We start from the raw sequence: 434365 nt of genomic DNA, 5'->3' as shown, positions 1-434365 counted from the left end.
CCCCCACCCCCCAACTCTCTTTAGGACTGTATTTTTATTTTATTTTATTGACAACAAAGGCTGTCAGGAGATGAGAAATAACAAAAAAACAGTCAAGAGTGAGTGTGGGGGGTGGGGGGCAGGGGGGCCTCCACCGCAGCTGCCGGGCGCCTGGGACAGATCAGAGCCCGGCCCTCGTCCCTGGGGTGGGGGCTGTGGCACTCTGCAGGGAAACTGAGGTTACCATCCGGGACTTGGCAGCAGCAAGAGGAAACCGGCCTGGGAGGGTGCCCCTCCCCCAAACACACCCACCGGCCCTGGTGGGGGCGGGGCGGGGGCGGGGCTGCAGGAACTCCGGACCTTGATTGGCACTCTGGGCTGCGGTGAGTCAGCACTCCCTGAAGCATCAAAGAATCGAGCGTCCTTCCTGCCCCCCCTGCGTGCACGCGAGTGTGTGCGTGTAACGGAACTGGGGAAACAAAAATTCTCACCATCGCTTTTAGAGTGAGAATTCTCACCATCGCTTTTAGAGCGAGGAAGAGGAAGGCGGATGTGTCTCAGGGAGCTCTCAATGACTGACATCCACGTCGAGGTTTCTCTAGGAAAAAAGAGATGACTCAAAATAAAAATTATTTCCCCCTGCTCCCTACTTCCTGTGAGACTAGGGAGATGGAGAAGCCGCTGGCTGGCAGGGGTGGGCTTATTCCAATTCTCAGGAATCTCCCCGTTCCCAGCAGCCGAGTAAGAATGCTAGAGAAAAAAAACAACAAAAAACCTGCTTGTAATTCATTCCAGAAGGATCCACACGGCGTGAAATGAGTGCATGTATCACGCATTTCAATTTCAACGTGGCCGCGGGGCTGGCTGTCAGCACCCAGTACACTTGTTTGAGTTGGAGGCGGGCGGGCACAGCGACCGCAGGCCCCCCCCCCCAGGCCTGCCCGGCCCCCCAGCGGCGGAAGAAGCAGCCTGTTTACCGGCCATGGGGCTTTATGACCGGGGTGCTTCCGGCCTGAGTGGGATAAACGGGTCCAACCCTAGACTTGGTGAGTTCTCCTCCACCTGTTCTCTGCCCCCCGCCCCCACCCCCACCCCGCCCCCACCCCAGGCACACAACGCATCCTTAGTGTCCCTTTAATTACTGAGCTGAACCGCCCGCGCCCTCTCAACTAGAACCTTCGTGTGTGCCGGAGTGTGTGTGTGCGTGTGCGCGCCCACACGCACTCACATTTATCTCTTTGATTCATTTAATTGAGGGCAGGGCACTGGATAGGATCTCAGAAGATGCCTCCCTTGTTCTAGAATGATTTATTACAGCCCTTGAAAACACCTGTTCATCAATTTAGCCTTTTGTGTAAAAAAAAAAAAAAAAAGAAAAAAAAAGCAGACTAAATATCCAGTTTCTTTAAAGTATGAACTAGGACATCCTATGTAATAGATTAAGTTTTAGAAAAAAAAACAAACCCATATAATTATAAAAAGAGAAACTCTGTTTAAGATTAATCATGAGAAAGCTTCCTGAAATCTGGGGAATGTTTCTCTAGGTGTGTGTGCATTACATGCACACACATGTGCACACACACACACACACACACACACACAGGTACAAAATTCAAACAATAGGGGCAGATCAAAAAAAGTCACTTCCTTCTGACACCACAAACGTTTCCCTTAGGGAGAAAGTCCACCCCCAGGGTCCTATAATCGACAAGATGAGCCCCCTGCAAGGGAGACAACACTGTCGTGGGGCGGGCTGGCTCTCTCTGGTTCTGTTTGCGTTACTGGGGACACGCAGGCTGACTTCTCGGTAAGGTGAGAGCCGGGTAGTCTGCCTGGAAGAGGCCTCCTCCTTTTTCTGGGCAGGCTTCAGAAAGCCGTCCTTCAGTCACCACTGCAGGTAAGCTGCCCCCCACGGACCTTCTGGGGGCCATCTCCCTCCTGGAGGGGATGGAAGTGCTTCCCCATCTCCCACCCCGCACCCCCAATCCTGCCTGGGGGCTTAGGGACGGTGCTCCCTCCCCGAGAGGGTCTGGGCAGCAGCCAGGGAAGCCGGGACCTTGGCCTGAGCCACTGCCACTGCCACATGCCTAATTAATGACCCTGCTGGTCGCAGCTGGGAGAACTGAGCTGGGGGTGATTAATTAAATTAGCTGGCAGAGGAAATTACAGTAGAAAAGCCAAAGTTTGATTGCCCCATAATTAACCGCACTGCAAATAATATCTGCATCCATAACTCCCAGCGACGAGCTCAGAAGCCAATTGGATCTGGCACTGATTGAAGCCGTAAATATCCCGCGGTGAGAAATGATAGGTTTGTTCTAGAGGGAAAACTTACAGAAATGGACATCGGGCAATGTGATCGGGGGAGAGGGCGTGCGTGGGGAGGGGGGAGGGGCGGGAGCCGCAGGAAGGAAAGCCTTGTCTTTCAAGCTGCCCTTTTCCGACATTAAAACACCCCCCCCCCCTTTTTCTTCTCCATATTTCGTTTGGTTCACTGACCAGGTGTGAAGCATCTACACCACCTAAACTGTCTGCCTCTAAATTTCCAGTTTGACTTCCCAGGCCTGGAGAGAGAGAGAGAGAGAGAGAGAGAGAGAGAGTATGTGTGTGTGTGTGTGTGTGTGTGTGTGTGTGTGTGTCTCAGGGTTCCCTCTCCCCTCCTCGGCACGGGGATTAGAACTCCATCCTAAAATGATTTCCTAGGCTGAGGCGAGGGGACCGCTCTCATCCCCCCTGCGAGGGGGAAGAGTCTACGAGGACCACCAAATGCGTGAGCTAGTATTATGGCGGCTCCTTCTGGATAACGGCTTTTTTTTTTTTTTTTTTCCCTCCTTGGTGACCATTTCATGTTCAAAAACATGGTTTCATTAGTGACAGGATTCTACTGAAAAGAATGAAAAAAGTATTTTATACAGTAACTGCCCTGCAAAAACAAACAAACAAAAAACAGAAAAGGACACAGAAACTGCAGAACTTGAAGCCGACGGGAAGCCCAGCGTCCTCCGGACCATCCACCTGTTTCGCTCGGACGTTATTTCAAGGAGGAAGTTGGGTCTCTCCATTGAGGAGCCTTCGCTAATGACCTGGTGGCTTTGGATCAAGAGGCGTGAGGTGTCTGGCTGGCAACAGGTCAGCCCTTTACCCTGGTCTTGACACACAGAGCAGCTCTCGGTCAAGTGGAGAGAGCACTTAGGGATAAAAACGGGACATCAAGAGAGACAGCTTTTCAATGCAGTCTAGTTCGGAAGTGGACCCTCCCCCACCCTGGCATTTCTCAGTTGAGTTTTGCAACAAGCTAGTGGCAAGGTAGGGCAAGCATTATTATTCTCTCTCTCGTTTTTTTGTTGTTTTTTTTAAATAAGAAGGTTGAGCCCCTGGCCAGGTGGGTCAGTGGAGAGAGTGTTGTCCTGGCACGCCGAGGTTGTGGGTTCGGCCCCGGTCAGGGCACCTATGAGAAGCAACCAACGAGTGTACAACTAAATGGAACTAAGTTCAACAACAAGTTGATGCTTTTGTCTCTCTCGCCCTCTCCCTCTCTCTGTCTCTCAAATTAATGGAAAAAATTTTAATGAGAAGTTGAGGCTGTGTATGTCAGTGGTGGGGGTGGACAGCTGAGGTTCTGCTGGGGTGGAATTCTCTGGGCCACGGGAGCCATGGCAGGTGTGATGGTCAATCTCATCTGTCCACCCGACCGGGCTGTGATGCCCAATAGTTTAACCAAAGAGGTATCTAGGTCTTACTGTGAATGGTTCCCCTCACCTACAGTTAGCCGCTGCTAAGTAATGATCGCCCTTGACAACGTGGGTGGGCCTCATCCAATCAGGTGACGAGCACAAAACCTGAGGGTTTCCGGAGGAGGAGGGATTCTGCCTCAAGACCGGAGCATCAACCCCTGCCCGCGTCTCCGGTCCGTGGATTTCGGATTTGCCGGCCTTCACAATCGTGAGCCAATTCCTTAAATCTCTTTGTGCACACGCACGCACACACACAGTGGGCTCTGCTCTCCTGGAGAACGCTGCCTGACCGAGCATGTTCGTGAGAGGCGTGTCCCCACCAAAGCGGTGCTGCGGGACCCTGAGCCCGGCGGCGTGGGGTCCAGGAGGAAGAGAAAGGAACGACGTGGCTGACTCAATTCCTCCAAAGTCCACACCCTCTGACCCCTGTGAGGGTCCTGCTAGGAACCCGCCCTTCGCAAACAGTCACGCGCGGCCGAGCGACGCCCACACCGACGTGCCGGGGACGGCGCTCCCTCAGCCCGTCTCAGCAAACGCTCCCTATGTCCAAAGGCTGGTGACTCAACGGTGCCTCGATCACGACGCGGACGACTGGGACACAGTTACACATGGTGCTTCCAGAGACACCCGTGACGGCCGGGGGAGGGGTTCCCGATGGCACGCCAGCCTGGGAAAATAAAAGAGGCTTTCAAGTTGTTTAAAGCACGATTTCTTTTCAAAAAAAGGAGTCGCGCAGGGAGGTGGCGTGTGCCGCACGCACACTGACCGGGGCTGGGATCCCAGAGGCGAGTGAGCGCCTGTCAGTCTGCATTATCAGTGGGTGGGGCCCAGTCACTGCCCGGCCTGGCCCTGACCTGAGGCAGGTGTTTCTTCCGGAAGGGTCCCGTTGTCAAGGGAGCTGGGGGAGACCCTGCCCTTGGCTGGGGTGTTCACAGCACAGTCTCCACCCTCATGGGGCCGGGGAGGCTGTGCCCGCCAGAGAGAAGTCACTTTCATCTCATGTCCGTGAGTTCTCCGGGAATGTCGGTCATCCCTGGCCGGAATGGAAATCACCGCAGTGCATCTGGGAAGTCACAGAGTTGACCCGGCACCCTGGTTGCTAGGCTGACAGCCCACACTTAAGACAGCCCAGAAAATAGATGTTCTTGAGACTTAACAAAAATAAACCCCCCCCCCCCCATAATATTCTCCTGTTTGTGAAAACAACCGCAGATCTTCCTGAGAGGTATGTCTGAAGGAGGGACCTTACTGGCGAGGAGGGGTCTGCAAGGTGACGAGGGGAGTGGCCCCCTCGGTCCCCGAGGCCTGTGCGCGGAAGTCCCCACCCTGCCACGTCACTGACTTCCTGTCCCGCGGCTGTGCCTGCGTTTTTCTCATCAGGCGTCCACACGATTGGTTTTCTTCTCCAAGGAAATGTCAGATTCTGAGCCATTTACCCCGACACACACAAGCTTCCAAACCCACAACCAACGGTGTGGGACTCCGTGACGTGCCGGGCAGCTCCCACGGCTGTCCTCGTCAGAGGCCCGACTCGGAACCTGTCAGAGACGCAGGGACATCTCCCAGGCCTGGGACCGGTGCGAGGAGGGGACAGGCCCCTTGCAGCGGCCGAGGAGACGCGTTCCTGCCAGGGGGTCCATGGAGGGAGACCTCAGCCCATCTCCAGTACGGAGGAGGCCCCCGCAGGCTCCTTATTTACCGGCGAGACTTTGAAAATCCAGAGAAAAGAGAGATCGGGGCTTGGTGTCCTTGACCTCACCCCCGGCGGGAATGCCGTTCACGGCCACATCTGCAGCACGGGACACTCGGCGGCTTCCAACATCAGGGGGCAGCTCCCTTTTTTTCCTTGTGTTCCAAAATAAACTGGGAGCCCCTTCTGAGTGTGGGTTGGACAGCCCTAGTCTTTCTGTTTGCCTAACAGCTTGACCGAGGTGTGATTTACATATCGTAAACCTCACCTGCCTTCAGTGGACAGCTCAGCGCTTTTTAGTCAGGCCACAGAGCTTGCAAGCCCCACCATGGCGCAGTTTTACATCGCCCCGCACTGACCCCTCGTGTTTTCTGTCCACGGCACGCGATCTGGGGTTCCCCGCCGAAACCACCCCCAACCCTTCTGTGCCTTAGATCTGTCTCTTCCCGGTGTCTCCCCGAGCGGAAATCACGCCCAACGTGGGTCTTTCGTGCCTGGCTCCTCTCGTTGAGGACGCAAGTGTTGACCTTCATTCCACAGGACTGTCAGGTCAAGGAAAACGGGAACTGCTAACGAGAAAGCCCCCTCGGAGGGAGCGCACATGCAGAAGTAACTTCTGGTCACCGTTCCACGAACGCGATGAGAATTTTCATAACGTTTGCACGGCCTCGATCTGGGTTCAGAAGGACCTGCCCGATTTAAGGTGTATCAGATTTTACGTAGGCCACTAGTCAGTGAGAGCAAACAGACTCCTGAGTTTTAAAATGAGCTTGAAGTGGCTGAGTTTAAATGTTTGGAAATTAAGAACAGCCCGTGTACGCCATGCCAGATTAAAACAGGCCATTCCCTTCCCGGAGAGCGTAAGGCGAGGTAGCGCCTGTGTGTCCTGACACCGTTGCCCGATGGTGAGGTCGCCGTGTCCGGGAGAGACCGTGAGGGGATTAAAGGGAAGTCTTCATTTGACCATCAGTCTCACACCAGAGATGTCGGAACCTTTTATAGCTGATTATAAATGGGAGAAGACGTTCACGGAGCAGGGGCTCCTTGGTGGTCTCCCGCTCAACCTCCCCCTTTGCAGAGGACGCTATGTCAGGAGAAGTTAAGCGACCTGTGCTGACCCATCGCCCAAAAGGGCCCAGACCCTTGGTTTCTCCCCGGGGCCCCGCCCAGCAGCCGGTGTGCAAGGCCTCTCTTGGAAAGGACTTCCGATCCAGGACAAACCTCTAAGAAAACTGTCCCCGGGTCTTTAACAAGAAGGAGGGTTGTCTGCCCTAAAGGACTGTCTGGAAGTCAGATCATGGGATACTTGTTCCCGGGGACGCCCACGACCCCTCCATCATCTCCCCCCACCCCCTCTGACGCCCGCCGGAGTGACTCCGGGAAGCTAGCTGCTCTGATTTTTGCAGAAGTGAGTCAGCAGGTACACACAGCACCTGGCCGGCATGGGGGCTGTTACATGGGGAGTTTGTCTGGGGGAGGTGCTGGGGGCCGTTGGGGTGGGCAGTCTCGGGGAGGCAGACAGAAACGGAGGGCTCTGTGGGCTAGAGTCTGGTTCCAGGGATTGGGGGGGGGGGGCTGCAGGCCCCTGGCACACTCTTCTGTGCAGCCAGGGCCGTGAACCAGAGTTGGAAAAGACCATGGGTGATGGAGGCATAATCCACGCCTGGGACCCCAGGGAAAAGGGTAACAACCTTCCCTTGCAGAGCGAGAAAGATAAGCACCCCGAGACTCAGGGGCTTCCTGGCTCGCAGCTGCTGAGGTGGGGCCCTGGAATCATGCCAGGTGACTTTATAAGGGGGACGTTTCACAGGCGAACGTCACTGCGCGGTCTCCGCCGGCTTAAGAGACCTCTGCGCGGCGTCACACCAGAGGGTCATCACGCAACACCCCCGCTCCACGGCTGCGTACAAGCTGAGAGGGTGGACACCACATCTGTCCTGACCAGCCGTCTGGACCCACGGTGTTGAGAAATGGTAGCCACTGGCCACGCGTGGCTATGGGACACTTGAAACGGGGCCAGCCCTCAAGGACATGTGTCACAGGGGCAATGACAGGCTGGATGCAAAGGCTTGGTACGGAAGACGAGAGCCATCTCTTGCTAACACTGTTTGATGTGGGTCACTATGTTGAAATGACATTTTAGATGGGTGGGGTTAATTCATCATATTTAAATTACTAGGCAGGTTCTTTTTTTGTTTGTTTGTTTAATGTGGTTCCTGGACACTCAGAGCCATCAGCGTGGCTTCCATTCGAGTTCTGGACGGGGCAGGTGCCGATGGCGGTGCCGACGGGCGAGGTGTGAGGGGAAACGCCAGACCGATCTTGGAGAGAAGACACCATCTCCTGAGCGATGGAAGGAGGCTGCCGCTCCCCATGGGAACAAAAAGAGAAGCCTGTCCTCTTACACAAGGGGGAATTCAGGCCTGCGTGGGGCTGGTTTCAAGGCTGTGTGGCTCAAGTCCAAGTTCTCTACCTCCTCCAACCTCCCTGCTCTTAGCACAGGCCACAGCCAATGGGCGGCTGGGCTGTGGGCAGGAGGTCCCCCGGGGTGGCACCAACCCACCATTCTCACAGTGCCTGAACAGCATGGTCACACGTGTGCATAGACACACCCCGGGGTTCTTACGGCTTCAGTCTCCTAGACACCTTATCAGAAAAATGTAACCCAAACTCCCAGCCCTGGCCGGTTGGGTCAGTGGTAGAGCGTTGGCCTAGTGTGTGGATGTCCTGGGTTCAATTCTCGGTCAGGGCACACAGGAGAAGTGACCATCTGCTTCTCCACTCCTCCCCCTATGCGCCTCTCTCTCTCTCTCTCTCTCTCCACTCCCGCAGCATGGCTTGGTTGGTTTGAGTGCATCAGCCCCAGGTGCTGAGGATGGCTCTGTGGAGCCTCCATCTCGGGTGCTAAAAATAGCTTGGTTGCGAGCAGGACCCCAGATGGGCAGAGCAATGGTCCTGCTCACAATCAAGCTATTTGGCAGATGGGGGTTGCCGGGTGGATCCTGGCTGGGTGCATGTGGGAGTCTGTCTCTCTATCTCCTCTCCTCTCACTTGGAAAAGAAGAAAAAAAAATCTAACCAAAACTTCTCAAAGGCAGAAAATGAGAAAGCAGAGATAAACAATAAATGAGAAAAGAAAATCAAAACCCTATTCCCCAGAAATTCTAAATAAACAACTTGGGGTACACTCTAATTTATAAGATGCTGGGTGACCACCTCTCTCTTGTTACATTTTCAGCTACGTCCTTTTTTAAAGGCTTCAACATAAGTCACGGTATGTACCACGTACTATTGTATAACCATATACGTATTTTATATGATGTAAATAAATAGAATATTTATGTATACTAAAATAACTTATTTCATCACCTGTTTTGGCTTCTGGCTTTATTTTAAAATTTTAACTGTTATGAACGATGACGTCATGACTACCTTTGCCACGACTGTCTTTTCACACGCGGATCCTCCCTTTTTTTTAGGACAAATGTTAGGACAGAAGCTGCTGGGTCAGAAAGCGTAATGTTTCAGGGCTGTTCACCCTTACTGCCAAGTTCCTTCCAGGAAGGTTCTCCCGGATCTCACTCTTACCAGCAGCACTGGGGGCGGGGCGGGGCACATCTCCCCGAAACCCCCACCAACACGAAGCAGCAGCATTTTAAGAAACATAACCATCTCTCCCCCCATTAGATGCTGCATATTGACTTGCAGCTAATTATTTGATTTCGGTAAGAGGCACGCCGTTTTACAGGAATACTGCACGCTACTCCTTGCCAGACCGGCCAGCACAATGCCAGACCCCGAACATCCAGCGGCCGGGATTTTGGACACGGTGCAAGATGACCCGGAGTGTGTGTGTGTGCTCACGGTTCTTGGGCTTCCGTGCCCACACGTGGAAATCACTCCACGTGCACATAATGTGTATATTGCAAAGGATGCAGGGCTGCTTCCCCAGAATTGGAGACATAACAGCATTCAGCCCCTTGATCTCGGGATTTAGCACATAGTAACATGTATCACTCTGTACGAAGTCATAGCAAAGTAACTGTGTCGTCTGTGCAGAAACACCCTTCTTTGTCTGTCTCCAGGGGACTGGCAAGGTACTGGGTGTCAGTGCACATACTGATGAAATGGGCTGACCACTTGATTTAGAACATTGTAGCACCTGACTGGGTGCTAACATTTTAATAACTGTTGAACGCGGAGTACCTGAACTCTTGGGAATTTTTCCCCTTTAAAAGCTTGGTGATCTTTTCCTCAAAAACAAAAACAAAAACTAATAGGTGATATTCCTTTAGCATTTAGAACTTTATTTAGAAGATCAGCTATTCAGTACTGTATTTAGAAAATGACCATTTAATGTTCAAAACCATCCTATGGGGCAGACACCATAATTATCCTCACTGTGCAGATGGGGCAATTGAGGCAGAGAGAGAGAGTCCAAACAGCCCAGGACACACAGCAGATCAGTGAAAACTTGAGATCTGACCCTTGTGCAGACTGGCTCTCAGGTAACGTGTCCCCTCTATGGGGTGTGGAGTCTTCCACTGGACAGACACTCCATGGAGTCTTTGGCCGGCCACTTTCAATTCCTGTTCTTCAACCCTGTGTCACGGACCCAACTTCAGTTTGGGGAAAAATTAATTAAAAAATAATGCAACCTCTCTGCCTGACCAGTGCTGGCGCAGTGGATAGAGCATCGACTTGGGACACTGAGGTCCCAGGTTTGAAACCCCGAGGTCACCGGCTTGAGCGTGGGCTCACCAGCTTGAGTGCAGGGTTGCTGTCTTGAGTGAGAGATCATAGACATGACCCCAAGGTCACTGGCTTGAGTAAGGGGTCAATGGCTCAGCTGGAGCCCCCTGGTCAAGGCACGTACGAGAAGCAATCAATGAACAACTAATGTGTTACAACTATGAGTTGATGCTTCTCATCTCTCTCCCCTCCTGTCTTTCTCTTTCTCTTAAAAAAAAAAGGCAATGCAATCTCTCAAATGTTTACTGAGCATCTACTATGGTTCTTCTGGAACTTGATGAAATATGTCATTCTTATTTTCTTTTAATACATTGAGGGAGGGCTAGTTTGGCATGCTGGAACAGAAATGTGTTCATCTTTCTCAGTTCGTCCAGTCCACCCCCTCAGAGGAAATCTCCTGGGGAAGTTACCAGATGCTCTGAGGCCTTTGCACGGGTGGGTTACAGGACGCCATGGCTCAGAGGGCCAGGGCTCACGCCTGCTCACGTCCGCTCACGCCTGCTCACGCGGCTTTGGTTTGTGGCCGCTTCTTTTATGCTCCTCAGGCCCTCCCTGTGACTGGCATTTTGAGCAAAGCAATTCTCCCATTTCCACAGGGCTGTCCGGAGCTTAGGCCCCCCAGCCCCCCAGGACTAAATAAACACCAGCCAACCCCCCCCTCCCCCCGTGGACATTTCCAAACGCTCCCTGGGCTGAACGCCCAGGAGGAGGGAGAAGGCATGGCACCCGCACTGCGGTCACTTGTAGGTCGGATTCCGTGCTCGTGAGCCACGTGGTCCACAATCCGCTTCCCTGGGGAGCCTCTGGGGGACAAGTCCAGGAGCGAACCGAGGCCTCGTCCGAGTCATGGCTGGGACTGCAGGCAAGCATTTGCCCTGGCCGGCTGTTCTCTGCAATTTAAACAGGTTATCTCCTCATTTCCTCGAGACTGTGAGGGTCGGTGAGCGTACGCGGCCGGCCTGGGTGGTTCTTGAGGAGAAGGTCCCAGGCAGGTCATCGTCATCGTCACCGTCTTTGTCCTCCAGGGTGGGGGGGGCAGCGTCTGTGTTCGATCACACATGTTAGAGACGCTCTTGACCTGAGTGGGTCCCTAAGACCATGTGTTGTGTGTGTGTTCCAGGTAACGTTTGTCTGCTGGACCCCAGGTTGGTGAAATTTTGTATCAGTGACACATGATTAAATATCAGTGGCGTTAATGGTGTTGCCACTGCCGTTCCTATTCTCTGGGGCCTGGAGCACTTTCTGGGAGACATCAGGGCTGGCAGCTGAGGGCGGGGCTGGCTCTGTTCCCACTGGTTTTGGACGCTCCGCCCTCGAGCCCGGAGACCCCACCCCGGAGCCACATCTGGACCACCGGGCCAGGGGCGAGCTGCTGAACGATCTCGTCAGGGTCGCTGGTCACAACCGTGTGCACCTGCTGCCTTCATCCACACAAAACCGAACTGCCAGGGTTCTGCAACCCAAACGACCTTTTGTTTGTTCTGCTTGTCATTTGAAGGCCTCACCATCCACCCGATGCCCAAGAGAGAATACGGAATGTCACGGTGGATGCTTGTCTGTGTTCAGCCCCCCAGCGTGGTGGTGTGACGTCCCCAGATCCCTCTGGGCCGGCTGTCTCCTAGGGGGGCCGTGCAGCCAGCAGGACCAGGGTGAACTCCGGCGCCTGACCTCCCAGGTCCGGCCGTCTCCTAGGGGGGCCGTGCAGCCAGCAGGACCCGGGGTGAACTCCGGCGCCTGACCTCCCAGGTCCGGCCGTCTCCTAGGGGGGCCGTGCAGCCAGCAGGACCCGGGGTGAACTCCGGCGCCTGACCTCCCAGGTCCGGCCGTCTCCTAGGGGGGCCGTGCAGCCAGCAGGACCCGGGGTGAACTCCGGCGCCTGACCTCCCAGGTCCGGCCGTCTCCTAGGGGGGCCGTGCAGCCAGCAGGACCCGGGGTGAACTCCGGCGCCTGACCTCCCAGGTCCGGCCGTCTCCTAGGGGGGCCGTGCAGCCAGCAGGACCCGGGGTGAACTCCGGCGCCTGACCTCCCAGGTCCGGCCGTCTCCTAGGGGGACCGTGCAGCCAGCAGGACCCGGGGTGAACTCCGGCGCCTGACCTCCCAGGTCCGGCCGTCTCCTAGGGGGGCCGTGCAGCCAGCAGGACCCGGGGTGAACTCCGGCGCCTGACCTCCCAGGCTGAGTGACTCAGCTAGTTCCCTCTTTTTTTTTTTTTTTTTTTTTTTTTTTAATCAAAGCATATAAATGACATCGGTTCGTCCTGCGGACTCGGCGAGTCCGTGGTGGTGACGTGGTGGCCCTCCGGATCAGGCGGCAATGGCCACTGACTCAGACCCCCTCATCCTGGACAGGAGGCCCGGCCTTCCACCTGGTCTCACCCCATCCCCACCCCCACCCCCACCCCCACCCCCAAGTCAGGGAGTTTGGGCTCCAGTGCAAACATCCTGCTCGGAGCACTCTGCTGACAACCCCCCCACTGGCTCCTGTGCCCACTGAGGGGCACGGGCTGGCCCGGCTGACCTCCGCCTGGCCCCGGACGACAGCCACCCCGGGCGCTTCACACCTGCGTCCGCAATGTCCTCTCTGGGGAATGCCCTCCCCACCTCTTCTCCTTGAAAAGTCCTCATCTTTTTATTTATTGTTTAAATAGTGAGAGTGAGAGAGAGAGAGAGAGACATGAACAGGAAGGGAGAGAGGTGAGAAGCATCAGGTCTTCGTTGTGGCACTTTAGTTGTTCACTCATTGCTTTCTCATTCGTGCCTTGACCGGGGGCACGTATGAGCCAGTGGCCTTGGGCTCAAGCCAGTGACCACGAGGTCACGTCTACGATCCCAGGCTCAGGCTGGTGACCCCGCACTCTAGCTGGTGACCTAGGAGTTTCCAACCTCAGACCTTAGCGTCCCAGGCCGATGCTCTATCTGCTGTAGAGCCACCACCACCGTGGAAATTCAGTTCGTTTTCATTCTCCCCCCGAGAAGCCCTGTCCCCACCCAGCAGTCACTCTCCCTGCACCCACGGCCCCGCCCCAGGCCCCAGTGCCCCGGCCCCCGGGGGTCTGCCTGCCCTGGCTGTCCCCCACACGCGGGATCATCCGGCGCTGGTTCCTCACTGAGCGGAACGCCTGTGAGGCCGGCCCAGGTTGCCGTGTGGCTGGCACTTCCTTTCTGTGTCTGAATAATATTCCACCGTGTGGACCCCCTTCCGTGCAGCCCGTGTCATTTCACGGACGTCGGACTGTTTCTACTTTAGGGCTATGGTGGAGAATGCCTGCTAGGAACAGGTCTGCCTGGTCTTCGTATGGACAGAGGCTTGTTCCTCTCAGGTATATACATGCTCAGCAGAGGACTTGTTGGGTCACACGGTAACTCGATGGTTAACTTGTTCAGGAACCTCTGGAGTGTCCTCCCAAGTCGGGGTGCCATGGAATGTTCTGACACTATAGGAGGGCTCCAATGTCCCACCTGCACACCGACACCTGCCACTGTCTTCCTTCTTGTGGGTCATCCTCGTGGGAGAGCGCGGCCACTCTGTGTGGTCGGATTTGCATTTCCCTAATAAGGGACGATGTCTCCTGTCCTTTCTCAGCTGCTCCGGGGCCACCTGTTGACCTTCGTTAGGGGCAGGTCTATTCAGGTATCTCACACGGTTGTAAGTTGAGCCGTTCATTTACTATGGCTGAACTAGACTTATTCTTTATACATTCTGGACACGAGGCTCTCGATAGATACCTGGGTTTCAAGTTTTCACTCATTCTGTATGTGTCTTTTCATGGTCTGGATATTATCCTTTGGAGCACTGAGATTTTTAACTTTAATGAAGTCAGTTTGTCTGTTTGTTGCTTTTCCTCGTGCTTTCAGTATCATCAAGATTTACCTCTGTTTTCTTTTAAAAGTTCTACAGTTTCGGTTTTCACACTGAGGTCTTTGTTTCATTGGGAATTAATTTCTGTATATGGTGTGAGGTGAGGTATGGGTCTAACTTCATTCTTCTGCATGTGGATATCCGCCCGTTGGAGGAAGGCCGAGAACGTGCTTTTCTGGGTTATGCTGACGCTACAATAAATCACCCCACAGATACAAAGCAAAACTAACATGGACTACATCTTCCACACCAGCCGACCATCCCCAGCATGTAAGGGGCCATGGGCCCCTTGTCTCTCTCGCCGCTAGCACACAGGACCCAAGATAAAAAGCTGGTGGATTTTCCAGACAGAAAAGGTCCCAGGGAACTCCATAAATATGATTTTCTCTTGGCATTAATTCCACATAATTGAGGAGGTGAAAATAGTGGCTAGCCCCTTCTTAGCCATAAAAACGTGCCCCCCCTTTTTCAAAAGTCAAAATGGCAGAAGAGGCTGGCCGCGCAACCAGACCAGAAACTCTCCGGCCTGGTGATCAATATGACCGTGAGGCCGTCTGAAGGACGAGCCGGACGCGTCCACAGCCAGTGCCGGGCCCGGGACGTGTGCCGAGGGCGGCTCAGCGGGGAGGGTGTGGTTATGGAAGCAGCTGGGGCTGGTCCTTGAGCCCACGGTGGCCGCCTCAGATACCCGGCGGTGTCAGCCCCGATGTCCACGGAAGCTCTCAGGGTGAGCTCCCACCGCAGAGAATCTGGCCTCAGGAACCAGGTGGCTGAATAGAGCCCGTTTCCCGGGTGACTGCAAACTAAAATGAACGACGCTTTGTTGCTCTCGTTTAAGTTCCCACGAGCGAACTTCTGGGTTTCTACGCGGGAGACACTGCAGGTATGTCATGAGGCATAATAAAATTTACGCTCATTATACACGTGCCTGTTGAGACGGGTCTAGCGTCGTGTCCAAGAAACACAGAGTTTACTCTGGTGATTACTGTTTCCTAATCCTCGCGTCATTTTCCATCCGAGCAAATGAAAACCTCCTTTGGCCCCGCCCTGTAGCAACGTGGAGATGCATCAGCAAATAGCAGTATGAGCTGGGTTGGGGGGGGGGGAGAGGAGAGGAGGGGAGGGGAGGGCAGGGGAGGCGAGGGGAGGGGAGGGCAGGGGAGGGAAGGGACGCCTGGAAACAGTGGCGTCTCCAGAGTCCACGACTGACCATTGGCTCTGACCTGCAGATTTGGGTCCACGATACCCAGGTATCGTGGTAAAGAACAGGAGCAGCCGGCTCTGGCCAGTTGGCTCAGTGGTAGAGCATCGGCCTGGCGTGCGGGGGACCCGCGTTCGATTCTCGGCCAGGGGACATAGGAGAAGCGCCCATTTGCTTCTCCACCCCTCCTTCTTCTCTGTCTCTCTCTTCCCCTCCTGCAGCCAAGGCTCCATTGGAGCAAAGATGGCCTGGGCGCTGGGGGTGGCTCCTTGGCCTCTGCCCCAGGCGCTAGAGTGGCTCTGGTCGCAGCAGAGCGACGCCCCGGATGGGCAGAGCATCGCCCCCTGGTGGGCGTGCCGGGTGGATCCCGGTCGGGCGCATGCGGGAGTCTGTCTGACTGTCTCTCCCCGTTTCCAGCTTCAGAAAAATACAAAAAAAAAAAAAAAAAGAACAGGAGCAGCCGGAGGACCGGAGTGGGGTGTGGGGTTCAGGACTCAACTCCTGGGGTTCAGGTGATCTGTCTCAGTCCCGTGGAACCCTGGACAAATGACTCAAGAACCCTAAACTCCACGTTCTTCTCACCCGGAAAACGGCAGCATCCCACGCCGTGGGCTGAGCTCCGTGCCAAGGAGAAGCGGGCGGCACCCTCCAAGCCCCGGCCCTGGGTTTCCTCCTCTGTCTCCTGCACTGTGAGGGGGAGGCTCGCAGATGGAGCCTCGGGAGGGAGAGGAGGTTTCCAGTGTACGATGATCAGAACACCAGGGACAGAGCCGACCCTTCGGGGTCACTCTGCCGGTGGAGGAATCCTGACAGAGGCAGTCGCTCGGGGCGGTGTTCACAGGCCGTGTCCAGAAGGACTTCCCGGACACGCACATCAACCTCGAGAGGGTCACCTACCTATACATCGCAACCCTCTGCACGGCCTCACGGCGGGACAGAGCCTCGCACGGGGTCAGGGCACCCAACAGACTCCTCAGGCTCGCTGACAACTAGCATTTTCGTCTACCGGCGATAATAAAGAAATTGTTAAAGAGAAACCCAAAACCAGAAAACCCTTCCTTGATTGTCTCCATGGCTACAACTCAGAGAGAATAAATGATAGGAATTTTCAACCCCTGACAGTCCCCCTCCCCCGGTCACAAAGCTGGCTTCTGCTGGGGAGAGGGTGGGGTGGGCAGCGGCGGCCGTCCCGAGCCAGCTGGCAGCGTGTTTGTCTGGTTCGAAGGCCAGCGTAAGGTGCGGTGGGTTCGTCTCTAAGGAGTGTGATCCTGTTTTCTCGACCTTATGGAGAATCTCCTTAAATTCACCCTTCTTGTGATCAGAGCAGGTCTCCGCGGAGAGCTTTGTCCAGGAGCACCGCCGCTGAGCGGGGCCCCACCAAGGCCCTGGCCGTGGCTGACTCGGCAGCTGGCTGGCTGTAGCCCACAGGTATTATGTTCAAGCCGTGTTAACACACTTGCACCTCTCATTTCTTATCTTCGCCTAACTGGCTTCATATTTACAGCAGGACATTTCTGGTCCAGGCACCGCGCTTAGGTCAACGCAAGCCTACTTCGCGATGTGCTAATGAGGACCATCACCCCGTCCTGAAGGGCCACGCAGTGAGTTATAGCTCCCGGAGTCTGATTCCAAGCCGGCCTGCTTTGGGACATGGCTAAAATATCTTAAGTAAAATCGGAGGCCCCCGAGCAGCTGTGGCCTCTTATAGCGCCCTGGCCGTAAAAACTGTGTTGCTCTAAGTGTCAAGCCGGCATGCAGATGGCGTGCTCGCAACCCCACCTCCCCTCACCCCCCAGCTCCTCAGAATCTGCCAGTGTCCCTGCTCGCTCAGGACACTGTCCCTGCCTGGCCGGGAGGGGAGGCCGGGAGGCTGGACCGCTCAGCGGGCTGGGGCCGGGCATGCCCGCTGACAGGCGCGCCTTGATGACAGAGATTCGCTCTGAGTTGCAATTAGTGGCACTGTCATTTTCGGGGGCTCCTGCCAATTAATTAAAGCCTGTCACACAGGCAAACCGCAGCGCTCACATGATAATTTATATTGGAGGAGACGGGGCTCACGGAGCACAGTGGCCTCCTCCGCAAACAGAACTCTCCCTGGGAGCACAGGGATGAACCCGCGACACTAAGTAAAATGGAACGAGGGACAGTGAGCTTGGTTGTGGTCGTGGTGTGTGTGTGTGTGTGTGTGTGTGTGCACACGCGTGCGCGCGCGGGGGGGGGGGGAGGTGGCGTTCTGCACAGGAGAGGAAAGTTGAGCCGTCCTTGTTACGACTATTCACTCTGATCGCAGGAGTGGGAGGAAGACAGGCTGATTAACACTCCAAACGAGCCCCCAGCTCCCTGAACCCTCGGCGTCCGTCCGGGGATGATAGAATCAGAGGAGTTTATTCATACCATTAAGCCCCAGAGAACTTAATTGAAAGAAGAGCACAGCCCGGACCTTGACAAGCGGGAGGTCACAGTAATTGCTGCCGGACATATTTAACATTAAGATAATCAGGCCATTAATTACCCTTTGGATCATTAAATCAGCCAGTTGCAAAATGAAATTTCTGCCTCTATTACTCACTTGAGAGACCACAGGGGTGGCCTTTAATTTATCAGGGAGCTTGAGGTACAAAGGCTGAGGCTGAGGCTGGGGCTGGGGGGGGGACGGGGGGAGGGCAGGCAGGGAGGGGGCCGCGGTGGCGGCGGCACAGGGCAGGGCATCAATCGGCCATGCTGGGTGATCGTGGCAAATTAACTGGGTAAGATAACCTCCCGTCCGAAGGCAGAAGCCAGGGCTATGTAAATAGATGAGGGCAGACAGGGAGATCAGAGTCTGCACGCCACTTAGCAGGATAATAACGGAAATCATCCTTGATTATCAGTGCTAATTTGGACACTGCCGGTAGCTTGTTATACGTGTTCTGAGTAGCATTTAATTAATTCAATTGCTTGTTAATGAGGGAAGTGGCATGTGTGGAGCAGATGCCACCCAGCTGCAGATGGGTTCTGGTCATCACGGAAAAAAGTCCTTTCCACCCCCCCCACCCCACCCCCACCCCCAGCGTCTCTTATTTCTCCCCCTGCCCACATTTTTTTTTTCCTCCTTCTTCTTCTTTTAAAGAAAGAAAATAGGAAAAGGTGTCAAACATAGAGGAACACTCAAAAGAGACAAAACACTGACCTTGGCCGGCCAAGAACTGTCGAAAAATAATAAGATGAGACAGTCCCGGGTCTGTGGGAACTCGTGTTCCCTGAGGCCCCATTTGGAACAGGGCGTCTCTGTGCCAGAAATTTGAGCCCGAGATTACCATGTTGTGATCTCATGATCAAACCTAGCGAGACAAAGACGTGGCCAAGTGGTACTGCTTTTAATATCTCAGAGTTAGCGGCGGGGATCCAATTATTTTCAGTTTGGATACATTTCCCCTGTCTCCAGTATCTCTGTGTGCATAAATAAGATGAGGCAGCCTTCCGGAATCAAAAAAGGGCGCCGGGCCGGGCTCGGACCGCTGGGCGGACCCGCTCGGTCTGGGAGCACGCGCAGGCCCCTCCCACGCGCATGGACGGACGGACGGAGGGACGCACGCCTGGCCGGCCCCAGGCCTTCCTTCCCAAAGTGACATCTCCTTATAGGTTAAAAGGCAGGAAGGGAGTTTGGGCGCCCGGTGGGGGGCGGGGAGCTGGTAAATGACGAAAAGGAGAGAGGACGCTAAATTAGGAGGGGAAAGGATGCCTACCTAGCGAGTGGAACCGGAGGGAGAGGCTGATGTCCTTGGGGGGGCTCCTTCGTGGAAGTGAGAACACAGGTGGTCTGCCGCTTTGATTTCCCTGACTGCCACGCACACAGGCCAGCTGCGCCGAGGCACCGGTGGGGGCTGGTCCCGGCGGACCCACCACACGGGCCAAACGCGGACCCTGAGACGCAAAGATGCGAGAGGAGGAGGGAATGCGGCCAAGGGGACTGCGGCGGCGGCGTCAGAGGGCTCCGCGCGGGGTCCTGGCAGGGAACGGGGCTCGCCGCAGTCCGGCCTAAACGCTTCTAGGCAAACCACTACCGGCAAGAATAAAGAAGGCTGACCGGGAACGGTGACGCAGACCAGTCCCTGATGCACCGCGCCGTGCCATGCATGGCCACCGGCGAGAGAGGGTGCACCGGAGTGTCGGGATGGCCTTGCCCTGTGCTGGAAACATCAACGTCCCAATTCACTCGTGACACAGGGGGCACTGAGGACGCAAGAGCCCTGGACAGGTGGGCCTGCGCTGACCAGTTCCTGCCCACTCACTGATTCACTCGAGACACAGGCACTTGACTGTTAATATCTCTACCTCTGCGCTTGAAACAGGGTCGCGAAGGAGCTTGGTGACTTCTGGTGGTCACAATGTGTGTGCTAACACAGGACCAGAGCCCAGCGTGGTGGCTCCAGGCCCCTGTCCAGCTATGTACAGTAACATACTCTGGGGTGGGACACACACTCACAGGCTCAGGGTCCGGAAGCCCTAGCCCTACAGACAGCAGACTGCCCCTCTGTCAGCCCCTAAGATCTAGTTAACGCTGCCCAGGATTACTCCCCATTTAAAATCAACCTTTTAAGTGTGTGCTTAAATGGTATCAATAGCAATTAGAGAGGGGAATTCAGAGTCCACCGCAGATGGAGTTAATTGTTAACGGCATCGATCTCCTGAACGTGCTCCTTTCTCCAAATTACACCCCCATTACAGGAGGGGGGGGGCACAGAGGGCACCCTCTCCCCTCCTGCGACAATAAATTTCGTATTGAATGCACGGGGAGAAATGGCAGTTGTTGCAGAATCCATCCAAAAAGATTTTTTTTTTTTACCCTTCCTGGGAGTAATTAGAAGATGCTTTCGTTGACTAATGGTTCCCTGGTTTATAGGAATGGGAAGTCAATACGCCTCACCGCCGTCAGCTCCCATTGATCATGACGCTGTTCCAGTTTGACCGGCAGTTCTCAGGGTGGCCGGGAATCGCTGGAACCAATTATGAGCTGGGCAAAACTGGCCTCATCAGGGAACAGGGCAACAAGCACGGGGCCAGCCGGCCGGTCAGAGAAGCCTGGGGTCCTAACTCGCCCGCAGGTCTGGGGGACTCCACTGTGCACTGGATTTTGGGGGACCGGCTGGTTGTTTGGAGAAGGATCTGTGTTTGATGTCCCCGAAGTCCTGAATCTGCGCGCGCGCGTGTGTGTGTGTGTGGGGGGCAAGCACGTTTCTAATTATATCCCCCTGTCAGAATGAATCTTCCGAACAAGCCGGACGGAGGGGCTCATCACAGGGAAACAGCTGGGTCCCTTTTCCAGAGAACTGGCCTGGACATATTGCACCAGGATTTTCCTGGGCGAGGGGTAAAAATTCACTAAAATATTTCTTTTTAGTATTACCGTAGGGCCACATTAAGAGACCCGTCCAGCTGTCTGCACTCAGCACACCGGTTCTGCGGAGACTGGGGGGTGGGGGGGAGTGGCTCTCCCTGTGGTCTCGGCGAGGCAGGGTCCAGACCAGAGACCACTCTCACGCCACAGACTGCAGCCCATCTGGAAATTCTAGCCCGCACCTGAAGTTCCCTATTTCCACTGGGAGGCGCGGCGGGAGGCAGCCAGGGTGGGAGGGTGTGGGGTGACTGCGGCATTCCCAGGTGGTGCCCCAAGATGTCTGTTGCTTTTCACAGCGTATCCGGTGATGGCGTGGTCCAGCCGGGCCACAGCCTCCCAGCGGGCCTCCCCTTCTGGTCTCAGTCCCTCCCAGTGGCCGTCTCCGCTCCTCTCGGGGAGAGCGAAAAGCACATGAACACAGAAACAGAGCCGCAGCTCACCCTCTGCCCCCGCCCAGGGGTGCTGTTGTACACCCCCCCGCCACCCCCCAAGGCTCCCCAGGCCCCACCCATCCCCACACCTCCTCGTTTACTCGAGGCCTCTGCCTCACGGGGGACCGACGGCCACACTGACTTCCACACTCCCCACCCCCAGGCCTGGAAATCGCCCCACATTTTAAAGACTGGCTCAGGTGCCGTTTCCGCCGTGAACCGTCCGTGCGGCACAGTGGCTGTAAGAGTCCCTCTCTGTCCTGGGAACCCTGCCCGGCCCTGGCACCCTCGGTGGCCCCGAGAACATCTCCCCCACCCCAACCCCTGCCGAGTGAGCACCACCGTTTGTTGCCTCTTTTCAGTGAGAAGCCGCTCGATGCATATTTGCTGAACTTAATTAAAAATGAAACTCCCTGGGAGGATTTTACTAAAGGCACCAAGAAAACGTTCGATGTTTGCACGTGTTCATCTTCAAGATGCACGGATTTCAGAAACCCCCCGAGTTACCTTTAAACACCAGGTGACCACACCTCCCCTCACCCCCATCACCTACGGAGAGGAATTTCATCTCTGCACGCCCCTCCGGGTCGGAGGTGACCACAGGACTGGCCGGGATCGGACGGTACTCCCTCCATGCGTGAGAGGCACGGACTCTGCTGTGTCCCTCTCCACTGTAAAGCCGGGACGTGTGTCACACTGGATGGGAGGGGACACACACAGGCGAGAACCTGCTTCGCCTGCACGGAGCAGAATACAAACCCCTGGGCATGGGCTTTTCTTAGAAGCGAAGACAACATCCATGCAAAACAGTGACCATTAAAAAAAAAAAGTCAACGCACCGCTTTGTCTCCGATCATTCCAAATGCTGCTAATTATGACAGATGGGAAAACACACTTTTCTAATTCACGCGATTAACTCCAGTACCTAGCTTTCAAACAGCAAAGGGCATCAGACTCATTTTTCCCCATGCAGTTTAACTGGTGTTTTCTGCACTCAGACATTATTACGCAGCCCAGTTTCCACTCGTTTATTCCTCTGCAGGCCTAACTACTTTCCAAGCAAAACCAGAGCGACCAAAAAAAAAAAAAAAAAAAAAGATAGGTAAACAAGAATTCAGCTCTTAAGAATGCCCCTAGTGGGTGACCCAGCCGGTTTCGAAGTCAGCGTCCAACAAGTCGACGTGTGTAATTTTTAGAGCTGAGTGCGCCCTTTGCTCCGTGCGTAAGGCGGGCTGCCCACTCCCGGCGTGCTGTCACTCACGCAGCAGCACGCCCCACCTGGGAAACAGACGCCCCTCCCACAGAACACGTGACGCAGGGGCTGGGATTCACCACATACACGTGGCCTTCTTTCCCTCCAGCCAACCGCAGGCGGCACCAGATGGCGACCTGTGCCGGGTTCCTGAGCGGTGGTCATCACTGCGCGGAAGCAGCCGGTTTCTCGCCCCGCCCACGTGGCCCATCCAACCACAGGCTGCCGCTTGGACTCGCCTGTGCCGCTAGGACTCTCATTACCCGCAAATCAGAGATATTTAAGACGCGCTCGTGGTGGGAGGCCCGGGGTCCCCCTCCGTTGCTCTGCACACCTGAGGGGTGAGAATACTGAGCGTGAACCCCACAACCTTGCTCAGGACTGGGGGACGCGGCCCCGCGCCTCTTCCTCAGGGCGACCAACCACGGGGACGCAAGGGTCCATTCCACCTCTAGAACTGGGCTTCCCGGAAGACATGCCCTTGTGTCACCTCTTAGGTACATTAAATACACACGTGTATCTAAAACTGGTTTGTAGTAGCTATAAGTGAAAAGTGAGAAACTGAACGGCCTGAAAAATAAGCACATTTTTTTTTTACACTGGGTTAACAACACTGATGGGCAGGGTCGCCCTACATTTATCCTGTCTCCTTGGTTGGTTAAATATGTTAGAACTATATTTTAGAAAGTGAAATATACTTTGTCAACCATAAACTCTCACCCACTTTGTGTGTGGACATCCAGGGCGTCGATGCGTACCAAAGATCTCAGAGAGACAATATTAAGGAGTCGAAAATTCCTCATCGGAGCTAACAGTGTAGCTTGCACCAACTGGAAACATACTGATTAAAGTGATGGACTCCTAAGGTTAGAAGCTGCACATACATTTCTAAGCAGGGGGAGGAGGGATCCCCAATGTGTAGAAACAAACGTAAAAAATAATGTGGTAGGAGTTACCTCCGTCTGTCGAAGAGCAATAATTTTACATACGCCGCTCGCAAAAATTAGGTGATATTTGATCGCCTTTATCCTCATTTCGAAATATCCCCTAATTTTTGTGAGTGGTCCACTTGATGCACAGACAGCTCGGGGCTGCTGTACGCAGCGTGCCTGCGGGTCACCCGGGCAGTGCTCATCATGGCTGTGGTTGAGGACAGGTGCAGTGGTCCCACAGCTGGCCCGACGCCACGCCCCTTCCCTGGTCCCTACCTGGTGGAGTCCAGCGAGGGCTTCGTCCGCCCCTGGTTGCTCTCTTCCCAGACGCTGTTGGCGAGCTCGTTCCCGATGGACGACATGACCTTGATGAGCTCGATGGGCCAGTCGTCCAGGTCCAGAGACCGGACTCGGGAGAGGTGGGTGCCGAGGTTTCGGTGGATGCCCGAGCACTCGATACACATGAGGGCTCCCAGGTTCAGGCTGGCCCAGTTCGGATCTGCGGGAACAGGCAGGGGGACACAGGCCATCAGACTGGGCTCTCAGCAACCGGACGCTAGTCAGCTACGCTGCACGGCCAGGGTCCCTCTACCTAGGACCACGTGGCTTGAGAACGCACCCTGGGCAGGGCTGCCTCCTGGCTTAGATGTCGAGGAACGGACGATGGTGGTGGCTCCTCTTAAAAAAATGTCTTGTTCTGGCCAAAGCCTTGGAATTCCCCGAACAATATACAATTGCCATTACTGGGAAAAAAAAATCATGTCTAAGCTGGGGTCTGCTGTGGACAGCTGCAGGCAAGGGGCAGCTGGCATTCCCAAAGCTGTAATGTCCCTCTCAACCGCCTCTGTCCCGGTGGTCACAGGACAGGCATGTTTTGCAAATGTCAGAGATGAAATAGAGGCACCCCACTGTGAAAAACTACCCTTTCCAGTGATGTCACTGAAGAGTAACCGTGGAAGCCCCGGCCAGTGCTCCGTCTTCCGCGGCGGCAGGACGGGGGCACGGGCAGAGTCCTCGGTCCCGGGAGAGGGACCCTCCCAGAACCACCGGCCCTGACTCGCAGCGTCAGTGGTAACGCGCTTCTGTGATAACTGCCCCGAGGACATCAGACGAGTTCAGAGGAGAGCCTGGGCCCCCCCGCGCTGTGGATTGCTCCCTGGGAGACCCGCTGACGTCATCAGAGGCCCCAGAACTCAGGCGCTGGCTGGCCTCATGCCCGACGCTATCCGCTGATTTGCAGAGATGGGGCTGTGACCTTGACAGTCAGAGGCTTTGAAATCATCCAGGAACAATCAATGTTTACTCCGGGGGCACATGAAGAGTCAACAACAACAACAAAACCCCCGGGTAGCTGGCATCACACTCTGACTCATTCTACGGATGGCAAAGGACCAGCAATGGGCGGTAAGCTGACTGGTCAGAAATCAGCCAGCCAGTGACGGAACCTCTGCTCCGTACGCAGGAGCGCCATCCGTACCAAGGACGGGTCTCTGAGTGGGAAGAGAAGACAAATGCCCCCAGGAGAGAGAATTTTTAAAGAATGAGTAAGAAAAAATGCTGATAAGTAGTCAAAAGTCAGATCACAGGCCGCACGGGGGGCAGGGTGTGTGTGGCCTAGGGCCTCCTGGGAGTCGAGGGAGGGAGAGGCGTGATCAAGTTTGCCGAACTCATCTCCTTCCTGTCCCCACTGCCACCGTGACAATGCGGGGGAGCCTCAGCCTGCTGTCCGCAGCCTCCCTTCCACGTCCACACAGTCCACTCCCCAGACGTCAGCCAGGGGCCAGCCCGGTGGATCTGCGCCTGTCACTCCCACTGGACACCCACCGGTGGCTGCTACTCACCGTTCAGATCAAGTCCAAAGTCGCTACCAGACCAGCGTGGTCAGAACTGGGCCCCCTGTGCCCCGGGACACTCAGCTCCCTGAGCCCTGTGTGCCTCCCTCACCCCTGCCCGGTCTACCTCTCCTGTCCTGCTGGTGTCACTGGGCCCCCTGTCCCCGGGACACTCAGCTCCCTGAGCCCTGTGTGCCTCCCTCACCCCTGCCCGGTCTACCTCTCCTGTCCTGCTGGTGTCACTGGGCCCCCTGTCCCCCGGGACACTCAGCTCCCTGAGCCCTGTGTGCCTCCCTCACCCCTGCCTGGTCTACCTCTCCTGTCCTGCTGGTGTCACTGGGCCCCCTGTCCCCCGGGACACTCAGCTCCCTGAGCCCTGTGTGCCTCCCTCACCCCTGCCCGGTCTACCTCTCCTGTCCTGCTGGTGTCACTGGGCCCCCTGTCCCCCGAGACACTCAGCTCCCTGAGCCCCTGTGTGCCTCCCTCACCCCTGCCCGGTCTACCTCTCCTGTCCTGCGGGTGTCACTGGGCCCCCTGTCCCCCGAGACACTCAGCTCCCTGAGCCCCGTGCGTGCCTCCCTCACCCCTGCCCGGTCTACCTCTCCTGTCCTGCTGGTGTCACTGGGCCCCCTGTCCCCCGGGACACTCAGCTCCCTGAGCCCCGTGTGTGCCCTCCCTCACCCCTGCCTGGTCTACCTCTCCTGTCCTGCTGGTGTCACTGGGCCCCCTGTCCCCCAGGACACTCAGCTCCCTGAGCCCCTGTGTGCCCTCCCTCACCCCTGCCCGGTCTACCTCTCCTGTCCTGCTGGTGTCACTGGGAATCCCCCGTCCCCCAGGACACTCAGCTCCCTGAGCCCCGTGCGTGCCTCCCTCACCCCTGCCCAGTCTACCTCTCCTGTCCTGATGGTGTCACTGGGCCCCCTGTCCCCCGGGACACTCAGCTCCCTGAGCCCCTGTGTGCCTCCCTCACCCCTGCCCGGTCTACCTCTCCTGTCCTGATGGTGTCACTGGGCCCCCTGTCCCCCAGGACACTCAGCTCCCTGAGCCCCTGTGTGCCCTCCCTCACCCCTGCCCGGTCTACCATGCCTGTCCTGCTGGTGTCACTGGGAATCTCCCTTTCTGGGGACGGTGGCTCTCCCCAAGTGCAGGACGCACCCCGGGAGGTGACTTCACCGCGGCCCACACAGGGCCTGAAGGAGACCTCCAGGCGAACCCCGCCTCCAGCCATGGCGGCCCCCACCTTGGCACCAACACCACCTTTCCTTTCTCCCTGTCTCCCCGGGGCCTGCCTCAGGGAGTGGCCAAGGCTGAGGGCAGGTCTAGGGGGCTGGAGGGGGGAGGGTGGCGGGGCGAGACAGAGGCAGGAGGAAGCTCTGAGGATCCTGAGCGGAGGAAAGCTGGTGTGGTCGGAGCAGACAGGAGAAGAAAGGGAAGGGACAGGCCCGTGGGGACAGCTCTGGCCTTATAACAACATCAATGCCAGTGCCAACCCATACCAGGGCAGATGGCCGACCTGTTGGAAATATTCAGACCTATACCAGGGGACCCAAGTCTTCCATTTCAACAACAGATCCTAAGAGGGGTGAAAACCCCGTAGGGCCATGATGACAGGAGGTGTGGCTAGGTGCCACGTGTCACATGGTACTTCCTGAGATGCTCCAGCAAGTCTAGACCCAGAGGGCACCCAGCCTGTGGCCTTCTCAGCAAGTTCAATGCTGAACGCACCATCCCTCGCCATCACCTCCTCTATGCCCCACACGCTGTCCGTCACCGAGTGTCCCTCACCATCACCTCCTCTGTGCCCCACACGCTGTCCGTCACCGAGTGTCCCTCACCATCACCTCCTCTATGCCCCACACGCTGTCCATCACCGAGTGTCCCTCACCATCACCTCCTCTGTGCCCCACACGCTGTCCGTCACCGAGTGTCCCTCACCATCACCTCCTCTATGCCCCACACACTGTCCATCACCGAGTGTCCCTCACCATCACCTCCTCTGTGCCCCACACACTGTCCATCACCGAGTGTCCCTCACCATCACCTCCTCTGTGCCCCACACGCTGTCCATCACCTCCTCTATGCCCCACACGCTGTCCATCACCTCCTCTATGCCCCACACGCTGCTGTCCATCACCTCCTCTGTGCCCCACACGCTGTCCATCACCTCCTCTGTGCCCCACACGCTGTCCATCACCTCCTCTGTGCCCCACATGCTGTCCGTCACCTCCTCTGTGCCCCACACGCTGTCCATCACCTCCTCTGTGCCCCACACACTGTCCATCACCTCCTCTGTGCCCCACACGCTGTCCATCACCTCCTCTGTGCCCCACACGCTGTCCATCACCTCCTCTATGCCCCACACGCTGTCCATCACCGAGTGTCCCTCACCATCACCTCCTCTATGCCCCACACGCTGTCCATCACCTCCTCTGTGCCCCACACGCTGTCCATCACCTCCTCTATGCCCCACACGCTGTCCATCACCTCCTCTATGCCCCACACGCTGTCCATCACCGAGTGTCCCTCACCATCACCTCCTCTGTGCCCCACACACTGTCCGTCACCGAGTGTCCCTCACCATCACCTCCTCTGTGCCCCACACGCTGTCCGTCACCGAGTGCTCCCTCACCATCACCTCCTCTATGCCCCACACGCTGTCCCTCACCATCACCTCCTCTGTGCCCCACACGCTGTCCGTCACCGAGTGCTGTGGTCAGTGCTTCCACACGGGGTCCCCACCACCACTGCATGCACCTGGGTCCCCATGTCGCTCATCTGAACGGCTGCGACAACCTTATTGGTTCCGAAGCCCACCCCCCACCCAGCCATCTCCGTGAGTTATCTTGCGGACACAGTAACCCTAGACCTCGGACCACTGCCCCCACCCACTCTCCTCCAGAAGCTGCAGCAGCTCTGAGGGGCAGCCTGGGTGCCACGCCTGAATGGCGACAGCCACGTGCAGGACACAGTCCAACGACTGGGCATGGACTTTTGTGAGGACCAGTAACAGTGACGGTGGGACGGGGAGTCTAGTGTTTCCGTGACCTGTGACCTTCACAGACAAGACAGAGGGCCGCGGGATGTGGCCTCCCCCGAGCGCCCAGTGGGCAGGGGTCCTCGAAGGGGCTCTGCTCCCGCAGGAGGTGGGTGTGTGACCTCTTAGCAACATGAAGATCTAGGCGGCAGCAGCTAGTGACACACTGAGGGCCCCAGCACTCAAACCCTGAAGTGTCCTCTCCTGCCTCCGTCTCTGGCTCCAGGGGTCTCATTTCCTGACACAGTGACTCCCAGGCACTGCAGCTGCACAGGGACCTGGGCCGGTTCTTGGGTTCTCGGACCCACTCTGAGGAGAGTGGGCGGTACTTTCTCGAGGCTCAGGGTCAGGGGCAGAGGGTGTGGAAGCCGGGATCCCACCGGTGCCCCACGAGAACCCACCTCCCAGTGATCCTTGGTTCGATGTGCCCCCTCCGTGGACCCCCCCCAGGGTGCAGAAGCGGGGGATGCCTGAGGGACCTGCAGGGCTATCCCAGGACCCCTTGGGAAGCACTGAGTGGGCCTTGGGGGACAGCGTGGGGGAGCTGCAGGCAGGGCCATTATCTAGGACTGTGGTCCCCAACCTTTTTTGGGCCACGGACCGGTTTAATGTCAGAAAATATTTTCACGGGCCAGCCTTTACGGTGGGACGGATAAATGCACAAAATAAAATTATGCGACCGGCGTAAAAACTGTGGTATTTTTAAATATAATTGTCGAACTTACGAGACAAGCGTCAAGAGTGAGTCTTAGACGGATGTAACAGAGGGAATCTGGTCATTTTTAAAAAATAAAACATCGTTCAGACTTAAATATAAATAAAATGGAAATAATGTAAGTTATTTATTCTTTCTCTGCAGACCGGTACCAAAGAGCCCACGGACCGGTACCGGTCCGCGGCCCGGGGGTTGGGGACCACTGCTCTAGGACATCCGTGCTCACTGTCGAGAAACGAGACAGCCCAGTCACCCCGGGCCTCACTGTGCAGACACACCGGGGTCCATCCTCAGGAACGGGTCCTGGAGGATCTCCCTCCCTCGACACAGACAATGACCTGACCTGCCGGGCTCCCGGGACGTCCTGCCCCGAGGACCTTCTCCTGTCACAGAGCGGCACACCACATCTCCATGGCAACGAACATGCTTTTTACTGCGACGTTTAAAGCCTGCGTACTACGTACGGCACCATGAGGAGATGTCACCTCATGGGCAGTTCTTCATTTCTGCACGCTGGGGATGGGACATGTCGCTCTATAAATGGCGCCGTGACGGACATCTCTGAAGCTAGATTTACGCCCCCTGCCCCGGGCCTAGTCCCCAGCGGTGCCCAGCTGGGGTGTGTGTGGGGTGCCACCCCGCGTAGGCTCTTCACACACACTGCCAACCCGTTCATCGCCACTCTGTGCACGGGACATTTCCCAGCACTTCTGCCCAAACTGGGGCATTTTTAACTTAAAAATCACAAAAGCCTTGTCAAGGTGTCATCGACTCGTGTCCTTGATCTCTCCGTCCCTCCGGGTCCCCGTGTTTGGAAAAAATGCCCCCGGCAGCAAGAGGTGGGTGTGCACCCCGCTTCGCCACCTGCTGCTCGTAACCTGAACCTGGGCCCCTCCGTTCCCTCCCCAGGAGTGGATCCTAGGTTGCACCAGCTATCAGAGAGCCGCAGGGACTGAACTGAACACGTCAGAGGTGGGCCCGCTGCCCCCCAGCCCAGCCCAGCCCAGGCCCCCCCACACCCACACCCGTCCCCCACACGCTCACTTACTCTGGGTCTCGCAGTCCACACAGTGGGAGTTCCCGCGGGTGTTCCGTATCGACTGCAAGGCCAAGGCCTCGCTCTGGCTGGTCAGCCGGGACTGCACACGGAGGAAGACACACAAAATGCAAGACATGAGAACCTGGAGGGAAACATGTATCTACTGATAATGTCACAGGGAGAAGCAGGCAGGCCACGGGCCACTTCAAACGACTATCCCTCTTCTGCCACCTTGAGGAGAAAGAGGAACTGATGGAGAGGGAACCGCGGGGTGTGTGTGTGTGTGTGTGTGTGTGTGTGTGTGTGCCCCGTGTTAAGGTCTCTCAGGTCAGACCTGGTCATGATTCCTGGTCCAGGGACCGCATGCCCATACCGCCTCTGAAGGCTGTCTCAGCGGCTCCAACCACGGAGACACTGACTGGCGTGGGGCAGGGAGGGGGCGAGTGTAGATGGGCGTGGTTATTCAACTTACACTTGACTGTTTTCCCTAAGCCAGCTTAGAAAATAGCGGAGGAGGAACAGGTACTGTGAATATCAACAAACTATATGATCCTCACGGTTCAGTTTTCTTCATATTTTATTTGGTCTTGTAGCTTTTTCCTAAGCACATCTATACACATGTCAGTACTTCTTATTTATTTATTTATTTATTTATTTGACAGAGACAGAGTCAGAAAGAGGGACAAATAGGGACAGACAGACAGGGAGATGAGAAGCATCAATTCTTTGTTGCGGCACCTTAGTTGTTCATTGATTGCTTTCTCATATGTGCCTGGACCCGGAGGCTACAGAAGACCAACTGACCCCTTGCTCAAGCCAGCGACCTTGGGCTCAAGCTGGTGGGTGAGCCTTGCTCAAACCAGATGAGCCCGCGCTCAAGCCGGCGACCTGGGGGTCTCGAACCTGGGTCCTCCGTGTCCCAGTCCGACGCTCTATCCACTGCGCCACCGCTGGCCAGGCCATGTCAGTACTTCTTAGAAAGCCAACACAGGATGTGTTGCTTTGAAACCTGCCTTTCTAGCCCAGTAAGACCCTGCCACCCTCCCTGTCACCTGGTCTTCTGCAACATCACCAGCTTCAATGGCTGTATAACATCCCGCTTCTGACGATTTACTGATGATGTTTACTCTGATGGACATGTCGGTTGTTCCCAATTTTCCCTCCACCATACACAGTGCTGAGCCCTGCACAGATCCGTGACTCTTTACTAAGAGGAATTTCTGGGAGCTGCGGTGTTGGGTTCGAAGGACAGGTTCTGTTATCGAGGCTGACCCTGCCTGCACTTCACACAATGGTTAGAGCCTAATATGTATCAAAGGACATTTAGAATGAGCTTGATTTTTGTTTAAGGATTCTTCATAAGTGAACCTGTTGTCCCATGTCAAATTCTTGGATGGGAAAAAATTTATCGCTTACCACCTAATGATGTATTACGATGGATTCATTGCTACTGTCTAAGTAGCACAAGGCATTGTTGGGGTTTTATGCCCATTAGTTAGCTAACCACATAGAGTATGTTTAACCATTTTCCCTGGCACTTGGAGGGTGTGTGTGAGGGGCGTGTCGGGCTGTCCCTGTCCACCTGCGTCATTTCTGTGGCACGTGGGCGTATGTCTGTGTCTACACACCTGCTACGCGCTGAATTACCCACAGGCAGCGAACATACATTACAGCGCATTCTCATGAGTCAGTATTTTCCCCCTCAAGCTGTTCCTTGTGGGCATTACTACCCCATGTACACTCCCACACTTGCTCAGAGACACCCGGGGGGGGGGGACAGGTGGGGCCCCACCTCCCTCAGTGCTCGGGGAGCCTGCCCAGGAGAGCGCCTGCCTCAGAGCCCGTCGTGCGGGAGGAAGGGGCAGTGTGCTCAGGCTGGTGCCTGCATCAGGCCCAGAGGTGATGCCGTGAGTTCCAGGGACAGCGCAGGAGCCTGACAAGGTGCGAAAGGGAGAAGGCTGACGCTCTTCCGGATCCTTCTGAGTCAGGCTGACGAGGTGTGGATTCAGTCTGACCAGAGAGACACCGTGATTTTTATACCCAACGTGGACCTGTGTGTGTCTGTTCGGCAGCACTGGCCTCCCCCCCCCGCTCTGAAACTAGATTCCCCCGGTTGGTGGGTGACATGTGTCATGACTCCCCGCTGACGAGGAGACCGGGGAGCGTCCGCGTTGAATCCGGAATCCGGGAGCCACGTCTGTGGACGTGTGACTCATGAAGGTGCTCAGAAGCGAAGGCAGAGACAGAGCCCACCTTGGGTATAAAACGGCTTTAAAAAAAGAGAAGCAAATCATATTATAATAATCATGTCTGTGGTCTGGTTTATCCTGGTTAAGGAGGGTAATAAAACAAGACACTCCATCTTTCTGAGAGACAGACTCTCTTCCTCATGACAGAGCCAAACATAAATCATAGGCGGAATTTTTTTAAAATTGTTACAAATGAAACTGCAGGTCGCTGGTCAATGTCCTTTTTCTCAGTTTCAAGTTGACTATAGTTTGCAAATGCGCTGCAGGACTGGAACACTGTCCCAGAGAAGAGGTTAGAAACATTCAAGCATTAAAATAATGGATTTGAAAGAATCCCCCCACCTCACGGGAAGAAGAAAACGAGGAAACTGACTAGAAGGAATTATCACTGGGCAGGGAGTTCAGAAAAAGCAAGTTCAGGTTGTTTGTTTTTCCTGGCTACACAGATGCAGAGTAACTACCTCTAATCACCAAATGTAACACACAGAGACTTCAGTGCAGAGTTTAGAATAGGACACTGTTACCTCCCCGGTTCCTGCCGGCTCAGGCTATGCCGTTCACTATGCGGTTCACTCTTGCTCCTCTGTTCCAAGAGTCAGTTTCTCACCTGACCTGGATCTGAATTTCGTGCATTTGTGAGAACAGACCCATGCACTTTTTTTTAGCCTGCTTTTTTCCCCTGAGTGTATTCTGTCTAGAATAAAAACAACTGTGGACACGGGAAGTGACAGGACTCCCACAGATGCCACTTAGGATACTCTGCCACAGGAACACGGTTTAGCGAGGGGATCAACAGGACAGCTGATCTGCATGGACAGTGTTTCTCATCTTTCCCATCAGTTAGCTAGCTCTCTGCTCAGGTGGTGAACCAGCGTCTGGTCAGTCCCATGTGTCCTATGACGCTCTGTCCTCCTGGGCATCGCTTGCTCCCCTGACTCCCTTTAATGGTCAGATGCCCTGATTCTCGTTGTTGGTGGAGCGGGGGGCAACCTGCTGAGGGCCTTACCTTGTTCTTGCTGCTCTCACACGACTGTAAGCTGGCTAGGATCTGGCTCTCGATGGCCTGGACCCACGCATCTCTCTCTTCGTACGTGGTGGCTTCAAAGTGCCACGTCTGGCCAGTGAGGGACACGATGATGAACTCAAAGTTTTCTTCTTGCTCTGAAACACAGAGTGGCGGGGAGGAAGAGCTTAGCTCTCATGCGACTGTGTCCTCTCCCGGCCAGAACTCGCCATCAAAAAGTGCCTTTGGGTTCAATCGCCACCATGTGGGGCTCGGTCTGGCTGTACCAGGTTTTCAGCAGTGCCCGGGGGTGGGGGGTGGGGGCTGAGGAAAAGGAAAGTCGGTGTGTGATGTCAGTGTCTCTGTGCTCGTCACCGATGACGCAGCCGCCTAGGAAAGCACCACCGTCACTTCCTGCCAACCACCCACACCTGCGGGATGGAAATGGAGCGAGCACGGCTGAGCTCAGAGCATGGTGTCGGTTTCTCTGTAAGCATGGGCGTGGAGATCCACAGACAGACCACAGCAGAGACAGGAGCCTGCGGTTTCCTTTCTCTCCCAGCAGAAGACCTGGGAAGGCTTCAGTTCCATTGTCTTCAGACTGGGAGAGAGACCAGGATCCCAGAGATCAGAAGGGACCTCGCAGCCACCATGGGGCGACAGTCTGGACCAGGAAGAGTCGTATTAGCAGCAAATCAGGCTAGACCCCTCGCCATGTCCGGCTCTTTGGACAAGTTCTATAGCCTCCAGGCCCCACCCCTTGCCCCCACGAGGGGAAGCCCACCTGCTTCACAGTGTTTCCTGCTGGCTAAATGACGTGGACTCCCTCAGGCCAACGCGGGGCCACGCGGACACCCCGCCAACACCGGCATCTGTCTGTCCTCTCTTCTCACTACCAACCCCCCCCGCCCCAGTCCCTGCCCCAGAACTGCGAGAGGAGGCGACACACAGAAACAGCATAACCCGTTGTCACGGACACCCCAGGGGGCCTCCGGCCGGACGATGAGGCATCGTGTCTCACCTGACTCGAAGTTTCCAGTCACTGGGCTGTGAACCTGCTGCGCCATCACCCGGTGAGCGGCTGTCATTAATAATGGTGATAATAACCTGCCGCCCTCCCCAGCTGACCGCCGCGGCAGGTGATGATCCTCCCGGGCGCGGGCATGCGGCCCCCACGGCGCACGCCTCCTCTGTGTGAGCTCCCCGCCTCCCACGCTCTCGGCCCTTCCAGCCTATCTCCCCAGCATCCTCACGACCCCTGGCCTGCGGCCCCCGACCTCTGCTGGGCTCCCTGCTGCTCCAGGGCTCTGGAAACCCCCTGCCTCACCAGGAGCCCTCGACTTCCAAGACTTGGATGCTCACTCATCTCATCTCCAAAGCAACTGCACCCGTGCCCAGTGTCCCCACCTCCTTCCCGTCGGGCTCAGGAGAGAAGCAGCACCCACTCCGTGGTGAGAGACTCCCCCCCCGCCCCACATACACACCTGACCTGACCCCACTGACCCCAGGAGGGTGGGAACAGGGCCCAGGAAAGGCGCTGAGGATCCCGGGGCTGGCTGCCGGCTCTTGGAGAATGAGAGCTACGATCAACTAGCAACGTCTGCCCTGGGGTGGGGACGGGTGCTGGCCGCACACCTGCCATCTGTTTACCCTGTTCAAGTCAAGTTTTCTTTCTAGGTTTGGAACCACTTCTGATATGTGAGAACAATGATCAAATCTATATCCCTGATCCCAAAATCTAATCACTCTGGGGTTTTAAAAAAAACAACAACATGCATTCAGACATTCTTCAAATAATTGGTCCTCATAGCAAATGAGCACGCACACACCCTATTGTGCTGCTAGTCCTTGAGGGCTCCTAGTTAGGGACCTGCGACTTCTGTGCTGGTTACAACGCTAGTTTTCTAGTCATACAACTTCAGAGTCACCCCACCACCCTCTCCCTCCTCCCACGGCCACCTGACCCGGGACAGCACTGCACACCCAGGTCCTCCTGTCGGCCCCTTCCTCTCCGACTCCTACCTCAGACTGCCCAGCGACGTGGTGGACCAGACACGTGGCAGGGACCTCCCTACAGGACCCACTTCTTGTTGCACGGTGAGAACTGCATGAGGCGTGATCTCCAAGCCCCCAGTCCACCCTCTGTCCCCACCCAGCTCCGATCCGTGAGCTGAGAGACCAGAACTGTGAGACCGAGATGCTGAACGCCTGCAAAAAACTGAACACTCTCCAAGGAGCGGACACTCTGGGGGCTCAGCACAGGAAGTCACTGTAAGAGTCTCGCATCCAGTGATCCCTGGAGGAGCGAACGGGGGTGGCGGGGCCCCGGGTCTGCTCAGCGCCCTTGGCTCCTGGCAACTTCTCAGAGGGACAGCATTCCATGACAGAGATCACACCAGCGATGGCCACCGCCCAGGACCCAGGACAACAGAGCTCCACCCGGGTACCCCAGGCTCAGAAATGAAAAAGAGCTATGCGTGAAATGTTCAATGAGAGAAAAGTGCACTCTCCCACATTTTCAAGGAGAGGAGATCGTGAACATGGGCTAGGTGGCTCGGGGTAAAAAGGTAACTCTTTTGGAAATACAGATTGTATTTGTTTAAAACACCAAGTCCTCCCCAGCTGGGTCCAGAGAGGAGCTGGCTGAGAACGGCTAGACTGGACAACGGAGCTGGAGAAACAGGACGGCAGGGAGGGTGGACGCCGGACAGGGGCAGGCTGGGGTGTGCGGACAGGTGCCGGACGCAGTCAGACACCTCCTCGCCGGACAGGGGCAGGCTGGGTGTGCGGACAGGTGCCGGACGCAGTCAGACACCTCCTCGCCGGACAGGGACAGGCTGGGTGTGCGGGCAGGTGCCGGACGTAGTCAGACACCTCCTCGCCGGACAGGGACAGGCTGGGTGTGCGGACAGGTGCCGGACGCAGTCAGACACCTCCTCGCCGGCCAGGGGCAGGCTGGGGTGCGGACAGGTGCCGGACGCAGTCAGACACCTCCTCGCCGGCCAGGGGCAGGCTGGGTGTGCGGACAGGTGCCGGACGCAGTCAGACACCTCCTCGCCGGACAGGGACAGGCTGGGGTGCGGACAGGTGCCGGACGCAGTCAGACACCTCCTCGCCGGACAGGGGCAGGCTGGGTGTGCGGACAGGTGCCGGACGCAGTCAGACACCTCCTCGCCGGCCAGGGGCAGGCTGGGGTGTGTGGACAGGTGCTGGACGCAGTCAGACACCTCCTCGCCGGCCAGGGGCAGGCTGGGTGTGCGGACAGGTGCCGGACGCACACAGACACCTCCCTCGCCGGCCAGGGGCAGGCTGGGTGTGCGGACAGGTGCCGGACGCAGTCAGACACCTCCTCGCCGGACCTGGGGCGGGGCGGGGTGTGCGGGCAGGTGCTGGACGCAGTCAGACACCTCCTCGCCGGACCTGGGGCGGGGCGGGGCCGCGGAGCCACGTGGCCCACCTGCAGATCCAGGGAGCATGCACGCCACGCATGGGGGAGGGGCGCGGTGAGGAGCGCGGCTGGACAGGCCGACGAAAGGCGGCTCAGGAAGAAAGCAAGAAGAGGCGGACCCCTGCCCCGCACGTCAGCACTAAGGATGAGGGCTCTTCAGGAGGAGCGGGGTGATGCCCTCCACGTGCTGAGAGAAAGAAGGTCTAGAACTGGAACCCAGAAATTCCCTCTTTCAAGAAGAGAGGGGAATGAAGGTATTTTCATACAAAAAATAAAAAATAAAAAAAAAGAAAAGAGCCGACTCCCCACAGACCCTCCCTGCAGGAGATACGAGAAGGCATACGCCAGAAGATTCTAGAGAGGTTAGAGCTGGGGAGGGTTGGTGAGCAAATACCAAGTGAAACATGTAGCTACATCGAAACAAAAATGACATCAAATACTACTTCTCAGAAGAATGTCTGATTTAAGTCTGACCGGTGGCGGCGCAGTGGCGATAGGGGCGTCAACCTGGGGCGCTGAGGACCCAGGTTTGAAACCCCAAGATCTCTGGCTTGAGTGTGAGGTCACTGGCTTGGGCATGGGATCATCGATATGACCCCATGGTTGCTGGCTTGAAGCCCAAGGTCACTGGCTTCAGCAAGGGGTCACTGGCTTGGCTGGAGTCCCCCCCCCCCCCCCCCGTCAAGGCACATATGAGAAGCAATCAATGAACAACTAAGGTGCTGCAACTATGGGCCGATGCTTCTCATCTCTCTCTTTTCCTCTCTTCCTCTCTCTCTCTCTCTCTCTCTCAAAAAACAAAACAAAACAAACAACAAAAACCTCCCAGAAAAGAATGTCTAATTTGGGGACTTAGTTTACGAGAGAAACGAGAGTGGAGGACATGGGAGGAGACACGTCCCAGGACCTTGCACTGGTCCCCAGGGGGGAGCACAGAACGGACTTCAGAGTTCGGTACATCAAGCACACAGGCTACACAAGAAACAGAATGTGTGCCCTCCAAGCCAGAAGAGGGGAAAGAACTTAAATAAGGAAAATTAACAGGATTAAACTCGTTTATCAGAGTAGGAATAGAAGAGAAACCCCTGACCTTGGACCATGAGCACCCAACCAAACCCCACACCTCACCATTCTTCTTCTTCTTCTTCTTTTTTTTTTTTTTTACAGAGACAGAGTCAGAGAGAGGGATAGACAGGGACAGACAGACAGACAGGAACGGAGAGATGAGAAGCATCAATCGTTAGTTTTTGGTTACGCGTTGCAACACCTTAGTTGTTCATTGATTGCTTTCTTATATGTGCCTTGGCTGTGGGCCTTCAGCAGACCGAGGAACCCCTTGCTCGAGCCAGTGACCTTGGGTCCAAGCTGGTGAGCTTTTGCTCAAACCAGATGAGCCCGTGCTTAAGCTGGCGACCTTGGGGTCTCCAACCTGGGTCCTCTGCATCCCAGTCCAACGCTCCATCCACTGTGCCACCGCCTGGTCAGGCTGAATCATTATTCTTTTTTTTTGTATTTTTGTATTTTTCTGAAGCTGGAAACGGGGAGAGACAGTCAGACTCCCGCATGCGCCCCACCGGGGTCCCCCCGGCATGCCCACCAGGGGCGACGCTCTGCCCACCAGGGGGCGATGCTCTGCCCCTCCGGGTGTCGCTCTGCCGAGACCAGAGCCACTCTAGCGCCTGGGGCAGAGGCCAAGGAGCCATCCCCAGCGCCCGGGCCATCTTTGCTCCAATGGAGCCTTGGCTGCGGGAGAGGAAGAGAGAGACAGAGAGGAAGGAGGGGGGGTGTGGGTGGAGAAGCAAATGGGCGCTTCTCCCATGTGCCCTGGCTGGGAATCGAACCCGGGTCCCCCGCACGCCAGGCCGACGCTCTACCGCTGAGTCAACCGGCCAGGGCTGAATCATTATTCTTAATGATGAAACGTTAGAAGAGATCATTTCACATTAAAGGGTGCTCAAGGCAAAAGTGCTCACCGACGACTCTGCCAGCCAGCACAGCGACACTAAACAGAGAAACGCAGATCCAGGGACTGGAAAGATAGACCCAGACCTGTCTGTCCCTCCTGGGTTAGAGCAGGGGTAGTCAACCTTTTTATACCTACCGCTCACTTCTGTATCTCTGTTAGTAGTAACATTTTCTAACTGCCCACCGGATCCACAGTCATGGTGATTTATAAAGTAGGGAAGTAACTTTACTTTATAAACTTTATAAAGCAGAGTTACAGCTAGTTAAAGCATATAATAATAATTACTTACCAAGTACTTTATGTTGGATTTTCGCTAAGTTTAGCAGAATAAATCTTTATAAAACAACTTACTATAGTTAAATCTATCTTTTTATTTATACTTTGGTTGCTCCACTACTGCCCACCATGAAAGCTGGAACGCCCACTAGTGGGCGGTAGGGACCAGGTTGACCATCACTTGGTTGGACACTTGCTCCCACAGGAAACCCCAAGCAATCTGTGCTTTCTGAGAAGTAACGATGGCAAGGTATCAGACCAGTATGATGAAAGGTTAACTGCATTCCTATTAACAGTAGGATCAAACAGAAATCGAATATTTCTGTTTTAAAATCTCTTTCTCTCCATCTATGAAATAGAGACACAGAGGACTAGGCATAAGCCCAATAATTCCCCAAAGGATCACGGGAAACCTGCCGTCCCCTGTAACGGGGGGTCAAGGGGAAAGCCCACACTGTGTTTGGGGGCGATGGGTTAACCCAGGAGCTCACGAGGGCGCCAGGAGAGGGCTTCATGCCTTGTCCACAAGAGGAAACCCTGGCTGGTTCTCCTGCTTCCAAAGAAACACCAACACGGCTCAACAAGCAAAGGGCAGACGGACACAGGACGTCCTGTGACCCGAGCTGGGTGGACACCACTTATGACTGGAAATGTCAGCGGGGGAAACAGGCCTGAATGACCCTCTAAGTTTCCCATCCAGGTAAGAACCACATAAAACTCGTTTCATCAATATTTCCCCCCTCCAAGTGGCCAGCACGCCTCTTTTTTTTAAAGGAAGTCCTGTGGGGTAACTTTGAACCTGGAAAAGCACACGATAGAAATAGATACGAACGAAAACCCAGGGTACCAGTACTTCTCGGACCAAGGAGGGGGCGCCCTACGTTCTGTAATCACCGTGACAACCTGTGCACGCGTGCTGTAAGGTGTGTGGTGCAGGCACGAAGGCCCCCCCACGTCACAGGACAGGTGCCAACGTCAAGACCCGCGCCCCAGGCCCCTCGGTCCCAGAGGTGGCTCCGTCCGCAGGGAAACACTGATGGAGAGTCCTTTTGGGGGTTGTTGCTCTAACTGCATGTCTCGGCCTATGGGCAGGAGGCACTCCCTCAGCCTGGTCCATCCCTCGTCCAGCAATGGCCCCCCCCGCGTGTAAAGAAGTGAGGTCACCTCTCCCATTCCCCGGGGGGGGGGCCCTCCTGACGGGGCTGCTCGCTGAACTCTGCTGTGACCGTTCGTGCCACCAGGAGAGGGGGACCAGCTCACTGTGGAGTAGGTGGCGGGGGGGGGGGGGAGAAAAGGGAGAGGGGCCCCCCTGCCGTCTCCTGGATTCCAGGCCGGGGTGAAGAAGATGCCTTTACAAGGATCCGGGCAGCTGGGCCGCCTCACTTCCCGAGGAAGGGATGAAAGTCTGTGTGTGGAGTCTGGCTGCCGTCCCTCTGCGAGACCACCACCAAACGGGGCTGTCCTACGCTGAGGGCATCGTGTTTCCCTGGATACCCTCTTTATGTGGCTTATTTTTGGGGGTGGGGGGTTGGGAGGGAGAGGTTAATACATTAATACCTACAGATCGAGTTAGGATCTCAGAACTGAATTATATCTGACCATGACTTTTTCTCTGCCTCCCAAGGGAAGAAAAAAAATAAAAAATAAAAAAGAACCAGCCTTACAGATCAGTGGCATTTTTAATCATGTTACCTATGACTTCCATGAAGGGATACTTTGTTTCTTTACAATGGGAGCCACTGCGTGGAGTAACAGACACAGAGAACCAGTCCTCCTGGGCTCCACTTGGACGTCAGGGGCAATGACGGCTCTGCAGACTTGATCTCATTGTTTTCCTCTCAAAGTGGCCAGCTCTGCCCTTTGTCCCTTTCTTAAAAACATGAACACTGAGGAAAGAGACCCTGTAGGGTGTCCCGTGGGGGCCGGCAGGGTCTCTCCACTTCCCACTGACCTTTTTTTTTGTTGTTATTTTTCTTGACTCCTAATGTCACAAGAGCAAGGTGGTGCTCATTCAAAAGCAGCTGTCCCAAAAATCTCTAATCAGCGTGTCACTAGAGTCATATTTCTAACTGGTCACGTCTGGGGAATGGCAAAGGATGCGAAGCCTGGCTATTGGAAAATATTTCCCCTGCTGTCACCACGGTTCCTGGGACATGGTACAGTGGATGTGGTGGTTATAAGCTGGGGACTTCCCAGCGGCCATCTCCCCAGGTCTCTGGCTCCCTGACCGGTGACTGGTCAGCACGGGGGAAGGGGTGGTCCCACCTATGCCAGGACAGTCAGAGCATGTGGCGCTCTTGCCCGCTCTGCTCTGTTCTCCTTGGGGTCACATGATCTGTGAGTCCTTCCCCGGGAAAGCACACCTCTGTGGCCGTGGCCGCGACCTGTGCGAGGTGAGAAGCCGCTGGCCGGCCCAGTGCAGCAGGGAGGGGCTGGCCAGGCTCCTGGGGGCAGGTGACCCTCCTGCAGCTGGCCGGATGAGCAGTCACTGCACACACCCCACCTCCCGGGTTTGGCCTAAACCCTTTTATGGGCTCCTGATACCTCCAGCCCCAGTCCTGACGAAACCGTGGAGGAAAGACCCCCAGCCTGCTGCCTGGTCGCCTCAGGTCACCCGGCACCCAGACCGTCTCTGCATGTAACCCTGGCTCACGCGTCTGGCTGGCCTCAGGGACGACCACGCTCATCAAGCAAACAGCGGATCTCTGGACCCAGCTCTCCTCCCTTCCTCTGCACAGACAGACATGAACACCTTCAGAGAGGGTTTTCATCGTCTGGCACAGCCTGTCGGGACCCCCGATGGACCGGAGGGGACCCGCGGCATTAGGAGGAGACTCTGAGATGGTGTTTTAGTCATCAGCAACCGGCTTAAAAAACAAAGAGAGAGAGAAACCTGGACTTGGGCAGCCTGAGGCCAATCGGTCAGAAAGACAGACCGGCCGCCTCCCTCCGGTCGCCCTGTGTTACAGGCGTGAGGAACGAGCCCCGGACGGCAAGGACGGACCCTTGTCACCTTTCACTGTCAGCGGTTCCACCTCACGGACGCAAACTGACTCTTCACGGCCATTTCGGCGGCTTCTATTTTTAATTCTTTCCGTTTAAAGAGAATTCCGGCCGTAGAGACTTCGTGAGGACGTCTAGCGCGAAAAGTGCGTCCCCGGTTCTGAGAGACGACGCGGGGACCCAGGGACGGTCCAACCCCCCCCCCCCGTCCTGCCCCCCCCCCCCCCGCCACAGACAGCGGAAACCGAAAGCCTCGCCCCACCCACCGACCCACGGCCTTTTGGAGGCGAAGCCGGGGGCCTTGTTGCCCAGTGAGTGCGACATTCCAGGGCCTTCAGCGCTTAATAAAGTTTTGTGATTGGGCTCGCAGGGATTTAAACAGTTTTCCATGTTTAACGGTTAGCTGTGGCAAGGCCCACTATAATAGTATTTTAGCACCATGAACCTGTCGAAACCAACCTTCCCAATTATTCCCAGTGACATTAATAATACCGGATATTACACTAATTGCGTCCAGTTTCTATGCAGACGAGGCCCCGTGGGGCTAATTTTGCCTCCTCAGGGGCAGGCAACTCAGCCATGAGGCCGACTTCACAAGGAAGCCCTCCTCATTACACAAGTCCGGGCTGTCAAACTTTTTTTTTTTTTTAAAGGTTAATGGGCCAATCAGTCATCAATTATTTTTTTGTGTGGAATCCTAGCAAAGGGTTAAAAGGGCTCAAAGCAGCTGCAACTGTTTCCCATTTGGAAGCCGTCTCCAACGGGAGGCGTCTGACAAGGATGCGTTTTGGGGGAGCGGAGAAGAGGACAGATGCGTCATTCTATCTTCGGTGGGTGGGTGGGGCATCCAGGAAGGGCTCCCACGGCCACGGGCAGCCAGACTGCGGTGGGTGGGTGGGGCGTCCGGGGAAGGGCTCCCACGGCCACGGGCAGCCAGACTGTGGTGCCCGACCGATGCCCGACGGCTCACAAACGTCTGTGAGGCAGGAGAGGCCGAGCAGAGTCATTTTGCTCTTGAATTCAGGGCTCCACGTGTCTGCAGAGGTCAACTGTCCAAGGTCGTCACGGACTGCGTGAGGAGACTGGGTCCAACCCCCAGGCTCGCGACACACCTGGAACCCAGACCCCGACTCTGGCCCACCTCTAGCCACACGGCTAGGTGTCCTTCTTGACGTACTTAAGGACGAACAGAAAATGAAAAAAAAAAATAATAAAGTGTCATCTGAACTGCACGGACACGACCACGTTCGGCATGGAGGATGCAGGCATCCACTGGCCGAGGCGGCTGGCAGGCGCCCGGTACGGCCAAACCCACAGGCTTCCTCCACGCGGTCACTGCGTGGACATGACCTCAGGACAAAGCAGCCGAGGCTCGCAGGGAGAGACAGCCACCCCTCCCGCTCCTGTGACCCGTGTGGTCACATGTTAGGGCGCCTGCTTTGGGACACGCGGCACCGCTCTGACACGTGAACGGCAATGCCGACCGTGGGCGAGGTGGTTCATTCCCGCCTTCACGAGTGAGCAGTCGTCATGGGTCTCCCCCCGTCTCTGCCTGGATCTCCGCGTTGACTTTTCCTTCATGCCCTGTGGGCCCCGGGCTCGCCCCCGTTCAGGGTCCTCTCCTCGGCTCCGCCCCTGCCTCCCCTGCCACCTGACACGTGAACGGCAATGCTGCCCTTGGGTGAGGTGGTTCATTCCCACCTTCACGAGTGAGCAGTCGTCATGGGTCTCCCCCCGTCTCTGCCTGGATCTCCGCGTTGACTTTTCCTTCATGCCCTGTGGGCCCCGGGCTCGCCCCCGTTCAGGGTCCTCTCTCCGGCTCCGCCCCCGCCTCCCCTGCCACCTGCTGGCCAGGGCCCTGCGAGTGGGCCCTCTGACCCTCCTCCTATCAGCGTATCCGTGAGGGACGCGCCGGCTGGACGGGGCTGACGAGGCGTGCCGCTCCCCGCTTTCTGTGGCGGGAAGGTTCTCACGCCTGATCCCCGTGCGCCAGACACAGCCTCGGAACCCTCCTTAACCCACTGCTCCAGGGGAACCCCTGTGAACACAGCGAGGTCGGAACCCGCGAGGGAAGGCGCTTGACCGTCCGGCCCGGGACCTTGTGCGAGGCTTGTCCCCAGCCCCTGGGCTCGGGGCGTGACCGCTCCTTTTTGTCAGCCATACATTTTTGCAAAATACTTCAGTGTTCCTGCTTTCCAAGCATGTATGACACAGGTATGTGGTTTAGATATTTTACACGGTTATGATGGGAACCACACGTGTTCAGATTTCGGCCAGCCAAAACCCACCATAATATAAAGCCAGTTTTTATTTCTATTCAATTTTTCTTCCTTTTTTTTTTTTTTTGTAGGTAAAGATGAATGTGAAGGAAACCCGAAGAATGTGGTTCAAGACTGTACAAAAAATATGCACCGCTCACAGAGAGTCGGGGACATTTTCAGAACGAGTCTGAAGCAATAAAACACCCCCCACTTTTTCTGAGCGGAGTATATATTATGACACCACGTAAAAACAGCCCCTCCTCCCACTTGGGAAGGTATTTTAGAGAACAGAAAGAAAGAATCGTTTTTCTTTTTCCTGGTCATTATAAAGACATGCAGTTTGTGCTTCTCAGGTCAGTTATTTCTGTGAGTGAGAATCTGGTCGTCTTTGTTGAGCCTCGAGCCCAGCAGAGGGCTCGGACGGGGCTTCATTGAGGGTCAGTGTCCCCCGAGTGAGGTCACGAAGTCAGGAATGTCTGAATACTGAAATCTCAAAGCAGGTTTTTCTCTCCCAAGCCCTCTGGGAAGAGCTGGCACAGCCGTCCGAGAGCCAGGTGGGCATGAAACTCCCTCCTGTTCGAGCTGGCTTCCGGGACTGTTGGGAGCCACGGATTTCTCCAATTAAGGAGTGTCTGAAGCAGAGCTCCAAAAAAAATGAAACAAAAAACAAAGAAAAGAAGAATCGGGCTCCACCCTGACACCACTTCAGAACGCGGAGGTGGATGGGCTGGCCCTTCTCCTGGGGCCGTGCCTCCGGCCCAGGCTTTCCGTCTGGGAAGAAACACCCGAGGCGTCCGCGGGTCGGTTCATCCAGGCCCCGAGTGCTGCTCTGCACCTGACTCTCATCCTGACCCCTGGCCGTCCCGCTCCAGAGAGTCAGGTGTGGGCTCGGCCGGGTCCGGCCGGCGGGGCTGCTCGGAGCCCAGCGTGGGCACCCAGAGGCGTGGCTGTGCGGGTACCTGCCGCCCCAGGTGCCGCGCGGAGCTCGGATGATTGAGACCACCCTTTCCAAGTCGGGGCCCGGGGAAACCAGCGATCTGCCTCTCTCCCCCCAAAAGTCAATTCTGGAGTTATCGCTCAGAAAGGGTTCCCCCAAATCTGAATGTCCCAGCAAGAGCTTCTTCTTGGTCCGTGTGCTCACCTTGGCCGTTCCTGCCCCGAACGGATACCTTTGACAGCGCCTCCCTCCACCCCCGCCAAAGGGGTCCCGTGGGTGCTCTGCACAGCGCGACTTCTCGGGAGTCATTTTTATATTACGTCTTTATGACAACTTGACAATGATTGTCACTGTCACTGTCACGGGTGCCCAGCTCCGTGCTAGTAAGGGCTTTTACAGGCTTCCCTCGACATCTTCAATTTATGCTTTGAGGGAGGTTTCCTTGCCCCCCCTTTTAGAGAAAGAACCCCACGCAGGGAAAGGCGAGACCCAGCCACCACTGGAAGTCACAGAGCTCAGGATTGATCCAGGCCTGTCCGAGCCCAGAGCCAAATCTCTACCTCCAGGGATTCTGTTCAGGACGACAGTAACGGAGCGGGGGGACGGCAGATTTAAAAGTCTGGGGGTGGGGAGGAGGTGGGGGGGTTAGAAGCTTGATGTTAAACCCTCCTCTTACACTTCTCCACGTCACGTCACATGTCTCTGTTCCTTGCTATGTATGTAAACGGTACTCAGATCAATGACGGCTGTGTGTGTGTGTGTGTGTGTGTGTGTGTGTGTGTGTGTGTGTGTGTGAGACACGAGGCAAGTACTCACAGCCGCAGGCAGGGGGCGCTGTGCTACACGCCTCTGGATGGTTACACATGACCGGTCCTTACTACTTCCACAGCCCATGATGACACCTCTCCAGTTTACAGATGGGGAAACCGAGGTACAGACCGCGCATGCCGATAACCCAAGGCGAGGGGGGTGGGGGACGTGAGAAACTGGGCCAAGACCACCTGGCCTGAACCCAGGCTCGAAACCACCGTCCAGGCCGCCGCTCACGCGCAGGAGGCTTGGCAAATTTCTGACCAAGAACCACAGTCTGACTGAGGATAAAATGAAGGAGAGTCAAGAGTACCCTGTCTGAGCGTGGAAGGCAGCCCGGGTGGGGGTGGGGGCCTCGGGAAGGCCGTTGGAACCACTGGGGGTGGGGCTGGACCCACACGCGGCAGGCAGCCCTTCGGAAGGATGGCTGGACGGGGCACACCTGCTCGGCCCTGTGGCCGTCTGCTGGCTGTCATGGCCCCGAACGAGCACTGGCCCCTCTCTGCTCAAGCCCTGGTGCGCTCCACGCTGGCTGCTGAGCCCACGTCCAGGCTTGGCAGCGAGGGGGGGGGGGGCTCCTGACTGCCCCTCGCCCTGCCTTGGTCTCTCTTGTAAAATGTGGAGGATGCGACCTCCCTTGGGGGTTCCTGGGGAACAGCTGGCCGGGACGCGGGGAAACCCTGGGTCCGGTCAAGTCCTGCGGTCACGAGGTCTTTCCTGGTCCTGCACACCACGCGGCCTCCCTGTCATCTCCACTCACCCCCAGGGCACCCGGGCCCACTCGGAACGTACGGCCCCTCCCTCTGCAGCAAGACCCTCGTCCGGCATCCCCTGTGCGGACTGCCGGGGACCCAGCAGGGGCATCCCCGTCGGGACAGGACCCCGAGACCTCAGTGGCCTTGTCGCTCAGGTGGGAGCAGGTGGGGATGGCCTGCAATTTGTTTAACTCAAGGCAAACGCGGTGGATGTCTCAGCACCGGGACCGCGAACACCAGGCAGTGGCCGGAGCGGTCACTGAGTCAGGCCCACCTGCCGTTTTAAAGCCCTGCTCGCAGTTGCTCTCGTGAGTGGGGGCCGACGCCGTGGCTGCCCAGTGGAGGAAGGGGGTCGGGGGCACTGACCCAGCACAGGCATGCAGCCGTGCCTGCCCTGTGTTCGCCAGGAGGCTGTGTTTCTCCGTGGCAGGGCCTGTTGGGAGCTGCCATGCCCGGGGACCTGAGTCCATCCACGTGGCCCACTGGGCAGCAGGCAGGCGCCCAGAGCCGACGTTGCCTAGGCCTATCTCTGGGGTGAATCCCAGACCCGCAGAAGTGGACCTCCGCTGGACAGGGCTGGAAGGGCTCCTTGGGCTAACACTGAACCCGGCTACTGGGGTGCAGGTGCCATTTACAGTGTGAAGATGCTGTGGGGTGCAGGTGCCGTTTACAGTGTGAAGATGCTGTGGGGTGCAGGTGCCGTTTACAGTGTGAAGATGCTGTGGGTGGCCCGGTGCCCCGTGAGATGCCCCCTGTTCCCAAGTCCATCTCTCCTCACCTCTCTTGTGTGTCATAACATGCACTGAGGGTGGGTTCTTCTGTAAGGAGTCCATCCATTCACCCGACTCACGGTGATGGTCCTCTGGCCTGCCGGCAGGTGTGCGGGGACAGTGTGTCCCCAGGACCAGCCCGTGGACCCTGCAGTCCCGCAGGCCTTCCTTCTGTACCACGGCCCCCCTCCTGCCCAGGCCTCTCAATTCTTTCTCAGAAAAGCATGGCCCTGGCCGGCTGGCTCAGAGGTAGAGCGTGGACCTATAGCATGTGGAAGTCCTGGGTTCAATGCTGGGTCGGCACACAGGAGAAGCGCCCATCTGTTTCTCCACCCCTCCTTCTCTCACTTCTCTGTCTTTCCTTTCCCCTCCTGCAGCCATGGCTCAAATGGTTCCAGCAAGTTTGCCCCGGGTGCTGGGGATGACTCCATGGTCTCACCTCACGCACCGAAATAGCTTAGCTGTCAGAGCAGCAGCCCCAGATGGGCAGAGCATCACTTTGTAGGGGACTTACCAAGTGCATCCCGGTTGGGGCACATGCAGGAGTCTTTCTGCCTCCCTGCCGGAAGGAAGGAAGGAAGGAAGGAGGAAGGGAGGGAGGGAGGGAAGGAAGGAAGGAAGGAAGGAAGGAAGGAAGGAAGGAGGAAGGGAGGGAGGGAGGGAAGGAAGGAAGGAAGGAAGGAAGGAAGGAGGGAGGGAGGGAGGGAGGGAGGGAAGGAAGGAAGGAAGGAAGGAAGGAAGGAAGGAAGGAAGGAAGGAAGGAGGAAGGGAGGGAGGGAGGGAAGGAAGGAAGGAAGGAAGGAAGGAGGGAGGGAGGGAGGGAAGGAAGGAAGGAAGGAAGGAAGGAAAGCCAACTCTGGAGTTGATTATATTCTGGTGTTCTGTAAGGACTCGGGACTGCTTTTAAAACCCTCCATTCGGGGAGGGTTCCACACAGTGTAACACGCCAGGCCTCAGGTTACAACCAAAGTTAGAATGCCCGGGGTGTGTCTTTTCAGAAAGAATCATTTTATGGACAGACTATGTGATGACAGGCATCAAAGACTGGCCACCAGAAAGGCATTTTGAGAATTTATCTTGTGTAATTACACGAATTGGGCAATGCGCTATTAAAAGCAGAATGACGTGAGACTGTGTGTGTCCAGACATCGGTCTTAAAGGAGACCCAGAGTCAACGAAGAATGAGTGTGTCGCCCACCTGAAGACACGGAAACGGCTCCGACCACCGAGCAGACATGAAAGGGCGTGTGAGGGAGAGCCGGCTCTGGGGTCATTCCTTCCTGCCGCACACCCAGGGCGGCTCTGGGTGGCTGGGCCAGTGTTCCTTCCTGCCGCAAACCCAGGACGGCTCTGGGTGGCTGGGGCAGTGTTCCTTCCTGCCGCACACCCAGGGCGGCTCTGGGGTCATTCCTTCCTGCAGCACACCCAGGGCGGCTCTGGGGTCATTCCTTCCTGCCGCACACCCAGGGCGGCTCTGGGGTCATTCCTTCCTGCCGCACACCCAGGGCGGCTCTGGGGTCATTCCTTCCTGCCGCACACCCAGGGCGGCTCTGGGGTCATTCCTTCCTGCAGCACACCCAGGGCGGCTCTGGGTGGCTGGGGCCAGTGTTCCTTCCTGCCGCACACCCAGGGCGGCTCTGGGTGGCTGGGGCCAGTGTTCCTTCCTGCCGCACACCCAGGGCGGCTCTGGGTGGCTGGGGCCAGTGTTCCTTCCTGCAGCACACCCAGGGCGGCTCTGGGTGGCTGGGGCAGTGTTCCTTCCTGCAGCACACCCAGGGCGGCTCTGGGTGGCTGGGGCAGTGTTCCTTCCTGCAGCACACCCAGGGCGGCTCTGGGTGGCTGGGCCCGTGTTCCTTCCTGCAGCACACCCAGGGCGGCTCTGGGGTCATTCCTTCCTGCCGCACACCCAGGGCGGCTCTGGGGTCATTCCTTCCTGCAGCACACCCAGGGCGGCTCTGGGTGGCTGGGGCAGTGTTCCTTCCTGCAGCACACCCAGGGCGGCTCTGGGTGGCTGGGGCAGTGTTCCTTCCTGCAGCACACCCAGGACGGCTCTGGGTGGCTGGGGCAGTGTTCCTTCCTGCAGCACACCCAGGGCGGCTCTGGGTGGCTGGGGCAGTGTTCCTTCCTGCAGCACACCCAGGACGGCTCTGGGTGGCTGGGGCCGTGTTCCTTCCTGCAGCACACCCAGGGCGGCTCTGGGTGGCTGGGGCAGTGTTCCTTCCTGCAGCACACCCAGGACGGCTCTGGGTGGCTGGGGCAGTGTTCCTTCCTGCAGCACACCCAGGACGGCTCTGGGTGGCTGGGGCAGTGTTCCTTCCTGCAGCACACCCAGGACGGCTCTGGGTGGCTGGGGCAGTGTTCCTTCCTGCAGCACACCCAGGGCGGCTCTGGGTGGCTGGGGCAGTGTTCCTTCCTGCAGCACACCCAGGGCGGCTCTGGGTGCCTGGGGCAGTGTTCCTTCCTGCAGCACACCCAGGGCGGCTCTGGGTGGCTGGGGCCAGTGTTCCTTCCTGCCGCACACCCAGGGCGGCTCTGGGTGGCTGGGGCCAGTGTTCCTTCCTGCAGCACACCCAGGGCGGCTCTGGGTGGCTGGGGCCAGTGTTCCTTCCTGCCGCACACCCAGGGCGGCTCTGGGTGGCTGGGGCCAGTGTTCCTTCCTGCCGCACACCCAGGGCGGCTCTGGGTGGCTGGGGCCAGTGTTCCTTCCTGCAGCACACCCAGGGCGGCTCTGGGGTCATTCCTTCCTGCAGCACACCCAGGGCGGCTCTGGGTGGCTGGGGCAGTGTTCCTTCCTGCAGCACACCCAGGGCGGCTCTGGGTGGCTGGGGCCAGTGTTCCTTCCTGCAGCACACCCAGGGCGGCTCTGGGTGGCTGGGGCAGTGTTCCTTCCTGCAGCACACCCAGGGCGGCTCTGGGTGGCTGGGGCAGTGTTCCTTCCTGCCGCACACCCAGGGCGGCTCTGGGTGGCTGGGCCAGTGTTCCTTCCTGCAGCACACCCAGGGCGGCTCTGGGGTCATTCCTTCCTGCCGCACACCCAGGGCGGCTCTGGGGTCATTCCTTCCTGCCGCACACCCAGGGCGGCTCTGGGTGGCTGGGGCAGTGTTCCTTCCTGCAGCACACCCAGGGCGGCTCTGGGTGGCTGGGGCCAGTGTTCCTTCCTGCAGCACACCCAGGGCGGCTCTGGGTGGCTGGGGCAGTGTTCCTTCCTGCAGCACACCCAGGACGGCTCTGGGTGGCTGGGGCAGTGTTCCTTCCTGCAGCACACCCAGGGCGGTTCTGGGTGGCTGGGGCCAGTGTTCCTTCCTGCCGCACACCCAGGACGGCTCTGGGTGGCTGGGGCCAGTGTTCCTTCCTGCCGCACACCCAGGACGGCTCTGGGTGGCTGGGGCCAGTGTTCCTTCCTGCCGCACACCCAGGACGGCTCTGGGTGGCTGGGGCAGTGTTCCTTCCTGCCGCACACCCAGGGCGGCTCTGGGGTCATTCCTTCCTGCCGCACACCCAGGGCGGCTCTGGGTGGCGGGGCAGTGGACAGAGAGGCCTCACCTCTGCAGCACTGTCCGGTGCTCACAGATCTCAGGGCGCTGGGCGGGACACGGTCCCCCCAGCCAGGGCGCTGGGCAGGAGCCTGATCTGTCAGGGCTGAGACGTTCCCACTTCCGCAAATCATCACACCTGTCGTGCGTTCCAGCCCACCAGGGCCTGGGGGGGGGGCGTCAGCAAGGCTTGTGGGGGAGACGTCTGCTCCTTCCTTCCCCCCCTCACAACTCTGTACACAACCACGTGTGGAACCGAATGGTTGTAACTCGAGGCCGTTAAGTGAACAAACACATGCGTTGGGACAGATGCACACACATGTACAAAAGAAAACACATTTGATTATGGACACAGTGAAATGAGATGCACCTTATGCTGAGCTGGTTGGCTTAGCGGTTCCGAGTTTGCCTGGTGTGTGGAAGTCCCGATTTTGATTCCTGGTCAGGACACACAGGAGAGGCACCCGTCTGCTTCTCTACCCCCCCCTTCTCTCTTCCCCTCCCACAGCCATGGCTCAAATGGTTTGAGCAAAGTTGGCCCTGGGTGGTGAAGATGGCTCCACAGCCTCCACCTCAGGCACTAAAATAGCTCAGCTGAGCAATGGAGCAATGGCCCCAGAGGGGCAGAGCACTGCCTGCCAGTGGGCATGCCAGGTGGATCCCGGTTGGGGCGCGTGCGGGAGTCTGTCTCTGCCTCCTCCTCATCTCACTTAATAAAAAAAAAAAAAAAAAGGAAAAAAAAAAGCGGTGAATAAGTATTTCAATACCCTTTAAAACACAACAAGAACGATACTGAATGGGACTGTTCCTAAAATGCTATTATTTTTCTCTCTCCTTTTATCTTTTTTGAACGAATGCTTTGAAAGAAGACACCACAGGGGCCAAGCTTCATGGGTACCTTAGCAGATAATGATTTCCCCTTGAGGAATATTAAAAAAAAAAATTACGGCTAGAAAATAGGTCTTTAACAAGGCATCATGAAAATGTAGTTTTGTTTTTTCAGTCATTCTTTTTTTCTTTTCTTTTTTTTTTCCCCTGGGCGAGAGCAGGGCTCTCAGCGGCGAGACCAGAGCCAATTGTGAAAGGAAGAAAAATAAAAAATAAAAAAGGGGCAGTGATATAAATCAGAAAAGGTTAATGATCGGGATGTGAAGAGAGGGACGTGTTTACAGAAATACCGTGCGATTTAAAATTTACAAGAGATTTAATGCCACCGCTTGGCAATCGCTAAAATCAACAGCCCAGAAAACAGTGACATTAAGAAAAATATTACAGTTACAATCATCCCCAAATAAGTCAATTAGTGTTAGGGCGCGAGCTTGCGATTACTTGACCCATTTGGCTTGCACTTAAGTGAAAGAAGAAAAAAAAAGTCCCCCATTATTACCAAGAGCGCTGGGTTGTGACCTGTTTTGCATGGTGCGGGAGGCGCGCCCGCCAGCCTCCGCCACCAGGGCTTGGGCGCGGACGGCGGTTTCCCTGCGCCTGGCATCAGAATAATTCTGACCCTTGGCATTTGTAATCATGAAAAAAAGGCAATTTATAATTGTGTTGTTCAAATGAAGGTGGGGGGAAATTCAATCTGTTATTACAGAAAAGCAATGACGGCTGTCTCTACTGGAAAAAAAAAAAAAGGCAATGCAAGTCAATTTGTGAACTTTGGCACTGGACGACCTTTCGAAACACAACAATATACTGAATTTACAAGCAATCGCGGCCCATGCAAATGACCCGGGCCGGCTGCCTCTGGATCGGAGCCGCACGGAAGCATTATGGAGAATTGCGTCCGCAAAAAAACAAATTAAGACTGTTACTTAAATGTCACGGCACACTATTGTATTCGGCTACAGATCATTACACCTGATACTAACACTTTTAAGAAACTGTAATAACTCGGGAAATATTACATTGATGTGCCCGCATGTATAAAGCAAAAAAATAAATAAAGGAAAAAAACAAAGAGGAGGAAATAGGTTTCTGAAGTAATTTAAACATCGCGACTTGAGGACAGAAGGAAAAAGGTCAAAATTTAAGTAAGCTGAAAGGAACGTGAACGGTGAAATAAAACCACCACGACACAGAAAAGGATGGGAAGACCAGGGGAGTGCGTGCAAACACAAGACGGGGGCATGCGTGTCTGGCGGCTGCATCTCCCTGTGCGCACGGGGGCACTGGCGGGCGGTGAGGGGCGGGGGCGGGGGCGGCGTTACCTTCGGTGTTGGTGCTGCTGCTGTATATATTTCGCAGGCTACCAACACGGTTTAGTTTCCATGCTTTGCGTTTGGCTGCATCCCGAGAGCAGAGGGGGGGAGGGAAGAGAGAGAAAACAAAAAGGAGAAGAAATCAAATGAAAAGGGGAGAAAAGAAATGTCAGAGTAGCACGTGACGTCACCTCCACCCATCCGTTCCCGAGGGGGCGGCGGGTGCCGGTGGGTCCCCACACGCGGGCGCCTGTCCCCCCCTCCCCTCCAGAGGTGGCCCGGGGGCGGGGGGGAGACTCGGCAGGGACGGAGGCGGCGTGCCCACCGGAGTCACTGGGTTTGCACAGAAGCAAACAGGCGCCCCGGCCAAGAGAGTCTGCGCATCCCTTCCCTGGCTGGATTTCCCACGTGGCTTCCCCGCTCAGTGCAGAGCTGGCCTCTTCCTTGGGGACTCGTGGCACATCTCGCAGGAGATATAGCAGCCCTCTGATTTGGCAAAATGTGGCACATCAGATCAAGAGGCCCCGGGGACGAGCAGCAGTTCCTGTGTGTGCGTGGACGGAGGCTTGCACACCCAGAGCTGTCACCAGCACCCCCACCCCCGCCACGGTCGGAGCTGGACAGAAACCCACATCAGCAAATCTCTGCTACCACCTGGCTGTTGTTGAAGAACGGAGGCCCCTTCTTACGGGGCTGCTGGAGCTCTGGGGCCCCAAAGAGCACACAACTCCTTCTTGGGCGCTCAGCTCACTGAAGAAAGCATCGGAAAGAGAAACCACGCACCAAGGTACCTGCGGAGAACGAGTTACCCACGGAGGAGCCCACCCACCTTCACACTGTGTGCCGTGGCTGGCTGGGTGACACGGACCCGATGCTCCAGACACTCCTTCAGGGAGACATTCTCACTTCATCACCTCCCTCCCCCACACCTTCACATCCACCCACGAGGCTCCGGGTGTGGGATCAGGCCCTGTCTCTCAACTTCCACCGCCAGGAAGGGAGACTAGTCTCCCCTCCCTGTGAGACTCCTCTGGAATCTGGATAACTGTGGGCTCAGGGCAGGCAGGAAGCGCTCACCTGGGGAGGCAGGTGCCGGCACTTCCACAGGGGTGCCGGGAGCTCGCAGCACAGAAACAAGGCCCGCACCGCACTGGCCAGGGGTCAGCTCTCTCATTCCGGCCACTCCTGCCTAGTGACGGGCTGCCTGCTCTTGCCTGCTGTGGGGTTCGAGCCCAAACACTCGACCTCAAATAGTGCGACGTAGGCTCTGGCGTGTGCCAAGTTCAGTGACCCGGGGTGAGGGCTGGGTCCCCAGGAACATAAGCCCAAGTGCTTGGGGGCATTTGGGTTTCTTTGGAGCGACAATATAAAATACACACGAAATCAGGACTCTGAAGGACGCAGACGGGATTCTGAAACAGGGCAGTACTGTACACTTAGGAGGCAAATTTCACATGGTGACTGGAAAAAGAACAAGCTGCCATTTACCCGTCACTGGACTTGAAGAGAAAAAGCTAAGTTGTAACTTAACTTTCAAGCTACAAAGTAATTCTTTGGGAGCTCAGGGTGGAAGAAACAGGGAAGCTTGAAACACCGAAGAATTACTTTGTAGCTTGAAAGTAAACAATGTAACAGAAAACCTAATCTCTAAACCAGCCCCTCTGCAGTGTATAGGTCTACATTTAATTTTTTACTGGTGGAGACGTGTCTCTCATCTCTACATCCTCAAGGAATGTCTATAAGGTGCCTGTCCCAGGAAAGAGCACACCTGGGGGAGGGGGCTCCGGGCAGCCACCAGTGGACATGTCCTGTCGTAGGGACAGGGACCCGAACTCGTCAGCTTGCAAACGTTTCCCTTTAGAGATGTTCGCTGAATAACTACCAGGTTCCTCAGGTGTAACGGGCGCGTCCATAGAATGGGACGTGCGCTTAGTTATTTCAGTAGCTGGAGCTCGAGCCTCTTAGCCAGTAATTCACACGTTCCAGAACGTAGCCACCTCCACAGAGCGGAGGCTGCGCTCCCCGTGGGAAGCCTACCTCTGCCTACAACATTTGCATATAGATAGGCAGACCCCGGGCAGGGCACCCCTCAGGAAGGAAGGGGAGACGCTGGGGTCTCCTCTCTCTCTCTCTCTTACCTGCTCGAGGCCTGTGCATTTTTCATACTCGGGTGTCCCATTACCATAGGGACAGATAAGCAGGAAGTGAGCTCGCAGTCTGGTTTTCTATTAGCCTATTGATAATCAATTTTAATGGGTAAAATGTCACGCCTTTTTCTTCTCCTCCTTAAACGAATGGACTTCTCCTGGCTGATGCCAAGGTCCTGATCTGTGCATTTGTCTCCTGGGGCACTGAGTCTCAGTCTGCTCGTTCAAGAAGCTTCAACAAGAAACACAGTCATTCTGACCTGTGGCCGCGCAGTGGATAAAGCATCGACCTGGAATACTGAGGTCACCAGTTAGAAACCTCAGGCTTGCCTGATCAAGGCACATATGGGAGTTGATCCTTCCTCCTCCCCGTTCTATCTCTTTCCTCTCTCTCTCTCTCTCTCCTCCCTCTTTCTAATAAAAATGAATAAATTAAAAAAACAAAAAAACAAAAACAGCCTGCCCAGGCGGTGGCGCAGTGGATAGAGCGTTGGACTGGGATGCCGAGGACCCAGGTTTGAGACCCCGAGGTCGCCAGCTTGAGCGCAGGCTCATCTGGTGTGAGCAAAGCTCACCAGCTTGGACCCAAGGTTGCTAGCTTGAACAAGGGGTTGCTTGGTCTGCTGTAGCCCACCTGTCAAGGCACATATGAGAAAGCAATCAATGAACAACTAAGATGTCGCAACAAAAAACTGATGATTGATGCTTCTCATCTCTCTCTGTTCCTGTCTGTCCCTATCTATCACTCTCTCTCTCTGTAAAAACAAACAAACAAAATAAAATCATGTGGTCATTGATAAAAATCTTGGGTGGCATGCCGCGTGGCTACCCAGATCCTCCTCGGAAGGACACAGAGGCTCCGAGCTCAGGTCGGACACAACGCTGCTGTGTGAACGCCAGGCAGACTCAGGACCCGGCCTGGGGCCGCTGGCTGGAGGCCGGCTGGTTCGACCACCACACACCACGGCCAGCAGGCCGGCAGGACCCCCTGGTTCTCGGGGGCCTCGGAAACAGGCAGTGACTCTGGGGGGCTCTGCGCAGACCAGCTCAAAGCACTCTATGTTCTGGGTAATCTGTGTTAATTAAGAATTGTAATTATTTTTTCTAGGAAATAATTTCAGGAATATACTTTCCTCCAGTGAAATAGAGAGGCTAATGTATTTTGATTTTTTTTTTTTTCTTTTTCATTTTTCTGAAGCTGGAAACAGGGAGAGACAGTCAGACAGACTCCCGCATGCGCCCGACCGGGATCCACCTGGCACACCCACCACGGGGCGATGCTCTGCCCACCAGGGGGCGATGCTCTGCCCATCCTGGGCGTCGCTATGTTGCGACCAGAGCCACTCTAGCGCCTGAGGCAGAGGCCACAGAGCCATCCCCAGCGCCCGGGCCATCTTTGCTCCAATGGAGCCTTGGCTGCGGGAAGGGAAGAGAGAGACAGAGAGGAAAGCGTGGCAGAGGGGTGGAGAAGCAAATGGGCGCTTCTCCTGTGTGCCCTGGCCGGGAATCGAACCCGGGTCCTCCGCACGCTAGGCCGACGCTCTACCGCTGAGCCAACCGGCCAGGGCCGTATTTTGATTTTTTTCTTCTCACTCATGTTATCAGACCGAGACTGCAGAGTGTGCGTGCACCCTGTGCTAGTGGTTCCTGCTCGACTAGCATGCTCCTCGGACAAGCAACGGTCTCTCTGTCCATCGGTGCCGGTCACTGTGCCTGATGCGGCGACTTGGACGGCCCGACGGCCCAGCCCTGTCTTGATCTCAAACGTCTGAGAACACAAACACAGGTCACAAGGGACATAAAACCCCGTGACGTGCCGTTTCAGATCTGGTGCTGATGGACGGTCACCCTGCATGGAGACGGTGGCCAGAGGGACCTGCCCGCAATCAGGCCAGCGAATCACACGGGACGTTCTGAACCCTGGCCCGGGCGGGCAGCAGAGTCCGCAGGCCTGGGGAGAAGAAGCCACGAGCAGGACGGCATCCTCCCCACAACGGTGGCGAATCGTGCACGGTGAGCTCAGGTCGGACACAACGCTGCTCCATGAATGTCACAGCCAGAGGCGGCATGAGGGACACGTGGCTGGTGGCCGAGAATTACAAAATACAGAAAGGCCTGGATCTCACCATTTGTTACACTGTTTGGAAGGTACGTTCTGAGGATGAACAGGACCCAAACTTTGAAAAGGCCTGGTTGGGACAGGGCAGAGACTCACCCCCAAACCGTAAGACAGCAGCAACTGGACAGTATTGTTAATTCACCCTTAACATTTTTTATTTATTTATTCTCTTTTTAAGACTTTATTCATTTTAGAAAGGAGAGGGAGGAAGAGAGCTAGTGAGAGAGATAGAAAGAAAGAGAGAGAGAGAAAGAGAGAGAGAGAGAGAAGGGGGAGGAGCAGGAGGCATCCACTCCCATATGTGCCTTGACCAGGCAAGCCCAGGGTTTCGAACCGGCGACCTCCGTGTTTCCAGGTCGAAGCTTTCTCCACTGCGCCACCACAGGTCAGGCAACTCCCACTAAAGTGAACAGAGACCTCTTGTCGGTGCACCCTGCAGGTCCTGTTAGGACACTGATTTATCAGGCAATCTCTGAATTACAGAGAGGTGACCGCGGTCACCCCGGGTAGACGAGAGCGTTAGTGTTGACACGTGTCCTGGCGTAGGCACGTGGGACGCCATGGGACGCAGCCCTTCCCGAGAGTGGTGCTGCTGACGCCTGGCTCCAGTTTCGGTAGACTGGGTCACCAAACTGGCAGGTGGGCCGGCTGTCCCTCACCCAAGCTCATCCGGTCCCCACTGCTGCCCATCCGACCCACGCCTCTAGAGCAGAAAGGCTGGTGGGCACGCTCAGTCCCAGAAGGCTCCTTTAAGGAGCCTGGTAGTTACAAACGATGGCTGTCTGTGCCCGCTTGACCAAACGAGGTGTGGCGTAATCCTCTCCCCTCCTCGTAATGACTAACAGCCACCGCCTCCTCAAAGGGAAAGCGCGCTAAGTAAGAGTGGCTGGAATCGTTTAGAGTTAACGACGCCCAATTATTCCGCACGACCTTGTTTGGTGGAAGCTACGGCTTTTCACACGAGCTCCCGCGACGGTCACAAAGCGACTTACAATTTTATTTTGAAGGAAAATTTCTGTTTTGTTTCTCTAAGCAAAACACAGATATTTTTTCTTCCTGCAGCATGTGAGTGTCTGCGGACTTAACCACAGACAGCCGATCTCCAACACGACACCCTTCGGACCAGCGCTTTGTAAGTGGAATAAAAATATCCGTAAGTCTGCTGGCACGCTCAAACGAGCAGGGCTTTATCCTAAAGTCTCCCCCCGTCATTGTACCAGGAGACCCGCGGCTTATACTGATGCCACCTCCGGTCTCCTTCAGACAGCGCGCTTGGTGGATTAGATAAATATTTCTCAGGGAGCTGAGTAAAAAAACGATGCAACCCTAAGCCTCGTGAGCCCCGCTGATGTTCGAGAGCGCACGAGTCACGTCCCGGCGAGGACAGCGGGCTGGCCAGGGGTGGCTCTGCAGGGTCCCCCGTCCCCGCCTGACAATCAATTCTGAGAACTAACAGGGTCTTCTTACCTCCGAGGAGGCGGGGACGAGGTGAAGAGGCTGTGGCAGTCACTTCTAAGCATGTCCTCGTCTCAGAACAGAACACCCCCCCAGCCCCGTTCATTCCAGAAGGCGCACACCTGTACCTCTCAGTGACGCCGGGTGGTAGCCTGGTCAGAGAGGACTACCCGGCCCACGTCAGACGGGCAGTTGTTTTTTATTTTTATTTTTTGTAAGTTATTATTATTATTATTATTTTATTTATTCATTTTAGAGAGGAGGGGGGGAAAGAAGGAGAGAGGGAGGGAGAGAGAGAGAGGGAGGGAAAGAGAGAGAGGGAGGGAGAGAGAGAGAGAGAGGGAGAGAGAGAGAGAGAGAGAGAGAGAGAAGGGGGAGGAGCAGGAAGCATCAACTCCCATATGTGCCTTGACCAGGCAAGCCAGGGTTTTGAACCGGCGACCTCAGTGGGGTAGTTATTTTTGAAGGTGCCCTTGGTATAAAGGTCGCTTGTGCCAAGAGGAAGGCCCGTGCTCATTGGAGCATGTCAGGCTGATGACACCAGATCACTTTATGTGAGGCCCACCCACCAGGGACTGTCACAGGTGGGAAAGGATTCCACTGTGATTTTTTTTTCTTAATTAAAAAAAATTTTTTTAGAGAGAGAGAGAGGAACAGACAGACAGAGACAGACAGACAGGAAGAAAGAGAGATGAGAAACATCAACTCATAGTTGCAGCACCTTGGTTGTTCATCGATTGCTTTCTCATACTGACTGGGAGGGGGGCCTCCAGCTGAGCCAGGGACCCCTTGCTCAAGCTAGCAACCTTGGGATCAAGCCAGTGACCTCTGGGCTCAAGCCAGTGACCATGGGGTCCTGTCTACGATCCCATGCTCAAGCTGGTGACCTCGGGGTTTCGAACCTGGGTCCTCAGTGTCCCAGAGTGACTCCCTCTCCTCCGCGCCACCACCTGGTCAGGCCTGCTGTGGTTTTCTATCCCTTCCAGCTTAATGCATCCTGTATCGCCGTGATCTTGGTTGGTGGCAGTGTCACTGTGAGGTGAGGGACTGGAGATTTCTTTTGTGCTGGTCATGTGAATGTCCATTTGTTCGAGAAGAAGACGGTGTAAATGTTCTGTTCTCCTATGAAAATTACGTAGGGTTTTTTTTTTAATTTTTTTTTTATTTTATTTATTCATTTTTAGAGAGGAGAAAGAGAGGGAGAGAGAGAGACAGAGAGGGAGAGAGAGGAGAGAGAGACAGAGAGAGAGAAGGGGGGGAGGAGCTGGAAGCATCAACTCCCATATGTGCCTTGACCAGGCAAGCCCAGGGTTTCAAACCAGTGACCTCAGCATTTCCAGGTTGATGCTTTATCCACTGCGCCACCACAGGTCAGGCTGGGTTTTTTTTTATAAGATGCAACCCCGAAGACTCTCACACCACGTGACCCCTCTATTCTAAGCTTGTGATGGGGCTTCCCAGAGGCAGCCACACAGAGAAGGGGTCACGTCGAAACATCCGTGAAATGGGCCTTTGAGAGGAAGAAACGGAACTGGAGGCCCAGCAGATATAGGATGTGTGTCCGGGAAGCAGACACGCTGGTCGTTAACCAGCTGGCAGTGAGATGTGTGTCCTTTCTGTAATTCGATGCTTGAAGGAGGCAGGGAAAAAAAAATCTAACTGAAGAAAACTCTGAAGTAAGTCATCGACCCGTAATTACAAAACTTTGATTCGATTTCTAATACCTCATAATGGCTTTCTTATCCCAGCAAATAGGATTTCCGCCGTGGTGACTTCTCTGAAAAGCTCTTGGATTTGCAAAGCGGCCAGGGCTCCTGCGCAGTGGGCTAACGCGGGCGCCGAACAGAAAACACCATGAACTCCGCAAATCAGCGAAAATAAAAACTAAGTAAAAACTCCGGGGTACGCCATAAAACCAGAAGTTCCAATTAGGCGGAGAGCTGGTTTCCCTCTGGCCTAGAAACACGCTGAGAACAGAGCACGCAGGTTCAAGTGCACCCAGAACTAATTGGGTGTTTCGTCCTGGCACCAACCTTTCCGTCGGGACGAAGACAGACAAGAGGAACTTCGGGGGGACGACACCCTTTATGACAGGTTTGCAATGTGGGCTTCCGGCTCGGTTCGTGCTCAGGTAGAGATTAAAAATACCTCGTAAGCTATGGAAGCTGATCTCTTGTCATCGTGGAGTTTGCTGTTCGTTCTGAGAAGGGCGAGCTTGTTGCTCTGTGTGTGGGGGGGTGGCTTGTTGGGAGGTGACACTGGGCTCCTTGGTCTCTGGGCCTCACTCTCTTCTGGGCGGAGGATGAGGATGGAAACAGAAACTGATTGTGATGTGGACGGCTGCGTTCCTGGCATCACGAGACACACTTTTTTTTTTTTTTTTTAAGGCGCAGTGCCGCAGGGAACCCCGTTCGATGGACACAATCATTGCGTGGCTGCCATTCAAAACAGGACCCAGCGGCAGACTGGATGCCCATTCAAGAGAGAGTCAAGTTCCCGTCGGTCTGTTCAGGGGCATCCTCCCCACGCAGGGCCGGCCACGCTGGGGCTGCAGGCCCACCTTGGGCTTCCTGAGACAGAAACGGGCGCTAATGGGAAACAGTCGTCTCTTCTTCTCCGCTCCCCCCCCCCCCCACTTTCTTCTCTCATTTCCTCTCAATTTTCTCCAATACAATGTATTGCTCTGGTAGGACTTTTTTTTTTTTTTAAACACAAAATCTTTTTCAGCCATTCCAGAACAAAATAGTTTTTTTTTTTTTTTAATAAAACTTCAAATTGTGCTATCGTATTTCAAAGGCGACGGTGGCCACTTAGAGCAACTAATCAAAGGCACAATTATGCCATGGCCGCTGCCTGTGCCCCTCAGAGGGCGGTAATTGAGGGGCTGTGATCACCGGACCACCGGCCACACAGCAGACAGTGCATGTCACCTGCCATCTTTGGAGCCGACTCCCCTCAGTGAAATGAGACACTTTGGGGTTATTCCGTCAATCACTCCCCCTCACACGGGGCCACCTGCATCTGAGGAGACTGCTGGAAACGTCTCCCAGAAAATAAGTTTTTAACCTTTTGCGTTTAAGGAAGGACCCGGCTGGAAAATCCCAACAGTACTCCGAGATGTGCAGCCTGAGAAACCACGGAAGCCGAAGAGAGATCCCCGGCGTGTCCTGGGACGATCAAGTAGAAAGATCAGAGGGGGGGAAACACAGGCGTTCTCCACGTTCGAGTCCTCCTGCTGTTAGGGAAGGGCGTTCCCTTAAACGCTAACAGATTTCTTCCCACAAAGCGGCTCTGGGCTGTGAGCGGCCCAACTTTTCCTGGCCTGCTCCTTGGTTCTTGTCAATGAACGGACGAGGTCGCTGTTATCCTAGGAGGGGCTGGAGGGGTGTGGCGAGAACGGACATAACAAAATAATAACAAACGCCTCTCGTTTAATTTTAAAATAATTCAAATGCACCAACATTAGTCAGCTTCAACAAAGCCAGAACACCTGGGAGACTATTTTAAATACTACTGCGAAAGCCAAGCTGACTTCATATTAGCTCAAGATTCAGAATAAACCGTGACCCATCTAACCAGTCTTTCCAGATTCCTCTTAAAGCTTTTATCCATGTACCTATGTAATCACCACATGTGGACGTACAGCTCGAACGGTGACTGTGTGACTTTCGAATGTTAAGTGTTACGTTGTTAAGTGTTACGTTACCATGGTGTCCAGACTTGCCTCTCTGAAGAGCTGCATGGTGGAGTTAGCATACCATGGTTGTAGCCCTCCCTTACTGCTAAACATTTAGTTATTTCCAACGTTAGGCTATTAAAAACACTATATTCTGCTTAACTTCAAGTAGACATAGATGGTTACACACACACGTTTGCACACACACACACACACACGTCTCGTCTCTGCTATGTCTACTGAGAAGGCCCGGCACCAATGACACCCCAGGAGTAATGAGCACACCGGGCCCCCACCCCTTGGGCTCTAACACCCTGTGGAATAAAAAGAACTAGGGCTCCCTGGGGAAATGGCCGATTCCAGGACCGAGGCAGGAAACGCACGAGCTGAGCCTGGAGTGTCACGTAGTTCCAGACCGTGAGGATGTGCCTCAACCCGGGGACAAACACAAGCCACACGGGGGCGGGGTGGGCTGACAAAGAGGTCCAGGGGCCAACGGAAAGAGCCCCCCACAGCCCCAGCTGGAGCAAAGTGAGCAGGAAAATCAACACGAAGGACAAGACCCGAGAGTCCATCCTGATACAGAAGCAAGTGAGTGGGTAACAAATGGGAAGAGATCCACTTCCATGCAGAAGAATCCCAAATGCATACAGACACCCCACCCTAAAGGAGGGGGCCACAGCCTCCCCCACAGGGACTACCTCCTCCCTTCCCCCTCTCAAAGAGGGCGGTACGGAGGTGGGGGAGGTGACGGAGAGGGGCTAACCTCTTCGAGAGACCTGACAGCACAGCCGCCAGCCAGCTGGTCGAGGTCCACACGGAGGGTCCTCAAAGTCCTGTCGAAAGTACACATACTCTTGAGACGATGGGCTGAAAAAGGCTATTTTTCTGTGGCCTTCCTCCCTCTCCATGCCCCCGCCACCCCAGAGGACTCCTGGGGAGCACCCCAGACACGTTCCAACAGAGGAGCACCCTCCAGCGTGCCCGGCCGGGACTCCTCAGACTGGTCAAGGTCACCCCAAACCAAGTCCGAAGAAATGTCCCAGCCAAGGGAGCCTACGGGGACTCCTCAGACTGGTCAAGGTCACCCCAAACCAAGTCCGAAGAAATGTCCCAGCCAAGGGAGCCTATGGAGACACGACACCTAACTGTCACGTGGCCTCCAGGCTGGGTCCTGGAGCAGAGGGCGGGGTCCAGGCTGGGTCCTGGAGCAGAGGGCGGGGTCCAGGCTGGGTCCTGGAGCAGAGGGCGGGGTCCAGGCTGGGTCCTGGAGCAGAGGGCGGGGTCCAGGCTGGGTCCTGGAGCAGAGGGCGGGGTCCAGGCTGGGTCCTGGAGCAGAGGGCGGGCGTGAGGGAACAGCGAAGGAAATCCAATCCAGGTACAGACTTCAGTGAATACCAATGTATCGAAGTTAGCTCACTGAGTGTAAGAAATAGACCAAACAAAAGACGCAAACCACAAGGGAAACGGCGCCCATGCCCGTGTGTGTCTAAGCTGAGGGGTTTACGGGGGTGATCTGCACTCTCGCCTTTATTTTATTTTATTTTTTATAATCTTAAACTTTTCTAGAAAATAAAATCTATTAAAATACTATTATGAGCATTTTTGGGCAGTCATTTAATTTTTTCCCCTTCCCGTCATTTCAATTGTTTCCTTAGAAAGAAATGCCAGGAGTTGCAATGTCAAAATGAAAAGAATATTTAGTAGCTTGGAAGAATGCAGGAAGGGCTACCCTCTCGTTACACTGTATCATGGATGCTACTAATCATGTAATCAACTTTCACAAATGAAAGACAATTTGAAACCTTCACGTGGCACCCATGGTACGTGTGCCCTGTGCTGCCGAAATCCTGAACAGCTTGGACGCTCGCGCCAACTGGCCCTCGTGCTGCTTAATTTACGATTGTGAAGACACGCTCCTGAGTGTGTTTGCTAACTAATGTTCTCCCGGGGCAATCATTTCCCCACGGTAGTCCTTCAGGATACCGTGCTGTCTGTCTCCTTGTATTTCATTCGGACTTGCTGACCTAGAAATGATGCTTTTCCTTTAGTGCCTCACAGTGTGTATTTGATCAAAATGGACCACATTTGAACAATTCTCCAGCTAACTTCCAGGATTAGCTCTTAATGATTAGTAAATGAGCTTTGATCTATGGAGGGGGGGAGGGAATTGTTTACGCTCACGCTGAATTCCGATCTCAGCTTCTAATCAGCACAATGAAATCATCTCTTCAACGAAAAGTGACAGCGTTTAATAACATTAAAGAGGGGAGCCAGGCGAAGACTGCCCTCATGAGAGTCACTGAGACACACCTGTGGCGGTTTATCGACTCTGCAAAGGTTTTTTGAACTCAGGGACGTCCCCAAACCTCTCAAGTTAGGAGACAAAATTAGCATCTTTTCTTAAACAGAAAGGACCAGTGATACGGTCATATACAAAAAGCAAGTTTGTAATCACAGGCACCTCCAGAAAACATGGTCCGAAATAGATACATTTCATGTGGGCACAAGATAGGAGGTGGCCGTTGGCTAGACTCACCCACATCCATGTCATATATAAAATCCCCAAATAGATGGCAAGAAAAAGAAATATTATACCAACTTAGCCACAGGTGTACTGGGTTCACAGCCCGGTGGTTTCACAAATGGATACGGCACAAATGAATCTGTGTGACCCACACATTACTTGGGGGTTCTTTCTTTCCTAGTTCCTTGGTGGGGGGAGTGATCTTTACAGAGTGTGCAAGGATCAGGGCAGCAGGAAGCCGCCCCTTCACGGAGACCTGGGGTGTGTTGGAGTCCCATGGATGATGACCGAATACGACCAGTGTGGCCAGAGTCCACACCACCGTCCTCCCAAAGTCCCAGGTGCGAGGTGAGACCAAGGACAGGCGACCACGCAGAGGAGAGAGGGGTGGGAAGAGCTGCTGCTCGGGCATCGAGCCGCCCACCCCACCTGGCGGCTGCACAGGTGGCCTTGGGCGGACACGGGGCTCTGAGCCATGGCCCCCTTGTCTGCACACGCGGGTCACCTCCAACCCAGAGCTGGACCAGGTATAAAGCGGACAACACACCCAGAGGGGTACCACCTGGTCCCCAGCACCTGCTGGCGCCCTCCCCTGGCCGCGGGAGGTCATGACCACGTGGGGTGCACAGAGCCCAGGTGGGGGGATCTCCACCAGAACGAAAGACCCGGGGAGGGAAATACTGGTGGAAAGAGCTGTTTGAGTCCTTTTCTTTCTTCTTCTTTTTGTGTGTGTGTGCGTGTGTGTGTGAGACAGAGAGAGGGACAGATAGGGACAGACAGACAGGAAGGGAGAGACATGAGAAGCATCAATTCTTCAGTGCAGCACCTTAGTTGTTCATTGATTATTTCTCATATGTGCCTTGACCGGGGGGATGGGGCTACAGCAGAGTGAGTGACCCCTTGCTTAGGCCAGCAACCATGGGGTCATCTCTATGATCCCACGCTCAAGCCAGCAACCCTTTGCTCAAGCCGGATGAGCCTGCACTCAAGCTGACGACCTCAGGGTTTCGAACCTGGGTCCTCTGCGTCCCAGTCCGACGCTCTATCCACTGCGCCACAGTCCGTTTCTGATGCATTTCTGTGCTAGCTCTGTAGCCTCTCCCACTCCTTTCCCAGGGAAATGCCAGGAGAGCGGGGTGGGGGGCAGAGCAGGTGTCGCGCCCTGAACTTCCCACCCGGCCCCGCCGGCCCCTCCAACACAAGCGTGTACTGGGTTCATTTTTAGAAACCACAGTCGTTTAAAGAAATAAACCTGATTTGAGAACATACTAAATTCAAGGCAAGAAATGCTACAAACAGCATAAAATGGTGTTACGACACAGACTTCTGTAGCTTTCCATGAAGTTCAATAACTTTATGAAATCTAGCCATTCGGGAGGGCTCGTAAGGCCCCATCCGTCCACATGTCCCTCGTTTCCAGTGTTGGAATGTCCCCCCCCCCCCCCGCAGGGCCAGGAGGGGGCGGTGAGCCCCACCCTCCAAGGCCGAGAGCCTGGGCTGGAGAGGAACAGAAGACAGTCTTTCTCCGCAGGAATCTCTGAGGACAGGCCCGAGGGCGGGTCGCGGACACACTCCTTGTGAAGGTCTTCCTTCCCAGTCTCTCTGTCCTAAGACCAGGAGGGGAGGCAGCCTGGGGACACCCACACGAAGAGAGAGGGGAGTGAGGAAGGGGGCAGAGGGGGACCCGACAGAGGTAAGTGCTGAAATGAAGAAGGCGGGCCAGAGCCTTCCACTTGGGTGGAGGACGTCCGCGTTTTCAGAGAGCGAGGAGGGAGGCCTTGTTGGTTACCCCGGAGACGGATGGCGGGGGGGGGGGGGGGGGGGGGGGGGGCGGAGGCCGGGCGGCTCAGAAGTTCTCCAGATGACGGCGCCTTCTGGCATCAACCAGACGCCTTAGCAGGGATGGACACGGGGGAAGCCGCTGACCGCGGGAGAGGCCATGGACGCCCAAGTCACGAGATACAGCAGGAGACAAGATTGATCTGAAGGTCGTACAGAAGTAGTTTTCAAATAATACAATCCCGAGTGGTTTCTAGAATTATTGCTCCCCACGACTGGCCCAGCTGAGCCCTGGTAGAGTAATCACCTAGGGTCCTAAGGATATGCAAATAAACTCAGTGATCTTTTCCCCTCTCTGACTTTCAGCTAGAGGCAGAATCGTATTTTATGATATACTAAACTTGGGTGAAAAAGTAAAAACAAACAAAAGAAAAACTGGCAAAGATCAATCACTCCCAGTGGTTCCAAATCAAAAAAGAAAAAGCAGGCCCCTCTGGATGACTGTGATTTGCAATATTCTACGATGGCTCTTCTTCCCGTTGGTTACAGTATCAGCACACTCTCACTTCTGTCTACACAGACGACGCCTGGACTCAGGCCCCTGGCATCGTCAGAGGCTTGTTCTCCACAGTCCGGGAGGGAAGGCTCTATCCCTTCTCCTCCCTCCGCATCAGCGGGGCTCTATGGCTCCAACCCAGGCTCACGCTGGCATCACAGACCTGGGCACAACCAGGAAAACCAGCAGCTCTCTAATCAAGATGACGAGCGCCAACATTAAAGGGCAGAGGTCTTGGCCCTGGCTGGTTGGCTCAGTGGTAGAGCATCGGCCTGGCGTGTGGATGTCCTGGGTTCAATTCCTTCAATTTCCAGTCAGGGCACACAGGAGAAGCGCCTATCTGCTTCTCCATCCTTCCCCCTCTCCTTCCTCTCTATCCCTTCCCCCTCTCCTTCCTCTCTACCCTTCTTCCCCTCCCACAGCCAAGGTTCCATTGGAGCAAAGTTGGCCTGGGTGCTGAGGACGCTCTATGGCAGGGGTCCCCAAACTTTTTACACAGAGGGCCAGTTCACTGTCCCTCAGACCGTTGGAGGGCCAGACTATAAAAAAAACTATGAACAAATCCCTATGCACACTGCACATATCTTATTTTAAAGTAAAAAAACAAAACAGGAACAAATACAATATTTAAAATAAAGAACAAGTAAATTTAAATCAACAAACTGACCAGTATTTCAAGGGGAACTATGCTCCTCTCACTGACCACCAATGAAAGAGGTGCCCCTTCTGGAAGTGCAGCGGGGGCCGGATAAATGGCCTCAGGGGGCCGCATGCAGCCCGCGGGCCGTAGTTTGGGGACCCCTGTTCTATGGCCTCCGCCTCCGGCACTAGAATGGCTCCAGTTGCAATGGAGCAATGCCCCAGATGGGCAGAACATCACCTCCTAGTAGGCATGCCGGGTGGATCCCGGTCGGGCGCATGTGGGAGTCTGTCTCTCTGCCTGCCCGCTTCTCACTTCAGAAAAGTACACAAAAAACCCCAAAACAAAGCAAAAAAAGGGCACAGGTCTTTTTGAATTAGTGTTTTTCACGTCTTTGGATAAATTTTCTACGTTCATCGCAGCATTCTTTACAATAGCCAAGATGTGGAAAGCAACCCAGTGTCTATCCATAGCCCAGTGGATAAAAAAAAAGCTGTGGTACATATAGATAATGGAATATTACATGGCCATGAAAAAGAACAAAACCTTACTTTTTGTAACAGCAAAAAACCCAGGGAAATAAGTCAGACAGAGAAAAACAAATACTACATGATCTCACTTGGATGTCGCATCTAAGGAAGAGAATAAACCAAAACCCGACTCACACGTACAGAGAGGACGGAGGGTAGCCAGAGGGGCGGGGCGTGGGGGGACTGGCTGTGAAAGGGGGCGGGGCTGAGAAGTCCAGCTGGGACCCACAGAACAGTCACGGGGCTGAGAAAAGTCCAGCTGGGACCCACAGAACAGTCACGGGGCTGAGGAAAGTCCAGCTGGGACCCACAGAACAGTCACGGGGCTGAGAAGTCCAGCTGGGACCCACAGAACAGTCACGGGGCTGAGGAAAGTCCAGCTGGGACCCACAGAACAGTCACGGGGCTGAGAGAAGTCCAGCTGGGACCCACAGAACAGTCACGGGGCTGAGGAAAGTCCAGCTGGGACCCACAGAACAGTCACGGGGCTGAGGAAAGTCCAGCTGGGACCCACAGAACAGTCACGGGGCTGAGAGAAGTCCAGCTGGGACCCACAGAACAGTCACGGGGCTGAGGAAAGTCCAGCTGGGACCCACAGAACAGTCACGGGGCTGAGGAAAGTCCAGCTGGGACCCACAGAACAGTCACGGGGCTGAGAAGTCCAGCTGGGACCCACAGAACAGTCACGGGGCTGAGAAGTCCAGCTGGAACCCACAGAACAGTCACGGGGCTGAGGAAAGTCCAGCTGGGACCCACAGAACAGTCACGGGGCTGAGAAGTCCAACTGGAACCCACAGAACAGTCACGGGGCTGAGGAAAGTCCAGCTGGGACCCACAGAACAGTCATGGGGCTGAGGAAAGTCCAGTTGGGACCCACAGAACAGTCACGGGGCTGAGGAAAGTCCAGCTGGAACCAATAGAACAGTCACGGGGCTGAGGAAAGTCCAGCTGGGACCCACAGAGCAGTCATGGGGCTGAGAAGTCCAGCTGGGACCCACAGAACAGTCACGGGGCTGAGAAGTCCAGCTGGGACCCACAGAACAGTCACGGGGCTGAGGAAAGTCCAGCTGGGACCCACAGAACAGTCACGGGGCTGAGAAGTCCAGCTGGGACCCACAGAACAGTCACGGGGCTGAGGAAAGTCCAGCTGGGACCCACAGAACAGTCACGGGGCTGAGGAAAGTCCAGCTGGGACCCACAGAACAGTCACGGGGCTGAGGAAAGTCCAGCTGGGACCCACAGAGCAGTCATGGGGCTGAGAAGTCCAGCTGGGACCCACAGAACAGTCACGGGGCTGAGAAGTCCAGCTGGGACCCACAGAACAGTCACGGGGCTGAGGAAAGTCCAGCTGGGACCCACAGAACAGTCACGGGGCTGAGAAGTCCAACTGGAACCCACAGAACAGTCACGGGGCTGAGGAAAGTCCAGCTGGGACCCACAGAACAGTCACGGGGCTGAGGAAAGTCCAGCTGGGACCCACAGAACAGTCACGGGGCTGAGGAAAGTCCAGCTGGGACCCACAGAGCAGTCATGGGGCTGAGAAGTCCAGCTGGGACCCACAGTCACGGGGCTGAGAAGTCCAACTGGAACCCACAGAACAGTCACGGGGCTGAGAAGTCCAGCTGGGACCCACAGAACAGTCACGGGGCTGAGAAGTCCAGCTGGGACCCACAGAACAGTCACGGGGCTGAGAAGTCCAGCTGGGACCCACAGTCACGGGGCTGAGGAAAGTCCAGCTGGGACCCACAGACCAGTCACGGGGCTGTGAAAAGTCCAGCACAGAGAATACAGCCCAGCACAGTGGACTAACCATGTATGGGGCCAGGTGTGTCCTGGACTTATCAGAGGGATCAGTCTGCAAATTATGTAAACGTCCAACCATGAGGCTGAACACCTGCAACTATTATAAAATAATACTGAGTTGTCAACTGTAATGCAAGCATTAAAAAAAATAAAAGTGAAAGAGCCAAAAAATATTTTAAATACACAGCCCCATAGGAGGTAAACAAAAAAAGCCCACCTGAACCTCACAACTACAGCAGAAATTAACCGTGTCCATTAAGACACTCCCTCTCATCCGCCGAGCGGCAGCGACCAGCGCGTCTGCCGGGCTGGTGGGCACCGAGGGCGTCTGCCGCTGGGGGGCAGGTGCGGGGCAGCCCCCAGCGGGCAGACAGCGAGCGGCCCCAGCCCTTCACTCGGAGGAGTGAGGGACTGCGGCTGCTACTAATCGCTTATTGAATAATGAAACTGACACAACCGATAAAAGGTTTCAGTCTTGAGAAAGATGATTGATCGTTCTTCGGTTTATTGGCACTGCCATTTGTGTGACAAACGGCTGGGAAGCCCCCGGTTAATCTCCGCACACCTCCGAGCCCGGTGGCAGCTCTGGCTCGTGCAGCCAGATAATCAGGAATAGCTAATAACTCCGCGCACGAGGCCATGCCAGCTCAGCCCCGGCGCTCCATCAAGGCTGATCTCCGAATCAATTTGCACAATGACTTCTTTCCTTTCTTTCTTTTCCCTTTCTCTCTCTTTTTTTTTTGGGTGGGGGCGATGGGCAAGGCACAGAGGAAAGACAGGGAATAAAAGAAAGAGGCCCGACAACCACAAAGACAGATTGAGGCCCAGCTGGAGAGAGCGCGGTCCTCACACAGAGACATGGAATCCCCGGTGGACTGGGAGCATAATGACTTCAGGGGCTCCGGAGAGCCCGGGGAGCTTCTGGATGGCACATCCTGGTCTGCGGCCTCACGGTGGCCCGTCCAGGCTCCGTGTCACCCGACAGAGAGGGGCTGGTGTGCTCGCGAATCTGCCTTTCTCCCTCGACGCGATGTCTGTTTCTTCTTTAAGTACACCCCCCCCCCCACACACACACACACCACCTTTCTCTTTCCCCTACGGTTGGGTTGTAGGTAGTGTGGCATTCACTAAATTTAAGGTTTTATTTATAAACAACCCTCAAGGTCACACAGGTATGTCTATGGTACCAGAGGTTGACTCTTATTCTATCTAGTTTTGGTTAAAATCCCATCAGTTCAACGTGCTCTCTCCCTTGAGGAATTCACGGGACATGGAAACCAACACAAGTTAGCGTTCTGAGCTCTTCGCTAGACGGTGCCCGTGTCACTGGGTTGGGGGAGAAGTCAGGATTAAATAAGATAAGGCACAGAGAGCAATTAATACATAGTGCAGTGGAGAGTCAACCACAAACACTAGCCATGATGACGTTAAAATCTATTTCTCAACTTCCAAAGCAGGAAGGAACAAGCTTCCGTTTCTATTACTGTCATATCAATAGGTAAATTCAAGACGGAGGGATGTTAAGTATAAGCAGTAAAAGACTTCAGTTACATGAGAAGAAATGAGTTTGAGACGGACTTTATGTTACATTGTTGCCACTATTATTATACATACAATGTGACAAGCTCGTGAATGTAACCAACGTTCAGGAACCTGTGTCAGGTGAAAACAGGGCAGGGAAAAAATGTTCCATGCAGTGGATTTCAAGCAAAGATAAGCAGGCACTCTCTAGACTGTGATGTTTGTTGAAATGAGAAAATGGAACGAAGCGATTATTAAAAAGGAGGCAAACATAGGGAACGAGTGTCGTGTAACTTCAGGTGGCATTAGGGGGCCTAGGCATTTGCTCGAGTTCTGGGGCAACTGGAGGCTGGGGTGGACACGCCCAGCGGGGTCCATGGGGACGCAGTTTGTACCGGAGCAGGCCTGGGGGTGAGCCTCCAGGCCATCACGACCTTCCGAAGCTCAACACACACCCAGGCCCTGGTGCCTCTGGGATGGTTCCGGGTTTTCACGGGAGCCACGCCCTGCCTGCTCACGGAGCCTTTCCCAATCCCACGGGAGGGGCTGCAGGACTTTCTGGGAGCCGTTGGAGAAGCAGTAAAACACTGCCTTCTCGAGTCACATGTCCCAGAACCGGCTCCGGAACAGAACACTGGTCCTGAGGATGGAGCCAGGGCTGCGCTGGGCCAAGGCAGAAGGGCACAGCCACGTGCAGCTGGTGACTCAGAGTTTGAAGAAGTGACACAAGGTTTGTTTGGGTGAATCTTGTTTTAAGTGGGAGGTTTCGCCGGAGCCTTCACTTTGCTCCTGAGCACCAAGCAGGGAGACAGACGACGTGGCTGTCTCCTAATCTGTTCCCTCAGGGCACCTTGCTACATCCCTGTCCCACCCATGGGGAGTGAGGGGAGACACTGGCTCAGCTCCTGTAAAACCACACTCGCGCAGAAAACATCCTCCTGGTGCCTCTGGGCGGGCCCTCCGAGGGCCTCTTCCTCCTCCTGGGCCCCGAACATTCACCAGGGGTGTATCACAGGCCCACACAGAGCTGGGCTTGTGGGGGACACGGGCAGGTATGACACCTATCTCTGCCTTCCCGGGCTTTCAACTTAGTTGAAGGGACAAGACTGACCTGTGTGAAATGTCCCAAACAATCGTACCACACATATACCACAAGGCTGACGTAATTATCGATAGAAATATCTAGACCAAGATCGCTGTGTACCCCTATCCCCCGCGCTGCCCCCAAAGGATGGGGCTTCTCACGGGTACGACTGAATGGCGGGTACTCCCTCCGGCCAGCTGTCCCCACTGTGGGAAACAACTCCATGGGAGCTACAGCCTCCAAGATGTGGCAGCTTGTGGAAGCATCTTCCGGGCCCCCGGATGGAAGTCTCTGCCTCACACCAGCTTCTATTTGCCTCTAAGGTCGGCCTGTGCTGCCACGCTACCAGGAAACGTCCAATATTCACGCGGTCGTGCCTGCTGACGTTTTTCAGTGACCACGCCTGGGTGGGCTCTCCGGCCTCTGGCGGGGGTCGAGGAGGGACAGAGCGTGAGTCACGCAGGAAACCGACCACTGAGGGGCCGGCAGAGCCTGAGGAGAGGGACCGCGCAGCAACACACCACAGCCACTTGGAAACTGCTCTCGTCCGGCCCAAAGCACCGCGGGGTGTCCACTATCCCTGGCGCCCCCCATGCCCACTGGCCCATGGGTGGGCAGGACGCTAGTGGGTGGGGCGGTCTGGGCGGGTTGGAGAATCAGCTTAAACATTTTGGTGCTGCTTTGTGGATGATTTTTGATAGTTACTGTCCACGACGTTGGAAAAGTACCACTGACCGCATAAGTCAGAACCTAATATCCGCAAGGGCACCCCCACATACAGACACGCCCCCTGCCCCCATCCCCTCCACATACAGACACGCCCCCTGCCCCCATCCCCACCTCCACATACAGACACGCCCCCTGCCCCCATCCCCGGCTCCGCAAGGGCACCTCCACATACAGACACGCCCCCCGCCCCCACCCCCGGCTCCGCAAGGGCACCCCCACATACAGACACGCCCCCCGCCCCCACCCCCGGCTCCGCAAGGGCACCTCCACATACAGACACGCCCCCCGCCCCCACCCCCGGCTCCGCAAGGGCACCTCCACATACAGACACGCCCCCTGACCCCATCCCCGGCTCCGCAAGGGCACCCCCACATACAGACACGCCCCCTGACCCCATCCCCGGCTCCGCAAGGGCACCTCCACATACAGACACGCCCCCCGCCCCCATCCCCGGCTCCGCAAGGGCACCCCCACATACAGACACGCCCTCCGCCCCCATCCCCGGCTCCGCAAGGGCACCCCCACATACAGACACGCCCCCCGCCCCCATCCCCGGCTCCGCAAGGGCACCCCCCACATACAGACACGCCCCCCGACCCCATCCCCGGCTCCGCAAGGGCACCCCCACATACAGACACGCCCCCCGCCCCCACCCCCGGCTCCGCAAGGGCACCTCCACATACAGACACGCCCCCCGCCCCCACCCCCGGCTCCGCAAGGGCACCCCCACATACAGACACGCCCCCCGCCCCCATCCCCGGCTCCGCAAGGGCACCCCCACATACAGACACGCCCCCCGCCCCCATCCCCGGCTCCGCAAGGGCATCCCCACATACAGACACGCCCCCCCGCCCCCACCCCCGGCTCCGCAAGGGCACCCCCACATACAGACACGCCCCCCGCCCCCACCCCCGGCTCCGCAAGGGCACCCCCACATACAGACACGCCCCCCGCCCCCACCCCCGGCTCCGCAAGGGCACCCCCACATACAGACACGCCCCCTGCCCCCATCCCCGGCTCCGCAAGGGCACCTCCACATACAGACATACAGACACGCCCCCCGCCGCCACCCCCGGCTCCGCAAGGGCACCTCCACATACAGACACGCCCCCCGCCCCCATCCCCGGCTCCGCAAGGGCACCCCCACATACAGACACGCCCCCTGACCCCATCCCCGGCTCCGCAAGGGCACCCCCACATACAGACACGCCCCCCGCCCCCACCCCCCGGCTCCGCAAGGGCACCCCCACATACAGACACGCCCCCCGCCCCCACCCCCGGCTCCGCAAGGGCACCCCCACATACAGACACGCCCCCCTGCCCCCATCCCCGGCTCCGCAAGGGCACCCCCACATACAGACACGCCCCCCGCCCCCATCCCCGGCTCCGCAAGGGCATCCCCACATACAGACACGCCCCCCGCCCCCACCCCCGGCTCCGCAAGGGCACCCCCACATACAGACACGCCCCCCGCCCCCACCCCCGGCTCCGCAAGGGCACCCCCACATACAGACACGCCCCCCGCCCCCATCCCCGGCTCCGCAAGGGCACCCCCACATACAGACACGCCCCCTGCCCCCATCCCCGGCTCCGCAAGGGCACCTCCACATACAGACATACAGACACGCCCCCTGCCCCCATCCCCGGCTCCGCAAGGGCACCTCCACATACAGACATACAGACACGCCCCCCGCCGCCATCCCCGGCTCCGCAAGGGCACCTCCACATACAGACACGCCCCCCGCCCCCATCCCCGGCTCCGCAAGGGCACCTCCACATACAGACACGCCCCCCGCCCCCATCCCCGGCTCCTGATCCTGATACTTCGGTATACGCAACTGAGTCCCAGGAAAGGACGCAGGCGGGCTCCGTCCTCTGCGCTGGAAATGGACGAGGTCACGGAATGCTGGCGACCGTCCTGAAGGCGGAGAGCAGGATCACCCCGCCCGACAGCGCGGAGCACCGAGGCCGGACGGGACGAGGAACTCGTCCAGGTCACTCCCACCAGTCCGGGGTGGAGCTGCCATTCCAACCTGCAAGGCCCGGCTCCTCAGCCCTGTTCCTAACCCCTCCCTGCTCCCGTGCCTGCCTGACCGCATCATGGCCACTTCCACTGCCATCTGCCACACGTGGCCGCCCGCCTGCCTGGGCGTGGAGTCAGCCCAGGGCCACCGGCACCGACACAGACTCATCTGGGCACGCGCGATGCTGGCCACTCCGCCGTCACGGGAGGCAAGATTCTACGTGGTTTTTTTAAAGTTTCCATCTGTGAAGAGACTCTCTACGGCTTCTTTCTCTTCCGACTCACGACTCAGAAAGATATTACAGAAGACAATCAGGAGTCAGAGGAACATTTTCCGACGTCGGAGCAGTGAGTGGAAATAAAACCCTAACAAGAAATCTTTTGGTAGTAAAAGAGAAATTTCTTCTTCATTAGAACAAGGGATTTCAGGGTGAAATGTCTTAATTACCCATGAAGCGAGAGAGCCTTCTGGGATTGCCTGCATGCCAGAGCACTGGAGAGAATACCGTATTAAACGCTCACATCTCTCTCTCTCTCTCTTTTTTTGCAATTGTTGGAAAACTTCTGATACCATTCATCGACCTCTGCAGATAATCCTGTGCAGAACAAAATTATCTGAAAACTTTCCTCGCGTTTCATCTTCTTTATTTTAAATGGTTGGAGGACTATGCCTGGCAACAGACCCACGGGTCTTGAGCATATCCCACGGTCTTAGGTGGTTCTCCACACTGCCTTTATTATTATTATTTTATTTTTTTAGTGAGAGGGAAGGAGGCAGAGACAGACTCCTGCATGCGCCTGACTGGGATCCACCCGGCAAGCCTATTAGGGGGCGATTCTCTGCCCATCTGGCGCCCTTGCTCCGTTGCTCAGCAACTGAGCTCTTCTTAGCATAGAGTGTCTGAGGCATTGGCCACAGAGCCGTCCTCAGCACCCAGGGCCAACTTGCTCCAATCGAGCCACGGCTGCGGGAGGGGAGAAGAAGAGAAAGGGAGAGAGATAGAGAGGGTGGAGAAGCAGATGGGTGCTTCTCCAGTGTGCCCTGACCGGGAATTGGACCTGGAATATCCACGCGCCATGCCAACACTCTACCACTGAGCCAACCAGCCAAGGCTCTATACCACTTTTAAAAGTGGCGCAATTGTCTGACCCATCGTGCTGTTTGGAAGAAACACGTCCTGCAGACACGGGACTGTGGCTGTACGCGGGACAAGCGAGAAGATACTGAAACGTCCGGATGCCGACTCGATCACTAACTGGAGATGTAAGAACCGTGCCCACACCCGCTGTCCCGTGTCCCCCCTGCACCAGCGGAGTGGTGGCTCAGGACCCAGGGTCCCTTTCAGGCCATCACGACCCTACGAAGTCAGGCTGCCCCTAGCTCACCTTGCTATCTCCAGGTAGTGAACAGCCAATACGCATTCATTCCTCATTCGAATGAAGGCTACTAGGTTCCTGGAAGGGCGGGGCGAGGGGGTGGAGGTGAAGAGGTTGTCAAGAGCTGGTGTCTTCTGCGTCTGGAGGTCAGTTCCTGCTCCTCCTACTAACGCAGCCGAGCCGCAACTTTATCTGAAGGCGATCAGAAGGGGGGCTGCGGGGCTGTAGCTCCGAAGAACAGGAAAACCATAAAAAAACTCTGCAACTGTTGTGGGAAACGAGAGCCCGCAGTGGCCGGAGTCCTGCTGCGTCCTCGCGAGACTCACAACAAAATCTGTCACCAACGAAGGCAGAGATGCACAAAGGCTAGGGGGCGGGTGCCCACCGCCTCGCCCGAGGCAGCCTCGAGCAAAATTAAGTGGTCAGCACCAGGTATCTGCGTTCACCTATCAGCAAATCCTCTGAAAATGAGAATTTAGGCGGGGACAGTGACAGCCGACCTTGGAAACGGCCACGGACCTCGGCGGGCTGAGTGGTGAGGACGGAAACGGACTCACAGCCACTCATTCCGAAATGAAACGTAAAAGCTCATCTTGGCCCGAGTGGGGTCGACAAAAAAAATAAAATAAAATAAAAAAGGATAGTAATCTTTTCTAAGATCCCATTTTCCCACTGGACTGCTTATTACAGGAAAGTCACCGGAAAAAAACAATGCGAGTGTTCTGCAGACGCTGGGAAAAGCTGACCCCTGCGGACAGCGGAGGCAGAGGCTGGGAAAAGCTGACCCCTGCGGACAGCGGAGGCAGAGGCTGGGAAAAGCTGACCCCTGCGGACAGCGGAGGCAGAGGCTGGGAAAAGCTGACCGCTGCGGACAGCGGAGGCAGACGCTGGGAAAAGCTGACCCCTGCGGACAGCGGAGGCCCCGAGAAATGCCTGCGGGCCGCAGCCCGGGACCTGGGGCTCAGGAGCAAGGGCCGTGGTCTCTGGAGATCCCTGACCCTCGAGTCTACCAAGTTCCCGGTGGGGAGGGCGACATTTCCAAGCAGTATTTCAGGCGGCGTGCGCTGATTCACGGGGGCCCCGATGGGGGACTCCATCGTCATTCACACACCGGCAGCAGCAAGCATTCACTAAAGCTATTAGGATTTTCTTCCAAAGAGAAACAGAAAACATTTTAAAGACATGTTAATGTCCTATAGTTTTGTCATTAAGAGGGAGCTGAAAAGTTGACTCACTCAAGCGACGGAAGCCTCTTCCATTCCCCGTTAGGGACGAGGGGAGCAGGGACACCAGGTGGCAACTGGGAGAAAAGGGGGGATTTGGCAATTCTGCCCAAAGCGAAGCGCACTCCTGGGTGAATGTTGCAAAAAACCCTGAAAACAGCTCCAAAAGATGTCTGCGTGCCAACGTCGACTGCAGCATCACACAGCAGCCCAAAGGCGGAAACAGCTCAGGTGTCCGTCAATAGATAATAGGCAAACACACAACACGTGGTCTGTCTGTACCAGGGAACACGACTCACCCGTGAAAAAGGACAACAGCACCGAGGAAACCTTGACAACACGACACTCGGTGAAAAGGAAAACAGAACACCACGCAGAGAAGGACGGAGATTGTGTGACTGCGTTCACAGGGAGTACCCGACAGGCAGGAACCGCGGAGAGAGGAAGGAGACCAGAAGTCACCAGGGGCTGCGGAGGGCGGACAGGGAGCCACCACCGACCGGGCAGTGAGTGTCCGTCCGGGGCGACGTCTGCCCAGGCAGGGCTGTGACAAGGACGGGTGTCACGGGGACTGCACACCGAAACACGGCAAACCTTGATGTTCTCGGTTTTGCCACGAGAACAAGGAGGTTCAGATATAAGACGGAGGAAAAGATGTCAAATAAGGAAGGCACGGATGGGAAAAAGGAAAAGAGAGGAAGAGAAGAGAAAAAAAAAGCCGTGGGTGGAGGAAGAAGGAGAGAGCGTGAACTGAGACGGAAAGACACAGGAGTGGGGACAGGGGGGAGGGGACGAGTGAGAGGCAGGGCGGAGCATCGGGCTCTATAAACAGAGCCCCCCACGGATGTGCCCACTTGCTAAAAGGACGGCCCTTTAAAACTCCAATCAATCGCTAGTTGTGGATTTGGTATTTTCCGATTGTTGTAAAAATACATCTCGTCGACCTGCTGAAACGTAGCCGTGGGGAAGAGGATGATCTTTTACAGCACGGCTCGACTATTAACTGATTCAAGTGAAGAACTATCCCTTTGAGAGCTGGAACGAAATCCTTTCCTTTATCTGAATCGAATCCTTAGGAAAAGTCTCAGAGAAGCTGAGGTTTGTGGCGAGGGAAGACGACTGAACAGACAGCCACGACCTCCCAACGGGAGGGACGGGGACAGTCACCGCGGAGACGACTGGGAGAGGCACGGGGTCCTGGGGAGGGTGACGAGAGGACACACGGAAAGGGTTCAACGGCAGTGGCCGACACACAGCAAGGAGCCAATAACTGGTGGCAGGGATTGTTGCTAACAGATAGCCAATTTTGATTTTCCACTTCATGATTGATTCTCTCCTGTGAAAACTAATTGCTAAATCTCCATTGCGATCGAAAATACTTTATGTTTATGAAATTGAGAAATTAAAAAACAAACAAACCCAACTTCCGTGCGGGTGTGTGTGTGTGTGTGTGTATATGTGCGTGTGTGTGTGTGTATATGTGCGTGTGTGTGTATGTGTGTGCGCCTGTATGTGTGTGTTGTGTGTGTGTGTGTGTGCGTGTGTGCGTATGTGTGCGTGCGTGTGTGTACATGTGTGTACGTGTGTGTTGTGTGTGTACGTGTGTGTATGTGTGTGTTGTGTGTATGTGTGTATGTGTTGTGTGTGTACATGTGTGTGTTGTGTGTGTGTGTTGTGTGTGTGTGTATGTGCGTGTGTGTTGTGTGTGTGTGTGTTGTGTGTATGCACACCGGCACCAGAACACAGGGTTAGGGCTTCTGGAACGTTCTCCCAGGACTGCTTAGTAACCTGCCTACGGTGCGTCACGGCTTCAGCAGAGGCTGCCTGATGAGGAACAGTATTCTCACCTGCAGAAAACAAGAATGCTCCAGATGAAAACCAAGTACAAGAACACAGGTGCCGCGTGGTGACAGGCTAGGGTTCCTGTCCCCTGTGTCACACCTTGCTAACTGGCGATCCCTGAGCACCGATGACTGGTGGGTTCAAGACGATTTTTGAGAAGTGTCTCGCATGGTCACCCCCTCGCTTTGGTGTGACAAAAAAAAGCCTCTGTTTTGCACACAAACGTTTCGAAGGACTTGGGAGTGTTTCTATCTCCTGATTCTATATATCACGGCCCCACATTAAGAGTGACAGCAGGGTGGGCCCTGGCCAGTTGGCTCAGCGGTAGGGTGTCGGCCCGGTGTGTGGAAGTCCAGGGTTCGATTCCTGGCCAGGGCACACAGGAGAAGCGTCCATCTGCTTTTCCACCCCTCCCCCTCTCTTTCCTCTCTGTCTCTCTCTTCCCCTCCTGCAGCCAAGGCTCCATTGGAGCAAAGTTGGCCCGGGCTCTGAGGACGGCTCCATAGCCTCTGCCTCAGGTGCTAGAATGGCTCCAGTGGCAATGGAGCAACGGTCCAGATGGACAGCACATCACCCCCTGGTGGGCATGCCGAGTGGATCCCAGTCGGGTGCATGGGGAGTCTGTATCTCTGCCTCTCCACTTCTCACTTCAGAAAAATATACACACACAAAAAGTTATAATAGAGTGAAAGAAAAAAAATTGTAAGTTTTGTCTTATAAACATACCAATGTCTGCTTAACTGTATGGGCTTCATAATAGGCAGTATCAAGCAATTGTTCTGGGAGGGAAAAAAAAATCCCCTCCTTCCAACTATCTCTGGGCTTTGAGAGACTGGGATAAACTGTGAGTGCCCATCCTTCTGGGCACAGGGTGGCAGAGTGCGCCCAACCCAGCCAGGTCCATGTTCACAGATTCGGACGAGGCTGCGCTGTGGGAAGTGTTTGTCACTTGCTTTCTCGCAGACGAAACTACCTCTAGACAAGTTGTGCCTGTCTGCCTGCCTTCCTCCCTCCCTTCCCTTCCTTTCCGTTCCCTTGACTTTCTCACTCCCTTCCTCTCTTTCCATCTCTCCCTCTCTCCCTCCACCCCCCCTCTTTTGCCAAGATGGGACTTGCTGACAGAGACCTACCTCCTTGAAGCTCAGTGCCTCACCTGGATTAATTAGCCCGGGAACCTGACCAGGCAGTCATGTGCTTGACCCTGTCCTCGACACTCAGACACGGGGACCTGATGGCCAACGCCACCAAGTGCCTCAAAGACCACCCTGCCTCCTGCTGTCACGCAGGAGTCCGACAAAGGCCCGGGCGGCCTCGGCCCTGACCAGGAGTCCCAACGACGCTCTAAAGAAGGAAATCATCCGTGTTTCACCTGAACACCCCCCCTTCCTTCCTCCTTTTCTATTAAGCAAAACCCGAAGAAAGGCCATCAATCCCAACTAAAGAGCGCGCATCCCGGGGCTGACGGGTGTGCGCGGCTCCCCGCACCCCGGCCGCCCGCCCGAACCCAGACGGCAGCCAGCCATCAATGTCCCTGACTATCCGAGGGGCGCGGGGGTCCATGCATAATTGACTGGAAGATGGGCTAAAACTGCGCCCAATCAGTGTGTGATCAAAACCGCGTGGCACATTCAGAGCCACTTGATTACACGGAGTCTCGTCCTTTCCCTCTCCTCATGAAATCTCTTCAAGGTCCAGAGTACTGTAATAAGATCATTACTGTCAAGCGCTACGAATCACGGGCAATGAGTCTAGGGATAGGAAGTCATACTTCACAAGCTCCCCTGGTCTCTCTCCTTTCTTTTTTTTTTTTTTGTATTTTACTGCGCGCAGAGCCAGCAAGGCGACGAGGCAGCCGATAATGATCACATCACGGTGTGACAAACTAGAAAGGCTCTTTCAAGAAAGAGCAGAGAGAAACCAGCTTAAGAGGAACGAAAACATTTTTCCCTTTGCTTTCCAACACCACCTCCCCCCCCCAACCCTCACCCCGCCTTAAAATAAAAATTAAACGTCAATTAAACCGTGCGCGCACGCGTGGCTTTCCCTGCGTGGGATGTCACGCCGCCGAGCTGAACCGTGGGAGAGGTTTCTGTATCGCGGCGAAGCCCACTACCCCACAGACAAATGGCCAGTTTTCTCCGCGTCCCACGTACAAAGGGGCCCTTGTTGCCACGTGTGTGCGCGAATCACAGCGCCTGCTGAAGTCTTCACGTGGACCTTCTTCTTTCATCGCTGATGGCGCGCTGGGCTCCCTACCTGGTGCCTGTTAGATGTCGGGGGTGAGAAAGGGCTAGAGGTGAGAGGCAGGAGGGCACGGGCCAAGATGACTACACAGAGTTGATCTCGCACCACGGCCGTGGCTGAGAACTCGTTATACGCCCCCACCCCCGGCGACAGGAGAGCGCACCGTGGCTGGAGCCGCACGCGTTTGATTAACACTCACACCAGCAGGGGGGACTCAGGTGAACGGTGGGGGGGCTCCATCCAGCGCTCCCCGCCTCCCGCCAGCATCAAAGTGCCTCACTGCCCCCCATACCCAACCCCCCAACAAAGGGGACTATAAAAACTGAAGACACACAGCATCTGAGTCAAATGTCCCCAAGTTCAAAAAAGTTTCAAGACGTCCCCTTGTAACAGACAGGAGCATGCCTACCCCTAAGCCAGCGTGTTCTAATTGTCCACCCAGGAGCTGAGGCAGAAGCTGTCTTTCACTGGGATGTACCAGAGTGCATGCATGCATGTGTGCGTGCATGTACACGCGTGCGCGCGCGCGCACACACACACACACACACACACACACACAAAGAGAAATACTGTGAGCACAGGAGCCATGCTGCACAACAGGGACCCTGAGGACAGAGGCTAAGATCAAAACTGGCAATGAGACGACTGTTGCCACATCCTCGGGGGTGGAGCTGGGGAACGGTGGGCATGTCCCCCACCCCACGCAGCCAGGGGCTGGGGCTGGGAGCCACAGCCTGCAGAGGAGCTTTCCCCGGAGGGCGTTACAGGTGCAGGCCAGACGTGCAGATGTCCACGTCCTAGGGGCCTGACCTCGCCACCCAATCTGCACTCACCTGCTGACCCTGAGCGGATGATGTCACCTGGCTAAACCTTCCCCATCTGTCAGAACGAAGATAACTCTCCCCGCCTGCCCACAGGGCGCAGCGGGGCAGGAGGGCGGAGCACACTGCGCAGTCGTGGCTCCTCCCTCCGTGCTCAGAGAGGCGGGGCAGGAGGGCGGAGCACACTGCGCCAGTCGTGGCCCCTCCCTCCGTGCTCAGAGAGGCGGGGCAGGAGGGCGGAGCACACTGCGCAGTCGTGGCTCCTCCCTCCGTGCTCAGAGAGGCGGGGCAGGAGGGCGGAGCACACTGCGCAGTCGTGGCTCCTCCCTCCGTGCTCAGAGAGGCGGGGCAGGAGGGCGGAGCACACTGCGCCAGTCGTGGCTCCTCCCTCCGTGCTCAGAGAGGCGGGGCAGGAGGGCGGAGAACACTGAGCCAGTCGTGGCTCCTCCCTCTGTGCTCAGAGAGGCGGGGCAGGAGGGCGGAGAACACTGCGCCAGTCGTGGCTCCTCCCTCCGTGCTCAGAGAGGCGGGGCAGGAGGGCGGAGCACACTGCGCAGTCGTGGCTCCTCCCTCTGTGCTCAGAGAGGCGGGGCAGGAGGGCGGAGCACACTGCACCAGTCGTGGCTCCTCCCACCGTGCTCAGAGAGGCGGGGCAGGAGGGCGGAGCACACTGCGCAGTCGTGGCTCCTCCCTCTGTGCTCAGAGAGGCGGGGCAGGAGGGCGGAGCACACTGCGCCAGTCGTGGCTCCTCCCTCCGTGCTCAGAGAGGAGGGGCAGGAGGGCGGAGCACACTGCGCCAGTCGTGGCCCCTCCCTCCGTGCTCAGAGAGGCGGGGCAGGAGGGCGGAGCACACTGCACCAGTCGTGGCTCCTCCCACCGTGCTCAGAGAGGCGGGGCAGGAGGGCGGAGCACACTGCACCAGTCGTGGCTCCTCCCACCGTGCTCAGAGAGGCGGGGCAGGAGGGCGGAGCACACTGCGCAGTCGTGGCTCCTCCCTCTGTGCTCAGAGAGGCGGGGCAGGAGGGCGGAGCACACTGCGCCAGTCGTGGCTCCTCCCTCCGTGCTCAGAGAGGCGGGGCAGGAGGGCGGAGCACACTGCGCAGTCGTGGCTCCTCCCTCCGTGCTCAGAGAGGCGGGGCAGGAGGGCGGAGCACACTGCACCAGTCGTGGCTCCTCCCTCCGTGCTCAGAGAGGCGTCCCTAGTCCCGTCCAGGACCCAGACCCCGGGGAAGGAGGAGGGGTGTCTGCAGAGGCAGAGCTGGTTTCTCCTTCCCCTCTTCCCTCGTGGGGCGGGCACCTCAAGTCCCACAGACGGGAACAGGAAGCTACGAGGCTTTCTGGGCTGAAGGTCTGTGTCCCCCCCACCCCCACTTCACCTGCTGAAGCCCTACCTCTAACGTGACGGTATTTGGAGACGGGGCCTTCCGGAGAGAACCAGATCAAGTCGTGAGGGCGGGGCCCCCAGGATGCAGTCAGTGGCCTCAGAAGCAGAGGAAAAGCTCCCCCCTGCCCCGAGCACGCACCGAGGAAAGGCTACGAAAGAATATGATGGGAAGGGGACCCGTGCAGGAAACTGAACGGGCCAGCACCTCGATTCTGGACTGCCAGCCCCCAGAGCTGGGAGAAGGAAACGTCTGCTGTCTGGCCTGCGAGAAACAAGACACGAGGTGTTCTGCACCGTCCATTTGCCGAGTGGCCTGTCCACAGAGAGACAAGTTCTGTGTTTAGTCACCACCTTCCCTTTTGTGTTTTGCACCCTTGGGACGAGGAACGACGCCTCCTCTCCGTGTGACGTGAAACCCGGCCAAGGGTCACCACTGCCAGGGCCGGAGCGGCGGGGGGAGGATGCAGCACGCGCGGCTGGGACACCCGAAAATAAAAGCCTCCCAGGCACCCTGGTTTCCTGAAGCCCCCGGACGCACGTCTGATGGGGAGGGCACAGACGGAGAGCGTGAGACCTGGACACGTCATCCCATGTTATTTTCTGAACACCGAGTTTCAGTTTGCTTCCTGCACTGACTGTGCTAACATGTAGGCGGCAGGGTCCAAGGTAGGCGGTGAGGTCCAAGTCGAGAGAGCGCACAGGCCATCCGGACCGCGAGGCACGCACGAGTCGAACAGGACTGGCCCTGCCTCTCCGGGCTACGGGACCGTGGGTCTGAGCGGACCCCATCCTCACACCTACCCCTCAAGTTCATCGCTGACTTCAGGGACGGCCAAAGAGCCCGACAGGACACCGCTAACATTTTGAGAACATCAGGAAAATGGCTCCGAGAGAAAATGTTGGCGTCCCCGAAAGCCAGCCGGCTCTGGGGTCTGCCAAGGGAGGCAGAATCCCACGCCCAGGCTGCCCAGAGGACAGTGCATCGTCCCGAGCTCTGGGCACGGGCACTGGGGGCGGTGAGCTGCTCATGCTGACCAAGCCCTCGGCAGGGAAAGCACCTCTAAGTTTAGGGAACAGGAAAGGCATCAAGGCCCACTGAAAATACCCATTTTTATTTATTTTAAGTGAGAGGGAGATAGTGAGGCAGACTACCACATGGGTCCCCACCAGGATCTACCTGGCACCCCCACCTGGGGCCTATGCTTGAGAATGGAGATATTTTTAGCACCTGAGGCTGATGCGCTTGGACCAACCAAGCTACCCTCAGTGCCTACCCATGCTTTAGCCAGTCAGGCCACTGGCAGAGGGTAAGAAGGGGGACGGGGATGGAGGGAGAAGATGACACTCTCTTCTCCTGTGTGCCCTGACCGGGAATAGAGCTCGGGATGTCCATATGCCGGGCCAATGCGCTACCCATTGAGCAAAACAGCCAGGGCCAAATATAATTATATATACTTTTAGAAAGGCACACTGAAAGTGGTTTGCCTTCTTCAAAGGTAAATCCACCCTCCTGTACTGCAGGGGACCCAGGAGGGTGAGTCTGTCCCGTTTCCTCAGCAGTCTCCCCAGGCAACCCCCAGAGTTCCAAGCTACCTTGTAACAAGACTCATCCCGTATCTAACTCTTCCTATTCCAGGTGCTGGGGGCGCCTTGGGCCCCCCCACAGGCTGTCTAGGTGGCCACGGCTCTGCTTCCTCCCCAGCGAGTCAACGGTGGGCACCCTGAGGGCAGGGGCCATTCCGGCACCTTTCCAAACAGCCCCGGGCAGAGCTCTCTCGCATGCCATCCGTGCTCACATGCACTTGCACGGGACTGGATCTAACTCTGTAGTTTGTGGGTACTTTAAAAAAAAAAAAAAAAAAAAAAGGTACCAAAAATCCTCTTCCTGTTGTCGACAGTTCACCGTGATGGGAGCCCTCTGTTCTGGCTCCCCCTGCTGCGACCACTCCTCTTTGTTTATTCCCGGCCTGCTGGCTCCCACAAAGGATCTGTGCACGCCGACGGCTGGTGTGTGTTTGCGCTGGACGGACTCGGCCCTGCGGGGTAGCTTTTGAGTCAATCGCGCCCCATCCACAGTGTCAACGTCTACAGTCAACCCAGCTCTCCTCGTTCTAGCCAGCCGGTGCTCCTGGGGGCCGGAGTCCCCACCGGAGAACTCTCTTTGGGAAAACGATCAGGTTGGTGGGCTACAGGCAGGTCCGTCAGCACACCTGGCGGCTCCGGTACCTTCTGGCTGGCCTCCTGGCTCCCGCACCGGGGTGCTCGTCTCTGCACATGCCAGGTTTATCGTCCGGGCAGAAGTTCTGATTCTTGGTTTTTCACATTCAGTGTAATTAAGCGCCAGGCTCAACTAGTCAGATGCATGACTAACCCATGGGTTTGATGACAAGGAAGTTCAATTAAGAAGTCCTTCCTGTTACCGAAATTTACTGCGGACTATGGAGCTTTTCAAGGAGTTGACGATGGAAACTTTCTCGTTCCCCCTCCTTTCACTCAAGGTAGCTGCCATGCTGGTACGTGTGCAAATATCAGGAGGAAATCCAAGAGGGCTGCATGGAAGAGATGCCTGCAGTATTTTCATAAATATCCCCCCTACACACACACACACACACACACACACACACACACTTCTAGATAATACAAATTTAAACAAAAAACCACGAGGGCATTCCCTTGGCCCTGACTTCTTGCTGGGCAAATGTGCGCCATTGTACATAAACGGTGCCCAAGGAGAGAGCAAAGCAGAGGACATCGTGGTAATATGACTTAAACAGCAAAAGAAGCAGAATGTCCTACCTTTATTGATGTGCAAACTCCTCACATAACCCAACAATGCCCCCAAAACCACACGATGGTCAACACAGCCCAGTGTCACAGCGTGACGGAGCCCCAGTGGGACAGGCGTGTTCCTTTCTCGTCAAAGCGCGACGACACGGACGAGAAAATTAAAACTGTACAATGCTTCCCATGTAATTCTTTCTCTCCAAAGTGCCTTCCAAAACATCAACTAATGAATAAAAATATATGAAGAATACCAACCTCGGTTTCCTAGTTACCTAAGTGGACATGACACTTGGGGTTTGCCACTAACTTGGTCCCCATCACTGGCATTTTAAATGGCCTCCAACAGATGACATTTAACAAAAACACCATGCTTTTTTGCAGCAATGCTTTTTTTTAAGTAAGCCAGCCAGTCTGTCCTAGACCTGCAGAACACAAAATGAAGTTCTATGACAGGTCAGCGCTCCCCAACTTTTATGATGCGACGCTGCTCTGTCCGGCTTCTGAACAACCCATATCTGTGCCTTTTCAGCACCCGGCCTGAGACTCCGGGGGCACTTTCCAGTGTGTGTCTTTTTTTTTCTTCTTTTAATTGATTTTTGTAAAAGAGGAAAAGGGAGGGGAGAAGGGGGAGAGAGAAAGAGAGAGAGAGAGAGAGAGAGAGAGGACCATTGTGGTTCCTGTATGTGCCCTGACCAGGGATCGAACTGGCAACCTGTGAGCTTCCAGACGATGATGCTCTAACCAACCTAGCTAGCTGGCCGGGGCAGGTGTGTGTCTCATCTCGAGGTTCCGCACACCTCAGGGTCGGAGAGGAGCCGAGACTTATTTCTGGTGTCTCCTACGGCGCCACCCACTCCATGCCTCCCCCACGCCGGCTGCTGCAGAGTTGATGAGGAAGGGTGACACGCGTCACCATGTCAGGCTCTCCTTCCAAACAACGAAGGGACATCCAGTCCGGGCTGACCTCGGCAACCTGGAGCGAATGAAATGTGTAAGCCGGCTCAGGCGGGGGCCGGCCCTCGGACTGCCTGCTTGGTGGGGGCGGCCGTGGTCGGCCAATCATTTCCCAGCCGTGACGGGGAGGGGCCCGGGCTGTGACTCTCCCTTCGTCTAGAAGATAGTATTTCGGTGCCCATCCAGGACCCGCCAGACCACGGCTCTATAGAGCGCCGGGATGGACGAGCAAGGCATCTGTTGATGACGAGGAAGATGAATCATTCCCTCCTGAGACCTTTGAACAAAGCCCTGAGAACCCCAAAAGGGGAAAAAGAGAAGAAAAGACAACAGGATTTCTGCCAGACCCTCGTGTGTGGTAAGACGGGGTACACCCAGACGGGCCGTTTGAAAAGAGGAAATCTGGGCTCCACAGCGCGGAGGCGTGAGGAGCCGTACAGAAGTCCCTGTCTTTGCCCGGAATCTGAGACATATCAAGGAAGCGGCGCCGTCCGGCCCGCTCCTCGCCGCCTCAAAGCCGCTCCGCGCCACCTCAAAGCCGAGCTCTCCGCCTGGTGGAAAGAGAGTTTGAGGCGGAGAATCAAGAGACCGTTCCGTCGCCTACCAGCAACCTGACCCCGGACAAGGAAGCCACTTAACCTCTCCCCACTTCGTCCGTTTCACTGGGGAAGCGGGGAAATTAGCACGATGCAAACGTGCATGCGTGTCAGGAGACTAACGAGAACTGCTCAGACTCGAGACGGCAGCCGGGCTGCCGGGGCCGCTGTTCCGTGTCGGGGGCCGTCCCCTCGCCCCGGGACCCCGGATGAGAAGACAGGAGAAAGCGCCAGCATTCAGAGAACGCCCAGAGACGGCATGTCGTTAAAGGTCTGCGGAACCCTGCCCCGCACCCCGCTGCCCGGGAGCTCTGCGGGCACACACACCTTCAGCTTGGTTCTGGCCAGGACTACGGGTCCCTGGTGCTCTCGTCCTTCTAGGACCGGATTCCACTGCAATGGCCCAGCCGGTGCTGTGCCCACAGCAAGGGGCCTGCCTCTGGGCACCCCTGGCTCTTACAAAGTTTTCCTTTCAGGATTGGAATCAAAGTCCGTCTCCTTGAGGCTCCTACCCATCGGTCCCAATAAAACCCACTGGGACCATCCAGGACAAGTTGGGGCTGCCCTTCCGTCCTCTGAACACAGCCAGCACGCCTCCTCTGTGCCCCACACCCCGTCCTTGGCCACAACTCTGCTCCCCACGTTGCTCACTTCAAAGGTTCCCTGTAGGACCCGAGCCCAGCCCGGCCGCTGTCCTTCCCAGGGTCCGCATGGACTTCCGACGGGCCACGCTCACCAGAGAGTATGGCGTCTCGGCCCAAACATGCATTTTCTTAAAGATGTTTCATAATTCTGAGCAAAAACAAACCCAACTTAAAATCAAGAACAGTCACTATTCCCAAAGGTTCTATTAAGCAGGAATAATCTAGAAATGGAGATACACGAGGATTTCCTGGGCTTGGTCACGCAGCGGGGCAGGCAGGAGACCCGAGGCAGGGCGAGAGTGTGTTTAGGGCGCCTCCCTGGGGCTTCTCTGTCCCTCTGGGTCACCACAGATCGGACATGTCCCGGGTTGAAGGCCACAGCTCTTGACTGGGGTCTTTCCAGACAGTTGTTTTTTTTTGGTCCTAATAGGTGCCCCTTCCATCCCCCGTTACACCCTTGGGGTTGTGACCACTGCTATGTAGCACGTCCCATAGCTCTGTAGACCGTCCTGTGGCTAAGTCCTCTGGGTGACCCAGCTTGAACGTTAAATTAAACCTAGTCATTTGTTCCAGTGGGGTCTGTCAAAAACCATGCCATTCAACTACTTGATGAAATCTTCTCTCACACGTTTGTATGTCTGCCATTGAGACTTTTCAGCACGGGGTCAGTCAACAGACAACACGGGTGGTAACAGCCCTCCCACAGGAAAGAGAAACAGCGAGGTTCTATTATAATTAAGACGGAACAGCATCCTCTGAAAGTGAAACACGCACAACTAACTAGTTTCAATCTCAAGAACAGCTTGCTGCTACTGACATGGTTTGCACCACGTCCTCTAAGGAGTCGGAAGTTGTTGAGACTATTAAAAACAGCACTGAATCTTACAGGGTCCCAACTGCAGGACGCAGGACGACTTCAGAGACAATAAAATGGAGGGGGGAGAAAAGCGCATCTTGGAAACAATGAAATATGACTTGTCTTAGAAAAAGGACTCATTTATAGTTTGGCAGGTGACTCTTCCTAGGGAAAAATCACACATGTTCTTTTAAGAGAATGTGTTGTCTTATCTCCTATTGGAAAGATGTGAGGAGTCACTGGTAAATAGACCCTTAGATAGAAAAGTGAGGCCGGTCCCTCCTCTCATCATTGGCGATAAACTTCTAAACACACACCACTCTGACTCATCCTCCATGCTGGAGACACTACTGTGATTTCTAATTTGGGAGTTTCTATGGTATTTGGTGTCTATTTATGGCACGGTTGTTTTTTGGGGGGAGGGGGTGTTGATAATCTGTCTGAACTTTGTCATCGGGTATTATCCGAAGCACAAGGTTCAATCCTAGTAACTCGGCGAGTGGGCTGGAAACACTGTGGGTGGATGTCCAACAAGCTCACGGTCACTTCTCAGACTTCCTTCAAACTCACTGGTTTGAACCAGCAGCAGGATTCAACGTGTGGTGTGGTTGCCGCTAACTCACGTGACGGCGGCATCTCACCGGCGTGGTTTTCGCCGTGCTGGCTGTGGGTGGGGGACCCGGGAAGTGCGAGGTGTGTATAATGTAGTCACAGGCGGAACTGGCGGCCCGTTTCTGCCGAGTGGTGCTTTCGGCTAGAGCCACTCGTTGGAAACACACAAGGAAGAAGTTAGATGCTCATGTGTGAAACGGGAGACCTGTCCCTCAAGCAACCTCACTCACCGCCCCTCCCTGGGTGTGTGGGGCACTGGTTCCCACTCTGCTGGGAGGCCAGGCTGTTTCCTGATCTCACCCCAGGCCTGAGTCCGGGTGGGGTGCGGCCATGCGCCTGGCTGGCGCCCTCTGCTGGACAGTGCTCTGAAGGAGCCTCTTCAACGCAGCCAAGTACTCTTCCACAGGGAAGCGCAGAGGCCCCTGGTGGGTGCTTTGATCCCCAGTCACTGCTCCTCTCTGCTGACACAGCAGAATCGTCCTCATTGATTGTAACGGGGGAAGTTAGATTCTGTTGGCTAAACCTGGCGGCAGGAAGCCCACAGGAGGCAACGTGGTAAGAAACAGGAGCCGAGTAGAGTTCTTGGACGCTTCCCCGCTCAGCCACCGTGAGGGCCCCAAACCTCGGTCTTCCCTGCCTACGACGTGAGACCGCGCCCAACTCCCAGAACCACGGCGAACGCCGCACATTCAGCGTGTACAGCAGAAACTCTGTTCTTTCCTTGCCAATGTGCGCTCTGTGGGCTCACGGGCTCACCTCTGCACACAGGAAGGGGACAGACCACTTTGTCACACGGCCACAGCTCATGGGCAACTTAGTGGTGAACAGTCAGGTAGACAGAGTGTGGTAGAAACAGGAAGAGATAGCAGCTAATTTCTTTTTTTTTCCCCTGAAGTGAGAGGAGGGGAGATAAAGAGACAGACTCCACATGAGCCCTGACTGGGATCCACCGGGTACCCCCATCAGGGGCCGATGCTCTGCCCATCTGGGGCCATGCTTATTTTTAATAGCTCTGGAGCTATTTTTAGCACCTGAGGTGGAGGCTCCATGGAGCCATCCTCAGTGCCTGGGGCTGATGAGCTTGCCAGTTGAGCTATGGCTGTGGGAAGGGGGGAGGGAGGGAGAGAGAGAGAGAGAGAGAGAGAGAGAAAGAGAGAGAGAAAGGGGAGGGTGGGGAGAGGTGGAGAAGCAGATGGTAGTCTCTCCTGTGTGCCCTGAACAGGAATCGAACCTGGGACATCCACATGCCAGGCTGACATTCTACCGCTGAGCCAGCCAGCCAAGGCCAAGACCAGCTAATTTCTGAAGGCAGCTCTGGGTATGTGGAGCCCTTGTTGCAAACAGACCCTTTTTACCATTGTTGGCCCCACAAATAGTAATTCACGTCACCCAGCAACGTTTGGAAGTTTTCATTTCCCTCTGAAGTATGTCTTTGCCTGGCTTACGAAAACTGCATGAATTCCACCTCTCTGAATGTGGTGTGTGTGCACCTGAATGTGTACGTGTGCGTGTGCGTGTCTGTATAAGCGGGGGGGGGGGGGGGGGGGGCTGCCAATCCAGCAGAAGGAGTCACTTTAAGAAGGTCACATGTGGCATCACGGAGAATGAAAACTGAGGACTGGAGAAGTCAAAGCAGACCCCGCTCAAGCCGTGGCCCCGGGGGTATTCATGGAGCTGACCCCGCACAAGCTGTGGCCCCGGGGTATTCATGGAGCTGGACCCTGATGGGGGGCTGCTGGGTGAGAATTAAGTCCCAGTTTGAGAGAAGATCCCTAAGTCAGGAGAGGCGAGTTTCCATCAGGGTCAGGGAACACACGGACCCTCGGAGGGAAGTGGAGACTGTTGGCCCCGGGGGCTACGAGAACCAGAGAATCGAGCAGGCACATGACGGGGACACCAGCTTTGTCACCTGCCAAGTGACGGCTGCCGGAAGGTCCCATAACGCATTGGATGGGATAATCCAGAGCATCGGTCGGTGACGGTGACGAGAAGGTCCGGAGGGCCCTCTCGTGCCGTCTCGCGCACAGCAAGCACCACGTGACTGCGCACCTGTTTCTCAGGGCGTGTGATGTCACAGGTTTGAAGACACCGGTAGGTGGGCTTCCCGAGTCACGCCCCCCCCCCCACGACGTCCCCGGGAGACCTTACCTTCCGCGGTGCCCGACAGCCCGTCGGCTTTGAAGTTGCTGGTGCTTTTCTTCCTCCTGTGCTTCTTTCTGTTGGCGTGAGGGGAGGGGGGCGGGTCGAGCTTGGGGCTGGTGGTGCTGGAGATGCTGGGGCTGGAGCACACGGAGTCGCCCAGCCCCGCGTCTGCGCCGGACCGGAAAAGGCAAAACAGAGGCAGCATTAGCACCCCTAGTGGGCTCCAGCTGCGAATACCACAACACCGCACCCTCCGCGACCAGGGCCAGCCCTGCGGGCAAGACGCTGCTGGGGCGTTCTATGTGTTACACAGTGTGCCATCGGCGAGGCGGCCCAGAGTGGCCCCTGTATGATTTCCATGTTACATGAGATATTACCCACGTTCCCCCATGTATAAGACGCACCCTTTCCCGAAAAATTTGGCGTCTAAAAACTGGGTGCGTCCTATACAGTGGCTGTGGCATTTCAAATGCCATCGAAGGAACTGAGGATGAGGCAATCGATGAAAACAGTGATTTGTCATCAGACACAGATGAGGACAAGCTAACGGATGGGAGTTTTGACAGTGATGAGGAGTTGTATACATTTTATGATGAATAAAACTTGAGTTCAATAACTTTACATAATACATTTTTTTCTTCTTCAAATTTCAAGCCCCCAGCCTGATCTGTGGTGGCGCAATGGATAAAGTATCAACCTGGAACGCTGAGGTCGCCGGTTTGAAACCCTGGGCTTGCCTGGTCAAGGCACATATGGGAGTTGATGCTTCCTGCTCCTCCCCCTTCTCTCTCTCTCTTCCCCCTCCACTTCTCTTAAAAATAAAAAAATTTGATCCCCAAATTAAGGGGTGTCTTATACATGGGAGCGTCTTATGCACGGGGAAATACGGTGTATCTATAACATAACACAAGATTCCCGGACCTCAGGAAGTCCACGTCTAAAAGATCCTGAAGGTAGTCAATAGGTACTTCCAACAGACTTCCAGTTATAAGATCACTAAGCTATGCTAAACGACAGAGTAATCCAGTTAGTGCACACGAAACATCCTTACGTCTGTGGTATAAGATACTGTTAACGCTTTATTGTATATTTGAAAGTTGGCAAGAGATCGGATATTAAAAGCTCTCATCACAAGAAGAAACTCATTGTAACTATGGTGATGGATGTTGAGTAGGCTCCCGCGCCCTTGGTCTGGTCCCTACCCCCCAGGTCTCGATGGGTGCCCAGTCCAGGGGGTCTCCTCCTTCCTTCCAGCTTTCCCCCCCTTTAAGCCACCCTGGTCTTTCATATTACTAACCTTCTAAAAGTAGTGATTCCTACATGTATTTTTAAAACTCTAGACCCCAGGAACTATCAGGAAAGCTGTAGGAATCTCAGGAAGAAAAGGCTAGCCTAAATTATTATTTGCATGCAATCCCAGAGGATTCAGAAGCTGACTGATGTTGCTAAGGCATCGAGAGACCCCCACATCGTTCACCGTCCGCAAGCGACCCTGTGACATGTGATTTAATTCATAAATCTTGTAATGAATATTTTTGATTTCTTTCTAATATTTTCTGCCCAAAGTCTTCACTCTCTGACCCCATCCTGTCTGACAAGTGTTAAAGACCCCCCCAACCCCATGATGGGGGTTGTGACCGCCATGGGAAAACTGTTCCCAGTGACTGTCCCAGCTGTCACTGAGTTGGACTCTGGTCATGGAGGCGGGTGAGAGGGACAGGCCGAGACAGCTGCCCTCTACGCATCCACTCAGTCCAACGCACCGTGATCCCTCCCAGCGAGGAGTCTTAACCCTGATGTCACGCCACTTTGCATCTCTGAGCTCCTACGGATCCTAAAGTTGGGGCTTCCTGTGGGTCACCCGGATGGAGCTGGCACGCCCGTTTCCCGGGACAGTGACAGGGGCTCCCCCCCCATCGTGAGCTGGACCATGCTGAGCACAGGGCAGTGAGAGGGGCTCCCCCCCCCCATCGTGAGCTGGACCGTGCTGAGCACAGGGCAGTGACAGGGGCTCCCCCCCCATCGTGAGCTGGACCGTGCTGAGCACAGGGCAGTGACAGGGGCTCCCCCCCCATCGTGAGCTGGACCGTGCTGAGCACAGGGCAGTGACAGGGGCTCCCCCCCCATCGTGAGCTGGACCGTGCTGAGCACAGGGCAGTGACAGGGGCTCCTCCCCCATCACCCCCATCGTGAGCTGGACCATGCTGAGCACAGGGCAGTGACAGGGGCTCCCCCCCCCATCGTGAGCTGGACCGTGCTGAGCACAGGGCAGTGACAGGGTTCCCCCCCCATCGTGAGCTGGGCCGTGCTGAGCACAGGGCAGTGACAGGGTTCCCCCCCCATCGTGAGCTGGACCGTGCTGAGCACAGGGCAGTGACAGGGGCTCCCCCCCCATCGTGAGCTGGGCCGTGCTGAGCACAGGGCAGTGACAGGGTTCCCCCCCCATCGTGAGCTGGACCGTGCTGAGCACAGGGCAGTGACAGGGGCTCCCCCCCCCATCATCCTCATCATGAGCTGGACCGTGCTGAGCACAGGGCAGTGACAGGGGCTCCCCCCCCCATCATCCTCATCGTGAGCTGGACTGTGCTGAGCACAGGGCAGTGACAGGGGTTCCCCCCCCATCGTGAGCTGGACCGTGCTGAGCACAGGGCAGTGACAGGGCTCCCCCCCCATCGTGAGCTGGGCCGTGCTGAGCACAGGGCAGTGACAGGGCTCCCCCCCCATCGTGAGCTGGACCGTGCTGAGCACAGGGCAGTGACAGGGGCTCCCCCCCCCCCATCGTGAGCTGGACCATGCTGAGCACAGGGCAGTGACAGGGGCTCCCCCCCCCATCGTGAGCTGGACCATGCTGAGCACAGGGCAGTGACAGGGGCTCCCCCACCCCCCCATTGTGAGCTGGACCGTGCTGAGCACAGGGCAGTGACAGGGCTCCCCCCCCCATCATCCCCATTGTGAGCTGGACCGTGCTGAGCACAGGGCAGTGACAGGGCTCCCCCCCCATCGTGAGCTGGACCGTGCTGAGCACAGGGCAGTGACAGGGCTCCCCCCCCATCGTGAGCTGGACCGTGCTGAGCACAGGGCAGTGACAGGGCTCCCCCCCCATCGTGAGCTGGACCGTGCTGAGCACAGGACAGTGACAGGGCTCCCCCCCCATCATCCCCATCGTGAGCTGGACCGTGCTGAGCACAGGGCAGTGACAGGGCTCCCCCCCCATCATCCCCATCGTGAGCTGGACCGTGCTGAGCACAGGGCAGTGACAGGGCTCCCCCCCCATCACCCCCATCGTGAGCTGGACCGTGCTGAGCACAGGGCAGTGACAGGGGCTCCCCCCCCCATCGTGAGCTGGACCGTGCTGAGCACAGGGCAGTGACAGGGGCTCCCCCCCCAGCACCCCCATCGTGAGCTGGGCCGTGCTGAGCACAGGGCAGTGACAGGGGCTCCCCCCCCATCCTGAGCTGGACCGTGCTGAGCACAGGGCAGTGACAGGGCTCCCCCCCCATCGTGAGCTGGACCGTGCTGAGCACAGGGCAGTGACAGGGCTCCCCCCCCATCATCCCCATCGTGAGCTGGGCCGTGCTGAGCACAGGGCAGTGACAGGGGCTCCCCCCCCATCCTGAGCTGGACCGTGCTGAGCACAGGGCAGTGACGGGGGCTCCCTCACCCCATCGTGAGCTGGACCGTGCTGAGCACAGGGCAGTGACAGGGGTTCCCCCCCCATCGTGAGCTGGACCGTGCTGAGCACAGGGCAGTGACAGGGCTCCCCCCCCATCGTGAGCTGGGCCATGCTGAGCACAGGGCAGTGACAGGGCTCCCCCCCCCCATCGTGAGCTGGGCCGTGCTGAGCACAGGGCAGTGAGAGGGGCTCCCCCCCCATCGTGAGCTGGACCGTGCTGAGCACAGGGCAGTGACGGGGGCTCCCTCACCCCATCGTGAGCTGGACCGTGCTGAGCACAGGGCAGTGACAGGGGTTCCCCCCCCATCGTGAGCTGGACCGTGCTGAGCACAGGGCAGTGACAGGGGCTCTCACCCCATCGTGAGCTGGACCGTGCTGAGCACACGGCAGCAGCGCCATTGTTACGCACACGGTCCCCGGGTCCCTTACGTGACCCAACAGTCCCTTATACAGGTGTGTATGTGTCCATGTCCCCTTCTGAGGTACTTGGAGCGCACACAGCAACACCGGTGTCCTAGGTGGAGGGTGCACGCTGTATTTCTGGAGCTCCAGGCTTCCCTACGACTCTTTCCGTCCCCCCGCGCGCTGCCAGCACACGGTCCGGAACGCTGGGGCTTGGAGCCATCAGGTCGCTGCCTAGGGTAAGGCCCAGGCCCCACACTGGGGCCTCCCTTACAGCTGCCTGAGCGGCTCCTGCCCGTTCCGAGCACGCCACTCTGCATATCCGCCCGAGTCAAGGGCACAGATACTGAACGAGGCGGGGCCTCGGATCTTGGGAAGAAACGTCTCCGGCTGGAAGCCTGGGAGAGCCATGACGGAACAGAAACAGACCCAGAGACCCCACACTGCCTCTGCCCCCAGCTCCTCCACCCTGAACTTGCCCAGGAGAAGCCTGGCCCCAACCCCGACAGCTCCTGAGCCGAGGGCTAGGCGGGCACCCACCTTGCGCACATCTCGACAGTGACCCAGTTCAGAAGAAGCCTGGCCCCAACCCCGACAGCTCCTGAGCCGAGGGCTAGGCGGGCACCCACCTTGCGCACATCTCGACAGTGACCCAGTTCAGAGGCCCCCCTGGGACTGACTGAACCACACCGGGGTCCGGCTCGGAATCCACCTGTCTGGACCCGAAAATGACGGGTATCTGTGTGTTCTGGGGGCATCTCCCTCCCTCCCAGCTGCAGACAGCCTCCCAAAGGGATTGACAGGGACCTGGCAAATCTCGTTGCCAAACCTTCTGAGTGTCTTGAAATATCTGCAATTCAGGGAGAAATTCCTGACTCAGTTGACACGAGTGGCTAAGCGGCCACCCGGAGAAGGACATACTTGGGAGTCGGGACGCCCCCGCCCTTTCGGGACGGACAGAGGGAGCTCCGTGCGTGATTGTGGAGTTAAGCCCCACGGGGCGCTGGCCTGTGTTCTCGAGCGGCGCGCACACAGGTGGACGGCACTGTGCTTTGGTGTAGAATAGAGAGGAGGCAACCCTGTGGTCTGAAACTGACCGTGAGCATGCCCAGTGTCCAACCACGGCTGTGTATGCTCCCAGCAGTCTGGGACCCGATGTCGGCAAACAGCTAAGACCGGGAACGAGTCTCTTGACGCTGCCCAACAATCTCCCTTCAGGATGCCATGCCCGCCGCCAGGCCTCCCGAGCACACGACGCTCCGCGAGCCGGTGCCGTCCAGGCTCCGGGGACAAGAACGTCTGTCGAGTCTCCTGCTCGAGGACCCTCGGGAAGGGCTCGTGTTCTAGGCACGCTGCCCGAGCGGAGGGTGGAGGCGGGCGGTCGGTGAGCGTGTTGACGGCACGGATGTGAACGGATGTGACAGAGTGCCACCTGCGGGCAGAGGGGTCACGCGAGGGGCCGTGTGCACGCCCACCCTCACTGGGTCCAGCCAGGCTGGCCACCCTACGGCCTCCTTTGAAGGGGGGGGATGGGGACCATTGCAGGACCACCAGGACCCAGGGGGAGGGCTCACAGGGAGACAGAGGCCCCGCTGAGTTGGCAGGGGGCCCAGGGGCGGGGCTGGGGGCAGCGAGGAGCAGAACAGTGGAAGTTGCCCCGCCACTGCGGGGAAGGAGGTGAGCTGTACGGTGACCCAGAGTTGTCACAGAGTAACGTGACCCACAACGCTGGGGCCAGAGAGCGGCCTCTGTCAGCTCTGTCACCCCTCAGACAAGCAGGAACGTGGACAGAGTAACGGATGTCCACCCAGCACCCTGCGACTTGCGATGTGATTCCCAGCGGCTGTCCTGTTTGTGGCTCGTGGGGCGGCGGCACCCCAGGGCCAGCACCAAGGAAGCCCCCTGAGCAACGACAAGCCAGCAGCGACTTTGCAGGGCCCCTCGCTCCCCACCGTCCCCCCCATCCCAGCCAGCGCCCCACTCTGTGGCCTGGCCCCTGGACACGGGGTTCCCAGCGTGTGGCTGGAGGAAGGACAGCGAGCAGCGTGGGGGCCACTTGGAACTGGGCGGCTGTGGTGGGCGGGCTGAGGGGGGGCAGCCAGGGGTGACCGGCTGGGCGGCTGGGCGAGGACAGGCCACTGCTGCCCATCCCCTCCGTCCCCGGAGGACGCTCCGCGTGCTGGGCCCAGGAGTGCTGGCTGCGGCCCAGAGCACCAATGACAGCCACGGCCCCGGGAAGGGGACACGGAGGACAGTATGTCAGAGGCCTAGGAGGGAGGGGCGCGGCCTGGGTCAGCGAGGCTGGGGCCAGAGGCAGGAGGCCGGTGGGGGCAGAGACTGCGGCCTGGGGGCTCACGTGGAGAAGGCCACGGGTTCCAGCCCATGGGGCCTGAGTCCAGTGCCCAGATATTAATGCCCCCTGGCCCCGCGGTCTTGACAACTCGCTTCCGAGAGATGTTGTTGAATGTTCTTCACTTTAAAACGCGAGTGCTCCAAATGCGCAAGGCTTCCACGCCGTGCCTGCCTGTGCTGGACAACGCCCCTGCCTGACGAGGTGTCCCTCGCGGTGAGGGAGGCCCCTGACGCTGCAAATGAGCTCCAGCCGCAGCCTCCTGAAGGCCTGCAAACAGCGCGTTTCATTGTGTATGAATTACAGGGCCCTGCGACGGGCAGCGGCCACTGTTGGCCGGCTGCGTTGACCACGGAGAGGGGAGAGGGGAGAGGGGAAAGGGGAGAGGGGAGAGGGGGGAGGGGAGAGGGGAGAGGGGGAGAGGGAGAGGGGGAGAGGGAGAGGGGAGAGAGGAGAGAGGGAGAGGGAGAGGGGAGAGAGGGAGAGGGAGAGGGGAGAGAGGGAGAGGGAGAGGGGAGAGGGGAGAGGGGAGAGGGGGGAGGGGGAGGGGAGAGGGGAGAGGAGAGAGGGGGGAGAGGGGAGAGGGGGAGGGGAGAGGGGGGAGGGGGAGGGGAGAGGGGAGAGGGGGAGAGGAGAGGGGAAAGGGGAGGGGGGAGGGGAGAGGGGGGAGGGGGAGGGGAGAGGGGGAGGGGAGGGGAGAGGGGAGAGGGGGAGGGGAGAGGGGAGAGGGGAGAGGGGGAGAGGCAAAGAGGAGAAAGGCAGGTGGAATTAAACAGAACAAGCAGGTCCCTGCTCCAGGCCCAGGGCAGCCCTGACGGGTGGGCGGCGGCCGGGTGGGGTGGGGTGGGGTGGGGGTGGCGCTGGGGGACAGGCTGAACGGGCCGCTCCACCGCCATCCCCGCGTGCGCTGAGCGTCAGCCATTAGTTCTTCCCAATCGGGCATCAATGTGCAACGCACACCCCAAAAAATATATAATCCGAGCAATAACCATAACAATCTGCAGTCTCTCCGAGCTTCGGTACGTGAAGTATGGGGCCGGCGGCCGCCGCGGTCCTCACTCGGGGAGCTGACAAGCATGACTGGAAGGATAAAATAACACTCCTTCCGCATAAATATCAGGCAGGCCGCCCGAGACTGATGGGCCCGGGATGGATTCTCGGCTATCATTCGGGCAGACAGGCCCAAGGACACTCATAACTTATTTTACAATCATTTAGTTTCAGCTCAAGTGGAAAACGTGACAACTCATCTCTGCTGACAAGATGTCATATCGAACCTTACAATTAACTCTCCTCTGATTATCTGCCCAGCCGATCATTAGCTGGGCCGTTTCTGATGGACTGTTGCAGGGAGCTCGCCTCGGCGATCGCCGTCACCGCCAGGTGTGTGGATTGCTTTTTGATGTCCCAGCTGAACTCCAGCAGACCGGGCTCCGTGTGTGCGGGCGGGGGGGGGGGGGCGGGCATGTGGGGCCCCGGCTCCTGCTGCCCCCGCGTCTGGAGAGCGGTCCGCGGAGGGAGGGAGGTGTCCTTCTGCACTGTCCCTGCAACCAGGGCTGTGGCCATGGCCACGGGCCCTCCGGACGCACGCCCCAGTCCCCGCCAAGGTCAGAGGTCAGGCCCTTTCCCCAGAGTTGGAGGCTGTAGGTCAGGGAGCCCTGGGCCGCCCGGAGAGGCACCAGCCACACCACTCCTCCGTGGTGGGCCTGACATGGAGAAGGGACAATTTGCAGCAGGGAGGAGCTGCTCATGGTCCTGAAGGCCGGCCAACTGTGAAGTTCCTATGTGCTGATTAAAGATACAAAATGACTGAAATGCCCGGTCACAAGAAACAGGCACCTTTGTGGGGGGGGAGACAGGTGTCTGCATATCTGCTCTGGTTCTCGCTTTCCCATTGACCCTCACTCACTCCTCTGGCACTGATTAGAGACGATCAATTAGCAAAATTCCTTTTTTTTTGATGTTAAAAGAATTCAAAATGATCAGAGACAGGGCTATCTGCCGGTGCCGTGGTGGGGGCGGGGAGCCGCTGTGGGCTGAGGTCTTCGAAACACTCAAGAGGACGTCGCTGCCCAGCACCCGCAAATTAAAAAGCGCGCCTTATCCGTCGGAGACAAGACCGAGCGCGAAAGCTCTCTTGGATCCTGAATCCGGGCTCCGCGCTCCTTCTGAAGGGAGAGAGAGATGCGCAGGCCGGTAAATAAAGGAGGGGCCCCCTCTGCCCCCCGAGGAAATCACAACATCCCGGCCTCTGTGAAAAGGGGAGCGTGGAGGGGAGTTCAAAACCTCGCCCTTCGCAGGGTCCCTTTGACGGCAGGCTTTCAGCAGGGGGAGGCGGGCGCTCTTCCCCTTTCTCTGAAGAGGCTTCAGAACCGGCACATTGTCCGGCTCCCTCTGCCGCTCGCGGGGCGCGCGCACAAAGGTGGCGCGGTGTCAGAAGCGGGGGCGCCGGGGACACCACGGGGGGTCGAGGAAGATGACAGGTGTTGGGGGAAAGGAAGAGACAACACAGTGTTCGACTGAGTCACACAGTGGGGGGAGGGAAGGGACGCACAATAGGAAGGGGAGGGCGGGGAGAGAAAAGTCCAGGGGTGGGGGGGCAGCGTTTCCTACCCTGGGACGGCTCTAATTATAGCGGGGCGATCTCTCTAAGATGAAGCCGCCCGGTCGGAGTTTAGGGAAGATCGTCTCCAGGGACGTGAAGCCCTCACTGCCCGGAGCGTGCTCACGAAGGCTTCCAGGGAACCCAGCCCGGGGTTCTGGTCACTGATGAGGGTGCAGGGCTTCCTCCGGAGGCCGTGAGAGCGTCCCGAAACGGAGGGTGGTGACGGCCGCGCGTCTGGGCAAACGTCCTAAAAGCCACGGGGTTGTGCACTTTAGAGAGAGAGGGGAAGTGTTTGCGGTGTTGGTTTTATCTCCATGACCCCGTTTCTCGTTTGGCTTGTTCTTTAAGAGAAAACCTGGGGAGTGGTCATTGTGTTCAACATTGCAAAGCCAGCACATAAAGGAGACAAAATAAGTCAACGGGACAGTCTGGCGAGGTGCGGGGATGGCGCCACAGAGGAGGTCATTGCTCGGAGGGGGCTTGGGGACACCCTGAAATGAAAGCTAAAGGCGGGGTACAAGACTCGGGCCCCGGAGCTGAGTTTGAGAGAGGGGACCCATGTAGCTGCCCGGGGCCTCTGGCCACCTGCCTGGACCTGGCTCTCGGCTGCAGACCGTCTGCGGGAGGCGTCCCAGCCCCCTGCCGGTCCCCCAGCTCCTGGTGCACCCCCTCATCCTGTCCTCTCTCCCTACTCAACACCCTGTAGCTTCCCTCAGGCCCAGAGGCCCCCTCACACCAGACGCAGTCACCCGAAAGAAAAGAAGAACGTGTGGTAAACCGTCCTGGGAGGCAGAAACCCGAGAAGAGTGGAACATGCCGGGGGGGGGGGGAGAAAAGAAAAAACCTGTAGGAGAATGCACATGAGATTCGGGTGTAAGGGTCAAGAATCAAACTGCTCTCTGGCTGGGCTCCAGCCGAATGCAAGCTCGACGCAGCGCAGATTAATCTGGAGCGCTCCGAGCAAAACGCACAGGCTTCCTGAGCGGGACCGGCAGGTGGAAATGAAGTCATTTCAGGAGGTCCCTGCTTCTCTCCGGCCTCATCTCTTTTTACATAATCAGCCACAACCATTTCTCAAGTTTGGGGCTTGGGGCTGGGAAGAGACGGGGGTTCGGCTACACAGGGAAGAGGCAGCACCGGGCTGAGCAGGCTGGGGAAAGGCCCCGCGTGGCTGGAAGGAGACTCCATTCCATCGGGAAGTTAATTACATGGACGACCCCCTCTCTGACAGTGTAAATGTCCAGTCTTCGGGAACGTGGCTGTGTCTGCTACAAGGAGTGGAATCACCAGGTGATGCCCAGAGTGTCCTCCCAGGAGGCGGCTTCAGCCAGGGCACAGCCGCCGAGGGCTCTGTCCAGGGTACTGATGCCCGGAGTGTCCTCCCAGGAGGCGGCTTCAGCCGGGGCACAGCCGCCGAGGGCTCTGTCCAGGGTGCTGAAGGCCGGGCAGTGATGCCCAGAGTGTCCTCCCAGGAGGCGGCTCCAGCCAGGGCACAGCCGCCGAGGGCTCTGTCCAGGGTGCTGATGCCCGGAGCGTCCTCCCAGGAGGCGGCTTCAGCCAGGGCACAGCCGCCGAGGGCTCTGTCCAGGGTGCTGAAGGCCGGGGCAGTGATGCCCGGAGTGTCCTCCCAGGAGGCGGCTTCAGCCAGGGCACAGCCGCCGAGGGCTCTGTCCAGGGTACTGATGCCCGGAGTGTCCTCCCAGGAGGCGGCTCCAGCCGGGGCACAGCCGCCGAGGGCTCTGTCCAGGGTACTGATGCCCGGAGTGTCCTCCCAGGAGGCGGCTCCAGCCAGGGCACAGCCGCCGAGGGCTCTGTCCAGGGTACTGATGCCCGGAGCGTCCTCCCAGGAGGCGGCTTCAGCCAGGGCACAGCCGCCGAGGGCTCTGTCCAGGGTGCTGAAGGCCGGGGCAGTGATGCCCGGAGTGTCCTCCCAGGAGGCGGCTCTAGCCGGGGCACAGCCGCCGAGGGCTCTGTCCAGGGTGCTGAAGGCCGGGCAGTGATGCCCAGAGTGTCCTCCCAGGAGGCGGCTTCAGCCAGGGCACAGCCGCCGAGGGCTCTGTCCAGGGTACTGATGCCCGGAGTGTCCTCCCAGGAGGCGGCTCCAGCCGGGGCACAGCCGCCGAGGGCTCTGTCCAGGGTGCTGAAGGCCGGGCAGGCTCATCCTGCTCCAGGGAGGGACACCGACACCACGAGGCTGCCTCTTCCCGGCACATCCCGGACGGACGTCACGTGGTGTGGAGGAGGGCAGTGCGTGTCCCTGGTTTATGAAAACCTGGCCTGCAGAAACCCACACTGAGAAACCCAGGCTGAGAAAAGGGGGTGGTTTGCTTTTGATTGACGTAGGATTAAATGTCAGAAAGATAAAAATACCCATTATTTTTTCCCCCTACATCCTAAGGAGTCGAGTGTTACTGAGTTTGCTTAATTATGTCCCTACCGCTCAGATGAATTTCAAAATTGTGACCTTAAATCCATACCTTCGTGTATACTTTTACGATCTGGAATTATTACACCAGGGCAGCTTGGACGGCGTGGGTCCAAGACCCCGGGCCTCTGTGGGCTCCGGCAGAACCGCTGCCGCCCGGGTCCGGGAGCTGCGTGCTTCTCCCGCCTGCAGTGCCTGGGAGCGCCCAGGCCACCGGGGTACCGGAGCCTGGAGACGGCCGGCTGCCCCTCGGCCAGACCTCCCGACGCGGAAGGCTACCGTCCTCAGCACGGTCACATCACGTGGTGTAAGAGGGAAGCAGGGCCACACGACAGGTTCCGTGGAAAGGAACCGGCACAGATGCACAACCCCGAGGGCACCCCCAAATCCCAGGCCACCCGCCTGGCCGTGTGACTTTGGAGGACTCAGAATCTCTAAGTTCAGCTCAGTTTCCTCACAGGTAAGACGGGCAACAGAGCCTCCCGAACACCTGTTCCCAGCCTGCCCCGCCCACCCCGCTCCCCGCCCCGCCCACCCGGCTCGCTGCCCCGCCCACCCCGCTCCCTGCTCCGCCCACCTCGCTCCCTTCTCCGTCTACGTCAACAGCAACCTCGCCCTCCCAGCCACACCGCCCTCAAACCACGAGCTCAGGGTGGTGCCAGGCCCACTGCCAGACGGACGGACGATGGACAGACCCACCTCCAGAGCTGTAACAGCAGAAGCCAGTAAAACACAACTCCTGTGCTAACTGGCTTACATCCCAGAAAGGAGATATTCTCATTGGACGGACACACACACACACACACACATACACACACACACACACAGTCTCCCACACACGTCGGAGGGATGACAGGTGCTGGGGATAAAAATGAACCCCAGAGGGTGGCAGGGGGACCCTAGGTGGGGGTGGCGGGTCACCACAGGCCTTCACCTCCCTCAGTCCTGAACACCAAGCAAACACAGAAGCAAACGGCAGTCGAGTGTTTTTTTGTTTGTTTTTGTTTTTTTAAACAATCATCCTCTACTAGGTGAAAATGAGACTCAGAGCAGAACCACAGCACAAAAACGTACATTATGGATGCAGGCGATTACAATGTCAAGGGAGAACGTTTCAACTATGAGAGGACTTGGGAGATTCAGACGCGCCAGGATTACAGCCGATACACTCCGGTGCCGATGAGACCCAGCCCAGGGGTCCCTGCAGCAGTGCCGATGGTCGGGCCTGAGACCTGCATCCTCAGTCCCGTGGGCTCCCACGCCGAGGGCGCAGCCCAGGGGTCCCTGCAGCGGTGCCGATGGTCGGGCCCGGCGACCTGCATCTCAGTCCCGTGGGCTCCCACGCCGAGGGCGCAGCCCAGGGGTCCCTGCAGCAGTGCCGATGGTCGGGCCCGCGACCTGCATCCTCAGTCCCGTGGGCTCCCACGCCGAGGACCCAGCCCCTCCTTCCAGCTACACAGGCCCCGAACCCTCTGAGTGCCTGAGTCGGTTCTGGGCTGCCCACCCCGACGGGATGGTACCCCTCTGATTTTTAAGACTATTACGTCCGCCCGGGGGCTGGGAGGCACCAGTCACCAAGGACAGATCAGGTACTCAGCAGAAAGGTCTTTCACATAAAGGGTGTCCCAAGGCATAAACTGAAGCAGCAGAGAAGATGAACTCGAGTGAGAACCTGAAACGCTGGAGGAAATGAAAGCCCAAGTGTTTCTGCAACTGCATCTTTCAGACCTCGAGGTGCTAAGTTATTTAAATACCAGCTCAGAAAAAAACCCAAAACGGGTCTGTATTCATAACAGTCCTCTTAGTTCTGGGCACTTTACAGAATAAATTATTACCACAGGAAAATGATAAATCATATCTCCGTTTCAAAAATATCTCAATTTCCCTCAGGCATCAAGTGTAATAATCTTTTGCTATGTTTCAAGTCAATGGTGTTTTTTTTTCTTTTTTTTCTTTTTGGATGAAATCAAATGCTAATGTGCAAAGTCATAAAAATATCCTCTTGTGCACATTTAAAATAATCCTTGAAAAAAGTTCTTGCGTCCTACGCCATTTCACAACCCCTTCTCCTCAACCGTGTGGGGCTGGCGGTTTTGACTCATGAAAGGGGTCCCTTGTGGTTCCCAAGCCTTTATTGACGGTGGGTGGCACGGCCCCGTCACAGCAGTGAGTGGCAGTCTGAGGGCTCAGGTGCCTCAAAGGGAGGCCCGGCCACTTGAAAGAGGGGTCCCGCACGTCTCAGGAAGTCCATTCCTTTCCACCACACCTGGGCCCTAACAATTGCCCTACTCTTTCTCGCACAGAAAACCCTGGATCTCAACGAGGCCGGCCGGCGGCTGCTCAGGACCACAGGTGAGGGAGGGCATCGCTTAGAAGCAGAGCGTGACCTTGACTGCACATCAAAGGAGCGTGTGCACGTGTGCGAGGGAAGGCTTAGACAGCCAGGTGTTACTGGTTGGCCTGCTTGTGGGAGGAGCTCTATCAGGGGCCCAGGAAACTAGCAGCAGCAGCAGCAACAACAACAGAAAAATATTATGGGCTTAAAAACAGATACAGTTAACAGTGCAAAAATCTACCAGCCTAGTCCAAGCGTAAATCTGCATTTACGTGTGAGGCAGCAGATTGAGATGTGGCTATAAGAGGTACTCAAAATACACTGACCTGAATTTGCACCATGAGCTGTCTTGGGTACCTGGTTTATTATACCTGTACAATCTCTTAAACAAAATAAACATTTTTGATGAAAACATAGGCAAAAACCCATTCCCCCATTTAAATGTGAAGATCTGTCACACATTTATGTGTGAGATGACTTCTTTTTAACAGCTCCTTCCCCCCCCAAAATAAACTTTCTATTTCCTACTGCTTTAGAATGTTGCTCACCAACCGCGAATGACTAATGACTGTGCTACATATTTCACAGAGATTCCAGGCCTGGGGTGACCCTCTGACTTCCCCTGCCTGAAACCTAGACGTGATCAACCCACTCATGTCTCTAATTAGTGAGTGGCCGGCGAGCCCTACCGCAGCCTACACACTGGAGCCAGCGAGGAAGTGGAGACACTGAGGTCATCTGTACTTTGACTATTGAAATGTGGTGCTAATGAATGATGCTAATGACCTTTCTTCCCCCCCCTGCTTGACGGCACTATTAAAAGCACTGTATTTATAATATTTGCCAGGTCACAACTAGGTAGCAGGTAGGACGAGAGAAGGTTCCCCAAGTCAGATGGCAAACGAGGAGGTCACCGCAGGCTGTCCTGTGCCCACCCCAAGTCTGTAGTGAGGATTTGCCCCTCCTGGCGGGAGCCCGACGGTCTCCTATGCTTGGCGAGTTCTAAGTTCGGATGGCGTTAAGACCGCCCAGGGCAGGAAGGGACTGGCAGGCTGCCGTGGTGGGACGCACATGGAGTCACCTAGAATCACCTAGGATCTGGGGACCGTGTTGACTGTCCTGGCGTCAACGAGTGATTCCTGCAGATAGTACCAGGAGAAACAAAGGCCCTGCTGAAGGTAATTCCATGAGCCACCTTCACCAGGGGACACTCATCATGCTCTGCCTGGGACAGTCCCAGCTTACATCTCTTCTACGGCTTCATTATTGTCCCAGGCTCATCACGTCGTATTCCTACTCTGCAGTCATCTGCAAAAGGGACAGAGGAAACCTAACCATCACGACCGTTAAACCTGGTAAGTAAGAGGTTTCACGAAAATGGAAAAGCCGTTCTGGAAACCTGCCCTACGGTGTCTACGCCCCTGCATCTCATCGCAACCCCACGTCAGTCCCAGGTCAAGACACACGCCGGGGACCAGTGAACGCCGGAAAAGTCTATAGCAAGACAGATCATCTCAACCTGTCTGAAAATCTGTCAAATACCAGCCTCGGGACAGCCGTCTCCACCGACAACCCCATGGGTGGAGATGCCGTGGATGACGTCTTCATTCAAAACCGCAGACCAAACAAAGATTGCCCCATCTCTGAAGTCAAGTACAGCCTTCTTCAAGAGTTTAATAAGCCTGACCAGCCGGTAGCACAATGGATAGAGTGTTGACACGGGACGCTGAGGACCCAGGTTTGAAACCCTGAGGTTGCTGGCTTGAGCGCAGGCTCATCTGGCTTGAGCGTGGGGTCATAGGTATGATCCCATGGTCGCTGGCTTGAGCAAGGGGTCACTGGCTCAGCTGGAGCCCCCCTGGTCAAGGCACATACGAGAAAGCAATCAATGAACAACTAAGGAGCCGCAACTATGAGTTAAAGCTTCACATCTCTCTTTCTTCCTGTCTGTCCCTCTCTCTTTCTCTCTCTCGCAACTCCCCCCCTCCAAAAAAGGTTTAATAATATTGGCCAAACAAGGGGGTCTTAGTTTGTCTTCTCCATCTTTCTGAATAAGAAATCATTCAGAATGTGACAATGGTGTTTAAAAACTAAGATTAAACTTACTTCTGACCAAAAGCAATTAATAATTTGGCACTAATTCTAATACATTTTTTTTAGATTTTATTTATTCATTTTTAGACAGAGAGATGAGAGAGTGAGAGAGAGGAGGGGGGAGGAGCAGGAAGCATCAATTCCTATATGTGCCTTGACCAGGCAAGCCCAGTGTTTTGAACTGGCAACCTTAGCGTTCCAGGTCAATGTTTTATCTACTGCATCATCACAGGCCAGGCCAGCATTAATTCTAGAACATTCTTTTTTTAAAAAAGGAACTGACTTCACTTGCGCCACTCTAGTTTTATCATGTTACCCCTATGGCTATCTTGGAATCTGGGCTTTGTTGTGGCGAAAAATAATACAATAAACTCAAGTGCGTGGATCCTGAGGTGCCTGTGCTTTGAGTTTAGGGCACTTTCTTTCTCATGGCTCAAGTTCTGCCAATATGGTTCAGTCAGATACTATGGTGGATCTTTGGGGAAACTGCTGTACAATAAAATAAAAGATAAGATTGTGTTCCCAAGCATAGTGACTGATGCTTTTGTCTTTTGTCTTAAGCAGAAGCCCAGCTGACGGAGGGTTAGGGTGGCTACCCATCACAGGACCCCCGGAGCTGAGCTTAAAAGACAAAACTGCCCACCAACCTCCCCGACCAGGATCTGGGCCTCCTCCCGGCCCTGCCCGCCCCCAGGCCTCAGGAATCCCATTTTTCCCTCTCCTGCCCCATTCCTGTGGAAGCTTTCCCACAAGGATCCATCCTTTTCTTGGGAATACGCTCTGGCCAGCGGCTCTGCCCACACACCCCGTGATGGCCTCCAGCACAGATGGCTCGGACCGCTGGCTGACCCCTTCCCCTCTCTGGGCGCCCGTCCCTTGCTGGGGGGTGGGGAGGAGATCCCGAGCCCCCACTAGGAGGCACTCTGGGCAGAACACTGGAAAGATGTCCCCCTCCACGTTCACCCAGGCCCGCGGGGGCGGACCCGGGCCAGGCGCTCCCATCCTCCCCGTCTGCCTCCCGCAAACACCTCGCTCTGCGTCCCGAGCACTGAGGGCTGTTGGGAGCAGCTCCTGGAGGTTTTCAGCGTCCCGGCTCCCGGCTCCAGCTCACACCCGGCAGAAACAGGTGCATGTGATTAATCCCGTGAAAGTCAAGTGCCTCTGCCAATTCCAGATGGCTCAGGACTTCTTCCCAGGCGAAGGTGGCTCTGGCCTTGGGGCCGCAGTAGCCTGTGGGACGGGAGCATCCCGCAGGCCAGGGGAGGCAGCGTGGTGGCCGGGGTGTAGGAGGGTTTGTGTAGCTGGGGCAGCGACACGGACTCGGCTGTCACTGTGTGAGGGTGAGGGGAACAGGGAACAACAAAGATGCTGACGTTCCTGAAAACAGCGTGGAGCTTACGGGCCTCATGGGCAGAACAGGCCCAAGGATGAAGTTCAGCGGGCACGCTCCAGGCAGAGCCCAAGCCTGGGGTCCTCGGGGGGTTCAGGGCCACCAGGTGATTGTGAGGGAAGAAGGCAGAATGGTGACGGGGGACAGCCGCAGAGGGAAGGAGGCGTCGTCGGGAAGCTCAGTGTTTCCTAGCTCCCTGGAGGGCACAGCCCTGCCTCCACGCTCTGCTCAAGTGTTTCCAAGACGATTCACACATTCAACTTTAATGTGGGTTGCCGGGCAGACAATTAAAAATGAGATTCCACGGGAAAAGTACAATAAAAGCCTGTATCTGCTCTCGCACCCGGGGCCCCTCCTAAACAAGCCCAGCCGTTCAGACCACGCCTGCGTGGGTGAGGCGGGGTTCAGGCAGACGAGAATGTCCAGAATAAAACACGGTCACGTGGCCTTGGCCAGTTGGCTCAGCAGCAGAGTGTCAGCCTGGCATGAGGAAGTCCTGAGTTCGATTCCCGGTCAGGACACACAGGAGAAGCGCCCATCTGCTTCTACACCCCTCCCCCTTCTCTCTCTCTCTTCTCCTCCTGCAGCCATGGCTCGACTAGTTCAAGCAAGCTGGCCCTGGGCACCGAGGATGACTCCATGGCCTTGCCTCAGGTGCCGAAACTGCTCGGGTGTGAGCACGGCAGCAGATGGGCAAAGTATCCGTCCCAGAGGTGGGATGCCAGGTGGATCCCAGTCGCGCACATGTGGGAGTCTGTTTCTTTATCTCCCTTCCTCTCACTTGGGAAAAGAAAAAGGAAAAAGCAGCATAGTACCACCTCACTCAGTTGTATGGGCCAGGTATAGAAAGTGCTTAATCCACACTAGCACACAGCAAAAAATAACATTCGGCTCTTCACACCATTCCATAAAATCAGAGAGGACGGCCACAGGGCAGACACTGATGGGAGGCAAACCCTGTCCTCCGCTTTGCGGGAACAGACAGCGGCCTCACTCTCAAGAAGCTGAAAGTCTGGTGGGGGAAGAGGCCAGATAACACAATCAATGAGTAAATCACAAAGGTTTAGAAAGCAGGATCTGCTACGGGGACAGCATAGCAGCAGCAGAGAGGGCTGCGTTAAAACGGCCTCGTGGGTATAGTGAGAGGTGCCCCACACAGCACGTGAAAAGGCCCTGGGGTGGCCCAGCGATGCTGATGCCAGCTCGTAGGACAGTGACACCCAGGATTCACACAAACGTCTTTCCAGTTATTACATAGAAGGCAACCTTTGCACAGCTGCCCGCTATCCCAGATCTACTTAAACCCACTTCCTACTGCTGGCCATAGAGGTCGTTTGCAATTTCTGAACTGTTTTTACATAGAATACAAACAACGCATACACAGTTAAAGCCAGTCGTGACATAACTCAGTTTCTGGAAATAAGATACAGGCACGTGAACCAGAAAGGGTAGATACCGCCCCCACCACCAAACTGATAGTTTAGTGTAAGAGTTTATTTTTTTCTTTTTTTTTTTTTTTTAAGCAAAAAGCTTCTCTGCATTTTTAATTTTTCTAAAACACAATGTATTTTAATCAAGGAAAAATGCAAAGTTGTTACTACCAAAACATCAAGGCAGGGAAATGGGAGTTGGCCCACTTGCTAGGAGGAAGAGGCAGGCTTACCGGAGCAGGGAGAAATACACACAATGAGCAACCAGCGTCGCACTGTGTTCCGGCACACGGCGGACGTGACAGCCATTTATTGGTGGCACAATGACACTAGTACATTGACTACTGATGCTTCTTAAAAAAGAACTTCAAAAAATGAAACACACACACACAGAACATAATTAACACAACTTAAAAAAAAAAAAGGAAGAGGAATATGGCTTGATAGGACAAATACATTTTTTTTAAAAAGTGTTAACCGTCCAGAAACTTGTCTGTCGGGGACCTGACTGCCGACACTTCGGTTCGTGGACCTACCGGAGCACCCCCCCCCCCCAGGACAGGCACGCGTGGGAGCCCAGGTGCGGCTCGGGAACCGCCCAAACCTGGACTGCTCTGGATGGTATCACGTGAGGGCAGTTTTCCCAGAGTGTGTGGCCCCGATGGATACACAGACTTACAATCTCATCTGGCGGCCTGAGCCGCGTGAGTCTGGCTGGCGCTGCCACGGTCTCCTGATTGATGGGGGCCTGACGGGCCCCCAGACTTCATTTTCCCTCTGTCCCCCCTGTCCCACCCCACCACCATAAAAGCATCCTGCACGGAGATGCTGAGTGGTGCTTCTGGGCAAAGGTTTTTCCCAGACATTCTGATGTAAAAAAAAAAAAAAAAAGCAACAGTCAGGCAGAAGGCTGCCGGGGTGCGGTCTGGGGAAAGGGGACGTGCGATTCCGCCTTTTCTGCGCTAATGCAGATTTTGGCATGAACTGAATGGTCAAGGGCGGAGGAGCTTCCGCTCGCAAACACTGAAACACCTGAAGTGCGTGAATCGTGCGCTCTAATTACAGGACGCACAGAAAATACTTCTGAGGTGGTGGTGCTCATCCCAGCTGCCATGTCAGAGTCCGGCTGTGAGAAACGCCAGGAAAAACAGAGCGCCCGCCGGAAAAGGGCACCGATAAGGCTGCTGACTTGACCGAATGCCGCGGAGAGAGCTCTCACATTAGACCCGGATTCCTGACCTAACCTCACGTGGAAAGACCGGTGTGGAAATTGTCTGATGTACTTGTCAAAAATAGTAAGCCCCCCCCCCAAACTGTTTTAGATGTAATTATAACTGTTTTCCTGTAAATAAGTACACATTTCAAGAGACTGAAATATACTCTGAAACACGGCCCTGCCACTGTAATAAGATTTTAAAGTCCCACTGTAGAAATAATGTCGTAATTAAAATAGCATTTATAACTAAATATGTTTAAATGTTTCTTCCTATGAAAGAATAAAATTTTAAGTCATTTAAAAGAACCATCTGTTTCCCCATGATATAAAAATTTTAGTATCATTGTAGAATTAATATTAATATCGCCTTTTGTGAATAATCTTATCTGTCAGATAATAAAGCAAAGATGTAATAAAAGATATATTCATGGGAAGAAGTTGAAGAAGGCAAGACCCAAAGTAACAGATACAAACACTAACAGAGGAAAATAGAGGGTCTCACAATGACCCTGATTGGCCACTACAAAGCTGTCAACTGTATCCAAGTATCTATGTATCCATCCACCTATCCATCTATCCACCCACCCACCCACTCACCCTTTCTCCCTCCCTCCTTCTCTCTCACAGACACACAAATATACATAATGACTTGCATTTCTAGACCCCCCCCCCCCACTTCTACTCCTTTCTGCCTGGCACCTACCATTTTTAAGCTCTTTAAGGCCTTTCCCTGTTTGCATGTATTTATAAATTCTGTAATAGCAAGCAAGGGAGGGCTGAAAACCATCTGACCAAACTGTATTCTAATAATCGTCAAAAGTCACCAGGGAGACAGTATGAAGTGTCTTAAGCCGTTTAATTCCTAGGTAGATGACCTGAACCAAGCACAGACACACAAGGTAAATGTTTTCCTGGCCCAAGAGCCGTAGAAAACCACAGAGAAAGCCCTAGGTTGTTGGAAACATACAATGTTGCAAAATCAGAGGTGTTCATGTCACCCATACAAAAGGATTCCTTGAAATTCTCTTTCCAGCTGGAGAAGCAGCCCATCTCTCTGACAAATCTTTGTGCTCCACCTGTAATGTAATTTGACGCTGGGATAGTAAATGGTGCTTTCTATCTTGAACAAACTGCCTTAAATTTGAGAGTTTACAATTAAAACCGTAATGACCAAAATAATAGTAATAAAAAGCAATTCTGCAAAATTTTAGACTTCCATATTTCAGAAAGCTTTAAAATTCAAGGGAATCACACTCTGTGGCGTTGCGGCCAATGAGGAATGACATCACTAAAAATGAGAACAGCAAGTCACAGTGACCACTCTGCGGGCAGGGGACTTCCAGGCTGTGAGAAGGGCAGGCTGCCTGGCTTGGGACGACTGCACTGCCTCCTCACCCACCCTGAGCCTGCTGTCTGTCCTTTACACCCAGCCTGACTCAGGTCACCCTGACTCAGGTCACCCTGTACTGTCCCTCCACTGTCCCCCCTGAGTCTGGAAGGACACTCAGCTGCCCGGGCTCAAGTCCAAACTCTTCTAGGGCCCTTTCTCATCCTTCACCATCTGGTTTTCTCTCTCCATCCTTTCAGAGGCCTCGGCCCCAGCTCCTTCCCCCCGCTGCCCACCCACAAGGCTCCCGGATGTCCCGCTGTCCGGCCTCGCTCGGCCTTGGCCCACCCCCTTCTCCTCCGCACAGGTGGCCAGGTGCCCTCCAGCCGCCTCAGTTCTTGTAGCACTGAAGGCCCAGTTAGCCGTCTGTCTTCTCTGGGGTCACTTCTAAATATACCCCGGGGCACTGCAGCCAGCCATCAAATGCTTGCCACAAAAATCTTGTTCAAGTCTCCGCTGAAAATGCGCTGGGTAACGCACACGTTCTCGCCAGACTCGATTCAGAATGCACGCCGGATGCCTGAGCCCCCGCCCTTACGTCTCCCTGTCCGACGAAGGGCGTTTAAACTTGATGACGTGCTGCTTGTCTAGCCTGCTCTTCCCCTCCGGAGACCTGGGGGTGCTTCCTCAATCCCTGCTCCATTGCCAGGGCCGGGGCCTTGGGTGACAGACACAGCAGGCGGTCTGCAAACATCTGTGGATAAATGACACTAACTGCTGGGAGAAGCATCCAATTAGATCGCTCCTCCTCAGCACTGGTTTTACCTGTGGTTCTGAAATGGGCGGAGATAATAAAAGGTAGGGAACTCGGTTTGAAACTCTATTAACTGTTTTTAAAAACAACTGCGCACAACATGCTTGTGCTGGTCCACGGGGTGAGCCAGGCGCTGTCCGTCGTGACCCCAGTGCTGCTCGCAGGGGCACCGGTTGTCCTGGGAGATGGTGCCGGGAGCACAGCCATGGTCTTGTATTTAAAATAATACTGAATCTTAGAAATCCAAAGAATGTTATCCCCTGAAACTGGCAGAGGCCTTGGTGCTGATTTCTCAAGCCCATGGTGCCACCCTGTCACCACGAAGCCAATTCCCCCCTGGGGATGTCCTAGGGAAGACAGACAAGGAAACCGAGACGGGCTAACTTCAGACTAACCAACCCAGGGGCGGTTGAGACTGTGGGGGCAGGGAGACCCCTTCTGATTGGGCAGGAGACAAGCAGGTGGGCAGCGTAAGCCTGGCCTCCATCACGTACAATAAGAAGAAAAGGAAGTCGGGGGAAGTGGGCAGAAGGGGCTGCCGTGGGCCATGTGGGGCGCTGTGTGGGGGCTGGAGCCATGGAGTGGGGTGGGGGGCTGCAGGATGGGGTGGAGACTGGGCACCACACACACACAGGGCCCAGAGCAGCGGGGCCTTGCCAGCCAGCCAGCAGCCAGCGGACACCAGGACGACGTTCCGCGTGCAGGGGGAGGCCGCTGGAGAGCCACGCGGAGGGGACGGCGGTCTGACGCATCCTTGTTTGTAAAGGGTGGGTCTGGCGTACTTGAGGGGAGCGAGGCTAAGGGGCAGGAGGTGAGCAGGGTGGAGGAGGCCCAGCTGCAGTGGAACCAGGTGGACACGGGAGAGGGAGGGGGTGGCAGCCCAGCAGGGGGGCAGCGCCAGCCACAGTGATTCTGCCAAGTGAGAGGGGTAAAGAGGGGGCTCAGGAGTGACCGTCTATGGCTGTGACCTGGGCTCCTGGACACTTCCCAGTTTATCAGCACCCCTCTGGAAACGGGGCCTCTCAGGAGAACCCCGCAGGCCTGGTGGAGCTTCCGCGGAGCTGGGCCACGGCGGCCAGGGCCTCCCGCCATCTCGAGGCAGCACCCGGGCCGACGCGCTGGGTCGGACCTGCCCGCCAAGGTTGGCACCCGTCCTGTCCGTGTACCCGTTCCCTCAACCCGCATCTAGGATGCCTTATGTCCAAGCCCCACCCGTCTTGTGGCTTTTAACTCCGGAGGGCGTCACGATGAAACCTGTCAACGGATGTCACCCCACAACCTCACACGGGCGTCAGAAGACCTGTCCAACCAGCGGCCAAGGCCATCCAGCCCTGGGTAGGGAGCTGCCCTCTCTCAGGCCGCAGTCTCTGGAGTTACGAGGACAGCACAGTGACCCTTAAGACACAGCCTGAGATGGATCCAGCCCTGGTGGCCAGCCGGCTGCGTACATGCAGCTGTCCCTTTCCTCTGCTCCCTGGTCTGGAATGGGGCTCTCGCCAGTCCCCTCCCATGGGGCCCTGGTGCCCGGTGGCTGTCACACACTGCCATCATCGGCAGGAGCAGCAGGGCTCTGCCACTGTGTTGAGCGGACCACGTCCCCATCTTCTGCCTCGAGGGACGGTCTGCGAAGCCGCGCTGGCTCCCAGGGAACAGGACTCTCTGCGCTGGGGTGGCCGCAGTAACCCTCTCAAGAGGGGAGACAGGCTTCCTGTTCTTTGGGAAGGACCCTTAGTTCATGGTGAAATACAGAAACCGTGGCTGGAAGGGACCACAGAGCCCAAGTCCTCCCTGTCTAGATCGGGGTTTCTGGACCCCCGCACGGGTTTCATTGTGGCCGGATCATGCTCAGTTGCGAGGGCTGGCTGTCCCGTGTACTGTAGATCAGTCACTCAGCAGCACCTCTGGCTTCTCCTTACAGATTCCAGTAGCACGCCACCCCTCTTTCCTGGTGGAGACACCCCCAAAATGTCTCTAGATATCATCAAATGTCCCTTGGGGGGGGACGGCGACAAATTCACCCCCTAGAGAACCACTGGTCTAGGTGAAGAGACCCAGGGCCAGAGGGGCTGACAGACGGCGACTGGCAACAGTATCCTTCTCCACCATCTGCTTAAAAGGATCTCTAGACTTCTGCCAGGGGAAATGAGAACCGCTGGCCTTCAGGCATGAAACGCGCTGCTCGCGTTCTGATGCCGGGGCAGCGTCCCCCCTGGTCAGCACCTGCTGCTGGAAATAGCTGACAGGAAGGAACGGAGGAGACAAGAGCACAGAGTACAAAGTCTGATCGGGAGGAAGAAAAAGCTACCTCGCACCCCCTGCGGCCAGGCACCCTAGGAGGCGCCCGCTTTCTCCTTGGTGGCGTGCAGAGAAAGGCAGGCAGGCTCTGAGCCGAGAAAGGGGCCGGGGTCAACCCTTTAATTAGGCGACGAGCTGGTGAGCAGAGCACGCGCGCCCGGCGGCGGCGGAGATGGGGAGTGCCCAGCTTTGAGAGATGAGAGCCCCCGGCCTTTTCCATGGGGAGCCCAGCGGAAGGTCGACGGCAAACCCCAGGGAACCGTTTTTTTTGAATGCCAGCCAAGATTTTGGGAGGAACCGATGATAAAGGAAAAAGTTCAGGAGAAGCGAGACAAGGGAAAAATGTGTCTACGGTATATATTTCCTTTAAAATACCAAACTTTGAATAAAAGATAAACAACCTGGACAATACTGTGTTTCAGTGTGAAGCGTTCTTTTCTCTAAAAAAAATAAAATAAAAACAAAGAATAGCAGAGGGGGAGAGGGATGAGCTTTGAAATCGGGAAAGACCTGGGTTTGAATTCCGGCTACTCCTTATGAAGTGTGGCCTTGAAGTTTCTCAGCCTTTGTGGAACCTTGATGATCAAACAGGGATAATGATTTGCGGGAAAGGAGAGCTGGAAGTCGAGCTCCTGAGGCAGAGGCAGGTGGCGACAAAGGCAGTCCACGTGTGTGGGTCCTCCCTTTCCCCTCGTTAAAACCCTGCTACACGGTAAGCCTCCTGGGAGAGGGGTGCACTACCACCCTCTGCTGGTCACATGCTAAAATTGTCAGCATACTGCCCAAGGAGAGGGGAAAAAAAGGGACTGTAATGTAAAAGTTGAAACTGATGAACTCACAGCAAGCAGCAGAACTGGGAACCCGCAGCTGAAGCACAGTGCTCAGGAATCTCAAATGCTGGGTGTTGACCTCCCGCTGGGACTAACTCTATGAGGGAGGGCGGGGGGGGGGAGGTGAACGTTCAAGTTTTAGCAACAACTCAAATGCTCCAGCTTCACAACCAACCGCCGGTCCTGCTAGGAAGACGCGGGATGAAACGGTCGTAAGGAAAGGCGCATGAACGAGCACACACCTTCCCCATAGAGGAGGGAAGATGAATGTGGTTTCATACTTGACGCTGACAAGGCTGGACGATGGCCTGGTGGAGGCGGGCCGCTCCAGAGTCATTCCAAGCAACGCGATATATTGACGGTGACGGCCCATCAGGGTGGAAGAAGATGAACAGCAAGAATGAAGCAATCGGGAAGAAGGGGCGGGGCCAGCAGAGCAACCTGCCAGTCAAGAGGCGGGGAAGGCTGGTTGCCACGGCCACAGCAAGAGTTAAGGCTCCTGGGGCCAAGGCTGGTGCTCGCTGGAGTCCCCCATGTGGGCAGGGGCCCCCTGGCACAGGTGTGGTGCATCTAACAGGTACCCCGCCTTGGGAGTGGGATGTGACAACCAGGAGAGCTACAAATGACCCCCATGGACTCCACCCCCCTCCCTCTGCTGCCCAGGGCAATGCTCCCACTCTGGGCTGGCACTTCTAGAGAAAAATCACCCGTGGGGAAAACGGTCAATCAAAAAATAAAAATAAAAATCGCATGCTCCTGGTGAGATTCAAGAAAACCCTCAGCCAATAGCTGTTAGGGAGATAATTGTTCTGAATCTATCAATAAAACCCAGCTGCGCTCCTCTGTTGACTCCGAGCACCAATTTCTTTCACCCGGGATTATAAGTTGGTGTTCACGGGCTCGCTGCTGCCATTACGGTGATAAACAGTTTAAACCACAACAGGCTCTGACGTGTAGATCAATTCTGGGTCCATAAAGAATCGGCACAAGAGGTTCCCGGACAGGAATTTACAGCCACCAGTTTTTATTCCCTCTCACTGCAAAAATTACTTCTGTCAAACACTTAGGGGAGTGAGAAAAAAATGTTAAAAAATTAATTTTTCATGTACTACGGGAACAGCCTTTTTTTTTTACAAGGCGGAAGCCCAAGATGAATATGTTCCTGCACTTAAAAAGATGACGCCGGGCGGCAGGCGGCGCTCAGCGGCAGAGGGGCCGCATCCCCCCCCCCCCCCCCCAGTGCTGCCTACAGGACCGCCGACGGCAATTTGAAACCCTGAACTGAGCCGTCTGGCTTTTTCTCCCAGGGCAGATGCGGGTCTCGTGTTAGCAACGCCAAATTGTGTTAGACATTTAATTTTAAACCGCAGGTACTTAAACGTAAAAAAACCAACCCTCACAACAGCCATAGTCGTAAAGCAGCAGGGACACTCCACCGCGCAGAATGGATTCTTCCTTTCTTCCCCACCTTAATTTAACCAGAACCTCCTGTTTTGTAGCTCCGCGCACTACAAAGTGATCTATCTCATTAGGAGTCGCTCACAGAGGCTTGAAAGACAAACCTCCCCCCAGGGTCCCCATGCGTCTGGTGGGGAAGACTTTGGAAAGTTCTCTGGTGCCGAAGTCTTAATTTAGTGCGGACAACGGGACAGAGAAAAATGGAGTGCCGATGTTGTTGTTATTATTAGGTTTTACAATAAAAGCATATTCACTGATACGCGGGCATTTATTTGAATTCAAAAGCAACTGAGCGTCTCCCCATCCCTGTTGCTAGCACAGCCGTAAGCTTTTTATGACGCCGACATCCAAACCGAAGACTCGGGGGAAAAATGTAAAAATGATTAAAAAAAAAAAAAAAAGAGAGGGTGGGGTTTTGAACCAACTGCCCCTTAAAAAGGAACAGTGTTGCAGAAGCTCTCCATTCTGCTTTTGTCTTTTTGTGATCATCTTCCAAGCACAGAAGGGAAATCGGGCGCCCGAGCGGAGGTCTCGAAATCCATTTCCTAAATGAGTTTTCTTGAAGCGTTGGTCAGATCCTGCGTCCTGATGATGTTCGTTAAAAATGGCTCCAGGTCCGGCCAATTGACGAGTCCGTGAGGGCTGGGATGGTGCCACCAGGAGGCCAGGACGCTCCCCTCACCGCAGCCGGACGGGGTTTCTCAAGCCCTGGGTGTCCCTGAACCGCCCTGGGGTCTCAGTAACATGCCGCTTGGATCCGGGAAATCTCCCAGAGACAGCCTGGGACTCTGCATTTCTAGCTACCTCCCAGGGGCTGCCAGACACCACTTGGTCCATGACCAGTCTGAGAAGCAGGATTTAGAGGGGTCATTCTCAAGCGTCAGCAGTTGGCACCAGCCCGTGGAGGGCTTTGTCGCGAGCCCCACCTGGACGGGACCCAAGAGACTGTCATTTCTAGTCAGTCCCCGGGACATCGCTGCCCTCTGCGTAGGGAGCCCATTTCAAGAGGCCCCCACGTGGACCTAAAGTCTGGAACGAGGCCACCTGCATAGGCATCCCGGTCCTTATCAGGATGGGACTTTGGACCAGGGACACGGAGTCCTTATGTCTCCGTCAGACAGAGTCCACCACCATGTCTCCTCCCTCAGGATCAAATGAAATGATTCATAGGAAGTCCTCAGTAAACATGACCTCCTGTCATTACTACTTAGTGTTTCCCTTTCAACAGTGGCTTGGTACGACATCCCCTCAATCCTTATAAAACAGGGCATGAAGGCAGAGCCTGAAAAACGGGGAGAATGATAGCGCTTCTGTTGTGTTTCTGGATTCTGCGATTTAAAACGCCAGCCGCCGGCGCTGATTTGGGGTTCTGGGTGCCCAGCCCGCGCCCTCCGCTCCTGTTCTTCTGTCCTCTGGCTCACACCCCTGTCATTTTCCGCCGCTCCACAGTCCTCCCCCTCCCCCGCCCCCTCCCCCGGCCTCCTCGCCGAGCCTTTGTCCAAATTGCCTCAATGCTTTCTAATAACCTCCTCCTGCGGTTTTGCACAAAAAAGTCCATCTGCTTCTTTAAGCACTGCTCAAGTTCGACGCTCTTTGGGAAGCTCCCTTGATTAACTCTAACTCTACCTGCACAGCCTCAGCCGGGCTTGCTCTCCAGTGCTCCATCCGCATGCAGCCCGCCGGGCTGGGGGCGGGGCTGGGGGCACAGACTCCTGTCTCTCTTCTCCGGTGTGGGCGGGGCTCGGGCTCTGTCCCGTCGGGGACCCTAACTGGTCTTCAACAAACACGCAGGCCACTACAAATTAAGCATGGTGACCCGAGGGCACGACTAGAGAGGAGAGATCGCTATGTACATTTAAAAACAGCATTTACACAGACAGGTGACCTCATTGTCTTACGGGGACTTGGATAAATACGTGTACGGCCCCGGGAAGACCCTTCCCACCAAACCCAGGGTCTGGCACTCATGTCTCTTCAGGACGCGGTGGGGCGGGCGCGCTCACCGCACACGGGTGTCTCCCGAGCTAGGAAGGAGGGGAAAGGTCAGCCACTGAGTCTGGATCACGGAGGGGATCGGGAAGAAGGGCAGCGAGGATGGAATGGATTTTAGATTCATGTGCTGCGTCCAACGCCTTTCCTGAAAAATATTCTGAGCGCAGGGAAGGCCAGACTGGGGGTGACGCTCTCTTTTAGGGGATGGTCTTCCTGAGCCCCGCCCCCTCCCCCAGCTGTAACTCCTATAGGGCAGGCTGTCCCCCTAACCAGGCTGTGTGGAGGGCTCAGCCACTCTCAGGCGTTTGAAGGCAGGGCCTCACCTGTGTGTGTGTGTGTGTGTGGGGGGGGGGTGGAAAGGGGGGTGGGGGTGGCGGTGGGGTGGGGTGGGGGGTAGCTCAGCTTGGGGAAGGCCCGCAGGAGTTCCTCCCACCCTCAAATGTACGAACACACCCCCACAGACAGGTAGCCACAGAATAAACCCAATCAGCGAGTAATGCTAACACTAATTGAAAGAAAAAAAATCAATGCATTTCAACGCATTTGATAATGCAATACTTAAACACGCGTCCTGCCTGCTCCTCTGATAACAGCAGTAGCCATTCAGTACGGAAGACAAGGACCAGGTAGGACCAGCTGTTGTGCTGCGCACCTGAGAACCACACCGTGGGGTGAGGGAGAACACCCACCTCACAGGTGAGAACAGAGGCTCACGGAGGTGCGGTGTGGGGCCTGCCGAGGCCCCCCGGGCGGCGACTGGGGGCAATGATGAGGCACCGAGCCCGATGGGAAGCCCTCACCTGGCCTCCTCTGGCAGGTGATGGCTGGGAGCGCAGCTGTGGCCCATGACAAGCGAGCGGTTTACAATCGCAGAACCCCCTTTCTCGGGGTGCTCAAAGGATCGTCATGATTTCAGATGAAAGGCGGAGAGCCTGGGAGAGTCCTCCCCCCAAAGAGGGTGAAGTGACCTCTGCCACCTCCCACAGCCCGTTCTGAATGGGAACGCGTCCGGGAGCTGGGCCTGCAGGCACCAGTGTCACTCTGTGTGGACGCGAGCCCCTGCCTCTGTGGGCCCTCACTGCCGTGGCCTCCTGGGGAGCGGCCTTGACCGACTCCACATCTCCTCCTCATGTGGCTAGGGACATCATTCTCTAAGGTGGGTGTAGAGTCACCAGAAATACAGATGATGTTTACCTGCAGCAGCTGCTGGTGGGTCCACAGGGAAGACCTGACGCTGGGACTTTTAATTAGAACAAATTATGCTAAAATTACTCTAAAACCCGGCCTGATGGATGATATACAACGGCGGGAATCCCTTTAAACAGCAGTGAACAAACAGGCCACGACCAAACGCCACAGGCAACCCTGGCCGCAGGAGGTGGGCACGCCCAGCGCTGCAGGATCCCTGCTTGCGCACCGGCCAGGACTCTCTCCAGGGTGCACGCGGGCTTCCCAAGGAGCTGGACCCACAGACAAGGGGGGAGACCCTCCACAGTTTCCAGGATATACCAAGAATCTTGAGAAACGGATAAGGAGAAGGAATTATGCGTTTCCCTTTGATGGAAAACCCTCGCACAATGAGCACCGGCGCAGGGAGCACAGGCCACACAGCTCTGCCACCCCCGCCCTGCATGTGAGCCTGAGAAAGCCACCTGCCCCGTCTGTCTGCGGCCTCAGTTTCCCCATCTGTCAAGTGGGCATGAAAGCTATGCCTCCCTGCGCCAAAGAGGAACAAATGAGCAGACGTGGGTGATACGTGGGTGATACGGCTCATCAGGGACAGAAAGCTGCATCAATGGAAGGTGAGACGTGTAGAGCCGACACGCTGCCCCAAGGGGCCACCCACAGAACCGGGTGTGGAGAGGTCGGGGCGCCGTGTCCGGCCCCCAGCCTACAAACCGAGGACCGCGAGGTGGCCGCAGGTCCGCGTCCTCTCTTACCACTGCTGATGGCCGAGTTTGCAATGACTGTAGCCTCACTCCACTGGTCGGCACTGGAGACAGAGTAGGACCGTTGCTGCATGCCATCTGGTCGGCTGCCGAAGGAGCCCAGGCTGATGCCGCTTGCCATCTGAGACCCCGACGCACTAGTGACATTCCCTAGGAATAAACAAGTCAGGTGAACACTCCGCAGACTGCAGACCCCAGAAGTCAGCTCCAGCCAGTCTAAGGGGCCTTACGCGCCTGCACGCAGGGGACCTTGGCGCCCGGAGAGCTGTCGTCACGCGGCCGTGGAAGCGGACGCGTCATGCGCAACAGCATTCGGCAGGAAGGAGGGGGCGGCGCGCACCTGGAGCGCTTGGCAGAGCATGGCGAAGGGGCCGAACGCTTCACCCAAAACGTTCTCAAAGACCTGTGGGCACAGCTGTCATCTCTAGATGGGCCGGAGGTGCAGTCGGAAGGCCCCCTTTCAGGAAGAGCCAGCCAGACGGGCCCTACGGAAGCCCTGCTGTGCCTGCGTTGCTGGACATGAAAACAGTTGCCAATCGGGAGCGGATTCTGGTGCCAGCAGACTGTTTCACGGTGAAGAGACGCCTGACGACCAACCCCAATCCAAGTTACCCGACGCAACACGGGGAGAAATGCGGACCCCTAAACCGGGTAAGTTTGCCCCTGGCCTTAAAAGGAGAAGCAGGGAGAAAAAAATCACCTTAGCCACCTCGTGGCGCACCTGCATGGCGGTGAAAAATGACTCCACTGTATACTTAGTGATTTGAATCAGTTGTTTGACGTCGGAATGAATTATTAGCTGGTCACACTAATTTTAGACTCAGACACAGACATGCGAGCCTCCTTCACAAAGCTCAGCCTTGCGGCTAGTCAGTCTGTTAGGTCTGTCTACACATCTCCAAAGGAATTTGGTTCCCTTAAAAAAAACCCTTCTCCAATTGTTTTAGGTTAGAACCAATTTTGTTTTACATGGTTTTGAAAAGACACCCTCTGAACTCAAGGGTGTGGGTCCGGCCCTTTTCTTCCTGGGGGGCGGGAAAGGGGAGGCGGACTGATCCCTACACCCACCAATCAGAACTGGTTTGGGGACGAGGCTCCTCCCACCACCCCTCCTGGGGCTCCCAGGCCCCTTCAGATTTTATCAGGAGAATTCCTAGCAGGCCAGAGGCTTCAGGATACTGCTGTTTTTAAGGTGGATGTAAGAAAGATGAAAAGATGGCAAGAGAACTGGGGAAAACAATGAGAAGATGCCTGCAAGCCGCGACCCAACGCTAAAACAGCCCCCACCCCACCCCGGAGCCCGCACAGCCACGGGGACACCTGCCACCTGAAAGTCGAGGAGATGTCATCCTTTCCTCCCTGGAGTGCCCGTTGGTACCTGACAGTCACGATCAAGTCTGAGATCTGTCCACAAAACCTCATTTTACACCAGCCTTAGGCACACAGGCCTGAACACCCCAGAAAACAAAAAGAAATTCAGTCTTGGGTCTGATGATGCCCCAAAACGCCACTCAAACCTGAAATGCCACTTCCCTCCCTCCTCCATTCTCTCTGGGTGTGGCTCCCCGGGGGGGGGGGGCTGTCTCCAAACTCCTGACACAGCCCTTGAAAAGGCACAGCCTCAGCTCTGTGCACCTGTCACTGGCTGCTTGAGGCGAAACTCCAGAAATCAGTGCCCACCACACACAGGAGAGCCCAGCCCAGCGGAACTTTGGATAAGGGCCGATAACACGTTCGAATAGAGAGATCCAACAAGGAGCCCACCTTAGGTGGACAGGTTCATCTCCAGGCCAAACATCCACTGTAGAAAAAAAAAGGGAAACATCCCTTGCACCCACCCTCTCGTGAAAGGGCCACGATGCTGGTCACGGGCCTGGGGCTGGACCACTGGCTGTTACACTTCTTCCCTGTGTGCTACCTGAACTCCTGCTGGAGCAGCTCGGCGGCGTGGCTCCCAAGGGGGACCCCCCCAAGCAGAGAGGGCTCTCAGGGGTGAAGAGACACACTGGTCAGGACTGCATGCTCCTGGTGTCGGGCTGCAGCATTCGAACGAGACCCTAGATCAGGGGTCTCAAACTCAACTCAGCATGTGGGCCGCAGAGCAAGATCACAGCCGTTCGGCGGGCCGCACTAGGTCTACAAAAGGCAACTGTTACGCAACACTTTTCTCACTGCAGTTGAAAACAAAAAAAAAATCAGTACAACAAGCACAATCGTACATGCAGTTTACTCAGTGTCACAAAACGACCAGAAACTGTAGTTCGCATCACAACTGCTGTTAACTAAGCTAATATCTAGCTAGGATGCTAGAGAAATGAAAAATACAAGTAGGCCCCTAGGCTTACTTAATTTTATCCAAAATATTTTGAACTTCGTGGATTAGTCTGCGGGCCGCACAAAATTGTTTGGCGGGCCGCATGCGGCCCGTGGGCCGCGAGTTTGAGACCCCTGCCCTAGATGCTGAGCGGAGCCCTTCGGGAGGCCGACCCTTACAGCCCGCGGGCTCGGGAGGGTCTCCTTACCCCACCCCCACTCCAAACAGAAACAACACGACTGAATTCTGGCCAAATGAAGGGGTGGCTGTGGGCGCAGTCACGAGAGTAAAATTTTAAAACCGATCCACAGACGTGTGACGGGAGTGTGGGCTGAGCTCACAGAGGCTTTTTTCTTTTCTTAGTGGGTAATGACATCTTTTTAAAAGCAAAATGAATGTGGGAGATTTCGTCTAAAAAAGTCTGACAGCTCCTGACATCACTCTCAAGATGAGTCGAACCTGGAGGCCAGGGGCCTGTATTTGTGCGGACGACAGGTGACCCTTGACATCCAAGGGGGCCACGTCCTGATACTCAGAATACCGCCAAGTCAAAACTGCACCTGCTGCACCTAAGCTCCCGAACCCCAAAGCGTCCCCTAGCCCACCTCAGACACTGACATAGCCACAGGTGGGCAACACCATCTCACTGCTGCTGCCCAGTGTCACGCGAGAGTAGCACGCCACGTATCACTGGCCGGGGAAAAGATCAAAAATCAAAACTCAAAGTAGCAGTTGGCCCTTTAATGAGAGGCTTGGGGGGCGGGTGCTGACCTTCCCACACAGTCAAACATCCACGTATAACTTCTGACGCCCCCAAAACGTAACAACTGTTGAGCGGAAGCTTTACTGATAACACAGTCGATTAACACATTTATTTGTATGTTACATGTATTATACACTGTGTGCTCTTACAATCAAGTTAACTAGAGAAAAGAAAACGTTATTAAGAAAGTCATAAGGGCCTGACCAGGTGGTGGCACAGTGGACAGACCATCGACCTGGGACGATGGAGTTGTGGGCTTGAGCGTGGGATTGTAGGGATGACTCACGGTCGCTGGCTTAAAGCCCAAGGTCACTGGTTCGGCTGGAGACCCCCGGTCAAGGCACGAATGAGAAGCAATCAATGAACAACTAAGGTGCTGCGACCATGAGCTGATGCTTCTCATCTCTCTCCCTTCCTATCTGTCTCTGTCTCTCTCCCACAAAAAAGAAGTATGTAAAAATAAAAACTAAAAAATCATGCGGAGGACCCGGGTTCGATTCCCGGCCAGGGCACACAGAAGCGCTCATTTGCTTCTCCACCCCTCCGCCGCGCTTTCCTCTCTGTCTCTCTCTTCCCCTCCCGCAGCCAAGGCTCCATTGGAGCAAAAGATGGCCCGGGCGCTGGGGATGGCTCTGTGGCCTCTGCCTCAGGTGCTAGAGTGGCTCTGGTCGCAACATGGCGACGCCCAGGATGGGCAGAGCATCGCCCCCTGGTGGGCAGAGCATCGCCCCATGGTGGGCGTGCCGGGTGGATCCCGGTCGGGCGCATGCGGGAGTCTGTCTGACTGTCTCTCCTCGTTTCCAGCTTCAGAAAAATGAAAAAAAAAAAAAAAAAAAAAGAATAAAAAACAAACAAAAAAAAAACTAAAAAATCATAAGAGAAAATATATTTGCTGTACTTATTAGAAAAAACTTGCCTGTAGGTCAAATCTATGTTGTTCAAGGGTAAACAGTGCAGTTTCTTCTCAAAGTGGATCACTTTTGGACCATCTGAAATTTGAAAATCGCTAAGCTGAACCATCATAAGTTGGGGATCGTCTGTGTATGTCTAAATCTGTCTATGGTATTGATACTACAGCTTGAGGGTCAGGGCACACATCGGCCCTTCAGCCCACCGCACGTCACTCAATTACCTGCCTGGTTCCCAACCTTCGGCCTCTATGAGTCATAAAATCTCCAAAAATATCTGCATAGGAGGACCCACATGTGTATGCATTCCCTTGTTTAATTTCAGTTAAAACTTTCCTGAATATCAAACAATCAAGAAGACCAAGCAACTGTGACCTAAGCTGTTTCCTGCGATGATACAGAAATGTATTTGTTTCACTGAAAACAAACAAAAAATTAGGAAGGGTGAGAAAACGGTGTCTGCCCCAAAACGTACAGTTTGGAGATACACAACCCAGTACTGTCTGGAAACGAAGACACAAGAAGACGCATGTGGTGACGCGGAGACGAACCAGCGGTTCACAGGCTGGGGCGCCACGGGCCAGGAACCCTGATGTGGCGGGTCTGACGGAGGGCGGCTGGCCGGGAAGTGTCACACCCCGTCACACCCCGTCACACCCTGTCACACCCCGTCACACCCCGTCACACCCTGTCACACCCCAGGGGCGAGCGGTCCTGGACCAGTGGTCCCACCCTGAGGCATTTCCAGAAACCCAACAGTTCAAGGCACTGTTTATCCCCAGATGTTTTGTGAATATTTTTTAGTGACTACACAGATGTAAAGTCTGATTATACTGTAGTAATTTATGTCAGAAGTTCAGATGCTGATTTGCATACACGTCCAGCAAAGGCTAATGTGTAAATTTCATTTCTGTTCCTGAACGAAGGTCACTAGTGAATCGGTCAAGTAATACTGTCCCTGACTCCAGTTTGTTTCGTTGTTGCTAAGATCTAGATCAGCGGTTCTCAACCTGTGGGTCGCGACCCTGGCGGGGGTCGAACGACCAAAACACAGGGGTCACCTAAAGCCATCGGAAAATACATATTTTATTTAAAAACGTATTGTATAATAAATATGTATTTTCCGATGGCTTTAGGCGACCCCTCCCGGGGTCGCGACCCAAAGGTTGAGAACTACTGATCTAGATGCATCCAGCACACGTCCCCTTGTCTGCGACCACCCGGGGAGCTTTCGCCTTTAGAAATACCTCTAAGCACAAAAGGGAGGCGCTATAGTATAAGTCACTCTACTCTCTCTCAAAGCGCTTACTCTCGGCTACGCTGCTCCTTGCCCAGGAATTCATTTCACACGCTAACGACTCATTCGCTAAGGCTGAGGCGTCTGGAGTTCTCACTTGGGAAAGAAGACTTACCTGACGATCTGAAGATCAAGCCCACCTTGGACACAGTGGTGCCTGAGCACGGTCCTGAGCGCCCCAGGGTTCCTACAGGCTCCAGGCAGCAGACAGGCCGGGCTAGGGCCCCTCTCCCAGGGTCGGGCGGCGTGGCTGGGGCTCCAGAACCCACACGGCCGTCAGCGGTCAAGGGGAGAGTCCCTGTCGTGGGGCAACTACAGTCTACCTGGCCCAGTAGAAAGCGTTGGACAAGTCCGCCTGTGGCCGGAGCGCTAGCCGAGGAACAACGCAACAGCCGTAAGGAGGTGTGAGAGGCAGGGAGGTCACGCCTGCCGACGGCTCAGGAACGGCTCCGTGGATCACTGCAGACATCGGAGGTGACCGCTCTCTTTTACTGCACCTCCCCCGGACAGCCCACACTGCTCTCCTGACCCTCCTGATGGGCAGCCTTCGTAGAGCTTCCCGGTGCGTCCCTCTCTCAAGAGTCCCGTTCTTATTTCACAACCTAAAACCACACAGACAGACGTGCACGGTGCCCACCTGAGAACAAACACCACGAGAATGTCCACGGTGGCGCCCAGTGGCCCGAAGGTCCATGCACCACGGGTACCCTGTGGTGTATCCATGCGACGGAGGGCTAGATACCAGTAGGGAGGGACGAGCTACTGACTACTGACTGAGCTGGTCCTGGGTCACACAGGACCGCACGGCAGAGAGGAGGCGGGCGGGACATGGGTCACACAGGACCGCACGGCAGAGAGGAGGCGGGCGGGACCTGGGTCACACAGGACCGCACGGCAGAGAGGAGGCGGGCGGAACATGGGTCACACAGGACCGCACGGCAGAGAGGAGGTGGGCGGGACCTGGGTCACACAGGACCGCACGGCAGAGAGGAGGCGGGCGGGACCTGGGTCACACAGGACCGCACGGCAGAGAGGAGGCGGGCGGGACCTGGGTCACACAGGACCGCACGGCAGAGAGGAGGCGGGCGGGACATGGGTCACACAGGACCGCACGGCAGAGAGGAGGCGGGCGGGACCTGGGTCACACAGGACCGCATGGCAGAGAGGAGGCGGGCGGAACAGACAGCCGGGAGCGCAGCCACTGCGACGACCCCATCCTGCGGTTCAGGATCAACACGCAGAAGTCATTCATGGAGGGAGGAGTCAGGTGGCTATCGTCCTCGAGTGTGTGTGTGTGTGTGTGTGTGTGTTCCGGGGCAGGTGTGGGCAGTGACAGGATGTGGCCCACAGGGGCTTCCTGGGTTGCTGGCCGGCCACCTGCTGCTTCCTGACCTGCCTGTCGGTCACTGTACACTTACTTAGCTATGACTCAGGATTCTGCACCTTCTGTGTGTACCTTTTATCAATAATATTTATTCCCCCCCCACCCACCACCACCACACACACACAAAAAAAAGCAGCTAACCAAGGCCATTTAAACGGTTTGTGAACTTGGCTGTCAGGTCAGGGACTAGGAGAGATGGGGTCAGGTTGGGCAGAAGGCAGTGTCACCAGCATCAGGTCCCCAAAGGATGGCCCTGCCGGACAGAGTAGAGGACCCTCGTATCCACAGGAAGTGGGTCACAACAGAGCCTGTTTAGTATCATCCAATATATTTTTTTTACCCCAAATACAGTCAGCGTGGCCATGACGTACGTACGGACCACCTGGCCCACTCTGAACTATGCCGGTGTTTCCTCAAATGTCCATCTAGGGGTCGGAGCTGCCAGGTGGGCTGGCTGGCAGGGGGCAGCGGTCACCATGCTAATCCCGGGTCCCAGGCGCCGGCTGGCTCCTCAGTAAGGGATGTCCTCGTGCTGACGAGAATTAAAATCCCTCGGTCAACGGCACCAGATCTGCTCCCCCATAACAGGGTCAGCTGGACGCACGGTCCTGGAGTGGACCAGCGAGCGGATCTGAAAAGGCACCGCTTACCTCTTTCCGCTGGGCGCTATTTTCCTTGAAACAATTTGCATTTCAAAGCGGACGCGGCAGGTCCGTCTGACAGCGTGACCAGCGTGCGGCCAGCGCTGATCTCAGACCAGCGTGAAAGAGATGCGGCTTCTCTATTGAGCAGGAATGTTTTCATCCGCCCAAATGACATCAAAGGCAGCATCAGCCCTCTTTTAAGCTATACGGATTATTCTATTAAAAATAGCCCGTGCTGATTTTTTTTAACTATGCCTTGAAATAGGCTTTTCACGGCATTCAAGGAGAGGCTCATCAACAACCGCTTACTGCTGCTACATATGAAAATACAGCGTTTTGGCTCACTCGCCCGTCCTGACTTCGGTCCATCTTCACAAACGAGGCTGGACCTGACCCACGGCGGTGACTTAGGAAACAAGGTCCAGGGCATCTGCCTTACTGGTTCGATCGCCTGAAAAAGGAGCAGCAACTCACTCCCAGCGACAGGTGCGATGCGGAAGTTTCGTGGACGCTGAGCTGCGCAGGGAGAAAAACCCCAGGAGGACTCCAGCGGTGGGGCAGTGAAACCCTCATTTCCACTGTGGAGCTTTGTAATTAAAACAAACAGACAAAAACCCCATCGTTACAGGGCTATGATTTCTGGAAACTGCCTCTTCCCCTCGGAGGGCGCCTCACGCTTGGGGAGACCCATGTCCCTGGTCTCTCAGGAGATTCAAATGTCACAAGAGCTCCGAGGGGCAGGGACGCCCTGCAGACCAGCGTTTTGCAACGCCTCGCCCGGCGCTGCACGCACGGGGAACACCAGATTTGCAGGAATCCAGACTGGACGACGGAGGCCTTCCTAATGGCCACATCCCTCCTAACTAAGGCCTTCGCCATCTGTCCCGTCCTCTAATTAGAACCCCGAAAAGAATATAATTCACAGCATGACTGTAACAAGTGAGGTACAAATGACTTAAGTGCCCGTTCGCCTCACTATCTATGCTGGAAATCCACCTCCCCTTTGGCAACCAGGATTTCAGGCTAAGAGGATTTTTTTTTTTTCTCCCTGGGACGCATCCCGTATCTTTTCTTAAAGACGCAGGCGGCCGGGACTCTGTTCTGTGACACTTGTTGGGTATAACAGAGCCATTCAACACATTCACTGTTGCAGCAGGAATCTTGCATTTCTCAGACGACGATGCACTTTTTCTTTTTCTTTTGGTAAAATATTTTCCACAGTATGTTTACCGGAGGGGGAAAAAAAGGGATGTACAAGCTCCAGACCCAGCTGTAAGGGTCAATGTCATCACTACTGAACACAACCCTGCAGCCAGACTCAGAATTAAAATCCTGTGATCAGGCAGTTCAGTGTCACTCATGGAAATGTAGAAATAGTTCGTTTTACTCTTCTCTCTGCATATTCTAATTACGATACCATGGGGGGAAAGTGGGAGTCTCTTTTCGCTGTGTGTATTTCTTAAAGGTTCTCTGCAAAAACGATTACAGGTATAAAAATAACATGGGAGAGAGGTACACAGAAATCCCATCGAATAGATAGATCTTCTCTACAGTAAACATAGCATTCGTTACCATGACCACAGAATAGATGTCATTTTATACTGCAGTTCTTTCACATGAATTCTTCCCGTTTTCCATGTTGTTCCATTATCTTCACAATCATCTTAAATGTATAACATCTTACTGATTTAACGTAGACGATACATGGGACCGTTTTCCTACTTGTAGATAAGTTTTTATTGTTTCCATTTTCTCATTACTATAAACAACACTGCTAAGGACATCTTCCACTTTTAGGTTTTATTTCTTAGGATAGAATCCCGGAAGAGTTATTATTGGTTCAAAGAGCATAGCCTTTCTGACTTAAAATAAATGTTTCTGATTAATTTTCTTAGTGGCCAGTGGGCTAAAAAAGATGGAGCTTGGGCCTCTTAAAAACAATTCAGCCCATAATTTGTCAAATGAAAATAACAACATTAATAATCACCACCATCATCATCATCATCAAATGGTGGTGTTAATAATAATGATAATAAGTCCATGTGGTTGCTATAAGGTTTCAATTATGTAAAGTGCTTTGCAATCTGCAAAGCCCCTGCAGGTATTAGTGGTTATTAATTCTACCTTTTCTCTAGTTTATTTCTTAGTAAAAGCTAAAATAGTTAATAAAATATTCAGTAAAATATCTTATTAAAATGGGGGCTGCTGCCTGACCTGTGGTGGTGCAGTGGCTAAAGCGTCTACCTGGAACACTGAGGTTGTCAGTTCGAAACCCTGGGCTTGCCTGGTCAAGGCACATACAAGAAGCAACTACTACGAGTTGATGCTTCCCGCTCCTCCCTTGCCCCTCTTTCTTTCTCTCTCTCTCTCTCTCTCTCTCAAAAAAAAAAAAAAAAAATCAATAAAATAGAGTTGCTAATTTTGTTTGACTTTATAATCTAAAAAGCCTGCATGTTTTCTTTGCATCTGTCTGTGTGTCGACTGCTTGTGTTTTGGTTTGTATAGTCATCCTCACTTCGCGTAAGCGCAGACATGCGTCCGCCCAGTGGTGTCTTCTGGAAACCGACGGCACAGCGCTGAGCACAGGGACAGCTCAGTGACACCCCGGCCCCTTTTCCGTCTTCCCGAATTCCCCAGGCAGGTCGACTGGAGACACCCAAGCTGTCAGAGGCACACGGGGAGAAGGACAGAGAGCAAGACAAGAAACCCTGTCGGCTGGGACGTGATGGGGCCGAGGACGAGGGACCCCGCCGACGCCCCCACCGCTGCGTCACCGCTCACCCTGGGACGGGAGTGATGTGGGGTTTGGTACAAAGGGAAGACTGAAAACACTGAGCACGACAGAAGGTTCAGTTCTCACTGAAGTGAGCATATTTGGAAGTGAGTCTGAGTATTCACTCCGGAGACAGAGTCTGCTCTTCTACAGACGTCTGACCCCACGTTCTTCACTGCAGAGGGTGACCTTGCCCCCGGGCAGCTGCGTAAGGAACCCTCGCCACTACAGATCCTGGGGAGTGGGTGTGAGGTTACTTATGCTGATCTACCCGAGGCTCACGTAATGCCTCCTTAGCTGCACCCCGTTTCTTGGTGTGGGTTGCCTGAACGGACGTGGTTGCAATACAGTCACAGAAAGGTACGGCAGCATCAGCAGAAGGAAGTGAAAACCCAGGGTTTTCTGGTCAGCAGCATTCACGTAATAATAGTGTTTTAGAAAACGAAGTTCAGGATGCCCCCATCTCGCCCTCTAGGTGTCTGTTTGGTTGAATGCCCCCCAACAACTCAAGTCAGTCGTTCAGTCTCTTCCTTTGCTACGCATTTCGGTTCCTCCTTCGTAGGATACACACGGCAGGTGTGTTCTGCTCCACAGTGGGTTTGGCAGCGCTGCCGTCTCTGGTGACCACTGAATTTTCTAGCCCCTCTCAGGGCGGAGGCCAAGGTGGTCACAGGGCTCCGCCTCCACAGAGGGGCTCCGCCTCCCGCGCCTTATCAAACCCTCCCGTGCCTTATCAAATCCTCTCACAGAGTGGACAGAGAAGTGCTGGGGGTCAGAACACCGAGGGAAACCACGTCCCTAACTCTGAGGGCCTGAAGGTGAGCTGTGTGTGTGTGGGGGGGCGGGTTCAGGGTGCTGCTGGGCTTTACCTCTCACTGGCCGTCTTCCAGACAGAAGAACTTTCTCTCGGTGTATGACTGGTCACTATGAGGCGCCAGACACACGGTCCAGAGATCAGCAGAACGCCACGGCTACTCTGAAAACTTCTCCTCGGCCGGTGTGGGGACGAGGACGCAACCAGCAGGTCAGTTGTGAACTTGACCCTGACACAGAACGGCTCTCTCCCGAGGCCCAGGGTCCAGCCAGGCCCCGGCCAGCGGGCAGCTGCCTCGCCGAAGGCCGCTGGGACAAGAGGTCCGTCTCGGCAACTCCCCCTCCCACACTGACCTTTCTGCTGGGCTTGAAAGCAACGTGTCAACAGTGAAAACACAATTTCTTTACTGAGCATACATTCTCGAGAGGAACAAAGTTTCTACGGCAATTTCTAATTACTCACAGGGATCTCCGTTCCACAGAAATGCGGATGGCTCGGTGCTGGACATCTTTCTTAGGTGCTTAACAGAAATCGTGAAGGATCAAGTTGCTTTCGTTTGCTCTTCCAGTAATGAACACTCCATTTGGAATTCAAATAATTGGAGGTTTCCTTACACTGGGAAGCATGATTCTGATTTCTAGTTGAACTCTGTGCCCCGATGATCTCGACCGGAGGACGCTACAATGGGGGAACCGCTCTCTGCAAGACGGCCGGCGGCACTCGTCAGCAACATTCACCGCTCACGGCTCCCGTGATGGGCGACACTAATATTTACTAAGTGAAGAAATAATTGCTAGGTCACAAGACTAGCAGAGGACAACAAAGAAAGAGAGATAATGGCCTCTGCCTCAAAGAGTTTACAATTTAATGATGGAAACCACGTAACACACATGTGCTGGAATCTCAGTGGGCAGATGTACCCCCACAGAAATGACCATCACCACCAACCAGAAGGAACTTTTCCTAAAAGCTGAAGACACTGCAGCGCTTCAGGTTAATTTCAGACGCTTCAGGTTAATTTCAGACGCTTCAGGTTAATTTCAGACGCTTCAGGTTAATTTCAGATGTAGCGAATGTCCTAAAATTTTAGTCTAAGGGAAACCCCACGGAACATTTATTTTCACCCCTAAAAATCAAAACTTGCTAAACAGCCCCCCCCCCACACACACATGCCACTGAAACTTGGTTTGTGGAAGCGGGTCATCATCCCATGAGAACTGGATTTCTGGACCACCCTTCAGCAAAACAACTCGCAAACCGAGAAGGCTTGTTTTCCTTGCGGAGTATTCCACCGAGTTTCTGGAAGAACACTCAGCAAAGGCGCCCAGTTTATACATCAGAGGGTCTGATGCTGTAAACAAAGCCCCCCATGTGGTAAATGATGGGGCGGCCGGGGCAGAAACGGGGCGCGGAGCCGGGCTCGCTCCCAGGTTCTCCTCCGGAGCAGGAGCAGGAGCAGGAGCAGGCGTGGGACACGACAAAGCAGGACACGCGGTGGGGGTGGGCGTGGGGACAGGGAGGGGTGCACGCACAGCCCATCCGTACCGGGAACGGACTCCGGAGTTATTACAATGTTTTCTAGACCATTTGAAACTAAACAAAGGAAAACTTTGCTTCTATGAGACGACCACGGGGTCTGGTTTGAATGTGGTGTTCTTGTCTTATTATTATTTTTTTTTAATAGCTATCACCACTGTAACAGCGGCTTAGCGACGGCGGCGTCTGCAGTGCGAGCGGTTTTGATAAACAGCCTCTGCGGGCCACACAACGGGGATAATGTATCCTTAAGTACCGCCAATGAGCTGCCATTCTGCACAGCCAATTACTCCTGTGCGTCTGTCACTCAAAGGAAAAATGACTGAGCCCATTAGATGAAACCTTTGTCACTGTTCCTAATGCACTCTTAGGCCTCATTAATCTCCGGGAGCAGCAACAGAGCCGCCGGTGCCGCGCTGCCTCCCCGAACAGACCCACGTGAAGCCTCTCATCTCTCCCCCAAGTGCGCCGCGTTAATCAAGCTCCCCTTATTACCCAGTCCCTGTCACGGCGGAGAGCGAGCTCCCTCTTAAATGCTCTCATTATGACCCATCTTTAGAGCCGGCTAAGTGGAAAGAGAGAGAGAGAGAGAGAGAGAGAGAGAGAGAGAGGGAGAGGGAGGGAGAGAAGGAGGGAGGGGGAGAGGGAGGGAGGGGGAGAGAGAGGGAGAAAAGAGGAACAGGGAGAGAGAAAAGAGGAGAGGAGAAAGCAAGTCCGATCGCATTAATATTCATGACGATAATTAGTATTCTAGGTCACTGAATATTCATGCTATTAGTTTGGTTTTTTATGGGTTTTGCTGGATGTCCTGATTACTGAAGTGTGGAGGGAAAACAGCATGGCCGAGACTTTAGATGTCAACGGCAGTTCAACACTCAAAACCATCGAGGCTCCCTGCCCCTCGTCCCCCCACCCCCTGGAAACGCAGCCTCCACCCTCCTGAGGGGCTTCAGTGTTGTGAAACCACTGGGGGCCTGAAGTGGTGGGGGAGACGGGGGAGGGGAGATGGAGGAGGGGAGATGGAGGAGGAGGAGGAGAAGGTTTCCTGTGACAAAGGTCTAAGCATCCATCTGGTTCGGATAAAAACATAGTCACAGTTGCAAATAACCAACAAAGACCCACTTTAGAGACGAGAAGAGAGCTGTCATCTCAGAACAAAATGTCGCCATCGGGAGTTACGGAGACTGGGGGCGAGGGGGGCCCCGGACCTGGAGCAGAGCGCCCTGTGGAGGCTCAGGGGTGGTCCCCACGAGCACTCTCCCGCCTGCCCTCCTCGCTGCCTGTTGGGGTGTGGGGGGCACGGGTGTTAAGTCTACCGCATGACACGTCTACTGGAAGGCTCCAGAGACAAATCTTCTGGCACTGGAAAAATTAAATTCGGAAACAAATGCTCTCCCCTCCTCCTTCTCTTCATAAGTGACGAGCCCAGCTCTTGAGCTAGGCTCCTGATACAATTCCGAAGGCTCACTGCCCTCGGGCCACACTTTGGAAAGGCACACAGTGTGCCGTCCTAAGAAGAGACCTAGGTACCAGCTCCCCATTTTAAAGAGGAGGACGCTGAGTTCAGGGAGACACGACGGCACAGGGTCTGAATGCCAGGGAGGAAGGACTCGATTTAGTGTTTCTGACTCCAAAGCCCTTCCTTTAGGGCAATCAGTTTTCCTGCTCTCTCCTTCAAGGTCAAAATCATTGTCGGAGCTCCTATAACGGCTTTCTGTCCTTCTGTGGATATCATTCCACACCAAAGCAGCCTGGCTGAAAACTCAAGTCAGAAAACACTTCCGGACACACTGGACGCTGGACCGCCTTCTCTGGAAGTGCGTCTGAAACGACAGCGGGGTCGATTCTCTAACATGTGACTTCTGATGGATTCCCATGAAAAAGGCCGTGTAAGTTCCGAGCCCAAGGACTGGAAACAGCAGACACCACCATGGGCGTCCTGAGCGAGGGACCACGGACGAAGGGGAGGATGTGATGGAGAAGGGGGGAATTAAATAAGTCCGAGTAAATATCTTTTGGATTTCTGTTCTTTTCTTTTCTTTCTTTTTTTTTTTTTTGCTGGAGTAGATGCTGAAGTAATTTTTTCCAAATGCCACTGAGAGGTCAATGCTCTGCATCTCTGTTGTTACTGATCTAAAATGTCATTTCTCTCTGCCTTCACACCTGATTGATTATAGTTTGGCACTGCATATAGGCTTCTAGGCTCAAAATGACTTGTCCTTAGAAGGGAACTCTTCCACTGTCCTTTGGCACGGGGTGTTCTTGGAGGTCTACGCTCCATCAGCGTTCTCTTCCCTGGTAGGTAACCTCGCTCGTCTCCCACCTTGGACGCTTTTTAGTGTTTTCTCTATGTTTACAAAGCTCCCTCTCCCATCCATCTAAACACCTGACTCTTCAGACACTGGCATGTCCTTCCTCTCACCTCCAGCCTGTTTTCTTCCGTTCAATCATTGATTAACCAACAGTGGCTTTGGCCACGTCACTCAGACTATTTCACCGATCTATTCAAACTTTTTCGCGATCGTTTTTCCTTTAATTTTCAGTAACCTTTTGGTTCTTCAATCTTCTGTTTCATTTTATGGACACGGTCACTAACCTCTTTAACCTTTCCAATGACAGTAGTTGTAATCATTTTCTCTTAAATTCTCTTTCCCCAAATGACCCCTCTTTCTTCTAGGGGACCGGGCTGTCTTTGTTCATCTCGGTCCTTCACGTAGTTACTGTGGGTTTCCACCAACGCCTTGGCTGACCGTTCGTATTTATGAGTACGGCGACACGGGCTCCTTAGGCAGTGGAAGGGGTCGGCTCTGCAGCCCTGGAGCAGGTGTGTGGCACGCGCTGGCTGGTGGGCTCCAGGAAAGACAACAGTGTGGGGGGTTCGCGGGCCAGGCCGCTGGAGCCCTGTAGTTAACGTCCCTCACGGTCGAGGCTGCCTTTCCTTGACACCTATTATTCTTCTCTGTGGCCGCGTGGGGCTCTCGGTTCCCTGTCCACTTCCTTCTCTCTCAGGCACCGACGTCCATATCAGGGGCCCCCGCCCTGCCGGGAGTGCTAGGAGGTGGCGGTGGCGAAGGTGCGGGCGGCGAGCTCCTGCCGGAACACGCCCGCAGCTGCTGTGCCTGGCACTCCACCACTGCCCGCCGGAGCTGGGGCCTCGTCTTCCCGGCAGCCCCTCTGCGCTGCTCCCTCGCCACCCCCCACGCCCACCGGGAGGGACCTGGGCTCGGGTACCTGGACGTCAGGTGGCCCAGTAGAGTCAAGGCTCAGTTTCCACTTTGACAATGCACTTCCCTCCTCCTCCTCCAGCCCAGAGCTGACGTGAAGTCCGTCAGATTCTCCAGGTTTTACTGTATGAAAGGCAGTCAACATCCCAATTCTGGCAAAGCACCCTCCAAACCTGGAAGTCACGTAAGACCCCTCCCACCAGTGACGTTCTCTCCGTGGTGCCCTCTGTCCCCGCGGCACGCGCTGCCAGCCTCGGTGGTCTTATTTGTGTATACCCGACGGCACCCCTGGAGGGAGGGCCTTGGACCCCCCTCCTCTACTTCCCGAGTTCCCAGAACACCGACCAGGCCTGAGCACGGCGCAGACTCAGCAATCACGGTGAATGAAAGACACGTCAGACAGTGGTCCCCAACCTTTTTTGGGCCACGGACCGGTTTAATGTCAGAAAATATTTTCACGGACCGGCCTTTAGGGTGGGACGGATAAATGTATCACGTGACTGAGACAAGCGTCAAGAGCGAGTCTTAGACGGATGTAACAGAGGGAATCTGGTCATTTTTTTAAAAAATAAAACATCATTCAGACTTAAATATAAATAAAACGGAAACAATGTAAGTTATGTATTCTTTCTCTGTGGACTGGTACCGGTCCGCGGCCCGGGGGTTGGGGACCACTGACATAAGACACCCAAGTCATTAACCTGATGATGGGCGGAAACTGAAGGCCACATTGGCACACAGGCAACATAGTAACTGAATTATGGACTGCACTCGGCTGTCCACGAGGAAGTCAGGAGAGACAACCCCAGAGCTATTCCAGCTGACAAGACTTCAGCAAGACGGCTAGTTATAAAATGTACAAAACTTAGGCACCTGTTCATTTCTTACCAGTTAGATGACATAATGGATACATATCCTCTACCCCCCCCCGTGGATTAGTCTCATAACTCACCAAAAATGATAAACTAACAGAATGGATTAACTGTGTTCCCCGACAGGAAGCTCTCTGTGGTCAAGCTTTGGGTCCTTTAGCCATTCATCGACGGGACCAGAGCAGTGACAGGTCGAGTCCTGTGGGATTACTCTGAGGGGAAGGAGGAGGTTCTCAGCTGTTCTGAAGTTCTTTGGAAAGAAACCAAGGGCCGGGAATAGCCAAGAAAAACTGAAGGACAGAGGAGGAACGCTACACTGTGTGGTACCACCAGAGACCCACGGAGCCATAATGTGGACGGGCGTGAGAAGCCACCTCAGGCGAGAGACGGCGTGGACACTGCAGGCCAGCAGAATCGGCGTTTCTGGAGCCCAGAAATACAGCTACTTCGATGAAATGAGTTAGTTGTACAGTAAAAGGGACCGAGAGAACCAACAGGGAAAGGAAGCGTTCAGCAGAGAGAGACAGGACAACGGGTCACCTCTTTGAATTGAGTTTAATTAGATGCCCTATTGCAGCTGACAGACCCAAACAAATTAGAGGGAGGTTAGTGGCGAAAATTAAAAAATAAACGAGAAAGCACCTGGAGGGAACACACACGGTCATTTATTACACTGTTACTTCAACCCTTCAGTATGTTGGAACACTTTCATAATAAATAGTTGGAAATGTCTAAAAATAAAAAGGAAGAAGAAACAAGAGAATGATAAAGCTCAGAAATACGTACCTAGGGGTTATGATCTAATTTCGAGATTATTAAAGGCTTTCAGAAGGTCTACTGTAGAAACCACAGAAGTAAAAGACTTTATCTGATTATATATTAAAAACGGGGAACCTGTGAATGTAAATAAGACCAGACAGTATAAAAAAAACAAGGAAGAAATTGGGAAGATATCTGCAAAAATAGATTATAAAGTGTTGATATCCTTCATATACAAAGAGTTCTGACATATCAATAGGAAAAACCAAGCATGTAGTGCAAAACATGGGCAACAGACTCCTCCACACAGCTACCACATGATACGTATGGTCAAGGAATGTGTGAGATGTCCAACCTCACCACTAAGGGAAGAAATCCAAGTGAAGAAAGCACGAGGTGTCTTTTATTGCTTATCTGATTAGGCTAGAGTCCAGAAAACGATACTTAGGTAGTAGCAATGCCAGCAAGTGCAGGAGGGTCCAATGGGCACTCACTTATACCCGTTAATACCCGTTTTTGGAGGGTTACTGTATACAAAACCTTTCTAAAACTCAATTTGGAAATATGGCTCAAGAGACTGACAAATGTTTACACCCACTGAGTCCCCTCCACTTACAGACTTTTTTTTTTTTTCTGAAGCTGGAAACAGGGAGAGACAGTCAGACAGACTCCAGCATGCGCCCGACTGGGATCCACCGGCACGCCCACCAGGGGCGACGCTCTGCCCACCAGGGGGCGATGCTCTGCCCCTCCGGGGCGTCGCTCTGCCGTGACCAGAGTCACCCTAGCGCCTGGGGCAGAGGCCAAGGAGCCATCCCTAGCGCCCGGGCCATCTTTGCTCCAATGGAGCCTCGGCTGTGGGAGGGGAAGAGAGAGACAGAGAGGAAGGAGGGGGGGTGGAGAAGCAAATGGGCGCGTCTCCTATGTGCCCTGGCCGGGAATCGAACCTGGGTCCTCCACACGCCAGGCTGATGCTCTACCACTGAGCCAACCGGCCAGGGCCCACTTACAGACTTTTAAGACAATATTAAGTATTAGGCACAAAGATCTGGGTACAGGCACAGATCGGGTCTCCGTGAACGGAATAGTTCCTGGAAGGGAAGGCACCAAACAGAGATCTAGTTCAATGCTACTGAGATCGGGAAGCGAATTAAAGGGACAGGAAGTGCAGAGAGAAACGAACACTTGGCGTGAGCCAGCGCCCTAACGCAGAACCGGAGAGCTCACACGAGTGGAGACGGAAGGGGAAGGCTCTGCCCCACGTCAGGTCTTCGGCACCCAGCTCTAAACTAACAAAAAGAACACACACCCATTTTTTGGCTTAATAGCCCATCACTTGAAAATAGCATCTATAAATATTTCCTTCTCATTAAAGTTGTCGTGTTGGACTTTTTCACAGGAGAAAAACACTTTCTTCTGCACAACAGAGGGAAGGTCACTCTTCCTGGACACCAGCCGATGAGGTCACCTGCATGCTCTGAGAGGGAGCCGCCACCCTGAGTGCGGCATGAGGCCTTCTTCCGCCGGACGTGGTGCCGGCCCCTACAGATGCCACCCCCCCACCTCCGTGTCCTTACCTGGGAGCAGGGAAGAGGGCCGGCCGGCCGCGGCCCCCTGCATGGGGATTTACCTGGCTCTGGGTCAGAGGGATGTGTTGTAGTAAACCGAGGGTGTGACCGTGGATTTCAGCGGTGCCCTGGGCCCCTCCCATTCTCCCAACGACAAGAGTCTTAAAGGGCAGGAATCTGGGCAGTGGGACACTGGCCTTCAGAGGACACAAAGTCACTGCCTGAGCAGAGGCTCGTGACAGAGCCGGCTTCAGGGGACGGGACAGAGGTGACATGACATTCTGGGTTTCCTGCCGGTTATCAAACGTTAGATTTTCTGTAGGACGACAGGGGGCAGTGGAGTAGCCAAGGTCTCAGGCCTGCAGATGAAGAAGCTCACACTCCGTGTCTCAAACGAGCCAGTCTCCCCCCCTGGGCGCCTGCTGGCAGACCCCCCGGCCTCTCGGCCAGCCCAGCCCCGACAATGCCCACCGCCTGGGGTAGAGCTGACCGCCCGCACCAGCCCTGGGTCTCCATGACCAGACGCACCCCAACCATGAGCGGCTGCATTTACCTGCCTGCCGTCTCTCTGCCCCCCAGAGGATGTGATCCTTGAAGGCAGGGAGGACCTCTCAGTCTCCGTGTCCCCGGGGCACACATGAGAAATCCCCTCCACGTCTCCCGACTCGAATAAACTGGGCAGATGTGACTGATGGGGCAGGAGGAGAGCGGAAACCAGCTCCCTGTCAGGCGACTGCCTCGTCCGTACGTCCGGAGGTCAGGGGCTCATTGTCCACAGCACATCCCAAGCCCCATTCCTGGCACAGAACGGTGCTCAGTAGGTATTTTTGAATAAATAAATAAATAAATACAGGATAACGAAAGTATAAATTTTATATTCACGATAAACAAAGTTTGTCTTTTTTTTCCTTGGGCAGTTCTTTTCTCTCTTCTTATCCCACAGAGCTAGTGCACCATCCCAAGAAAGGGAAATTTCACGTATGTCTTGGAAGGAAGGAGGGTCAGCAGCTCATGGGAGACCAGGCAAAATCGCCTGGTCCTCGTTCCGGAGTGACCTGGCGTCTCTGTGAGCAGAAAGCCCTGGTTCACTATGATCTGTAGTACCAGCTGACGTTTGTACGGCACTCTGAGTCTCCCGCCGCTCACACACACATTACGCCCCCTGCCGCTCCACCGGGGACACGCACAGACGAGGCCCGCCCAGCCTGATACGGTGGGGACACAGGGTCAGTAACCTGCCTGACGCCCCTTCGGCATCGAGCAGCGGAGTCCTGGCTCGGGCCCCAAACTCGCGCTCCTTTTTAGTGCTGCTTTCACCAACCAAGGTCGTTTACGCCGTGAACGGTGGGGGTCACCCGTCCCTCTCTGACAGAACTTCCCATTTCACAGAGGGAGAAGGCGGCATCTTTACGAAGCGGAGACCTACGCAGAAACCACCGCAGAACACAAGTTCATCCTGAGAAGATGGGGGTGGGGTGGGGTCGGAGGGAAGAAACCACCGCAGAACACAAGTTCATCCTGAGAAGATGGGGTGGGGGTCGGAGGGAAGAAACCACCGCAGAACACAAGTTCATCCTGAGAAGACGGGGGTGGGGGGGTCGGAGGGAAGAAACCACCGCAGAACACAAGTTCATCCTGAGAAGACGGGGGGGGGGGGGGGTCGGAGGGAAGATACCACCGCAGAACACAAATTCATCCTGAGAAGACGGGGGTGGGGGGGTCGGAGGGAAGATACCACCGCAGAACACAAGTTCATCCTGAGAAGATGGGGTGGGGGTCGGAGGGAAGAAACCACCGCAGAACACAAGTTCATCCTGAGAAGACGGGGGGGGGGGGGGGGGGTCGGAGGGAAGATACCACCGCAGAACACAAGTTCATCCTGAGAAGACGGGGGGGGGGGGGTCGGAGGGAAGATACCACCGCAGAACACAAGTTCATCCTGAGAAGATGGGGTGGGGGTCGGAGGGAAGAAACCACCGCAGAACACAAGTTCATCCTGAGAAGACAGAGGGGGGGGGAGGTCGGAGGGAAGAAGGGGGCTTTCTGCCAGAGAAGGACACGCAGCAGTGCCCCCCGCACTGCCGGGGTTTGCGTGTCGGTGGGCGGGCTCCAGCGGCTCTCCCATCTCTCTGAGACGTAACCACGAAGCTTAGGGCCAGAGCGCCACTGTGCGCGGGGACCCTTAACTGAGCCTCAACCACGACATTCAAATGGTTTCCAATTGCCAGGAACCTCTCAACACGCCTAACGTTCAAAAACAGCAACTTTCTCTGCTGCTGGATGAAGAGGCAAGTTCTCCCTTAAAAAAGAGAATCAAGAAAACCAACACTGGGTTACAAGATGACGTGAAGTGTGACAACTTAGAAAGCCGGGAGAATTTAAGTTTTACCTAAGTCCAACGGTTTCCTTTAAATCTTGACCCAAATGGTCTTTTCACTTTCGAATACTTGGTTACTACCAATCACAATAGTTCATACGAATTCTTGATACTGTAACAATTCAGTCATGATTTTCAGAAGGCCCTTAAATCCTCTCCCCATCCTGTGTAAAAAACCACACCTGCAACGACCCAGCTCTGGGACAACCTCGTGGTCTGGTGTGTGCGAGCCAGCAGTCACGGAACCCACAGTGCGTGTGTGTGGCTGCCGGAGCCACGTGTGAGCCGGCAGTCACGGAACCCATGGTGCGTGTGTGTGGCTCCTGGAACCCATAGTGCGTGTGTGAGGCTGCCGGAGCCACATGCGAGCCGGCAGTCACGGAACCCACAGTGCATGTGTGTGGCTCCTGGAGCCACGTAGGCTGCCGGAGCCATGTGCGAGCCGGCAGTCACGGAACCCACGGTGCGTGTGTGTGGCTCCTGGAGCCACGTAGGCTGCTGGAGCCATGTGCGAGCCGGCAGTCACGGAACCCACAGTGCGTGTGTGTGGCTCCTGGAGCCACGTAGGCTGCCGGAGCCATGTGCGAGCCGGCAGTCACGGAACCCACGGTGCGTGTGTGTGGCTGCTGGAGCCACGTGCAAGCCGGCAGTCACGGAACCCACGGTGCGTGTGTGTGGCTGCTGGAGCCACGTGCGAGCCGGCAGTCACGGAACCCACAGTGCGTGTGTGTGGCTGCTGGAGCCACGTGCGAGCCGGCAGTCACGGAACCCACAGTGTCGAGGGAGGAAGGGATCGCAAACGGAAGAGACGGGGCTCCCAGACTCTGATCGCCCACATCCCAGCGAACATCTCCCCGAACCCAGCAGCTCAGCGGCGTCCTCCTCCCCAGCCGGCACCACCGACCGCGGCCGGCACGCTGGGTTTCTCTGGCGCATCTGCCGTGTGCTTACCTGAATTTGGTGAGATGTGTAAACTGCTCATGTCCTTGGACAGGCCGTTGGTTTTGGGGCTGGAGATGGGTGCGCAGGCTGACGTGGCGCGGGGCGGCCTCTTCCCGGGGACCTTCACGGTGGTTCTCAGGAGGTCGATCTCTTTACCATGCACGTTCTGCATGTAATCCTGTTCAAACATCAAACACCCAAGAGAGATTAAGAAGGAGGCCTCTCACCAGCTGGGACAAGACGTTCTCATTAGACACTGAGGACTGGGACCCCCACGCCCTCTCCCCTGGGGCAAGGGCTTCAAAAACAACGAGGGCTCGATCTGCCTAGTACCGGTGGCTTCACCGTCATATGCACAGAGCTCAGCCTCGAGGCCTGAGCTCACCTGGGCCCTGGAAATACCAGCAGACAAGGCCGACGCTCATCAGGGGGGCTGGTCCCACTGGACCCAACAAGGGTGGACATGACACCGCATTGTTTCAACTGCTGCTTGTTACACGGCCGGCTCACTGGAAACCTGGCTCTCCCTGGACGTCTGACGTACAATTCCATGGAGTGGGAACTATTTTGCAATGACCTTTCTGTCTCAGATGGCAATGCCATCAAACATCTAGATAAAGATGGAAGCGATCTAGAAGAAGAACCCATCCATGCGGATTTACTGCAAATAATTAGTAAGTTCAGGTCAAGGCCATCTGCAAAGGGCTGCCAAACACACCAGCGTGCGGACCACGAGGGACCCAGGGCGGTCGGAAAAGCGGGCTGTTTGCTCATCACTGCCGACCAACAGCCAACCGAGCAGAGAGCAGGCAGTTCTGGAAGCCAAGTGCCCACAGGGAGACCCAGCCTGTGGGAGGAGGCTCAGCCAAGGGGTACCGAGGATGCTTCAGGGGCCCGGAGAGGGCCCGGGAGCCCAGAGAAGACTCCCAGGGGCTACCGGGAAGTAGGCTGCCGACCGCTGGGACCCGGGACGCTGTCCACATCCCAGCAAGTGAAGGGCCAAGGAGCAGCCTCCGGTTTATCAACAGGCGGGCTGTTGGCTGATAGGGAGTGCTACAGACAGGATCCAAGGTACAAAATGCCAACGCAGGGAGGACCCCGGACGTGGGGCCTAGGGTCAGAGTGTGAAGGAGCTGTCCTCTCTCTGCAGGGCCAGCCCCAGGCGTCCGGAGAGGACACCAAGCCCTGCAGGGCCAGCCCCAGGCGTCCGGAGAGGACACCAAGCCCTGCAGGGCCAGCCCCAGGCGTCCAGAGAGGACACCGAGCCCCACACCCCAAGCAGTGTGAGCAGGGGCTGCCTGTAGCCAGCCGAGCCGCCGGAGCCCGTGGAGGGGTCCTCCGCTGAGGAGGGGGGGCAGGAGGAGACTCTCCGGCACGTGGAGCCGTGGTCACGACGGGGGAGACGCTCGGATGGAGAGGACGGAACCCTGGAGGACTGCCAGGCACCAGCCCCGGAGCAGAGATGCTGCAGGGTCCCCAGGACAGACCCGTGATGGCCGGGGCCAGGAGGAACACGGGACAGAACGGAGAGGGTCACAGCCGCAACCACAGTGGGCGAACTCCGCAGAGCTCTCCGGAGGGCCGGGCCTTCGTCAGTGGTGTCAGCTGTGACTACCCCAGGGCTGGCCGGGCCGTGCGTTTCAGCTCCTAGGGGCGGCTTGGGGAAGGTCACCCCAACGTCCACAGGGCAGGCTGGTGGCCGGGGTGGAGGGTGAGCCACGGCCATCTCGGAGGAGAGGCGTGGGTTTGGGGCAGGGGAGGCTGTGTCCAGCTGGGTACAGACCCAAGGCTTCACATGGAACTCCAGATGCTTGGAAAACTCCCCCCAAATATAACTGACTATAAAAAAACCTGTGGTTTTTGAAAGGATGTGGACCGAAGACATAAAGAAAGTTATTATCATTAAATCAGACCACAGGACGGGCAGACTGGGAGGAAAAACACAGGTGGACTCATGACCAGGCTCGGGGCATTGAGGATGACAATGAGAAGTCACACACAAAGAAGAGTGTGACCTTTGGTCAGTGCAGGGCTAAGGGTCAAGGTCATTACAAAAAAGGTCATTCTCGAGCATCTTTCGTTGGCTTCCATTAATGTCTCGCCAATAAACAAACAAACAAACCAAAAACCCACCAAAAAAAAATGCAAAACCAAGTTTCAAAACTGAAACTAAGGCTGGGAACAGTAATGACTTTCCTTCTTGCATAGCTAGCCACTCCCTTAAAAATATCAACTTGGTGCATAACTTTTTTCTCTAATGCCGATTCTTAACAAATTAAAATACAATAACAGGAGTGTAATTGAGCATTTATTGCTTATGGGTTCTAAAATGAGGCTAATCAGAGAGTGACTAAGACTCAGCGTGGGCTCTTTTAATGGGCACGTTTTCACACACAATAACCAGGACATTTTACTTAAAATTATTATAGAAATCCACCGAGTGCCCGCTCTGTTTTGGGTTTGAGCATGCTGAAAAATAAAAAAACGCATTTATCTCCGACTCCGCGTGGGCCGGGAGTGGGGTTTTGGGGGGGGGGTCTGTTCTCCTGCGTGAGTTACTCAGGCGCTGAAACTTCACAAGAACTAGCTGTTAAAAAAAAAAAATCAAAAAAATCTCCAGAATATACATTTGGCCATTTTTATAGTTCAAGCCACTCCAGTTTTTAAAAACTTTACAAAAGGCACGTCCTGCGCCATGAAAGCCTTTTCAGGAAGCGCCGCGGAAACGGGCTGTAAGGCGAGTCTGTGGCTCCCACCTTCTCCCACGACGGGCGGAGGACACCCGAGTCTCCCGGCTCTAAAAAGAGCTGGTTCTTTTCATCTCTCGGGGGCCCCCGGTAGAGGAGGAATTAGAGCTACAACCACTACACCATGTCACCCTCTCAGAAGTGGGCTGCGCGGCCTGATGGCGGGGAGGGACCTCCCTGGGTAAAATAAAGACGGCAAGCTCGATTTTGATATGCAAATGCCGCGGAGACTACCCAGCTCCCGGTTCCTTGTAGAAAATGCTGATCGAAGATAAAAGGGGAAAAGAAAAAAAAAAAAAAACACCCTTTAACAAGGCATGAGGGTAATTCAAAGCCAAGTACTTTTAAACAGCACTTAACAAGTCCCGGGGGCCCCTCAAGAGCCAGGCCCCCCAGAGGTGCCATCCCCTGCCCCTCAACAGCTTGAAAAAGTAGTAATTGCGAACCTATTTGCATTTTTCTTCTCAAGTTGTCCATGTTCCTGGCAGTGGAGGACGTCTCTCCAAGCCTGGCGCTGGAGCAAAGGGACCCAGTCCAGAGGCGAATGGCTCCGCACGCCGTACCGCCCCCCCCTCGCGCCGGCTCCGCACCTTCGCCAACCCCTTGTTTTTTTGCATCTCGCTCCTAATTATGTTGCATCTATTGCCGTACACTTAATTAGCTGCATTAATGTGATTTCTTTTCACATAGTCAAGCAATTAAGAGCTATGATTGAGTTTCATTCAATTAGCCTCAACAAACATGCTAATTGATGTCCCAGATGCAAATGAGGTGCAAGGAGAGAAGCCTGCTTGTGCACTAGCACTGAGGAGACCCAGCGCTTTCCCCGGCCCTGCCGCCGTCTGTGGGGCGGCCCCCTCCCGCCCGAGAGGGGCTGTGCCGCCCTTAGCGTGTCAGCACACCGGGTCCCCCGACACGGAGCATTAACTGACTGGCTGCAGAACAACGTTGTCCTAAAACCTCTCACAGTTACGAGTTACCAGGACTGGGAGACTGTCAGGTGGGTGACGCTGGTCCCGCAAGGAGATGGCACAAAGTCTGCATCAAAATACTGCCCGAGGCTGCTTAAGCACACACGCACACACTCACACTCACACACACACATGCACACGCGTGCGCGCGCGCACACACACACACGCACACACGCACACGTGCGGAAGGCGCGCCTGGCCTGTCTTGGTGACCCCAGAGCCCTCTGCGCGGGTGAGGACCTATACCGTTCTCAGTAAATGGGGACTTCATCTTAGTCAGCTCTGGGGCCCATGGCACTTGAAGTTTGAGCTCGGAACACAGCCATCCATCAACAGTCCCTAAAAATACTCTTACTGTATTGATTCGCACTGCCTCCCGCCTGGACGTTACCTTTGGCTGTCTGGTGAAAGATGGTTTGATGTGTTCGGAGGGGCATCAGAAAGCAGTTAACAAGACCTCCAAGCTAAACTGGACCACCCAGACGGGGGTGGGGTGGGGTGGGTTCGGCGTCTCGATGTCCAGACGTGCTCTGAACACCCACTCTTGTCAGAGACGCAGGACGCAACCCACATCAGTCTGGTTTTACCTGTACCTTTTTTTTTTAAGTATTAAGACGTTTCGTAATTAAACAACGGGGAAAAAGTAATAGACATCTCTGTCCCTGTTAGGGAGGTCTTCCCCCAAACAATTCTGGTTTCCACCCGTCCGTCAGCGGTGGGAGATTTAATATCTTACGTTCATCTGTAACATTTTGTCTCAGTTAGATAACTTGGGACACACTGATCTTTGCTTTGGTCTTTTTTTGGCCCTGGTCAGTCTCATTGGGCTCTTCCTCTCGCCATTATCTGGCTCAGCAGTCCTCAAACTGTGGTCCTGGACACCCTAGCGGGAGGCGGTGGGAAACATCACAAGTTCAGGACTATTTTTAAAACAATTCCAAGACGCTGCCTGCCTTTTCCACTGTGCTGAGATTTGCTTTGATGCAAAATTTCAACACTTCAAATGATTTCAGCGTAAAGGCAATGGATGAGGGAATCAGACATGGGCCCCTTAGCACCGGTCAAGGCAGCGACACCAGTGCCACACTCTCCAAATACACACAGAACAGTTTCCCTTCAAACTGCTCTTAAGAACCGCCCCCTCCAAAAACAACAACAACATTGAAAACAACAACAACAAAGAACTCAGCTCTTGAGCACACATCTTGCAAAATCTCTGGTGGTGATCTGCAGCCCGTTTGAGTTGCAAGCTGAACTAGCCACTTTCTGCTGGGATGACATATTTTACTTAAAACAAAGACTGTGTCAGACTTTTAATTATTCAGTCTTTTTTTTTTAAAGGATTTATGTCATTTTTTATTTATTCATTTTTATTAGAGAGAGAGGGGAGAGAGAGAGAGAGAGGGGGAAAGATAGAGAGAGAACAGGGGGAGGAGCAGGAAGCATCAACTCCCATATGTGCCTTGACCAGGCAAGCCCAGGGTTTTTTGTTTTTGTTTTTTTTTTCCTTTTTTTTTCTTTTCTTTCATTTTTCTGAAGCTGGAAACAGGGAGAGACAGTCAGACAGACTCCCGCATGCGCCCGACCGGGATCCACCCGGCACGCCCACCAGGGGGCGACGCTCTGCCCACCAGGGGGCGATGCTCTGCCCATTCTGGGCGTCACCATGTTGCAACCAGAGCCACCCTAGTGCCTGAGGCAGAGGCCACAGAGCCATCCCCAGTGCCCGGGCCATCTTTGCTCCAATGGAGCCTTGGCTGCGGGAGGGGAAGAGAGAGACAGAGAGGAAAGCGCGGCGGAGGGGTGGAGAAGCAAATGGGCGCTTCTCCTGTGTGCCCTGGCCGGGAATTGAACCCGGGTCCTCCGCACGCTAGGCCGACGCTCTACCGCTGCGCCACCACAGGTCAGGCTAATTATTCAGTCTTGAGTACGTGCAGATTCTTTCTCTTTTTTTAATATTTGACTTACTGAATTTATGGGGGCTGTGGGGGGGGGAACAAGAAGCATCAGTATCTACTCATAGTCACTTCACTTTAGCTGCTCACTGCTTGCTTCTCTGATGTGCCTTGATCGGGCAAGCCCAGGGTTTTGAACCGGCGACCTCAGCGTTCCAGGTCAACACTTTAATATCCACGGCGCCACCCCAGGTCGGGCTGGCAGATACTTTCTGGAAAACAGTCTTTGTGGCCAATGATAAAAATTTGAGCTTTCCCATGACAGTAAGAATTTTCTAAACCTGCAGGTCTCACCCTACGTGTGACACCTTCCGGGTGCTTGGAGCCTTTTCCGACGAGCTCGGTGGTGACGTGCGGGTGATTTTGGTGGCACGAGGCGACGAAACGTGTCGCCACGTGGAAGCCCGTGTACCCCGGTTAAACAGCGGCCCTGACGTGACTGACGCGTGGAGGAAAGCCACTGCAGGGCAGGACGGGTCCAGGAGAGGTGTGGTGACACCGCCCCCAGGCCACACGGCATCCCTAAGCTTTCGGACACTGTCACACGTTGAGGGTCGGTGTCGTATCCAAGAAGAACGTCCACAGTGACCTGAAATGGCGTGTCATACACTCTTCCCATTTTTTTTTCCTTTTTCTTAAAGAAAGAAGACGGAGACGAGAACATCAATCAGTTCCTGGATGGGCCCCGACCGGGGATCGAACCAGCTCTGCACTTTGGGAAGATGCTCACTCCTCCCATTTCTAACAAAACGTCTGTGTCAGGCCAGAGTTTCTTCAGACACTGTCACCAAAACAACACGTCACCAGGGACCAAAGCAGCAGCAGCAGCAGAGGCGGCAACCCGGCCGTCTCGCACCAGACCGGACATCCGAGGGCTTCAAAACGAAAGTGTCGAAACGGTGCCGTTCTTCTCAGGATGTTCTTTCCTCGTAAAAACCTTATTCACGGAACAACGTTACATCATGGACGGTTTAATATCGTTACTGTAAATGAATTAAACTAATATTTCAAGTTGTTCTCGGTTTTAGTGGCGAATGTGATCAGTATCAGTAGGTTTCCGCCACAGAAACAGAAGCTCTTTCCCGGGTTCCGCAGCTTTTAGGAGAGAAGGGGTCCCCGAGGCCGGCAGGTTTGAGAACCCCTGGGGCCACCGGAGGGTCACAGAGCAGCCACAGCTTTGAGGGGACAACTCTGGGCACACGAGCTGGACCTGAGTGGGCAAACCAGGAACGGTCAGTCGGTCCTCAGACCCGACTTCCCCCGGAGACAAGACAGTGACTCCTAACTCCCTATCTTCACTGCACTTCATGACCGTCCAGGTCCCAAGATGACACAGTTGAGGGTGTCAGTTCTATTACTACAAACCCTTACTTCTGGGCTCAAAAAAGAAAAAAAAAGTCCATAAGAGCAGCTATTGTTGGACGCACCGCCCTTCCCACACTCCATCTAGTACCGTTTTCAGAGGACACGGATCTGCAAAGACACACCTAATGCCGCCCCGTCAGAGGGACCAGGCACACGGCCAGGCCCAGCGTTGACGAGTCATAAACGACAGCCCCCTACACGGTCATGGTCACAGGGGAGAGTGACGCCTAACGCCACGACGGGAACGGAGCAGAACTCTGAAAACCCCTCCGGCCGCATCCTTTCAGATGACGTATGTCCAAGAAAATAACAATAACAATGAATAAAGACAACTCCTCCTCTCTGCAACGGACCGCCGTCTCGACGACGAGGCAGGGGCCGCTTCCGGCCGAGTGAGAAACCACCGCGTTTGCGTTTCCCAAAGCCGGACGACAGTCCCAGAGCTGCCCTTCCGGAGCGGGCTCCCGGCCAGCCTTCCTGACCCGCCTTTGGGGAACACACGTCAGGGTGATGTGTGGCCACCCCAGGAAGGAGGGGTCGGGCCAACGGCACATCTCACGGGACACAGACCGGATTCTTCGGTTAGCAGGCGCTTTATGGGGCCCCGTAAGAGACGTGGCGAGAGGCGGCCGGCGAAGCTTCCCGGGGGGGTCCGTGGGCAGGCTGCACGTGGGACGGAGCGTTCAGACCCCACAGCCGGGGCAAGTCCCTCCAAAACCATGTGCTTCCTACATCGTGGGCGGAAGTCCAAGTGTAGCCCGGTGGGGGTGGGGGGCGGGGTAATGGTTGTTATAAACATCAGTCAACACAGCAGGAAATTCCTAACTGAATTATGAATACACCTTTTGCTTCTTGACGGTAACTGTCTTGATCGACCTAGTGTACTGCCCTGTCCACGGCAGGAAGGGTTTTTCTCACTTTAGGTTCAACTGACTGTTACCAGTTCTCGTCTGCGCGTGTCCACACCCAGCCTGCACAAAACGAGTGCGTAGGGTACGAGATACGGCTTCCTGTCTTCTCGGTCACCTTGGACCCCTCCCCAGGGCGGGCGTGAGCCAACTTCAGGGCCGTGAGCAGCCAGGATCCGGCATCCTTCCTGGGCTCTGTGACTGTGTCACTCATTAGACGGGGCTCGAAACCACCGGACCGGTAGTTGGATCTTGGAGGTTTTGAGTTGTGCAGGAATCGCCACCAGAAGGCTAATGACCCCGAGTCTCATCTGACGCTCTTCAAAACCCGCGATTCTCGGGATGAGTCTGCTAGAACACGCAGCACTGAAGAAGACGGGTTTTTAAGACGGGGAGGGCGCACATCCGTCCTCCAGAGCGCTGACGATCGCGAGGTCTTTCTTCCACCGTGGGGCGCAGCTCACGGGAACAGGGGAACGCCCACTGCAGCTCCTGCCCGTCACAGAAACGTAAATGCTCCTCCTCGTGTTTAAACCTTCGCTGGGCCTGTCAGAAGTCTTACTGTTTACTTCCCTGCCCCCACGTGTCGCTCTGATAGGCGGTACCCCGTTTCCCCAACGCTACTGCCCGCCAAAGAGGTCCAAGGTAATGGAATCCCATTCGTTTCCAACGAACAGCGGTCGACTCGCTGAGCGAGAGAAGGTTCTGGTTTCCCAAACTCGATCAGTCAGCCAGGAGAAGTCACGGCCAGCTTCTTCTAGGCCTGGGGCCTGCCCTCCATCCCTCGGGACCCAAGCACCCAGGGGCACAGTACTTCATCATCCCAGGGTCCCCCATGTCCACATCTTTTAAAAAGAGGGACCACACCCATCCCGGCCTCTTTGGGGGACCGTTGTGAGGGCGCATGGTGATCATATATGAAGTGGGCGGAAGGTCTCCAAGCCCGCAGCAGACGTTAGCTCTGGTGGCTCTCGTCCCCTCCAAGTACGGAGGTGGCTGCCCTCTGACCTCACGTGGGCGTTTCCCCAAGGGAGGGGAGAAGTTCTGACAGGAAAAAGCCACGGAGACAGGGTGCGTGTGCGCGTGCGTGTGTGTCCGTGTGTGCATGCGTGTGTCCTGCAAAGCTATTTCTCACTTCAAAGTATAGAGTAAAAAAATATTGTACTCTGTCGATGTCTGACATTCCCCCCCCCTTTTTTTTCTTTTTTTTCTTTTTTGGTGGGGGAGGCAACGACGATGGCAGTCAGACATTTTTATTGCAAAGCGCCGTCTGGAAAAGATGCAAAACAAAATTGCTGAAATGCAAGGGGAGAAAGCACGAGGTGGGGGGGCGGGTTGCGGGAAACAAAAGGCCCCCTTCCCTTTGCTTACGGAGTTCAAAAGCAGAACCGGCAGCGCCCCGCAGCAAATGGGAAGCCGCACTAATTTTAAAGCCATAAAGCGCCATCCAGTGCCCTGCAGGGCAGGGCCACGCTGCAGCTCCCGGCACCTAAATAAGACACGGTTCATTTACTCGGCAGCTTAGCCTAATGTAATCATCAGCGGATTTTCGCCCAGAGTTGTAACAGGCAAATAGCCGCCCGAGGAGGCGGCCCTCCCAGCCACCGAGGGGGCCGCCGCCAGACGGCTGTTGATTAGAAAATTTTTCAGTTTTGACAAGTCCTTTAATGAACATAAATCGCACCTTGATTGGTTTCCATTCGGGGCCACGGGCGCAGACACACACCTGAGAAGAGGGGTCTCTCCGACCCCCACCGCGCCCCCACCCCACTTCCTCGCGAGAGGCCTCAGCGCAATTTACCGGCGATCGGGTTCCGCGCGGTGGCAGAGAGGGAGATACTTATAAAACACAATGAGGAGATGCAACTTCTGAGCCGAGGAGTGGAGGCCCGGTCCCATTCTGCACCCCCTCCCCTCCCCACCCCTCCCCTCCCCACCCTGGCCGTGTCCGGGCTCTCCCACTGAGTTCTCGGGAGGGGCTGTCGGGGGAGAAAACGGATGGTTCTGACTGATCTACCTTCTGCAAGCATCTCCAGCCACAATTAGTAACACTCAGAAGACCAAAGATAATAATAATAATAATAATAGTAACACAAAGGAAAACAAAATGATACCAACTGGCAACAAAGAAGAAATACCACACAAATAAAAGACAGTGTCCCGTCAACTCTGCTAGAAGCTTGAGGACTCAAATCCACAAGCTACAAGGTTACATCAACATGTTTACAGTTACACACACACACACACACACACACACACACACACACACACACGTATACTTCATTTTTTTATTTTAATTCAGAAAAGCAAGAGGGAAGAATTTTTCAATGTAGAAAAAAATAGAAGTCTAAGCTCTTTGGCTGTTTAATTGACACAGAGGGACAGGAAGGCTTCATTTTTTTTTTTCCTGTCTGGTCTCACCGAGACACCTCGCAAGCACTGTGGCCCTTTTCTTGGTAAATCCTAAACACTTCCCAAATCCCAGTGGCTACAGAAAGTAAACCAGGGATTCCTAGGGTAGAAATACGACCTTGATAGAGAATCTTAACTATTTGGCGGATGTGTAAGAACAGGTCTGAGCTTTGCAGTAGCTGTTTTATCTAACAGAAGTGGTAGAGATCAATACGGATACCACCATGGCAGTACGCTCCCCGGGGGCTGAGTACTGATATATGGGAGAGGCCACTGACACTCTGAAACTGGTGGGCTCAAGGCCAGAATGACGTCCGTGTTCACCCAAAGCTCAGGCAGGGACAGCCCCCCTCCACTCTCACCCCCATGCCTCCAGCCAACAAGGCCCTCAGCAAACACAGGAACACCCCATGTGAGCAGGGCGGGTGGGTGTTTTCATTCTTCTTTTTTTTGTGGGAGGGGGTTTGTTTTCATTCAAATGGGTTCTGGACCACCATGCAGGTTATTAAACCTCCATAATCCTCTACGTCCACGGCCCGATCCTGCTCATGTCCCGGCGGTCTCTCTCGATCGGGGCCCTGCTTACAGACGGTCATCTCCTCGTCCTAGTTTTTATACTAAAACCTCCGGCTCCCGAGAGGTATTTGCACACCCACGTTCACTGCAGCGGGGAGGAGGAAGCCAGCCAGCCACACGTCCCCCGGCAGAGGGACGGATAAACAAAAGCTGGTCTGTCCGCACAGCGGGGTGCCGTTCAGCCTTCAAGAGGCCGGAAATCCTGAGCCAGGCTAACACCTGGTGACACCTGGACAAGCCAGTGCCGGGAGGACGCACGCTCCATGGTTCCCACTCATACTGGGCGCTCTCGGAGTCACGCCACAGAGACAGCACGTAGAAGGGTGGGAGCCAGGGGCTGGGGGTGGGGAGAAGGAAGGTTCTGGAGAACGGCTGAGCAACGGTGGGCATAGACGTCGCACTCCTGAAGGGACGCTTAAACGTGGTCTTGGGGCTCAACTTAAAACATAAAATTGTATATTATGGTTATTTGGTCACAATTTAAAAGAAAAAAAAACACAAAAAACCAACCAACAAATAAAAACACCATCGACCTTAAGCCCCCCTCCCACCTGGAGGGCTTCTCTTCCTACAATGGGCGTCACCAGGTGAAATAACCAGAACAAGAGGAAGATGGCTACTCAGGGCACGGTGGGTGGGCTTTGGGACGCCTGCCGGGCCGGCAGGCAGGGTGCCGCCCTGGTGGAGATACCCAGACACGCGCGCGGGTCTGAAAGTTCAGGGGAGGCAGGCTTTGGGAAACCGCCTCGGGAAGTGTGACTTGCAAAGTCTTCCTGGATGAGTCCCCAGGGAGGGGAAAGGTGGAGGCCAAGGTAGAGGAGGGAAGTCACCCCAGCAATCACAGCGCTCCGCAGAGCCACCTCCAGGCCGCCAGGACAGAGATGGGGCGGCGGCAGGAGTGGAAATCATACCCGCAGGTGCCACACCGGGGCCCCCTCTGCCTGCACAGCAGGAGGAATTCCCCAGAGACGGGCTGAGGAGCACCTGGGACCGGGTAGGAAGGCAGGGAGGCCTCTGACGGGAGGTGGGGGTGGGGGATGCCGACTTGGGAGGCCACTGAGGTCCGGCACTCCTTGAGCGCTTTCTCCGCAGAAAACAAATGAAAAGCTAGTTCTGCTGCCCACAGCTCTGTGGGTCCAAGTGTGGGCCTGCACCTCCTTCTCGCGGGGCGTTCGTTTCTGCAGACGCCTCCGTTCCAGCCCCACGAAGCCGTTGTTGATTCCTCACGCTGCTGACGTTTGGTTTGTTTTTTGTTGTTGCTTTTTTTTATTTCTTTCACGTGAACAAACTCAGGGTCCTCCTCACAAAAACGTCTGGACTCTGCCCACACATGAGCCCTGGACGCCTCCTCTTGGCACAAACCAAAGACCCCCGCCAATGACCCAGCACAGAAGAGACCCTCTCCTGGCACCCGTCAAGAGAACAGACCCGACTCACTGTCCCCCCACCTTTCCTCCAAAGCTCGGCGGTGACAACAGAGTCGGCGGAGGTGACAACAGGACCCTGCCATCTCTCCGCGCTCGAGCAAGTCCAGTCGCTCCTGGTTGAGCCACGCCTGTCGGGGGCTATGTCCCTGCACTGGTGACTTCAGTTCCCAGGACCCTGGCGCGGACAGACCTGCACTTGGCGATGGCCCTGGCTCTGGCTCGCCACGCCATTATGCAACCAAGCCGTACCCTGCTTCTCTCCCGTGTGCCAATAATATCCGTGCACACATCCAAAAAAAAAGAAAGAAAAAAGAAAAAGACCAGACACCAGGTTATCACAAGACCAAGTCTGTGTGGGAGGATTTTTGAAGACCTAATTGTGATGACATAATCCAGAGGTTGGGATGAAAAGGAGGCGTTAGGCTCCTGCCGGAGCTGTCTGGTACACACTGTTGTCCCCCTTTTCCCCTGGTCACCCATGAGGACTCTGCTCTCTGACCAGTCGGGGGAGAGGCAGTGCAGGGGCAGGACCCCGAGAGGACCCCCACGGCCACGGGGCTCCGAGGGGCAGGACCCCGAGAGGACCCCCACGGCCACAGGGCTCCGAGGGGCAGGACCCCGAGAGGACCCCCACGGCCACAGGGCTCCGAGGGGCAGGACCCCGAGAAGACCCCCACGGCCACGGGGCTCCGGTGGGCAGGACCCCGAGAAGACCCCCACGGCCACGGGGCTCCGAGGGGCAGGACCCCGAGAGGACCCCCACGGCCACGGGGCTCCGAGGGGCAGGACCCCGAGAGGACCCCCACGGCCACGGGGCTCCGGTGGGCAGGACCCCGAGAGGACCCCCACGGCCACGGGGCTCCGAGGGGCAGGACCCCGAGAAGACCCCCACGGCCACGGGGCTCCGAGGGGCAGGACCCCGAGCGGACCCCCACGGCCACGGGGCTCCGGTGGGCAGGACCCCGAGAGGACCCCCACGGCCACGGGGCTCCGGTGGGCAGGACCCCGAGCAGACCCCCATGGCCACGGGGCTCCGAGGAGCAGGAACTGGGCGCCGGGGGCTGGGGACCGGGATGGCAGCCTGGTCTCGGGCGGGCCTCGTGGGGCTGGTGTTGTGTCTCTGACGTGGAGGCTACCCGGAGAAGCAACCTGGCTCAAGACCCTAGATAACCCAAAATAAACCCAGCACAAAGGGATTTCCTCAGTACAGCCAAGGACCGACACCAGGGAGGTGTTCCCATCAACATCAGAAACATGTCTGGACACCCCAAAGTCCTGGTTTCTAACATGGCTCTGGAATGGGGGGCACACACCCAGCATGGTGCCGCCTGTTACCTACTGTGCTGATATTAACTTATACATGAATATGTATACATACATGTATGTATGTTATATATGTGTATATGCATATAAACATACACTATATGATGTGTCTGTTTTTAGAAATCATGTTATTAATGTTGAGTTTTAGAGAGAGAGAATCATCAGCTCATTGCTCCACTTACTCATGCATTCATTGGCTGATTCTTTTATATGAACCCTGACCCGGGATCCATCCTGCAACCTGGGCACCTCGAGATGATGCTCTGACCAACTGAGCTGCCCGGCCGGGGCCTATCCTTCACTTTTTAGCGTAAATGCTCACGGGGGTGCAGTGGGGAAAGCTCCCCGATACGTCACCAGAGGAGATAAAACACATTCTTCCCAGGGAGTCGGCAACTCAGCCCCAGAGCCATCAAAGCCAGCCCCGGACAGCTCCGGACAGGAGGGCGGCTGCGTGGGAGGAGTCTGTCCGAGGGAAACGCATGTGGGCACAGACGCAGACAGACGACGTGGACTAGTCACTCAGCATAAACAACTCAGAGTAAATGTATTTGCCCAGCGTCCCTTTTGGAGAGAGTGTTCCATCCACCTGGGCATGTCTGCATGAGACGGAGCTTCTGCAGCCGCTGAGGACGGCAGCATGCAACTCCACTGACCTGCTGGCCTGGGACGGGGCCCAGGGCCCATCGTCACCTGGGAGCGGGGGCCACCGGCAGCCCCCGCAGGTGAGCGCACGCTGTGGACAGAGGAGCACCCCCCCCCCCGAAAGCCTGGCAGCCACGCTCTCCAGGTGGTATTATGGGGGTGACTTTCACTTTCTTTGAAACATTTATTCCTAACATCTTGTCTGTAACTCTGGAGTTTTCAAAGAATTTAAATTTTTAAGTGAAAAGCTTAACACAACGGGGCAGCTAACACGATCTATTTGAATCAAGACAATATCCGTGGAAGATTCACGGAATGCGTTGCCATGGAGCGCACGCCCCATCTTCAGGCTTCGTCAGCACGCGTTCTAAAAAAACTCGCCATGGGTGGAATGCCTGCACCCCCCCCCCCCATAAGAGGATTAATTCTGATTTTCATCGATTTTCTATCAACCACCAATGTCACAGATTTTATTCACACACAGAGAAAAGCCCCTCTCGCCGGACGAGCTGGCACATGCTCCGATATATCTGGCGAGAAAAACCGAGTCACGGATGCCCTGGACTGGTTTCTGCCCCCAGCTGCTCAGCTGCGGATCCAGGTCCCGGGTCCCCCACGTGACCGCGTCCCTAAACCGAGTCACGGGTGCACTGGACTGGTTTCTGTCCCCAGCCGCTCAGCTGTGGATCCGGGTCCCGGGTCCCCCACGCGACCGCGTCCCTAAACCGAGTCACGGATGCACTGGACTGATTTCTGCCCCCAGCCGCTCAGCTGCAGATCTGGGTTCTGGGTCCCGGGTCCCCCACGCGGCCGCGTCCCTAGATAGGTTTCCCGGTAGATGGTCGCTTCCCTCCTTTGCTCTCTCACTCCCGGCCCCTGCGCTGTGTACTCTGATTTACCACGCCACTCTGTCTGTGCCTTCTACGGAAATTCCCCGTAGCATTCATGAGAGGGCCACCAATCAGATCAACCGCTGGGGGGGGGGGGGGCGAGGAAGAGAAAGACACCGGGTCCAACAGCCTGTGAGGGGCAGAGTATTCACCTTGGGATGGAGCAGGAGAGCAAATCGGGCACGAGGGGCCCCGGAGACAAGGGCCCGATGCCTGCTGTGAGCACCCTCCCCCCAGCCCCCCGCCCCCCGCCCCCGCATGCAGACTACACCCTGAGAGGGCCGTGCCTGCCATGTGGTCCACGGGGGCGATACTCACGTGCAGACTGGGGTGATAGGTCAGCACGCCGTTGTCACACAGGGTGACGTACTTCTTCTTCCACTCTTTATTGAGCGACTTGCCACTTCGTTTCAGCAGCATGCCCTGCGAGGAAGAAGGAGCGGGAGACAGGTGAGTGACGTCTCGCTTCTCCAGAGGTCGGCACACAGGTCATTCAAACAAATGTGTCTTTTGTTTTAAACTTTCATTTTAACTTTGTCATCTTAAATGCAAATCACACTTAGTTTTAGGCTGGTCATTCAGTTTCCTCCTCTTTTATATACAATGTATATACATACATACATATATTCAGCCAGTTTCCTTTGGTGGATGCCAGTGTGGAACTTGATTTGGTAATACTGTATCCTAACAGATAGTTTACTAACCACCCGTGATGTACAACATGGTACCTTTCCTACATAAGCACACATGGTACGCCCATAGGTACGTGAGAAAAAAGAAAGGAAACTTATTTCTCCTTTTCTAAAAAAAAAAAAAGACATCAATTGTATTCTTTATTTACCTCACGCTATTTGCAACTGAGAGTATTTCATTTGAGCTTATTAAAAGTGAAATTTCCTTTGCACATGCAGTGGATGAACTATGTATAATTTACTTAAATCCATTTTACTGAAACCGTGTTAATGGCTTCCTGAAAAGCATTGCCAACTTCGAAACCCACACACACAACCGAAGCACGCCTCCTCCCACCGTCCTTAGACGACCGATGAGAATCCGTTCTTGCTGTAACTACCAATTCCCCGCAAACCTTCGGACCTTTCCTGGGCCGAGGAGCCCGCTGGCCGGCACCGAGCCCTGCCAGGCCCACGGCCCTGACCTGGCACTTTCTTTTCCCGTCGGGGCTCACGCCTGCCCCGCCCTGCCCAGGCCATGTCAGCTGGAGCTCTCAACTCGGGACCCTTCTACCTCCCGTCCGCGTAAACCGAAGGGCCCTCCTTCCTTGCTGTCTGTTGACAGACTCCCGGGATCCTAACTGCCACCAAGAAAGCCCGAGACTGGAGCTCGCTTGCTCGCCCGACGGAGGCGGAAGGGAAGCCCTAGGTCTGGAACGGGGTTCTCTACCCGGAAGAAGGGGACGCGCCCTTGAGTGCCCTTGGGAGCTGCCCCGCTTCCAGTGACCTTCTAATCCCGTGACACTGCCCCCCTCCACCGGGAACTACAGCACAGAGGGAAGGGGGGAACCAAGGAAGCATTTTTATGTGACAATGAAGTTCCAATTCCAGTTCATCACCAATATTGTGACAATACTGGGTTTTTTGTCTGTTTGTTTTTTATACCAAATGCCACGAAAAGAATGGATCACGAGGCAGCCGAGGCCTCTCATCACCATTTAAACACTTGTTTCTGGGGGGAAATATTTCAGTCACCGTGGTGTCACCGGTAGCTGAGAGCTGCAATGCAGGCCTCTCCTGCCGCCCACCAGGCCTCCGAGGAAGGGGGCTGGCTGGCTGGCACGGCCATGAGCAAACCCCACACCCACTCCTCTCCTCTCCCCAGAGAGGGCCAGAAAGACTCGCTTCCTCAGGGATAAAGGGGAACATTCCAACCAGGGGGTGACATGAAGAGGTGACGTCAGTGGGGAGCTAAAGCAGGCTGCTTTGTTCTGGCGCCAGGAGGACACATTTTCTTGGTGAAAGTCCAAATCTTTAGATTTTTTTTTTTTTATTCAGTGAGAAGAGGGGAGGCAGAGAGACAGACTCCCGCATGCACCCCGACCAGGATCCACCTGGCATGCCCACTAGGGGGCGATGCTTTGCCCATCCAGGGCACTGCTCTGTTGCTCAGCACCTGAGGCGGAGGCCATGGAGCCATCCTCAGTGCCAGGGGCCAACTCGCTACAATCGAGACATGGCTGCAGGAGGAGAGGAAGGGAGGGAGGAAGAGGGAGAGGGAGAGAGAGAGAGAGAGAGAAGCGAGAGGGGGAGGAGAGGGGAGAGTAGCAGATAGGCACTTCTCCTGTGTGCCCTGATTGGGAATTGAACCCGGGACAACCATACTCTGGGCTGAGGCTCTACCACTGCGCCAACCAGCCAGGGTTAGACAGTCCAAATCATGACTGTCCTAAATAAGTTCTATGGTTTCCCAGCAAGAGTCATGTTGATGACATGTCCTCTTCAAATTCTGCAAACGTCAGCGGGGCCCGAAGGACACCTGGCATTCTAGGGGCCGCGTTTCTGTATGCCAGCCTCGGACCCACTGTGTTTGTTACCCAGCCCATCCCAGTCCCCAGGAAGACTGTGGAGACGGAGCCTCAGCCACCCTGTCCCCCACGTCACCGCTGTTCCAAGTCCACGTGCCCTGTCCCCCACGTCTCCGCTGTTCCCAAGTCCACGTGCCCTGTCCCCCACGTCTCCGCTGTTCCCAAGTCCACGTGCCCTGTCCCCCACGTCACCACTGTTCCCAAGTCCACGTGCCCTGTCCCCCACGTCACCGCTGTCCCCAAGTCCACGGGCCCTGTCCCCCACGTCACCGCTGTTCCCAAGTCCACGGGCCCTGTCCCCCACGTCACCACTGTTCCCAAGTCCACGTGCCCTGTCCCCCACGTCACCGCTGTTCCCAAGTCCACGGGCCCTGCCCCCACGTCTCCGCTGTCCCCAAGTCCACGTGCCCTGTCCCCCACGTCACTGCTGTTCCCAAGTCCACGTGCCCTGTCCCCCACGTCACCGCTGTTCCCAAGTCCACGTGCCCTGTCCCCCACGTCTCCGCTGTCCCCAAGTCCACGGGCCCTGTCCCCCACGTCACCGCTGTCCCCAAGTCCACGGGCCCTGCCCCCACGTCTCCGCTGTCCCCAAGTCCATGTGCCCTGTCCCCCACGTCACCGCTGTTCCCAAGTCCACGTGCCCTGTCCCCCACGTCACCGCTGTCCCCAAGTCCACGGGCCCTGTCCCCCACGTCTCCGCTGTCCCCAAGTCCACGTGCCCTGTCCCCCACGTCACCGCTGTCCCCAAGTCCACGTGCCCTGTCCCCCACGTCACCGCTGTCCCCAAGTCCACGGGCCCTGTCCCCCACGTCACCGCTGTTCCCAAGTCCACGGGCCCTGTCCCCCACGTCACTGCTGTTCCCAAGTCCACGGGCCCTGTCCCCCACGTCACCGCTGTTCCCAAGTCCATGTGCCCTGTCCCCCATGTCACCGCTGTTCCCAAGTCCACGGGCCCTGTCCCCCACGTCACCGCTGTTCCCAAGTCCACGGGCCCTGTCCCCCACGTCACCGCTGTTCCCAAGTCCACGGGCCCAGCCACCAGCCTGTGGAGGAGTCGGACCAGGTGAGACACACTCCTCCTCCGGTGGCCCGAGTGCTAACACATGTTGACCTGTTTCTAAGTGTGTCATGCTCCCTCTCTCACTTGCCCCCAATAAGCGACAGGTCAGGGTGGCAGGGTTATGATGGCTCCTTGTCACAGACAGCCGAGCCACACAGGTAAGTAAAGTCAGCTGACGGGAAGCACTGGGCCCAGCCGTCCTGCCCTCATCATTCACCGGGCTGCTCGGTCCTAAGGACAATGACCACAGTGGGTCCCCGCCTCAGCCTGGCCTGAAGCCTTCAGTCCTGACCCGCCAGCTCCTCCTTTGGGAGCACAGATACCAACCCCCAAGGGCTCAGGATCCTGGCAAGTCCTGCCAGCCCAATGCCCGCCTGTGCGGGGACAGCGAGAGGACAGAGAAGCATCATCTCACACGGACACACCCCGTGACACCCACTGAGAACCGCCAGGAGTGGGGTGAGCAGGGCCGCTGTGAACCGGAGGAGGCAGGACCCGCGTCACGGGTGGGGTATTTCAGCTCGGACACGACGGCGTCACCTGTTCCCGTGGGTGCGCCCTGGATGTGCGGGGCGGTGACTCCGGGGGAAGCAGCGGGTGACTCTGTGTCTGTGTCACCGTTTCCTGACGACCCATGAGAAGGAGGGAAGACGGCGGCTTCTCACTTTACAGTCCTGGCCACGGAGCGCACCCTGTCTGCGCGTACGACAGGTCAAGCGAGCGAGTCTGCAGGCCGGAGGTGGGCAGGCGGGTGGGCACTGTTTATGCCCTCTGGCCGAGAGTCACCAGAAGCCGGGAGCGGGGACGGAAGGCGCTGGGCGGGCACTGTTTGTGCCCTCTGGCCGAGAGTCACCAGAAGCCAGGAGCAGGACGGAAGGCGCTGGGCGGGCACTGTTTGTGCCCTCTGGCCGAGAGTCACCAGAAGCCGGGAGCGGGGACGGAAGGTGCTGGGCGGGCACTGTTTGTGCCCTCTGGCCGAGAGTCACCAGAAGCCGGGAGCGGGGACGGAAGGCGCTGGGCGGGCACTGTTTGTGCCCTCTGGCCGAGAGTCACCAGAAGCCAGGAGCGGGGACGGAAGGCGCTGGACCTCCCACAGCTGGGCCACCTGGGCCCTCCATCCTAGTCACCTACAACAGCCACCGACAGACCCCAGCTTCCCCAGGGCCGTCCCGACCGAGAGCGCCGCGGACTGTGGAGAGAACGCAACCGCTCCGACCTCAGAAGCCTCTTCCGCACGCGCACGTGTGAACCTTCCAAACGGGGGAGCCGACCCAGGACGCAGAGCTAGCAGATGCATCCCGCCTCCCCGTCAACAACAGAGGGAGCCCGTTCCGAAAAGCCCGGGCGACAGAGCTCTCTCCTCGGCGGCCTGGCTGGGGCTTCTGGAGTGGCAGGCGAGCAGGACTTTTGTCACCAGAGGTTCAAGTGGCAACTCAGGACACTGCTTTCTGTAGGTGAAAACACGCCCTCTTTTGCTTTTGCGTTCTTTTCTCCTTTCTGCCTCAATTAATTCTGAACACTGATTTTTAAGACAATCTCTCCCAAGGGAGAGTCCCTATAATATCAGAGCCGCAAGGAGACATCTGGGGAGAAACCGTTTCATCCTGATGCTCAGACTGGTATTTCCGCATGACCCTCGCCCGGTTTCACCCAGTCCTGGCTCGGGCGACCCTGGGTCAGGGAGCCGGTGGCCCAGGACAGCTTGAGTGCCCGAGCAGGGGTCCGCCGCCCTCCGGGAGTGAGCCTGGTCTGTACCCCGGGAGCCGCACTGAGAGTGCAGCGTCTCCCCAACACGTCCTTACCCTCAGGGACCAAGGAGACGCCATGCTACGCAGCCACCCAGGCCAGCCTCTCCTTAGTCCCAGACTCTCCCCAAAGCAAAAGGTTCCTGGTCTCTGCCACCGTGACGTGACACTCTCCTCTGCACCCGGGACCCCCCCACCCCGAGTGCGGAGGGGAGGGAGTGAAGCCATCACCCCCTTCCTTGGGACACATTTCTACCGAGGCAGCCGGAACAGGTCCACAGGTCCTCACCGCAAGGGGGCGAGACCCCCCACACCAAGCTTTTGTCCTTCCGCACTCACAGGCTTTCTACTCGAAGAACCGAGAAAACGGAAAGCCCTAAAAATAGCTCATTGTCAACTCTGAACGGCTACGAAGCCATGATCCCACTGGTCAGGAGATGACAGAGGCCAGAAGGCTCTTTGCCCGAGACCCGGGGCGGGCAGCTCCCCTCAGCGAGCGGAAATGGCCCTTCTGATTCTAAGTCTCTCTGATCCCGCGTGACCCTGGGCAGAGCCGCACGGCAGCATGTCAGAGCACATCCTCAGCCTGTCCCTCAGACGCCACTTTGGGACACGCGTGGCCCCGTCTCCTGCTTCAGACGGTTCCTCGCTGACCGGCCATCACAATGGAGACATCAATTATAGTCGGGGCTTTGTCTGACTGTCACGGGCACTCACACATCTATTTTCTTTAAAAAGTATTTCAAAACAAGAGGGAGCTCATTGTGAGCCAGGGGCTGCTGTCTACGAGCCTGAAGTATTAACCCACGGCGAGCCTACGGAGGACGTGATGGTGATGGCTAGGGTCACCCCCATTTTACAGACGGGGCCGCTGAGGCTCAGAGAGCGTGTGTAACCTCCCCAGCGTGCACCACCGGCTGGGTACCGGTCTCGGGGAGCTCCCAGTGCCCCGTGAGCTGAGGTCTTCGTGCCCCTGTGTAGACCATCCCACACTGACATGGAAATGCCCAGGCGCACTGGAACCAACAACAACAACAAAACTAGCCCGAGTGAGGCTGTCGCACTGGGTGCAGACCCTCAGAGATCCCCTGGCTTCCGCTGGGGGAGCTCTGACCAAGAAGGGATGCTGTGCTCTGTCCGTGGTCCTGAACCACCAAGCTAGGAGAGTGACGCTGCCCGCACTGGGTTCAGACCCTCAGAGATCCCCCGGCTTCCACTGAGCGAGCTCTGACCAAGAAGGGATGCTGTGCTCTGTCCGTGGTCCTGAACCACCAAGCTAGGAGAGTGACGCTGCCCGCACTGGGTTCAGACCCTCAGAGATCCCCCGGCTTCCGCTGAGCGAGCTCTGACCAAGAAGGGATGCTGTGCTCTGTCCGTGGTCCTGAACCACCAAGCTAGGAGAGTAAAACGGTTTTCTCCATTCAGTACGTTCTCGACCCTTAGGCAGCCATAGCTGAGAAAAAACAGACCAGCCTCCTGTGCGTCTGTAACAAAAGTCAAAACCATGTGGCTGGCACAGGCGTGGAACCAGGCAGCTGGCCGAGGAGGCTGGACGGACAGGGACGAAACCCGAGGTCGGAGACGGGGCCTGAGTCGTGCCCCGGCCGGCAGAATGACCTCAGACCCGGGCCCGGGGGGAGCACGCGCCTGGCTAAGGAGACTCCGGGGCAGGCTGGCTGCTGGCTCTGAGACTCTGGAGAGGAGGGCGTGTTCAAGCAGGCTGAGAAAAGGCACTTCCAATCAGAGCCTTTCGGGACTGGGCCCCCGAGAGAAAGGAGCTTCTCACCCCCAGCTTCTGCCGGCGGGAAACTCTCCGAGTGAGAACTGGCCTCAGCACGAAGACCAAATCCAGGCGGTGTCAGCAGATGTGATCTCAGAACACAGACCCGCCACCAAGGACTGGTGGTCGAACTCACCTCAAGAACTTTGCAGACGGAAGGAGGGTCTCACGGACCCTTCCAATCAGAGGAGGTTCGTGGGTTTAGACATAAGGAGCTGCGGACTGGGTCTTGTCTAAAGGAATGGATGGTCATTTGATACAAGGGGCACCCAGAAGATTTTTTTTTTTTTAAATTTAGAAATTAAATGTCATGGGGTGACATTGGTCAATCAGGGGACAAAGGTTTCCGGTGAACAGCTCTAGAGCATCTGATCTGGTGACTGCCCTGTGCGCAGAGACTGGAAAGAGAGAGACTCTGAGGTCTCGGACACAGAACTGTCACCGACCTGCTGGCATCAAACATGTGAGCAAAGGATGGATGCAGGACACGCCAGCCCTAGCGCATCTCGGGGAGCGGACACGAGCTGTCCCCAGCGTGCCTGGCCCGAACTCCTAACCCACAGAACCCTGGGAAATCACGAAATGGTTATTCTGAACCACGAGGGTCCGGGCTAATCGCCCGCAACAGGAAACCACCGCAGAAGCGTCGTGGACTAGACTCGTCACACCGGAGCGGGGCCCCCTCTGTGCGTCACCTCCTCCCTCCACACCGCTCTCTAAGGGTTAACATCTTTCGGTTGATCACCCAGCAAGAGACTTGGGGCTCTGGGCCGGCTCAACCACTACTCTCCTCTGTCACTTGGAAATGGTGAGTGTGGAGCTAACTGCTACCCCCTAATTTACTGATGCACCCGAAAGTGGGTGACTTCAATGATCGACGACCCAAATATCAGATTCCAGGCAGGCACGTCCCCCCTCCCTTTTTTTTTTTTGCATGAGGAACTTTTCCTAATGGGCAGAGCAAAGAGCAGAACTGTCTCCTGGCTGTGGTCTCCTTATTAGTCATGTGCTTTCCTCGCCCAAGTCCCAAAGGGTCACGGGGAGCCAAAAGCAATGTGAAGTGTACAAGCTTTAAATAACTTACAAAGTTAATGTAATGAATGTAAGTGCAACCTGAAATCCATCACTCAGGGCTTGCTGCAGCCCCAAGCTGTGATAAAACACCACTCATAAATTTATATTAAAAGTCCGCTCGATAGCAATTATTTACCAACAACGACTTACTGGCTGCTCAGGGGACTGGGAACCGGGAACTGGAGACGGGGCTGGGGGGGGGGGGTGTCTTTACCAGTCAAATCTGTCTTTGTTTCGAGTTGGAGGGGCAGGTGGCGTTGGCATCTGCTGGCACAGAGATCGGCATGACATGGGGAGGGGTAGGGAGGTTGGGTTGGGGGCATTTAATGGCCAGCGTCCCCCGTGGAAGGGAGACAGGACGGCTGCATACCGCCCCGCCCCCCACGTAAAAATCAGCTCACGCCCGCGCACATCCAGGGAGCACAGAGCGCTACACTGGGGACGGCATTGCTCATCTGCTCGACCGCCTCTGGCGGCCACGCGCCCATCTGACGGCAAGTCGAGGGGAAGAGCGTGGTGTGATTTAGCAGGGATGTAAATGGAACTGTCCCGCTGTCCTGCAGGGGGTGCCGGCAGCTGCCTAATCACCAAGTTTAAAAAGACAACAGTGGTTTTTTTTCCCCCTCCCATGGCTTAAAATATCCACATGAGTTCAGAAATATTTAGTATTTCTACTTCTAATTAATACATAAATAAGTAAATAATAAAGTAAGACCTGAGGTCTGTATCCTTGTTTGGTTCTCTAATGAACACCTGCTTCTGGTTCCTCAGCATCTGAGGATTGGCGTTCGTAACACTTTTGAACAGATTCTCATGACAGAAAGTCAAGGGTCTATGGGTTTCTAAGAGGTCTCAGAGAGGCTGGCATCCTAACTGAGACCCAGAGTAGGATCACCACTCCCTCGCCTTTCATATATGCATTTGTTACTTTTATTCTAATCAATATTTTCCCCCGTAACATGTGTTAAACTTGTGGTTTACTTAAGCTTGACTTAAGAAAACAAACACACACACATATATATTATTATTATTACTATCAAGTGAGAAGAGGGGAGGCAGAGAAACAGACTCCCGCATGCACCCTGCCTGGGATCCACCCAGCAAGCACACTAGGGGGGTGATGCTCTGCCCATCTGGGGTCGTTGCTCTGTTGCTTGGCAACTGAGCTATTTTTAGCACCTGAGGCGAGCCCACGGATCCATCCTCAGCAGCTGGGGCAATCTTGCTGAAACTAATTGAGCCATGGCCGCAGGAAGGGAAGAGAGGGGGGAAGTGGAAGGGGGAGGGGTGGAGAAGCAGATGGGTGCTTCTCCTATGTGCCCCAACTGGGAATCAAACACAGGACATCTACACCCCAGGCTGACATTCTACCACTGAGACAACCGGCCAGGGCCTAAAATATTTTGATTGATTGATTTTAGGGAGAGAGAGGGGGAGAGAGGGGGGGAAGAGAGAGCGCGAGCGAGAGAGAGGGAAAAACATCGATTTGTTATTCCATTTAATCATACAGTCTTGTACGTGCCCTGACCTGGGATTGGGCCGGCAACCTTGGCGTATGGGGACATGCTCTAACCAACTGAGCTGCCCGGCTAGGGCTTCACTGACTTTCTAAAACACAATCTGGGTGGGTGGCAGGTGGATGGAATCTCATCACTGGAAATTGGGGAGCAAAAGGCCGTCAACAAAGAGCGGGATGTCCTCCCCTGTCACCAGCTCCTTGCGGAAAACGGTCCACCGAGGCGTCTCTCCTAGCTTCCTGCTCTTCCAGAGAGGAACCCTATCCACCCCACGCCTGCCCCCTCGTCACACGAAGCTGACCCTTGCGCACAACAAATGACGTACTTTTCCAAGGACATGCCTGGACCCAAGGGAGTGGAAATTCACTCAGGGCAGTGACTGTCCTGAGGGGGGCAGTGTCCGCACAGCCTCCTCCTGCCCACCCTCCATCCCCGCACAGGGCAGCGTGCTGACCTCTGCAAGCTCTGTGACCACACTCACACCCCCTTTCCCTGGGAGCTGCCCATGCCAGCCTCCCCCCCCCCCCCCGAGTGCTGGGAACACTGTACTTGGAGCAGTCTGGCCTGCGAGCCACACCTCACCTCCTGCCTCCTTTTGTAAACAGAGTTTCATCGGGACACAGCCACATTCACTCATACGTGTGGCCGCTTCCACCCTGCCCGTGGTCGGGGTCCGTGCATACAGAAAAGGCCTGGTCATCCGCAAACCTTAGAACACTTGCTATCTGGCCCCTTCACAGCACCAGACTGTGGGCCCAGCCACAGGGCCTGAAGCACTCGGCAGGCACCAACTTTATTTAAAACTGGCAAATTCTCTCCTTTCTCCCGGACATGCCCTTCTTGTACCCTTATTTTCCACCACGCCGGAGAACACCCCCTTACCGTGCAGTCCTGAGCTCCGGCCACGGGCTCTCGGCTTCCGCAGCCTTTACTGAATCAGCATCAGCGGACTCGGATGACGGCTGTCATGGGCTGAATTACAGCCCCCCCAGTGCGTGCGTTAAGGCCCTCCCCCCCTCTTGCACTTAATAACGTGAGGGTGCCTGGAAAGAGGTTATTCTGCTTAAAGGAGGCCCTGACCCAGTACGACTGGCGTCCTTAAAAGAGGTCGGGACGCAGCAACGCAGAGGAAAGCCGATGTGAAGACGAGGCAGGAAGAAGCATCAAGGAGCCTCGGAGAAACCGTCCCTGCCCACTCCTGGCCTCGGACTTCCAGCCTCTCGCACAGTGTGACGACACATTTCTGCTGTTGGAGTCCCCGGTCTGGGGCGTGCGTTACGGCAGCCCGAGCGGGCTAGCGCAGGGTGCACGGACAGGTCGTCACTGCGGTGGCACAGGGCAGGGCTGCCCCCAGCGTGCCTGTGGCACCCGGCGCAGTAGGTGGGACCATGATGGCTCTCACCACACGTGCCCGGCAGGGTCCTGCGTCACAACTGTGCCTTCAGCTCAGCTTGTACCTCCACTTCCCCACTTGCTCAAGTCCTCCCTTCTCCTTCCCAACAGGACGTCCTTCCCCTGGGTGTCCGCCGGGCACCTCCCATCCAGCACACCCCAAACAGAGACGCGGCCGCCTTCCCCCACGCAGTGGCACTTCTGGTGGCCGGAGTGTCGGAGCCGGCTCTGCCTCTCGGTCCCCTATCAGTGCCCGGCACAGAGGTTAGTCCAGAGGTTGGTCCTGAACCGACTATCTCAAGGTTTAGAAATTTCTAGTTCTAGAACGTCTCCCCAAAGCAAAGCGTCTCCAAATATCAAAGCAATTCCACCGACAGCCTAAATCAGAACAAAACTAAACTAAAGTAGGGAGGGAGGAACATCGTGCCACTCAATCAAAATGCCTCCGAGTCAGATCTGGATGACTGACGTGCAGGGAGCAGAGTGTAACAGAGGGAGGGGGCCGGCGTGACAAGCCCACGGGAACCCCGCGACCGATCGCCGCAGCGCGTGGCCCGAGGTGGAGAGAGCGTCCTTTAGCGAAAGAGCAGGAACCATCCGTAAATTAAGACCAGGCATATCCGCCTCACTCCGGAAGAGACGCCACGGTATCGTAAACAGAGAAATGCCAAGGAGGAAAAGGACCTTCCAGAATCCCTAGCATTCGACAGATAATTTAACCAGGTGCAGAGAGGTGAGGACAAGCCTTCCCGGTCTGCACAGCTCAGCCAGGATTCGGCTTCCGGCATGCTGGTTCCAACCAGTCCTCTGGGTCCTAAGAGACATTGCTTTATCAATAATAATAATAATAACACCCCCCCCCCCCAAAATACTAAAACCTCCTACCTAATGCAACTGTATCGCACACAGAAAAAGATTTACAAGGGGGGGCAGGATATCGTTTTTGTAAGAACAGGAAACATGAACGGCGAGTGGGAGACTCAGAAGAAACCCAACGTCAACACAAAAATCACTTTCATGTTTTCAAGGCATTTTACAAGTGAATTAATTATCAAGTCCTGGCAATTGTTGTGATGACAGAGTCAGGCTTGTCACGCTCCTAGGACGAGGACATCGCCTGGGTTTCCTGGGTGATTTCAGAACAGGTGACAGACACGGGACAGAGCCAGGCAGGCGGGCGGCACATCCGGCTTTTGGGTCTCCTGTTACTGTCCCCCCCCCCCCCAAATCCCTTCTGGAGGAAGACCACAGAATGAACTTGAATGGGTACATTTATTCAATTGATAACTATTGAACAGCTGCGATGTGGCACACAGGCGGGTCTCTAGCCTGGGGATGCAGTGGTCCCAGCTTCCTGGGCGGGGGCGCGCGCGGGAGGAGAACACAGTGTTCACAGCCTGCCCGACAATGTCAGTACTAGAAGAAGGGTGACAAGGAGCGGGCAGGTGGGCTGACTGAACGTCAGCGGAGACAGTCAGGTAAGGTGGTACATGGTGAACGGTGCCCCCTTCCAGATCCCTCCACTCACGCCCTACACCTCCCGGGACCTTAAATTCACGGCAGGCCACCACGTCATCCCTAGAGGGAGGACACGAATGAACTGGTCTTCCTGGATCCTCCCCAAATGGAAAACTTGTAGCAAATTCGCACCCACCATGCCTGGCTGTAAGTTTTGGTGAAAGTGGACAGACCCCGGTGACCAGTCCTGGGGGGCTGCACCATTATCACTTCCTGTCTGGTTCAAAGGGACTCCATGGGACTGCAGGGTGCCCCTTCTTAAGTGAACTCATTAAAAAAAACACCAGTGTCTCTGCCTCCCTAGCCCTCCTCCGGAGGGCCCATCAGACCCCAGACCAGGCTGTTCTCCCAGCTCCGTCGGTTCTGGGGGGTGTGGGGGAGGAGCATGGGGACTTGGAGATGATTTCTGGCTCTTTTCCAGGCTCCCCGGTGACCCCCCCACCCCCACCCCCCTTTCTGGTTAGTCATATTCCTGCCGCTCTGCCGGGCTGTACGGTACAAAGGGTTACACTTTAATTGAGCTGCCAGCATCGCCAACAATCCCGTAAAGCCTCGATTACGCGCGGCGGGGTGAGGGGCGCACCGGTTATTGTGGATGCCCTATTTGCGAAACCCAAACCCCCCTGCCACACACAGGTCAGCTGACCCGCGCGACCTTCCTGTCATTAGCCGCTTCTCTTCCTACCTCACCGCTGAGAAAAATCACACGGCCCTGGGCTTCAAAGCTCCAGCCCGGGGAACTGGATTCGGCCGGGAGCTAATCACCCACAAATCCAGCCCGAACGGGCAATAATTGGCTAAACTGCTCCCCTCTCCAGGGCGCAGCAGTAATTTGGGATAATAAAGAAAAGAATTATTCAGCTAACTGCCCCGAAATGTATGCTTTGTGACCGACACACTTCACATTTTAATAATGATGGACACGGAATGTAATTGGATACCATGTCAACTGAATAACAAGGCCAAGAACAATGGAGGGGGGTGGGGGTGGGGGTGGGGGGGAGGGGAAGGAAGTTTGTGCGGTTCTTCTCCCTTCTTTAAAAATCCTGTTGACTCTCGGAGTCACGCCGCAGAGACGGACACTTCACGTGGAGTTCTGCCCAGATTCATGAAGTCCCAGCCAGAGCCGAGTGAATTCTAAACACAGGCAGGAAAAAAAAAAAGGCCATGGCCCTACTCTATGTGGGGATCTGACAAGGTAACAACAATGCGCTTGAAAAGAAAAACAAAACCCAGAAAACAATAAACCTCCCACTTCCAAAGAAAAGGAAAAATAAAACGGAAACTAAGAATAAAACCATCTCCAGCAGGACTGACCCACCCCCCTCGATGCTTCTAGTTAATATAGTCTCCCGGTCACCTCGTTCTCCTTCCCGTTCACCCGGCGCTGTGACAGGGCTTTCAGCAGCAGGGATGACAGACAGCATCTGCATTTAATGGCTGCAAGTGAGGGACACCCTGGGAGCCGCCCCTCGACACTGCTGGTCCTCCCGGACTCGGTGCTTCCTCAGCGGAACTCCTCCGCTCCCACCGCCTCGGGGGGCCCTCCCCACCACCTCGGGGGGCCCTCCCCACCGCCTCGGGGGGCCCTCCCCACCGCCTCGGGGGGCCCTCCCCGCCACCTCGGGGGGCCCTCCCCACCACCTCCGCTCCCACCACCTCGGGGGCCCTCCCCACCACCTCGGGGGGCCCTCCCCACCACCTCGGGGGGCCCTCCCCACCACCTCCGGGGGGCCCTCCTCACCACCTCGGGGGCCCTCCCCACCACCTCCGGGGGGCCCTCCCCACCACCTCGGGGGGCCCTCCCCACCACCTCCGCTCCCACCGCCTCGGGGGGCCCTCCCCACCACCTCCGCTCCCACCGCCTCGGGGGGGCCCTCCTCGCCGCCTCGGGGGGGCCCTCCCCGCCGCCTCGGGGGGGCCCTCCCCGCCACCTCGGGGGGGCCCTCCTCGCCACCTCGGGGGGGTCCTCCCCACCGCCTCGGGGGGGCCCTCCCCACCGCCTTGGGAGGTCCTCCCCACCACCTGGGGGGGGCCCTCCCCACCACCTCGGGGGGGCCCTCCCCACCACCTGGGGGGCCCTCCCCGCCGCCTCGGGGGGGCCCTCCCCACCGCCTTGGGAGGTCCTCCCCACCACCTGGGGGGCCCTCCTTGCCTCCAACCAGGTCCCCCCATGGAGGCGAGAACCAGGAACACACCCACCAGGCGGGCCTTCTCCCAGGTCTGGAGACAGACCGGATTGAGTCTGTGAGATTTCTCCTTTATCGAAAGACAATTAAACTGAATGTGATCGCCTGCCCAGGAAGCCAGGACATCCAGGTGTCCAGGTGGGTCCACAGGGGGCGGTTAGGGACGGGCAAGGCCAGAACCCTTCCTGGGATGGCGGGCACACCACAAAGTACAAAACCCCCGTGTGAGGACACAGTGACACAGGACGTGGCAGAGAGGAGTGTCTGTAAGAGCCACGATGCACCACCTGCAGCTGCTTCTTGTTCAAGCATGGGGTCGGAAACCCGGCCAGCACCGCCCCGGTCACGCGGGCTGGGACCGCCGCTCCTGAAAGGGCAGGTGCGTGCTTGTGCCTGGGAGTCGGATCGGGGAGGGTCCAAGCTACGGAACGTGTGATGTCTACCTAATCCCGGAGGCGGATTTCACGGCGGGCGGACCGGGCGTGCGCCCTGGGCCCCGACTTCTGAAGGACCCCGCTTGACACTTTTTTCTAAAGACACCAAGTTTGGTTTCACATGTGCAATTTTAACACTGATAGCACATAATGTTTTTTATTTATTTAAAAATATGGTTCACAGGTATTTTTACTTTCCCTATCTCTCTCTCTCTTTTTAAGGGGCCCAGTATTTTCTTCTGAGCCCAGAGCCTCAACCGACCTTAATCCGCCTCTGCCTAAACCGAAGCTGGAAGTCTTCTGCACGGGGGACCTGACTTGGGTCGCTCCCCCCCACTTCCAGTGTGTTCTTCACAGCGCACCCTCTGTCCCTGCTTCCCCGTCCTTCTGCCAGTCGCTCACCGTGCGACCCCCGAAGCCGCCCTGCACAGAGCCTGCTTCCAGGAGCACCCCTCCCCTGGAAACCCCAGCCCCGCTGCGGACAGCACCACCTCGTGTCCCACAGGGAGCGCTCCTTCACGCCCCGCCCCAGGGCTCCCTGGGCACCGTGTCCTGTGACAGCTGCAGCTACTCACCCCAGTGCCTCAGGGCTCCCTGGGCCAGGAGACCCCCTCATCCGACTCTACCTCCCCCATAGCTGGGTCTCCTCGCCGTCTTAGGCCCACTCTCACGGGACCTGCTCTGTATACCAGGGTCCCCACGAGACCTGTGCGACAACTTAGGGTCTGACGTGGGGTCAGTTCTGAGACCTGTTGCCGGTGTAAACGACACACCTGGTTTCAAAGGTTGTAGGAGAAAAAAAAATTTTTTATATTGATAACATACTGTAGGAATTAAATAGTGATTCGACTTAGTGAAATAAACATATTACTAAAATGAATTACACTTGGGTTTTTTTTTGTGTGTAATTTTTTTGTACTCTTTCTACCAAAAGCAAACTGGTTTGCATTCTGTTTCTATCTGACGGCGCTGCCCCACCGTCCCCCGACCACATCAGACCCTCCCCGCCCGGCCCCTGAGCCTCTGCACAACCAGCTCAACCACACCCCGCCCGGCCCCTGAGCCCCTGCACAACCAGCTCAACCACGCCCTGCCCGGCCCCTGAGCCTCTGCACAACCAGCTCAACCACGCCCCGCCCGGCCCCTGAGCCTCTGCACAACCAGCTCAACCACGCCCCGCCCGGCCCCTGAGCCTCTGCACAACCAGCTCAACCACACCCCGCCCGGCCCCTGAGCCCCTGCACAACCAGCTCAACCACACCCCGCCCGGCCCCTGAGCCTCTGCACAACCAGCTCAACCACACCCCGCCCGGCCCCTGAGCCCCTGCACAACCAGCTCAACCACGCCCCGCCCGGCCCCTGAGCCCCTGCACAACCAGCTCAACCACACCCCGCCCGGCACACTCAGAAAAGGCTATCTGGATGGACACGTGGCTGACTGGGGACAACCCACAGCCGTGAACGCTAACAGTCGTCATGGAGGGTGAATACTTGTGCTCTGAATGGACACGTGGCTGACCGGGGACAAACCACAGCCGTGAACACTAACAGTCGTCATGGAGGGTGAACACTTGTGCGAGAGACCATGAGCAGAGAGGGGCAAGACCCGAATCTGCATCCCTGCTGTCCCCAGGGCTCCGGGCTGTTTGTCACCACTGGCTCACCCCGGGCTCACCCCGGGCACTATGCAGCCAGCGAAGGTGATTAGAGACAGCACGCTCACCAGGAGACTTCAGCAGGGGCTGAATCAGTCCGCAGGATCTTAGCACTCCTAGTTTCAGAATAAGTCGCTAAGCTAGCAACAGGGAGGCGTGAAGGAGTTACCGCCCAGGGACCGGCACCGGGATTTCTCACTCCGGACGGAAGCTAAGACGTGAGCACAGACAGGACTAGAGTGTCTGCAGGAGAAATCAAAGGCAGGGACGATTCCTCACTCTCCTTGTGGTTAAGAAAGGAAAAAAGTTCATGCAAGCAGCCATGTTTCCATTTTAGGCCAAGACACAAACGGGGGGGTGCCACCCACTGGGCAAGGGGACCCCTGCCTCATGCTGCACTGATGGCACACGGCACTTGCCACGGGAACCCTCAGACGCTTTCTCAACACGGCTCTCGGGCAGCCACTGCCCTGGACAGGAAGGGGCCCGACAGGGACTCCTGCAGCCGACCCCACGCACCAGAAACAGGCCCGGGGCGGAGCGTTCACGGCCAGCACTCACGTGTCCCGCTCGGGAGGATGATGATGACTGCCCCACTGACGCTGCGAGAGTTCTTGGAAACCCAACACCATCGTGAACTGACTAGAAATTAAGATAAATTAAAAATTAAGAAAATTAAGAAGAAAAAATGGTGGTGCTTCTGGATAAACAAAGCCAAGCTGGTCAGCGCCACGTGCTGGGGCTGTGTGCGGATGGCGCTGTCCCCGAACGCCCAGACAGCAAGGTCCCTGGTGGTCTGAATCCGCCAGTTCGTTAGTTTTCACCTGGAGGAGGTCACTTGTCAAGCGCTTGGTCACTAGGTCGTCCGAGCTGACAAGGGGCTGGGGGGTACCCTTCTTCTTGGTCGTTGACAACAGGAGTGAGTTCATGCCAAGATACCTGGGACCCCTAGGACCCCCATGGGGCAGGGTCCAAAATGGGTCCCTCCCTCCCAAACGGTCCCTTTTAAGTCGTGCTATGTCTTGAGATGTTGCAAGAACTTTTCTACGAATTCCAACGTTTTCCCCATTTGAGGAAATGTCAGGCTGCAGGCAATGGGGACCCAACGGGCACACGTGCTTCTCAACACAGGTATGCGTGAGGAAGGGTAGGGCCATCCGTGGAGTCACGCCTGCGAGCGAGCAGGAACCCGGGCACCTGCCAGGCCCCTGCGGACTACAATCAGCTCACCTGTCTGCCTGCATCTGGAGCCAAGGAAAGGGAAGCCTGCATCTGCCCCATACCACAGGCAGGGGCAACCCTGGCCGCACACACACAGCGCCCCTGGGTGACAGGTGACCATCAAATGTGGGACAGCTGGGATGGGCTTCCGATCTGCCATGAATGGCTTCTCTGCTCCAACTTAAAGGCTGTGACAGGGACAGACTGCTGGTCCCCACCAACGAGAAACACATTCCTGAGTCGGTGCCTACGTCACCTTACCGCTATAAAAAAACTGCAGAGAATTCTCAGCCGCAGTCAGAAACACGCTGCGGCCAACCAAACCTTACTTCACCCCGAATCTTCCAAACCGAAGACGGAACAGAGGAGGCTGGAGAGGCGTTCAGAAAAAACAAAACGAAACAAAGCAAAAATCCTCTGATTCATCACATTAAAAAAATAAAATAAAAATAAGAGACTCCCAGGGCCTCATTCTGGAAGTTGATTGTTAATCAGGACAGTTTAATGATGAAACACAGGCAAATATGGTGTCAGCAAGTTAAAAATGGCCTTGTTGTTTCAATATAAGAATCACTTAGTATATACCATATATAAAGTATTGTATTTCATGCCCCATTTACTGTAACATATTAGCGGGTTCAGTCATCAAGTAACAATTGTCTCCTTGCAGGGCTGGGATATCGGGGAGGGGGGGGCAAGTGGGAATCAGGGCCTCCGAGGTTCAGACGCCGGACGCCTGGGCCGTGGTTTGGTGCCGTCCACTTCACCCGCCCCGTCAACAGGGTGACAAGGGGAGACCCCACTCTGGGCGCTGCGCACACACGCGATGTACAGATGATGCATCACAGAATTCTACGCTTTACAACATCATTTTTACTCACCAGGGCCACCCCGATAAATTTCACAGAATTTAATTAAAAAAGAACCCGCGTATCTACATTTTAAACAAATACTACAGCTTTGGCGAGCACTTATCTTCTAAAGGCAGCTCACTGGAGGACTGTGTGACAGGGTGATCCTCACTGAATTATTTAAAATGACGCACAAAGAGCTAGTCGCTAGCTGAGCCTCCCTGCGACTATGCGACTGATTCACTTCGCTTCTGAAATGTCAGAGGTATTTTTTTTAGGGGAAAAAAACCCCCCCCAGCAAAACCAGACTGCACCCACTACCACTTCTCTGCAAAACAGAGAGTCACCATCTTTAATTATAAAATGTTTAGACCCACAGTCACTTTTTAGATTAAAAAAAAAAAATCCCAAATTGAGAATAAGACAGATAAGGACATTGACATGTTGGATTCTTTTATTTAACACTGTCCTAGATACGACTCATACTCTCTCTGACATGACGGCGGGAGGAATGGGGAAGACGGTGGTGACGGTAAACCGATGGGATTAGAAAAAGCTAACGCTAACATAAATGATTCCAAAAACCATCTCTCCGTGGGGTAAAAACATTTAGAAAGCAAACCGCAGTTGATGGTTCCCAGTCCGTTAAGACAGGGTAACAACGAAAACACACAAGGCACTTACTCCCCCCGTGATGTCCGGCCGGCCTCAGAAATGTGCCTACTTCCCTTTTTCCCTCGCCTACCAGGGGGCTCGAGGTTAGCCGTTTCCCTGAGGGTAGGTTTTCCGGTATTCTTTGTGGCCTGCCACCTGACTTTCTACACTTGGGAGACAAGAAACAAATGAGAGAAAGGTTTCACCGCAAGACTTAGCATTCCTCGGGGCCTGAGACAGCAGCTAAGAGAACAGGGGTGGGAGGGGAAGTCCCCCTGTGGTTGGGGATCCCAGCCTCGTTCCTTCCGGAGAGGCGTCTGCGGAGCCGCAGAGCCCCGCTCGCTGGTGGACATCCGGCCCGGGCCCCGGGCCCGAGCTGTCCCAGACCGTGGGCTGTCTGGTTAACTTCCCTGCTGCCCAGAGGCGACCCTTGGCGCTGAGGCATTCCAGGCTTTTGAACAGCGTAAGTGCAAAGAGCTTAGTGGTTTTCTTTTTTTTTTTTTTTCCCCTTCAAAGGTAGAAATCTGTTCTACAGATAAAAGTAATGACTTTGGGGGAAAGAACTCTAAGGCATTCGTGACCAGCGCAGGTCTCTCCCAGAGCCAGACTACTATTGTGTCCCGGTGCCCTCAGAAATACAGGCAGAAAAGTGAGAAGCTGGAACTTAAAAACCAGACACACACACAAACACCCTGCTCAGAAGAAGAATTAGAAACGAGAAGGTGTTGACCGACACGATCCGGTCCCATTTCGAAAGGGGAGGGGAGAAAAAAAGAGGTCTGCGGATTTTAGGACGTGGCTCTCGAACAGGACGAGGGGGCGATGGATCCTTCTTCCCCAAGAGCGCAGGGTAATTCCTCTCATCTTAACTTCTTGTAAAACTTCTCACGGGTGGAGAGGGAGTTAATAAAAGAAACAGTATGGATAAGAAAATGCAAGGTGCCCAGAATACGGCTAAGATGGAATTTGACGCTGGCTTTAATTTTAATGAAGAAAGTTGCCACTAGCAACAAAGCTGTCAGCGGCGGCTGGGCGCCATTAATAAAGACGGAGGCAACATTAGAGCCGGGCGGCCGTACAAAAGGCTCCCCCCGCCGCTTCATGCTGTGCTAAATTGGCTGCCCAATTTTTCTTAAGTGTCCGTTCTATTTAGAAGACAATTTATTAATTTTTGCCATTCATTGTCGGCTGACAGGCCATCATTTTGTGGCCCGAATTTTAGATGAAAACTAATTGAAAAGACTGGCAGTATTTATGAGGGGTATTATTTGTCAATTACGGCGGCCGATACTCCTCGCCTGCCTCCAACTTCGAGGCCCCGGCCCCGGCCGGCTCTTTGGGGTTGTGAGGCCGGTGACTGCTGCTGTTAAAATATGAGCTGAGTGTCTCCCGTTTTCATCAGCTCATCCATTTCGGAGGCATGGAGGGAGACCACCTTTCACGTTACACGGACCTTTCCTGGGAGATGGATACGTGATAACTGCTGACAAAGGGGCAGGAGCACCCCCGTCCAGTCCCGAGTCCGTCTCACTGTGCACACCCAGTACAACTCACAGTGGAATGATCCTGGTTTTGTGACATTGGGTCAGGGTCACAGACACGACTTCAAAGGTCTGCTTTCTTTTTTTTTTCAGATTTATTTATTCATTTTTAGAGAGGAGAGAGAGAGGGAGAGAGAGAAACAGAGAGAGAGAAGGAGGAGCTGGAAGCATCAACTCCCATATGTGCCTTGACCAGGCAAGCCCAGGGTTTCGAACCAGCGACCTCAGTGTTCCAGGTCGACGCTTTATCCACTGCGCCACCACAGGTCAGGCATTGCTTTCTTAATTTGGTACAGTTTTAAGATAATTTTCCCCTAAATTACTAGGTTTCAAACAGATTCAAGTAAATGTATAGGTCCTGCCTATCAATTTGCCAACGTGAAGGCTAAATGTCTTCATAAAATAAAATAGCAAGCCTTATTTTTATAAAAAAAAAAATAACCACTTTTAATTAGTAGAAAGCCCTCCCCCCCCCCCCCATCAGAACTTCGCTGCTGGAAGTTTGGTAGATGTTTCTCTCAAGATGTTACGTTTATATTCATACAGCATTACCCTTTCGTGTTTTAATAAACGAAGACCGCTGAAACCTTGGATAAAATGTGTTGGAGCAATGAACAGTTATCTGCTTACCACCACCACCAGCAACAACAAAGTGCATTAACCTGCTATTTGCCCGGCGTGAGTTTCCTCTGCGCGGCCCCGTCGGTGATGGAATCGCTGAAGTCTGCTCTACAGTCCGCGTCGCGTTCAGTCTGCCTTTACACAAAGTTCAAGGTGCTAGCAAGGAAGACAAGCATTTCCCCCAAAGGACAATACTACAGTTAAGTGATGTCCACTTGTCAAGTCTTGTCAGTTATCCAGTCCTCAATGAGCGAGAATCCCCGGGACCACCCAGGCCGCAGCACCGAGGGTAGCCATGCTGACCTAGCGGCATTGGGTCAGCAAAGGGCCACGAACTTCAGCAGACTTCTGGTTCCTCGGCGCTTTTCACCAGAAACACCTTTCTTTACAACCGATCGGTTCCCCAACGACTTCTGGGCTGTGCTTTTGGAAATCAGGTACAGCCATACCTGGACCGTGCTTGTCTGCTAGCCTCTCTTAGCATGAGCTGAGCTCGCACTTGCCCCTGTCAGAAGCTAGCTGGCGCACCAGGGAGGGGACGCTTTTCTGTGTCACTCCCGTGGAACCATGTCTGGGTCTCCCAGCAGGTCCTCGGGGAAGGCCCTGGGAGCGGCACCCGGGACCGTACCCTTCCGCAGAGATGAGCTAGTACTAGATGCTGACCGCTGACTCGGGATCGGGGGTGGGGGAGCTCCAGTGAGGGCACGCCTCACAGCCCCCACACAAACACACCTGCGCCCCATTAAGTATGGGGTGACAGAGTGAGTGCGTCTTCCTGCTCATGGACAGCAGTGTCCTTCTGGGCACTGCTGACCGTGCCAACCAGGCTGTACCACGGGAGCCAAGGGGCTTCTCAGACACCAGAGCTCATGATGTGAGCCAGCCCACCCGTCCGCCTGGCAGGAGGTCTCCGGGGTTGAGTCTCGAGTGGGCAGCCCTGTCTGGAGGTTTGAAAACGAATGGTAACTCCAGGAGGAGACATTTATGGGTCGCTGTCCTGCAGCCAACCCGTTCTCAGGGCCACAGGCTTCTGACTTTGCACGGGAAGTTCACCCTTTCCTCCTGGTCTGGGTGCTCTGGGTTAACATGCGGCCTAAGCCCAGGTCAGCTGCCCTGCCAATGCACACGCTGTGCCCTGAGTCCCAGGGGGCTGGTTCAGCACGGGGCCGGCAGGTGGTCCGCTGGGGCTGCTCGCGACCAGTGAGAACCATTTCCGGGACTTCTGTCTGAGAGAGTCTCCGGCTGGCTCGGATGTGGAAGGCACAGGTGCCTCAGATCCCTGGGTTTCAACTCAGGAAACACAAGAACACACAGGGTGTGATGGTGGCTGCACCCCAGAGAGATCGAGTCCGGAGGCGGCTCCGGATGCCACAGTCTGGGTCACCCCTTCCTTGACGACACCAGGTGAGGTGTACTTTCCCACACAAACAACCCCAATGATTCTGGGCGAGCCGCTCGGGACTGGCACAAACCCAAGAGAATGAGCGACAGCCTCAGGGACGCTATGTTAGGAGGAGAGTGGAACCTCTTCCCGGTTCTCCAGGACAAGGCTGACCCGGGGGAAGCAGGAGCCGCTATGCAATGGGGGACCTCCCAAGGGGACCCAGCCCGTGTCTCTACAGCACGGGGTCGAGGATGTCTTCCCTCGCCCAGACGGCCGGCCGGTGAATCGCTGCCCAGTCCGGTCCCCCCACGGCCCCACCACCACTGGCTCCGGTTTGGTCAGATGGCCTCTGACTTGGAGCCCCGCTCAGGCCTCCTGGCTGCCCGGCCTGGTGCGGGTAGGAGAGCGAGGTCTGAGCAGATACGCGTTTACGATGTAAACACCCACAGGTTCAGGCACAGAATCGATAAGAGAGGGAGATCGGTCCTCTATTTATACCTGAACCTGAAATCGCTCCATTTTCAATTTGGTAGAACTCAGCTCTTACAACTTTCAGATACATCCAAGCTAAAATACCTTAGCGTGGGGTCTGACAAAGGACAGCTCCCTCACGGACTTAATAACAATGTCTCCAAAACAGTGATGATATGTAAGCAAAGAATAGTACAGAGAGCTGAGAATTTTAGGAGACATCTACTTTAAAAGAAAAAAAATGAAACAACTGAATTTGAAGTGCCCGCCATACTATCAGCTCCTGATACAGCCAGGTAAGCAATTCCCAGGTGGGAAACTTCCACCGCCTTCCACCACGCTGACCCCACCTCATCCATCCCCCCCCCCCCCAAACACAGCAGCACACGGGTCAGCCACGCCACGCCCCTGCGTGGCAGGCCTGAGACCCTGTTTTGCGAACATCACATACGGACACCTTCATCTTTCCTTCCTTTAAACTCTTTCTGCTCTTCCGGCCCTTCACACGCGCAGGCGAGGACCCAGGAGTCACCCGCTTTAACATAACTGGTGCTGAGATTTCAGAAGTTAGCAAACAGAGTGAGGGACACTGAACAGGTCTCCCTCCGAGGCCGCTCACCGGGATAGCCGGTCCCAGGGTGAGGGCTGACCAGACGTCCCGGGTTGTGGCTGTGGAGGCGATCTAAACTTTCAGGGGAAGTATTTCACAGATACTGGCTCCAACTCTCAAGACGGGGAAAGACCTGTTCTTCGTCACCCGCTGCATTCACACGCGTATATGAAAAACAGTGGTACGCAGGTCAAGCAGGGAGGAGCTCCAGCCAGTTCTGAGACCCGACCGTGAGACTCCGGTTCTGCCTGTTGGGCGTGATGACCCACAGCTTAACAGACGACCCATGTCAAGCCTGGACAGGCTAAGAAACTTCCGAATCGTGGCTAGTAGCTGGCAGTGGCCGCACCAGGCACAGGGGCGGGGGGGATTCCAAACCTCTTGTGTCCTCCACGGGTCTGAGCCCCGAGCTAACGCCCGTGGGTCCTCCTGTGGCTGCGCCCACATCTGAACCAGCTGTGGGAGAGCTGGGTGTGGCTTCGCAGCTCCAACAGCAGCTCAGGGTGGGGTAAGGGACCAGCTGGGCCCCGTCTCCGCAGGGAGAAGGGCAGGTTAACCCGCTGGGCAGTGAGAGCTGGGGCCCTCTGACACCACTGAGAGAAGGCACCTCACATGCCTGCTCCGGGCACGAGGCAGGAGGACGCACCCTCTCTTTGGGCCGATGGGGCCACCTCCACCCGCGACTCAATGGGATGCGGAGAAGGAACGTGGTCTGCTCGGTGCTACGTCCTCCATCCGCTGACCCTGAACAAGGGGACAGCCTGAACGGTCTCAGGGCTTGACCGTCTTGGTTGCCATGGGTTTGTTGGAGGTGACCCCCCCACCACACCCCCAAGACTTGGGAAGACACAGGGAGGCTGGTCGGGGGGATGTCTGCTCCACAGGACCGTTCCTCTCCCCTCGCTGGGTCATCTGAATTCCACACCCTGGTCTCAGTCCTTCTAGGAGCCGACCCGTCTGACTCCTCCTCCTCCAAAGAAAGCCCAGAACTGGCCTGTCCACCGTGTTTGCTCCACTGAAACACCCGGCACCTCTGGTACAAGCTCACCGAGAGAGAAGTGCTTACTGGGGAGTCTGCTTCATCACGTTACTTCCCTAACTAATTCTGAGAGCGGTCTGCATTTATCTCTAACCAAACCCAACCGACAGGCACCGGCCGGCCGCCGTCACGGTCCACCGTCGGTCTGAGGGCTTCTCACCTCAGCCCCCACCCACCACACACAGAGGAAGAGACTGAAGTCACTTGTTCACAGATCTCAGCACTGGTGAATGCACTTCTCCCCTCCTCCCTTCCTGAGGCTGAAGAACACACTCAGCTGATGAAATTTTCATTCACGTTCAAAGTCATCACTCAGGCACACCTGGTGGTGAGACACTCTGGTTTTGGATGGAGCCCCCAAATCATGACCCCAGGGTCTCACAAGGTGAGACCTGGTCTTGCGGACCCGGCACCCCAGAACTGTCGCCTCCACCATCTATAGTATAGATTCTACACCATACAGCGGTGCAGCTGTCAAGGCAGACCCGGCCCCCGTCGTTGCCCACATCCCTGCGGGGTTGAGATTCACCGGTACCTGCCTGGGGGCTCACCAGAGAAAAAACAAAAGACCCTCAAATCCCAAGGAAGCTGATTATTACAAGCCCAGAATTTTTCAAATTCAGTATCGAAAGCAGCACTTAAGTCGCACCCTTGTTCCTTAAAAAAAAAAAAAAAAAATTCCTCCTGTCACCTGGCCAAGTCGCAAGAGCTCTCATCTTTGGACAGAGAGGGGGGAGGTGTCCCCCCCCCCCCCCCGCAGCGGTGAGACGCAGGGAAGACAGGGTCCCTTTACCTAATGTTTCATTCTGATGTCTCCCATTTTCACTGTGGCTCGGACCCCCCTGAACACACAAAGCTCAGAAACGTGGCTTTTTTTTTTTTTTAAGGTCCTCAAAGAAAAGAGTGTATAAACTCACTGCCTCCCTCCCTCCGCGGAGTGAATTGCCGGGCTACAGAAATTAAGGGCTCTTTTGTAAGCCGCCCAACTTTCTGGAGGAGCCCCCCGTTCCCCCGCCCGGCCCGGGGTAACCTCTTTGTTCGGATGTGTCAGGGATCAGAGCCGCGCGGCCCTGCGTGCTATCTGCCGATCTGGAGTCCACCTCCGGTGTGTTCCCAGCGCTAATTCATCACGGCCCGGACAGCTGGGCTGATTGCGGGCCTCCCAGCACAATGCGGGCTCGGCTGACCACCCCTCGGCGCTGGCCGGGCCGGGGGGAGGGCTGACAGCTGGGGGGGGGACCCGGAGCCCGAGATAAGTGCCGGCAGTCGGCGCAAGGACAAAGAAGGGCAGGCCCTGGGGAGAGAAGGGAGATAAAAAAAAAGATTCCTCACCACTGCTTTATCTGATGAGGGTTATGGCTAATTAATTATAAACTCAATTACCTAACCCTTACTTCAGCAGTCTCTATTCATTAAGAGATAAAACTTGACTGACGGCTAAGTTTCCCGGGCACACACGCCAGCACGCCCATGTCTGTCCAGACGCGCCCACACCCGTCCCCTAAAAGGGTGTCCCCGAAGCCACCCGCACCTGTCAGGCGCTGCTCAGAGCCGGCCGGCGGCGTCTCCCTCTCCAGCCCTGCCCCCCACCACAACGGGCCGGGGGGGGGGGCGACAAAGCGACACCCACACCCCAGACGACCGACCCCGTGTGTCCGTGTGCCCCCTGGCCGGCCCCGTCTCTGCTGCAGGCTGAGTGGGTCTTCCAAGGTGGGTGTGGAAACGGGGAACAGCCTGCGGGAGGCTTTCTTCCTCCCGAGCCCCACGGGAGCCAAGCTCCCCAGTCAGGGGAAGAGGGGAGAGGCCAGTGGCCGCGCAGAGCCGTCCCCGACTTCTCACTGCACATTTCCATCCTGCCCGCCTCCCCTGCCCCCAGACCTCTCACTGCACATTTCCATCCTGCCCGCCTCCCCTGCCCCCCGACTTCTCACTGCACATTTCCATCCTGCCCGCCTCCCCTGCCCCCCGACTTCTCACTGCACATTTCCATCCTGCCCCCCTGCCCCCCGACTTCTCACTGCACATTTCCATCCTGCCCGCCCCTGCCCCCCGACCTCTCACTGCACATTTCCATCCTGCCCGCCCTGCCCCCCGACTTCTCACTGCACATTTCCATCCTGCCCGCCCTGCCCCCCGACTTCTCACTGCACATTTCCATCCTGCCCGCCCTGCCCCCCGACCTCTCACTGCACATTTCCATCCTGCCCGCCCTGCCCCCCGACTTCTCACTGCACATTTCCATCCTGCCCCCCTGCCCCCCGACTTCTCACTGCACATTTCCATCCTGCCCCCCGACTTCTCACTGCACATTTCCATCCTGCCCCCCCTGCCCCCCGACTTCTCACTGCACATTTCCATCCTGCCCGCCCTGCCCCCCGACCTCTCACTGCACATTTCCATCCTGCCCGCCCTGCCCCCCGACTTCTCACTGCACATTTCCATCCTGCCCGCCCTGCCCCCCGACTTCTCACTGCACATTTCCATCCCGCCCCCCCTGCCCCCCAACTTCTCACTGCACATTTCCATCCTGCCCCCCGACTTCTCACTGCACATTTCCATCCTGCCCCCCCCTGCCCCCCGACTTCTCACTGCACATTTCCATCCTGCCCCCCCGACTTCTCACTGCACATTTCCATCCTGCCCCCCTGCCCCCCGACTTCTCACTGCACATTTCCATCCTGCCCCCCCTGCCCCCTGACTTCTCACTGCACATTTCCATCCTGCCCCCCGACTTCTCACTGCACATTTCCATCCTGCCCGCCCCCCTGCCCCCCGACATCCTGGACAGGCCTGCCCTCCTTCTTCAGTCCCCGCGCCCGTCTCGGAGACGGCGGCGGCTCCGGGCCCCTCTCATCAATAGGCTCCATTCAGCGCAGGTTGTTAATCTCTCTCGCCCTCTCTGCTTTGCCCACTTTAATGTATTTTCATGTCTATAAGTTCTTTTAATAAGCTGGGAGGGTCTGGGAGAGAAATACTCCAGGTTTCCTTACTGCTGGTCGCCAAAACTGCCCCTGGCTCCCGCAGATGAGATGCGCTGGGGGTGGGGTGGGGTGGGGTGGGGGGCGTCCAGACACTCGGGGCTCCTTCCTGCCGACCAGGGCCGCTCTCTCCTCGGGGAGTGCCCGGGGGGCGGCTCCCACCCCCTCTGGGCACCAGCTCCGGGCACTGGGGCTTCCCGGAGGCCTCCCGGGCGGTGCGGGGCTGGCCTTCTGGGGTCAGAGCCCAGCACGCTCTGCCCACAGCATCCTGGCTCCCAGGTGGGCAAGTCAGGGATACGGCCGGCCGGCAAGGCGGTGACGAGAGCAGACAGCACACCTCACCTTAAAGGTCTCTGAGGCCAGCACCGCCCCGCCCCCGTCCACGTGGTTCTGTGGGTGATGTTTACGGGAAGAGGGTGATGAGGGGGAACCGGAGCCTAGAGCTTCCACCGTGCCCGGGAGTGGCCAGGCCCGCGTGGTCACCTCTGTGAGTTCTCCAAGCCCGAACCCCACATGTCTGTGGAGCCCTCTCTCTCCCTCCTGGCTGTGGAGGGCGGTGGGACACCCAGCAGGTGCTGCTGGTCCGTGGGCGGCTGCTGAGCTCTGCTGGGTCCAAGCTCTCTGGGCCGGGCCGCAAGCTCAGAGATCCTGGAGGGGCTGGTGGACGCCTAGAGACCAGGTCCCCCGGACGTGCGCCAGTCCTGGGAACGCCAATCCAGCCCACACTCAGCCGGGAGCCCCTCTAGCTGTGCGTGTCTGGGGAGGGGGACACAGTGCAGGCTGGAAGACCCTGGGTCTGGACCCCGCAGTCCTCAACACAGACCTGCCGACCACCCCCGGGCAGGTCAGCCAGCCTCCTGCCATCGCAGGTACCCAAACGGACGCAGCGTGTAAACCCACAGACGCCCTCGGATGGCCTAACGAGGGTGAACTGGGTGGGGGGTGACCAGGGGACTCCCCAACTGTGCAGTACAATCAGCATTTCAAGTCTAACGTGTTCGTGATGGCCGAACGCCCATCGTGCGGGGGCGGCGTGGAGAGGAACGGGGACCGTGAACATGAATCCTCTTTGTGGGCCAGCTGTTTTCTCAGGACCACGCAGCAGGCACACCGGGCGTCCCAGAGCGTCTCCTCACGTACTCCCCCCACCACGTCCCAGAGCGTCTCCTCACACCCCCCCACCACGTCCCAGAGCGTCTCCTCACGTACCCCCCACCACGTCCCAGAGCGTCTCCTCACATACCCCCCCACCACGTCCCAGAGCGTCTCCTCACACCCCCCCCACCACGTCCCAGAGCGTCTCCTCACACCCCCCACCACGTCCCAGAGCGTCTCCTCACACCCCCCACCACGTCCCAGAGCGTCTCCTCACACACCCCCACGTCCCAGAGCGTCTCCTCACACACCCCCCACCACGTCCCAGAGCGTCTCCTCACACCCCCCACCACGTCCCAGAGCATCTCCTCACACACCCCCACCACGTCCCAGAGCGTCTCCTCACACACCCCCCACCACGTCCCAGAGCATCTCCTCACACACCCCCCACCACGTCCCAGAGCGTCTCCTCACACCCCCCCCACCACGTCCCAGAGCGTCTCCTCACACCCCCCCCTACCACGTCCCAGAGCGTCTCCTCACACCCCCCCCACCACGTCCCAGAGCGTCTCCTCACGTACCCCCCACCACGTCCCAGAGCGTCTCCTCACACCCCCCCCCACCACGTCCCAGAGCGTCTCCTCACACCCCCCCCCACCACGTCCCAGAGCGTCTCCTCACACACCCCCCACCACAACCCAGAGCGTCTCCTCACGTACCCCCCACCACGTCCCAGAGCGTCTCCTCACACATCCCCACCACGTCCCAGAGCGTCTCCTCACACACCCCCCACCACGTCCCAGAGCGTCTCCTCACACCCCCCACCACGTCCCAGAGCGTCTCCTCACACACCCCCACGTCCCAGAGCGTCTCCTCACACACCCCCCACCACGTCCCAGAGCGTCTCCTCACACCCCCCACCACGTCCCAGAGCATCTCCTCACACACCCCCACCACGTCCCAGAGCGTCTCCTCACACACCCCCCACCACGTCCCAGAGCATCTCCTCACACACCCCCCACCACGTCCCAGAGCGTCTCCTCACACCCCCCCCACCACGTCCCAGAGCGTCTCCTCACACCCCCCCCTACCACGTCCCAGAGCGTCTCCTCACACCCCCCCCACCACGTCCCAGAGCGTCTCCTCACACCCCCCACCACAACCCAGAGCGTCTCCTCACGTACCCCCCACCACGTCCCAGAGCGTCTCCTCACACCCCCCACCACGTCCCAGAGCATCTCCTCACACCCCCCCACCACGTCCCAGAGCGTCTCCTCACACCCCCCCCACCACGTCCCAGAGCGTCTCCTCACACCCCCCACCACGTCCCAGAGCATCTCCTCACACCCCCCCACCACGTCCCAGAGCGTCTCCTCACACCCCCCCACCACGTCCCAGAGCATCTCCTCACACACCCCCACCACAACCCAGAGCGTCTCCTCACACCCCCCCCACCACGTCCCAGAGCGTCTCCTCACGTACCCCCCACCACGTCCCAGAGCGTCTCCTCACCCCCCCCACCACGTCCCAGAGCGTCTCCTCACACCCCCCCCCACCACGTCCCAGAGCGTCTCCTCACACACCCCCCACCACGTCCCAGAGCGTCTCCTCACGTACCCCCCACCACGTCCCAGAGCGTCTCCTCACCCCCCCCACCACGTCCCAGAGCGTCTCCTCACACACCCCCCACCACGTCCCAGAGCGTCTCCTCACACCCCCCACCACGTCCCAGAGCGTCTCCTCACACACCCCCACCACGTCCCAGAGCGTCTCCTCACACCCCCCCCACCACGTCCCAGAGCGTCTCCTCACACACCCCCCACCACGTCCCAGAGCGTCTCCTCACACACCCCCCACCACGTCCCAGAGCGTCTCCTCACACACCCCCCACCACGTCCCAGAGCGTCTCCTCACACCCCCCACCACGTCCCAGAGCGTCTCCTCACACCCCCCACCACGTCCCAGAGCGTCTCCTCACATACCCCCCCACCACGTCCCAGAGCGTCTCCTCACACCCCCCACCACGTCCCAGAGCGTCTCCTCACATACCCCCCCACCACGTCCCAGAGCGTCTCCTCACACACCCCCCACCACGTCCCAGAGCGTCTCCTCACACCCCCCACCACGTCCCAGAGCGTCTCCTCACACCCCCCCACCACGTCCCAGAGCGTCTCCTCACACACCCCCCACCACGTCCCAGAGCGTCTCCTCACACACCCCCCACCACGTCCCAGAGCGTCTCCTCACACACCCCCCACCACGTCCCAGAGCGTCTCCTCACACCCCCCACCACGTCCCAGAGCGTCTCCTCACACCCCCCCCACCACGTCCCAGAGCATCTCCTCACACACCCCCCACCACGTCCCAGAGCGTCTCCTCACACACCCCCCACCACGTCCCAGAGCGTCTCCTCACACCCCCCCACCACGTCCCAGAGCGTCTCCTCACACCCCCCCCACCACGTCCCAGAGCGTCTCCTCACACCCCCCACCACGTCCCAGAGCGTCTCCTCACACACCCCCCACCACGTCCCAGAGCGTCTCCTCACACCCCCCCCACCACGTCCCAGAGCGTCTCCTCACACCCCCCCTCCCCACCACGTCCCAGAGCGTCTCCTCACACCCCCCACCACGTCCCAGAGCGTCTCCTCACACACCCCCCACCACGTCCCAGAGCGTCTCCTCACACCCCCCACCACGTCCCAGAGCGTCTCCTCACACACCCCCCACCACGTCCCAGAGCGTCTCCTCACACCCCCCACCACGTCCCAGAGCGTCTCCTCACACACCCCCCACCACGTCCCAGAGCGTCTCCTCACACCCCCCACCACGTCCCAGAGCGTCTCCTCACACCCCCCCCACCACGTCCCAGAGCGTCTCCTCACCCCCCCCCCCCACGTCCCAGAGCGTCTCCTCACACATCCCCACCACGTCCCAGAGCGTCTCCTCACACCCCCCCCACCACGTCCCAGAGCGTCTCCTCACACATCCCCACCACGTCCCAGAGCGTCTCCTCACACCCCCCCCACCACGTCCCAGAGCGTCTCCTCACACACCCCCCACCACGTCCCAGAGCGTCTCCTCACACACCCCCCACCACGTCCCAGAGCGTCTCCTCACACACCCCCCACCACGTCCCAGAGCGTCTCCTCACACACCCCCCACCACGTCCCAGAGCGTCTCCTCACACCCCCCCACCACGTCCCAGAGCGTCTCCTCACACCCCCCACCACGTCCCAGAGCGTCTCCTCACACACCACCCCCCACCACGTCCCAGAGCGTCTCCTCACACCCCCCCACCACGTCCCAGAGCGTCTCCTCACACCCCCCCACGTCCCAGAGCGTCTCCTCACCCCCCCCACCACGTCCCAGAGCGTCTCCTCACACACCCCCCACCACGTCCCAGAGCGTCTCCTCACACCCCCCCACCACGTCCCAGAGCGTCTCCTCACCCCCCCCACCACGTCCCAGAGCGTCTCCTCACATACCCCCACCACGTCCCAGAGCGTCTCCTCACACACCACCCCCCACCACGTCCCAGAGCGTCTCCTCACACCCCCCCACCACGTCCCAGAGCGTCTCCTCACACCCCCCCACGTCCCAGAGCGTCTCCTCACCCCCCCCACCACGTCCCAGAGCGTCTCCTCACACACCCCCCACCACGTCCCAGAGCGTCTCCTCACACCCCCCCACCACGTCCCAGAGCGTCTCCTCACCCCCCCCCCCACGTCCCAGAGCGTCTCCTCACACACCCTCCCCACCAGCAGCCTCCCCACCACGTCTCAGATGTGGCCTCTGAAGTCAGAGCTGGCGAGGATGACCTCGCGGCGGAGGGCACCCCTGCCGGTCTGGACGGAGCCCACGGAGCACAGGTGCGGGAGCCCCAGGACGCCTGGACACTGGCCTGGACCCGTGCCGGTCTGGACGGAGCCCACAGAGCACAGGTGCGGGGGCCCCAGGACGCCTGGACACTGGCCTGGACCCGTGCCGGTCTGGACGGAGCCCACGGAGCACAGGTGCGGGGGCCCCAGGACGCCTGGACACTGGCCTGGGCGGTTCACTGTTTCTAGAACTGGACAAACCCACTAATGTGTAAAGTAAGACGGGGAAGAGAGGCAGCAGTCAGCAACCTGTGTCGACGGATGCTCCTGTCGTACTTAGAAACCCCAGCCTTCCTCGCTGACACAGACGCCCTGCTTTCAGCTGCACGGCAAGGCGAGGAGGCCGCTCTTCCTTCCCGAGTCCCTGCCCCTTGGGCTCATGGGCAGCGACACGTGTTTTCCTCACGGTCACGTGACTGCCCTGTGCCATGCTCGTGCTGTCTCTGCACTGTGAAGAGGTGCTGCTGAGGGCCCGGGGTGGGGGTGGTGGCGGGAGTGGAGACAGGAGCACATACCCACCGCGGGCCAGGGCTGGGTGACAGGAAGCCCAGCACTGGTCACTTCCTTTCCGCACCTTGTCCTCCCCCAGAGAGGAAAAGCCAGGGAAGGGGCCGAGGAGGAGGAGGGTCAGGGTGGAGAGGGGTGCTAGAGAGGTGGGGCATTTCAAGAACAAAGGGGCCCGCCTGGCACATGGACGGGGAAGACGGTCACATCGGGAGCCAAGAACACGTCTTCCACCCTTACCCCCGGGGGCAGAGAGGGAACGTGAGGCAGGTACGACCCGGGATCCTGGAGAAGGGCGAGGTGAGCGATCAGGTGAGGCGCCAACGCGGAGCCGACAGGGCGCAGCGGCCCGCAGCAGGGCGGTGCCCCCTCAGGGCTGGCGTCTCAGAGCCGGGAGACTCACGGGCTCCGAGGCCATGCTTCGCGTACACAGGGCCGCAGGGGGGCATTGTTTAGGCAGAAACGGAATTTCAGAGCCACACTGAGAACCGGTACCCAGCCTCCACCACGCACCACCCCCCCCAGGAGGAAGGACTGCTGATAGAAGGCTGAACGGTAGCTTGTTTACCTCACTGACACCCCTCCGAGAGGGGGCAGTCACTCTCAAACGTGTTTGGAAACAATGAAGACCGAGGGGAGACGTTCAGGAAAAGAACAACTACTACTACTAAAAAAAAAACCAACTAAAAACCCCAGGGCACGCCCGCTGCATGTGTAGGCTGTAATCGGCCCTCGTCGGCCAATAGAAGGAAGACGTTCGCAACTTTTCCCAGGAAATGACATTCTAACTCCTTCACGAGGTGGGCCTCGTCCTTCTCCCCGAGAAAACCTGATGGCGGTCTTTAGTATTCACTGGCATAATTAGGACCGCAGTTAATTTCATTAAATTCTCTTGCTGCTAAATGAAGCAGATTATGAGACATCTTTTATTGTAAGGCGTGAAATTACAGCCTGTCAGCTGCCAATGGAGGGGTGAGACTAATGAATTACAGGGTAAATAACACCAGAATTAACCAGCCAATTTAACAGCGCGCCACGGAACAAAGTCACTGGTTTCTCGGGCTTCGAGGAACGACATGGCCGGGGAGCCTCGGGAGCACGCGTGTGAACCGGGAGCTCGGTCCACGAAGACCCCCCACACACACACACGCACGCACACGTGGGGACAGGGGGAGGAACAGCCAGGGACACAACTCATCAAACCCTCCCCCCAACCCTGGAACAGCTTTAAGAGTCCAAAGGAGAGAAACCCCTGCAACCGTTTAGAGCTGGGGGAGACAGTCCCAGAAATCAGTGATCAAGGTGTGGTCTCCCTCCCTGCCCCTCTCTGTTCAGGGCACCAGAACTTTCTCTGTGTGTGCGCTGAGCGCGGGCCCATTTCCACACAGCACAGGGCGCCGGGCAGGGGACACCAGTGCCGGCAGTCTTCTTGTGAGCAACGGGCTCACCGCGGACACGCGCTCCATGGATTACCGCTTTCATTGTCAATCAGGTCCCCTTGTCGTTCAATCCGGATCTTTGTTGAGAAAACAGTCATTTCCCTCTTTTTCTAACCGCCTCTGATAGGGCGCGGGCGACGTCACAGCTCCCGCTGTTAGACAGCAGGTGTCTCCCTGCCCGGAGTATGACTTTATCCGTCACTCGTTACCAAGTGCGGGCTCCACCCCAGGTGCCGTGCTGGGGAAGGGGGATGGAGGTGACAGGGTCATTCCCTGGAGGGGCTCGATGCCGATGGGCAGCTTTCACGGGTGAGCAGAATCGTGCAGGTCTGCACGGGACTGACCCAGAGATGGTCTCGTGTCAAAGGTCTGAGCACCGCCTCCTCCAGCCCCCAGTGCACTGAGCAGACTGAAGACGACAGGACCTTAGAACCCCGGAGCGGGACGGACACCACTGGAAAGGCCACCTGGTAAAGCCCAACTTCTCATTGTGATGGACGTCAAGTTTGACACAGGTCTCGGGGTCCTGTGATCGTAGCCGGGGGTGGGGTGGGGTGGGGCTGAGGGGGACAGAAACGGTCTCCAGGAGGGCGGGGTGCACTGCCCACGTGAGGACCGCGCAAACACACTAGAAATTCCTCTCGTGTGACAGAATGACCGTTTGAATTACGACGGTCGGAGCGGTCTTACGTTAAATTTGATTCCCTGTCACCCCGTCTCGTCTTTTCAAAGACGTCATTTTCTATTTGGGATGAACTTCGAGTTCAATGAGAGACAAGCAGGTTCATGTTACGCAGAAACCTAGCCCGGAGCAGGTACCCAGGGCGACAACACGGCTTCCCCGGTGAGTCAGTTTTCCTTCCGAACAACATCGAACACGCGGGTCATGAGGACGGAAACAGGGCTCGAAATCTGGGCACGGCGGCGAAGCCAGAGCGGCCGCACTCGGGAGCAAAGACCAAAACAACACAAAACAACAGGCGACCCCAGCCTCTTGGGTCCCGTCTCCTTCCTAAAGCGGAGGTTTCTCCCGAGTGGCCCTGTCTTTTCCTCCCCAGTGTTTGCCTCTGGGGACAAAGCCCCCCTTCCTACAGGCACCCACTCAAGTCTCAGAGACGACCCTACTGTCACCCTCTGGTGTCAGATGCCACCAAGCCCCGGGCGCTGGTCTGCCCGTGTGACTGCCACCTCAGCCTCTACCACCCAGGAAACGTCAACCTTTCTGTGGTTCTTCCCCTCGTGGGGCGAGGGTAGGGGTGACCACGTCTTTGGAAACACTGTGGGGCATTTTCTAAGACAGGCACGGCGGCTCCTCCATCCCACCTGGGTTTCAGAGGGTCTGCAGACGTCAGAGCAGGAACCGAGCAATGGGCCCTGGCCGGTTGGCTCAGCGGTACAGTGTCAGCCTGCACGTGGAAGTCCCGGGTTCGATTCCCGGCCAGGGCACACAAGAGAGGCGCCCATCTGCTATCTGCTTCTCCACCCCTCCCCCTCTCCTTCTTCTCTGTCTCTCTCTTCTCCTCCCGCAGCCAAGGCTCCATTGGAGCAAAGTTGGCCTGGGCACTGAGGATGGCTCCATGGCCTCTGCCTCAGGTGCTAGAATGGCTCTGGTTGCAACGGAGCATCGCCCCCTGGTGGGCATGCCGGGTGGATCCCGGTCAGGCACATGTGGGAGTCGGTCTGACTGCCTCCCCAATTCTAACTTTAGAAAAATACAAAAAAAAAAAAATATACAAAAACCCCCCAAAACAAAACCAACCAACGGCTTTCTTCAAATCTCCCTTGTCCTGAGTCCTACACCCAAACTGCCCACTGCCCAGCAAAGTGTGGGACAGATGCCTCTTTCAAACCTGCCGGCTTCCAGCGAGAAACATGTGCACGCAATGGTGACCAAACATGGCCAGTGAGTCGGAAAGGAGGTCTGTATAGAGGTTTCAAGAACAGACGAGGCAGGACTCAGTCTCAACAGGCTCGGGGTGTTGGGGGTCCCCAACCACGCCCAGGTCGTGACTTGCAGGACTCAGTTGTAGTCACAGCTGCGAGTGGCTAAAGCAGAGGGGTGCAGAGGGCAAGGCCTGCGGGCCGAGGTCTGGGGGCGCCAGGCGGGCGTTCCGGGAGTCCTCTCCTGACGCGGTCACAGGGGACACAGCTCCTCCAGGGACGAGGAGCGGGCACGTGTGTGAAGTGCCGTCTACCAGGAGACTCGTGAGAGACGCGGTGTCCAGGGTTTTTACCCGGGGCTGGTCACGGAGGCGCCCTCTGCCTGGCGCGTACCCGAGTTCCCGACGGCCAGCAGGAGAGCAGGCGTTCAGCCCGAGCTACGCAAGCTGCTCTCGGCAGTTCAGTGATGGCCGGGGACCCTCCCCAAACCCCAAGTTCCAGACGCTGGCCCAGGGCCACCTCGAGAGCGGGCAGCGCAGTCGGGCCTGGCCCCTGAACTCTCCCGGGCATGCTGGCGAGGAGAGCGGGCAGGTGGGTGGGCAGGGGGCTAGAGTGAACGCCCAGGGCGAGCAAGCAGGTCAGGTGGCCTCCCCCAGGGGTGTGGTCCTAGGTTCCCGACTTGCTGACTGCACGAATGTCTCTGGGACAGACTAGCAGACCCGGGGCTCAGGAGAGGAGGAGCGAGAAGAAAAGGCCGTGGTAGATCGGCAGGGCCGGAGGTGGCCCTGTGGCTCAGGACAGGGCGTCCCAGGAAGCGAGGCTGGGTTTGCCCGGCTCGCCGAGCTGCCCCCACAGGCGTCTTCCTGCTAAGGAGCTGGGTGCAGCCTGCCCCTCTGCGCCCAGGTCTGCAAGCACCTGCATTTGCGGCAGCGGGCGCCGCGTCTGATTGGTCCCGGGTGGAACACACGAGTGCTGTGATGGTCTGGGGGTCTGGCGGTCACCCCTGCACTCCCTGCCGGCTCCCTCCTGAGACCCTGGAACGGCTGTGCTGCTGGCGGCCCCAAGGCTCCCCAAAACACCTGGCTCGGGGGGCTCAGCTTCAGCCGGGGCTCCTTCCTGCTCCTGTCCACCTACCTGCCTGGTCGACTGTTTCAACAACACAGCCCAGCTGCCAGGCCGGGTCCCCACAAAGTCCTGCGGATGCTCCAAACTACTAGCTGTAATCGCTGCCCACAGAGGCCCAGTCCAGTGGGGGAGGCGGGAAGGATCATCCATCATCGCCGCCCAGGTGACCAGCACAAGGACGTCTGTGTGCAAAGCCCGTCCCAGGAGTTAGGGGTGGGGACAGAAAAAAAGACGCCTGGCTCAGGCCATGAGAGGAAAGCCGGGAAGGCTTCCAAGGGGAGGCAGCTCTGACCCATCTCGGGCCGGCAGGACAAGGCAAGGGGAGGGATGGTCAGTGAAGGCACGGGGCTGAGGCAGCACACAGCCTGGGACACGGTGGTGTGGGTGGGACGGAGGTGGGACAGAGAGGCTGGGACAGAGGCTGGAGCAGGGGGGTGGGGAAGCCAGGCCTGGACAGCTGTGGTGGGGAAGGGAGGGGGTGGGGGGAGGGGTAGGAGGTGGGAGAAGGGGGGAGGTGGGGGAAGGTGTGGGAGGCCCCCGCCCCTCCCCCCACAGAAGTGTTTACATCATCCTAACAGGTGCGTAACATCCTTTGGAATCAGCTGTCACCACTTAAAAGTGACAAGCCTTGAGGTGCAAACCCAGATTCCTGGCTGCCTTTAAAAGCTGGGGCCATCTGGGAACACGCGGTCGTGGAGGAGCGTGGTGAGGAGGGGGCGACGGCTGACGTGCCCCCAAACCGAGCCCTGCACCCCACCCACAACACGCCCCTCGAGCGAGGGCTGGCAGTCCGCGTTTTCATCTGCTTGGCCACAGGTGGAACCCAGCCCGGGGCTGCCCACAGACACCCTAGGGTCAGCACCAAGTTCTCAGAAGGTCAAAAACATCCCAAAAGGCTACAGACTTCAAGAAGTTGTCGCCTTAAAAACAGACCTCTCTGACTTTTGGGAAAGAGGGGAGCTGGGAGCCGGGAGCCCAGAGAAGGTGAGTGTGCCGGGGAGGACGGAGCAGAAGGTAAGACCCAGAGGTCCTGAGAGGAGTGGGGGGCGAGGTGCACGAGTCCCCGGGAAGACAGGGGGGGTGTCACACCAGAAGGGAGTCCAACAGCATCACCTGCAAGGAGAGAGGTCAGGCTGCGTGAGGGCGGAGAAGGGGCTTCACTTCTATGGAAACGGGAGCACCACCCCCTGGCCCAGAAACGGGGCTCCACTAAGACAGAGATGGCATCACAAGAAGTGGAAGACAGCCCTGGCCGGTTGGCTCAGCGGTAGAGCGTCGGCCTGGCGTGCGGGGGACCCGGGTTCGATTCCCGGCCAGGGCACACAGGAGAAGCGCCCATTTGCTTCTCCACCCCCCCCTCCTTCCTCTCTGTCTCTCTCTTCCCCTCCCGCAGCCAAGGCTCCATTGGAGCAAAGATGGCCCGGGCGCTGGGGATGGCTCCTTGGCCTCTGCCCCAGGCGCTAGAGTGGCTCTGGTCGCGGCAGAGTGACCCCCCGGAGAGGCAGAGCATCGCCCCCTGGTGGGCAGAGCGTCGCCCCTGGTGGGCGTGCCGGGTGGATCCCGGTCGGGCGCATGCGGGAGTCTGTCTGACTGTCTCTCCCCGTTTCCAGCTTCAGGAAAAAAAAAAAAAAAAGAAGTGGAGGACATGGCGTCCTGGTGGGCGGGAGGGGCCATTCTACACCGTCTTGGAGGAGAGGAAGGATGAGACAGTCCCCGTGGGCAGGGGAGAGAGCAGGGGGTGGGCCCGGAGGGGGAGACGGAGGGGCACCAGGGCAGTGAGGCCCCGGGGGGGGGGGCCCAGGGCAGTGAGGCTGGGGGGGGGGAAACCTGAGGCCCGAGGTGCCTCCAGGCGCCTGACTAAGGCACGTGGCCTGGCGGGGCTCTGTGATGGAAACCGAGAGTATCGGCCAGCAGACATCTCCAGCTAGTTTTCAAGACCTGCAGCCGTCAGCTTGCATCCAGTTCTACATGTGAGATGGAAACATTTTCAGTGCACGGAACTGACGAGGCAGGAAAACACCAGCCCAGAGGGAGGCCTGCCAGGGGCGGGTCCGTCCTGGTGCCCATAAGGGTCCCTTCTAAGAATAAATTAAATTCACGGGGACACAAAAGAGCCAACGACTGAATTACAGGCACTCCGGGATATTCCTAACACACGTCCGCGGCGAGCAACACGCCTCTTCGTTAACACCTGACGCTCTAACTTCTAAACAGTGAGCAGGGGAGCAGCCCCATCGGACGATCTGTGACGTCGGCCAGGCGGGGTGCGCCAGCCACGGTGTCTGTGGGCGGCGAGGTCGCAGGCTCAGCTCCCGCTCCTCTGGGTGACGTCGGCCAGGCGGGGTGCGCTGGCCACGGTGTCTGTGGGCGGCGAGGTCGCAGGCTCAGCTCCCGCTCCTCTGGGTGACGTCGGCCAGGCGGGGTGCGCCGGCCACGGTGTCTGTGGGCGGCGAGGTCGCAGGCTCAGCTCCCGCTCCTCTGGGTGGCTGCCGCCATCCAGAATGGAAGGACACGCTCCGTTTCTGTGGACGCTGGCGAAAACAAGATGACTCTGGTCCCTGAATCTGTCCGCCCAGCTCTAGGGTGACTGACCGGTCTGTGCCCTGGACGGAGGGAGCCGCTCTGGACTGGGCGTTTCCAGTGGCAGCGGCTTGCTGGTGGGCATGACTTCTTCGCCCCAGAATGCGCAGTCTTCACCCCCGAGTGGGGAACTAGAGGACGGGAGGAGAGCCTGACCCTTGGAGAACCTGGAGGACCGGGCACGAGCGTCCAGCTGGCCAAAGGGGGTCCATGCTGGAGTCACCGTCATCAGAATGGGGACCACAGGCCTGTTTCAAATACGGAGCTGCTGCCTAGTTCAGGGTTCAGGGAGCCTGCAGGTCAGACTCCACCAAAAAGAACAGAGAGTCTGGGACAAGGGAGGGGTGCTTGAACTAATTCACCCTTTTAACAGTAAGTGAAGGAGAAGAAGTCACAGCCGCCTGGAAGAACTGGCTTTTGGAGGAAAGTCAACAAACTCCACATGAAACCACGTCTCAGTGCCTGCCGGGCGTGCAGTAAGGACTTCACAACACGATGGTTATTTATACGTTGCTAAGTGATAAGCAAGTAACTACTCTTAAAATAAATGTACATCTGGGTCAAGGTTTCCTTTACGAGCGAGACCGCTGTTCTTAACAGGAACTCACAACAGTTCACGATGTCATCGTTTGTCACTGCCGAGGAACCGAGGACGTCTAGACCTTCGATCTCCTCTCCATCAGTCTGGGTCCTCAACACGCTGTCCCCTCACGGCCCGGCCTCCCCCGTCCCTGCTTTGTTCCACTGCCCACCGCCCAGCTTCTCCCATCCCTGATGACCAGCGATGACCCTGCTGTCCCCACACCCAGGGACGCTTCCTGGTCCTTTCCCCACTTTACACCCCCAAGGACGGTGCCTAATTCGGGCGTCCTCTCGCTGTTCTGGTCCTGTCTTTGGCTCTTCTCTGTGGGCTCGTCCTCTCTCGCCCTCCCCGGGGACGACGGCGTTCTGTGGTGCCACCCTCGCCCTCCCCGGGGACGATGGCGTTCTGCGGTGCCACCCTAGCCCTCCCCGGGGACGATGGCGTTCTGTGGTGCCACCCTCGCCCTCCCCGGGGACGACGGCGTTCTGTGGTGCCACCCTCGCCCTCCCCGGGGACGACGGCGTTCTGTGGTGTCACCCTCGCCCTCCCCGGGGACGACGGCGTTCTGCGGTGTCACCCTCGCCCTCCCCGGGGACGACGGCGTTCTGCGGTGCCACCCTCGCCCTCCCCGGGGACGACGGCGTTCTGTGGTGCCACCCTCGCCCTCCCGCTCAGCTGTGCTGCTCCTCGCCGCCCCCCACGTGGGACCCTCCACTGCTCTGTCTGCGCCCGATCCCTGCGGCCAGATGGCCTCATCTGTAAAAGCCCCCGCCGCAGGGCTTGCCGGGTCTACTCCATGGCTCCTCACACTCAGGATGTCGGAAAACCGCACTCGCTTTCCCTGTGGTCCCGTTCCTCTGGTCCTGCTTCTCCTCGCGTGCCCGGACCAACGTCTGTGACGGTGACCAAACCAGAGATCTCAGCGTCCTCTCCTCTCCCTGTCTGCCCTCGTCTTCCGCATCCAACCAGCCCACGAGTCCTGTCCGTTCCACTCCCACAGAATCCTCACCGGCAGCCACGGCCTTCAGGAGCCCCCCAGGCTCTCCCCTGGGTCACTGTCCTGCCTGCCTTCTCCTAACGGGGCTGCTGGACGCCGACCAGCCTCTTCTTCTGCAGCCAGCACACAGCTGAAGTCCGTCGTCTCTGGAAACTGCCAGTGAGTGAAACCCGGCCCGTGAGTGGGAGGTCTGACCCACAGCACGGCCGAGGCCTCGACAGGGAGGAGCGAGAGGAGGGGCTGAGACAGAGGCCAGAGGGGATGTTTCCCGCTCCCCCTGGACAAAGGGGACAATGTGGCAAAAAGAACAGCCGTGCTTTCTTTCTCCCAACAGAAACGCCACTGCGCTGTGTCTCTCAGACATTTCTTTTAAACCAGTGGTCCCCAACCCCCGGGCCGCGGACCGGTACTGGTCTGTGGGCCATTTGGTACTGGTCCGCAGAGAAAGAATAAATAACTTACATTATTTCCATTTTATTTATATTTAAGTCAGAACAAAGTTTTATTTTTTTAAAATGACCAGATTCCCTGTTACATCCGTCTAAGACTCACTCTTTTGACGCTTGTCTCAGTCACGTGATACATTTATCCGTCCCACCCTAAAGGCCAGTCCATGAAAATATTTTTTGACATTAAACCGATCCGTGGCCCAAAAAAGGTTGGGGACCACTGTCTTAAACGATGCCGCAATAGCTGAAGCCATCAGAAACAGTGCCACTGGACAGTGGCTCACCGTCCCGAAAGGCTGGCCGTCTGTCCACAGGTGCATCACTTCCGGGGCACGCGCCTGATGCTGACCTCACTAACTCTAAGTCCAGGAGGAGAAAACCCAAGACCCGGGGCGGCCGGGAGACAGCCAACTCTGTCCCAGGATCACACAACAGGATCTGGTTACAAACATGCCTCTCCAATGTGTTGAGTAAACAGCTAATATACTCTTAGCTGGAAAATTATTTTGCTCATAAATTATTTCAGATTTTAATTTTCCCCTTTTGTGGTTATGTTGCCTCCCTTCATTGACTTTCTCATTTTAAAGAGAAGTTCATAATTCTTTCTAAGTTTCTCTCATCCTGTGCTGGTGACATCTATTTCTGAGTGGAAATCGAGCCACACACACACACACACACACACACACAGAGAAATGTATTTCAAATGATGATCCTCTGCAAATCAGGAAGCACAGTGCGTGTGAAGACACACACACACACACACACACACACACACACACACACACACACACACACACCTGTTCCAAGGACTGCCAGACAGCAGGCGGCCACAGCGGACTGGCTCTCAATCCCGTGCCAGCACACTGGCTGGGGAAACTGAGCCCAAACACACCTGCCCTCCCCGCGGGGAGCCCACTCTCCAAGCCAGCCTGGGGCTCTGGCTCTGCCAACATCAGGTGTTGCCAGGTTTGTGGGCTCTCTCTCTCCAGGTGACTCTAAAGGAGTCATCTTTGGCAGAGAATTGTCCAGAGGGTGGGTGACCAGACTCAACCCAGTCCAAACGGAACCGACTCTCCGTGGATGGCGTGTGTGCGTATGTCTGACCCACGGGGACACCCGCAGATGGACCTCCGAGACTCAGAACCGCGGGTCCAGAAGCTTTTTTTTTTAGTGCCCCGTGGAACCTAATAAACAGAAACATGACCGTCTTGTGTTCTCAGCGGCTCTATGTCAAACTCGCCCTGCTGTTTGTGAAGCATCTCCCACCAAAGACGGCTTCATTGTACACGTCGACCGAAGTCCCTGGAGAAGGAGTTCCGTGTGTGTGTCTTCTGACATCTCGACCTCTGTGACATCGAGTGTCCAACGTGGTTCACTGGCTGAAACATCATCCATGTGTGTCTTGAATAAATCTTGCTCATCGGAGGTTGCTTCCAAATGGCTTTCTATGTCAAACTTAAATTCAAATTTCACTAGAAAGTCGAAGAAACTGGATTTTTACTCTAAGTCCAAAAACTGTTTGCTACTAATTTATGGTTGTTGTTTTTTTTTCTTTTTTAAGTCTTCAATCAGTTAGGTTCCGAGAGCAAAGACTTTCTGTTCACGAAAGGTCATCATGGTCATCTATGAAAAGCTGAGCACGGACCATGTAAAATGCGGCACCAGCATGCACGGCCCCTGGGGTTCCCCTGGAACTGCCTGTTGCAGCAGCCAGCGGAGCCCGATACGTGCTACAGTCACAGCGGAGCCCGATACGTGCTACAGTCACAGCGGAGCCCGATACGTGCTACAGTTACAGCGGAGCCCGATACGTGCTACAGTCACAGCGGAGCCCGATACGTGCTACAGTCACAGCGGGGCCCGATACGTGCTAGTCACAGTGGGGTCTGATACGTGCTACAGTTACAGCGGGGCCCGATACGTGCTACAGTCACAGCGGAGCCCGATACGTGCTACAGTTACAGCGGGGCGCGATACGTGCTACAGTTACAGCGGAGCCTGATACTGATACGTGCTACAGTTACAGCGGAGCCTGATATGTGCTACAGTTACAGCGGAGCCTGATACTGATACGTGCTACAGTTACAGCGGGGCCCAATACGTGCTACAGTCACAGCGGGGCCCGATACGTGCTACAGTCACAGCGGGGCCCGATACGTGCTACAGTCACAGCGGAGCCCGATACGTGCTACAGTTACAGCGGGGCCCGATACGTGCTACAGTTACAGAGACGAGAGGCATCGTTCCTGCTGCGTTGGGACTTCCCGGAGTGCAGACTCAAACCAGGGTCTCTTTGTCATGAGTGATGGTAGCTTAAACCCAGACATACAGGGTCAGCCAGTGCTGCCCAAAATTACCTCCGCTCAATTTAACCACTTCAGGATATTTTGGAGAGGACTATTTTAAGTTTCTAAACACGAGAAAAACTGCAAGACGGGACCAAGACGTCAGAAAGCCTCGCTCCTGCTCTCCCTCCTACTAGATGGGCCGCCACGGCAAACCATTCCGTTTTCACTTGTCACAAAGCCACTCCGATGTCAAATGAAGAGTCCCCCATGGCTGCCTGTCCTTCACCCGTGACATTGCACGACATTCGTCAGACGTCTCAGTGAGTGATCAAACACGTGACCCGGACAAGCACCGCTTGGCAGAAGAGCCTGGTCGCTCTGTCCCAGCCCTGCACATCGCACGCTGCGCCCCCCGCTTCCCTCAGCATGCCCGCCGACACTTCTCACCTGTGTCTGAAGTTAAATTAAGAGTGAGGGACGTACGGACGAGAAAGGAGGCCCCCTCCCGTCTGGAACCACGAGCTAATGACGTGGAGGATGTGGTGTGCCCCTGTTCACGTTCAGTCTGACAGAGATGCTGATGGGAGGAGCCCCTGATACCCACTCCCTGAGCTGCCCGCAGGGCGCCGCCTGCTCTCTGGAGGGCGTCAGGGACCGCGTTTGCCACCCACAGCACTGGCAGAGGGCCACTCAGTCACGACCATTCTATAGATGGGTTAAAATGGAGGTGTGGGCCCTGGCCAGTTGGCTCAGTGGTAGAGCGTCGGCCTGGCGTGCAGAAGTCCCGGGTTCGATTCCCGACCAGGGCACACAGGAGAAGCGCCCATCTGCTTCTCCACCCCTCCCCCTCTCCTTCCTCTCTGTCTCTCTCTTCCCCTCCTGCAGCCGAGGCTCCATTGGAGCAAAGATGGCCCGGGCACTGGGCATGGCTCCTTGGCCTCTGCCTCAGGCGCTAGAGTGGCTCTGGTCGCAACAGAGCGACGCCCCAGATGGGCAGAGCATCGCCTCCTGGTGGGCAGAGCATCACCCCCTGGTGGGCGTGCTGGGTGGATCCCGTTTGGGCGCATGTGGGAGTCTGTCTGACTGCCTCCCCATTTCCAGCTTCAGAAAAATACCAAAAAAAAAAAAAAAAAAAATGGAGGTGCGGAGGGTCCTGCTCTCGGCAGCTCAGATCTCGGCGGCTTTTGGGCGCTCCCGCTTCTGACCGTTGGTGTCAGGGTTCCTGCCACCTCGTGTATTTTGACCTTTCGTATTAGACGTTCCATGTCAGTAAACACTAGGACTTGTTATTTATCTTTTTAACATCACACTGTTACCACATTTAACCTCTTCTCCAAACCCTCAGCCTCTCATTCTCCGCCCTGGTTCATGACCTTCAGGGCAACAGAGGCATTCTGGAATATCTGTGGAGGTGACAGTGAACAGTAAGTGCACTCCCTCCCTTCTTCCTGTGCCCTCCTCTCTCTCGCCCTGGCTCTGTGTCTCTGACCCTGGGCTCTAATCCCGGGAAGAAGGCAGCTTCAGAGAAAACCCCAGGGGCCCTGACTCTCCCGGAGCTGTCAGGATGCAGGGGGGCCGCCTGCTTCCGCCAGGCAGGGGGCGGCCACCTTCATCATCTCCCCGGCCGAGTCGATGAGCCCTGAACTTCTGGAATCACCCGTGGAAACCGGTTCACTTTCAATGGCTGCTCTGAGGAACGTGGTGTGCCTCAGTGTGGTTCGGAATCCCAGACGCCACGGAGGAAAACGTGGGACGGACCCACTGGCCCCGGATTTCTGGCCCAGCGCCTTGCTCTCTGCAGGCTGAGATGTTTACGTGGCTCTGATGACAGCAAGAGGCAGGATGGGCCTGACAGGGTTTTGATGCCGCCCCAAGTTCCCACAAACGGGGCCGACGTCTTCCCAAGGGGCCATATCTTTGGGACATCTCCCCACTGGCTCCCCTGGATCCCTCGGGGGGCCATCAGCAGCACTCTCAACGGGACGCCTACCCCACCCCACATCGCTGCCGGTCGCTGTACCTCGACGGAAGGACGACGGTCACGGGGAAACGGACGACAGTGTTTCACAGCCTTTGAAAGTTGGCTTTCTCGGAAACCGGACAAAAGGGCTTCAAGGGCTTTCGGGGGGCTTGCTGTTCAGTTTACTCTTTTGATTGCTTTGCCACTATGTAAATCAATTTGTTAATGTTCCTTACAAAATGCATGAGCCAGTTACACTGACAAACACACAAAGCTCATTCGTAATTAGCAGTTAATTAGGAAGAAGGAACAGATGCTGTTCGAGTTTCAGCAGGCGAACAGGTTCTGTAAACAATGCTTATAAATCTAAATGAATTTATTAACCACAATACGACTTGTCAACGTTTCGTTGGCAACCCTACAAAACAGGGCGGAATCCCCAAAACGCCGTTGCCGCGTACGAAGGATCACGTGACGAGCCAGGGGCCTCTGCAGCCGCCAGCGGCCAGTGCTCAGCCACCCCCTTCGTCTTCTCGGGCCGCGGTGGCTTAGTCAGTCCTCCCCACCTGACCCTCCCTCGCACACGGATCTGGACAACGTGTAATGTGGCGGGAACTTTCTGTGCCCGCAGGGCCAGAAGCCAAGGCACCCAGAGCTCTCCGGGGCCGCCTGTCTGCCCGGACGGCCAGACACGCACTCCCTACCTTCCCCTCAAGTCAAGGCGTGGAACACGCCAGGCAACGTAACAGGAGGAGCGGACAGAGAGGACTGCGGGGAGGAGGGAGCCCCGCCTGGGAGAAACGCGGGAGGATGTGAAGGTTTCTACGGGCAGCAGCTTAAGGCAGGAAGTTCAGCAGATGGAGAAGGGAGGGGAAGGAGAAACAGGTTACAAGCTGAAGAACCTCCCTGTGGAAGGCAGGGAGGCACCCAACACATCGTGTTTGGAAACCGAGAAACTTTATGGGGCTGGGGGGTGGCGGGGAGCGCCGTGTGCGCCAAGCACCGCGGACATCTTGGTGCAGGCAGTAGGGGGCCACTGACGAGTCTCAGCGAGGGGGTGACACAGTACGTGTGGCATTATCTGAAAGCAGCCTTTGGTCTCGGTGTTGGACATGGGTGCAGGGAGGACACATGGGGGCGGGGGGCTGGCTGTCCCCCCAGAAAGGCTATTCTGCAACCCAGGATAAGGGGAAGGAGGAGGGGCGGGAAGAACTTGTGAGGCATTTCCGGTATGCAGAGCCGACCCAGCTGGGCTGGAATGGGGACACGGAGGGAGGGGAGGAGGTGACCCCAAGGTTTTAAGTAAGTCTATTTGTTTCTGGAAATCATCAGTAATCATTGCAATTAACGAGTCAAATGTGCTGGTGAGGTCACGCAAATGATTCTGACAGTGCTGTGACGTAGAGTCTGACCACCTGCTTAGAAAGATCTGGATGCCCCCACCCCTGCGATGGGGAAGCCACACCCTCATCCCTGCAGCTGACCTCAGCCTCTGCCCAGGTCCCCAGAGTGGAACCTCCCCGCACACGAACCAGCCCTTTGCCGGCCGCCTGCCTGATGTCAGGGCCCCTCGGTCTTGGGTGACCTTTCATTTCAGTCCCTCATGGGGACCTCCTCATGACAGTCTGTGAGATGAGTAATTAGTGAAAACCAATGCCAACTCCAGGGACGGTTCCCCCGTCCACAACTGACACAGCCAGATAAAATACGTATTCTCTCAAGGCAGGCACGGAAAGGGTGGGGACTCGGGCGTGGTAATGATGGGTCTGGCCTGGAGAAAGGCGGGGAACGCTGCCCTCCTGGCGCCCATGGCCTTGGGGGCACTCGGCAAGGTGAGCCAGCCCCTTCCGCGACAAGTCCCCAGCTGTTTGAACCGGGCGAGACCGATGTTGGGGCGAGTGGATCCCAATGCAGCAGCTCGCTGGGCTTAGCCGGGTCGGCCGCACTGAGCTCAGCTGGGCTCACGTGGGCTCACACACAAACACCAGTCCGGTAGCGGACGCTGCTCGCCACGGGGTTCACAAGACCAGTCTCGCCCATCAGCTGGGCCTGAAACCACGTGGGTGGGTTGCCATGAGCACCGCTACAAAGCAGGACCAAGGGGACCGGACTGCAGGGGACGCACCTCCATATAATATTTCACCGAACTACATAACACACATACGCACACTGTGTCACCACCTAAGACAGTCCCACTGTGTGTTCTGGCCAACGAATCTGAAACATGTCGAAACAGCTGGTCAAGATTGGGGGGGGGGGGCTTTTGTGAATTATCACCACGTACAGCTCGGAGGACACACGGCGGCCGTACGTGGCTGCTTGCTCTAATTGTATCCTGGGATCGAGTCGCTGGTGTCTCTAATTGGGAACTTATCTGGAAAAGCAAAGGGTTCTGTCTGAAAAACCAGCCTGTCAGAAGCCCCCACCTCCGGGCGTCACCCGTCCATCGGCCTCTGCACGGGGACCGCTGGCAGGGGCGGGGAGGGGCCCTGGTCCGGGGCTGCTCGCAGGAGACCAGGCGGTTCTCGGCAGGTCAGCATGGGGGGCCTCAGCCTGCTGGCTCTGGGCACAGGCCCTTCACGGGACCCTCGGGGCCCACTGGGCACTGACAGCATGTACTGACACCCAGTTCACAGCTTTTCTGATTTACTTATTTCACTCAGTATAATGTTATCAGGGTCCATCCATGTTGTCATAAATGATACTATGTCATCATTTCTTATGGCTGAGTGGTACTCCATTGTATATATGTAACACATCTTCTTTATCCAGTCCTCTACTGAAGGGCATTTCAGTTGTTTTCATGTCTTGGCCACCGTTAATAAAGCTGCAGTGAACGTGGGGCTGCATGTGTCTTTACATGCTCATGTTTTAGAGCAGGGGTAGTCAACCTTTTACATCTACCGCCCACTTTTGTATCTGTTAGTAGTAACGTTTTCTAACCGCCCACCAGTTCCACAGTCATGGTGATTTATAAAGTAGGGAAGTAACTTTACTTTATAAAATTTATAAAGCAGAGTTACAGCAAGTTAAAGCACATAATAATAATTACTTACCAGGTATTTTATGTCGGATTTCCGCTAAGTTTGGCAGAATAAATCTTTATAACACAACTTACTATAGTTAAATCTATCTTTTTATTTATACTTTGGTTGCTCCACTACCGCCCACCATGAAAGCTGGAACGCCCCCTAGTGGGTGGTAGGGACCAGGTTGACTACCACTGGGTTAGAGTTTTGGGGGTATACACCCAGTAGAGGGATTGCTGGGTCATACAGTAGTTCTGACACAAAATTGAGACTCATGGACATAAATAAAAGTGCAGTGGTTACCAGAGGGAGGGGAAAGGAGGAGGGGGAGGGGGAGGAGGGAGAGGAAGGGGGATGGAGAAGGGGAGGGGCATAAAGAGAAACAAATAGAAGGTGACAGAGGATGATTCAACTTCTGGTGATGGGTATTCAATATAATCGAATGTCCAAATGATGTAAAGATGTTTTTTCTACATCAGTGTACTCTAGTTGACCAGTGTCACCCTGTTAAGTTTAATTGTCTAAATCAGGAGTCTCAAACTCGCGGCCTGTGGGCCGCATGCGGCCCGCCGAACAATTCTGTGTGGCCCACAGACTAATCCCCTAGGCTTACTTAATTTTATCCAAAATATTTTGAACTTCGTGGATTAGTCTGTGGGCCGCACAAAATTGTTTGGCGGGCCGCTTGCTGCCCGTGGGCCGCGAGTTTGAGACCCCTGGTCTAAATAAAAATAATTAAAATGTTGCAAAAAAGAAAAGGAAGTCTGTAGAGCCCAGCCCTTCCTGGTTCTGTCTCCCGAGGGCCCCCGCTCTGTGGTCCCCGCTCTTTCTGGGGCTGCGTCATTGAGAGCTCCCGCCTCAGGCCCTCGGCCTCTGCTAGGTTCTGCTCTACACAGTCCTGTCCCAGTCGTTCTTCCTGCTGTGTCCAGGCGTGCCTGTCACCATCAGTCATCTGTCATTTCCCGAAGCCCCTCGGCCTCTACAGCCTGAGTTGTGCTGGACAAGCCTGAGTCTTGGGGGTGGTCCCACGCACTGTCTCAGACTCAGTGTCACCACTTCCAAGCTGTGTGACGTTGAGCAAGGGGCTCACCTTCTCTGTAAAATGGGGGTGACACCATGATTGCCATCAGCTAGTTGTGAGAACTGCGCTTCTTCCTTCAGTGTCTGTTGAGAGCGCACTGCTCCAGGGTCTAGAGACAGACCAGTGGCCAAAGAGGGTTAACGTTCCCTGACCTCGTGGGGTTTACATTCCAGCGGGCGGAGACAAGCAACACGTACCACAGGTCAGCTCTTAACTCGTTATTCTCAAAAAACTCCCCCTGCTATCAAACCTTGTGCCCAAGAAAAATCCCTGCGTTATGCCCATTATTTCCCAGAAACCTGAGAACAAGGCAGAAATCACATCCCCAGAAAAGCAAAATACAGGACTGCGAGCCGCACTCAGCTTTCCCTGGGACCCACTGGTCTCAGTCCTGCAGAGATGCACCATCTTCACGTGAGGGCCAGCCGGACCCACCACGGCCCAGGAGAGCGCCGGTGCCCGCGGCCGCCCGCACCCAGCAGGGGTCCTGCCAGGCCTCTGCGCTCCCAACCTCCAGCACCGTCCATGGAAGCCTCCCTGTGGCCTCTCCACCCGGGCCCACTCGCAGTCCCCAGCTGGCTCTCCGCGTGCTGGCCTGGGACTCAGCCGCCGCTGAGTAACACCCGCCCCCTGGGAGGCTTCCACTTCCCAAGTCCTCGGACACGTCGCTTAGAACAGGCACACGATTTTTAAGGGGAATCATCAGTGACAAACCCTAGAAGTGAAATCCAACACCTCCACTATGACTCAGTGAAGAGGCCACTCTCGCAGCCGGTGAGCCCGCTATGGACTACGCGCAGAGGAAGGCGCCCGGCTCCGGCCCCCTGTGCTCCCCTTCCTTCCGGGGACCGTGGCGAAGCATCCTGGCAGACCAGAGAACTTTTAAAAGTCATCGATAAGGCTCATTAATGTATCAAAATGTCACCTACTCAGTGTGAACCATTAAAAGTTATTAGTACAGGTATTAGTAGAAATAGTCATTAAAGCGCAGAAATATCATGAGAAATATCACGGAGACATGTTCATCACCTTGGAGCCTCACGGCCAGCTGTCATCTCCTCCTGCTCCAAACCCCTGCTGGGCCAGGAGCCGCACCCCATGGTCCCCACCCAGGGCGCTCGCTCAGGCGTGAGACCGAGACCCCAGGGGGTTCACGAAGTGCTCACGGAGGCTCAAACCCACAGCAGGTACAAGGTTAGCCTGGGGGAGGCCAGCGCCATTGAAACACTCAGAGACGCCCAACTGGTACTGCACCTGATCACTAACAGAAAACATATTCAAACACTAATAGAAAACATATGCGCCCTGGCTGGTTGGCTCAGTGGTAGAGCGTTGGCCTGGCGTGTGGAGGTCCCGGGTTCGATTCCAGGCCAGGGCACACAGGAGAGGCGCCCATCTGCTTCTCCACCCTAACCCCCCTCTCCTTCCTCTCTGTCTCTCTCTTCCCCTCCTGCAGCCAAGGCTCCATTGGAGCAAAGATGGCCCGGGCGCTAGGGATGGCTCTGTGGCCTCTGCCTCAGGTGCTAGAGTGGCTCTGGTCGCAACAGAGCGACGCCCCGGAGGGGCAGAGCATCGCCCCCTGATGGGCATGCCGGGTGGATCCCGGCTGGGCGCATGCAGGAGTCTGACTGCCGTCCCCGCAGGTGGGTGATGGGTGTGGGTGGACTCTCCCACAAGGGACCCGCCATCCCCGCAGGTGGGTGATGGGCGTGGGTGGACTCTCCCACAAGGGACCCGCCGTCCCCGCAGGTGGGTGATGGGCGTGGGTGGACTCTCCCACAAGGGACCCGCCGTCCCCGCAGGTGGGTGATGGGCGTGGGTGGACTCTCGGACAAGGGACCCGCCGTCCCCGCAGGTGGGTGATGGGCGTGGGTGGACTCTCCCACAAGGGACCCGCCGTCCCCGCAGGTGGGTGATGGGCGTGGGTGGACTCTCCCACAAGGGACCCGCCGTCCCCGCAGGTGGGTGATGGGCGTGGGTGGACTCTCCCACAAGGGACCCGCCGTCCCCGCAGGTGGGTGATGGGCGTGGTGGACTCTCCCACAAGGGACCCGCCGTCCCCGCCATCGGAAACCGCATGCGGACTGCTGTCCTGCAATCGTGGCTCGTGGCCACAGGGGGAGGGGACTATATAGAAATCCATCGCTTCTGGGATTAAGCTACATTTTGTTCTTTTTTGAGTCAACCGATAGAGGAAAAGTGCTAAAGATACACACCTTCCTCATGACTTCTGTGAAGTAGCTTTCAGGGCGGCTCCCTGTGAGAAAACATTTAAAATGAGGGACGCAGCAGGAGCAGTGAGCGTGGGAATGCAGAGGCGTGCGGCCAGAGGAAAGCAGTGTGGAGTCTCCTCGAAAAATTAAAACCGGCACAGCCTTATGACCCAGCGGTTCTACTTCTGGGAATACAGCCTAAGCATCCCAAAGCACTGATTCACAAGGATACATACCCCCGCTGTGTTCACTGCAACATTGCTTACAATAGCGGAGATCTGGAAACAGCCCACGTGCCCATCACCACCCAGCTGTGTTCACTGCAACATTGTTTACAATAGCCAAGATCTGGAAACAGCCCAGTGCCCATCACCACCCAGCTGTGTTCACTGCAACATTGTTTACAATAGCCAAGATCTGGAAACAGCCCACTTGCCCATCACCACCCAGCTGTGTTCACTGCAACATTGTTTACAATAGCGGAGATCTGGAAACAGCCCACGTGCCCATCACCACCCAGCTGTGTTCACTGCAACATTGTTTACAATAGCCGAGGTCTGGAAACAGCCCAGTGCCCATCACCACCCAGCTGTGTTCACTGCAACATTGTTTACAATAGCCGAGGTCTGGAAACAGCCCAGTGCCCATCACCACCCAGCTGTGTTCACTGCAACATTGTTTACAATAGCCGAGGTCTGGAAACAGCCCAGTGCCCATCACCACCCAGCTGTGTTCACTGCAACATTGTTTACAATAGCCGAGGTCTGGAAACAGCCCACGTGCCCATCACCGGATGAGTGGATAAAAACGCCTTGGTACGTTCACACAGTGGAATACTACGGGGCCGTAGAAGAGAAGGAAATCTTACCTTTTGCGACAGTGTGGATGGACCTGGAGATTACTATGCTAAGTGAAAGAAGCCAGGCAGAGAAAGACAAGCACCATCCGATCTCACTGACATCTGGAATCTAATTAACACAGCTGACTGATGGAAACAGAACAGAGGCAGCGTCACACGGAACAGACTGGCAGCTGTCAGAGGGCAGGGGGTGAGGGGACGGAATGGGTGGCGACAGCTGGAGGAAAGGGGCGAGGCGGGGGCAGGGCGGAGGAGGGGCAGAGACCCGGCTGGGGGCGGCAGGTGGGTGCACAATAGGTGGGCAGCTGGCGGTTCACTGCATTGTACACTTGAACCCTGAATGGTTCTGCGATCCAATGGCATCTCAATTAATTCAATAAAATTTTTTAAATCAAGAAATAAAATTCGTAACCATTAAAAAAAATAATAAACTCAAAGTGCAGACAAGGAGACTCGAGGCACCCATTTCCTTTCACCCTGGTCAGGTGCCACCAGGTACCCTATCTGCCCCAGCACATGCCCCAGCGGACAGAGGCCAGCCTTGCAGGTCCCCAGTAAGCCCTGCCGATGAGGACAAGGTCGGCAATGCCCTCGGTGCAGCAGGAAGAGATCTACCTGGAGTCAAGATCACAGGAGGGTTCCTACTCTGTCTACTGGAGCCGATGCCTCGCCAACCAGCTCACACCTTTGCATGCCTCCCCTGTCCCTGAGGGTGCCTGTGGCCGCCAGAGGTTGACCGTGCCATTGAAACATCACCTTCTGTGCGCATCCTGACCGGCTGGCCAGTGCCCGTGGCTGCCAGGCGTTGACCTTGCCGTTGAAACATCACCTTCTGTGCTGACAGCCTGAACTTGGCAGACAAGTGAACAATTGTGTCAAGTCTACAAAGGAGTTGTCCTGCCTGCAACTGGATACTTCTTAATAGAGATAGCGCTCAATGGAAACATTCTGCTCAATGGAAACATTCTTCGCTTCTCCTCATGGAAAACAAAACATTACCACATTCTTGTTCAAAGTTACCACTGAAATAAACATCAACTGCCCTAAATGTAGCATAGCATGATACTTACACGTGTAAGTGGTTCTAGGGAGCGCACCAGAAAATATAACCCACTGACCTAAAATAAATGTAACAGTATTTCTACAAAAGTCTTTTGTTGCTTTTCCGGCCAGAAGCATAGTCAACAAGATACTAAAAATGCATTTTCTGCAACAACGCCCAGGCCACCAGGCTGGCAGCTGTCCATAGGGCAGTCACTGTCCTTTTGAAAAACCCAAAAGGACAACGGTGTACCCTTAGCTCCCCTTGAGCTAAGCGGCAAAAAATACACACACAACCCCAATGTCAGTTCCCGTCTGTCGTGAGCAGGAAGGGACGGGGCAGAAGCAGACCCCAGAGGCTCCCGCCAGCGCCCCCCTACCCCCCGCCGGGTCCCCGGTTTCCCTCCGACCCACATTCAATTTCAACGCGGAGAATCAGGCCTCATTTTCTTCCGGTTGTCATTTCTGGGAGCAATTTGCACGCTCCTACAAATGGTCTTTTGTATGGTTATTCTCGCTGAATTGCAAACAATAAGAAAAGACGTTCATATATCAAGTCGGAGGAATCTCCTCCTCTGTTGATAATAAAAGGGGGGTTTACATTAGCGGGCAGGGGGTGGAGAATCGGGGAACCTCCCTCAGACACCAGAGGCGGCAACACGCCTTCTCTTGCTGAAATCACGCAGTCCCACGAATGCATGGCTACCTTGATGAGCGCTCATAAAACGACGATATGCCTGCTGTGTTTAAGGCACACACGCACACGCGCGCGCACACACACGTGCATATATACATATATTTGCTTCTGCAAATACAAAAGTGGGCAGTCTGAGGTAAGGACATAGCTCAATGTGAAAAACATTCTTATTGCTCTGGGAATAGTCACTGTTAACTGAATGCAACAACAGAAAAGGGAGGAGAGGAGAGGAGAAAAAAGAGCGCGCAGACCCTGGGGAATTACCAAATCAATTAACGGGTAATTCAGGCACTAATTTCTATATTGCCTCTTCGCACAGAATTGTATCTTTAATTTCTCCCGCAGTAAGCATCGCTGCGACGGCCCTCACGGCCTCCGCTGTAAATGGGTTTCCGAGGATCTCTTTTTGATTGGCTGCGCGCATTATTTCTTCACAGTTCAGTGCGGCGGCGGCCAAGTGCTCTGCGATATTTAATTACGCCGGTAGCTACCAGTTACCAATTTGCAAGACCCACAGTGAGTACAGTACATTTGAAAGAAACTAGTAATCAACTAATTAAAACCACAGTGAATTTCCAGATACTCCAATTACAAGCCGCTGCTGTGGAATCCACGTAGAGGATCTCCTTCACCAGGAAGGGGGTCTCTGCAGAAGGTCTAGTTGTACAGCGGGGCACGGGCCAATGCCACCAACCGAAGACCCCTCGGCACCGGTGTTGCTAGGATGCAGGGCCGCGCTGAGCAGTCCCTGGGTGTGGCCCTGTGTCCTTTTTCATCTACCCGGTGAGTCACACTGGAAGCTCAGCAGCTCGGCACTGGGTGAGAAGACCAGGGGTTTAAATCCTGTCTTTGCCTCTTGCTGGCTTTATGAATGTGCGCCAGCGTAGCCTCAGCTGTCCCGTCTGTGAAGTGGGAAGAAGACTGCCACCAAGCCACCAGGGCTGCGGGGCGGGGGTGGGGGTGGGGGAGTCGGGCCCTGTGGCGTTGCGGATGCACCCAACTGGTCCTTCCCCCATCGGAACCGGACCTTTGCGAACGGCATCATCCCCGTTTGCTCTGTCATCGTGTAAACAGTCAGCTCCAACACTGTAAAACTTAGGGGGAAAATATGTCTGTTCGCAACACAATCAAAATACCTTCAAACGTTATTTGCTTTTTCTGCTTTTTTTTAAAGCCTGAGTATGAAGAAAATGCCTGTGATATTGATGTGAAGAGTGGAAAGAGCACAGGGGGTTAAAAAAAAGAAAAAAAAAGGATGGGTCCCAGACCCTGCGCGTAAGGACAGGTAACCCTGGGCGGGTCCCAGACCCTGCGCATAACGACAGGTAACCCTGGGTGGGTCCCAGACCCTGTGCGCAAGGACAGGTAACCCTGGGCGGGTCCCAGACCCTGCGCGTAACGACAGGTAACCCTGGGCGGGTCCCAGACCCTGCGTGCAAGGACAGGTAACCCTGGGCGGGTCCCAGACCCTGCGCGTAAGGACAGGTAACCCTGGGCGGGTCCCAGACCCTGCGCATAACGACAGGTAACCCTGGGTGGGTCCCAGACCCTGTGCGCAAGGACAGGTAACCCTGGGCGGGTCACTGGCCTTCCCAGGACTCAGCTGCCCTCTGTGTAAAGTGAGGTACCTCCCAACTTTAAAAACGGCAAGTTTTGTGTCAGGACACTATAACTCCATAACAAATACAAGGGAAAGTATCTGACCAATTGGACAGAAATGGGAGTATCAGGGAGAAAAATATGGTTAATGTATAGAATTAGTATGTGTCAATGTATTACATAATTATGTTTACTACATATATGCACATATATATTCCTCTTTTACTGATTAGAGAGAGAGAGAGAGAGAGGGAGAGAGAGGAAGGCAGAGAGGTGAGGAGCATCAACTTATAATTATAGTTGTGGCACCTTAGTTGTTCATTGACTGCTTCTCATATGTGCCTTGACCAGGGGGCTACAGCAGAGCCAGTGACCCCTCGCTCACGCCAGTGACCTTTGGGCTCAAGCCAGAGACCTTGGGATCATGTCGATGCTCCCACGCCCAAGCTGGCAACCTCGGGGTTTCAAACGGGGGGGCCTCAGCATGCCAGGTTGACGCTCTATCCACTGCGCCACCTCAGGTCAAGCCACACACATATATTCCTCGTTCTGAGATAAACTACTCAGGAAAAAGATGTAAACTTCCGAGTAGTAGAATTTCAATTTTCCTGCCAACCCTGCCTGAGGCCAACCCCACAGAGGCGCTGGAGGGCACCAGGTCTCCTTTGCCCCTTGCTGCTCACAGCGACCAAGTGTAGCAGCTGGACCCAGCCGCGTGCAAACACCTGCCGTCTGATCCACAGACCGGCCGCTTGCAGATGAAAGGTACTGACAGCGGCGAGTCATTCCCTAGGGTTTACTGGGAACCTATTATGTGCCCACCCTCCAAGGGCCAGCGCTTCTGGTCACCCTTGGGTTGGGGACAGCCACCCGGTCTCCCCACATGCACTCACACTCCCAAGGCTCCCAGGTCCTCCTCCCCCCCGGGGCCCTCCAGGTCCTGCTCTAAGGCCCAGTCCATTTCAAAACTGCCCCCACTTCTCCCTGCCCTGCAACACAGCGGAGACATAACAAGCGGTTGAGTCCTGTTCTCAGATGATAAATCAGTGAAGACTGGGGGGGGGGGTTCACACTGGAACATCCCGGTTGTCCTTTCTCAGGATGTGCAGAACTTTGGGGCCGCAGACGTGACTGCGTTAAGGGCCAGTCAGACTGAAATGTACTAGTTTACACAGAACGGCGCTCTTGAAACTCTCCCAATCAGAAGGCATTTAATGGAATTTGGACTTCTAATCCAACCCTGCTTCCCTTACACACACATGGACACACACATGCACACGAGTGTACACCACACACAGGCACACGAGGACACACATAGGCACACACACACATATGCACACCACACATATGCACACCACACATGGGCACACATGTGCATATCCCACACACGGACACACACACATGTGCGTGCACACCATACACATGGACACACACGTCACCCAGGTTGCTTTATTCAGGACCATGCACGTTTGTCAAAAGCAAACTGTCTTCGTTTTTAAAACAAGCTTATTATCGAACACAGTTTGTACGTTAACCATGTCTTCGTGGGGTCTCAGCATCTCTTCCCTAGAGGGTCTTCGGTACCTTCCGAGGGAAGAACAATAACTTCCAATGGAGAAACTCGGCAGACCCCACCTCGACCGACCGACCAAGGTCAGGGCCACCAGTAATAACCTGATGCAGACATCACGCGCCCCCTGCCGAGGGCACCGAGGAGGGCACAGCAGTTGGCGAGGGGCGCATTCCTGCCAAAGAACGCATACCCTCATTCAAGAAACAACACTGGACGGTGCACGATCAGACACCGCCCCACTCAGCGGGTCAGCCCTCCCCGCGTCAGGGTCAGGAGAGGGGAAAGGACTAAGGGTCGCTTCGGCGTGGAGGTGAGCAAGCAGATAAAGCCACCGACCGCCAGGACCCGGGGAGGAACCTGGAGCAGGGTCCGCAGTGCACTCAGCCACCCCGCCACCGTCTCCTGGTCCGGGAGCGGCTGTGCCCAGTTCTGAACGCTGTAAACTCTGGGACAAGCCGGGAGAGGGGCGTGGGGTCGCCACACTGTCTGTGCGGCTTTTCTTCGGGTTTCAAAGTATTAATTTCATGAAAGTCTAATTCTTTCCAGTTCTCCACTCATCCCACCCCAGTCCGCCAGTCTGTGTTCATCCAATTTGACACATACTTTTACGCTTTCACTTGTCATTCTATGAACACTGCTCACACCTCTCGAGGTCTGCTTGCTGACCGCTGACCATGTGTCAGTGGCTGTCTGTCCCTCCAGCACTACTTAGTTGACAATCACCAACTTCCCTCCTTGCTCGCTGGACGTTCGAGGTTCCCAGGGCTTTCACAGGATACACTCTGCTGTGAAGGGGCTTGTGCCCCGAAGGATTCTTCCCCTCCCTCGTCAAGAGTCACTCCCTCGGGCCGCCTCTCCAGGATGTCTACGTCTAAACCAATGCATCTCTAAAGCGGGTTTTCCCGCATTTCAGCTAAGAGTAGGATTTCACTGTCTTTTGCTAATGATAGGACTGAGTATGAAATGATTTCTCACTGTTTTGAATTTCTAGAACTTGAGTTACGAGCAAAGGAAGGCCACGTGCCCACCCGTGTCCACCTGTCCTTTCTGTCACAACCAAGCTCCCGGACGCTCCCTGTATCTCCACGAGCACGCCTGCGCAGCTGGTGCGGTCATACTTTCCGACAAAACTAATTTGTATGCATATTAGAAACAATGTGCATTATTTTTCTACAGCAGAATGTTGGTGATAAACACGTTCTTGTTTTCAAGCACTAATGACAGTCATGAAGACTGTGGTGGATGTGGACTGAGGGGGGTAAACACTTAGCTATTATAAAAACAGCCCAGTTACTAAAATGCTCGGCTTTGACATAAACAGCATACAAGCAAAATTACCTAAGAAAGGTATTTTGTTTTGATGAGATTTCATTTTTTAAAAAATTTAATTAAAGCATTTTTTTCTTCAGTTAGAAGCAGGGAGACAGAGAGACAGACTCCTGCGTGCGCCTCAACCAGGATCCAACCGGCAAGCCCCTTAGGGGCCAATGCTCTGCCGGTCTGGGACCATTGCTCCACTGCTCAGCAACTGAGCTATATTAGTGCCTGGGGCGGAGGCCATGGAGCAATCCTCAGTGCCCGGCGCCAACTTGCTCCAATGGAGCCTAGGCTGTGGAAGAGGAAGACAGACAAAGAGAGAGAGAGAGAGAGAGAGAGAGAGAGAGAGGAGAGGTAGAGAAGCAGATGGTCACCCCTCCTGTGTGCTCTGACTGGGCATCAAACCTGGGACATTCACATGACGGGCTGACGCTCTACCAATGAGCCAACTGGCTAAAGCCTTGATGAAATTTCTTACACACGAGCATTAAAAAGCAGCAGAGAAGTTTCAGAAGAAACCAGTTTTCTTGGTCACTGACAAAGGTTTTCTTCTTTGAAGGTTAAATGATGTATCTCTTGCATTTCACCAAAACAGGGTCCCGTGTCTGTCATGACACAGGTAAACTTAGAAAACACTGAATCAAAAATTATTCTCTCTTCAAATATAGTTTTATATACATATATCTATTTAAAGAAACACAGAGAAATATTTTTCAAACAAACATGAAATTTGTTTTGAAAAAGGATAACATTTTGCGCCACTGACCTCACTGACCTCACTGACCTCACTGACTACCTCACTGACCTCACTGACCTCACTGACTACCTCACTGACCTCACTGACCTCACTGACTACCTCACTGACCTCACTGACCTCACTGACCTCACTGACTACCTCACTGACCTCACTGACTACCTCACTGACCTCACTGACCTCACTGACTACCTCACTGACCTCACTGACTACCTCACTGACCTCACTGACCTCACTGACTACCTCACTGACCTCCTCACTGACCTCACTGACTACCTCACTGACTACCTCACTGACCTCACTGACTACCTCACTGACCTCACTGACTACCTCACTGACTACCTCACTGACTACCTCACTGACCTCACTGACTACCTCACTGACTACCTCACTGACCTCACTGACTACCTCACTGACCTCACTGACCACCTCACTGACCACCTCACTGACTACCTCACTGACCTCACTGACCTCACTGACCTCACTGACTACCTCACTGACCTCACTGACCTCACTGACCTCACTGACCTCACTGACTACCTCACTGACTACCTCACTGACCTCACTGACTACCTCACTGACCTCACTGACCTCACTGACTACCTCACTGACCTCACTGACTACCTCACTGACCTCACTGACCTCACTGACCTCACTGACTACCTCACTGACCTCACTGACCTCACTGACTACCTCACTGACCTCACTGACCTCACTGACCTCACTGACCTCACTGACTACCTCACTGACTACCTCACTGACCTCACTGACTACCTCACTGACCTCACTGACCTCACTGACTACCTCACTGACCTCACTGACTACCTCACTGACCTCACTGACCTCACTGACCTCACTGACTACCTCACTGACCTCACTGACCTCACTGACCTCACTGACTACCTCACTGACCTCACTGACTACCTCACTGACTACCTCACTGACCTCACTGACTACCTCACTGACCTCACTGACTACCTCACTGACCTCACTGACCTCACTGACCTCACTGACTACCTCACTGACCTCACTGACTACCTCACTGACTACCTCACTGACCTCACTGACCTCACTGACCTCACTGACTACCTCACTGACCTCACTGACCTCACTGACCTCACTGACTACCTCACTGACCTCACTGACCTCACTGACTACCTCACTGACCTCACTGACTACCTCACTGACCTCACTGACCTCACTGACCTCACTGACTACCTCACTGACCTCACTGACCTCACTGACTACCTCACTGACTACCTCACTGACCTCACTGACCTCACTGACCTCACTGACCTCACTGACTACCTCACTGACTACCTCACTGACCTCACTGACCTCACTGACTACCTCACTGACCTCACTGACCTCACTGACCTCACTGACTACCTCACTGACCTCACTGACTACCTCACTGACCTCACTGACTACCTCACTGACTACTCTTCTCTTGCTTGAGCCGACCTGTGGGCCCTGCAGGAGAGGAACGGCCCCCACGGGTGTGCCCTCCCCGGCCGCACGTGGGCAAGGAGGCGTGCGGAGGACGCCCTTGTCCGTAGCTCAGGGATGGCAGCATGAACCCAAGACCTGACCTGGTGTCGGGGCAGAAAGGAGGAGGAGGAGACAGCTCATCTCCTCAGGGACAAGGTAAGTTTCCTGGGACGGGCAGCATTTCACACAGGCCCCAAAAGTGGGTGGACTGTGACGAGCACAGGTGGAAGGGACCAGCCCCCTCTGAAGCCGGGGAACCGTGGGGACAGGAAGCTGGGGAACCGTGGGGACAGGAAGCTGGGGAACCGTGGGGACAGGAAGCTGGGGAACCGTGGGGACAGGAAGCTGGGGAACCGTGGGGACAGGAAGCTGGGGAACCGTGGGGACAGGAAGCTGGGGAACCGTGGGGACAGGAAGCTGGGGAACCGTGGGGACAGGAAGCTGGGGAACCGTGGGGACAGGCAGCTGGGGAACCGTGGGGACAGGCAGCTGGGGAACCGTGGGGACAGGAAGCTGGGGAACCGTGGGGACAGGAAGAGCGCAGGAGCCCCGAGTGACCCCATCCAGCTGGTCGGGAGCTGAAACAGCGTGTGAGCCGCCAGCCCTGACCTCACTCACAGTCGGCCTCTGGACCGGCACACGGCCCCGATACTGGCCAGAGCAGGAGGCCCGGCACCAGTCCGGGCGCCAGACAGCTCGTGCTGCCAAGGATGGCCCCACACCGGACAGACGGCACGCCGTGCTGGCACCCCGAGGGGGTACACCGGCCACTTGTTTTCTGGTCTGCTTTAGGAGAAGCGGTCACTGCAGGCAGATTAAATCAAGGGTGCACGGGGCAGTGAAGACTCTCCTAGAAACACAGTCTAGGGATCTCCAGGATTTGAACCCGAGCCCCCCCCCCACTCACTGGCTCTCTAACCTTGACTTAACCTCCTAAGCCTTGGACACCTCGTCTGTGGTTGCCAGTGAGTTGTGTCTTAGGTTGGCAGAGAATTCAGAGGACGTCACGTCGTTAAAATGACACAAGTTTATAAGATAACTGACCCACAGGAAAAGTGCCAATAAAATCACTCTGGCTGATTATTGCCGTTTGGTTTTGCTTCTCAAAACTGATCAAATGGTGTCCACTGACCAGGAGGTAGAATATTGAGAGGGACACAGACCTGTGCGTCAGCGGGCGTGCGACGCTTCTGTCGCAGGATTTGTGCCAGCGACGGTCTGTCTCAGCCAATCACAGTTCAGTGGGAGGGACTCAAGCTGAAACCCTCAAATGGGAAGGTCTTGAATCTTGTTTGTTCCCTATCCGATACAAGGAACCTCATGAACGGGCTCCTCTGCTCCTCACACACGCTGATAAGAGTCAAAGGCAGAGACATCTGGATGGAGAGGACGGCGCAGATGGCCCTCAGGGGTCACAGAACCGAGTTCCTGCCCCAGCTCGCTGCTCGCCAGCCGTGTGTTACCGGCTGAATCGTGTCCCCACCCCCCCAGAATCCCTATGTTGAAGCCCCAACTCCAATGTGACTTTATGTAGAGAAAGGATTCTCAAAGAGGTAATTAAGGTTAAATGGGGTCATATGGGTGGGGCCCTAATCCATTATGACTGGTGGCCTTACAAGACGCCAGTGGCTGCACACACACAGAGGACACAGCGAGAAGGCAGCCGTCTACAAGCCAGGAAGAGAGGCTTCGCTGAAGTCACCCTGAACTTCCAGCCTCCACACGAGATAAATACATTTCTGCTGTGCAGGCATTTTGTCATGGCGGCCCCAGCAGGCTAATGCACTGAGCGACACTGGGCCACGGGCAGCGTCTCCCTGGGCCTTACTTTAGCCATCTGTGAAATGGGACCATCACACCGACCACATCACAGTTCAAGGGGATGGCAGTATGAAGTTTGGCGGTTTCTGCTACTCAGCTAAGAGCTCAACACATGTTGGTTACCACTGATATGCTGACACACTGTCACTATGCGTCATTATAAAGCCGCCGGGGTTACAGTAACGAGAGCGGAGAAACCCTCTGATGAGGAAGAGCACAGGGAGCAGCAGCTCCGGCTGCCCCTCCGGGACGCCCTCCAGGACGCCGTCCGCCCCCGTGCAGCTCCGGCCGGCCCCCCGGGACGCCCTCCAGGACGCCGTCCGCCCCCGTGCAGCTCCGGCCGGGCCTCCGGGACGCCCCCCGGGACGCCGTCCGCCCCCGTGCAGCTCCGGCCGGCCCCCCGGGACGCCGTCCGCCGATGTTCCCTCCTGGCGGGAGAGGGGAGCTGGGACCCCGAGCTCCGTGCTGCCTCAAGTCTCACACCCTCACGCTGCCACTGCGAGCAGACGCGTCACGGCTCCCCGTGGCTCCTGTGGGGAGAGCAGTGCCCCTGCAGACAGCTCCCCAGAGGGCAGCCAAGGCCCTCGGCGACCGGCCACTGCCCGCTTCAGGTCCCCCTGCCCCACCCGACTCCTGCCGCGTGACCGCCTGCTCACGCCTCAAAGCCCGGTGGGGTTGCCCCCCACCTCCGTTTCCCTTTCCCTCGCCCCCACCACCCCAGGTTGGTAGCACTCAGCGCCCCTGGGGGTCCCAGTGCAACCCCCGCCTGCTAGTTTCAGAGGCCACGGGTGGTGGTCCTCATGGCCCGTCTGAGCCCGGCCGGGTCGCAGACACCGTCTCTTTCCTGGGCCCGCAGGTGCCAGGGCAGTCTGCACAGGATGTGCCTGGGCTGCAACAAGCCGACCGGGTCTGCTAGGCCGTGCCGCCCCAACCAAACACCTCGCTGGCTTGTCAAGGCAAAACTAAAACCCGGGGACCTGTGCCAACGCTCACTTGGAGAACGGGGTTTCATCGTTATGGTGGAACTTTTAAGGAAAACAGACAAGATTCCGCTGCAATGCCACCTCTAGAGACTCCCTGTCCGAGGTCACGGACACAGAGAACGCGCTAAATCCTAACGCGGACAACCGCTCCTGGAGACTACATCACGTTTGCATGGCCGTCCACCCCGTATCAAGCTCCTCCGTGAGCCGCACTGTGTGTCAGCCTCCCGCTGACCGCTGGACCCGGGAAGGAGCATTCTAGATCATGGGGCAGCTTTAGGTTTCAATGACCGACTTTGTCTTTGGGTCTGTGTGGTCTCCTTGAGTCTTTCGTAGGGACCACAGATCATCCGCCTGCGTGGCCAGAAGGTCGGGGGGGGGGGGGGAGGGTGTTCTCTCGAAGACGGATGACTGTATTCCCGTGTAGACACCTGGCCGTTTTGAACCGTTCTACCAGCGACAGTGGGGTCCTGGAGGAGCCGTGTGGGAAGCATGTGGGGCACCCACCTGACCCACAAAATTAATAACTGTAATCGGTGGAGTGTCCGGCATGCACCGGGCTGGACCCCACGCTCCCAGGGAGCTGTCCACCCCAGGGAGGTACATCAGCTTGCTGCCGGGCACCGGGGTCCACGCCCACACATCACCTGCTTCTAGGGAACTCCACGGGCCCCCGACGCCCGGGCAGAGCCGACTGGCCACATGGGTGAGCCGCATATTCTCGGGCACCTTCTGCTCACCGGGGCCCCTCTGTGGTCAGGCGCCATCAACACCGGTCGTCAGGACACCGCTGCAGGTGTGGCGCAGGCGGCACGGGACTGGCCGAATTAACTCCTGCCGTGTTCCGGAGAGCAAGCACTCGGCTGTCCGGCTGGCCAGCCGGCCCTGTCTGTCTCTCCCAGCCTCTCTCAAGTTCCAGCCTGGCCTTTGACTTTGTTTACTTTGATTTTGTTTCCTGCACGAAAGCTCACGATAGCGGAGCGGTCGACCAGCCAGCTAGGAACGGCGTCGAACCTTCGGGAGATGTTAAAGGGACTGTCATCAGGTGGCTTTTATCCGGTCGACGCCGCGCTGTCCGCCCCCTAGCGCCGATCCCAGGTTCCAGATCACGCGGGTCAGCGGCCGACAGCGGGCTGGCCGAGGGATTAACTCTGGAGATCCCTTTCACTGAACAATCGGCTTCTCTCGACTCAGCTGAGAAAACCGTGTGCAGCTTCAAAAGCAGTTCAGAGGACAGCGACGAGGGCGACGGGAAGTCCCGCCCTGGCTGGCCCGTCCTCCGCCGGCCTGGGCAAGCTTTTCCCAGGGATGCAGGAGCCGCTGAAAAGCCCGTCCTCACTGACCGCGCGCTCGGGAGGTGGTGGCTACCACGTCCGGGTTCAGGGTCCAAAATGCAGACTCCAAAAGAAGTCCGGTGACCGGGTCTCCTGCCAAACCTCACGGTCCCAGGGGTCCAGAAGGTGCCCCGGGCTCGACTAAGCAAAGTGAGAACGGTCGCAGCCGGTGACCCAAGTGACCATCACAGCTGTCATCATGGCTCATGTCTCCCCCCCACACACCTCTCTGCCTGAATTTCCGCTGGGTCTTCCCAAAGCCGTAAGTGGATACAGTGTTTCCAAGCAGTAAGTGGATAGTGTTTCCAAGCAGTAAGTGGATACAGTGTTTCCAAGCTTGCTCAGTCCTGCTAAGGATTCAATCTTTAACAAACAAACCCGCAGTCACGGGACATGCTAGCCATGAGGGAGACTGGCAGGCAGGAGGCCCTTCTGAGGGCTCTGCCCTGCGGGCGGGGAGGCCCTCACTGCAGCCTGACCTACATGGGGCCCTGTGCCCCCTGCCCCACACCAACCCTGGATGTGACCGCCCCGTGCGGCCGCGATGACACAGGGGGGACAGGGGACGATGCCGGATACACACCGCCAGCCTGCTCTTGAGAAAGAACAGACTCCCACACAGGAACGCAGCAAAGCAAAGAGCTTTTTTTTTTCCCTGCTCATTTCTCCAAAATCTCACATGAAACAACACCCGCCTTCAGAGAGTCAGGGGCGTTCTCTTCGGCGCCCCCATCCGATCTAAAAATAGGACATTATTTTTTTTTTCAGTTGTGGAAGCGCAAGATAAACCGATCGGGGTTTTTTAAAAAATGCAAATACACCCGAGCATCTGTGAGTAAGCGTGCGGGCGGCGGGGGGGGGGGCGGAGGCCACCACGGGGTCCGTTTCAGCGAGGAGGGCACCCCGCGGGCCGGCTCTAGCCGGGAGTCCGGGGGGGGGGTGCTGCGGGGGACGAGGCCGGGGCCCGGGCTGCGGATCTGTCCTGTAATACAGAGATTAAAAAATGCAGAAAGGGAAGAAAGAAAGGAGGGCGCACAGCTGCCGTCCCCCAAACAGACCTCCCATCTGCCACCCACGATTTGCATGTCACCTTCTCGGGGCTCATTTGTACTTCATTAACTGCCATTGACTTAACAAGATTTATGCAAATGACACTGTCGGAGCTCCCCAACTCCCACCGCAATCAAGTGATTATGTATGTACAACTCTCCGCAGCAATGAGAAATTCACATGTGACAGGCCCGCTCGCCGCCGCCAACCCGGGCGCTGGCTCTTCCTTTTTCTTGCTTTGCTGGTTAATTTTTATTCCAGTAGATCTTAACTCATCAGTAAAGAAAAAATAATAATAAAGTAGGAACTATCCGAACCAAATCTCCTCTAAGGCTTCAGAAAAAACAAAAACGAAAGGGGGGGGGGGGAGTAGGTCCTGGTCCTGAGGTCCTTACGCAAGGAAATTATCTGGCAGGAAATAAGTCACAGTCTCGATGAGACGCGTCTCTAACTGGGGGGCCGGGAAGAGACGGGATCCCTGCGTGCTGTGACCTGCCGGCCCCCACGCTGGGGGGAGCAGCCTCCGTCCGCACGACAAGCTGTCAAGGGCAGGGAAGCACAGTGGGCACGATTCACCGGAACGCAGACAACCTGTACCGACCGACGGGAGGCAGGCGCAGGGCGGGGTGGAGACGGCCTCATCCCTCTCCTACCCCACCCGTGAGCCGGGGCCCGCGGCCCCCACACGTGGGCCGGTCTTGAGCACGGCTGAGCAGTAAGACAAAGCTCTCCACTGTGGGGCAGAAAGGCAGGACCTGGGTGCAGGGTGCAGAAGACAACATCCCCGTGGAGGAAGTGACCCCGCCCCCCGGCCCCGCGAGCCAATGACCTGGCTGCATTCTCCCCAGAGAAACACGCTCCTTCGGGACAGTCTCTGAGGGTTTCTTCTCTGTGACTGTCAGTTTTTGTCTCACGCTGCTTTCTGAAGGCTTTTTGGCAGGGCAGTGGGCAGATCACAGGAGGACCCGGGTCCCCATCCTGTCCCCATCGCACAAGCTGCCTGGGTCGGGACCCGCTCACCCTGCCCCGGGTTCATTTAAAGTTAAGGAAAACGCAGCTGCCCCAGCAAGGCAACGTTTGGGGTGTAGTGGAATACTTTACGCAAAAACGCTTCACAAATAACGAACACTCAGTTAATTGTCCGTTTATTCCGCAAGCAAGTCTGTTGGGTGTCTGGGACATGCCGGCCAGCGCCGGCCAGCGCCCTCCCGTCAGGCTCCCTCCTCCCAACCACCCCCCCATCATTTCTGCTAGCTGACGTCATCACACCAGGAGGGATGGGGGGCAGAGGAATTCCGACTTGTCCTAATGATCTCGGTCCCTTTGCAAACACGTGCGCACACGTGTGTGGGACACACCGATCTACTCCGGCCGAGGTCCCGAGCATGGCTGACTGGAACCCATAGACGTCCCGGAGTTTAACAAACCCTCTGGAATCTCCACGTGCTTGTGCGTCAAGGGACTGGGCGTGGCCTGGTGACCCATCTCACAGAAGTGCAACGTGAGGACCCACCGGGTGTCCATTTCCAAGGAAGGAGCTCGTCCGTGGCTGCACGCACGTGGGGGGGGGGGCAGCCCCGAGGAACGAGAAACCGTGGGCGCTTCCTGCACCATGGTCCCCCGGAAAAAAACACCAGACCGAGGTTTTGACGTCAACAAGATTATTTTGAACGTTCACAATTAAAAGGCTTCCAAGGACTGGGTGATGTTCACCTTATGCCTCGAGGGTCAACTGCCACCCTCACACGTACTGAAAACCACACCCCTTCTGCAGATGAGCAGGGGACAGACTGAGCAAAGGCTCCAGTGACACCAGGGACCCACCCGGCGCACGCACTAAAAATTACGGCAACAGTCTGGTGCGTTACGTTCTAATATTCCCAAAAGGAAACGTCCGAGGGTCAATTATTAGAGGAAGAGAGTATGAGAGATTTTCACAATTCTGGTTTAAAACGGTCTCCACAGCCTAAAACTGACAGGTCCGCCTCACCTTCCTTACGCAGAGAGTGGGGTTTGCAGATAAACGCACCAAGAACAAGCCACCGTGGGCCCTGGGTCTCTTCAGGGAAGAAAGCCTTAGCGTGACGACACCGCCTACCAGCCAAGAGGACGGGGGTGGACTCATCTTCACGGGGCCCCGTGCCAGTCCGCAGGGCGGTCGCCCAGCATGGGGACGTGTCCTGGAAGGCACCCTGCGGCCCTCCTCCTCTGGCCCCCCCCATCTCACCTGTCCCTCGCCCACACCAGCTGCATCTCTGCTTGTTGCAATGGTGCAGCTGCACTTGTGGACAGACCCCAGCCCGTCAAGGGTGGCCAGCACCAAGGCAAGTTCCTAAAAAAAACGTGTACAGACACCAAGGTGCCCGCAGAGGAGGACAGCTGCTGCGAGCGATGGCCCAGAGGGACACAGCGGTCCCAGCCGTGCCCGAAAGAGGCTGAGCGTGTGTCCTGCCCAGAGGATATTTTCCCCCTAACTCTCCTAAGCAGGGCGCACTCTAAATCAATTGGCCTTCTTGAACAAACGGAAAGACGGCATTTCCAGCAGCCACGGTGCCGGGTTACACTCTTGCTTTTCTCCGGGACGCAGAACAGCGGAAGAGGTCACGTGCGCTCCCGTTCTGCTCACGACGTCAAGTCATTTGGTGTCTGGGTTTCTGGGCTTAATGGGGCCCTCAGTGCAGGCTGGCCAGCCACCCCGGCCAAAACAAATGCTCGAGACCGGTCCCCTTGTGTAACGAGGACGTTTAATTAAGGGCCCCCCCCAATGCAGCTGTAAATGTTCCTTTATAATAATAAGGTCTAAATGAAACTGAACCTAATCAAAGTCACAATTCCTTCATTAGCAAATTACAAACAAGACCGCACAGCTGACACACCGGCCGATGATTATCGCAACTAATTGCCTCGTTGTTACAAACTAGCCTGAAACGGTGTTCAGATGTCCGTGTGTGCGCGCGCGTGAGAGAGCAAATTAGGGCCACGCCGGGCTATTCCCGGGCTCACAAGGGGCCCTTGTGCGGAGAGCTGATTTACCCCCGTCGCCTGGCGGCCCAATCAAAGCCCGCGACAAAAGGCAGCCTTTGAAGCCAGCTCAGCCTGGAAACTCGCTCCATACGCGGGCGGGCAGCCCGCACTTCATTAGGGCCTGTTGTCACATTCTCCCTCTTCTTATTCTAATGACCCTATTTTAATACACACAGGAACCTCTCCTAATTGATGTCAAGTGAGTGACTTCTACATTCATCAACAGAGCACATGAAACGGATGGACGTCGGCGCACGGGCCGGTATCACAGCCCAGAGAGACCGAGGCGCGCGTGTCTCCAGCTACGGGGAGGAGGGGGGAGTGCAGGGGGGGGAGTGGGGCGAGGGGGGGCGGCGTACCTGTTTGATGGGGATGGCCCGACCGCTCCCGATACTGTCCGCGCGGCTCTCCAGCCCCTTCTTCTCCTTGTCCGGGTCACTCCCCTTCCGGGACTGCAAACAAACAAACAAACACAGAAACAGAAGTTAGCGGGCGGCCGGGTGGCGTCTCCCAGACGGCGTACACCTGCCCCTCTGAGCACGGTTCCTGCGAAGGTGGTCCCGAGACGCTGCGGGGGGGCGTGGGGGCGTGCACCCCCCAGCCAGGGGCCAGCTACGGCTCTTCCATCTCCACGGAGGCGCTGTTCCACGGAGAATTTTCTCAACTTTTCCCCCCTTCCTTTTCCACCACAGAATTATCTTTTCATTCTTTTTTTTTTTTTTTTTTTTTTTTTTAAAAAGGAGTTCGAAATTCAATTACAAGGAACCAATGGACTGTACGGAGAAGTGGACGCCCAACAGGAGAACACATTCGGGAGCCGCCGTCCACACTGCCAGGGAGGAACGGGGGCTCCTCGTGGTGCGTTCAGGAGGCCTGCGACAGGGGCGCGCACACATTTAATTAACGTCTGCGGCATTAAAAACATTCTATTAACGACTCAGCCGTGCAACGTAATGGTGCACGCTGGATCCCCATCAAGGTGTCGGTAATGTTTCTTTTTATTGCTTCTGCCCGGTGAGAACACTGCAGACTCAAAGCCAGATGATTGTATCACGACACACACACACACACACACACACAAAACAACAGGAAGAAAGTTGAAACTAGCTTTTCCGCCGTGACATCAGTACTCTGGGTGTGTGTGGGGGAGGATGAGCAGCTCCCTTCGCCGAGGGCCGGGACAGCTTTCCCAGGCCCTGGTGCTGATGGGACGTGAACGGCAGGGAGGATGGTGGTGGCAGCTCCCTTCGCCGAGGGCCGGGACGGCTTTCCCAGGCCCTGGTGCTGATGGGATGTGAACGGCAGGGAGGATGGTGGTGGTGCCCACCCCAGAGGGGGAGCCACATCTGAAGCACCCCCCACCCCGTGCCAGGGGACGTGGGAGGAACTCCGCAGCGACGTCCCCACCTCTTGATGGCACCGGGGGAACGTGGGAGCGCCATCACTTCCTGACAGATTTATTTTATTATGAGAGAAAGGATCTGGGACTCGTCCTCCTTAATAACTGTGCTGACAAGTGACAACTTCACTCCATTACTTTTCAATGGGAACATTACTCACGCAATATTGAAAATGGAGAAACATTTTCGTGTGCTTTTCAAATCCGAGATGATGTATGAAACGGGCCGGCGCGGCGGGGAACGGCGCCCAGCGACTCGCGAAGGGGCGTGGGGTGGGGGGCGGCTGACCCCCGCCGTGGGACGCAGGGGAAACGGTTCCCACGACGTGAACTCAGAGGTGGTGTTTCCCCGGGCTCGGGGCTCATTGGAGAAACACGCTTCCCTCAACGATGACAAGAACCGTTACTTACCGGGCACCCGTGTGCCAGGCACTCGTACAACAAGTGACCGAGACCAAGCTGCAGGAGGACATAGAGCTTAAGGCGTATGTCCCTGTGGGCTGGAAGAGGCCTGGGAGAGATTTATCCATTCCTCGTCAGGAATTTCAGCTCAGGGGTTGGGGACTCACTTCCCTCTAATTAATTCTTTAATTAATAATGTACAGTAAGAGCGGTGCAGCGATCCTAAATTCTCTTCTCCCCACATCTCAACTCCTGCGAGGGCCGGAACATGAGGTTTCTTTCCTACGTAAGACGTAAAAGCTCACGGTGACATTTAAAAAAAATTTTTTTTTTTTTAAATCAACGGGGATGATGAAAGGGACCTCTAGAATTTTATCAATTCTAAAGTTGGAAATCCATCTTCATTATCCTCCATGAACCGGGAATAATTAACAAAACAAACATAAAAACACGAGCGGCTTCCTCGAGGCGGGGACCATCTGCGCCCACGTCGCTGGGAGCAGGGCTTCCGGGCTGCGGCAGGGGCAGGACTCCGCATCCCAGCGCCCCCTCCGAGAGCCTCGGGGTCGCCGTGGAAACAGAACAACTCCCCAGCGGTGCTCGTGTCCTCCTGAGCGTCTCCGATGACGCTGAGCATCTCAGGGAGAGCCGCCCGGGGCAGGCGGCCGGGAAGGAGGGTCTGCGGGGGCTCAGCCCACGGCTGCGTCCCCCGGCAGGCTGTAGCTCACACACGTCCAGAGCACTGAGATCCAACGGCCTGAGCTCGCTCACACACACACGCACACGCACACGCACGCACGCGCACGCACACACACGCACACGCACACACACGCACACACACGCTCACACACACACACGCACACACACACACACGCACACACACACTCCTAGGAAGCCCCCCACCCCCACCCTGGTCTTTCTGCCAACTCTGAGCTGCCATTGTCCCAGGAGGGCAGCCGGCGTGACTGCGGAGAGGGCTCCATGAAATCAGCTGCGCAGCGGCTCCCAGCACAAGCTGCCCAGGGCTGGGGGGATGGTGGGGGGGGGGCACGACGGTGGGGCATCCCGCCTGCCACGCACAACTAGACTCCGAAACAGAGTCTATCACGCGCGTCACGGCGGCTGGCAGCGTGCCTAAGGCTGAGTGTGTAGCCTCGGCCAACGATGGACTGAGGGAGGAGAGGCTAAGAGGTTGTAAGAGGTTAAGATGATCGGAGGGTCACTTCTTCCTTTATAAAAAGGCTTAACTTCCCCCCGTGTGAGGAAAGAAGCCAGGAAGGGAAGACCCCCACCCTGTCCCCCATCCACAGGGACAGGAAGCGTGTCGCTGCCGAAAGCCCTCACTGTCCCACGGAAACCTGCCCCCCCCCCCCCGTGACCAATGAGTCAGGCAGGGTCTGCTGGAGCCCCGGGGTGGGACCCACGGTCTCCTCCGCAGGAGACAACCCACCCTGCACGTCACCCTTTTCACAGTAACAACGCCGCTGCCGCAGTCACAGCGAGTTCCTCCGAGCTGGGCCGCGTCCCCTCACCATCCTCGGCTACAGGGTACGCTTGGCTCCGCTGAATGGCGTCGGCATCGCACGGTGAGCTTTGAAAAACACCATGCCAATGACAGCGTCATTAGGAAGCTGGGAGAGAGGCAGCAGTTATGGACCCAGATAATCAGCGCCAAGCTCACGGCAGGGCCGGTCCCTGGGCACCCCCAGGCGACACACCCCACGCCGGAGGGCGGCCACTCTGACCACGACTTGACTCCCTGAAGCAGCGGCAGCAGCTTGTGCCCGAAGAGCCACAGGGTGAGTACACACGGTGCGTCTTATTCCCGTACGTCTGGACGTCCTTTCCCAGGAAACACCCACCCACACGTGAGTCAGGGCCACCAAACGAACACTGTTCTAAGAACCCGAACTGCAAAACCAGGAGTTGAATGGCTGTAGCCTTTTAACCTTCCTTTTCTCAAAAACAACACTAAAAATATATCTGTATCTATATCTATATCTATCTATCTATCTATATATATGTGCAAAATGAGAAAGAATTTAGCTTTGAAGAAGTGTAATTCCTACCACAAATATAAACACGATTTGCTGCTACAGGAGATTTAAGTTTTGGTAATTTTGTTAAAAAAAAGGGGGGGGGGCACGTAATTTATTTTTGGTTAAAATCGTGTATCTGGGCAAAGAGACGTCCCGGGGACTGTCCACGTTAGCCCAGGGTGACACACCGCAGGGCCTCCTCCGTGGGGCTGAAGGACGCTGGTGTCCCCCGTCAGTTAACGCTGGCCTCTGGACGACGCTCCAGTCGGGGAGGTGAACGGCGTCCCCTGCTCTGGGACACCACCCCAGTCTGCGTGGACTCTTCCTCACGGTGCGTCTCCGTGGAAGGCACGCACGTGTCCACAGAGACGCACTTCCTGCTCCCTTGGGTCCATAACTACCACAATTACCTGGGAAGAGGAGTTGATGAAATTTCACCTATTTAAGAACAGGTGTAAACCCCTCACAAGGAGAGTTAAGTTTCCTAATTGCTACAATTTCTAAAATCAAGTGGCCTCCTTTCCATTCCTTAGGCGACAGTGACATCTAGTGGACGTTTCTAAGATCTTCAAGCCAAGAAGACTGGCACATCACCGTCCCTCCCCCATCACAACCACCAGGTCGTGTCCAATGTCAAATCTGTAAGGAACGACCACACCCACCAGTCAGCTGTTCCTCCTTAAACGTCAGGCAGCAAACCTAAGGAAGCTCCTCCCACGACCCCTCATTTCTGGGCCCGCTAACAAACGTGTGCAGCTGGATTCAATTTTTAAAACCAGTTTAGGAGCAAACTGTTCTTCAACATTTTATTATTTTTAACTTATTGATTTGAGAGAGAGAGAAAGGGTGAGACACAGAGGGAGAAAAACGCTGATCTGTTCCTGTGTGTGCCCTGACCAGGGATCGAAGTGGCAACCTCTGAGTACCCGGGACAATGTTCTATCTAACTCACCGGGCTGACCGGCCAGGCAGCCTCTGAGCGCCGGGACAATGTTCTATCTAACTCACCGGGCTGCCCGGCCAGGCAACCTCTGAGTGCCGGGACAATGTTCTATCTAACTCACCGGGCTGCCCGGCCAGGCAGCCTCTGAGTGCCGGGACAATGTTCTATCTAACTCACCGGGCTGACCGGCCAGGCAGCCTCTGAGTGCCGGGACAATATTCTATCTAACTCACCGGGCTGCCCGGCCAGGCAGCCTCTGAGTGCCGGGACAATGTTCTATCTAACTCACCGGGCTGCCCGGCCAGGCAACCTCTGAGTGCCGGGACAATGTTCTATCTAACTCACCGAGCTGCCCGGCCAGGCAGCCTCTGAGTGCCGGGACAATGTTCTATCTAACTCACCGGGCTGCCCGGCCAGGCAACCTCTGAGCGCCGGGACAATGTTCTATCTAACTCACCGGGCTGCCCGGCCAGGCAGCCTCTGAGTGCCGGGACAATGTTCTATCTAACTCACCGGGCTGACCGGCCAGGCAGCCTCTGAGTGCCGGGACAATATTCTATCTAACTCACCGGGCTGCCCGGCCAGGCAACCTCTGAGCACCGGGACAATGTTCTATCTAACTCACCGGGCTGCCCGGCCAGGCAACCTCTGAGCGCTGGGACAATGTTCTATCTAACTCACCGAGCTGACCGGCCAGGCAGCCTCTGAGTGCCGGGACAATGTTCTATCTAACTCACCGGGCTGACCGGCCAGGCAGCCTCTGAGTGCCGGGACAATGTTCTATCTAACTCACCGGGCTGACCGGCCAGGCAGCCTCTGAGCGCCGGGACAATGTTCTATCTAACTCACCGGGCTGCCCGGCCAGGGCTGTTTTCCAACATGTCCAGGGGGGAGGGAACAGCCCTCGGAGCCCAGCTCCACGAGCAGTCTGTATCATCAGATACATTTATCGTGACGTGGTTAAGGGAGCCTTCGGCACCGTCAGGAGGAGTCTCCACTGGTCCTGGTGCCTGTGGCACTTGGCCTGGCCAGCGCCGGCATTCCCGGCCCACCCAGGTGCCCGGGCGTGGGGCCCGCCCACGTGTGCAGCGTGAAGACACGGGGAGGCCCCGTCCAGCCGTGCGTGCTCTCTCTCTCTCTCTTTCTCCCTCCCCCTCTCTCCCCCTCCCTCCCCCTCCCTCCCTCTCTCTCTTTCCCATGTGGGTGGGCTCTGGCACAGAGCACAGGAAGGAAATACTCATTCCCAGTTACTATTATTTTAATCCTTCCTGCCTCCAGTTTTCTCCTTGGTCCGTACCCCGTGGGCAGGGTCTGGGACCCTATTTTCTGGCACATTCCAGAGCTGCCCTTCCCGTGCGGGGTCGGGGCACGCTGGAGCTCTCATTATAAACAGCCCGGATTTTTTAAAAGTTACTTCCAGGCTTCTCATCTCTTTCGTTGGGATAGAAACCGAAGCCAGTGACCAGGAGACGCGGTCCGTGGACGGCATCCCGAGCCCGTGTGTCTGCTCCCCCCATCACACCCTGGCAGGACTGGCAGGGAGACAGAAGACATTCTGGTCCGTGGGTCCACATCCCAAGGCCCTCACTCCTCCCCCACGGCTGGCGTTCTGTCCTGTCCACCCTCTCTGCCTCTCTGGCGAGTGAAGGTCCTCAAGACACAGCAGCTCTGTGAGGTGACACCCTCTCAACCCCAAGTCCCCGACAAGTGCTGGGGCGGGGACAGCGCCGCGGGCTGCTCAGCTCACGGCCGCTATTCCGGGTGTCCGAGGGGTTTCACAGAAGGAAGGCTCACTTGTGTGCACCGGCCGCTATTCCGGGTGTCCGAGGGGTTTCACAGAAGGAAGGCTCACTTGTGTGCACCTTGAAGGTGTCGGATGTTCCCCTAAACGCCTGCCCCCCACCTGCCGCAGACTGCTTCTGCCTCGCACCCTCAGGACGGTTCCACCACGTCAGCCTCGGGGCGGGGGGGACAGTGGAAGCAACGCCCAAAGGCTCTGCCCCTGCAGGGCGTCCTCCCAGCGGCCTCGCGGTCACCTCCGTTTCCAGCTCAGAAAGGTTAAGTCACCTGCCCAAGGCCAGACAGCCCCTGGCAGCGGAGGCCGGTGCTGAGCCTGCTCTGTCTGGTCTTCCCGTCCGTCCAGGGCCGGTGACGGTCAGAACTCACGAGGCACAGGGCACACAGCGAGGGAAGGGTGTGCGCTGCTGGGACAGACCTCGGCAGTGATGGCTGTCAGCGGGGTGGGGGTGGGGCAGCCGCGGACACATCCAGGCCGTCTCCACATAGGGCAGCGGATGAGACGGCAGACTCCCGGTCACCCTGGCAGAGTCCCCACTCTAGTCCAAGGCCAGGAATACTGAACTTGGAACTTCTCTGCCTCTAAGTCAGTGGTCATCGACCGAGAGAAGTCAAGCTGTCCAAACAGGAGCCGCTGACTCTGGACCTGGTCCCTGGGGTGACCTGCAGGGTGGACGGTGTTCGGAGGCATCCTGGTCACCGCCCACATCGTGAGAACTCAAAATTCCCCCGGAACTTCCCGAATGTCCCCGGAGAACAAAACCAGCCGGCTGAGACGCGCTGGGCGACAAGCTTGCACCTGCACTGCAGAGACCTCGTCCCCGGGGGAAGCAGGCTCTCAAGCCCAATGGCGCCGGTCACAGGCAGCTCTGCCTGGCGTGCTGGGCTGGGAGTCGTGACTGGCTGGTGGCGGCCCTGGGTGTGCGGACAGGACGGGGGCGGCACCTCTGGGTTTGAGTAGTTCAGGGGTTTTCTGCATCCCAGCCGCCCAGAGAGCCCGAGGAGACCACCCGGGCCTGGGCCCCACACACGGACGCCGAGTTCATCGGCCTTGGCCCCAGGAGAGGACCAGGTTTTACGATGCTGCCCAGGTGACACTGAGCGGTCCGGGTGGAGAGCCCTGCGGTCAGCAAGCCTCCAGGACCCGTGAGCTCGACCCTCGGGCCGAGGAGGGGCGTCTGCCAAAGCTTTTATATCTCATCCTGAAAGGCCAGACGCTCCCATCTGGGAAATCTGTCCGAGTTCGGCCATTCTCCTCATGTCCAGTGTGACAAGTCTCCAGCTAGAGACTGAGAGAGGGACAGGACCGTGGGCATCTCTGCACAGACCGCTCCCTCTGTGCTCGGACACAGGGACCTGCACTCCCCGTCCGTGGGCATCTCTGCACAGACCGCCCCCTCTGTGCTCGGACTCAGGGACCTGCACTCCCCGTCCGTGGGCATCTCTGCACAGACCGCCCCCTCTGTGCTCGGACACAGGGACCTGAACTCCCCGTCCGTGGGCATCTCTGCACAGACCGCCCCCTCTGTGCTCGGACACAGGGACCTGCACTCCCCGTCCGTGGGCATCTCTGCACAGACCGCCCCCTCTGTGCTCGGACACAGGGACCTGCACTCCCCGTCCGTGGGCATCTCTGCACAGACCGCCCCCTCTGTGCTCGGACACAGGGACCTGCACTCCCCGTCCGTGGGCATCTCTGCACAGACCGCCCCCTCTGTGCTCGGACACAGGGACCTGCACTCCCCGTCCGTGGGCATCTCTGCACAGACCGCTCCCTCTGTGCTCGGACACAGGGACCTGCACTCCCCGTCCGTGGGCATCTCTGCACAGACCGCTCCCTCTGTGCTCGGACTCAGGGACCTGCACTCCCCGTCCGTGGGCATCTCTGCACAGACCGCTCCCTCTGTGCTCGGACACAGGGACCTGCACTCCCCGTGCACCCCCGAGAGATTCCCGTGGGCTCAGTGCCCAAACCTTTGCCATCTCCTAGTTTTCTCAGGCTTCCGGGAGCGTCCGCACCCTTCTCACCGATTTAGTTTGGATTCTAAACATGTCAACGGAATCGTCCGGCGGGCAGGTCACTGCTATTCACTGAAAAAAGGTTGGGAATGCCACTCACAGTGAAGAGGTTGGACCGGCGCTTGGACTGCTTGCGGACGGGCGTGGGGGTGTTGGCGGTGGGCGGGACGTCGATGCGGAGCTCCTTCTGGCTGGTGCTGGGCGTCGAGGGGACCGAGGAGGAGTAGTCGCTCAGACTGCCGCCTCCGTTACTTGTCTGCAACGAGTCAACAAAACCAAGGTCTGGTGAAGGACACGCCCCGGGGAGCCGGACGCGGCCACCCAAGCAGATTCCCCACCGACCCACCGGTGCGAGCGGGTCACACAGGCCGGACGCCTGCGCACGCCAGGCTGGGCGGCGTCTCTGGCTTTGCTCGTTGGATCCGCCTTAACACACGGGTGACCGCTCACGAGTGAACTCGTGTTGGCTCCTACACTAGCTATTTCAGTCCCTGAAACTCAGCGTAATATAGGATGACTGTATTTGTGACCCTTCGCCCTGAAGGTCGAAGTTCGAAAACCAGCACACTGTTCTGTATTCTCCTGCGGACTCCCTTTCTCCCCACTCCTCCAGGCGTGAGACCGCAGCCTCGAAGGCACAGTAAACAAAAACAGTCACGGGGTGGGCCGTCTAAACCTGGACTATCTTCTACCGCTCGCAGTTTGAACGTACGTATTAAAGATACTGGAAAATCTTTCTGTCGTGTAAAGTGTGTGTTTCAAAAAGGAAAGCGCAGGGAAACCAGATATATTTGCAAAACATGTTGCGTGCCATTACCAGTAGGTGATTGCTACATAGTAATATACCACACCAAAAAAAGTTACTAAAATATATCTGTAAAATATATTATGTAGCAGGTATGTACAAAGTTTCATTTAAACTCATTATGTATAAACAAATTATACTGAAGTTTATTTTTAGATCATTTCACTTTCAAACTCAATTACGAAAAAATAGCCGGTGACATAACTGCTGCATAAAATTGCTGGTCAACCGTGTGTTAAGTACACAGGGTTTCATTCCGGAACCCGCCGACCCTCTCAGGGGGTCTCATCCTGTCTAAGAAGTGACTTAAGAAAACAGGAGTCTCTTAGCTGCTTAAATGTAACCACTTCAGAGAGTTAGATGTAGTGGTTTTCTCCTCCCTCTGAAAATGAAGGCGTGCGTGCGCAGAACCACACGGGTCCCGGTTCCTTTGCGGCTCCGGGCTCGACACACAGAGTAAGTGCCCTTTTGCCCGGCAGAGACACAGTTCACATCTTTTAAATCTGGAAACGCGAACGCTCTTGGAAGGTGTCCCAAGGTTCACAGGGACTGAAAGCTGCCTCCGGCGGAGACACGAACACTGGTGAGCGCCCTCGGCAGGACGCCACAGGAGACGTGGTCGCTTGCTTCCCAAGTGACCGGGAAGCTCTTCTCGCCGCCCCCTTTTAAAGAAGTGCCCACGGGACACCTGTCCAGGAAACGTCATGAGAAACACCAGCGGAGGAGGAACAAGCCACCTTTCCTTACGGGGAAGGGGTTTTGGTTAGGTTCTTCAAAGCGACAATTATTTTATTTACTTCCAAGAAAAATAACAAAGCAAATGTTGCGATGGGAAGAGTTTCCGCGGCCTCGGGGACGTGATAATTATACGTGAGAGCAGCTACCAAATCTAGACGCACCGTGAGGTCAGTGACTGACATCCACCCGCAACCGTCCCACCTGGAGGCTGACGGCAGGAGGCCGACGGGGTCATTTAAATCCACGGCAAAGACTGCGGCGTGCAGGCACGCCCCCCGGACCCCACCCCCTCGGCCAGCACGCCTCATAACCCCGGCCGCATGCTGGCGGGACACGTTCAAGAATGCAGCCCATAAAAACCACCAGGCCACAGCCTTCCTGAAGGAAACGTGAAGCCAATTAACAACACGCTGTTATTGAGAAAGTTGAGAAACAGAAAGCAAATCCATGGGGGGGGAGGGGGGGCTGGCGGACAGCCTCGGGCACGCACCCCGGGCTCGGACGCGCCTTTCGGTCTGGCTCCTCCGGGGCCCCATACCTGGCTCATGTGCACGGCGGACACCTGGGCGGAGCAGACGGACGAGTGGCTCGGGGAGTTGGGGAGCGACTTGCAGGGTCCTATGGACAGCTGCTGCTTCTTCCTCGTGGCGACAATCTTCTGGGCCACTAGGAGACAGACAGGGAGACAGGAGTCCACGTGAGGCTGGTTTCCAAACCACAGAGAACATGGCGGGCACCCTGCCATCCGCTCCTCCCAGGGTAGCAATTCCCGGTGGCTAGCTGGGCGCATGGCACAGATGAGACATCTCCTGGAGCCTCTTCTGCCCCCTCCCCCCGGCTGAACATGGTTATGCAAACCCGCGCCAGCCGACGGGACGGCAACCCAGGGGCGTGCGGCAGCGTCCAGCATGAGTCCTCGGGAGAGCTGCCCTCGCTCTGTTTCTCCGAGTCGTTTCCCTCTTGCTGCTTACAGAGCACACGTGTTGGCTGTGACCCTGGTGGGCACCCTGGCGGAGGAGGGGGAAGCCACCCTTGGTGGGACATGAGATGGAAGGAACCCTGGACAGACCACATCATAAACCTGGAGCGTAGAACGGAAAAATACACACCTATCTCACTTAAATTATTCGAATACTCTGATTTCTTTTCCCTCAGTGACTTGCACCAAAAATAACCCTAAGTAAGACCAAGCTCATGCAACCCGAATCCCCTTGAAAATAAAAAGAAAAATCGATTTCCTGCAGAGCCTAAAGAATCCCTCTTAACTTTTACAAGCTGCCCGCGCAGAATCATACTCAAGGACGTGTGATTATATCAAAGGCGTTTTCTTTTTCTCTTTTTTCCCCTTTACTTTCTATTTTAAATGTACAGCTACAGCACACATTGGAAGTTTATCTGAATCAATACAAATCTCAGTTCAACCAGCCAGACCTTCTCGCGGCAAACAGGCCCGCTGATACAGCATATTGGATTTAATTGGAAAGGAAGTCAACGATTAGAACGCTCTTCCTACACACCAATAGGTGTGTCACCACAGGAGAATGACTACGGCTTTCGTGTGAACGGGCGTGCGTCTTCGGGGACGTGCTGTAATTAAGTTTGCTTGATACTCAATCCCCGAGTTCGCCCACACGGCTGCTCTCTTCACAGACACCCCTGCCAAGGAGCGCACTGCCGTCCCCTGCGATAGGTCACAATACAGAAGGGGGGGGCGGGGGGCCCCAAGTGTGCGCGGACCCTGTCTTCTCCGAGCGAACACAACTTGGTGTGTCCAGAGTTTACGGCGCTCATGCAAATGAACGACGGTGTAAACGTGATTAAGTGAAGACGCGATCTATAAAAAATGGCTCCCCGAGACGGAGCGCCGGCCCCATTAGGCCAGCCCACCTCCAATAGGCCTCTTATCATTCTGAAAGGATGGTATCAATTAATCTATCTTCCCGCGGTGTATTGATCATCACCTTCATCAGCTAATCATGTTTAAATTACAGAGGAATCGCGCGGCTCTCTGTCATTTCAAAATCATCGGCGTATTGATGGGGGGGGGGAGGTCTTTGACGACATACATTATTTTATAAATCGTTACGGAACTCCCAGATGAAATTTAAGTTCAGCCCAGAGGCTCTGACAGCTGCATAAACCGGTGTCGTTGCGGGTGAGCTGAGATCCGAAGGACCCTAAGTAAATTATCTTGAAATCCTGACTGTTTGGGTGACTGCCATTTACTTCTTCTTCTTGGGTGGGGGCGGAGCGAAAGGGGGTGTTTGACGATCGACTCTAATGCCCTTTTATTTTAGGCCAACCTCAGAGTCACTATGCAGTCGGATGACTGGAGCGACTTGGATCTTGAAGCTCATCACAAAAGCACAAACGTCGGAATTAAACAGGGCGCGGCCGTCGGAAGAGCTCTGTCTGTAGGCGCCTCCCGTAAATATTTTCTCTGCGAAGCGATCTGAGAAACTTCCTAAGGTAAAGTCAAGTTTGGGCTCCAGACTTCCCACTCGGGAGGCCAGGAACAGCCATGTCACGAACAAAGAAAACGTCTGTCCCTTAAAGCCTCTCACTGAACCACAGACGGGTGGTACGAAGCCTGACTCACAGGCCAACGACAAAAATCCTGTTCATTTAATGGCTTTGTTTTTTTTTTGAGAGCGAGAGAAAGAGGGAGGGGACAGACAGGAAAAGACAGGAAGGGAGAGAGTTGAGAAGCATCAACTTGTAAGCTCAGCACCTTAGTTCATTGACTGATTTCTCATATGTGCCTTGGCCAGGAGGCTCCAGCTGAACCAGTGACCCCTTGCTCAAGCCTGTGACCTTGGGCTCAAGCCAGTGACCGTGGGGTCCTGTCTGTGATCCCGCGCTCAAGCTGGTGAGCCTGCACTCAAGCCGGCAACCTCTGGCTTTTGAACCGGGGTCCTCCACATCCCAGTCTGACGCTCTATCCACTGCGCAACCGCCTGGTCAGGCAAAAAGGAAAATCCTGATCATTTAATCAGCGTTCTCCACATTTCTTACAAAACATTAGTAGTGTTTTTTATTTACTTTATTACTTTTTTGGTAACACGTGGGAGAACGCTCTCATAACTGCTGCCTTTTTTAACTTGACGCAGGTTGATTCTACTATTTTCCCACGACTGTTAGCCCACACCCGAATGGAAGAAAGGAATGATGGAGGATAAAGAGGTCGTTCCAAAGCAGACCGGTTCGGAACTGCAGGGTCACCTGCCCATGTAGGGGACACATCCCGAGGGATGATGAGAGTGCCTGACTTAAGAGGAGGCCCAGTCAGAGGGAAACGGGGGGGGGGGGTCGGAGCGGCTGGTCTGTGAGGTGTGGAAACGGGGGGGGGGGTCGGAGCGGCTGGTCTGTGAGGTGTGGCGCTGCCCCCACCCCCGCAGTGAGGACAGAAACCTACGAGCCACAGACAGCGCCGTCTCAGACAGCGCCACGGCCCTGACCCTCAAATGACCTTGTAAAAATCAGGACAGAGTCACGGGACAGGAGAGAGGAGACTGTCTGTGTGAATGGTGAGCCCCCCTCCCAAACCACACCGCAGTGGGTGGGAGGCGCCTTTCCCTTGTAACTGGAATCATTAACTACTCCTAATACTCAGAACCCGTCAGTGTTCACAGTGCTGAAACATAAATGCGACCCCAGAACACAGGCAGGGCAACATCCAGAAGCACTGAGTTTTGTCTCCACTGGGTCATTCAACAAGTGACCCTGTGACAACCGTTACATAAACACACATGGGAATGAACGCCGGAACGAGGCCAGTGGAAACACCAGCACGGAGGGTACCTGGGAGAAAGTCAGACCTTTGTCCTCGAGACGTGGGTGGCTCACCGTCCTGTAAAAGCGCCACGTGAGCGCGGCCACAGTCTGAGCAGGTGGTGGGCAGCGTGCCCTGGACAGGTCTGCCGTTTTCCCACACCCGAGCCGACTTCACGGACCTCCCGACAGCTCCGCACGAACCCGCAAGGGTCTCTCAGCGGTCACTTCCTCCACCGTTTTGAAATTTGATTTGGGGAATACATAACAGATACCTTTTATTGAACCCCTTCCATCGTATCTATAATTACACTGGATAAACTTCAAAACCAAGCAAGTCACCAGCGCCTGGGAGGGGGCCAGGGGGCTGACAGGGCCCCCCTGACCTGGGTGATGAGGTTGAGGCCATTTTAAAAGCCAAACCCTTGGCCCTGGCTGGGCAGCCCGGCAGATAAGTGTCCCCCCGGTGCACCAGAGGTTGTGGGTTCGACCCCCGGGCAGGGCGTGTGTAAGCAACAATCACTGAGTGCACAACTGGAGGGAACTAAGTGACATGATGAGTTGATGCTTCTCTCTCTCTCTCTCTCTTCCTCAAATCAATGAAAACAAACGAAACAACCCTAAACTCGAACCCTAAAGTATACTTTCATATACGTATTTCCATTCTTCAATTTAAACGTTTAAGAACGGAAGCAACAAGAAAATTGAGTTACTTTCTCTACCAGTTTTAAACCTATCAGATGATTAACGGTGCCCTCTGACTAGTGGTTAGAGTCTCAGCTCCCAGATGCAGCCTCATCACACCCGGCACAGAGCCCGGCTCCTGCGTCCACTCTGCTTTCCGCTCATTCCCACGGAGAGGAGGAGGCGGCGGCCAGGGAGTGGCCCGCCCCGCACTGCGCACGGAGCACCCTGCCGACCCCTTCTGTGTCCACATCGGACGACAGCGTCGCACAGGTGAGGAAACTGTGGGCAGGGCCGTCTGACTCGGCCGCCGCTGCCGCTCGAAACCCTACGGTGACGCCAGGAGACACCCCCTCCCTGCTGGCATCCCCACGACCCTCGCCACGTCCAGGACGGGACGGGCGTCCCTCAGCTCTGTCCTCTCCCTCCGTTCTCAAGCCTTCCCTGCATTTGGCTGGCACCCAGGGGAGACTCGGCCAACGCCAGTTCAGACCCCATTTCCACACCAGCCTTCTCTAAAGCAGCCGGACCGTCCCTGACACCCCGCCCCCTGCTCTGACCACTGCAGCCTGTCTCCCTCCTCGGCCCCTGGGGCACAGCCTGCCCCGGCCAAGGTCACTGCGGACGGTCTGGGGCCGGGAGCATCTTACCGGACCTCCGGGCAGCACCGGTCGTCGCTGCCGGTTCCCTAGCGGCCTGCACCCCTCCGTCTGTCCACGACTCCCGTGGTGTCCCTGTCCCCTCCCCTGCCTGGGGCGAGTCTTCCGTCTCCCCCTTCCCGGGCGTACGCTCTGGGGGCTCGCAGGCTTCCCGCTCCGACCCCCCTCGGTCCCCGCGCGCCACCGGCAACGCCGAGGGTTCCGCACCCACATACACGGCCTGGACCTCCCCGCATTCTAGAACTGCCTCCGAGTGACCCACTCAGCCCCTCCCCCCGCCAGGGGCTGGGGTGCCTCCACGTCCACGCGCCCAACTGAGCCTCACCCTCCGCCACCAAACCCGCGTCTCGGGTCTTCTGACTCCGCTGACCGTCCCCGCCGCTCCCCACCCCCCCTGGAGAGAGGGACGCAGGGGACTACGGAGTCCAACGCCCATGACCCCGACACCCCCGCCCCCCACAGCCCCCCTGTAAACGGGAGAGGCGGCGCTCGGCAGACGAGCTGGGGGGGCGCGGTCCATCCCTCCTCAGTCCCGTCCCTCTTGGGGCCAGTGCGCCCGGAGCTCGGGGGACAGGGACGGCGTGGGCTCCGCGCGGCCTGGACTCAGGTGGGCAGGTCTGTCCGCCTCCGGTTTCCGCTGAAAGAAGCCCAGGCACCTGCACCTCACCTTCCGGTCCAGTCTCACTCGTCAGAAGGTAACAATGTGATCTTCCCGGGGCTGGCTTCACAACTGATTCCGGACCCCAGGGAGGACCAGGACGCCCTCAATACCCAGACCCTGGCCCCGGCTGGGTAGTCATGTGGTTAGAGCGTCGTCCTGCTAGGCCAAGCTTGCCAGTTCGATCCCGAGTCAGGGCCCATGCGGGAAGCAGCCGAGGAATGCATGGATAAGTGGAACGAGAGGTCCGTGGCTCTCTCTCTTGCTCCCTTCCCCTCTCTCTCTCAGCTCAGTAAGTAAAAATGAAAACAAAGACTGCCCCCTCCGCAGCCTCACTGCCCACGTCCAGACAGCAGCCAGCACAGCGGCCACAGTGCACTGTGCCCTCTGAACCCGCTCTACAAGCTGCTCCGACCGCCCAGCACTCCTCCCTGTCTCCCCCGCCCCCCTGTCAAATCCTTCTTGGAGTCCCCAGCTCGGGCTGCCTCCCCTGGGACCTTCTTCTAACCATCCGGACTGCACAGTGGACACTCCACACCCCAGACACCCGCAGGTGCCAACGTGGCCGGCTCTGTGTTCCACCCACACCATAAGGACGGCTGCGTGTGCGTGGACAGGCATTCACACACGTGCACACACACACACGTGCACACACACAGGCACAGAGAGAGCTCTCCTCGTTGAAGGGGTGCGACCCCAGCCTTCTCCCCGGAACCCCCGAGCCTGGTGTGTAGGAATGGCCCAGGAAAACAGCCCTGTGACAAAAAGGTCCCCAGCCAGAGCCGCGCTCACTCACACCAGGTTCTGGCCTCCGGCTCCTGACCGGGGCCTGGGGCAGGGGCCGCCTCCGAGGTCCCTTTTTGCCTGGCACCAGCTGCCACCCACAACACCCAAAGTTAAGCACAAATCAAGCTTTTTAATTTCATTAATGGTTATGACATTTTTCGGCAGAGTCCAATAACTGTTGGTGAATTTAATCAGCAAAACATCCTCTGTGGATCAGATGATTGACTCAGACGAATCAATTAAGAGGAACTTGCGTGGTGCCACCTGTGAGCCTGGCAAAGGCAGGGAGGGAGGCAGGGACGAGGCCCACGACCTGGTCTCCACCCCCCACGGGCTTCCAGCCCAGGACCAGTTCCTCTCGTCCCACACCAGTGGCTCCACCTTCCTTGTCAGAGGCGGGGCCTCAGGGTGGTCCCCTGTCCCCCACCCTCACTCACCACTCACTCAGGTCCTGTAACCCAGCCTTCCCGCCTGGGCAGGCCCCCGGGGACCAGAGGCTTCCAGACAGGGCCCCGGACTGGCCAGCCCTTTCCTGTGCCTCCTCCCAGGTCCCCTGGAGCCCGCAGGACACTTAAGTCATCAAGAAGCTTTGTAACGGTCTGCGTGTTAACACTCGGCCTCATTCCGACCTTCACAACATCGGCCTCGGCCGCGTGAGCGCCTTGGTGTCCACTGGGGTCATCGGGGTTCTCAGGCGAGGTCCGAGGACTCCTCCGGCTGGGCTGCGTGGGGGCTGATGCCTCGTGGGGGGGGGCGGGGAGGAGTGGAGGTGCAGCTAAGGGTGACCCTGTGAAAGCCTGCAGATTGGAGTGACCCTGAGGGGTCACAACTAGACGCCAAATGGACACTGGGTGTAAATCAAGCTAAATTTGAAGTCAGTGCGGGGTGGGGGTGGAGGAAGTCCCCGAATTCTGAATAAGCGATGTTAGATAGAAAGTTACGTCTGAATGGTGAAGGTCATAAAGTATTTAAAATGTTTCTAATAGACACACTTGTAAAAATCAAGCCGCTGGAGACTCTAGCTTTATTCCACACGAAGAGCCAGGCGAGGCCGGGAATCGTGTCACGTCCTGCCCCCGCCGGGCGCCAACCCCCCCAAAGGCGGCACTCGCTGCACCTGTTAGAATCGGGTGGGGGCAGGGGCCCGCCGGAGAACGCCGTAAATAACGTAAGGCGCCAGGGACTGTAAATCTTCCAGCAACAAATAATAGGTTCCCCCTCCCCCAACGTCTCAACTCGAGTTTTAAATTACAGTCGTGCGATCATTAAACTCGCTTATTAATTAAGAAGAAATTAATTACCAAATTATCTATGTGGTTCTGAATTTTGTGTCTCAGGAAGGAAGAGAAACTGGAGTGGAATATTCCTCTCGCCCACGGAAACCTCCAAGTTCATGACCGTTCAAGGGGGAGTCCTCTGCATCAGTGGGGACCCTATGCCCACCGCTCGGGTGTGGTTACCTCTGTTTGGAGTGTAGAGGACGCTATGCCAAAAAAAAAAAAAAAACCCCGATAAAATGAACAGGGGAGGGGATACGTTCTTGCAGGTCTCCTGGGTCATTGGATGCTTAGTGACAAGGAGCAGACACAAGGACAGACACCCAGGGGCCCTGGCACCTGCACACCTGGGTAGACAGACCCGCCAAACTGCGCTGCCCATTGAGGAACACGGTCAGCTCAGTGCCCAGACAATGGGCCCACTCGACAGCCCTCCCGGCTCTTCTGCAAATGCCAGGCACCGTGCTTCTGCCACCTCCCCGGGGCCAACGTGGGCCTGACACCCGACAGGCACTGCCCACCTGGGTAAACGAATCAACACAGGGTCCACGGGGGCGGGGGGGGGGCTGGCAAGGACGTAGGAGGAGGGTTGGGGGGAGAAGGCGCAGGATGGGGGAACCCCAGTTTAGGGATCTCCAGGCAAAGATGGGGATGGGGGACAAGGGTGGACATGCTCTTCAAGGCAACAGGAGGCCGTCGACACTACTCCCGGCCAAGAGGCAGGATCCGTCCATGCTCTGGAAGGATACCTCATGCGGTCTGGAAGCTGCAGGCCATCTCGACCCAGACACGGGAGCAAGCAGTGTGGGGGCAGGCCCCCCAGGGCCGGGTCTCAGGGACCCCCACTCCCACGGCTTAGAGAAGCACACCGCTATTTTGTTTGGAGAACACTCCTATCTGAAACTGCAGTGACTCCCCTTATGCCCAGTGAGTTTTTACGTGTAGGATATTGAATTTTAGGCTGATCAGCATTGAGGCAAAGCTCCCCAAAGATGTTCTCCTTGAAGGGATAGAAGCTCAGTGATGTCGTTTTGCCTACACGCTCCCCTCGCAGCTTAAAACCTTCTAAAGCGGTCCCTAAATCCCGAGGATGCTCACGGGTGGGTCTGTAGGAGGACAGCCCAGAACCCCGCTCTCTAACGCATGCCAGACCTCCACGTGGGCGCCGGGACCGCGGGGGAAACTCAGACCCTTGTTCTCGCGAGGTGTCCACCGTTTCTGCCACCCCCCTGGAAACCACCCAGCTGTGCTCCCGGGGGCGGACTCGTCCCGTCCCAGACCACCCTGCACCTGGACATCATGTCCACCCTAAACACAGGCCTGACTCGGCCACATCCACGTTTCAACAAGACACACTACCAGGGGTCCCCAAACTTTTTACAGAAGGGGCCAGTTCACTGTCCCTCAGACGGTTGGAGGGCTGCCACATACAGTGCTCCTCTCACTGACCACCCAATGAAAGAGGTGCCCCTTCTGGAAGTGCAGCGGGGGGTGGGGGGGCGGATAAATGGCCTCAGGGGGCCACATGCGGCCCACGGGCTGTAGTTTGGGGATGCCTGCAAGCCATCAGGACAAGTTTGCGAATTACGCTGCTCACAAAAGTCAGGGGACCGGGGGACGCGCGGACACTCCAGTAGGTCCAGCCTTTTGTCGATGCATTTCCACCGAGGAAATAAAGGGTGGTTTTGCATCTCTTATGCATAATCAAACAACTTTCTCTGACTGGTCGTTTGCTTTTCTGATGTTCTTGTTTAATAATAAAAAAAAAAAAATCAAATGCTTTTTTTTTATTGCTTCTTATTTATAATATTTTAAAATACCCCTTAATTTTTGTGAGCAGTATTATCACAGTAAGAAAAAAAAAGGTAGCTTATAACTGAACGGGTCGTAAAATTGATCTGGGGTGCTCCTCTGGGCAGTGGCTTTTTGGGTCCGTGTCAGGCTCTGGCCAAGGGCCTGCCATTGCCTGGCGGCTCCCACGCTCCCAGCAAGTCTTGAGGGGAAAGGGTTTGGGTGGGGAGCACTTTCGGCGTACCCCAGCCCGAGCTGTGACCACGTGCCCATTACATGACAGAGAGAAAGACCTTTGATCCAAGACCGGCCACGGTGAGAACCCCAAACCCGCGCTCGACTCTCCCGGAGAGAACACGCTCCAAGTTTTCCGCGAAGCGACGGAACCTGAATTCTCCGTCTGAGACTCAGGCCTTGTCTGTATTCATTATTTTTTATCTCATTGTATTAAAACAAATTTATCTTCATTTATGTCGCAATTACCTATTAGGGCCGTTAATTTGCTGGAAATGAAGCTATTGTTTAATTGCTCCTATTAATCGGGGGTTTAAAATGCCGACTTGTAATAAACAGTTACCTTCAGGACGGAGCAAAGTCAAGGCTGCCGACATTAATTTCAGGTTCTGAGAATGAGAGGGCACTGCTCCTGGCCCGGGCCGCTGGGTCCCCTCTTCCTTTCATAGAGAAGGGAAGGATAAGAGTTTGGCCTGTTGGGCTTGTTTTTATGTGTGTCCTCCATTCTGATACAAAGTTGTTACTGTGGTGAGGGGAACATGAGATCAGTCTGCAGGAACCGCGACTCCTCGTTCCTGTGTCTCTTTGCAGCACCAACGTCCTCCTCTGCTTCCATCAGCGTATCTCCCCCGGGAGAAAAGGGAGCTGTCCCACACGGCACTGCCAGTGGACTGCCCCGCCCCAGGATGGCATCACAGGCTCCGGGCAGCCCTGGACCCTCTGGGGGACCCTCCCACCCTGACCCTCTGCTCGCTCACACACGTGCCGTCTGTCTGTTCAGCATCACCTGCCCCCAGCGCCCTCGTCCACGCCTGTGCCACGTCGGCCCTCATGCCCTGGGTCCCCTGGTAGGTGCGGCACTCTGTGTGTTGCCCCAATTTAAAGTCTCCGACTCCACCAGGCCCTCGCCATGCCCGGGGGAGGGGGTGGCTTTGCCCTGGTCTAACTCCAGCCCGGGGAAGGGTGGCTTTGCCCTGGTCTAACTCCAGCCGGGGGAGGGGTGGCTTTGCCCTGGTCTAACTCCAGCCCGGGGAAGGGTGGCTTTGCCCTGGTCTAACTCCAGCCGGGGGAGGGGTGGCTTTGCCCTGGTCTAACTCCAGCCGGGGGAGGGGTGGCTTTGCCCTGGTCTAACTCCAGCCGGGGGAGGGTGGCTGTGCCCTGGTCTAACTCCAGCCGGGGGAGGGTGGCTTTGCCCTGGTCTAACTCCAGCCGGGGGAGGGTGGCTTTGCCCTGGTCTAACTCCAGCCGGAAGGACTTCCACTCCACCAGGCCTTCGCCACGCCCGGGGGAAGGGTGGCTTTGCCCTGGTCTAACTCCAGCCGGGGGAGGGTGGCTTTGCCCTGGTCTAACTCCAGCCGGAAGGACTTCCACTGTGTCTCTGGCTGGTTGCCCAGGACCTCAGAACGGGAGGTCCAGAAAGGGGCACATCGTAGCTGGCGTTGGGCATAAAACCGGTGCTTGGTGGTGCCCAGAGGAGCAGGGCACCATGCTGGGATGGGCCAGCCCTCCTGACAGGTCCTGGCCCTGGGTCCCCCTCTGCCAGCTCGTGCTGCTCAGCTCCTGAGCAGGGACCTCAGAAGGGACCAGAGGGGAGGAAGGAGGCCCCCAGCTCTGCCCCTGACCCCCCGACTTCCCCTCCGACCAGTCACTCACACGCAGGGCTGAGCCCCCCACCACGGGCACAGGCGAGGTCCGGAGGCACGCATGACCCAGAGGGCACAGTATTGATGACAGTGACCGAGGGGGAACCAGGACGCGCGTGGTCATGCCACAGGTCTGCCGCCCCGTTTGCGGTGTGGGAGGGGCTGCAGGTCCCCGGCAGCTCAACTCGGAGCCTCCCGCAGGGAGATTCCAGGCGACAGGAGTGGGAAACTGACGGGCCGACACCGGGGCCGGAATGCCGGTCGGCCACCTGGACCCCGCGGACAAAGGGCAAAAGGCCTGTCCTTCAGGACCGGAGCAGCCCAGGAGTAAGCCAGCCTCTCTCTTCTCATGCTGCGGGGAGAGGGCAGCCTGGGTCTCCCCCACGAGGCCCACCTCGCCTGCACTACGGTTCCTCAGCGTCGCCGAGCAAATCACCGTTAACGCAAGCCAGCAGAGTCAAGGCAGCGGTCACGTAGCTCGGGGCGGCCTGAAATGTAGCAAGAGGCGCCGACGGCACGCATTCAAGACCTTTCAGAGAGCGAAGCGTCCGGAGCAGGGCTCGGAGGACAGGACGCCGCCCCCAACCGAGGTCCAGGTCAGCGTGGACTCGAACCCAGACTCCGGTGAGAGAGCCTGCCGCAGGCTCCGGAGATCCGACCCGGCGTGGATCTGCTCCGGGGGCCCTGGAGGTGATTAACTTTCTCTCTCGCTGATTCTCGCGGAGGATGCAAATCAGCGTCTCTGCAGACGAGGCCGGCGCGTCCCCCAATAAATTGGCAATACAATTTAGATGGCAGGCGCGCATCTGCAAGATGAATGGCCCACACACAGAGGGGAGAAATGAACCTGTCACTTCTCCACTCATCAGGCTGCCGACGCCGGAGCAGAAGGGTGGCTGCCGCCCCCCCCTGCCGGGGAAGGCTCGCCTGCCCTGGGATCCCCGAGTCTGCACGGGGGGCCCATGGCTCGCCCTCCCTGGGATCCCCGAGTCTGCACGGGGGGCCCATGGCTCGCCCTCCCTGGGATCCCCGAGTCTGCACGGGGGCCCATGGCTCGCCCTCCCTGGGATCCCCGAGTCTGCACGGGGGGCCATGGCTCGCCCTCCCTGCCCTGGGATCCCCGAGTCTGCACGGGGGGCCATGGCTCGCCCTCCCTGGGATCCCCGAGTCTGCACGGGGGGCCCATGGCCCGCCCTCCCTGGGATCCCCGAGTCTGCACGGGGGGCCATGGCCCGCCCTCCCTGGGATCCCCGAGTCTGCACGGGGGGCCATGGCTCGCCCTCCCTGGGATCCCCGAGTCTGCACGGGGCCCCATGGCTCGCCCTCCCTGGGATCCCCGAGTCTGCACGGGGGGCCATGGCCCTCCCTGGGATCCCCGAGTCTGCACGGGGGGCCCATGGCTCGCCCTCCCTGGGATCCCCGAGTCTGCACGGGGGGCCATGACCCTCCCTGGGATCCCCGAGTCTGCACGGGGGGCCCCATCAGCCTGTGTGCCAGGGAGGCTCGGGGCTCCCCTTGCAGATCCACGCTTTTTAAAGAGGACCCGTGACAGGTCACGACACAGGCTGACACGGTTTACAGGCAGAGCGCAGGGGAGGGCCAGGGAGAAACGCCGGAACATTCCAACGATACCAGAGGAAGGCGATCGCCTACCAGGACGGACGAGACGGAGGGCAGGGGCTGCGGGGAGGACCCGAAAACGCGAGGAGAGGAGAGACACCACGGAAAACTGAGACGCGACACCGGTCACGGGACATCATCCACCCAGTCAGTGAACCGCGCGAGAATCCAGAGCAGGGAGGAGACGGAGAAGGTCCAGAGAAGAGAATCTAGCGGACAGAAGAGGCCGTCAGCAGGTTCTGAGATCAGGAGCCTCCAGACAAGTGCGGTCAAGGGCAGGGATTGGTTTTCTTTTTTTAAAAGTTGGTATCGTTAGAGCCTGACCGGGCAGCGGCATAGAGGACAGAGCATCAACCTGGGACGCGGAGATCCCAGGTTTGAAACCCCGAGGTGGCCGTTTGAGCAGAGGGTCGATGGCTTGAGCGCAGGGTCATCAATATGATCCCATGGTTGCTGGCTTGAGCCCAAAGGTCGCTGGCTTGAGCAAGGGGTCACGGGCTCAGCTGACGCCGTCCCGGTCAAGGCAAGTATGAGAAAGCAATCAATGAACAAGTTGATGCTTCTCATCTCTTTCCCTTCCTATCTGTCTCTCAAGGATGGATGGATGGATGGATGGATGGATGGATGGATGGAAGGAAGGAAGGAAGGAAGGAGAAAATTTAAAAATAAAAATTGGTTGTTTAATACTGGCTTAACCAAATGTATCAGGCCTAATTTGCTTCCTGTCTTGAGACATACGTGCTTCACAGAAAAAAACGGAGCTCAGCACGTCTCTACCCCCGCCCCGTCCCCACCCCCTCGGCCACAAGCACGATCTCCTTCCGCGATCCCTTTCCTCTCAAGAAGAGCAGGCCTGTCTATCCCAACGGAAGCTATCCCTCTCTCCAGAAATAATTATCCTTACCAAAGTCTCCATTAAAAAAAAAAAAAGACATTTTCTTCTTCACGTGGGGGAGGGTGACGTCTGGGCTGGAACCTGGGACGATGATCCCTCTCCTCCCCGGCTGTGTTAATGAGCCAGTGGCGGTGGTGGCCCCTTGCACGAGAGAGGCCTTCGGAGGAGTGACAGTGACACACAGGTTGGGTTGCACATTGCATTGTGATGCAATTAGGAAGAAGGATGAGGTGACAAAACACATTTCCACTTGGTCTTCAACAGGCTCTGTGCATCAAGTCAGCGGCCCGGTCCCCCCTCTCCCATCAATTACCGTTACCTAATGGCCCCCCCGCCCCCCCCCCGCCCCCGCCCAGACACCGACCCTTCCAGACAGACTAAACTCCCCCGGGTCAGCTCCGCCCTTGGTGACATCACGCATGTAAGTTCCATGAACTTGGGGGCCCCAAGAGGGAAATGACACATCGTTCTGTAGAATTAATACAGAATGGGAGACCATTCTCTCTCACGGACAGTGCTTACCAAAGAGTTCAGTAGATTGCGCAGAGAAACTTTTTTGTTAATTTTTCTTTTTCTTTTCCCCTCCCTTTAACAAGACATTAAGTTTATCAATTGCCACTGTAATTACTCACAGCTCCTCGGGTAATTAAAAGGGCTCTAAATCTAATTTTATTTACATTTAGAATACCTGAGGTCACTGCCGATCAAGATTTCACGTTTGTGACTAATAATGTTTAAGTGTTAGACTTCGGCAGAGAATAGGGATTGATTTTTTTGAGTGTGTGACCCGCTGTGATTTAGTAGTAACAGTGACAAAGTCCAACTATCCCTCCTATGCTGTTGCTTCCTGTTTCTACAAATTATTGAAATTCTTAAAGGGACCACGCACCCATTTTCATTCTGGAAAGCCTCGTTAAAATAAAAGAAAAAATTAGGGCTTATAATAATACCGCACATCTCCACCGAGGAGCGAGAAGAGTTCTTCCCACTAGAATCAGTTTACATGGGCCCATCGTCAGGTCAAATACCGACAGTAACATTTTGAATGGATTAACCACCGGTTTGACCTCCCGGCTGCTGGCGTGCAATGGGAAGCACGCGTCAAGGTTGAGAGTCTGAGGGAAGGCCCGTTTCCACATCGCCCGGATTCTACTGTTTCAACATGTCGCTACCCACACTTTACTTCACCTCCGTCCATCTGCCCGTTGTCGTACTTTTGTTGCATTTTAAATAGCATGTTGCAGACATCAGTTCTCTTTCCCCCTCCCCAGGTCAGGAGGGGCATAATTAAACTCGTTCGTTAGCTGTTTAAGGTCCCTTTCTTTTTTTTTTTTTTGTATTTTTCTGAAGTTGGAAACAGGGAGGCAGTCAGACAGACTCCCGCATACGCCCAACTGGGATCAACCCGGCACGCCCACCAGGGGGCGATGCTCTGCCCATCTGGGGCGTCGCTCTGCTGCAACCAGAGCCATTCTAACGCCTGAGGCAGAGGCCACAGAGCCATCCTCAGTGCCCGGGCAAACCTTGCTCCAATGGAGCCTTGGCTGTGGGAGGGGAAGAGAGAGACAGAGAGGAAGGAGAGGGGGAGGGGTGGAGAAGCAGATGGGCACCTCTCCTGTGTGCCCTGGCCGGGAATCGAACCTGGGACTCCTGCACAGCAGGCCGACGCTCTACCACTGAGCCAACCGGCCAGGGCCTAAGGTCTCTTTCTTGAGAGTCAATGTCTATATCAGGAAATGCAAGTCTTAAGTTGTACCCTTCCGTGACTTTTGACAAACAGCCTGTAACTCAGGTCACAATGAAGATTCGGAGTATGCTCCCCGACATAGAAAGTCCTTAGTGCCCCCCCGCCACCCCCTCCCACTTCCTCATAGCCACGGGTGTTTCTTTTTTTTTTTTTTTAAGTGAGAGGAGGAAAGATAGAGACACACACTCCTGCGTGCTCCTCGACCTGGATCCACCCTGCAAGCCCCCTACTGGGTGATGCTCTGCCCATCTGGGGTGGCTCCTCCGTTAACTCAGCAACTGAGCTATTTCAGCACCTTAGGTGAGGCCATGGAGCCATCCTCAGCACCCGGGCCCAACTTACTAGAAACATCTGAGCCATGGCTGTGGGAGAGGAGGCGAGAGAGAAGGGGGACGGGGAGGATTGGAGAAGCAGATGGACGCTTCTCCTGTGCGCCCTGACTGGGGATTGAACCCGGACTTCCACAAGCTGAGCCGACACTCTACAACTGAGCCAGCCGGTCAGGGCACGACAGCCCTTCACTGCCTCTCTTAGAAGGTCCCTGGGAGAAGGGGGTGCACCCACACCCAATTGTTACTCATTCCTCTGGTCCCTCTAAGGTTGAGAAAGGACCCACGTTTTAAGAACATTAAACCTATTTGTAAATTTATTTGACCACAAGTACAGGTGTTTGTGGCAGATGAAAGGTTATGATGACCGTAAGTTCATAATCCATTCTTCTTTATTTAAAGTCTTGCTTTAACGCCACCCCCCTAAGAAAATATCTTGCATTAACAAAGCACTGGGGAATGTCATTCTTGGGGACGTCATGGTTCAAACTCACTGAGAAAAGAATGGCATCAAAACAGAATAAAATGAAACAAATCCCTGGTGGACACTTTGGAAACAGTCACAGAATAACAGAGGAGATTCTCATACCTCAACCTGCACGCGGGTCTCGAGAGATACAAAGTATATGCCAACAGCTCCAGCGTCAGACACCCAAACACAGGCCACACTTTGTCGGCCCGGGAGCGGCAGACGGAGTCTCCTTCTGTCCCTGCAGGTGTGCACAGCTAGCTCCTCGTGAACACGCGCGGAAGGCACCTCACCTCCCCACGTCAGCAGGTTTACCTCGGCGACAAAACGGTGGGAAGTCACTACGCAATACTGCCCTGCACGCCACGCACGGGTGGTAGGTAGAGAGAAGAAGGGATCCCTGGTGACTTTAAGTTTTCAAAGGCAGGTGTTTTCTTGCTGGTGGTGGGGCCTGAGTTCATCCCCTGCCCCTGCTACCCACCCACCCACCTACCCACCCCATGCTACGTACTACGGAGCACCTGCCCACGTACAAGCTTTCTAGTCACACCTTGGAGGGGAACACACCCAACACAGATAGAAGGAAAGAACCCACATCTGCGCTAGTTAATAACCCGACTCCTTAGTGTCTGGCTCGAGGCTGAGAGACAGTGATTGGACAGGAACGCTCCCCTCTCTGCTGCCGACCCTCAAAATATGTCTGTGGATGAGACACTTCGATACAAGGCATGTTTCAGCCCAGGAAGTCTAACACGTTACATGGTGACATCGTCAAAGACGGTTTAGAAATCCGGATATTTATATATATGTATATGTGTGTGTATGTGTGTATAATATATATATAAATGAGAAAAGATGGTAAAGGTATTATTGCCTTCGTCTTGACAATAGATTCTGCTTTCGATGGGCAAGAATATAAAAAGCGGGGAGAGCCTGGTGTCGCGGCCGCCCTCGAGGATCCGGCGGGGCCGGGGCTCCTGCCCACCGCAAGAAAAGTGGGCATTGGAATGCAGCGAGCCGTAGCACTTTGCTGCCCTGCAAAACAGGCTCCATCCGCTGGACTGCTGCCCCACCCAGGCCGTCACCACAAACGCACTGCCAGCAACCGCCCGAGGGCCGGCTGGCAGAGGGCACACGTTGTGTCACCAGCGAGGAGTAGGACCGGTGCTGCCGGGAGTCGACAGCGTGTGGCGGGCAAGAAAAGCCCCCCTGATCCCACAGAAGGAGTTCCTCATAGACTAGAGGCGTTCCAGCAGGGGGAGAAAAGGACATCGGTGAGGACGGTGACGTCCCCTAAAGGCACACCGGGGACGGAAGCGGTCGCTCCTACCGGGTCCTTTCCAAGCACCTCCGCCGGCTGCGGCACCGGCACGGCTCCGGGGAGCCAGGGGCACTCCCCGGCTTCAGACGCGTCCAGGCCCGGAGACTGTACACTCGGCACGGACAACGGACGCCTGCCCTCGGGCGGCACGGCTTAGCCTCCGAGGACGGCGTGGCTCTTCACCTGTGCCTCTCTGGCCTTTTCCGGGAGCGCTTTTGCTGTCGTAACATCTATAATTCAGCATCGCGGAGGCATCCCGGACATTTATTATATAAATCTTGTAAAACATATAAGGCCCCTTTGCACTTTAATCACTTGGCTAACCGTTACAATAAGATTGTATTAAAAATTTAAACGGCCCTACTTAAGCAATTTACCTTCAAACGTCCATTTCCAGGGAACGGATCCGGGGACATGAATGTCGAACCCTCGGTCAGATTTATGGCACCGAGAGACATTTCTCCTGATACAGCCCTGATGAGTGAAGTCTAATGACTTTAGTTTTATGACTTTTTAAGCACTTAATGGGAAAATGTAGACATTTTCCCCAGACCGCGCTTCTGCAAGAATGGTATGTTTAAAAATGACAGGTAAGGAAAGGTCTGCGAGATTGCTTCAGACACGTTAGATTAAATACAACCGGCGGAGATTTTAAGAACGTGACGGATATTGCAGGCTGGCCCAGACCACTATTATTCCCACCCCCCAATGTCTTCAATAGTCCGGAGAATATTTAGCAAAGAGTCACCATAGAGAATTTTATTATCATCCACGTAAAAATTTTAGAGCCATTTAAAAAACGCCACAGTATTTAATTTTTCTCTCCCCCCTCCGCCCACCCTGCCCGTGGAGACGCCACCGACCACAGGGAGGTGACAGAGCAAACACCATCGTTACCTCCGTGCAATTACCAACACCCCGGTAAGGAGCAATGGTGTCCACCACCAACCAGTCCGTCAGCAGGGAGACCATCTTGCAGGTGCTCGGAAGCAAATCAGAAAGTTTGCAGCATATCTGAAGTAATTTTCCCCCACCCCCTACCTGCCACCCCCCACCCCCCCAGCCCCAAATTGAGCCCACACAGCTGCGAGCGCTCGGATTTCAATTAATGCAGAGGCAGTAATCCTATCAATCACGGAGGTCTATAAATTTCTTATCTTTCTCATTAGCTCCACGGCTGCACAGCTGAAATGTAAACATACCTTGCCACGGGGCCGTAAATTACGCGGCACGAGCCACTCCGCCCGCCGTCAGAGGGACGGGAATGATTTGAGCAAGCCCAGGGTGTGCCCGAGCACCTCAGGCTGATTTACGCCTCTCAAAGAAAAAAAAAAACACGCCAGAACCCCCCACCAGTCACGGTGACAGCACACCTCTTTTGGAGTTTGCTTATTTGGCTTAAAACTGGTAATGACCTGTCTTTATTAGTATGACTAAGTTTTTATGTGCAAAATCCAATTTTCTGGGGAAATATATGTTTTGCTGCATCTGCCAATAACATCTTCTGCGGTTACCTGTAGCTATTCAATTTTTTATTTGGACCTAAATTCCTCAACTTATTTTTTAAAGCTGCAAAACAAACCTCACAAAATGATCTTTTTGAAGTAAAATCGAGCGCGGCGGCATGCGGACCCGGGGGGGGGGGGTCTGGAGGGCGCAGTGGCTGGCTTGGCAACGTTATCAGCGGACGTGGCGATGCCAAGATGCTGAGCCTCCGTGGACAGTTCCACCACGCTGTCTCCAAGGTCACCGTGCCGTGCCAGCCCCTAAGGAGATGTCACTATAAAAGTGTTTTCCTACCGGGGACAGACTTACACAGCAGCTCGAGGGGTCAGATCGTTGGGGCTACACCCTGTCGACCGCTGGCTGACCCCCCCCACCCCCTCCGACCCCGTGCTTCTGCCATGAGCTTCCCGTTTCCTATCACGTCCACCTCGGTGCCTAATCTAATCAACTGCATCTTTCACATTAAAACGGAGGCGGCACATTAATTCACCATGTTCCGTCTGCGAGGCTCACAGGTGGATGATGTCAACGACCAAAGCAGCCAAGCGCAGGGCGTCTCCGGCCGTGACCACACTGCCACCTGGTGGCCCTGCTGGGACTTGCCCGACCTTTCTGAGCAGCCTGGGCCGACGGGGGGAGGAGAAGAGGCTGAAAATATTGATGAGAACTGCCCGCCCGGGGCTTTGACACAGTCTAGGGCGGCCCTCTAGGCTAGGAGGGGGTCTGCTGACGTCACACGGTACAGAAAGCAGACAGGACGAACCCCATGTTGTTTTTCAGACGACAAACGCCCCAAGAGCAGCGGCAAAAAGCCAAGAAACAAACCTCAACCTCAAACCGTAGCAGGTGACGGGTGGCCTGCGAATCGTACCCGCGAGGCCTTTAGGAATAAACGACGCGCCAGCGTTCCTGTCCGCAGTTTTGTGTTCCGAGTCCCTCCAGGGTGAACGTCTCAAGTTCGTCAGGATTTCTGCTGGTGGCTCCGGGGAGAAATCTGGGGGCTGGAGCTCACTCACTGACCGTATAACGAAGGCGGGGAGCGCAGTAGGGAGCGCGGCGGGGAGGCCGGTGGGCACCTGGCTCACAGGGACGGGGTCCCCACCTCCGCTCTGTGCCTCGGTTTCCTTGCTGTGTACAGGGGCAGGCCCAGCGCGGGGCAGTGCGGGTTTGGTCTTTATGCTGCTGGAGGGTGCGCCTTCTATTCGTAAGGCACAGCGCCGGTGAGGCGCCATACAGCGAGGTTTGCACGCTGGCCACTTGATCAGCATCTACCAAGTATTCAAAAAACAAACAAACAAACAAACCAGTCTCCTCACCAGCACCACAGGGACCCATGTCGGTGACAGCGCCCCCAGCACCGAGGACCTCCGAGACCCAGAGGAACCGACAGGCCACCTTCCGAGGCCGTGGTGTCGTGAACACGGCAGGAACGCGTCTCCTGAGAAAAAGCTAGGTCGCCAATTCTTCAGACGCTGTCTCCACATTTCCCATCAGAAACGTTTCCTGGAGACCTGCGTCTCCAGGAACTGCACAGGGACCACGGGCGTAGAATTTGAGAACAAAGTAAAGGCTCGTACGTCCTGTCCCTCCACCCCCAAGTCCCCAGGGAACACTCAGAACAGCAGAGCACAGTCGGCGAGCCGCAGAGAGGGCGGCCACGCGCTGGTCCAGACACGCGGATCGCAGGAGGGACGGGCGCCCGGTGCCGACCCTCAGCGGGCGTCCCCCACCCTCCGGTGCCCTCAGCGGGCGTCCCCCGCCCTCCGGTGCCGACCCTCAGCGGGCGTCCCCCTCCCTCCGGTGCCGACCCTCAGCGGGCGTCCCCCGCCCTCCGGTGCCGACCCTCAGCGGGCGTCCCCCTCCCTCCGGTGCCGACCCTCAGCGGGCGTCCCCCTCCCTCCGGTGCCGACCCTCAGCGGGCGTCCCCCTCCCTCCGGTGCCGACCCTCAGCGGGCGTCCCCCGCCCTCCGGTGCCGACCCTCAGCGGGCGGCCCCCTCCCTCCGGTGCCGACCCTCAGCGGGCGTCCCCCGCCCTCCCGACCAGGGAGAAAGCCGGCGGAGGACGGCAGAGGCCGGGCTGCTTCGTGCCGCACCAGGACCCTGAAGGGGACCCGTTTCTTGTCTCGGGAGAGAATGTCCTGAACGTCGTGACCCCAGAGGGCGGTTTTTACTCTTCTAGTGAGACTGCGTCCTCGGCGGTTTACAGCGCACTCGTGACCGTGTTCCTGTCGCCGGGGCACCCAAGGGTGGCACCACGGAGGCAAACGCCCTCCCACGGAGCGTGGCTCTGCCCCTCCCCGACTCTGTGCCCAGCGGCGGGTGACCCCAGCCTGCGACGGGGCCGCTCACGCTGGGTCACCGCCCACCAGGCCCGAGCTGGGACACCTGCTGGGACCCGCGGGCTCCGGACGCCCCTCTGAACCTCCCTCGTGTCTATGACGAGGCTGCGGGCGCCTCCCGGCCGCCATCTTCTCATCACGGCCACCTGCCGACCTCGCAGTCCTTCCCAGAATTCCCGGGGAGGAAATCCTGTCCGTGAACAAGCGGCTCTGACTCTCGGAAGGGCTGGACGCCCCCGGCCGCCACCGCTCCTGTGAACAGCGGCCCAGTAACCGGCCCGGGGGGGGGACACAGGGAGGGACAGCAAGCGCCTGTCCCCCACCCCACCCCCGCCCTGAGAAACACCGGTTCACTGAAGAGCTCCCACCGGAGTCAAGGCGCCTCCACGCAGACGTGGGTGCCTGCTGCGGCGATGGGCCCGGGAGCCCCTCGCCATCGCGCTCACCACGGCCCTGAGAGCGGGCGCCGCGCCGGAGCGCGGGGGTGACATCCACGCCGAACGCGACATCTCTCCACCCGCCGTCGCGGACTCGCAGCCGCTGCTGGGCTGTGCTCCTGGAGGCCGAGGTTTCTTCCGAGTCTTGGGTTCCCTTTAGCCGACCTGCTGTGCCCCAGATCCACGCTGCCTCGGGCAGAGTGACCCCCGTGACGGGGGGAGGTCCTGGGTCCTGCAGACGCCGCCGGCCTTCCCCGGAACCGCTCACACGGCGGCGGGGGCTCCCGGCCGGCCGCTGACAGCCGCCCGGAGATGACACGCCGGGACTCTGACCCTGGTCGTGGGGGGCAGGGGCGCCTGACGTCTCTGTCTTGAGGGTTTTTCTTTCTAGATGTGGGTTCTTAATTAGACGCGTGCCATCGCGTGAGGGGGAAAGAGCACTGTGGAGAGAGACGGGGCGTCTCGTGTGAAGTTCCGTCTCCAGACGCACAGCCGCCCGAGCCGGGCAGTTTCCCTGCAGGGCGGCGCGGCCGCGCGAGCCAGACGCGGGCACCCCGGTTTTGCTCGAGAGGCAGCCGGCGACCACCGGGCACGAATGTCGTCTTGATCGCCAAGGAGCCCAGGAGAAAGGACGGACGGAACCGACAACGGGTGCAATAGAGAGTCATCACGCAGGAGAAACAGTAAGTCTGTTCAGTGGACTTGGGTCATGTTTTTAAGGGGGATTTAAGTGTTTCAGGTGAAAGGACGAGGAAGGAATGCAGAGGCACTTGGATCATTGGTAAATGACCACCGGCCGTCTCGGGGAAACTCTACCTAGGGAGACGCCGCTGAACCTCGCACCCACTTCATGGGCCCTCGGGAGCCATTTTTTACGGGTTGGTGTTACTATTTAAAAGTGTTATTATGTATATCCAGAACCCAGGGGAAACGGTTTAGGGCTATTTGTCCCACATCCGGATGTAACCGGACAGCACGGAGCCACTTCCACAACTTGAGTGACAGGTAAGGAACACCGGCCGGAGGGGGTGGGACCTCCCCGAGGGCAGAGCAGGACCGGCTCACGGCTCACGGCTCACGGCTCACGGCTCACGGCTCACGGCTCTGGGTGGACTCCGCCTACGGTGGTCGGTGCCGCCAGAAGGACTTCTTGCATGAAGGCTGCGCTCTCTGCTGGGGGCCGCCGCCCCCTCCCCAGGGCTTCCCGTTCCCGTAACAACAGGTAATTGTTCTCTTCGAAGCCCTCCACGCAGCCACAGACACACCCCATTACTACGGGCAGCCCTCGAAGGAGGTGGCCCCGGGAGGGCACCCCGTTCCACAGCCGGTTAGGTGGAGGTGGCAGGATCCCGAGCCACGCGTGACAAGAGGCTGAGACAGACCCGGAGCTCCGCCGGGCAGCCCAGCGTCACCCAGGGGCCGCCCAGGAGCGACGGCGTCTCGGTGGTGTTCCCTGGGCAACGTCTGAAACGGCGACTCGATGCCTGTCGGGTCCACGTGCCCACGGGCGAGGGGCCGTTCACGAGCCGCCTTCCGGCATCCGACAGCAAGCGCGGCAGGAGCAGTGGCCGTTTCCCAGCCTGTCACGTCCTTCGTCATGGCTCCGCGTGGCTTGTCATCAGCGAACTTAGGAGGAACACCTGGGCGCTGCGGGGGGGGGGGGGGGGTCAGGTCCATTTACTTCTACGACTTCCTAAGCGTTCAATAACTCGGCCTGAGCTTGGTGGTTTGCTTTGGAAACCTGGGATGAATGCGCCTTAATTTCCATTGCACGTATCTTTAAAGAGGTACCCAGGCTGCACAATAAAACAGAAGAACACAACAGAGCCAAGGGGACAGGACTCTTCCACAAACATTTCTCTCATGGTCAGCCAACTTCCCAGCTCAGCGGCACTGTGGTAAACGCGTGTGCTTCCTGTTCTGAGAAGGCTGTGTGGGCGGACGCCCAGCTGCGAGGCTGACCGTGTGGGTGCAGGCCAGCTCCCACTCAGGCTGGTGAGGGCCATGTGGCCCTGAGGGTAATTAATGCAGGGACGGCCCCTCCGGGCACCGGAGCAAGCAGGCTGCTGGACACACTCGGTCCTCAATCAACACTTGCTGAGGGGGTCAACACGGGCCAACACTGAGGGTCGGTCTGACCCCCGTTTCTCCCCGCTGCACAGAGAGGCACCTGATGCTGTTTCTTGCACATAAAACATATTAGGTCACGTCAATGAAATGGGTCTGGACCGTTTGAGTGGCTGCGGAGGGCGGCCACGCGGAGGCCACCGGCTCTCAACAATTCCGTCATCGAGGGGCTGGGCAGAGGACCCCAAAGAGGAAGAGGAGGAGGAAGGGCAGGTGTTAGAGAATTTTCCAGGACGAGCCCACGTCCAGGTCAAAAGCTGAGGGGAAGGTGAGGACTCCGTGTTGCTGTGGGATGTGGGCAAGGTCACTGGTGGGGATGGTGAGAAAAGGAGGGAGTGGGCTGAGGAGTCAGTGGGAAGCAGGGAGCCCCGTGTCTGCACGAGACCTCAGCGCCCAGGGGAGGGGACCGGAACGGCAGGAGAAGAGCCAGCCGTCTGACCGCCCCTCCACCAGCCCTGTCCTTGCAGGGCCTCAGCCCGCGCCCCCCCCCACACCTAGGGCTGGGGTCATCTTCTGGGAAGAGAACGTGGAGTGGACCCCAGCTCTCCACCTGCCCCTGGTCGCCCTGAGCCTGCCCTCATCCGGTCCACTACCCCGAGACCTGCTTTCATTTGCCCTCAGCCAGACTTGCAAAACTGTTTCTTCTGTCACATGCCTCTTACAAGGCTGAGGTCATCCTGGCTGCAGTCCGCGGCAGGTCCCCAGGCTCCTGGTGACACAGCCCCTTACAAGGCTGAGGTCATCCTGGCTGCAGTCTGCGGCAGGTCCCCGGGCTCCTGGTGACACAGCCCCTTCCCGGCATGTGTGGTCAGAGTTCATCTCCTCCTGCATCTCCCCTGGCGAAGCGGTGGGTAGGGGACTGAGTTTCTCCCCGGAGCCTTCCTGAGCCACCTTGCCCCTTTCCACCTGCTGCTCTAACAGTCCCCACAAACCTGGTGGCCTGGGACATCAGACCCTCCCTCTCACAGTTGTGGAGGCTGCCCAGCCCCGAGTCCGCATCGCCGAGCTGGCAGAGCTGGGCTCTCTCTGGAGGCTCTAGTGCCCCGTGGCTGCCCGCCTCCCTTGGCTTGTGGCTGCATCACTCCAATCTTCAGACTTCTCCGCCCCTTGACATCACCCTTTATCCTCTGTGTGGGGTCAAAGCCACGCTCCCTTGGACAAGGACACACGGGACTGTGCTCAGGGCCCATCTGAAGATCCCGAGTGTAATCACGTCTGCAAAGACTCTCTTTTCCCCATGAGGTGCCAGTCCCAGGCTCCGGGGTTAGAGTGTGCACGTCTCCGGAGGGCTGCCCTTCAGCCCCCACACCACCACACAGGCTTGGGCATCTGTCCGCTTTGCAGTCTGTCCCTCCGGGGCTCGCCTTCCCAGCACTGCCCATGGCACCCACCAGAGGCGTTTCCCTCCCCCCACACTCACCAGCCTTTTCTACGTCACATGAATAAAATGCTGAAATAATGGCCTCAAGACCTGTCCCTCCAAGTCCTTTAGAAGCGTTCACATGTGGGTAAAGGGGCACATGAGGTCTGAGAATGAAACTCTTTATAAAATCTGGCTCTAATTTGCCAGCAAAAAGGGGCAATGGCAGCGGGGGGGAGGGGCAGTCGGCCTAAAGAGCCCATCTGGCCATTTATAATATTTGTTGAATGTGGGTATTTCATGATGCCAATTTCTTCATTTCCCGTGAAATATCTACGCACCAAGGAGACAGACTCCATTCTTCCCACTGGGCTCTCTTCCTGTGGCAAAGTCTGCCTGGAAGCCAATGACAGGCATTGTCCACTGGTCACTAGGGATGCAGGGAGGAAGGGAAGGTGGGGGTGTGGCCCGGCAGGCTCACGCGTCCGTCCACACGCGGAGCGAGGAGACGCGGCCAGCCCACCCAGGAGCCTGTCACGTGCCGCCTCCTCTCCCACGCACTAGGTGCTCTGGGCGGGCCTGGGGACCCGAGCTGACCGCGCCTGCTCCAGACGGTGAGCAGGAGGGGAGGCGCCCGCAGCCACGCTGGAGCTCAGGTGTCTGCAGGATGGATCTAGTGACAGGGAGCCCCCACGACCAGCCTCGGTCCCTGGGGTCGGGGTCGGAAACTCCTCGCTGGTACACGCCCACTTGGAAGACTCAGAAAGACACGGCTTTAGAGAAAATGAAGTCGCTACTTTCGGGTCTTTAAAAGAGGTTTACTAAAAAGTTGATGAGATGGGCATACAACAAAATGCGCATGGCTAGAAGGTGGGAACAGGTGATTCTGATTGACTTCTTCATCACTTTCTGTATTTTTTTACAAACAGGTACTACTTTAATCAGGGAAAGTGTTTGTTTAAATATGTAAACAGACAAGATATAAAATGTCCGTAAAGTATACCTGAACAGAATTGGACGTGAACCATAACTGTGAAAAGGAAAACTCCATGGAAGGGGTGTGGTGATATTTTAGGGGCCGAGGGTGCCGGCCTCCCACCTCCCAGGGCAGGACTCAGTCAGGTTCAAAGTTGTGGCTGCTACGTCCACCCTGGGCAGTTTATCAAAGCCACGGAACAAAGAGCACTGGCAGTGAGCTGCTGCTTGCTTGACCCCCACTTTTCCTGCCCAGGTGAGCCACGCCCCCACCCTTACCTGCCCGGGTGAGCCACGCCCCCACCCTTACCTGCCCGGGTGAGCCACGCCCCCACCCTTACCTGCCCGGGTGAGCCACGCCCCCACCGTTTCCTGCCCGGGTGAGCCACGCCCCCACCCTTACCTGCCCGGGTGAGCCACGCCCCCACCCTTACCTGCCCGGGTGAGCCACGCCCCCACCGTTTCCTGCCCGGGTGAGCCACGCCCCCACCGTTTCCTGCCCGGGTGAGCCACGCCCCCACCTTTACCTGCCCGGGTGAGCCACGCCCCCACCCTTACCTGCCCGGGTGAGCCACGCCCCCACCCTTACCTGCCCGGGTGAGCCACGCCCCCACCGTTTCCTGCCCGGGTGAGCCACGCCCCCACCTTTACCTGCCCGGGTGAGCCACGCCCCCACCCTTACCTGCCCGGGTGAGCCACGCCCCCACCCTTTCCTGCCCGGGTGAGCCACGCCCCCACCCTTTCCTGCCCGGGTGAGCCACGCCCTCACCCTTTCCTGCCCGGGTGAGCCATGCCCCCACCCTTTCCTGCCCAGGTGAGCCACGCCCTCACCCTTTCCTGCCCAGGTGAGCCATGCCCCCACCTTTACCTGCCCAGGTGGGCAGTGGCACACGGAGCTGAGCTTTTAGCCCTCTCACTGGCTTTCTCCAACCCTTTCCCCTTATTTGAACCACCATTTGATAGCAATTAGGTTAACTGCACACCTTGTTGAAAGGCCACCGCTGTGCAGCATTTCCTCAAGGGCTTCCTACCTCACGTTACACAGCGGTGTGGACTGGGACAACTGACTGTTCGTGCCTGTCTTTAATAAGCACTTGGGGAAGGAGCCTGCCAAGGAGAACGGGCGGAAAGGGAAGACGGGCCAACCTCCCCGCCGTCCCCCTCGCACTATCTGCTGTTCCTGCGGCAGCCACTGGGGCGCGTGCACAGAGCCCAGAGGTGTGGAGCCCCCAGCGAGCACAATCCCCAGGGAAAGACCCCTGTGAACAGCTTCTCGTCTGACTTTGTGGGAATGCTCATTCACGTTGCTTCTGAATTACTCGATTGGTCAGGATGTGCGCCGAGGTCTGTCCCCAGCAATCATACACATGCGATTAGAGATTTTACAAACTATTTCAGCAGCGGGCTTTCCTTCTTTCAGAAACTCATGGCGAGACTGATGCACCAAGACCTGCCTGCAGCTGTTGTGCCCAACCTCACTCAGACCCGCGCCCACTCTCTGCAGGTCCCGTGCACCCCGGTGCCTGCGAGGAAAGTGTTTAATTCAGGGAAGTGTTGACTGAAGTCGGGGGAAACACCTGGAACTTAGCCCACTGCTCTCCCTACAGGGCTCTCCCTCGCTCTCCGAAATTCTCTCTCTCAGGGGCCGGTGAAACCTTCCCACAGCTCTCAAGGACGAGCAGGTGGGAGCTGCCCTCCCGCGGTGGACGTCACCGTTCACGGAGGACACGGCCCCATGTGGACCCAGCTCCCCTTGCTGCCCACAACCCTCTGCCACCGCTGTTCTGAGGACTGGAACCTGTGACACTCTCCAAGTTCTATCTGCTTCCTTACAAATTCTCACCACTCGGTTGAGAGTCTGATAAAAGAAACTTCGTGTGTCTAAAAGGGCCTGTGATTTGCTGTTCCTCCTGTGAGAGACAAACATGTAATTAGCCCCCATTTCCAAGTAAGAAATGGAAAGTTTTCTGATCGGAGAGGCTACAATGTCTAAGGGAAATCAGATGCTGGGAGAAAACAGGTTAGTAAACATGAGAAATAAATAAATGAAGAACAGCAGGGAGAAGCCCTCCACTGTGGGGAGGGGACTATTGATAGAAGGAAAACCCCTCTCAGAAACCAGGAGGCTGGACGCAGGCCAAAGCACGGGTACCCCTGGCTGTCCTCTGCCCCGTGCCCCTGCGTGCCCTGTGCCCACGCGGGGGAGCACTGCTCACGGCAGAGTGTCCTGGGCTCTGCCCGGCGGGTATAAACCACAAGTGAGCCCTAGACCACTTTCAGTGACGCTGCCCCCTCCCTTCCCTCTGCCCAGGGGTCAGGCTCATCTGTCATCTGCCTCCTGGTCACTAACTAGCAGACGGCAAGGACAAGAGCCCAGGGGTTCCCACCAGGAAGGGGCCGCAGCTGGGTGGGGGCTGGTAGTGACGGCTCCACACAGACCCGTGCAGTCACCCCGCCCAGCCCGGGTGTGGGCGACAAGCCTGGGTTGTCGCTCAGGCCCACAGAACTCTTGCTGGGCTCCTTTAAAAGACAACAAGGTACCAAATAAAAAACCTGGTTATAGCCTGGGTGGGGGGCAACAGCTGTGGTCAGGCTTGCTCGCTGGTCTCCCGGCTGCAGGCACTTTGCACAATCAGTGTGTGAGCACCTGGCAGAAAGCCACGTGTGTCTCCATGAAAAGCTGCAGGTTCCTTCCCTCGGGGGTGACTCTCCCAGACTGCTCTCCCGCCACCCTGAGGTGCAGCCCCGGTTCCCTCACGGCCACGGTGAGGGGCGGTGTTCCGGGTCCCTGGCCCTCCTCCACGGAAAGCGGCTTTCCTTTGCTTATTTGCTCGCCCGTTGCTGCGAGCCTCCAATAAACAGGAACTGCCGGACGCTTTCCAGCTCCGCAGTCCCTCCGCCATCTGCCCGAGTCCAGTGTGACCCTGCCTGGCTGCGGCCACCGGCACTGCAATTCCCATCCTTCTTTGCCAGATTTCCTGTGATGCTTCTTTCTCTACAGTTACATGTAAAGCAAACCACAGAGGACAGGGCGGCAGCTGAACGGAATGTGTACTTCTTTTGTAGGCTGCCCTCTCCTCTCCGATGGGTGACACTTTTTTCCACTTGTGCATTCGGGCCCTGCCGATGCAGGAACTTCACACGCTTTACCGGGTGCCTCTTGTGACAGGTCTAAATGGGCTCTGAAGGCAGTTAGTTTTATTACGACTGCCTTCTCCACGGGGACAGAGAAAGGAAGAATATATACTAGTGAGAATCATCCTTCTGAGGGCTTCCGGCGCCCCCTAGTGGCAGCTTACTAAGTTACAGCATCTCAGAGACCCAGACCCAGACCCCGCGTTCTGGACCCACAGTCTTATTAAGTGACAGAACAGTTTGGGGGGGGGGGGTGAGATTTCATCAGACAGCTTTTGTTAATGATTTCTATGTTGATGATAGGATTGCATTTCACCCCAATAACCCTAAGGACTGAGGTGCTTTACATTCTATGGGAAATCATCACTTAAAGGAGCATTTTTCTTCCACTGCCAGGTTTTAAAATGTGACCACTGGCTCCAAAGTTTAACATTTACGGAAGGAAGGATAAAGCCACACAGCTAAGAAAGACGGACCTAATTCCTACTCTCTGATTTGCTACGAGTGGCTCACTCCCACGGGACGGGACGGGACTAGCCTCCAAGCCCTGCCTGGACAAGGTTCTCCTTCGGTCCCTCTGTTAACGAAGTCTGTAGATCGGGTAAGAAATGAAGTTAAATGCAGAAGGCCCCTTGGTATTTCATTTGATCACGAAACCCTGGTGCAGAGGGGGACGTGCGTCCTCGTCCTCGATGGCTGCATGGTGTCCAGTTTTTCAGACAGTTTACACACAAAATTCAATGGGAGAGTTTCCTGAAATGCCAGACGTCGGACAACAGCCGTTCTCTCGGGAGTCTGGCTGACGGGAGAGGAATCACAGTGCCCCCTGCAGGCAGAGACGTAGAGGTGGAGGAGCCCAGGCCCCTGCTGAAGGGGAGGAAGCCCCTGGCGTCTCTGCGTGGCTTTGCTCGCAACACCTGGCCAGATGACGCAACTGCCGCCCGCCGGTCCCCACGTGAGCACGCTTTAGGTTCTCAGAGGCCGGGCGGCTGGTTACTGTGTTTACGTACAAGCCTGCAGGCACCATGCGTGCCCCAGGGAGGGGCCCATGACTCCGGGCAGCGTAGGGCTGCACGTGGCGGCACCCGGAGGAGCCTCAGACGGGAAGACACGGCAGCCAGCACCTGCCCCGGTTCCCGACAACGGCTCCGCCTTCCTCACCTTCCTCCTCTTCCTCTCCTTCCTCCCCTTCCTTCTCACCTTCCTCCCCTTCCTTCTCACCTGCCTCCTCCCCTTCCTCCTCCCCTTCCTCCTCCCCTTCCTCACCTGCCTCCTCCCCTTCCTCACCTGCCTCCTCCCCTTCCTCACTTTCCTCTCCTTCCTCCTCCCCTTCCTCACCTGCCTGGGCAGCACACTCAGGACGTGCTGGAGAACGGAACAGGAGCTCACGTTTAATTCTTTCATTTTTGCAGTGTCGACCATGTGTGGGCTTCCCAAGTTTGGACTTTCAAACACTCAGTAATGAAGTAAGATGTTTACATCCCTCCAAGGGGGAGTGCTCTGCTCCCGCACGCCGGTGCCGATGCCGGTCAGCACCCCCCCCCCGCCTCCCCCTCCCGCTGGAAGACGACACGGAGCAGAGAGAGACTGAGCTTACGCGGTGGCCACCGCAACTCACCGTGACCAGGGCAGGCACGCCCCTCTGTGCGGAGACAGGAGGGTGGGCTGAGGGGGCCCCGCGAGCCCTTCGGAGCGTCATGAGGGCACAGGGCCCGGGGGCGGAGGGGGGCGTTCTCTGCTCCCTCGGAAGGCGCTCTGCTCCGGGTGTTTGGCCCTAAGGTGCTGGTAACACCGCGCGTCGGAAAGGGCACGGAAGCCGGAAGAAACACCCCCTTTTCACGGCTCACTCACGGCCAAGGTCACGGCTATAACAGAACTGGGGACCGACCTCTGGGCTGTCTTCCCTCTGGGGCGCCGGGGTTCTCCGGCCTCAGAGGACATGCCTGATACCCCCGAAAGCACAGCCAGGACCATCTGCTCCCCACGTCACCCCCGTATGCCAGGCTGGTCCCGCCCAAGAGACTGACTGCCATCTCTTAACAGAACAATTGTGCCTGTTAGGTGGCCTTATTTTCATATTAAGGGAGAGACCTATTGAAAATATTTGAAACATGGGACATTATGATTATTTTCTGTCTATAAATGAAAAGTTTTTAAAATGAAAAGAATCCAGTCTGGCCAGAGTGTAAATGGGACACCGGCCGGAGGACACCAGCCCCCCGGAAGGCTGCTGGACGAGGACCGGACCCCGTGAAGGGGACACCAGCCCCCGGAAGGCTGAGCTGGTGACAAGGACCAGACCCCGTGAAGGGGACACCAGCCCCCCGGAAGGCTGCTGGACGAGGACCGGACCCCGTGAAGGGGACACCAGCCCCCCGGAAGGCTGCTGGACGAGGACTGGACGCTGTGAAGGGGACACCAGCCTCCCGGAAGGCTGCTGGACGAGGACCGGACCCCGTGAAGGGGACACCAGCCCCCCGGAAGGCTGCTGGACGAGGACCGGACCCCGTGAAGGGGACACCAGCCCCCCGGAAGGCTGCTGGACGAGGACTGGACGCTGTGAAGGGGACACCAGCCTCCCGGAAGGCTGCTGGACGAGGACCGGACCCCGTGAAGGGGACACCAGTCCCCCGGAAGGCTGCTGGACGAGGACTGGACACTGTGAAGGGGACACCAGCCCCCGGAAGGCTGAGCTGGTGACAAGGACCAGACCCCGTGAAGGGGACACCAGCCCCCCGGAAGGCTGCTGGACAAGGACCGGACCCCGTGAAGGGGACACCAGCCCCCCGGAAGGCTGCTGGACAAGGACCGGACCCCGTGAAGGGGACACCAGCCCCCCGGAAGGCTGCTGGACGAGGACCGGACCCCGTGAAGGGGACACCAGCCCCCCGGAAGGCTGCTGGACGAGGACCGGACCCCGTGAAGGGGACACCAGCCCCCCGGAAGGCTGCTGGACGAGGACCGGACCCCGTGAAGGGGACACCAGCCCCCCGGAAGGCTGCTGGACGAGGACCGGACCCCGTGAAGGGGACACCAGCCCCCCGGAAGGCTGCTGGACGAGGACCGGACCCCGTGAAGGGGACACCAGCCCCCCGGAAGGCTGCTGGACGAGGACCGGACCCCGTGAAGGGGACACCAGTCCCCCGGAAGGCTGCTGGACGAGGACTGGACACTGTGAAGGGGACACCAGCCCCCGGAAGGCTGAGCTGGTGACAAGGACCAGACCCCATGAAGGGGACACCAGCCCCCCGGAAGGCTGAGCTGGTGACAAGGACCAGACCCCATGAAGGGGACACCAGCCCCCCGGAAGGCTGCTGGACAAGGACCGGACCCCGTGAAGGGGACACCAGCCCCCCGGAAGGCTGCTGGACAAGGACCGGAGCCCGTGAAGGGGACACCAGCCCCCCGGAAGGCTGCTGGACAAGGACCGGAGCCCGTGAAGGGGACACCAGCCCCTGGAAGGCTGCTGGACGAGGACCGGACCCCGTGAAGGGGACACCAGCCCCCCAGAAGGCTGCTGGACAAGGACCGGAGCCCGTGAAGGGGACACCAGCCCCCCGGAAGGCTGCTGGACAAGGACCGGAGCCCGTGAAGGGGACACCAGCCCCTGGAAGGCTGCTGGACGAGGACCGGACCCCGTGAAGGGGACACCAGCCCCCCGGAAGGCTGAGCTGGTGACAAGGACCAGACCCCGTGAAGGGGACACCAGCCCCCCGGAAGGCTGCTGGACAAGGACCGGACCCCGTGAAGGGGACACCAGCCCCTGGAAGGCTGCTGGACAAGGACCGGACCCCGTGAAGGGGACACCAGGCCCCCGGAAGGCTGGACGAGGACCGGACCCGTGAAGGGGACACCAGCCCCCCGGAAGGCTGCTGGACAAGGACCGGACCCCGTGAAGGGGACACCAGCCCCCCGGAAGGCTGCTGGACAAGGACCGGACCCCGTGAAGGGGACACCAGCCCCCCGGAAGGCTGCTGGACAAGGACCGGACCCCGTGAAGGGGACACCAGGCCCCCGGAAGGCTGGACGAGGACCGGACCCCGTGAAGGGGACACCAGGCCCCCGGAAGGCTGGACGAGGACCGGACCCCGTGAAGGGGACACCAGGCCCCCGGAAGGCTGGACGAGGACTGGACGCTGTGAAGGGGGACACGTCACCGGCCCAGTGGTCTCACTCTGGGACGTGTACCCCGAAGAAAGGACTGGGGTGGGGCGAGCTTTAGGTAAAGAGCCCCCCGCTGAAGCACCAACCCCAGAATAAATGAAATAGGCAAACACGTGAGCTGTCTAGTAAGAGACTGGGCCAAGAGTTACCCCTTGATGGAATTCAATGCAACAGTTAGTAATTGCGTTGCTGAAAAAGTATCTGAAAAAGCAGCTGTGTGGCCTTCGGGAACATCACAGCGCCCCACAATCCATCTCACCAAACACCTGGGCGGGCACACCGCAACCCGGACCTCTATCGTAGCAGCCCCGGGGCGAGGCGTGTGGGTGGCTTTTACTTCCACAGTTCACCTCCTTTAAAAAGCCTCTCTCTCTTTTCCTTGGCAAATCTCACATAATCCAATTTGCCCGTCCAAGTTTTCACAGTCTGCTTTCCTCTTAGACCAGGAAGTTCGCAAAGCACTCTTCAGTTTGCCCCCTCCCCAGTTCCGGGCCGACAGATGAGGCCGTGAGCGTCTCACACCCGTCAGAGGACTTCTAACGGCCCCGTACGGAGTGCGCACACTCACCCCGGACTCCAGGGCCTGGCCGTCGGGCTCGCCCACCCTCTGCTCCGGGCCCGACTCCCCCACACACTCCCGGAACCGACACCCGGCCAGGGTCACCCCGCCCGCAGCGTGCGGAAACACCCGAGTCCGTGCGGTGATGCTGCCCGACCCGTCAGAGGGTTTCACAGCTCAAGAGCCAGCCGCCCGGAGGATGACTGACCACCCACAGCCGGAACACGTCGGGGCAGTTCCTCACGGGCAACGTCTGGCCGTGTCCACGTTCTCTAAGAGGAATAAAAGTGGTCGAATACAAAGAAGACTTCAGAATAACTCGGGAGAGCTCGGCGGGGGAGCGCGGGACAGCTCCCGCCCGCCCGCCCTGCCGCCCTCACGCTCCCCCGCCCTTCCGATCAGCCCTCTGAAGGGTTAAATAGGTCGCAAAGCACGCGGCCATTTAATCATTTTAAAAACATTAGCGAGAGCAGAATGCCGTGGCGTGATGAGCAGATTAGGAACAAAAATAAAAGCCATTTGTACGCCTTTAATGACACATGGAGCTAATTCAAGCTGGCTCGAGTCGTTAGGAGGCCTCCCGGGGCACACAACACGCGGGCCCGACGCCGCGGTGCGGGGAGTATCAGAACCTCCGTGCTCTGTGTCAGTGGTAACACTGATTCCGAGCAACAGCGAGGGTCCTTAACGCGAAAGCCACGGCAGAGGGCGTTCGCTCAGTGTGCCTAACGGGGGGTGCTTCCCGTCTCCGGGACGAGAGGCACGGCCGAGCATCCCAGCCTCGGACTCAGACTCGGGGCCAGACGCTGCCCGAGAAGACCCAGCCTCTACGCGCACAGCCGGCCGCGGCCCTCAGGAAACGAAGGACCAGCTGTTCCTGTCTCCCAACGTCGCCGACAACATCCATCTCTACCACGAGGATAGGGGGACTTCTTCCTAGGTTACTTTTCAGAGAATCAGAAGGCCTTTCTTTCCCCATGACGGTCCCTTCTGCTGGGATCCTCAGGGAATCACCAGACTCCACACGGGGCGGGCCAGCAGCGGCAGGCTGCGGAACACGGACCACACCGACTGTTTAGAAATCCCTCTGCCTAAGTAAAAACATCCATTTTGCAGAGGCGACTTGCAGCAAATGAGTTGCTATTCTTCTACCTTTTTTTTCCTTAAGAGAGAGGAGGTGGGAGGGAGGGGAACATCGGGCTGTTCCTGTATTACCCTGATCAGGGAATCGAACTGGCTCCAATGATGCTCCAACCAACCGAGCTGCCCGGCCAGGGCTTAATCAGTTGCGGTTCTAGGGACATACTTCCCTTATTTTTTATTTTTAAGACTTTATTAATTATAGAGAGAAGAGAGAGAGAGAGAGAGAGAGAGAGAGAGAGAGAGAAGGGGGAGGAGCAGGAAGCATCAACTCCCATATGTGCCTTGACCAGGCAAGCTCAGGGTTTTGAACCGGCGACCTCAGTGTTCCAGGTCGACACTTTACCCACTGCGCCACCACACTACTTCCTCTTTAAAAGTGCGGCCTCTGGGTCCACTGATCAAAAGACAAATGAATCACACTTAAGCCCACTGGGCTCGTCACCACAAACAAATTCTGAAATTAGTCCCGAAGTGTCTGCTGCCGCCGTCACGGGTCCCAGGGTCACTGAACACGTCCCCTACATGTCCAGTGTGTCTGAAAGGTCCGGGTACCCGTGAACGTGCCATGCCCACTTGTAACATCCGTGTTTGCTGCTACCTGACTTTTAAACTCAAGCTATTTTATTTCTAAATATACGAACTCATTTTTTTTGTGTGTTTCTTTCCTTCTTTTTTTTTTTTGTATTTTTCTGAAGCTGGAAACCGGGAGCGAGTCAGACAGACTCCCGCATGCGCCCGACCAGGATCCACCCGGCACGCCCACCAGGGGCGACGCTCTGCCCACCAGGGGGGCGATGCTCTGCCCCTCTGGGGTGTCGCTCTGCCGCGACCAGAGCCACTCTAGCGCCTGGGGCAGAGGCCAAGGAGCCATCCCCAGCGCCCGGGCCATCTTTGCTCCAGTGGAGCCTTGGCTGCGGGAGGGGAAGAGAGAGACAGAGAGGAAGTAGGGGGGGCGGGGGTGGAGAAGCAAATGGGCGCTTCTCCTATGTGCCCTGGCCGGGAATCGAACCCGGGTCCCCCGCACACCAGGCCGACGCTCTACCGCTGAGCCAACCGGCCAGGGCATTTCTTTCCTTCTTGTTTTATTTTTTTAACCTCTGAAGATACGGCTTATTATACTGAAATTTTTTATGTTAGTTCTGGTATTAAAAATCATTACTGCAATTTGTGATTAAACCCTGTTATAGGTAAAGCTTCTCTGGTTAAGAAATAAAGTGAATTTGCAAATGCATGCAAACAGAAGTCCTGACGTCCTTTTATCAAAAAAAAAAAAAGAGAAAAACCACTATGAATCAGGTATGCACTTCCCGCCCAAATGTAAGCCAGGGCCACGGCACAGCCGGGGAGACTCGCCCAAACCCACGTGTCCTCCCGCCCTACGCACACCCTCCACCCACGGGCTCAGTCACAAGGCCACCGCCTGCACACACCAGACAGGCACCTTTCAATTCGGTGAGATCAGGAGCACCGGGCCAGAGGCGGCTCTTTGGAGGCCACTCGCCGATTCTGTATCATTTCAGTGGGGTGAGACCACGTTAGAAGCCACCAGGCGCTGACAGCCGGTGGCACTGTGGTCAGTGAGGACAGCAGGGCAGCGCCAGGCCAGGGTCAAGACCCCCCTACAAGAACCAACCGATGAACTTCAGGGGAACCCCCAGGAGCGAGCTCCCTTCCCCTCCTTCCCCTCAACCCTAGCAGCTCCCACCGGGCCTCATGGAGGTGCCGTCCTTAGAAAGCGTTACGCTAGGCACCCCTCTAAAGAAGGGCGATTTCAGCAGCTGAGCCTTCCCTGCCCAGTCAAACACGCACCGCCCGCCTGTCCCACGCCCTCTGGCACGGAGGACTTTTCCATGCAGGGAGGGCGGAGGTGGTGGCCCCGGAGACAGGGGCGGGCACAGACGGACACACGCTGGCCTCACACCCGTGGCATCACGTGACCTCCTCAGCACGTGGCTCCCAGCTGGTCATCGGGTCTAATTAAGATGCCCAGCCATCAGAAACCCTTCGGCTGCGATGTGGATATTAGTCATCACCACATACAATAAAAAACAAAACAGTAACAGACACTGGAGTCGTTAGCTCACCTTTTCGACACAGTGTCTTAAAGGCCACATGTACACACGTACACGGTTTGCTTTTCCATGTGAAGTCTTATTTTTGGAAGCACTCCTTTAGGGAAAAAATATATCTTTACGCATAAACATAAAAATAAACCGGCTCCCATCTCATCCCTAACATATAAGGAGGAAACAAACCCCCACAAGAGCAGCAAAAGCGAGTGAGGACACAGGCCACCCCCACGCTGAGAAGGGAGCGGTCTCAGGAAGGAGTGGGCGGGGTCGGACGGGGCCCTGACCGCCGGCGACAAGAGACCGCGGCGCCGGCCAGCAAGCGGCACGAGAGGACGCGGAGATCCCAGGACACGGCTTCCGCGTAACGCTGCGCTGACTCACGCGCTCGGGCTGTGCAACCCGGGCTCGCTCGCACGGCCACCGGGTCCTGGCCCTCCTGTCAGCAGGACCGCGAGCCGTGGGCGTCTCGTGGGGAACGGGACTCGTGGTACGTCAGGGTTTCGATCGGCAGAAGCAGAGGCTGGAAAGCAAGACCAGGGCTCCCAAAGCGCCGAGTGACCTTGGGCAAGTCGCGCGACCTCTCCCTGCCCAGCCCCTGGCGCGGGTGGTCCGTGCGCCCAGGCGAGCTGCGCCCAGGGGAGCCGTCCCCAGGCGAGCCGTCCCCAGGCGAGCCGTCCCCAGGTGAGCCGTCCCCAGGGGAGCCGTCCCCAGGGGAGGGGCGAGTGGCTTCCACGGAGCTGCTTTCCTCGCCGCAGCACGGTGTGACGAGCTGGGTGAAGGTGCTGGGACAGGAACGTGGACGGTCCCCAGAGGGAGAGGACCGTCAGAGAGACGCCCACCCACCAGGACAATACGTACACGCACTGGCGGCTGGCGGACAGAACCCCTTAAACGCCACCCACCACCCAGCTTTCCTGCCCCAGTGGACCTAACACTGAGGGGTCCCCCACAGGAGGTCCCCTGACTACACCTTTATCCTTGACAAACAAGTGACAGAAACCAGCCATCTTGGGGAGAATTAAGGAGACACGGAGTCATTTGTAATTTATCGGTGTCTTGACCTGGTCCAACAGTTACTGTCAGAGCAAAGTTTTGTGTGTAGATTCTCCTCCTGTCCTCATGAACACGAGCTGAAGGAGGTCGGAGGTGAAAGTGACAGTGGGCGTTTGCCTCAGTCTGTGGGATGGGACGCTCTGACTGACCTGGGATTTAACAGGTGACGTGAACTTCAGAGCAGCGTATATGTACAAGACTGTTAAATCCTGCACTCAAAACAACTCACGCTGGGGTGCATAAGGGAACAACCCATACGGGAAATGAAACTGTTTACAAGTCAGATGACACTGCGTCGGATCCTTCTAGGACAAGGAGGGGCGTCATGTATCACCAATCGGGAAATTTAAAACAACCGTCTGCACCGCCACCCGGTGGACCTCACTCACTCTGTACGAGAGGAAAGCACTCTTCTTCATCCAGGGTCTTTAAAATATTCCATAAAAAGCAGGTACCGTAAGTTAAAAAATATATATGAAATATACTCCCCCAAACACAGGGGTCCCACTGGACCGATACCATAAAATGTCCAAACAAGAACAATCAGACTGTCCCACATCCTCAGAGAGAGGGCGCTAGCCACGCCGTGACACGGGCCGTGACACTCACCACACATCCACCACGGGCCACCGTCACCCAGAGCAGAGCAGGCTACAAGCACGGGCACCATGAGGGGGGTGCCTGAAAGTACTGAAATTCAGTCCCCAAAACTCCACGGCTGGGAACAAAATCCCGACGTCCCATCACGAAGACCACGGGCCAGAGCCCACTGCCTTCCCCCACAACGGCGTATGCCACGTGCCGGAGGCCTTGAGCCCGGCACCGGTCCGTCCTCCACCCCAGGCAGGGCGCCAGCCTACCATTCCGGGTGGCTGTCCCATGTCTGTCCCCTCTACTGGGCTTTTGTGTCACCGAGGCAGGGGCCTTCCCATGCTTCCAGTGTGTCCCTACCCCTAACCTGAGGGACAGCGACTGGAAGGCTGGTGCTCAAATTGGGGATGGAAGGATGGATGGATGGATGGAGAGATAGATGGAGGGATGGAAGGATAAAGGGAAGGAGGGAGGGAGGGATGCATCAACCAACCCACCCACCCACCTCCCTGCCCCCTGACCCCCTACTGCTAACAAAGACCCTCTCTCCTGAATGACCCCCAACAGCCATTCCACAACACCACCAATGAAACAAAGGAAACAGATGCTCTCTTCTCTTGCTAATTTTACAACATACTTTGTTTCAGGACACCACAAAGTCAACAGTGAAAGAAGCCAGGAATCAAGTCCCTGGTCTCTTAAAAAATAAACCTGGGTGGCCAGCCGACTGAGCGCGTGGCCTGCCGGGCGGCCGTAACGGGTGTGTAACACCGGGGCCTGTTTCCTGCTTTTATTGATAAGCTAAATGTTACAGGAAAGTGATACACTCTTTCTCTTTATTTTCTCTTTCTGCAACACAAAGACATAAAAAGCAAGTAACTAAATTAAGTGCTACTAGAGCATAAAGGAAGCCAGGAAGTCCACAGACAGACCCACAGGGAGTCCATGAGTGGGCAGTGAGCCAGCGTGCTGGACGCACCCTCGGCCTGGGCCTCCCCCAGGCGGCTGGGCAGGACCCAGGTCGCTTCCACCAATGACTGAATGGTTAAGGCCCTCGGCTCCTGGTCTCACACCGGGGTCCAGTCCCATGGTCAAGCTTCGTAATGTTCCTGAGCCTCGATGTCTAACTCTAACCCTTACAAGTTTTTCCCTTCCTTGAGGACGAAACAGACTGGTCTGTGAATGATTCCCAAGTACTGAGTCCGGTCCCCACGCTCGTGACAGCTACCCTGACCACTAACAGTGAAAAAGGCTATGACTTAATAATAATAATAATAAAATATATACACATACACCATATAATTACCATACAAAACAAAACAGGCAACATGATCTCAATTTTCTTCTTAAAACTTATCTTCATAAAAACATTTTAGGGACGAAGTCACAAGTGTCACAGAAGTTGTGGCAGAACGGGTCTTATTTCCTTTGTGGACTCTGCACAGTCTAAATAGCGAACGGGAACGTACTCTTTCTAGACTGAGAGATACAGTGCACTGTCACTCTCAGCCTGCGAACACCACACTGCGGACCCTGCGCTGCCCCGGGCAGACGGCCGGTCCAGGAGGCGCCCAGGGACACACTGAGGACCCTGCGCTCACCCAGGCAGACGGCCGGTCCAGGAGGCGCCCAGGGACACACTGAGGACCCTGCGCTCACCCAGGCAGACGGCCGGTCCAGGAGGCGCCCAGGGACACACTGAGGACCCTGCGCTCACCCAGGCAGACGGCCGGTCCAGGAGGCGCCCAGGGACACACTGAGGACCCTGCGCTCACCCAGGCAGACCGCCGTTCCAGGAGGCGCCCAGGGACACACTGAGGACCCTGCGCTCACCCAGGCAGACCGCCGTTCCAGGAGGCGCCCAGGGACACACTGCGGACCCTGCGCTCACCCAGGCAGACGGCCAGTCCAGGAGGCGCCCAGGGACACACTGAGGACCCTGCGCTCACCCAGGCAGACGGCCGGTCCAGGAGGCACCCAGGGACACACTGAGGACCCTGCGCTCACCCAGGCAGACCGCCGTTCCAGGAGGCGCCCAGGGACACACTGAGGACCCTGCGCTGCCCCAGGCAGACGGCCGGTCCAGGAGGCGCCCAGGGACACACTGAGGACCCTGCGCTCACCCAGGCAGACGGCCGGTCCAGGAGGCGCCCAGGGACACACTGAGGACCCTGCGCTCACCCAGGCAGACGGCCGGTCCAGGAGGCGCCCAGGGACACACTGAGGACCCTGCGCTCACCCAGGCAGACGGCCGGTCCAGGAGGCGCCCAGGGACACACTGAGGACCCTGCGCTCACCCAGGCAGACGGCCGGTCCAGGAGGCGCCCAGGGACACACTGAGGACCCTGCGCTCACCCGGGCAGACGGCCGGTCCAGGAGGCGCCCAGGGACACACTGAGGACCCTGCGCTCACCCAGGCAGACGGCCGGTCCAGGAGGCACCCAGGGACACACTGAGGACCCTGCGCTCACCCAGGCAGACGGCCGGTCCAGGAGGCGCCCAGGGACACACTGAGGACCCTGCGCTCACCCAGGCAGACGGCCGGTCCAGGAGGCGCCCAGGGACACACTGAGGACCCTGCGCTCACCCAGGCAGACGGCCGGTCCAGGAGGCGCCCAGGGACACACTGAGGACCCTGCGCTGCCCCAGGCAGACGGCCGGTCCAGGAGGCGCCCAGGGACACACTGAGGACCCTGCGCTGCCCCAGGCAGACGGCCGGTCCAGGAGGCGCCCAGGGACACACTGAGGACCCTGCGCTCACCCAGGCAGACGGCCGGTCCAGGAGGCGCCCAGGGACACACTGAGGACCCTGCGCTGCCCCAGGCAGACGGCCGGTCCAGGAGGCGCCCAGGGACACACTGAGGACCCTGCGCTGCCCCAGGCAGACGGCCGGTCCAGGAGGCGCCCAGGGACACACTGCGGACCCTGCGCTCACCCAGGCAGACGGCCGGTCCAGGAGGCGCCCAGGGACACACTGAGGACCCTGCGCTGCCCCAGGCAGACGGCCGGTCCAGGAGGCGCCCAGGGACACACTGAGGACCCTGCGCTCACCCAGGCAGACGGCCGGTCCAGGAGGCGCCCAGGGACACACTGAGGACCCTGCGCTGCCCCAGGCAGACGGCCGGTCCAGGAGGCGCCCAGGGACACACTGAGGACCCTGCGCTGCCCCAGGCAGACGGCCGGTCCAGGAGGCGCCCAGGGACACACTGCGGACCCTGCGCTCACCCAGGCAGACGGCCGGTCCAGGAGGCGCCCAGGGACACACTGAGGACCCTGCGCTCACCCAGGCAGACGGCCGGTCCAGGAGGCGCCCAGGGACACACTGAGGACCCTGCGCTGCCCCAGGCAGACGGCCGGTCCAGGAGGCGCCCAGGGACACACGGACGCATTCATGTTTTAAAAGAATGGCGTCTGGGAAGACCCCTCCTACCTCCCTTTGCCAGAGCTACAACCTGAAGATGGTGGCGTGTCCCCACACAGCCGCTGCCTGGCCCCTGCCTGGCCCGTCCCACTGTGGGGCCTAGAAACCCCAGAAGCCCAGCATTTCCAGGATGAGTTAATTCTGTAAGACCAGTTCACGCGTTCACGGTAACTATGTGTCTGAAATAAACACACAAGTCAAGCAATCGACGCGGAGCATAAACTCACCCCCCACGCAACCTCGCTCTGGTCCCCTCCTATACTGGGTACCAGCATACGTTCTGTAAAGGCCACAGAGTGTGACCCTTCCAGGCTCTGGGGGCCTCAGGTGTCTGGAGCCACCACTCGGCTCTGTGGTGACAGCCAGCTCGGCTCTGTGGTGACAGCCAGCCCGCACGCCCTGGAGTCCGTGAGCGGCAGGGTGAGGGTCACCTGTTTCCAGAAGCAGGCAGTGGCTGATCTGCCCCCTGCGCCCTCCCTAGTGTGAGGACCCTTCACCTATGACTCTTCGCTTGAACGTTCACGGGGGTTTGGGCTCTCTGACGGGGAACAGTGACCCTGCCCGTCAGAACCCTGAAGAACCCTCATGTACCTCCTCGTCCAACGCTTCCCAACCTGATGACTGTGTAGCCACCAGCACCGGCCCTACAGGGGCGGCCACAGGCTCTAAACGGGGGAACTGCCACCCAGTGGTCCCTGGGAAGTAAACGGGACAGACATCAGCTCTGAAATGTAATAAAACGTTAGCATGTAGCCTTCCTGCAATTTATTTCACCTGAAAACTGAACTGGACATAGAAACACACACACATCCCTGTCTAGGGGACGCTGCCTCTTCTGCGGATACGAGCAAGTGGTCACCAGGGCTGGCGCACAGCAAGGTGTCTGTGACCTCCGGGCAGCTCGGGCAGCCTCTGAGCCTACCATGCCTGGCTACCTGCTCTGCCCTCAACCCTCAGGGCACCAGAGCCGGGGGGACGGGAAGGAGAGGAGGGGATTTACTTCCTGTGAGTCCCATCAGCAATGGGACCTGACGTGGGAAACATCCTTCTCCCGGGTCTTCAACTCTAAGAGTCACTTTGCCCTAGAACTTCCCGAGCCTCCAGGCCAGAGACCACCCTCCCGTCCCACCACCTCCCAGCCCTGTCCCCTGTCCCTCTCTCCCAACCGGACGTGTGGCATGACGGCTGCCTAAGGGAGCAGTCACCGCCCTGGGGGGCCTCACGCCCCCCCCCCCCCCGAGAACGTCCCGCCCGTCCCGTCCTGTCTGACGTACGGGTGTCCCGGGAGGCGGGCGTTCGACAGTGAGCGAAGGGGCAGAATCGACCCCTAGTGCCAGGCCGGGTCCCAGTCCTGAGTCCCAGTGTGTCGTGTTTTCCTCCCAAACTGGACTCTTTCTCTTTTCAGCTGATTCTCCCCAAAGGCAAACTAACAGGAAACACCTAAACCTTTTCAAAGACATAGGCTCGAATGAAGGATTATGCAGAAAAAAAAGGGCTCCACTGCGTGTGACCATCGTGGGCGTGAACAACAGCTGGAGAAACTCCTCACACCCCCCTGCACAAACGGTCACGGGACGTGGCACACACCTGTCGCAGGATTCTTTCTGGAGGTGCGGGTTTTAAGTGGCTCAGAACAGAGTCACGCATCCCCACCCCCCTCCCCGCGGATGCAGCGTTCAGACAGTGGAGGTCGGCTTCCTGGCCGGCTGTGTGGAGGAGGGCCCGCTGTGGGCGGGGCGGGGCGGGGCAGAGCGCCCCTGCGTCCCTGCAGGGTATTTACCATCCTGGAAGACGCGCTCCACGTTCAGGCCGTAGGTGGCACAGGTCTCGTAGTACGTGCACCGCTTCAGGTCGCTGGAGAGCTTCCGGGCGCGGGCGTCGTCGATGACCCGCGGGTTGGTGGAGCTGATGGCGTCTGGGAGAGAGGAAGGCAGAGGGGCAACACGGTGACCACAGGCGGCTCTCGTTCCCCAGCCCGCACAGCTAGAGACCCTGCCCAACAGTTCGAAACCACCTCACCTGCAGGGACACGATGCTCATGGGAACCCGGAGTTTTTACAACACAGTCTACCCCCCCCCCCGAAATATTCACTTCCCACACTAGGATAGTCATCATTACCAAGAAACCTGTGTTCAGGGGACCCTGCTTCTGAAACGGAAATGAAAGGCTGCCCACAAAGACCAGAGGAAGGAGGAAGAGTTCAGTGTCCCCAGAGGGGAGGGATTTTTAAAAGGGAAACACCCCAGGGTCCCTGTTCACAGGTGACCCTCTCTGAGGTGCCAAACAGCCTCTGAGGTGACACCCCTGGGTGCCCGGTCGGCACCGGCACACGGAGCCCCTCAGGGGTCCAGGGAACACAGAGGACAAATGTAAGGTGCCCTGGAGGCCACCGGGCAGGGCCGGGTGACGACAGTGGATCCTGTGGTTTCCAGGGCAGCCTCGCCGGCAGGAGGTGAGGTGCCCAGTCACCGCCCAGGGGGGCACTGCAGGGCCACAAGCACAGGTGTGGAAGCCACCACTGGTCCTAACAGCACTGCCCCGGGACGGCTGGCACGGGAATGTGGGGGTGCTGCCACCTGCTGCAGGATCCGAGTAACGGGGGGCAGGGGGGTTTAAAGAGCAAGACAGGGATGTCAGGCACCTGCCACTAGTCTGAAAAAAAAAGTTCAGCCTTTCTTTTCTAAGCTCGACCCTGACAACATCCCGTCCTGATCGCTCTGTTACCACCGAGCTACTGGGCATTGCTGTGGTCGGGGGAGACTACAGGCATTTTCCAGGGACTTTTTTCTAATGTGAATTTTTTTCAGAGGGTTTGAAGGCTCCTATGGTACAAAAAAGAAGAAAACAAAAACAAACCCTCACCGCGTCCCTTAACGGAAACTGACCCAGAGGACACGCTCTCCCAGTCACAGGAACTGCAGCGTAATGTAAGGTACACGAGATAACAACGATCTTTTTAATTTCTTTCTTTGTTTGCTCAGAAATGCATTTGACCGTCTATTCTTTTTTTTTTTGACATTTTTTTAAATTTATTCATTTTTAGAGAGAGACAGAGAGAGAGAGAGGAGAGAGAGAGAGAGAGAGAGAGAGAGAGAGAGAGAGGAAGGGGGGAGGAGCAGGAAGCATCAACTCCCATATGTGCCTTGACCAGGCAAGCCCAGGGTTTTGAACCGGCGACCTCAGCATTTCCAGGTCGACGCTTTATCCACTGCGCCACCACAGGTCAGGCTTGACCATCTACTCTTTCATATTAAAAATAAAAAGTGGTGCCTGGTGGGAGTAATAATTCATAATATAACTTATAACAACATATTAAAATACATCTTAATGGGTTTTTAAATTTTGTAATAAAAACATTAAAAATAATATAATAAAACATAAATACTAAAAGTGATTCCTTTTTATTTCCCCCTTTCTCTTTTTCTTCCTGTGACCCCTAGTTTAGTTTCTAGTTCTGTGGGACGGGTCTGACCTGACGGTCTCAACTACTCTGAGGGAAACTAACTCTGTGACTCCGGACTCTGGCTGACAGCGACCAGTGCCACCTCTAATGACGTTCTAGAACCTTTCCTGGCAAGAGATTTCTTCAAAGAACATCTCGTCCCATCTTCTTGTCTTACAGATAAATACATCTGATTCAAATTTCACGACATTTAAGAAAAAGCAGTGTTGCCTGACCAGGCGGTGGCACAGTGGATAGAGCGTCAGACTGGGATGCAGAAGACCCAGGTTCAAAATCCCAAGGTCTCCGGCTTGAGCGTGGAATCATGGTCCCTTGCTTGAGCCATGGGACCAAAAATACAGACCAAAATCCCATGGTCGCTGGCTTGAGCCCGAGGTCGCTGGCTTGAAGCCCAAGGTCGCTGGCTTGAAGCCCAAGGTCTCTGATGTGAGCCTGAGGTCGCTGGCTTGAGCCCAAGGTTGCTGGCTTGAAGCCCAAGGTCTCTGATGTGAGCCCGAGGTCGCTGGCTTGAAGCCCAAGGTCTCTGATGTGAGCCTGAGGTCGCTGGCTTGAGCCCAAGGTTGCTGGCTTGAAGCCCAAGGTCTCTGATGTGAGCCCGAGGTCGCTGGCTTGAGCCCGAGGTCGCTGGCTTGAAGCCCAAGGTCTCTGATGTGAGCCCGAGGTTGCTGGCTTGAGCCCAAGGTTGCTGGCTTGAACAAGGAGTCACTGGCTCTGCTGTAGCCCCCCAGGTCAAGGCACATATGAGAAAGCAATCAATGAACAACTAAGGAGCCAAAGCGAAGAACTGATGCTTCTCATCTCTCCCTTCTTATCTGTCTGTCTCTATCTGTCCCTCTCTGTCTGTCAAAAGAAAGAAAGAAAGAGAGAGAAAAGAATAGAATAGAAGAGAAAGGAAAAGAAAAGAAAAGACAAAAAGAAAAGAAAAGAAAAGAAAGAGCAGTGTTGTTGTTTTTTTATAAACGCAAACATCTTTCAAGAGAACAGTAGGGACAAAGTCAGAAATCCGTGATGTCTGGATGCTCCAGGGAAATTTAAAAAATACAGACCACGGAGCTTCTAGTCCCTGACCTGGGGCCCCCAGCAGTCCCACCGTCCTCCTTCTCCTAGGGAAGACGGCTCCGTTTTCTTCCCCCGGCTGGCTCATCTTCCAAGATGCACTGTCGCTGACGGAAACGGACCTGGCCACCCCGTCCTCGACGTTTCCACTCTCATTAGATAGAACAAGGACTCTTCACTGGAGCGCCCTGCTTCCTGCTCACCACTAGAGGGCGCTCCAGGCACAAAGAGCCTCTCGGGTTTTAGGTTCAATCTTCCCTCTGAAGCTTTCTGGTTGAGATCACTGGCCATTTAAAAATGCGCCCCCCTCCCAAGAAAAAAAAAAAACACTAAAAACAAAAAGCAGGGGTGGGGGGTGCTCTCCATGAAAACCCAACTCTGACAGCTCACATCTAGCACACTGAGACTAAGTTTCTTCCCCACAACTTGACATTTTCTAACGCCCACAGCGCTCCGTGATCTGGTCTTTCTCCGGACAGGCTCCTGCCAAAGCGGTCAGTCACCGGCCGGAACTCTGTGCTGCCCCAGCAGACCCAGGGCGGGGCCGAGCAGAGACCTGACCGTGCCCACTCGTAAAGGCAGAGCTGAGCGCTTACTAGAAAGTGTTACATCAGGGCACAGACCACGTGCGGACTCTAAAGGAGTGAGCAAACAGTCGGCAAACGACAAGAAAAATGAGAAAAATCACCCAATTTTTCTTGACCTGCCTTTTTTTTTTTTGTATTTTGTATTTTTCTGAAATGAGAAGCGGGGAAGGCAGTCAGACTCCTCATGCGCCCGACCAGGATCCACCTGGCATGCCCACTAAGGAGCGATGCTCTGCCCATCTGGGGTGTTGCTCTATTGCAACCAGGGCCATTCTAGTGCCTGAGGCAGAGGCCACAGAGCCATCCCCAGTGCCTGGGCCATCTTTGCTCTAATGGAGCCTTGGCTGCGGGAGGGGAAGAGAGAGACAGAGAGGAAGGAGAGGGGGAGGGGTGGAGAAGCAGATGTGTGCTTCTCCTGTGTGCCCTGGCCGGGAATCGAACCTGGGACTTCCACACGCCAGGCTGACGCTCTACCACTGAGCCAACCGGCCAGGGCTGACCTTTTTTTTTTTGACGTTTTGCCCACATTTCTCACAATGCAGTTTTATAAAGTTCACCTTCATCTGATTTTTTTAAAAATGTTTTCTCTGGTCTCTTAGTTGTAAAACCCTGATGGTAGACACAGTGAGTCTAGGATCAAGAACTGAAGTGATGTCACGTTAGTAGGAGACCGAGTGTCAAGTGACCTGGAAAGGAAACCATCGATGTGCTCATAAGTATAGTTCGATCCTAGACTTCCCATGGGGCCCGCTAGATTAAAAATAAAATAGAGATCCTAAGGCATTAACAGGCAGAGCAGAATTAAACAAAACTGCTACATATCAGAAGTCAGCAGTATTTCAAAGGTGCACCGAAAGCTACCTAAATGACATTTTAGATTGCTTATACACGTCTACACAACACAGAGATGGAAGATAACCTAATAAAGAATGTTATTTTGTATCGCATATGTTATTTGAAGGTGGCCGAGTGCTTTCTCCTTAGAATGGCCTCAGGCGAGGTGACAATTTCACATTCAAGGTACAGAGCGAGCCTTCGGCAGGACATCAGTGCTTCCTTAGACTGCCGGAAAACAGACGCGGACCCACTGGCTGCGCCCCCTCCTGTGCCCCCGCACGCAGGGAGGTGCCACTCACCCTGAGTCCCCACCAGAACCAGAGGGATCTCACTCGTGTTCCGGTAGTTGGCCATCCGACTGTAGTAATGGTACACGGTCTGGAAACTGATCTCGTCCTCCAAGCTGAAGACAAATATGACGGCGTCCACCCACATGGCGAACTGGGGAGAAGAGAAGGGGAGGACAGCAGAGGGACTGAGTGAGGAGGCTGGCGGCGAGAGCGGCCGAGCGGGTCACACTGCTGTGGCTTCCCCGAGGTCCCCTCGCCCTGAGCACGGCAGGCCCGGAGCGGGGGGACCTCGTCCCCTTCCCGCCCGGGACACTCGTCTCTGGAGAAACGATCTACCCGTGGGGACGTCCACTCTCTGTCCCGCTGTGGTCCTGCAGACGGAAGGCACCGTTAGCTTTCCCTAAAGGAGGCACTGGCTCCCACACACACTTGAGCGGCCGAGGTGTCGGCTAGAACACATTTAGTGGGTTCAGCTCTGACGTCCACATGTAAAGGAAGAATGCATTCAGTTACATGTGAGAATTTTATAGGATAAAAACTTCAATAAACCAGAAGTTCAAACGACAGATACAAAATGAAAGGAGAACAGGAACTTGGCAACAAAACAACCACAGGCCAGAGCAAAGCCGCTGTCCCTCCGGCAACACCAAGGACCGGGACCCAAAGGGCATTCTCCTGACTTTCTCTACCTCCAGGTACGTTTCTCCTTTCTCTTGGTCAAGGCTGCGGTTTGGGGGGTCAGCTTCCTCCCTGCGGGAGCACCTTCCAAATACCTAAAGTCCCTGGGTCCAGCCCTCACCTTTCAAGACGGAAGCTGCAACTGTCTGAACCTCCCTGTGGAGCAAATGCGGACCAGAAGCCATTCTCTCAAGGGGCATCCTGACAGCCCAGCACCAGCAGGTGGCGCTCCACAAATACCCCACCACCCCTAGAGCTTCCCTGCCAACTGCCCCCCCCCAAGCCAGTTAATCAGCAGAGTTCTCACACTACCCTACTAGTGGACACTAGTGACCATAAAGTGTTGGGAATTCTCACAGGAAGCCGCTGTCTGTGGGCAGAGCCCCGGACAGGACACGGATCCCTGAACACAGAGACGTGCGTCCACGTGCCTAGGAACGGGACGTGGAAATGGTTTTTGTATTCCTCCCCTTGAGTGTTCAAGTACACTCTGCCCAATTCTGCACAAAACCCCGTCCATCATTTTGAAAGGATCCATCTTGATGTTCCCCAGAAAGTGGAAATCTTTGGACTAAGTGAGGTCGTGGAAGGGAGTGGGAGCTAGATAAACAGCTGGTCCCCGGGATACACCGGCCAGGACGCAGCCCTCCTGGGGGTTCTACCCGCAGCACAGCACCGAGGTCAGTGCCCGGTCACCTCGTCCAGCCTTGGGCACCACCTCAGGGCCTCAGATGGGAGGGCTCAGAGCCTTCTCCCCCAGGGGGGGGGCGGCAGTCCCCTGGTGTCACCAGATTCAGCTCACACAAGTGCTCAGGTCATAAATTACGTAAGTAAAATACCAAATTGGAGGTGAAGCAGACCCCAGAAAGGAGTTTTCCACACTGGTGTCTTTTGTCTTTTTTTTTTTTGCCCATCGTTCAAGGAACTCTCAAAGAAACCACAGATGCCCTGGCTGGTTGGCTCAGTGGTAGAGAGTCGGCCTGGTGTGCAGAAGTCCCGGGTTCGATTCCCGGCCAGAGCACACAGGAGAAGCGCCCATCTGCTTCTCCACCCCTCCCCCTCTCCTTCCTCTTTGTCTCTCTCTTCCCCTCCCGCAGCCAAGGCTCCATTGGAGCAAAGTTGGCCCCGGGCACTGAGAATGGCTCTGTGGCCTCTGCCTCAGGTGCTAGAGTGGCTCTGGTTGCAACAGAGCGACGCCCCGGATGGGCAGAGCATCGCCCCCTGGTGGGCATGCCGGGTGGATTCCGGTCGGGCGCATGCGGGAGGGTGTCTGACTGCCTCCCCGTTTCCAGCTTCAGAAAAATACAAAAATAAATAAAAAATAAAGAAACCACAGATGATGCACACAGGTGTCTGCTGGGGACAAACATGGGTGGGGGTTGGGGGAACGATGATAGAAATTTCCAGACGTCAGTTCAACTGAGCTGACACATCAGATCCTGCCTTTCCTTCCTCCTTAAAAACTCAGAAAGTTCCGGTCAGCTCACAGACTGAACTTTCCCCCCGCCCCCTGGGCCCTTGACCCAAGTGTGACCAGATATCCCGTCTCTGACAAGAGAGAAACCACCATTGCCCCGAACAGGTGTGCAGGTACTCACCTGTGCCTCCGGGGGGCCCCCTTCATCTCGAATCAGCAGCAGATAGCTCTGTCCGTCCACAACAATCTCTTTCTTGAATCTGCCACCTGCCACACACACACACACACAAAACATCTCGTTACGCTAGAAAGATAGAGCGTGTGCGGAGGTCAGACAGACGTGGGCTTCGCTTGTGGAAAAATATGCCCCGGGCTGTCGCCCTGGAGGCCACTCTGAGCCGCGAGAGCCAGTGGGTTTCAGATCTGCCTTCAGCAACCAGAGGGCGTCTCGAAAAGAACTGAGCTCTGATTTCAAACGTGGGTCTTAACAAACCCGTGCTCGTCTCCGGCTGGAATTGGCAGCCCCGTGTGCAAGGCCAGGGTGACCGGTGGCTGAGACGGGGCGGAATTTTGACATGGGCTTTGTGCGTCAATCCAGGAATTGTCGCTCACTGGGGTCGGGGCTGGGAGGACGCTTTGACGCACAGAGTTCAGAAAAACAGAGCACAGAGACTGTCGTTCTCTTGCTCAGTTTTGCAAAGCCAGCAAATTTGCCGGGCCCACGGATGCCTCGTGCTCCACGAGCCGACCAATTCGAGGGCCGAGAACCTGTATCCTCCTCAAGAGAAACCCAGTTCTTGGTGGGAACACAGAACGTCACGGGGGTGGTGCTTCCGCAGTCACAGTTCACAGGGGAGGGAGGGTGCCGACTACCACGCACGGTCAGACAGAAGCTACGGGATGGCCCCTCCACACGGGAGACACAGGGCAGCGGGCGGGCAGAGGCGTTAGAACCGGGCTGCGTTAGTGAGAGGCCACCAGAAAGCGCTGCGGGACGAGGGGGCGGGGCCGGCCACGTGGCAAGGGCTGTCTCGCGAGCACCCGGGTCCCTCGAACGCCCACGCGGGAGGGCCCCCGCTGCCACGCGGATCTCCCAGCCCTGCCCCAGACTCCGCGGCCAGGTCTCCGGGACAGCGGGAGGGAGCGCCGCTCTGGGCTTCCGGCCTCTCCAGAGACAACCCCCTTCCGAGCTCGCGGGCTCCGGGCGCACTCCGGGGAACCCTCACCCTGGGCTCCGGGCGCACTCCGGGAACCCTCACCCCCTTCCGAGCTCGCGGGCTCCGGGCGCTCTCCGGGGACCCTCACCCCGGGCTCCGGGCGCACTCCGGGGAACCCTCACCCCGGGCTCCGGGCGCACTCCGGGGAACCCTCACCCCGGGCTCCGGGCGCACTCCGGGGAACCCTCACCCCGGGCTCCGGGCGCACTCCGGGGAACCCTCACCCCCTTCCGAGCTCGCGGGCTCCGGGCGCTCTCCGGGGAACCCTCACCCCCTTCCGAGCTCGCGGGCTCCGGGCGCTCTCCGGGGACCCTCACCGGGACTCCGAGGTGTTTCTGAGAGGGGGGTACCTCAGTGCCCGCCCTCACTGTCCACGCCTGGGCTCCCCCGGAAACGCCACTAACACCCCCGCAGAGCCGGGGGGTGGGACTTCCCACCGGCCACTGACACCCCCGCAGAGCCGGGGGGCGGGACTTCCCACCGGCCACTGACACCCCCGCAGAGCCGGGGGGCGGGACTTCCCACCAGCCACTGACACCCCCCCCCTCCCCCCGCAGAGCCGAGGGGCAGGACTTCCCACCGGCCACTGACACCCCCCCGCAGAGCCGGGGGGCGGGACTTCCTACCGGCCACTGACACCCCCGCAGAGCCGGGGGGCGGGACTTCCCACCGGCCACTGACACCCCCCCCCCCCCCCGCAGAGCCGGGGGGCGGGACTTCCCACCGGCCACTGACACCCCCCCCCCCCCCGCAGAGCCGAGGGGCAGGACTTCCCACCGGCCCCCGAACCTGCGTGTCGGGTCCTCTGCCGCCCGGAGCTACACCTCCCTTCTCCACCCGCGGCCAGACCGGACCGTCCGTCCCAGAACCCGGGGCCCGCGCCATTCCAGCCCCCGAGAGGCAGACAGCAGGGCCCCACCCGTGCCCACGGCAGGCTGCTGAGCGAGGCGGCACTGGGTCAGCCGGGTGCTGGTCTCTCCGAGCCAGCGCACACGCACACGCGTCCACTCCCACACTCCTTTGTGGGCACTGGCGTCACAGGTAAAATGTGCTTGCTTCACCAGGTGTCAGTGTTCTCGATGATAAAATCCAAGCACCACCTTCCAACACCAAAACAGAACAGACAAACTCTCATTCTGACCGTTTCGCCACCGTCCTGGAACACAAGGGCAAAAGGGGCGGAGCCTGCACTGAGGAGTCAGAGGAGACGCAGCTGGTGGGGGACGTGACAGACCCTCTGCACCCGGGGCAGGACCTGTCCCTTCTGGTGGCAGGGGGTTCTGCGAATGACTCAGCGCCCCCCCACGGCCGCCTCCCGTAGGGAAAAGGACAACGCCCCTCTCTGGCTAGGCTGTCTGTGACTACAGAAGGAGCTAGGACACAGGTGGCAGAGGACAGAGCCCCCACCCCCACCCCGCCCCGGGGTGACAGCCGCTGGACCAATGCTGGACCAGCTCCACACACACCCTGGGGCTGCCCGCACCCTGTTCCTGGGCGCCTGGCCCCCAGAACTGAGTGACCGTACGATTCTGTTGTTTCAGCCCCCCCCCCCCCCGAAGGTGGTACGTTGTCATAGCAGCCCCCGGGAACAAACATCCTGTGACGGCAAGTCTCTCTTCGCCCTCCACTGTGCGTGCTCTCTCTCCAAAGAAGACGTGCGAGCAGGACAAAGCGCCACGCCCGAGCCTCACTGGACAGCAGGGGCGAGTCCCCTCACCTCGTCCGAGGACAGAGGTGCTCGTCCCTCTGGTCGGAACTCCACCTCATGGTCAGCTTCCTCCCTTCCTGGCTCACCCGACGGCAGGTGGGCAGGTGCCCGGGAAACAGCCCCGGTTACCACTGTCTGCCCCAATCTCGCCTTCTGACGCGAGTCCAGCTCTTCATTTCCTCCCAAAATGGGTGGGAGGTGAAACTGAGTGAGACCCCTGCCCAGGGCGGGGATGCGGACGCACGCGTGCCGTGAAGAGCACGTAGGAAGAACAGAGCTGCTTTTTTTATTTTTTAGGAAGACGTAAGGGTGTCCCTTCCCATCTGTCACCAATTGCCCTGGAGTTTCAAGCTTCCTGTCCTGAGTCCTGGCCTCCTGCTGCGGGAACCGGCTTTGAATGTGGGGTGAAGGAATCAAGGACCCCGACACTCAGGGCTAGACGGGACGGGGCGTCCAGCACGGAGCCCTCTTCCACACGAGGGCAGTCGCACAGAGAGCTCTCAGGGCCCCATCTGTGTGGTCATTCTGCATTAAGCGGAAAAAAAGAGTAAACGGAATTTTCCTATTCCAAATAGGGGAAGGAAAAAAAAAAAGCTCTGAGTAAACACTGCCACAGATGTCTGACATTTCTGTTTCTCCCATTTTGGCTAATTGGGCTGAAAGCTACTAACGTATCATGAACCGTCCGCAGGCAACAGGAAGGGACGGTGACAGCGGCGAGCCCTCCGTACACCGCACGCTCTGCTTTCCAGAGCGCGGCCCCCACGTCATCTCCACCGCCCCTCACAACATCTCCTGACGCCATGGCCACCGCCAGCACCCAAACCCCTGGGCAGGACGCCAGGACCCATCAGACACTGACCAACACCCACGACCAGCGCGCAGCAGGCCGAGTCCCAGGCCCACACATGTGCCGCTGGGGCGCTGTTAACACAACACCGTCACTCGTGAGCCGTGCAGCCTTCCTGTGACATCGAGCACGCAGGGACTCCTGTCTTTTCCTCACCCCACTCCCTGCTCATAAAGGGGGCACCTTCAGCTCCAACGCTCACCCCGGTGCCTAGAAAACTATAAATTCACCCGCCTGTCACTTTGGTCCATGTTTTTCTTACACTGTTTATCTTACCTTCGCAAAGAATGAAAATTTGTCTTGAGTTTGAAACTCCATTCTCTTTTCTACATGAATAAATTTTTTAAAAAGGGGAGGAGCATTATTGCAGCATCTGTCGGGATGGTGTCAATCAAACCATGCTCCCTTCCTCAGGTGTCAATCAAACCATGCTCCCTTCCTCAGGTGTCAATCAAACCATGCTCCTTTCCTCAGGTGTCAATCAAACCATGCTCCCTTCCTCAGGTGCCCTCCGGCCTCAGGTCGCCTGGGCTCATGCGCGGGCTCTCTCTCCTCCAACCCCAGTTTAGAGACTCTCGTCCACGGAAACAGCTTTAACATTCACCTGAAGTTCCCTCCTTCCTTATGTAACCCCACGACGCAATAGAAAGAATGCCTTCGTATTTTATCATCTAACTGTTTATAAGTGGACTGAGAGGAAGACGCTGGCAAGGACCGTAATGGACCTTTTTTTAGTTCTCCCTAAGAAAACAAACAAAAAAAATCACAAATATGCCAGAAATGCTTGACCATTAATTTTACTTCTTTCAGCTTTGATGAAAAACACTGAGGCCCGTCACTGATTAACAGTGAGATTCCGGAGAAGTTCTGCACTGTGACATTTAAAAGAGAAAAGTTGGACCACATGTTATTTTTACACTGGGGGAAAAAAAAGTTTTTATTGGTAACATTTTCGTTGACACATGGAACCGAATCAGATTTCACTGCCTCTGCCAATTTCTTTTAAAGTGACAATGATTTCTTTTTTTTTTAAGAAACCATTACAAAACGTACTAACAGTCAGGATCTAACACGTGGTGACCGCTAGGTGCTTCCACGGGTGACACTCGGGGCCGTGAATGCGGTGACACAAGGACTTCCATACTGGCCAGGACCTCGGATGACCTCATTTAACCCACATCCAATTAAAATTTAAAAAAGGGGGGGGGGGAGCTTGGGAGAAAAGTCCATGTTCCAGGTGAAGATGACAGATCTGAACGTTACCCTAACTGAATCTCTCTTCCTCCGTTGCTCACGAAATGGGGGGTGCCAGATGAGTAACAATCAAAAGGAAGACGCTGCACCCCCCACCCAGAAAAGGGGAGCAGCTTCCCATGAAGAACCGCCCCACACCGACCTTGAGAGGGAAGAAGATTGTAGAGGTGGTGGATGGAGCTGCTAATCCCTTGCGGATCACAGCGCCCCAGAAGTGACCCCGGTCCCCTTGGATGACACAGGGTCTTTGGACTCACTTTATACACTGATTCAGGAAAAGGACACCCAGTCTAGGTGCCCCGGACGGGATGCGTGACTGACAGCTGGGTAAAGGGGATGTGGGCACAGTGGCCCCGAGGGGCGTCTCCTGCCACAGGAAACCAGGTGGCAGGGATGGAGCGAGAGAGACCCCTCCCACTAGCCAGCTGCTGGGAGCGGTCTGTGGCCCCGGGCAGTGGGGGTGACCCCGGGCAGTGCAGGTGGCCGGAGCGGAGTCAAGACAGCATCTGCCCGGGCTGAGGAGGTCCGGGCAGACGCCCAAGGAGAAGAGGGCTGGAGCACGCGGGGACATCACGCGGAGAGCGACAGAAGGGGAAAGGGAAGTGCGGAGGAGGCAGCAGGGGCGGGCAGGCAAACACCAGCCCCTGGAGAAGAAAACAAAACTCAAAAGCAGAAGGAAAGCCCTCAGGCTTGCTCCCTCCCCCGCCCCACACTCAGCTTCCCAGCCGGCACTCGACAGACAGGAACTCCAGCGACTAGAACCTGAAACGGGGGGAGAGAGAAACCTCTAGAACTGCGTGAGGACGACACAGGCCCTTCCGACTCTGGCTCCATTTGGCTTTAGATGCTGGCTCTCGAAGGCCTCTGGCTCCGCCCCACCCCGAGATCGAGCCTCCCTTCCTCCACCCCATCACCGGCAACCCCCAAGACAGCAGAAGATGGCAGTGGAGACCTGTCCAGAGGTCACACAGTCTGGGCCTCTGCGGGCTAAAGATCACATCCTGACCTGAGTTCAGTTTCAGCTCCGGAGCCCTAGGGTGGAATGACCCTCCGGCTACATTCCCACGCCACCAGACAGAGGGACACGGGAACAGACCTCAGAGCTGTCCTCAGGACCTGAAGAGATGACTCACCACCCTCACCTCACCTCCGAGCACTCAGCTCCTGGCACAGCCCCGAACCCCTAACGCCCGGTGTCCTATGATTTTGCCCTATGGCGTCTGTCACCTACTGGCCATCGGGGAGTCCGGGCTTTGGAACATAGGCTTCCTGCTCTGCTGGGTGGCGCCCTTCACGATGTAATAATGCCCGACATTTCTCCACTGCCACTCTTGGTGTCTAGCGTTTGGTTCTGCAGTGCTGGGCACAGGAACTCTTTCTGTCCCATGACAAGGACCAAAAACACTTTGGAGGGAATAACTAAAACGTGAAAAAGGAACAGCAGAGACACCGCTGAAAACTGAGCTTCCACACCGAGAAATGGCTTGAAATCAACACAGTCCGAGTGAGTCAAGGACAGAATGTATGTGGAGAGAAGTTAGTTCACAGGAAGACAGAGAAACGGGCTAACAGAAAGATAAGTGGTATTTCTGACCACCGATCCCCAACAAGAGAACTAAGACTATTCAGAGAGAAAACACGAAGGCATTTTCCTGAAACACAGAACAATGTCAATCAACTGACGGAAACAACATTCTGGGAAAAAGCCACAGAGACCCAACGTCACTTGAAAGATGAGACAAGGCCCTGGCCGGTTGACTCAGTGGTAGAGCGTCGGCCTGGTGTGCAGGAGTCCCAGGTTCAATTCCCGGCCAGGGCACACAGGAGAAGCACCCATCTGCTTCTCTACCCCTCCCCCTCTCCTTCCTCTCTGTCTCTCTCTTCCCCTCCCGCAGCCGAGTCTCCATTGGAGCAAAGTTGGCCCGGGCGCTGAGGATGGCTCTGTGGCCTCTGCCTCAGGGGCTAGAATGGCTCTGATTGTGGCAGAGCAACACCCGAGATGGGCAGAGCATCGCCCCCTGGTGGGCATGCCGGGTGGATCCCGGTCGGGCGCATGTGGGAGTCTGTCTCCCCGTTTCTCACTTCAGAAAAATTTTTTAAAAAAAGAAAAAAAAGATGAGACAACTGTGGCCCTGGCGAGGGACCTCCAATGCCAAGCAGCGGGAGTAGAGCCGCTCACCAAACAGCAGGCTTTCAAAGTGTCGTCCACGGCACATCTCCAGGGGACTTGGGGATCCTGAAAACAGCTAATCTAAGTGCTTCCTATACGTCCACGACCGCTTTGGAAGCTGGGTCAAGGTAAATAGCCACCGTGCACTGGCAGGTGTGTTACCCACTCGCCCAGGGACCGAGCCCATGGGATGTGGCCGTCAGGGGCGTGCCCACAGAAATCAGAGCCCATCTTCTGGAGCATGGGCGCACCAGTGTGACTCCACCCTAGTCTTTGGAAACACCTCAAAACCTGTGCAGATAAATACGCTGGCACGTCCCACCCTCTCATGAGTGACAGGGAGGCGCATGTGTGACGATGGCTATTTGCATGCTCCATGTCACATCAGCAACAGCAGGCACACCTGGGGACAGGTCCCTGTGCATGGACTGCTCACCGGGACTTGGGGGGCTCCTGTCAGAAAACATCCACAGGAAAAGAGGGGCTGTTATTGATCTGACTTGTAACTTTCAAAGTCCCCGCGGCTTTCAGACGGTCAGATCCACTTAACAGGATTAATTGGAGAGTCCCTGGGAACTGAGAGCTGGCTGGTATCACTATACATTTTTAAAGTGTCATTTGTGTGGTTCAGGTTTTCCCGACACCAAGCAAACAAAGCCGAAATCAAGAGGCAGATACAAAAGAGAGACTAGAGACTCTTGGGTCCTGTTCTGAGCGCAGAAAGCAGCTTCATTGCTGTCTTTGATAACAGGGAGTCAGGAATTTACAAACCAGGATGAGTCCAAGGTATAACGGGGGTTGGGGGGGGGGGCGCTGCGGTGTGCCAGGGATCAACGCAAAACATTTTTTTTTCTCTCTTTTTTTTTTTTTTTTTTTTGTATTTTTCTGAAGCTGGAGACGGGGAGAGATAGACAGACTCCCGCATGTGCCCGACTGGGATCCACCTGGCACGCCCACCAGGGGCTACGCTCTGCCCACCAGGGGGTGATGCTCTGCCCCTCCGGGGCGTCGCTCTGCCGCGACCAGAGCCACTCTAGCGCCTGGGGCAGAGGCCAAGGAGCCATCCCCAGCGCCCGGGCCATCTTTGCTCCAATGGAGCCTTGGCTGCAGGAGGGGAAGAGAGAGACAGAGAGGAAGGAGGGGAGGGGAGTGGAGAAGCAGATGGGCGCTTCTCCTGTGTGCCCTGGCTAGGAATCGAACCCGGGTCCCCTGCACGCCAGGCCGACGCTCTACCACTGAGCCAACCGGCCAGGGCCAACATTTTTTAAAAATACAATCCTGCCGCCTGACTAGGCAGTGGTGCAGTGGATAGAGTATCAGACTGGGACACAGAGGACCCAGGTTCGAAGCCCCAAGGTCATCGGCTTGTGCACAGGCTCATCCAGATTGAGCACGGGGTCGCTGGCTTGAAGCCCAAGATCGCTGGCTTGAGCAAGGAGTCACTCACTTTGCTGCAGCCCCGGTCAAGGCACATATGAGAAAGCAATCAATGAACAACGAAGGAACCGCAATGAAGAATTGATGCTTCTCATCTCTCCTTTCCTGTCTGTCTGTCTCTGTCGCAAAAAAAAGATACTGCTGCTCAAAGAGAAGTTGGGAACTCATGTTTGAGGAAGTGGTTCGCTGCCTAGTAACAGTTCAATTCAATTTCCTTACATCTTAGTGTTAACAGTTACACAGGACAGAGAGGAACAGAATAAATTCAATTTCCTTATGTTTTGCTCACGATCGAGGAAAATGTAAATGAGCAGCCCTTGAGACAGAAAACCCCTTCAGAGCCCTCTCCTCCAGGGGATGTCTTTCTAAGGCTGAAAGAGAAACAGAACTCCGGACAGGTGTGTCGGCTGGTTTCCCTGGCCAGTCTCCAATCATCACTATCCAACACCAGACCCAGCTTCACTTCGGTCAAGTTCTCTCAGTATTTCTCTCGTTAAAAAAACAAACAAACACTAAAACTGCTATAAACTAACATCACCCCAACAAAATGTTCCCTGCAGTAACAGCTGCAGGAATCTTGGCCACGTGGCCCTTGAGCTGGGAGCCCCCAGACCCATGAGGGCTGCCCCGACTCCACAGGCTCAGACTTCCCTGCAAAGCTGTTTGTGGAAGTTAGAAACCCCCGCCCCCCAGAGCTCACGCAGTACCCTCCGCCGAACTCAGTCCTTTTCCCAGTAACTCAGCAGCCAGTCCAAGCGCCGGGCGCCCCGCGGTGGTCAGCCTAGGGGTCAGTGAAGGGGACCAGGTTGGGAGTCACCCACCAAGGGTCACCCTCGGGCCCACACCTCCAGGCTGGATGGCCTCCGGTGGCTCCAGTGCCCTCTGGTGCCAGTTCCCTTCGGCGAGCACTCAGGCGACAGCAGCGCCCGCCTCAGGCTGCCACGGGGAGGGGTGCGTGAGGGGGTCCACACCACTGAGCCACCGAGTTCCGTCCGTGTTACAGGGGCTGCAGAGAAATGGAGGAACAGCTGCTACGTTCCAGTGCCCACGCCACGGATTTCCACGTGGAAAGACGTCACACCTTGAGGGGGAGTTTGGAGATGCAAGTTGGAGGACAAGGGAGGACCCAGGCTGCCAGGAGTTGGGAGATGCAAGTTGGAGGACAAGGGAGGACCCAGGCTGCCAGGAGTTGGGAGATGCAAGTTGGAGGACAAGGGAGGACCCAGGCTGCCAGGAGTTGGGAGTTGCAAGTTGGAGGACAAGGGAGGACCCAGGCTGCCAGGAGTTGGGAGATGCAAGTTGGAGGACAAGGGAGGACCCAGGCTGCCAGGAGTTGGGAGTTGCAAGTTGGAGGACAAGGGAGGACCCAGGCTGCCACCTCCGGAGGATGAGAGAGGAACATCTGACACTCAGGTCCCGTCGTCCAATCAGGGCCCTTCCCGACACCTTACCACGCGGCCACGTGTGCCCCACGACCAGGATGATGCTTCCTTACCCTCCCCCCCCCGCCCCCGTCAAAGCAGCGTGTGAAGCAGCGAGTCCTGCACCTCTCCGCGCTGCGCAGACGGCTCCAGGGAGGAGACCCGGGAAATCCCCTCGAAACACAGGCTGAGTATTTATCCCGGTGGATCACGTGTTCCCAATCCCAAACGGGCTTCCCGGTGAGCAAGCGATGGACTGACCCAGGGGACCGGGTCCGATTTACCCCCCCGACGGATGACACCACTTGGTTCTCATGAGTATGGCCAGGGGTACTCCTGCGTGCCTTCCTCCTCTTCAGCGGGAAGGGTCCCACGCCGACTTCTGCGTGGCGCCTCCCTGCGCTGGGTCAACGGAATCTTGAGCCGCCTCTCAGCAGGTACTTGGCGAGTCCCCTTACGTGCCACACACAGAGCTGACTGTCCAGGGCAGCCGGGGGCGGGGGGGAGGGGGACTCCGAGATGAGACAAGCTGCGTGGGGGAGGGGACTGGGGACTGGGACACCATGAGCGGGCGCAGCCTGTGCCCCCGGAACCCGCTGGGCAGGGGAGGCAGCGACGCTGGTTTAGAATCGGCACGCAGGAGGAGGAAACAGTCATATAGCGATGCCTCCCCCTTCCAAAAAAATGCCTCATTCACAAGCAAAGCCGTAAGCTGCCTGTTGGAAATGTTCTGCTGAGGTTGCACCTGAGCGGTCTAACATGTACGACCATCTAGGACACAGCCTGGGTGGCACACTAATGACACATATTTAGGTCCTGGCCCATCTGTTTCCTTCAGAAGGAAACGTACCTGAGGCCATTGGTCGGGTTTACTCTTAGCTTTCTGCAGTGATTCTGAGCATGAAAAAACACTAAGGTAGACTTAGAAAGAGCATCGTCACAGATGCGGGAGGAAGTGACTAGTTCCACACCTGGCGTATTTAAATGAGACGTCCTGGCCGAGTCGCAGCCCGGTGGCCCGAGCGGTGTCCGCGCAGGAGCGTTAGACACGTGAGTGTGGCAGGGAGCTGATGAGCGTGCAACAAGCCAGAAGGCGGGCTGTCGGCCGCTAACACTCGGGCACGTGGTCTCCGAGTCCCTCAGACTTGGTTGTTCTACACTGGTGTTCACCACGTGGAAATAACTTTTCATTTAAAACAGTAACTTGCTGTATACCCTATTGGTGAGCACGCAATTCCAGGACTGAACGTGTCCGAGTCCTGCAGGCTTCAGGAACCGTTTGTTGATGCACAAGTCTCTGAATGTGAATGCGGCGTTTGTGATTTTCAACCTTGGTTTCTCACGCACTCAAACTAATTACTAAAGAAAAAGGGGCCCTGACCTCTTCTTCCTTAGTAACTAATTTATTTGTGCCATGAGATGAAAATGGTTGCATTTAGTCAGGGGCACTGACCTTAGTAATTAGTGTGTGTTTGTGCCATAAAAAAAAAGGTTGAAAATCTACTGGACCATAGGGGGAACTGAGAGGTCCTACCTACTTTAACCACAGCATGCTGTTTTACATAGTGCAGAGCAGGGCTCAGGGAACGTCTCTATAAAGGACCAGGTACTAAACATGCTAGGTATTTAATGGGGGGGGAGAGGTTAAGAGTGAGTGAGAGAGAGAGAGAGAGAGAGAGAAGCATCAACTTGTTCCACTGAGTTGTTCTATTTAGCTGTGCAGTTTTGCTTCTCCTACCTGCCCCGGCTGCGGGGTCTAAAGCTTGCCTCTGGTGTGCCAGGTGGATGTTTGTATTCACTGTGCAACCCGGCCAGGGCCTATGCATCCATTTTCACAAACCTGTGACACTGCAGCAGCCCGCGTTAGCTCAGGGGCAGTGAGCACGCCGCCTCGGGCAATGGCAGTGGGAGAGGACGTCTCACCTCTGGTGACTCTAGCGGATGCAGCGCCTTGCGGTCCTTTTCCATTTTCTCTCGGGGACTCTGTAACTGTTACAGCTCCATGGAAACAGTGTAGCTATTTGAACAAAGGAATCCAGAGGTTTTCTCTACAGCAGTGGTCCCCAACCTTTTTTGGGCCACAGACTGGTTTAATGTCAGAAAATATTTTCACGGACTGGCCTTTAGGGTGGGACGGATAAATGTATCACGTGACCGAGACAAGCGTCAAGAGTGAGTGTTTGACAGATGTAACAGAGGGAATCTGGTCATTTTTTAAAATAAAACATTGTTCAGACTTAAATATAAATAAAACGGAAATAATGTAAGTTATTCTTTCTCTGCGGACCGGTACCAAATGGCCCACGGACCGGTACCGGTCCGCGGCCCGGGGGTTGGGGACCACTGCTCTACAGGGTTCTGTCCCCATCCCAGAGGGGGCTTTGCTCCCTGAGAACGCTCAAGAAGGTGGGTGCCCTCTGGACTGCCCCTGGGCGCACACGCGCGTGTATTTGTGCACGCATGTATGTCACAGCCTCTCGGACAGAGCCAGACCGTGCAAGGCCCAGGAAGCTCCTGCACCTGGAACATCCCACCACAAGCTCGGCCTGCGTCTCCTGTGGTGCACTGCCAGGCTTCCGCCCAAGTCCAAGTCCCAGTCCGTGCCAGGGCACAGGGCGCAGGGCACAGGGCCAGAACACACCCTGTAGCCCGAGTTCCTCGAGGAGCCGCCACTCCTGCCGGGGCTGCAGAGGGCGGGTGGTGAGCGGGTTCCTGCCGTTCTGGGACTTCGTTCCAACGTCCAGAGGTTCTGAGGACTCCTCCCATCTGTCCCCTCACGTCCCTCTCCTAAGCCAGCGCTGACGAAGGACCTGCCAGGAGCCCTGTGGTCCAGCCACCAGGGGTCCTTCAGAACCTCACCCTCTGGCTGACCTCGTGGGGACGTCTCTCTCTGTCCTGGGCTGCAATGGCAGGTGCGTCTGCCAGCCAGCCTGACCCACTCCGAGGTGATGCACTTATAACACGCCTGGGACCCCCGTTCCTGACGGGCTCCAGCCCCCCTTCTTCGTTCAGCCTGGGTCCAGGCCCCTCGTCTGGGTGCGCAGAGGGGAGGACACCCTGTGACCTGGTCCTGGTCCCAAGCCACACTCCCCCTCATCTCCCACACACTCTCCACGCTTTCCGCACCCCTGGCCCACTCGAGTCGCCCTCAGAAAGCAAGGCCTGGTGTTTCTTCTTGTTCGCGGGTGGTGGTATCTGTTTAAATAAGCATAACAAGAAATGGGGGCTCGGGAAAGGGTCACAGATGCTGGCCCCACCCGCCCCACTCAGTGAGCTGCCTAACCCTAGACCCTGCCTCGGAGCCCCCTCCAGGGAGTCAGGGAGGATGGAGAGGAGACGGCTCGGTGAGTGGAAGCCGGTTCCCGTTTCTGTCCTGGGTGCGTCACCAAAGAACGCATCAGGGGACAGTGCTTGAGCCACACGACACCAGCCTCCTCCGTGAATAATTAGCAGCTGTGTGTGCGTGCGCGTAGACAGACACACACACACACACACACAACGAGGGTGGCACCTCCATTATACCAGAGCCCCTCCTGCAATCTTCTCTGGGACGGGGCCTATTATGTTGCTGGTGGCACTCCCACCTCTAAGCAGCCTTGACCAGGGCATGAGATGTAAGTCTCTCCGTCCAGACCCACAGCCCAGCAGCTGGGGGAGCCCCCTTACCCCCCCCCCCAGCCCGCAGGCCCCACCCTCACAGCCGCCTCCTCCTGCACCAGACGTGCCCCAGCCCCACCCAGGATGCCTTTCTTTCTGGACTGCCTTCCACAAACCACCTGTCCATCCTCACGGTCAGATGCCTCAGTTACAAACCAGTCCCGAGTGCCTGCTCACGCCCCTTCCAGGAGACCTGGAGGGCAGGCTGAGGGGACGGAGCGGCCTAGGCCCCACCCCAGAGAACAGCGGCTGGAGGGTGGTCAGGGGAGAGCAGGACCGGAAGCCACACCTGTGACAGCCGAGGGGGCGGGGCCGACCACCTGTGAGGGGGCGGGGCCGACCACCGGAAGCAGGGCCGCGCGGGCGCAGAGAGAGAGAGGGGCCGCGCAGGCGCAGAGAGAGGGGCCGCGCGGGCGCAGAGGGGCAGCGACCCAGGACTAACGGGCGTGAGTCACTGTGCTCTCCCTGTTTGCAGAGGCGGTTTCCGAGCCTGCAGGCCCTGCACCGACAGGGAAGCAGACAGGCGTGAGCAGAATGAACTTCAGGAGGACTCGTCGCTCTCCTGCCCAAGGTCACAAGAACAGGAAGTTGCTGACACAGTCTGGGAGCCCTGCGTTCCCATGTCCCTGCACAAGCATGGGCCTGGCACGGCACCTCAGAGCGTCTAGGAGGTAGTTCCCGGGGCCCCTCAGGAGTCCAGGCAGGATGGCATCCAGGCAGTGGTGTGGGGGCGGCGGCCCCTCCAGCCCTGAGATCCTGCACCCGTGATTCACTGGAACCTCTTGGCAAGGTGCTCTGGGCCCGTGCACCCCCTCGCTTGGACTCCTCAACGCCCTGCTCCACTCCTGAAGTCAGGCGACCCTTCCACACCACCCCCCACTGAAGCCTTCCATCACCAATAAAACGCTAGGCATCCTTCGGTCTCTCTCCCAAAATGTGGACCAGTTCACGCCGTCCTGTGAACCTTCCAGATTAGCAAACTCGCACACCTGAGAGAACCCACGAACAGCCCCTGAGGCTCCTCTCTAAGCATCAGGAGCTGGGACGCCCCCAGGGTCCCTTCCCACCACCCGAGCACAGAGCAGGGCATCTCTGGAATCACCTATGACCTCCGTCCACAGACTGAGCTCAACTGTCAGCCTTATCCTCACAACCACTTTCCTTCTCCTTACGCAGCAGTAATAGTCGCTCTTAGCACCTCACACTTCCTCCTAAACCTTTGCCCACACAGCAGACGTTCCGGGTCCGTTCTGCTGCCTCCCTTGTCTGTTCCCGGTACTTCTGCAGGGAGAACGTCTCAGGCATCTTCCATCGAGAAGGACAGGAGGACGCTGGCCTCTCCCTCCACGCCAACCACTTCCACGTGGAAGACAGAAGTCCTGTTCTCTGCCTGCGCTCCGGGGACCAGCACAGTCTGCTGCATTTGTCAAATGGACGGTGCACGGCCAAATTCCCAGCTGCAGGTCAGGGCTTTCCGTTTGGGGGACAGGAAGCCCCAGGTTGCTGCCACAGGTGTGTGGTCAAGGCTGGACAGAACCAGAAAGCACGGAGACAGCTCGCACGTCACCGCGGGATGAAGGCGCCACCCTGCTGAAGGTGAGAGGGGGTGCCGCTGCAGTCTTCACGCTGGCCTGTCCCCCATGACCAGGCCCGTGGCCAGGAGCCGGCTGGCCACTGGCCGAGCCAGACCCGGGGCTGCCACGGGCCCGGGAGGCTCCTGCCCACCAGTGTGAGCTGGTTAAGAGCCCGTGAGAAGCTACAGGTCCATTCCGGGAAGGAAGGAATCCTAGACAGAGTCAGCTCACAAGGGCTGGAATCCTAGACAGAGTCAGCTCACAAGGGCTGGGGACGTCAGCGTCAACTAGCTGCTCCTCAGTCACACCTGGCCCTCCTCCATGAACCCCGTCCTGTCGGGGCGGCCGGCGGGCCCCGCCCTCGTCCTCCGCCTCCACACCTGGGTGAGGCTTTGCTCCAGATCCGAACGAGAGGAGGCTCGCTCCAACAGCCCGCCTCTGTCCGAGCACCGTTCCCCCAATGGATCAATAGCCCATGGGTCTTCGAAAAAGTCGCTAAGAGCAGTTAATTCTGTAACCACAGGAAGGAAGGGCTACGGACATTCTCCTGTATGTTGAGACCAACCTTAAAACCCACCCCGTTCGGTCTCGATCAGCAGGGGCAGGCCCTTCCCCTCCCCACCAACAGGAAGACACCGCTGGGCTTCAGCCTTCCGGGCTCCTGGTCCGTTCACACAAGCTGCCCCGCACAGCCGCGCACGGCCCACGCGAGAGAAGAGGACCCTCTTGGAGGGGGAGGCCACGGGGACGGGGACACGGTCGCCACGCCTGCACACGGAGCAGCGTCCCCAGGCAGGACCCCGTCTCAAACTCCCTCACGGTCCCAAACGCCCGGGTTCTCTCTCCTCTTTCTTTCTGAAGGGAGAGAATTAAACATCACGGGACGGGCACACGGAGCCTGTGACGGGGGCACAGTGACTACAGAGTGCATAAACACGTGAGGCAGAGACTCAAATTACATGCCCACACGGTCACCCGCCATTCTAACTAGCAGCTATTAATAGGGCACCCAATGGCTGAGGATTAATTTTCCATCGGATCCTCTTTACTGAAAGCGGGCTGTGAAATTGCCATCGGAGGTGTGAAGGTCACACGTAAAGGCGTCCAGTCTTTGTGAGGTTCCAGAACACTCCGCCCCCTGAGCCATCGCCAGGAAGGCCTGGGGGGGGGGGCGCGCAGCCCATCAATCCTCCTTGCCTCCGAGAAGTAAGGGGGCGTCGACAACAGCAGCGGGGGCGGCTTCCGATGAAACAGTGGACGTGTGAAATACACGTACTGCTGTGGGTTGCATTCTCTCCCCAGACAAGTCATGTTCAAGTCCGAATCCCCGATACCTGATCTGGAAAGAGGGTCTTTGCAGATGTGATCCAGCTGAGATGAAGCCACAGGAGAGGAGGGTGGGCCCTAAATCCAGGGCCCGGGGTCCTCGTGGGAAGAGGGGAATTTGGACACAGGACGGCTATCTGATGACAGAGGAAGGTTCTGGAGCGATGTGGGGACAAGCCCAGAAACAGCAGCAGCGGCGAGCAGGGGGCACGGAGGCGTCCTCCCTTGGGGCTCCAGACGGACCACCCTGGCCACACCTCCATCCCAGACTTCCGGCCGCCAGGGCCGTGAGAATAACTAACTTTCTATTGTGTCCAGGCACTCAGTTTGTGGTCATCTGTTACGGCAGCCCTGGGACTCGACACGCACACCTGTCACATGCACCCGTGTCACACACACACAAGCACGCGCGTCCACACAAAAGTTCACTCTTTGGATTACATTCATGGAATCGCAGGCTCCCTACTGAGTCCCCTGCTACTGCGTGTTAGTTCACTAGTTAAAAAACACACAAAATAGTTAAAGGTGTCATCCTTTAAACTGTATCTTTAAAATTATCTAACCTGTGTGGGGTCAGGCCCTCGTGGCTACAGGAATAAAATATCAACTAAAACCACACAATCAAAACACAACTATTACCCTCCAAGATCCAGCTAAAATCGACCTGATGAAAATTTTGTTCCGGTGAAGGCTGGGAGGACAGCAGAGAGTTCTCTACAGAGAGAGGGGACTCTTCTAAAGCAGGAAGGCCCTCCCCACCTGAGCCCTCCCCACCTGGGCCCTCCCCACCTGGGCCCTCCCCACCTGGGCCCTCCCCACCTGAGCCCTCCCCGTGGGGGGTGTTCACACATTAATTACATCAGTGGTGGGATTCAGCCGGTTTGCACTGGTTTGGCAGAACCGATACCTAATTTTTCGTTAAGTTCACTGAACCAGTGGTTAAAATGGCACTTGTCATCAGGGTTCTCTCAGGTGGGCACCTGGGCAGCCACCCAATGTGGAAATCACACATTGACACTCCCTACTCTTTATTCAAACGTACATCTGTGCAACAGCGTATTCTAAGCGCCTGTAGTGATGTTTAGTCCATCCACAGGTGAAAAAAATCACAAGTGAGGACGCCAATCAAGAAACAATATGGAAATATCTTAAATAAGAGTTTTACTGTTTTTTAGTCAGGCATTAGTGTTTTCTAGTATTTTAATATATTCTTACTAATATATTTTAATGTTTATTAATATTTTTGAACTCTTATAATCTATCTTTATATACCTCTATTGTTCTTATTTAAGTATTAAATGTGTAAAATAATAAACTACCTTTCGGTATATCATTTTTTATACTTAAAATGGTCACTAGGGCAGAGCGCCAGTTATTAAATTACCTGAATCCCCCACTGAATAAAATCATAATCGCCACCCCATCCAGACAGGGGGGGAGCACAGGGTCACAGCCCCCAGCAGCAGCATCCCTCTCATCTGAAGTCGCTGCCCACGTGTAGCCGCAGGCAGGTGATCACGCCTGCAGTTCTAAGAGGAGGGAGCATAAATCTGAAGGTAGTAATAACACCCAGAAATGAAAAGATCTCCCTTCTCACTCCAAATCCAATCCCCTCGGCCTGGCGCCCCCAACACTCACCTGACCCCTGTTCTCCACAATCCGTCGCGGCTTCCTCTACCTCCCGTGCGCCCAGGAGAGAGCGCCTATGGCTCACGCTATCCACAGACCCGGGAAGAGACAACGGTACAGTCCCACCCCAGAACATCCGTTTGTAAAGCTTCCCGGTAAAGTGCGCCTGTGAGTGAGTTCGACAAGACGGCGGTCACGTCGCAGCTCCAGGCTCCAATGAGCTTCGTCTTCATTCAGAAACACCACGGTTCTGTCCTGCCACTTGGGGGCATGGGGACAGGAGGTGGGAATCAGCCTCCTGGTCGTGTTAAGAGGGACAAAGGTGTGGCCACCTGCCTGGTGCCAGGCGGGCCCTGGGAAATAGGGATGCAAAGGGACACGAGGGCTTCGGGCCCAAGGCCACGACTGGAGGCCCTGATGTAAGTCCGCTGAAATACCCCTGGTTGGTGACGCTCCAAGCTCTCTGCTCCCAACCCCCTTGACCTGCAGGCAATCAGCGAGGGGACAGGTGGCCAGGACTGGGTGGGCTCCTGAAGCTGAGAGAGAAAACTGTGGACCATCCTTCTCCTGACCCAGGAGGCATGGGCACGGCGCCCACGGAGGAAGGAGAGAGTCCCACTGTGTGGCTGAAAGAGGAACGTCCTTCCATGTACAGACACACGCTCTTCCACGCTTTAAAACCACGCGTGTAAGAAACTGTGTGCAATGCCACAGAGCCCAGTAGGGTCAAACGGGTTATTTGAAAAGCTGGAGTAGCTGAGCTATTAGCGATCATAGTCTGGGTACAATTTTCATTTTTGATGAAAGAACATTCTAGAGGAACTGCCTTCACACTAATCGAATTACAAGGCAAAGGCACTGTAGTCGGGCCCAACACAGAGAGGAAGGGCATGGCCGTGACCAAGACCGAGCGGGAGGGCGAAGCGTGCCTGCCTGAGGCTCCAGAGACTCCCCAGTGGAGCACGCCAGCCACAGGAACCGAACGCAGGAGAAGCCAGAGCATGGGCGACGAGACCTGGGGCAGGACCAGAATCGGACTGCCGGGGGGTGGGGGTGGGGGCAGCTCTACGGGACCACGTTACCCAGACCCTCAGCAGCTGGTATCATCGCCCATACGGGAGCTACACGCGAGGAATAAGCAGAAAGCCTGACCCGGGAAACCCGAAGCCACGCTCAGACACAAAGGGACAAGCACAGTGGCCCCTCCCGAGTGCAGACCCCAGGATGGCAGTCAGAGGGCCTTCCCTCTCTAATCCATGCCACTCTGCAGCATCTGCACACGCCTCCCACTGCCCCACCAGGCTTCTCACTAACACGCCTCCCACTGTTCTGCCACATTTCACTGCCAGGGCCATGCCTCCCACTGCCCTTGGCCATGCCTCCTGGCGCCCCACCACGCTTCTCAATGCCACTGCCACACCTCCTGCTGCCCAGCCACGTTTCTCACTGCCATGACCACGCCTCCCACTATCCTGGCCACACCTCTCATAGCCGGCCATGCCCCCCACTGTTCCACCATGCTTCTCACTGACATGGCCACGCCTCCCACTGTCCTGGCCACACCTCCTACAGCCCAGCCACTCCTCCCCCTGCAGCAGGCCATGCCCCCCACTGTTCCACCATGCTTCTCACTGCCATGGCCACGCCTCCCACTGTCCTGGCCACACCTCCCACAGCCGGCCACGCCTCCCACTGTTCCACCATGCTTCTCACTGTCACGGCCACGCCTCCCATTATCCTGGCCACACCTCCCACTGTTCCACCATGCTTCTCACTGCCATGGCCACGCCTCCCACTGTCCTGGCCACACCTCCTACAGCCCAGTCACGCCTCCCCCTGCAGCAGGCCACGCCTCCCACTGTTCCACTATGCTTCTCACTGCCATGGCCACGCCTCCCACAACCTGGCCACATCTCCCACAGCCGGCCACATCTCCCACAGCCGGCCACGCCTCCCACTGTTCCACCATGCTTCTCACTGTCACGGCCACGCCTCCCATTATCCTGGCCACACCTCCCACTGTTCCACCATGCTTCTCACTGCCATGGCCACGCCTCCCACTGTCCTGGCCACACCTCCTACAGCCCAGCCACGCCCCCTGCAGCAGGCCACGCCTCCCACTGTTCCACCACGCTTCTCACTGCCTTGGCCACGCCTCCCGCTGCCGCGACCACACTTCTCACTGCCCTGGCCACACTTCCTCAGGCCCAGCCATGCTTCCCACTGCCTGGCCACGCCTCCCACGGCACTGGCCACACTTCCCCGTGCCTGAGTCCTCCACTCAAGTCTTCGCGGCAACCCCTCCATCTTTCTAAATCCTCCTCCCCAAGTCCGGCTGACGTTAACAGCGGGCCTCTCCTGGATGTGACCAGCCCACGGCTGTTTTTCCGTGTTTGCGGAATTCCAGTCACGGCTGAGCCCCAAGCAGAGGCAGCCGCAGAACCCCGCCCTCCACACTCGGCTGAGCAGTTGCACAGTGCCCGGGACAGGAGTGAAACGTTAGCACAGGTGTTACAGGAGACACAGGAAGCTACTTCAGACTACTGCTAAGAACACAGCTAAGGGACAAAACGGTGAAATGTGTAACTTAAAAAAAAAAAGAGGGGAAATGAAACACAACGGGATGAAGCACAGGACGAGGGGGAGGGGAAGGGACACTACGGTACAAAGCTGCGCCTCGCCTCTCTCTCCAAACAAGACAAGCGCTACCATGAAGAAAGTGCATAGTTACCTGCATCCATATCTGCAAAGAATGGAACAGCCAGTAAGAAAAAGAAGGAACCAGAAGTTCAGTGTCTCAGAGTTGGATTTTTAAAAGGTTATACGGAGAGAAAATATAATTTAGAAAAAAAACTGCCTGCAAACCCTACCTGGGGACCGGGGGACACAGGGGCTGCGGCATGGGTTGCTATCGTGACTGTCCTAACTTTAAATCAATGCAAAACGTGAAATATGGACAGGTTAATGGAAGAGGGAGAAGCCTACCAGCACACAAAATACTTTATTCTCATGCAACATGATCAATTAAATGTTTCTGATATGATATAAAGGGGGGGTGGACGTACCCCAGCATGTGGCGGTGGGTCACCTGAACCGGCTTGTACCTATGCCTATGGCTAAGTCACAGGACAGACACAGTATGTATAAACTCGACATCCGGATCGGAGAAACGGCCGAGCAATACTTAAGGGGGTCGGGCTGGATTAACATTCCAAAAGGACAGAATTACCAGGGAAGATATAAACTCAAGTGCATGTCAGGGTTCTACTCTGGCTCCAAACGCCACAGTGAGTGTAGCTGGTCAGCTACAGAAACTACGGAAGAAACACTGTATCTTACTAAGGACTGCTACTGCGTGGCGGTTCTATTACTTTCTTGGCATGGGATACAAAGTCACGATTTAGGATACGCTACAGAAACACTGTAAAAACTAAGCTCTCCCTCCTAAGCTTGAGCGGGCCCGCCAAGCAGCATACCTTCCGGAGACTCCTCCTGGACGTAGGTGCCAGTCAGGTAGCGGTGTACCAGGGCCGACTTGCCGCTGGCCAGGTTGCCCACGATGCCCTGCAACAAAGCAACAGACAGTCATTCAGGACCACGACCTCTGTTCGGCAGTCTGCAAAGGGAGAGAGTTAAAACAGGCAGTCATGTCTATGCCTAAATCACAACCACACATTGGCTTGAAGGTCAGATACGGGCTTGGCAAGTCCTCCCGCTGAAGGCAGAGGGGCTGCTCTCTCCGGCTGCCATCTCCCCATCTCATCAGCCTCCCGGCTCTGAGAGCGGCGACGCTATAGCACGCACACCCCGGCCGAGGCCCCCTGCTGCCTATTGTGTACGTTGGGCCTGCCAGAAAAGGGTGCGTGAGTCAGGGCACTGTGTATCGTGAGCCGTCCGAATCCCGGGCAAGGTACGCCGTGTGAAATGGGCCACGCGCAGACTGTGGGGACAAGGGGGACATCCTGGTGCATCCCATCCCGAAGAGAGTGCTCAGTTACTGCGTCCGATTTGGGAGTAGATGTGTGGCACTGGGTCAGACTAGGTGAAAAGAGCCACATGGGTGAGTAAGAATGTGGGGACGGACGGGAGAGACGACGCTTGTCCAGGCAAGGACAAGAGCGAGCCCGCTTCTCAGGAACACGGGGGTATGCTGCAGGACCGAGAAAGGGGGCCGTGTTCTCACCAGATGAAAAGTGACCGTCAAGAGTCAGGGTGACGTGAGGGGCACTGCTCTAGCCAGTGAGAGCAGGCTGCAATGAAGGAAGGACACGCCAGCGAGCTGGCGCGTGGCTTTATGGCACCTCCTTCGGAAAAAGCACCCGTGACCACGGCCGAGGCACCGGGACTGGAGGGGCCGGCCCCTCCGGAAGCCTTCCCTCCACCTGCGCTCGGGGTCTCACTCCTCTGCCACCTTCTCTGGTAAGCTGCTTACGAAGAACTTCTTCCTCGATTTCCATCTTTTCTTCCCCCAACAACTTTCCTATCTGTATTTTTCCATGATCGGATCGACTCTTAAAGAAAAACAGGGCAGAAGACCTGCCCCGGGACACAGGTCCCTCCCCTGAAGAGCCTGTCCCCTGTGCCCCCTCTTCCTACCCCCGCCAAGCCTCAGGACTACACTGTCCTTCTGTCTTCTTGCAGTGTCTTGAGGGTCCTTGTGAGGACACTGCCCAGGGGTCTCCAGCCACTTCCCTTCTAAAACCCCCGGCCCTTCTCTGTTCCTGACCCAGCCCAGCACCGCCTTCACTGAAACTTCCTGCCCTGCTTCCTCCCCGAACTCTCTCCTCAGCCGGCCGACCTGGGCACCTTCCCTCGACCTTGACCTCGACCTCGACCTCACAGCGTCTCCTCCGTTCTTCTCCAAAGTCCGCGATTCAAACGCCGCCTGCCCACACCCAAATCTCCCGCTTCACAAATCGCCCTGGTGCAATGCTACTCCCGCTTCACAAGCCCTGCACAGACATTCCCACTGCCCGCAGGCCGAAGCCCACATGTTCCAGGAACAATAACCAGTGGTCCCTCCAAATGTCAGCACACTGCAGGGGTCCCCAAACTTTTTACACAGAGGGCCAGTTCACTGTCCCTCAGACTGTTGGAGGGCCGCCACATACAGTGCTCCTCTCACTGACCACCAATGAAAGAGGTGGCCCTTCCGGAAGTGCGGTGGGGGGCCGGATAAATGGCCTCAGGGGGCTGCATGCGGCCCACGGGCCATAGTTTGGGGACGCCTGATCAAGAGGCTTTGCACAGTGATTCTGGGGACATCCTTGGCTAGGTCTCCTGCTACACTGAGGTCGCCAAGGACTGAGACCCCTGTCTCAGGATACTGGTAAGGGCACCAATTCTGAGTCCCTATACGGATCAGTTTCTGGCCCCAACAAAGTGCCTGGTAAATATGGGATGGAGGGAGGGATGGAGAAAACAGAGGGAGAGAGGGAAGGAAGGATGGACAGAAAGATAGGAGGGAGAGAGGGAAGGAGGGAAGGAATGAAAGAGGAAAGGAGGGACAGAGGGAGGGAAGGAGGGAGGAAGGGAATGGAAGAGGGAAGGAGGGAGGGAGAGAGGGAAGGAGGTAGGGAGAGAGGGAAGGAGGGAGGGAATGAAAGAAGGAAGGAGGGAGGAAGGGAATGGAAGAGGGAAGGAGGGAGGGAGAGAGGGAAGGAGGGAGGGAATGAAAGAAGGAAGGAGGGAGGGAAGGAATGAAAGAGGAAAGGAGGGAGGGATGGGAAGACGGGAGGAAGAGAGACTGACTGGCTAGATAAATGGATGATGAAAACAACCGGAAGACAAACTTGGCATGAGACCGTGAAAAATAAGTTCAAATTTGACCCTTCCGTACCCCATAACCCGCTCTGCCCTCACCAGTGACAGCCCGTAGCTCTCACTTTCCCAGGGGGCTCTGCCTTCTGCACCCCAGCTCCCAGACCAGATCCTAACAGGCTCTGCTGTCCCCAGACACCTAGACATTCCGCCCGAAATACCACGCCTCTCATTGGTCAGAGGGACTGCCGACCGATAAGGAGGCGGTGGCAATGGTTCCGACGTCACCTCCTCTGGGAAGCCTACCTAATGCCACAGCCTCAGCTGAGCACCGCTCCTCAGTGCTCCCTAGGGTCTCCCCCAGAACGCCGCCTTGGGACTTCCCTCCTTATTTTACCAACATCAGACGATGGGGTCTGACTCCCCAGGACGCACAACTCCCTCAGGGCCGGGACGGCGTCCCATCTGTCCCTGGGTTCTCTAACCCAGAGTGGCTGTAACCCCAGCCTGAGCCACACTCTCGGCAACACTGGCTGAACTGTGAGCGAATGAGCGGACGGCTCGGACATCGGGAATTATCAATGAGCCGCTTTCCGACCACGGCTGAGAGCCAGGCTGCCCAGCAGACCCTGAACAGAACAGCGGTCCCCTGCTCTGACCTCCGTCTCCCTCTGGTCCCCTGCTCTGACCTCCGTCTCCCTCTCCCTCTGGCCGCCTGCTCTGACCTCCGTCCCCCTCTCCCTCTGACCTCCGTCTCCCTCTGGCCGCCTGCTCTGACCTCCGTCTCCCTCTCCCTCTGACCTCCGTCTCCCTCTGGCCGCCTGCTCTGACCTCCGTCTCCCTCTCCCTCTGGCCGCCTGCTCTGACCTCCGTCTCCCTCTCCCTCTGACCTCCGTCTCCCTCTCCCTCTGGCCGCCTGCTCTGACCTCCGTCTCCCTCTCCCTCTGACCTCCGTCTCCCTCTCCCTCTGGTCCCCTGCTCTGACCTCCGTCTCCCTCTCCCTCTGACCTCCGTCTCCCTCTGGCCGCCTGCTCTGACCTCCGTCTCCCTCTCCCTCTGACCTCCGTCTCCCTCTGGCCGCCTGCTCTGACCTCCGTCTCCCTCTCCCTCTGGTCCCCTGCTCTGACCTCCGTCTCCCTCTCCCTCTGACCTCCGTCTCCCTCTCCCTCTGGCCGCCTGCTCTGACCTCCGTCTCCCTCTCCCTCTGACCTCCGTCTCCCTCTCCCTCTGGTCCCCTGCTCTGACCTCCGTCTCCCTCTCCCTCTGACCTCCGTCTCCCTCTCCCTCTGGTCCCCTGCTCTGACCTCCGTCTCCCTCTCCCTCTGACCTCCGTCTCCCTCTCCCTCTGACCTCCGTCTCCCTCTCCCTCTGGCCGCCTGCTCTGACCTCCGTCTCCCTCTCCCTCTGACCTCCGTCTCCCTCTCCCTCTGACCTCCGTCTCCCTCTCCCTCTGGCCGCCGCAGTCGGAGAACTCCCACCTATTAACTGTCCTGTTGCCCGAGGGCGCCTGCTGTAGGTCAGCTTCGTGCTGAAGAAATTCAAAACAGGATGTCACAGAATGAAATTTTTAATTAAGCCTCAAGTTTCTCTTTCCCGAGGAGGAAACTGCTCAAAGCAAACCCTGGACAGCGTGCGCTGAGTGGGGCAGCCTCCCTTCCCGCAGGACCGGCAGGGAACCTGCGGACCCCCTGGGGGGATCGAATCCGTCAGTCCCAGAGTGGGGGGGGCTGGGGGTGCGGGAACTTGTGGACCCCCTGGGGGGATCGAATCCGTCAGTCCCAGGGTGGGGGGGCAGGGGGTGCGGGAACCTGAGGACCCCCTGGGGGGATCGAATCAGTCAGTCCCAGAGTGGGGGGGCAGGGGGTGCGGGAACCTGCGGACCCCCTGGGGGGATTGAATCCGTCAGTCCCAGAGTGGGGGGGGCAGCGGGTGCGGGAACTTGCAGACCCCCTGGGGGGATTGAATCCGTCAGTCCCAGAGTGGGGGGGGCAGGGGGTGCGGGAACCTGCGGACCCCCTGGGGGGATCGAATCCGTCAGTCCCAGAGTGGGGGAGCAGGGGGTGCGGGAACTTGCAGACCCCCTGGGGGGATCGAATCCATCAGTCCCAGAGTGGGGGGGCAGGGGGTGCGGGACAGGCTTTATTGGGTTTGAATGGCTGTCTCCTAGACCTTTTTACATTCGCGCACCAAGGGCATTGTTCTCGCATGGAACATGGGCAGAGACCAACAGCCCACTGTGCAGAGGACACAGAATAAGGAACAGAAACGTTTTCCATGCCGTAGGGCTCCACCGGGCCCGTGAGCTGCCCCCGGGAGTGACCGGGCGAAGGGTCCGTCTGGGTCCGCAGGCTACGTGGGGGAAGCGTCCCCGCTACCACAGAACCACGCCTTTCAGGCGGCAACGGTCACTGCCGCAGCCCCTCCTCCTCCGAGCAGGGCCACGGCCCGTGCTCGCCACCGCACGGGAGGAGAAGGAGCACGGTGTCTTCTTCCCTGGAGATTCCCCTACTGTCCCCAATGTCATCCCTTACCGGCTAGACATGTGGCTTGCTGAAAAGGAAATCAAGGCTTTAGTGAAAATTCCAGTTGGGAGTTCAAGGGAAACACAGCCACAGGGCGTGACAAGGGGCCGCCCCACAAGCCCCTCCCCAGGCAAGACATCTAAGGCGTGCTCCCTCCTCCCGGCAGGTGCGCGCCCGGCATACAGCCCCCGGCCTCGGCATCCACGCCGGCACCGAAAGCAACGGCTACCGACTGTCTAACCCTAACACCGCGCCGGGACACAAGGCATGGTACTGCCACTCTGGGAAGAGAGCAAACACTGAGACTTTTCTCTGACAGATCCCAGGACGCTGATTGTGAAGCCACATAATGAGTCCATTGGAGGCTGTTGTTATGCCACGTAATCGCTGCGTTTGTGAGGGACAGTCAGGGGTTCTGCAGGCGCTGACCTAAGGGGCCACCTGCTCGGGGGTGCAGGACCAGGGCAGGAGGAGACAAGGGCGGCCCTGTGGACACGCGGGCTACCTCGGAACAAAGGGGCACTTTCTGCAGACGCTGGACACAGCACAGGAGGGGACCCGCCGAGGAGGCCGAAGGGGACAAGCTGCCTGCCTGCCGCCTCCCCCTGGAGGGCGCCCGTCCTGAGCCGAGCAGCGTCCACACGCGCGGCAGGGCGGAAGGAACGTCCTCCTAAAGACCAGCACTGTCACTCGCGTGTCCTTATCCATGGACGAAGTCAAGCCCACCAGCGGACTCAAGCCACCGTGACTCGGGAAACAGGAACCTGAGCTGCCCCTTAATGTAACCACCTGCTGCGCCCCGGCCACGTAAGTCAGACGGTGACAGGCTGTGCAAACACCGGCCAGAAACGCGTCTCGAGTAGTGAGTGGATACGGGCTGGGCTGGACGGGGGGCTGGACAGGGGTCTGGACAGGGGGGCTCAGGACCCTCAACACCTTCGACTACCGAAGCCGAGTCTAGGTCACAGGGCCAACGCTCGGGGTGCACAGCCCATCTGTGGCACTGTGCCTGTTCCACCTTAAATACCATTTTCAGAGTCAGCCCCTCAGTTGCACCAGCTACACCTCAGAGGCTCCACAGTCACGGGGCAGGGGCCACTGCGTCGGACTGTGAGGACAGAGAATGTGTCCACGGAGCAGGACGCTCTGCCGGCAGGGCTGACACGCAAGCTCGAGCCCCCGGTTCACACCCCAGCTCCGCCCTTACTAGCTGCTCCCCAGGCAAGTTCTCAGTGCCTCCGAGCCTCAGTCTCCCCATCTGTGGAATGGGGTGAAGGTGTGGGGGGCTGTCGGGATTACATGGGACAACACTGCTCACAGCACACCCGCCCAGGGTAAGGACCTGACCGGTGCGGTCACCGCTGCCGCCATTGGGCACCATTCCCGCGGTTTACCGATGGCAGGACCTGAACGGCCCTTCGCTCACACACGGACACCTGTGACCCCGGCTGACCTTCCTGAGAAACTCCCAGGAACTGCATTGCTGGCCATGCGCAGCTCGTGCAACAGGGGGCTCCCGTGTTTCCGGAACATGGAGGCTGGGATTCTGAAGTGGGCTGAGGACTGGCAGACCCTTTGTCGTCCATGAGTAAAGAGCCACTGGTGGGGACTGGTCAGGGTCAGAGCTCTGGTGGGAGAGTGAGGCCGGGAGGGGGCCCGCCAACAACACCAACGACGGTGGCAGGCTCAGAGCTCTGGTGGGAGAGTGAGGGCCGGGAGGGGGCCCCGCCAACACCACCAACGATGGTGGCAGGCTCAGAGCTCTGGTGGGAGAGTGAGGGCCAGGAGGGGGGCCCCACCAACAACACCAACGACGGTGGCAGGGTCAGAGCTCTGGTGGGAGAGTGAGGGCCGGGAGGGGGCCCCGCCAACAACACCAACGACGGTGGCAGGCTCAGAGCTCTGGTGGGAGAGTGAGGGCCGGGAGGGGGGCCCGCCAACAACACCAACGACGGTGGCAGGGTCAGAGCTCTGGTGGGAGAGTGAGGGCCGGGAGGGGGGCCCCGCCAACAACACCAACGACGGTGGCAGGGTCAGAGCTCTGGTGGGAGGATGAGGGTGGGAGGAGGACCCGCCAACAACACCAACGACGGTGGCAGGGTCAGAGCTCTGGTGGGAGAGTGAGGGCCGGGAGGGGGCCCCGCCAACAACACCAACGACGGTGGCAGGGTCAGAGCTCTGGTGGGAGAGTGAGGGCCGGGAGGGGGCCCCGCCAACAACACCAATGATGGTGGCAGGGTCAGAGCTCTGGTGGGAGAGTGAGGGCCGGGAGGAGGCCCCGCCAACAACACCAACGACGGAGGCAGGGTCAGAGCTCTGGTGGGAGAGTGAGGGCCAGGAGGGGGGCCCGCCAACAACACCAACGACGGTGGCAGGGTCAGAGCTCTGGTGGGAGAGTGAGGCCGGGAGGGGGGCCCCGCCAACAACACCAACGACGGTGGCAGGTGCGGCAGGGCACGGGGACCGGGCCTCCCGACTTCAGGGGGCCATCCCACACATCCTCCTTGTTTAAAAAAGAAAGTGTGTTTTCCTGGTGACAAAGGCTATACTCAAAACTCGCACACGCTCTCTTCCAAATCTGGATGCTCCTTGTTGCGCATCTCCACCCCTCAGAAGCAAGAAACCTGAGGTCCTGCCCCCACCCCATGTCCGAGCAGCGGGAAGGTGTCGGAAGGGCTCTGGGGGGCACTGGGCTGCTACCAGGCACGGACCTGAGAGCACGGAGCAGGTCCGCGAGCAGCGAGCGCCAGTGTGTGTGGCACAGCGAGGGCTCCTCTGCCTTCATTCTGTGGTCAGAGCCCATCACCGCAGAGGTTCTCACACACACACACACACACACACACACACACACACGTCCATGCACTATGCCCACACACATACACGCATACACACATATACACACACCTACATATATAGATATACAAATACCCACACACATGTACTTACACACACGTGCATGCACTACGCCGAGACACACATACACGTACACACACATATACACACACCTACATATGGACATACAAATACTCATACACACACATGTACTTATACACGCACACACATGCATGCACTATTCCCACAGAGACATACATGTACACACACGTATACACACACCTACATATACAGACATACAAATACTCATACACGCGTGCACGTACTTATACACACAAGTATATACACACACCTACACATACACATAAATATTCAGGTCGACATATACACATATGTGTAAACGCATACATACACGCACAGAGACATATACACCCATGTATCTAAATACATACACATCCACATCTAAAATATACATATGTAAGTCATATAAACATGCACATGTATACATATAAACATACATACTGTACATACACATACATACAAATACACACAGACACACCCCCAAATGCACTCATTTCCTGACAAAAACATGATCACGTCGAGGTTGTGCCTGTCCCTTCCCTCGCCCTACGTGCAGGCTCGCTGGGGCTGGGGCTGGGGCTTGAGGTGTGGCTGCGAGACCCCCTCACTCTTCAGGAGCCAGTTTTAAGCTTTAAATAACCTCACTAGAAGAATATTTAAAGCTGGCACATACATAAATTTCTTCTTTTAATTTTATACTATACCTTTGTAATGCAGTAAAAACAGTCACTTTTTTTCATGATGAATTCCAAAGGTTGACTCATTATAGAACTGTCCAGGACATCAGTAAAGGGTAAATAAAGTGTGTGTGTGTGCGTGTGTGTGTGTTAGACACACACACACAAGAGCAAATGACAGGTGGGTCCCCCGTGCACATAAGGCCACTCTGGCTGGCCACCTCACAGGCACACTCAGGTCACAGGCACACTCAGGGCTCTAGACCCACACTACCAGCTACACCTGTCCCTTCCAGCGACACGCCCAGAGTCAAGGTCCACCTCGGGGGCCCCAGGGCCGCAGGCCTGGGCGTGCTCACGGGTCACCCCGCCGTCACAGAGCCCCCCTTCCTGCAGGGGAGAACAGACAGCCGCCAAGGCCAGGGGAAGCACTCACCACTTTGAGCTCCGGGACGGATCGGCTGAGCGTCCATTCCTGGCTATTCACAAAGGCATCTGTAAAACAGGAGGGTTACACAACGTGAGATGCACAGCTGACTGCGGTGCCAGGTCAAGATGCCCCCGGTGCCAGGTTTATGTTTTCTTTTAGTGTTCATTTTACTGATATTAGAGAGAGGAAGGGAGAGAGCAAGAGGGACAGGAACATCGATCGGTTCCTGTTTGTGCCCTGACCGGGGATCGAACCTGCAACCTTTGCGCTTCGGGATGATGCTCTAAGTCTAACCCAACCCAGCCATCTGACTGGGGCCAGTGTTTAAATCAGAAAGACATCCGGACAGTGAAGACCAAGCTCTTGATGTCACCTGCACCCCAGAGAAACTAACTGTGACTTTGCCTGAGATAACACTTGAAACTTCAACATACGGAAGTGCCGCTCTCCCCAAGCTACGAGTGACAGCAGCGTGTGCACGTGTGCACGCACACACGCACACATAAAATTCAACCGTGAGCTCGTCTAGGCGGAGGACGTTTTGGCCAGGGTTGAACACTGAACAGCTGGGGGTGACTAAGAGGCAGGGAACCGGGCGGCTCAGGGACAAGGGGACGAGGAGACTTTCTCTTCACTGTGACCTCTTGGTGCCTTTCAAAAATTAAGTAATACAGTTTTTGATACGAAGCTCAGTAATAAAACAAAGAGGGTAACGTGGGAATGAAAATGAGCTCCGTCCGTTTAGGCACTGCCGGTTTTCAAGCACACCTCACCAAAAGGGCATGTCGACCACGGCAAATGTTAAATATTCACCGCCGATGAAGCAGTGCCCCATGAAACACAGACGCGTGGGCACAGAAACACAAGAACCATGCGGGGTGCCTTTTTCTGCTTTGATTTTAGAGAGACGGAGAGGAAGGGAGGGAGAGGGAGAAAGGAAAAGAGGGAGAGGGAGGAAGAGAGAGAGAGAGAGAGAGAGAGAGAGAGAGAGAGAGAAGCATTCACATGTTGCTCCACTTAGTTGTGCATTCAATGGTCGCTTCCCATATGTATCCTGACCAGGGATCAAACCCACCACCTTGGTGTTTTGGGTACGACGCTCTAACCAACTGAGCTAACCGGCCAGGGAATAAAAACCCAAACGATGAACAGAAATATGAAGGCGGTCGGAGAAGAAACATGACCCTGCAGGACACGGTCAGGACAGACTCACAGGGACGGGGCCTGGGAGACACAGAGCTGGGCACTCAACGAGGCAGAAAACCAAAGTCGCTGAACACTGGGAGGGGGCGGGGGGCGGGGGCTGTCAACTCAACAGTCTTCACCCTCGTGGCTGAGCTGACGGCCAACCTATCTGAAAGGCTGAGGAAAACGCACCACATACCGGCACAGGCCCACGGCTCACACGCACGGCACAGCCTTAGGATGACCCTGGTCCTTGAGAGAGAAAATCAAAGCCGCTAAATGTAAATGCGAGAGAAAATCCTTCCTGACATAACCCTGCACGCAGTCTCAGCGTCTGAAACGCTTTGTAACCACGGCGGCACACAGGGTCGCGACGCTGAGGAAGAAGCTTCCAGAAGGATGCTTTCGGAGGGCAATGTGCGCAAGGTCTGCACAGCTCAGTGCCAAGCAACCAAAAAAAAAGTGAAATTCAAAATATCTGGACACCCCCTCAGGGCGTCTTTTGCAGTCTTTGCTATTGCTTATCTGTGTTTTTCTGATGATGAACTTTCACTAGTTTTACGCATCTTCTCGAGGACACAATTAAATAAAGGCACGGGGTGCTGTGCCCCGCACACCCCCCTGCAGCGGGGACGGCGTGAGGTCCGCTGGCCTGTTACTCCATGTTGGGAAGATCAAGGAGCCGGGACTGTGTTGACGGCACGTTTTACTCCTGTTCTGGTCTTCACTCCATGGATTACCAAGCAGTGACCACACTTCTGTACAGACAGCAAAGCCAGTTACCAGCGCAGCCGGGGAGGAGGGGAGGACCACAGAGTGACGGTGGCAGCTCAGGTGGAGGGACGGGCAGGTGTTCATCACAGCCTGACGGGCTCCCACTGCAGCTCGGCCCCCGGCACCCCCGAGCAGGGCCGGGGGCTGCGGTCACTCTACCCGGCAGGCACCCCCGAGCAGGACCAGGGGCCGCGGTCACTCTACCCGGCACCCCTGAGCAGGGCCGGGGGCTGCGGTCACTCTACCCGGCACCCCCGAGCAGGGCCGGGGGCTGCGGTCACTCTACCCGGCAGGCACCCCCAGGCAGGGCCGGGGGCTGCGGTCGCTCCACCCTGCTCTTACATCTGAGTGGCGGGTGTGACGTTGGACATTTTAAGGAAATCGGATGTGCTGCTTTGAAGCGGGAGGGACGACAAACAACGGGAGACAGCCCCGCCCCTCCCGCCACCTTCCGAGGAGACTCCCTCCGTCCCGTGTGCTGCCCTGTCTGTGTCCACTTCTTTCTCAACCTCAGTCGTGTGCGGAGGGCAAGGCACCCCTGCACCTGTGTCCACCTGACGTCCCCCTGCTGAGGACCAGGGCCGGCCACCAAGCTGGGTCTGCGGATGGCAGGGCGGCCTGGGCAAGGCGTGTCACAGGACACGGGCTCCGACTCCTGGGAAAGGTGACCGAGAGCCACCGTCCCCACGTCAGCGACGGGAGCCTGGACTCTGACCCGGCCCGCCTCGCCTCGGTGCCCTCGCCACACCCCTGAATCACGGCACCATCGCCGGTGCTCGGCTCTGAGACAGACAGCCCTCTCCGGAGGACGGCGGCAAAGGGTTCCGGGCGGATGTCACAGAAAAGCCCTCTCGCCTCTCAACACACAGAAGCTGCTTTTTCTGAACCTCCCCTTCCAGGGCCCCCTCTGACCGACCCCGGCCACCCCCTCGATGACAGGGACAAGACGCTGGACCCCAAGGAACACGATGACCCGGGGACATGACGGACGCTGGAGGGCCACCCTGCGGCCTGATGTCAGGGGCAGTGCGCGGCAGGCAGGCGGGGACACGGAGAGGCAGGCGGGCGGGGACACGGAGAAGAAGCCGGGAGCACAGCCTGCGGTCGGGGGTTCTCATGCTCACTCCCAGGACGAGCTTCTCTTCCCGGCCCCAGGCCTTCTCACACTGCATCCCGACTACAGACCCCTTCCTGCTCCGCCTGCTGACGGCACTGCCCACACGACTCCTCCGCTCCGCTCAGGGCCGGTCTCCAGACCGTTCCCACTGCAGGACAGCAAACAGGACCAGGGACTGGCAGGCCCTCGGGGGACTACACCCGAAAGAGGCACCCCACTTTAAAAGCCAGAATGTTCCTGTTTGAAACACCCTGGACCGAATGCAGAACAGAAGCACCATGAAGCCTGGGGTGGACGGGGGGGGGGGGGGGGGGGGCATGCCTGAACCCCAACTGCACAGTGAGCTCCTCTCGCTGCCTGGCCAGCAGGGGCCATGGACTCATCACCCGATCCCTAAACACTGGGGTCACTGGAGAAGAAGGGGTCCAGCTCCCCAGCGGAGACAGGGCCTCTTATTTCTTCTTCCAAATGACTGACCAGAAGCCCGGCGTGTGGCCACTACCGGACCGACCTCACGGTCTCCTCCCCCCACTTCCCGTTCGTTTGGCTCCGGTGACCACAAATACAGGTTCCAGACAAACCTGGGGAGATTATACACGAGGGTCAGAAAGGGAGCCTGAAATTGCAGGTGAGACTTGGAAAGCAGCGTATTATTTCGGGAACCGAGACGTTTTATTTGAAACCTTACATTTCACAAGGAAACGTATATCCTTTTTCATTCTTTTTAGCAACAGTCGAGTGAAGGAATATCTATTTTTAGTGTAAAGCCTTCGTAATCCCAAAATATCCCTGCGAACCACCGCGGGGAGAACAGAAAGCACACCCACACGGAACAGGCGCCCGGCGGAGGGGGGAAGGTTCCTGGTTCCAGCTCCCCCGAGGCCTCCGCTCTGGGCTGGAGGGAGAAGTGCGCGTGCTTCAGGATTTCGAGAAATCCGCCTCAAGGCAGCGGTCAGCGCGCAGCCCATCATGACCGTCCAAGGGACAGGCGACTCCACCGAGGCCGGCTGGCACTTCCCACAGTGGGGCTCCATCCGTTTCTGACTCGGAAACCCTTTGAATCTCCGTGAACAAATGGAATCAACACCTTGGGGTCCCAGATTCGTTCTTAGGCTTCCCCGGAAGTTCGGGGTGCTTTTCAGTGGCCTCCAAGGTCCACAAACAAGACGATTTCCCACCCCGTCAGCCCCCCTCCCCATTCAGAAGGCCCTCCGAGCACAGGATGACACACACCAGGCCACCGAGATGCCCCCAAACCCCCACCGTGGATGCCACCGCGCCATGGCGGCAAAACCCCTGGGCATCCTTCCCAAAGCCTGATGCGGCTCAGGACCCTCCGCGACACTGGTGTCTACCCGGGCCCTTGCTCTGCTCCCCGAAGGACACCCAAGGGCAGGGGTCCCCAAACTTTTTACACAGGGGGCCAGTTCACTGTCCCTCAGACCGTTGGAGGGCCGGACTATGAAAAAAACTATGAACAAATCCCTATGCACACTGCACATATCTTATTTTAAAGTAAAAAAACAAAACGGGAACAAATACAATATTTAAAATAAAGAACAAGTAAATTTAAATCAACAAACTGACCAGTATTTCAATGGGAACTATGCTCCTCTCACTGACCACCAATGAAAGAGGTGCCCCTTCCAGAAGTGCAGCGGGGGCCGGATAAATGGCCTCAGGGGGCCTCATGTGGCCCACGGGCCGTAGTTTGGAGACCCCTGCCCAAGGGGAATGTTGCCAGCCTGGGGCGGGGGGGCTCTGGGGATCTGCAAGCCTTTACCTTCTCTGAGGACGATGACTGACTCCTTTCCCTACGTCCTTCTCCATAGCGTTCCTAAGTGCTTCATAACACGCTGGGTCCCAGACTCTCGGAGAATACCGCTGGCGTGCTGGGTGTGTCAAGAACAGCCCTGCCCTGGCTGGTTAGCTCAATGGATAGTGTTGGCACAGCGTGTGGATGTCCTGGGTTCAATTCCCAGTCAGGTTACACAGAAGAAGAAACCATCTGCTTCTCCACCTCCCACCCCCCCCTTCTCTCCCTCTTCCCCTCCCGCAGCCAGTGGCTCAACTGAGTATTGGCCCCAGGTGCCGAGGATAGCTTGGTTGATTTGAGCATCGGCCCCAGACAGGGGTTGCCGGGTGAATCCCAGTCGGGGCACATGTGGGAGTCTATCTCTCTGTCTCCCCTCCTCTCACTTGAAAAAAGAACAGCTCAAAAGGTTCCCATCTGAGGGTAAGGAAAGTAGAGGACAGAGGATTTGAGCATGAGAACAGAGAGGAAGAAAATGTTCCTATTCTCCTTCAAACACAGAAAGAGATGCCTACTGACCGCTCACGGGCACAGGAGAGGGCTCTCTATAAGGGACTGAGTTCTGGGTACAACACTGACGGTTTCATGCCATTTCCCTCGGGGGTGGGGGGCGTGCATTTCACGGGCTGACGCCGGTTCAGAACAATTTATTCACAAATAACTCAACGTTCCTGAAACCTGGGTCCTGGTCCCACCTGGTTTCCGTGTCACTGTTATAAAGCCAGGATGACGAAGGATCCCGTGGCAAACGTCTTCCTGGGCAGGCTGGCCGGGCAACCCTCCGTTCCCGGCTCCTGCTAACCAGGGACAGAGCACAGCATGCCGGTCCCCCGAGCACAGCTCTGCCTCCAGGCTCAGTACAGGGGCCTCCTCTCAACATGGACGTCCTGGGGGGCCAGCCTCAAACATGGCTCCCTCGGCACCTCTGACAAAGCACTGCGATGATGACATGTCCCCGAGACAATGACCCTAGGAGCATACAGAGCTGTGGGATGTTACTGAAAAGCCAGTTGTCACAGCCAAGGATGTGGCTCCTGCCAGGGGCTCCTGGCAGATTCTTTTTTTTTTTTTTTCTTCTTTTAATTATTCAGTGAGAGGAGGGGAGGCAGAAAGATAGACTCCCACATGTGCCCCGACCAGGACCTACCTGGCAAGCACACTACCAAGTGATGCTCTGCCCATCAGGAGCCAAGGCTCCGTTGCTCAGCAACCGAGCTATTTTAGCACCTGAGGCGGAGGCCATGAAGCCATCCTCAGCGCTCAGGACCAACTTGCTTAAATTGAGCCACGGCTGCAGGAGTGGAGAGGGGGGAGGGAGGGGGAGAGAGAGAGAAAGAGAGAGAAAGAGAGAGGAGGAGGATGGGGAAGGGGTAGAGAAGCAGATGGTCACTTCTCCTGTGTGCCCTGACCAAGATTTGAACCCGGGACTTCCACACACGAGGTTGACACTCTACCACTGAGCCAACCAGCCAGAGCCGCTCCTGGCAGAATCTAAGAAGAAAAAGACTGTTGTCACCTAAGATCAAAGTCAGAATGTGACATGGTATATAAGTTTGAAAATGGTACACAGACTTTAGGGACCCTTTAAAACATTTTAACACAACTCAAATGAAACTGCCAAGTTTCTGAAGGTAAGAATGTTGAAATAAGGTCATTTTATGAATAGGTATGAGTCAGAAATTGCCAGAGAAAATAAACTCGATTAGTTAAATTCACAGCCATCACGCCGGGACAGAGAAGGCGGCTGCTGTTTTCCCTCCGGAGGTCGGAGTGGACGCACAGCAGGAAGAGGTCGTTTCTACAGGGCAGCTCGATGCTGGCGGGAGGCAGCAGCTCCTTATTTGTGCACGTTAAGACAGAAGCTTAACTGAGCAAGAAAACCTCTCCTGGTGAAAATAAACACTGACGGAAGCAGGAGAGAGGAGGCTTAGCTCTCTCCAGCTCCTCCACTGAACTGCTGTCCGTTCCGTGATGGACGTAATCGGACCTGACAGCGTGGCTCCCAGAAGGACCTGTAAAGAGGCCGTCATGTTTGTTAATGCAACGGTGCAGTTAGTGTTCGCCGTGAGAGACGGCTTGACAAGAGGGGACGGTGACCCCAGAAGAGCGACTACATCACAAGCAATCGGAACGAACTCGTTCCCACTGCCCCGGAGTGTCGGCCAAGACAACAGACAAAGAGGCTGGCAGGGGAGTGGGGGCAGCGTGGTCCTCGGGGCCCAGGACCACTCTCGCCCACAGCAGGGCAAAGGGCAGAGAGCCCGTTGTAGCACCTGTCACCATCACCAGTCATCGCTCCATCCCGGAGCCACGGGGGAAGGTGGGACACTAGACGGTTAGTGACCTACACGCCCCTGAGCTGGAGGTGGGTGTGCCTGCCACAAACCCTCGGCTCAACTGGATGTGCCGTTCTGTCTCTCTGGACCCCAATCCTTTCATCTGTACAAGCTGGTCCCTCCTGGCTCTCACATCCTAGATAGAGACATCCTTCCGTGCAGGCCGGCAGCAGCTGGTCCCTCCTGGCTCTCACATCCTAGATAGAGACATCCTTCCGTGCAGGCCGGCAGCAGCTGGTGTTCGGGGTGGTTCCAGCCGCTCCCAATGCAATGGGCTCGGGACGACCGAGATGGACATGCGGAGACCCTGGGTCCCTCACACGGCCTCACAACGGCCTTCGGCTAAAATAAGCCCTGGACGTTAATGCAGATAAGAGCAGAGAAGAAAAAAATCATTGGGCTGTTTCTCTTTGTAGGGCGGGGGGCAGGGCTCATCTTTGGAGTCAGTCAGAACAACTTCTCCTTCCCACAAGGAAGCCTGCCGCCTGCAGCCTGCAGCCCGTGCACAGGAAACGGGCAGCAACCTCGCGGGGCCCCGGCCCGCTCTGTGGCTGTGTCACGTGATCAGAACAAACACCGCCCGGGAGCTCATCACGCCCGGCAAACCTAATCACGGGCTGGGCAGCAGGGCCGCTGAGCCAACAGACAAATGTGGACCCATCCCCCTGCCTCTCCCTCTCCCTCTCCGTGGGTTTGGTCCTGGCCTCACGTCCAGGGAACGGTGTCCCAGGGAGTGAACGGGCAACAGGACAGAGGCCACACTGAGGACAAAGAAGGAAGGGAAGGGAGACGCAGGTCTCAAGACCAAGAGGCCCTCAGCTGCCCTGTTCCCCCGAGGCCTCTGCAGAGCGGAACCCGCAGCCACAGGTAGGGGAGTCGTCCCTCGGCGCCTCACCTGGGGGGCAGGGGGAGCGCCTCACCCGTGCCTATAAATCTCACGTCTGTCATTTCACTAGGAGATGCACAGCCGCCCACCACACTGTCCCTAACGACACGTGACCTTGCTGTGTGTGGTCACACCCACAAATGACCACGGTTCTCTGACGATCTGAGGTCCGGCATCACTGTATGGCGGGGGAGGGAGGATAAGGGGGTGGATCAAGGCCGGTCACAGACTGGACACGGCCTGGCCCGTCGCAGCAAAGGGTGATCTTTAAGTCAGGGTCGTAAACAGACATGGAAGGTGCTGTTACGTTCACGTCTGCTCTCTGCGGCGGGGCTGTGCGGACATCCCCACCCGAGTACGTCATGGGCACGCACCTGGCCCTCTCTGGATGGACAGTGTCCATCCGCACAGATGCTGTGGCGTTCACGTGTGCTCTCTGCAGCGGGGCTGTGCGGACATCCCCACCCGAGTACGTCACGGGCACGCACCTGGCCCTCTCTGGATGGACAGTGTCCATCCGCACAGATGCTTGTGGCGGGAAAGATCGTCCCCGCACACGGCACCGCGGCAGAGCTGGGGTCCCTCCGAGAGGCCCCGCCAGCCTGAGGAATACAACCTGGAGGGAGGGGCAGGGTGTTCTAGTCAACAACCCCCAGCCCAGGGCGCCCCGATCCCAGGCTCACAGCCACATCGGAGACAGACCGGGAGAGCCTTCCGCGGCGGCTGCTGGCACGTTTAAAATAGCGGCCGGGAATCCGTGCCAAGCCCTCAGGCCCAGACTCCATGTGTTTGCACGGCCGGATTTAGAACTCTGAAAATAAAACCACTGATTTGGACTTCTCGACACCAATACAAGACGGGGCTGACGCGGGGAGACATCGGGAGCAAAGGAAAAAGGCCCAGTCGTTCCCTCCCGGGTCTCGCTTCCCTTCAAGGTCCAGCCAGAGCAAGAGAACGTGGAGACCAGCGCCCTCGCCCCCAGCCGACTCGGGTCTGCCCCGGGGGGAAGCCTGCCCAGCCAAGCACAGCTCCCAGCTGGGAGGCGCCCGAGTCCGCGCCGCCCCCCCTCCTAGCGCAGGGCTGAGAATAAACCACACTTTTCTTCTTGGTTCCCACTTTCATCTGAAACTAAAACCTGCGTCTAAACGGTTCACGTGGACAACATCAAACGGTCCGAGTCAGCTCTGCCTGTGACACGTGTAAGCTTCATAGCCAGGCCAGCGAGCTGACCGGGAGGGAGGCCGGGGACGGCTTGAAAAGACCAGGTGCTGCCTTCACCTTCAGAAAGGGGTGGGGCGGGGAGGAGGTGGGTGAGGAGGGTCAAAGTCCCCTCCGGTCAAGCTTTCCGGGGTTGTTTTAAAAAATGCATCCTCCCAACAGTAAAACCGAGGCCACTGCTCTAGCCCCGAGCGTGAGCGGGCAGTAAGGGCCCGCCCCGAGGAGGGAGAGATAAGAGCACCACCTTCGGACCCAGGGGCGTCCGGGGAGAAGGGCCTTGTGTCAACAGCACACAGAGACCAGTGAGGAGGGAGAGGGCCGACGCCCCCAGTCACCCACACGTTTATTACAGTATCATTTTCATCAAACAGACGCAGCCCTTAGATCAAGTGACCACCAGATAATGTTAGTCCAGGGAAATTAAACAGAAGGGGCATTTTTTAAAAATGATGGCAACGCCACTAAATGTTCCGAAGCCCAAAATGCCGTCCAGGAGCAGAAAGCATTCACCTTGACCTGAGTCTGAGCTCCACATCTCCCAGGCAGGGAGGGGTGCAGAAGACCAGCGTGCTCACAGCCCCTTCACCTGCTCGGACGGCACAAGCCTCGGGCCTGCCCGCCAGCCATCCCCGCAGGCGTGACCCGACACGCGTGCACACGTGCGCACACGCACGCACACACGGGCACGCAGAAGAGTCTACGGGCATCCTGGCTCCACGTCTCCTCGGAATGGGAGCCACGGCCCTCCGCGGAAACGGTACAGACCCTCCATGACTGGGGCCCAGGGGGAGGCGGGGGTCTGGGCAGATCCCAACTGTGACCTGACAGCCACAGCCACTGGCCCCGGGAGCTGCTGGCCGAGGAGGCAGCCCCGGGCTTAGCTCTGAGCCTCTCCGTCAACTCTGCCTGTCTCTACACCTCGACTAGCCATCTCTCTACAGATGGCCGCTCCATCCTACTGACCAGTGGGGCCATAACCTACTGCACAGGGTCGCTGCAGGAACCCAGACATGGACACAGGCACAATGCTTCCCCGGGCACCCAGCCTGGTGAGCGTCACCTAGGCGTGGCTGCTGAGGCTGTCACCACTTTATCGTAACACAGCAACAAAACCAGTCTAAAAATAGTCTGCACTGGTCTATTCCTCAAACAGCAGTGGGGTGGCGCGGAACACAGGGACCTCGGTCACACCCTGCCGTGCACGCCCTCTGTCCTCCCACCTGCGGTCTGTCACCAGAGTGCTCCCAAGCTCGTTGCCTCCGCTGCAAAAGGCTGTGGCATGTGGCACGCTGCCGGGCGCTCTGGAGGAACGTGGCCGGTGACATCAGGGTGAGTTTCATTTCAGCGGCGGCAGCAGCAGCAGCTCCCCTGTGTGGGTCACAACGGGCAGGGGCCATTGCACACGTGGGTGTGGCAGCCTCAGCGTAAGAGGAAGAGTCCAGTCCCCACGTCCGCGCCTCCCGGAAACTGGACATGCTCCAAGGACAGGCTGGAGCCGAGCCTGGGGCCTGGTGCGGTGGGGCCTGAGCCCTGCGAGAGGAGCCCGCTTCTGCAGGGACCGGGGGAGAGGCAGGGCGTCCCGGAGTGTGGGGGGGCTGGTGCGGTGGGGCCTGGTGCGGTGGGGCCTGAGCCCTGCGAGAGGAGCCCGCTTCTGCAGGGACCGGGGGAGAGGCAGGGCGTCCCGGAGTGTGGGGGGGGCTGGTGATGTGGGACCGGAGCCCTGCGAGAGGAGCCCGCTTCTGCAGGGACCGGGGGAGAGGCAGGGCGTCCCGGAGTGTGGGGGGGCTGGCGATGTGGGACCGGAGCCCTGCGAGAGGAGCCCGCTTCTGCAGGGACCGGGGGGAGAGGCAGGGCGTCCCGGAGTGTGGGGGGGCTGGTGATGTGGGACCGGAGCCCTGCGAGAGGAGCCTGCTTCTGCAGGGACCGGGGGAGAGGCAGGGCGTCCCGGAGTGTGGGGGGGCTGGTGATGTGGGACCGGAGCCCTGCGAGAGGAGCCTGCTTCTGCAGGGACCGGGGGGAGAGGCAGGGCGTCCCGGAGTGTGGGGGGGCTGGTGATGTGGGACCGGAGCCCTGAGAGAGGAGCCCGCTTCTGCAGGGACCGGGGGAGAGGCAGGGCGTCCCGGAGTGTGGGGGGGCTGGTGATGTGGGACCGGAGCCCTGCGAGAGGAGCCCGCTTCTGCAGGGACCGGGGGAGAGGCAGGGCGTCCCGGAGTGTGGGGGGGCTGGCGATGTGGGGCCTGAGCCCTGCGAGAGGAGCCCGCTTCTGCAGGGACCGGGGGAGAGGCAGGGCGTCCCGGAGTGTGGGGGGGCTGGTGATGTGGGACCGGAGCCCTGCGAGAGGAGCCTGCTTCTGCAGGGACCGGGGGAGAGGCAGGGCGTCCCGGAGTGTGGGGGGGCTGGTGATGTGGGACCTGAGCCCTGCGAGAGGAGCCTGCTTCTGCAGGGACCGGGGGAGAGGCAGGGCGTCCCGGAGTGTGCTTCAAGCACGGGGGGCTGATGATGTGGAAGGCGACCGAGCTGATGGGACCCCCCGCTGACTCCAGGGAGACCGGGTGGGAGATGGAAGGAAAAGTACTCCCAAGTATACACCCAGGACCCCAAAACTCCAACAGGCACACCGAGGACTCGGACACAGAGAGCAGACGCCCAGACCGGCTCCAGACCCCGAGGTCAGACTGAAGGTTCAGCCCTGCCTGTCTGTGCAGAGAAGCTCAGAGAAGCCCACAGACACCCCCCACCACAGACAGCCCGCCCCCCGTGGGGACACTTTCCCCTCAAAGCCGGTGCTCGGTGACTCCATCACTCGGACTTCCCTCCAGTCTGCAAATACCGTAATAAATCCCAGACCCCTTCCTGCGAAAGCCCACACGAAGGGCTGACGGTCACCTCAACCACCTCTGTTTCAAACACTGGGCACAGCAAGCGGAGCGCCATTTCGTCCGCGTGTTTCATCCAATGAAAACCAACGGGCATCGCGGACGTCTAAGTTTAGAAACACGCCAAGTGGGTTTCGTAGAGGAAAAGAAAAGGGTTCTATGGAAAGGAACCTCCCAGGGTGATCTGACCATCAATCCCTAACTGGGCAGGTCTCCATGGGTGGTCCCAGACTCGTAACTTCTTTAGTAAGAGGCCCCTCTTTGCCTTACACAAGCCTGGTCCTTGGTTTCTGTGCACGCAGGTTAACACCCCTTTGGAAGAAGCCAGTCACCCTCAGGGGAGCACACAACCTTGTAAACGGTCCTGGAACCCAGTGCCTACCCTGCCGTCTCCCACCTTCACGCCACCTGCCCCTTCCCCTTCCTTAATTCCAAACGCAAACAGGAGACTGTGAAACCGCCCCTCTCCCCGGGTATCGGAGAGCTGGCTCCCCGGCAACATCACCGGTGTGGTTCAGGTCAACTCACCAAGATTCTCTACGGATCTGGACCGTTCTTCAGTAACCACTTTAACTTGGTATCTGAGGACCTGTTTACACGGCACCAGATGAACAGCGCACGGTCGCATTTGCTACAAGTCAGAGTCACGTGTCGCAGGCTGGCCCGCAGATGAAATCCCTGGACAGGAGAGGTGTCGGTCACCCTAGGCCAGGGGTCCTCAACTTTTTTTGGGCCACGGACCGGTTTAATGTCAGAAAATATTTTCACGGACCGGCCTTTAGGGTGGGACAGATAAATGTATCACGTGACTGAGACAAGCGTCAAGAGTGAGTCTTAGACGGATGTAACAGAGGGAATCTGGTCATTTTTTAAAAATAAAACATTGTTCAGACTTAAATATAAGTGAAACAGAAATAATGTAAGTTATTTATTCTTTCTCTGCGGACCAGTACCAAATGGCCCACCGGTCCGCGGCCCAGGGGGTTGGGGACCACTGCCCTAGGCTACCTAGGAAGGCTAACACTGCGGTCCTCACCTGCCAGACCCTGAGGACGCAAGTCTCCTTCTGCGGACCTCTACTGACCTTCAGACTTGAAAGAAAAAGAAAAGGCCACCAAACTCTCCTGCGGCATAGAAACATCCCCTGCCCCAGGGGTGCGAAGTTATTTCAGGCCAAGCACCCAGATTCCTGTGCTGAACTTAGGGTTCACTTTCGGAGGCAGGGTTCACCCCCCTCACAGGATACGGGAGAAACTGAGGCCAGGAGAAGACTGTTATCAGCCGCACCTGCCTGATCTTCACCCACGATGGGGCCTCGTCAGGATGAACGGACCAGGAGGGGACGGGGTCGGGAAGACGATGACCGTCAGACGAGTGGCCAACTAGGACCCCTTGAAACAACCCACGGGCTGAAACGTCTGCACAACATACTGACTCCTATTCCTATCTGCAAACAACAAACAGCAAGCAGTGTCACGGTGTATAAAATACACAGACTAAATGGGACCTTCTGTCGGGCGGGCGGAGGGTGGACGACTTGCCCGCCACGGTGAAGAGCCACTTCTGTCGCCGTTTGTTCGCTTGCTGCTGTGAGAACAGATCTCCCCTGCCTGTTTGCTCGTCCGCCCTTGTGAGACTCTATTAAACGGAAATAGCCCAACGCTTTCCGGCTCCGCTGATCCTCTGCCGTCTGCCGGAATCCAGCGTGGACCCGCCTGGCCGCGGCCACCCGGCGTGACAGGATGTTAGAACTCAAAACCGACTACAAAAACGAAAGCAACAAGGGTCACCAGAAAACAAAGAGCCAACCAAGACCCACTCTTGGATTTAAACCAGCCCAATGACTAGGTCTGCACTCCTTTTCTTTTTAATGATGGGAACGTCTACCCTGATGTCTCTAAGTCAATTCACAGAAGGAGAAAAGAGAACAGGACAAATGGGGACGCCCCGCCCCCCCTCCACCGCATAACAGGTGGAACAGGATGCGTTAAGGCTGGCCCTATGAACACGCCAGTATCGGCAGCACAGTGGCCTCCCGTGGGGACAAAGCCAGTACCAACGCAGCGGCAGGCAGATGGCGCTTCTCTGGAAACGATGCAAAGACAACAGCTCTCCTTCCCTTGTGCTGATCTGCTGGCCCCGATACCACATCTGTTCATCACCCGGGGACGTGACTGCAGCTAGCTGCACACGCTCCGTCTTGATCGCCGTCCTCAATAAATAAAACCTCCGCCCTTTCCATCACTTAACTCACTGTGACGTCATCTTAAATTAGTCTACTTGTTTCAAATCATTACAGAGGAAAGAAAAAAAAAGATTTCCTATAGAAGACAGAAGCCTTACGCCAAAAAACATTCCTTTTTAAAAGAAGCTCATTATGGGACACGTAATATCCTTTTTAAAGCTTGATATTGGCTTTAATCGTAGAGACCTGGGCAACAGAAATGACTTCTTAGTGGTTAACTGTAGAAATCCCCACCAATGTGCTTGTAAAGAATCTCCTCTAGTCCACCTGGTAAACTCCTACAGATCCTGCAAGACCCAAATCATTTTACCCCTCCAGAGGCCCTCATTAACTCCTTCTCCTGCTCGTGGATATCTGTTGCCTTTTTTTGTGTGCCCCCCCCCCCCAGTATTCCCACTGATTCCTCCCACAAGCATTCATCAGAAGTCTACATGCCGAGCCCAGTGCCCTAGCTACACTCTGTGGTACATGAGGGACTTCGTGCACAAGAGGGACTCGCTGTTAGAACTGGCGGCCACGATCGCGCTGGGATTAGTGTCCTGAGGGGGGAGTGCTGTGCAGAGAAATACAGTCATCCCGTCCCCTAAGTGTCCCGTGCAGCTGTGATTCACCAGAACTTCCTCATCTCTCCCAATAGCTCCCCATCGCCAGAGACCGGAACTGAGAAACTCAATCAATGTTTGTTAGCACAGCAGAAAAACAAGACAACTCAAAACAAACAAACAAACAAGCAGCGCTGGTGCTTTACGGTTGGGTCAGATACTGCCAAACGGAAGGTATTTGTTCATCGTGTCGCCAACCAAACAGCTGTTCTGGGCTGTGCCGAAACTGGAGAAACCCTCTGGCAGATGTGTTTCTGAAAGTTCCTGCGGTGACGTGAGGAAAGAGGCTAACGGGGGGCTGTGCGGAAACAGGGGTTCCGACTGGAGGAAATAAACACGGCAGGACACAGCCCCCGCCTCCGGTGCCCGCTCAGAGGGGCCGCCCGCGGCCGACGGGCGGGCCGGGCTCTGTCTCCAGATGAGCACCTCAACCTCCAACAACAACAACAACAACAAAGCGAGGTGCCCTAAACTGCTACCTGGGGTCCTTTATAAAAAACAAGAGCATTCCTAAGCGAGCAAGTGCATCCCTCTCGACCAAGTCCTGTATGTGATTAGTTCAAAACGTTTCAGGTGAGAAACGGAGTTACATTGTTTAAAACCCACAGCCCATTTCTGTAACAAGTTTCATTTTTTTTAAAAATCAAGTTTAAAAATTAAGATGTATCAAGGTTATTTCAGTAGTAATTTCATTTCATTGAATTGCTGCTGCTTCTTTCGGCTAAAACTGGGTTTTGTTTTTTTTCAATTCTTTTAAATCATATAAAATAGTCTATAATGCTGCAGAAATTAAGTGACAAAAATCAAGGGAAACAGAACTTAAAGAACAAAGCCACCCATTAAAAAAAAAACATGCTGTCAAAAATCAGCTGTAAATTACTAATCTAAAAAGCTAATAACCTCCACCGGGGTTATCAATGAATCACTTTATTGCTGTAATCAATCCTCCCCGACAGCCACAGAACACCCTGAGGACATGTGCGCGCAGCTCCGGACCGGCGCTGTCTGCAGGCTGGCTGGGGTACGGGCAGTGACACCCTACAGCGTAATTAATCATTTCTCATTTGATCTTTCTTTGTATTAAATTATACTTGTGTCAACAGAGTGCCCTAATACATGTGTGTATCAGGCAACAGGAAACGGCTCTTGATCTGACACAGGGCCTCTCTGAACCACCGTTCCGGGCTCGATAACCGTCATGAACCTTACAGAGAGCCAGCTGCCATGGGTCCCAGGCAGCCTCTGTCGTGCATGGGGCGGGGGCCAGAACAGACGAGATTACCAAGTACTGGGGACTCCCACTTTCGGCCTTCCACCCCGACGTCTTAAGAACACGGGAAAATCACAGACGCGTCACATGGAAGCCTACGTGTTTTAAAAGAAGAGTCTCACCATCCCGCCACCAGAATGCTTAGCAGAAGAACACGGTCTAAGACTAAGCCATGTTCCATTTAAACTACTTAACGTAATAATCACTTCCTACAGCCAGTTCAAAAATGTAATAGCGAAAACAGTCTAACAAAAAGGGAACCCTGCCCGGTGACAATCTTCTCTCATTCCCCTTTAGACGTGAAAGGAACTTCAAATTTTAATAGATTGCAGCCAAGATGTAAAGAAAACGAGTAATGCTAATATAATAGATCCCGTTACAGCTCCATCCATAATAGCTGGTCTGTCATTCCGAAATGCAAAAAAAGGGCCAAAAACAAGAGCTTTATTCACAACCACCTAACAGATTCTTAGTGGCTGGCAAAACATGTATCCAAGGGAGTGTGACTATCTCAGCCTTTGCTACAAACTATCAGTGTCTGATTACAGGGGTGCTGCCCGACCACACAGGCCGCGTTCTGGGACTGGCTTTGGTTTAGCTGGTTAAAATCCTCGTTTTCTAAGTCCTCTGAACCCACCTGGTCCCACCCTCTGGGCAAGACCTTGTGGGCCTTCAGCTGACAGACATTCACAGAGAAACAAGGCCTGCCTCACTGCATCTGATTGTTAACTTAGAGAATTTTATCCTGAATTCAAAAGCTCGTTTAATTATGGCCTGAAAATTCTGAAAAACGATCGATAGCAATCAAGTGTGTAAAATGTGAGAAAGTGTATAATAAAACAAAGAAGACCCAAAAGCTATGGGGGGGTGCACATTTTACAAGTAAAGACAGTGATCTTATATATATATATATATATATATATATATACACATACATATATATATATATATATATTTTTTTTTTTTTTTTTTTTTTTTTGGTGACAGAACAGATAGGGACAAACAGGAAGGGAGAGAGATGAGAAGCATTAATTCTATGTTGCGGCACCTTAGTTGTTCATTGATTGCTTTCTCATATGTGCCCTGACTGGGAGGCTACATCAGACTGAGAGACCCCTTGCTCAAGCCAGCGACCTTGGGCTCAAACCAGTGACCATGTCTATGATCTGACACTCAAGCCAGTCGCCTCGTGCTCAAGCCAGCGACCTCGGGGTTTCGAACCTGGGTCCTCCGCGTCCCAGTCCGACACTTTATACACTGCGCCACCGCCTGGTCAAGCATCAATTCTTGAGAACCATGCCATTTCAGACATTTTAGCCAAAGGCAGGTGAAAAAGGTGGCATTCTTTTTTTTTTTTTGTAATTACCTAAAACATCAGAATAAAGGTCCTGCAGTTATGTGCTGTGACCTAGTTTATCAACATTCAGCTTTTCTACACAACCCTAGTCTCAGACCAAAGTAACTGTACCCTGAGAAGAACTGGCCACAAGGGACAAACCAAGCAGGATTAGAATTATTACTCATTACCTTACACTGCCCAAGGGGGGGGGGATTTCCAATGAACTTCATCCCTTTAGTTTTCCAAATCTACTACCCATGCATCTGAACAACAGGGGACACCCAAAGGAACGCCTTTTACCTTGTAGCAGCAGGAACCACAATGGCCACTGGGCCACTTTCATTCTACATCCCCCTCCCCCCTCCCCCCTCCCACTCCCCCTCCCCGGTGCAAACTCATCTAGGACCCTATCAGCTAATTACTATTTTCTACAAAGCCCACACGAGAGCAAAGATGCAGACTACCATTAGAGGGAGAAACAGGCTGCGGATCCGAACTTCCCACTGAATTTAAATACCGGAAGCAGGAACCTTATACAGAACAATTGTTTTAACCCGGCCACTCACAGAATTTTAAAACATTTTCAGCGCCTGTGGGGAGGGATGGGATAATGCCCGGAGTCAAACACAGTGCCTTCTCAAGCCATGTTTTCCAAGGTAAGGTAAAAAACACAAGGCCCGCAGACCCGTCACGGGGATGTGAAGTACAGCCCAGCCAGGAATGCGGTCACAATGATACTGGAATAAGTAGGTATGGGGCCAGGTGGGCACTAGAATTATCGAGGGGGGACACTGTAAATTAGAGGACTGTGTGAGCACTACGCTGCACATGTGAAACTAACATAAAATATCGAATGCAACTGTAATTGGAGGAGGAAAACAAAGACTTTGGGGTGAGATGTGACGGCCACATCACTGTCACCGACCTCTGGACAAAGCCATCAGTCCACAAGCTCCAGCTAGAGACTAAGGCCTCCTCAAGGCACAGGTGGCTCAGGGACGTACGGACACTGATCGCGTAGACGATGTGGCCACGTATGGTTCAATGATTCATGCGCCTGGCTTCAAATTGCCAGAAAAAAGAAAAGGAGAAAAGTAATAAAGCAGAATGGCTTTCAGGTGGGAGAGAAACAGGAAGGTCAACGAGGGCCAGCCTGGCGACAGGTACGCTACACTGGCTGTCCTCACTAAGAAAAACATCGGCTCCAACACAGCTGCACGCTCAACCTCATGGTCGCCAACGTTCTCGCACACTGGGGGCGGGGCGGGGCGGTCACGGGAAGCACAGCCCAACATGGTATCATCTGTCTTCAGATTACCTTGAAACACTCAAGCAAGGACAGGGATTTCTTTGCATTGGCTGGTTTGAATGGACCCCAAGGCAAGCAGGTAACAGGTGAGGGCCAGGAGGAAGGGACATTCTCTCCAGGACAGTGAGCGAGCGAGCAAGCAGGTGGAAGTCTCTGACCAACCGCACCTCTGGCGGCAGAGTTCTGGTGACCAGCCTAATGGTCTTCCAGTGGTGAAGATGCAGGCCAAGTCTTGAGCCCTCCCCTGCCCACCTGTCCCTGTCCCACCCCAGGAGGCTCCACAGCCCAGCCCGGGCTCTTCCTTCAGAGCAATACCCAGACACAGACAGAGACGGGGTCTGTGTTTTGAAAGTTCTGAAGGATTCTGCCCCTCCAACGCTACCAGAGGCTCCCTGATTCTTGCACCAGAATGTTACTACGTCTCCTGGGAACCTCCCCTGCAAAGCCCTGGTCAGGAGGCAGGAGAACAGAGGTCTAAGATTTCAGGAGGGGCTGTGGGCGGTGATTTCCCTGCCTACATGTGGAGCACGTGACCAGGAAACAAAATGCTGTTCCACCGGCCTCTGCTGTTACCACACACCTCTTGATGGGAAGACCACAGGGAGAGAGACCTACATCCCTGATCCCTGGGATAAATGTCCTCACCAAGAGCGCAGCAGGTGAGAACAGGCAAACAGCTGAAGCCAAGGGCACAATACCGACAGTACCAACCAATGCAGGTAGCGGCTACAAGGACACTCACTAGGCTTGGAGGTGGAATTAGACACTACCAGACGAATGCTTCTTCTCCCTGCTGGGCCACGCCACCGGTGCGGCAGCCTCAGGGCCCAAAGCCTGGCTCCCTGAAGCAGCCCACAGGTTATTCCAGTCAGCACCGGCGGGAGAAACGCACCACTTAACAAAGTGATCTCTCCCGAGACAGGCTTACAGGGACTTAGGTCACACACCCGAACTGCGCCAGCCAGCACAGGCGGCTGGAAGCCGGGGCAGCCTCAAGAACGTTCAGACCGCTGCAGCATTAACTGGGGGGAAACTGCAGTACCCCAGCTCTTATCCAGCATGACCTCTTGTAGGCTGGTCGCTTAGCTGTTCCCAAGTCCCAGTGCACTCTGCGGAGCAGGCCCGCTGCGCGGCCGGGCCAGTCCCCACCACTGCCCTCCCACACCAGCCGCGCTGCCCACCTCTGCGCGGGGACCCATCGATGCTCTCAGCGCTGGACGAGTGCGCGTCCGCTGGGGCGCGCCGCAAGCTAAAGTAGCCACGGGATCGCGAGGCGACGCTCCGCGGGGAGGGTCCACCACCTGGCGCGCCATCCCTGCGCGCGAAGATGCCGCTGAAGAAACGCAGTAGCCGGTGCTCCGAGGCTGCGCCAGGGCCAGCGGCCGCGGCCCGCGCGCGCTCCAGCCGCTGCAGGTCGCTGTTGTCCAGCGTGCGGTTCTTGCTCTTGCTGCGTTCCCAGCGCTCCAAGTCCGAAAGCGCATCGTTCTTGCTCAGCACCTCGCCTACATCCAGGGTGTTGCGTTTCTCTGAAGCGGGTTGCGCGGGTGACGCGGGCTCCGGTACGACCCCAGGGTCGGCCGCGGCCTCGCTGCCCGGCGTCCAGGCCAGGCTCCCGGAGCTGCTGTGGCGCCTTCCGCGGCCCAGGGCCCGGTCCCGCGGCACCTCTGGCCCGCTCCAATGCCTGAAGCTAAGGCTCCGCCGCAGGGGCGAGGTCCGGGCCCCCTCCACATCGGGGCTGCTGGGCGCGGGTGAGTTGGGCTCCTGCTCCATGGCTGGGGGGCTGCCAACTAGGTCCGTGGGCCCCGTGCAGCGCGCGCACGGCCGAAGCCGCCCGAGTTCCAGCTGCCCGGTGCTGCGGGTGCGGTAGGTGCGGAAGTCCCAGGCGCGCGGCCGCTGGCCCTCCGGGTCCTCGGCGCCCGCCGCCTCCTCCTCCTCCGCCTCCTCCTCCTCCAGCAACCGCCCGGGCGCGTCCGGGGAGCGCGCAGACCGGAGCCTCCGGGCGGGTCGGGAGTCGGGGCCGCCGGGGCCCGGGGCGGCCAGCTGATCCTTCCTGACCATGGTCACGGAGATGCGGTAGACGGTTTTTCTGGGGGGCGTCCCGCGCGGCATCTCGTCCGCCGGAGGAGATGCAGGCTCGCCGCTGCCGTCCAGCAGGTACATGTCGCCCTGGGCCAGAGCCGCCGGGGCTCCGCTGCATCCAGCGCGACTCGGACCGGGACGCGCGGTCGGGCGGGCGCCGGGCGACGCGGAGCGAGCAGATGCGCCGGGAAGAGGGCCCACGCCCCCCGCTCGCGGCGAGGGCCGCGCTCAGGCTGCGAGGACGGCGCCCCTGGCGCCCGCCGGCCCGTGCGCCGCGCGGCCCGAGTGCGGGGGTTCGGGCCCGAGGCGCCCAGCCATGGGCCGGCGGGGCGGGTGGGCGGAGCGGCGAGAGGGCGGGCAGTCAGGCGCGGGGATGGTCTCGCCGGCAGGTGCGGCCGCGGCGCGCAGGGCCCGGGGCGGGCGGCGGCGCCCGCGGCTTCATTGTCTACGGCGCAGGGCCCGCTCGCATCTCCGGGCCTTTATTGCACAGTTCGGCGGCTCCGCAGCCTGCGCCACTCCCAGGGCCTGGGCCGCGCGGACAGCTGCTCCGGCCGCAGCCGAGGAGCGGAGGGTGGCGGTTTAAAATGGAAACGCACGGCGAGGCGAGGCGGGGTGGGCGGGGGCCGACGTGCTGCCACCGCGGGCCGCGCGCTCAGCCAGGCTGCCCAGCCCCGGGAGCGCGGCGGCAGCGGGAGCGCGGCCGGGTGGGCCGGCGGAAGGAAGCACCGGGGTGGACCGCCGCCGCGCGGACCGGAGCCTCCTGGGGCCGGCCTGGTGTCAGCCTGAACCCTAACCTGACACCAAAACTCTGGACTTGGCTGCAAAAAATAAACAGGAAAAGTGTGGGTCCCCTCTCACCTCCTGCTGGTTTCCAAAGCACCACCCCTGACCAAGGTGTTCTAAAAGATCCCCACTCAAATGTATGACATTTTTACAAAAATGGGAGGGAGGAATGTTAGGTGCCTGTTACCTAATTTGACCAGGGAACACCTGCCCCGCCCAGGAAGGAAAGAACAAAGAGGGACAACAAAGGCAGCTCCTGAGATGCTGGTGCTGTTCACACCGCTGCCTCCCAGGTGAGATCCATGCAGGTTCACTCCTAGCATCTCCCGACCTGTGGGGCAAGGCTCCGCCGGACAGCCAGGCCCTTGCTGCGTGAAGGACAGACAGGAGAACAGGGGTTGGGAGCAGGAACAAAGCCCCCTTCCTTGACTGTCCCGGCTGGGCTTGTCCACTCCCTGGCCACCTCAGTGTTTACACCTGTAAAACGGGGACGAAGAAAAAGTTCCTAAACTCTGAGCGCTCTGGAGGACTGACGGAGCTCAGGGCTGTGAGCCAGGCTCTGCCAGCACCGGAGTCACAGTTAACGTGAAGGTTGTTGGATGCTGTGCTTCTCCTCCCTCTCATCTCCCCCCACCGGCCTGCCACCTCCTGGCTCCGGCAGCCTGGCTCCTGACCTCACCCGATGCAGCACCGGGGTCACACGTGGTTGGTCAGCCTATCAGTTCTTCGTGATGTTCTGAACACCATTTCAGTTTGCTTCTTTAGGTTGCAAAAGGAAAATGTCACAAAGACAATTTCCATCGATCAGACCGGAGGCTTCCTCAGCCTGCTCGAGGCCCGGACATGCCCAAGACCGTGCAGAGGCTTTTTCTAGGGACAGCAAAAAGCTGGGGGGGGGGTCCCCTGGGTTCCAGGACTGTTGGCAGGTACTGTTTGTCCTTCTCTCATCTTCTCACGACTAAGGATGGGGGGGTGCAGCTGTCAAGACCGAGATGAGGCCTGACCTGTGGTGGCGCAGTGGATAAAGCATCGACCTGGAAATGCTGAGGTCGCCGGTTCGAAACCCTGGGCTTGCCTGGTCAAGGCACATATGGGAGTTGATGCTTCCAGCTCCTCCCCCACTTCTCTCTGTCTCTCCCTCTCCTCTCTAAAATGAATAAATTTTAAAAAAATTAAAAAAAAAAAAAAAGACCGAGATGAGGCCCGAGGTCTCCCCAAGGGGATTATCACCTAGGGGCAATCTGGAGTCCACCTCAGAGTGAAATTAAGTCTTCAGATTTAATGAGAGAAATCAGAAATCAACTGCTTAGGTGACTCGATTTATTTTGTACAGGGCAGAGAAAATACTCTGTTATGACCATAATGATGGGCACCTACTGTCGTTATACACTTGCCCAGACATACCGAACGTTCGACGCCAAGAGTGAGCCCCCACATCAGCTATGGACTCCAGGTGATTGTGATGTGTTGCTGTGGGTTCATCAGCTGTAGCAAATGTACTCCACTGGGGAGGATGTTGATAATGGGGGGAGGGCGCTATATATATGTGGAGGCAGGGGGTACATGAGAAGTCTGTGTACCTTTTGTTCAATATTACTGTGAATAGAAAGATGCTCTTAAAAATCAAGTCTGCTTTAAAGAAAAAAATACTCTAAACCACATCTGACCACCCTTGGTGGCTCCACCTAGATGACATGATGACCACCAACAGGTTCCTAAGCTCTGTCCACCAGCTCCTGGCATCCAAGGGTTCGGGAGCAGTGCCTCTAACATAGCCTCAGTGCCAAGTGGGGACCCCAGGGCAGCTGAGTCTTACCCTCTGAGTGTCGATAAAAAGCCCTCTTTGATAAGACCCAGGAACCTAAACTTTCAGAGCGGGGAGCCAGGCAGTGAGCATCGTGTCAGAGTGAGGTTTCCAGAGCCCCTCAGGTTGCGGGGTGGGGAGGTTCAGAGAGGGTGGGTGCCTTCCCCCGGGCTACACAGCTATCTGCTGAGAGCTGAACGTGGGACCTTGGGGTCACACTGCTCGTTCCCATCCCCGATGCCGCAACGCCACTTCCTTTGTCTCGCTACGTGACAGCATTCTGCTTTGGTGGCAATGAAAAAAAAAACACACGAACGGGTGCCTATGACTGAATCTGAGATGAATGAAAAACCTAAACGATCTCTCAGTATCTCAGCAGGTTTCACCTATTCATTCTTTTTTCCGTTTGTTCTTTTTTTCATTAAATATATATCGGGCACATACTGCAACACTAAGCCGTGAGAATTCACAAGCTCATGAGAAAGGATGCGGTTTCCAAGGCCAAGTGATTTAACGTGAGAAGGACAGTGAGGGAGCCTCCGCCGGGGTGGCACGGCCGGCGGTGCCCAGCCTGGCACGCTGCCTCACAGGACGCGCCCCTGAGGTTACTGGCAGGAGGCTCAAGTGTCACAGCAGCAGCCAGAGACTGCAAGGCCACACCCCGGTTTGTAAGTGGGCATGCAGCAATATGGACGGACAGACGGGCAGGGAGCTCTGCTTGGGGAAATGGGGGGATCAGGGCTCCAACACAGCCTGGGGGCCCGTGCCCACCGCTCGGAGACCATGGTATATCTTTCAGCTATTGACATGAATTTCAGTATGTCATTAAATGAGCTGGTCCATAAGGAAGATCTATAAATACACCTCGTTATCTGAGGCACTGAGAGAGCCCAAGGTAAAAATATAAAATTGAAATAGAAATCCCTTGAGTCCAAATATTGAACTGTTAGACGTTTCCCAGTTATCGCCTGGCTGTCTAGAATCCAGCCCGCGTTTTGCGTTTTGCCTTTTGCCATAGGAGGATGCAGCTTGCAGAGTAGAAGATTCCATTCCATCCACCTTAGATGACACTGAATCTTAGAAGACATAGACTGAGGGTTCCCCTCCTGCCGCCCCAGCCCAGTGCGGTCACACGATCTTTCAGTGCCTTCCACCTGGCAAGGAGGTACCCCTTTTCTCCACCCCTCGTCACGATTTCGCATTGGGCCCGAGCCGTCTGGGCCGAGAGCCACAGAGAAAGGCCTCTCCCCTCCTGCCCTGGACACATGGGCTCTTCCGACGCAAAGCATTGGAGGCTAAGACAGAACCTGTCACTCCAAATCCCCCGGACAGGGCCAGACCTGCCTCTGAATAAAAATAACCCACCATGGATGTTCAGGTGGCATCATGCTTTACGTTCCTGTGGCCTTTTAAACCGGCCCCTCTAGACCATCTTTCTTAAATTTTTCTATGCTGTGGCCTATTATCACCATTTTGGCTTAAAGAATAAAATAAAAGGCTGCTGCTGCTCTCAAGGCCACATCCAAACCCAAGAGCAGGCAGGTGACGGACGCTCAGGGCTGCAGGGAGCCCAATGCCGGCGAGGGCAGGGCTGCGGAGGGTCCAGGCCAGCGCACAGCCCGGCCTCGTCCCCTTCATCACCCTGGCAGCTGGCTTCATTCTCCCAGTTCCAAGTTTATGAGGTCCTCTGGCCACCCTCCAATGGCTTCCCTGTCCTGTGCCATGGCTAGCTGCCCATAAATCAGCCTCCACGAGAATATTATTTCGCAAGTGTTTGCTAGAGGCGATAAGCCTTATTTAAAGGGAACTGCCGGTCGTGAGCAGCGACACCCAAGACTCAAGCTGACTTCCCAAATAACAGAACTTGCCGGCTCCTCATCACGTTCACAGTACCTTCGCAGCACCAGGTCCTGTGGGCAACAGAGCGCGGTCAGCCCAGTGGCTCTGCCCGGACCCCCGCAGGTCCACCCCAGGAGCCAACAGAGAACCCCTCCTCCACGGGGCACCTTCATGTTTCACGAGCCATTTCATGTTAGTTTTGGCATGAGACTCAAGTCGGACCATTTCAGGAGGAAGGATTTCTGAGCTCAGCTGCTACAGACTGACAGTCGACCGTGCCTGGGCTGAACTCATTAGGGGCCCGTGTTTCTCATTTCATAAACTGGAAGTTAAAAATGGAACAGTGTAAAACAGATAAGGACCTGACCCTTGTCTCCAAGGCACAGGAGGACAAGTGTGGGTCTCAGGGTCAAGGACATTCTGATCCGGCCGGAAGACCCCGGGAGGTCCTCTGAGCACCCACATCCTGCCTGCTTCTCCTCAGGGACAGTGCAATCTCCGCCAACCGGACCAAGGGGCTGTGTGGCTGTGACAGGTCTGGACGACCAGACCATGGGGCTGTGTGACGGGTCTGGGCCACCGGGCCACGGGGCTGTGTGACTGTGACAGGTCTGGACGACCAGACCATGGGGCTGTGTGACGGGTCTGGGCCACCGGGCCACGGGGCTGTGTGACGGGTCTGGACCACCGGGCCACGGGGCTGTGTGACGGGTCTGGGCCACCGGGCCACGGGGCTGTGTGATGTATCTGGGTCACTGGACCACGGGGCTGTGTGACGGGTCTGGGCCACCGGGCCACGGGGCTGTGTGCCATGTCTGGACAACCAGACCATGGGGCTATGTGACATGTCTGGACAACCAGACCATGGGGCTATGTGATGTATCTGGGTCACTGGACCACAGGGCTGTGTACCATGTCTCGACCACTGGGCCACGGGGCTGTGCGATGGGTCTGGACAAACAGACCTCACCAGGCAGCACCCACGCTCCACGGGCAGCCCCACAGTGTGACCTCCGTGGGCAACACCAGCGTGCTTCAGGCCCAAGTGAGACACAACAGGTCGGACACTGTTGTAAACCCAGTTTGTATGACCTAGATGAGCAGAAAGGGTTCCTTCCGTCCACAGATCTCAGAATGGGGCCGTTCTGCACGAAGAGGCCGGCGGTGCTGGGTGACCCGGCAGGTGGGGCGGGCAGCAAAGGAAGCAGAGCCCCACCCTCAGCGGCACCTGGCGTCCAGCTCAGTGTCCCGGCAACAAGGGGTGACGTCTGGGCTCTCTTCCCGGGGATTCCGGGAGGACAGAGGAACACAGCCAGGTGCTGGCAGCTGGCGGGCCTCCCCGCGTGGGGCAGCAGTGTGGGCGCGCACCCTGGACACGCGGAGGACTCCGTCGGCATGGCGAGTCAGGCATATCGCCCTGACATTCAGTGAACTGGCCGTATTTCAGCAAGGGGCCCACCTGCGCAGACAGTCTTCCACCGTCCCGCAGGTAAAGCAGTGGCGTGAACTGCGCTGACCACGCCCAGAGCACTATGCTCCGTGAGGGGGGAACAGGGCGGGGCGGGGGCAGGGATCACAAGTGTCGCAAATAACCAACCCCTGGAGAAAAGTGCTATGTAAAGAAGAGGCAGGTGAGAGGACGGCAGTAAAGTATTATTCCTCACCAAAACACTCAAAAAAAGCCGTCAAGACAGGAGGGGGTCCTTGGGCGTTATCCAGAGCGGGCTGTCTGAACCTCAGCACTGTGGACAATCTGATTTTGTGGCAGGGGGTGGGGGGCGGTGCATTCTATATAAAATGCTTAATGGGACCTCTGGCTTCTACCCACCAGATTCCCAGGGGTGCACCCCTCCCTTCAGTCATGATAACCAAAAATGTACTATTGTGGCCAAGTATCTCCCGGGGAACAAGCTGTCCCCCTTGGGGAAGGGCTGCCCCGAAGAGACAGGGGACACCACGTGGAAAGGGGTGTGTGGTTCCTCCATCCTGACAACTTTTCACTTTGCTATTTTATTAATTCAGCCATTCCTTGAAATCTTGACTCTGAATATCTTAGTAAGACGTTCCCAATCTCCCTAGAAAAAGAGAAGTTATTAGTTCCAGCAATCCTTCCCAAAATAGGAAGAACAGCTATGGTTACAGAAGAGGCCACGATGGGTCCTCATTCTGTGATAGACACGTCATCAACTATGTCTAGTTTCCAAGAGTATCACTAACGTGATTAAAATGCTGGAAAGAAAAAAAAAATTAAGTGTTTTGCCAATATTAATTATTGAAGATCTAAAGCACCATTGTTATTGTTAATTGGATAACGCCCTAAGCCGGGTGCAGGAAGGTTCTGATCATGAACCCCTCGGAGGAGAGACGGAACACTAGAGAGCACGTGTGACCTCAGCTAACTACGGTCACTGGTTTGCCCTGCGGGGCCTGTGCACAGGACTGGACAGGCCAATGGCCTCAGGGCTGGACCTGCCTCACCACCTCCCACACCCCTTAACTCCTGCAAAGGTCAGGGGGCACATCTCTCCATCCTCTGCAAATGGGACCAGCCGTAAACATCAGCAAGCAAAGTCTGGAAGAGACCCTAACCCAAACCCACTTTTTCCACTCAAGGAGCTGACCCCATGGAAGCCACCTGCCCGAGGCCACCGTGGGGAGCTGGGGAGCGGAGGAGAGCCCAGCCCAGTGTTCCACCTGCACCCCTCACCTGGCACGAGAGCCCAGAGGAAGCGTCTACACCCAAACTGAAACTTTGTACCCACTGAAGTAGGCCAAGAAGAAGTCTTGTTTTGTTTGTTTTAAGATACACCATTATGAGTAGATCCTTGCTCCCAACACAAAGAAAAACGTCAGAAATGTCTTGGTGATCTTCCTTGCTAAGTGGCAGGCAAAGGTGTCTGAAGATGGAATAAAACCCAGATCTATGCGTCGGCACTTTACGGAGACAAGTACAAACCCCTCACAGTCCCCTCCCCCCTTGCTCCGTCCAGCCGCCCGCTTGTGCGGGGACCCGGCGGAGGAACCCAGGGGGTGTACTCCGGGGCAGCGCACACCCTGCACCTGTCGCCTGGACAGCTGCGAGGAAGCCCTGGAATGTGTGTGGAGGGAAACCAGGAAATTCCTCCCGGTTGCCTGATCTTCCCGGTCGGTCCTCGAGGGCACACGGGCCCGTGCTGACCTGGTCATGCCGTCCTCTGCAGGACCCACCAGAAGGGACTCCTCGAAGACCGTCTGCAAGATCGTCTTCCTACAGACACTACCACCGAAACCACCGGGAAGAATCTGTCTGCCACAGGCCCTCCCAGCCCCCCCCCCCCCCCGGGCACCACGTCAGAGCCTGCCACCACAGACGGGCGGCAGCTGGTGTTTACCGAACTCGTCTTCAGAGCCACGGACCCCAAAGATGTCTCAAATCCCGGATTTCTGTGAAAATAAAAATCGAGACCACCAAGAATGCCTGGGATTGTTGATCATGGCTGCTCTAAAAATGCACTGTCAAGAAAAAGCTGGGTTTTAGCCTGACCTGTGGTGGCGCAGTGGGCTCAAGTGTCGACCTAGAACACTGAGGTTGCTGGTTCGAAACCCTGGGCTTGCCTGGTCAAGGCACATATGAGAGTTGATGCTTCCTGCTCCTCTTCCCTTCTCTCTCTCTCTCTCTCCCTCTCTCCCTCTCCCCCCCTCCCTCTTTTCCTCTCTATCTCCCTCTTTCCCTTTCTCTCTCTCTCTCCTCTTTGAAAAAAAAAATGGAATAAAGAAAAGCTGGGTTTTGCCAGAATTATCCCTTCTGCAACACGTTTGGGATTGGGCTGCAGGGATATCTGGAAATCTTTTGATCTGTGTCTCAGGACTTGAATGTTTGATGTTTTTCTATCAATGTCGAAAGCAACATGACCAACATGCCTGTTCAAAGCCCAGATCTCACCCCCCTGACCACCACCACCCATCAGGTGGAGACATGTGACCACCTCCTGCCTTCAGGGGACACGGCGTCACCAGCTCAGTGCTCCCCAGGCGCCGAGGATACATAGCGTGGTGGCCGGCCGTGGGGGCCACCGCCCCGCTTCCTCTGGTGGCAACACTCTGCACTGGCGCTCTGGGAAGAGAAGGGAAGGGGGTCACAGGAATCAGATCTGACACAATCAAGTGGAATAAAACATCCGTGTCTTCTCACCAGCGGCCAGTGTGCAAGAGCAGGGGAGGTGTTCCTGGGGCGGGAAGATGCTGGCAGGGATGGGGACTGGGGGGGCGGGGGGAGGACAGGGACACAGAGGCCGGGGCAGTTGCTGGGCTTCTTTACCTGGTCATGACGTTGAGCTCTGCTTGCTTCCTTTGAAAAAGACTCACCAGCAACAAAAGAACCGTCCATGAAGGAAGCGGGCGGGGCGGCGGGGGTGCATAAATAAATAAATCTGCCGGGTAGATTTCCAGGACTCAAAGTCTTGACTCCCCTCCAACGTTACCTCTGTCTCTAGCAGGGTTCCTGCAGAAGACCACCTGGGCGCTCACAAACCAACAGGAAGCTTCCCCAGTCTGCAGGAGGAGGTTAATGACACCCATCCACCCAGCTCCGTGGATCCCATGCACCAAGTCCCACAACCATCGAGGACATGACTAATCGGCTTGGCCATGAGTGAATATGAATACGCAGAGCCAAGATTCATGTGCCACCACCCCCGGGGCCCTTGCTTCCTGTCCCCACTCTGCCCAAAGGAGACAACCTAGTACGATCAGCATCCGCGTGGAACCGGGTCACCCGTCTCCCTCGCTCCGGTGGTCTTTCCCCTTCAGTGTGTTCCTGCGGCTTACTCCCTCCACGTGGGCAGGACTAACGCCCACCCTGCAGCCCTGGGCTCCAACCACCCATTCTCCACCGCAGCCTTCCCTGCTGTCCACCCTCTTTCCAGAGCTCCCACGGCGGTGGCCAGAGGCTGGCGCTAAGACATCCGCTCCCTCCCGAGCCTGCAGGTCCGTCCCTCTCCCGTGAAGGCCGAGGCATGCCACTGCCTAGCTGTCCACCCACTCCGGCCACCTCGGAGACCCACCCGGGCTCTCCCCCAGCTCCGCCCACTGGGTGGGTGGCTCCTCCCCCTGAGTGACCCTCCACACCCGGGGAGATCCTGGTGCATGCCCACCTGCTGGAGCCCCCAGCCTATCTCACTGAGCCGCACCCGAGGGGCTGGGCACGGCATCCTGCAGGCCCCAGGGCAGCCATCGTCCTGGTCCCACTCCAGCCGCCCCGGCTTGCTGCCTTCCCTGAACACATCGTGGCAAAGAGGCGTTCGGGCGGCCTCACCGGGCCTCCCACCGGCACCCACCCACACCTACCTCTCCTGCTCCATCTTGGCGAAGGGACCCAGTACCATCAGTCACAATCATCTCCCCTCCTTGGGCCAGCCCATGAGAACACTCAATTCCCTCCCAATAAATAACTTTAAGGAAAAAAAAAAGAACTACTCCCGTCTGCGAGTCTTCTGGCCTCTACCAGACACCTCCCAACAGCCCGCTTTCCTCCCTTCCCTGGATTCCCCAGGCAAACGTGGGGAGGGGGCACAATTCCGCTCAGACCCCCAGAGACTCCCTGTCACTCCTCCGCGGGCAGTCAGGCCCCGCCCACCGCCACGGGCAGCCAGGCCCCGCCCACCGCCACGCGGCCCCGCCCACCCCGGCTGCACAGAGTGGCCAGTGGGCGGGGCTCCTGGGCCTAGAACGATGAAAACCCCTCTGACTTCGGGAAAGTGACTCAAGTCTCCGTGTCTGGTCTCACCTCTCCAGTAAAGGTGGTAACAGCAGGGGAGATGCGACAACCAAATGTGATGAGGTGGGTGTGGGGGCTGCTCAGGGTGGGGCGGGAGACAGGGTTCGACATGGTTTCCATAACCGTTACAACTAAATATTGCTCGGCCACTTGAAGACACGCGATGATGTGTCTGAAGCGTGTGCCTGGCGCTCAGAACCAGCATGTGCTGTCCCACTGGGTCCCTGAACGCTTCATTTCCACACATCAGGCTCCTCGCTGGTCCTGAACACACCTGAACGTCACTACCGCCTCCTGCTGGACACGGGCTGCAGGCCCAGCTAATCCTACTCATCCCGGGAGCCAGAGCCCAGGGACCCCGACGACCCCACATATCTGTGCACACCTGGGCCCACCCTTATCAGTTCCCGTCGCCTTGTTTGTCTGACACCTGTAACATACGCCCCCGGAAGACCAGGGTCCTGGACGCAGGACCCGACTTGATCTCTGAATTCCAGGCCTTATCAGTGCTCAGCTCCGCACAGACTGCTGGAGGGCCACCGTTCTCAACCCTAGCGGCTGGTTCACGATTAACTCTGGAAGGGCGGGCAGCGCCTCAGTCATGCGGCCAACAACCGCAGAGGTCGGCTGACCTGCCTGACCACCCCCAACACCCGTTTACACTGCTACACCGCACAGCACCCCCCCACACCCCGTTTACACTGCTACACCGCACAGCACCCCCCCAACACCCGTTTACACTGCTACACCGCACAGCACCCCCACACCCCGTTTACACTGCTACACCGCACAGCACCCCCCCACATCCACGAGTTTATCTAGGAAGTCTCCAGTGGTTAAGGGAAAGACAGAAGGGAGGGTGATTCATCTCTACCCTGGCCACAGAAGTCAGCTGACCTCGAGGGGCCAGGCCCTGAGAAAGCATGCCCCGCCCCTTGATGGACAGCATGCTCGGGGACCCTGGAGAGAGCCTGTCCCTATAGCCGCTGCTTCATTTCAGGTGACAGGGTGCTAGGTGGGGGTGGGGGTCTGGAGCCTCAAGAAAGCCCTCTGGAGAGGGATCCCCTTCCCTGCCCACGCCTCTGGCCTGGACCTGGGCCATGCCCTCTGGGCACATCCCAGGACGTGGTGGCCGCCTGGGTCACCAGGACTTCGTGGGCAAGGGCTCCCTGCAGAGCAGTGGACATGCACCCAGGCATTGAGCAATCACACCACTGAGCCCGGTGCTTGGAACACCTGTGAGGCAACAGACACTTGAAATAACTTAGACCTCTTTAAAGGGAGGTCAAGGAGGGTGCTCACCCCAGGGCTCATGCCAAGATCTGAGTCCCTGCCACTTTCGGTGCTTCCCTTCTCCAATGGCACATGCAGGGCAGCTGTCAGGGCTGTGATCCGTGTGCACAACACACTTTCAGCTCACCCATTCGCTGTCGGACAAGACGTACAACGGTGTGCGACGTTGACAGAAGACTCCCAGGACCAATACACCCCAGCTGGGTGGGATAACCCCTACCAGACAAGGCTGAACCCGGTTTAACCACCACCAGGCCAGAGGGGTGGGGGAGGACAGGAGCACCAGGTGCCAGCCCTTGTAGGGCTTCCGAGGAGCCTGCTCCCCACGACCCTCCCTCAGCAGAGCAGCCCCCCATTCCCAGTAGTGACCCAGGCTCGGCTGGGGCACCTGACAGGTGTTCTATCAGTTCACCCACTGCCTTCCCCAGGTGCCCGGGAGGGTGAGGCAGGCTCTGTTATAATCCTTATTTTATATACAGAGAGCAAGTCACAGGGAGGTTGAAAAGGGGCCCATCTCTCAGCGAAGGGCCCAGCAATCTTTGTGCGGCCCCCTCACCAACCTCACCTGACTCTCAGAAAAGCTGGGACTCCACCAAGGGGCCTGCTGGCCAGGTAAGCAAGGGGAGGCTAGCAGGCACGGAAGTGGGGGCGGGGCGGGGCGGGGGCTGAGGAGAGGGCTCCGCAAATGGAAGCCAGAGTTCTTCACTGGGCTGAGGAAGGGGGCGGAGTGGGGGGGGGGGAGGAAGGAAAGCGGTAAGGATTTGGGGAGCAGGCAGGCAGAAATGGTGGTCAGACACACAGGCACTCGTCACCGAAATGCCAAGGAACAGGGCACTGGACGCTCAAGGCACACTGGGGTTAAACAGGCTCCCCATTTCATCTGAGTCTCCAGGGACAAGGCGCCAGTCCTGAGATTGACAACCCCCAAACCCACCCTCAAGACTCCACTTTCCTCTAAGGTTCCTGGGAAGACCGAGCAGAACCCTGGCTCCCTCCCTCCCCCCTCCCCCCTCCCCCTCTCCCCCCTCTCCCCTCTCCCCCCTCTCCCTTCCCCCCCCACTGCACGGGCCTCCCCCTCCTCCTCAGACACCAAGGCGCCCTCCCTGGAAACCAAGTGGACCCACCTGGCCACACCCACGTCCTGAGAGCCAAGGAGCCCTCTCTAGCCTCTCCCCTGCCCCCACCAGTGTTCTCCCAGTGCCCCTTGCCCCTCCTTGACCCCAGACCTTGACCTAGATCCTGGAAACAGCAGTTAAGTCAGTCAATTATAACCCTCCTGCCCTAAAGCGGAAATACTCACTTATTGTAGAAAGCCATAAATTTTTACCCTCAGACACATTCCGGATGCAATTAGCTCAGTACCAGGGCCTGGCACGAGGCAAACAGCACATCTCTCAGAGGGGCGGCCACAGGGTCGCCTGCTCGGGCCCTCCATGGGCAACGTCACCCACGTTACTTCTAAAGCAAGAGCTCACTGCTAGCCACAGACATCTGGCTAATAGAAAAAGGAAGTATTTGCAAACAAGCAAAAACACTCTAGGAGTAAAGCAGAATGTAAAAAAACATTTCCATGAACATGTAACTGGCTACCAAGGTTCTGAGGACCCTATCAGGACAAACTAGAATTTAAAGGTTCATAAGGATATCTGAAACCCAGCAGGGGCAGTCATAACGAAGTACCCCAGACAGGAGCAGTTTTAACAACAGAAATCTACTTGTTCCCAGTCCTGGGGGTCAGAAGTCTGAGGTCCAGGTGTGGGCAGGGCTCGAGTCCTCTGAGGCCCGTCCCTTTGGCCTGTAGATGCCCCTTCTCAGGGTCAGCGCTCGCTCGGTGCCAATCTGTGTCCTAATCTCCTCTTCTTACACAGACTGCAGTCGGGCAGCTTAGGGTCCATCCTAGCGACCTCATTTTAACTTAATGACCCCTTCAAAGACCCTCCCTCCACATATAGACACGCTGCGGCACCGTGGGCTCAGACCCACGCGTGAGAATTCTGGGGACACACAATTCAGCTCAGAACAGCGGCCACCGTGATTAGCAAACAACTCCTCTCCGAGTTCGGCCTGTGACAGTCACATTAGACAGATGTGACCGAGACAAAAGGCATTGTTCTCAGTGAAAACTCAGAGGCAACCCTGACATCCGCCAGGCCGTGCCCGGCACAGCTGGCCGCCTGGTGTCCCCAGCGCCCCTGGTGGAGGAAGGCTGACACAGGCCTCTCCCACTGGAGGGAGCAGAGGCCTGCCCTGGGTCTCAAGGTCATGCGATGGGGAAGCCAGGAAGGGGGGCTGGGAGCACCTCGGACTCTCCTGCCTGCCCCTCCGTGGAACCTGGCACTGGGTTCACTGGAAAGCCCAGCGTGTCTCGCTCCAACAGTAAACCCGTGGTCGGCAACGTCAAATCCAGGCCCCCAGCTCCAATCCGCGTGGAGTGCTTCCGCTCCCGCAAGCGAGCTGTTAGGGCCGAGACGGCCCCCTGGGCTCCACGGAAGTCCAAGACCTGTGGCCTGAGTCCTGCTGTTGCTCGCCCTTTCCCTGTAATTCAAGGAGGCCAGAAAACACATACATCAGGCCACCCTGCACACAGGGCGTGTGTTCTCCCAACCCACAGGGGCAATGAGGCACCCAGATCGATGACAGCAGTACCGTCCCCCCGGGCTGTCCCCGGGCCGTCCCCAGGCCAGGGGGACCAGGGCGCAGTCTCAGCCCTCTCACCTAGAGGAAACAGCAGATGCAGAGGCCTCGTCACCCTGAGGGCCCGCCCTCTTCTGCAAACCTCCAGATCAGACCTCAGGACCCGACTCCAACAGACACGCCCCACAGCGTCCCGGACAGGCCCTCACTGGGGGACAGTTCAAGCATGAATGACTCATCCTGTTTGAAACATGTCAAAATATGTATGTGTGTTGTATGTATCCGGTACCGCAGGTGACTTCCCCACAAAGGAAGGCTTCCGTCTCCAAGGGGACTCATAAAGAGACCCAGGAGCCACCTGCCTCTTCAAGTGTACACACACCTCTGCTTCAGGAACTGACTCACACACTGCCGAGGCTCAGAAACAATGGAGTTGTTTTGCTGGGTTTGTTCGTTTAGAGAGAGACAGACAGACAAGAAGGGAGAGAGATGAGAAGCATCAACTCATAGTTACAGCCCCTTAGTTGTTCTTGATTGCTTTCTCATATGTGCCTTGACCAGGGGGCTCCAGCTGAGTCAGTGACCCCTTGCTCAAGTCAGTGACCTTCGAATTCAAGCCAGCAACTATGCGGTCATGTCTGTGATCCCACGTTCAAGCCGGCAACCTCAGGGTTTTGAACCTGGGTCCTCTGCGTCCCAGTCCGAGATTCTATCCACTGTGCCACCACCCGGTCAGGCAGAAACAATGCAGCCGTTATTAGCTGATGCCCGTCTGTTATCTCTACCACGTTCACGCTGGGCAGTGAGGGGTGGGGCGTCTGACACCGGGGAAATCAAGGGAAGTAAAGGAAAAGGCAACAGAGATGCGAGGCCCCGAGGGGACGAAGGTTGAGAGCCCAAGCTGCCCAGGGGTGACGCTTCGACCCTGAAAGAGGTCCCCGGGAGTCGCTGGTATTAAAAATGCCCAGAAACAAACTCAAGACACATCCCTCTCCCGTCTCACATCCACCACGGTATCCACCTCCTCGGCTGATCACGACACACCTGAGACACGCAGCCGCCAACGCAGCAAAGCACGGTCTCCCGACGGAAGAGAGGGCTTCCAGGGACAGAAATGAAGACGGTGGCCCTGTACCTCCCAGCTTCTGTACAGGGAAGTCCACGCCCCCCGTTCCGGCATGAAGACATCAGCAAAGCGAGCTGGGGGGGGGGGGGGAAGAGAGCGGAGAACAACTCGGGGTCAGTCATTAATACCCTCATTCACCGAAGAGCTCGGTTTGAAATCCTACGGTTGACTCAACCCGAAAGCCATGTTCTCTCCCAAGTTCTCCGGGCTTCCTGTCTGAATGCAAATCACAGGGACCAGGGCGGGCCACATGCTGGGACCGGAAATGCCCTGCTCTCGAGCCTCAAAAATGTTTGTTTACGCATGGCCCAACTACATCCGGGAGAAGCAACTCCGAGTGTGACAGGGTACGCTGGGTGTTTTCAGTCTGTTCTTCTTGACCCCGTCCGTCTGCCCTTCACGAAAACAACGCGGACACCCACGACGGACACCTTTCAGATGGCATCATCGTCAAAGCACGGTCACGCGGGAACCGAAGAGGTCTTTTTATGGAAAGTCCTGTGGGTTAGGGTTAGAGGCATGTCCATTTTAGGACTGGCCAAGGTGGGGGGGGAGGATCACGGACTATCCATATGTCGTTCATGTCACTTTGCGGGTGACACCATCCTGGGACCTTTCATCCGCACGGAACCTGCACAAGGTCCTCTGAAGAGGCCCTTCCAACCGGGCCAACCAGTCTTGAGCTCCGGTCTCCAGGAGGGGCCCGCGGGGCACCTCTCCACACGCGCCCTGCCACCACTCGGTAGCCCTGCCACCACTCAGCCGGCCCTATCCGTGACAAGAGAAGAGGAAGCCCCCCTTCCCACCCGTCAGGCGTCACAAAAGTCAACTGGAAAATCAGCTTCCCTCCCTCGTTGTTGTTGTAGTTACAGTTAAGCAATCTCAGCTGTCCAGGAAATACCACCGCAATGAACACATTATTGGGCAGAGAAGAATCAATTCACGTTCCTGTCACATTTCACAGGCTACGGAGAGACGGGGGTGGGGTGGGGGTCTGGAGGGGGGGACACTTCACACTCAATACACAGCTATGGACAAACGCCCTCCACCGCCTTCCCCCCCTCAGCGCAGCCCAGACCGCAACGAGCGGCCACGAGCACCGGTCACCCTCTCCTCTCCGGAACCGCACGTCCTCCGGACTCGGACACGCACAGCTGTAAATGAGAAAGGCTATGTGTCATTTCTAAGCTTGGATGGAGGCTGGCTTTTCCACAGCTTTGTTTACGCTCTCAGCAAAACAGAAGTGGTTGCTAAAAAAGAAAAAAAAAACAAAACTATCTTCTGTCTCCGTGGTTGGCTCAAGCCGCCTTTAAATCCTTCTCCACGACTTCATCTGCCCGATTACCCACTAAGCTGGGACTGAACGGGAGGCAGGAACCGGTGAATCCACCGACACCCTTTGTCCTTACGTAGCAGTATGACCCACATGGCATTGGGTCGTATTTCCTGTTCGCAGAGGAGAGAAGAGACTCTGAGACCTGGAGTGACTTGCCCAAGGCCAGCGAGCTAGCGAGGATGTGACGAGGGACCCAGGGGCAGGTCAGCGGCCTGCGAAGCCACCTCTTCCTGGTCAGTGGAGCATGGACACTGAGGTCTCCTCCGTTTTTGCTCATCTGCAATGCTGAGCCCTCTTCCCCAAGGGTTCGGGGGATGTGTGGGCAGCCTTCACGTGTACACCCCAGCCCAGCCCCCAGCACGGAGCTGTTCTCTCAAGGTGTGATCTGGGACACCACCCCACAGACACATGACCAGGTGACCTGCTTAGGGCAGTTCTCTGAGGATGAACCAACCAGGAGAGCGTAGGGGATGGGGTTCTCAGAGGCAGGGACCGAGGAGATGGCCTCGGGCTGGGAGGACAGAGCCTCAGCCTGTGATGGACGGAAGCCGGGGGGTGACCGGAGGCTTTGGGTGGTGATGTCCCCCTGACAAACACGGAAGCCAGGGCCTTGCCACAGGGTCAGGTGCGCGGCGCCCTGAGGAACAGCTTAGAGCGCGTCAATCAGGGGACCCGGCACTGACTCCTCCTTGTGCCCTCTGGGACGTCGGTCAGCTGCTCTCTTGACCAGTCCAGGTAGGTTTTAAAAGGAAGGTAAGTCTACCCCCTCCAGTATGACCCACAGCCAGGATCATCCTATAATTCTCTCTCAAAAAACCATTTTTTAAAAACTGAGTTCAAACAAAGCAAAACAAACAGACAAAGTACCCAAACCGTAAGCATTTCATACTAGAAGACACTGTGATGTAAGACTGCCTTTCACGGACATAAGACCTCGGGCTCTTCTGAGCCCGCATCCGTTGGGTGGTATCTTGCGTTGAAACACCCGCCTGCCTTTGTAAGCGTCTTTATATTCTTTCTGGAGCAAGACAGCGTAGCAATGTAAGTCCATCCATCACAGCGAAAATCTCTCTTTCATTAGCTTAGATGACCAGGAGCGTAATATCTGGGTCAAAGTGTACAAAGCTCTTCTCCGCTCATACTGCTGCCAAACGGCTGTCTAGAAAGAATGAGCGATTTCAGCTCCCACCACCCTGTCTAGGAAGGATGGGCGATTTCAGCTCCCACCACCCTGTCTAGGAAGGATGGGCGATTTCAGCTCCCACCACCCTGTCTAGGAAGGATGGGCGATTTCAGTTCCCACCACCCTGTCTAGAAAGGATGGGCGATTTCAGCTCCCACCACCCTGTCTAGAAAGAATGAGCGATTTCAGCTCCCACCACCCTTACTTTGGAGGCTTTAAGGTTGTCTGTCCCCACCCTACACACAGACACACACACTGTGGTCACAGAAATGGGTGTTTCCGTGTCCCTGTCACCAGTAGTTTCCATCTTATCTGTTCAAATAACAGCATCTCAGGTTAGCTGGCTTTTGTCCGGCTACGTGTGGGGAATCTTCAGGCTTCTGCATTCTATTCGTAGGAGCTTCTCAGACATCAGGAGCAGGGCTGGTCTGTATCACTCGCCACAACAGGCTCTCCTCTCGCCTGTCAGATGGAAATCAGAGTACATCAAAGACAAAGAGTTTTAAGATGTGGTGATGTGGGCTTTCGGAGCATCGTGTGCTGGACGGTAGTGGATCTCTCTGCCGGCTGGTACTGCCCATCGAGCAGTCCCCGCCTTGTCCACAGACACGCGGTGCTTCTGCCGGATTGGCTCTGCACACAGCCGACAGGCACAAGGGGCCGGAGCTTTTCTGGGCCAGGGACCAGTCTTCCCACAGAGCATTCTTTACTGAGTCTCCCAGACTTGTACCTGCCCTTGAAGCTAAGCTCACAGGTTTTTAATATGCAGAAAACACTTTTTGTTTGTTTAAGTGAGAGGAGGGAGATAGAGATAGACTCCTGCATGCTCCCCAATGGGGTCTACTGGCAACCCTTGCCCGGGGCCGATGCTCGACTCAACCGAGACACCCTCGCCTGGGGCCGATGCTCGAATCAACCGAGACACCCTCACCTGGGGCCGATGCTCGACTCAACTGAGACACCCTCGGCACCTGGGGCCGATGCTCGAATCAACCGAGACACCCTCGGCGCCTGGGGCCGATGCTCGACTCAACCGAGACACCCTCGCCTGGGGCCGATGCTCGAATCAACTGAGAGACACCCTGGGCGCCCAGGGCCAATGTGCTGGAACCCGGCAAGCCACTGGCTGCAGAAGGGAAGAGAAAGAGAAGGGGAGAGGGAGGGAGTATGCCCTGGCCAGGACTGAACCTGGGACGTCCACAGGCCGGGCCGACGCTCTATCCACTGAGCCAGCTGGCCAGGGCCCAACCACATTTATTTTTTATTCTGAAAATCGGTACCTTTCTTCAGGTTGGAGGGTGGAGGGTGGAGGATGGAGGGTGGAGGATGGGGGGGAAGTAAAGGGGGAGGGGGAGATGGAGAGAGAACAGGGGAGAGGAGAGAAAGCTGAAGGGACTGAACCCACAAGCACCCCCAGACCAGCACAGGACTCCCTCGTCTCTCTTCACACTCGCCCCTTCAGGTCTGATCAATGCTTTAACTTCCATCTTTTCCACCCAAAGAGCACCCTCCAATCAGAAAGGCATTTTTCTGACCGCCCACCAGAACAGTCATCGCATCTGATTTACTAAGTCGCGTTGGCTCGAAAACCCCATCGATGAACCGGCGCTGGGAACTGGAAAGCCGCTACAGCACTCTGACGGAAGGGGCTCTCCAGGGTGAAGAAGAAGGGGAGCCGGTCCGTGATCGGGTAACGAAGAGCCCAAGTATTTCTAGTCGGTTTCATTTTCACCAACCCCAGGACATCTGGGCACACCCGGGGCCTTCAATCAGGGGCTCCTGGTGCATCGTCCAGTCCATAGCCGCCTCCCCAGCCACACGGCCTGCCGGCCACACTCCGCGCTCCCGGCCCCACAACCGGAGCATCAGCACAGGACGTGGCACAGGGATCAGCCATACAGACTCTCCACCCCACCCCGGCCCCAGTGATTCAGAGCCTCCGGGTCTGGGGGCCCAGGGCCCCGGAATCTGCCTCCAGAAACTTCCAGAAGCTTCCACGCCTTTCTATCCAAGCCCACCAAGCAACGCTCCAGGGCAGAGAGTGTCCGCATCTTTTTTTATATATATTTCAGATGGAACAGCTACAGATAAACCCTTTTGTAAAATATCTCTGAATGACTGCTTTAGTCATTTTGGAAGAATAATGCACTATTTAAAAAAAAAAAAAAAATCACTGAAGCAGTGTTTTGAAACGACGTGTGTACGAGTGGGAGAGGCTTTTAAAGTGCGGCAAAGTCAATGAGGGAATGATGGAAAAGTCGCAATCTTCTGGAAACAGAGGCAGAGCTGCACCCAAAAACGTCACTGGGCCCTATTTTGTAATAGAAAAACCAGCATCTCCTCTGGACTCACCCCGATTCGGGGAAGACTGACAAGCCCTCACCCGACGAAGTCCTCACGCTGGGCTTTCGGCCAGGTGGCCACACCCACGTCCACCAGGGGGCCCACCACCCACCACATCAAGGTCAGGGTTTTAAATAAGCTTTCTAGAAATGTCTAGCCACCTTCCTTTGGGGGAGGGTCCTCACAGAAGTCACACTGGCCTGTGTCCCCCAAGATCCAATCAGAGGAGACACTGTAGGGGTTCTATGACAGCCAGCGACCACAGCTGGGATTAAAACTCATCCCAATAAAAGTTCATGCTGATCGGGGGGTGCAGAACACCGTGGGCACCTGGACGGGGACCTGTGAGATATGACGCATGTGGCCCCTGGTGACTTCTGGAGGTGGACACCATGATTTCTCTTCCCTTTCCAAATAAAGGGCTGGGGGCCCTCAGGAGTGTCCGTCATGACTGACTGAGGTCACAAAGCAGGGTGGAGAGGTGGCAGAAACCTGGACCCAGGTCAGACCGACTCCCACCCCTGCTCCCGACCCGAGCGTGGAGAACCGGCCGGGGAAGGGGAGGCTGTCCTGAGCAGAGCTGCCTGCACTGACCACAGTGTCCCTCCCGGCTCAGGGCTCTGACACGGGGCAAGGAAGGGGCGCCTTGCTGTCCAGGGACTCCGGTCCGGTCTGAGTGTGGCTGCTGGTCTACAGCAATCACAGTGACAAGAGGGTGTGACCCTGAAGAGGATGGGGCGCTTCCCAAGCTAGGGCTGAGCTCCCAAGACAAACGGAAAATCCTCTTGGCAGGGGAGGACCCACCGGAGGGAGACGTGACCTCGCCAGTGACGCTGGAACCTCTCCATTAAAGCAGTGGTCCCCAACCTTTTTTGGGCCACGGACCGGTTTAATGTCAGAAAATATTTTCACGGACCAACCTTTAGGGTGGGACAGATAAATGTATCACGTGACCGAGACAAGCATCAAGAGTGAGTCTTAGATGGATGTAACAGAGGGAATCTGGTCATTTTTTTAATATAAAACATTGTTCAGACTTAAATATAAATAAAACAGAAATAACGTAAGTTATTTATTCTTCCTCTGCGGACCGGTACCAAATGGCCCACGGATCGGTACCGGTCCGTGGCCCGGGGGTTGGGGACCACTGCATTAAAGCACAGTAATGAGAGCAAGGGTGAAGTTGGCTTCTTCAGACTCTTCATGGGTCCTTAGCACGCAGCTCGCCATGGGAGGAGGGACTGGGCTGGCCCCCGGGCGGCCCCCACGGGCTCCGGTGCAGGGAGAAGGGCATTGCCAGCCTCAGGACCCTCCTGAATTAACAGCGGGGGGTCCAGGGGAAAGAAGAGAAACCCAGATCACTGCTCGAGGGGTGGGGATGGGGGTGGCTGGGTGTGACCTGGAAGTCACATTGAGCGGACACACCATGGCCAGTCCCCCCAATATCGGCCCACCACAGTGCACCTCTTTCCAAGAATGGGGGTGTCTCCTCAAGATGAGAAGTCACCTGTGCTAATGTCAGTCACCCCAGGTCTCCTGCCCTTTTCTGACTTCTGACTGTATGGGGCGGTGCATTAATTAAAAACAAATTTTCTGAGATGGCAACAATCTGCTCCAGTCCCGCCTGATGGGGGAAGGGAGCGGCTGTGTGGCCACAGCAAGGACAGGGAGCAAGGACCTGCAGGCTCCACCGGGCCCCGCCCACTGCTCAGCCCACAGCCTGGACGATGAAACATAAAGAGAGCTGAGGAAAGCACTCCGGAAACAAACGTGAGCCCTCCACTGAGCACGTCCATCAAGCCAGTCTGAAGGCCTGGGTGGCCAGGTCCGAGACCGGCCAGTCCCGTGGGTGCCCTCAGGGAAATGTTCCTTCATTAGCGGCTGATCAACTGTCAAGGTGATTGTGACAAAACTTACTTGCATGCAGTTGTGACCAAACACTTCACAGGTAGCTTAAAAAGCAAACAAAAGCCCCCCCTTCCCCGTGGTACAGGACCACCACGGCAGTCAGGACACGCACCCCGGGGTGACGTTCTGGGTAGAGAATGCGCCTGCCCAGCGAACCTCCTTCCCGCTGGCTGAATCCCCCCCCTGTGAGCAGCTCTGAGCCTGCCCAGCGAACCTCCTTCCCGCTGGCTGAATCCCCCCCCTGTGAGCAGCTCTGAGCCTGCCCAGCGAACCTCCTTCCCGCTGGCTGAATCTCCCCTGTGAGCAGCTGAGACAGTGACCACCTTCCACTTTCCGTCCAGCTAGTTATCCTCGGCTCTCCTCCTCCCTTGCTGGCCTTCGGGCCGCACGCTGGTCGAAGGTTCCCAGCCCGACCCCCTGCTGTTGCCTCGTGAGCTTAAATCTACCTACAGAGGTCATTCTTGAAAGAAACCAACATTGAAACACTGCCAGATACACTTCTGTAGGAGTCAAAAACTGGGGTTCCCCATCAACAGACCACGGGGGGCCCTGACCAGTGTGATGCCACCCCAATCCGCATTCCTGCGATGCCTGAACCCAGGCCCCTCTGGCCAGCTCCCTCTCCCGGGTCGCCCCGGTGTCCGACTGGGCCAGGCCTCATGCTCTGCTGGCCAGCTCCCTCTCCCGGGTCACCCCGGTGTCCGACTGGGCCGGGCCTCATGCTCTGCTGGCCAGCTCCCTCTCCCGGGTCACCCCGGTGTCCGACTGGGCCGGGCCTCATGCTCCGCTGTCCGCACAGCCGTCTGCAGGCTCCCCTCCCCGTGGAGAGACTGTGGTTGGTCTCCAGCCGAAGGTGGGCGGGGGCGGGGCGGGGTGGGGGCTGGGATTCTGCAGGCTGTTTGTTCCAGAGCACAGAACCAGACCAGGAGACGCTCAGACCCACGGGGGTTCCTCTGTGGTTTCTGGGTGCAGCCTCCTTGGAAACGCCTGTGTACGCAGCAGCACGGAGGTAAACATCAACAGTGAGCTCCCCCAGCAGCCCCCACGGGGACACAGGGACACGCCGCGTGACCACGAGATGGGAAGGGGAAGGCGTTGGCAACGTGCTCCGGTCCCTCCAGGGTCCCGGCTCCTGCTCCGTATTAGCTAATCAGGAAGAAATCTAACTGTCCTTCCAGACTTCCTTCTCCCGTCCCCTCAGCTTGCCTCCGAGGAGTCCACCGGCGCCCCCGCCCACCCGCAGCAGCGGAGGCCGCGCACGCACTCCTGTGACATCTGCGAGGCCGACCTTCCTTCCGAGGCCTGAAGGCCTCCCTCTGGTGGCCGGGGGTGGGGTGCCACCTCCCCAAGCACCCCCAGACCTCCACCACCACAGGCAGAGCAAGGGCTGCACACAGCCCGGGCTGTGCCAGCTGCTTCTTTCGATGAGATCATCAGTTTACCCCCAGAGGAAGATCACAGGGCGCAGAAAAGGCGGCGTGCATGCTGCATCAGGTACCGGGACCTCGTTAAGAGACGGCATCGCGGGAGAGGGAGGGAGAGAGAGAGAGAGAGAGAGAGAGAGAGAGAGAGAGAAGATTTGCACAAGGTCTATTGCTCTAGTAACGTTTCAGCTCGGGGCCCTGGGTCTCTGGCTTCCCAAAGAAAAGGAAACCGAACTGCGCTCAGATTGACACACAGGATACCCCGGCCTCCGGGACCTCTGCAGGGGGTGGGGGTCAGGTACACGCCTGAGAACTCCCGGGGGGGGGGGGGCGCTCGGGACGGCCCTCAGCAACACGGAACAGGGAGCCAGCCCTCTGTGCTAACAGAGGGGTCTCCAGGTCCTTCCTCTCCCGTGGGCCACTCAGGTCACCCTGACAAACACAACTAAAAGGTGACGAATGCGGGAAACTCTTCCTGTCCTTGAAACGTCCCCAGAAGCCCCGTCCCCACGGCGCCCCCTCCCTGGGCCTCGGTGCCCTCCTCTCAGGTCACCCTGACAAACACAAGTAAAAGGTGATGAATGCGGGAAACTCTTCCTGTCCTTGAAACGTCCCCAGAAGCCCCGTCCCCACGGCGCCCCCTCCCTGGGCCTCGGTGCCCTCCTCCGCGGCCGGAGGGCAGTGGACAGGAAGGCTGCCCCGGGCCGGCCACCTCTGCGGCTCCCCTGTCCTGAGGGAGCCAGCCGGGGCTGAAACCGGTCCTCGCGTCCCCCCGGTCACACTGCTTCCCTTCTGGAAGCAGAGTTAGGCCTGCACCTCCTCCCGGCTGGAGCCCGCCACCACGTGCGCCGTCCTGAATGAAGCCCAGGACCGTGGCGGCCGGACTCCGGAGTCCAGGGCGGGTCCGTCTTCGGACAGCTGGCCCTGTGGACGCCTCTGCCGACAGCTGCAGGGACACGGGGGGGGGGGCTGAGCAGGGCAAGTCCAGGCACGTCCACCACGGTCTCGGCAAAAACCAAGACCACACCCCCGTCCAGATGCCGCGGGGCGGTGGGAAGGCCTCCTGGGGACGGTCCCTGCAGATAAATGCAGCAGGTTCCCGGGAGCTCGCAGCCACGCCTTCCCGGGCCAGTCCACGTGAGCGGTCCCAGCCCCAAGGCCTAGGAGACCCAGCCTCAGTTTCCCTGTAACCCCCCCCCCCCAACACCGATGCTCCACCCTCGGTGATGAAAGGCAGGCACTTGAGGAGGAAATCCCACTGTGCAGAAGGAGCAGCCAGGACTTAGGAGACGGGTCCCCGCTGTGAGGAAGGCTGAGCTGGGAGATGCCACACACTCAGCAGGTGGGGGCACTTTGGGGACACCCCTGTGGGGATCCATGTGACAGCACAGGCCTACCCTTATCTCCTGGGCCCCGGGAATGCACTCTGGGGCTTCAACACCGAGTAAAAACACAAGGTGCAGGAAGGTGACTGAAGAGACGGCCGACCCGTGACGTACAGCCTCCGTGCTCATGAAAAGGAACGAAGACAGGCAGAGGTTAAGAGCGCCTTGTGCCCCCACCATTTAGACGGCGATCGTGAAGGCCCAATGACAGGGTAGAAAGTGCTAACGACCATTTCCAGGAAGCCCGTTCTGCGGGTCCCCTCCACGCAGAAGAACAAGACTGGAGGAGGACACGGGACAGAGAACACCGGTGAGCGGTCGGGTCGCTGAGATCGGAAGTGGAGAATTCTTCCTTCACGATTACGTCCTCCAGGGTAGCTAACATTGTATCGCTATTGCGGACAGTTTCTGCGATATAAACGTGTATCTTCTCCTCTTAAAGGACAAGGCCACTGAAAGTGTGAGGGAGGAAAAGCAAACCTCTGGACAAAGTGCAGAAGAAGAAGGTCTGGGAGGGCGACGTGCCGGCGGCAGCCACGTGGGCAGGAAAGGGCCCCGCGTGCGCCCCGAGAAAGCCACGTGAGCACCTCCGCGGCGCCAACTTTGTGATATTGACCCAAGTGCTGCTTCAGCTGCCGCCAGGGAAGGTCAAGGAAGGCACTCACACACCCCACCCTGTCTTTTCTGATGACAAGTTTCCCTAAAACACAATTCGGGGACATACACACACTTCTGCATAGTTTCACTTGCCTGGACTGTGAGATTAGAGGGTGTGCCTTTTTTCTTCTTTTTTTTCCCCCTGCAATTCAAAACTCCCATTATCCATTGTTCCGGGTGATCTGCAGGTCTGCCTGACTTCACGTCTGCCACGGTGGGCGGGCCAGAACGTGGTGCGGGTGATTGACGGAACATCCCCTCCAATCACAGCCTGAACTGAACTCCCAGGGGCAAGAAAAGGACCATTGTCGGCACCGGCATCGGGCGGATCATTACGAGATGGCAGAGGCGCAGGAGACATTGTGATTAGGCAAGAAAACCCTCGGCGGCAGACAGACAGTCGCCCGTCGCCGAGACAGATCGGGCCTTCTCCCCCATCTCGGCCACCCCCGCTTCCGACAGCTGTCCTGTGCGCGGTGAGAGCCGGCCTCTGCCTCCCCCTATCAGGCAGGCCCACCACCCTCAAGCCGAGGGTCCGGCTGCCGCTGTCCTCTGGAATGCGCCCCCAGGACACTCTCTACAGGCGGGGGAGGGCTGACAAATGGGTTAGGATGCCAACCTGGCCCGTGCCCAGCCCTCCCTGCAGCCGGCCCCAATTAGGCAGCTTAATTACAGAGCCTGGCTGTTTACGGACCGAGCAGCCAGTGAACAACCAGGAAACACACCCCCTGACTGGTCTCTAATTAATTAAGCCGAGCCGCCATCCACCAGTGGGGGACTATGACCCACGGAGTCTCGGGCTTCCTGGCCTCCGCGTTCTGTGACGGGGCCTCGGGAGTTGGGGGAGAACACGCAGCTCTGCTCCTTTTCTGGAAGACAAGCCTCTGCCCAGCGCAGGGCCGGCCTCTCCCGACCCTGAGGGCACCTTCCCTCCTGGCCCGGGGCCACCACGGCCATTAGAAATCATTCTTCTTCTTTAACTGCGCAGTGAAGCCGCCAGACTCTCAGGAGATGGGCCAGCTTGAATCAGACAGAGGTAGGGAAGGTCAGAGTATCTCAGGCTGTCACAGCGGGGTGACTGTGCCCACCAGGAGTCCCTGACCGCCCCAGTCCTCCAAAACCGGCCACCTGAGGCGGTGCCGGTGAGTGCCGGTGATAGTGTGACAGGGGTTGAGCACCTGTGAACAGAGAATTGTCCCCAGGTTGCCCAGCAGGTTGCCAAGCACTTCCTACGGGGACACCCCAAGCCAGCGGAGACCCTCTGGGAAACAGAGAAGTGCCCCGAGCCACTGTGGGTCTCCCAACCGGTAACGGACAAGTCACAACTAAAGGTGTCGGTTTTCCAGACGGGAAACCGTCTGTTCCTGAGGATACACTCATTCCTGGGTCCCCCAAAACCGCATCAATAATCCAAAAACAAAGTTCTGGAACGATTTATCCTGCTCCTCCTGTGTTTTTCACACCTCTGAGAGGCAGAAAGGGGTGGCCGGGCGACACTTGACAAAGCACAAGGCTCCTGGTACGAGAGGCAGAGGCTGGGGAGCTGGGCTCCGTTTTCTCCAAGTGACGGAGACTCCCGGTGTGGTTCTTCGTCAGACAGACACCGCCAGAAACTCAGCGGACAGCTCAGCCAGGGGGGGCCGGGGGTCGGAGGGGGGTGGGGTGGGGGGGGACGGGGGCGGAGCGGAGGGGGTGTGGGGGGCGGAGCGGGGTGGGGGCGGGGACAGAGCAGGGGGGGGCAGAGGGGGAAGGGACAGGGGGGGGAGCGAGGGGGGGGTAGGGGGGGCGGGGACAGAGCGGGGGGGGGGGCCCACCCCCATGAGCTCATCCCGGGATGTTCTGCATCTGCCTGAGAGCCGCGCTCCCCCCCCCCCGCCCCCACCCGCACAGCTGTCCGAGCACCAGCGCTGCTGGAGGAACAAACTCCCTCCTCGGCTTCCTCTTCCTCTGCCCACGCTGGAAGCCGGGGCGTCCCCAGGGCCCTCTCCCGGGCCGACCTCACACACCGCACGGCCGCCCTGGACGGGCTCACACCCCCCTCCCTGGCTTGCTTCCCACCCAGTGGATGCTCCACTCAGATCAGAGCTCAGTGGCCACGGGCCCGACGTCCTTCTGGACAACCCCGCTCAGGGATCCCTCAGGAAGGTCCCCCCAACGATGGCACGGCCAAAGGGAACGCATCCCGGTCCCTCCCCCGACCAGAGTGTCTCCGATATCCCTCAGTCCACCCCCCATGCCGCAGCCTCCGCCAAGTGCGGTCAAGCCCCTGGCCCTCCTCTCCTCGCAGGGCCTGGCCCGGCTCTCCATCCTGCCGCCCTTCTCTCAGGCCCACGCTTCGCAAGAAGCCTTTGGGCCCCAAACGGGGACATCTCTGACCCCAGCTCTCCAGAGACCATCCTGGTCGTCACAAACAGTGAAGGTTAACCGCTGGCATCTAGTCGGTCACGAGGCCGAGAGGGCTGCTAAGCAGTGCCCAGAACAGACCCCCCAAAGCAACTAACCAGCCCAGAATGTCAGCGGCACTGAAGCTGAAATTCCCCGTCTCAGGCCGACACCACCCCTCTCTCGGGTGATCACACCCCGCCTGGGGGGCTCCGCTCTCCCAGCCTCTGCCCTCCCGACCTGTTCTCTCCAGGGCAAGCGAGGACAGTCACTGGACTCCAGGACACACATGCCCACAATGCTACTCCTCCCCCAGTCCTGCGAAGCGGAGTCCGCGGTTTGTAATCGCCCACTCACAGTCTGCGTTTTCCATTACCGCTGTTACTTGGGAAGATAAAGTTTTGTGGTTTTTTTTTAATTTCGAATTTCTTTTTGTTTGGAAAATTGAGATTGTATCCAACCATTCTGGTAACTGGTTTTCACTTAATAAAGTAACATGAACAATTCCCCCACATCGTTGGCTGTCTGTAGCTTTATCCTCCACAATTTCCGATTCTCCTCACCGGCTGAATCAGTGTAACAGAACACCTACTACGCGCGGTGCACCGGACAAGACACGGCATCTCCTGGGACCGCCATTCCAAAACCAGTAGCCATGATAGGGCCACAGTCACTGGTCACAGTTATAACATCTTCGGGCTGGACACAGTCATCTGGTCCAACTTCCTCCTTGATGGCCAAGGACACTGTGGCCCGAGGGGGCAGCAGGTACACCCCCAGGCCACACAGCGGGCCTGTGACACCCCAACTAGCTGCCCGCCCACACCTGTTTCCTCTGTAACACGGCCTTTCCTCGTCCCACGGGGAGGGCCCGAATCACACGGCCTCCGGGCGCAGAGCCTCGTCATCTGGTCTCTCCTAAACATCATGACGTTTGAGATCCCATGAAACGCGAGGCCCCTTACAGCCCTACAGGGGGGTCTTCCCCTTATTTTACAGGTGAAAAAACTGAGCTCACAGGCAACAGGGACGTGCAGCACACGGAACCCCATGCGGGCAGCCGGAGGGGGCGTCTCCTCAGGGACACCGTGTATAAGTCACAGACGAGGCAGCAGAGACGACAGAAATACACGGTCGCAGAGCAAAACTCTGGACACCAGGAATCCAGAGTCAGAGCTGGGGCAGGGCTGGGTCCCTCCAAGGCTGAGAGAGAATGGGTCCCACGCTTCTCCCCTAGCTCCTGCGGCTTCGCTGGCCAGCTCCGGGGTCCCCGGGCTTACAGACCCCTGCCTCCTTGCCCACACAGTGTACCCCTAGCGTGCGTGGCTCTCTCCACATGCCCCCTGCTCATAAGGACACCTGTCACATGGGACTAGGGCTTCACCTTCATGAATTACATCTAAAAACAACTCCATTTCCAAGTAAGATCACATTCTGAGGTGCTGGGGGCCAGGCTTTTCAGGGGTCAGAATCGAACCCATAACAGGAGGTGATGCAGGGAGGCCGACCTGCCTCCGGGCCAGTGGAGTCCCGGCAGAGCTGATGCGGAAGGTGCCGGAGGCTAGGGCCATCGGGGAGCACACCCCTGGGCTGCCGTGTAGTCCGGTGGCAGAGCTGATGCGGAAGGTGCCGGAGGCCAGAGGCCAGGGCCATCGGGGAGCACACCCTGGGCTGCCGTGTAGTCTGGTGGCAGAGCTGATGCGGAAGGTGCCGGAGGCCAGAGGCCAGGGCCATCGGGGAGCACATCCTGGGCTGCCGTGTAGTCCGGTGGCAGAGCTGATGCGGAAGGTCCCGGAGGCCAGAGGCCAGGGCCATCGGGGAGCACACCCTGGGCTGCCGTGTAGTCCGGCGGCAGAGCTGATGCAGAAGGTGCCGGAGGCCAGAGGCCAGGGCCATCGGGGAGCACACCCTGGGCTGCCGTGTAGTCCGGTGGCAGAGCTGATGCAGAAGGTGCCGGAGGCCAGGGCCATCGGGGAGCACACCCTGGGCTGCCGTGTAGTCCGGCGGCAGAGCTGAGGCGGAAGGTCCCGGAGGCCAGGGCCATCGGGGAGCACACCCTGGGCTGCCGTGTAGTCCGGCGGCAGAGCTGAGGCGGAAGGTCCCGGAGGCCAGGGCCATCGGGGAGCACACCCCTGGGCTGCCGTGTAGTCCAGCGGCCCTGCCCCCCCCCCCCGCGTCTACCCGGAGGGCTGGCACCTGGACAGCCACTCCCCTTTCCTCACGACCATGCCCACACCCAGAGAACCTCCCCTCTGCGTTCCTCCTGAGCCTAGCAAGCCCACAGAAACTCAGCCGGGGGAGGGGAGGTATTGTTTATTCTTCAGCAGTCACCCCCAAAATTACTGTGCACAGGATGCTACTCTGTGTCTCTGCACACACCCAAGGTCCTAGAAAGGTAACCCCAGGGGGAGAGACCCCAAACGCTCACTGGTGAAAACCAGAACGGAAGTGAATGAAAATGTCAGGGCCAACCTCACTCCTCAGACTCTTCTCCGTGGGAGGGGATTCCACAGCGCGGAAGGGAACACGGCTGTCCCTCCCAGGACAACGCTCCTGGACCCTCCGCATCACACACCCTACACTTCCCGGGGACAGTGAGGCTTTGCTGATTGGGGGGGAGGAGCACCCCGGGAACAGCCCCACCTGTACCTCTGACACTGACACGCATCCCCTGACCTCGACGACGCGTCCCAAAACACAAAAATCAAACAAACATGTCCGCCTTCTTGTTTCCCAGCAAACCCGTTGTTGCTAAACCATTTTAAAATCATCTCAGAAACAGGAATTTTTCTGAATGGTGGATGAAAAAGGACTCATCCACTTTACATACCTGAAAACGCTTCCGAAGTTTTCAGAGCAACTCGGTGGGTTTCTCGGGTGGGCTTGCTACCAAGCAAGACGACCGTGGAATCCCACTCATGACACAGAGGAGGGGAGAAATGGAGGAAGCACCCTAACTTTCCAGGGAGCACTAGTGTTCACGGGAGCACAGCACGTCCTCAAACAGCATCCTGTCGTTACACCGTCGATGAGAGCCGTAGGAGCTTAACTAGCTTACATGGTTAGCCGACACAATGGTCACGTTGGTTTCCTCCATCAGTGCGGAGGGGACAGGGGTGTGGTGGACACAAGCCTGCAGGTTCCAGCCACTCACTGAGCCAACAAACAGGTGCACTGCCCCCCACCCCAACACTCTGAAAAGGTTTTATTTTGGCCAAAATCATAACCAGCATCCTGTATTTATTTCAATTGCACGACGACTAACGTGGGAACGAGGAAATTGACGAGGGAAAAGCTGCTTGAAAAACCAGAATCGGAAGCCTTACTCTGAAGGGGAGGGGAGCAGAGAGGAGGCCCAGACCCCGCCCCCCCCAGAAGGCTCCGCCTCTCCTTGACCATCCAGTGTCCTGGACACAGCTGGGTCACAGGACACGTTTAGTTTACAGCCCAAGACTCAGATTCCATGTCAACGCCCCAAGTAACTTTCGTGGGCAGGTCTGGGCTCCAGCTCCCAGTGAGAAGTTGTCAACAGCTGGGGGACCTTCCGAAGTCAAGGCCCTCTATTGATTTAAACCTTGCTTGACAGGAGGTATGTAATTATTACCATCACCGGTGCTGTCGCTGCTGCTTGTGGTTAAGACCCCCATGGGGTGTGCAGATGAAATGTAAACCTTGAATTACCTCGTTTAGATCTGGAAACTTCCATCCAGCAAGGCACCAGTGCAAAGGAAAGCAAGCAAGTATTTCGGAACATGTACGATACATTGTTACCAGGATTCCAAGAAGAAATTCAAGAAGAGACACAACTGTGGGAAAAGCCCCACCGTCTGTCTTAAAGGCATAGCTGCTTCGTTCGGACCCAGCCTTCAGCCCATGCACCGGGTCCAGCCACCTGAGGCTTTAAGAACATCATGGACACCAGGCTGCAGCTTTCCGGCAAGGGGCTCAGACAAAGCAGAAGGTGGAAAGCCCACCACGCTGGCCCCGACTGAGGGGCTGAGACCACCTAGCGGGCTTCTGACTTTTCAGGAACGAGATGTCCCTCAGCCGTCCCTGCTCCTGAGCTGCTAGGCTCCTGCACCTTCTTCCTGTCTATGACAATTACATCCCTCTAATCAGGAAAATCAAAGCAACAGAGCACGTTTCATAAACTATCACCAACAGGCCCCCACCACGCACCACAAAAGGAACACCGGGCAGAGGAACAGGTGACGGCTGGCTGTCGTGTCTCCTGATCAAACTGGCAGCTGCCGTTTCTCAGCAGAAACATGACCACCTTCAACAGCAGGAGAGATGACAGACCCTGGATCCCCAGAGAGAAGCCTGGTGGAACGAATAGAAGAACCGAAAGCCATTGAAGATTGTCATTTGCAGTCACGAGCTATATGTGCCTGTATGGCGCCCACTTAGAAAACACATGGTGTAAGACCTGGCCGTCAGCAGACGGGCCCGGGACAGCCCCAGGTGTACGTATGTAAGGGTGTGCCAGTCCACCAGTCTGTCATGTAAGCCAAGTTCAAGCCGCTGCAACTGTCACAGAGACAGTGAAGTGGATGCTCCACAGGGTAGCTGAGGCACCCCCCAGGGGGGGTCCGGGGTGCCCCTACCCGCTCCCCAGGTCCAGCACAGCCTGTAGGGGACACACGGCAGCCAGGCTGGCTCCTGGGAAGGCGCTCAGGTGGTAAGATCTGAAGCCAGAAAACCAGCTTGTTAATTCGCCTTATGACATTTAACCACGGGGCTGCTAGCCTCTGGTGTCTCGCAGATAACACAAACACACTGTCACTTAGCATATTAATTTGGGTCACTTTACCACATAAAACTGGAACCCTCAAATACGTCGGCTTACACCAGACAGAAAGGTTCTTCTCTCGGGTGGTCATGAGCTCTCCCGCCGGCTGTCCCAGGGGTCTGGCGGCTCTACCCCTTCCCATTCCCACGCGGCTGTGGCTGTCGGGGGTCGGAGATGAATGCAGGCTGGCAGCACAGAGTAAAGAGGAGGAAGGGACAGACACACCCACCCGATCTCTCGTCACGCGGTTTCCAGACGCTGCCACAGGACAAACACCTCCAGTAGCATCTCGGGGGTTGCCAACCTAACCGCAAGGGGTCTTTATTCTGGCACCTCCCCTGAGGACGGGTACTAACACCCCCTGAATTTCATTTTCCACCTGCCACAAGCATTTTTCCATGCATCTGTTGTTGAATTTTCACAACCACGCTTCACAGACATCCCAACCTCCTTTCCCAGCTGAGGACACCAAGGTGCAGACAGGCTTACCCGGGCTCACCAAGAAATCCAGCACAGGGCGACTGGCTCCCCAAGGCTAACTGTCATCCAGGGATCGCAGCCCCTTACAAAGCGGAATCGGGGGAGACACGTGCATCCACTAGAAAGGGCACACCCGCTGTGAGCTCACACACCGTCAGCGGACACGCCAGAGGCAGGCACAACCGGGACCACACGGCTTGGTCCTTGGGCACAGGACCCTCCCTCTACCAGCAGTGCCCGGGGACGGAGTGGGGGCAGGCTCCCTCCCCAGCCTTTCCTTGGCTATCTCCCACGGTCTGGCCGCTCCTGGTTGGCCGATCCACCATCCCTCGCTTGCTCCCTGTGCGGACTCTCCAGTTTAAGTCTCCTAAAGCAGCCTGTCCAGGTCTCGGGGGACACCCTTCACTGCGGCCGGCATCAGACAGCACTGGACTCATCACGCTGGCTACTGGCCCAGCAGGATGTGTGGACTTGCAGGCGCGATGAACCCCGACAACAATGTCAGCTGCCCCCTCTATGGATTCCTCCCCGGGCGCGGCCCTGGCATAGATAGGCATTGCCGGCACATTTGCCAAGGCGGCATTTGCGTAGGAAGAAGCTAGGCTGTAGGTCCCGTCAAAATATTTTTTTGACAGGCAAAAGACGCATCTGATGACACGGTCCTCAGCAAGCAGAGGACGTGCTCACAATATGGTCCCGTGTCTCTCCTGCTTTGATCCAGCTGTGTGGGGGCTGTCACCGGGGTTCATCCATTATGCAGAGGCCCCGGCTCCAGTAATGAGGAGGGGGACCTAGGTAGGAGGCGGTGGGGCTGAGCGTTGCCATGGCGGCAGCCGGGAAAGATGGTGGCCCCTGGGGATGAAGGACAAACGTGCCTCCACCTGAGCCGGTGGTGAGCCTGAGGGGCCCCGGCCACAGCGATGAGCACAACTCCTGTGAAGAACGAGGCGCAGTGCATCCCGCTCACCGCCCCAACCCGGCCCGGCGCTCGCTCAAACCCTGAGTCTGCATGGCACAGGCGCGCTGCGGCACCAGAGGACGCGAGGACCGCTTACGTCACGCGGCTACAAAACCCCACGGCAGACTTCTTCAAAACAGATAAACAACATACAGGAAAATGTTTGGCAGAAATCCCACCAAAACATTAACAAGGATGTGTGACAGGACTTTCCGGAAGTAACTCGCCTTTCCATCTGTGCGTGCCACGCTGGTGCAAAAAAAAAAAAAAATCTCTACAGGTCTCTGCTTTGAAGTTTCCCATTCGTGAATTACTTTCCTAATGGAAGGAAAAAAAAAAAACAGAATGAAATCGTCCACATAATGTGAAAGGGTTAGTATCCACTTCGGAAAATGATTTTGATTAATAATGTGCCGTTACAATCCCCCAAATAACGGCCATTTCCTGCCTTCCACGAAGCCTGTGTCAGCTCCTCAGTGACACTGGCCACGCCTGGGGACACTCCTCCGGCAGGTTCTTCTCCTGCGGTCTGGGCTCCAGCGCCTCCGGCTGCAGCCACAGCACCCTCACCGGCCACGTCCCTCCTGGATCCCAGGTCCCAGCACGCCACATCCCACTTAGGACACCGTGTGGCTCGCCCACCATTCCAGCACATTCTGTCCCCATCTTCCCTGAGGTCCTGCACTTTCAGGCCTCTGGAAACGTCCACCCACGCCCCCTCTGCCCGGACCATACCTACCTCCTGGCTTTCCTTCTCCTTCCCAGCCCCGCCCTGTCCCCAGAGCGCCCTGCCCAGTGCACCGAACACTTCGGCACTCCTCCGTGGGGACACCAGGCACGGCCTGTGGTGTCCGGTGACGAGTCCTCTGCTCCAACAGCAACTTCACCCCAGGTGGCAGGAATGTGGCCATGCGAAGGGCCACGCCCCGCTCCTCTGCTCTGAAAGGATCAGAGGTGACCCCGACAGTCCCCCGGAGGTAACTGAGCACGTGCACCAGGGCTGCTCAGGCTCCTTCCGTCCACCCCAGTGAGGTCCCCTGGAGCAGTCCACACACCTGGTTCACCAGGCTCTGTGCTCCCCTCCCCACCCACCATGTGCTGCAGGAGACCCACCCAGCAAGTGACAAGGTCACGAGGCACCCACTCCACTCACCTCTTCCCTTCTCCCCTTCCTACGTTCCCACTACCACTGACCCACGCCCCTCCCTTGAGTAGAGAAGAGTCCAGGACGGGGTTTTCTAGTGCTGACCTCTTCCTCATCTCTCTTTGGCCAGAACTCAGAACAGCATTCAAACCACTGAGAAAAGATACAAAAGAAAGGAAAAGGAAAGAAAAGAAAGAGAAAAGGCCCCAAAACTCCACTCTCAGCAATACAGGTGAGCCCCACCTGACCTGCGGTGGCGTGGCAGATAAAGCATCAACTTGGAACACAGGTCACCGGTTCAAAACCCTGGGCTTGCCCAGTCAAGCCACATACAAGACACAACCACGTCAAGTTGCTGCTTCCTGCTCCTCCGCCCCCTCCTCTGTCAAAAATCAATACATTAAATCTTACAAAAAAAAAAAAAAATTAAGGTGAGCCCCAATATTGAGTCATCTCAAATGGGAATATCAACAATAGGTTAACAGAGGGGTTGGGGACACAGCATTTCACTGTGACTACCCAGGACTGTCAGCAGTGGGTGCTGCTGCCACCCTAAGATGACCAACACACCTGGACTTGGTACCTCAAAGGCCAGCGCCTGGGGCCGCTGAGAGCCACACACCCGGCCAGAGGGCCCACGCAGCCCCGCTGGCTGGTTGGGGAATGACTGCTCCCCTTACGAGAAAGACCGGATGTTTTCTTACAAGGATGCCAGAGCGTCAGCGTAAATAACCCCTTGTTTCTGCCTCTTCAACTGACATCGTCTAGTCCGAAGCCTTGCATTATGAGAACAATGGAAAATAAACCCAATGTGCCTACGTAGCGGTTTGACCCAAAACCACGGGATTTCACACAGTAACCCTACTCCAACCTAGGGGAACCCAGGTCAACAAACGACGGCAGTGGGCCAGCCCCAGCCCTGGAAACAACACGTGCTTCCAGAAACAGAGCTTCCCTGCAGCACAGACGGCCCGTTTGCGGGCATCTTTCAGGCATCTTCCAGGCGTGTTTCAGGTGAGAGGCTACGACATGAAGCCTGAGATTTTCACCCTCCGGCCCTGTCCGGAAAGCGTGTGTGGGCTGGAACTTTTCACGTCCACCGTGTTTTGCCCCTTACAAAAGAAACTTTAAACATCCTTCGAGTTACTTCTCTTTAAATAACTTGACGTAAGTGATATGCGTTCACTGAAAGAAATAGGAAAATATATTTAAGAAAAAAATATTAAAGGGGAAAAAAATCACCCACAAAACCGCACCTCCACAAGCACTGACGTTCCTGTTGTCTGTGTTCTTCTGGATTTCCACAGACATAATCACTTCTTAAAAAAGGATGGCACGGCCCTGGCCGGTTGGCTCAGCGGTAGAGCGTCGGCCTGGCGTGCGGGGGACCCAGGTTCGATTCCCGGCCAGGGCACATAGGAGAAGCGCCCATTTGCTTCTCCACCCCCCACCCCCTCCTTCCTCTCTGTCTCTCTCTTCCCCTCCCGCAGCCAAGGCTCCATTGGAGCAAAGATGGCCCGGGCGCTGGGGATGGCTCCTTGGCCTCTGCCCCAGGCGCTAAAGTGGCTCTGGTCGCGGCAGAGCGACGCCCCGGAGGGGCAGAGCATCGCCCCCTGGTGGGCAGAGCGTCGCCCCTGGTGGGCGTGCCGGGTGGATCCCGGTCGGGCGCATGTGGGAGTCTGTCTGACTGTCTCTCCCCGTTTCCAGCTTCAGAAAAGAAGAAGAAGAAGGGGAAAAAAAAAAAAAGGATGGCACGAACTGATGTCATGCCCTCACCATGTGCCGAGCCCTACACCACGGGCCTTACCCGAGTCTCTGCCTTCCAGACGAGATCGTCAAACGCATCCTCCACCTCTCCTGTGTGACAACATCTTAAATCCTTCCCCCCTTCCACTAGAAACCTCCTTATAAACCACAACTCCAATAAAAACTCCCAGCTAAAACTGGAGTCCTGTCGTCTCTTGGGTTTCACATTTTAACTCTAACACAGCAGCACACAACCAACAGAGACCTTGTATCAAGACCTTCTAGTAGACCTTTATGTTATCTTATAATTCCCTTTCACACAGACCTTTACAAAACTAAAATCTGGTGGACAGTAATTGAAACACTAGCTATTTTGTGGGGTTAATAACAGCACACTTTCGAAGCACCATTCTCTCTCTCTTTTGGACAATCAGACCCACCATTCCCCGCCCCTACACACACACACACACACACACACACACACACACACACAGAGGTAATAATACCTTGTCTGCAATGTTTCCTTCATAAACACACTCACCCTATTATATAAAAAAATCAAAAGGGTAAAATGTTCAATCAAGGAGATACAGAATGACCCACCAGTGGTCTTTTCTGTGGACTGCAGTATTTGAAACATTGAATCCTTTCAAAACAATTAAGACCTAAGGTTCTCTCAATGGTTAAGAAGTTGCCTTGCAGCAACATGTCCCTTGGCCCAGCGGCTGCAGCGCTGATATCCAGCCAGGAGCTCCGGAGTGGCCTGGCCACATCGTGCGTTCTTCTGTTAGTAATTAGTGGCCGCATGGTCCCCCGGAGGCCCCGCGTATGGACACGCTTGGTGTGATCTAACTTACCCATGAGGCAGATCCCACTAGAAGCGTCTTTCAAACGGAAACAAAATATTCCTCTTGGGTACCATACCTTATTAAATCTGACCTTTTGTCATGTTACAAGTGTTTCATAAATAGTAGAAAATGCTACAACACTTAAAATTAAAAAAAAAGAGGTAGAAAGGAACGACTTAGCCTGGCAGAAAGAAGAGATAGTCATTCATTCACAGAAAATGTCTGAAGTGCGGGGGCAGGTGGAGAGCCCAAAGTCAAGAAATACACCCCCAAACGTGTCATTGGGAGGCTTCCAGAAGGGCAAGTGTGTCACAGATGACAGCACAGCACCCTAACTCACTCTCCATTCCCACCTGGCCACGCGGGGAGGCCCAGACACCTGGGCAGGCTCAGAAGCGTGAGCTAGCGGCTGAGATCGGGACGGCTCACGGCACCCTGAAATTCTGCAGCAGCGACTCTCAAAGCCACCAAGTGTGGAACAAGTGAAGTCTAATGACCCGTCATTTCCGAATTAACTAATCTTCCATTCCCAAAATATGTTTTGCTAGCGTTTCCACAAGCTGGCACGCGGCAGAGTAGAGCACGCTTTCCGGCAGCTGCCGCGGGTCTGTCTGTGCTGTGCACAGTGTCCCCACATCGACAGGCAGGGGTCACGGGTCTGCTTGTGCTGTGCACAGTGTCCCCACATCGACAGGCAGGGGTCAGCCCGCAGAACGTGCACGGACCCCCGGAGCGCTCCACCGGGCCAGATGCCCAGTTTCTGCAGCTGCGTCAGAAGTTCCAAAGGAAAGGCCCGTCCACGGGCAGCCCGAGAACATCCGGCCAGAGGCAGAGAAAAAGAGCACGACCCTCTGGTACACAGGAGGCCGCGGTTCAACTGCGCTTCCCGGAGACTGTTTTCTTACAAAATGGGAGGTAAAAAGGTTATGACTTGCCGAGAGCTCATAGTATGTTTTTAGCAGCATTTTTTTTTTAATTTTTCCATTGATTCGAAAGAGAAAGAGACAGAAAGAGAGGAGGAGAGAGGGGAAGAGAGGGATAGGGATATGGGGAGGGAAGTATGGGGAAGAGGGAGAAGCATCAACCTGTTGTTTCACTTAGCTGTTCCATTTAGTTGTATACTTCTTGCACCTGCCCTGACCGAGGGTCAAACCCAGGCAACCTCTGGCGCACCAAGTAGACGCTTTCTTTCTCCACTGAGTCACCCGGCCAGGGCTGCAATGAAATATATATATAAATAGATATAGATATAGATACATACATATATTTATATATATATATTTTTAATTTATTTACTTACTTTTTTAGATCTTATTTATTCATTTTTATTAGAGAGAGAGGGGAGAGAGAGAGAGAGAGGGAGAGATAGAGAGAGTACAGGGGGAGGAGCAGGAAGCATCAACTCCCATATGTGCCTTGACCAGGCAAGCCCAGGGTTTTGAACCGGCGACCTCAGCATTCCAGGTCGGCGCTTTGTCCACTGAGCCACCACAGGTCAGGCATGAAGTATATATATTTTTAATTAAGGTATGTCCATTGTTTTTTGGATACGCTATTGCACACTGAACAGACCGCAGTACAGTGTAAACATGACTTGTATGTGCACTAGGGAGCCCAGCAATCTGTGGGACTCGCTTTACTGCGATGCTGGCTTCACTGTGGTGGTCTGGAAGGAAGTCCACACAACCTCCCGATTTGCCTGCACTCAAACTCAAACTGATGGGCATTGCCATGGACTCCTGACTCCCTCCGCCTCCCCCTGGGGTGCAGGTGGGGGGGGGCAGGAGCATAGGTCCCAGCCCACGGAGACCTATGTGCCCTTCCTTAAAGCGATGCTGACCGACAGAAAGAGACGGAGACTGTCCAGTGTGTGGGTGTACCAGAGCGACAGGTGTGCACTTCCTGAATCTCACCGGGTAACGGGTTGGGGTAAACGAGTTGGTGTGAAGAGCAGAGCCTGGCCCACGTACATTGCTGGCCCATAACATGAACTATCATGGTCCAAGTGACCCACAAGCCGCGACGTGAGTGAGCAGGACTGCCCGCTTCCATCCTGGCGGGGGCTCCCGGCTTTCCAGGTCTGGAGTTTCAGGGTGTCAAGGTCGACTTTGGTTTGCCCACGAAAAGCAGCAGCTGGACCACAGGAGTTAAGGGTCAGCACAGTGATGTCCAAGAGATGGCTGCAGGTCACGCTTAGCTGGCTCTGTGAACCGAGTCCGTCCAGGCACGAGGCCAGGTGCCCCCACCACCCTGGGCACAGGTGGGCACACAGGAGAAAGTGCAGTGCCCATCAGACAGCCAGGGAGCTTGGCAGGGTGAGGATGCCACAGACCACTGGCTGGCCAGAAAGCAGAAGAGATCGTTAATTTGCTATTTCCAGAACCTGCCGACAGCCTAAGCCACAGTGGACACCATGAAGCCAGCCACTGGCTGGTGGACGCTGACCACTCCTAGGAAACAAAAAAAGAGCCAGGTTCTGGTCTCCGAGCTGAGAAGAGTGTGAGGAGGAACACCCGCTTTTAACGGGAGCTACTCCTCTAATTCTGCGTAGCAGGAAAAAAAAAACCAGGCGAGGATGTTTACCAACCAGGACGGCGGTCTACCCACACCTGACCTGGCCACCGCCCACGCCTGACCTGGCCACCGCCCACGCCTACCCTGGCCACCGCCCACGCCTGACCTGGCCACCGCCCACGCCTACCCTGGCCACCGCCCACGCCTGACCTGGCCACCGCCCACGCCTGACCTGGCCACCGCCCACCCAGGAAAGTCCAGGGCAGTCTCTAGGGCTGCGCAGGGCTCTGTGACCGCAGGACTCCGGCCGTGGGCTAGAGGTGTGCACCTGAAATTCCACGTGGGCCCCTGAAGAAAGGGGGTGGGGTCTGGGAGACGAGCGGCCCTGTCCACAAAGCAGGCTGCTGCTCCCAGTGGGCCAGGTACCCATATGCGCCCTCCCAGACCACATCCCTGTCTCATCACTGATGTACACCCCCCCAGACCACATCCCTGTCTCATCACTGATGTACACCCCCCCCCCAGACCACATCCCTATCTCATCACTGATGTACACCCCCCCCAGACCACATCCCTGTCTCATCACTGATGTACACCCCCCCAGACCACATCCCTGTCTCATCACTGATGTACACCCCCCCAGACCACATCCCTATCTCATCACTGATGTACACACCCCCCAGACCACATCCCTGTCTCATCACTGATGTACACCCCCCCCAGACCACATCCCTGTCTCATCACTGATGTACACCCCCCCCAGACCACATCCCTGTCTCATCACTGATGTACACCCCCCCCAGACCACATCCCTGTCTCATCACTGATGTACACCCCTCCCAGACCACATCCCTGTCTCATCACTGATGTACACCCCCCCCAGACCACATCCCTGTCTCATCACTGATGTACACCCCCCCAGACCACATCCCTGTCTCATCACTGATGTACACCCCCCCCAGACCACATCCCTGTCTCATCACTGATGTACACCCCCCCCAGACCACATCCCTGTCTCATCACTTATGTACACCCCCCCCCAGACCACATCCCTGTCTCAGCACCGAAAGCTGCGGTGTCACAGCCACAGCCCCTCCTCCTTCACAGACTGGAGACACTGTCACAGCAGAGGGCAGGCGCTCCGCCTTCCAACACAGGAACAGATGAACAGATGTTCTCAGTGTGTGACCCACGCTCACGTGGAGAGACTACGACGTCCCTGATAGTGAACCAGAGAAGCCACCAAAGGCACGCAGGGCACAGGGTCATCAGGGCCCAGGAAACCAGACCAGAGATGGGGCGGGTCCCTGAGGAGCTGGGGCGCCCGCCTGGCACAGACATTCTCTTCTCAGACTCCTAACAGCATGGAGTTCCCAAAATAGCGGTGATGGCAACGGCTGAGGAGGCAGTTTTTGCTCAATGCACGAGGATAGTGTTGCCACGCGGACTCCACTGAATACCCCCGCCCCTTGGGGCGGCAATTAACATGCCCCGTTTACAGACAGAGATAAGGAGAGCAAAGCACAAAGAAATTAAGGAACTTTGCATGATCACCCAGCCAACAGGGCGGCGAAGCCAAGACATGAACGGAGTCCTGGTCTCCAGAACTCACACCGGACCCCCAGACCTCGCGCTTCCCGTCGGGGGAGGGATGCCAACAATCAGCCACCAAGGGAAGTCGAAGAGCTCAGGCTCAGGAGTCGTTGCCGGGACCAGCAGGCACGAGATGCGCCCACACCTGCACACCTCACACACACCGCCCGAGCGCCTGCCGCGGGCCAGACCCTCGTCCGGGCGCGGGGGACACAGCAACAGGCCGCCCTCCCGGGTCCTACGCTCCGTCCAGTGGGCAGAGAGAGGGCGGCAGCAGCACGTCCTACAGAGAAACACCAAGCGGGGGACGGAGCGAGGAGGGGCGGGGACAGGGATGCTGCCAGTGCAGCTCCTCCAGACACCTGTGTGTGGGGGGGACTGAAGAAACGGGGGAGGCTGCGCCCCAAGGGGAGAGGAAACAGAGCAGAGCACCAGCGGGCGGACGTGTGACTCCGGCAGTGGAAGGAACAGCAGGACGGCCAGCAGGATGACCAGCACACTGACAGCAGCAGGTGAGGGCCAGAGGAGGTTGTGGCCGGAGGAACGGTCACAGCTGACCTGGTCCGAGGACGGCCCGGCTGCCACATGGAGCCGACCGCGGGGCAGGCAGGAAGCCTGCAGCCGTGACCCAGGGCCACGGTGCTGCTGCTGCCCGGGCCAGGATGCCGGAGCCACACAGGCCACCCCGTTCTGGACAGGCTCACTGACCCCTGGGAGAAGGATGTCTGCAGGGGCCACGGGCAGGTGCTTCAGAGGCCCAGGACGGCAGCGCCCGCCGCCGGACAGGAAACCGGGGTGAATACAGCAGGGTTCTCCCAGAGATGAGTCACCAAAGGCAGCTGTCTGCACAGGAAAGGCCCAGCAGGTGCCGGGGTTCAGGAGAACCGAGCCAGGCATGGCCTCGGGCCGCAGATCCTGGACAAAGCCCCACAGAGGGGGGAGGGCAGGCTTCTGCAGGCACTGCAGGAGTAATGGCCTGCGGGCGTGTCAGGACCCTGAACAGAATGAAGGCGGGAACAGTGAGCGAGACGGTGCAGTGACAGTGGAGGGTGTCCCTCACCTCCTGCAGCTGCCACCACTGAGCAGACCTGTCCACCTAAGTGTCCTGTCCCCGTGGAGCGGGGCAGAGGACCCACGGGCACGGAGCCTGTCCTCACCCAGCCCCTGGGGAGCAGGGCCTGTCCCCCAGGGCCGGAGGGCCGCAGTTCCACACTCCACCGGCCGTGGGAGCCCCGGCACGCCCCCCCTCCTCCGGCCGTGGGAGCCCCGGCACGCCCCCCCCCCCGGCTGTGGGAGCCCCGGCACGCCCCCCCCTCCACCGGCCGTGGGAGCCCCGGCACGCCCCCCCTCCTCCGGCCGTGGGAGCCTCGGCATGTCCCCCCCTCCACCGGCTGTGGGAGCCCCGGCACGCCCCCCCTCCTCCGGCTGTGGGAGCCCCGGCACGCCCCCCCCCCCCCCCCCCGGCTGTGGGAGCCTCGGCACGCCCCCCCTCCTCGGGGCCTTGTGTTCCTTCCCTGAGAACAGGAATGGCACCCGGCACCTGCTGCTATCTGACGCGTCAGCCTAAACCCAGCGGCTAAAGCAACACCGGTGTCATAGCGCACATCCAAAGTCAGTGTGGGCTAAAATCAAGGTGTGGGCAGGGCTGTGGTCCTTCTGGGGGCTCCAAGGGAGAACCCATCCCCTGGCCCTTCCCAGCTTCCAGAGGCTGCGTCCCCCAACCCCTCCCACCCCATCCTCGGCTCAGGGCTCCTTCACTCCAACGTCCAATGTTGCGCTCCAATCTCCTCTGAGACGCGGACCCTCCCCCCGCCCCCTTGCGAAGACCCTCAGGAGTGCGCTGGGCCCGGCTGGCGGTGCCAGGACCGCCCCCACGGCAGGGTCCTCACACCCCAGCACCGTCTCCCTTACGGCAGAAAGCCACCTGCCCCACGGGCCTCGGAGATGAGGACGTGGCCATCTTTGAGAGCCATTATTCTGCCTGTCACACAGAATCGCCCAGGATTTTCTTTCTTTTTTTTTTTTTTTAATGAGGATTAAATGAGATTACACACGCCACTTAACCAGGGCTTGATAAAATGTAAATAGGAGACTACCGAGGGCTTATTAACAGTGGAAACTGTCACTATTAAGAAGTCTCCTCATTTCCAGCTTCTACGGTACATTATCTAAATATAAGCTTAATGATGAACCCCATGAGCGACAAGAAATAAGATAATTAAAGCCTTTGCAGCCTATACATCCTTAACGGGAAGCTTGGTAATTGGTGCCTGACGGGTGCCGGAAAGTCCCGCATCCGAGTCAGACCGACCGGAACGTGAGCGTCCGCAGAGACCCACCGCGGCGGGAGAGCCGGGGAGACCGGGACGTGGGCGTCCGCAGAGACCCTCCGCGGCGAGAGAGCCGGGGAGACCGGGACGTGGGCGTCCGCAAAGACCCACCGCGGCGAGAGAGCCGGGGAGGCCGGGACGTGGGCGTCCGCAAAGACCCACCGCGGCGAGAGAGCCGGGGAGGCCGGGACGTGGGCGTCCGCAGAGACCCACCGCGGCGAGAGAGCCGGGGAGACCGGGACGTGGGCGTCCGCAAAGACCCGCCGCGGCGAGAGAGCCGGGGAGACCGGGACGTGGGCGTCCGGGGAGACTGGGACGTGGGCGTCCGCAGAGACCCTCCGCGGCGAGAGAGCCGGGGAGGCCGGGACGTGGGCGTCCGCAGAGACCCACCGCGGCGAGAGAGCCGGGGAGGCCGGGACGTGGGCGTCCGGGGAGACCGGGACGTGGGCGTCCGCAAAGACCCTCCGCGGCGAGAGAGCCGGGGAGGCCGGGACGTGGGCGTCCGCAGAGACCCTCCACGGCGAGAGAGCCGGGGAGACCGGGACGTGGGCGTCCGCAGAGACCCTCCGCGGCGAGAGAGCCGGGGAGACCGGGACGTGGGCGTCCGCAGAGACCCGCCGCGGCGAGAGAGCCGGGGAGGCCGGGACGTGGGCGTCCGCAGAGACCCTCCGCGGCGAGAGAGCCGGGGAGACCGGGACGTGGGCGTCCGCAAAGACCCACCGCGGCGAGAGAGCCGGGGAGACCGGGACGTGGGCGTCCGCAAAGACCCACCGCGGCGAGAGAGCCGGGGAGGCCGGGACGTGGGCGTCCGCAAAGACCCTCCGCGGCGAGAGAGCCTGGGAGACCGGGGCAGTTCGGAGCTCCAACAGCAAGAACAGGCCAGGCGCCCCCCCCCAAACCAAAGGTATTCGCTCGGCAGAGAGGAGGAGTGGAGCCCACAAAAGCCAATGGCTCCCGAAAATCACCCACAAAAACCGACGGGAGTTCTCCAGCCCCCATGACTTGGTAATGAACACACACACACACACACGTGACTAGCTGGCATCCCGTGAGTCGGGAGCCCTGGGTCCCAACCAGGACACAAGTCAGAAGTCACGGTCACTCACAGAGCGCAAGGACACGAAAGATAAAAAGCAAGAGGAATGTAGCACCTCAACAAGACTGAATCGAGACCTCCCTACAAAAGAAGTCCGTGTAACCTGGATGACTTAAAACCTTTCGAATGCCGATTTCCTCAAAATTTGATCGCATGATTAGTCGATCATCCAAGGAATGGTAGCTACTTAACTCATTTCACTGAACTCCCGTCTCCCAGGCCCGGACCCCCACCAAGCCACCAACGAGACTCAGGTCCCCAAATCCCTCTACTGCTATTTAAGTTCAAAAGTGGGTTCTTGCATACCCTAAAACTCTCTCCACTGTATTCACTTACTTAATAAAAGTCTCATCTCAAAGAATTTAAAAACACACACACACCAAAACCTTCTTGAAGGTAAAAACATGTTTGTACCCAAACCTTGAACCAGGTCCCTCTTAGAAATTAACTCAAAAGCCAACGTTCTAAACGGCCACCCCACCGACCGGGGCTGCAGTGTTCAGACCACCGCCTTCGTCTTCGCCTTCCCCTCAAGCGCCAGCGTTTCAAACACGTCTGTACGAAGCTCGCTCTCGGGGCCTCATCCAGACAGAACCTAATTCTCCGGATGTTTTAACCTCGTTTTTTTGTTGTTGTTTTTTAAATTACTCTTTCTACTGCTGTTCCTCATCTACTCACACATATTTGTTCCGGATTTTAAGAATGATTATTTCCCCCCCTCCATTACAATTAATCCTTAAAAATAAAGCCGTAATCCCCTTGCTAAGACCACTTCAGCAATGCCAAAAGAAATGAAAGCAAATGTTTCCCTTCTCTATTACAAATTCGTAAATGGGAGCCCTGCCCAATCCCTGGGGAACTGGTGTGTGATTCTGACATGTTAATTCATTCGAAGTAAAAAAAAAAAAAAGGAAGAAGTCAGGATTCACATTTGTTCTGTTCGTTTTACAAGTCTCCCCAGGGATTATGCACCACGGCCTCTAAAACTTACGCAATAACACCCAACCGCGGCCCTCCGTGATGCAAGAACAGGGCTTCTTTCTCAAGCTTTTGTGAAGCCGCAAAGTGGTTCTTAAAGCCGCATGCTCAGAAAGTTTCCTTCCACTGTTCACGTTTAAAAAACCTGCTTAGAGCAAGAACACGTCTTACAGGTCCACTCAAGAGGACCACAGCTGCCCAGGGTGGGGTGAGACACCCCACCCCCATGTGGAAGCCATCAACCTGCCAGGGTTTCTACACACTCACAGGTGTGCCGGGTTACGTAACGGGCAGAATTCACCCAGGGTGGAGGGCGGGTAACAGAAGAGGAATGGCGGGGTCAAAGGCCACATCCAATTTTAATGCTTTTATTCGTTCTGTAAAAAAAAAAAAAAAAAAAATTTCCCCCAGAAGGGCTGTTCCAATTTATATTCTTTCCACTAATGAAACCGGGGATTGCTATATGTAACCCCCAAAATTCATGGGTTGAAACCCAGCCACCAAGGGGGCAGCATGAGGAGGTGGGGCTTCTGGAGGTGATAAGGACATGAGGGCATTAGTGCCCTTACAAGAGTGACCTAAGGGACCCTTGCCCAGTCCACCATGTGAGGTCACAAGCAGCCTGCGACCCGGAAGACGGCTCTCCCTGGAGCACGCTGGCCTGCGGAAACGTGAGATGAAAATTATTTTGTTTATAAGCCATTCAGTCTGTGGATTTTATTTGTTCTTTGATGAATAAAGCTAAATATATTTACGTGTAAGTCACTCCTTCCCTTCTTTTATACCAGTGGTCGGCAAACTGCGACTCACGAGCCACATGCGGCTCTTTGGCCCCTTGAGTGTGGCTCTTCCACAAAATACCACATGTGGGCGCTACCTTGATAAGGAATGTACCTACCTATATAGTTTAAGTTTAAAAAATTTGGCTCTCAAAAGAAATTTCAATCGTTGTCCTGTTGTTGATTTGGGGCTCTGCTGACTAATGAATTTGCCGACCAGTTTTATACGAATCAGTGCCTGTTCCTTGTGCTGGAGAATTTCTTTTTCTTATTGTTTTATAAAAACTTTACATAGAAAAGACAATCCTTTGTTTCATGTTTTAAATATTTCCCCAGTTTATCCGTCTTTCAACGTTGCTTATCATGTTTGTGATGTTCAGAAGACGTGGTCAGGACAGACCTTCTTGTTTCTTTCTTTGTGGCTACCCCAAGATGATTCAACTTTCAAAACCTGTGTCTGAGACAAGGAGTCTGTCTTTGGGCTAGCTATAGGCAGAAAGAGAAAAACAGTATTTTGACCTAGTTTCACAATCATCCAGCTTCTCCACAAAAGGCAGGATACATAGTTATCCTGTGAAGTCAAGGGACCAGAGGACAGCTGACCCCACTGCCTTAAAATACTTTCTCTTGGCATAAAAAAAAAAAAAGGTTACAATGGCTCGGGGATGAGAGCAATTGCCAAACACATGTTTGAGCCAAGTTCATGGATCCGTTTAGACAAAATGGAATGAATTCCTTGCCTAGAACCACTGGAGAGAGAATGCTTTGAAAACACACCTCAGGCTGTGGGGGAGGAAAGGGACTCTCCCATTGTTAACAGCACAGGCTCGCTCACTGCTCGCTGCTCGGGGAAGGACCAGCTAACAGTCCAGTCCGAGGCTGGGCGGAGAAAGGACGGGCCTCGGGGTCAAGATGCCCCGTGATGACTCTCCGCTACCAGACTCCCGGTCACGCAGACCCTGGATGACCACGCTGAGTCCCGGACACCGCTCTCCACAGCTGGACTGTGGAAAGGACAACACGGGCTTGTAACCAATCAAAGTGGCAGAAACCAGTCACCACTTTCTGGTACTCTTTGCATCAGAGGACACGACGGTTCCCGTTTCATCAGAGTGACCATCTGACAGAACAGCTGCTCCCCTGACCTGGAATTAGGTGTGTGAGCGCACTGCCCACAGCTCGGCTTTGGTTAATGAGGAGGCAGCCCGAGGGCTGCTGAGCCCCAACACACTGAGTCTGCTGTAAGACCATCACCTGTGGCACGTGCTCTAAGCAGAGAAAACATCTCAGGTCAACAGTCCAGGGCTACAGAATCAAGTGTAATCCTAAGAGGCCAACAGAACTGAGAAAAAGAACGCACGGGGGCACCCAGCGTTTTGTGCAATCTCACGTAAAAAAAGCTCACGGTGAAGAAAGACTGCGGTGGCTGATGCAGCCCCTGTCCTGACCATGTGGACTCTGTGTCTGCCCCCACACCCAAGCCAGGTGACAAAGGAGCGAGAGGGGGACCCCCATTCCCAAAGGGGCCCTCAGTGCTCCTACTGTAGGGAAAAGTGTTCTCACAGCCCCCAGACTATAAAGAGCTAAGCCCCTAACCGCAACCCCATGCTTCTTGCAATCTCTCCCCCCTGAGCTGCAACAGCCTTCTTCTACCTCCTCAAATATACCCTTCTTCCCATCACAGGGCCTTTGCACACACTGCTCCCCCTCTGGAATGACACGTACTCACTCAGATACCAAGGCAAGAAATACAGGAGCTTCCGTGGTTTCTTAACCAGAATACATGTTCTATGTACATTCTATTTATTTACCTATTTAAATGTGGGAAAACTATACAGAAGGTTCTGACTCATCCATATAATCCCAAATGACAAAAAAAAAAAAAATTCTTAACAGGCCACTACCCGCCAGGTGTCACCCAGGTCCTTACTCGACAGATGGGCAAGGACATTGGGGACACAACACAGGGATGCAATATGCTAATTCGCTGTTAATTATAGCCTGTCCTCACCAGTGCCCAAGACTAGGTTCTAGTGGGAGGGCCACGTCCATTAGGGACACTCACAATGGAATAAAGTAGTGACTAGTTTAGTTTAAGTACTTCTTATTCATCACTCTATCACCTGCGGGGACAAGATACAAAGTGGTTCTGTTTACCTGGGATGCAGTTTCCGGTTTCTTCCTCTTCCTTCCAGTGTCCAGTCGGTTAGAAGGGAGAACGGGAGGAAAAGGCGTGTCCAGGGTGGGAATGCTTTCGCATTCAGCTCGGAAGTCTCTCACCAGCCTTCCCCCACCCCTCCTTCACGGGAACACTGTGTCCTGTCAGCTTCCGGGCCCACAGCTTCTATCAACATGTCCATACTCTTATTTAAGGAAGCTGGCAGGCTTGGGGGACCGGGATCCTGACACACCTTAAATGCGAACAAGTCTGGGTCCCAAGACAGAATCCATTTTTTTGTAAAGTAAGTTGTCCAATTAAGGTCCTTAGAGCGCTAAGACTGTTGGCCTCAAAATTCCCACATGTAACGTCGGTGGCCGAGGTCGGGCGGGTCCGCACTGGATTCGGACAGACAGCGGAGGGACCGCAGAGCCGGGAAGCACTGGGCTGTTCCCGCAGAATAGATTTTTGCAACGGCGGGCAAGCCAACAGGCAGGGGAAAGGGCTTCTCGGGGCAGCAGGTGGACAAACAGTAAAACGGCCCCTCCCAGTGGAGGGCAAGCAATCCGCCCTTCTCCCTGATTCAAAGCACCTGTAGCCTTACATAGACTACACAGACAGACACGCGGCGAGGCCCCGTGCTCACGCACTAATCATGCAAAGTGCCAGCGAGCAAGCCTCACACAGCTGTCTTCCAAACAGCACATAAAGAGTATTGCACGTAAAACTGTTTTGAAAGGCAACTTACATTCTGTGGCTTGGGAAACAGGGTGCATGCCGTATAACCGCCCCCCTCCCCAAGAACCCAGGACATCTGAAAGATGAAAGGGCACCAAGACCCCCCGAGCCAAGAGTCTAGCGTGGAGGCAGAAAGAAGCCGGACTCCAGAGAGGTCCACCAGAGCTCCGTGTGGTCGGCAGGACGAGCCCCAGGCAGGAGCAGGTGCGGCACGGGAGATGGGGAAGGTCACTGAGCGCGGCTCTCTGTCCAGCCCACTGGGAACAGCCACCACACCCCAAGTGACCGTGGACAGGCCGGTCGAGCGTTCCCAAACGCCGTCCCCCTGACCCACGACAATTCCTACACCTGACATCGCACAGCAGAGGCTCCCCAGAGCCGGAGGAAAAGCCACACGAAGCCTCTCTGTCTCCCTCCGCACCTGAACGCAATTAGCGGCTGAGGGTGTATCTGTCAGTTCGCATAAGCACGAAGGCGAAGACTGATGCGCCGATCATCTGGAGGGCCGGTCAGCGCCCAAGGCCGGGCCCCCGAGATCTCATTACCAGAGGAAGGAGCCCCCGCTCCGGGAATCGGGAACGGTTCCCTGCCGGCAGCCAGGCGGCCAGGCGAGGACTCACAGGCACCACGCAGGAGGAGGCGCAGCTGGGCCCCGCTGCAAACAGGCCCCCATCCGGAGGCACCAGCTGGGGCCTTGAAAGGCGCGATCAATCAGCGAGCACCCCGAGAGATCCACCGAGATGGGAGGGCCTATCTGGCGGGCCTGCCCGGAAAGGAGCACGGAACGGCAAGCAATTTGGAAAAATGTCCCGACACTGGGTTCGGATTAGGAATACGAGGAGAAAACGCAGCGTGTCTGTTCTGCGGGCGGCAGACCAGGGTAACTTCACATAATTATCGACATCAACACTGACGAGGGCCTTGGAGGGGGCCAGCTGCACCTGCGTGTCAGACCCGTGCTCCTCACTTGAGGCCTGAGCACCCCAGTTTTCTACACAGGCATGAAAACCATGGCCTCAGAACACCCCCCCACCCCAGAGCTGTCACCCCTGGGTGCAGCCCCGGGCAGACCACTTCCGCAAACGCCAGCTCCTCAAAGACACGTCTGTGTCACGGGAACGCCAAGGCCGGGCCGGGAATGGCCATGACACCGGAACACGGATGTGGTCCTTCAGTCAGACGCAGGGTCCCGCCCTCCAAGGGGCTGCCATCGGAACGGGACAGCCCTGACCCCAGGGTGCTGCGTGGGTCCCCAGGGTGCTGCGTGGGTCCCCAGGGCCCCAAACCAAGGCACCGTATCAGCTGCTACAGAGGTGCTCTGGGAACAACATGGAAGACGGGGTGGGGGAAGATGGAAGAGACCCCCGTGCGGGCGGAGGGGAGTCCTCCCCTCGGAGCAGAGGACACAGCCATCGCAGCAGCTAGCAGGGGCACAGCCTCCGGGCAGCAGGTGCGGCCATGCGGCCAGCAGGAGGTGGCCTGCAGGCTGCAGAGGGCGGCGCTGGGTGTGTAGGGTCCAGAGGCCGTCTGGGGAAGAAACCCAAGCTGAAGTCAGTCAACCGTCCCCGCCGAGCAGCCCGCTGGGACGCAGGGAGGGAAGAGGGGTCCAGGCCGGAGAAGCTGGAAGGAAACTAGGCAACAGGAAAAGAATGGGGGGGGTGGCACAGAGGGGGGGGTGCAAGAATTTTCTGGCCCAGCAGACACCAGCAGCCCCTGTTCTAGAACACCCCAAGGGCTCGGCTCCAGGGCAGGGAACCCCGAGAACAGAGCGTGCATCTGAGGACCTCACACCTCAGACCGGATGTGAGAGGACATGGCGTGCTAAGGCCTGAACTGTGCCCCCCACCCCCAAAATCCACCTGTGGGAGCCCTAACCCCCAGCATGAGGACATCTAGAGAAGGGGCTCTGGCAGGTGATCAGAGTTAGACGGGGTCGTGAGGCTGGGGCCCCACGCCGGGACCAGTGCCCTTACAGGGTGAGTGCGACACTGGGTGCTGGGGCTTCTCTCTGCACCAGGTGAGGGAGCGCGCAGCGTGACGGCGCCCTCTGCAGGGCAGGAAGGGCGGCCTCGCCAGAACCGGACTGAGCTGGCACCTGATCTTGGGCTCTCTAGCCTCTGAAATGGTGAGATATCAGTGTCTGTCAGCTGAGCCTGCCTCCGTGGCACTATTGCTGCAGCCGGAGCTGAGACACGGTGGACACAGACGCCTGGGTGTCAGAGAGTGGCCGATCCTGCCCGACCCACGAGGAGGCCCGGGCGGCGTTCAGTGAACCGGGTCGCAGTGCCGACTGGGGCGGGTCACAGAGCATGACTGCAGTTTATCAGCTGTGGCATCGACACAGATCAGGAGTGGGAGCCGGGGTGGAGCTTATCAGCTGTGGCATCAACACAGATCAGGAGTGGGAGCCGGGGTGCAGCTTATCAGCTGTGGCATCGACACAGATCAGGAGTGGGAGCCGGGGTGCAGTTTATCAGCTGTGGCATCGACACAGATCAGGAGTGGGAGCCGGGGTGGAGCTTAGGGCCAGACAGGTGGTCACTCCGTCTGTGGCCACGAGCTCCACGGTGTCCGCCTCGAAACAGGGTCAGGGGGTGCTGGTGACATCAGCAGGCGGAAGCACGGGAGGGGCCCTGGCAATGACAACACCCCGGCAGTGTGGGGGGTGCAGGTCTCCGTTTACACGTCTGTTTGGATTCCGATTACCCAGGACTTTGTAACAGGAAAGAACTTGGCTTTTTACATCACATACAAAGCAGCAGATGCCACGGGCTGAGACGGAGGAAACCAGGCTTAGAAACAGAAAGAGAACAGCAACATCAGGAACCACGGCGCCCACAGGGGAGGAACGCAGGGCCTCCCCGGGTCAGCCTTCCAACAGCAGAGAGACGGGCCGGGGACCAGGTCTGGGCTCCACCCAGGGTCAGGGTCAGGGCCAGGGTCAGGGTCGGGGCCAGGGTCGGGGTCGGGGTCGGGGCCGGGGTCGGGGTCGGGGCCGGGGTCGGGGTCAGGGCCAGGGTCAGGGCCGAGGCCAGGGTCAGGGTCAGGGTCAGGGCCGAGGTCAGGGTCAGGGTCAGGGTCGGGGCCAGGGCCAGGGTCAGGGCCAGGGTCAGGGCCGAGGCCAGGGCCAGGGTCAGGGTCAGGGTCAGGGTCGGGGCCAGGGTCAGGGTCAGGGTCAGGGCCGAGGCCAGGGTCAGGGTCAGGGTCAGGGCCGAGGCCAGGGTCAGGGTCAGGGTCAGGGTCGGGGCCAGGGTCAGGGCCAGGGTCAGGGTCGGAGTCAGGGCCAGGGTCAGGGCCAGGGCCAGGGTCAGGGTCGGAGTCAGGGTCAGGGTCAGGGCCAGGGTCAGGGCCAGGGTCAGGGTTGGGGTCGAGGCCGAGGTCGGGGCCAGGGCCAGGGTTGGGGTCAGGGCTAGGGCCAGGGTTGGGGTCAGGGCCAGGGTCAGGGCCAGGGTCAGGGCCGGGGTCAGGGCCAGGGTCAGGGCCAGGGTCAGGGTCGGAGTCAGGGCCAGGGTCAGGGCCAGGGCCAGGGTCAGGGTCGGAGTCAGGGCCAGGGTCGGGGCCAGGCTCAGGGTCGGGGCCAGGGTCAGGGTCGGGGTCGGAGCCAGGGTCGGGGCCAGGGTCAGGGTTGGGGTCGGGGCCGAGGTCGGGGCCAGGGCCAGGGTTGGGGTCAGGGCCAGGGCCAGGGTTGGGGTCAGGGCCAGGGTCAGGGCCAGGGTCAGGGTCGGAGTCAGGGCCAGGGTCGGGGCCAGGGTCAGGGTTGGGGTCGGGGCCGAGGTCGGGGCCGGGGCCAGGGCCAGGGTTGGGGCCAGGGCCAGGGTTGGGGTCAGGGCCGGGGCCAGGGTTGGGGTCAGGGCCAGGGTCAGGGCCAGGGCCAGGGTCAGGGCCAGGGCCAGGGTCAGGGCCAGGGTCAGGGCCGGGGTCAGGGCCGGGGTCGGGCCGGGGCCAGGGTTGGGGTCGGGGCCGGGGTCAGGGCCAGGGTCAGGGTCAGGGTCAGGGCCGAGGCCAGGGCCGGGACAGCAGTGGGCTCGGCGTGCAGGTGCACAGACTCACCGTGCTCTCCCCAGCACCCGGGCGGCCTCGACGCCGGCCTCCCTCTCCCTCTCCCTCTCCCTCCCCCACGTCCCCACTGTCCCCACTGCACGTCTCAAGGTGAGAATCGGGATCAAGGGAAAGGGCTCGGATGGCGGCCTCGCGAGGACACAGCCACGGATCTCCCACGTCATCAAGGAAGAAAACCCCCAGAAAGGAAGAAGAAGAAAAGAACTACCAAGCCCCTTGTAATAGCAGCATCCTTCGGATGACGGGGCTCTGTGTGCAAAGCCCCTTCTAAGCCGAACCCGGTCCCCAGCTCCCTTCTGTCGGCCTTTCCGCTCGCTCTTGTTCCTGCTGCTGCTGCTGCTGCCGAGCCTGCCCCGGCGACTCCTCTCCCCATCAGGACTGTCCATGCGTCCTCGGGGGGTCACCCGGGAGGAGGGGAAAGAGAACCTCCCCGGCCTCCACCAGCTGGGCTTCCCTCAGCCACATCTCATGGAAAACCTCTCCCCTCTGTCCCACTAAAAATAAACTTATTAACAGGATCATTTTTTTTTTTCTGTTTGACCACCGGGAAGCAGCAGACCTCAGGAATCGGGGACCCTGGTCCCTGTCCCGGCGGCTCCATCCTTGCCAGCCTGTGACCTTGGGAGGAGCCGTCCAACCATGTAGCCTCTCTGAGCACCGCGCCTCCTCACGCAGCTCTCCCAGACGCAGGGCGGCACACGGGCCTCACTGTCCCCTCCATGAGCGTCCCCAGTGCCCTGCCACCTTCCGAGGACCACACCCAGCAAATCCCTGCCAAACCCTCAACTGGAAACTCCAATCAGCGGGTCTCTTCCCAGAATCAGATTACAAGGGAAAAAACACACACCATGGAATTTTCTAGAACACAGCCAGCCAGCCGGCTATCGTTCTGACACAAGTCTCTGGCACTGCTGGCCCGTGTGCTCTCCCTGTGAGAGTAAGGCAGGACCTAACGGCACCCCAGGCAGGGACTAACCCACAGCCCCAACCAGGGGATGTTCCAGAGAAATCCGCGGTGATGCCAGAGACACGAGTGACCAAAGCTGAGAGCCTCACGCTCTGCGTGCAGGAGACAGTGTCTAACACCCTGAGCCTCCCACCGCCCACACTCTAACGGGGGCATCCTCCAGAGGGCAGGGCCGCTCGTCACCGGACGGCCACCTGCAGCTGGGACACGGTGGTGTTCACTCAGGCCTCTCCGATGCTGGGAAAGTCTGGCTGCGTTGTTTTTTTTTTTTGGTCTCACATAGTTTCAGAACAATATTTATTTTGGTGGAACACAGCATCTAGATAGCATCTGTTCTTTTAAAATTCTGAAATACTAACACAACCGCAAAGAAGTTTCCCACCGCCCCGTCCTGGAGCCAGACCCGCATGGAGTTCTGGGGCCAACTCAACTCTGTCCCCCACAACGTGCCAGATGACGGAACCTTGAAGGCTTGGAGACCAGCCCCTCCGGGTGACAAAGTTTCTGCCTATCAATGGCCAGACCTGCAGGATCCCAGCTCATTTCCTGCCCCTAACCCCCCAGCACGCACTCCCCCTGCCCTGAGCTCCATGAGTCAACTCGCTCCTGCAGGGAGTGCCGAATAGAGACCAATACAACCAACTCCACGCCACGGTAGCCAGATTCCCACATAACCAGCTGGGTCTCCCGGGTCAGGAGGTAAGGCGGATCCAAGCACACTGTTTGCAGAGGACTGGGGACGAACTGGAACCCAAGCATCGCCTGGCTGGACCATGTACTGGTCTTCCACGAAGCCTCCCATCGCCCGCCGGGCACCCAGTCGCGCAGGGGACAGCCCAGCCTCGGGAGCAGTGGCTCTGGGCTTGGAGACACAGAAACTCACTTTGGTCCCCATTCTGCTCTACCTGGGAACTGGGGGAAAGTCCCTCAGCCACCTGACCCTGTTTCGTCACCCACAGGATGTAAACTAAAATTTAATACATTATTCCAACCTCCCAGTCTCACCAGGCGAATGAGATAACGCATGTGACACAGGTTTGTAATTAAAATTTACGAGGACGGTTTCTCGCTTAAAAACTGCATGGCGCCGATAACGGCCTTGGGCACGTTCTCCCTGGACTGGTGTGCGCTTCCTCTGGTGATCTGCAGCCTCCACGGGGGAGCCCGGTTATCTTTTTTAAAGAAAGGCACCTCTGGGTGCGACACCGGTCACCCGGGACATCGGCCCCATGGACGGACGGTGTCATCTAAGGTCTTGCACTCTGAGCCGACGGGAGCGGCATCCCCCTCAGCGAGGCTGCCTGGGCTCTCGCCCCCAAGCCCATTAGAGGACGGCTGGCTAACGGGCGAGCTCCACGGGCCCCCTGCACACCAGTTCCGCCCTCACTAACGAGGGCCACGGCATCAGTTCTCCACCTCCAGCGCAGGCTGCGGCGGCCAGCAGCCCTCTCTCCCGCCTCCCACATCAGACTCGCCAAGAGGTTAAAAACAGGGCGTTGGCCGAGCAGCTGCAAACACATCTGGACTGCACGCCAAGCGTGACTGACAGCCACGGAGCCACCGGCCACAGCAGAAGCCTCACTTGACACCTACGAAAGGCTTGGGAAACAGCCAACGGGGGAGAACAAGGAACCCGTTACCAGTGTCCAAAGAATTCCTCTTTGCAGGCACGTAAACATCTGTGCTTGTTTTATTGTTTCAATTATAAAACACATGCTTATTAGGCAAAGTCAAGAAAATTCTTAAAAGTTGCAAAGGAGGGGGGAGGAGTCAGAATTCCAGCAGCAGGCAAACACATCCTTCTGTCTGTGGTGTTGAAACACCTGGAGGGCCACGAACCACCTCCAGGAGGAAGAGGATGCTGCCGCGTGCATGTTACCATGGGAACCCCAGCCGGGGAGGGCGTGGACCACTTCCTCCAGAGAGCTGTGGCTGAAATCCTAGAGTGGTGCACTGATTGCTGGTTGAGAAGAATTTGTTGCACAACAAGAAATATGCTGACTGGCCCGAGCTGGACATTTTTAGAAAGCTACATTTTTTTTCAGAGCCTCCCAATTTCTGATGCTAATTAAATCTAAAAAAAATTATTTTTTTTTTTTTAGATTTTCATTAATGCGCTTCTATTTCTCGAAGGCTGCTTTCCTGATGGTCTCCCCCCTTGGGGTGCGCATTCCCTATTTGTACTTGGCAGCACGGCCAGGAGGAAATAATGAGCAGTGATTAAAAAGAAGAAAAGGACAACAGTGTCCCAGGCTGAGCAGAAAGAGGTTCCTTACAGACGGGCTCTAGGTAATCAGAGGCACGGGTGGAACCCAGCCCATGGGGTATAGGGGGTGCAGCCTTGAGACAGATGCAGACTCCCCAGGCGAGTTTCCTCACCTGTAAAATGGGGCTAACCGCAAAGACAGCAACCAGGATGACACAGGTGAAGCGCACGGCGCGGTTCCGGGACACGCCAGGCCCCCGGTGGACGTCGGCCCCAGCCCCGCTGATCATTGTTACCGTTATTATTTAACATGATTTGCCAGAAGAAGTAGAAATGGGCCACCTGAGACCCAATCAAAGAGTAAAAATCTAACAGAAGGCACACAGAGAGTAAAACGACGACCAATACTCCTTTCTGTCCCAACTCGAGAAGGAACACATCTGCACCAAACCGTTTTCCGTTCCAGCCCTAACTCCACGTTAGGTAGCCGGAGGTATTACCCTCGTTTCCGCGGGCAACGATTCTCTTTACCTGAAAAATAAAATTTAAAAAGAAAGACAAAGTAAATGAACCAACAACTGAACTGCATGGCTAGAGAGCTTTTTAACAAGATCCAACTGCTAAGCAGCAGCCTTTTAATCCAGATTCTCAGATAAGGGAGCTATTAATAGTCAACTTTCCAAAAGCCACAGAAACATGGACACGGGGGAAGGGCCCGAGGCCGGAACGCGGCAGGAGACCCGTGGGGCCCAGCTGTGCGTGCTCAGACACAGACACGCGCGCGCCAGGGTCCCCGCCTGGACCCGGGCAACCACTCCTGCGCCCCCTCCTCACACGCTGGGGTAAAACCCCAAACCGGCTCACTGAGCACCAAGAATTCCGGCGCTCTGGTTCCCCACGAACCTGGCCGCGGCCACAACATACGCAGCAGGACCCCACGGGGAGGAGAAAATAGTCCCCGCGCGCAGGAGAAAATAGTCCCCGCGTGCAGGAGAAAATAGTCCTCGCGCGCAGGAGAAAATAGTCCCCGCGTGCAGGAGAAAATAATCCTCGCGCGCAGAGACGCTCCCGCGCAGAGGGAAGGTGCTCCTTTCGTTCCTCACTGTGAAGTTAAAAGGTACTTTTTTTTTCTTTCTTTCTTTTTTTTTTCCTTTCTTAGGAAAAATAAGGAACACTCACAAAAAGGAAGGCAGCTAACCAAAGCTGCCTCCTTGGGCAGGTGTGAACTAAAAAAATTTTAAGAGCTAATTCTGTGTCGTGTACCTCCCCATAGCACCAAAAATGCATTATATCTACTCCACATTGTCATTCAACAAATACGCCTGACCAGGTGGTGGCGCAGTGGATAGAGCCTTGGACTGGGACATGGAGGACCCATGTTTGAAACTCCGAGGTCGACGGCTTGAGCACAGGGTCACTGGCTTGAGCAGGGGATCGTAGACATAACCCCATGGTTGCTGGCTTGAGTCTACAGTCACTGGCTCGAGCAAGAGGTCACTCACTCTGCTGTAGCGACCCCCCTCTCCCCCATCAAGGCACATATGAGAAAGCAATCAATGAACAACTAAGGTGCCGCAACAAAGAATTGATGCTTCTCATCTCTCTCCCTTCTGTTTGTCCCTATCTGTCCCTCTCTCTGTCTCTCTGTCACAAAGAAAAAAAAAAAAAAGTCATTCAATAAATACAAGTTGAGCAGGATGAACCACTTGGTCCACGCCCCAGAGACACACAGACCCAGTCCTGGGGGGGGGGGGGCGAGGGTCCCCCAGGGCGGACAGGCTGGGGACAAACAGGAAGCAGCCCATTAGGCAGTGTTTTGCTCTGGAAAACAGAATAAGGCCTGGGGGGGGGGGGGGGCAGACACAACATCATGGTGCTGAACAGAGTGACTGCGGAGAAGAGGAGATCTGAGCAGGACCAGGAGGAAGTGAGAGACCCAAGAGGAAGGGCGCTCCACGCAGAGGGCACAGCGGAGCCAGTGCCCTGAGGCTGGCACGCTGCAGGAAGAGCCAGGCGGTCAGTGTGGCTGAGCGAGGGGCGCTGGCAGGCGAGGGTCAGGGAGGAAGGAGGCCCAGCAGGGTTGGCCAACTTCCGTCAAGCTCCAGAGAGCAAAAAGTTCAGTGTTTTTCAGGCCAAGAGACAGAACCGAAGCTGTCACATAGGTCTCTGTCCCGAGGCCCCACCTGAAAGCAGCCGCCAGTGACAGGAGAGCAAAGGGCGTGGCCACGACCCAACAGAAACGTTTTGATGGGCACTTTCCTGAGGAGCCTCCTGTGAGTCCCTATTAGCCATTTATGGGTGTGTCTCCTTTGGAAGAATGTCTATTCAAGCCCTTTGCTCATTTTTTTTAATTGGTGGCTCGTTTGCCAGCGTCTGTCTGAGGGACAGTGAACAGGCTCTCGAAGACACTTCCACGTGGGCCGGGGCAGCGGGGCCTGCCTGGCCCTCACGGGTCGTTCTCCAAACCTGGGGGACCACTTTGTACAGATCCTGACTTGGTAGGGGCTTTTTTTTCTCATTTATTTTTGTAGTCCTGGAGTAAAGCCTCAGGGGACTGTTGTCATCACTCTGGCTGACTGATGAAAAGCCCAAAGCAGACCCTGAGCTGTGGTCACTCTGCAGTGTCCCCCTCCCCCAACCTGGACAAGTACAGCAAAAAAGCAGAGAGACCTCTTCCCCGTCACCCGCTCCCTCCCGGGCAAGACTGGGACAGGGAGCGAGGAAACGCACACTCCTGCCAGCCGGTGTCCAGTTCACACGCCCTCGGTAGCTGAAGTCAGGCACCTGCCTGGGCCCCCCCAGCCTACGAGGAAACGCTCAGCTGGAAGGAACTGGAGTGCCCTCTAGAAGCGACAAGAAGTCTCCCTTTTGGCTTTAAGTAAGTTATCCACAAGTAAAAAAAAAGCAGAGGGAAGCCTTTCAAACTGAGTCCCACCATCCGAAAGCACCCGAGTAAAACTGTATTTCAGCGGTTCTCAACCTGGGGGTTGTTCGACCCCCGCTGGGGTCGTGACCCACGGCTTGAGAACCGCTGCTGTATTTTTACCTGCTGGGAAGAAAACAGTGCGCTCATCTGTGTACTGCCACACAGGGAGAGAGCAGCAGAAGGCAGAAGGCCCCGCTCAGCACCAGCCAACTATGTAAAACAGCCGGGGCCATCCAACAGCCCCGAATATTTAGATCAGCGAGGGAAGAATGTGTTTTTCACGTGCCTTCTAAATAAAGGCAAGGCTCGGGCGCGCACAGCCCGCGGGGCAGAACGGGGCTGCAGTTCACCTCTCTGCCCATAAATGAGAAGGAACCAGCCCTCCCTCTCTCCCCAGGGACACCAGGCTCGCAAAGGGAGAAGAGCTCACTGGGGACAGTGAGGGTCCTCCCACGAGTCTCCCCCAGCTCCTGGACCCTCCACACTCACCTGCCTGGAGCCCCACACAAGGCTGGGCCCTTGCTCCCTGAGACAGAGGGCTCCCGACGAGTCTCCCCCACCTCCTGGACCCTCCACACCCACCCACCTGCCGGGAGCACCACACAAGGCTGGGCCCTTGCTCCCTGAGACAGAGGGCTCCCGACAAGTCTCCCCACCTCCTGGACCCTCCACACCCAGCTCCCTGGAGCCCCACACAAGGCTGGGCCCTTGCTCCCTGAGACAGAGGGCTCCCGACGAGTCTCCCCACCTCCTGGACCCTCCACACCCACCCACCTGCCTGGAGCCCCACACAAGGCTGGGCCCTTGCTCCCTGAGACAGAGGGCTCCCGACGAGTGTCCCCACCTCCTGGACCCTCCACACCCAGCTCCCTGGAGCCCCACACAAGGCTGGGCCCTTGCTCTCTGAGACAGAGGGCTCCCGACGAGTGTCCCCACCTCCTGGACCCTCCACACCCACCTGCCGGGAGCCCCACACAAGGCTGGGCCCTTGCTCCCTGAGATAGAGGGCTCCCGACGTCCCATGTCAGTGACCACTGTCCCAAGAGGCAGCCCCCTCCGTGCGCACACACACACGCACGCGCGCGCACACACACACACACACCTGCCAGGGCCCCTCCCCTCCTCGGTCAGGGGCTTCACCTGTGTGAGGTTCCACCTGCTCAAACGCAAGCTCTCTGCCAAGTGCACGCTGCCCATCGCTCTACTTCTTAAACCTGGTGTCCTGACCTTCACAGGCCACCACGAAAAGGGGAACACTGATCAGGACTCGCTGGGAAACACCGACCCCGGTTTCCCGGAAGGCCCTCCGCGGACTCGTTCGGAGCAACTTTCGGGGTTTGGACACATGTATTTTCCTTTGAATTAAAAGCTAAAAAAAAAAATAGTTCGCCTAAAAACCAAAGAATCTGCTGTGACTCCGCAGAGGTAGCCGGGAAACTAAGATGTCCCACAGCCCAAGGGGGGGAAGGGGGTCACCAAACACCCAGAGCCCAGGCCACCCCACTGCCGGCAACGGTCACACCCCGAGGGCGACCGGGGCAGCAGAAGCACACACCACCCGTCCCGCTGGGAGTCAAGAGGCGCCTCCTCCTCGTGTCACGGCGTTTAACTTAGCGACTGTGACTGCAGTCAGGCCATCGAGGGTGACGAGCACGAGAAGGTACACGCCGGTTCTGTGTGTGGACTGTGGAGCGGCCGCGGCCCTGTGGGCCCAGAAGCACTGCAGCGCCCCCTCAACTGGCTGAGCTGTCCGTGCACAACTCACAGCTGAGGCAGGACCCCGACTGTTCCGGGGTTCGGGGCTCTCCTCCCAGGAGAGGGAGCAGCCACCCCGCAAAGGGGAAAGAGGGATGGAAAATGCAGCACACGAGGTGCCCGCAGGTGGTGGGGTGGAGGCCGGATGCTTCCTTGTGGACTGGCCGTTCTCGGGGGCAGTGCCAGGTCAAGGCCCAGGAGGCAGTGAGCCCCACCCTCATCTCTGGGAGCTCTGTTCACCCCTATACCATTGGCGGCGGGCGGAGGGGTGGGGAGGGTGACGATGATCGGAAGTGGCCCCTGGCCCTGAGGCATGGGGTCGGGAAGGGCATGGTTCTGAAGCAAAGACATCAGCCCTGGAGTCTGGGACCTGAGCTCACTCCCCACCTCCTCCGTCGGCCATGTCCCTTAGCTCGAGCTGCTCTGGCCAGGTCCCAGAGACTTGGCCTGGACCAGAGACATCCACAGTGCAAAAGGCTGGACGTCCAAGACCAGGTGTCCCCGGTTTCGTCCCTGGGGAAGAGGTCTTCCTGGCTTCCAAGTGGCCACCTTCTCACTGTGCCCTCGTGTGGGGAAGGAAGGAAGGGAGGGAGGGAGGGAGGGAGCTCTCTGGTCTCTTCTCATATCTGAGGGCACAAATCCAGGCTCCGCCCTCTCCAGACACCATCCCTGTGGGGGCTGGGTGCGCAATCCTGTCCCTAGCCCTGGCCTTAGGAAACACTGCTCTTTCTTGTCTCCAAGACTGGGGTGGGGTAGGGGGCAAGAGTTACAGTTGGTCTCCAAGGTTTCCACAAGAGGTCAAGTTCTACAAGTCTAAAAATCAACTTAACAGTTAACATGGACTCACACAATCCCATCAAATCCTGCTGTGTGATACATGGGACTCCTGAGAGCTAGGAACCTCGGAGGGTCCTCCCCAGCCCTACCCGCCTCTCCCCAGACTGGGACCAGCAGCAGGGGCACTAGCTGGGAGCTCAGCAGAAATACAGACTCTCAGGCTCAGACCTGCTGAATCCAAACCTGCAGGTGACAAGGTCCTGGGGTGAGCCTTGGGCAGCTCTCCCTGCTTTCCTCTCCTGGCCTCTGGGGTCTACCCTGAGACACAGACCCAACTCCTGGGGCTTACCAGAGACTCTATTTCGAGACTGAACAACCTGTCCATCCGTGGCCATCTGAATGATCCCCCACCACCTGCCGGTTTGAGCCCCTGTAGAACAAGCGTGAACCAAACCTGGGGCCGGGTCCTCTATTCCTGTTTAACCCTCTGATCAGAGTCGGGAGAGGTCGCGGTGTTCACAGATGGCTGGGCCACTCTTACTTGACTTGAAATTGGGAGAAAAGGGTGTGCTTATGGGCAGTTTCCAGGGAACATTAAGGTCCCTCTCCCATCAAGAGCATGGCAGGCCATCAGGGCAAACCACTGAACAACACACAGCCATTCCCAGTAGCATCCTTTCACAAGCGGAGACGCACCTGTCTCCCATGTACAGCGAGCACAGGACAGCACCACGCCTCCTCCTGAAATCGCTTCGGCCTTGAGGTTCTCTGGGATCTTTTAATCACCTGTGCTAGTCTGTTTCAATGTCTTCTTAAATGGTTCTCAGCAAAGCAAATAAATAACATGAACCTTCTTTAATTTCCAAAGGCAATAGAGACATTCTAAAACAGACCTTGCCTACTTCAGAGTCCCTGGTCTGGTTCATTTCATATAAATCATCGCCTATAAACATCTCAGCTGTTTCGGCCTGAAAGTGATTAGCGAGCTCTGTGTGGGGACCGATTTACAGGAACGTGGCCGACCGGTCACTCCCTCTCTGCTTGCATGTCTCACTCCCGCCACCTATCGGGGGCTGCTGAAAATGAGTCCCCAGAAAAATCCCAGCTTCAGTTTTAAAATAATTGGCACTGATGAATCTACATAGCATCGCTCCATTGGTTATAAATAGCAGTCTTAATGTAAAATGCTACATATCCTCAACAAAACTGAAACAATGTGTAAGCAGGCAAAGTAAGACAACAGACCTGAATTCCTGACTAAAGTAACATTTCCCTTCTGAGACAGTGTTTCTGTTTACACCCCACACAGGGTGCTGTGGGTTAATTTCACCTTGTCTGGCCCTCCCCAGGGTAGATCCGGCCCTCCCCTACCCAGCCAGAGAAGCCTGTTTTTCTAAGGATTAGTGAACAGCCCAGCACCTGTTTACAAGATATCAGAAATCAAACCACATTGGTTGGTCCCAAAGAAATTCATGGTTTCCCACCCTCTTCTCCTGGGGCCAGGGCTGCACTTTTACCCCTCTCCTGGGCACTTAGTCAAGACTGCCCCTTCCTGGGGACATCTGAGGCAGTTCCTCGGATCTGAAATGGACCCCTCTGGGCTCCACAGCCTGTCCCACCTGCGCCGTTTCTCAGTCCCTAGGAGTCTGGACACACTGTGCTCACCCCGGGAAGTGGGGGTCCTCACTCCAGTGTCTCCTCCAGGCAAGGCATGCTAAATTCTTCTAAAAATCATTTTAATGTTCTTATCATGTCTATTTATATCATAAAAAATAATCTGAAGAACTCCACATCATCTTCTCAACTTCTCTTTGAAAGAGCCCCTGTGCCACACCTCGCACCACGCCGGCACACGGAGGGGCCCGGTACCAGGAGAAGCAGGACAGAAGCAAGTTGGAGAGGGAAATGTCCTCATTGAAAAAAGTCCGGACAGTAGAGACCAGACAGCGACTCCTGCGTCTCACGGACCGGGAGAGGGACAGAGGAAGAGAGACCCCTGCTGACCCCAGCTTTCTTTCCCAGGTTTAACAACAAAAATAATATTTAACCGGGGGTGGAGTGGATCAGAATGCCTATTTGCTCTTAGGAACACACAGAAGCAGCATCACGTCAGCCACCAGAAGGGGGCAGCATCTGAAAGACGACGTAAGGACGGCGTTCGCTATTCCATCTCTTGAGTAAGAGGCTCAAACTCTAAAAAGCCTTAAAAAAATACCAGGTTTCCATGTAAGTATCTCAATCTGCACTTCCTTTATGCCACTTTACAAGGCTTTTATTGCATGTGACTCTATAAAGTTAAAACCTTAATATAACTATATTTGGATGTATTATCAATTAACCTAGATACTGGTGCATCTTTTTTTCTGAACTGCATTGCTGCCTTACATTATGTGAATACATTTTTTTTTTTTTTTTGAAAATCTCAAAGTCAAAACCCATGGTACGGGAAATCCCTGGGTTACAGGTTGTCAGTTTGAAAATGTGTAAGTATTGATATGCCTAGAAAGATAAAAATAAATACTACGTTAGGACAAACATCTGCATAAATTACAGTTAATAAGTAAATGATCCAACTAACACACAAATTCGGTGTAAAAATAAACCTACGGAAGCTATTTCGTTTGTAGCCCTTGGAATGCGTGTGTGTGTGTGTGTGTGTGTGTGTGTGTGTGTGTGTGTGACTATGTATGTACGTACGTATGCGTGTGTAAAGTACATTGCTGTATGCAGAGGAAAACACTCATGTTACAGTGAGCAGACATCACTTGCTGGAACAGCAAAAATCTTCCAAACTCCCAAGTTCCTCAGAAATATTGAAGAGGTAAACCAAGCAGGAAAAAATGTGGCATACAACAATTAAAGGTAAATTCTCCACCTGCCCCAGTATAATGAAATTTAATTTCATTATAACTTATCCTAAAACTAGTTTTAAACGGCTGCTTTCAAAACGAAGTTGCTTCTGTGCCTCTTGCTCAGTCGCGTGTCGGGGCCCCCATCTTGGGAAGAGCCCGTGGGGACAACCGGCCGTCGGTGCGCAGGAGGGTCTGTGCTGCCCCGCCAGACGGCGTCCCTGAGGTGCACAGCAGTCTCCCAGGGGGCCTGCAAGCAGCCAGTCTGGACTCGCCCGGGAGCCCCAGGGAGCTTCCATGTCCTCCCTACCCCGGTTGAAGTCGGGTGACCTCTGCGAGCAGCCAGTCTGGACTCGCCCGGGAGCCCCAGGGAGCTTCCATGTCCTCCCTACCCCGGTTGAAGTCGGGTGACCTCAATCCACAGCTATACACTCACAACCCAGAGAGCGTCACCTCCCAGCCATCTCCCACTCGACCAAGTCAGGAGAGGCCTCAGCAGGACAGGGTCACCGGAGGCTCGTCCTAGAAGCTCAGAGACCATCTAGAAGTTCCCGGCCACAGGCGTAACACCTGTTCCTCTGACCATCACTGATTGGATGACAGCCTCTCCTTAATTCTGAGACAGGATATGCCTTTGCGGGATACCGAGATTCTTGGAGGCTGTGCAGAGTAAGGCCCTCCCACACCTTCTATTTCCTGGTCTTCTCGTCTCCCGGGAAACCGCCCACCCAGCACCTCCAACCCCAGGAGGGAGGGCTGCGGGCGGCTTTCTAGCCATCACCCCCCTGAACAACCTCAGCCAAGTGCGGGCTCCTCCATCGACCCCCAACCCAGACTTGCTCCGCGTTCCACCTGCGGCCCGACAGTGAGGGGCTGCCGGGTTCTCACCCCCTCCATCTCAACCCTGACATGGTTATGAGGATTTAACACCCCCCACCCACCCACCCACCCACACACCCAGGCATGTCACCCTCACGACTGCCGGGGCCTGCTGGGAGCCCTGCTCGCTCACACCCAGCCTGGAGCAGGGCCCTGACAGAGTCATTCTGCTGGGCCCCCTGCGCGTCTGGGCCGCCAGCCGTGAATCCCCCGGGGACCCCGTTCCCCGCCGCCAGCCTCGAACAGCCTCTTCTGCAGCCCTCCCAAAACCTCAGGAGCTTCTCCAAAGTGAAGGTCGCCCTCACATGGTGACATGAGTTCAAGGCGTGTCCTCCTGCTCATTCCGTAAGCTTCCATGTATCACCTTCGGGAGAGGGGCGTCCCGCTAAAATGCCCCCCCCCAGGGGTCTGAGCGGTGCAGGTGGACCCGTCTTTGCCCCTGAGCAGGGAAGACAAGCACGGCCCCTGGCCCCCTCTCCCGCCCTGCTGGGCCGGACCCCTCAGAATCGGAGCCGCTCCCACTGGCAAGGCAGCCAGAAGCTGGGCTCCCATTTCGGACCCGGTGGAAACAGAGACGGTGCACAGATGCCCCTTCGCTGCTCTGGAAGGAACCACAGCGCCAAAGAACAGGAGTCACGAACCCTCTGAAGCCAGCCGTCGGCCCCCCTGACACGTCCTGAGAGACCCGAGATGTCACGCTGTCTCCTACAGTCCGTCTCGCTGAGTCAGCTCATTCCTTCCGCTCCTTGTGGAAGTTTTCTTTGTGATGTTCTCTGATTTACCCCAGCCAGAGAGCTCAGTTGGTAAGAGCATCGTCCCAAGCACAGAGGTTGCAGGTTCGATCCCCAGTCAGGGCACAGACAGGAACAGATTGATGTTCCCATCTTTCTCTCTCTCTCTCTCTCTCTGTCTCTCTTTCCCCTACATTCCTCTTGCTAAAATCAATCAATAAAAAGGAAATGCTCTCTGAGCTCACCAGAAACCTTAGCTTCCTAGGGCAGGTGTCGTCACCTTTAGATCTGAGGGGGAGCCGTGGCTGCAAGGGTGATGGGGGGCTTCGCTGGTGGCCCCCAGGGAAGCTCCCCTGACTTGATCACTGGTCCCCGCATCACCTCCCGGTGAGCCAGCGAGGACAGGAAAGCCCTGGGGTGGGAACAGAAGGGTGGGGCCACCACTGCCACCATTGCCACCACTGCTTCCATGCACGAGTCGGCCCCTCCTTTGCATCTGTTCCCCCAGAAATACCAGACATGGTCCTTCTGTTAAAACCGCTGTTAGCTTCTTGTCCAGGCTCAGCGATCCTGACACTCCGCCCTCAGCTCCTCTCCTGTCCTTGTCCACCACCAGCGCCACCAACCAGCCACCTGGCCCATGGTCACTCACTCCCGGCTCAACACCCAACCCGCAGGCCAGGACCTCGCAGCAGTTATGTGCAAACACCCCCAAAGCCCCCGCCCCGGGGACACGGCATCCGAAAGAACATCAAGGACGCGCACCAGAGTCAGTAACATGTATCCCTGGGTGGAGAGGTTACAGTTGCTTTCTCTCTGTTTTTATACTGAGAAAAATGTTAAAGAAAAAAAATTCAACCCTTAAAGAAGGCTGCTGGGGAGTAAAAACTGGGCGAGAGGGTAACAACAAAGGCAAGAGAGGGTTATTTCTTAACCCTTCCCCGACCTTCTCCTAAGGAGTCATACCTTCTTCTTTCCCTGGACTCTCGGGAATGCAATGTCCTTCCGTCACTGGGAGTGCGTCCAGTCTGCACCTTCCTTCTGCTTCCAAAGGCCCTGAGGGCCGGACCTACCCAAGAGGGGCTGGGGAGGGGACTCCCGGGGCCTCCGGGACAAAGGGCAGGACCAGCGTGTCACTGCAGAACTCTGACATGGAAACCTAAACCCCAGGCAGTGAGTGGTGTCAGGAGGTGACACCTCCGGGAGGTGACTGGGTCACAAGGGTGGAGCCCTCACAAATGGGATTAGTGCCCTCATAACAGGGGCCCCAGGGAGCTCCCTGCCCCCTCTGCCCCGTGAGCACACGGTGAGAAGGCAGCTGTCCGTGACCCAGGGAGCCCCCTGCCCCCTCTGCCCCGTGAGCGCACGGTGAGAAGGCAGCTGTCCGTGACCCAGGGAGCTCCCTGTCCCCTCTGCTCCGGGAGCGCACAGTGAGAAGGCAGCTGTCCGTGACCCAGGGAGCCCCTGTCCCCTCTGCCCCGTGAGCACACGGTGAGAAGGCAGCTGTCCGTGACCCAGGGAGCCCCCTGTCCCCTCTGCCCCGGGAGCGCACAGTGAGAAGGCAGCTGTCCGTGACCCAGGGAGCCCCCTGCCCCCTCTGCCCCGTGAGCACACGGTGAGAAGGCAGCTGTCCGTGACCCAGGGAGCTCCCTGTCCCCTCTGCCCCGTGAGCGCACGGTGAGAAGGCAGCTGTCCGTGACCCAGGGAGCTCCCTGTCCCCTCTGCCCCGTGAGCGCACGGTGAGAAGGCAGCTGTCTGTGACCCAGGGAGCCCCCTGTCCCCTCTGCCCCGTGAGCGCACAGTGAGAAGGCAGTTGTCCGTGACCCAGGGAGCCCCCTGTCCCCTCTGCCCCGTGAGCGCACAGTGGAAGGCAGTTGTCCGTGACCCAGGGAGCTCCCTGCCCCCTCTGCCCCGTGAGCGCACGGTGAGAAGGCAGCTGTCCGTGACCCAGGGAGCTCCCTGCCCCCTCTGCCCCGTGAGCGCACGGTGAGAAGGCAGCTGTCCGTGACCCAGGGAGCAGTCTCCCAGACACAGAGCCCACCAGCACCTTGACCTGGCTTGGACTGCCAGCCTAGAACCACGGAAAATAAACGTTCACTGGTTAGGTCACCCAGGCTGCCGTACTTCTGTTACAGCATCTCAGACAGACAAAGACAGATAACAGTCCAGATAAAGAAGCCCGGCTGTTACTTCCCAGGGAAAGGAAGGCATAAGCCCGAGCAGAAGGAACAGCAGGGAATCCTCACCACTGATAGCCAAGGGGCCGGTGAGAATTCTGAAGTGAGCTCCAAAAACAAGCCACTTGGGACCCCCCTCTCTGCTGGAAGATTCCTTGAAGGCCCCCACCCCCATCCGTAACAACCACCCCCACACACTCTTATAAGGGGAGCCCAGCTATGTCCCTAGGGCCCATCGATAAATTCAGTTAGTAATGACGTGTATGGCACTCTTGGTCTATAATTTACACTAATAATCTCCAAGTGCCAGCAGATTGAAAAGAAAAGAACTACTGGTGTGACTGTGAATTTAAGGAAATCCAGAAATGTTCCCCAAAAGGAATTTAGAAATTTGAATGAATAGAGTACAATTTCTTAACAGCCCAGCGGCTCCAGGACTGCTGACTGCTCTACTGAGAGCCAGGAACTACTTGGACCCTTCCGCATAACAATCTTCATTAAGGGGGGGGGGGGGGGGCTTCCACCCACATGGAAGTTTCTGATCCCCCCCCCCCAGCAAACCACCACAGGCACTCCCGTGCTTGGGGGTGGGGGTTACCAGCAGGACTCCCCCCACCTGTCACGGTGGCCTCAGGCTGGGGCAGGTTAATTCAGCACCCCCCCCCCCGCCCTCCCCCCTCCCTCGGCACCCTCTTAAGGAAAAACAGATCTTCTCCTGACAAAGAAAAGTCACCTTTCCGGTCCTTTCCAAGACTGTCAGGCCCGTGGTGAGCTCAGAATCCCAGCCTCCAGCCGATGACTCTGAGGAGGAGGCTGCCGTGTCCCTAATTTTCCCTCTCCTTTAAAAAGATAAGACCCCGGGGTCCTCCACCCCTCTGGAAACTCCTTCCTACCTTCCTCCCCCTGGGTCCCTAGTCAACACTCTGCACCCGGGAGGAGATAACAGTGTCTGCTCAGCCAACAGGCGAGAAAGAAGTGATTCTCATTACCGCCGTGTCTGCGCTTGGTGAGACCTTCTGGGCTTTGAAGGGCTCAACACAACTCCACTCACACGGCTGACTCACCGGTTCTGATGAGGACTGAGTGAGCATTTCCTCAATTAGCCTGCACAAGAGTCACCTAATAACAGCTGAGCAGAGGGAACGGGTCTGTTCTCACAGGACAAGAGACCCCACCCCGCTCCGCGCGTCCAGCTCCGGCTCCGGGGAACACGGGTGAGTCAGCTCGTGGGAATTCTTCACGCCGCACACGGAGGAGCCTGAATCACACACACAGCAAGCAGAACACGCGCCCAAGAGGCCACCACCGCGTGTGCTCCCTGGCCGACTGTCCCCTTCTTTTCTGTCGGGGGTGGGAAGGATGGGACCGGCCCCCGAGCCACCTTTTCTCGGACGGAACCCGTGTAGCCTGCCTCCCGGTCCTCTTTCTTTCGGCCACATAAACTGGACTCCGCAGGAAGAGCAGGACGTGCACACGGCCCTTCACGCCTCACACGCCGACAGAAATCAGAAGAGCGGTGAGGCCAGGCCTGGGGGTGGCACACAGATGACCCCCTAGAAACCGTTACAGACCTTCTGGGGTTCCCCAGGGGCTCCCGCAGGAGGGACTGGGGTCCCTGTCCTTCCCCTCAGCTTCCCAGCCTGGAAGGGCTTTGGGTCCTACTGTCCTGTGCACAGCGCCCTCTGGCGTCCAGGCTCGGCAGGGACCCGCGGACAGCTGGCTCCATCCCTGTCCCCACCTTGGGAGGCTGTGCCTGTTCTCCTGTGACTTCAGGGCCCGGCCCGACTGCACACAGAGCCTGCCCTCCACCGTCTCTCCCCCTGGGCAGTCTCAACATCCGGAACACTTCTATTCGTCCAGCACAGCCTCCCCCGCGGGCTGACCGCCCCTCTCCTTCCCAGGGCCATGACCTTGGCCACAGGCACAGGGCAGACCAGCTAGGTCAGCTGCTCAGTGCCCGCTGCGCCCTTCTAGACAGGAGTGGGCAGGGGGACACATGGTCAGGCCAGTGGTGAGTGCATGGGCTCCTCTGTCTCTTCCAGATAATACCCCCTACCGGGGGCCCGAGGGCTCACCCTGCCCTGGCTGGGTGTGTGTGTGTGTGTACACACGCCACCCCACTGCAGTGCTGACTCATACCGAGCGAAAAGCCAGCTAAAATCCCGACTTCCACCGTTTCCCCCCAGATCATACTCCTTTCTCAGCCTCCACTTCCCCCGCTGGTATCGGAGGAGCCGACAGGCTGAGTTCCTAAGCCCCCTCCTCTCTCCCGCCCCACAGCTGACCTGTCCCTGTAACCTAAGGTCGGCCCCCTGCCTCCCTGCGACCCAGGACCCGGAGGCTGGCACTGGCGTCTCCACCCACCCGGCGCTGGTCTGAGCAGACACCTGCAGCAAGTGGTCACCGGTCACCACTCCCTCTGCAATCGCAAGACCCGTCCTCTCCAAGGGACAGAGAAGACGAGAGCAGCTGGACCCTGGGGTCTGCACACGACGATGCGCTCACGCCCGCCGCAGGAATCAGGACGAGGACCAGAGCCCGTGACGGACAACCTGGTGCCCGTAACAGATCTGAACGTGCTCTGTGGCTTCCAAGTTTTTAAGAAGGAAACAAATCATATTTAGTGTTTCTGTAAGATCTTTCCAAGTCCCCCTTCCAATCCTACCTGTCGCCCGGCCTTCGCTCCTTCCACGGACAGAGGTCAGCATGACACTCTGCCCCCGCCCCCCCCCACTGCAGAGAGCCACGGCCTGAAACAGCCCCACGGGCCCAATGCGTGTCCGGCAAGGCTGCGGTCAGGATCTTGTACTGCGGAGGCCCAGGATGGACAGGAGGTGCCTCGCCTGGGGTGGCCGCCCCTGCCCACCTGGAGCCTGGCCCCTGCCGCCGTGTCCCCGGGCCCTGGACTCGGCCTTTCACCTCTGTGAACTGAGGCGAAATGAGGACTATTCCGGCAAAGGGCACATCGGGTCTGGAGACGGCCAGTTCACCGAGTCATTTCCCTCTAGAACAGGCGTCCCCAAACTACGGCCCATGGGCCGCATGTGGCCCCCTGAGGCCATTTATCTGGCCCCCCGCCGCACTCCCGGAAGGGGCACCTCTTTCATTGGTGGTCAGTGAGAGGAGCACTGTATGTGGCGGCCCTCCAACCGTCTGAGGGACAGTGAACTGGCCCCGTGTAAAAAGTTTAGGGACCTCTGCTCTAGAACACAGCAGCACCCAGCAGTGCCCGAGCCCCATCCTCACCACTGTCAGGTGAATGGAAGCCTCTCTCCCCTGTGCTCCTCCGCCCGCCCCACCCCCCGTGCCAGAAACACGTCCCATCAGAAAGTTCTTTCAATTCCCGCCAAAGCGGCTGCCCAGGCCATGCCCTTAGAGAGCAAGCGCAGGACAGGGAGCAGGACGCTGTGACTCCTGCATGAAGCTGGGGGAAGGACAGGGACCCCAGGCCCTCGCTGACCGGGAGCGGGTGAGACCAGCTGACCATCACGGGTGACCTCTTTCTGACGAGACCCCTGAAGCAGCACTTCTGTGTCCCCCTAAAAGGGGCCTTCTCTCGCAGTGGACAAGCCCACATGCGGACGTCCCTGACTCTCAGGTTGCCAGCTGAACCCTGACCACACTCTATCCACACACGACCCCGCGTCCCGACCTCCGAGAGCTCTGTCGGTGACAGGACAACAGACGCCCTGGAGAATGGTTCACTTTCAAAATGGCCCCTTTTCTGCGATGCGGGTGCTATGGACCTCAATAATGAAAAACAAACAAAAGACAGGGCAACAAGGAACCAGACCCTTGGCCACCTGGGAGAGGCTGACCTGAGGCTGTACCGAGTCCCCAGGAGACCGGTCCCACCCGAGGAAGAAGGCGTTTAAAGGGACAGGGTTTGCGACGGTGGGGCGGGGGGGAGGGGAAGGTGTGAGGCCGCCCCACCAGGAAGGACGGACGGAGCGATGAGCAGAGCCGCCCCCTGGTAAACCAGGTGCTGACGGGCAGCTTCAGGACAGCGCCCGACTGCCCCCCAACACTCAGTGCTCCCCACAGGAGGAAGGGGCCCGGCTCACCGGGAGCCGGCAGTGGGAAGGGGAGAGCCCCCTGTCCCAGGGTCCTCCCGGGCTGACGCGGGGCTGGCACGGGCCCGCCGCACCTGACGTCACCGTTTGATCACAGACACGAGCCGTGCGCACGGGCACGCCGGCGTGGAGAGGGTTGGGCAAGGCCGCTCCACGGGGGGTAATCTCCTCTTCTGATTTCCTCTCCGAGAGTCTCAAACTAAGCAGGCTTTTTAACTTCAGCCCGTATTAGTACAACCCTTAATTCTTCTAACACGTCCGTGATCAGAGAAAACTGAAATAGCTTAAATTATGCAACCGTATCTAGAAATAGGTGTGTAACTTGAATTATTTATATGAGAGTTAAATGTACTATATATGTATCCTTTTGACCCTTAACACTGAAAATCAGGCTTTAATATGAATATTTACTTAGTGCTCCTATCATTTTTTAAATTGTGGTAAAAAAAAAAAAAAAAAAAAAGGGCATGGCATAAAACTGATCATGCTGACTACTGACGTGGAGACTCCAGTGGCCGTGAGTGCTCCCGCGTGCGGCGTGCACACTACAAACGGTCCACACCATCACGGAAGGCCCAGTAAGACACCCGGGAGCCCTACGTGAGGACAGGTACGGCGGTCCCCAGGACCCAGGACCCAGGCCTCCTCCAGTCCAGGCAACAGGGTGGCCTGCTGCTCAGGAGGGGCAGCCCTGACTGAAGTCCCCACCACAGCAGGTGCCCGGGACGGTCTCAGGCGCGGCCCCAGTAGACGCTGCCCCCTGCTCCGCAAGCCCCTCCCACCCGAAGGGCCCTGTTCAGACCGGTCCGGTTTCGGTTTCTGGCCAGCACAAAGGCAATCTGTCAGCCCCGAGCCGCAGACACGGGCTCTGTGCAGGGCTGACCGGGGTCCTGCAGGACAGCCCCCCACACTCAGCCCCGAGCCCCCCACACTCAGCCCCGAGCCCCCACACTCAGCCCCGAGCCCCCCACACTCCGCCCCGAGCCCCCCACACTCCGCCCCGAGCCCCCCACACTCCGCCCCGAGCCCCCCACACTCCGCCCCGAGCCCCCCACACTCAGCCCCGAGCCCCCCACACTCAGCCCCGAGCCCCCCACACTCAGCCCCGAGCCCCCCACACTCCGCCCCGAGCCCCCCACACTCAGCCCCGAGCCCCCACACTCAGCCCCGAGCCCCCCACACTCAGCCCCGAGCCCCCACACTCAGCCCTGAGCCCCCCACACTCAGCCCCGAGCCCCCACACTCAGCCCCGAGCCCCCCACACTCAGCCCCGAGCCCCCACACTCAGCCCCGAGCCCCCCACACTCAGCCCCGAGCCCCCCACACTCCGCCCCGAGCCCCCCACACTCAGCCCCGAGCCCCCACACTCAGCCCCGAGCCCCCACACTCAGCCCCGAGCCCCCCACACTCAGCCCCGAGCCCCCCACACTCAGCCCCGAGCCCCCCACACTCAGCCCCGAGCCCCCCACACTCAGCCCCGAGCCCCCACACTCAGCCCCGAGCCCCCACACTCAGCCCCGAGCCCCCACACTCAGCCCCGAGCCCCCCACACTCAGCCCCGAGCCCCCACACTCAGCCCCGAGCCCCCCACACTCAGCCCCGAGCCCCCCACACTCAGCCCCGAGCCCCCCACACTCAGCCCCGAGCCCCCCACACTCAGCCCCGAGCCCCCCACACTCAGCCCCGAGCCCCCCACACTCCGCCCCGAGCCCCCCACACTCAGCCCCGAGCCGCAGACACAGGCTCTGTGCAGGGCTGACCACCGTCCTGCAGGACCGCCCCCCACACTCACTCTGGAGGAGGGACAGGCGTGTCCCCGCTGAAGGCATGTTGTTGACGGCTCCCGCTGAGCCCTCAGCGTGCCACCAGGCGGACGACACACACTGCCCACTCAGTCAACGTCCAGAGTGGTCGAGTGAACTGGCCACACAAGAAACAGCAGATCGCCCGCCTGCCCACCAGCCACGCAGCTGAGCTCGGGACAGCAAGGACTCTGGACCGCCGCTGACCCCGCCAGTGACACGAGAGCATCAGATGACTTCTGAACGCGCACAGGACGCCTCCCCAAGCAGGCTCTCAGCCAGAGGGAGCGCCGCTTCCGGCACAGGGTCTCGGCAGACGGGCACGACGGCCAGGTTGAGATAAAAACTCCCAAGGCCACGCTGCTCCACACGGAGGCCACCGGCCACAGGGGGCTCCTGAGCACTTGAGAGGGGGCTGGTCTCGAACGGTGACGTGCTGTGAGCCGACGGGGCCACCGCAACCCAAACGCTGAGCATCAACATCGAACGGGACGTCCCCACGTGATGCGCGCCAGACCACGCGGAGAAGGCGACACCTTGGGCACGCACGCTGGAGGAAACAACACATTCGTAAAACTGGCTGCACCTGCTCTTCTTCACCTTTTATGTGGCCGATAAGAGAATTTTAAAGCCTCCCATTTCCACTGGACAGGGGTACGAACGGGACCTCAGGCAAGTCCCCGATTTCCTCGGGGGAGACGCAGAGGTGGAGCCTGGCATTCAGAGCACGAACGGGAGGTGGAGACCAGTGGAGGGTGGGCAGGAAGCAGGGCCGGCCAGAGGAGAGGCCCGGAGAGAGCCCGGCAGCCCCAGGGCGGGCCCTGCAGCCTGTGCGGCCCTGTCAGTACCACCTAGGATGGGCTGAACCGGCACCACGACCACCCTTATTACGATAGCGCTCGAACAGCAGGTCCATCAGAGCTGGCTGTGTGGGTCAATCTCTCTCCCTTCAAGTAAGGGGGCTGGGCCCCTCTAGGGCCCCGTGGGTCCAAGAGGGGAGTTCTCCAGGACCCGACGGTCGGACTGAGGCACAGGTGCCGTGTCCCGGTTCTGAAGTCACTAACAGAGATGTTTTTCATCCACTCAACAGTTCTGACACCAAATGGCTGGCAAGCGATTCGCTAACTCCTCAGACACCACCCTGGGGTCCAGGATTCTAATCAGCTCTGAAGCCAGCTACCCAGATTCAGGGTCCGAACCCACCGTCAGGGTCCCATCTGCACAAGACTGCCCCCTCCTCCTGCACCAGTTAGAATCAAGCCAGATGCCTCCCATCCTCTGACCGACCGACCAGCTAGCTACACATTGAAGGCTCCCACCTACCCCTGCTTGGGCTCGATAATTTGCGAGAACAGTGCACAGACCTCAGGGACAGTGTCCTTATTGTTGCCAGGTTATTATAAAGAAGACAACACAAGAACAGTCAAATGGACAAGATGTGGGGGGCAGAGGGTGGGGGGCACGGAACCTCCCTACCATCCCTGGGCACCCCACTCTCCCAGGACCTCCGGCGGTCGGGCACCTAGGAACTCACCATTCGAGAGTTTGCAGAGAGCTTAATCTCAGGGCTGGGGATGAATGTTCCAACTCTCTCACTACTCTGGTGACCAACCCCGTCCTGAGAATGCCTAAGGGTCCCTTTCTGACCTTGTCGGCTTAACCTCAAGCATGAGCAAGAGGCTCCTTATAAACAGCAAGCCATTCCCGTCACTCAGGAAATTCCAAGGGCTTTAGCAGCTCTCTGCCAGGAAAACTGGGGACAAAGAGAAGAGCTGATTCTTCTTACACCCCCACAATGGAATCAGCCACTGGTCACTCTCAGGGCCCAGCTATGTAACCCTTGGCCCTTCGAAGTCACGGAAGGGCCCTGGAGGGTTCTTACAGAGATCACCCACCAGGAGAGTGAAACGCAGGACCGGTCACCAGATTACTTCTGGGGAGCACAGCTGGGGAGCGGAGGGGAGGGCAGGAGGTCCCGCTCTCCGCCGTAAGCCCTCTGCTCCACTCACCCGGGGACGAAGGTCAGGTGCCAGGGGCAGGGGCTGCAGAGGAGCCCCAAGGGGCGCCAGCCAGCACCCCGCACTGGAAGCCACGAAGGACCCTCCCTAGAGTGTCCGGAGGGAGCACAGCCTGCCAACACCGTGATTTCAGACTTCTAACCCCAAAACCGTGAGAGAATGAGAAGCCACGTGGTCTGTGACCCTTTGTCACGGCAGCTACAGGAAATTAACACAGGACCCCTCCGGCGGGGAACTCTGGGCCCACTCATGTTGACCTGTGAGCCACTCTCCGCCTGGGCCTGCGAGCTGTCATGTCTTGACCCCCCCCGACTCTCCCTGGGGGGCCGGGTGCACCCGGACAGCGGGCACCTCCTCTCTTCAGCACGGAGAACCGTGCCCTGCCGCGGCCCCCCCGACTCTCCCTGGGGGGCCGGGTGCACCTGGACAGCGGGCACCTCCTCTCTTCAGCACGGAGAACCGTGCCCTGCCGCGGCCCCCCCGACTCTCCCTGGGGGGCCGGGTGCACCTGGACAGCGGGCACCTCCTCTCTTCAGCACGGAGAACCGTGCCCTGCCGCGGCCCCCCCGACTCTCCCGGGGGGCCGGGTGCACCCAGATGCGGGCACCTCCTCTCTTCAGCACGGAGAACCGTGCCCTGCCGCGGCCCCCCCGACTCTCCCTGGGGGGCCGGGTGCACCCGGACAGCGGGCACCTCCTCTCTTCAGCACGGAGAACCGTGCCGTGCCGCAGCCGATGGACAGGGGTCACAAGTCCTGGGACGGCACATATGCGTGTGTTTTGCTGTTTGCAAATGCTTATCTCAAAAGAAGTCAACCGGGAACCCAACCAGCACGAGCTCAGGTTAGTAACAAGTAAGGTGTGAGGCGGTACCTAGAGGCACAGGCCCCGGGGTCTGCCACTGACAGAGAGTGACAGACACCGACACGACTGAGGGGCGGAGAGAGGCCACGGGACAGAGCGGAGCTACTGCAGAACTCACCTCGAGAGTGCACGCCCCCTAGCTGCAAAATCCTTCCACGTTTCCTAACCCCTAACCGTAACCCTAACCCCTAACCCCTAACCCTAACCCTAACCCTAACCCCTAACCCCTAAACCTAACCCTAACCCTAACCCTAACCCCAAACCCTAACCCTTCCACGTTTCCTAACCTAACCCTAACCCTAACCCCTAACCCCTAACCCCTAACCCCTAACCCCTAACCCTTCCACGTTTCCTAACCCTAACTCTAACCCTAACCCCTAACCCTAACCTAACCCTAACCCCTAACCCCTAACCCCAACCCTGTGTGAAAATTTTCATAACATGTTACAATCAACAGTCCTGAGGCAACACATCCTTTGAAAGCTTTCAAACCTCGGTTCTGTGAGACGCTTCGGTATACATACTTCACAATGGCCTTTTGAGAACGTTTCCATCACGATAAGAGCAGGGGGCCCTCGTGGTGATATTTGAAAGCACGAAGGCCTGGTTAGCTCCTTCCGGGACCCCCTCCACACGGCCCACCGCAGGCATGCTGGGCGAGCGTGACCAACTGTACGAACACCGACAGGAAGGACCTTTCCAAATCACCCCTCGTTCTTTACAACAGAGGTGGCAAAGCTAAGCGGGGCTCCTCCCCTTGGTTTAAAATGCTGGCGAGGGGCACCCAGCTCCGAGGCGGGGGCAGAGGGTGATGCCCGGCGCTGGGTGAGGACCCAGGCTGAGCCCCAGTCCCCGGTCTCCTCACAGCAGGCAGGCCCCGGCCGCGTTCACTAGACGGAGGATGCCCGTGCCCTACGCCTGGGAGCAGCACTGGGGGGTGCCCTCGACAGCACCCCCAGTCCTGCTGAAAACTGGTCTCAGGTGTGTTAGGTCTGAGCAACTGAATTCAAATGCTTCACCCACACGTGGCACCCAAAGGCCGCCTCGACCACCCATACATCAGACAAGGTGGCTCCCGTGGAAATAACGCGCAGTAATAACGACAGCATCCTCCCTCCCCTCCCCTCCCCACCCCACCCCACCCCCACCCACCCACCCAAACTCAAACCCGAAAGTCTGCTGCTCACAACACGGCTCGAGGCTGGAATCTACACCCAGCTCCTCAGTCCAGGAGAAGCGTCACGCGGTGTCACACACAGTCATGAGGGGCTGGACCCCTTCCAGCTTCGTGGGTGTAAGGGGTTCAGGGACATGATCATCTGTGGACTTTAAAAGGCTGGGTGGGCTGATAAAAGCCTGCTGGGTGCAAGGAAATTGCAGAGAGGACGACCTCCCACCTTGTCCGGACATAACCTTCCCCGACAGGGGACAACCTCGCCACCAGCCACCACACCTGAGGCGTATGGGGGGGGGGGGCACGGAGCATGTGTGTGGGAACCAGAGACCCGTATGGGGGGGACATGGAGCATGCGTGTGGGAACCAGAGACCAGTATGGGGGGGGCACGGAGCATGTGTGTGGGAACCAGACACCCGTATGGGGGGGACACGGAGCATGCGTGTGGGAACCAGAGACCCGTATGGGGGGGCACGGAGCATGTGTGTGGGAACCAGACACCCGTATGGGGGGGACACGGAGCATGTGTGTGGGAACCAGACACCCGTATGGGGGGGGGCACAGAGCATGCGTGTGGGAACCAGACACCCGTATGGGGGGGGCACAGAGCATGCGTGTGGGAACCAGACACCCGTATGGGGGGGGGGCACAGAGCATGCGTGTGGGAACCAGACACCCGTGTGGCTCGCCTGGCTTCTCACCGCCACAGGATCAGAGCAAGGCTCCTACCCGGCCTCGGCCTCAGTTCCCTTCTCTGTGAGCGAGAGGGTGTGACAAGGATGAAATCAAACACCACGTCATGCAGGTGACACAGTGCCTGACACATACTAGACACTCAGTAAACACTAGCCTCCTTCTATCTCTCTTGGGGCTGGGGGGTCCCTTCCAAAACCACAGCAACAGTGAATTAGAATTACCAGAATGTGGAAGGTTCCTAGAAGTTTCCCAGAAATCAAAAACCACCCTACCAAGACCAGGATGATGACCTGCTGGTAACAGCTCCAATCCCACCAGGGTGGTCAATGACACAGCGTTGGTTACACAACACAACATCCCGCCTGATTATAAAAATAGAACGGTGTTTGTCAAAGACCCAGGATCCAGTGAAAGTGTTCATCATCGTACCCATGGGAGCCTGCGCACCCTGAGTGCAAGCTCGGGGGAAGGGGAGAAGGGAGGGAGGGGAGGGGAGGGGAGGGGGGGAGGAGGAGGAGGGGGGGAGGAGGAGGGGGGGAGGAGGAGGGGGAGGAGGGGGAGGAGGGGGAGGAGAAGGGGGAGGGGGAGGGGGAGTGGGAGGGGGAGTGGGAGGGGGAGGAGGGGAGGAGGGGGAGGAGGGGAGGAGGAAGGGGAGGGGGAGGGGGAAGGGGAGGGGGAGGGGGAAGGGGAGGAGGGAGAGAGGGGAGGAGGGGGGGAAGAGGAAGGGGGGGAGGAGGAGGAAGGAGAGGAGGAGGAGGAGGAGGAGATACGGACCATGAGCAGGACCCCGAAAGCCTCCGGCCAAGGCGGTCTGGGCAAGGGTGAGAGCCTGTGAGGACTGAAGCCACAGCCCACGGCCAAGGACGTGGGGCAGGTTCCAGGGGGTGGGGGGCCAGGCGACAACAGAGCCATGCAGAAGAAAGGGGGCGGGACAGAAGGGACAGCCCTCCTGAGGCGTGGGGACACTGAGTGGGCACGCCCCCCGCCAGGTAGGGAAGAGACACAGGCTGTTGTATGGACCCTGCACAGCACCCGGGGGCGGGGGCTGAAGACATAAGCTGCTGGCATTCCGCCCCCTTACAGGGGGAGACACGGAGGCACGGCGACTTGCTCACGGCCACCCGGCTGAGTGGAACCGGAGCAGGACGGAGGACTCCCACGAGGGAATGGGTCCCGAGGAGGAGGGATGGGTCCACACGGGGAGGAGGGTCCCGAGCAAAGGGGAGGATCAGAGGAGAGCCCGTGGGTCTGGCCCCCAGGAGCTCCAGGCACAGGGAGAGAGAGAAGTCAACGGCTGGGGGCTGAGGAGAGAACTGGGGGGCTGGAGGGGGGCAGGAAGCAAACACCCGCGATGCAGGGCCAGGGGCACCTGGAATCTGTGCCCTGCACAAACTGGGGGGCTGGGGGGGGCAGGAAGCAAACACCCGCGATGCAGGGCCAGGGGCACCTGGAATCTGTGCCCTGCACGAACTGGGGGGCTGGGGGGGGCAGGAAGCAAACACCCGCGATGCAGGGCCAGGGGCACTGGAATCTGTGCCCTGCACGAACAGCACCATCTCATCCAAAATACACAGAAAGGGCCAACTTCAACTGTCCCTCCTCACGGTCAGTGACCAGCTGTGTACAACAGAAGACCGAGCATCCCTCCCTAGTCCCCCCGCCCCCACGGCGGCAAAAAACACACCCACGTGCGGCGGTCATCTGTCTGCAGCCAAGATACTCACGCTGCACTCCCACTGCACTGCTCACTTGTGACGGCACCAAAAAATTAAGGCAAATGTTTCTGCCCAATTGTAACAAATAAACAAAGGAATCCCTTTCGCTCACGGTGAACCACCACCTAAGAAGTCACTCCAACACCCGTTTCCTGGCGGGAGGTCCCTTGACATCAGTTTTTATGAGCAAAGACTGAACGGCAGACACACCCCACTCTCTACCCTGGGCAGCTTCCTCGCGGGCAGGAGTGCGTGCCCCTGCCTGCTCCCACCCGGTCGGTCGCGGGGTCAGCTGGTGTGGAGGAGAGCCTCACGCCTGTCCATGGAAGAGCCATGGCCGAGTGTTAGGATGAAAAGCTTCACGTTAGTACGAACGAACGGGGACGCAGGTCCGACGCGGGAGGGGGCGCGAGGGGAGCTCTGACCTGGCGTGACCGGCGTGCTGCGCGTGGGCGGCTTTCCTCCACCAACCACAGCGGCTCAGGCTCAACTCTGTCAACAGTGCTAAAACCAAAGGCCTCAGTTCCCCCCGGAACACGAAGTCAATGACAGCTCTAATCCGAAGAAGGCATTTAATGGGCCTTGATTTAAGGTCACGGATTTTTTCCCCCTAAATACTGCATCAGCTATTTAATCTCCTCGACATCCTCACCAGATAGACGGCCGGTGCGAGCCTCAGGGGGGCTGTGACCAGGGTCAGCCGAGGGCAGGGGGGGGGAGGGGGGGGAGGATCCGGGGGGGGGGGGTGCTGGCCTCCGCCCGGCGTCTCCCCAGGTGAGCAGCCGCAGGAAGACAGAGTTAGGGAGCCCCTGGTGACACACCTGAACCAAAGGGCAGCAACTGAGAAAAGCTCTGATGTTCAGGGAGCCCCGTAGTCCCCTACACACACACACACCCTGTCCCCAAATCAGCAGGAGAGCTGGGCCGCCCTCCACCCACAGGGTTCCTGAGGGTCCCTCCGTGGGTGGTTCAGGATCCAGCACACTGAGGAGGAGCCCTGGACATGGTGGCCAGGTCCTGGCTGGCCCCCCGAGGCCGCTCGGACTCACAACAAAGCCAGGACGCCGAGTTCACGCAGAGAGAGCCGGCGAGGAAGGGAGCCGCGGTGACTGAGCCTGCCACAACCCAGTGGCTCCGAGGGAGGGCGGAGGCCGCCCTGCAGCGCCAATCCCGGGCACAGCCCGCGGTGCGTCACCTTGACCTTCCACGGGCCTCCTCGGGGTACGGCACCCACCCCAGCAAACACTCGAGTCCTTGGTGTGCCAGCTGTGGAACTTCTCAACGGGGCGGGGGGAGCTCCGAAGAGGACAGTGTCCCACAGGGACCGAGGTCTCCCAGAGCATCTATGGAGAGAAGGTCACCCCTGGCGTTTAGGACACAGAGAAAGGTAGGCGCAGCCGTTTCCTGCGGCTGCTGTCACCAACTGCCACAAATTTGGTGGCTTATCACAACAGCACTCACTACCACCTTCCGGTTCTGGAAGGTCAGAGGTCCCACACGGGTCTCGCGGGGCTAAAATCAAGGAGCGGCAGGGCTGCGTGTCTTCTAAAGGCTCCAGGGAGCAGCCCCCTCTGCCTCTTTGTAGGGAGAACAGCTGCGTCAGGCTCGCTCGCGTGCACTCTGCATTGGTGCGTGCGCACAGGGCGTCACCACGTGTGTGTAGTGGCTGTGAATGCTTGTGCTCAGAGCAGGTGGCCGAGAGCTTGCCCGCCGCTGCGAGGTGCCACCTGCAGCAGTAAGAGACGGTTCTGTTTTTCCCCCTGCTCTCTGGTCTGCTGTTGTGAGACTATTAAACGGGAAAGGCCCACCGCTTTCCAGCTCTGCGGTGGTTCCACCGTCCGCCCGAATCCGACGTGGTCCTGCCTGGCCTTGGCCACCAGAATGTTTTACAGATTCTGACATCGAAGCCATCCACGGTGCATCGATTTGATGCTGTGGCCGCCCCAGTCACACCTTCTCAACTCCCTGCCCCTGCCGCCTCCTACTTCTCAGGACCCCAGGATTACACCGGACCCTGGGCCGAGAAGGAAATCCAAGACGATCCCTCCACCTGGATCTTCTGCCATATCACCCCACCTACAAGTCCCCTTGGCCACACCAGGTACCCTAGTCACAGGGTCTGGGGGTTAAGACATGGATATCTTGGGGGGGGGTCATTCTGCCCTCCCCCCCCACACACACACAGTAAAGAAAGACAGGGCAGACTAACCCCTGCTGCTTAAAAATGCTTACTGGGCATCTGCTCAAGGGCGGTGCCCGTGGCCTTGCTTATAACCGGGGAAACGGGACCAGAGCAAGAGCGTCAGTCAGGGACGGCACGGCCACGCAGGGACGGCCACCAGGGACGGCCACCAGGGACGGCCACCAGGGACAGCCACCAGGGACGGCCACCAGGGACGGCACGGCCACCAGGGACGGCCACGCAGGGACAGCCACCAGGGACGGCATGGCCACCAGGGAGCGCCACGGGCTCTGTGAGCAGCAGCCCCGAAGGCACCGGGGCAGAGACCCATTTAAACATCCTGTGTGTGGGGGGGGGAGCAGACTGAACTCCAGTATTCACAGGATGGCACCTGTCTCGTTTCTCTTGGCTCTAACAGTGGGAAAGTCAGTATCTTTCTTCACTTTATTGGGGTGACCCTGGTGATGAACATTAGGGAGGTTTGCAGTGTCCACTGCTGTGACACGTCATCTGTAAACTGCATGGTGTGTTCGCCCAAGTCAAATCCTCCGTCACTTGGTCTCATCACAAGCTCCTCACAAACATCAGGGATACTGTATCACTTCATTTTCACTTTGAAATACCCCTCAATGTTTGTGAGCAGTATATTTGGCCCCCTTTACCACCCTCACTCCCTTCCCTCAGTTTTTCTTCTAAAAAATAAAGAATATTTTTTTTTTTTTTCATTTTTCTGAAGCTGGAAACGGAGAGAGACAATCAGACAGACTCCCGCATGCGCCCGACCGGGATCCACCCGGCACGCCCACCAGGGGCGATGCTCTGCCCATCCTGGGCGTCGCCATGTTGCGACCAGAGCCACTCTAGCGCCTGAGGCAGAGGCCACAGAGCCATCCCCAGCGCCCGGGCCATCTTTGCTCCAATGGAGCCTTGGCTGCGGGAGGGGAAGAGAGAGATAGAGAGGAAAGCGCGGCGGAGGGGTGGAGAAGCAAATGGGCGCTTCTCCTGTGTGCCCTGGCCGGGAATCGAACCCGGGTCCTCCGCACGCTAGGCCGACGCTCTACCGCTGAGCCAACCGGCCAGGGCCAAAAATAAAGAATATTTAAAAAATGAAGAATTACCCGTGTCTCACACGACATACAAAACTGAACTCAAAATACATCAAGCTCCTAATTGTCCGCGGTAGAGCTGCGACACTCCTTAGAAGAACACACAGGCGTTAAACCTTCACGACCTTGGGTCAGGCGGGGACTTCTTCTATCTGACACCAAAGCTCCACACAGCCAAAGAAAAAATTAGATAAATTGGACTTCCTTCAAAACCTTGGTACATCAAAGAGCACTGTCACGAAAAGACAACCCAAAGCGTGGGAGAAAATATTTGCGAATCCTACACGGGACAGGACTGTATAAATACCCCGACTACACAAAGAAGCCTTACAACTTCAATAAGAAGACAACCCAAGTAAAACACAGGCACAAGGCTCGAGCAGGCGTCTCTCCCGAGAAGATACACCAACGGCCAGCACGCCCACGGGAGCGCGCTCCAGACCGCCGGCCGCTGGGAAAGAGCACGTCGGAACCACCATGAGATACCGCTTCTCAGCCACGAAGAGGGCTGTCATCAGAGAGACATGACGACAAGCTGGTGGGGACTAACAAACAGGCCAAAGGTGAGGGCAACCCAAGTGTCCATCCTTGGACGACTGGATTAACAGAACGTGAGCCACCTATAAACAGACAGCGCCCTGTACCCTGGCAAGGGCCCAACTCCATGGTATGTGAGTTACATTTCAACGAAGCCGTTACTGTTAAAAAGTAAAAAAGTTACCGACTGGGTTTCATGGGTGTAAGAAATGTCTGGAAAACCGTCCAAGAAATGGTTACCTCCGAGGCTACAGATGAGGGCTGCCCGCCCTCTGTTCTGCACCGCTTAGTTTTTTTCTACAACGAGTACGCATTACTCTCACCATGAAAACGGATTTAAAATCTTCTTAGAGAACTGTGCAAGGCATGCTCTCGCTGTCAGAATAAGACCCCAAGGAGGCCAGCACCCCCCCCCCCCCGCCCACCGAAGCTCACTCACGACAGGGGCGCACCTGTTCACCGTGGAGAAGGGCGTCAGACGCCACTCACGACAGCAGTGCCCACCTGCCCGGACAACTTCCGGTCTAAGGACTCGCATCACCCCTGTGATCCTAGTCTCATTATTAATTTTAAGCTGGCAAATAATTTAAAACACAAACAGAAAAGAAATGTGTCAAACTTTTTTCCAATGACAAGCAGACTCACTGGGAGCCACAGCCAGGATGTCACGGACATCAGGTTTTTAAATGCTCAGCTTGTACCCACGGTTCCTTGGTGATCCTCAGGAAGTCAGTGTCTGCCGTGCACATACGGCCCAGGGCATCCTTCAGTCTTACAGCCGGAGAAAGCTGTCGTGTCTCCCAACAGACCCGCAGAGGCTGTGCTGGCTGTGAGGGATGTGTCCGGATCCAGCCCCACGTGGTTCCCGGGGGAAAACTGGGCCCGGCTTCCTGGAACTCAGCGGGAAGGGGGGGCGGCCTGCACCCTCTGGGGTCCCCTGAGGTCCCCTGGGGAGGGCGGCCGGGGTGACGCAGGAGGAGAAGGAAGTTGGCAAAGACACGAGGACCTTCTGCCAGGGCTCCGAGAGGTCGCGTTTCAACAGACGGTGGTCCCGGTCCTGTGTCACGCTCAGAACCCACCCCCTGCGTGAGAGGCAACGGGAAGGAGGGAAACTGAGGCTGAGAGAGACGCAGAGGCCCACAAAGCACAAAAGCCCGCTGGTCACAGGGTGGCCCCGCCTTCGTGGGGAGCGAGGAGGAGCTGGCAGGAAGGGTTTCCAGGGACCGGGCCCCGCCTTCGTGGGGAGCAAGGAGCTGGCGGGAAGGGTTTCCAGGGCACGGAAAGTGGTTTCACTGAGGAGAAAAGAGCTAAAGCCACGCGATGCCAAGACACAACGAGGGCAACACGGACTTGGGACAGGAAGTAAACCCAGGACAGGGAGAATGTGGCGACCAGGCGCGTCCCCCAGAGGGGCAGGAGCCTGGTGGTGCAGTCCCGGGCACCCCCCAGCCCTCCACAAACACACACAGGCTTACACACCTGGGCTGTCGCACACGCGCTGACCCCACAGCCTCTGAGGACAGCGCCACACCCTTTCCACGCGGGGACGGCCCTCACAGGTGCACCATCGGCCCCCAGGGGCCCATCTCTCAGTCCCGACCCGTCATCTCACCAGCCGGCAAGCTGACCTGCGCAGGACCGACTGACCTCATGCACGTGTGGAAGGGCTTGAGGAAGCCCCAGGGTGGACCTCAAATGTCACTCAGCTGTCACGAGTTAACTGCCCATCAGAGCTGCCCGTTAAATGTAGCCCAGGGGGTCCTTTTCACAGACATGACCCCAACGCACATGCCGGTGCCCACGGTGGGAGCCGGCCACCAAGTCTGGGGGGCTCTGGTCTCCCTCTCTGTCCTGTGCCTCAGTTTCCCCAGCGGGGCAGCAAGGAAAGGTCTAGTGCTGACCGGCGGCAGAATTAAGTGGCCCCTGCAGGTTAAGCACGTAGAGGTCCTGACACAGAGGACAGGCTGACACCTGCTTGTGGCCACCACGTCTCATTTCCCACCTCTCACTGGTTCTCAGAAGACGGAGCCTCTCACCTGAGCTCAGACCCCTCCCCTTCTCCACGTCAGAATGGCCTCATGGCTCTGCCCGCACCGTCCCCCCAGTCCTATCCAGGGTCTTCCTGGATGTGGACAATGAGCAACGTTCTTCAGCCCTAAAGAGAGTCACCCCACGGCAAACGGCCGCTGCCAAGAGATGGCAGAGCCCCCAGGAAGGCCAGGTGCTGGCGGCGAGCCCACCCTGCCCTCCTCCTGGGGCAGAAGGCATCCTCTGTGCTTCCTCTCACAGGCCCGTGGTCACTCTGATGGCCGAGGCCGGGCAGACCCACACTGGATGCGGGCAGACGGCAGAGGAACCGCGAGGCCAGAAAGAAGTAGGGCCGCTCTGTTTAATAAAGTCTCACAACGGCAGACAGGCACACAGGCAGGGAAACCGCCTCTCGGGCACACAAACAGCGAAGGGGCCCCTCCCCATGGCGGGCGGGCAATCTGCCCCTGGCGCACGCACCCACAGCCTTGCATGGCCTACTCACACCTGGCGCTGCCCCGTGTTCACGTGCTAATCAAGCAAAGTGCCTGCAGCCGGTGCACCAGCGAGTCATCCCAACACGGCTCTTTCCCCACACGACCCACCTGCCCCACACGGCTATTGTCCCCACACGACCCACCTGCCCAACACGGCTATTGTCCCCACACGACCCACCTGCCCAACACGGCTCTTTCCCCACACGACCCACCTGCCCAACACGGCTCTTTCCCCACACGACCCACCTGCCCAACACGGCTATTGTCCCCACACGGCCCACCTGCCCAACACGGCTCTTTCCCCACACGACCCACCTGCCCAACACGGCTATTGTCCCCACACGACCCACCTGCCCCACACGGCTCTTTCCCCACACGACCCACCTGCCCAACACGGCTATTGTCCCCACACGACCCACCTGCCCCACACGGCTCTTTCCCCACACGACCCACCTGCCCAACACGGCTCTTTCCCCACACAGCCCACCTGCCCAACACGGCTCTCTGCCCCACACGACCCACCTGCCCAACACGGCTCTTTCCCCACACGACCCACCTGCCCAACACGGCTCTTTCCCCACACGACCCACCTGCCCAACACGGCTCTTTCCCCACACGACCCACCTGCCCCACACGGCTCTTTCCCCACACGACCCACCTGCCCAACACGGCTATTGTCCCCACACGACCCACCTGCCCAACACGGCTCTTTCCCCACACGACCCACCTGCCCAACACGGCTCTTTCCCCACACGACCCACCTGCCCAACACGGCTATTGTCCCCACACGACCCACCTGCCCAACACGGCTCTTTCCCCACACGACCCACCTGCCCAACACGGCTCTTTCCCCACACGACCCACCTGCCCAAGTAAACTGCCGTCTCACAGGCTCTCTCCTCCTCCCCCCACGAAACCCGCCTTCACTGAACCTCTATTTCTGAAGGCCTCTCTCGGCTGAGTCCCTCCGCAGGTCTCTTGCGGTGACTTGAGGTCACTTACACAAATAAGCTTTTCTGAACTTCTGGCCAGAGGTGAGTCAGCAGAGGGAACTGGCCAGAGGTGAGTCAGCAGAGGGAAGCCCCTGTCCACCCAGGAACGGGCCCCGGGGGTCTGACTTTGGCTCGGGCCCCACCACTCGGGGCGGGGGGCGGCTAGATGGACAGGGGCTCTCTGATGCCTAAGCTGGGGTTCCTTCACGCATCACGAGAACCTCAGTCAAGCCGTGTTCACGGGCAAACACTACTTCTGAGACAGAGTACAGAGAGCGCCACTTAAGAAACGTCACCTGGGCTCACAGGTGCCTGAACCGACCACGGCTCCCCACCTACACCTGCAGGAGGCCCCGCCCTTTCCTCGCTCTGTATCCAAAGCCCGCCCACAGTCCCGCCGTGTCACCAGGGTGGGGACCCGGCCCCACTGCACACACGGACCCCGCAGCCATCCAACGTCAGCCAACAGGGCAGCAGACACCCGGGCCCAACAAGACCCAGCCTGCCCTGTGGATA

The 434365-nt window shown here is 57.0% G+C and overlaps 1 protein-coding gene and 1 non-coding gene across 2 annotated transcripts; both read right to left on the bottom strand.

Annotated features, from left to right (window-relative positions):
• Window positions 1–23301: 23301 nt before the first annotated feature.
• On the bottom strand, window positions 23302–345465 carry AGAP1 (ArfGAP with GTPase domain, ankyrin repeat and PH domain 1). The gene is made up of 19 exons (XM_066346522.1): window positions 343936–345465; window positions 323791–323849; window positions 314959–315046; window positions 314214–314225; window positions 293421–293506; window positions 291154–291295; window positions 286691–286825; window positions 242683–242810; window positions 240702–240857; window positions 232362–232454; window positions 161401–161505; window positions 145873–146041; window positions 123680–123838; window positions 93110–93271; window positions 53045–53119; window positions 33079–33233; window positions 29833–29923; window positions 23480–23702; window positions 23302–23380 (listed from the first exon to the last, which is right to left on the bottom strand). The coding sequence occupies exons 1-19, from the start codon at window positions 344912–344914 to the stop codon at window positions 23302–23304; spliced, it is 3096 nt and encodes a 1031-aa protein (XP_066202619.1). The 5' UTR covers window positions 344915–345465.
• TRNAS-GCU (transfer RNA serine (anticodon GCU)) lies at window positions 257783–257858 on the bottom strand. The gene has a single exon. It is a non-coding gene; the product is annotated as a tRNA-Ser (tRNA).
• Window positions 345466–434365: the final 88900 nt, after the last annotated feature.

This window comes from Saccopteryx leptura, chromosome 7 (genome assembly GCF_036850995.1).
Source record: "Saccopteryx leptura isolate mSacLep1 chromosome 7, mSacLep1_pri_phased_curated, whole genome shotgun sequence".
Lineage (NCBI taxonomy): Eukaryota > Metazoa > Chordata > Mammalia > Chiroptera > Emballonuridae > Saccopteryx > Saccopteryx leptura.
Note: the sequence above shows the minus strand (reverse complement) of the source record. Positions and strands in the feature narration are given on the sequence as shown.

Coding starts and splice junctions, on each gene's coding strand:
- AGAP1 (XM_066346522.1), bottom strand. CDS start 344,914: ATGTACCTGCTGGACGGCAGCGGCGAGCCTGCATCTCCTCCGGCGGAC. Junction 315,047..323,790: donor CCGTCCCGGAGCTCAAAGTG/GTGAGTGCTTCC, acceptor GCTTTGTTGCAG/GGCATCGTGGGCAACCTGGC. Junction 29,924..33,078: donor GTGAGAGCAGCAAGAACAAG/GTAAGGCCCTCA, acceptor CTCCGTGTGCAG/TCCCGGCTGACCAGCCAGAG.